The sequence below is a fragment of the Tubulanus polymorphus genome, chromosome 9 (assembly GCF_964204645.1).
Source record: "Tubulanus polymorphus chromosome 9, tnTubPoly1.2, whole genome shotgun sequence".
In the NCBI taxonomy this organism is placed as follows: domain Eukaryota; kingdom Metazoa; phylum Nemertea; class Palaeonemertea; order Tubulaniformes; family Tubulanidae; genus Tubulanus; species Tubulanus polymorphus.
This window is the reverse complement of record NC_134033.1, coordinates 14,812,551-15,332,375: the sequence shown is the minus strand read 5'-3', so window position 1 is coordinate 15,332,375 and position 519,825 is coordinate 14,812,551. Positions and strand designations below refer to the sequence as shown.

Genomic DNA, 519,825 nt, shown 5'->3' with positions numbered 1-519,825 from the left:
AACCTAAACAGGTTAAATTGTTATATCGCCTTAAACATGTTTAACTATGCAATTCTAGCATAAAACCTCGTCGAAAGTGAAGATACACGTATCTTCAAAGATTTAGTGTGATAATTCTGTTTTTGATATTTTTAAAAAAATGTGAAAAAAATCATGTTTTATGGTATGAAGAAATGTGAAAAAGTGGAAAATGGCGACGTGAAAATATGTGAAAATTTCCGAATCTTCCCTGCTCGTTTCGTCCTATCAGAGACCGTCGTCCGGGGGAACCAAAGACAGTATTATTACTCCCCAAGTGTTGACCCTCACAGATTTTAAAGATAACCGCCACAATCAGGTGAAATGAATCAGAAATAATACGCGGATCATTTGTCATAAAAACCAAAAAGGTCATGAGATTAAAGCTTCGCTTCTTCTGGTGCATGCTGATATGAATCCGTTCAATTGCTTTAAAGATACACAAATAAAGGTTTGATTACAACAAAAAAATAGGGGGTTGACACCTAAGCTGACAGATATAATAACATTGGGTATAGTGATATGTGTCGTGATGCGCCGAACGTCGTCTCTGCGCGTTGACAGGTCGGGGTAACGTTAACGCGTCGTTGAAATTAAACGTTCATTGTTGCCGAACGTAAAGACATCAATCCGGCGTCGATGACGTTTTCGTGACAATCAATTTTTGCGCGAACGCGCGCGCGCGCCTGGTCGTAAAATAATTTGTTGCCGTTTTTGGCGTCGATACATAGACGAGTGTCATCACAACTGGTAATATCTCATTCTCAATATCATCCGTAGTGTCCGTGTTGACAGATCGTTCAGTGCGCAATCGCGTTTTATTATTGCCATAATTTCATAATCACCAAAGACGACAATATTGAAGCTATCCCTCCCCTTCTATTCCTCTCTGTACTTATCATCACCGTTGATGAAACACTCTGATGGTTCCATGTTGCAAGGATGACGTGGCCACTACCTGGAAATCGGGGAAATGTCAGAGAATTCTATTTTCTTTAAAAAAGTAAAAATCGGGGAATTTTGTATAAAAAAAGCCAAAAAATCAGGGAAAAGTGTTTAGGTTGCTAGATTACATGATTTTATGTATTTCACTGTGTTAATTGATTGGATTCTTAGCAGGCCGAGTCAGGGAAAACAACTTTTATACATGTTAGAGAATGTTCCGTAATGGATCAGCAATCTGAAGATGACCAAATAGTTGAAACTTCGAATAATATTCGCTCAAAGGCAACATTTCGGATTTATATCACCATTATAATCATTGTTACTCATTTATTTCCATTTTGCTTACTTCCTTTTACACTTTATCTGACAAACTCGCGATAGATTTCACACAAAAAAAAACAATAAACAACGAAATAGACGATTTCAACCACACAAATGAATCCTTAAAATCCCAGTATCCGCGGGGGACATAAGACACATAAAAGATTAAGGTTTCTCTCTTCGTGGGGCGTTAAATCATCTCCTCACTCACGTACACCCGAGCGTATTTTTTCGCCCGATCGCGGCGAATTTATAAATCGCCCGAAAAATTCGGTCATCACATACAGAATATGTATTCATCTCTAACTGTTTTTGTATCAGGAACTTGAAACTGTTTGGCGTGCTACCATGATTCCTCTGTATTTTTTATTGTTCTGTATTTATTTGTATTTCATGATATTTCTTTTCGTATCTTTTGTTGTAATCCGACAATGTTATGTTCATTAGCAGCAACAGAGTTTCATGTATTTATTTGCCGTTCATATAGTAACCAGTCTGGGGCCGGTTGGTCAAAAGTTGCTTAAAGATAACCGATGGATGAATATACCATAGTGACAACGAATTTTTCATCATCACTGTCAACTATCTACTGGTTAACTTTAGATAACGTTTGAGCAACTGGTCCCTTGTCGCTACTCGCTGTGTTGTTATAACTGCATAATAAATCTGCGGCCCATATGGTTAGGGCTAGGTCGAAACGTGTAATTTTCATCTCATTTTTCCCACTTTTTGTGGGCTTTTACTTTTTTATTCATATCATCATTAGACAGTCACCTGCCGATGAAAACCAATAAAATATTCGATTGGCATGAGAACGAATTCTAACATGAATCGGGGTATAATTGACAGAGATAGGTCGTGTGTATTCAAGTCGTATGCATATCGTGTGAGTACTAATAAAGTTATACATGTTTTGATTAGAGGCAAGAAGTTCAGTGTCGTGATGAAAATTAACTAAATAATGTTCGTTATCGGCGACGGGAACAAATACGCCTAACGACCATACCGTGCTTACCGAATTGTCAACGCCAATTTACGTCGCGCGCCCCTACAAAGACCCGTCTGTCACGAATACGCGCGACTTTCAATAACGCGCCGAAAAGACTTACAAAGCGGTGACTGTCAAACCGCGGGTAATTTTCATCTCCGAGATTGTCAAGAAGAGAAGGAGGCGTCGGGGTCGATCTGATAAAATTCCGTGTTTCCTCTTTATGAGAACTCTAATAATTCACGCGGCGGTAATTACGACACGCAATCGTTGATTGGTCCAATCAGCCAACAATGAACACAATTAGAGCGGTTCACCTGCCGACATTGTTGCTCGCTAATTGTTACCAAGACGACGACAGTTTGAAGACAGAAGACCGCTTTGATGAATCGTGTTCTGTGTATTGTCACGCAACCGGCACTTTCCGTTTTTCATTATTTGTTAGCAATGATGACCCTCGGTGACAAGGGGCCTTTAGTAAACAGATTTATTGGGGGTATTGTTAACGAATTCTCATCGGCAGACGATAGCTGTTTGAGTCAACTGCGCTTCTTTATAGCTTGAAGTAATCATTTACTCCAAGGTTACAGGGTTATTTATACCCAGGGCCAAGAATTCTCAAAAAGAATTAACATTCTAAATATATTTAAGATGGATTTAATCATTGTGAAGAAATTGGATAGATTTGAGATCTTTTGTGCCATCCTACAAAAAAGTGTGTTCGATGAATAATTTTTCGATGTTTAATAGCACCATGACGACCTACAGAATAGAGTCAACCATAAGGTGAATGACAAAATGCAGTTTCAATTGGCGTCATCCACTGGTTGACTTTTCCAACTAACTTTGGAGCAACTGAGACGATATTCAAGCGTGCTATCAGAATCCAACGCTGCCACTTTACGTACCAGCTCTAGCACCACGTTCACCGCCAAATGGAAATAAAATCTGACTGCTGGCCGCCGCCGAAGATCTCGGTGCAACTTATAACTGTATACGGAAAAAGTAATCAGGGGTTTGTCCGCAAAGGCGCCGCCGCTTCCGCGCAACAACAAAGCTGTTTTTCAACAGCAACAACAAAACACAGAGAAACTTTTTACTAGTTACTTCCACTAATGATAGAACTGCAGACATGTCAGGGAATTGCGTATCAGTAATCTCTGATTGTGTATACACGTAAATGGACAGATTGTGTTTGCCATTGTGTAGCGGGCACCAGTCTTTTGTAGCCGTCAGAAGCGGGTTGCATTCATCTGAGTTAATTTCCAGATGACTTTTACCACCGACGAATGCTTCCATCATCACCATCTCAAAAACGACACCGTGACGCGCCTTGAATACCAATTTCATCAAACGCCTTTATTCGACAGACCTCATATACTCATTATCGGTTCGGCTTCTGGCTAAATAGTTCCGATTCAGGTGTTAGTCGGTTACAAAAGGCGTATTGATACATTCGCTGATTGGTTTCACACGTCTGCCGGTGACTAATTACTCACTTTTAGAAAGTTGTTTATGCGCGATGTGAATGCGGCAACAATCGCTCCATTTTCTCGCCTCTATTGTTAACGCTTCGGGAAGACGCGTTAGATTGTGATGGATCTATTGAAATTGCGTTCGAATCCATCTGTTTTCTTTAATAGGGTATCGTCGTGCGCATAATAACCGCGACCTCTCGCGCCATTAGGTTAGGAACTGTGCATAGGTGTTTGTGAACATAATGGCGGTCGTTTATAACGGGATGCGGACAAAAGATACATTTCTATCGTCGGCTTCTTGTATTCATCGGGTTTAATTACCTTTCGATAATCGTTTGCCATTAACTGTGACCTGCTGGGTGCGAATCACCCGGTGCTCCTTTTATGACAACTTCGAGGTCTAATGAACTAGAAATATCCCAACCGTAATGATTCATTTTCATCTCGCGTGGTGAACCTTTCGCCGAAATGAATTGAAGAGTTGAAGAGGAACCTGGTGTCAAATCAGAAATCAATTCAGCCTGATGATCGCTAATACAGTCAACCTCCCAATTTACACCCCCACCCCTATCATATACCGCTACCCCACCTACCGACAGATCTTCTCAATGTTCATCTCAATATAATAAAACACCCCGATATACCACCATACTCTCTATACCGCCAAAATCGTTCTGCATCGATGTGGGTGGTATATCTGGGCTGACTGTAGTCATTAGCCGAAACGTTGCTCAATTCAGGAATTCTCATTTTGGCGGAACTGCTGGTCATCCCCCAGATAATTTCGAAAAATGATTCTATTTTGATGTATTCTGAGTATCTTCAGGCACTGCTTATACAAAACGTACTTAAACCACAATTTGTACTCGAAATGTTACAGAAAGGAGATACTCTGAAGGATATTTTCAAAGGGCCTAAAGCATTCCTCCCCTCATGGATCCGCGCCTGCACTGTGCACTGTGGAATTGAGCCCAGAATCATGTTGGTGATAGAGTGACCAATCTGTCTATTACCTTGTGTCCATACACGATATTAACGTCAATATGCAATCACGATTGGTAGAACACTATATCCGTGTTGACGTGATGAGGAGAGAATCCCACAATGATAATAAAAAGTCCGAAAATGAAACTTCGAGATAGTAGTTTATTTCAACGTCTCGACTATATCCTAATAGTCATTATTCCTGAAGATGACTATTAGGATATAGTCGAAACGTTGAAATAAACTACTATCTCGAAGTTTCATTTTCGGACTTTTTATTATCATTGTGGGATTCTCTCCTCGTCAATATGCAATGTATGAATATTCCCGGAAAATTATAGTAAATACATATATTACAGTTTAGCGGGAGAAATATTCGCCATTTTGATTTCGTCGCTTTGTTCGGTTATTCTTCCCGTTATAAGGAAACACGTAATTCAATTTACCTTCTAGAAATATCCGCCAATTGCCCGCATAATAACGTCAGTGCACTTGTGCAAATTAGCTGTTTTCGTAGATCGCGCCAAAGCCTTTGACACGGAAAATACAATAACTACGCGGACTGTCAGAAAGCCTTTGACACGGAAAACACAATAACTAGTTTCATCTCCTGCTCGATAATCAAATGGAAGCTCTTATCAGCACAATGATTGAATGTGATAATCCACTTATGGCTCACGATTCCATTTCACAACGATATTTGTCGTTTCAATAGAACGCCATTTCCAATCCTATTCGTCGTGTGAAATTATCATCATCACCCGCGACTATACTCGCTCGAGCCCGGCGCGCAGGCATCGGCGGGTGAGTATAATTGGTAAAATTGCGTTAGATCGTTTAGAAGAAGACGTGTATATGCACAAGGGGTGAACGGGTGAGGACTTCACGCCAGAAAAATAACCGGTCGCAATTTACTGCGTGTAAATACTTACACTGGTTACGATAACACGCCGGGCAAACATTCTCGACGCAATTTACACAGACTAGCGTTTGTTCATCGAATCAAATCCGATTCGACGCTAATTTGAGGCATGAACGGAGTTTCTTTTCTTGTGAGCAGCAGAAACCTTTTCGCACCCCAGAAAGAAGAAAAAAGTCGAAAGAGTTTTCTTTTTAATTGATCACAGACATTAGTTAGTCCGAAAATGTTTCCTATGATTTAGTCCTCCGATGATTTTTTTCAACAGTTTTCTTTTTACTCGATTCCACACTTGACAAAATGACTAACTGATTTAGAAGGCTACATTACTAATACAGTCAACCCCCGATATACCGCCCTCTACCGCCACCCCGCCTACCGCCAGGTTTTCTCAATGCACATCTCAAATACAAATACAGTGAACCCCCGATATACCACCCTCCCATATACCACGACCCCCGCCTACCGCCAGGTTTTCTCAATGTAAGTCCCTATACAAATACATAGTAAAACACCCCGATATACCGCCATACTCTCAATACCGCCAAAATCGTTCTGCACCGATGTGGGCGCAGTATATCGGGGGGTTGACTGTTTTACTTTTTGAATCACCAACGGACTGGGCATCTGTAGAAATAAACTGATTACCAATTTTATTGCAGTTGGTGGTGGCAAAAGTGGCTCGTTTCTTTTTCTTGTGAGCAGCAGAGAAACCGTTCGTTTATGAAATTCCGAACTCCAGAGAAGAAGAAAAGACTCAGAGTTTTAAATTTACTTGATCCCACAGTTTTATATTCAAACATTTCATAAACGGAATCAATAAATCGTGTTGCTGTTTATATATAGCAGGGACTTTTATTTTCGGCATCATCCGCGCAGTTTCAATACTTTTTCAAGAATCGAATTGTTTACTTTAACGAAATGTGAGCCAGAAGGGATTCCTTGAATAACGTACGAAATAACTTGAACACATTAACAGAAAGAAGAGATAGTTCCGATGATTTGTTTTCAACTTTTGACGATATTGCTTATAGCAAAAATACAAATATACACAAGATATGTGAAAAATGCCAGGGGTGAATACAGAAGGGTTTATAAATACATCTATAGTTTTATCAAAACGTAACGTGATAATGAAATATAGTTGAACCTCGTCACAACGACCTAGCATGTACTATTGGCAATAGGCTATACAGGATGGATCAATACATATCTAAACTATTCCTGATATATGTAATAGGATAAAAACATCTTAACGGCATTTAATTGTGTTTAAGAAATCAAAATAGATTACCCTATATACAATATAACCGAAACAAATATGTTTCGGGCAAGGTTTACATCTAAAAGCTTTTGTTGGTTTCTCCGAGAAATTACGAAATAACTGATACTTGTACTTATTAGCAGGTTTACGGTAACCCAGCGCGGTAGGTGTGTATATATCTTTTCAACTTTATGACGATTTCAGTAAATCGAATACACGATATAGTTATGTTGTTAGTGGCTAATGAATGATATCTCCAAATATATATACGTACATGTTATTTTGCCGCCGGGGTTTTCTAGGATAGAATATCGATATATGTTCGTTATACAGTTCCCTTGTGTGTGTGTGACACAAACAACGGATAGCTTTTCAAACGTGAAAATAAAAGCTAACTTTGTACAGGAAAAAACTAATATCTGGGCGTTGATGGAAAACTTTTATTTGCTGTATAGGTTTCCACAAACAGGTGACTATCTGTGTGTCTATGCTGAAGAAAAACCCAATAATTTTGAAACAGACTCTATGAGAGAAAAGCTTCGTTTTGAAAATTTTGAAACCGCTCAAAGAATTGAGTCAAAAAACTCTCATAGTTTTGACAAGTAAGTCGAAACGCAGGTTTCGATTGTACGATTTTGGTTTAGGAATACAGATTTCGCCGATTGCAAACTCCCCGACCGCTTCTATCAGGTTCATAGATTACGTGATTCCGGATTAGGTAGAGCATTTTCTGGTCGAAACGAAGGCGCCAGAAGAGAATTCCAAAATCGGTAGAGACCAATCAAAATCTACTAAACTCTATATCGGTCGCTTCTATCAGGTTTACCGATTATGATATTCAAAAATCGGTATATATATTCTGATTGAAACGAACGAAGAGAATTCCAAAATCGTGTAGACCAATCGAAAATTTTAGGCTAAAATTTAAAGAATTTCGTTTTTTTTTGCTTCTCTTTCAATAATTACTTAAAACAGCACTGGTTGACCTTGACCCTTCGGTAAAAATGAGATGACATTTTCGGTAACGGAAAGTCGGTGCATTCGCACGCTACGAACGGAAGCAGCGCGGATTTCGCGTGCTTCTAAGCAACACAAAACCAACAATGAAACGTATAAAACCGTATTGTTGCCGTTGCTTTTGACGACGGTTGCTATGAATAGAAACGTCAACAAAGGATGGAAATCTTGACACAAATGGGTTTGAAACCCTAATGAGTAGTGTTTTGTGTTGACACCTTTGAGATATCGTTCAAAAGCGTGATTTTTCGTGTATCCTTGAAAAGCAGATTTACCTTTTAAGTAAATTGCTTTTCAGAGCGGGTTTTACTTCACAAGGATCATCACCTTCGCCGTGAAATTTCCAGATAGAATTTCATCATTTCGTATCCACACTGAGAAGATTATGGATTATAAATCAGTTGACACAAACCCCCGCTTTGAAGAGACGTCAAAGGATCGAAATATTCGTTTTTTTTTCTCAATTTATCGCGTGAACGACTCCTCTGCACCGTGGAAACGTCCAAAATATGGAGCGCCCCTGTAAGCTCACAATTTTTCAATTTCAACGGCGCCTGGGTACCGTCCAAAATATGGAGCGCCCCTGTAAGCTCACAATTTTTTCAATTTCAATATCAATTTATTTTCACAAAAAAACGTAACATTATTACAAGTAAACGATTCAAAAAAGAGAAAAAATATATAAATTTGCAACATTGTATTGTGCTTTTTCATGTGGGCCTTGCAAAGCCTTGTAGGCCGCTAGCGCAGGCACCAGATGAAAGAGAGAGAGAAAAGAGAAATGACAGAGAGGAGAGGAAAGATGTAAAAAGCTGAGCTCGTTACAGAGAAGTTACAAGAAAAGTAGATTGGACTACGTACAATACCTAGTGTTTGTAGGACCCGGGTAAACGGGGACGGCGCTTACAATACCTAGTGTTTGTAGGGCACCCCGAGTAAACGGGGACGGTGCTAACAATACCTAGTGTTTGGATGGCACCTCAGTACAAAATCCTACATACACCAAAACTGGGTTTGGCTTAATTGCTACGATAAATAATACTAATATCAATGATGAAAATAATGATGATAATAAAATGTGCTTCTATTCAGCGCTTTTCTAAGAATTCAAGCATTAGGGAACGTAGACATATTTAGCCTATGTTAACTAATATTTCAATATATACATGCATATATAGAATAGAATTGTTAGACTTATAGAATTTACTTTATAAGAAAAAAGAATGTTTTTAAATCGAATGTGGACAGAATTCATGCATGCCGAATACGAATACGAATATTTATTACACTCCAACCATTTCCATGGTATATGGAGGAAAAAAACAGTATTTACAATTAATTGCATAAACGGTTATGAAAGCAGGACCGCTTCAACTCGCGAACCAACCTAGCGGATCCTCGCTTACCACAGTCGCGATCCGCGAAGCAATACTCTGATGAAATGTTTTTGACGGGTTTCCATCTTACGAGATTCGGGAAGTATTTTTTTTTCAGAGGGGAATTTATCGCCATTTGTTCAGGCATCAATTCGGCTGCTAAGTCCGTCGGACAATTAATCAGAAAACGTAGTACGTCGCATCGTTATTTATGGTTAAAACTCATTATCGACGTTCAATACCGAACGTGATATACGTCAGTTTAATCATCGCTAGGCAACAATCCGACCATTGTTGGCGTAGCTATGGGTGATAATCCGTCGGAAATTTGGTTTACATTGGCGCGGATTAGGAGTCAGAAATCGAGATAAATCCGTCCGTTGGTCTAAATCGAGTTAGTGCGCCGATAATAGTGATCTTACAGATCGTATGCCCAGACATGTTTCAATATCCGATTCTATAAACGGGATTTTGTCGGCTTTGAGAAAAAGTCATTTATTTGTGTGTAATGTTACTGAGAATGGACGCACGTCATCGAACTGTTGTCGTTAATCTAACGCGAGAGTGTGAAAAGTTTCGTAAAGACTGGATTTCTCTGAGTTTGTATCGATTCGTATCTTGCGCCATTAACTGATTCGAAGTCTGACCTAGGATAATTTAGAAATTAGGGATTCGAGCCCGCAACTCGTCATGTATGATGATATATAAAATTTGGGATTCGAATCCACATCGTTTTATCATGCTAAAATACTGACGTCAATCTATCTCTGAGGGTTATCATATAGCCCCGTGTCTGGTTTCTTTCGCACACTTTTGTTGCGTATTTTCATGCTTTCTAATAGTTTGTTGTGAATGAAATATATAAAAAGCTACTTATTAGTTATTATTTTACTATGAAAAAGCAGCACTCGAAATGCGGATGGCACGAGGTCTACGTCACTTCCTATGAATCGAAGCACGGCTTTGATTGGTACCGCAGTTACCCATTTCAGCAGCCAGTTTCACAGTTCTGGATTCAATTCCACAGTTCTGAACCCGGATCAGCAGCCAGTTCCACACTTCTGAACCCAGATCAGCAGCCAGTTCCACACTTCTGAACCCATTTCAGCAGCCAGTTTCACAGTTCTGGATTCAATTCCACAGTTCTGAACCCGGATCAGCAGCCAGTTCCACACTTCTGAACCCAGATCAGCAGCCAGTTCCACACTTCTGAACCCAGTTCAGCAGCCAGTTTCACAGTTCTGGATTCAATTCCACAGTTCTGAACCCGGATCAGCAGCCAGTTCCACACTTCTGAACCCAGATCAGCAGCCAGTTCCACACTTCTGAACCCAGTTCAGCAGCCAGTTTCACAGTTGTGGATCCAGTTCCACAGTTCTGGGCTCAATTCCACAGTTCTGAACCAAGTTCCATATAGTTCTGAACCCAGTTAGACAGTTTTCAGTATAAGCATTTGAAATGAACAAACTTCAACTTTTGAGTCGAACTCTACCGAGTGTGTAACTGATACCAGTCAATTACAGCTTCTAAACTAAGTGAGGATGGAACACAGTTTTTGTTTTGGAATTTGATAGCTAAAACCACTTATTCATATTGACTTCATTTATTACACAGAGTATTCGTTCAAACGGCAAAAAATAGTGCTTTATGTAAACGAATACACACAATCCTCTCCGAACATCCACTAAAACTTGTCTAAATGGAACCTTCTGTTCTTAATGGAACCCTATGTGTCTCAACAAAATCTAAAATAATCGTTAAATTTCTACTTTTTCGAGCAATTTCTGTTTGTTTTGGCAAAAATACCGCTTTATGTAAACGAATACACACATGTATAGTCCTCTCCACTAAAATCTTGCTAAATTGAACCTTCTGTTCTTAATGGAACGCTCTGTGTCTCCATAAAATCTAAAATAATCTATAAATTTTACTATTTTCACTTTCTAATTATATATATATACACTCTTGTCGCGCACGCAAAGATCACAAAGTCATTCAATAAGTCGAATAAACATCAAACTTTAAAATGTCACCATCTAATAAAGTCTTCAAATAGACGTGTAACACGTCTCTTTAAGAATCGTGTTTATATTTACTTCATCAAAGTTTTAGAATTCATTTTAGTAGCGCGTATTAAAATACACGTATCCTATCAACTTGACTTCATAGCTTTCATCCGTTTAGACACGAGAACCTGCGCGCGCGCGCGCGCGTACGTCGCCTGTGATACGCCGGTCAAACTTTTACGTCGAAATCAGCCGCGGGGCTATTTTAATTACCGCCCGAGGTGACGTATAACGCACGTACGAGACGCTGCTGACAATACTCAACAATGGGAAGGGTTACGTTACAATATAAACGCCAACAACGCGAACGACGTTACAATCGACGTCATCCCTTATAGTTTTAACCAATAATGTACCGGTATTAATTTCAAACAAGGCCAATTATAGTCGTAACTAAAATACCGATTCATCCTCAGCGACGGTTTGGGGTTTTGTTCTCTAATTGACGGTGACCTGTTAGAATTTTGAATATTATTTTCAGAAGAAAAAAAGCTAATAAGTAACAGACGCGAGAACGTATTATGTTATTGCGTATATGTTTTGATGGTGAACACATTTTTTCTCTCGTCATACTCACTATCGTTTTTCGCTTTTCGATGTGAACGGATTTTTTTTTGGTATAATTTCGAAAATCGTAATCTGATAATCTACGATGACGATTATCTAGTCCGCGAACGCGATTGAAAAGCGTTTGATTAATTTTTTTTCGAAATCAACGGTTTAGCTGAAATTTTCGAACACAAGTATAACGTACGATTATAGTCGCTTCAAGCGGTAAGGGGAAACTCGGGACTCCTGAAAATTGAATCAAACCAGTTTAATCAAAACTGCAGTAAAAGTGCTTTTTAAAACACCGATGATAAACATGACTTTAACCGTGATATTGATTCTCTGCCAGCATTCAAAGCACAGCTCAAGACATTTCTGTTCGAGTCATCATCTTCGTCTGGAGAGCGCCTTTGATAATAAGTCCTGCTATTTACAAGGCGCTATAAATTTACAATCCTATCCTATCCTTTAAGACGAATTTGGCAGGGTTATAAAGAATTGTTTTTTCATCGGATTTGAGTTAGATTGGACATATTCTCTGCGTTAAGAGAGCAGTGATATTAAACTCTTAATTTTACAGATATTATCACTAATATAACCTATTATTTCCAGTACGGATAGTGGAAAGACGACCTCTTTCGCCTAATCGTGCTAATAATATGTGGGTCTGTAAGGGACACTCAATCAGAAAATCAAACGAAATTTACCAACCAAATAAATAACAGGGACAATCCCTATTTCAAAATCAATAATATCTATATTGGCTTTGTATACTGTTATCCGTCATCTTTGTACTGGATATTGTTATATAATTAATGTACTTGTCATAAAAGTTTTCTTTGACAATAGAGTTTCTATATATTATACATATGTTATAAAGGATTGCGGCGTTATTACGAACTTAGACAGTTCATAAAGAGATTATCCTATTTATGTACGTCGTTTGAGGCAAATTTTCACAGATATCATTTCTGTTTTTAAAAATAGAACAAAACTACCTGAAATATTCTTGCAAATCCAAACACGCAAATGAATCAACAGAAAACAGTATCGTGAACTAGATCGAATCAATAAAATCATAAGAGTTTGATTTATTTGGTCTAAAAACAGCAAAATCTCTATTTTTAACTGAAAAATATCTAACCTAGGCTAGAAAAATTGAAAACTGGTTTTTCATTTCTGCTGAGCTTAAAAAATGACCCGGCCGACCACATATCTACATTATTATCAATATCATTATATCATTATTTGTTTTCCATTTGTAAAACAAACTCCAAAAACTTCCAATTGAAACTGGTAGATGGATGAAAGTACCCAGAGAAAGCAGGACTTGTCCTCTTTGCAACAGTGCTATAGGGGACGAATTTCACTATATATTATGTTGTCCAAACCTTGACGATTTAAGGACCAGGCACATTGACAGAAAATTTTCAATTTATCCAAACCAGTATAAATTCTCCTCCCTTATACAGACAAAAAACATCAGAACACTTTATAATTTATGTATCTTTATAAGTAAAATTGCTAAAATATTTATGTAAACACGGCATTCGCCGCTATGTTATTTTGTATAATGTTCTATTTTTCACTCATATTGTCTAATTTGTAGACCTTGAGTTTGTCAAATAAACTGTAAACTGGTATATCTTCTGTTCCATGTCATTGTTTAGTTACCCTGACTGGTGGTGGTGCATTTTGATTTGTTTTGTTTTTTTCATTTCCAGGGCATTCTCCTTTTTTGGTACAGCCTTAAGGATTGGGGGGATGTCCTTTTAATTATGTAGCAAAATGTATATTAAATCATTATAAAGATCTTACACATATATTGATAAATAAATAAATATATAATTATATTATTATTATTAAAATACTGCACGATATATTTATTCTACAGCCGGTTAATACGGCTCCACTAAACGAATATTGCCGGAGTATTATTAAAAATAGTCGACAAATATTTTTAGAAAATGAAATTCAATTCAGTATTTTTCCCCCATTCGGTCTGCCGAATATCGACGTTTCTATAAGTGAAACTTCGGCGAATCTTTTCTGGAAAATTCTCCGCTTTTTTCCACCGCCTTCTTTCTGGTTCTCTTCACAGCCCCTGCGCATCCAAGAAACTTTTCGACGTGTGTTTTACGATATGAACAGTATTGAATTCATACCCGTTAACATCTCTGCGTTACCTCTGGAATCGATCTAGAAGAGCGCGGCGGCGTGTCTCTATTTTCTTGTTCAAATTATAACTGACAGCAAAGTAAAAGTGTTCTTTGTGCCGTATCCATAGTCGCCATTTTATACCGAAGTCTGTGAATAGAAAATGATAATTCGATGTGAAATCTTTGCTTTCGCGAAATTTAAACGAGAAGATGGTGTGATAGAGTTAGACAAAAATAAACATTTGAAACAAACTGAAATACAGTGGAACCTCGCTATAAAGATCTCGGGCATGAAATTATATTTTTCGGTTATTACAAACAGAATTTCGTCACTAACAATTGGGATTTTCTGGTCTCCTGAAGTTCGTTGTAACGAGGTTCCGCTGTATATAGAACTATCGGTTATAACGAAAAGATTGTCTGGTCTCCTGATGTTCGTTGAAACGAGGTTCCGCTATAATTCAATTACAGCATCTTTATTATCAACAAAAAGATGATAAAATTACAAAAACAAAAAAACGAATGATTTTATTCGAATATTATTTACTTTTTCTCATTCACAAGAACCGCGGTGATGATGATATAGGTTTGTGGTTATAAAAAAACGGTAATACGATTTCTAGTTTCCACGACTGTAATCAACACGAGAACGCGCGCGCACGCGTTCACTTCCTCTTGAGACGACACTTCATTCATCGCCCATTCAATAATATAGCAGGCAGACAGGCAGGCCCTCCAGTTACTGGACTTATACACAAAATAACCCATTAGTTCAAGACACAAAAAAACTGCTTTTACTGACGTATCAAAGGTTGACACATGCCATTCTATATTGAATGCTTTGATATTCAAGATGGTTTAGTGTCGGCTGTCGTTAGGTTACGTTTTATGCTGTGCGGCGAAATTTTTGTTTCGAGAATATAATTCCTTCAGCAGCAGCAGCAGCAGCAGCAGCAGCAGCAGCAGCAGCAGCAGCAGCAGCAGCAGCAGCAGCAGCAGCAGCAGCAGCAGCAGCAGCAGCAGCAGCAGCAGCAGCAGCAGCAGCAGCAGCAGCAGCAGCAGCAGCAGCAGCAGCAGCAGCAGCAGCAGCAGCACTTTTATGGTTCACTTTCATTTTATCCGATTCAACTTGAGCAAAAGATGTCTTTTATATCTGGCAAATGCTTCAGTATGCAAAATAGAAAAATGATAAGGCTAAACTAAAAATGATACCTTGTTTCTCATAATCATTTTTGTAAACTGCAATTAAATTTGTAATCACAATAGCTTTATCATGATTTGGAAAAGTAATGTACAGGATAGATAGACGGCCGGTCGGGTCAACTTTTAAACTCAGCAAAAACGCGAAACAATGTATCGATTTTCTAGCCTAAAAAACGATTTAATTCAGAATTTCACTTATCATTTCAACACCTATGCAATCGAGAAATACCCCCAGAAAAATTGGGTTAGGTATACATTAAAATATAGAATTATGGATAGAAAATGATTTTTTTTTTATACAGAAAGCACAGTAATTTAGGGTAAGGCCTACCGTACACAGAAGATTCAAAAAATCTCTTGTTGATTACTGAAGAAATTTAGAGAAATTACATCTATCCCCCTCAAAAATTGGGTAACATACATTGAAATCATTTTTCGATGCAGAAAGTGTAATATATTAAACCTATGGAAAATTGAAAAGAGCTAAATCACTTTTGATACAGAGTATACAATATATGCTTATGTATGGATGATATACTTTTAGAAAATCAAAAAAAAATTCATCGTCATTTTTAGATACGAAAAATATAATATATAATAAATGAAAGATTTTAGAAAAAAGAATCTCTTTTTGATCATGTCTTTTGTCACGTCATTTCGCCGCGATTAATTTACTCAACTCTGCGTATACATTACAGCGAATTCAAGCAAACAAACCCTTCAGCCCGAAAATCGATAACGACTTTACCCGTATTCTATTATCACCATTATGTTACGCCTTTCGCTAAGAGAATGACGCCTCACAACAAAATGCGGATTTCATTTCATCGGTTCAAACGATTTCCAACAAGTTACTGTTATTTATAATTCGTTGGCGTCGGCATACTCGTATCTAATGACGACCGGTAACAATGTTCAACCGTTACCCGATACGCATTTCGCTTGTTAATCAAATAATGCCCGAATTCGGGCCCCGCAGACAATCGTATTCAAACAAATAATTATCGATTTTTTGTTATCTATGTATCTGATGATGCTACATGCGTGTTAGACATTTATGCAAAATATGCAAAATGATTTCGTTGTATAATTATTGTCTTTCGTGCTGGCAGGTGCGCGCCTGTTCTCTGGAAACATCGGAAATGAGAAACAATGTTGCAATGTTCTAGCCTTTAAATCGGTTCAAATAGATCTGTGATAAATGATAAAGTCCCGAGATAAAATTCTCGTCCGATTTAACTTATTAAAGGAAACCCATAAAAGTAATGTTTATTTCTGGTTACTGCACCTGACGATGACAGCCGAAACGTTGTGGTTTCAATAAATTCTATCATATAGAATTCTATTTGTGGGACTTCTTTTTTTCATGTCTCTTAAAATAGGGATTGACCCCATTTTCTATTTGATCTCGGTGGATTTTGGGATTTTGTTTGATTTTTTGATTTGGTCTCCCTTACAAACCCACAACACCTGCCGGGGGAGCGAAAATAGGGGGTTTGATTTCCTAAACGAAAATCGAAGTGCAGATATAGTTGTGTGATCAGCGGTCGAATATACAGATTTTTTGTTTATATCGAAGTACATGTATTAGTGTGTGGTCGAATTGTTGAATAGCTTAAACTATAGCGCAATAATTAACCGATTGTTTAAATATCTAGAATAAAGAAAACAACAAGACTTTACGAAGAAAGAGAAGAGAAAAACAGAAAAGAATACAAAAGAATATTTGATAAGATTGATGATAGACATCTTCATGCATTACTATATTTAGTTGAAACTCTAGTATTCCTGAAGATGACTATATGCTTTAGGATATACTCGAAATGTCGTCAAACTATAGCTATATTAGCTCAATAATTAACCGATAGATATCTAAAATAAAGATGAATTCAATATGATCTGAATTTCTTCTTGTATATGAATTTTAGGCCTCATGAGAATATCGTTTAATAATTGACAGCCAAAACGTTGTGTTGTACAAAACATTTTGTCGGTTTGAAAAATTCTATCATTGAACTTTTTAATTTATATACAAGGTATGAAAACGTCCTTGACACGAGGGTAAAACGACCACAAATATTCAAAAACCGATTTCGACAATTAGGTTTAAACTTGATATTCAGGTAGGCAAACATTCCGTAACAATATAAGATTAGTCACGTACTAATCGTGGAATAATTGAATAAACGGAACAACTTCTTATTCGTGCCCGGTTCGATAGCGTTTATACCGATTCCATAGAGGTTTGATTATCATTCCGGTGTAAGTGCCATTATTCGTTTCTCAAATAATCGAATCTATTCGCTCGGGCACGCTCGCTGTTCTCTAAACGTGTTATGCGGTAATTAGTACGACTCTCGTCTCTCTGTTGTTGTTATTGGGTTAATTTGAGAATTTTATTTATTATGGTGATTACCGGATTCGTCGCCGTTTCGTCCGTACGAGATCGGAATTATCAACTTAACACTTTAAAGAGAGAGAGATATAACTATATGCAGTATGTACAAGTCTCAACCCGCTGTTCGAGTCTATAATTGATTGGTCTTTAAAGTACCAATTATCAAATGATGGGGTGCCTCTTAGATTTGATAATCGGGGGACATTCGATTGTGAATCAGAGAAGGATTTCAGTCAATTATTCCGGCGCCTCATACTTAGAGAAATCCCACGATAAATTCAGCTTAAGATGAAAAGTTCTCTTAATGAATTGAAGTGTATATTATATTTGCGCGACGTTTCGGCTAAAGACTTCATCAGTCATCATCTGGTGTACTAAATAATAACTATGCATTGAACATCTATATCTTTAATCTGTAATTGATTGGTCTTTAGAGTACCGATTAGTAAAATGATGGGGTGCCTCTTAGATTTGATAATCTGGAGACATTCGACTTCGAATCAGAGAAGAGACTAAGTTTTGCATAACGGTAATTGTGATTGAACGACTTCTCATTTTGCCACTTTCAATATTCACCTACGCGTTGCCGTGAATCGATTATCGCTCAACGATGTCGTCACATTGCAACAACAACATTTCCTGTAGGCATTGCGGAAAACACTGAAGAAAAAACTAGAACTGATCGTGGATTTTGACGTTTCCAGATTCTGCTTCGTAACGTGGGTTATCTTTGGGATTGTGGAAATCGTTTCTAGATATACTCAACAGCCATCATCAATCCACCTGATGATGGCTGTTAGTCAACAGCCGAAACGTTGTGGTTTCAAAATAATAAATTTTATCGTATAATTTTAAATTCGAAGTGTGGGATTTCTTCATTTATTTACTCAAAGTTTTTTTGTTGTAAAAGAATTAGAAAAATGTTGCCCTCGGACTGGATTTGAACCAGCGACCTAAGTAGAAGAAGTAGGCAAATCGAATCTTGACTTTCTGTATTTAGTTCTTCTTTGAACTTACCAACAAATGGTAGATTGAATCCTTTGACTGACATCATCATTTTACTCCGGGTTTTCAAGCCAGAAATAGACAGTTCAAGTGTTTCTGCGGTTCATTTCCAAAATTAGAAAAAAATGTTGCCCTCGGACTGGATTTGAACCAGCGACCTAAGGAGTTCAGCTCTGGAGACAGATGCCTTTCTACAGTCCTCCGCTCTACCAACTGAGCTACCGAGGGCAGATATTAAAATCATATCGTATTGAAACTAAGTATTTTACTGTCTCTGATGCCAGGTGTTGATAATGTTACAGTAGACATTATCAACACCTGTACATATTAAATCTTTAAAAAATATAATCATAAATTTCGTTTGAGTCCTGACAGTGAGTTTCTTTCTTTTGTTCTTCTTGCAACTCTCCCCCCCCCCTCCCTCCAGTTCTGAGCTCTCCACCCCCGACAATTGATACTTTGAATCCTAACAGCAACAGTGTTTCTTTCTGTAGTTGTTCTTCGATTTCTCCAACCCCGTCAATTGATAGTTTGAATCCTAACAGTCACAAAGTTTCTTTCTATTGTTCCTCACTGAGCTCTACGTCCCCGAATCCGAGAGTTTCTTTCTGCTGTTTGCCCAAGCGGTGCAACCAGTTGCTCATAATGTACTTTTACCGTATACCCATATATAGCGCCGGCCGCGAAAGGGTTAAATTCAATTAAAATTAATTATTCAATCCAAACAATAGACGCGTAATCGACACCGATTGTTGTGATAAACGGGAACGGATTATAAAACAATAGCCGGCGTTATCCAACACGACAATCGGAACAAAACCACAATTACCATAAACGAGCAATTCGAATCGAATTATATATGTATTTATTCCAACCGTCGGCTTTAAATCTCATTCGGTGTCTGTTGCGTCCGATTGTTACCGATTGTATCGAATTGTTCTCGTAAGAATTACCACGGATTTTACGTTATTGCAATATCCTCGCGAAAAAAAAACAACTCGCGTGCCAGGGCGTTACGGAGTCGACTGACCGCTCCGTAGTTCTATACACACCTAAGACGCATACTCCGTTTTTTTTAACTCGAATTAATTATTATCGATTACGGTCGTCGTCGATATATCTCATTCGAGATTATATCAATTAGATATATCGTATCGCAGTCTAATAAATGAGATATCGTGCGCGGATTATCGAGAGAAAAGATGATTCGATATTTTATTAGAAAAATCTAATTTCACACTAATTTTACATTCAACGATTCAGAAAACTACAATTAAATATTGAAATCAGGATTTTATGTTTCACATCAATCGGTAGATTCATAACCGCCGCTCAACTCGGATTTATTACCATTTAAAACTGGAATCCAAATCTAGGACTCGAACCTACTTAATTCATTGTCACCGCATTCAACATAATAACGATTTTCGGTTTTTTTCGAATGTCCGCCCCCTAAGTTTGGCCACGAGTCCCCGTTTCAAGCCAATTGGGATCGATTTCTATGACTAAGGATGTCCCAGGGCACTATTGCTCAGTCGTGACTTAAAGTCCAAATGTAGTCATGATTCTAAATGCTAGATTGGTTTTAGAACTGATAGAATCTGATCATGGTTGAATAGTGTTAGAATCAAATTCATAGCCCGCGCACAACAACAACACGCCCCCTAGGCCTGCTAAACACGGGGGCCTCAATTCTCAAACGACTTGAATACACCAGTGCTACCCTCTGTTGACAGTTAGTCGCATTACCTTCTTCAAAAACTGGCAGTAATGATACTTGCGCCCTCTTTTGATGAGATACGATATATCAGTACTGCACCCCCTATCGACAGAAGCCGCACTTTCACATCGTCCTCGAAATCGAAATCTGAAATTTTTTTACACGCATCCCCTCAATTTCAATGATGCAATGCCCTCCATTGAACAATGACGAACCGCTATACTACGCCCTCTATTGACAGAAATTTGCATTTTTTTTCTAAAACCCTGAACAGAAATCGGATTAATCATCACTATTGTCAGTTTTCTATCTTGAATATTAACGTAAGATTTATGTGAAATCCGTAGTTGATTTCGTTTTTTTTTTGTGGAAAGTTGGGACATCATGAAACCATCAAATATCCTTAGTATGTTCCTCTTTTAAAAAGAGGCGTCAAAATCGAAAAATGTCCCAACCATTTTTTCAATGCTTGCTATGGGCCCGAATCCTACCCCTGTACCTAAACAGAAAGACACGTCGGATGTACCCGGACAATATCGCGAAGCTTCTGCGAGGAGCTCGAGGAAATAAATGCACACAGTGTGTGATTGTGTAATGAAATTACCGAACAATCGACTGATGAAATAAACTACGATCATTGGCACTTAGCTCAATTTTCCGGTAAAATATCCCTCATCCATTTATCCCGTTTCGGCTCTAATATCTCATGGGTAACGTTCAAAGTTGCCTAATCGAATTGTGCGTCTCGAGGGCTGATCGGATCTCGGCTTCGCGAATAAACAATTTGTTAGACGATTACGTGGGCTAATTTCAACCAATTTACAATTCGATTGACGTTCCAGCTTTTAGTGTTACCCGATCCGCGTTTTATAATGGCCGCGGGCCGACTGTTTAGAAAAGACGGTGACTTGGGATTAAACGGCTTTTATTGGAGATACAATGAACGGACAAAGAGGCTGAATGGAGAAGTGCCGGACCGGAACTCGCGTGGACTACAGCCCGGACCGGAACTCACGTGGACCACATCCCGGACCGGAACTCACATGGACTGCAGCCCAGACCAGAGACGAGAACTCGCGTGGACTCGAGCCCAGACCGGAACTTACGTGGACCACAGCCCAGACCGGAACTGACGTGGACTACAGCTCAGCCCAGACCAGAGACCAGAACTCACGTGGACTACAGCCCAGACCGGGACACAGGTGGACTGCAGCCCATACTGGAACTCACGTCGTGGACTACAGCCCAAACTGGACCACAGATGGGCTACAACAAAGAACGAAAATAAACAACCATGGACTACAGTCCGGACCGGAACTCGCGTGGACTACAGCCCGGACCAGGACTCACACGGACTACAGTCTGGATCGAAGTCCCAAGATAACATAGGCTTTTGCAAGTTTAAACTTAATCCCTTCAATTCAACTCCGTGATTGTCAGCAGTCTTTAGAATTATTGAACATCGAAGCACAAAAATAACACGCGGTCAAAAGCCTTGAAAAAGTCGTTGAAACAGCACAAATAACCCAATCATTTGAAGAGATTTTTTCACGATGTTTTGAAGTTGGTAAATTTCTGGTCAGTGATGCCAGTGATGACACGCAAATATGTGAGAGACATAATTTCCCTAATTTCCCTTATTTAAGTCGTTGTATTTAGGTTGTGCCCCTGGAGCACCCCTCGTCCTTCATCACAACACAACACGGCGAGTGAGCGCGCGTGTAATGAATAGGAAAATTAGGATAATTAAATCGAATGACAATAAATTAACACCGCAAAGATAATTGAGATGAACAGAGAACAGCATCATCCGCAGCCATCTGGACCACTATTCATCATCGTTTCACTGATCGTCTGCTCTCTGACAGCAGTCTCTCTGTTTGCGGCGGTGCAGATTGATAATAATTACAATGTTTATACAACGGCTTGTTATATCAAGTGTCGTCAACCTTGTCCCCACAGTGGTAGCCTTCTCCCCTGCCTCATACTACCTCACATTCCTCCTACCTCATTACCTCCTCTGACCTCCAACTGCCTCATGCTGCCTCACATTCCTCCAACCTCTAACTGTCTCACTACCTCACATTCCTCTAACCTCCAACTGCCTCATGCTGCCTCGCATTCCTCCAACCTCCAAGTACTCATACTACCTCATATTCAACTTCCAAGTACCGTAACTCATACACCCTCCAACCTCCAAGTACCTCATACTCCCTCCAACCTCCAAGTACCTCATACTCCCTCCAACCTCCAAGTATGTCATTCTACCTCCAAGTACCTCATCACTCAGTGTAAACCTTTAGCTACCTCATACTACTTCCACACCTCCAAGTACCTGATACTACCTCTCAGTGAAAACCTCTATAGACTACCTCCGAATGGAACCTCAAAAACGTTCGGTAAGTACATCCCTAACCCCTATCTTAATCAAGCTCTTAACTATTTCCTCAGATTCATTTGCTTATTCATTTAAATATCTGTGAATCTTCAAGATTCGTTCAGAATCAGGGAGATCGGCCGAGTGTACAGATTTGGGAGATGTTTCCCGGCTAACGACGCGGTGGTACAGCATATTGGTCGATTAATGCGTCAAACTACGGTAATCGACTATCATAGATGGTTTACGGTAATGAGTTATTTGCCCAAGTGATTATCCTCGAGTGGCTAATAGAATGAAACACTATGAAGTTGACACGATCAAGAAATCCTATTATATCAGTCGTGACGGACAGATGGCTAGAATAATTCAATCTTCATCCCATTATACGTTTACCGTACGCTAGCGACACCTACCGCCGTACTTCCGTCCGCAGCGTGTAGCGTGGCGACGACTTCCGCGATCTAGGCCTGTCGCCGGTTCTTTCGCCAATAATCTTAGACTATAACATTCATTTCTGCATGGATTTTATTGTAGGCTTCCTTAATATTCGGTATCATTTTGGAGTGCTGTAAATATTTTAACCGAGTTGAGAATCAGGGAACTCGATAGCGTGTTTGAGTCGATTGGCTCGGACTATCACGTGTCGCGCTAAGTAAGGACAAAAAATAAATCCGAATCGGTCGTGATAAGAGCCAGAAAAGCCACTTTTAGTCCTAATTTTTCTGTGGGCGGGCCACCAGAAGCCTACACCAATTTCCGTGCTTGTAGCCCTCATGTTTCCAAATCTGCCTTTTTTAAAGATTAAGTGCCCATTCCGAATTTCAGGTCCATCCCTTCAAAGAATCCTAGATCCGCCCTCGTTATTTGTCAATCAAGTTATGAGACACTCGACAATCGATTTACGATGTAAGTCCTCCGGTGAGTTGTTGTCGATGATGACGCACGCGCCGTGTCGGCGGCGGTCAATGTTTCGAAGTATATAAATTAGTAATTACACGCTTACACACAACGGATAATAGGCGGCGCTGATTGAATTAGACAATGTTTCTCAGTCGAATCACAATTCACTTATTGCTGCAGTTGCGCACATCTGTCCGAGACGGTTTAATTCAACAATGATTTCTATTCTTACGCTCGGTTGATTTTCATTGAGTTACACCCGAGGTATAATAGGCGTACATTGTAACGATTCGTTCGTCGGGGTAAATTGTTTGTGTAAACGTCGCTTAATCGAATCTAGGAACATCAGCAGCCGCCGATACTACAGCGACGCCTGCGGGCAGTACGCGTGGTACCCGGTAAATATCGGGATTCGAACCTCGTGAGATTTTCAAATGTATGGGCAGCACGTGGCACCGTTAAATACTCCTCTAAAAAGCGGGAATCGCCATCGATAGTTGAACATCTAAGTAAAAACCCTCAGTAAAAATGTCAGTTAGTCGGAACTATGTTCTGTAAATGGTTGAGCACGGTCGTTGTAGTTGTCGTTGTTCGGGCCCAGTTCCAAGATGGCCGACAATGTGGAATGCGTCATGATCGAAATATTGTGCGTTCGGTTATCAGTTCCGACCACTAGTCTAACTATGATGACCAAGTTCGCCTGGGCAGCATATTTACTGCTAAATATCCCCCTAAAAACTATCAGGATTCGACCCGCCCGAGATTTTTTGCAATCCACGCTACGAGTGCGATTACAGTGACACCTATAGGTAGCAAATGTCACCACTAACTGTATACATTTCCCTGATATTCTTTTCAAAGCATATTAATATCAGGCAAAAAAAGTGCTAAACCTCTTAACGCTGTACCGCGCCGACTCGCTGCTGCTGTTAGTGTAAACGTGACTGATTCATCAAAGTAACTGTTTTCACTTTGTATCACCTTTGTCAACGCTGCAAATTGCATGAAACGGTCTTAATGGCGTCTCAGTCGGCGCCAACAATACGACAACAATGCTCGCGCGTGCGGTTACTACAGGTTTCCAGTAGCGTTCTGTCATATTAGTCTGTTTAACCACCGCTGAGTATTCGTATGGACTGTTCTAACGCCGCTGAGTTTCGGTAACGGCTACCATTGTTGCCGATGGTTGCCACGCTGTTTATCATTTAGTTATAACACGATAAGCTTATTGTGGGTTTCGTTTCCTCCGTTCTGTTGCCGATATCCCCAGTATCGGGAACCGTGTTTGTAAGGTCGAATAAAAGTTCGCGTTCTGCTTGGTAGAGATTGTGCACAATGCGCAGGAACCAGCAGGAACTGGGGGTATAATGGTTGAAGCTGATATTTTTCCCAGAAACACGCTAATGCAAAACCGCCAGTGCTGACAGGTTATTCAAGTTAAAACTGAACGTTTGGAAACTTTAAAAGATGGCGCTGTAATGTTATTTGGTGTCTATGGCGGTTGCGGTCGTGCGAACTTCGCTCGTTGGAGTTAGTTGACTGTTTGCCGAATGAAATGAAACTTAATGCCTGGAGTCGGGAAAAAGTCGACCACTGAATTGCTGTAGGCGATCGCTGTAGACCAGACCTAGTTCCAAAATGGCCGACGAAATGCATTAAGACTAAACCTGAAAAAGTGTGCGCTCGAATGATAATAATTATAATCCGAACACTTGTCGACAAGCTACGAAAACCAAAGTTTGGGCTGGGAGTTCGAATCGCATATGTTTGCGCCGTGGTAGAATGGTCGACCGGTAGGCGAAAGGTCGGGGGTTCGAATCCCGGAAAGCACTGTTGACACTACAATGACCTGAGCTCAATTTGGACACCGGCTCAATACACCAGCGTGTTAACGGGTTTTGATGGACACACCGGCTGGTGTTTCCTGGAATGCGCCACCTGCTGCGTGAAGTTTCGGTTGGTAAATCTCCCTCTGGATTCAAACTGATTCCCCTGTTTATTCCGGCTATTTTGCAAACCGATCGAACACCGCCTCTCTCCTCTCCCTCTCTCTTGCTAGTCGTATGTGTATTTTTCATCGAATTTGACTTCATTTCCTCGAGTTATTGTTCGCTTGAAATTGCATTCGTCCACGGTAACTTAGGTGACAATAGACGAGTCAACTGTGGCCATTGTTGGAAGCAAATTGACTCCCGAACGGTGACTATTCTCTGGTGATCAATGTTTTTACCGCTGAAATAATATCGCACTGCGTGTTTATTGTTTCAGTGGTCGTGTATTGTGTCAATCTGTGTTATCACCTGCAATCGCTCCCGATGTCTCTCTGAAAACCGGTGGCATGTTTGATTTGAAATTTGTTTGTATATAAAGAATAAAGAATACGATTATCTATCGTTGTTGAATTTTGAAAAAAAAGGATAATGGATGTGGGCGTATGGTAGGTACTTTGTCAATCGAGAATTCACCGGGGTGCTAGAATACACAGTCCTACTGTGGCAATCGATGATCCACCAGGGGCGCTAGAGTACAAAATCCTACTGTGGCAATTGAGGATCTACCAGGGGTGCTAAAGTACACAGTCTTTCTTATCTTATCTTACTGTGGCAATTGAGGGGTGCTAGAGTACATTCTTACTGTGGCAATTGAGGATATGCCAGGGGTGCTAGAGTACAGTCTTACTGTGGCAATTGAGGATATGCCAGGGGTGCTAGAGTACAGTCTTACTGTGGCAATTGAGGATCCACCAGGGGCGCTCGAGTACAAAGTCTTACCCCTCCTTATACTTTCATAGTCAGGAGAACAAAAGTTTAATCTTATATAATTTAATCTGTGGCGATCGAAGATCAACCGTGTTACTGCTCCTGTACCATTGAAAAGAAACACTGAAATGCTGCTGTGGCAATCGAGGATCCGCTAAGGGCGCTACTGTATACTAACACCATGTGGTTCTGTCATTTTTAAGTAAAGATATCTGCTAGTTCAAAACCTCTGGTATAGAAGGTCCGAGGTTTAATTCAAATGGCCATGAATTCACGTCACGTATTCCTTTTATCAACAAGTCCTCGAATTTTATTCAGGTGAGAAAACGTAAAAACGTACCACCAACAATGGCTCAATTCTTCCAGGAAACCCGACAACAATGGCCGGTCCTCGATAAGAGCTCTTTGCGAATTCGGTGAAGAGTCATTGGAAGTCAGTTTGACCCGAAAATGAACAAGAATAAAAACCGTTCAGTAAAAAAAGTTGTTGGTGCAGCCTTGTAGGTATCAATCTATAGCCTGGACCCTTTCAGACATTTTCAGTTGAAAATGAACTACAAACACCAGATATTAGACATCAGCTCACTTTCAAAATTTGATCGTCCACACTTCACATGTGTCCACGAACTTCACCTGAGAAATTTCTATAGAACCAAAAACCAATGGCCTTAAGTTGTTTGATTGGTTATAGAACCAAAATGAGGTTAGACTGGTCTTAAGTTGTTGGATTGGTTATAGAACCAAAATGAGCTTAGACTAGTCTTAAGTTGTTAGATTGGCTATAGAACCAAAATGAGCATAGACTGGTCTTAAGACCAGTCTAAAATCATCGTAGTTCTATAGCTACAAAGTCTAAGCTAATTTTGGTTCTATAACCAATCCAACAACTTAAGACCAGTCTAAGCTCATTTTGGTTCTATAACTAATCCAACAACTTAACTTAAGACCAGTCTAAGCTGTTGGATTGGTTATAGAACCAAAATGAGCTTAGACTGGTCTTAAGATTATAGAACCAAACTAGTCTAAGCCGCGCGGCTATGAAACCGGTCCCTGGTAAGCGAGTTGAATCCCCTCGAGATAGAGAAATCTAGTGGATTCTATCGTTGAATAAACGTTGTCGGCTTATCCGCTCATTACGACTAACAATAAACTCAAATATACCACGATATTCGAACTGAATACGGGATAATTTTGGCTTCAGTTGCGTCGAGAGTGATTGGAACAAGCGACGCTAATGGCCGAATAATAACCGACAACAACGGACGCGCTTGTAAAACGCGGAAGACCGTACCCGAAACGACGAATGACGTATTGTAAACCGGATAATGAGTACAGACGAACAAATAAGGGCTATTCATTGCGCGCATTCATCGCCGATAATATAATCAACACTGGGTCTATTGAAAATGATTCGTCTATTGTGGAATATAAAATTGAAAATCATTCATCGTTTGTATGCCTTGTTGTGTTGGATAAACACGAATTTGAATGGGTATGAATTGTAAGGCACGGCTCTCTTCTGAAAACGGTCTATTCACGCGATTGAATAGCGATAAATAAGCATTCGTATACATCCAGTTAACCGAGGCTTTTGTGCGTAGCCAATTCAACGTGAAAGGGCTATGATAAAGCGAGCACAAAAAACCTACCAGCATCTATGCGCTGGATATAATAGACCTAGTCAGACAAGTCCACCGCTGAGCAATCGGGCGTATTCCCCTTTACAAACGCGACGAAGCTAGTCCGACGTTGGGTGTAATCGCGCGTATTTCTCTTTTTCGAACCCGATGAGACTAGCCCGCCGATAACTAATCGGGTGTTTTTCCCGATGCGGTGTCTAATAAACCGTAATGGCGGTTTTCCCCAGTTAGTTGATACGTGGAAGTAATTCCCGTTGTTGAGAACCCGCACCATCCTTGATAAATAATCTATGTGGCCCCCATCTATTCAGAGTCGGCCCATCCCCTATTGTCCGGGTAACCCGCTTTTATCAATTCAACAATCAACATTTCAAAGTATTTGAATAGTTACATTGTATTCATAAGGATACATGTATATACATCGCTATGGAACCTATTGTTGGCGATCATTTGTTACTATGGCTTTTAGATTTTTATCCAAATCCGAATCCACAAACCAGGCACTTCAAATAAAACTAGATATAGTATGTGCTAAGTAGTATTTGTGTGAAGATGCAGGAAATTTTAGATAAAGAACCCTGAATGAACAAGATCATGGATACGACGCATCTAGTTTCTACGTACGTGTACGTCCATGATAAGATCCAGTCCCACGTTGACAGATCCACATCCACCGCATTCGCCGATTCCACACAGCAGATACTGCGGGTTCAGTTCCATAGTTTCTAATGCAATGAAGTTACCGCAGGAGGGCTGGATTTAGGGATGGTATCTCCACTGAGGTTTCCCTTTCCGCCAAGAACAAGATTGTTAAATCTGCACATTTGACACTCATCGTTTCGGAGGTTTGGATGGTGGTACCCAATGGTGGCCCTGACATGGCTGCTTTATCTGAAAATACCTTTTCTTCTTGTCCCTGGCCTCCAAAAGATCCTGGATCAACCCATGCGTGGGATAGCTAGAAATAGCTATTTTTATTGAAATAAGGCTTAATGTACATAGATCCCCCAATAGTATATATGTATATATATATATACATATTGTAAATAGCAGGAGTGTAAATTACAAATAACGTTTGTTATGATTTCAAATACTTTTGAGGAGAGAATCCCACAATGATAATAAAAAGTCCGAAAATGAAACTTCGAGATAGTAGTTTATTTCAACGTTTCGACTATATCCTAATAGTCATCTTCAGGAATAATATTAGGATATAGTCGAAACGTTGAAATAAACTACTATCTCGAAGTTTCATTTTCGGACTTTTTATTATCATTGTGGGATTCTCTCCTCATCGCGTCAACACGGATATAGTGTTCTACCAATCGTGTTCAAATACTTTTATTTTCAGTTTTTGTAATAATGTAGATACTCTATTTTTCCCCGTATAGAAATGGTTACGGAGTGTAAACAAATCCTATTCTATTCCAATGAATATGAAATGTGTTAAATGTAAATGAAGTTTTCGAGAGGTTTTAACTCAAACAAACTTTAACTGATTTATTCCATTCATTGAACACATAGGAACATAGGGACTGTTAGAAGTGACATATGTCCCTGAGAGTTCTTGCAGCGGTACAGCTTGTGACTCAGTCCTCGGAGATATGTACCCTAACGTTCCTAGTGGTCGGGATCATGAATAACACCAGATATTAGCCATTTAATCAGCAGAACTTCACCTAAAACATTTTAAATTATAAACGAACTACAAACACCAGACATTAGATAATTTATCAGCACACTTTCAGCAACTGGTCGTCCACACTTCACATGTGTTCAGAACTTCACCTGAGACATTTTTAATTGAAAATGAACTACAAACACCAGATATCAGACATTCTATCAGCACACTTTCGAAAACTGATCGTCCACACTTCACATGTGTTCAGTGCTTCATCTGAGACATTTTCAATTGAAAATGAACTACAAACACCAGATATCAGACATTTTACCAGTACACTTTCAGAAACTGATCGTCCACACTTCACATGTGTTGGTCAAAACTTCATCTCAGTCATATTTAATAGAAAATGAACAACAAACATCAGACATTAGACATCTCATCAGTTAACTTTCAAAAAACTGATCGTCCACACTTCACGTGTGTTCATGATTTCACCTGAGATATTTTTAGTTGAAAATGAATTTGTGTGTCTGACGACTGTGTTTCAGGACTGCAGATTGTCGATTGACAGTTGGGAACCCAATGGGCACCCGTTTCAAATTCACTCCCTATCAAATTATACCACCTTGATAAAAAGCAGTTTCAAAAGTTCAGTTTTCCCATTATAAAACTACCGATCAGAAATTATATTCGTAAACAAAAAAGACACCTACTTAAACGCTAAAAATAGCCATTTACAACATATACGTGCATTGTGCTTATTGTACCGACAGTCATGGGATCATTATTTCAATAATTTCAATAGTTTTATTGTTGACGAGTTTTTTTTTATTATGGATGTTTTTTTTTACATAGTATAAATTTCTATGCGGATAAAAGCGACGAATTGAAGTTTGAATAGAAAGGGCTGTATAAAATCTGTTGTTCGTGGTTTGTGCTCGGCTGGGTGTCTTTTTATGGTTGGGTATATGATTGAGATTCCGATTAAATCGAGGTCCTAATGCCTCACTATTGATCCTAAAGAGATTTCATTATTTTGAATTATAGCATAAATTTTATCGAGGTATTTTGAATTATAGTCTTAATTCTGAATGATATATTAATGGTGTGTACAATTACGCAATGCTCCGATGATTGAGATTCTGGGAGGGCCGTACCGGGGAAGTGTAATGACACTTCCCTGGCCGTACCTAGCAGGACACATGTTCAAGAATACTGTTTCAGTAACACAGTATCGAAACGTTTAAAATGAACTACTAGCTTAAGAAAACATTTTAGAGACACTAGGAGTGTATATCACAGGCGCGTTGGAAGCAATGTTTTATATCTGCGGCCAAATACCGATTTTGGACAGATTCTTGATATTGCCGCGGCGAATTGACTTAATTTCTTAAAAAACGTGGTATTCAAAGAAAAAAGAACGTCGTTCAGTAAATTATTGCCGCGGCTTTTGTCGCTGCAGTCGCTGCACTTCCAACGACGCCACTGTCATCCTTACAACACGGACTCATCAGTGCACTCCAATAGCTAGATAATGAACATTTTACTGATTTTTGTCGTAACTTGAACATTTTCGAAGATAACTATTAGAATACGTGTTGAAAAAAACTACCAGCTCAAAGAAACATTTTCGGCCTTTTTTTATCGTATAAGGATTTCATCTTACAACACGGAGTCCATTGAGTTGTTAAAAATTCACCAAAAATTCTTTCTCGGGAGGATGGGAAAACATAAGTTCAAGTATAGGCCTAAACGAACCGATGTAAGTGCCATTGACCCTTATTTTCGAGACACTTAAAACTAACAAACATTGTGATGTGTACAGGGTCCTTATTGTTAGGATATTGAGGTCTATTTGTTCCCGGTGTGCGAGTAAGAGTCTCCAAACGGATTCTTACAAAGTGTCGTAAATTGTGTCGTAAAGTGGCTGAAATCGAGCAATCGTATAACATACAATAAACACACAGTCGAGGGGAGAGGGAGAGGGAGAGGGAGAGGGAGAGGGAGAGGGAGAGGGAGAGGGAGAGGGAGAGGGGAGGAGAGGGAGAGGGAGAGGGAGAGGGAGAGGGAGAGGGAGAGGGAGAGGGAGAGGGAGAGGGAGAGAGGGAGAGGGAGAGGGAGGGGAGAGGGAGAGGGAGAGGGAGAGGGAGGGAGAAGAGGGAGAGGGGGAGGGAGGGAGAGCAGGGAGAGGGAGAGCAGGAGAGGGAGGGAAGACGGGGAGAGGGAGAGCAGGGAGAGGGAGACGGACAGGGAGAGGGAGAGCAGGGAGAGGGAGACGGACAGGGAGAGGGAGAGGGAGAGGGAGAGGGAGAGGGAGAGGGAGAGGGAGAGGGAGAGGGAGAGGGAGAGGGAGAGGGAGAGGGAGAGGGAGAGGGAGAGGGAGAGGGAGAGGGAGAGGGAGAGGGAGAGGGAGAGGGAGAGGGAGAGGGAGAGGGAGAGGGAGAGGGAGAGGGAGAGGGAGAGGGAGAGGGAGAGGGAGAGGGAGAGGGAGAGGGAGAGGGAGAGGGAGAGGGAGAGGGAGAGGGAGAGGGAGAGGGAGAGGGAGAGGGAGAGGGAGAGGGAGAGGGAGAGGGAGAGGGAGAGGGAGAGGGAGAGGGAGAGGGAGAGGGAGAGGGAGAGGGAGAGGGAGAGGGAGAGGGAGAGGGAGAGGGAGGGGAGAGGGAGAGGGAGAGGGAGAGGGAGAGGGAGAGGGAGAGGGAGAGGGAGGGGAGAGGGAGAGGGAGAGGGAGAGGGAGAGGGAGAGGGAGAGGGAGAGGGAGAGGGAGAGGGAGAGGGAGGGGAGAGGGAGAGGGAGAGGGAGGGGAGAGGGAGAGGGAGAGGGAGAGGGAGGGAGAAGAGGGAGAGGGGGAGGGAGGGAGAGCAGGGAGAGGGAGAGCAGGGAGAGGGAGGGAAGACGGGGGAGAGGGAGAGCAGGGAGAGGGAGACGGACAGGGAGAGGGAGAGGGAGAGGGAGAGGGAGAGGGAGATGGAGAGGGAGAGAGAGGGAGGGAGAGGGAGAGCAGGGAGAGGAAGAGCAGGGAGAGGGAGACGGACATGGAGAGGGCGAAGGACACGGGACTGGACTGGACTGGGTCTGGGACTATTTGGACTGGGACTGGAACTTACTCCAATATACATTAAAAATCATGGATTTCAAAACGAAAAAATCTAAAATCGTTTTAGACTCCATGATTATATATCAAACACAAAACAACATTGAAGTTGAATGTGCATTGTTGTTCTCCAAAACGTATCTATTACTTTCAAGGTTTCTTTCTAAGTGCTCTCGGTAACAATGGCGGCTTTTTTATGTTGTGTCGGTGCACGTACGTGTTTCCATTTAGATATAGAAAAAAGCGAGAAAGAAACATGTTCTAGAATAAAGAGAAGCTACCTTTTGAATTGGCCCAACAATACGGGCGGTTGGAATTCTGTCAAGTACGGCAACAACGAACAATACGCTATAACAATGGCGACAATGGATGGAACAAATTCCTGATAGATAGCCTGTCAAAAATACCCTAAATTCTATTCATGTCGTTGAATGGTCACCGATCCTTTTTCATGCAAACACCCGCTTATGGCATATCACTGCCAAAAATATTTATTCAAGGCGCAATTGTGTCGAATTGTTAAACCCTGAAAAAGCTTCAAAGAATTTCGCCTGTTGTTTATGGAATTGACGTCAAAGCCGGTTTTGTTGAATGAGCATTGTGCGTCGACAATGGCTAAATAACTTCTTCAATGCCGGGCTGTTTGGAAGCTTTGATAACGAACACATAATGCGCGGCCTCTAAACGCGTTTCTCGCTGGGATTCGAAACCGCTTGAATACCGGCGCATTGTCGGTCGCATTGTCGACGCAATAATGGATTATTACCGGGCTTTTGTCGCCGGACAAAATCGAGTAGCGAAATCTATTGTAACGTTTGATCGTCCGTTGATTCAACGTAGACTTGATGAGCTAGTCGCATTGTTAGACTATCATAATTAATATCATTGCTACTTTACAAAACAAACCGAGAAGAATGACGCAGCGCGTATAAAACGTATTGTTGGTATTGTGTCGGTATTGTTTTCGTACAATGCGCACCGCTGAGTAAAGTGTATTGAATTCGGCGTTGCCCGCTCTTGAGAATAGACATTCATGACGCCTAACGCGCCGCGGTATACAATAATGATAATATATATCATTATATATATATTTATATATACATTATTTTATTATTTCGCAAGTTTTAGATCTTTTGGTCGTTTCAATGGAGAAAATTCTTAAAGCGTTTGAGTTAAGACCGATTTCGAAACTCCCCGAAGCCGAGTAAGGTTACTGCATGTATTCCTGACGTATTCGGTTTTTTTTATGAACAAATTTTCTACATACTATTTTGCATTAGGTAATTTGCAAAACAAATTTTTATGAATTACGCGAATAAATCTTACCAGGTTTTATCCAAGTTTCCCAGGACCCTGAGAATCTATGGATCCCTGAATCCACAAGAGGATTATTCAGGGAATCTGCGGATTCTTAAATGTATAAGAGAATGATTCAATGAATCTATGGATGAATATAAAAAACCCACAATATTAAAGATAAGGGTCCAGTTCCACAGTTCTGTGTTAAGATTTGGCTCCGAGTTAACTCATTGAAAAAGAACTAATTTTAACTCGGAGTTAACTCTCACTCACAACTGTGGAACTGGGTCCTGGTTGTTAAATGTCCTGTTTTTTTTTTCTTTATTAAATGTACAATTGTTTATTTTTTCAATTAAGGTTAAAATCGAATAAAAACTAGATTCTTAAAAAATGAGTTAATCAGGAAATAATCGTTTATGCAAAAAGGAGTGTATGCAAATACCTTGAAAATAGTGTGCAAAAGTTTCAATATATATAATTCCATTTTAAAACAAGCTGGTTATGGAGTACTTTTAAGTTTTCAAATAAACTTTTTAAATTCAATCAATTATTTCCCGAAATAATATAATCAACACCGGGAGTCTATTAGAAATAATTACGGTTGTGTCGTTATGCCGGATATAGTCATCCGACAGGTGTGAGATTCGTTCGCCAACCAGTTTGAATACGACTCCACTTAAAACAAGCTGTGTAGTGGTAACATGTACTTTACAATACGTAAATTAACTTATAACCAGAAATATCGTTTTGAATATAAAAGGATTTTTTAGGTAAAGGCTCGTGTTAAATGTGGTCTCCAGTTCAATTTTCACTTCATCGATCCGTATTGTATATACGCTGCTTTGACGAAACTATTCTATGAAAACTGGGCAATTTAAACAATTTGCGTTGAGAAATTTGCGGAATGCTCCTATTTTTCGCAATACGTTCGGGTTAATCATATACAAATGAACGAAATGGCATATTTTATTCAATGCCCTTTTGTCGAAGAGTGAAGTATTAAAGAATAATATTCCTTCATATACGTGAAAACCTGTTATAAAGCTTCTTCCCAATGATAGTATATCTCGACCTTTGTGCGATATACTTTGACCGAGAAAAAGGTAGTAATAATACAGTCTTTTCAGCGATGAATTATCACTTTAGTAATTCACAATGGCGTCGAACTGTTAAGAGGCAAAATGGCAGATTTTGTGTGTCATAAACTATGCGCGCACAGGGGGCAAAATACAATAGATATAAAAGTAGTAGTTCCTTTATTGGGTAGTTGAAAAACACTGGTTTTAAAGATTGTCAAATTTCCTTTTTTTTTGTTTCGGCTGAGAAACGTATTTCTACAAGAACAATCAATGAGAAATCTTGAAAGAGAATGGAGAAAATAAAGCCACAAATCAGCGATAACGGGTTTTCTGCATAAACGATTCTGTTGAAAAAACATCATTTTAGTGAGCAGTTGACAAATGGTTCTGGTTTTATAGTATAGCTGCAAATCATCGATAACGGGCTTTCTGCCCAAATGATTCTGTAAAAATAGCTTTCTAGACAGCAGTAGAAAAATACTTGGTTTTTAATATAGCCGCAAAGCAGCTTTATATGACATAAGAAGTTTATTTTACCTATGGTAAAATTTTCGTTTTTAGGTTTTAGCCAAACAAGTCAGATAGATATAATAATCACTTTCTCTACTACAGTTTATGATTCCACTTATGAGAAAAATTGATTTGAGTTCAACTGAGATGTAGAAGAAATTCAATAACTGAGTAACACTAGCGACACCTGGTGGATCATCAGATAACCCTCGCTTCTCACAGTAGCCCATTGTTTCAGTTGAAAACCTTTTTCACAAATTCATTTGGGCAGAAAACCCATCATCGCTGCTTTGCGGCTATATTTGTTTCCATTTTTCAACACTCTACATTCATTGTACTTGTAAAGCATATTCAATTTTCGGTTATATCTATCTATTCTGTGACTTGTTCTAGATGTCAAAAAATCAAGTTCAAATTTCATTGAAAATGATTTTCATTACGAATTAGTCAGTGTATTGTTGCGCCATCTGGTGAGCACCGCTGGTACCCCATTTCTCTTGTCTAAAACGGTTTTGTACATTTCCTCACTTATACTTACCTGCCGGGTACAACTCCTTGAAATTCTCATGGAGTCCAGTGGCTCGAAACTCCTCACATGCCAGGGTACAACTTAGAACTATCACCGGGTGATCCTCGACAAGGTAGTAGGTAATCGTAGAATGTGATAGATTAACAAGGAATCAGAGCACAGTTTCAGATTTGGTTTGGCTTCTGGGTCTTTTCAGGATAAAATGAGGCAGGGTAAAATCGAGGATGGTGTGGGACTCGAACCTTAATTCTGAGTTGCTGATGAAGTCCACTGTTGGCCAGTCTCGTGTTACACAGAATTAAAAGTCTCTCCGTGTCATAAGTCAACATGGCGACAGCCATCTCGCGGCAGAAAATATGCACAAAAAGAACATTCGAGAAGAGTTAAAAATATGTTTTGAAATTATTCATTATTCTTTTCTTGAAAAACGACAAATTAATTTTTTCAACAATAGCGATATCTGTTACATTTAAAAAAAGAAACAAATCTGTAAATTCGTTCATCAGACAACAGAGGTCGTTGTTCAAGTCGAAGTACATTCTAGATTACTATACATATTAATTATACAAATATCAATTAATCAATGAGTTAAATCGTTAATTACTTCCCGTAGGTAGACTCGTCTGATAGTGCAGAAATTCATTGCAATTTCTGTTGTCAAATTCAGTTACGGAATCGATTATTTTCCGTTACGTTTGAAATTCAAATCCAATAACACTTAACGTATTTGAATTACATAATCGATTAGTTCATAACAACCGTTACATTGTATGAATTCGAAAATATGATATTTGTGTTCAATTGAAAAAAATATGATGATAGCACAGACTATAAGTGTGAAACAATAAACGTTTGGTCTCGCAGCTGTGGAGACCAGTCTAAACTAATTACATTGTTGCAGCTCAAAATGGCGGCACCAGTCAATGATCCAAATTCTAACTATACATATCTATATTATAGGCCCCTATACACTATCGATACATTTTTTTTCTTTTAATTTATTTACGAATAATCGAATTTACTTAATTAATATACTTAAATATATAAACTTTTAATTAATCATTAAAGTATTCTAAAACTAAAAATTGGCACAAAAATTATAATTACTCAAATTCATCAGGTGAATTCGTGTCAACGTTTCTGACTAATTAATAGTCATAATGATAATAATAATTATAAAAATAATCAGAATTGTTATTCTAATCATAACTATTTTATCATTATAATTATGATCAATTTATAGTTATAATTTAAATAATCGTCAACTAATTACATTCATAATTGGAACAAAGCACATTAATTTTTTCGACAATAATAAGTGTAAAAAAATAATTACGTAGTTTTTGAAACAATTTTTTCTTTTTTTCTACTCATAATCAAGAAATGTGAAAAAGTGAAAAGAAAATAAGGTTTCATCGTCATTTGATCTTGGAATCGTAAAATTACAGGTGAGGCGAAAAATTGATTGAAGAATCTAGCGAACACTTACAGATTATCAAAGGCTATCGGAAAATCATTGATTTTATCATTTGGTATCGAAGGCTTTGAGGAAATCATTGTTTTAATCATGGATTCTAAAAGTCTTTGATTTGATACAATTTCGTCGGTCATCGTTAGATATTTCATATATTTCACTGATGAGGAAGTACGCTTGCAGAGGGGAAAGGGTTAATGCCCGGAGCCAACCTAATTCTCAATCCCATTGTAAGATGGTATCTTTAAAATAACCGGCCGATAAGGTGATAACCAAAAGAATGGGGAAATCTATTTAGCAAAATAAAACAACAATAGGTTTATACAGCCGCCTTGTTTAACCCCGTTCAACTGAGTCAAAGGAAGTTAAAATGCGTTTCTTTCAAATCCAACTGCGCAAACAATTGATAACACTATTTGAGAACAGTTTAAAACGAATGTCTGAATGAACGCCCATACTGGCCGATACTTCTTTACAAACATAGTAGTGCCCGCTCCACCATCCCCTAGAACTATCACAATGAACTGTATCTGTATCTAAGGGTAAATAACAAATACTTTATATAGTATTATACTGAATAGGATCCAGGTGTTTGATAGCTAGGGACAAAGAGGTTTTTGTCGACATCATATTTGGCATCATCAAGTTGCCTTTTAGAATAATGATATACACGTACTTGAGAATTTCATTTTGTAAGCGCGTTGAATGAGTAACTTGCTGTATGTGTCTGACCCTTTTAAACCCTAGCCGCGTACTTTATCGTCAGGCAAATATATCATAGTTATTCGATGTTTCTGAATTGTTTCTGAATTCGTAACACTTTTGTTTTTTGTTGGAGAACTTGATTTGAAAATAGAATCAACATGATAGAAATGATATAAAACTGAGAATTTAGTTTTTAGGATCCAGTAACACCAAACAGACAGTTGTACTGGTACTCAATCAAATTTACTCTGCGCTCAAATAAAGCGATTTAATTATTTTTCATGCAGACAGAAATAACTGAACGGTTGGAACTATTTATAGAAATGGATCCAGAGTCAAATCGAACCCCACACAACTGTGGAACTGTGTCCATAGTCAAACTAAACCCACACAACTGTAGAACTGGATCCAGAGTCAAATCGAACCCCAGGCAACTGTGGAACTGTGTCCATAGTCAAACTAAACCCACACAACTGTAGAACTGGATCCAGAGTCAAATCGAACCCCAGGCAACTGTGGAACTGTGTCCCGAGTCAAATTAAACCCACGCAACTGTGGAACTGAGTTCAGAGTCAAATACAGTCCACACAACTGTGGAACTATATTCAGAATGAAATAAAACTCACACAATCATTCTATATTAATCTAGTTAGCAAATAATTGGTTCGCCGAGTCGATATTTCAAGTGCTGATTCTGCTATAAAAAAGCCTCGTACAGAATTTTAAAAATGAACCCGTTAGAATGTAACGTATTATGTATATTAGCTTAGGTTGTTTAAACAATATAGTCAGTTCTTTAATCCCTCAAACAAACCTGCTGTGACGATACGATGAACACAATCAATTTAAACCAATCAGCACGATCATAATTACAACAATTAACCCCCATATCAACCATTACCTTGACGACCTATTGTTGCGATCTACGGGACGCATAACGGACTTCGTTGTTGGCGTTCGTCGTCGTCGAAAACGTTTAAAACCCGAATTGTTTGTCGTAATTAGAATTACAGCGTTTTCGCATTGTTGAAATGTTTCCAGTCGATAAGTTCAAACGTCGATGCATTGTTGACCCGCGTATTCAACAGGCGCGCGCTGCTATTGTTTCCCCGGCATTGTTGACCGATCTGTCGTCATTCGCAGTCATTGTCTCGATTATGATGAGAACAATGAAGCACGTCGATAATTGAGACTTGTCGCATATTTTTAAACGGACGCGTGCGACGCAAACTCGTCCCATCGGCTGCAGATGTCACCGATACTCGATTGTCCGAAGTCAAACATAATGCGCGCACGTCATGTCCATTCGCTCAACCTGAAATAGTTTTGTTTATTTGTTTTTTTAATCTGAATGATTTTTTTCGCTTCACTCGCTCGGAAATCACCACCACACAAAATCACAAAATTGATGATAAACTACGTACACTGAATCTTAATCGCGGTAACAAAAATATTCATACTTTTCTCTTTAAAGAACGGTCTATTTACAGTAAAACAAAGTATGCCTCGAACCCGTGCTCTATAGACTGGAATGATGCCGGTAATGATCCTCCGGTTTCACTAACACGTACGTTAACGGACGATGTAAGTCCTGGGCCGCCGCCGACATGGCCGCCGAGGGCATGTACGCGCCCGGCGGGCAACACGGTACCAAATACTGTCCCGGTAGTCCTGTAGGGTTATGGGCGGACGGTGGTAGGCTGGCGCTGGCCGCCATACTAGCGCTCAGAGCGCTCATTGCCGCCGCTGACGAACTGTACATGTTACTGTATAAACTAGTCGGTATATCCGATGGTCGAAATTGTGATTCGCCAAGTTTGTTGGTAGCATCCGATAAATGAGGGTATAGCGAATGCGTCGACGGAGGCAAAAATGCGGCTCGGGCCTTCTCCGTCATAGATGTGTAACTGTCCAACGCCGAGGCGGCTGATAGCGGCGGGAACGCTCCTAAACCAAGTCCGGGCGCCATTCCGGGCATGCCGCCCATACCGGGAAATACCGGTATCGGAAACGCGTATTTGTCTTTTTTCAGTAGATTTTTCGGTTTACGTCGCGGTCGGTATTTGTAGTCGGGATGTTCCTTCATATGAAGCGCGCGTAGCCGTTTCGCTTCGTCGATGAACGGACGTTTCTCCTCTTCGGACAACAGTTTCCATTCGGCGCCCAGACGTTTGCTGATTTCCGAATTGTGCATTTTCGGATTTTCCTGAGCCATTTTACGTCGTTGCCCGCGCGACCAGACCATGAACGCGTTCATAGGGCGTTTTACGTGGTCGCTACCGGCAGCAGCGGCTGCGGAAACGTTGCCCATAACGCCCGACGGGCTGATACTTTTCGGGCCGCCGACAACGGCGCTCATTCCGGGAGGTGAAGACATCGATATCGGAGGCGTCGGCGTCGACATCTTTCTATAAGCGAATATACACGAAATTCCACACACAAATAGCAGGCGAGAGAAATATCCTGACGATCTGATCTGCGTTACGAAACTGAACTGATTGGAGACTGATTTCTCACGCACGTGTGTTTTATGTATACAATATCGGCGGGGTAGGCGTCTGTGAACGAACGTGTTGACAATATTCACCAATCACCGGTCGTTTGTTGTCACTGTTCGTCTGTGTATGGACGGCTTTATTACGTTTACAATACGGCTGTGTACGAAGCCACGCCCATTTCGATGAACGCAACCAGCGTGCGTGCGTTTGTGTGATTGTCAAACAGAAGCCGACGCCGGCACGTGGGGGTTATTAACGATATCTGTAAATATTGTTAGTAACCGATACTGTTTTCGAGTCAGGTGAGATCGTGTGTTCGGAGAGTTGTTTGGAATTTATTTACATTTTTGTTATTTTCGTTTTTGGTTAGTAATGACAGAGAAACCAGGGAGAGTTTAATAATCACAGATGGATTGTGGAATCGTTCTAATACCAGTCGCCAGATGGTAGCAGCGTACAGCTTACTGGAGGGCTTATCTATTTCGACATTTAGAGAAAAACGGTCCCTTACGATAGTTCTGAGATTTAAAGCCTTATTTGGAAAGTTATCCAAAAATGTGCATATCATTTGCATATGATTAACTCGTAAAAAACGTTACGCATTTTCAAATAGATTCGATATTGAACTACTTCTAAAGTTGGGAGAAAAAACGGTTTCCTTTCGCTAAATCAAAGACTTCTTCGGAGCCTTTTTTGTCCACCTTGCCAAAATATGCATATCATTTGCATACGATTAACTCGCAAAAGAGCGTAACGAATCATTTTCAAATAAACTCGATTGTTCTAACGTTTTCTAACTTGAAAACCAGTCAATTTAGTACCCCCCTCACCCCCTCACCCCTTCCCCCTCCCTCTATACAGGTTCGGATATCAATTACCAACCGGTATATATAAGTTCCCGGTATAATTCACTGTGTTGTCATATTCTCGGGAAGTTCGTACGCTTTTAGACGCGACGCCAGAATAAATTGTCCCGGTACATGATATTACAAGGTGTATAATATACAGTGAACGCCGCGGCGGCGGTACTCGTGTTTATCGAGCAATTGCTCATTTATGAAAAAACCACTAAAAAGCCCCCCATTGTACGTCTATAAAGCACTATTGAACTCGTTGTTCTAGTAGACAATTTAACCCGAGTTTCCGAACGTTTCGTCGGTTTTCAAACCATTAAAATTTCAAACGCTTAAAGAATCGCGAATATTGGACATCTTTCAAGCGTCGCCACTCGAATGCAGGAAGCTACGTTAATAATTGATAAAGACAGTTTTACCGGTGTATTGGCGTAATTGAAAACATTTGTTTTACTAAATATTACCGCTAATTATTCGTAGCTACTCGAAATAAGTTATATTATCGATCGCCAGCGCGCGCGCGGCAACAATGGCCAACCGTCGGAACGACAATGGCGACCGTTTCGTTTGAATATTCGAATTTCTGAACGGCAATGCGGACTCTTTTTTATCGGGAAATTGGTGACACGTTGTTGAGTTTGGTTTTGTCGGAAAGGTCTTAACCACGGCGGACTGCTAAGTGCACATTCATCGCGTAAGTGGAGCTTTTGTAGATATTTAAAATATATCGCCCACTTCAATATACAAGCGGGTTTGTGAACAGTTAAAAGCTCCGTCGCTCTCAAAACACACGTGAAATATCGGGTAAATAAATGCAGTCCTGTGTACTGTATATAGAAAAAAAAAAACCCGATGGGTATCTGATTACACGAAATGAAAGTAAAATCAACATTGTGAGAATCGCTGTGAAGTGAGAGTGAATTCTATGCGGCATTATTTGATATTCTATTATTTCAACTTCTATACAAGTTATTCAGCTGCGCATTTTCTATATACTTTGCTTGTTTATAGCAATACTATTTAAACTGTGTGACGAGGCTTTACTGGTTCCGCGTCAAGTTCTGAACAATGAATTAAAAAAATGAATAAATGATTTCTGTAACTGTAATAGGGGTTATTAAAACAAAAACCACCGTTATATCAATTCAATTATTAATTAGTTTTATAGTCCATGCCGAAACTGTGGACTAAAATGTGGACTAACTGTGGCTACAGTGGTTGTTCGAAGGTTGTTGGAGTAACCAGTGAAAAGTTGACATATACGTATTGTGACGACTAAAAATTCATCTTTACAATCGGTTATCCGTCGGTCATCTTTAACAGGTTTTTGAGTAACAGGCTCCCGGTCTATACTTGCTCTAAGTCAATCTAAATCACTAACAATCTGGTCGAATAGGTACCTGTACCATGTGGTATTGTATGGTATTTTCAACTGCACATGTACCATTGTACATTGGTCAACTGGCTCATGTACCATGGTATTGTACATTGAACACTGACCCATGGTAGATGGGATTGGTCAACTGGCGCATGTACCATGGTATTGTACATTGAACACTGACCCATTGTATAGATGACATTGGTCAACTGGCGCATGTACCATGGTATTGTACATTGAACACTGACCCATGGTATAGATGACATTGGTCAACTGGCGCATGTACCATGGTATTGTACATTGAACACTGACCCATGGTATAGATGACATTGGTCAACTGGCGCATGTACCATGATTGTACATTGACCATGTACTATGCACCATGGTATTGTACACTGGTCACCTGGTTCATGTACCATGTTATTGTACATTGACCCATGTACCATGGTATTGTAAATTGACCCATGTACCATGTACCTTGGTATTGTACATTGACCCATGTACCATGGTATTGTACATTGACCCATGTACCATGGTATTGTACATTGACCCATGTACCATGTACCATGGTATTGTACATTGACCCATGTACCATGTACCATGTTATTGTACATTGACCCATGTACCATGGTATTGTACATTGGCCCATGTACCATGTACCATGTACCATGGTATTGTACAAAGGTACTAATTGTAAAAGTCAAATGATAGTTTTTGAACACGTGCTCTGCTAAAAAGCGTCAAGTTGTGATGATCTCTCAAAGGGTTTCGACACTGTTGTCTAATTAATTAAATAGAAGATAAAACAGCAGCAGCAGCATCAGCAGCATCACTAGTAGCAGCAGCAGCAGCATAAGCAGCATTGCTAGCAGCCGAAAGGAGACTCAAATTACATCATGCGCATCTTTCATGCGACCCTTGTCATCAGTAGAACTATTCGTATTTACTGAATGAATTGTTATCTGGGGACGAACAATGACTACCAGTCATTAGCGCACGTGTGTCTCTTTACACTGCGTTTTACTATCGGCGTTTGTTTCCATATTTATATATCGAACCGTTTTTTTTTGTTTATCGATAGCCCGAAACGCGGAGGGATTCGGCGCGATACGACTATTCGGCGACGAGGGCAGATGAGTAAAAATGCGTTTAAATTCACGCCTGATGATTTTACTAAATACAAGAGTCACTAATAACGGTAGAGCTGACGTTTTATGGTAGACACAATTAACGACGATTAAGATTTATAGAATCAAGAGGCGCCTTATAATATGACGTACCACAGACATCGATATGATTCTTGACTTAATCCGCGATCACACGGAGACGATTTGGCCCGTGCCGAATTGGCACGGATCAGGCTCGGGTGAAATTTGGTCCATTCCCTAATTAGAGGGCGCACTCATACGTAAACCTTTCACTTGATACTAAACAATGCTTAAGCAAAGCGAAGTGAGTCATGATTTCCAGAATCAGTTGCAATTCAAAAGCATTAATTTGACCCGTGCTAAAATTTGGCTCGGCCCTGGTCTGACTCTTCTAGTCGGGTAACGTTTGGCTCGGGCCAGACAGACGCGGGCCCATTTGGCACCCGTGTGAACAGTTGTTTCTGGCCAAGTTTGGCACGGGCCAAAAACGCTCCTGTGATCGCGCACTTGACTCACAACTTCGAAACTGGATCCAGGAACCAGTTCCAACGTTCTCGATTGGTAAGATATGACTCAAGAGTTTAAGAGATCTTAACTCATTTGTAACATGGACAGAACAGTTCCATAATTGTGAGTTAGAGTTAACTCTGAGTTCATTTCCAATGAGTCTGAGTCAAATAACTTCAGTGAACTGGATCCTGAATATCAAAGCAAAAAGGAATAACAATCTAGACATCCAAACTTCAATTCAATTTATCTTGTCTTCTTGCAAAAGTTAAAAAGAGACGAAAATCCCTTGAAACAAGACGCAGTAATACAAGACAATTTTATCCGGGCGGTATTTTCAACGACTGTTGTTAACTTTGGAGAGACGAGTGTTCTGGGAAATTCCCAGCTAACGATCGCCTCGGGACCTGCACAGCCGTCGTCGATACTTATGATTTGCATACAAAACGAGACGTTAAGATAAATACATTTAAATTAACGACATTAATTGTTGGCATCTAGTATTCGTCAGACCGAATACGGGTGCGAATAGATTTCGCGGCTCCAGGCCGTATTTCATGTACTCCGGAAAAAATGGCGATTTCGAACAAATGTATTCCAGGTCGAATAAATGACGTTGAATAAACTGCTCTAGGAAATATTTCCGACAATTTTTATATCTGAGTTCTTGATTTCTTTCATATCGTCTTCAGTACTAAACGGTCTTTTTGCACAAACGATACTTTCAGGATATCTAAGATATTATCACTACCTTTGACGGCTTGATTAGCCCATTGTTACCCGGTTCATCGGTTAAGCGGACAAACCGGTTATTTCTATGAACAGGAGATACGAAATCCATTTCAAATCCCAGCGGGTATAACTTTGTATACATCACTTATTATAGTTACCTATATACCTAAACCCCACGGCATCGATAACCATTTTAAGGCGCACAAAATCGTATTCTATCGGCCATATGGTTTAATTAAATATCGCTGTTGTGCCTTCACGCTGAGTTTGGGGATCGATGCTATTAAAGTTCGGCCATTTTGTATATTTATCGATTTTTCACGCACGCGCGCCCCAACAATGAACACCATAACGACGTAAACGTCCCGATGATATTTCATTCAATTTTTATTAGTTCTAAACACATCAGCAACAAATTCTCAATACTCTTTATGTATCTACATTATGAATCTATAGATATTGTTCATTTCATTTCATAAAATCGTTCGATCGATATTATCGACCCGGTAAACCACCCACTAAGCCGCGTATCTGCACACATACGAAGACAAACGGATAATTCAACGCATTGTTGCGCGTTATCGGTCATGGTGCAATAGATATTATCACGTTTGAATAATGGACAACGCTTTCGATACGTTGCACAATAGGCGCTGTTTGTAAACTAATACCCGGTTTTAGAAACAGTTGGATAATGATTAGTTTTAGATAATGTCCGATATGTGATAAATTATTCAAAAATTCATCATCAGTCTCGAGATAGTTTAATTTCTACCTGAATTCTGTCAAGTTTAAATCCAGTTTGCTGTTGTGTGATCAATTATACATCTTATTATGGGCCCAGTTGTTCTATAGCAATTGTAGAACTGGATTCTGAGGCAAATAAGACCCGAACCACTGTGGAACACTTGGGAGACCCGCTGCACCCTGCGGAACACCAGAGAGATGCTCTGCACCCTGCAGAACACAAGGGAGATCAGTTGCACCCTGTGGAACACCAGGGAGACCCGCTGCACCCTGTGGAACACCAGGGAGACCCGCTGCACTCTGTGGAACACCAGGGAGACCCGCTGCACCCTGTGGAACACCAGGGAGATCAGTTGCACCCTGTGGAACACCAGGGAGACCCGCTGCACCCTGTGGAACACCAGGGAGACCCGCTGCACCCTGTGGAACACTAGGGAGACCCGCTGCACCCTGTGGAACACCAGGGAGATCAGCTGCACCCTGTGGAACACTAGGGAGACCCGCTGCACCCTGTGGAACACTAGGGAGACCCGCTGCACCCTGTGGAACACTAGGGAGACCCGCTGCACCCTGTGGAACACCAGGGAGATCAGCTGCACCCTGTGGAACACCAGGGAGATCAGCTGCACCCTGTGGAACACCAGGAAGACCCGCTGCACCCTGTGGAACACCAGGGAGATCAGCTGCACCCTGTGGAACACTAGGGAGACCCGCTGCACCCTGTGGAACACCAGGGAGATCAGCTGCACCCTGTGGAACACTAGGGAGACCCGCTGCACCCTGTGGAACTCATCACTTTTCTATTTCATAGATGACGCGATTTCACAAAGAAAGTAAATCGCTAAAACTTCTCCTTTTCATCAGATTACTGTGACGTCGATCGCTGAGCGCTTTTATTCACGAGTAGGATTTAAAACAGAGTCATCTCCGACGACAAACTCATAACAAAAAAATCGTCTCAAATACATTTCTGCTTCATTAAGTCGGTATTATAGCGAAAGGAAGCGTGCACAGCCTTGTCAACTTGCTTTCAGAAATCTGACACTGAAATTTCAATATCCCGAGTCCACCAAATTTTCACGCTCGACTGGTTAAAGTAAAAACACGGAATTCGACTTAATATGGGATGAGTATATACCGGATATATGAAGAGTCCGGTGACCCGAAGAAGACCGTTAATTTAAAAAAGAAAATTTAGCTGACATCGTTGCTTATTGATCCGGAATAGATTTCTTATTCATATCGTCGAGGATAACGACATCGGTTTGCCTACTCATCCTCGCTTGCCGGTGTTCGCATGTCACACGGCCTTCCGCCGAAGCTCGCTTTGCCCTGGCAAGCGATGATCAGTAGGACCGAGATTCTAGAGATTATATATGATTATACCGGTACCTTTTCTTTATTATTTTCTTGGTCGCAGTTTCTGACGAAAAAAAATTGAAGCTGTATTTAAATTTTTAACCATAGATGATATTATTCGTACATAAATGCATCGTAATCAAATCTGGTGAAGTTTGAATATCGCTGCCCTCGTTGAAAACGCGCGAAGTTGACTATAACAACAACAAAAAACAATGAAAACGAAAAAATGTGTAACGAGTTTCACTTTTCCTCGAATTTGAGCGCAGAAAACATGAAAATATGCGAAAAAAAAACACACAATGCGAGAAAAGATGCAAAATATATTTGAGTCGAGAAGAAAACACAGAAATCCGTGTACGATGAATAAACACGGTAGATCCAATAATAGATATAGCCATAAACGAGAAACATGAATAGAAGAGTTTATATTTGCGCAAATCTTCTATTAAAGTTTCTCGTTTTGGCTATATTGTCGCGGGATTTCTCTCGTTTATGCAAAATATAATTTCGATCAACGTTTATTAGCCTCATTCGGACGTAGAGGATACGAATGAATTAGCCAATGAAAGAAATCTCACAGTAAAGATGTCAATGTTTTATAGTAAAATAGTATACATGTATTATATATTTTTTAGCAACATTTCTGGTTAAGACTATCGGCCGATCATCAGGCGTTCGGAGTACAAAATACATCTACAAAAGGATATCAAACAAAGAGTGAGTGATTCAAAAGACAAAAACACTTAATATTTGAATACCAGAGATACCAACTCAGTCGACCCCTGTTCGGCAGCAGTCATCGCAGACGATTTCTGTTTTTATTCGGGTTCAAAGGCGATCGATCAAAAAACCGGAAACCATAGCAATAAACTCCATGGTGATTCGGTTAATATTGTTGTTTTTGAAGGGCAACAATAACACCGATAATTACCATGGAGACGACATTATTGAAAGTGTCGTTTGTTATCGTTTGTTTCGTTTCTCTGTCGATTCATCACCGGTTTAAAAACAAACCGCGTGTTCCTGCGTTGTGTAAATAGTCGGGCGGAGATCCTCGGCGCATACAGTGCGATCTTCGTACAGCTATCGATCTCCCAGCCTGGAACCTGCACCTCCGCCAGCCTGGAACCTGCACCTCCACCAGCCTGGAACCAGCACCTCCGCCAGCCTGGAACCTGCACCTCCGCCAGCCTGAAACTTGCAACCCATCAACTCTGCGTACATCTAGCACCATCCCAAGGTGGACCCTTAACTTCCATCAACCTTGAACACGTTCCTCCCTCAACCTTGAACCTGCACCTCTATCAACCTTGAACCTGCACCTTCTTCAACCTTGAATTTGCATTTCCCTCAACCTTGAACCTGTATCACCCTCAACCTTGAACCTGCACCTTCATCATGGCACTAAAATGGCAAAAGGGCTAAGGGTAAGGGTACTCCCAGCATCCTAGCCAAGGTGAATGCCAAAAACTATTTTTGAGCATTTCGAGAGATTCTCCCTCTAAGAGGCTACCGGAGTCAACAACTGAATGACGTTATTTCGAAGGACACTTAGAATTGCTACGTATTGGACAGAACGGTTAATACCGCCTGGACCCACGACTATTATGTGTGCATACATGAGTATTGTTTTAAGTTCTGGCTGTGAACGACGTTATTTCGCGCGTGCTGTATGAGACACACAAACAGAGACAGAGAGCTCAGAGATAAAAACAGGAAATGTGCTGAAATGACTGCCGGAAATACAGACATTGATAATCATTAATTATTTCATAATGCGATCTATTGTCGAGAGAGTTTTACACAGACTATCGTTACTTCCGCCATGACGTGGACCGTGTTTACAGGTTTATTGTGTGCGACAGAACACTTTCTATGGTTTCGATGTAATATTCAAATGTTTTAGTTACATTCGCAATTCGGCAGTCATTTCCTAAAGATTAAACCAAGGCCCATAGTGTTGTGGAAAGTCGTGAATTTGTCCAAAATTGGGCTCAAATCATGAACAAACTTTTGTGAGTTTGAGTTTATTTAGTGAGTTTGATTGCCTGAATTCTAATAGTGAGTTCAATAATTGAAAGGAATAGTCTTGAATCGAAGCCCTGTACAAGTGAACCTAGAGCCCGGTCTGAAAGTCTGCAATCGTAAGTTATTGGATTGGCTATAGAACCAAAATGAGCTTAGACTGGTCTTAAGTTGTTAGACTGGCTATAGAACCAAAATGAGCTTAGACTGGTCTTAAGTTATTGGATTGGCTATAGAACCAAAATGAACTTAGACTGGTTTTAAGTTATTAGATTGGCAATTATCCACCAAAATGACTCGTCTTAAGCGGTTAGATTTGCAGTAAAACTAAGATGAGTTATGGTCTACACAGTTGTTAGATTGGCTATAAAGTTGCGGTCAATATTTTTTTCCAAAAGCCAACAATACATATTTAACATAATGTAATCAACGAAAGAAACAGGGCTTTTTACGGAGTCGTCGGGAACCGAACTCAAGCTGTAGATTCTCCGTGTGGCTGAGGATACCCCGACATTTTCCACACAAAAAAAAACAACGATTTTTACGTTTCAACACTGGCGCGCCCCAGCCAACAAACTACAACAAACCTAAACTAGTCAACGCGTATTCACCAGCAATTATTCCTCACAGTACGACAACAATCACTCGTTTCCGTCGTTGCCTATGGCGACAATTGACTCGTAATCATCTTTTGAATAACGTTAAAACAAAACAATTACGTTCGATTATTTTACCCAGCGGTAACTGTAGCCGCGCGCGACGCAGACGGTTTAGGCGAATAAAAGAAACGTATAATTTGATTCTGCGCTGGAAAAAAAATGGTGAAAACAAAAAACGCTTTTGACGATAACAAAACGGCATTGGATATTTATAACAAGTTATTGTATTCCGCGGCAATAAAACTGATTCTTTTTTCTTTTACACGAGGCCGCTTGTCAATTATCCACGCTTCATATGGATTCGAATCCCGATGGTATAAGTAGGACTTGTCTCGAGTCACGCCAAGAAATATGTCATTGGATTTTGCTTGCGGTTGGAAAGGTGGATGGCTGGTATCGAAACCCGTCCAGTTTGACCGGTCTCCGAGTCCGAATCCCGGTAGTAGTGCTTATACTGATACATGCCAAACTGTGTGGATCATTGGGTTCGAATCCTGGTAGTTTGGACTGATCTCCAAGTCAAATTCACGCATCATTAAGTTCGAGTATTGTTGGTAACGGTTGGACTGGTCGCCAGTCGAACTATGGATAACCGCTTCGAATCCTGTTGGCAGTGGTTGGAATGGTTGCCTGTTTAATTCAAGTTTAACAATTGAAGTCACTAATTTTTGTTGGTTTCTTTCTGATAAAACACTTCTCCCTATCCCCAACAGCTCATTTCAAATGTATTTTTTATCCTTTTATGACTGACTGGAAAATCTATAAATACGATTTGATCAGCTATACACGCGTAATAATAGAGAGGGGATGGGAAACCGTCGACGTCAAACAATCTACAACACAGAACGCAATTAACACCCAACAATGCGCCAACAATACTCCGACATTGTCGACAAAACACTGCCAGCAAATTGTCTTCTATTCTCAACAATGCGAGTAAATTAATATTTCAAAGTTTGCATTGTTAACGGATAATTACTGGATGTTAGTTTCTATTGAACGCAGTCACAGAACTCACGTCGCGCTGTTCAGTAAATACATTTACATCCCGGTCGGTTTTTTCTATATCCAACTGTGTGTGTGTGTTTTTTTTTTACCAGCAGCGATTTGTAAAACGATCGACTCGACTATTCTGAGGAGGAGCTCTGTGAGTCGTCGACCCAATCGACTAGCTACCAGCTGGGATACTGGAGTACTGGGGCCGGTTGCATAGTCATGGCTTAGACTTAAGACCAGTCTAAGACCAACTTAGTTCTATGGCCAATCTAACAACTTAAGACCAGTCTAAGATCAACTTAGTTTTATAGCCAATCTAACAAACTATAGACCAGTCTTAAGATTTAAGAGCACTTTTGGACTTAACTGTGCAACTGGCCCCTGGACTCGATTTAAAGCCCATGGTTACACAGAACTTGTCGGTTGAGTGTTTTACTATTTTTGTCTTAAAAATTGATACCTTGTTTCTCATTCCTGCTGAGCTTAGAAGTTCACCCGGCCGGCCGCCTATCTACCCTGTACATTACTTCTTTTTTGAACCAAGTAGCTATAGAAATGAAATGATTACAAATTTCATTGCAGTTTATAAAAATGACCCACCCGATTATGAGATTTAGGTATCATTTCATTCTAGCCTTGGTCCATTTGCGAATGCTAGAGGCGCTTACGCTAAAAAAAGCACACGATGTTACCGTTTTTAATGACATTCTTTGCTCAATCAATAGTTTGAAATGATGTCATTTCTGCGCATACAACAGTTGTCGTTAATAATAATTGTGTTTGTGTGAAAACATTTCGCAATTTCGTGTCCAACGCACATTGCGTGCAATTCCGATTGAATTACTTTTGACCAGATTGTTTACGTTTTTGTCACATTCGAAAATTAACAAATACAATATTACGCGCACAAAAACGTTTTCGTTCCGTTTTTAATTTCTACGCGGCGATACAAAAAAAAAGATCATAAATCTTTTTCGCGCTCAACGGCTCCGCATTGTTGTACGTCTAATTTCAAAACGTGAATGAAAGACATTCTGGTCATTGTTGCGTCGTGAAAACGCGCCTGTCAAGCTGGTGATTGCAACAATATACAGCAATTACAACTACAACAATGCATATTAAATTAAATCCCTGATAGCGAGACTATAAACAATATTATGTTTCTGTTTTGTTATATAAAAGAGCACTTTCAATCTACCCGATAGTTCGGTTATGTTAATTGGTTGTATCCACGTGCGCGCCTTGTCCGCGTGCTTCTTTCATTATTAACCGCGCGGTGTCGTGTCACCAACTGATTTTCACTTTTTGATGAGTCTTCGAATTCGTTTTTTTTTCTGATGCGGTATAAATCGTGGCCAATGTTAAATCCACTAGAAATTTAGTGTGGCTGTGACGTGGATATTCTTTGGGCTCTCCGCCCTCGACAATAGTTTCAATCCTGACAGTGACAGAGTTTCTTTCTGTAGTTCCTCTCTGAGCTCTCCTACCCCGACGAAAATATTGCTGGTTCGAATCCTGGCAGTGACAAAGTTTTTTTTTCTATGGTTCCTTTCTGAGCTCTCCAACCCCGACGAAATATTTCTGGTTCGAATCCTGACAGTGACCTACCCCGAGCCCTAACTACGTGCATCAGCGCTGTCGCAGGACGTATTAAAAGGTTAGAGAAGCGAGGAATTCTTCACACCATTAAGGAGAGACATTTCTCGTTATGATCTCGATGATAAATCCAACAAAGAGACAGATCTTCCCTTTCAGGTGTATTCCAGTTTGCGCCTCCGGGCGAATCTGTCCAATTACCAGATTGTGTTTTGTTAGTTGATGCGAGTCACGGTTTTATTTTCGCTCGTATGACTCCATGGCGACAAAAGGGTCATTGTTGCAAGATGAAAAGAGTTCGGTGCCCGAGTTTTTATACCGTTTTATACGCGGAATCACTATCTGTTTTCAGAACTGTACGCTGCGCTCGCTCGGATCCTGTCAAGTCGTAAAAGGTTTTCATAAAGTCCACCATAGTGCGCTCAATTACTGACGAACCTTTTCTACGCACATGTAGACGCGGAAACACCTAGACCCAGTTCCACAGTTGTGAGTTAGAGTTAACTCTGAGTTAAAATTAGCTCATTTTCAATGAGTTAACTCAGGGTCAAATCTTAACTCAGAACTGTGGAACTGGACCCTAGTGTTTTTTGAAGTATGTTCTTGCAATAGGGAATTGGGGAGTCCCTCTTGTTTTATTGGTTCATAGGTTAATATTTTGACTTGATTGGAATTCGGTATCCCTTACGAGCTCACCACTGACACCTGCCGGGGACGAAACAGGGGATTTAATTTTGAAATCGGAAATCGAAGTAGAGAGTTGTGTGATCGGCGGTCGACTCAACAGAATTCTTTTGTTGAATATGTTTGTTTCCTTCAACCTGTTTTCAACCGAACTCATTTATATTTCATGACTCATATTGGCCTTCCATATTGGCCGTCGAAACGTGACTTTTTACTTTAATTTGATGGCTTTGTCCATAACTCAGTTGTAGTTGGGTAAAACGGAAAAAACCTTCCAAGATCTTCATCTGCTTTGTGAAACCGACCCTGGTAAGCGGGTGTCGTGTAACCGCAGACCGGTGTGATAACAACAGCTCGTAAATACACTATATGTCATTATCCATACAGCCGGACGGACGATAGCGCCCCCTGGGACACCGAGTATAATCCAGGCTTATAGAAATGGAGTGATAATATACGTAGGTTTTCATAAAGGTTCTTTGTCGAGACGAGTCACACCTAATCATCGCTGAATACAGGCTAATTAATAACTTCTCACCGGGGACCGTATTATACTGAATAGTCTGACAAAACAGCGCTAAGATTGCGGGCGCGCGTGTGAATTTAATAATGATTCCAGACTGGTTCTGATCGGGGAAGCCTTCGCTACGAAAGACGATAATCACAATGACGTCATAGGTGGAGAGTTTTGAATGGTAGGTCTACAAGGAGTCGATCGGCCCCCAACACTGAGCCCGAAGTTGCCTTAAGGGGTGGTACATTTACTTAAGGACCCAAACGTGTGTCAGAGCCAGTTAACCGAACCCAAAGGACCACTAGCTGCCTTAAGGAGAAGAGGTCGTCGGGTTCCTAAAGGTCGGGTCCAAGGGGCTACCGTTGTCCCAAGCAGCACAAGGGACTTGTTTGATACCCTCAATGCACTGAACGCCATACAGGACATTATTAACAGGTTCGATATTTCTTTTTCCTAATTGACGATAGAATAGAATATTTTATTGCTCATGAAAGAACATTTGCTTAGAGCAAAAGACAATACGACACGAATATCGATATAATACAATATCAATACAATATCAGGACAATATCGGAAGCAAAATTATGTTGTATTTTGGATAGGTGATAGGTGATAGCCAAGGCTAATATATATCCAAAATTACACCAGTGACCGGTGGCATGAACCGCACGCTCATGTCACTGCACTCTCTGGGTACCTCATTCCCAATCCCGTGATTGGGGATGTCAGGTCCCGGAAACTGATCAACTCAATACAGAAGTTGCGCAAATTTTGTGGTTCACAATCCGTTGTATGATATAAAAAGCCACAATGCTGATTTAAGCTAAAAATGATACATTGTTTCTCCTAATCGGCCGGGTCACTTTAGTAAATCCCAAATAAAATCTGTAATCAGTTCATTTGTATACCTACCGGGTCTGTGATTGTCGGCTGGATATGATCTCAAAAAGTAAAGTACAAAGTTGATAGGCGACCGGCCTGGTCAAGTTTTAAGCTAAGCAGACATAAGAAACACTGTATCAACTTTTTTAGCTTCATGTTCACGATACAAGTTATCCAACTGGTATTTCTAGATTTCAACAACAAACTTCTGAGGAATTTTCTGAAAAGGCTGGTGCTCTCATTTTTTGCCGCTTTATTGAATAACTACACGAAGAAGTGCAATATTAATAAGATATGGTATATAATCCTACTTTATTCCGGGGGCAAACTGTATGTACCTAACTGTTTAATCCCCTTCCTTATGCTTGCTTTTTTACGATAAAAAAAACCATAAACCACTTCTTTCTAAAAAACCGCTAATAGAATATATGATCCACAAGGGTTTTTTTTTTCAAAGAAAACCAATCACCTTAAGAACCTAGATGCGTGTTTTATACATATATATATACAGCGCACAGGTTTTTTGATAACTGATCGCCTTATAGCAAAAAAAAATTACTTTCGACCAATCCCGTGTGTCCGGTTCTGAAGCCACTGTCGAACTTCTTTATTCGTCGCAAAAGTTTTGCTTTGAACAGCAGATAAAGTCGCAGTCAAAGACACAGACGTCACAGCGAGTTTCGTAGAGAAAGCCACAACAGAAGACGATCTATAGAAAAAAGTATAAATCGGTTTTGTTTTCTATTAATCCGTTCAGTTTCGAATTCTCCGCGCGCGAATTTCTCTTTTCGGTTATTTCCATCTCCATGTGACGGATTGTTGTCAGAGGAAACCGTCCCCATTGTTACCGATGGTGATCATCTTGACTAAAGCACTGTAACCATAGAAGCGAGCATAATACCTACGTCCATGGTTAATCAGCGTCGAAATAAGGAACAATACACGAAATCAGTCGGTATTTTGTTGCAGAGATAATCGCGGATGAATGCCGTATTGTTATCGTCTGCTACTGAAACAGTAAACTCCGTTTCAAACCGCGATTGTCGCCCGAGAAATTATTAATGAGCTCGGAGACTTTTTTGTGAATTATTTAACGGTTGGACATTGTTGTAGTTTTGAAAGGAGTGCCGGAGCGTTCCGTTGCGGATAGGATACGCGAACAATACACCCGCTAAGCTGTCTTTTTTCTCTCCGCTAAAAGATGAAAAATCGGCTGAGAAGTTGTTTGTGGCGATCGCATTCCTGTATGTGTATGATCTATTTTGGTTTATTTGAACTCTGAATGCGTGGGTGATACTTCTAGCTCCGACTTAAGGCCCCCTCCTATTTTTTATTGAAACTATACAAACATCAAACATTGGACATTTTATCAGCACACTTTCAAAAACTGATCGTCCACACTTCACATGTGTTCAGTGCTTCACCTGAGACATTTCTAATTGAAAATGAACTACAAACACCAGATATTAGACATTTTATCAGCACACTTTCAAAAACTGATCGTCCACACTTCACATGTGTCCAGTGCTTCACCTGAGACATTCTCAATTGCAAATGAACTACAAACACAGGGCATTTAACATTTTATCAGCACTTTCAAAAACTGATCGTCCACACTTAACATGTGTTCAGTGCTTTAATCATTTTATCAGGACATAAATACGAAATACATAAAACTTTCACCAAGAATCTTAGCGTCTGGAAGTACCACAGATTTAACACTATGATCGTAGAGCGACGTAGATCACTGTAGCACTACCAGGGCTGGGTGAAATAAAACCTCGAAAATGTATTAATTCAAAGCTTTTTGTGAATCACCTACTCAAACTACAATAGACGTCTTTAGTTCATTATGCCACTATTTGGACCAGTGTAAAATATGCCGTTATATAAAGAATTTTGCAGGGTTACTTACATCTCAGAATAATATTTCCAATTTGTCAAATTAACATTGTCTTATTGACAAATAGTTATTTTAAGTTACCCGACTTTGGGTTAAACAGTAAATCTTCGATGTTAGATCGGTCATAGGTGATCGCCAATGTTTCCACGCACAAGCCCACGTAACGCGGTTTCTCAGAAAACGATATAACGGACTTTCACGGTACGAATTGAGACTGTTTGAATCGATGGCTATCGCGTGTGTACGAACCTAAAATATCACGACATTCTTTTTTCGACGTCATTCTAATAAGAGTCTTGTTCACATAATACTTGTATAAATAGGAACAAAATGTCGATGACATGTCGACAATGAAACCAATAAATTAAACACACTGGTCCCGCAATCGTCCGACAATTAATGTGTAGTTGTCCATTCGCTGTCGATGGTGCTCGGCTTTCAGAAAACATAATCAACCAATGAGACATTAACTACCAGGAAATGACCGCTGAAGAGTAATAAGTCGTGTGCAGTGCACTTCATGTAACTGTTTAATTTCCTAAACTCTCAGCGACCGGTTCGCTACACGGGCCGCGCCGTGCTTTTTAATCAAATGGCTGTTCTATTTCAAGAAAAGGGGGACACTTTTTCGCCGTGAAAAGGGGGACTTTCCTATTGAAATAGGACAGATATTAAATATGTACCTGAATCATTCGAGAATGGATTACTTGATGAACATTGTATCAGAATTTCGAAAAATGTCAAGACTCAATTTTCAGTCAACCCCTCATTAACCTGTAACTGCGCCACTTTACCCTTCGCCCAGTCCCCTCTATGTCTTGCTTTCACCCTAGACTCGGAAACAAAAGGCTCGCTCCTTTGACACTTTTTTGTCAAAAAAAATGTATTGACGCGGCTATGATAAATCTGCAAACTGGTTCCGTAATGACCACACGCGCCGCAGCAGGCTTCGCACGCGCGCCTTTACTAATCTAAATGTTCTACTATTACAAAGACTGTGTCCGACTCAATCATTGTGCGCACCATTTACATTATACGTTTTACATCATTACTACAACACGACCTACAGAAAAAGAGAGAGAGTTTAGATTCGCTCGCTCAGGCTAACGCCGGCATTCCACCTGCTGTTGCCGTCTGCCATTTCCATTAATTTTCCGTCCACTGACAATATATATACCGTTACATACAACAGTGCGCCTTCCATTGTTGCGTGCACCTTATGTCTCCAAGCTTGAAACAATCGGACAACTCGTCGATAGAAACCGTTCTTTTTGTTGGCCCATTGTTGCCTTGTTATCTGTTATTTTTCGACGCTACAATGAATTCAATTGAAACCTTAATTCAATATGGTCTTCGGCGCATTGTTACAATGACACAATCCACTCGGCATCTTGGCAACATCTGTAACTCTGCATTGTGGTTCCTGGCGACATCAAGTGTTCAGGACACTTTTTCCATTGTTCGCGCAACAATGGTTGGGTTATTAAAAATATAAAGTTGATTTTTATCATTGACACGACGTAGTTGAATAGAGCTAGTATAGAAGAGGGCATAGATTATTATAATACACAAGTGCGTCCTGTGACATTTAGGTCCTTACTGAGTTTTTTCCTAATGTTCAGTAATTGAATTTAAATTACTTCGACGCTTTTGTGAGAGACTACACTCACACTCACGCACAATACGGCGTCATTGAACTAAGTATCTCTTGTATTCACCCAGTTCCACGGGGTTCATGTAGACCCACCCAGTTCCACAGTTGTGTGTGGTTAATTCGAATGTGAACCCAGTTTCACAGTTGTGTGGGTTTAATTTGACTCTGGACCCAGTTCCACAGTTGTGTGTGTTCAATTTGACTCTGAACCCAGTTCCACAGTTGTGTGGGTTTAATTTGACTCTGGATCCAGTTCCACATTTATGTGGGTTTAATTGGACTCTGTATCTAGTTCCACAGTTGTGTGGGTTTAATTTGACTCTGAATCCAGTTCCACAGTTGGGTAGGTTTAATTTCTATCCCAGTAAAAGTGTCGGAAGTAAGAATTTCAGAGAATGGTAGGCTGCGGCATGCGAGTGAACGTAGGTTAACACACGACAAACAACACGAAGATTAAATCGGTTTTTCACGAGCGACTTTTTAATTGAATTGACAGCTATGAATAATAGAGGGCAGCACGGTTGATTTATTCCGCGTTAGACCGCGGATCAGCGAGAGAATCTGAACCGTGGGACAGGGACAGCACTCACACGCGCGCACGACGTGGCCGCTTATCTACAAAACGCGTCATTCAAACTACTGAACGGTAGGCTAGATCCAATCTGCGGTTATCGTCGCCATCTTGGTCCCTTGAACCCTCCAATAAAGACCCCGTCCCAGTTTTATGACAGGAAGCCGCCATGCGTGAACATACCGGCTTTCGTAACTATTTAGGCGCGAAAATTTCCGTTGAAAGCGCCGACGAGTGTCTATTGACGTTGTTCAACAAAGTGTAAGATATCCCTACGCGTCGGTTTATCTTCGTAAACAGGCCTTACAACCAATAACACAAGTACAATACAAACGGACAATATCTGTGTGTGTTGTCGCGCTCATTATTAACGGCGAGAGCGGATTGTTTCACTAACACGACGACGCCGAGAGAGAGAACGACGGCGCGATTCAATTCACTCAGATAAATAGGCGAGAATTATGCCTAATACGGCGCCTTATTCACCGCGGGTCAGGTGGAAAATCGCCGCGTGCTCCGGAAAGATTTTATTACCCGAAAACCATAGCGGGTAATTCGTGTAATGAGGAACGATGGCGCGTTGTCAGTGTCGAGGTGTCCGATCCACTTATCGGCGGCATTCGACGCTGATAAACCGACAAATGAACGAATCAGTAGCGGTAAAGTAGCGTTATAAAGTGATTGGACAGTTGTGTATTGGTGTTATTGTTGGCTAATCAATACGCTATTGACTGTTCATCAATCTATCGTCTGCTCGACTGATAGCTCGTTAATACTACATCGACGAGACGTTGATTGAAAATTTCAAATTCAAATTTCCCGTTTCACTTCATATGTAATACTAGAATTAGCATTGAAATTGTCTGCTTATTGTTAGTTATATCCGCCGACCGCGCGTCTGCCCTCGAGCATCGATCACTCGAGTTCAGTTGATATGTAGGTGAACCGCTAGAGGGCGTTCATTGAGCGCCGAAGTGTTCCACACTCCTAACTTAGTATACCAATAGGGGGCACTGTAAGCCCTGAGGCTCTGCTGGGTTCATCTTACCAATAGGGGGCACTGTTAGCCCTGAGGCTCTGCTGGGTTCACCTTACCAATAGGGGGCGCTGTAAGCCCTTGGGCTCTGCTGGGTTCATCTTACGAATGATATGACCACCAGAGTAAGCACTTGAGCTCTAACGGGTTCTTCTCGTGAATAACTGAACCACCAGACGGCGCCATATAAGCCTTGAAGTTCTGCTGGGTCCATCTCGTGCAAAGCTGAACCACCAGAGGGCGCTTTCAACACTGAAACGCTAATGATTTCTTCCCATGAACCACCAGGGGGCGCTCCTGAAGCACTATTTGCTTCCAATTATAGATAGAGCTGCCACCAGAGGGAGTACCACTCGTAAAAAAGAGAATTTAAAGGGTTTCTGAATGAATTTGCCTAAAATGTTTCGTTATTCAAATATACTTCATTTTTGTTCTAATCCGGAGGAGGAAGGCTGAAATCGTGGTATCACATTGTTTTTCCAATGCCAATTGAATCAATGCTATGAGGTGTGGGAGGGGATTGTGTTGTTGTGATAGTGTCCTCGTCTCAGTGTAGGTTATTTACAGATAAGCGGGGCCAGTGACGCGGACTAGGTGCGCGCGCAGCAGCCGCCGCGACGCGTAAAAATTAAGCGACGACATTAGAGGATATGTGTCGAGAGAGGAACAATACGGGAGAGGCCAGGTTTTATAAACCGTGTACAACCAGTGTGTCGCGCGAGAGAAAAGAGATTGACAGTCAACGGACAACCTGACAGTTTGTGTATTGTTATTGATATTAATAAAATGTCACTGGAAATCTATGGAAAGTATTCACGAACGTGAATGGAGCTGAAAATTAATAAAATCCGCACCAAACGTGGACAAATACTCAATAGATTCCCTGTTACAATAGATAAGAGATGTGCTTTTATCTCTACGGATTCTCTTCACAATGTGACACGTTGCGACCCGTTATCGTTTGGAAGAGTATCGATTTTCAGCCCCCTGGTGGGTACCTGAAGTATTTTCAATAGGAGTGCCACCTGGCGAGATCCTGAGATAACTCGGGGACTGTAACTGTGACAATTCTAATTCCTGGGACCCCTAGGGTAAGATACGATAAGATTGCACTCTCGATATATTACATTCTGTATATTCGGTACATAGAGGGTATACAAAATATCAGCATATGAAAAGATATATTGAGTGTCACCTGGTGAGATCCTCAGATAATTCTAGCCCTAGAAATACTGGTTGTTTGTTAGGTTGAGACAATTCCTATACAAGCGCCCCCTGGTGAGATCGTGAGAGATAAACCTGGTCCTAGAACTGAGACAATTCCAATACTAGCTCCACCTGGTGAGGTCCTGTGATAACTCTGGCCCTAGAACTGAGACAATACCAATACTAGCTCCACTTGGTGAGGTCCTGGGATAACTCTAGCGCTAGAACTGAGACGAATACGAATATTTATTACACTCCAACCATTCACATGGTATATGGAGGACAAAAAAGTATTTACAATTATTTACAAAAAAACAGGAAATAAAAGTGTTTCAAAACATAACAAACGTTATTTACAGCATACTATTTACACACTACCGGAGGGATCTATATACATCTAGACCTAACTTGATAATTTTAGCCAGCTTAAAAGTTGGATATACTATAGTGGCACCTGGTGAGAACCTGAGACAATTCCAATACGAGTGGAAATACTGATGGAAAATTCAGGCACCGGTAGAGTCCAGATAAGCTAAGATGAAACACTCGAGCCCGCAACCTCTCGTGTGTCAGTGGTTCCCACTCAGCCAGCGGGGCTCTAGCCTAACATCCCCACACTAGTGCCACCTGGTGAAATCCAACAGCAACTGGGTTAGTCTTTCAAGTTAGAATTAGTTCAAAAGGAGGATAACGTTTGAACATACGATTAGGCTAAAAAAAATTGATACCTTGTTTCTCCGCTCTGCTGAGCTTAAATGTTGACCCGGCCGGCCGCCTATCTACCCTATACATTACTTTTTTTAAAATCGTGATCAATTTTACCATAACAGACCCGGCCGCTATAGAAATGAACTGTTTATAAATTTTATCATATTTTACAAAAATGACCCGGCCGCTGCGGAGAAACAAGGTATCATTTTTGTTTAGCCTTAGTAGAATTATAGCCCGTACTGAATAGATTGTACGCAATCTAAGATTCAAAACGAAACTTCATTAAATCAAATATTACAGATTATTGATCATTAATAAAACGTTATTTCGACTGTAAATAGCAATAGCAGCACAAAGATACTGGGGCGACAGTGCTGATTCATATCAGCTGCATTAAGAGAATAAAGTTCCTCTAAAAACCACCCGCTCAGATTACATCGAGCATCCTGGATGAGAGAGAGAATGCACGAAGCCTTTAGTTGTCCTCACAGACACACACACAGAGAAAGAAAGAAAAAAAATAGATAAATGTAGATTTGCTGAATGAGGTTTGATTCACTGTCAATGTTGAGGTTGATTATAACATATCCCTAGGGGTAAGGTCCTTATAGGGGTCTGTATTGATGGCGTATTGTAGCGAGTTAAGTGGCTTTCGTATCGAGCCTCAGCGCTGCACAATAGCTTTAATAATTACATGTATATCTCTGTTATATCAACCGTAGCCCCGACGGAGTCGAGCTCAATACGTCCAATAACCGAGCCCTTTCAACGCGCAGTCGAACTTACAGATTCCCTCAGTGAAAGGAACACTGGCGATCTCAGCCGAGAGAATTCAATAGATTAGTCTGAGACGGTCTTTATGTACTCCGAGATTAGACATTATATGCGTAGATTACTGATGGGAGTGAGTTTAAGCTTTATAGTTGCGGGACTATTTCCAGTCTTGGTGTCTTTGAAAATATTGTAAAATTCGTTTGTACTAATATCAATCATAAACACATTAGAGAATCCACCCTCATTTCAAATTGAAAAAATACTGTTAATATGATAGAACGATAACCAAACGTGGTGAACGGATAATAAGATAAAATCCCACTATTTACAGATTAAAAGAATTTAAAAACCAGAATTTATTCATTGAATCAAAGACACGACATTTCGATCTCACCCTAGAGATCATCGTCATCGTCACCTGTTGATGATCTCTAGGGTGAGATCGAAACGTCGTGTCTTTTATATATTTTTGATTTAATAAATAAATTCTGGTTTTAAATTCTTTTAATCTGTATATAGTGGGATTTTATCTGGTTAATATTAGTCCTGGGGCCAGTTGCACAGTCATGACTTTAGTCTAAAAGTAGTCTTAATTCTTAAGACTGATCTTAAGTTGTTAGATTGGCTATAGAACCAAGTAGGTCTTAGACTGGTCTTAAGTCTAAGCCGTGACTATACAACCGGCCCCTGGTTTGTTTGCACCTTAGATCACCGAGAACTGAGTGTCTGGGTGGTTGGGGTCGCATAGAGCGACGGATATTTCTGAGGAAAACCACCACTTCCAGGGCTGGGTGAACTTTTTGAAACGTCTGTTTTCTGCCTGTTTTCCTGAAGAGGATAAGCCGAAGCGTTGAAATAATAAACTACTAGTTCTAGGACTTGTTTTCTTTTCTTTCGTGAGATTTTTGAATCACATTTTTTCTTTGCACATACATTTCATAATTTTGTTATATGACACTAGTTTTCCTGAAGATGACTATCAGGATAGAGTCGAAACGTCAAAATAAACTACTAGCTCAGGGATTCTCTGGGACTGTATATCATCTTTACAACACGGGCTCATCAATGATCTCCATTGGATAATGAATATATTTAACGATTTTTTGTTGTTACTTGAGTATTTCTTATGTTGATTCTATTCTATTAATAAATACGACGAAATAAATTGCCAGCTCAAGGAAACATTTTCGGACTTGTTTTTGTATTGTAATGATCACATTATCTTTACAACGGGGATACAGTCTTTCATCAATGGTATAATTCTAAAGGCCTCAATGATTTGAATTTCAAGTGGCTGGCGAACTTTTAGTTTTGAAACTGTTTTTTTTCTAAAACGACGCAGGGTCCCGCGTCTGCGCGTGTCTGTGAATACATCAAGCGCCTCCTATCGAGCGAATACGTGATAATCCTCCGTATTAGGCTATTCATCAGACTAATAGCGGCTAATCCGGCGTTATCCCGAATTTACAAGTTATTTCAATCAAGTGTTTGTGACGGTAAGATCTAACGCTCTCCGTCGCTCGTTCAGCTAGACGCCACGTCGTTCAAATCATCTCCAAGTACCGACCCTTTAAAACCCGTGGGCTTAGATAAATTGTACCCCGGATAACTGCTTATAGCCTCACGAGAACTTTTAAATAATGGTTTCCAATTCTCGCCATGCACGCTACGCATTTATCATCAAAGTTCGGGTGTAGTTTTTGTGTGCGACGCGCGCGCGTGCGCGAGACTTCTTCAATTTGCTCATTATATGCTCTCAAGTAGTAGTTGGAACTGGTGGCGACGAGGCAGAGACGATCGCTTGCGTGAGACTTCCTTTCCCCGGCTCTCTCGAGCTCTAGCGAGCGTGCGCTCGGTTCCCCTGCTACACAATCTTGATGAACCTTTGTAACCGTTTTTCAAGATTAAGCCCCTAAGCCGTGTTTTCGACTGTGATAGCCACGTCAATCCAATTTCACCTGCGTTCCGGGCAAAAAACAAAAAGCTTATTAGACAGTACAGAATGGATCGGAGGCCCGGTAAGTGCGGTGTGCTTATCTGTGCAGTGCTCCGCGCGCTACCAACGGGAGGACATGAAGAGTTGATAAGCCGCGTTTATTCATGCTGGAAGCCTTTGATTGCCATTGATCGGTTCGGCTGATACTGCGGGTCAAATTCTAATAATGAGAGTCTTAAATGAGAAACTCTGCTTGCAGATAAAAAAAAGATCACGTCGTCGTTCAACATCCCTCATTAAATTAAAGGTAAAACCATCTTCATCTTCATCCAGCATCTTCTTCTGATACAGTGAACTGCTGAGATATCTTCGTCGACGCAAATCTTGTTGTAAGGATGATGATTTTTCTGGGCGGTATTAAAACATGGTTATTGCGGGTCAATGAATATTCAATGGTCTGTTTTTTTTTGTTTAATACGTCGAACGCCTGTAGAATTCATTTTAGGCTCGCCTATATTCAACCGGTCCAAAATATAGAAGGCTAAGACCAACAAAGTTCCGTAGCCGATATAATAGGCCTATCCTAAGACTAGTCTTGAGGTTTAAGGCCATCTTTGGACTGACGTATGCAACTATGCTGGTTCCATAGTCATGGCTTAGACTAAAAACCAGTCTAAGACCATCTAAATTCTGAGGCCAATCTGATTCGATGCTGCACTTTAAAAGTCTCGACTATGCAACCGGTCCCCTAGGCCCTGGGATCAGTTTGATCAAATGATCAAATTGCTTATGGCAACGACTTTGATTTAATCACGGCTTTAGTCCTTTATAACGCCACTGATGGGACCAATGGAAAAAAATGGCATCAAAATGGATTTGACAATGTTATAAAGAATAGTATTTTCAGTTGAATTTGAGTGGAATTGGGCATTTTTGCTATTGGAAAAATGTTGACGTTACGTTGTAAATGGCATTAAAAAAGGTGGCAGCGTATTACAAACCTTAACCGTACAATGGGTTTTCTGAAACTGACTCCAGTGAGTTGTTAGTGAAGTCAGGACTCATATTTTCCTCTATTAGAGATGTTTCTTTAACATGACGTTATCAGCCGTTCGCGGTTCGATTGACACAATATAACAGATTCATAAGCTCGGAAACTAAATAGTATCCGCTCGGGCCAACAATAGAAACCGTTGTATACGTCGTCACCTAGTTACAGATGCTGAATCACGGGAAATGTGTTACTTTTTTTTACTCAAAAAAGCCTTGGAAAATAAAGGAGCATTGGATATATGCCAGTGCAGGTTGGTCACCGCGCTGCTTAAGGGTTTCGTTATATGTGTTAGAATCAGCTGAAAGCCAAGAGTTCTTTGATGTTTACTTTTTGTTTGCAGATTATTTTCAGAAAAGAGTCTGAAAAAAACTCGCTGACACCGGGAACAATACGAGTGTATGCACTTGACGCCGGGAACCCCCACTGGCTATCGACTTTCTGAACAAATATCCATCGTTACGAGGCCGCGATATTGAGTCGTTCGTTTCGGGAAAGAGGAACACGGTGCGATCATAGCTTTACCGCTAGGTGGCGTCGTGTTGCATGGCTTGAGCGCCACCTAGCGTATCCATGATTACAACATTAGCATTTGTCCTTGTTTTACCTCAAATTACCGGTTTACAAAAGGAACCTGTGATAAACTTGCTAAACATTATTTTCGACTTGTTTGGCCTGGTGATGATTTTTTTATTGTTTCCTATGAAAAGCGGGCTATTATGTTTTACAAAAAAGTTATTGTTACCTAGGGGGCGTTGTGCGTCAGACAGACCCCCGCGGTCTATTTTTACGATGTGAATAGAATAACAAAATGTCAAATAGCTAACAAAATAGCTTGTTTTCAGGGGATTCGACCCCACCAAAATCTACTGGTTGTGAGACAAACAGCACGTCCACCGCGCTAAGAAGGCCAATGATTGTTCACGTAAAATCCTACTACCCTTTTCATTCTGAATGTATGAGATTTGAAAAACTGAATGAAAGAAAATTTTCTGTCAACTTTCGAGTGCAAACCATGAAAGTCAAAAAATGTAAAATTCCACAATTCTTGAAAGACTTGAAAGGTCTAAAAATGCTAGAAATATTTGATATTGTTAATTTGTATAGCGCAGTAATTCCATCGTAAAACAAAAGTTCAAACGCCAAGGAAAATTGTGCATTGAAGATCTGTATTTTGGCGAATGACTTAAACTCTACAACAGACATTGCCAGTACTTTCTCGGTATATTTCGGGTGGTTCCTGCCACCTTTCTTCCAGTTTGGACTGAACTCCTGTTTGTACCTAAGAAGTGTGTGGTAGGAACCAACCGAAATATTTAAAACGATTCTAGCATTTATGATTAAACTTTTAATTCGTTCAAAAATTTTGGGATTTCACATTTATCGTTTCATCACGAATATCATGATCTTACTGATTCATTCAATATAAAGTCAGAGTTTAAAAGAAATTTTTACATTTTTACTCTTTTCTTCCGAGTGAATTCAAAAATTTATACGGGCAGAGAAGCGGATAATGTGTTTTGTTCTTTGCTTCGAGTAAAAATGATAACAAAAAATAATATGATTCTCCGAATAGAAAACGTAGATATCTCATGTCATACAAACACCTTTTATGCGCCAAAACCGGTTTAGAAATTGAAAAGTGTACTTTAAGTTTGAACGATTCTTCGTGTGGTCAACTTTCGATAGCAAATTGATAAACCTTTCAATTTAGTTAAACTGGGAGATAAAAGACTTAATCGATTACTATTGTATCAATACTGTACCTAGTATTTGAATTTGGGGGTGGGGGGCAGGGGATCCTGAAAAGGGGTAGTTTAGATATAACGATGATATTTGCAAAAAGGGCACTTTTCCAAAATTTCTGGGGGCAACTTACCCCCATCTTCCGCTAGATACGGCTCTAGGAAACTGTTAAGTTAGCTTATGAGAGTTTTACCTTTCGAATATGTTCTTAAATCTTTCGGAATATGAATATGTTTTATTCCTTGTGCATATTGATATTTTTTTTTTTTTAGTATTTTCTTTTTTCTTCTTTTCTATTGTAAGAAATAAAGACATAGTTATCATCATAATTCACATTAATGTTACAGTTTTAAGAAAACCTACTTTTCCTCATCACTGTGAGTTCTGAATAGCGGGAGCGGAACCAGGAATTATAGGAAGAATTTGGGGTTATATATACATATGTAAATAGAACACGACAGCGAGTGCCATGGAGACGAGGCCGTTTAGGTTTTACGTTTCAGAAGGCTTTGAGAAAATCAATCATTTTCTGAGCATCTAGAAATATTCTAATACACAAAACTTCATGTCGGCAAAACGCGGCAAGTGGTTCAAGGGGTTTGAAAAATTTGATAATTTTCTCAGCATCTAGAAATATTCCACTACGGAATTATGTTGTCTTATCTATATCCGCTCCTGAAAGGGAGGACAGCAGTGAGCATGTGCTGAAAACAAAAAAGTAATTCTGTAAACGAGTACGTAAAGGTGTCTCGTGTTTATGCCACTCCGTATAACAAACTGAGAATTGTCAAGACGACGTCGCTTTTTTTAGTGTCATTAAAGTTAAATGACTTCGGGCATTCTATACTAGACAACACCTGGTATAGGAAACTCCATTGTTTGGACTCTTTTGATACACACGTTGCCATTCTTACAATAGGTGATGATGATGATTCGAGTCATGTCGTCGCGTGTGTGTTTCTTCGTTCAACGCCTCCGGCTCTTTTTGTCTTATGTTTCTCTTTTTTTCCGAGTTATAACACCGTAAAAAAAACCAAACCGAACATGAATCTTTTCGTACAACGAAGTTAAGTCAGTACGACAGGTGAATATGTTGTCAGTAGTTAATTTGGGGACGGCCCGGAATTCTTCGTAAAAGTTTGCAATTATTCTGTTTTTCATTTTCGATATTTTTCAATAGTTGACCTTTACGCACGAAACATATCAAGAATATTTCTGAAATAGCCTTAGAAACCGAAGATAACCGGGAACTATAGGGTATTGAATAGATTACCACTAAACTAAATGGTCACCAGAAACGTGTTTAAGAAAACGACCTTACGGAAGCTTTTATGATCAGAGAATAAAGAAAATTGTCGGTCAGTAGAGTCATAACGCCTGACTAGACAGCACAGCTACTCTTCTCAAAATACACTGACCAGACCGTGGAGTCTAGGTCCATAAGCAGGCTAACTTCTCTGTTCAATTACTACGATTCAGTTGTGAAGTGGTTGATAGGGACTTGTCCCCGGTGATATGTCTTCCAAATTGTTATAGTTATTGCTAATCATGCCTCGTAATATGATTGTTATATTAATGTTGTTTTTTTTCTTTTTCTAACATCTTATTTAGGGTGATGTATACCCCATCTACATTTGGACCAGATTTGTAGTGTAGATGATCCTTTAAACCATAAGCTGACCACAGCCCTGTACATGCTCTCGATCACACCCAAAAATATCTAAATATTCTCAAAATCAGAATAATTTCAGTTCATTTTCGATAAAACAAATGTAACAAAATATTTTGTTCTATCAAATTACTCTAATTTTTGGCGAAAAATGTTACAATTCAGAGATATCAAGAAATCTGGTCTGTAATATCTAACACATGTGTAATACGATTAGCATTCATTTCATTTATCGTGTAGTGGTACGATTTTCTACACCAGGGGGGACTTGAAAATCACCTCTAGACCCATTCGCGCATCGTCTCTAACGATAAACGCCTCACCTTTCAGCGGTAAATTGGACCCGGCAAACCTGTCAAACCTGTACCGACGACGGTCTCAGAGACTGCCACTGCGCGAGCAGTCAAACTGTGAAAACAATTCCAAAAGCGCGACTCCATCCATCGCTGCCAATACGAAGAGCGTCGTCGCGAACGCCACATCGCCGCGTGAACAATAGCTAGAAAATTACCGGGGCAATTTCAGCAGCGATACAAATATCTGTAAAGATCGTCACCCCGCTCCGTTCCGAACGTCAAACTGGGCAATTTTCCTTGTTCGCTAATTGTTGGACGAAATAACACCGAAACCGCCGTGATTGTTGCCAAACGCAGTTGCCATTGTTAAGAATGACACGTAAAAACACGGCTGGCATTAGCGAAATTGTTAATTCGGAAGCTCTCTTTTATGAGAAGACTTCGCGAGGTGAGAAGGGGCTTTTGTGGGGAAAACTTCCGTTTCTGCTAAGAATGTTATTAAGGTGCATTATCCGAGACACTATGATAGCTTGCCTCGCTGACAATGGTTTAAAGGTGTTTACGTTGTCAGAGAAGAAACCGGTATTATTTTTTCTCTTGCCGCTCCGTAGTTTTTCCCGCATGAACCACGTCACCGGCGCCACAGGGATCGGAGTTCGCGACTGCGGCGCAGTTTTTTGCGAATGATTTCTCGGTTAAAAACTTTAATTTATGTCCTCATAAATTAAGTTGCCGTGTTAATCAGGTGTCGAATCAGACAAACGCTATGACAGATTTGAAGGTTTTCTCTGGTTAACTTGATTTTATTAAAAGTCCGGGTGAATGTGACTCATTTGGAGAACTTTCCACACTAGCTGTTAAATGGAAGCTCGTTTTTCTGATAAAATCAAGCTAACCGTCACTATTCATCTTTACGTTTACTGTTCCAATAGATATTACACATTATATATAGTGATGTTGATTGAATTAAGGCGTTTAGATTTTTACTCTTATTTCAAAACAAACTGTAAACAATTGTGTAAGAGATGAGTTTAATCCATCCTTTTCTATATCTTCTCTTCAATCTCCTAACCTTTTTGGTATCGCCTCAAATTTCAACCCCTATCTCCCTATCTCTCATCTCCCTCCTCTCTCCTCTCTCCTCTCTTCTCTTCTCTTCTCTCTCTCCTCCTTCTCTCCTCTCTTCTCTCTCTCCCTCCTCTCCTCTCTCTCCCTCTCTCTCCTCTCCTCTCTTCTCTCCTATCTTCTCTCTCTCTCTCCTCTCCTCCCTCTCTCTCTCCTCTCTCTCCTCTCTCCTTACTCCTCTCTCTCCCCTCTCCTCTCTCCTCTCTCCCCTCTCCTCTCTCCTCTCTCCTCACTCCTCTCGTTCCTTCTCTCTCCTCTCCTCTCTCTCCTTTCTTCTCTTCTCTCTCTCTCTCCTCTCCTCCCTCTCTCCCTCTCTCTCTCCTCTCCTCTCTCTCCCTCTATCTCCTCTCTCCTCACTCCTCTCTCTCCCTCTCTCTCCTCTCCTCCCTCTCTCCCTCTCTCTCTCCTCTCCTCTCTCTGTCCCCTCTCGCCCTCACCTCTTTTCTCTCATTTCCCCATTTCCCTAATCTCTTAGTCTACCTCGTAATCTTAAAACTTTTTCTGATTCGCTCCTTTTCTTCTCCCCAACTCTGCCACTTCCAAAACCCTAAAAACCTCGACCCAACCTATCTCTACAGGCCTGTCTTGCTGTAAAACTCTCAAAACTTTTACCTAATCTCCCCTTCTCTCCCTCCTCATTCCTCCTCCTCTCTCATCCTCTCCCTCCTCTCACTCTTTCTCTCAAAACACAACACAGTGAAGAAATAATTACGGTACAAACAAGCGCGCCTTGTCTGAGGCGCGCGTCTGCGTCTAGTATCAATTAAATTCACAGGGTCAGTGAATCTGGCAAGAGTTGAAGAACACTAGACTCGAGAGTAGTAAGGAGTCGAATAATGAGGCAACATTTCAGCGAGTTGAGAGTATCCAACCAGAGCTAAATAAGCTGATTAAACAAATCACATTGACAGAAACGATACTAGACAAGTAGCGTTACATCGACAGTTTTGAGTTGACCATCGTCGTCAAAATATACTGTGAAAGCCGATAACAATTATTATTTTGTTATTATGTGTGTGACTGTACAGACAGTATATTCGCGGGTGTTTGCAACAAACGACACTCAAAGAATGTTGGTATATACTTATTTGTGTGCTTAATAAGCTGTAAAAATGATACTTGAAAAGAAACGCATTGAACGCTACTGCGGCAATTGGGTATTCTATCTACACTAATGGCAAGTGAGGATATTTTAGGCATGAATATATTCTTGTTTGTGCGTTTGAAATCAGTCATGACTTAGATTTAAGACCAGCCTTAACGTATATCAGTTCTAAATTAGCAATAACAACTCGAGACTAGCCTGAACTCATTTTAGTTCTATAACCAATCTAACAACTTTATACCAGTCTAGACTCATTTTGGTTCTATAACCAATCTAACAAACTTAAGACCAGTCTAAGCTCATTTTGGTTCTATAACCAATCTAACTAAGACCAGTCTAAGCTCATTTTGGTTCTATAACCAATCTAACAACTCGAGATCACTCTAGGCTCCATTTTGTTTCTACAACCAATCAAACAACTTGTAGGTCCACTTGAGTATACATTCATTTGTGCGTTATGATAAAGATTTTGTAGAATATTTGAATAAACTGATGGGGCATGCTTAGATTGAAGGCCATCTTAGTTCTATAGCCAATCTAACAACTTCAGACCGGATTTAAGGACCACACTGTTAAACTTAAGTTACGACTGTCCAACTAGACCCAATGGTGGAGCCTCGGCATCCATTGAACGCTACTGGGGCAATAAAGATGATTAATCACAGGGGCGGATCTAAGAAAACTGGGAGTCAGGGGTCCAGATCTAAGAATATATAGTATAAAGCAGCCAGCCGGGTACCATAGGCTAATTAGCGGAGTCCCAACCTCGGTATTAGATATTTGTAGAGGAATACATAAAAAAAATATGCAATTTCCATGTGACCAGTCTACGATCGTCTTGGTGAAAAAGACAATATTGCCCGCGAAGACACGGGTCTGTGGATCCCGAGACCACGGCCTCCACCCATGAATCAGGAAATTTTCTCCCCACGTTGAAATGAAACAAATGAAATAAAACACGTGAGCATTTCATAAATTCAATAACGATTCTCCTCATATTTGTGAAAACCGTATTTTCGGCGCGAAAGACGTGACGCTCACTTCGCTGTGGACTCGTAGCCCGCGAGTTAATTTTCTGTCCTTAGCCAGCTTGTAGTGCCCACCCCTGTGCTAAAATAGAAAGGTTACGTGGAGCCATAAATTCAATGAACGTTTTATTGCGAAAAGAATAAATAAACGGAATCAGAGATCATATCCAAAAAGTTGGATCAATTCCTTTCAATAAGTAATAATCAGCTTAGAGATTCGATAACGAATCTTTTGGTGAGGATGAAAAGTACATTTTCAGTGTATGAAACCCTACGCTCAGTTCGCTGTGGACTCGTAGCCCGCCAAATAACTACCAGCTCATGGCGCCCTCTCTCTTATAAGTAAGGTTATGTACACAGCCGTAGCGCGCGATCATAGAGTACGTGGAGCCACAAAATTAAATGAAACTTTATTCCGATTGAAAAGAAACTGAATGATATTTCGTAATATTTACGTCAAATGTATTGAAATGCAGGTAACATATGAAAATTCGAACCCTTTGTTTCCGTGTTTCTTCTTTTAGGTGAATCAGAGATCGGGGGTCGATCAAACTGGAGAGGCAGGGCCCAGGGAGGGACGTTGCCACGATTATCTGTGAATGTGATTTTGATTTTTGATGGAGGTGGAGTATTACTAGAGAGAGATGAAGATTAGGTTTTCAAAGCCATAAAAAGGGTGAAAAAGTATGTGTTCCTTTAATGCCATAAGAATATTCTGTTACCTTAGCATAGAAGAATTATTTTGTGAAGGGGGGTTCATTCGTGGTGAACTCCCTTTTTTGGCTATGCACGTAGGCCTATTCACTGTCTGTGGGGCTAATTGTCAGTGACCGGTCCGTGCTGTGGTTTTAGTTTAGTTTCACGATCGATCGGTCATTTAATTTCAAGGAAATGTCTATATTACAAATATATCAATTACTGCGGACTCCTCCTAATTCGGTGATGTTTATCTCAGTGAACCATTGACCTCTTCACTACCGCAGATAATGTAACGTACCTCACCAGGATTCGAACCCAATTGCGTCATTCAATTCAAATAAATTCGGTATTAGAGGCTGTTAGAGGTACTAATCCTCCATCTATGAGTAAAAATTGGAATTAAATTGAAGCAGACAAGGCCTCCTTCAGTTTTCTGAGTTAGTCGACTATAGTCGAACTAAACGAAACCGAATGTCCGTAAGTCGGAACTATATTCCGGAAATAGTTCGAAAATCAAGCGCATTCGGTTATTAGTTCCGACCACTAGTCGACTAGATACGAAAACCGAATTTGGCCCAAGCTGCATATAGTATGGCCACACACCAGTGGCGTAATGACTCACTACACCAGCGATTGTAGTAAACACATTTGTGACGTAAAAATACATCACAAATGGTAATGGTTGATTGGGTGGTTTTTGTGCAAACTTTTCTCCTAGGGGTCATTCATTTATTACGTACGCATTAGGGGAGGGGGAGGGGTCAGTGCAATTGCGTACTGTAATGCTTAATGTATATGAAATAATGGCCGATTTTGCGTACAGAGGGGGAGGGGGGTAGAAAAATTCGAATTTTATGCGTACGTAAATAATAATAAATGAATAATCCCCTATACACTATGTAAACTAGGTACCGTAACTAATTACCGGTACCCACTCGTGGACCTGACTATTTACGACTTTTTTCTCTTATTTTTTCTCAGATACGACGTCAGAAATCCAGTCTGAGTTAGTGATGTATTCCGGTCACTCTACGTCTGTGGGAGGTTTGCGGGACGCGGCAGCAGGGGGCAGCACCGGTAATAAAGTACCGGTATTCGTGTTCCCGTCGTCGGTCACTTTCTACACGGATGATCAATCATCTTATAAACAAGTCCTAACTGTTTATAATCCGTACGACTTCGTCTTGAAATTCAAAGGTAAGATTTATCGTCATCGAATTGAAGTCGAGCTTGTCTTAACTTTTGAACCTCAGTCCGAGGTCAATAACTCCATTTTGAAACAAGTTCGTAATATTCAAATTCACTTAACCTGGGACGATTATCATATTGATAACTTTTCCAAATCGGCCTAATGACTTATACTGAATAATCAAGTTGTTATCGTTGTTGTTGTTGTTTGGTTCCATAATCAAGGCTTAGACTTAAGACTTAAGACCTTCTAAGTTCTATAGCCAATCTAACAACTTAAGATCAGTCTAAGCTCATTTTGGTTCTATGGAGAATCTAGCAATTTAAGACCAGTCTTAAGATTTAAGATGACTTTTTGACTTAAGTCTCAACCCTCAACTATGGAACAGGATGCAGGAGTCAGAAAAAAATGTTGCCCTCGGACTGGATTTGAACCAGCGACCTAAGGAGTTCAGCTCTGGAGACAGATGCCTTCTACAGTCCTCCGCTCTACCAACTGAGCTACCGAGGGCAGATATTAAAATTGTAACGTGTTGAAACTAAGTATTATACAGTCTCTGATGCCAGGTGTCGATAATAGGCCCATTTTGATAATCACACCTGTTGGATATTTTCTGAAGCTAGTAGTTTATTCAACGTTTCGACTATATCCTAATAGTCATCTTCAGGAATAATGGAATCAGGAATCATTATTCCTGAAGATGACTATTTGGATATAGTCGAAACGTTGAATAAACTACCAGCTTCAGTTACATTTTCGGACTCTAGTTTTTCCGCTATTATTGTGGGATTCTCTCTACTTAGCTTCAACACGGTGAAATTTGTTCTAACTACGAGGTTCCACTAAAAAAACATTCGACTATATTTCAGTTTTATCTACATCACCGAAGAAATATCTAGTGACCGATTCAGAGGGAGTTGTGAAACCACGATGTTGTGTAGATATGTAAGTAGGGTTCCCAATATCATTTTTCATACCCAGATTATAAATTTTCCATACCACTAAGTTATATATCGCCAATCTAGGGGATTTTTACCTGTTACCCCTAGAAACTGGCAACTTCAACTGGACATCAAGGAAAAAGCTCCTTTTTTTAATCAAAATTCTCAGTGGTGACAATTGGCTTAGGCCTATAGCCTATAATTCAAATTTGAAGGAAATTCTTATTTTGAGGTCATTTTCTCATTTTCCATACCTTTTCCATAGCCATGATGAGAAAAACGAAATTTCCATAGCTTTTCAGGGCGTGGAAAAAAATTCCCATTTTCCAAAACTTTCCAAGACTTTTCAAAACCCGTGGGAACCCTGGCTATCAAAACTGAAAAAGCAACTCAAATAAAAAAGTGGCCGGAAATTTTGTCAGTTATGTTTTCAATGCGTTGTTGAATTGATGTGTATATTTTTTTTCACAGAGTAATACGACACACGGACGTCTGCTCGAAAAACGAAGGAATCCGCGATAAATTCCGTATTCAGATTTCGGAACGAGGTCAAAAGTCGGTTATCGGTGAGTTTCTTTCGAATTCGAATCTACCGTAGGGTCCCCTACCGTAGGGTCCCTACGACTCCTTGATTCCTTCTTAAAAAGCGGAAAATGCTTTTAAAGGTGCTCAAGACTCCTTTATTTTGAGCGAAATGTCTGAAACCCCTTTAACCCTTTCAGTGCGTCTACACCGCAGTGCGGTGTATAAATCAGTGATGGATTTTGCTAGTACACCGCAATGCAGTGTATTGATGTAATTAGGAATTAGTAATTATCTCTCTTGAAAAATGGCAGCACCTGTCAAACATAGTGAAATATTAGTAACTAACGATACACTGCACCACGGTGTAGACACACTATTCCCTTTATTTAACACCTTAGGGAGGAATTTTTAAAGATTTTCAAATTATCTCCAGCACTATAGGGTATTAAATAGTCAGCACTGAAAGGGTTAAAAAGGGTAGTGTGTAGGATAAAAATATGCTTACAAAACCACTGAATTAATGGTTTACTGAGATAAACGATTTAGAAGGAGTCGACAGTAATTGCGATATCAAAAAGACGCTTCCTTGAAATTTTCTCAATTGAAACTCCATGAAAACTTCTTATATCCAGGATACTTTTTTTTCCTTATAATTTTTCGTCGTATGAATTTCTTTTCGCAGGTAAAAAAGATGTAATATCGATATTACTGCCGACCATCGACCAATCACACGCCGGCGATGATAAATTTGAACAGTTGCCACGAGCGACAACGTCGTCTGCTAGCGAATCACAGCAGAGAATGTTGAATCCATCGCAAGGTAAAATCGAAAAAATAGTTCACGGGATTCGTTATCAAAACTTCCGCTTAATTTTGTTTATCGATATTGAATTGACGAAATTGTGATAAAATATTGTCGAGGGATTCCTTGCAAATAGGATTCTTATCGGTGAAAATCAGGGATTCCTGATTTTTCTATCTACCCCCCAAGAATTCTGATTTTTCTTGAAATATAGGGTACCGGGGTAATTGAATTTTGGTGTCTTGTTGTTCTTGCTGGTGACAAGTGGCACAAGGAACCTCTTGATAAGAAACAGCCCTCACTGAGAATATCCTTTGATTTAATCAGGGAATTTGAATTTTTGGTGTCTCATTGTTCTTGCCGGTGACGAGTGGCACAGCGGAACCTCTTGATAGGAGACAACCCCCACTGAGGATATCTCATGATTCAATCAGGGATCTTCGGGTCGAGGATCAGGAAAATATCAGAATATTGGATTACCTGATCTGTAACAACTCTTGTTATAAATCTATGATGTATATTTCCAGGTCGTTCCAGTGGTCCGAGTTTGTTCGTAATATTCGCGGCCATTTCGTGTATTTTTGCGCTGATGTTGCCGAACCAAGGAGACCGAGAATCTCGCTTACCAACGTATATACATCTATCGCAAAACCAGAAACTCATCGCCGCTTATGTGTTAGGTGAGAATAAATCGTACTGTACTCCACTCATAGGAGTATGTACGAATTGAGTAAACTTCCATGTACTCATTTCATTTAAATCAGGATCGTTTGTAAGTATGCATCACATTGGAATTTTTCAATCCCTCATGCGCAAAATCGGCCATTTTATCTTATACTTTAGCCATTTTTATTGACTTGCTTATTGAAGTGCATGTATACACAAAAATGGCTGACAGGGACTTATGAAAAATTCAAATTTTATGCATACCTAATAAATGAATGATCGCTTATGGAACTATGAGGTTAGACTGGTCTTAAGTTGTGAGATAAATTATAGAACCAAAATGAGCTTAGACTGGTCTTTAGTTGTGAGATCGGTTATAGAACCAAAATGAGCTTAGACTGGTCTTAAATTGTTAGATTGGTTATAGAACCAAAATGAGCTTAGACTGGTCTTAAGTTGTTAGATTGGTTATAGAACCAAAATGAGCTTAGACTGGTCTTTAGTTGTGAGATTGGTTATAGAACCAAAATGAGCATAGACTGGTCTTAAGTTGTTAGATTGGTTATAGAACCAAAATGAGCTTAGACTGGTCTTTAGTTGTGAGATTGGTTATAGAACCAAAATGAGCATAGACTGGTCTTAAGTTGTTAGATTGGTTATAGAACCAAAATGATCTTAGACTGGTCTTAAGGTGTTAGATCGGTTATAGAACCAAAATGAGCTTAGACTGGTCTTTAGTTGTGAGATTGGTTATAGAACCAAAATGAGCATAGACTGGTCTTAAGTTGTTAGATTGGTTATAGAACCAAAATGAGCTTAGACTGGTCTTTAGTTGTGAGATTGGTTATAGAACTAAAATGAGCTTAGACTGGTCTCAAGTTGTTAGATTGGTTATAGAACCAAAATGAGCTCAGACTGGCCTCAATTTGTTGTTTCAAATTTTATTTGCATTTACTCATCCCTGAGATGAGTAATATTTTGAGTAAACAGAACTGTTCTCATCTCATTTGACTATGTAACGACCGAATAATGAATTTATGCTCTTTTTATCTCAATTTAACAGGTCTGGTTACGATGGTTCTGTTGCGCACGTAACAATGGCTTAAATTAGGAACTTCAGTTAATAGTTAACGACAACAACAACTCGAGAGCAGACTCTCGACAGCGATCGATGTTTGTGCAGGGATTTCAGCATTTGACAATAACACATTCCTGAAATATTCTCATCATCATCACCAAACCCGTACGTGTGGTTTATTGTGAGAGGGATGGAAAAACGAACTGACAATTCACCCAGCTACGTACTGATTACTGTTATGGATATTTTGTTTAATAAAGCCTACACCCTGCATCCCCTTAGACATTCACCATTCGTCCACACTTCACATGTGTTCAGTGCTTCACTTAAGACATTTTCAATTGAAAATGAACTAAAAACACCAGACATTACACATTTTATCAGCATACCTTCAAAAACTGATCGCCCACACTTCACATGTGTTCAGAACTTTACCCGGGACATCTTAATTGAAAATAAGCTACAATCAACAGTAATCAACGATGAGTGTCTGAAGGAATGTAGGGCCAGACGGCCAGTGGAACAGTCTGTATGTCTCAATGTAAATGTATATAGTAAATGTACTAATAAGTAATAATATATATGTTTTATTTGTTAAATTGAAATGAATGTTTTCATACAAGACTTTTAATCACTGGACTACACGATATTTTGATCTTTAGTTACAGTTATACAGAACCAGCTGCCTGAGATCGAAACAAATGCAAACATTTTAAACTTTCAATTATTCGTGAATTCCGGGAATTACAATCCTAGCCCGCTAGAAATACATTGAATACAAGTATAGCTAAAATAAAACGATACCTTGTTTCTCTTAATCGCGCGGGTCACTTTTGTAAACTGCCCTAAAAATTGTAATCAGTTCATTTCTGTATCTGCCGGGTCTGTTATCTTGATCATTTTTTCTAAAGTAATGTACAGGGTAGATAGGCGGCCGGCCGGGTCTACTTTTAAGCTCGGCAAAATGAGAAACAAGGTATCAATTTTTTGTTAGCCTAATTTAAGTACAAATTCATTACACAATAGCGTTATATACAATACAAAAAGATAATTAGAACTTAAGTACAGTAAACCTCACAAAACTCTCCACAAACTGGGTTTTATCCATGTTAAGAGAAAGTCGAAGTAAAGGATCAGAAAATACATTAGGATCATCAGATCTGTTCAACTGTGATGTCTGATGAATTATTTTTTTGTTGACACTATTTATGAAATAATCCAAATCCAACTCGGATATCACTTAAGTGTGAAACATTTTTACGTTCACAAAAGATCCGAATTGAGCAGAGTCTCCTGCACATGACCTCAATTTTGTCCGAGTTAGTCAAAAGTCTAAGTTGGCCATGTGTGAGCAAGGCGAGGTTTACTGATATTTCTTATCAAAGTACAGCCTCAACCCCTTAATCATTCAATACTTTTTCGAGGGGTGTGGGGTCAAAGCTGCAATTGATACCTGTTTTATAAATGTACAATTATTATTTATTCGAGTATGTATGAAATACATGGCACTGGAAGCTCAACATAAACTCATTGTTTTCTAACTCAACTAACGGGTAAATACAGTTAGTTTACGGTGGGTTACTTTCGTCACTGGTCAAATCTAATCTCAAATTTATACAAAAATGCTAACTCATAACTCAAATGTGAGGGCCTAGTTGACCGTTACAGTAATAGTTCTTTAAAAAGCCACTGTAGGGACTGATGAAAAATATGGCGCTATAACAAATAGATGGCAGTGTTATAACGAACTTAGGCTGTAGTTTTGTTTGTTTAAGTGACCAACTCCAACTCATGAAGGACTAACACTGATAAAACAAAAGTAAATCTCAATTCGTTAAAATAATTTTGTCACAGAAATCGACAAATGTGTAGACCAATAGTTAGTTTAAGTTACCAAGGCCGACTTACGGTTAGAGTATAAACCTTCGTATGTTAAATCAATCATAGAAATCAACATGAGCTTAGCTTGATCTTTTCTTCCATCTCTGGGACCCCGGGGGGCGTCTCTCGAGTATTCGGTGAAATCATCACACGACCGGTCGTCCGGACTGCGAATAGGTCAAGGACGTTCTTATACGCGGTTCCTTTTGTTTGTAATACTCGTTGAAATCCTGACGGAAACTGAGGAATCGCAACGAAACGTCGTTGTGACGGTTTAACATCAACAAAAACTGCTGAACCATGTCCTACAAATAAACAGACATAAATAAAACATTTAAGACACAATCACACAAGCCTAATTTGAGTATTTCAGACAGATGGATGATTTTTTAGACTTTCCCAAATGGAAACAACAAAACAAAAAACATATCCTTTTTTTTATAGGTAATATACAAGGCCCGGTTTTATAGACTGGTATCATGAATTGCATTAGCCCTAGGTTAAAGTTGATAACAGTCTATAAAACCGGTCCCAGGAGGAAAGAGAGGTGTTGGATCAGCTAGTGCAAAATACCATCCTTGATTCATTTGTATCAATATCGATGTTTCTTCCCGCGTACCTGATAAGTTTGTCCTAGAACTCGTAGACGAGCGCGCGTTGAATAAACTACCGCTTGTATGAAATCTAAACGTCGCTGCTGTTCGATCTGTTCTTCATCTTCTGTTACACCCCACTGGCCCTAGCAGACGTAACATAGAAAAAACATTCTCATTCTTAATCACCTCAACAATTCCATGAAATTATGATAATAAGTCCTTCCCATTCTCAATGACTTTATTGATTCAGTAAAATTATGATTATAAGTCCTTCTCATTCTCAATGACTTCGACAATTCAGTAAAATTATGATTACCATACCTCATGCTCAATGACTTCAATGATTCAGTAAAATTATGCTTAGTAACTAAATGTGATCTTCTCATTGTCAATAACTTCCATGATTCAGTAAAATTATGATAATTTTCTAATATGACCTAATTCTTGATGATTTTAACATTCAATGGAAATTAAGATTTGTTACCAATGATGACCTTCTCATTCTCTATGACTTCAGTGATTCAGTAAAATAATGATTATGATCTAATTCTGTTGTTACTAATGATGACCTTCTCATTCTCAAAGAATTCAACCATTCAGTAAAATTATGATTACTCTAGTAACTTATGAGGACCATCTCATTTTTTCGATGATTTTGACTCAGTAAAATTATGATTAGCAACTTAAGGTGATTTTCTCAATCACGACGACTTCAACAAGGTATTTTCTAATGACAACCTTCTCATTTTCAATGACTTCAACCGATTCGGTAAAATTACTTTCGTTTTTGCTTTAAGATGACACCTCACAGTTACCTGTTCAGTATTTATTTTCATCGTATGTTGATAATGTTCCCTGGCGTCGAGTTCATTCTGTCCGGACAAATACATTTCATCTTGAATTTGTTGGAACTGAATTATCAGATCGAATATCGCTCGTAGCTGAGTCAGTATTGTCTGAAACGACACGAAATTAAGATTTTAGAATCAGCAGCATACAGTACACAGTCCTGTAGCAGGGTGGTCAATTTTCACCCATTTACAAATTCCCTGAGTTCTCCCTGTCATCGGAGAACTTTCTAGGATTCAAATTTTACAATTCTTCATTTTTCTTTGAATCACGTATTGATAAAGAAACAAGTGATCAATAGCATTATCCAAATTCCCTGAGTTAACAACGTTTTTGGTAAAATTTGTCCAATTCCCAGAGTTATCCCTGATTTTTTCTAGATTTTTCTGATTCCCTGACTTTTCCAGGTCAGTGGCCATTTTACTTAGATATTTGTTGAAATATCTTTCGAATATCATGCTCAATTTGTCCGACAAAATCCAACTCGAGCGAAGAACTAACGAAATTTTTCAAAATATTGTCGGTTATTTCAATGGTTACTACGATACATTACAACAATACGAACCCGTGATTTCTCGTCGAGTAGCGACCGATTGATGATCGTATCGAGGAAGACTTGATGAGCCGCGATGATATAATCTAAATCTTCAGCTTCATTTACGTTCTTCAATAGTTCATCCCACGAACATTCCAATACCTACAATACATGTTATAATTCCAATACCTACAATACATGTTACAATTTCAATACCTAAGTTACATGTAACATGTTAAAATTCCAATAACTACAATACATGTTACTATTACAATACCTACAATACACGTTACAATTCCAATACGATTCCAACATGAAAGTAAATGTATCTCAAATTAATCAGTTATCAAGGCATCCTCGCCCGGCAGGGATTCGAACCTGATAGCATCAAAACTCGCGACGATACTCGTGCCCAGTTCGAATGATTCATGAGGTGATTCATGGATTTCCTGTACGTACCTCAAAATTGATGTAATATTGAACTTGTTGAATAAAATGAACCATTTCACTAGTGATCATGTGACATTGATGTAAAACAGGTGCCATTTCTGTAAACAGAACGCAAAAAAATAAATTAATACAATGAAGTTTCAAAGCATGGAGAGGGAGAGGAGAGAGAGGGAGAGGGTGAGGGTGAGGGAGAGGGAGAGGGAGAGGGAGGGGGAGAGGGAGAGGGAGAGGGAGAGGGAGAGGGAGAGGGAGAGAGAGAACAGTAAATATATCTCCAACTATGGTCTAAACCCTTAAGAATCAGAGGCCAGTTGCACAGTCGTGACTAGCTGGTAAGTCAAAAGTGGTCTTAAATCTTAGTCAGATCGGCAGCAGAACTGAACTGGTTTTAAACTGGACTTTAATCCTAGTCATGATTGTACATTTAACCCCAGGATAAAGTGCACAAAAATGGTTTAAACTCTTTAAGCAAATTAAGCATAGATTGATCTTTGTTCATCGCAGCTCAATTCTTAATACCAGTTTTATTTCAAGATTTATGATAAGCCTATCTAATAAACAGGGTGAACGTAACTTAGCTTAACTTAAAGTAGTTTAGCTGAAAGTAACTCTGCTGGATGCAGGGACTACAATGGTTTAATATACTGACCTGGCAGTAATCTCAGAAATCGACTATTCGACATTTGACCGGTCCACACACCGGCTAATATATACTCCATACGCTTAGCTCTCCATAGAAAATTGAACACACGCAAATACATGATCATACATTCTGGAGTGAATACCTAGAAAATACAAATACATTCTGGAGTGAATACCTAGAAAATACAAATACATTCCGGAGTGAATACCTAGAAAATACAAATACACTCCAGGTAAATACCTAGAAAATACAAATACATTCCGGAGTGAATACCTAGAAAATACAAATACATTCCGGAGTGAATACCTAGAAAATACAAATACACTCCAGGTAAATACCTAGAAAATACAAATACACTCCAGGTAAATACCTAGAAAATACAAATACATTCCGGAGTGAATACCTAGAAAATACAAATACACTCCAGGGCTGGGTTTCATAGATATGGAAGAAAGATAGTCCCTAGGAACATTTTGAAATTTGTCAGTTATAACCATGGTTTCTCATTGTTACTATGGTGGTTGTCACCCAGATTGAGGATTTACCCCCAGGGATAACTTTGATCAGTCTATGAAACCGGGCCCAGGTAAATACCTAGAAAATACAAATACAATCCAGGTAAATTACCTAGAAAATATAAATACACTCCGGTCTTCGTACTGATTCTATAAGTATTCATATAGTAGACTATTAGGGATAAAAGCCGTGATCACATGAGCGTCACACCAGGCCCGAGCCTAATTCCAAATCTTTGTGTTTGAATTGCAACTGGTCCCGGAAGTGACTCACTTCGCTTTGTTTAAGCGTTGTTTTTTATCGAGTGGGTGGTTTGGGTGTGAACGCGATCTCTTATTAGGCACGGGCCAAATCATCTACGTGTGATCGCGGCTGAAATCGAAACATTGTGAAGTAGATCATCAACTCAAGGAAATCCTTTCGCACTAGTTTTTCTTTCTCAAGCATGGCCTTTTAATTTCATATTTTTCTTATTTCATTTTCATAAATGCACAATAAAAATTGGTGAAACGAAACTGGCACCGAAAAAAAACATTGCATTTGCTCATCAATTTTTGGAGAGGAATTCGAATTTGGAGAAGATATGACTAAGTTTAATACTCACTGTGCTGATAGGACCGTCGACGTGGTAGTCGAGACTGAATACATCCCAGCCGGTATCGCCGGGGGAAACCTCCAACAGACGGACGTCTAGACGTTTCAGGATGTCGCCGTCGTCGAATTGAGCGTTCGTCGCTCGGATCGCCGTCTCTAGGATACCGGTTAAATTGTGCAGATACAAACTGGCGGCCGGCTTCGCTAAATCTTCCCTGCGACGAAAAACAATCCACATCAAACTGAATCCAGTTTTAGGTTACCGGTACGTGTTAATATAGCAAAATACCCTTTTTAATTTCAAAATGCCCTTTTTAATTTCAAAATTCCCTTTTTAATTTCAAAATGCCCTTTTTATATAGAGAGAATCCCACAATTATAACGAAAAAGTCAGAAAATGTAACTTCGAGATAGAAGTTTATTTCAACGTTTCGACTATATCCTAATAGTCATCTTCAGGATATAGTCAAAATGTTGAAATAAACTACTATCTCGAAGTTACATTTTCGGACTTTTTCGTTATAATTGTGGGATTCTCTCTACATCGCGTCAACACGGATATAGTGTTCTATCAATCGTGCCCTTTTTATAAGTTGTGCTACCCTTGACAGTGGTACCCGGATCCGCACCGGAACTTACTCTAATAAATCCATGAGATGCCGTATGAAATCCCCTTGACCGAGCAGTAAATAACGTCTCATCGCTTTCAGATGATCCATGAATTTATATTTCGAGTGCAACACGGTCAACAGATGAGAACTGGTTTCCTTGTAAACCATGTCGACCATGTTCTGGAATGTGTGATTCAGATCCTGATTGAAAATCGCGTCGACGTTCTTAGCCTCGGAACGTTTCACCACGTCGCGGTTTTTCACCTGTTCGCGATCTCGGCAGACGGCTCGCAGGAAGTTGATCGATTTACCGATCAGTAGAATCTGAAAAAATATTCGATATACAGCGGTCGGATAGAAACTCGCAAAAAAATATCATCACGAAGGTTATTATCAGTAAATAAGATCGTAGCTTGACGAGAGAAATCCGACAATGATTCAGTCAAAGATGAAAAATTCTTGAATAGAAGAGGATTTATTTTGAGCAACGTTTCGGCTAAACACTATTAGCCATCATCAGGTGTACTCTTCTAATAGTGTTCATTACCTTTCTCGCTTGTTCCATTTGAATAAAACTTGGAATCATTGATTTACGTAAACCGTATTTATCGTGCCACAATCGATCTTCTCGGACGCTCGGATCGGACGCGACAAAAAACTGAAATATAACAACAATGACAAAACTTTGTCAACATCAACATCTTCAGCAGACCAACAGCCGCAACCAACAGTATCATCCTAGGGCAAAATCGCCTTTTCCCTAACTATTCCCTGACATGCACATTGTTTTCCCCGACTTGATCTGCTAAGAATCCAATATATTAACACAAACAAATATGTAAGACATAGAAGGAAACTGTTAGATTTTACGCATGATCTAGCGATCTCAACAATCAGTTCCCGACTTAACCCTGATTCTAATTTTTTTTTGCTTACAGAATTCCCCAACTTTTCTCTGATTTTCAACTTGTTCTTACAAAGTTCCCTGACTATTTAAAAGAAAAGAAAATTCTGTGACTTTTGCCTGATTTCCGGGCAAGAGGCTATTTCAAACTTTTCACACTCCTCCAATTCATGCGGTGACTCAAACTGCCCTCGAATTCACTTACTATGATCTCAACAAATTTCTGAAACTTTTCTCTGATTTCTAACTTTTTTTTACAAATTCCCCGATTATTCTCTGATTTCAAACTATTTTCTACAAATTCCCGGACTTTCCAACCACAACCCCAAGCCTGACTTCCCCCCAAGCCTGACTTCCCCCCACGAGTCATTTTCAGACATCATTCATTTACCTCTTGAAACTGATCGTCGAGTTCACCATCGTAAATCCATCGGGTCAAGGTCGCGAATATCGGCTGCACGACCAGCGTTAAAGTGTGTTTAATCATATTCCTGATATCGTAATCGCCGTGCTGCGTGTACGAGTAGACCGCCGATGCGAGAGCGCCACCTTTCTTTCCTTTACAGATATCGACGAGTGCGGCGAGCGTTTTCAATCGAACTAACGGCTCCAGTAACCATATCCTCAAACGCCTGATCGTCAAATGGCAGCCATCTTGAACTATTCCGATGTCCTGATCTTGTTGAAGCTTTTTAACGAAAACGATAAAACACATTCGAAATAAAAAGCAAATAATGAAGGACCTTTAATGAAAGGCATGATTCCCAACATAAATTCCCAGATTTTAGTTCAATTTTGCTAAATGGAAATGAACAGATACCATCAAGAAACATCAATATTTGCAGGAGAAAGGTTGCCATTAGTATATAACCTGTGTTAAGTGGTAAAATGAATTTCCTGGATTAAAAGAACCTGTATCAAATTGTCAATTAATCCCAAACCGGGGAATTTAACTTTTTCAAAATTCCTGCAGTTTTCCCCATTTTCAAGATTAAATTCCAGATGGAACCTGGATCATTCTGTTCAGTATATTCTAATATTCCACAATGGCCTTTGAATTGAATTTTCTATTTTACCATTTTAATGGTGACTAATTATTTACAGTGATTTTCAAGAAATATTGCTTAAGTTGCCATTAGTAAATACTGAATAATCAAGTGTAAAATGAATTTCCCAAATTTTTCCCAGAAATTAAATAGATAAAATTGTCAAATATTCACAAACCAGATATAATTACTATTTCAAAATTCCTGCAGTTTTCCCAACTTTCCAGATTAAGGATTTAATTCCAGATGGAACTTGGATCATTCTGTTCAATATTCTTATCAATCCACTATTTCTATTCCGCAATGGAATTGAATATTCTATTCTACCTGAGCGTCGAATACAGCGATCAGATTATAATACTCGGTTAACTCTTGTTGTAACGCGGCGCAGAAACTCTGCCCGACGAGTCCGAATGTTTTCTCAGCGACGCGAGAGTCGGTGTATTTACGCACTTTATCGTGGAGCCAACCGCATTCGACGAGTTTTAACATCGAAACTCGCAGCGATTTCGGGATTCCAACCTGAAATAATAACAATCATTTAAGATTCCCTGATACTTTTGACAAAAAAATTGTTCCCTGATTAAATCATGAGATATATCCTCAGTGGGGGCTGTGTCTCAAGAGAGATTAAGACCTTATATGAAGACATTTCATTTACTTTATCTCCATTATATCAAATTTCTGATCATTCACACTTCACATGTGTTCAGGACTTTGCCTGAGACATTTTCAATTGAAAATGAACAACAAAGACCTGACATTAGACATTTATCAGCTCACTTTCAAAAGATGATCGTCCACACTTCACATGTGTTCAGTGCTTCACCTGAGACATTTTCAATTGAAAATGAACTACAAACACCAGACATTTTTTCAGTACACTTTCAGAAACTGATCCTCCAAACTTCACATGTGTTCGTGACTTCGCCTGAGGCATTTTAAATTGAAAATGAACCACAAATCTACCGCAAAGCCTTGCTATGCTATATCCCGGCAAACTTTCGCATAAAAGTAGAGTAATTATTGCGCTCACTTTAGATTCGATTTTGTAGCCGTCTTTTGCCAGATCGATTTTAATGTATTGTCCTTCGATTCCTTGTAAAATGAAGATGATGTCTCTGAGTAACAAATTCTGCGGTAACTCCATCGACGCTACAAATATACAATCAAAACCAAATTAGAGTTACTGGCGGTACTGAGATACTGGCGGCGCACACCAGATGGCACTACAATATGGTTAATGTAGTGAAAATTAGTTTATTTACAATAACAGGGTCCCTACAGATCAGTCATTGCAGATTTCCAAAGAGAAAATTTTCAATTTAGAGAAGTGCCTGCATCACTTTCATATCCCAATTACTGTTGACTCCTAAATCATTACTGTTTATCTCGGTAAACCATTTATTTCGGTGGATTGAATCTGTGTGTATAATAACTAGCCAAAAACCTAAAAATTTTCTAATTGCCAATTTCTCTAATTTCAAGGAGTTTTCAAGGACTTTTGCTCAAATTCAAGGATATTCAAGAAAAATATTTGAATATTGAAAAATATTTTTTGTTTAGAAAGAGTTTTCAACGAATCAAGGAGTCTAGAGACCCCGAATAATGAAATTCGAACTGGGTTGTAGAATAGCAGATGTGGAGAATTAGTTTAAAACCACTGGAGATGTAATCACTACATGATGGTACTCACTGTTATCCCTGATCTGACGTACACTGCGACTCGACGTTGAACTACTTGAACTGCCGCGACGATCGTTATGTATTGTATCGCCAATAGAGGGCGTGGGTAGATATCTCTGAACGCTGCCGTAGTTAGTAGCTCCGTCGCTATGGTAACCGGCTCCACCGAGATTTGAGCTGCAACAAAAGGTAAATTATATGTTTTTTAGAGTTTGAACACGAAATTGAACACAGGATCCAGTTCTTCAGATATGTTGGTTAAGTTCAAGTTGCCAAATTTGGAACTTGTTCACCAACTGTGGAACTCTGTATCAAGAACAGTGTAACCGGATCTAAAACTGTGGAACTGGATCTACAACTGTGGAACTGGATCCTGATCTGTGGAAGTGAAGAAGTGTGGAACTGGATCTACAACTGTGGAACTGGGTCCTGATCTGTGGAAGTGAAGAAGTGTGGAACTGGATCAAGAACTATCAAACTACAAAACCAGATCTGTGGAACTGGGTCCTGAACTGTGGAACTGTATTGTGGAACTGGATCCAGGTTTTGTCATTTGAAATTTACCTGGGATGAAATGAGGCTGGAGTCGGATCAGTTTGATGTAAACTACTGAATCCGCTGCTTTTAGTCAGAGTCGACGAGGTGACGAAACCGACGCCCGGGGTCTGAGGAGGCATCGCCCCCGGAGTCGCCGATACGGGTAGCCGAGGGGTCGCCGCGATCTGAGCAGGGTTGAACGGGGTCGAGGTCACGGGAAGAAACGGCGTCTGCGGCAGAATAAACGACGGAAGCGTCGACGAGAAACTAGCAGACGACTGAAAAATAATAAAATATCAGAAATTTAAAAAAAACCTCGATTTCTGCGGTTTTCTTAAATTGAAGAATGAAGAATTGAAGAATCGAATTTAAACCTTGTTATCGGCTGATTTGTCATCGCAAAGTGACATTAACAAATACAAAACTCCGGCTCTGTTGCGCAGAATATCCTACAAAATAGGAAACATAACTTTCTCATGATTTAACCCTTTCAGCGCGTCTACACTGCAATGCGGTGTATAGATCGGTGATGGTATTTGCTAGTACACCGCATCACGGTGTATTGATGTTAAAAGTAATTAACCGACAGACATAGGAAACATTTTTTTCAGAAAAGATAATCGTAATGAATTAATGAGATCTTAAAAGAAAACCCGACAATTTTTTGAAAAAAATTCTTGAAGTAAAATTTTCGACTTACGAGAGATTCGAGTTTCCGGTTCAATTCCGAAAAAATAGCCGCATCTTTGCTCCTCCCTTTTCGGACCACTACAAAAAACGAGCTTAATTTTATGGAAAATTTAGAGCAGGAGGGAAAGAATCACATAAAACTGAGGGGGCGGGGGTTAAAATGAAACAACTCTGATTAAGAGAAAGCTACAATATGAATTAAAACAACATTTTCAAATAAACTCTGATGAGTGGAAGGATTCCACCCGAAACGTAAGAAAAGAAATAATTATACTTGTTTAAATTGATATCGTGGTATATATAACATATCAATCTAAACAATTGTTTTTGGTTTTTCTATCACTCAAAACATAGAAAAAAAACAATCATAGTTGACTGTTTCAATTGATATCGTGGGTTTCTCTCAATGATATTCATCAACAAGACTGGAAATAGATTTGACTATTTGCAACTCTAGATCCCTTTAAAAAGAGCGTAGGTAGGGGTTTTCGATTTTGGACGCCCGCACCAAGCGAAAAATTTTTTTAAACCCTTACATTTTCTTTTGATTTTCTCCGATACTTGAAACGCGTCCTGAGCGTCGAGAGACGTGCAGAAATTACTGAAATAATCACAGAGTTTTATTCAAACAGAGTCGACATCGTACTTTCACTCTACTGTCTGTCACACGTGCTCTCCGTGCGACGTTTTGGTCCGTAATTTCGTTAATAATCGGTTGATCTCGAAATATTATCCATCAATTTGTTCAGTGAGGAATTTGCATTCAGAAATAAATAACAATTTTTACTAAAGTTGTTTTTGTTTTCATTTATGAGCGATAGTTTATTCAGCATTGAAATTTAGCTGATGCTCAGAGCGGGACACAGATGATCAATTCATCAATTCTTACCTGCCAAGAATTCTTAACGCAAATTGAAAATGTGGAGTCAGCGCATCTTCTACAACGGAGAAAAAACGATGTCAATTTATAACGGCTGGTAATTCAAGGGGGGCGAACTTCGGGTTTTTCAGAGAAATTAGTCGTGAAGTCAGTGACACGAATATCAGTTTAGGGTCTTCGTTGTCAGACGTGCCATCACATTAGAGTGGAACCAATTGGTGGAAGATAACATCTGGATCTGTCGAGGAGTTTAGTTAAAAACTCCTCCATTCAATTTAACTCGCTCTCTCTCATTCCGTCGCCCTTGACGCCAAATATTGGCCCCGTAACTCAATGGAACTTGAGTTCGGAACTAGTTCTTCAAATGCCAAAATGGCCGATCGACTTGAGGGAAAATGCCTCTAAGTCTTTAAGAGGTAAGTCTAGGATCCATCAAACTATAGTGCGTTTAATTTTTAACAGAACAGCAGAAATGAAGGTGAATAAAATTTGATTTACATTTGATCTAGTTACACAGGGAAATGGAGAAAAGAAGCGAATTTAAGATGGATTCAGTAACTAGTTACCGTTATTTACACCAAGAATCCGCGAACACAATTTGTAGACGAGTAAATTCGGTGTCGTTGAATCGTTCAGGGTCATGTTATTCGATTTTATCGACGATGCGCGGATTTTCGAAAATGTTCAAAAAGTATCCATGGAGGCGGCCATATTGGATTGGGGGCAGCACTTGCCGGTCCCCGTTCTCAGAAATGACTCTTCTCGCGTTACAACTCGCTAAAAACTGCGCTTTCACGGCCAGGTGAGCGTTAAACAACCCGATTAAAACATGAATTTGAATAAAATAGAGCTTTTCGCCGAATTACGCTTGAATTTCTGTTCAATTTCGTTAAAAGATGACTGACGAAACATTTAAATCAATACAAATCCAATTAATTTTATTGTCCATATTGAAATTTTAATAAGAACCTTGTCCTTACTGCCAAGTGTATATTGCTACTCCTGACACAAAAAAATGTGGCCGCCAAGTATTCGGTGATTTAGATCGAACCAGCCACTTTTATAACTGCAACCCGATGAAATTGAAACTCCTTTCTAAAAAGTCTGAATTCCGCTGATTACATAGTTTTTCCGCTTTTCGTAAAATCGCTGAGATTTTGTTAACTTTATTCCTGTTTTTTTTCGACAGATGTGGATTTTATCGCAATTTCCTTCGACCGCCGTCGTCATCGGCCGGCAACAATGTGCTGTCGCCGAGCAACAACACGGTGGTAAGAACGTTAAAACGTCGAAGCATCACTCAGAAATCTCGTCTTGCTCCCGAACAGGAAATAAAACCTAACGGGGAATTAACTTATCGTAATCTACTGAAACCGTTCGGGTTCACAGTCGCGGTAAGTGAACATCTCGCGAAAAAAATACTGTTACCCCTAGAGTCAGTAACCTGTCTGTGGTTTAGTTTCGCGATCGGATATTTTCACTAACCACAAGTTTGTTTAAAGCCCATCCGATTTATAAATGCTTACCGCTTACGAGAATAGCGGTAAATCAATTTTCTTCAGCGATTTTTCTAGAAAATCACCTTTGTCAACCAGCCACCGTTAAAATGTTGACGTCTCATCGTATTGTTGTAGTGTTCCCCTGGTAACTGTACCTAGCGCCCTTTCGAGATCGTAAAGCAATTACGATGTTTTCTTCTTTTTTTTTTGCCCAGGTTGGAGCGTGCAGTTTTGGAGGTTGTATGATCTGGCAATACGAGAATTTACGACAAGATTCGAGACGTTTGATGCACAGAGCGTTTCATCATCCGTTCGGTAAAGCTGGTTCTATCAGACAACAGGTAAATACTTCATAAAACACGGGCATAATCGACGAGTTTGAAAATATGGTCACAGTTCCATATAGTTCTGGGGCACGTTGCTCAAAACTCAGTTCCACATTGTGTGGTTTTAATTTATGTGACTGAACTCAGTTCCAGAGTTGTGCGCGTTTGATTTGACTCTGGGCCCAGTACCACAGTTGCGTGGGGTTCGATTTGACTCTGGACCTAGTACCACAGTTGTGTTGGTTTGATTTGACTCTAGATCTAGTTCCACAGTTGTTTGGGTTCCAGTTCCATAGTTCTGGGGCACCTTGCTCAAAATTTGGTTAGATTTTGCCAGTCGTCGGTGGATAGTTGATATAGTGACAATTGTAATTCTATTGTAACAATCAACCGGTTATCTTTAACTAACTTTTGAGCATCTGGCTACGTGTTGAGGTAGATTCCGGACCCAGTTCAAAAGTTGTGTGGGTTTAATTCCACTCTTGACCCAGTTCAACTAGTAAATCTATGTGGATTTAATTTCACTGTAGATCTAGTTCCACAGTTGTGTGGGCTTAACTTGACTGGATCCATTTCCACAGTTGTGTCAGTTAGAATGGCTCTTGTAGTTGACTATTTGAAGATGATCTGAATAATTAACTGACTAACTCTAACTTGAAGACTTATCTAGATTTTAAGTTTGAATCGATATCCTTGTTTTCTATGTATTGTAGATAAACATGCACTGGAATCAGATGAGTCCCGGTGTTAAAGTAGTATCGACGATCATAGGTTTAAATGCCGGCGTCTTTCTATTGTGGAGACTTCCACGCATTCAACCCATTATGATGAAATTCTTCACTTCAAATCCAGCGAAAGGTAACATCGAAAAATACATATCATCTGAATTTTCCATTCGTAGTTTAGGGATTCTACATGACAAGAGTAAGACTGTATATCCAGTAGTCAAATTATACCTAATTCAATATATTTGACTTAATTTTGGGGAGTCAATTTAGAGCTAATTCAATATATTTGACTTTATTTTGGGGAGTCAATTTAAAGTTAATTCAATATATTTGACTTAATTTCAGGGAGTTAGTTTATACCTAATTCACTATATTTGACTCAAACAATTTATACCTAATTCAATATATTTGACTTAATTTTGGGGAGTCAATTTAAAGCTAATTCAATATATTTGACTTAATTTCAGGGAGTTAGTTTATACCTAATTCACTATATTTGACTCAAACAATTTATACCTAATTCAATATATTTGACTTAATTTTGGGGAGTCAATTTAGAGCTAATTCAATATATTTGACTTTATTTTGGGGAGTCAATTTAAAGTTAATTCAATATATTTGACTTAATTTCAGGGAGTTAGTTTATACCTAATTCACTATATTTGACTCAAACAATTTATACCTAATTCAATATATTTGACTTAATTTTGGGGAGTCAATTTAAAGCTAATTCAATATATTTGACTTAATTTCAGGGAGTTAGTTTATACCTAATTCACTATATTTGACTCAAACAATTTATACCTAATTCAATATATTTGACTTAATTTTGGGGAGTCAATTTAAAGCTAATTCAATATATTTGACTTAATTTCAGGGAGTTAGTTTATACCTAATTCACTATATTTGACTATATTTCAGGGAGTCGTTGTTGGTCGATGTTGTTATCTACGTTCAGTCATTATTCATTTTTCCACCTCGCGGCCAACATGTACGTTCTGTGGTCGTTCTCTAGTGTAGTTACTCATTATCTCGGTAAAGAGCAGTTTCTAGGATTCTATCTCACCGGCGGTAAGTATCACATATTCAGTGGCCGGTCGTAAAGTACCGGGACCCAGTTCCACAGTTGTGAGTTAAGATTTGACTCGAGTTAACGCATTGAAAATGAACTAATTCTAACTCAGAGTTAACTTTTGACTCACAACTGTGGAACTGGATCCAAGTTCTTACAGATCGGCAAAATCGGGAATTCCGGATTTAACCTTAGAATTAAGTATAACTAAAACAATCACTGAAATCTGAGTATATCTAAGATCGAATAAATGAAAGAAAAAATTAACTTTTTTTAAACTGGATGCAGGGAAAATTGTGACTGATTTCTTGAAAATCTGGGAGTTTGAATTTTTGGTGTCTTGTTTTTGCTGGTGACGAGTGACACAAGATACCTCTTGATAAGAAAAAGCCCTCACTGAGGATATCTTATAATCTAATCAGAGAATTTGAATTTTTGGTTTCATGTTGTTGTTGCTGGTGACGAGTGGCACAAGGAACCTCTTGATTAGAAACCGATCCCAGAACAGAAACATGCTGAGGATATCTTACAATTTAGTCAGGGAATTTTAGATGACCTGATCTGTAAGAACCCTGTTATAAATGATGACCATTTCCATTTCATTGGATCATTTCATAATATTGTGTAAGATTTTGTAATAAAAGTGTGAATATTTCTAAAATCTATTTTCAGGTGTTGTATCATCACTAATGAGTTATTTAGCTAAAACAGTCCGTCCTTCTTTAGTTCCTTCACTCGGTGCTGTAAGTTTCAATCAAAACTAAAATCCTTACCAGAAATGTGCATTGATATCAATCTGCAGCCTGATGAAGCTTTGCACCCCCTCAGACAATGACTCTACAATCTGGACATTTTCCATTGAAATATTAAGTCTGAATGATCAGTTCACCTATAAAATGTCTAATGTCCGGTGTTTGTAGTTCATTTTCAATAAGAAATGTCTCAGGTGAAGTGCTGAACACATGTGAAGTGTGGACGATCAGTTTTTGAAAGTATGCCTATAAAAAGTCTAATGCCTGTAGTTCATTTTCGATGTTTGTAGTTCATTTTCAATTAAAGATGTCTCAGGTGAAACATTGAACACATGTAAAGTGTAGAAAAAGAGTCAAATGTCTGAGATGGTCGTACTTGCAGTAGATCGATACCTGTTTGACTGATCTGTTGATATTTTTCTCTTTGTTTGTTTGTAGTCGGGTGCTATAATGGCAGTATTGGGAGCGGTTTGTATGAATTATCCCGATGCTCAGCTCAGTGTCGCGTTTATCGGTGATATTTTACCTCATTCGTTCTCGGCTCACAGCGTAAGTTTAATACGTATTCCTACACAGGGTGGCGCCACTGACCTGGAAAACCTGGTGCACTCTGGGATTCAGAAAAATCTAGAAAATTTAAAACTTGGAATTTGACAAATTTTGAGTGAAATTTAGACCAGACTGCGTGAGTTATCTTCAAAAGATTTCATGTATATCATTTCAGGCAATGATTGGTCTCTTAACGTTCGACGCGCTTGGATTATTTCTGGGCTGGAGGTTACTGGATCATGCCGCTCATTTGGGAGGAATGTTATTTGGAATGTAAGTACGCGGGTAGATTTCTAAATGTGAAAAGTATGAAAATGCGTCGGAAAAAATTATCTCGTTTTTTGTCAAGAGTTAGTATAAACTCTGCCAGGGCGTATTTATTCAAAATTCGAATGTGCCTTCCAAAAAGTCTGAAAGAAACATTTTTGCAAAGACTAAAAGTAAATCCAAATGAGCCCTGATAAGCGCCAGAAAAGCCTGTGTTTGTTGCAAAGTTTCTATGAATCCCTCTATTTTCTATGAATAATATATCGGCCTTATATATATATATACCCCTTGCATTGCCAAATCTGCCCTTTTCGAATTACCCGGTATGTGCCCATTCCAATTTTCAGGTCCACCCCATTCAACGAATCCCACTCTTGGTCCTAGTTGGCCATCTCTGAGTAAGTCGAGGTTTACTGTATATATAAATATGCTTGTTTTTTTTTTACTGCAGCTGGTACGTATCGTATGGTCATGAGTTAATTTGGCACAACAGACAAAAACTAATGAAAGTATGGCATAGTATAAGAGGATAACACAATAGAGGTCGCCACATGTTTATTTGAATTTTAAGCTGTAAATAAATAGAAGTCTTTGTTTTATATGTGTATATTTAGTGTAAAGTCAAATCGATTGAGATGAATAAAAGATTTTATGATAAGCTCCAAATTTTAGTTTTGGTTTCGGTTTGAGTCGTTATCGATAGACAGGACTGGACACCTGCTTTTCCTATTCAGCATCTGCATTGAATCACTATGAATAGACCAGGTTCGAACCCAGGAAACCCCTACTACCTCTCCACCATCTCTACGGTAGCCACAATCACCATTTCGAATAATAAACCAGTCCGCCATTCGTCCAGGCAACCAGTCAGTTGCGCATATACCCTGGAGTGCATCCTCCCTGTGCAGGGACTCGAACCTGATGGCATCGCTACACTCAGCCACGGCACGAACCCCTGCATCAGTAGACCGGGTGCGCAGGTACATGCGCAGCTTTCCGAACGAAAACTGGCGGCACCAATCAGATTGCTCGTTGTATAATCGTTGAGGCAAATTTCAAGGAAGAACTATAAATGGGAAACCCGGGCGAAAATAAAACGGGATTTCTGATTGGCTAAAAATCACATCATCTGAACTGCGCATGTATCTGCGCACACGGTCGATTATGGCAGGGTTTCGTGCCGTGGCAATCTCGATGCCATCAGGTTCGAATCCCTGCCGGGGGAGGATGCCTGGAGTGCTGATGAATACAGATATATGATTCGTCCTTAATCAGGTTCTACGCAGGCTGTTTATATGTTTATTATCGCCTAGAGGCTTTGATCATTGGCTTTTTGCTAATTGGGTCTCTCCGTTTGCTCAGATGGCTCAGTTGACATCTATAAATGCACTTGAATTACCGTGAGACTCTGTATGTTCATCCAAGCCCCTTTTCTCGTTGTTGGTTTTTTCTTCGCAGCTCTTGTCAAATTTCGTCTTGTCACTGATGATTAGAGCGTACCGGTATATTATCGTAAAGCGACAACTCTGAAGTCATGAGCATCTACGAATGTACTTTAATTCCCGTAAAACTCTGTTTGCTCGGTTTCTGGTCCAGCCCCCCCCCCCCCGTCCCATTTCCTGATATGCTGTAGCCCCGAGGATTACTGCAAGCCGGTTTCGTTCCCTATTTACCTTTCAATTGTTGGCTTTGAAACAGTTTCTTGTGTCTCGTCTGATAGAACTCAGATCCACTCAGATCAGTTCGAACCCGGGATACCCCTGGACATCCTATATTTAGCACTTGGATCACTGGGAATCAGAATCAATAATCATTAGGTTCGAACCCGAGACACCGCTATCCTCGACTTAGTATGACACGTCATTTACCGCAGATCATATGCGCATAAATTAGAAATTAATTTGCATGAATTATTACAATAGAACGAGTTTATTATCGCAGTATATATGTAAAAAAAAAATCAAAAAGTATTGTGAACATAGAAGAATTAGTTTCTAGTTAAACGGATTATTCACTTACCATTAGCACTTATTAGTTATTAGTATCCCGTAAATTATATGAATTTATTTATAATTAGCTGCATATCAATATTGAATTTACTTCCTTAATACATTTGTTACATTTCGCAAAATAAATACGATTGATTAGTAAGTTCACATCATACTACTAATGAAACAATGAAGTAGAACGTTTCTGTTGATTCTATGCATCGAGACCTTCGTTTGGAAAACTGGAGAACTCTGTTCATTACTTTGGAAAACATCTTAATATCTAAGATAAGGCTAAAAAAATTGATACCTTGTTTCTCCGCTCTGCTGAGCTTAAATGTTGACCCGGCCGGCCGCCTATCTACCCTATACATTACTTTTTTTAAAATCGTGATCAATTTTACCATAACAGACCCGGCCGCTATAGAAATGAACTGTTTATAAATTTTATCATATTGTACAAAAATGACCCGGCCGCTGCGGAGAAACAAGGTATCATTTTTGTTTAGCCTAATATACTAGTGTTTATACATATCATTACATATTAAGCTTTTCAAGCTTTTCTTGCACATCTATACATTAAAATCTAATTACAATATCGTGTATACACAATCTGAGTTTTTTTTCATACATTTATTTCTGCTGTTTGATAAATCTGTTTCAATTCAGGATTGACTTTGAATAAGGTCGATGCCTCAGTCAGGGGATCATCGTCTAGTCGCTTTTTCATCCATGTATCTGTATCTTTCTGTATAGTTGCTTGTAGTCCTTAACAGGCTCAGTTGCAACGAAGATGTAGGCCTATCTCCATTGATTTCGGGTGGAGATCGGCCGTCGTGAGTGATTTTAAACGAGTCCCTGTCTCTCTGATGGTCGCTGATTTCAAATAAGGGCTTCCCTGGTGATTTTAGACATATCGGGAGTACGTTCGTTTTGACGCCGTTCTGAACAATTGGAGAATTTTGTTTCATTCATTTCAGTATTGTCGTAATTCAGCGGTGCCACAGCGGTTCCTCCTGTAAACAAGATAGTTCCGAGTTATAATGAAATAGAAAGATAAACTTCGATTTCCAAAAACTTCTCTTAAAGAATTCAAACATTCCAATCTTACAGTTAAAATCACTTTACCTTCTGCTCCCAAGGGGGCAATTATCAACGTAACAATTCCAAACTCTGGATCCAGTTCCACAGTTGGATCAAAATTGGACCCAGCCAACTGAAATCTGGAGTTACTTGTATCAACTGATTCAACTTTAACTAGAGTTAAACTCAGTTACATTTTCAAGGTTAAATCACAACTTTGGAACTGTGGATCCAGCTTACTTTAACCCGGGGTTACTTGCCCCTGCAGGGGGTATGTTTTAAGATGTCTCAACTGATGATGCCAAACCTCATTGAATTATAGAAACGTGCATTTCATTCTACTGATTGTTCTATACCTCTTGGAGTTTTAGTATAATATCTATAAGCGAGTTATCTGTACGTCACTGTCTACAGGGTTCTTACCGGTACCTATAATTAAAAACATCAATTAACCATCGAAAATTATTCTATTGGATCGTTGGCCAGCAGGGGCGGATCTATGGGGATCTGTCGGGGGTCTGAACCCAGCTGCCTCCTCATTGAGGTTTGAAAAGACACCAATCGCGAAATACCTGCGAATTTGACACCCATCTTTTCAGAATCTGCATCTTCTAAGACGTCTAACACGACGAGTGCCTTTCTTTTACTTTTCGATCCCTTCTTTGTATTTTCTTAGAGCCGCCCCCGCAACAGCCTACTACAGGGTGGAGAGGGAAGGACAGGGGTTGATAACTGATCTATAGTTTGCTAATTTCGACATATCAATTCAGGCTGAGACCCGTTGCCAAATGAAACGTTTAATCGAGTCCAGTTCATTATCTAGAAAATTGAATTATTCCGCTGAATAGGCATCTTCCAGGCAAAACAAAAGATTTCATTCTCAATAGCAGGTCATCCAAAGAAAACTAGCGTGGCTCCACCAAGATTCGAACACGGGCCGACTGGTATTCACGGCCTGAGTGCTAACCACTAGACCACTGAACTGTAGTGACTGACGCTATTAAGAATTTTGTGTGTTCAGTGACCTGAGGTCGATGCAGCGACCAGACGTAAGACTGGCTTTCAAATGCTGCACATCTACATAGGTTTTGTAGCTGCTATTCTATACATGATTCCGCCGTATTGGTTGTCAAACACAATACGTGATTTACATGACAGACTTCGAAACTTGTAAATTCCCTGATTGTGTTGTTGACGAAATTAAAAAGGGCACGTTGACTTGTACAAGTCTCAGAACTCCCCTGGATTAGCTTTTGTTGTTTTGTATGACAGCAAGTCTCTGCGTCAAGCACCAAGACCTCTTTTAATTGGTCTGGTATTAGTATTGTAAAGTTCGCTACATTTCTAAAGTATTGTAAATTGTATTAGTATTTTGATGGGAACCGATCGAGTGACGCGCTAAATTTAAGCGATTTGGATCCTTTTAAAAAGCCTTCCGGCAATATAAAAGCCCAAGCAATGTCAGAATTGGCACGGTATCTATGAACCCATGAAGCGGTGACGAGTTGTAACAGTTGATATTGGGATATCCCTATTCTATTTCTCGGTCATTTAAGCGATTTGGATCCTTTCCCGAATGATACAGAATTTACATTGTGTCCTCTCTCGAATTTAAGGGTTAAACCAGTCACCAGGCAGGGGACTTGATTGTAGGCTTTGGGGGCAGGTAAATATCACCAGTAGCAGGTATTTCCATCGCCTTGATCCAGCGGAGTTGAAGGGTAAGCAATTTTAGGGGCGACTTGAGGAATCAATCGTCGGTCAAAAGCTACATCACCGAAAAAAGCACCACAACCTCAAAAGCCACGTTTCTACAACTGAATAAACTGTACTTGAGAGATTGAATAGTTAGAGGAAAATTTGGTTAAAATTGTTTTTTTTTCCTTTGAGAACGACGAACAAATTGAGCCGTGGCGACACAACAGTGAAAATACAATTAGCAAAGCTTATTCAGTATAACGAGACAAACACGTGGAATAATTATGTATAACACCAGCGCAGCAGCAGTGAAAAACAGTAGGGCCTGGTTTCATAGGAGGCAGGGGCCGAGTTGCTACAGTTGTGAGTTCAAATCAGTTCATTTTCAATGATTCAACTCTGAATCAATCACAAAAGTGGAACTATGGCCATAATCTAAGACCAGTCTAAGCTAATTTTGGTTCTACAACCAATCTTACACCTTAAGACCAGTCTAAGCACAATTTGGTTCTATAACCAATCTAACACCTTGTGACCAGTCTAAGCTCATTTGGTTCCATAACCAATCTAACAACTTAAGACCAGTCTAAGCTCATTTTGGTTCTATAGCCAATCTAACAACTTTACACCAGTCTAAGCTCATTTTGGTTCCATAACCAATCTAACAACTTAGACCAGTCTAAGCTCATTTTGGTTCCATGACCAATCTAACAACTTAGACCAGTCTAAGCTCATTTTGGTTCCATGACCAATCTAACAACTTAGACCAGTCTAAACTAATTTTGGTTCTATAACCAATCTAACAACTTAAGACCAGTCATTTTGCCCCCTCATTCTATGAAACTCAACCCAGGGAATTAGATTTGAAAAAAAAAACACACGAACACAAACGGAATAAAAATCATTTTGTTGCCGAATCATTTTTTTTCTTTCTTCTTGATTTATAATAGAAACGATATATTTACATTGTATGTGTAAACAATATTTATATGTAAATAATAATAATAATAATAATAATATTAATAATATTAATAATAATATTAATGATAATAATAATATATTCATTTTACAAGAATATAAATGATACACATAAGATAACGATGAAGTTGTATATTTCTATTATCGGATAAATATTTTTTTTTTCTTTCATTTACGGTGGGTTTGCGTTGTTTTGATATTTTTTGGAATTCGATCAGGTGGTTCTGTAGACAATCACCTGGTAAAATCAGACAATCAGAAGAATTCAGTTTCAGTATCAGCAGATTTGTTTTTACACAATTCATCGTTATCCATTAAATAGCGGTAACAAGACGATTCAACTCGGTGGTTACTGTATAGGATTCCAAGTTCCCGGGGACCCGCATGGTCCACCCACGGGCGCGGGAGATTACATATTAATACATTCTAAAATTGCTTCGACCAAATTCATGCTCAATGAATCGAAAAGTTCTTTAAAGTTCTGGGCTTAAAAAACACCACAGGTTTTTTGCCAGTTTTCTAATCTGGATCGATTCTAACATTTGCAAAGGTGGTGATGAATTCGGAAATATTTTCAAATACATGTTTTTCAAATATTACCAACAAATTTGGCAGCATTAGAGCTAAACATGTATGTTAGGCATAACTGTTATACGGTGGTATTTGAAGCATAGCTTAGAATAGATACCCGGGAAACTAATCTGGTCAACGGCAGTGGGTAAAGGGACCATTTCGCCTGCAGGTTTGGAAAATCCCTCAACCGTAGGTAAACACAGTAGACTCAGCTCAAGTCGGACCTTTTGGGACCGTGAAAATTTGTTTGCTTTGAAAATGATAATCGGAGCTACATGATATACAATGTATTGTTCACTTGCATCAAACTAGACATCAAATAAAAGTGAGCTATGACCTTTTATAGTTGAACCTCATTAATACGATTCTGTTTACATCCCCAGGAATTTACATAGGGGTTCGAATAAGCATCAATCCAGTAGAGTAGGCCTATCCACAATGTTGGGTGTTTGGTGGGCCTCCCCAAAAAAATTGGAGGCTTTAGCTAGAGACATTTTTCCAGGCTCTAACTGAATCATTTAGAGTTAAAAGTCTAGTCAAATTGGCAAGAAAAATCTTGAACATTGCTTACATAGTAACTTGAGAAGTTAGCTAGATCTCGAAAAGGGGGTGCATCCGCTACCCCCCGCACCCCCCTTGGGGATGCCTATGGTTTAAGATTCGTAGATTAGCCGTGTTAACAGGGTTTAGAATAAATCAATTAGTTATCTTTTAGTAAATTAATTATTTATCTTTTTTTTGCCCTGCAACATCAGGTGCATAACCTGCCAGTCACAATATCATTTCAACAAACGTTCAATGGTCGATCGGACTTGAGCGGAGTCTTTATTCTGTCTACTGTATATAGATGCATGTTTCTAGAAATAAGTTACTATCAGTTGAGCAGTTCTTAAAATAAAACGATAGATAGCGCTGAATCTAATCATAAAAATAGTATACAGTATATATGTATATGTATATGATATATATCATTTGAATCGTGATTGAAAAACAAAAACTGCAAACAATAAAAGCTATATGTAATTTTGCTGCAAAGTAGACTCTGTCTTACTCAGAAGATAGGTAAAATTCTACCCCGAGTTGGTGTCAAATACCGAGTAAGAGTTTGTGAAATCATGGACGTATAAACTAGATTAGAGTTTAAACTAGTTTATACGTCCATGGTGAAATACAGTAGACTCGGTTTCTTACTGCAGTAAAGTTGAGATTGGTAAAATTCTACCCGGAGTTGGTGTCAAATAATGAGTAAGAGTTTATGAAATACAGTAAAATTCTACCAAGAGCATAACAGTAGACTCTGTCTCAAACTGATAGCACAGATATTTGATTAGGGAGGTTCTTTTGGTAAATACCGCAGCATTGAGCTTATCAAATATCTCAGGGGTAAGAATTTTGGAAATCGATGCAATTTCATCAGACCAGAAACTGAATATTTCTACACCAAGAAGCATGTTGTTAGTTGTTGTACTGAGTAAGAGAAGGGTCGACTTCATTCTTATAGCTTTTACAACATTTATAAGCGTCTTTTGTGATTTATTCATTCACACTGAACTTTGTGAGAAAATTCGATGAATATTTTTACAACAGCGTCACATTAGAAAAGACTGAATCGATTTAATTTATTCATCGATTCCGATTATTTTAAATCGATTCAGAAGCTTTTTACGTTACGCAAAGTTGAGACTTGGAACCACATGACGAAGAAGTAATGACGATAATAGAGAAGTAACAGTGAGATTGTTGTCACAGTAACCCACATGGACGGTACGCTGAATTACGTTGATTACTACCGCAACGTAATAACAAATAGGAGGCCATTTCATTAAAGTTCCAATAGCATCATGTTATCATAACAAATAGAGCTGTTCTATGAAATTAGCCGATGGGGACTGGTTACATCCTTGGACTTAAGTCTCCACTTTGGAACTGGGGCCAGTCTCCAGACCAGTCTTCAGACCAGTCTCAGACTATCTTAGTTCTATAGCTAATCTAACAGCTTAAGACAAATCTTAAGATTTAAGACCACTTTTGAACTTAAGTCTTGACTACGGAACCGGCCCCTGGTCTTTAAACAAGTTGTCAAAACAAATTCTTAAGTGACCGGAGTTGGATTTTGTTTATCGTTGTTGGATTCGAAATATTTCCTATTAGTTACAAATAATGATTAATCATTCGATATCTAAATATCTATAAATGATATTTTTTAAAATTCGCTATTCTGTACAAAAATCTCAAAGAAATCTCAAAGTTTTTAACTAGCCAATAGGATATTATTCTTTGTTATAGTTAATAGTAAAAAATGGATTATTTTCGACAATGTCTATATGCATTTGTACAAAAAGCAGTTCGAGTAATTGGGTAACACCATCCCCTCCCAGAGTTTAGTGTACATCAACCCCCCCCCCCTCTCAGAGTCAAGTCTAAACCTCCCCTCCCAAGAGTACAGTGTACATCAAGCCCCCTCTCAGAGTCAAGTCTAAACCTCCCCTCCCAAGAGTACAGTGTACATAAACCCCCCCTCTCAGAGTCAAGTCTAAACCTCCCCTCCCAAGAGTACAGTGTACATCAAGCCCCTCTCAAGAGTTAAGTCTAAACCTCCCCTCTAAAGAGTCCAGAGTACATCAACCCCCCCTCTCAGAGTCAAGTCTAAACCTCCCCTCCCAAGAGTACAGTGTACATCAAGCCCCTCTCAAGAGTTAAGTTTACCCTTCCCCTCTCAAGAGTCCAGTGTACATCAAGCCCCTCTCAAGAGTTAAGTTTACCCTTCCCCTCTCAAGAGTAAAGTGTACATCAACCCTCCACTCAAGAGTTCAGAGAAAAACTGGCCACAATTAATTCTATTTCAAATCTAATTGTTAGTTTGATTATTTCTTTTTTAAATATATTTTGAGTTAAGTATTTTATGATTATGAATATCTGGAACCTGTTGCACGGTTGTTCAGAGAGTCAGATTCCCTGTGGAGTCGATTCCACGTTTGTTCTTTAGTTCCGTATCAAAGCTCAGACTCGTCAGTGGTTTCTAGGAAAATAACCCAAAATAACTAATATAATTTCAATTCTAGGTAAATAACCCGGTTAAGTTTCTAGGAATTCAAAATAACTTATCATTTCTAAATTGGTTTAATCAATTAACTACTAATTCAGAGGCCTATTTGACACATTTCAAGGACATTTTTAATCATTGAAAAGGCATATTTGGAGGCATCTTTGCAACTAAGGCGTCACCTTTGAAAAATCATGGATGGGTTTGATTTCTAAGGTAGTAAACCTTTTCTTCGCCCTACCAATTATGCAAGAGAGGTTTATAAGATTTCATATACAGCTATACGGCATTAAGGCAGTAAAAAGTTTGAAAAGGCATATACAAGGACAAGATACCAATCAAGGTATTGCCTTCGAAAATTCTTGGATTAGTTTGATGCAATCTACAGCATTTCCAAGTAGAACAGTCACTGTTTAACAGTGTTTGTTCTACTTGTCCACTGTTGGATCAGCGCTTGCTATAACCAAACTAAATTCTAACGATTCTAAACCCTTGAATCTTCCTCTTCCTCTGATATTTTATCCGAGGTATCGCTTAGTAACCTACGGGCACCGGGATCATCGACGCGACCCTCGACTGTATAGGATTTCTGTAAAGGGGGACGTTTACGTTTTCGTTTCCGTGACGAGTCTTTGGTCGTGACGGCGGCAGGATCCGCCTCGTCCTCGCTCGATTCGCTGATCGGATCCAGCGGTATCGGTTGCTCGGCGCCCTGGTGCCGCGGCGACGTCGCCGGCGAGCTCAACGCGCTGCTGCTAGGCGACAGAGCGCGTCTGGTGCTCATTCTGCGCGTTAGTAACTGTTTGTGATGAAGTTGATGTAGTAAATCCGTGTCATCGTCGTATTTCAAACTCTTGTCGCATTTCTTGTGAATTTCCTACAAATTACAACAATTACACGTCTGTTAAGTTACCATGAACACTAGGAAATGGCATAACGCCAAGTATTTAACCCTGGCAGCAGTTCCCTGTTGACAACAAAATATTATTCCCCAGAGTGTTCAACAAAAGTGTCCATCAATCCAGGGTTCATGAGTTTGTATCCTGGAGCCAGTTGCTCAAAAGTTGGTGAAAGATAACCAGCTGATAAATACCATAGTAACAATAAATTTTTAATTGTCTCTATGTCAACTATCCACTGGTTAACTCTTAACCAACTTTTGAGCAACTGGCCCCAGTATTAGTTAACTCTAACCATTTTTTGAGCAACTGGCCCCAGTATTAGTTAACTCTAACCATTTTTTGAGCAACTGGCCCCAGTATTAGTTAACTCTAACCATTTTTTGAGCAACTGGCCCCAGTATTAGTTAACTCTAACCATTTTTTGAGCAACTGGCCCCAGTATTAGTTAACTCTAACCATTTTTTGAGCAACTGGCCCCAGTATTAGTTAACTCTAACCATTTTTTGAGCAACTGGCCCCAGTATTAGTTAACTCTAACCATTTTTTGAGCAACTGGCCCCAGTATTAGTTAACTCTAACCATTTTTTGAGCAACTGGCCCCAGTATTAGTTAACTCTGACCAGTTTTTGAGCAACTGGCCCCAGTATTAGTTAACTCTAACCATTTTTTGAGCAACTGGCCCCAGTATTAGTTAACTCTAACCATTTTTTGAGCAACTGGCCCCAGTATTAGTTAACTCTAACCATTTTTTGAGCAACTGGCCCCAGTATTAGTTAACTCTAACCATTTTTTGAGCAACTGGCCCCAGTATTAGTTAACTCTGACCAGTTTTTGAGCAACTGGCCCCAGTATTAGTTAACTCTAACCATTTTTTGAGCAACTGTCCCCAGTATTAGTTAACTCTGACCATTTTTTGAGCAACTGGCCCCAGTATTAGTTAACTCTAACCATTTTTTGAGCAACTGTCCCCAGTATTAGTTAACTCTGACCAGTTTTTGAGCAACTGGCCCCTGGTTTATTGGTCGTTACATTGGTTTTGCTCGATCCTCTCTTGCACCTGTAGGAAGGAAAGAAGTACTTACTGGTACACGCGCAGTAGTGGATACTTACCAGTTCCGGTCGCCAGGAGAGTATTTTCTTCAGATCTCCGGGCTGTTCGGTCGTCGATTTCGAACGTCGCCCTCGCAAGAATCGAACTTTCGGTTTCTCGTCTTCGCCACTAGGGGGCATCGTCACCGGTCGAGCCGGGCTGCCCGGCTGGTCGGCTCCGGGTTTCGGAGGGCCCATCAGCGACACTGAAGTATTAGGATGAAAAATCATGAACATTTTGTCAGTGAATTGTTTTTCAATATGCGATTTGATGTGCGCCTCATGGAATTGACTTTGTGTCGGTTATGAAATTACATTGTTTTATCAGCGCAGAATAAACATTGAACCGATAAGATAACGGCATATAAAAAAGTATACAAGCATTTCAATCGTTCGACCTATTTGAAAATGGCATTCATATCGCAAAATATTGTTTTTTAATCGCATATTTGAAATGACGAACAAATAACATTGGAATCGTTCACAAATGATTTCACAATAGACACACACACATATACATATACAAGGGTATATATATAAGTCAGCTTATGAGCGCTCGTGATTCAATGAGATCTTTTTTATCTAAAATCAAAACTTTGGGCTCAGTTGCATTGTCAAGACATGAGTCCATAAGTGGTCTTAAATTTATAGACTGGTCTTATAGAATGGTCTGAGATAGGCTATAGAACTAAGATGCTCTGCGGACTGGTCTTAAAGATAAGCCATGACTGTGCAACTGAGCTTAAGACCCTGTTTACATAGTCGAGACTTAGGTCTAAATGTGGTCTTAAATCTGAAGTTTGGTCTTGATTGTTAGATTGGCTATAGAACTAAGTTTCAAATCTAAGCCCTGGCTATGCGACTGAGCACTGGTATGAAGTCCACAGGAATTGGTTACGACTTGACTTTGGTAAACAATACGTTGGAAATCAACTCAAATTTAACTCAAAAGGACTCAACTTTTCTGAGAACACTGTGAAACAAGAGCCTCGACAGAGTTAAAATGGACTCTAAAATTTCATTTGTCTATGGCCAGACGTACTACAAAAGCTCTGACTTATGCATATACAGTAAAGTGTTAGATTCTCTAAAGCGAAAGTTTCTAATCAATACGAATTTCAGTAGTAATTCGACGCTAGGATTACAATTTTTTAAAGTTTTTTTTTATCGTGAAAGAGAAATGTTAAAGAAGAGTATGGACAGATGTGTGAGCAGAAAGTCAAGATCAAAGTGAAAGAGAGTGGCAGCAGATATTATGTAAATCTATCTCCAACTTTATCAAAATGTGAATGTTCCTACTGTCCGTCACACATGCTCTCCGTGATGTCTTGGTCTGTAATTTCGTTAATGAATTGATGCATAATAAAGGTAGATAAACCGATTATAAACGAAATTACGGACAAAAACGTCGCATGGAGAGCAGGTGTGACAGACAGTAGTTTAATACTTGTATTTCATTGTTCGTTAACACAAACCTCTTCACCACAAATTCTGAATTACCTGTGGCACCGACAAAGATGTGAATTTGGTGCAACAAACAATGAAGTGATAAGCGAAAGCTTCTATCGAGTTGAAACTAACAATCAGCAGGGATCATTTCTAAATTCTTCAGACCGAATTTGATTATAGATTTGATTCAAATCTATGAAGTTCAGGGCTGGGTTTCATAGATGTGGAAGAAAGATTGTCCCTGGGAGCATTTTGAAATTATCAGTTATAACCATGGTTTCTCATTGTTACTATGGTGGTTGTCAAATTGAGGATTTACCCCTAGGGATAACTTTGATACTCAGTCTATGAAACCGGGCCCAGGTGTTCAGCTAAATACCATAGCAACAACGAGTAAATATTGTTACTTAGACAGCAACGAAGACACCATAGTTATAACTACAGTCAAACTCAGTTAAGTTTCCATTTGGAGAAGTCGTCACAGTACTGACGCTATTTCGAGTCCTTATTTGTATTTCTAATTCAATTCACTAAGTCAGATTTGTTGTTTGGATTAAATGATTATCGAAACTATGACTTGGCGAGTTAGACTGCAGTTTCGAAACGAAAAGTTTTTTCTGTTTCCAAAATTATGTGGACCCAGCACTGACATTAGTTTCAACTTGTTACTTTGTAAAATGTGTAAAATGTGAAATATCAAAGCTTCTATTGACGTTTATATATCAACTAATAGATATGCGTCTAGATATTGTTGTCCGTCGCCATGTTAACTCACAAGACTGCTGAACGCGTTTATTGTCCAGCAATTCCGGATGAACGGGCATTTCTTCGATGCGTTGACTCAAAGCTTTCGATACTGTGTTTAACAACAACATTGTGGTGCGAAAACAAAACAAAAACGAAAACAAAATAATTTGTTTGATATAAAAATAACTGAAATTTGAAAAAAAAAGTTGTCCATTTTTTACCGTCGTTGTTTTCAAGGTCGGTTTGATTTGATATAATGATTTCTCGTTGTTCGAATGATAGTGATATCTCAAGAGCAATAGCTTTAAAATATCGGAGAAAATCTCGATATATATAAAATAGATGAAAGCATAAAAATAGTGCAACGTTTAGATAATCTATGATGATGATGATAGTGAATTACCAGAGGTTTTTACCTCCAAGATTTCATTTTAAGAGGTAACAATGATTTCGTCCATCGGTCAATGACCTCAATGATAATAGTCGAAATGACTTTCTTAAGGGCTAGTGGTTTATTCAATGTTTCGACTTATCCGATAGTCATCTTCAAGAATTCTTGAGAAAGATCTATTAGACTATAGAAATATTGAATAAACCACTAAACCAGCCGTTAAAAAGTTTTTGGACTTTATTTTTCAGGTGTTCTATATTGTCATTACGGACTCAAAGTATTTCATCAATGTGCAACCTCAATGATTTTGAAAGAGGTCATCATACCTTTAAAATTTGATGGAGGTAATTTCAATACCTCCACAATATTTATCAGGTAATCTTTAATCAGTTTGCCCTGAGATAAGACAGGTGTTTCAGGCAGCTCTGCTATAAGACATTGAGAATGTTATCATTTTTATGTAGTTTCGGAGTATATTTTTGAGGCACAGATGAGTCCAGGAGGACTGCAGAGTTTAACGGGTCTAAACTTATACCACATTCATCTACAACATCAAAACTACGACGATATTCTCGAATTGTAGCAAAAGCTGTAATCACAATCAATTAAAAACATCATCGGAATTTGTCATATCGAATTAAAGATTTTTAGCGTGAACCCTGAGGTGTCAACATCATATGTTTAACAGCTTATTGGTATTATGATACTACAAAAAGTGGCTCTTTTCTATCGATAGATGAAAACCACAGGCACTTGTATCAGAGTTGTGAAGGTACTGTGAAAACGATAATCTGTTGTTAATCCAGTGTCTATGATATATATAAAATAACATGATAGACACTGCCCTAATAGAATATTGTTTATACAGTACCTGCAGTTGTAAAACTCGGATACGAGCTTATGTAATCAATCTTGATTTCCTGATTCATTTTTAAGAATAAAAAGGGATCCCAGGACCCAGTTCCACAGTTCAGGGTTTAACATGACTCTCGGAGTCAAAGCAAATGAAGGTGGGCTAATCTTTACTCAAGCGTTGAGTCTAACTCGCAACTGTGGAACTGGATCCAGAGTTCATCAGAGTTATGGATCTCACAACTGTGGAACTTGATCTAGGAGATCGGAGTTAAGGTCTAACTCACAACCTATGGAATGGATCTCGAGGCATATTAGGATTTTACATCATTTTCATTCAACACCTAGGGATAATTTATTCAGACAGTCAGAGCTCTGGGGCCAGTTGCTCAAAAGTTGGGTAAAGATAACCGGTGGATAAATACCATAGTAACAATGAACTTTTACTTGTCACTTTGACACCTATCCACTGTTTAACTCTTCTTCTTCTTCTTCCGATATCTGTCAACATCAACTGGTTGATGAAACACAGTGTATAGGTGTGCGCAAATAAATATATACAGACATTACTAATCAATTTAGTATTAATAATAATAATAATAATAATAATAATAATAATAATAGTAATAATAATAATAATAATAATAATAATAATAATAATAATAATAATAATAATAAGAGTTTTTAAGCTAAGCTAAACTCTAACCTATTTGAACAACTGGCCCCTGTTGATGAGCCCTCACATGCCAGGGGTTGGAACAGTGATGGTGTGTAGGTATATTATTAGTGATTACTGGTGTTTACTTACAGTGACGTGTTCTGTCTAAGTTTTGTTTACGAACTGTGAGTAAAAAACATAAAAATAGAAAAAAGAGATGAAAATACAAACAAAACAAACAAACAAACAAACAAATGAAAACATTCAACGCCCCCTGGAGGAGAATGATGCATCTCGGCTCAGTTTCATCAGACATTTGTCACAAATTATTTGGTTTAGTTGCTATTGATTGCAGGTACCTGATATTTTCTGAGTATCTATACCTACTAAAATCTGGCCGTTTTAGGCTTAAACTTTCTGATGAAACTGAACCTTGGGCACAGAAGATTCACTTTGTATTTGGAGCAGACTTTTTTCATTCCAAACTCTGACTTAGAAGTAAAGAATGCATCACTCTCCTGGCTAGCTAGTTCCACAGTTCTGTATCAAATTTGAATCTCTATGTTAATGAAAATGAATTGATTCTAGCTCAGAACCGCGGAACTCGGTCCAGGGGAAACGTGTCTAACTCAGGAGCAAAAAATCCCAAGCTTAAGAAGCTTTAAACAATTAAACTAAATTCATGCAGAATTTGAGCAGGGTTTGGACGTCACAAAACAGTTCATTCAGCCTGAAGATTTCACCTTTCTAGGGTTTTAAAACAATTTAACCAGTCACCAGTAAGTTTTTCAAACAACTTGGTGAATACCAAGAATTTATAAATTAGAACTAAACGTTAAAGTATTATTATTTGTTACACTTTTAGATATGTTTAACGAAACGGCGACAAAATAAGAAAAGACAAGCACAGTTAGACTTCACAATATATTGAGGGGGGGGTGGAACATGCAAAAAATAGAGGTAAAAAATACGTAGTTAAGATTAGAAATATAACGATTAAAGATGTAAGATTTATGATTGCGCAATTCTGGAATGATATAAAACGTATCGTTAAGGAAAGTAATATAACTTTATGGGATTATACATGTATAAGAAAGTTAAATTTTTACGATGATGATGCATTTTATACCAGTGATATGCGTTAAAATTGTTATTAACTCCCTCTATGTTGGAATTTTCAAACTATTATTACTATAGGAAACTGTTATTAAAACGTCCTCTATAGTTGACTTACGGCGTAGATTTGAGACAACTTTCGAGGCGACATCCGCCATTTTAAGATCTGCTTCGTTTATTTCTTCACCTCTTACAACTAATGCAACAATTTAAAACAAGAGATTTTATGAATATTAAAAATTCTTTAGGTTTTTGGAATATTTACTTCGGTAAAGACGGCGAACTGAGTGTTTTCATTACACATCAAAGGTAGGGGTTTAATATCAGTGAGAAACCCACGATACCAATTCAAACAACTGTTACTTCCAACCATTTTCAGAGTTTATTTGAAAATGAACTCAATGAAAAAGATGGGTGGAAAGATTCTGCCCCAGACAATAACAGTTGTTTAAGTTGATATTTTTGGTTTATCTTAATGATATTCATCAAGATTGCCAATAGTCTCAACTATGTCCAAGCAGGGGTCTAATCCTGATATTTTTCAAAACAGTTTTTTAATCTTAATGTTAGGTTGAACCCGTGACCGAACCAAAACTGGGTTTTTTCAAATCAAAATGAGTTTCGCCTAGGCTTCATCACAACTAAGTCCGAAACCGAGCCCAGGACCTAACCTGAGACTACACAAGGTATGACACAAACGCTTTAAGCCTGTTTTCCCTTTTCATCAAAACCAACACCTCAAAAACCTGATTCCACCAATATTTTGAATGTTAAACACGTAACAATACCATATTTCATTGAGTCTGTTTATAGCAGCAGATCACAACCAGAACATCAACATAAAAGATTAACAATACGTAAAGAATTTATGACTGATAAAAAGAGAGTTTTCAATTGTAATAAAACAATAAGATAGTTAAGAAAAAATTTAGAAAACAGATAATGAGAATGTACACATCAAGACACTAGATCAGCCAGATCTGACTTGATAGATTAGTCTTGGCTTGTGAAGAATTTTCTGTTTGGAACACATTGAGTGAAAGAATGCATTGAACCATTGCTAGAGTTTGAGGGGCTTGAAAAAGGGCAGGTTCGATCTGAATGTCAGGGTTTCAGCCTTAAGATAGGGCGTCCCTACCAAAAATACATGAACTGTAGCAACCTAATTACCTTCAAGCAAGAAGGTAATAAGTTTACGTAAGCAGAAATGTATTTTTTGTAAGGTTTACCAGAAGACAGGGTCAGTTTTGCCTTCATGGTTCAGTGCATGTAACGAACAAACAATAGTTAGAACACCATAAAACAATATATCATACCATCATTTATAGAACTGTTTGACACTGAATACAAAAAAATACAAGATCATTTCATGCTGTCATTTTATCTCTAATTTCCTCGTAATATTCGTTTTAACTTTTTAAAACATTTTAGAATTATTTTTCGACTTGTTTTAGTAGTAAATAAATCATCATGGTGTCCATCCATGCGAAGCTTTTTAAGGACATTCAAGTCATGCAATTTTTCATAGTTTTTGCAGCAGAAACCCGTCGTCCAGGATTGAAAGATCGAATCGTTCGATTGTAACTTACGTCTTCTGATGGTCGGGTTATCGTTCAGTTCAGGATTACTGAGAGCCACTTCGTCGAGTAGTTTACTTTGGTTCAGGTCATGTGACATGAAACCATTCGCTTCGCCATCTTTACTGAAATAACGGAAAAAATGAATGAATATCAAATCGAAAAGTAATTCTAGATAAATAGAGCGGAACCTCATCAAAACTTCTGATTCCACAGTGGTGAGTTTAGAGTTAACTCTGAGTCATATCTTAACTCATAACTGTGAAACTGGATCCTGGGCAACTAGAAAATCTGTCCGTTATAACCGATAGTTCTATATACAGCGGAACCTTGTTACAACAAACTGTAGGGCAAACAGGAAATCTGTTCGTTATAACTAATAGTTCTATATACAGCAGAACCTCGTTACAACGAACTTCAGTAGACCAGAAAATCTGTTCTTTATAACTGATAGTTCTATATACAGCGGAACCTCGTTACAACGAACTTCAGTAGACCAGAAAATCTGTTCTTTATAACTGATAGTTCTATATACAGCGGAACCTCGTTACAACGAACTTCAGTAGACCAGAAAATCTGTTCTTTATAACCGATTGTTCTATATACAGCGGAACCTCGTTACAACGAACTTCAGGAGACCAGAAAATCTGTTCGCTATAACTGATAGTTCTATATACAGCGGAACCTCGTTACAACGAACTTCAGGAGACCAGAAAATCTGTTCGTTATAACTAATAGTTCTATATACAGCGGAACCTCGTTACAAGAAACTTCAGGAGACCAGAAAATCTGTTCATTATAACTGATAGTTCTATATACAGCGGAACCTCGTTATAACGAACTTCAGGTAACCTGTAAATCTGTTCATACAATGGAACTTCTTTACAATGCAACTTCCAGTCAGCCAGGAAATACATGAGTTTGTTATACCCTTTCTCATTTGGGTAAAAATCATCAGTTCATTGGATCAATTCGGTTCAAATTCAGTTCAGAATTCTCAGTTTGTTTCTATTGAGACGTACGTTATGGAAAGTTGCGATCCAATCTTGTTATTGAATATTTCCTGAGCTTGTGATCCGGGCAGATTGGCAAAATGTTGCCTGAAAAAAAAAGCACGTACATTCTTAGAAAAATTTGAGAGAACTTTGCGAAAAATTTTGTGAAATTTGACTTAATTTGTACCATAAGGCACTTAAGATGCTGCCACATTTTCTACTTACTTCAGCGAAATCTTCTCAAACATTTGCATAATATGTTCAGCTTTAGTGTACGGTTCCCGTTGTAAAAATGGTTTCAAATATTTATCATTGATCCATCGTAAATATGACTGTAACCATGAGAAAAACAGATACAAAAATTTCAAGAGAATTTTGGACGGAGTTTTAACCACAAGAAATGAATTTGCCTTAGATCTGAGCCTATGAGCAAGAGCAGCTCAATCATGGCTAAGGGAACCAGCGAGTCGGTGTTGTAAACTAATACTAGCCGAAGGAAACATTTTGAACTCTTATTTTTCAGCCTTGGGGTGGGATTTTATATTATGACTTCAGGTCTTTGCTTAAACTGTTCTTAGACCCAGTAAATAGAACAGGGTCCAGTAGTCATTTGTTAGAACCAAAATGTGCGCAAGGTAACAACTGCTGTTCGATCCGTTAGATTAACTTACCCGTATAGCGTTGTGGCCCACGTGACCTACGATCTCCTCTACCCCGGCCATCATATGATCTTGTACGTGCGTGTGAATTTCTTGAACCATGCTCAACTTTTTCTTCTGTTGTCGAGTGATATTCAATAGATTCACGAACGGTTTGATTGTCATTCCCTGAAATATATATCTACATATGTTTAAGATGATGCAAGGATCGTGGGAAGGTATCGGACCCCCAATATTGAAGACTTATTACAACAAAATTTGAAATTTATTTTAAATAGATCTCTGACGACGAGTAGAATCCATCTGGTAACATCAAAAAGGATGGATCCAGGCTGCAGATTGATATCTGACATAGATATCTACCTAAAACGTCAGTATAATAATATATAATATATAATATATATATATATATATATATATATATATATATATATATATATATATATATATATATATATATATATATATATATATATATATATATATATATATATATATATATATATATATATATATATATATATATATAGACTACATAGACTGCGACTACTGTAAATTGATTTCAAAATATCAAAATCTATTTTAAGCGGGGCACTTGTGAGTTCAATATCGCTAAATAAAATCATAATATGAAAAGTAAAAGGAATCAGATCTCAGTAACCCGGTCGACAACACAAGAATGCAATTTTTGACTCAAAATTTTCACAATCGTTCCAATAATGTTTATATGCATGTACATTGATAACCACTATGCACTTTTTAAGGATACTGTGTAGGTCAATGTGCACTACGTCATCAATAGTGGCATTTAGAAATAAATGTTATTTTTCAAGGTGTCCAACAAACTTCCATGTTTAGTTTTCTTGTTTCTTCTTACCTGTATAAAAACTGTGCTAAGAACTATAGTTATCGTACATGTACTGAACATCTGTTTGTGAAGAATGCTGCTGTCCAACATGATCGCCAGAGAAAACGAGATAGCCCCCCTCAATCCGCCATAAGCCTGAAAAAAGATAGAGTGTCACGGGTCAGTTGAAGAAAAACTATGAAGAAATACTAAGAGAGTAGGTATAATGATAATAATAATAATAATAATAACATTTATTTCTATACCGCTCTCCACTGCGTCTTAGAGCGGTTTACATAAAATATACACATTATCATATTACATTTCAATAAAATGTTGTTTAAAAAGGTAGGTTTTCACACCAGATTTAAATTCATCAATATCTGTGCAACTGCGTAAATGTAGTAAGTAATAACGTTTTGACTCAATTTTATGAGCAATTTTCAAAACTATCTTCAGCTTTGAAATCACCACTCTTAAGTTTATCTTCATAATAGCGGCCTCAATTGAATTAACGAATGTCATGTGTCTTCAGAAGATATCATGGGTCAGGTCTAAGGTTGAAACTTTTCCCAAGAATTTAAAACTCTTTTTTTATTTCACTAATTTCCATGGTTATTTTGAAAGCCAGGGTCTCTTTGCTGGGCCGAAATATTCCAGAGTTGCCACTTACCAAAATAAATTGTTCCGTCCAATCTATTTTTCTCATTCTTGCGTTTCTGTTTGCCAGAAATGATAAACAAAACACAACTAGAAAAAAAAAAATAGAAATTATCAATAAGTCAAACAAATTCAGTGCATACTTGTAAAACTCAGCTGCAGATGCCAGAAATCTTCTCATAAATGTTAATGTTGCAGAGTCCAGTTACAAGAAAAAGTTTAAGCTAAATATAGTAAAGTTTGAACTATTTTCTTCATTCTTCATTGAAAACATGAAATGACCAATATAACAACTACCCGATAAACCAAAAATTTTAGTTAAACTTTTTCGTTAATCTGGACCCAGGGCTCAGTTTCACAATCAGGTTATTAACTCGATTAAATTGATTTAAGATAAAGGCAATACTAGGTCACTTTCCCCGCTGTGGGGCTTATCAAACTGTACACCGATGCTGTTGTATGGTGACAATTTCTGTCACTTGTAACAGGACATAAACTTGTCAAATCTTAAAAGGGTACTTTTATCTCCAAAAAGGCAATAGTCATTTCCACACTCAGGGACTAATCAAACTCTACACCCCCAGCTGTTCTATGGTGACAATCTTTGTCACTTGTAGCAGGATTTCAACTTGCCACGTCTTGTGTAGTAAGCTCAGTTGGTTGAGTGGAGGACTGGGAACCCAGAGGTCCCTAGTTCGAAACCACTTCTGGCGTTGGCTGTCGAGACACATACATGGACTAAACTCTGCTAACTTAGTGAGGTTGCGAGCCATAACAACCTATAAAAAGGCCCTGGCCATCTCTTAAGACCCACTAGGGTTACACTGTAACTAATTGCAGTTGAGAGGTAAAACACTTCTAAACTGAAAAGGTAATATCAAGTGTACTGCGGCACTAGAATGCATCAATCTTTTGTTTATAGACAAATTTGATGGACTTGGCGGGACTGGATTAACTTACCGATAAATCGTACGACCAAGCATAGAACATTCGCCCACAGTATGAAGCCAGTGTGCCATTCATGACTGGGTGAAACTAACATAATACCTAAGTATAAAAATATCACTGCTTCGCATGTTGTGCTGAAAAATATACACATGCACGTATAGTAGTACGATTCAAATATAGTCAACGATCCGAATTACAAAACACCAGGGCCCGGTTTCATAGACTGAGTATCAAAGTTATCCCTAGGGATCCCTTCGCATGTTGTGCTGAAAAATATACACGTGCACATATAGTAGTACGATTCAAATATAGTCAACGATCCGAATTACAAAACACCAGGGGCCAGTTGCACAGTCGTGACTTAAGTCCAAAATTGATCTTAAATCTTAAGACTGGTCTTAAGTTATTAGATTGGCTATAGAACCAAGTTGGTCTTAGACAGGTCTTAAGTCTAAGCCACGACTATGCAACCGGCCCCAGGGCTTGGTTTCATAGAGGTGGAAGAAAGATAATCCCTGGGAATATTTTGAAATATGTCAGTTATTACCATGGTTTCTCATTGTGACTATGGTGGTTACCACCCAAATTGAGGATTTACCCCTAGGGATAACTTTGATACTCAGTCTATGAAACTGGGCCCAGGGGTCAGATTGCATGATGAATGCTGGAATATTAATATTTTCAAATCCTTACAGATTTTTTTCACATTTTTTCATAATAAAAAACCAGGAATTTTTTTACATTTTTTTTACATAACTTTTCCAGATTTTTCATATTTTTTTCGTCAAGTTACAATGACATAAGCTGTTACTGACGATCACAATCTGGACATATTTGAATGAAATTTCTTAAACAGCTTGTGCATAAATTTTGAGCTCATGGCATGAAAAGGGCATCAAAGTATTTCAACAGACACTTCTTATGAATTTTTTGCACATTTTCATGATTTTTTTCATAGATTTGTCAAATTTTTCACGATTTTTCCACATTTTCACAACAATCTGACCACTACAATATGGACAAACGATATCAATTTTGTCAAATGTACTGACCTGAACATCTTCATGAAGTATTTGATGGTCGTGTGGGATTTATGAGAAATATTGTGGAATGCATATTGGGCCTGAACGAGACCACATCCAATCATACTGAAACAAACATGCAACAAAATATAATTCATGTAAACATAATCCATAAATCAGCCCATGACTTCGAACTGGCTAGAGGGATTTTTAATCCTTATAATACGGCTCAATAGATCCCCCTATCACATCATCATATCAAAGTTTAGTTACTCATTAAAATGAAGAATTTCACCATGAGGCAGTCATCATGTACCCGGTAGGACTAAACATCTTCTGTAAAAAAATTCTAAAAGTTGACTTTCACCAGAAACTTGGAACCTTTCATTCACGATCCAGTTTGACTGTTAGGAGTTAAAATCAGATCATTTTCCGATTAGTTAGATCCGAGTCAAATCACAAAGTTCAACGCACACAGGGCAGAGAAACATGGAAACAGGCGATTGAGCGTTTCTGTGTGTCATGTGCCTTTATGAGAAACATGGTCAGTTTTGGGAAACAATGTTTCCGAGACCAAACATATATCTGTTCCCCGTGTATCATGCGCATCGGACTCTACTCAAAACTGTGGAACTGGGTCCAGATCATTTCAGTAAGCGGCGCAGATGCAATTAAGTCCTCTTTATTTGCTTTACACTGTTTGTAGCATCACAAACCCTATTGGCTCATTCATTTAACCACATAAAGGGACCACCGCATACTGTTAAGCAGCCAGCAGGACTCAAACTCACTTGTCACTCGGCGCTTAGTGAATGCAACAGAGCCAAGCCTTATCCCACCCTTCATTTTTACTACATTGCTAATTCCTTTATGGACTGGTTACAACCACTTCACTCACTGAATAAATCATTCTAGCGCATGGATAGTAACCAGGAAACTGAGAAGTAGCCGGGAAACGCTAACAACAGGTTCTTCAGTTGAATGTCCAATAATTGAAGTGTATATTAGGTATAAGTGACGTGTAGAGATTTGTCAGTCGTAATATGGTTAGGATTTACCACCATATTCGGGGGATATATCCAGGATATAATATCATGGCAGTGATAAATTACTACTTAATCCAAAGTCGATTGTGACAAAAATGTTACTAGCGCAACAAGGTAGCATAGAGACTTGGATCTGGTTCTACAGTTGCAAGTTAAATCCAAAAGTGGTCTTAAATCTAAGACTAGTCTAGCGCAACAAGGTAGCATAGAGACTTGGATCTGGTTCTACACTTGCAAGTTAAATACAAAAGTGGTCTTAAATCTAAGACTAGTCTAGCGCAACAAGGTAGCATAGAGACTTGGATCTGGTTCTACAGTTGCAAGTTAAATCCAAAAGTGGTCTTAAATCTAAGACTAGTCTAGCGCAACAAGGTAGCATAGAGACTTGGATCTGGTTCTACAGTTACGAGTTAAATCCAAAAGTCGTCTTAAATCTAAGACTAGTCTAGCGCAACAAGGTAGCATAGAGACTTAGATCTGGTTCTACAGTTGCAAGTTAAATCCAAAAGTGGTCTTAAATCTAAGACTAGTCTAGCGCAACAAGGTAGCATAGAGACTTGGATCTGGTTCTGCAGTTGCGAGTTGCGAGTTAGGCCTAACTCTTGAGTTTAGATTAGTTCATCAATCTTAACCCCTTCATTGCTGACTATATGGTAATTAATACCCGAAAGTGCTGAAGATAACATGAAATTTGTTTTTAAAGATTCCACCCCAGCACCGCAGTGCGGCGAATCGTTAGCTGTTAATATATAACCATGTTTGACAGGTGCATCACGGATTAATACACAGCACTGCGGTGTAAACATAGAGAAAGGGGTTAACTCACAGCTGTGGAACTGGATCCCGGGATGTGAACTGCCTCTTGCGAGTATTGAAATAATTACGAATCAATCAATAATATGGACTTTTTCTTACCTGATAATTCCAGAAAAATGGAACAATTCGGCCATTAAAAAACTCAAATACGCGGAAACAAACATCAACAGCGGCTCCACAACTAAAATCATAATTCATATACAACATAGTATGGAATATAAGCATGAATAAAAACCTTCAGTAGATTTGTAGAAATGGTTTATTTCCTAACGGTTTCATTATTGTATTTTTTGTTCCTCTGAAGATTAGGTTTAGTTTTAACCTCGAAACCATTAGGAAATAAACTGTTTCTACAAATCTACTGTGGGTTTTTATTTGTTAACTAAACGGAGATTTATATCAGTTCAGTACAGTCTTGAATATGAGCATGTGGGGAGAGGGGAGAGAAAGAGAGGAAAGAGGGGAGGGAAGGGGAGGGAGAGAGGAGAGAGGGAGGGGGAGGGAGAGAGGGAGGGAGAGGGAAAGGGAGGGAAAGGGGAGTGTGAGAGAGAGGTATGCATGATATCTGGAGGCATACAATCTTTTTAGATTTGGAGGTTTAATACTTAAAAATCCTTACTGAACACATTATAGGCTGATTATTACGGCCAGACAGACGGTAAATAGCGATGACTTTTTTTCAAATATCAAACGTAAGATTCACTTAACATTCTAACGTCGGACCAATTTTTCGTTTTCACTAAAATAAGGATATATACCGTATACGTACCTCTGACGTCAGCGGTATATTTGGAGATGAACGAGGCCATAAATCCGATAATCAGTCCGATAGCTAAACCTCCTAAACTCACGGTGAAAAATGATACAAAACCTAAAAACATCTGAAATTCAAACAAATGAAAAGTAAATGAGAATTTATCAATTCATAATTTCCACGTTTCTATAAGAAAATTCGACATATTTTTCAATTGGAAATGAACTAATTTCTAGTCAGTCACAAATGTGGAATCAGGTTCTGCACCATAAATACTGTGTTTTATCATGTATATCGAGTGCCTATGATTGATTATCAAACTTTCTACTGAAATTCTACTCCAGTTCCGCAAAACAAAATCAGTTGATCTTATGATTGATGACAAGCCTTGATTGCCAATCACTTCAAAACAATTAAAACCGATCCTAATCATGTTTGCGAAACTGGGCCCAGGCACCAGTTGCACAGTTTTAGACAACCTTAGTCCTATAGCAAATCTAACAACTAAAGACCAGTCTAAGCCCATCTTACTCTTAAAATCAATCTAACAACTTAAGACCAGTCTGAAGATTTATGACCACTTTTCGACCGAAGTTATGACTGTGCAACTGGCGGCCAGTGTCATCTAAAACTGACTGTGATAAAATCAAAATTTCAAAAAAACTTTTCATAGCTTTTGAAAATCTTTTCAAAACAAATCCTGTCTGACGCAATTTGCATACGACCTTGAGACAGGTTATAAGCCAGCAGTAGTCAAGGGGTATAATTCAAGATGGTAGTTAGTAATTCAGGAACCAGTTCCCCAATTGTGAGTTATGATTTAACCTTTCATACACATTGTAAATCTACCAAATAAAAAGTTCATTCGAACTCACAACAGTGAAACTGGATCCCGGGCGGGCGTCGAGTCAAGTATTTCAGAACTATCATTGGTTAAATATTCATAGCTGATATACATGTGTTGTCAAGGAGACGACTGATTTAGAGTTTTTGCATAGAACAATATCTTCTATCGGACGGACAATTTTGACGGCAGAACGATAATGTGTGGAGAGACGAATTCATTTTGAGCAAGTTTTTTTCCGACAATAAAACAGTGAATTTAGTGAAACTAAGGATAACACAATTGAAATCTTACCGATTTTATGAACTGGCAACACTTTCGAAATGAATAAAAACATTTTTCGATAAATTTTTCATCCTAAGTTTGCGATTATATGACCCTTACTCAGTATTTGACACCAACTAGAGGTTTCATCTTAACCGCAGTAAGAGACAGAGTCTACTGTATTTCACAAACTCGTACACAGTATTTGATACCAACTCGGGATAGAGTTTTACCGGTCTCAACTTTACCACAGTAAGAGACAGACCTACTGTATTCCTCAAACTCTTACTCAGTATTTGACACCTGCTCGAACTCTTACGTACTTGCTCTAACATAAACACTATTTCTTGAGACAGAGTGAATATATAACAAAAATCTTGCCTGATTTTTGTCTTGCGAGAATTAATGGTCATAAATATTTATGAGTTTTCCGTGATGGGACAAAATCGTTTATCCCCATTTCCCGAGCACCATTATAGGCATTAAGAGACAGTAATGGGAAATCCTGCATGGGGAAATAGCGTCACCATAACGGGAATTATGTTACTATTTTACCTCTAATGGGGGAGGGCCCAGGGGTGTCATATCTTACCTATGAAGGGGGAGTGTGAAGGTTTTATGTCTTACCTCTAATGGGGGTATTACATCCATCTGAATGAACGTTTTCATCATATTATATATAACTATAGTTACGGCGTCTGCAAAAGGCAACAATGAAGATGGTTTAACCGACGACAAATATTCGAATTTCGAATGTAGAGTGGAATGTGATATCTACGCGACGTACCGTTCAATAAAGATTCTCCAAAAACGAGGAAATATAACGTGTTGTTTACACCTATCTCTTCGAATATAGCGATCACCTGAAAATAAAAATCTTCCAAAAATAAAGAGAATATCCCTGTATCTGGGTCCAGTTTCACTAAAGCTTTCACGCTAAATCGATACAATATCTTCATTAATTCAGTTTATTTTACCCCAGTAAATCGATTGAGGAGTTTATATTTTTTCGCAAAACTTGTCTATAGCAAATGAATTTCTATACATCCTTGCTCTCTCTCTCTATGCAGGGGGATGCAAGAGACCCCTCCTTAACACTCCCCTCTCTGGTCTTAGGGATCTGCCCTCCCCTTTTCATAGATTCAAACACAAAACTGAACATTTCATAACTTATACAAGCCTTGAAAAAAAAATAATCACTCATTTCTTAAACATTTCAAGGATTTTCAGATAATCACTCATTACTTAAACATTTCAAGATTTCGCACTTTTCTTACAACCCCCCTTGTCCATCTATCCTGTGATATACTTACAGCGACTGGATCTACAGCTACGATGAAAGCACTGAACAATAAACAGCTAACTAATGAGATATCAATGTCTCCCATAGCTCCGATTAAGGACAACCCGTACAACATTGGACCTTCAAATAAATAAATCATCGCAAATACATCAAAAACAGTTCGTCCATTAGCATTGATTTAACACTCTGAAAATCACACATTAAAGTATAGAAATAGTCTGGGAAATATTTCCTTGAGGTATCATCCAATTGGACATTTCAACTATATCCTGATAGTCATTTCTTTGAGCTAGTATTTATTTGGCGTTTTAACTATATCCTTATAGTCATCTTCTGGAACACTGTACAGTACAGCAAAGACAGTAGTTCAAGGAAACATTTGGACTCTTTTTAAACAAATACATCAAAAACAGGTCCTCCATTAGCATTGATTAAACACTCTGAAAATCCCACATCAGAGAATATAAAAAGAATCAGAAATGATTCCTTGAGATAATATTGAATTTGATGTTTCAACTTAAATCATTCCTGAAGATGACTATCAGATAATAGTTGAAACATCAAATCAACAAATTACTAGCTTAAAGGAAACTTTTCGGACTTCATCTTTCTCGTTTTATCAGTGCGAGATTCTTAATTTATCTTGACAGTCCTTAATTTCTTTGAACTAGCAATTTATTCGACGTTTCGACTATATCCTAAATAGTCATCTTCAGGAATACTATAAAGTACAGTGTAGATCAACGTTTCGACTATATCCTAGTCGTCATCTTCCAGAGTACTGTACATTATAGACAGTAGCTCAATTAGTAAGCTCTTAAAAAAAAATATATATATATATATATATAATATATATATATATATATATACTCGTCTCTTAAAACAAATACATCAAATACAGTTCTTTCATTAGCATTGATTAAACACCGAAAACTGCACATCAAAGAATTAAAAGAATCCGAAATATTTCCTCGAACGACTGTTTGCTGCGCAGTATTCAGACTCTTTATAAATCAACTGATCAAACACAGTTCTGCTTTTAGCGTTGATTAAACGTATACCGTTTCAGAGACATTTCTAGTAAATTGAAAATAAAGAATAAACTCACCAATTAACAACCAGTTTATAATGGTACCCTGAAAAACAGAAAAAAATACTTGATAATAAAAAAATTCAAGAAATCCCAATCTAGACAGATTAAAATCAAATTTCTAAAACTTTTATACCGCACAAATTGCGAGCTCCATGGTATGTGGCATAAATAGTGGATCAACATATGCACATTTGACGTGAATTTTTCACCAATTTTTCATGATTTTGCACATATTTCTCACAAATTTTCACATCAATTTGACACCTGTTACTCTCACTATCATACCCCCAAAGATCGAAAAATACTTACAAGAACTGCAAATAGCAAAACAGTCCCAAGATTATCATAAAAAGCTCTGTCATGGAGACTGTAAGAAGCTTCTAGAATTATCCTAAAAATATCGAAAAACAATTCCACGTTAAATCAGATTTTCAGTAGTTTTTTTTTTAAATATCGAAAACAATTCCACATTAAATCAGATTTTCAGTAGTTTTTTTTTCAGTGTATTTTCCACGAAATAGAATCGAATTGTTTTTTTTTTTTAACATACGGTGGTAAAAGAAAGAGGAAGAAATTTCTCGGCACGAAATTTAGATCGGTAGTGACTTTACGCGTGCTGGTTCCTTCTGCAGGTGCGACTAGACTGAAAATTGAAAAAAAAAAAACAACCACAAATTAAAGAGATGACGCTTCTAATGCAGGGCCGTCGGAACAGGGGCGGCAGGGGCTTAACAAAAATTTTTTTCAAAAGCACGCTGTACCGCGTAGCAGCTCGTCGTTCTCTGTACTAGGTGGTTGGCTCACGACTTCTCGTGCTTCTGTGAATGAGACCGTGAAATGGCCCCAAAACGCATCTCCGGCGATTGAATTTTCAAAATTTTTCTAGCGGAGGGCCCCCAGACCACCCTTCAAAGCCTCGCCACTGAAAAATTCCTTCCGACGGCTCTGTAATGGTTCGAAATTTCTTTTATCGGGTTATTGTTCAAATTTGTTGCTGTTCTATACAGAATATTACTTTTATTTTGTAACGCACATTATCGATTGATTAGTCTCTGGTTTCTGAATCGTGTATAGATATATCATAATTTTGTTATCAAACTAATTTTACTGAAGGTGACTATTACGATTAAGTTGAAACGGCAAAATGCGAGTTCAAGGAAACATTTCGGACTCGTTTTCACTCCCTATTACTAGATATCATATTACGCTTTAATTTAAGTTGTTTGACAAGCAAAAAACTAACAGCCATCTTGAATAATAGTTCAAGGAAACACGGGCAGATCTTTCTAAAAAATTGAGACTTCCAAATCTCGATTTATAAGCGATCAACATTATATATAGGAGGTTGAGTGGCCACGTGTTTTAAACCATCAGTCACAGGTCTCTCCCACAGAAATCCCACAATAGAGTGACTTATAGGCTAGTAGAATTTAGCCGAAACGTTGCTCGAAATATATACCGTTTTACTAATAGAACTTTTCATTTTTGGCTGAATCTATTGTGGGATTTCTCTCGTTATTCATCTCACATAGATAGATATTGTGCATCTTCTTGGCTCATCCAGAAGTCATGGCTTCGAATCCTTGTGGCTGACGTAGCAGGATACTATCTGGCCTCTCCTACATTTTATTGGGAATGAGAAACCCCGAACATGCTATCAATATCCTGAGTGCAGCTCTTACAGGTTGAACCTGCTTATAATGTCATGGATTCAGTTCCACAGTTGTCAATTATGTTATAAGATTTGATTTCAAGAGATAAAATCAATGAAAATGAACTGATTTCAACACGGAGGTAACTCAAATTCATACATGTGGAACTGGATCCTGCGTACAGTGGGTGGATATGAACCTGCTAATAATGCTGTTACAATTTTGAGAAATATTGGCTCAACGTAGCTCTAGGAAAGGCAACAGCGAATTTCATATTACAATAATGAGTTATACTGAGTAAATATAGTTCTTGTATAAACTTCTGTTGAAATTATCAGCATTTTAGGTACTCATCACTCTGAATGAGCTGACACACATGAGTACCACAAGCGCGGAGCCTCTCAAACTCGTAACTGACTATACAGTGGAAATTGAGAGATCTCAAGGCCGATGAAATCTCTCTACCGGGTTTTAAAAACGGTCTCGATTATAAAATCTATAATCCGGGCTTTTAAACGAGAAGATAATATAACGCGCGGTGGAAGAGTTTATAGAAGAACAGACAATAGACTCGGTAAAGATTCAAAGCGACTAAATCTGAAAGAAGACATCTCGTATTTCTTTTTACTCTCGGCGTTAAAAAAGAAGAGAAAGATAAAAATGTGCTTCTTTAATGTTTTATTATCAAGAAAAGATAAAGTGAGTCTCTTTGATATTTTATCCAGAAAGATATCGTACTTGAACACATTTCCTGAGTTGTACTGTTGTTAGAGCTTGTGAAGAACTAGTGAACTACGTGGACTCATTCAGTGCTGTAGTTGTCTAAATGATATTTAATGTCAACCAAGGCTGCATTATTTCTAAATATCCACACTTCACATGCGTTCAGTACTTCACCTTAGAGATTTTCAATTGAAAATGAGCTACTAACACCAGACATTTTATCAGCAAACTTTCAAAAACTGATCGTCCACACTTCACATGTGATCAGTGCTTCACCTGGTGATTAAAAATTTCAATTGAAAACCAAATACAAACACCAAACGTACATCATTTCATCACAGCACATTCAAAAGCTGTTCGTCCACACTTCACATGTGTTCAGTGCTTTACCTGAGACATTTCTAATTGAAGAAAATAGAACGATGACCACACTCAAACGTGGTGAACGGATAATAAGATAAAATCCCACTATTTACAGATTAAAAGAATTTAAAAACAAGAATTTATTTATTAAATCTAAAATATTTAAAAGACACGACGTTTCGATCTCACCCTAGAGATCATCGTCATATAAACACAAGACATAGTGAATGTCTGAAAGGGAGGGCGGGGTTCAGGGCTGCAGACAGAAACATGCATTCAATTAAGATACTCATCTCCTGCATATGACAGGAGTAACACTATAGAAAGTATTATAGAAGTAGTCGATTTGGAAAGATTCACAAGTCGCACTGGTTCATTCCTGTTGACAGCGATCGAGAAACGCTAGGAGTAGGGTAACACTAAACGGTGGATATCACTTTCACTCGGCAGTGAATCTCAGTCAAGGTGCATCTCATTTATCGGATGACAAATCAAGTGCAATTATGTCAACATCTCGATGCGGGGGCTGCCAGTTCGAGATAGGCTGATACTGACTGAATTCATGCATAGCAGGATTATAGAATTCAGAGCTGCGTGGATCCGCAAAAATAAGCCTAAGCTCATTTTATTTCTATAGACAATCTAACAACTTAAGACCAGTCCAAGCTCATTTTAGTTCTATAACCTATCTAACAACTTAAGACCAGTCTAAATTCATTTTGATTCTATAACCAATCTAACAACTTAAGACCAGTCTAAGCTCATTTTGGTTCTATAGCCAATCTAACAACTTAAGACCAGTCTAAGCTCATTTTAGTTCTATAGACAATCTAACAACTTAAGGCCAGTCTAAGCTCATTTTGGTTCTATAGACAATCTAATAACTCAAGACCAAACTCTTATAATCAGTCAGAGAATAATAGGATATTGCTTGTGAGTAGAGCAATTGAAAACCAGCTGAATGGTCAACACACACCAGACTGGTCAACACACTTACCAGACAAACTTTCAAATAATTAGTAGCGTTCAGTAGTGTAGTGGTTATGACAGCAGACTCCGAAGTGGTGGGCCCAGGTTCAAATGCCAATGGGGCTAGGGTTGACAGCAAGTTCAGAAAATGGAATTTTTGCCCTATAAAATAATCCACCTGATGCCAGTGCATAGTCAGAGCTTAGATTCAAAACCACTCTCACGATTTCAAATTTTCTTATCAATTTGCACTTTTATCAATTTTAATAACTAATACCAGTCTCAATATACATATTGTAAAGATGTTAATATGTGAATTGAGGTGTACGATGAAAGCATAGATCGACGCCCAAACCACCGTTACAACACTGTAGTAACGTATAGACATTCAGATATTTGCCGAGTAAGGTTAAATGTTACTTCACCTGAGTAAATATTAGTAGGAATCATTATTATTAAGTCTCAGTAAGTCCTTCAATAAATATTCCATGATTTGTTATCATTCTCGAGAAAGCAAGTTAAACCCGTAGCATGTTATTACACTAAATCCGTCATCGACGAGCACATTTTCTACGGTGTCCAATTCTATTTTCTAACATCTATTTTTTCACAACGGAAAATACGTGTATTCTACGAAACATTGGACAATTTCTGTGTTTGACAATAACGAAAGCAACATCAAAATGTGAAACTACAGCGAAAGTCCGTTATAACGCTGCCATCCTTTGAATGCCACTGCCCGCTTAATGCCATCGTTTTTCAGATAAACGAATTTGCTCAATAAAAATGGAAATATCATCCTTAAAAACGTTGCCAAATTTGTTACAGCGCCAAGTTTATCATCGGCCCCAATAGTGGTATTACATAAAGGACTTTTTCTGTAAACGATAACCTAGTTCCATAGTCAAACCAATGACTCCGGAAGTCAAAATTATTCGACTCCAGAGTCAATTTCAACTGTGGAACCGGTTTAAAATGTGCAGAAGGATTTGAAACCGAGAACAGGAGTGGATCCACCAAGGGGTCTTACAAAATTTCCATAAGACCCCCTAAATTATGACTAGGCATCCAATAGTACAGTACTTTCATTCAAAAAGGACAATTTTTCTCAAAATTATGTCAAAGTATCGAAAGGGCTCTGACAAATTGATATTCCGATATTTTGCCCTTAAATCCATAGAAGCAAAAAGATTGCATAGATATATCACTTATAGATTCTTGCAGAGACTTCAATGTCATGTGCACAGCTGACGAGGAGAAGCTTCCTAAAACATTTGAATAGATTAATTTACTTATTCGATGATGACACCGTTAATGTTTTTGCTTCTATGAATTTTCAAATATTCGAACTTAAAAAATCTGCCCTCAAAATATTTTTGTAAAACCGTTAGATCTTGCTACTCGTGGATCCGACCCTGTTAAACATTGAACAGAAATATAGAGAATGTTATTGAGTGCCTACGAGTAAAATTACTCGTAGTTGAGAGGTGAAAGCGCTCTTTTGTCTCACCCTTGATAACTGTCAACTCTTCCTGTAAAACTACAAAATAATCACATTCACAAAGTAAAGAGTAAAGAACAACGAAATGGAAAAGATCTTAACATTCTTACCTTTACATTCGAGGGGAATTGCATTTTCTCTTTTCACCAAAGATGAATTAAAATTCAGTTCAAAATTTCACAGTTAGGAGAGACTGAGGGCTGGACATTTTACCCAAAAAATTATCTAACGAAAATTACATTACTCCTTTTTCACCAATAAAGTGAATAAAAATTTATTTCAATATCTGATTTCGGTTTGGTCGAAATAGGTTTTTCCTGTTAAAAACGAAAAACAATATCGGAACGTTGATTAGTTGCCACAGTAACAGCGGTAAACTGAGACAAGTACTGAATGGCTAGACCGACTTTCGATATCGAAAAAGTCGTTATACCGCGTCACATGAATGATCGTTTATGCAATAGTGGCGGGTATATAGTAAGAGATCGTCCGCTGAGGGAAGGTTAAACATTTAAAAAAAAAACACCTCTCATATCATCATCATCATCATCATCATCTCCGACGCACTCTGTAAATGGATCCTTCTGACACGAGTCTCGATGACATTCAACAAAAAACTCATTTAGAATCGAACAATTCTCTCGCCTGCAGTGACTGTCTGTCTGCTTGTCTGTCAGTGATAACATAATTATCATCAGTTCGAATCCCGTTCAAATGAACATCGGGAAACATGAAAGTTCCCCGCCACCCGCGATCATTTTCTCAATTTCACCTCTGAACGCAATTTCTGGTTACGTACATAGAAATGCCAAAAGCCAGACAAACAGAAATAATATCTTCCCTTTTTCAGAGATAAAGCCCAGGAACCATCATTGTAAATGATTTGACATCATAAACAACTGGATCCAGAGTTTCACAGTTCTGATTTTAACTCTGAGTTAAAATGAATTCATTTTCAATGAGTTAACTCTTGAGTCAATTTCCAATTGCTTCAACTTCAGAATCTAAGTTTGACCATGTACGTATAAACTAGATTAATACTTCTAGTTGACATGTCTATGGTAGATGATTGATTTTATACAAGATTCAAAATTTGCTTCTATTCAAGTTCGACTCCGAAAACTGTGAATAGGGTATGGATATATGGAGTGATTTTGAATTTTAAATATAGCTGCAAAGCAGCGATAATGGGTTTTCTGCCTAGCAGTATACTTCACATTAAAACTGTAGGGAATTGAAAATTGATGAAATTAAAAAGAATTGTTCGTTAATGAGGATTTGAACCTGATATGAAGTAGACTGGTATCAAAATACAATTATACTTACAAGAATATGAGGCCAACTACGGTGCCGAGTACGATCAATAGACTGAAATATAAAAAATCATGAATAGAAATCAACTGTTTGTTTAGCAATAAGAGAAATTCTTATCTGCATCAGAAACCCATCAGTGAAACTAATATCATTACAGCCAGACAAATAAAGCCTCGCGCTTCCTTCCCCGACGTCTGGCGAGACAAATATACGGCTTTTTTTAAATAGATGTAATGGACCTGTATCTCGGGGAAGATTAGCGGTTGATAGATTGCAGCGCGGCCATTTTTCAAGATTAAATACGAATAATTGAATTGTCTCGACGAAAGGTCACCAGGGGGCGCTCATTAATCAACTAGATCTTTATATACAGAAGAGCGGAGAGATTAATCGAGATATCATGATCGGTTATATCGAAACTCGAGCGAGATATTCAGTGATACACCGAGATACAGAAGATACGAGATATCTGAATATCGAATAAGATCAAAAGCGGCTATATGCAAATGTATAAGACTGAAACCAGAATTTATTTATCAAAAATTGAAATCATAATTAAAGCACGGCATTTTCAGGCTCTAGAGATCATCGTATACAGGAGGAACTTAGAAAGTTAATTGAGTAAATTTGAGTATATTCCTTCTGAGGTAGGTACTTGGGATCTTATGATAAGGTTGCCACTTTCCGGCCATTTACAAATACCAGAATTTCCAAAATTGCCCCTGAACGAATCTGAGAAATTTCTTGCTTTAAATTGTTACAATTCATTCATTTTTAATTGAATTACGTATTGATAGGTTTTTGGTAAAATTTGTCAAATTGTCATTGATTTTCTTCTAGATTTTTCAGATTTTCCAGGTCAGTGGTTTCACCCTGTATGAGTAATGAAGTACATGTCTTTTAAATTCTGATTTTAATTCTTGATGAACACCAAGTTTATTTTGAACCAACCGTAAATTTCGTTTTTTATCATTTCAAATTTGCATACAGTGGGTATTATCTGTTCTTGATGTCCGAGCGTATAAAGGCCATTCTTCTATCTATCTCGATATCTGTTATATTATCCATCTCTTCTTTTATCGCAAGCACGGACAGGAAACAAGACGACACATAAACAACAGTTACAGCATCACAAACAGCTCCCTGATTGGGACGTGTCAGAAACTGCTCGCTTCGCGCTCCTGCTGCTGCTGCTCTGACGAGGGTATGGACATATTTATTGAGAGACAATAATGGAACTGACCAATCAAATGTCAAGATATACGAACGATTTATGGACCCAGTACCAGAGTTGAGACTGAAGTCCAAAAAGTGGTCATAAATCTTAAGACAGATCTTAAGTTGTCCGATTGGTTATAGAACCAAGATGGTCTTAGACTAGTCTTCAATCTAAGCCATAGCTGTACCCAGGGGCCAGTCATCATGGCTTAGATTAAAGACCAGTCTAAGATGATCTTAAACCAATTTAACAACTTACGACCAGCCTCAAGATTTAAGACACTTAAGAACTGGACATAAGTCACAACTGTTCAACTGTGGCCCTGGGGATGATTTTTAGCAGAAATGATATCTTTGGGAAGGCCTTCATCAGAATTGAGGATGCTCAGAGGAAGGCGTTCACCCAATCAAATCAAGGATTCCCGAGGATGATCTTCATCAGAATTGAGGATTCCCTGCGGGGAAGGTGTTCACCAGACCGAATAATGCTGAATTGAGGATCTATTCGGAAGGTATGGTTGATTAAGTATCGATATATTCATAAGTTCTGGCGAGACAAATCACTGACTACAGAATCAGAAAAAAAATGAAAAATTCATATAGACATTTGTACGAACAAGTCGGACGCTCCCGGTATATTCATAAGATAAAGCGACGTTGATGAACTCAGTGGAGACATGTGTCAGGTCATGTAGTTAATAACAAGAGACGAAAACACCGGTAGATGGAATATTAATACAATATAAATCAATGTCCGTCCATCTGATATAAAAATCAGTGGATATACATCTATAATGTCCACCAGGGAGTTGAAAACAGGATTGGTCTCTGAAAACCGTCGAGAAAAGTGCGGAATAGATTTTGTAATCTAGTTATCACCGGAGTTAGGCCTAGCTCTGCTTCATAGGCATCTGACAGAAGAATTCAATATACAAGTCTAGACTCATTATCTATGAACTGTTGTTTGCCGTTGCAGCAATCAATGGCATTCAAGTGGATTCGATCAAATATATGTAGAAATATGCATAGATTCTAGTGAAGGATGTTGTAATAGGAAATGAAAGAGAAAGGAAGATTGTGAGGTCGGGTATCAGATAAAGAAGAGGGTGGAAGAGCGGGAGGGCAGGAGAGGGGACGGAGGAAGGAGAGAAGTTGAGGAGAGAGGAAGAAGAGAGGAAAGAAGACCTGGGGAGAGGAGGGGATCTGAGCGGACAAGAGAGGAAGGAGAGAAGAGGACAGGAGGAGAGGAGAGGTGAGCAGAGAGGACAGGACGAGCAAGGGAGGAAGAAAGACTGAGAGGTAACAATAGAGAGAGAATGAGAGAGGCAAGAGGTAATGGGAGAGAGGAAGAGGGAAGAGAGGGCCTGAGAGAGGGGTAATGCGGGAAAGAGGTGAGCGGAATCTGAATATCGTATCAACTTATTGTAAAGTCACTATAGAAACATCATTAACAAAGTATAAATAGCAAATAAACCGAAAAAGAGAAAACACATTAGGAACGTCATTCGTCAATCAGTGAGAAACACAGTCACATCCACCGGGATCAATCATGTGTAATGATAAAATAAGCCATATTTCAGTAAAGTAAACAGTGCAGGAGATTGTCCCGCAGTATTCTAATCAACTACGTTCTATATTTGTTCATTCACCAGAAATGAAAAATTGCAACGTTTATTATTCAGCTATTCAGCGAGAAATGAATTTAAACCATAGTCGTGTTCTGTGCAGTATAGGTGAAAGACTCGCGATTAATTGTAGATTAACGTATATTAACCTAATTAATCTGTAAACATTTAGATTCATATATACCTATCCAAATACCATAATGATGATGAAATTCATAGATCAAAATGACGAAATAAATCGTTAAATGCAATCGTCGACTATTGAATTATGACTATAGTCACAGTCAGAATGAATTTTTGTTACAGTTGATGACGTTTATACGAAAAACTTGCGATATTGAAGGTTGATAACTGAAAAGTAGTAGAGCAGAGCTGACATTTTTCAAATCTCTAAAGATGGTTGGAAGTATTCTACCTGGAACATGTTGGTGTCTAAATATGGGTAGAAGTATTCTACCCAAAACATGTTGGTGTCTAAATATGGGTAGAAGTATTATACCTAAAACATGTTGGTGTCTAAATATGGGTAGAAGTATTCTACCCAAAACATGTTGTTGTCTGAAGATGGGTAGAAGTATTCTACCCAAAACATGTTGGTGTCTGAAGATGGGTAGAAGTATTCTACCCGGAACATGTTGGTGTCTAAAGATTGGTAGAAGTGTTCTACCCGGAACATGTTGGTGTCTGAAGATGGGTAGAAGTATTGTTGGTTGGTGTCACTGATTTCTGGTTGAGGGCAGATCCAAGGGCTGAATTCTATTACAACAGCCACAGAGCCGCCGGATAGTTGTCAGAGTAGAAATGAAATGAAGTCATAGTGGAGGTATTGTCGAGAATGCCTGGGCAATTAGTTAATAGACCGGCTGCCTGTAGAATTCTGAGCCTAGACGGGTGGTCTATCTAATCGCTTAGATACCATGTCGAACGTGCGTCTTCTTGAACTGCGCGGCTCCACTCGACAACTAAACCACGTCGCCGGAATGGAGCCATCCGGTCATCTCCTGATTGGTAATAGTTTCACTGAGGGGCGGAATTTCGGGACCACCATAAACAAATGAAAAGAAGGACTTACTGGTTTAAAAGGGTGTCTCCTCCCTGAGTAGTGGTCTGAAGCCAAAATGGGACAGGTCCCGGAATAATTTGAACATTCAGTGCAATTTCCAGGCACTTAAGTGACAATTAAGCGAATAAGCCAAACTCTTGGACAGATGACAGTTGCTTATATTATTAGTTTCAGAATGGAAAATTGTCCCCGGTTGAGACTATTTCCAGTGTTGATGAATATCATTGAGTGAAACCCACATTATCAATTTAAACAACTGCTATTATTTCTTATCCTCATGTTTCCGATGGTAGAAAAAAACAATAACAGTTATTTTAATTGATATCGTGGGTTTCTCTAAAAATTGCTGTTATTTCTTAAATAGGTACATAAGAAATAGCAGTTACGAATCATCAATATTGTTGGCTTTTTATGTACATATGATTCGGCGAGCCTTGAGCTAAAAACACTCGTGCCTGGATGATAATAGCTATCTGTTACAAGTACACAGTCAGAGGGTGGGCAACCAGGGACCATCCATCTCAGTCGTGGTTAACTAACAGCTTTATCGAAATTAGCGGTCGGTCGGAGGTATGAGGAAATAATTAAGGGTCGAGTCGCCCGATGACAGCTCCCTCGAGCGGTGAGATACTAAACTAATTAATTCTGCCGGCGCTAATTACACGAACGAGAGAGAGACACGAAGTTAATCAATGCGGACGAGGTAGAAACACGAGCTGACAGACCTCACAGCGCGCTGGAGATCATACATCGCGCTTCCCCACCTGAGGCAGACGTCATATTTGTGAATATTCATACAGAATTTATAGACATCAAATTGATTTCGATAATTACAGATGATTACATAAAATTTTTATGAAGTCAAGATCGCATAAATCACGCGCTTGAAATGAAAATTAGAGTTGGAAAAACAGGTGTTAGGCTTATAGGACAAGCTGTACATAACCACTGACCAAGTGGACTAGTTCGGTCTACTGGTTAGCACACTTGCTTTCTACGTTGGAGACCCAGGGTCGTTCCCCGGTTAGTGCGCGTAACGTCTGAGCTCCGTCACTTCTCTTAATCGTTATACAGGGGCAGATCCAGAGGGGATGTATGCCACCCTAAAATTTTACCATAACGTCTATGGTTTGAGAGTAACCATAACGTAGATAATGAATGTAATAATGAGATCAGATGATCTGTAAAGTCGCTAGAACAAGTCTAGTTTCAAAGTTTCTGTGTTCTGGGAGCACGGAGCCTATGGAGTATACATAGTTGCCCTTTTTTCTGCACCCCGTTTGAAGAAATCGTAGATCCGCCCCTGAAAAGTTTTCCCATTTATCGAGTACTTACCACGACTCAGGAATCCAACTGGATAGAAAATTAGCATGGTGATACGCTGAAATGAGATTAATAGAAATCAGTTGTAAGATTCGGTAATTATAGGATACAGGGGGGCAGGAGGTACATACAAATACTGTACAAATTTTCAAGATAAAAGCCACCAAAAAACCCAAATCCCTGAATTGTTTTCTGTAGAGAAAACTTAGAGATAAGCCATGATCTGACTCAATTCTAGCCATTTTCAAAACTGAAAAGTTTCGTAAGTTTAGAATTGAGTCTAAACGTCACTATTCTCTTAGTCTGTCTTCATAAATGTTCATTATTTCTTTAATTAAAGCCATTGAACTTAACACTGTCCCCTTTACAAAAAATAAAAACTTTTCCAAAGCCATTGAAAACATCTAAACTAAAATTGCCCTTATTGGGGTTATTTGGGAAAAGGTGAATTTCCTCTGTTTTGCTTCGTAAAGGGTAAAGACACACGTCTTGAAACAATTCCTGAACTGACACAAAAACAGACCGTTCCCAGAGGGTCTAATATCAACACCGAGCTCGTTGAACTTTTTTGCGAGAATAAATTCCGAGGTTTGATGAAATGAATTTCTCGTAAAAAAGAATTTGTCACACTCGACTGATTTCATTTCCGCGCGTAAGAAAATCGCGTGAGACAATTTCTGTCGTATAGAGAGAGCGTCTTGAGAAAATCTGGTCGAAATTAGAACAAACACAACCTCAATCGATGGGTTCATAACCACGATCAGTTACAACGAAATAATACCAGGGCAAGGTTAAGGATTTATCCGTAAGGATAACTTTCATACCCAGTCAATTGGGTCTGGGGTAAAGACTTATCCATAAGGATAGCTTTGATACCCAGTCTACTAAAACCAGGATAAGGATTCAGACCTAAGGATAGCTTTGCTATCCAGTCTATAAAACCAGGTCAGGATAAGGATTCGGACCCGAGGATAGCTTTGATATCCAGTCTATAAAACCAGACCCAGTTTAAAGATTTATCCACTCAGATAACTGATATCCAGTCTATAAACCTAATACCAGGCCCAAATTAAGGATTTATCCCTAAGGAAAAGATTCATTCCCACAGGACAAGGTTAAATATTACTTTGAAACCCAATCTATAAACAGCTGAGTCCAGGTTTAGTAATGTTGGTTTTATCCCCAGGGATAACATTCAGAATTATGCATATTTTTGAGAATGCGCTTAGGTATAAATGAATAATTCAGTTGAAAAATCTGAATTCATCGAGTTTGAAATTTGAATTCGATTCTTGTCACAACATGCGCAACAATGTCAACAGTTAGTTTCCACGGCGATCTAGTCACCGGCGAGGAGTTAAATCGACACTTTTCGATTACGTAACCATAAAACCCGCGTCGTCCCTCAAGGCGTCTGCTCGAAATGATAACATTACGCGGGCACGGCAAATGGTTGCCATCGACGACAGATAACAACGTAATTATGAACATTTCAACAGACGGGGAAAAAAATCGATAAAGATCTCAAGAATTTCTCTCGAATGCGAGAATTCTCTAAATTCATTTTCAATCTCCAGAACCGGGGCTGAAACTCGATCAGATATATTACCCTCATTTGTCGACGGAGCGGGAAAAAAAATTCCCGCGAAAATCCGACGATTTAACCGAAATATCACGTTTCATCGGTCGACGTCTCGATAAAATGATCGCGGTCTTTTTTTTTAAAGAAAACTCCGCCAGCTACTAAATCAATTAGGTACTTATAAAAGATACCCTCGGGGGGGGGAGGGGGTGAGAACTTGAGAGCATGTCGAGTGAGCGCTGGACAGTAAGTAGAATTTCACAGACGCATTTTCATGAATATTCAATGAGCGTAACGACTGATAGAGTTATAACCAGGGCGTCAAGCCCGAGTGGTCACTTTTATTTGACTTGCATTTTCTCTGACTATTCGCTGACATGAACGTTGTTCTCCCTGACTTAGTCCGCTTAATCAATTTGTCACGCAGTCAAAAACGTAAGACATAGATGAAAACTGTTTGATTGTACCAGTGATCTGATCTGAACAATTTTCCGATTTCCTGACTTTTTTTAAAGAAAAGAAAATTCCCCGACTTTCCCTGATTTTCAGGTTAATTTGTACACCCTGTTTATCTAATTCTAGAATGTACCATATCCTCTCAGGATACAGGACCCTATATTGTTAGTATCGCGCCGTAACAAAGACCAATTTCGTCACGACTGTCAAACTGGACCGAGGACCCACGTAAAAAATCAGCCTCAAATGTTATAGATCTTTTAGCCCTTACATAAACCGGGTGAAATCTAAACCGGGGCCTGGTAATATTCAACAGTCGGTTGAATGACACTCATCATCGCTGTTACCGTAATACGAGATTTGTAACTGAAAGCCACCAGCGGCAGTTGTTTAAATCACAGCGAATGCGAATTAGAATGATTGATCTGACAAGCTGAAATTCATTTAATTATTTCCGCGACTGATGATAACAGAATGAAATAATAGTTATATCTGTCACACAGTGTCTATATTACACCGGCACGAAACCATTATCGTTCATGATTATCAAAGTTATCTATGGTGGAGTTATTTACAATTCAATCCCCGAGTGACAACTAATCAAAATCAGCACGCCGGTCAGAGATCACGTGACCCTCATTCGCAGCCACTGATTGGTCGGATCACGCGATCTTAATCGAATTCATTGATTGGTTATTAAGCGTAGCAGTCCCTTCATCGGTCGAATTAGATCACATGACCTGCATTTACAGCCAATGATTGGTCAGATCACGTGATCTTAATCGAACTCATTGATTGGTTTAAAAGTGTGGCAGTTCCTTCATTGGTCGAATTAGATCACATGACCCATGCAATTTGAATATGTTAATCAGTAACACATGACATGACAGTTAATCAGAAGCCATTTAAAATCTTGAATATTAAGACTGGTTTTAAGTTCATAAGACCAGTCTCAATATTCGAGATTACTTTTGGACTTGAGTCCCCACTATGGAATGGGCCGATGGGTAAGCAGCCAACAAAGTTTGTAAGTCTATGAATACGACTGCAGAGCACCCAGTGGCTGTTTGGTGAACTAATTAAGACAGCTCATTCATGAGAAGGGAAAGAGCTTTAGGATATTGGAACAGATGAAGTAGTTGACTATCATGTGACTTCATCAGGGAGACATATAGAGTTATTGGAAGTCATTAGACGGTCCACTCAGATGCGCGAGACAGAGAGAGAGGGAGAGGGAGAGGGAGAGAGGGAGAGGGAGGGAGAGAGAAAGGGAGAGAGGGAGAGAGGGAGAGAGGGAGAGAGGGAGAGAGGGAGAGAGGGAGAGAGGGAGAGAGGGAGAGAGGGAGAGAGGGAGAGAGGGAGAGAGGGAGAGGGAGAGAGGGAGAGAGGGAGAGAGGGAGAGAGGGAGAGAGGGAGAGAGGGAGAGAGGGAGAGAGGGAGAGAGGGAGAGAGAGAGAGAGAGAGAGAGAGAGAGAGAGAGAGAGAGAGAGAGAGAGAGGGAGAGAGAGAAAGAAATAATTACAACCCGGAATACAACAGAATATATTGAATATCAATACTGATGTATCTGTAAGTCAGTATGGCAGCAGCGTGTTATGACTAGTAAAACTGGTGCGAGTAAAGACAAACTCGATACCAGGTGTTACCAGTGATTTATATACATACATACGCTCCTTTAACGTATTCTTTAAAATGAGCATGAACGTAATAGCTATAAATCTACATCACTTTACAGGTTGTTATTCAATGTGACTTGGATTAAACTACAGAACTACCGGAACTTAATGGGCAAATTTAGTAATGCGGAATAGAACCCGAACATTCCGAAGTAGGCAGGGAAGTCGCTTGCCCATAAACCCTTACCGTTTTTTTCTTAGTTCCCTTCCAGGGGCCAGTTGCTAAAAAGTTGGTTGAATTTTCAATTGTCACTATGGCATCTGCCAGTTAACTTAAAAGTCAAGATCATACACGCCTCCTTTTGGGCCATACTTCACCCTTGACAGATAGCTAGGTTAAGCCCGGGCCAACTGTTTATACAGGGGTCAAATCGTCTCTGTGCGATCACTGTTAGCGATAAATATTTTACATTTTAGGGAATTTCTAAAATTCCAAAATGTTTCTTACCTATTTTACTGAGCGCGACGACGAATATAAACAGAGCCATCATCAGAGGTGTGGCAACGTAATCGAAATTCCACGCCGCCACGTGGATACCGACGTGTGGATGAGCCGTCTCGTTGTTCGTTGCGTTTCCGTGGTGTCCATTGTTGGCGGCGGCGGTGGAAGACGACGCAGTTGCCACGGCAATGAAGACCGCGATCAGTAGAACCCGGTACCGGGACCGAGGCCCGCCACCAGTTCTGAATACACCAATCATCAGCTCAAATGCATCCTAACAATCTGTAACAGAGTATAAACAACGTTAGTTCGATAAGGTCGAATAAAGTTGATAGGGGTCGTTATCTAATAATGGCCGCCTACGTATTCCCCCAATGACATCATTAATCACTATCATAGCGATATCGAATTAACGAGCACTTAGGTTTAATTAGTCAAGTTCTCGTATGCACCAGATGTCTGGAACTCCTAGTACTCTCTTACAAACAATTGATTACCCCTGATTATTCTATATCGTGGCTGTCTTATGGTAACGAAGGTTATGTACAATCATATTAGCTGCCATATTGGGTGGAACCAATCAAAAATCAATTATTCAAACAAACAAAATCAAAGAATGATTTTGTATGAAAATACTTTTTCCTTACGTGAAATGCATTTTCGGTGGTTACAAAGCAAACGTTTGAATAGATATCGGATCGCCCGCAAGAGGAAACAAGGTTTTGACGAAAAACGGCTACAAGCTACAACCATTCGATTCAAATGGCTGTTCCAAATCAAAAAACCGTTTTAAACCTCAAGAAATTGGCGTGTATTTGTGTAAAGCAAATGGTAAAAGGATCTCGAGCCCAAACCTGATGCATGGCGCCACACTTACAACATGAAAGTGGATATAACCCAAGTGAGGTAGGAGAACCCACCCTGCTATATTCCACTAACTCATCAATCCTGTTCTTGGAATTTGCCTGACTTTATCTCATCTCTCTCGTTGTAAGCGATACCAGAGATCTGACAGGGATCAGCCCCACTAGGCTTACAGAACGTCTGCCTATACGTAACCTATCACACTAAAAACCAACAGATGCCAATAATAAATGTTAAAGTTACAACACCAGCTGAACCTGGAAACATTAAACCATCAGTACTTCCTCTATTCTGCATATATTTACACTATTCCCTGTTCTTTCAACTGTAATATATATTTTTGAAAATAGGACAAGGGCACCCCCCGAAAGAAAGCTCATCGCAAAATATCAACTGATTTTCGGAAATACAGAGTTAATACAAGCTTATGAATTTAAACTTTTTTAGGTATCAGTTGAACCCATTAGCACTCAGGAATTGCACTATGTAGTGTCGATTACTCCTCAGAAAATTTGAGGTAAAATCTAAGTTCATCTCGATACTGAATAGCTCATTTGCTGTTTATTTCCATGCATTACAAGTTAGTTTTATTTTGTAGCAAATAGTCGAGTCTTTCATATGATATATGATTTGAAGAGGTGGGCCACCAAAATCGTGTCTTTTTGGCCCCCGAAATTCATCCAAAGTTACTTGGATTTGAAGTGAGCGCTCAGATGTGTCGTGTTCAAACTTGAAATACTCGAGAAATTGAAATAGGAGGATGTTGATTTCTGGTTGGTTTTTCGAGGACTTAGGTGTGTAGTTTATATCACTCACAACTGTGGAACCGGGCCCTGATGTTTACCTGAAAAACCAGTCTTCGGGCGGGGTTATTTATCGAGGGGGGTGTTGACTGTAAAACCTGAGGGGGGTGTTGACTGTAAAACCTATCTTTGATTCTATAAAGTATCGATAAGAGATGATTTACGAGCTTTACGTCTGTAGAGAACTGCGCCCTCTTAATGCGACCCGTTTCCCCTAGCGATCAAAAATTCATGAGATATTAAAAAGACTCAGCGGCAGACGGCTCGTCGCGGGTCACTGTTATTGAGATAGTAGCCGCTAATGGACGATGAAAGTGGAGTCGGTAATTCCTGACCGTTCGTGGCATGAATTATTTCTTAATTCGCGACGTCGTGAACCGCGCGGTAACCAGAATACCGCCGGTACTAACTAAACAATCATCCAATAAAACCCCGCGGCGGAGATAACCTGATAATACGTACAGTCATCGTGCGGGTAATCGTAAAGCGCGGAAAGCACGGAAAATAGAAGTAGACACTTTTCATAAATACATCGCCGCGACGACTATGCGCAACAATAACGACTGATAAAACGTCAAATTTACCGTCGTACGAGTCACGAAGCGTCCATTATTTCTCTCGAGATGCGAAAGAAAGGTTTTTATCATCGAGTTTGTTCTGTAGACGTTATTGCGCAGGATATTGAGACAGAACGTTCACGTTGATTTACACTCGTCAAATAGAAATAAAGCGATGATTGGGGATTGATTAAACCAGGTGGATCGCTCTCCAACTCTCTCTCCTGTCTCTCTTCTGCTTCTTGCCCTGCTCTATCTGTCTCTATCATAACTGAAATTATTCTATTTCTAATGTTTCAGAACTAATGTACAATCAATTTAGCCCTTTCAGTGCTGACTTATTAATACCATATAGTGCTAAAGATAATTTGAAAATTCTGAAAAATTCCACCGTAGTGTGTTGAATAACGGGAATAGCACTATAGTGCGTCTACACCCTGCGCGGTATATCGTTAGGTACTAATATTTTACTATGTTTGACAGGTGTTGCCATTTTTCAAGAGAGATAATTAGTAATTACTGATCAAATCAATACACTGCAGTGAGGTGTACTAGCAAAATCCATCACTGATTCGTACACCGCACTGCGGTGTAGACGCACTGAATGGGTTAACACCTTGTTTCTTATTTTAGTTGACCCGGCCGGTCGCCTATCTAACCTGTACAATGACTAGGTTTGATAATTCATTTATGGGTTAAAGATGGTCTTTTTTTGTCATCAAGCTGGTAAATATAGTTTTCAAATTTTCATTTATGTAATACTTAAAACTAAAAGGCTACAACTTGATACCCTGCTTCTCATTTCTGCCGAGCTTTAAAGTTGACCCAGTCGGCCGCCTATATCTCTACCTTGTACATGACTTCTTTTTTTTTAAATCATGATCAAGCAGCTACAGTAATGAACTTTATTTTTAATAAATTTTATTGCAGTTTATGAAAATGACCCAGCCGATAAGGAGAAACAAGGTATCATTTCATTTTTCAGAGCTAAGGCTGAATAAATCTAATACCTAATCTCTCATTTCCGCTGAGCTTAAAAGTTCACCCAACCGGCCGCCACCCTGTACATAACTTTTTTTAACTCAAGATCAAGCTAACAATTACAGACCCGGCAGTTATAGAAATGACTTATCGCAGTTTTAAAATGTGACCTGGCCGATTAGGAGAAACGAACATTATCATTTTTCAAAAAGGAAGACTTTCTATAATTAATGAGTTGTTTTTAACGACACGAACAGAGATTTCTCTCGCATTCAACTACCGTACGTGGTTTAAATGACGACGTGTCACGGCGCGAGAGACCGGCGACACATTTATCACCCCCGTTTTAGCACCGCGATTATTAATTGACACATTCGGAAAAATCGGTAAAATCGAGTGGCTAATTATTCGTATTCCGTTATATCCGTGGCAACCGGGAAACCGCGAATCAGCGGCAGAAATACCGTAATGGTAGAAAGTCAATAGAGAGAATTGTGCACTTTTTCCGCTTATGAAGTGAGAAGTTTATCAGAGATGATGACATCATCAGGTTGATGGAGGATAAGGAATCGTATAGATACGTACGGAATTGAAGATTTTGATACCTCGAGTTACAGGCAGACGTGTCCGGCATATATTACAGCGATTAATTCACTTGTCAGATTTAGGTCTCTCTCTTTACATCCTCTCAACTTAACTTACTTTCTCCCTTCACGCCCTCCTTTACATCCCTTCATTTTCCTCTCTTCAACTCCCTCTCCTCTCTCTTCCTCTTCTCGCCCTCCTTCACCTTTATACTTTTTCACTCCCATCTCTCCCTCTTCCCTTTCACTCTCTTTAGCCCTCTCCTGTCTCTGCCCTCTCTCCTGTCTCTCCTCTCTACCTCCTGTCTCTGCCCTCTCTGTCACCCCTCTCTACCTCTTGTCTCTCCCATCTCTTTGCTCTGTTTCTCTGCTCTGTCCTCTCTCCCTGTCACCCCTCTCTACCTCTTGTCTCTCCCCTCTCTTGGCTCTATTTCACTCCTCTGACCTGTCTCCCTGTCACCCCTCTCTACCTCTTGTCTCTCCCATCTCGTTTTTTAATCCGGCAACTTATTCATCATTTCAGCCGCTCATCGAATTTTCTAGCAGCGAGCTGCAAATATTTTGAACCCGATCAATTATCCGACGAAAATAATTCTATATTTGAAACTTGCAGTAATAAGTTTGAAATATTAGTCTCTCTCAGAGGACAACGAGCAAAACCTAATTTAAGTTTTCAAATTTACAGTTAGAATTCGAATCCCGGGGGGATCGGTTCCAGTGTAGAGAACTGAAGAGAGTAAATACAACGAGATTCACATAAATGTATTGATATTAAAACTGATTTCCCTTAAGACTTTCATTCATTCAAATCACACAACAGTAAATTATTCCCTCAATACAAACAAATCATTGATGATTATATATCAGAGAATTGAACAACCCAACCACCAGATGGCGCCGCTGAGTGTCTATAGGTTTAACGTATTCAAGTTCATTTTTTCTGAATCAAATATCATCCACAAAAGATAAGATTAATTTTCTACTCTCGGTGTTTGGTATAGTTTTGATTTACTTGATTAAGAAAAAGTTGGTTCTAATCGGAATTGTAGAGCAGAAATCAAGTAACTACTATCGCCCCCTGGTGGGTCCTCGCTTGCCATAAGCGGAATATAGCTTTATTGCCATAGTAGTTGATGTCCTACTGAACACTATCGACACCTGGTGGATCCTCACTTGCCACGAGTGGAATCCTCTATTGTCGCAGTAGTTGGATGTCTGACTGCACACTAGCTACACCTGGTGGATGATCCTCACTTGCCACAAGTAGCACTGTGCGTCAACATTTTAAGCTGAACAGATTTTATTTTCTAAAACTGTGAGGGGGAGGATTGACATTTTTGTGTAACATCCTTCGACGAACAATCATCGCTTGAACAACTTGTATTCAAATCAAATTGACAGATACTTCAGTTCATATTCATCGATCTCGAGTTAAATTGGGAATTTCAACAACTCGGAGAAATAACAAAGTCAACACGTTAAACACGGTTAAATACAATAAAAAACCCAGGTCAACAACTTCTACTTTCTAACTCTATTGCACCAGTATTTCTCTGCACCATAGATATAAACAGATTTTGCTAATGATTGTCAAATACTTCATTCTTTCAATTATTCTCTTAGGCGAACGTGTCCGGCATACATTGATACAGCGATTAATTCACTTGTCAGATTTAGGTCTCTCTCTCCGTCCTATCCTTCCTCCCCACTTTCCTTACTTTCTCCCTTCACGCCCTCCTTTACATTCCCATTTCCTCTCTTCAACTTTCCTCCTCTGTCTCATGTACTTTCAGAATTTCTTTCACCCAATGGTCAAACAATTACGGTCGGGCCATATTTGGGCCCATGTGAGAGAAGCACGGATTTTATTTTGTCGATTCGATTAAGCGTGTCATTTACGAACCCAGCACGCACAGGGCCGGGATCCAGAGGCCAATTCTGAAACATTATCATTATCATTATTACCCACCTGGCGATGATCTCTCGTGTGAGATCAAAATGCCGTGTTTTTTAGAATATTTTTGATTGAATAAATTCTTGATTTTAAAACATTTTATCTGCATATAGTGGGTTTTTATCTTGCTAAGCAAGGATCAATTTGACACCATTCAGGCTGCTTGACCTGGGGCTGAAACGCTTATACAGTGTATATTATGAATGATCCCTATTTGGTATATCTCTCTATTATGATGAAAACCTTGCTTTAATACAGTTCTCTCTAGAATCAATGACGTACTCTATGAATATAACAGTGATACCCTGAGGTTTATTTACACAGCGAAACTTAAAACATTCATTAAACATAATCGAAATAACTGCATTTTCTGCTCAAGGCTTCTGTACTGAGTTCATTGGAAATCATTGTATTTCCGTAAATATACATAGAAGTCTTCGACAAAATCAAAATTCAGCAGAAGCATTAGGCTACACGCGTGTTTGTTAGCGTTTAAATGTTTAAGGCTTTTTAAAACTGAAAACAAATTGAACTCGTATTCGTTTCGTGCAGCGTCAGCGTAAAACAGGAAATTTGCATTAAAATTGTCGATAAACAGAGAAATAAAACGGGTAGTCGGGTTACACACTTGCAGCACACGTTCAGCTCTATTTTATCGAGCTGTTACGAAGGTCTAGTTTCTAATGTCTCATCAGTTTCACTGTCTTATTCATTTCACACGCACTTTTCAGATCTGCCTTTTAATTTTTTTTCTTTTTCATCTTGAAACACGGGATTGTCCTTTTTATTTATTTGATAGGTAGATTTGATAGGTGAATTTCTTGTCTTAACAGGGCGGACCCAGGGCTGACTTCGAACCACAGCGCCAACAGAAAAGGGCACTCTTCCAGCAAAAAGGGTCATGCAGGATATCTGCCATCATTTTCAAGCTGTTGACTTAAGCTATACAGATGAATGGCAGATATAGTTGTTGCTCAAAGCTCACCGGAATTCACTTCCTGCCTCCCGCGAATTCCGATGTAGGCGGTGGAATCAAAATGGCTTACGGGACGTACATAACCTAACGGGACGTACATAACCTCGCGGGACGTACATAACCTCACGGGACGTACATAACCTCACGGGACGTACATAACCTTGCAGGACCAGAAAATCCAATTTAAGGAAGCAATTTTTTATGACAGTAGCAGCAAAACAAACACCGCAAGGAAACAGTTTTATTATTGGATTTTCCCGGACGAGCCAACTGTCGGACTGTTTGTTATTCGCAGTTCCGAGGACGGAGCGAGGTAAATACTTCGAAATGTACTGTTTGACGACAAATAATCAGTTTTATCGGGAATTTCAATAAACCGTACGAATAACTGAAATTGGAATGAATGGCGAAATAAACTCAAACATCGCTTTAATCAAATTCACACTGGTTCTATATGCAGACGTGAAAGTTAAACCTTCAACCGATGAATTCAATCATATTTCTCCGATGCTGGTTTATAGGAATATTGGGCGTAGGACAATCCCGCTAGCCTAACCGTGGTTTAGCGGCTTACTTCAAATAGTATTAGACACTCACTTGCCTACGGAAACAGCCTGTTTATGCAGCTAAAAGGCTAAGGGTAAGCCATGGGTCATATGACTGGTCTTAAGTTGTTACATGGATTACATCATTGATTTAGGATTTTGGCTGGGTAACGGGCCAGTTGACTGTAGGATCATAACGCACGCAAAAAATTGAATTTTTTCAAAAGCCCCTGTACGCAAAATCTACCATTTTTCCAAATACATTAAGCATTACAATACACAATTTCACTTATTCCTCTCCTAATGTTTATGTAATAAATGAATGACCCTGTAGTTTTTGGATTATATATGATGGTCATGGGCTGGTCTTAAATCTAAGCCTTGAAATTGTAAGAACATTATATCTGAAATGCGGTTAATGCTCTGGAGATAGACCGCTGCAAAAGGAGAGTGTACAACAGATGTCACTGTTCAAGGCCTACTGGAAGTTCAAGGCTTAGAAACTCAGCTCGAAATAGAAATATATAATCTAAAACAAGACACAGGCGTGTATTAATTATTTATGCAACACAAAAATAAACAGTAAAATATACATTACTTATTTATGTAGATTTTTGTCTCCCGCAAAAAACAATATCATGAATGATGATAATAAAAGTAATAAATTCTGCCGAGAACCGAGGAATTTCTACTAAAGAACGCGATGATTTATTTGCCTCCTACTCATATAAACATTACACGTGCACTTTATTCATATATAAATAATAAATGAATGTATTTATTTTTTCTAAAAACATTAAAGAATTCTACAACACAAATTCTTCTTCTACGGGGAGGATGTTTATCATCAGAAATGAGGTCAGAGAGCAGAGAGAGAACAAAGTGAGGGGAGGGAGAGTGAAGAGAGGGAGAGTGGGGAGAGAGAGAGTGAGGAGAGGGACAGTGAGGAGAGGGAGAGTGGGGAGAGAGACAGTGAAGAGAGGGAGTGAGGAGAGAGAGGAGAGGTTAGGGAAATAAAGAGGATTGAGAGAGTGAGTGGGAGAGAACAGAGTGAGGGAATGAGAACAATGTGAGGAAAAAGAGGCTGTGATGGATGAGAGATAGGATTTGGGTGAGAGCAAGAGGGAAGAGACAGATATTGAGAGGAGAGAAGAGATGAGAGGGCGAGGTGCAGGGAATGAAGGGCGAGGCAGGGAGGGAGCGAGGGAGCGAGGGAGGGAGGGAGGCAGGCAGGCAGGCAGGCAGGCAGGCAGGCAGGCAGGCAGGCAGGCAGGCAGGCAGGCAGGCAGGCAGGCAGGCAGGCAGGCAGGCAGGCAGGCAGGCAGGCAGGCAGGCAGGTAAACTAGGTATCCATGGGCATAGCAGTCTCATGGGCAGAGTTATAGGGATCAAATAACCCTTAAAATGTTACTATGTGCTAAATCAAAGGCCAATCTGAATTTATGTCTGAAGTTTCTCCCTAGTTTTTCATTAATGTGCCGCTTTTCACTGTATACTGATCTATATCTTATCTATAGTCATAAATTTTACTGTTGTTTCACATCAAATATAGTTACATATATTTCCCCGGAGGCGTCTAATATAAATAATCAGACAAAACAATATCTGAGACGAGTAACTTAAGAACCTTATTACATGTAAAAGTTCCGTAGACACAGCGAAAGCATCTTGTATATGTTATTTCGAATTGTGCGTAAGTTTAAAACCATCAATTTCACTTTGTAGCTAGTTCCAGGGTACTTTGTAAGGTATAGGACGATGTGCATTAAGTACTTTCGCATTCCTCCTAAGAATAAATTGCTCGACTGTAGAAATTGAACTACAAAGTTGTTACAGATCAGGGAATCCAAAATTCCCTGATATTTCCCCGACCATTGACCAAATATTCCCTGATTGAATTATAAGATATTCTCAGTGGGGGCTGTTTCTTACCAAGAGTAACCTTGTGCCACTCGTCACCAGCAAGAACATCAAGACACCAACAATGCAAACTCCCTGATTAAATTTTATAAGATCTCCTCAATGTTTCTTATGAAGAGGTTGCTTGTGCCACTCGTCACCAACAAGAACAAGACACAAAAAATTCAATCAAAAGATATCCTCAGTGGGGGCTGTTTCATATCAGGAGGTTCCTTGTGCCACTCGTCACCAGCAAGAAAGAGACGATTATCAAGAAAAAAGACTGAATTTCCTTATTTTCACTACAGGAAAAATAGATCCGGAATTCCCTGATCATCACTGATCTGTAAGTACCCTGGAACTAAGACACAATACCCCACTTAATACTACATTCTACTGAACTAAACCTGCACCACAGAAGACGATTTTAGTCCGATATCAAAATTGTAAATAAAGTGCATTTTTTCTAAATGCGCAGTTATAGAAATTTCAAACAAAGTACATTTTTATCGGGCGCAGTCTGCGATGAAGATCACATTTCAAAACGTGTAAGTTTTACAGACAGGTTTCACCGATGATTCGAACTTCTAGAATTACGATGAAATTTCATAGACATGCAAATGACTTTCACAACATGGATCAATGTCTGGTATGGAATATTTGCGAAGCGTCTAGGGGTTGATAAAAAGTATGAAATAGATATGGGGGTCAAAATAACGAAAACAAACATTTTTGAATTTGTCGTAGCAATCACATGGGTTTTTTGGTAACAGGTAAAAATCCCTCCGTATTCACTTTTCCATCAAAATAGGTAAAACTTTTTACAAGTATATTCAGGAATACAAGAACATAAATATTTTAGCATCACTTTTAAACTGTATTTTTCTATTACCGGGTAGTGACCACTAGGAGTGTTCTATAAAGACCAGGAGGATTTTTATCTGGGTAGATTTTTTACCTTGGGGATCATTCATTTATTACGTACGCATAAAATTTGAATTTTTCAACCCCCCCTCTGTACGCAAAATTGGCCATTATTTCATATACATTAAGCATTACAGTACGCAATTGCACTGACCCCTCTCCCCTCCCCTAATGCGTACGTAATAAATGAATGACCCCTTGTGGGATTTTACCTGGGTAGATTTTTTACCTTGTGGGATTTTACCGGGGGGGGGGGGATTTTACCTACATTCAGGTATCTTACGTCCCCCCAATCTACGATACACGCAGCAGACATTATGGCATTAGATCCTATAGAAAGTATCTTCAGCCAATGATAATAACCGCGGAATAATGTATGATTTATTGAAATATCTGCTAGTACAACGGTTTATATATGTAACATGTTTTATGGTGTATTATATGCAGAGATATTATGAACAGAGTAAACATCGACAGGTTCAATCATGATGCTAGCTATAGCCCTTTAGATAATTCACTTAAATAGGGTTAAGTGTGGACGATTAGTTTTTTAAAGGTGATCTGATAAAATGTCTAATGTCTGTTGTTTGTAGTTCATTTTCAATTAAAAATGTCTCAGGTGAAGTTCGGAACACATGTGAAGTGTGGACGATCAGTTTTTTAAAGGTGATCTGATAAAATGTCTAATATCTGTTGTTTGTAGTTCATTTTCAATTAAAAATGTCTCACGTGAAGCACTGAACACATGTGAAGTGTGGATGATCGGTTTTTGAATGTGCTGTGATGAAATGACGTACGTTTGGTGTTTGTATTTGGTTTTCAATTGAAATTTTTAATCACCAGAAACATTTTTGAAAAATGTCTCAGGTGAAGAACTGAACACATGTGAAGTGTGGGCGATCAATTGTTTTTTAAAGTAGGCTGATAAATGTCTCGGGTGAAATTCTGAACACGTGTGAAATGCGACCGATCGGTTTTTAAAAGTAAATGTCTTTAATGTCAGGCGTTTTTCCAACGTTTTCAGTTTAAAAAAAACATCTCGACCGAGGTTCTCCGAACACATGTTGCCCGCGACGATAAAAATATGAAAGAACAGCGATAAAGCATCGAATATCATAAGCAGCAGATCGCGTCACCTGCCTTCGAACGAAACGGAAACTCAAACGGTTCGGGTTTGACAGCTGACCGAACCGTAAAAACAAAACCACAAACTCGATTCATCAAAAAAGATATTAATAATTCAACGCGGATAAATCGCAGACGCAGGCATCAAACACGACTAACTGAGTCGTTACGTATTTATGTTCCGCCGCGAATAAAAAATAAAAAATCCGGAAATGTGCAACTATAGAATGAATGAACGAATGTCGTATATGTAGTTATTACAAATACCGGTTATTCGGCCTATATATGGATATATATATATATATATATATCGGGGACAAAAAACCACGACACTCAGTTAATACGCCGACTTATCTGGCGATGACTTTACTGATGCTATACATGGAATATATATATATATATATATATATATATATATATATATATATATATATATATATATATATATATATCCATGTATATCATCGGCAAGTACGTGTTTAATGAAGGTCATTTAATATCGAACGTATTTATCAAAATACGTTCAAACTCGGTTAAGTCGTCGCCGGATAAGTCGGCGTTTTAACTGCGTGTCACGATTTTTATGTCCCCGATTCCCGTATTTGCGATTCAATTTACTAACAGCACAAGTCGTAGCAATTACACCGAGATCGTCGTCAATTATCGAGTGAAGTGAAAACAAAGTTCGAAAACGTCGACCTTGATGTACGGTGAATGTCGTTCGCGCCACCGTTGGGACTGATAGAAAAATACAGCGTTACGATGAAATTGACGGTGTTATAAAGGATGGTAGTTACATCGAAATTGAGTTTAGATCGAACAAAATTTCTCTGAACGATGTCGGTCTTAAGTAAGCTATGGCATTATTTAACTGGCAGACTTTAACTGTATTTCATATAGATGATAGAATAGAATTCTCCGACACAAACTTATCTATATCGAAAAAAATTTACGTTTGAATTTGAAAAAAATCATGTTTTCTCAAGATAAATCATGTGAAAGATTAACTATTTAGGACCCTAATCAAATTCATCTTACAACGCTAAATGGAACAAGGGACTGATAATTGCCAGAAAAAACTTTTGACAGAATAATGACGAATACTTTCATCATAGAAATATATATATTCATATATTTATACATTTATATATACAATCTATACTTCAAAGAGATTTGATAAAACTGAAATTGGAAATCGTTAGGCTAAGAGTGTCGCTTATCGGTGCTTACCTTATAATAAAAACGTCACTGTCATATTTATTTATAATCCTTTGCTATAGATAGTGACACAGTGTTTGTAGTGTGTGTTTGTGTGTGTGTGTGCAGTGGTGTCACGCTGCTCTTAATAGTACTCATACACGGACGTTATTACGTTTATATAGTTTACCGTACCGAATCCAGAGGGCAGTGCTGTATAGCAGCCTATTGCACGGAAATTTGGCGGCAACGTTCAAAAAGACGAAAATATTTTTGATCAAAGGCGTCCCCAGGAATTTTTACAGGGGGTTCGAATAAGCATCAATCCAGCATCCAAGCACAATGTCTGATGTTTGGTGGGCCTCCCCCCAAAAAACTTTTTGAAAATTGGAGGCCAGAGACGTTTTCCAGGCTCTAAATGAATCATTTAGAGTTAAAAGACTAGTCAAATTGGCAAGAAAAATCTTGAACTTTGATTACATAGTAACTTGAGAAGTTAGCTAACCCCCCCCCCCACCCCACAACCCCCTCCCTTGGGGACGCCTATGTTGATGCTGTATAAACCGTTACAGATACCTATTATGCGTTATATGAGGGGTTCTGTATGAGTCGATGCGCAACATGTCATCAATATTGATGTTTCAAAATAACAATTACAGTGAATTTTGGCATTAATTTTGTAAATAAATATATTTCGTAACTCTTATTTTATTTTTGATAAATTTTGATGGACTTTTTTGAGAGGACGTGTAGTCATTGATATATCAGGGCTTGATTGGAGACATTTTTTATTGAGAATAAACTACAAACACCGGACATGAGACCTTTAATCAGCAGACTTTCAGAACCTGATCATTCATACATGAACTCAGGACATGTTTATTGAAAATGAACTACAAACAGCGGACCCCTCACAGCAATAACAGTGAAACACTATGTCCGTTTTGTGACAATATATAGAGAAAGACGAGCCGCGATCACACGGAGACGATTTGGCACGAGCCAAATTTGGGATGCAAGGTTCAATTTACACTTTTCTCATTAAACACAACTTTTTGGACCGTCGATTTTCGCGCGAAACTGATACTTAGATATTAACATTCGATCGAAGCCAATTAAATACTGGTTTAAACGATGAAATATATATATATATATATATATATATATATATATATATATATATATATATATATATATATATATATATATATATATATAACGATATGAAATTCTAGATAAGATTGATGGCAATTATGAGCTTGTTCGTGAAAGAGGTATCACAGAGCGGACAGAATTTACACGCCAGACGAATATCACAACGGAATCCCTACAGCAGACCGATTCCACGCAGCTACAGACGGATTTCTCGAAGCAGACGGATTCAGTCAATTCCACTCTGACGTCGCAGATACCGGTCGACTGTTCGTACAGCACCGATGGACTGTTCATGGCTGTCGTTAAACTCGCCGGCGGAACCTCCATAACTTTAATCGGAATCGTGTTGAACATTTTCAACATAATTATTTTACGAAATCAACCGTTAATTTCCGTGTCTATTCAACTGCTCATATATCTAGCGTACACAGATATCGCATTTTTGATAAGTCGCGGTATACGCGAACCGCTGCGTTACTGGGTCGGCTGGGTCATCGAGGGCGACTTCGTCTTCCGGCAGAAGGTCCGTCTATATCCGCGTTACCGTGACTACCCGGAAGAGATCATCTACTTACGACCGGATATATATTTGTCGATCGATTTTCTACGCTACGCGACGCACGTGTCGCGTAACTGGCTGACCGTTTTAATCAGCGTAGAGAGATTCTTATCGCTCGCGTTCCCGTTTTACGCGCGCACCAAAATCACGAAACTACGAATTTTATACGCGAATATCGTAACGTCGGTGATAACGTCGTGCGTTTATCTGCCGCATGTTTACGGTCTCGCTCATTATACGGACGTCACCGGATACGACGTCTGCACCGGTCGACCCGTTAGAGGTCTACTGCATACGTTTAACGTATGGGACCGATGGAAATCCGTGACTTCCATCTATTTGAGTCCGGCGATTAAAGAAGTTTTACCGTTCACGATTCTCATCGTTTTAAATATCTACATCGTCGGAAAAGTTCGCCAAATTTCGCGAAATCGAAAAAAATTGATGTCGAATTCCGAATTTGTAGATTCGGTGAAAGCCGTTCGTTTGACAGTCGCCGTTTCGGTTATTTTTCTGGTTTTCGAATTTCCGAGTTCGTTTCAAAGTTATCAAAAATTTCTCGGACTTTTCGTCGATTTACCGAAAATACGACACTACGGAGCGACGAAAAACGCGCAGAGGTTTTTCGCCGAGTTGTTCCCGATTTCGGACTCGTCGGCGAATTTTTTCATTTATTGTTTGGTGCACGATCGATTTAGACGAACGGCGATGACTTTGATCGTGAATAAAATAGGTTATTGTTTCAAACGCAGTTGATTTATTAATTCTAACTGTTTAGAAATGTCTAGAAATGATGCTCTCCCGTTTAACTGATTCTCAGTGGATCAAGTAAACGCATTGTTTGCTTCAGGTTTTCACAGTTATTGGTTTAATTAACTCATTCAATGCCTCTACACCGCAGTGCGGTGTATTGTTTAATTATAACTGTTTAGAAATGTCTAGAAATGATGCTCTCACATTTAACTGATTCTCAGTGGATCAAGTAAACATATTGTTTGCTTCAGGTTTTCACAGTTATTGGTTTAATTAACTCATTCAATGCCTCTACACCGCAGTGCGGTGTATTGTTTAATTATAACTGTTTAGAAATGTCTAGAAATGATGCTCTCACATTTAACTGATTCTCAGTGGATCAAGTAAACATATTGTTTGCTTCAGGTTTTCACAGTTATTGGTTTAACTCATTCAGTGCCTCTTCACCGCAGTGCGGTGTATTATTTAATTATAACTGTTTAGAAATGTCTAGAAATGATGCTCTCACGTTTAACTGATTCTCAGTGGATCAAGTAAACATATTGTTTGCTTCAGGTTTTCACAGTTATTGGTTTAACTCTTTCGGTGCCTCTACACCACAGTGCGGTGTATTGTTTAATTATAACTGTTTAGAAATGTCTAGAAATGATGCTCTCACGTTTAACTGATTCTCAGTGGATCAAGTAAACGCATTGTTTGCTTCAGGTTTTCACAGTTATTGGTTTAATTAACTCTTTCAGTGCATCTACACCGCAGTGCGGTGTATTGTTATTAGTATTTAGATTTTATCTCTATTAAAACAGTGCAATATCAGTAACTAATGATACATCGCTTTGCGGTGTACACACACTAAATTCAAAGATTTTCAAATTATCTCCAGCCAATGGGGTATTTAATAGTCAGGGCACTGAAAGGGTTAACAGTTTACCTGAAATATAGTATCCATCACAGATCCAAGGGTGCTTTGGGTGCTGTAACCCCCTAAGGAAAATATCCTTTGTATTATTCATTTTCAATGTTTCAACGCTATATTTCAGAATACAAGATACATTTTGAATATATAAGATGATTTAGCAGTGCCTTAAAACGCTCATGGACAATTAAACTAATTTCAAGATTTTCTTCGGCTGATGACCAGCAGAGCCCCACTAAGAAAATCCTGGATCCGTCCTTGCTATCAATGTAGCCATTTATTATTCATCATTCAACTATTATTATATCCCGTACAGGCAATCTGTAGTCTAGAATCACCACTGTTCATTCACAATTGCTGCGTGAAGTTTGGATAACCAGTTTTTGATAGTTTTCTGATAACATTGCTTATTTTGATCCAGTTTCTAGAAAAAGTCGAATCGAGTTTTTGGTGCATTTTATTGCTATTGATTACTTAATGTTTTCAATGAGGACAACAATTCTTCTTCTTCCGTGTATTGTTAGCATCAACTTGTCGATGAATGCCTTATAAAAATTGGCGTACATAAAAACTCTGAAAAAAAATTCATCAAGTACGCCTGATGATGGCTAAAAGTCATAAGGCGAAATGTTACTCAAATATAATAAACATTTCTAATCAATTCAAGTCACACATTTCAAACTAAACCATGTTGGCGTTTATGGTTTATTTTCCAATGAAAATGTCTCAGGCGAAGTTTGGGATCCTTGTGATTACGAAGTGTTGATGATGATATAAAAGAATTGGAAGAATCAAAAAGAGCGGTCGTTGTAAATTCAATATGAATTACAGATTTATAACTGATGGAAGTTTTAGTCCAACGTTATGGAAATAAACTTAAAAGACCAAACTTAATGAAAGGCGTAAATGGTTAATCTCATTAATCACTGGTTTCGTACAAAAAAGAGGCATCGTGTGTTCTGATAGCACTGTGTCCTAATGGACATCTAGTACAAGCAGATTATTGAGAAGGTCAACTACAGTTTAATGTCCAGACACCTGTGGACAATTCGTGTGACGTCACTGCCTCTAATTAGACTATCCTTTGCGTGACAAGTTTAATGTCATACGCGGCTACGCGTGACGTCGTATAGACGGTAGAAGGCGTTCATACGGGAGGATGATTCTGCCCTATTATTACCTCCAAAATAGAATTTAACGCAAATATCGAAACCAAAACTAATAAACTCAATTCACTGCTTAACTATATTACTACTCTCAATGAACTGACAATGTCGACTTCGATGAAATAAAAGTGATTTTACAAAAAAAGCTTCTGCTTACCGCCCCGTGAAACTCCGTACGGAAACATTCGGTGAGACCATTCAAGGCCTTCACTGTTGTCACATTCATTAAATTATACCTAAGAAAAAATAATGATTTACTTCAGAAATATCATTCTAACTCATATAGAAAATGTGGCACGAGTAAAATTGATTTTCTTTATTTGTATAAAACATTACGAGCAGTTAGCGCAACCAGCGTGATTAACAGATTAGCTATCAGAATACACCCAGTGAACGAAACTGTTTACTGCCGCTATTACAGAAATTCCAATCTGATGCTAAATTTATTTTGAGGAATACAAAAATTATGCACAGAGATAGAGAAAATTCTATATAAGATTTGAATATTTCAGTAAGCAAAAGAACAGAAAAGAAGTTTTCTGCCCTAGACTGGTTGGCGGTCAATATGGGACAGGTTTTGCCCGTCCGCCACCTTCCGCGGAATTTACGGATCCAATCAGATTTCAGTTTTCCATCACGTGAACAATGTAACATGGCCGCCTACACAGTGTCTCGATTTACGTTCCATGGACCTCTTTAAAGTCATTTTTTTATATCAATGAAGAAAGAAATTCCATTAAAACTGCCAGGTAACGCACCTGCAGGCACTTGTTTAGCGTGTGGTACCGAAAATATCGGTATTCAATTCAGGATGGCTGCGTGACCGGGCCGTCAAAACCTACCGGTCATCAATCGGCAATTTGGTCCTTTTGGACTGGATGGATGGATGGAAACTAACAATACTACTATACCACTTACTGACATACTGAACCATGCAGCAGAGGCTACTTGTTTGTTCACTGGAGGTGATTGATTGATTGTTCTTAATGTGACATTGGATATCAGCAGTTGATCCAGTGAAAATAATGACATCAAAAAGGTAACTTCACCTACTTACTTTCTTAAAAATGTGAAAATTGAATATGAGTGCTATTTCACAAACACTATATTGATTATCTATTGTAGATTTTTCTGAGCGTTTTAGTGATGACTTTGTGAGTCGCAACTCGTAGGATGTTTTAAGAAGTTGAAGTAATGAGTAACAAATTAGCTCAACATGAAAAGAATAGATTGCAATGCATCAAGGTAAGTTTGAAAAATGGATTCCGAACCATTAATTGTGAAGTCAATCCAGGTTTAATTGTGTGATATGTATTTTAATTTCAGAATGATAACATCATGCAGTAATCAAAGGGAATAAAGAATCGGCACTAGCTGTAATGAAATGAGATTCCAAATAACAGGCGGTGAAACTCCTTGATTCTGATAAACTCATCATCATCAGTTACATCAGCAAGCGCCGCTGCACCAAGATGTTGTGTACTTTATTTCTCCAGTGCTCACGATCTGATAAACTGATGAGGTTTAAAAAGCTGGATTCTGTGAATAACTGCACTAGCGAACCTTCAATTCGAATTGTGATTGGATTATCTGTCTGGTCGAGACATGGTCTTTATGATTCTTAAGACACTAACATTCAAATCAGGGATATCAGGATCGTCCCAATTTGTCGATGAAAAAATAAATTACTGTTCTATGTCGTGAAATACGTAGTGTCATTGCTTATTCTCTTGTCAGGGGCTGAACAAGATTTTGTACCAGAAGTGAACAATAAATATTGAATTCAGTGAAAAAGAATTGGTTGTGATAAATTTTATAATCGATTTCTAGCAAAGTCAACATTGACATTGTGTGGTCCATGAGGAGAGAGGATATTGCGAATTTCCAGTGTGATCTGAGTAACTTGTCTTGACCAATTCTCTTAATTTGACTGTCCCAACTTGCTGTCTGTATCAGGAAATCAGTAGGCTGAGGTGGATCCAAATATCTGATCTGACAAAGCACTAAGGAGTTCAACAATCGTAAACTTTATTCAGATACTAAATATAGTCATTTTACAACACTGTATTAAAACATCAATTCACTAAATACATCTCTACACATGAACACATTTCTGATGCATATTTCCAGACCAAATCTCCAGAGGATGTTTGAATTTTACCTGGTGTACTGGTCAACTTAGAATAGCACATCTCATTTCATAAATACAATTCTCGAGATCTTCAGGAGGGATAACATCTAATTTGAATGTCAAAGAAATGGGAACTAAGCAGAACTTGTTGAAAATATCCCTAAAATCTTTATATCTGAATTCAAATAAAACTTAAGCTGTGCTAGGGGAGGTATCGAGGAGGTACAGTGAAAATTAAGCCTGGACTGAGACTGGACTTTTTGTGTCTCTGTAGACAAAAGTTAGTTTATCCCAGTCTTCTGTTTAGTCTCAAGTATGGACTGGACCGAAATGAGATTTTCCTAGTCTCATTTGAAGTCTCAACTGGACCAAAATTAAGTTGGCTAGATTTTTGGAAACTGTAAAACATACATCAATCAGACTGTCCGTGCTGCCATAATGATTTGAAATCTCATAAATCGCTGGTCGTCGTGACAATGATTTACGTTTATTACGAGAGAACGGAGTCGGTGATTTCTGCAGCCAGCTCGATTCTAAAACACAAATTCATACATGAAATATTCACAAAATAAAAACCCGTTGACATTCAGTTCAATGGTTGTATTAGTGAGTGAGACAGTCCGACTGTTTGAGGTTGAAATTTGACCTTAGTGTTAAAATAATGAAAGCTGAATTAACTTTAAAATTAGACAAATTAAACAATTTTGTGGAACTGATTCCAGAGATCAGTTTCACACTCGGGTTTCAAACATTCAATTCTAAATTCTCAAGTCGAGCTGTAGAACTGGATTGAGATGTTTGTTTCTTACCGACAGGAATGACTTTATCTCCGACAGCTGCTAGGTTACGTCTGGGATCTTTACTACTGAACGGAGTATTCGCTCCACTAACTGTCTGCTGTTTCCATGTTTCAATCTCTTGTGGCCAGTCGACAAATACAAACTGTTTACGAGTTGCTGCGTTTAAAAACAATTACCAAAATACATGAACAAATACAAGGAAATATCTGTTACTCATCTACCGGTTACAGACAGAAGACTTTCAAAACTAGTCAGTTATAATGAATAATCCCGCACTGATATCTCTGTTTCTGAGTATTGGGAAACCTGGGCCTGGTTTCATAGACTGAGTATCAAAGTTATCCCTAGGGGTAAATCCTCAATCTGGGTGACAAAACCACCATGGTTACAATGAGAAACCATGGTAATAACTGACAAATTTCAAAATGTTGCCAGGGACTATTTTTCTTCCACATCTATGAAACCCAGCCCTGTTACTTATCGCTCCTTTAAGATAGGATTTAGATATATCTCAAAACTCTCTAACTACTTACGTCGATAATCTTTGAATATATCGTTTTCGGAATATCGTTTCTGTAGTAACGGAGAATTCGGTTGAGCACTGTTGAAATCAAACGGGTTGATTTTGCAGAAGTCCGGCGAAGATTGTCATTTTAAACGTAACTTCGACAGAAATGATCGCCGTTCGACGTTTTGTCGGTAAACCGTATCGGGACAAGTCGTCAACTGTTTAGATATGTCTTCATTTTCTCGTAAATCTAAACAAAAATCAAATAACTAACAATCTACTGAAAAGAATAACCCACAATTAGGAAGCAAGACTACACGAGAAGAGTTAGATTGCTGACTTACCGATATCTACGGGGTATCTGAGCGCCAGTCGACTACCCATTAAAACCTGACTCTCAACTGATAAACTCAGACAGCTTCGCGCTTGTTGTCCAGCTCTCGTTTGTTGCATTAATGGTTTCAGTTGGTCGTCTTCTGCAAAAATATAGGATTTTCTTTAAATTTTGTGTTAATGAATCGGAAATTTTACAGCGCGAAAATAAATCGGAAATCTTATAAAACTTGTATCTATCCCATTGTGAGGCATCTTGATACTTTTTGTGATCTGGTTCCTGATAAGTTAGTAGGGTAATCTTATTATTGTTTGTAAGCTTTAATTAAGGTTTGTGGAAACATCCAATCGTAAAACTCAACCACAGACTGGTCTTTCTGACCAGGTCCTGGAGGCAGTTCCACGATTTTTGAGTTTGAATTGAACTGCGCAATAAACCAATTGAAAATGAATTGATTCTTACTCTAAGAATAGGGGAACCGAGTTCTGCTGGTTAGACACTCACCAGTAGGTTTAGATACCCTATCAGGGGAGTCTAATAGCGTAGCTATCAACCATTCTGGTTGAATATTCCCGAGGTTTAAACCACTCCACGATACAATTCCAGCTACAAAATAAACAACACATCTTCACCTACAAAACATTCTTATCTTGAACACAATATTCAAAGATACGGTTTCATAGTTTCGAATCAAGTTTGAAACTAACTCACAACCATGAAACTAGATGATTTGTTCAGTACTAACCTTCTTTATCAAATCCCATATGACGAAGCAGCATGCCTGTAATATTATGAGCTTCTAAATCTAAACTTAATTTCAGCGGAGTTTGCACATCATTGATACCCTGAAAATATATACAACCACTTCACAGTCGGACCTCAAAGAAAGTTAACATTTAAATTTGATAATTTCTAGCTATAAATCAGTGTAGGGTTAATTCCAGTCAAGATCTAGATACAAGATGCTTCTTCGATTGGTCTTAGGGACACTCATAGCATGTTCTTATCTAAAACTGTTCTTAAGATGAAAATGAGCTCAGCCAGATGTGATTTATGGATTTCAGTAGATATAAACTGGAGTGGCTGGCTCTCTCACTGGAGTCACTCGATATATCGATATATACCTGTTGAAGCAGACACTGTACCATAGCCTCGTTCTAATGTCGACAGGCGTAGCAGATCGGAGTACCCTGACCTTCGCCTTGATTACAATCAACCCCTAATTCTATTAAACACTCGACAACCTAAAAACAGAGAAGAACAAGAAACGAAATTCTTAATATGGACTTGACCGTTTAATCTAGAATCAAAATTAAAGAAAAAAATTTTTTTTTTTTTCAAATCATGAGTGGTAGGCATGAAGTTTTTGGCAGAATTTCAGAGGATCCGTATTCTGAGTGATTAAAAAAATCCTAATATTTCTCCCCTGAATTGAATCAGGGAGTTTTTATGAAAATCTTACGGCTGGGCCGTATGCAGCCCCGTCTATGGGTAGGTAAAATTTTTTTCATTTATTTAAGGCACTCTAAGGTGTATTCTGAGGGCTTTCTGGCTATCTTTCTTTTCTGACATTTTCCATGTACGGCAGAATCTAAATAATTTTTCATAATCTGAAAATTTGATTTGTTGATCATCATCTCATAGCAATGTAATCATTAATGCTTCCAAACCACAGAAAACTTATCTATGCAATTAAAAAACCTAAGATCGACTCATGTAGAAAATCCGCGACTAATGTAACGTTTATTTTTTCAAATAATTTATATTTGAGGAATCCCATGATGAAACATTGCATAGAATCATTCTATGCAATGGGTCCATCGTGCCATCATGATCTTTGACCCATGTGCATACTACTGATGAGGCCTATACAGATTGGAATAACATTTAAGATTTAAAATTGTTGACAAAAAAACAGGATACCAACCACATAAATTGTAAGACATAAACAACACATAACGCATGGAAAATATGAAGCGGAACTTGAACTTTTGGGGGTAGGAGCTTTCGCGCCCTCCCCCCCCCCCTGAATACGGCCCTACAGGTACGGGATCTCTGTGATAACAGCATGAAATGATGATTAATCATAAATACATTCCACTTACATCATGTGAACTACCGATCGATCGTACACTGTGTATGAAGTTTGTTAGACAATTTATTCACTTCAACAAAACTTCAACAAAATTTTTTCTCAGCTCTGCTGAGCTTAAAACTGGACCCGGCCGCCTATCTACCTTGGACATTACTGTTTTTTAGAATCGTGATCTATTTTACCATAACAGACCCGGCCGCTATAGAAATGAACTGAAGAAACAAAGTATCATTTTTGTTAAGCCTTGAAGTTGGAATTATTTATGTCACCACTTTGGGGTATCTATGCATTTATGAGAAATAAAGCTAGAGGTTTTCATCAATAAATCTTAATGTTTTTATTCTTCGATTTCAATAAATTATTCTAAAATTTAAGAAAAAAAAACAGGCAGCGGCTAAATTAGGAGGGGAGCTGTTGGGAATCAAAGAAATTTATTTTCATGGCCTTATTAAAGTTCTACAATATTGTTCAGCTGGCTACTGGCGTGTATTCAACCCGGCAGTAGAACCTTTTCATTCAACTTCTATAAGCTCTCAATGTAAATCCATTCAACAATAGAGACACAATTGCTGAGTTGTTGATATCATTCATACGCGCTATTGAATACGTCACCGGCTGACCACGGTGTACACAAGCGTATGCCATTCACCTCTGCACACTCACACTGTGAACATGCTACCGTGGATTCTCCTCCTGGCGATTTTCGCTGCGCTCCCGCTCTTGCTCCTGTTCCTGCTTCCTGAGGAACGACGTCTTTATGTTTTATGTGTTACTGTTCGTCTCCGTGCTGTCCTGTACTGTTCCGTGTTTATTAATCCGTTCTATTTTTCAGCATTTAACTCGTTTTATTTTTCAGGGCCGATTTCTCTGTCGAATTTCAACGTTTGCTGGAACAAAACTAATGTCCGAAAGCGTCAGCTCTCCTTCGCCGGTCACGTGTCGAGGATGTCAGACAAAGCGTCGGTCAGGAAATGGCTGCCCTCTACACGCCCTCATACGGAACACGAAAACCAGGATGACGAGGCCTCACTTCCCCCACCTATCTACAAAGTGTGCTGAGTGATGTCAATGACGGGCATATCTGTGGGATTGCGCGGGATACAAATGGAGCGGTTATACTGGATTGTCACGCTACTAGCATTCATTGTGTCCTTGTGACCGCCCGGATGAGGGATGATTCTACTGTCACGCTCTTTGTTTCTGGTATTCTGAGTAGGCTGAGGGATGATTCTACTGTCACGCTCTTTGATTTCTAGTTTGATTGCTAGTTTTCATTGTGTCCTTGTGACAACCTCGGTCAGTGGATGAAGTCTCTTGTCGGCTTGTGAGTGCTAGTTTCATTGTGTCCTTGTGACAACCTCGGTCAGTGGATGAAGTCTCTTGTCACGCCCGGATGAGGGATGATTCTACTGTCACGCTCTTTGTTTCTGGTATTCTGAGTCGGCTGAGGGATGATTCTACTGTCACGCTCTTTGATTTCTAGTTTGATTGCTAGTTTTCATTGTGTCCTTGTGACAACCTCGGTCAGTGGATGAAGTCTCTTGTCGGCTTGTGAGTGCTAGTTTCATTGTGTCCTTGTGACAACCTCGGTCAGTGGATGAAGTCTCTTGTCACGCTTTTGAGTGCTAGTTGAGATCCTGAATCTCAACCCGGTCAAGCTGGTTGTACTGCGCTATTTGTGTTTCGTGCAATTTTACAGGTGTGTCAGTTACTGACATCACCCAGTACATCCTGCAGTTAGATGGGGAATGTGAGGCGTTGTCATTCTGGTTTTCGCGTTCTGTGTGAGGGCGTGTAGAGGGCAGTATATTCCTGGCTGGCTCATTGTCTGGTGTTCTCGGCATGTGACCGGCGACGGAGAGCTGAAAAGCTTTCGAACATTAGTTTTGTTCCGTACCAGGTTTTCATCGCTCTTCTCTTTTTTTCATTTCAGGACTCCCAAGAAGTTGAAGAAGAAGATGCTAGAAGGCGACTACAGAAGATGCCGAAAAAAATACTGAACTCGGCAATCTTGAAAGTTAAGTTGATACCCACGTAAATTAGGATGATTATTAATGATGAAGAAATGTGTGACTACAAAATGTTTTTCTTTTTCTCAATTTCAGCTTCGACGAAACCCAAGAAGACAAAGAAGTACTTTGATTCCGAAAAAAATGATGTAAAATCGACAGACGATCACACAACTATATCTGTACTCCGATTTCAAAAAAAAAATTAGACAAAATTATCTTCAACCTTGTAAACTTTCGGACTACATGAAAAAAAAGACCAAATATTGTAAAATTATCGAAAAAAAATTATGTAAAATCGACCGACGATCACACAACTATATCTGTACTTCGATTCCCGCCTGTTTCGCTCCTGGCAGGTGTCTCACGATTGTAAGGGACACCAACTCAAAAAGTCGAACGAGAGCTCATCAACTAAGATCTGCCGATTAGAGAACAGTGCACAGAAGGGGCCAATTTGGATGAAACTCAACCAACCAACTTAGGAGATCCTCCGATAATGAACCCAGCCATCATAAAAGGTAATTTGATATTTGATACGAACTTAGAACATTTTAACTGATACTGAACCGAGCAAACTTGAAATGTAAGTTGATTTTTGGCGAACTGTATGTTTGCCTATGCAAATGGTCTGGAGAAGCAGTTTTCATTGAAAATGAATAGAGTACCGGTGTGTCAGCAAGGCGTAAACATTGGCTGTTGAACCAATAGTGTTGATTTTGGTGTCATGGTTTGGCTTAATGAGTTCTCGAGCCCACAAAAATTTCATAGTGATCGAGTTATAGTAGGGGACTTATTCTTGAAAAACACGTAAAAACCTGCTTTTTAGCACTAAGTAATGGCACGTTTTCATATATGAGAATTTGCATACTTGGAATTGAAATATATAAAAGTTCAATCCTTCCTGGAAGTGTTGCTATTTTTTTGCGACTCATCCCGATGTACTTTTCGACCTACAGGTCCTCACTTTATAAACCCCCAAAATTTTCTCGCTTCTATTTATCTGAGTTGACCTCATTACCTGAGCTACATTGAATGTGATTGGCTGTTTGTTGGATAAAGGGGAAACTCCGGGAACATCTGATGTAATTGGGAAAGCCCATTGGGAAAACCCAATGTAGAACCCAAAACAAAATGGCGAGCATTTCATTCGACTAGGTATCGTATGTTCGCTTATAATTTGTTCGGTGTTACGAATATAACTGAGTAGGCTATTCTAGGTATATTATTTATGGAAATTATTATGATAAATTCTAAATGAAATATTTTGTCATTACAGGATATCTTCTTTTAATCATTGCAGCTAAATTTCAACTATGAGAAAAACCAAGTTTGAGATCAACTACTCATCCAAAATCGACCAACTGGAACAGTGCACAGATGAGGCCAACCAGAATCCAACTTATCAACAAACAAACTTAAGATGATCCACGCCGATTACGAACCAAGCAATCATTACAGGTAACTTGATATACATGAAATTATTTCGATAAATTCTAAATGAAATACTTTGTCATTACAGGATATCTTCTTTTAATCATTGCAGCTAAATTTCAACTATGAGAAAAACCCAGTTTGAGATCAACTACTCGTCCAAAATCGACCAGCTTGAACAGTGCACAGATGAGGCCAACTAACTAACCAACTAATAGGATAATCGCCGATAACCAAAATCATAAAAGGTAACTTGATATACATGGAATTATTTCGATAAATTCTAAATGAAATATTTTTTCATTACAGGATATCTTCTTTTAATCATTGCAGCTAAATTTCAACTATGAGAAAAACCCAGTTTGAGATCAACTACTCGTCCAAAATCGACCAACTGGAACAGTGAACAGATGAGGTCAACTAACTAACCAACTAATAGGATAATCGCCGATTACCAAGCAATCATAAAAGGTAACTTGATATACATGGAATTATTTCGATAAATTCTAAATGAAATATTGTTTCATTACAGGATATCTTCTTTTAATCATTGCAGCTAAATTTCAACTATGAGAAAAACCCAGTTTGAGATCAACTACTCTTCCAAAATCGACCAACTGGAACAGTGCACGGATGAGGCCAACTAACTAACCAATTAATAAGATAATCGCCGATTATGAAACCAGCAATCATAAAAGGTAACTTGATATATGTGGAATTATGTCGATAAATTCTAAATGAAATATTTTGTCATTACAGGATATCTTTGTTTGCTCATTTCAGCTAAATCATATCTATATGAAACTGCCCAGCTTTAAATCAACGACTCATCAAATATCTACAGATAAGCTCTGGCCACTGAACAATCCAAGCTTGAATCAAATGCATCAACCAATTGTTCTAACCGATACTGAACCCAGCAAACTTGAAATGTAAGATGAGGCCAACTAGAATCCAACTTATCAACAAACAAACTTAAGATGATCAACACCGATTACGAACCAAGCAATCATTAAAGGTAACTTGATATACATGAAATTATTTTGATAAATTCTAAATGAAATATTTTTTCATTACAGGATATCTTCTTTTAATCGTTGCAGCTGAATTTCAACTATAAGAAAAAGCCCATCTTGAGATCAAACACTCGTCCAAAATCTACAAACTGGAACGGTGCACAGAAAAGGCCAGAACTGAACCCATCAATCTTTAAAGGTAAGTTGATATACATGAAATTACCTGTATAAAGAAATTTCAGTACTCATATGAATATCATTTAATAATTGACTATCATCAAAATCTATTTACCAATCCACATGGCTGAACTTATCTTCACTAGTCTTAAACAATGATGAACTAGTCCTTCTACTGCAATTAATTATTGGGGTTTGAATCAGCAATTGACGTCAATGAATTTTCTTTGTGAAAAACAGGGTGGCTTGTAATTTGAAATGACACATAAATTATGATAAATCTGTCTGAAATGTTTTGCTTTTTTCACTTTGTTTCAGCCAAACTACATCTCGGAAAAATTGGCCTGAAGACGACACTCACAAGTAGATGAATACTGATCGACCCATTTGTTGTTGAAAACTGCAGAAGCCCAAATGAGAAGTTGAGGAGCCAGCAATCTCTGCACTACTTTATTGAAGCTCTGTGGCCGGTAGTAAATTTAAATATAGCTAGGCAATGATTGCTTGAATATTAACAATATTAGACGAAATGATTGAGTGAAGACACTTAAATATTCTTTTGTCTGATAATTAAAATGTAGATTGGTCAGTTATTGATTAAAAGATTTTGTAAGTACGTACAATTAAGGTAAATTCAATATCTTATGTGACATTTGAAATTTTTCGAATGTACTGTAGACATTTCAGGCCTCATATGACTATTTTTTAACTAACAATCAAGATATAGATAGAACAATTTACTAATTAACCAATCGCTTAGATATAAGCAATCATTCAATGTCTTGTAATGTTTGATGAGAAATTCTTCTGGTGTAGATATTTCAAGGCCCCATTTAAATTTAGGTCGGCTTTACTTAAACATATATCAATTAAACTTTATCGTTGGTTAATAGATTTTTCTTTACAAATAATATATTGATAAATTTATAAAGATTGAGGCCATATTTTACAGTATATACTATGTGCTGCCTCACACATAACAGTAATGAATTTCATAAGATAGTGTCTAAGGCATTATCGAGGTCTGGTGTTATATGGGGAAAACTATGGACTACAGGTCTTTATGAAACAGTGATTTGGTCTCAACATTTTGACAAATCCAGAATAAACCAAAGCTTTAATTGATTTAATTCATTCCTGAAACACTGCGTCTTGTTTTGGGCGACGCATGATAATTGTTGTTTGACTGACAATTAGCATAAATACAGCCAGGAAAAATGGCTTAGATATTCACAATTAAGATGAATTCAATATTTGATGTTAGATCAAAACTTTTTATATCATAAATATTTATTGAAATATAGCTGAAATATATAATATATTTGAGCACATCTATAAATGAATCAGTCTCATTGACTGATCAGTTTTGTATCGCCAACTGCCGCGCATATAACGACTAGTCATGCTTTTCAATATTGCCAAAATTTACTCTAACCTAACTGATTCAATTAATATCTACAAGCCATACTGTGTGTCAAGTGACGCATATTAGATATAGTTTAACTGACAATTAGAATCTAAGATGAATTACTCATTAACGTATTACTTAGATCGATTAAGGTTAATTCAATTGTTATGTGAAATTATCTCTAATTCCATGGAAATTTAAAATGTAGCTGATACATGTGTATCTGAGCACATTTGTTTATCTGTATCTTAGTGAACCTATTGTGTCTTCATACAGCTGTATTAGTTTTGATACATATTGCCAAAATCATTTCACGCAGATTTACTTCCGATCGAAGGGAGATAAAACAAATCTGTGCACAAATACATTCCTGGATTTGGAAGGGGGAATATTTCAATTTCACTGTGTATGTCAGATTGAAAGCCTTATTCTGACAGGATATCCTAAACTTAGGTCTTATTCCTCATGCTAATAGCTCTCTTTTACTAACCCCTCTCCTTCGAACTATTTTCTAGCATCATGACTCGCACCGCACCAGGGAGGTCAGGTCATAACAAGGTCTTTCGGTCCTTATACACAGTGTACTATATCAGGGAAAAAAAGATTATATAGCCATTCGGCTAAGGGAGTTTTTAATCTACCACTAAAAATATGCTTTTTTATCTTTAACTTCTGATGAATTCAAATAGTGACGAATTCACCACATCTGAAATTCTACTCATGTAGATTTTCAGGCTCCATATGAATATTGTTCAACTGACAACTAAAATATAGCTAGTATGATTATTAATTAATGGTCCGCTTAGATACCTAGAATTCAATTAAAATCAATTCAATATAATGAATATAAGTGAAACTTATTCAAAATTGCGCAGTGGATGAGACGACTGTATCGTGCAATGTCATCTGCGTCTAACTGGGCCACATGTGTGTGGGATCTGTTGAATCAGTTAGGTTTTGGGGAATTCTGGGTTAGTTAAGCTAGGTATCAAAAGCTCTGATGCAAAATCAGCAGTTCAAATAGTGATTAATTCAAATTTGTACCGGATCTGAAATTCTTCTCGTGTAGGAATTTCAAGCCCCATATAAAATATTGTCCGAGACAATTTCAATTATAGCTAGGACATTATCAATTAACTAATTGATTAGGTATCTAATTCAGCATCTTCATATAAGGTGAAAGTGCTCAAATCTAAACCATAAGGGTTGATAAGACAACTGTATAATTTAATATTGATTGATATATAAATAATACTGGGTATGTTTTAAGTCTGTCTCTTGTGTGTGGGATTTATTGAATCTTTAAGGCTTTGCAGAATTCTGGATTTGTCGAGGTGTGGGAATGATTCAAGGTTTCTTAAATCTGTAGAACCATGTTACTTACAGGATCAGTGTGCTCAATGCTGGCAGCGCACTCACTCTTCAGTTAGTTACATTATCATAATTACAAGATCATTGTATATATTAGGAGCAATATTTAGAATAAATGAAATGGATTAGAATACCATTCACTGGGTACAGATGTCACCATCTGTGGGTAGAAAACATCTCTTAAGTTTATTAACAGACGATGAAGTAAATTTTATAATACGAACATGGTTTAGCTGACAATCGAAATATATATAGGCCAATATTACTAGCAGGTTTGCACTGTATGATGGGCCTGGGTTTCAATAAAAGACACAAAGAATTTCAAGAAGATAGAAAAGAAAACAGTTCAAAAATAATTTGATAAGATTGATTATGCATTACTAAATTTGTTGTAACTCTGGTATTCCTAGAGATGACTATAGATGCTTTAGTTGAGTTGTTGTTAAACTATAATAATCAACCATTGCTTAGATATTTAGAATATAGATGAATTATTATATGAGTTGAATTTCATAAATATCATTTAAGACTCTTATCAAAATCTACATAACGATCCACATTGCTGATCTTATATATGAATTGACATGATAATTATGATCAGTGATATTCGAAAGGATTTTCTGCTCAAAAGGTTCTGCTCTTTTCTTCAGCTTGCCGTTTCAGACTGATTGGAAGATAGTTTGAATGAACCGGAATCAAATTTCCCAATTATGTACTTCGATTTCAGACATACTCGAGAAAAACTACTATAAAATCTAAAAAATTAGACGGTGAAAACGACAAAAAAATTAAAGTTAGACAAAATCCTCCCACCTTGTAAACTTTCGGACTAGTTACATGAAAAAAAGACCAAATATTGTAAAATATAGTTATTTCCAAAATCTCGATGTATCAAATTAGGCAGAAAAAAAATAGATAAAATTATTCAACCTTGTAAACTTTCGGACTAGTTACATGAAAACAAGACCAAATATTGTAAAATATAGTTATTTCCAAAATCTCGATGTATTAAATTAGGCAGAAAAAAAATAGATAAAATTATTCAACCTTGTAAACTTTCGGACTAGTTACATGAAAACAAGACCAGATATTGTAAAATATAGTTATTTCCAAAATCTCGATGTATTAAATTAGGCAGACAAAAAGTTAACCCCAATCAGTCACTCAATATGTGCTTCGACTATTTAAACGGTGAAAACAACCAAAAAAATTGAAGTTAGACAAAATTATTAAACGTTGTAAACTTTCGGACTAGTTACATAAAAAAAAGACCAAATATTGTAAAATTATCTTCAACCTTGTAATATAGTTATTTCCAAAATCAGAATTAGGCAGAATAAAAGATTGTTTGAATGAACCGGAACCGAATTACCAATTATGTTCTCTGTAAAAACGACCGCCGATCACGCAACTATATCTGTACTTCGACTTCCGATTTTGAAAAAAACCACCGTTTCGCTCCCGGAAGGTGTGTAGGTTTGTAAGGGACACCAACTCGAAAAGTCAAACGAGAGCTTGAGGTCAACAACTCATCAAAGATCTGCCGATTAGAGAACAGTGCACAGAAACCAACCGACTTAGGAGATCCTCGTCGATGATGAAACCAGCAATCATAAAAGGTAACTTGATATACATGGAGTTATTACGATGATTTCTAAATGTCGTGATTACAGGATATATATCTTTACTCATTGCAGCTAAGTTTCAACTAAAAGAAAGAGACCAGCTTAAAATCAACTACTCATCTGAAATCTACGGATTTGAACAACCCACAGAAGAATCAAACTCATTAGATGGAAATTACCGGTATAAAGAAATTTCAGGCCTCATATGAATATCATTTGATAAGTGATTATCATCGAAATCTATTTACCTGTCCACATGGCTGATCTTAGAACTTTTATCTTTACTAGTCTTACACCTTGGAGTAAGAAATTTTTCAAATGATTACTCCAAGCTTAAACATTGATGAACTAATCCTACTACTGCAATTATTTATTGGGGTTTAAATCGGCAATTGACGTCAATGAACCTAATTCTGATTTTGGAAATAACTATATTAACTAAGTGAAAAACACGGTGGCTTGTAATTTGAAATGACATGTAAGTTATGATAAATCTGTCTAAAATGTTTTGCTTTCTTCACTTTGTTTCAGTCAAACTACATCCTGGAAATAATGGTCTGAAGAAGACACCCACAACGATTTCTGATTGACCCATTTGCTGATGAAAACTGCAGAAGCCCAGATGAGAAGTTTAGGAGCCAGCGACAGATTAAACACTCAACGATGGATTCTTCTACAATCAATGATTTCTATAAAACATTTTATCAGGAGCAGCAGAGACAATAGTGAATCTTATAAACACTGATTCAAGCGACAAAGCTAATGGATTATCTCATAAACACTGATTCAGGATAAACACTGTTTTAAAAGCAGCAAAGACAATAGTTTATCTTATTAGGAGCAGCATAGATAATAGTGCATGTTATAAACACTGAAATCCAGGAGCGGCGAAGACAATAGTGGACTTCTGTAGTAAAGTATTGATTTTTTTGCTTATCACCTTTTTCAAACCAGTCTGATGGATAATATAGTGTTTTCAAGGAAACTATTTGATAATGTTTATGCAATGTGAGAGTCTAATAAAAGCTAAGTTCCATTAATGCACGATTTTGGTCTTTGAGAACTTGGTCGATAGATAAGTCAAGTTAAGTTAGTCACTAGGGGTAAATGGTCGTGTCGAGTGCCTAGTTTTGACTCGTAGGTCTGTTGAGTTAACTCCTAAACTGAGATATAGTTTCAACATGAATTGTGAGTTTAATCTTCCAACTTACCATAGTTAAACATAGTCAACTGTGGCTTGTCCGTGTAGATATCACATAGTTAGGAAACATAGAACATAACGTTAGACCAGTGTTTAACTATTTGCTGAATTGTAGATGTACAAATTTGACGGCATTGATATTTTCGAAGGTAACCAATTTGAAAATTTTGAAACAAATCGTAGATTTCGATTTAAGCCTCCATCAATCTGTTTGATTATCACAGCTACGTATTTGAAATCGAAAGCTTTATTGGAAAGGAGACCATTATTTACATTTGAGAGGTAAAACTAGGAATAACAAGGCATTAAGTTATAGTTAGGACTAATTTTTAACGTTTTAACATTGTTTATAGCTGTTTGAACTTCTTTTATTGTAATGGGTTAATCCATATCACGAGATGGCTCTCGTGAATAATCACTTAGCTTCAAATCGGGTGTATAATGATTATTAAGGAGTGGCAGTGAATCAGTAGCGCTTTCTTAAAATGGGCCCAGAACTTAACAGTGAAAAAATGCCTGCAGTTGTAAATAGAGGAGTATAAATAATACATAACTACAAACTACAAGTACATAAATTAATTCTAAAAAATAAAAAAAAACCAATAAATAATAAATAGAATAAACAACAATACAAACAAACAACAAATTAATATTCTATTTACATGAAAAGGCATTTTTTCAAATATTTATCAATAAGGTTCTTCATTTATCGAACAACCTTCCCTAAGTATAGCGAAAACCCGAGATCTTTTCTGTTGTTATTCAAAGCATTATATCGGACTCAGTTATTGTAATGAACAAAACAAATAACCATAAACCTTAACTAAATCGAAAACATTTAAAAAAATAACTGATATGATAGAATGCTTTGAATAACTGTGATGAAAGATCGACCCGTCCTTTCAACTAGCCGCGCTCAATCACTGCTGTGACTGTTCATTTTTATACATGTTCTAAAATCTGGTACATACATTTTACTTTTTAGAAAGAATTTACAACAGCTATAAACTTAAGTTAATGATGTTATTGATTAGTTTCCGATTGTATAATTATGTTGAAGCTGCCAGGAAAAACGTCAGAATACTTAGTATGTAATGTCAAGGTGTTTGGAAATCTTTAAGACAAGGCAAAGTTGGCAAAATTCTAGTTTTCTAGTGAAAGTAATGATTAATTGATACTAAGAGTTCCAGAGTGAATCTGAGTTTCTCATCTCTAGTTTTGATGCTTTTATGTTGGAGACTGTTATTGTAACACAGTTCCCGTGTTTGTAAATTAGGAACTTGCAGGATGATTCCTCGATTAAGATATTATTGTTGCGTGAATAAAACAATGTACATTTTCATCATTCATGTTGAAACTTTTCAGTTGTTAAGTTTTATAGCAACAATTTCACTTTGGTGCTTTTCAGTGGTTCATAAAATACTGATTTAATTAAGGGCCTGTCGAAAATAGTAGCAGTTTCTTGATAACTTTAGGATATAATGCTAATTGGTCAATTGTCCTAGCTTTGTTTTGATTATCGGTTTAACCGTGTCTGTGTGGGGCCTGTAATATCTGGACAAGAAGAATTTCTGATCTTTATATAGAGTTGTATTTATATCTACGATCAAGTTGAATAATACAATTAAGAAGTTACCGTAGCTTCCTCAGTCAAACCATATTTGTTTGAAGATACTTACTTGATTTATCTTGAATTATCACGAAGGAAAACCTTTATAATAGTTTGCAGGGTTTGATCTGAGGAATAAATGCCACTTGACCTTGGGGCAAGCATATGTAATATCACTGCCCCCTCAAAAATCAACTTGTCCTCCATGAATATTCTGATTGTGACACAAAAATCCCTTGCATCGAGTGGGATAAAAGCTTTGAGACATAGAATTACTCAAGCCCGGTGGATGAGTGATTATGATAACCTTCATGCCCTAATGAAAATATATTTGTCCCGCGCAATTGGACTAGTGCTTACATCAGACCCTGCTTTGTTTCAAATGTAAAATTTGTGGAAAAAGTAGTTGATAATGTTTGAAGAAATCTCTTAAAGACGAGGAAAATTTGGCATTGTTTTTAGTTTTCTAGTAATAATTAAGATTAATTAGTTAGCCTTGCGCTTTCCAGAGTGAGTGATTTTTTAGGTTAAATGCTTTTATTTTGAACTGTTTTGAAATAACCCTTAAGCCACCAGGGTATAATTGTAGTGCAAGAATAAAACGACAGACATGTTTTTCATTCATGTTAAAACTGTTCAATTGTTTAGTTAAGTGTATTGCAACTTTTTTACTGTGGTGCTCACCTATGGTTCATAAAATACTATTTTCATTAAGGCCCTAATGGAAAATAGAGGAGCAAAATAGAGGAGCAGTCTCTTGATAAATGAGGATATATGAACAGTGTGAATTAGTTGATTGTGCCAGCAATATATGGACTCTTAAAGACAAAGGCAAAGGTGGCAAAACTCTTAGTTATCTTGTAAAATAATATTTATGAAAATTAAATCAAAGACTCTTTAGTTAATCATAAGCTTTCCAGATTGAATTTTTTTTTATCTCTGGTTTTTGTATTTTATGTTGGAGACTTTTTTGAAATACAGGTCATGTTTTTGTAAATGACTGAGGCACTTCCTCAAGTATATGGATACCTGTCATTTAGGTATGATTGTTGTTGTGGGGATCAAATGACACGTTCATGTCAATTGTTCATAAAACACTGATTTATTAAGGTCCTATTGAATAAAGTTGAGCTTTTTCTTGACAACTGAGATGTCCTCAATCTCGATGTCATTTGAAAAGTTGACGATGATAGATTCATATTTCATGAAATATAACAAAGTGTCGGTTATATTGACCTCATGAATTGTCAAATTCATAATCTTACGACTTTCAGACTAGTCAAATTTTCGGTGTTTTATGGATCAAAGTTTACAATTCTTTGTGCACTTTTGTTATTTTCCTATTGATGCAAATTGTAGTTGAAATGTATCGTAGATAAAGACTTATAAATACCTTACATGTAACTTTTGTGGTTTTAAAGTTAGTACAATTTCATACATAGAACATTTTTAATAGAAATAAAATTCCTATTAAAATTTGAGAAAATAAGCTAAAAGTTAATAATTTGATATGTGAAAATAAATGATGTAAAGAATGTAAATCAGATTTATTACTTAATCCTACGCTTTCCAGAGTATTTGGCCAGGTTTATCTCTGGTTTTAGTGCGGGGGCCATGGACAATTGAGTCCATGGTTGTGCCATAGACTTTTTTGTTTTAGAGTCTATGTTTGGACCAAGGGGCGTATAAACACTCATTTATAGTTTATACGCCTATGGTGGTTGGACAAATTGTTTTTGAAAGTCCACGTGTTTGAGGAGCTTACGTTATAATTCCTCAAGCACAAACCTGGCATTTTGTATAATTGTTGTATGAGAATAAATATGATTTTGAAATTCGTCATTCGTTGAGTTATGCAACAAGTGTAACTAAAACAAAGCACTACTAAATAAAAAGACTATATGCACCAGAGAAAACCTACCAATTTATGTTTCAGATGCATTTGTTTATATCTGGTATTGCATACACTCATTGGCAGAGGTGGTTGAATACACAGATAGCATCCCTAGTGATGATTTCTAATGAGTGCAATAGCTCATCGGACTTCGTTTTAGTCGTGCATAGTTAGCTTACACCTCTTAAGTGCATAGTCTTCGTTTTAGTAGCACATAGGCCTAGTAGTAACACCCCCATTTCACTGCCCTTCTATTAAATTCACTGCTTTTCACGGTCGGCCCGTGAATCATTCTGATGAATTCAATAGGGGAGAGGAGATGGAGAGGGGAGGCTGTAATTCAACGGGAAAAGTTTCAAAAGTTTGAAGAACACATGAAGATACCAAAAGCAAGATGAGCTTAGATTATCTCACAGCAAACAAACAATCAGCATCCAGCCAGCTGAACAGTTGTCAGGATGTGATATAATCAATAATGAATGTGACATGTACACAGATATATAACAGGCATATGTACCTTTAGTAAACCGAGTTCGCACGCCGATAGTAGAAGTCTTGGATTGAATCCTGCCACCCATCCTATTATATAAATACACTTACTATAGCATACTCCAATGAATCTGAAAAAAAAACAAAACATCAACAAATTTTTACAAAATCACTGCTGGATTTCATATATACAGGTCATATATCCATAGGCAGTAGGACCTGGTTCAAGTTCTGGGACCTGGTTCAAGTTCTAGGACCTGGTTCAAGTTCTAGGACCTGGTTCAAGTTCTATCTAGGACCTGGTTCAAGTATTAAATTAGGACCTGGTTCAAGTTCTAGGACCTGGTTCAAGTTCTAGAGGACCTGGTTTAACACAGTTCTAGGTAACATTAGAGGTGTTTTTATTTAAGCAACTCTTATAAAATCGCTTTGCTCCGTCGATTACTGTCACGTGGTACAAATCGAATCGCTTTAAATAAATAAATTACCATACTCTCCACAACCGGAACCTGAATTTTCTGCGATTGAAAAAGCCGCCATTTTGTTTTTGATCTATCACCGAACGCTCCACTGTCGGAAAAAGCGCTTCGATGAGCGATTTGGTCGCGTTGGGTTAAATAAATGGCGATTTGGTTAAATATATGGATGTTGTAGGCAAATCGTTGTAGGCGTGTTGCTTAAATAAAAACGCCTTAGGATACAGAAACCATACCAAAGTTTTGCTCGATAGAGAAGATAGAGACCGGTAACCAGTCTATTATCTGCCCGCGAAGTAGCAATCCTCGCTTGCCATCAGTGGAATCCTCGCTTGCCACAGTCGCGGTGAGTCGGATCAAACCGTCACCTGGCGGGCAGTGCGTTAAACGAATGAGTCACATGACCACACGGCCGCCATTTTGCCCGTACACAGCAACGAAACACAGCGTTTTAAAAATCGATTTCATGTTTTGACGCTGACGAGGATAAACGTGCTATTCTGATTCACACGGGATTATCGCTAATCGCTAATCGAAGCGCGAATATTCACGGATTATCGGCTAGCGTCGGTTACGATTTTCGCAGATTTAAACGTCGGTTTTTAAGCGGTGTCAAACCTCGACCAACCGAACCGGTTCACACCTCTCTAGCACATACACAGGATTCAAACATGCCAGTTCGTAAACAAGGTGGTAAGGCTATTCTAAAACATTCTAATTTTAACGCACCTCATATTTCCGCGCCCTGCCTACCTCTCTTTTTATCCGATGTAAAAATCTAATTGGGCAAACTCGCGAAAACCTCGATAATTCAAGTTCAAAACAGTGCAATAAAATCTAGTTTGAATTGTTTCAATGTTCTTGGCAGCGCTGCCAAATTCCTCTAAACTGCCCCTCCCCCCTAACTTTACCTTCTACTGTGTGAGCTAGAGTTAGTTGATACTAAATCAACGTTACTTAAAATAAGGGTACCCTATTCTCTAAAAGTTATTCTCTATGAAGTAACTGGGGTTTCGTTTGTTTTGCAATCTATGCAAGGTGTCAGTCAGAGGGTGTTAACAGATGAGCCACCCCTACGTTATACAGCTTAACGCACAGATCAGTCATAGCTACAGTGAATCAACTATCATTGTGAAATTTCATCGATTATATTCAAGTAGTAATTGAAAGTGAACATCCAACAATGTCCATACTACATGCATAGATCTTTGCTATGTTCATCGAAGATCAACCCATCTGCTCTGAAATAAACCCTAAGCCGAGGAAACCTTTTGAACAAAAGTTCTGTACCTTCGGCCGCGAATCACGCGACTAAATCCGTATTTTAATTTCCGATTTCAAAATCAAAACCCCTGTTAAAGTTTTCTTGCAGATGTGATGGGTTTGTATTGTAAGGGACATCAAATAAACGCAAACCAAATGGAATTTAGGCCTACCTATCAAATAAATAACATGGTCAATCCATAAAATTAGACCCATTCTACTGGTCCAATGTCTATTACAACTTTGAGACTCAGAGAGGATATTGGGCGGCCTAGCGCAGTTAGTTATGTTATTACTGATGACGATGCTTAAATGACCAGCTCAGCTGAACTAAAACATCGACTTTTAATCCGTCTGTCATGATTGAAAGTTTGCGAAAAAGTCCTCCATAAATGGGGTTGAAAAGTGAAAAAGCGACTCCAAAACACTGACTGAGGTATATCACCCGATTTCCTCAAGCAACGCTGAAATATAGGCTTCTAATTAGGCATGGCCAAATTTGACTCGGGTCTGATCCGTGCCAGTCGTCTCCGTGTGATCGCGGCTTTTAACTCTTGAAACACTAATGGACACGAGAATATTGACGGGGAATTCTTGTATCGCGTAAAACAATGTGGTTATTCTAGTTATTGATTTGTTCCGTCTCGAAAAATATCAACTGAGAACAACTTTAACCGATGTTAATACCATGTTTTACATCTAGTTAAATCAATAGTTTCTATCGCAAATGGCTCCTTTAAGTACATCAATGAAAACAACAACAGCAGCGTAGGCCCCAGACATCGGTCTATAGACGAAACGCGGAAATACAATCAGTGTTTTCAATAAGAAATTAACAAGCCAGGTCCCTTTTTGAAAAACAGGAGGGTCCCATAATATGTCACAGTCCCTGAAACGAAAGCTGGTTTGAAAAAACTGGCGGGTCCTTTACAAACAACAGACGGGTCTGGGACCTGGCTCTTATTGAAAACACTGACAATTCGTTTTTCTGAATCATTCATTTTCCATCTATTTTCTTGTAAACCTCTTCGAAAAGTCCCGAATATTGGAATAGCACGAAAAAGGCAAAGTTTTGTAAATATCTATATAAAGCCGTAATATCTGATAATACAAAATCGTGGCTAAAATATGAAAGGCGCCTGCATTAAAAATCATACGGCCATCATTCAAAAATCTTTGTGGTGAATATGAATTTGTAGAAATAAATATAGTGTTGTTAGGCTAAACAAAAATGATACCTTGTTTCTCTGCAGCGGCCGGGTCATTTTTGTAAAATATGATAAAATTTATAAACAGTTCATTTCTATAGCGGCTGGGTCTGTTATGGTAAAATTGATCACGATTTTTAAAAAAAAGTAATGTATAGGGTAGATAGGCGGCCGGCCGGGTCAACATTTAAGCTCAGCAGAGCGGAGAAACAAGGTATCAATTTTTTTTAGCCTTATAGCTCTCTCTCCAATAATGAATATGAGTCGTGCTTCGATAGATTCAAGGGTCGGGAACCAAAAGCTAATAGAACTATTTACATCCTAAAATGGCACTTTATTGTCCTAATAGGCAATATTAATCATACTCCTGCGCTGAGATGCACCAATTATCTTTGTTGACAAAATGAAAACGGTGCTCAATAAAATTTGATTGACTTGTAAAAGTCTCAAGTCCCCTAAAGCGTCAATTTAAGCAAAAAATTCCTATATTTCTATCCCGTTTTTTGTGTGTCATGAAATCAATGGAGGTGCGATATCGATACTGATTATAACGCCGCGTAGTTTGTTCTATCCGACGACCGGATTAAATCGCTGTATTATTCTGTGATGTCGGTTTATCTGTATTTTCAGATGCCCACCGGGCATTGGAATTACTGGAGGATTATCATTCGAAATTGAACAGCCAATCAGATCGTCCGTTGCGTACGGCTATCGAACGAGTTATTCGCATTTTCAAAAGTCGTCTGTTTCAAGCGTTACTCGGTAAGTGATATCCCTTAGCGGCGGGGTCAGTACCCCCTTTCCCTGGAGTCGGTATACCCAAAGCCCCCATTCCCTGGATCAAGCAATTGATGTACCCCTGCTCATCTCGTGGTTGGTATAACCTGGGGGGCATGACCCCTCTCCCTGGGGCTGGTTTAAACTCCAGGCGTGTTCCCAGAATTTCATTCAATGGCTGGCCCAAATCGAGTCAATATGGATAGGCCCATGTTGTGTATGGATGGTAAAAAAGGCAACAAAAACTTTTTATGATTTTATTATCATATTGAAGCCGGTATGGTTGGTACAAGGGATGAGTATTTAACGAATAAAAAACCCACGGTACCTCTGATGATGAGGTTTAGTTTGACAGTTCGCTGCAGTCAGGGATGAGTATTGTTGGTGTGTTGGTAGAATATCTGATAGCAGTTCGGGTATTGGTAGAAAAGGCCTCTCAGAGACCAGGGGTATTGGTAGAATAGGCCTCTCAGAGTTCAGGGGTATTGGCTGAAGAGGGATATCAGAGAACAGTTTGGGTATTGGTAGAATAGGAATATCGGTGAACTGTTCGGGTATTGGCAGAATAGGAATATCAGAGAACAGTTAGGAGGGTATTGGCAGAATAGGAATATCAGAGAACAGTTAGGAGGGTATTGGTAGAATAGGAATATCAGAGAACAGTTAGGAGGGTATTGGTAGAATAGGAGTATCAGAGAACAGTTAGGAGGGTATTGGTAGAATAGGAATATCAGAGAACAGTTAGGAGGGTATTGGTAGAATAGGAATATCAGAGAACAGTTAGGAGGGTATTGGCAGAATAGGAGTATCAGAGAACAGTTAGGAGGGTATTGGTAGAATAGGAATATCAGTGAACTGTTCGGGTATTGGCAGAATAGGAATATCAGAGAACAGTTAGGAGGGTATTGGTAGAATAGGAATATCAGTGAACTGTTTGGGTATTGGCAGAATAGGAATATCAGAGAACAGTTAGGAGGGTATTGGTAGAATAGGAATATCAGTGAACTGTTCGGGTATTGGCAGAATAGGAATATCAGAGAACAGTTAGGAGGGTATTGGCAGAATAGGAATATCAGTGAACTGTTCGGGTATTGGCAGAATAGGAATATCAGAGAACAGTTAGGAGGGTATTGGTAGAATAGGAATATCAGTGAACTGTTCGGGTATTGGCAGAATAGGAATATCAGAGAACAGTTAGGAGGGTATTGGTAGAATAGGAATATCAGAGAACAGTTTGGGTATTGGTAGAATAGACATGTACCGTATTGCGCGTTGGTAGTTTTGAGTAATTAATTAAGCGAGGGATTTAGTCCTCTGTGACTGCTGCGTTTATGTATTCCTGTTGGCAGCAGGCTCTCGCTCCGTTCTCTTGCTCCGTTCTCTTGCTCCGTTCTCTTGCTCCGTTCTCTCGCTCTGCACCGCCGCTTGTTATTATTAATTCTACTGTAGTCAACCGATGATGGCACCGAACTGCTGCGGCGAGTGAGTGACTCTCTTCAGATATCTCACCGATAAAGAGTCCAGTTTCCATCCGGTTCTCTGAAATATCTGGCCGATAATTCTGAGAACTGTTTAGTGGTCCTGAAAAAACCACCGGGTTGCTTAGCAATTTAATAATGAGCTGAATATTTTTCAACTCTCTCGCGACCGACCTTTCTTTCCCCACGTTCACGACGAGATCCCACGTGGATAATCATAAGTAAAGAGTCCTTGAACTGTAGATGATGATTCAACGTTTCAACTTTCTTCATGAATAAGAAAAGTGCGATGGTTTTTCCTTTAGCTAGGTAGTTAATTTAATGTTTCCACTCTTCATCACGATCCTTACGACTCATTGTGATTCCTTAGAAACTCCTTCTTAAATGAAAATGCTTTTAGTTGAGCTAAATGTCCAAAACTCAACACTATATATATGACACTTTTTTTAAGAGTGGGAGTTTTAATCCAATTAAGCTGTTACCAAATTAGAAAACAAGTTTAGGGAATGTATGGGATAAAAATTTGCTTGTTTAAAAACCAAATGAATTGTTTAATGGAGGAGTTTAATGTTAATGGGATGTGAAAGTGATGCAGACGTTTGAAATCTTCTGTACGTTGTACGTACTTTCTCAGCAATCATGACATTGGTTTGCTATTCAGTCTAGACCCTGCCCTCCTTCCAAGCTGGATCAGGGCTCTAAAGCCTAGCGCACATCGACGCTGCGATTGGAGACAACTAGTTGCTACCGAACGATTACCCCGCGCACATCGAAATCTAGTTACAACCAAACAGTTGCAGCAACTGCATGGCGCGTGTCGATCGTCGAGATCCAGAGCGCGCACATCGACGGATATGATTGCGATTGAGTACAACCAGTTGCTCAAGAGTAGAACACGGGCAACTGGCTGGAACTGGAGATAGATCGACGCTTACCAATCGTAAGCTCGCTCACATCGACACATTCGAGCAACTGATCGTATCCAACCAGTTCCTCTCATGCGCGGAAAACTGCCTTGCAACTAGTCGTCTCCAATCGCACTGTCGATGTGCGCTAGGCTTTAAGGGTGGTTATGAGATCTTGAAGAATGTTGCCTGTTGTAATGACGGTACTTAGCGCTGTCGTTCGGCTGACCCGGTACCGAAACACCGAACTTAATTAAAGTCCTGTGTACCGTGTGAACAGGACTTACCAGGGGTGTTATACTTTGCTGCGAGTTGTAAACCTAGTCGATAGTTGCGTATTTTACAAAGTTCACCGGAAAATCGATCGTAATTCTTTCGAGAAAAGTTGGGAATTCTCATTTTTGGTGTGTCGTTCATCTTGCTGGTGACGAGTGGCATAAGCAAGGAACCTCTTGGAGATAAACAGCACTGACAGTATCTCCTAATTCAGAATCGGGGAATTCAGATTTTTGGTGTCTTGTTGATCTTCCTCGCGATGAGTGGCACGAAGAACCTCTCGAAACGGAAACGAATATCTTAGGTGTTCAAGGGGTCAGAAAATAAAAATGAATTTTGGATAACACTAACATAACGTGCAAGCCTATACCCAAAAACTGCTACCAATGTCTACGGATAATATTTCGGTCCCCCTTTCACGGAATATCCGGGTGAAACACTACTAAACAGATATTTTATACGCATTATTGAAATATCAATACTATATCGAATTCTCAATCTGTTACTCACTGCTAATCTAGGTTAATGACTATTTACAGGTATATAGAGTATGTATATATTTATATATAGTGCTTCGTCGTCGTAGTATTTACCTGGGCTGTGTTAGATATATCGCTGTTTTTATTGTCAATATCGCAATCGCTTCGGAAACGCTCTTGTTAAAACTTGCCAAGCGGCCACCGTGTCTCGTCTCGGAAAGTGTTCGCGCCGACCTTTAACAACTATTTCTTTAAGAGTAATAATTGATTGGTATAATGAAAATAAGTCGAGCACCGTCGTCATCATCGCATATTTTAAGAATGGCCTGTTTATATATATATATATATATATATATATATATATATATATATATATATATATATATTTATATATATATATATATATATATTTATATATATACGTGTGTATGTACTTAAGCGTGTGTGAGATATTTTGATATCAATGTATTTCATTCTGAACTTAGCTGTCTCTCCCTCCCCTCCCTCCCTCTCTCTCCCTCTCTCCTTCCTCTACCTCTCAGTCTGTCTCTCTGTCCGTCTCTCCCCGGCCGTCGAGACGTCAATGTTCGCGGCCATGTTTTTCGACGATTGCCGGTTTTTACCATGGAAACCTGTCGCGCGGTTTACAAGATGAAAGTGTGTAAACAATAATGGATAACGTTACTCCCCCTCAACTCCCCGCTCCCCTCTCCCCCCTCGTTCTGTGATGTGTATAGATCCCATTCAGATGAAAGGTTAACTCTAATGTGATATGAAGAGAGAGAGAGTGAACGAGAGCCGATACATCACTGCTCTTAAATATCAAACACTTCGTTACTTATGACCGTATTATGTTTGTCGTCTAAATATTTATCTGCTACGTTTAAAAATGCGCGATGTCTCGTTTGAATTATGATGATGATCATCGAGGGTCTGTGATGTAAATAGTAGTATAACTAGTAATAATTAGCTTACGAACTAGATTGTTTATACAGAGTCAATAGAACCTGTCATCACTGTATCTGTACTGCATATAATGTTGCAAACATTCAATTCATTGTCATCCGGGGCTTTGGAGTCAACTGGGGCTCCTGATCTGGGGTCAGTGATTGTCAACCGGGGCTCCTGGTCTGGGTCAGTGATTGTCAACCGGGGCTCACAATGATGGACCCAGTGATTGTCAACCCGTACTCCTAATGATTGCTCCAGTGATTGTTTCCCGATGAGGGCTCCTGAACTGGGGTTAGTGATTGTCAACTGGGGCTCCTGATCGTTACGGGCTCCAGTAATAGTAACCAGGGCTCCTGGTCTGGGTTAATGATTGTCAACCCGGGCTCACAATGATGGACCCAGTGATTGTCAACCCGGGCTCACAATGATGGACCCAGTGATTGTCAACCCGGGCTCACAATGATGGACCCAGTGATTGTCAACCCGGGCTCACAATGATGGACCCAGTGATTGTCAACCCGGGCTCACAATGATGGACCCAGTGATTGTCAACCCGGGCTCACAATGATGGACCCAGTGATTGTCAACCCGGGCTCACAATGATGGACCCAGTGATTATTAATCCGGACTCCCGATGATGGCTCCAGTGATTGTCTCCCGATGATTGTTCCAGTGATTGTCTCCCGATGATGGCTCCTGTTCCGGGGTCAGTGACTGTTATCTCTCAGTGTTCTCAATCAACATGTTATTTTCTCGTTGTCACGGCAACTCGGACAGCTACGTCGATGGTGATTTTTAGTTCGTTTTATTTTTTTTAGTACGTTTCAGAAAACGTCGCATCATTCATTGCAGCGTTCCGGTGATGGACGTGTTTTTGATAATGAATTAGAAGGGAGGTTATACGGAGGGGAGGGAGGTTAGGGGGGAGGTACAGGGAGGTTGATCGTTAGATTAAATCAGTCAGTGATTAATGAGTGAGAGCTGATGAAAGGTTAAAGGTTATTTACTATTGAATGCTGTGAGTTTGACTTGATGTCGTTTGGGCATCGGTGTCTTCGGTCTGCTGTTCCATTCAACTCGCATAGTACTCTCAAGTTTGGGCAAATGTTGTCCTGGATGATCCGACTTGAGCAGAATCTACTGTACCATCCAACTCAGATATCACTCTCAAGTCAAAAAGATCTTAAGCGGAGTCTACTGTATCATCCAACTCAGATATCACTCTCAAGTCGATAGGTCAGACTTGAGCGGAGTCTACTGTATCATCCAACTCAGATATCACTCTCAAGTCAAAAGATCCGACTTGAGCAGAGTCTACTGTACCATCCAACTCAGATATCACTCTCAAGTCAAAAGATCCGACTTGAGCGGAGTCTACTGTACCATCCAACTCAGATATCACTCTCAAGTCAAAAAGATCTTAAGCGGAGTCTACTGTATCATCCAACTCAGATATCGCTCTCAAGTCAAAAAGATCTTAAGCGGAGTCTACTGTACTATCCAACTTAATACTCTCAATTCAAAAGATCTGATTTGAGCGGAGTCTACTGTACTATCCAACTCAGAAATCGCTCTCAAGTCAAAAAGATCTTAAGCGGAGTCTACTGTATCATCCAACTCAGATATCGCTCTCAAGTCAAAAAGATCTTAAGCGGAGTCTACTGTATCATCCAGCTCAGATATCGCTCTCAAGTCAAAAAGATCTTAAGCGGAGTCTACTGTATCATCCAACTCAGATATCACTCTCAAGTTGATAGGTCAGACTTGAGCGGAGTCTACTGTATCATCCAACTCAGATATCACTCTCAAGTCAAAAGATCAGACTTGAGCGGAGTCTACTGTACCATCCAACTCAGATATCACTCTAGTCAAAAGATCAGACTTGAGCGGAGTCTACTGTACCATCCAACTCAGATATCACTCTCAAGTCGATAGGTCAGACTTGAGCGGAGTCTACTGTACCATCCAACTCAGATATCACTCTCAAGTCGATAGATCAGACTTGAGCGGAGTCTACTGTACCATCCAACTCAGATATCACTCTCAAGTCGATAGGTCAGACTTGAGCGGAGTCTACTGTACCATCCAACTCAGATATCACTCTCAAGTCAATAGATCAGACTTGAGCGGAGTCTACTGTATCATCCAACTCAGATATCACTCTCAATTCAAAAGATCAGACTTGAGCGGAGTCTACTGTATCATCCAACTCAGATATCACTCTCAAGTCAAAAAGATCTTAAGCGGAGTCTACTGTATCATCCAACTCAGATATCACTCTCAAGTCAAAAGATCAGACTTGAGCGGAGTCTACTGTACCATCCAACTCAGATATCACTCTCAAATCAAAAGATCCGACTTGAGCGGAGTCTACTGTATCATCCAACTCAGATATCGCTCTCAAGTCAAAAAGATCTTAAGCGGAGTCTACTGTATCATCCAACTCAATCATTACTGATATGGAGAATAAGGGGTTAAGTTGAAAGAGTTACAACATTTCAAGTAAAATTGAACGTTAAGTGTTCTAATGTCTTAATCGATCATCAAATGTTTCCGCGTCGCGCAAAACCAGACGGAAATCAAATCGTCGACCGTTGTCGTGGCGATACAACAATTTAAGACGAGAGAGAGAGAGCGCGATGTTTAGCGAGCGCGGCGGTGCGGTTTTCGTCGTCAAAAAGTAATATCGATGTTTCGCAGAGCAGCCAAAACGCTGCGATAGAGGAATCTTTGACAACCTCGCGTTACCCTCAATCTCTCCTACCCGCCGCTATCCCGCGCTCTGCTTGTGATAAATATCTGAAGAGATAAATATTTGAATATTTGATTATGTAAATATTATGGCAGTTAATATTCGGCGGGCTGTAAGTTTTAGCAGCGCACGCGCGATGCGAGAGGAGAAATATTTACTATAAATCAACACGAGTTGAAATAGTAGAATATTAATAGCGAAGTTCACTGATGGCGGCACATTTTAATTTTTTTTTCAATGAGGTAATGCTAGGGTACCTGTAATGCTCGGGTACTGCTAATGCTAATTTGGTACCGGCAGTGATGCTACAACAGTAATGTCTCAGTTCAGGGAACAGTACCCAGGTCGTTGGTACAGTATCCAGTTCACTGGGTATAATACCCAGTTTAATGGCACAGTACCCGGTTAGATGGTGCAGTACCCGGTTAGATGGTACAGTACCCGGTTAGATGGTACAGTACCCGGTTAGATGGTGCAGTACCCGGTTAGATGGTACAGTACCCGGTTAGATGGTACAGTACCCGGTTAGATGGTACAGTACCCGGTTAGATGGTACAGTACCCGGTTAGATGGTACAGTACCCGGTTAGATGGTACAGTACCCGGTTAGATGGTGCAGTACCCGGTTAGATGGTACAGTACCCGGTTAGATGGTACAGTACCCGGTTAGATGGTACAGTACCCGGTTAGATGGTACAGTACCCGGTTAGATGGTACAGTACCCGGTAAGATGGTACAGTACGCGGTTAGATGGTACAGTACCCGGTTAGATGGTACAGTACCCGGTTGGTAAGTTACCCATTTCTGTTGCTCAGTCACGATGTAACTGGTAGTGATTATATACGACGACGTTGTGTCTATATTTGACTAGTTCTTCATCTATCTATCTATCTGTGTAAACACAATCTAATACGTGTGACTCTATAAAACTTCTATCGAGCAGCTACAAAACATTCGTAATAATAATGAACAATCCTACTATTCAAACAGACATATATATATATATATGTATGTACTTGATAGGAGAATAGAGGAAAGAGAGGGGGAGAGGGAGAGGGAGAGGGAAGGGGGAGATGTTCAATATCGCTTAACAATTCAATCCATGCGTACAATACATAAACGTATGTAGAAAGTAGTATTTGATGTTTGGCATGAGATATCAATTTGATATATCAGCAGTCAGTATTTGAGATCTCGAATCAATCTCTCTCGCACGACGATGTGTATCGATACTGTGTAGTTGTGATACTGATATTTATTCAATATGTTTGATTCTCTCCGTCCGTTCGTCGCTCCGCATCGGTATCGTCGTTTCTCTTAGCGAACAAACATCGTCGTCGGTTACCGGTGTATTGTTGAGCGTCGCCGATGGCGTTATTATTTTCGCATCGTCGCCGACGGTTATATTGTTGACCCGTGGGCCGCGCGGAATATTTCGGCGCTGATCTTTAATAACCCTGAAATGTTAACCCTTTACCCCCGGTGCCTAATTACCTGGTCTTAACCCTTTCAGTGCGTCTACATAGCAGTACAGTGTTTAAATCAAGTGATGGGCTTCGCAAGTTCATCGCATCGCGATGTATTGATGTTATTGAAGATTCTAGCTTTGATCTCTATTGAAAGATGACAGCACTTGAAATATCAATAACTAACAATACACTGTATCGCAGTGTAGATGTACTACAGCGGTATGCCAGTTATTCAGTTTAAATTGAAATATCAGTAACTAATGATACACCGCACCGCAGTATAGATGCACAATAGCGGTATGTCAGTTATTCAGGGCAAATTGAAATATTAGTAGATTGTAACTATCGATACACTGCACCGTGGTGTAGACGGGGTATTCCTGTTGTATGAAACAAAATTCCTGTTAGGGTGGAATTTTTTAAATTTTCAAAATGTCTCCAGCGCTTACGGGTATTAATGTTAGCACTGAAAGGATTTAAGTGCATTCATCCATATGAAATAAGAAATATTTATTAAAATGTTACGAAGATATTCAGTTCAGTTTGTGATGTATTTTTCTTTCGTTGTTTACAGATATTCAGGAGTTCTATGAAGTTACGTTACTGGACGAAAATAAATCGACTCAACAGAAAACGTTGGAAACAATTCAGATGGCTTCGAAATGGGAACAAGGAAATCAGCCGATCAATAACAAAAATGAGGTATATCATTATTCTATACACCGCTTTATTTAGAACGTTCTAAATTAGAATCGACCAAGCGTTCACGCCTCCTAAGTACGGTCCATTCCACTTTAGAACGTAAGACCAGTCCAGTTTTATTCTAAGTTTCAAAACGGACCATTTCTCCGAGTCAATAGAAACTTCAATTGTCTGTCAATCGCAGTGTCGTGTTTTTAGCTGAACCAGTGGTCTGATTTTAGAACGTGTGCGAACACTCTGCATTGATTCGGTCCATTCTTAGCGGTCCGTTTCTGATGTACAGGCCGAATTACGACGAACTAACTGGCGACTAATGCGACTAATGCGGTTCTAGATACTTGTGTGATAATGATTTGTAATGAATTCACTGATGATCAAGTGATTAGTCATTTAACGCTAATTGAATATCCACGCGCTTGTATGATAACAATGAGACTGGTGCCCTGTGAGACTGATGCCCTGTGAGACTGGTGTCCTGTGAGACTGGTGCCCTGTTGAATACTGCGCAGTCAGTAGACATTCGGATGTGTTTAATCATATGTATGATGTATATACAGTTGTACGTGGTCGGCATGATTCACGCGAATGCTGTTTAGGGGGTCCACGAGGGGATAGAATCAGATACAGAGGGAGGAGCTATCGTGGGGAGGGGGGGTGAAAGGGGAGGCACGCGGGTAGAGATGTAAGACTTTCGTTTTTTTTTTTTTTCATTTTCCTTGTTAAAAAAAAATGCTGGGTGAAATTACATCTGAGAACAATTAAAATTTGAATAAAAGGAAGCCCAGGTAGCTTCTCCAGTGTGGCGTTTGGATATCAACTATTTTCCTTTTATTTCTTTCGCCACCTACATCTCTGTGCGGGATCTGTATGAAATACTTGATGGGGTAATGTTACTGTTGAGGGTAGAGATGGCGAGGGATGTTTTCTCCCTCTCTCTCCTCTCCTTTCCCTCTTTCTCTCTCTCCCCCCCTCTTGTCTCGTTCGCCGCGTATATCATTTGACGGTTGATATTTTTAAGTAGCGAAATACATTTTAAAAGCTTCTGCCGTTATTAGTGAGATAGAGATGGATAGAGGATAAAATGTAACATCACAGTGAGAATACTCTCCTCAATTCCCGATATTCTCTACCAGCAGCAGCAGCAGCAGCAGTTTGGCAACCTCTATTCATCCAGGGAGGTGGGAGTAAACCTCCCTAATTCATCCAATAGTCATAGAATCTCTGATTTACAATGCTCTATATATAATAGACCTCTATTCATTCTTGCCTAATCTCGGGGATGAACTGAATATCGGAGTCACTCTATTTACTTCCCCAGCCCCAGTTGTTCAAGTTTGTTGGATAATTTTTTTCACGAAGGTTTCATGATATAAAGATTACGTATGAATAGCCATTTGTCAATTATTACTTGTCTTGAATCCCCAAATATCAGCAATTCCTTACCGTATTTAGATATCTCTTTCTAGTGGTACCAGGGGTCGTTTCCATAATCATTGCTTTGATTTTAAGACCGGTCTAAGACCGTGTTAGTTCTATACCCTGGGGTCAGTTGCTCATTCCAGGCTAGTCTACGACCATGCTGGTTCTATAGCCAATCTAACACTTTAAGACCAATCTTAAGAGTTAGAAATTATTTGACTATGCAACTGGCCGTTGATAAAGTAGCCGGCGTTATAGGGTGTGAAAATGAAAGGGTTAAATTTTTCTCAAAAATTTCAAAAAATCAATTCTTTCCGTTACATATTTTTCCAGAAAAACCGTTTGAACAACGACGACCTACCGCCTCCGCCCCCGCCGCCGGAGCACTCCAACGACATCACCGCGCAAGTCATGGAACTTATCAACAAATCTTCCATCCCGACGACGACGTCGGCTCCTCCGCCGCAGACGGTGCCGCCACCTATACGAGTAGCTAAAGAAGAATCGGACCCGGAAGATTCGGTCGATAACGACTTACCGGTAAGTTTCGTTTCATTTACTCGACACATTTTCGCGACTTACGGAAACTTCTTTAAACATTCCGAAAGATCTCGAAATTATGGACCCATTTCGGCGGTTCTCGATAAAGATTTAGCTTTTGAGTTTAAACGCTGTACTTAGATATGAATCAAGTCAATGGGTCATGGTAATGGAACAGGGTGGACACTTACAGCGGAAGTTTGTTGAGATGGCGCATAAAATCAAACAGTTTCCGTCTATTTGACTGTGTTGATTGATTAGATTCTTAGCAGATCAAGTCAGGGAGAACTAGGTGCATGTCGGGGAATAGTCTGGGAAATAGCTAGTCAGTGGCCACCCGGTTGAAGTTACTGACTGTGAAGTACAACAGACTGGCAGACGAACGAAGTTGTCAGATCGTTCTGCGTCAGATGAATTTGCTCGAGTGATTGGTATAATTAATACCTGTAGGCAGCAGTGACTGCCTCGTCGCGCGCCTCCTCAACGTTACTACAGCATAGTTAATTAAAGCGGAAAAATATCATTAACGAAATAGACGTTGATACCTTCCTGATACCGCTAGTGATACCTGCCTGATACCACTAGTGATACCTGCCTGATACCGCTAGTGATACCTGCCTGATACCGCTAGTGATACCTGCCTGATACCGCTAGTGATACCTTCCTGATACCGCTAGTGATACCTGCCTGATACCGCTAGTGATACCTGCCTGATACGGCTAGTGATACCTGCCTGATACCACTAGTGATACATAGAGACCCTCGCGGACTGATTATCCCAATCCTGTCGACTCAGACAAGTCGCCCGAGATGTAGCGAGGACTTCCCGAGGTAGTCGTGCAATTGTATTAACCCTTTCAGTGCGTCTACACCACAGTGCGGTGTATAAATCAGTGATGGATTTTGCTAGTACATCGCACTGCGGTGTATTGATGTAATTAGTAATTATCTCTCTTGAAAAATGGCAGCATCAGTCAAACATAGTGAAATATTAGTAACTAACGATACACCGCGCCGCGGTGTAGACGCACTATAGCGGTATTCCCATTATTCAACACACTAGGGTGGAATTTTTTAAAATTTTCAAATTATCTCCAGCACTATACAGGGTATTAATAAGTCAGCACTGAAAGGGTTAACAAAGCGTCGTGAAGTTCATTTCAAAACTGAAACTGCGATCTCATGTATAGCAGATATTGTAGACGACATCTAGGAATATATAAGTCATGATTGTATTTCTATTGTCTCGCGGGTATCTTCGCACTCAGATGTAACATAAGACCCTCTCTACCTACTCCGAATAGATATAGCGATATGACACCCCCTCCTCCGTGCTTACCGTTACAGGGGGGCTAGGTATAAGACACCCCCTCCTACGTGCTTACCGTCACAGGGGACTTGGTATAAGACACCCCCTCTCGCTGTCGTCGGAAGGTAGCTGGATATATGACACCTTCGTATGAACACGCCTCAATCATGAAAAATAAACTGAGAGATTTGTGAGGTAATAACTCTATACAGTATTTTTGAAAATATGTGAGTAATGACGTTTAGACTCAATTCTATGAGACATTTTCAAAACTAAGAGAATAGTGACGTTTAGACTCAATTCTATGAGACTTTTTCAAAACTGGGAGAATAATGACGTTTAGACTCAATCCGAGCCTTTTTGAAAAACTAAGAGTACTGGTTTCGACTCAATCCAGTGAGCCCTTTTGTAAATCTAAGAGAGTAGAGTGGCGTTTAGACTCAATTCTATAAGACATTTTCAAAACTAATGGAGTAGTGACGTTTAGACTCGATTCTATGAGACATTTTCAAAACTAAGAGAGTAGTGACGTTTAGATTCAATTCTATGAGCCATTTTCAAAACTAAGAGAGTAGTGACGTTTAGATTCAATTCTATGAGCCATTTTCAAAACTAAGAGAGTAGTGATGTTTAGAACACCCTCCCCCTCTCCCCCTCTCTGTGTCAGGAGACTAGAGGCACTGCCAGCACTCGACCCGTCTGTCAGACAGGTCTTCATATGCGACACTATTAGAACGTTTCGACGACCTTGACATTTGAAACAATGACAAGTGTAGCTTGTCTCTTCGTGTTGTTCGTTAAAATAACAATCTCATCTCGTGTTTTATTTCGAATCTCTGTGCAGCATCAGTCGACACCTATCTAACGTAGATGAGTCCAGCATCGCCCACCAGAACAGTTACTGTCGTGTGGGCGACGCCAAGCAAATTCATCGAAATCCGCTAGCGAGAATCTGATGAAATTTATTTCAGGATTGATGGAAACTCGGGCTCTAGAGATAGGTGTTGATGAAACTGATACGGAGTTGTTTCCAGGTGAATTCCCGAGACGTTGTAATGATGATGCATAATAATAATATACGTAATTTATTTTAGATATAATTTTTCAGACACGCCCCGAAGATTCTTCTATTTATTTATTAATGGCTAAAAAAAAGTTGATACTTTGTTTCTCCGCTCTGCTGAGCTTACAAGTTGATCCGGGTAGTCACCTATCTACCCTGTACGTTACTTTAAAAAAAAAATCATGATCAATGTAACAATAAACAGACCCGGCAGTTATAGAAATGATTACAAATTTTTTTCTAAATCATGATCAAGGGAAAAATAACAGACCCGGCAGTTACAGAAATGATTAGGCCTACAAATTTTAATGTATTTTTAAAAAAAAGTGACCCGGCCGATTAGGAGAAACAAGGTATCGTTTTTGTTAAGCCTATTCATGTTGAAATGTCTGACTTTTTCTGTTAAATGTTATGTAATTAGTATGAATTGTAAACAATGAATGATACAGGTCATGATACAGGTCCCAGCAGACGAATGGCATATAGGTTCATCGGACAGAGTTCATATAGGTCGTACTGGACACGGGTCACGCTGGAGGTGTGGAACTAGAAGATTAACCGTAAGACGAAAGAAGTTTGGATAAAACATCTAATCGGCAACCTTTGAATTGAGGTAAGTTGGTATTTTACAGTATTTCATCGTTGCAGTCAGTTACAGCAATACAATACAATACAATACCATACCATACCATACCATACCATACCACACCACACCACACCACACCACACGATACAATACATAACAATACAAAACAAAAGTAAAAGAATGTAAAAATTTCAACATGAAAACAAAAAATATATGCCTGTGAACATGAGATAATTACAATTGCATAAAAAGGCCAAAGCGAAACATAAATTTAGCAATTTGGAATAGTACTGAATAGTACTGGTGGGTTGTATTGATAGCTAGCGGCGCACTCTGTTGTATGATATCGATACTAATCCACTACATTGATATTTCCCTGCGGTCCGGAAAGTGCTGTCTTCTACTCGGTGTTCGCTTTAAACATACCATGCGAAAACTTTCCGTGGAAAGTGCTGTCACCTTGCGGATACTCACTCGAACTAATGTCTCGTGGAGCTTAGATAGTGCTGTCATCTGTTGGTAATTACCGTAACTAATGAATTGGTATGGCTGTCTCAATCCAGACAGGGCTGTCATCTGTTGAACAGAACTGTAACTGATCAAATCTGATGCATGACGGCTAGACGGTGCTGTCATCTGTTGGATATCACCGTAACTGATATAAGCTGTTGCTTGTACTGCTGCTATATCGGCCAGATAGTGCTGCCATCTGTTGGACACTGCCGTAAGCAACAAAAGCCAGATAGTGCTACCACCTGTTGAGCGTTTACCGTACTAATAAAAGCCGTGCTCTCTCTCCGATACTGATGTCACAGATGTTGTTGACTGTATTTTATGATACGTAGTATTCAGTATGTTGACTATTGACGCAGTAACAGCTCCCTCCACGGACGCCGAGCGCAGCAGCAGCACCACGACCACCGTCGCCTCAAACACGGATTAATAATAAACTACATCATTGTCTATATGCAGTCGTTATTGATTATTTAACTGAGAAACAGGTAAAATTAATATCACATACATGTGTATCTCTAGCAGACGCCCCTGACATCTATTCACGGTATTAAATGTATTCAAAAATACTGAAAGCTTTATGTATTTTTGCTATTTTGTAATTTTTTGGTCCCGGTTTGATTTGTTTGATGTATGTTGAGGAATCTAATAGTTGTTACTGAGGGTCTTACTGTCGATTTACTAATTAGTTGAATAGAAATATGAAGTCTGGAGGGTCTTGCCTCCTTAATAACTGATTAATTTGAACAGAAATATGAAGGATGTTATTGAGGGTCTTACTGTTGATTACTGATTAATTTGAACGGAAATTTGAAAGTTCTTACTGAGGGTCTTACTGGTGATTACTGATTAATTTGAACAGAAATATGAAAGATGTTACTGAGGGTCTTACTGTTGATTACTGATTAATTTGAACAGAAATATGAAAGATGTTACTGAGGGTCTTACTGTTGATAACTGATTAATTTGAACAGAAATATGAAGGATGTTATTGAGGGTATTTCCCCCCTTAATAACTGGTTAATTTGAACAGAAATGTGAAAGTTATTACTGAGTGTCTTACCCTCTAGATTACTGATGAATGAGAGTCGAGGGGAATTTCTGATTGTCTAATCCGACCCTGCATTCCCTACGTAGTCTCCCTTAATTCTTAGACTGGTCGTATTTCACCAGTTCATCGTATAAACTCTTCATATTGATCGTTGGTTTAAGTTGAAGAGATTGAGCGTATTTAGATATTGTGTACTGAATTTATTGTGCAGTAATATAGCCAGTTAACAGCTGAACAAAGATGAAACATTGATAACGTTGACCGGTTCAATCTGTATTATTAATAGCGAATCGATATCATAAATAGCGGTAACAAAGCGATTTGACTTACTGTCATCCTCGCTTGCCAGGGGTGTGGTATCGCTCCCCGAACTCGCTTCAACCAGCCAGCCCCCTGGTCTCGCGACGCGTGATTTCATTACGGGTACATCTTCGCGCATGACGCCGCATGACAAAGATTTGACTAACTGGCGAAAATACTTCCTTGTTCGGTAAAATGTTCCTGATTGGTCCATTTAACGGGAAATCCAACAGAAGCCTAATGTCGTTTGTTACAAGCGCTGTGATTGGGGGGGACTTCAAGGGGGAATATACCCCCTAAAGCTCCCCCTGCTCGTGGCCCCCTACCAGCGCTTGGCTTGGATAGTGCAAATTATTCAGCTGGCCTTTTCAATACTACCCGATTTTATCCTTCACAAGTCAGATCAAAGCCCAGAAACTGCAAAACTGAATTCGGAAATCGAATAGTTTAGTTTAGTTTAAACGGGTTGTCAAACCTCTCAACATCCTCTTCAGGTCCGTACCTAGGGGTGTGCGTTGGATGCAAAGGTGCCTCCCCGACAGACCCTGAGTTCGGCTGTTACTCGTATTGGACAAGCTGTTTAACCACTGGGCAAATGAGCCGAAATAGGTCGACTGGTTATCAAAGATGAAATTGATTATATTATGTCGATGTTTCACTGACTAAGTATGAAATACTCAATAACTTTGACGGTAAAAATGTACGACTAAATAGCTTCAAATTTTCAAAATTTTCGATGGGTCGCGACTACGTCGTCGAACGAGTTCCGCCTTTTCTACCGATTTGCGCCGACCCAAAATAGAGGCCACGTACGTGCCCGCTCTTCCCTACCTATCTCCGCAATGATGCGGAAGTGACTAGGGTTTAAAGAGAAGATGCAGCGGATGAAAGAAGCTGACTGTTTGCCGCTGACTGTTTGCCGGTGTTTTATAAAGTGAACTCGGTATAGTGTATCAATAGTGTCAATATCGATCTCGTTTATTGATTAATGCGATTGATCTCTCATCGGTCGGGCTAATTACCGATAATTACTGCGGTTTTCTGTTTAATCGAGCGCTCGGTTAATGATACGTAAACCGTCTAAAGTTATACACACGCGACGCCCGATTAGTTCTGTAACTGTCTCTCGGTCGACCGTAAATAATCTAAAGTTTGTAACGTTCGGTTTTTTTGAGACGAGATTTTTTTCCGATCGAGATTGCGAGTCACGGGTTTATAAAACGCAGCCTGTTGACTATGATGTCATAGGGGGATGTAAGCCTATTATAATGGAATATGCATCTGGGCCTGGGCCCAGTTGCGCAGTCGTGACTTACGTCCAAAAGTGGTCTTAAATCTTAAGACTGGTCTCAAATTGTTGGATCGAGTATAGAACTTAGTTGGTCTTAGACTGGTCTTAAATCTAAGCCGTGACTATGCAACTGGCCCCTGGTTTTATAGACTGGCATTAACTTCAACCCGGGGGCGACTCAATTGAAAATGAATTGAGTTAATCCCCGGGTTAAAGTTGATACCAGTCTATAAAACCGGGCCCTCGGGACTCTGTAATTATTACGAAAATGGGATATTGAATAAAGATAATTCGTGATGTCATGAGGGGATTCATAGAAGCTGCCATTCTCGGATGTTATGGGCCTATGTATGTATCAAATAATAAACCAGCGATGATGTCATAGGGGGATTCGTGAAGGCTACCTCTATTGTTGGGGGTAATATATATATCAAATTACTAGGTAGTGATGATGTCATAGGGTGATATACGGAGGCTATTTTCCTTGGAGGTTATATGCATACACCATATAACTAGCTAGTGATGATGTCATAGGGAGATTTATAGAGGCAATTTTTCTTGGAGGTTAACTTGCACAGAGTGTTAAAGGCTGTTACACGTGCAGTGAGACGATCAAAACTGATGAACAAAGAATAATATTCCATCCATCGGTGTAAATTGATCTCAATCTGTGACATGTAAGGAAAAGTCGGCGAATTGCGCTTTTCAGACGCGCTTCATTCGTAAATTGAAAACATGATGAAACGGAGATATCGATCTCACAAATATCTGAGAAATATCAAAATGATATCATTGAAAAGGTGTTCCCATAAGGTTGTACTCTATCAAAAAAGGGTATTAAAAAGGGTATTGTGCGTGGTCAGTCCCTAACCTTAACTGGCCTGAACCCTAAACCTATAGGTCACTGATAATCCTAGACACACTGGGATTTGAACCTGGGCCCTCTGCTTGCCAGTCCTCTGTCCTAACCACTAGACCATTGAGCTGTAGTGATTGACACAGTTTGTAATTTTGTCTGGATAGTGTGGTGACCAGTCAGGTAAATAGTCTGGTGACCGGTCGGCTGTGGCCGCTCGCTATTGACTAAGGATATACTATATCATATTCTCATTAACAAGGGTTTGGCTATACAACCAAATAATGTTAGACTGTTCTTGAGCTGTTAGATTGTCTATAGAACACTAAGATGATCTTAGACTGGTCTTAAGTTGTTAGATTAGCTATAGAACTAAGCTTAGACCAGTTGTAAATGTAAGTCTGACTAGCCGGATCTAAGGGGGATGGGTTCTTCAGATGGCGATTTTCATTTTTCGAAGACAGTCAGTTTAGCTTTGACGTAGTCGTCGTCGACCCCTCGATCGCAACCGTTGAACGTTATTGACTCCACCCATGGCAAGTGAGGGTAATCCGCGTTAAATACGACGTGGTATCGTTTAACAGCATCTGACGTCAATGTTTCAGTTGTGTTTTACAATGAAAAACTGGTGGCATCAATTCACAGTATTAGAAGTCTCATACGTGTTTAGAAGTCTGGTTTTTGCCACAAAGAGGAGTTGCAAATCCTATTGATACTGACTGTTTTGGTAATATTTGATCTGCCTTCTGTTTTCATGTGTCATGCTATCATCTTATTTATTTGCCCAATGTTCAATTAATGTTTTATCGCAAGCATTGCGGGGGCGAGTGGTTGGTGCAATTCGACGTTGGGAAGCGAGGTCGTGGGTACGAGCCTCGTACATTACCGTAGTGTCCCCGGGTAAGGCACTTATCCTCATTGCCTCTATCCACCCAGGAGTAAATGGGTACCTGGCCTGATGACTCCTGAGTGCCTAGCAGCTGCTCGGGTGTTACTTCTACCCAGGGAGAGATGACTGATAAATGGTTAGATTTATAGGCTGGGGGTGATAATACCAGTTTATTGGAAAGCACCGTTGAACATTGTATTTCAATGATAAGGGCGCTATAGAAGTTAAATTACTATTACTCAAGTTTTATATCTGTAATTTGGAAAGTCTTTTGAGATGTTTTATGGAACAGAATGTACCATAAATAAATATTATTATTATTATTATTATTATCATCATCATCATTAAAACCACAAGAAAAAATCATGCAGACCATATTTCGAAAAAAATTCCACCCGATACTAGACACTTCGGATTGGAATACTCGGAATGCCGCTGATTCGGGAGTCTACCGATACTCGGGTTTCTCCACTCTGCCTCGGCGAGGAAAATCATAAAAATGCAATCATTTATGAAATATTCATATGTAATTCTATGTGAGGTTTATATGAACAGTCATAAACCAATCCTGTCATACATAAATACTAGTCGGTTGTCTCTTCGCTCGCTTGAAATATAACCACACATCCCCGTATAATCTACCTCCTTATTGAGAAATTTTTAATGTCTTTTTTTGCGAAGAGTTATGATGAACATATAACTGAGATTTAAAGAAAAATTTTTTTTTTTGATACGTAATGATTTGGCGAAATCCTGGGCGACGGATTGTAATCCAAATGATTGAAAAAAAGGCCTCTAAAGAATTTGATTCTGTCACCTTCCTGTCAAAGTCCACCCCTATATCGGCCCCCGATACGTTAAAAAAGAATTTCGTTCGGTCATGTTTGAAAGCGTGGGGCAAAGTTTATTTCCGATTATCGGTCTATTTTTTCCCGTTATCAATTATTACCTAGAAATTCAGCTCTGTGCGTATTCCGTATGCTGTTAGTGACTGTTATTTTATTATTTAACGACTAAAATTGGAATCCAGTAAAAACTGGGAACTCAGAATTGAGTGGCGTGTTCGGAGCGTGATTGGGTTGTGAAGCGTTTTTGTTGATGAGAGCAGGTGAAATGGTTTGTTCTAGTTCTGAATATCCGGAAATAGTTATGGAAATTAGAAGTAATTATTTAAAAGTTTTGAAATTTCAGGAAATTTAGAAATACGGATAATCTCTTTTTCGTGGTTTTAGTATTAGTGTTCGTGTTCATGAATATTCAATTCTGCCTTAGCGAGTATATTTTAGTAGCTATATATATATATATATATATATATATATATATATATATATATATATATATATATATATATATATATATATGAAAATATATGAAAATGTGGTTATTAGGACCAGGAAAACGTGTTGAAAATGAAAGACTAAAAGATCGAAATCTTGCCAGAATCTTGTCTTTCTTGATAGAGTTCTAGAAGCTTTTTGCTAAGGTACCGAATATGAAGGATTGCAACTCTTGAGTCGGGCTGCGTTGTGGCTCTAGATGGTTGACGGTTAACACTCTTGGATATTTCTTGTTCACTATGAATGAGTAGTTAATATATTGACCGCGAAGTTCCCCCTCCCCCCTCCACTCTCATATATTGTTAACTACCGCTGTCAGGGTCAAGTATTCGTGGTATTTGTATCAAATATGTGGAACATTTATGTTCGTTAGAGTGAGACGCGAGATATATGTGTATATATACGCAATCATAGAATTCCTACAGTTGTCTGATAATCAGCCGCCCGACCGACCGACTATCTGGCTCATCATCCCAGAACCTTACCACTCTGACTACCCCTTCCTGCCTAGAGCTAGCACCCCGACTACCCCGGCCATACTGACCTCACCAACCCCAGAACCACTCTCCCTGACTGTCAAATCTGGATGTTTTGTAGGGGGAATGGTTTTCATTTTTTGTACAGCACAGAATTGCTGTGAGTTTGCTGTAAATTCTGATGTAGATTTGTTGCGATTGTGTTGTAAATCCTGCTGTAGAGTTGTTGCGATTGTGCTGTAAATCCTGCTGTAGAGTTTTGATTTTGCTGTAAATCCTGCTGTAGAGTTGTTGCGATTGTGCTGTAAATCCTGCTGTAGAGTTTTGATTTTGCTGTAAATCCTGCTGTAGAGTTGTTGCGATTGTGCTGTAAATCCTGCTGTAGAGTTGTTGCGATTGTGCTGTAAATCCTGCTGTAGAGTTGTTGCGATTGTGCTGTAAATCCTGCTGTAGAGTTGTTGTGATTGTTGTGTATGTTTTTATGTAACTGTCTGTGAATGGATTATTTATTACATGTAACATCTGTACGCGGTCTCATTTCATCTCATTTCGTCGGTCATTCATTCTTTCTTTTCGCCCGGTTTCATTACTGTTTTATGTTCTCCATCTCTCGCAGTGTTTATTTCGTTACTGTCTAGAATGAACAAGTAGTCTCTGTGACTGTCTGTAGCTGATTGTGGCTGACTGGTGGTAAACCCTGGCAGTCTGTAGCTGATTGTGAGGGATTGTGGCTGACCGGTGGTAAACCCTGGCAGTCTGTAGCTGATTGTGAGGGATTGTGGCTGACCGGTGGTAAACCCCCGCTGATTGTGGCTTACTGGTAATAAACCAGCGACAAGAAATTAATAGTCCCAATGCACACTAGTGCTACCTGTTAGGTCCTCGCTTGCCACAGTGAGATTACCAGGTCTTCAATGTACGCGAGTTCGTATCTTCTCAACTCCTGTGTCATTTAGATGGTGAGATAGATGTTTGGTGGAAGTGGATGTATGGTTGTGGGTTGTCTGTGGTTGAGGGGAAGTTTTGGGGAACTCGTAGAGGGGATGCTGAGGGGGATGTTTGGTGGAAGTGGATGTATGGTTGTGGGTGGTCTGTGGTTGAGAGGGATGTTTGGTGGAAGTGGATGTATGGTTGGGGGTGGTCTGTGGTTGAGAGGGATGTTTGGTGGAAGTGGATGTATGGTTGGGGGTGGTCTGTGGTTGAGAGGGATGTTTGGTGGAAGTGGATGTATGGTTGTGGGTGGTCTGTGGTTGAGGGGAAGTTTTGGGGAACTAGTAGAGGGGAAGCTGAGGGGATCTGCGGTCGAGGGATGTCTGTCTATTTCATAGTTCGTTTTAAAACTAATCTGTTGCAACCGATATAAAACTGTCTAAAAACCATACTCACTGATCACAAACTACACTACAGACAGGCTGGTAGACAGACAGGCTGGTAGACAGACAGGCTGGTAGACAGACAGGCTGGTAGACAGACAGGCTGGTAGACAGACAGGCTAGTAGACAGACAGGCTGGTAGACAGACAGGCTGGTAGACAGCCGGACCGATGGAACTAGTTCTCATATTCATCAGGCGTGTAATGTATGGATAGTAATTAGTATATTAGTAAAACCTATTGAAATCCCTCACAGCGGTTGATAATGTGTCATCATCCAATAGGACACAGTTTTTAACGCCGCAGGGGGCGGGGGGTTTCATGGGGAGGAGGGAGGTGTCGACAATTCACTGTCACACGTATGTTGTACTGCTTATTGGAAAGCATTAATTCTATATAACAGAGTTGTAAGGGCCGTTTGTCTATTAGGTATAACATAAATATTGAATTGCGTGGTATGATAGTTCAGTGGTGCCGCGTATGGAATGAGGTAATGTAGGTAAACCTCAGGTCTCATCACTATCACTCCCTCTGCCTGCCCGAGTTGTACATCCACCTGTACCAGCATAACCCCTTCGCCATGATCTGCACTGTCTTACCCTATAGACTCCTGCCCTAGCTGCTGACTCAGTCTGCCTGTCCACTCATTTGCACAATCATGGCTTCTTATTAAGACCAGCTCAAGACCATCTTCGTTCTATAGATGATTTGACAGAATAAATTAAGTTTTGAGATTTTAGACCACTTTTGAATTAAGGTCAGTCACGTCTGTTTTGTAACTGCCCTAGTCTCTTGTTCCAGTCTCCCCTCCCCTATTGTCCTGCCCTAGTCTCCTCTCCCCTAGTCCTTTGTTCCAGTCTCCCCTTCCCTATTGTCCTGCCCTAGTCTCCTCTCCCTAGTCTCTTGTTCCAGTCTCCGCTCCCCTATTGTCCTGCCCTAGTCTCCTCTCCCTAGTCTCCTCTCCCTAGTCTCCCTTCCCTTGTTCCAGTCTCCCCTCCCCTATTGTCCTGTGCCTGGCTGAGTCTGCTGTTTTATGATGTCTCAATAAATAAACAACTGTATTACCACCACCGCCACCGCTGCTGCTATTACAGGCAGTTTACACGTGACGCGAATAAATTCATGAATCGTGCAGATTAGACCTGTGTTTGTTTGATGGTCAGGTTTCCGTGTGCGGTGTCTCAGCCCACTCCCACACACTCACACGACTCTCATTATGTACCCGTTCCGACGAGAGATATCGTCCGAATCGGAAACGCAAACCGCTCCGACGCGATATCGGCTTTTAAGTGCGGTCATCCAAGTATCTTCGCCGGCTTTGATGCCTACCCATCCCTGATACGTAGCACCTCCCTCTCTCCGATACACGCCATTTCCCCTTCGCCCGATCCGGCTAGAGTTGAAAAAATCAATTCCTTTTAAAAGCTTCAAACCCTACGATACCGTTCGCAACTATTGTTATTTCTATTATTATTATTATTATTATTATTGTTATTATTATTATTATTATTATTATTATTATTATTTTTGGTCGTAGTGAGACCAATTTGAGGTATGTGTTCGAAAGATTAAGAGAAATATCCTAAAAAAAATCTCAGACAAAAATAGATAAGCATTATGGTCCATGCTGAATATAGAGATTGGATTTAGCAGTGTGTTTCAGACTGTTCAATTCTTTATTTCATCAATTGTGGTGTTTTACATATTCAAAATGGCCTGGAATAAAGACTGGCCCGGAAGCTATGGACCCTGGTATTAGACAATGCTCTTGTACGTTTACAATCAATGTGTTGGAATTTCGAGCGCATAATTCCAATAATTCGACCGTCTAATCGGCTGTACGGTTTTTCTCGTATTCACGCTTAATGTACCACGCATTAAACGCCGTTCGCGGATTGCGTTACGTGTTTTCATTTTTCGCGACGTTGTTTTCGCTGAGACGGCGCTAATCCTTACGTTAATGGATTACCGTACGGTTACCACGGTAATGGATTAGCGGGGTTATCTCGGGAGTGGTCGGCAGTTCCGCCTTCTATCTCTCTATTTTCTTTGTCGCGACAGTTTTTTTTCGTTGGACAAATACCGTCCTTTAATAACTTCAGATTATTCTCTGTACATGCTCCTGGAATTTCTGGCTAAACAATTCCAGAACTGCTGCCCAAATTATCCTGGAATTGTTGCCCATATAATCCTGTAACTGCTGCCCGAATAGTCCTGGGACTGTGTCGCAAATAATTCAGGAATCTACTGAGAGGTTCGTGTTATTCTGTAACCCGGTGTGACCCCTTTCCATTCGTTCTGTTAGTAATTACCGGAATGCATGTAATGAATTCCTAATGAGAATTTCTGTTAATATTGTTAAATGTGAAGTCACATGTTCACGGCACAAGCGTCTGGTGTCTGTCGTAATGAGACCAGATGACATTCGATACATAGAAATAATTAATGTGCGTTTTAGGTTGAATATCGGTGACCCTCATCCTGGACATCGCAACTCCCTCAGATGTTACATACTTTATGACCATTCTTGTCCACACTTCACATGTGTTCAGTGCTTCACCTGAGACATTTTTAATTGAAAATGAACTACAATCACCAGATATTAGACATTTTATCAGAACACTTTCAAAAACTGATCGTCCACACTTCACATGTGTTCAGAACTTCACCTGAGACATTTTTAATTGAAAATGAACTACAAACACCAGACATTAGACACAAATCCCATTAGACATTTTATTAGCACACATTGATCTTTCACACTTCACATGTGTCCAGAACTTCACCCTTCAGAGATATTTTCAATCGGAAATGAACTACGAACACCAGATATTAGAAATTTTATCAGCACACTTTCAGAAACTGATCATGCAAACTGATACATGTGTTTAGGATTTCGCTGGTTGACAAATACATTTTGGTAACAATACATAATATTTCAATTGTCACTTTAATATTAGTCCACGAGTTAAAACCTTGATCTACAGTCGCTTACCAGTTCAGACTGAATGGAAGATTGTTTGAATGAACCGGAACCGAATTTCCCAATCATGTACTTCGATTAAAACAAAACACAGTTGTAAACTCGACCGCCGATCACACAGCTATAGCTGTACTTCGATTTCCGATTTCAAAATCAAACCCCCTGTTCTGCTCCTGGCAGGTGTGGGTTTGTAAGGGGCACTCAATCAAAAAATTCAAACGACATTTACCAATCAAATAAAATAACAGGGTCAATCCAGATAAAAAAAAACCTTGATCTACTTTTGATCAACAGACGTCGTCTATATTTGCCATTAATGAAATCAGTGTTGATTATTTTTAAATCGACGAATGTTTGTTCAACTGTCGTTAAAACGCATCTCAATTAGTCGTCGGTGTCGACGCTTCGTTCGCCGGTTGATTTATCCCCGAGAAACAACGTGTTATTCCCGTGAGGAAGATTACCTCCTCCTCCTCATCCTCGCCGCCGTCATCGCGCGCAGACATTACATCAATTCGCTGTAGTCACGGCAACAATTAAAACGACATCATCTCTTGACGTTCGAAAACGATTCGAATTATTTTCGATTTAAAAACCTGCCGCGCCGGAAAATCACATCTCGCGATATATGTCTACAACCTTTCTGAACCTATCCCAGTCAAAAACTATCCTCTACTCTCCCTATCAACCCTCTTAATCTACACTCTAGATCTACCGTCTTAATCTACCATCAACCATCCACTCCACTGATCTTACCCTTCTAAGCAACCCTCTCCCAAGATTCTCTTAATCTACCCAATGAACCCTATAGATCTACTGTCTTAATCTACCATCAACCATCCAGTCCTCTCTCCTGCTCTTACTCTTCAAAGCAACCCTCTCCCAATTAACCCTCTTGACCTACCATCAAGCATCCAGTTTACCCTTTAGAACCTACCCTCTTCTGACTATGATTCCTCCAGATGACCAGTACCTTCCAGAACCAGCCCTCTAAAACTATACCCTTCTTGTCAAATCAATCCTGTAGATATACTTCCGATCTAACTCCTCGATCAACCCCGATGCCCATCAATCTTCCAGTCTACCGTCCGGAACAACCTTCCACATCTACTAAACTACCCTTCTCTCCTAATCAAGACTCGAGTTTCGGCTCGTCGGCCTTCCCGCGTCGAACAACTAAATCATGGCATCTCATGAATTCTGTTAATACTCGGTTAATAGCGTCTGTCCGTCTGTCTACGAACGGTTTGTGAAGAGATTCATTCGAACAGCGCGACGACGACGACGATGCTTTTGGTTTTGCGACGAGGATCATCGGTCGTAGAGTTGATTGTAATTACTCCGCGAGTCTACAACGAGATAGAACAGATTGTGATTATGAATATGTCGTATAAGGATGCGTAGGGTGTATATATAAATCACCGGGAACTGTTGTCAATTAGTAACTGAGATCAGTTCGAGCTGTCACTACCCGACGAGAGAGTTTCACATCTTCTAACGTCGCGCGCGAAGCTTCTCGATGTCAAAACTGTTATTTCTCATAACTATCATCGCCAATTCCACTTAACAGGTTGCTTATCTGTTCTGCTTATCGGATAATGTACAATGGATCTTTACGTATCGATCAGCGATAAGCCTCTATCTGTACGAAGGCGTTTCGGGCCAGTTTTCCCAACGAGGTTGTCAACGCAGACGTCCTCGGAACCGGCACAAATTTGACACTCGACCTCTTAGGAATTGCATCTTTCGCGATGCATTACTGAAATCTCTTAGCCACTTGTTCCTTGCTGTAAAATGTGTAAAAATTACTAATTTCATCGTTTTGAAATATAGAAATACTATACTGTACTGTGTGTACGCAATGATGTACATACTTACATAATATACATAGTACCCTCCAGAACTGCCCCTCCAAAACTATACCCTTGTCTAATCACTCCTGTAGATCCACTTCCAATCTAGATATGGATATATATATATATATATATATATATATATATATATATATATATATATATATATATATATATATATCCCAGACTCGAAGGATATTGAATAACTCGTGGCCCGATATTTCTGTAAGCTGAATCGGCGAAGGATAAAAATACGTTTTTCTAATGAAAGCTCGCGTTGTGTCCGTCAAGTCGTTCAAGGTTTTTAATCGAGAGATCCATCGTTCGATGGGGAATTATCGCGAGCGAGTTATTTATCGGAAGTTATTCGCCGTAAGTGGGAGTGAAGTTTACTTTGATTTCGAACGAATGTTTGTTTAGTAAGACGCTTCGATATTGTGTGTCTTCGTCGTTGTGTTCGGCGGGATGAAGGTTAAAGTCGATGAGATACGTGCGGAATTCCGCTTGTATGAAGGCAACAGTGTTTAAACTAATCCCAAAAACCAGTAAATCTCTTCTCTCTCTCTTTCTCCTTTTCTGCTTTTTCTCTCTTCTCCCTTTTTCTCCCCTCTCTCTTCTTACACCTCTCCTCTCCTCCACACTCTCTCCTCTCTCTACCCTCTCCTCCATCCCCTCCTCTCCTTTCTCCTCTTTCTCCTCTCCATCCTCTCCTCCACACTCTCTCCTCTCTCTACCCTCTCCTCCATCCCCTCCTCTCCTTTCTCTATCCTCTTTCTCCTCTCCATCCTCTCCTCACTCTCTCCTCTCTTCTCCATCCTCTCCTCCATCCCTACCCCTGCTTTCTCTCTCTTTCTCCTCTCTACCCTCTCCTCCACACTCTCTCCTCTCTCTACCCTCTCCTCCATCCCCTCCTCTCCTTTCTCTCTCTTTCTCCTCTCCATCCTCTCCTCCACACTCTCTTTTCTAACCTCTCCTCCATCCCCTCCTCTCCTTTCTCCTCTCTCTCCTCTCTCGTCTATCATTTCAATTGCTGCTTGCTCGTAAACTCTAGGTGCAAATATTTCCAGGTTTCGGCGAGGGATTCATCATTTACGCACGATGTGGAGACATTTTATTCAAATGATGATTAAACTGCTGTGTAACGGTTAACGGTCGTTTGATAAGCAGACGCGGTTAACAGTCGTTTGTCAGACAAGCCGACGTGACAGGGCGTAAAATGTTAACACGAACCGAACTAAACACTTGAAAAAAATAATTCAACATGGTCTTGTTATCGTGTGAATATGAAATTAGCGTATTATGAAATAAGATATTTTCCCAACTTAGAATAATGAAGAGTATGAAGTATTTAGGTAGTAGTTTATTCAACTTTTCCATTAAATCCAATAATCGCCTTCAGAAATATAAGCGTTGAAGCAAAATTCCAAGATTAGTAACTTAGAACTGATTTAGTAATGGGATTTCATACAGACTAGTGCTAATACACAACATAAAAAGAGTTGAAAAGATTAACAAATACGACTGTTTCGTCGATGTTAAAAGGTGTATTATAAATTTGTCTCATTGTTGAAGCGCTGGGTCTCTGGTTATCTCAACTGACAAACATTCAGATTATACTCCCTGATGTTTAAGTTATAGCTGATCCCTATGTGTACAATGAGTCTTTTCTCGACGAATTTTGCTATGAAAAAATGAAAAATTAGCGAAAGTTACTCAATCTGGATGGTTGCACTGGAAATCTTGCGTGCGATGTTCGTTGATGGAATGATTTATAGCTATGTATTACGGGTGGTTAGTTCAGTTTCATATAAATAATCAGAGGTAAATCATCTTGAGACGCAGAGAGAGAGGGGAGGTGGGAGGATTGGGGGGGGGGGGGGATGATAGTATCGAATCTATGAATAAACAATGAGTTGTTATGATTGATGATGATTCCGTTCGATATTCGTGTTAATTAAACCGACCTCAACCCTTCTTCGTTCTTCAGTCCTTGCACTGAACCGACTCATTTCTCTTATAAACTGAAAATTCTGCAATTCGTTTCTTTTTTCCTCTCGTAAAAATGTCAATAGATTCGTCAACGCTAGTGGAGACAGTTCTCTACCTTGCTTGACCCCGCGTTGTTATCTCTAGGAACCAGAGAATGAACTCTTTGCGTCGTAACTATATAAATGCCAGTGGAGACAGTATTCCCCCTTGTTTGACCCTGGTATAAGCTCTAAAGCTTAGCGTTCATCAACGAAGTAACTGGAGACAACTATTCGCGAGGCAGTTTTCAGCGTATGAGTGGAACTGGCTGGATACAATCAGTTCGCTTGTGTACGCTTACAACTGGTAAGAGACGATTTATATCCAGTTGCAGCCAGTTGGTCATTTCCACTTTTAAGCAACTGGTTGTACTCAATGACAGTGACATCCGCCGATTGATTTGAAATATATAGATTAAGATTGACTGTGAAAAATAGAAGATGCTTCAATTTTCTGTAGTTTTTCGGTATGATCGAAAGCTTTGCTACTTCAACAGCCACAATGTCATACACTTAACAATGAATGCAGTCGCTCTAAAATTCCAGCATGTGGAGAACACCGTACAAACAAATGGAGACAACAGTACTCCCCTTGTTTAACCCCGCTATTACCGCCATTCTCGCTACACTTCGATATAAACTGCACCGGAGACGGCGCACCCGTAATCAGATTTAAAGAATTCATTTGATACACACTTTTTCAGCCAGTTCCATTTATTCGCATGAATTACATTATGAAACGACGCGTCAGTCGTTCGTCGTCAGACTCCCGTCAATCTAAACTCCATTCATCATCGGCCATCACGCATTACGTTACATTCCATCAAATTTTCGAAATATCATCTCGTCAAAATCTTTTCTTTCTCCCTCGTTTTTATCGTCGTCCGATATAAAAATCAATTTGTTTGTTTTATTTTGTAGAACGAGGGATTGAAGTCGATCGCGCGCGCTCGTCGTCGGCGTGAGTTATGATCGCCGGACGATCTTCGAGACGACTGCTCTTATCCGACGCGTTCGTATATCCGTTATCATCGGCAACAGTTGGAAAAAGACCGACCGTACGCAGCTCGATCGAAACTATTGTCCCACGGACGAAAATCGCCATGACGATCAGTCGTTGCATGCATTGTTGTCAGCGGGGAATTACGGACGTACTCGCGCTGATGATGCGTTCTCGATGATTAGATACGCAATTCGAAAAAGCTTTCGAGTAGATTCGCGCAATTTTGAGATTATCGCGCAAATTCATCGCAATTATTCGAGATTCGATCAATAGATATCGAAAAAATGATCAGATACTTGAAAAAACGGAGAAAAACGTGTCGAATTCGGAATTTATGATCTCGAAGCATGTGATATAACCATAACTCGCGTGGTTAAATTGAAAAAAAGGATAAAAACGTCTAGAATCTGGGATTTATCATTGTGAAGCACGTGAAATAACCATAACTCGTATGGTTAAAACTGCCATCTAGTGAGATAAAAAGAAACTAACATCCGAAGTGGTAAAAACCGCCGCCTAGTGTGATAATATGGAAGCGCTTGATATTTGAATAATGTTCGCTTGGTGCCGTTTTAAACTACCCCCGACCGTACCTCACAGCCAGAAGAGCCGGGGCTCGGGCAGTAGCGCGAGCAGCAGTGGCGCCCCCGCCGGCAATAAAGCCGTATCTTTTCACAAATACGTGCACACGATCAGATACGACCACGTAAGTATTCACTACCCGACGAGAGACGTAGATATTCCTTATTTCAAACCGCCATGTCCCAATTATCGGAAATAGCATCCCCTTACTTGTGCTAGATGCGTCATTTTCTGAAGGTAAAAATGCCGTAAGTGAAAATGCCGTGAGTGGAAATGCCGGTGAAAAGACATTCCGGACACCAATTTCAAGGTATTTTATACTATAACTGGAGAGCTTTTTAGGGAGTGTTTTAGAACAAACTATATAATCTACAGTTAATCAGGGTGGACACTGACCTGGAAACCTAAGAGAATTAGAAGATATTTCGTCATTAGCCTGCAGCAGATTCACTTAGGGAATTCTGTTTTATTATGAGGAAAAGTCTTTGAAAACTCAGGGAATCAGGGGGCGGGGGACTAAGATATCCCCTGGAAAACTTTGGGAATTTCACAAACTGTAATTGCAGAGAGCTTGGATACTCGGATATTAGACCAAGAAATTTCTTCATTCACCCGTGCCCCGGGATCTTAATTTTATTACAAGGATAAATCCGAGAATTCGTAAATAGTCGGAAGGTGGCCGCCCTGGTTATTAATTGGTTAGATTGTAAACTGATAGACGTATGGTATGATGTATCTGTATGAAACCTCCTCAGAATAGCTCTATATTCTCCGTCACTACCCGACATAATATAAAATCAATATCGCGTACGCGGGTCAAATTTCACCGCGACGCTAAAACAACGTTTTCATTTTGTTCGATGAATAATTTTTATCATCTCTAATAATATTTTATATCGGTTACGTCATCGACGACGACGACGACAACCGAGTCTCGTTTTACCCCGGAGGTACGTAACCGTGGCAACGCGATGCACACTAGGATCTCGCGTAACGACGGCGGCGCCCTCTGTCGGATGGATACGTCGTCGAGGTCCCTCCGAAGCGATCGGTTTGGATCGCTGTTAAACGTCCATTAGTCCGGGCTAAAATTGACGTGCGAAACATCAATTGAAAACATCGGCGATTAATGACGAAAATATCAATTTATTCATGGAAATAGCGTTCAACCGAATTACAGGCAGTAAACTGTCGTCAACTCGTAAAATACAGGACCCAGTTCCACAGTTGTATGTTAGAGTTAACTCTGAGTCAAAGTTAGTTCATTTTCAATGAGTTAACTCAGAGTCAAATCTTAGCTGGGAACTGTGGAACTGGATCCAGCTGATCGCACGAAATTGAATCAAAAATCAATTAAAGCATTATTTTCATTTAGAAAATGTACTTTTCATGAAGAAATTGCATCAGTTTCGGGTAAACCTTTTCATGACACTGAACTCTGTGTGCAGTTTTATAAGAAAAACTTTTTATCTTAACAACGTGTGAATATACCAAATAACAAATTAAGCTTTGTATTTCGGGAAACTGTACGGACCCAATAAACAGTTATGTCAAAAATCCTGGGCGCAATTTCATAGACCGTGTATCAAAGTTACCCCTGGGGGAAAACTCTCAATCGGGGCTTGGTTTCATAGACCATGTATCAAAAAAAGTTACCCCTAAGGGATAAATGCTCAACCAAGGCGCAATATCATAGACCTGCCCTGAGGGATAAATCCCGAACCAGGATGACAACTATCAATGAGAAACCAAGGTAATATCTGACAAATCTCCCAGTGATTATTTTACCCCCTAACAATCTACGGATGATACACATCCCCCCTCCTGGTTATTTGTCATGAAGAAATGTCGTGAGCTGTTTTGAGGACGCGGAAAAATACGTGAAAATTCCTTCGATCCGACACCTGTTCGTTTCGAAAAATAAAACATTTTTCGATTTAGATTCGAATGTTTTTTTTTTTTGTCGGTTATCGTCGTCGACGATGACAATGCGACAGGATTGCGTCTGCTGAGAGGAGATCAATACGCAAACAAACACAAACACACACACAATGTAGTCGCACGCGGCGCGAGTAATTGTTGCTGAAATTGGAAGTAAGTTCCTATGGTTACGAGAGGAACAAAACCAGTCCCCGGGGGCGTATGTGTGTATATATATATATATATATATGTATATATATATTTATATACATAAATATATATATATATATATATTTATATACATATACGATATCGAGTTATTATGAAAAAAATGAAAAAAAAAACCCGTTACAAAACGTCGACACTCGAAAAGTCATTTCCTGCAGAAATTCAGGCGTGTAACGAATAAACAGTTCGCTCAATTGTGATAACAGCATCATTCGCGCAATATATCGACTTTCTTTATTTGCCAATCTCTTTCTTTGTTATTGCCGCCAAGAATCGCGGAACCTTTCAAAGGATTTCATAGTTTCGATAAGATAATATCTATTATGAAAAAAAAATGAATTATTTGAAAAACGATTTTAGAAAACTAAACTGAAACAGAAACTATTCATGAAAAAAGAAATAAAGAACCCGATTGTTGGATTTTACGGATTTTGTTATATGTACAGAGATGGCGGTATCTATAAAAAAAGAATTAGATTATTTGGAAAATGATTTTAAAATCTAGATCGTTCGAAAGATAAAACTATTTTTTCTACATAGATTAAGAACCTGTTCAATATTTGGTTGATTCTATCTTGAAATTGATTCTAGAAATTGAATTGGATTAATTTGTAAAAGTGAAATGCTCGTTGAGACATTATTTTACGCAACGTTTGTAGAAATTTAGGTCTTTATCATAAATTCTATCTAAAGAGATAGTTATGCGATGACGAATGATTGATCCATAACGTGTTTATAGTTCGGATATTTTCTTGAAGAATACGTGAATCGACGAGGTCAATCACCATCAACGGAGACTTCAGTTTCAAGTGTTATATAGAAGTTGTTAAATATCACAGGTCATCAATCCCCCCCTAACCCGCCCCCTCCAGCCCTCCGGCTGTAAGACAGGAAATTACATGTCCGCTATATAGGATGATTCGATTAGAAGTCTTCACACAAACAGGGAGGTCCTCACTGACGACGGGTGACACAGCCGCTAACTGAGGCTAATCAACTCACAGCTTCATAAAAACTGCCATTGCTTAATTAGAATGATCCGTCCTTGAATGGACTCGCAGCGACCGGGTTTCTTCATTACAGCGACCGGAATTTTCGAAAATGAATCGTTTATCTCAAGTCTGAGTGGTTAGAGCGATCGACTCTGGGAAGCGAGGTCGTAGGTTCGAACCCCGTACATTACCGTAGTGTCCTCGGGCAAGACACTAATCTTCATTGCCTCTATCCACCAAGGGGCCGGTTGCATAGTCATGACTTAGACTTAAGACCAGTCTAAGACCAACTAAGTTCTATAGCCAATCTAACAACTTAAGACCAGTTTTGGACTTAAGTCACGACTGTGCAACAGGCCCCAGGAGTAAATGGGTACCTGGCCTGATAGATGACTCCTGAGCGCCTAGCAGCTGCTCGGATGTTACTTCTCAGGGAGAAATGACTGATACATGGAATAGAGTTATAGGCTGGGGGTAATAATACCAGAAAAGGGCGCTATAGAAATTAAATTACTATCACTAAGTATCTCTCTTGGAAAATCCGAATGATGGCCCAAATGGCGCTCAGGGATGATAAACATAAGTTGTATGAATTCATAAGGTCCAAGGCGCTACAGCTGCGCGTTTGCCTGTCCCACACCGGAGGCCTGCCATATACCGGAGCTCCGGTATGTATGTGTGAGTGTATTAGCAGTTTCCCTGTGTCGGAGTTCACACACGCACGATCGCTTTTCCCTATGACGGAGTTTCACACATGGAATAACAATCACAATCGGTAATTCAATAATACACGATATGAAGAATAACTCTAATAATCCGCATTGACATCCCTCACTTGCCAGTGATTGTTTCTGGTTGCCGCGCGTAATTAATGAACAACATCCAACAACAACGATAAAAGCAACAACAAAAAAAACTGCCTGATGTAAATTTCTTAAAAGGCAAAATAAAAATTTTGTTTTTCCAAAATAATCTCCTATTACGGTCCCACCACTTAAGCTCACGCATAACCCTACCCCCACCAGTATTTGAACCTGGGCCCTCTGCTTGCCAGTCCTCTGTCCTAACCACTAGACCATTGAGCTGTAGTGATTGATACAGTTTTGAAGTTTGGTTTGTCTGGTGACTGGTCTGCTGACCAGTCAGCTGTGGCGACTGGTCAGTTGTGAAGTGACCAGTCGGGTGTAGTGACCAGTTGTCATATGCTCCATTCACGATCATTCTGTGATAACAATCAGACCTATTGCTTAGGACAGCTTTTCATAAGAATATACAGGAAACCTATGATATAGTATTAGATTCAAAATAAGATGATAAACTTCGAAATTCCCAAATCCTCATTGATAAGAGATGATAATAAACGCGTGATTTGAACTGCGTTAGGATGATTTCAAGCTCATAATCCTAAATACATCTATAGTATTTGGAGAATCCATCAGTAATAACAGAAAAAAAATAATAGAAAGTCCGAAAAACTTTCCTTGAGCTTGTAGTTTATTCAACGTTTTGACTATATCGACTAATAAACTTCTTGATTCAAATAGCTCTAAATCTGCTCGCAGCATTTTTCTCTGCGTATTGATTTCTCGAGGCAGTAGATTTTGACGTATGTCGACTAATAAACTTCTTGATTCAAATAGCTCAGTCATGAATTACAAAACATTTGGAAACATTTTCGGACTTTGAATTATTTTTTCGTTATTACCGCGCACGATTCTCTGCATATTAGCTCTAGGAAATGAAAATGCTACCGGCGTTGGGGCACACGGCGAACAGACCTCCCTCGACTCGGGGGGCCGAGACTCACTCTCATAAAACAAGCTCTAAATCTGCTCGCAGCATTTTTCTCTGCGTATTGATTTCTCGAGGCGGTGGATTTCTACCGTCAGGAATTCACGACGACCGTACGTACGTTCCGAATTACGCGATTTATCCTCGTATCGCCCCCGACGACGACGATCGCCTGTCAATTACCGTCGATTCTCGACCAATCGAATCGGCTCGGTAATCTCTTACGCCGTCTCGTCCGACGCCCGGTGAGGATTCCTAGCGAGGAGAACGAGTAAAAAAAAAACCGACCGAAACCGTCTCCACGCGCGCACACGCGTTTAATAACGATAATACTACCGATCGCGTTGCCATGGTTACCGTTTAAACGGGTGCGAATAGTGTAAAGTTATTCGGCGTCGATGATCGTCAATTTTAGGCGGAATTGTTTTTTCGTCGGCTGCTCTCAGGTGGCGCCCGCGAGTAATTAACTTAATAACTATGATTATCCGATAACGGGGCAATGGCTGCAATGAGTATACCTGACTAGTGTTGATAGCCGTCAGTAGATGGCAGCACGTGCTGGTATAGTATAAAAAAACCTCGCACTAAGAATGAAAACTGCAGTCTGAAGTGTTTCCTTGAGCTGGTAGTATGCTTGAAGAAACATCGAATTAACTGTAATAGCCCCAATGTAATTTCATGTAGATTTTTAGCCTCCCACATCAGAAATTAGGCAAATCTTTTCCCGAAGATAAAAGTCAGATCGATGCTTTTAGGTTCAAATTTGGTGCACATTTTATCATTCGTCATTCGTAGAATTTGAGAAATGATTGATAGATTTTAATAATTGAACCCGAGCAGAAATCTGGGATAGTATTCCGAATGCTTGTACACTAGTGCCATCGAATGGATCCTTGCTTCCCACGGTACAGGAATTCATTGTCACAATCGAGGTATTTAGTTAACCCTAGGCGCTGGTTTCATAGACTGGTATTAATGTTAACCCGAGGGGTTAAGACTCAATCAAGTTTCTTGATGATCTTAAGCTTTTGTTAAACTCAATTACCATTCATCATTCCTAGAATATGAGAAATAATGGATAAATTTTGAATGTAATCTGAGAAGTAATCTGGTACTGTTATCTGATTATACAGTTTGTGAAGTTTTGTCTGGGATTAAATTTTTTTGGATATTTCACTTGATCTTTTTGAACATATACCTCAAATTGGTCTCAATAGGCGACCAGTGAAAAAGCGCAGTCTGAATAAACCATCGTTTTTATATCCATTTTATGCTGTATAATTGCCCCATAATATAAAAATCCCAGACAAAAATGAACAGACTTCAGTTCTAGGAAACTCTATTTTCTATTCATTATCCGCACAACACAGTGTTGGTTAACGTGCCGCCTGCTGCGATTAATACCGGCCTAGTGTTAATATCAGTCGGTAGATGGCAGCACGTGCTGGTTATAGTAGTCGTCAAGTTGTATATTAATTATTTTGTTTTATCCGACAGGCTAATCGAGGATCAGTAGGAAGCCTAGCTGTGAGTATCCCCCCTCCCCTTTGCACGCCCTGCTGAATCCTTCAATGATTAATCCTTCAATAACCGGCGACATAAATCCACCTCAAATCATCATCAATCTCTCTCTCAAACGATGGTTCTGCAATTTCATTTCTTCGTTTTTCATATTTTTTTTTGTTTCTTTTTTTTTTCAATTGTAACCGGGGGTTCATAGCTAGTCTCCTAAGAGCTTAAAATTGTTACTTTAGGAAAAACTAAGTATGGCCCTTAGAAAGTGCTTATTTATCACAGAAATTCTTAAGAAATCCTTACGAAGTTGTCCCGAATTATTTTCGTGGACAATTATGTGTCGTGCAAATATAATCACTTTTGGCATTGACAATTTATGTTGTCGAATAGGATGAGGGCTGCACCAAGTTATGGAACTATCTATAACCGGCCGCTCAGCTTTTACGGCAAATAAACTTAAGATGTATTTTTTTTAAAAAGAAAGCAACTAAGTTAGAAAACTTTTCTGAATACGACTGCTGTTAACTCTAACCCTGTTTTAAGGAACTGACGTCTGATGCGTGTTTTTTGTTTGACAGTCTTCGTCTCGCGGTTCCGTCGATAGTCGTTCGTCGTTGAACTCGGTTATGAAATTGTTTAAGACGTCGTTAGATCGTTCTATAGATCGCGATTCAATCAGTAGCGGCGCCTCGGTCGGATCTGTAAGTAATAAATAAAAAATAAATCTATTGCCTGTCGATTTCCAACTTGGCTTGAGAGGACGTCTGGTGGCTGCGAGCTCAGTGAGTTTTAGTAGTACATACCTGTATCTGGTATTTACTAACAAAACTGACTGAGCTCGAGTCCACATGACGTCCTCTCAAGCAAAGTTGAATCGGCATTACACGTAATGTCAAGTGTTACATACCCCTAGTCCTGCCAAGCATTCCCCTCCTACCACGGGGTACTACTCGTCCCGACGGCCAGGCACCTCATCCTGCTGGGCGAACCACTCAGAACATACCCTGTGGTTGAGGCCCCTATCCTGGATGGGTCCTGAACTATAGACCCGCCGAATCCAGACCTCTTGTACGGGTCCTGAATTCTCGCTTGTGGAGCCGGACACACTCCTTCGGGCTGATCCAGCTTCCAACAGGTAGAGTGGACCAAACCCTCTCCCCAGATGGATCTATGCCTATTATCCAGTATATCACAATAGTATTCTATCACAATTATTTAGAATTCAAATGGACCACTCCCTTCTTAACTGTGCACTGTGGAAATAACATTGATTTTAGATATTTTTTCGATTTTCGATAAGAAATTATTACCTATTTTCAAGTATTTCTTCCTCTTGTCTTACTATTCTCTACGACAAACTTCCTCAATCTTGCATTTTATGTTTTCGAAAAAACTTTTCGTTGAATTCGTTTTCTCTTATTTTTTTTTTTCTCTTTTTTCGTTTCTATTTCTAGAACCATCGCGATTCCTACTCGTCTTATTCGTACCACCACTTGCCGCAGTCGGCGCGCTACGTTATGAGGGTACGCATCAAATATCGTACCTGTTTTAGTCAGTGTCGCCGTCTATTAACCGCATGTTGAACCGCATTCGAATTTCAGAACTGATTTATTATCAATTAATGATGTGTTAATTTTACCCCCAATTAACTAAGTAATCCGACTAATTATCGAGGTGCTATTTTCGTGCTTGTTAATTGATTTGCTAATTAACTAATTGATCGTGTAAAATTAATGAATCTCACGTCACTGGTTTTTTTTAATGTCGCTTTTTGTACCGGGTTAAATGTCTTCGTACGAATTATTCGTTCTCTGTTTTTACGAGAAAAGCGTTTTTAACCTTGAAACTTATTTCTCGATTTAGAAAAAATCGCGCAGTCATCTGTTGCTGAAGGTAAAGTTAATTCACATATTCGTCATTCTTCACTTTATCGTGAACTGAACAAAAAACTCACGGTTATCGTTTTCACCAATAGATGGCGCCACAGTCACTCGATCACTCGTCATATATGCATTAATCATTTCGTATCTCTATCATTTTCAGGTTTACGTTCTTTCCTCTTAAATATGTATATATATATATATATATATATTTCTCTCTAGGTCATACGGAGCCTCGCTCACCGCAGTTCACTTAAAGCTGTGGCAAGTGAGGTTTACTACTAATTTTCTATATGATATCATTATAATGTCTTGTCTTTGAAATTGAGAAATGTTATGAATTTTTCATGATTTTGTATTTTTTCGTGATATTGAATTCATTAGTTTTATCGATGATTTTCATTGTTGTTTTATGAAGAGACAAGCTACTTTAAACAAACTCATTGTTATATGTTGATGAGACATGTATTTGACTGATCAAATGATGATTTTCGGTAATTTTTTCTTGAAAATCGTATGATTTCATCAATGGACGTGCACATTTTTTATGACAGTGCCACCTAGTGGTAGACCTTCCAGACCAGTGACTAGCTCCACCTATCAACAGACAGGATATTTGTTTTTATCACAGTGCCAACTAGTGGTAGACCCACCGGACCAATGACTAGTGCCACCGACCTAGAGACGGGGCCAAAATAGGTTTTTAATGACAGGTTTTGCTGGAATTATGGTGACTGCATCTATTCTGGAACTTCGCAACAAATATATCTTTGATCGGTTGCGCCATCTAGCGGCCGATCTACGAAACAAATCGATCGAAGTTCATTGATATTAATTTATCACGATTGCGACCGTTATCAGTAGCATCATCCGCCCGCAGCGTCGGTCGGGATCATCTCCCGCCTCAGCAGCAGCAGCGAGAGACACAAGAAATCTTAACAATTATTGATTCATTCCATTCGGATTAATTGAATCTTGTAGCAAGAGAGAATGAGAATGAGAGAGGAGAGAAAGGAGAGGAGCTGTATGTGTGTCTTACTGATATCTCTCAGCAGCAACTTATATGATCTTAAATAAACATTCTTCCCAGATATAGATTGATTACATTTTCCTCTCTCTCTCCTCTCCTCTCTCCGCTTGCTCGAGTCTCTCGTGACAAATATCCGACTCGTGGAAATACTCCCCGTAGGAGACCATTTAACATGAATTAACGATTAACGGCAAAACGTTCTAATGAAGTTATAGCCGTTTATGAAATTAAGAATTCATCTCGCGACGCTCTCGATCTCGATTTAACGACGCGCAGCTCGAATATCGTTCGTCGCATTTCGAAGAATAGAAATCGTACTGCTGCGCGATATTCTCAATACCACCAGCGTTCTTGAGTTTGAAAATGTGGAGGCTAAACGCTAAATTCGTTGATTTCGATGTTTAGACTATATCCTGATAGTAAACTCCCGGGCCCTGGTTTCATAGACCGGTATTACCTTTAACTCGCGGGCTAACTTAATTGAAAATGAATTGAGTTAGCCCCCGGGTTAAAGGTAATACCTGTCTATAGAACCGGGCCCAGGAATACAGAAGTTAGAACAAAAATTATTGAATATATATATATATATATATATATATATATATATATATATATATATATATATATATATATATATATATATATATATATATATACATGATGTGATGCAAAATGTCACCAAAAAAGTTGAGAAACAAGTTCTCGAATGTTCCCTCGGGGGCAAGAGTAGTTTATATCAACGCTTCGACTGATAGTCAACTGAAGGGATACTTAAGTTAGAGCTTTTAAGATTTCGCCATTTCGACTGAAAATGAAGCTTAATTTGGTGCAATCTCGCGTTAAACGAGTCACTTGAACGAGGCTTTTATCGCTATAATAATCATCGATCACACATTGACATAGAATCATTGATATCAACTCAGATCGGGGAAGATGTTGTATTGCTGGAATCTATTATTGGGGAAGAACGTTTATTTAAGATGAGTTGCAGCCGAGAGATATGTGAATATAAGACATACACTTTCCTCTCCCCCTCTTTTAATCCTCCCTCCCCTCTCCTCCCTCTCTCTTTTTCTTCTCCCTCTCTTACTCCTCTCCCTCCCCCACTTTATTCTCTTTCCCTCCCTCTCTTCTCCCTCCCCCTCTTTCCACTCTTTCCTTCCCTCTCCCTCCCTCCCCCTCTCTCCCTACTCTCACTTTCCCTCCCCTCTCTTCCCTCTCTCTCTTTCCCTCCTCCCTCCCTCCCCCTCTCTTCCTCTCTCCTCTCTCTCACTACAAGATTCAAATAATTCGAATGTACCGATCAATGATTAAGATTTATCGTGTGTCTCGCCACCGCTGATGAGGCTGTGGGAATGATTTTAGAACCGCGGTTGCTGATTTTCGCCGGGTTTGATACAGGGTTGATCGCCCTCGTTATAGAGAACACACTGACTGCACTGTTTGTCGGAGAGTGTGTATATGAATGTATGTATTGTATAGCGTTCCCCGGTTGAGGATAGAAACGGCACTTAACGCGACGCAAGCTCTTAATTAATTCTATCGGTTTCCTGAAATCCGTAGAGAACAATCGTTTTTATCATCGCGAGCGTTGTTTCGAAAACTTCGTTTAAACGGATATCGCGTTAGTTAGTCCGTTCTAATAACGCCCGCACCTGGAACGCCGGACCAATTTAGTACGGACCGAATCAACGCGTGGGCGCGCGTTTTTAAATCAGCTGTTTTCGCCGGTCCGGATAGAAGCGACACTGTGATTAGAATTAGATTATTTTAGAAGTTGTGCAGTAAATTAATCAGCACAGTTGGAACCGGGATCTTACTGTTACTCAATCAGGCGGTCGCCGAATTAGAGTTTAGTAATTTCAAGGATGAAAATTCGCTTACAAAAAACACTGAATTAATGGATTACTGAGATAAACAGTAGCGATTAGGAGAAGTCTACAGTGATTGAGATATGAAATTGATGCAGACACTCCTCGAAATTTGAAATTTGTAATTCTCTCCTTAACAGCTTATATTCAGGAATGACCTGATAGATTCGAAACGTTTAAAATAACCTAGAGTGGCTTTTAAATGAAATCACATTTCGTAGTGTCTCTCATCACCTCTTCCTCCTCAGCTGTCTCTCTGTCGAGGTCGTATCTCGCGCGCGCGTATAAATACGTCTGCTGTTGCTACTGTTGTCGTGGCGACCGACCGAATATGTACGTCTGGCGCTGTCGAAGAAGTCATTGTTGGAAGGTTGTCGGCGGCGTTAACCGTACCCAACCGACGGTAGTTCGACTACGCGTTATAAACTCCGTACGAAGTCGACGTAACCCCCTCGTAACAACGACGAGGACTGCCGCGACAAAAAATTAGTTACCACGGTTACAAGACGATCGACGTTTTCTATTATTGAATTACGAACTCACGGAAATGAAAGTGATCGCGTAACGTAGAATCTGGCTAACTAGGGGCGGACTAGTGGCAGGTATCGGGGATTAAATCTGACTTACATGTGTTGGACTAGTAGCAAGCATCCGGACTAGTAACAGATATCCGGGATAGAATCTGACTAACTAGGGATGGACTAGTGGCAGGTATCCGGGATTAAATCTGACTAATTAGGAGTGGACTTAGCAGGTACCAACGATAGAATTTGACCATCTGGGGTTGGACTAGATGAAGGCACACAGGATAGGACCTGACTAGTTGGGGAGTGGACTAGGAGCAGAATCTGTGCTACCTGTACCTTTACTAGATGCAGCACCATCTAGACAATATGGATTAACAAATGTAGAGAATTTTTTGGATTAAAACTCCTTTGACTCGTTTGCCCGCCCACTGTTGCCCGCGTGCTGCCCACCGCGTACTGCCCACCGCGTGCTGCCCACCGCGTACTGCCGCATTCTATGGAATGATGAGTCGTTTATTCTGTTTACAGGTGAATGGTAGCACCCCTGGTGACTGGGAATATGAGGAAATCGCTCTTGAACGGGTAAGTGAAAAAAACGAAACCATCATTCTCCGGGGGGGGGGGATGGAATTTTATAGACCGGCATTACCTTTAACCCTGGGGCTAATTGAATTGAAAATGAATTGAGTTAACCCCGGGTTAAAGGTAAGATGAATCTATAAAACCAGGCACAGGTCTTTTTATTTCTTTAATACGGATTACATGAAGAGATTACTAATATAGTAGACTCCGCTCTCAAGTCGTACCTTTCAGGACGACGAAAATATATCCGAATTAACAGTGACACCTGATTGAGATGATATATATTTCATAAGCGTCATAAAAATATATCAACCAACATCTGAGTCATAAAGATATATCAACCAGGATATATTCTCTGAGTTGATTGGATCTGACTCGACTATTGTATTGCGGTGTTAAAAAAGTAAAACGTACTACCATAGCAAGAAATGTTGTTTCATTGTCGATCTTCAGAGAAGAATTATTCGATCAAACGATTGTTCTTTGAGGATGGACTGACGTGTTAAGCTTGAAACTTCAAAAACAACAAATTAGTTTCTCTAGATCCAGTTTCTTAAACTCTTAGTTTCAATGAGTCCAAATCTTAACTCAAAACCGTGGAACTGTCCTTATCACGGTGGGTTTTACCTCTACGTCCAGTATTCTCTATATGCTGGAGTACTAAAGGGGCTGCATTATGACATTGCGGCTGCTGAAATAGCGAGGCTTTCGATCCCCAAAAAAAAATCCAGAAAATTTTGACTTAATCTTGGTGTAATCTTCTATATTTCACATTTGCTCGATCAGCGTTGATAGAATATTGACATCAACTCTGTTCGGGGCAGCAGATATTTTACAAGTGGTGGTTGTAGAAATTCATGAGGTGAAACCTGTTGTGGAGGACGCTGACTCGGTAAAATGTCGCGTGGAGATTTAGACTCAGAATGAAGCTACTCTCGTATCTCGAGGACAGTCGAGAGGGAAGAGAGCGTTATTACATTATTACCGGTTTTCTGAGCGGCGCACACGAGAATCAATTTCTAACGTTAAATGTTCAACCGCTTTAAGTCTCTCTGCGGCGCTCACCGTGTAGAGTAATGACTCTCCGAAACCCGAGTATGACTCAATCGCTATCTTCGAAATCTAAATCTACCGCGCATCGTTTATCTTTTTTGATAAATGATTTCGGCTTAAATCGGTCCGTCATTTCGTAGGCTGAAAGCCTTTAAAAGGCGACCGTCGATGAACCACTCCGAGATACGATATCCTCGCGCCGCGAAAGAAAAAACAATCCCGTTTCATTTACAACGTTTCGACTATATCCTATTAATCTAGCGGTCAGTTGCTCGTGGATAGATACCGCGGTGAGGATTGGAATTATTGGAATTATCATGGCAACCACGGTATTATTGTCCGGCCAGTTCACTCAAACCAACTTCAGAGCAACTGACTTCGAGTTATTCTGGATTGTTAGAATATATATCATAGTGCTGACATAACACTAGTGAAGATAACCGCATGTATTATGATAAAGTCAGAACGTTGAATAAATATAAACTCGAGGAAATATTACGTAATTGTTGAGCGAAACCCACAGTTGATGATTTAACAGTTTATTCTGAAGTTTTGACTAAACTAAAATGATTCCAAAATATAGATGTTACAAAGGAAGGATAGTGACAGGATCTAAGAAATATTTCGTACTCGTCTTTTTTATACTAGGTGGGATTTTACATTAAAAGGCCTCTCAGATCTTACAGTTTTTCCCCCTACCCCTTATTCTGTCGATAGTTTCGACCCCCGCCGCCCGTACGTGCCCCTCGAACCTCGATCATCAATTTCTTTCGCACGGCGATCATCTTTTGTGTCAATAGTTAAAAATTGTTACCATGGTTACGCGTGTGTGTGTGTGTCGGCATAATTCGCGTGTTGCTTCACAGTTTTCGGTGACCTAGCGATTTCTATATGAATTAGGGTTTTGTACTAACGCCGTTTATTCGAAAGAGAGAGAAAAAAAGTCGACACGTGTAAAATTTCAAATCGATGTCCATCAATCGGTTTGTATCCATGGAAATAGGGTGGAGTTGATAAAATTGTGTACTGTCATCGATTAGATTGATTATTTGAAATATATTTTAGTTCATCGCGTCATTAGCTTCTATTAGTGAAATTTGGTACTGGTAATTTCTATGAGCCTTGTACTGACATCAACGGCGCATCCAGGAATTTATAGGGGGGGGGCCCAAAAAATCTGAGACCTACGTGTGATTGGTACATGAACACGAGCGCTGTAGACGCAAAGTCCTTAAGGGGGTTTTGAGGGCCCCCTGAAAAATTTGAAAAAAAAGATCATTTTCTGAGCATCTAGTATGACTCTAGGGCATAATGGCTGGCAATAATTGGTCGCGTGTGTGTTAGGCTAAAAAAAAATTGATACCTTGTTTCTCCGCTCTGCTGAGCTTAAATGTTGACCCGGCCGGCCGCCTATCTACCCTATACATTACTTTTTTTTAAATCGTGATCAATTTTACCATAACAGACCCGGCCGCTATAGAAATGAACTGTTCATAAATTTTATCATATTTTACAAAAATGACCCGGCCGCTGCGGAGAAACAAGGTATCCTTTTTGTTTAGCCTTAGTTCTTTCTGAAGCCAGGTTGAGAAAATGTCATTTCGGCAAATGATAGGTGGCCCGGGTCGCTTAGGGCCCGTGGACATTCTAACTCGATTCTATGGGCCATTTTTGTCATTCTCTTAGTTTTAGAGATAGATCGTAGCATAGAATCGAGTCTAAACAGCGGTTGTATTCCGGGGTTGCCAAGCAGCAATGGTTACGGTCCAAGTGAAGACCTATTTCGATATACGGGGGGGGGGGGGGGGCACTGTTCGCACAACAACATGTATAAAGTGTGTGTTATTATTAGCTATATAATATATACCCTCTCAGTATGACAAATATACGAGAGATGATTGCGAAATATTGGAAGAATTCATGAATTCCCCTAAGTCGTCGACGAGCGGACGTGGTATCTTTTCGATACTGACTATGCGGAAATCTATATAGGTTTTTATTCTGTGCAACATGTTATTGTCGATAGTCATGGAATACACTTGCACTAGTGCGGTGTCTGTGTATACAGATAGAACGATGATCGGGCTAATTACGGCTCATCGCGTGAAATAGTATATGCATAGTTTGTAACCGCAATCAATTTCGAAATTGTTGCTCGTGACACGCTATATACGATTATGGCGAATTTCGGCGTATGTTCACCAGGGGGCGTTGAATGTCGGAATAACTTAGCATTTTTATACCAGTACCTATTTTATAACGACAATCAATTGCAAAATCGTTGTCATTGCGTGTTCTATGATTGCGGTGAGTTTCGTGGTTATTGGTTTTGTATACGGTCACCAGGGGGCGTTGAATAGCGGAATAACTAAGCGTTTTCATATTATATCGGTACCTAGGCGTATTTGATAACCACGATGAATTGCAAAATTGTAGCTTATGACATTTTCTATGATTTCGTTAAGTTTCAACGTAATTGATATCTGTATTTGTTCACCAGGGGGCGTTGAATATTGAAAATGTCGGATTGTCAAGCACGAATTCGCCGAGTCGAGTCCATAAAACGCCTAGTTATTCCATGTAACATGTAGTCGTTGATACAGTCATAAAATATACGGCCACCACCACCACCACCAACCAGCGTGTCGGGTCTGTCTCCCGATACAGACAGAACGGTCGGGGCTAATGACGCCTGATCATGTGAAATAGTGATGAATGTTTAACTGGCGTGCTTGTTTGCGGATAAATCGATCATGCGTTGTGTTGCGCTTATTATGAATATCGGTTGTCGGCCCGCGCGTGCGTCTTCGGAGAATTCATCGGATTTTAATTGAATTCGAAGCCGTGAACTCTACAATCAGATAAAACCGGTAGACTCCCGCGGGGGGGGGGGGGGTCGGGGGAGAATAATCTATTTGATTAATAGATAAACGTACCTAGTTTTAATTGAATTTTGTTTCCATTTAAATCAATCCACTTCAAGTCCCTCGATTACTAATTCACATTGAGTCGGCCATTTTGGATCTGGGGTGCAATTTTGGCGCGCGACTAGTAGTCGCTAAGCGAGCCGTTTTACCCAAACATGGCGCGATCTGAAATGTCTTTTTAATTCGAAGTTGATCGTCATTGTATTTAATTTATTGGATGAATTTCAGGGAAGTTCCGGATTAGGATTCAGTATCGCTGGAGGAACTGATAATCCGCACGTCGGCGACGATCCGAGTATTTATATCACTAAAATCATACCAGGGGGCGCTGCAGACGCAGACGGACGTCTGAAGTAAGTTCATCGGAAATCTTCTTTTTTTCAAATCCGCTTAACCTCAAACTGTATGATGACTGATGATGACTTCGGTTTAGGGATGGATTTGCATTGATGATGTCATAAGGGGATTCACGGTAGAGGCCATTTTTATTCGTATTTTGTAGAATCAATGATATAATCACAGCGGTGAATGGTGTAAATTGTATTAATGTGTCTCATACCGAATCAGTGGATGCGTTGAAACGTGCTGGAGCTACTGTCAGATTGGTGAGTAGCACTCCCCTCTAGTCCCCCTCCTGGAGCTACTGTCAGATTGGTGAGTAGTACTCCCCCAGTCCCCCTCCTGGAGTTACTGTAAGATTGGTGAGTAGCACTCCCCCAGACCCCCTCCCCCTCCTGAAGTTACTGTCAGATTGGTGAGTAGCACTCCCCCAGTCCCCCTCCTGGAGTTACTGTCAGATTGGTAACACCCCCCCCCCACCCCCGCCAGTCCCCTCCTAGAGCTACTGTCACTTTGGCCAGTAGCACTCCCCCAGACCCCCTCCCCCTCCTGGAGCTACTGTCAGATTGGTGATTAACTCCCCTCTCCCTCCTGGGGCTACTGTCAGATTGGTGAGTAACTCCCCTCTCCCTCCTGGAGCTACTGTCAGATTGGTGAGTAACTCCCCTCTCCCTCCTGGAGCTACTGTCAGATTGGTGAGTAACTCCCCTCCCCTTACTGTCAGATTGGTAACACCCCCTCCCCCAGTCCCCTTCCTGGAGCTACTATCAAATTGATGAGTAACAACCCCCTCCCCAGCTCCGCCCCTCTTGGAGTTACTGTCAGATTGGTGAGTACGCCTTTTCTCTCCATATACCCCTTTCAGTGTTGGAACAACTGAATAATCCCAAACTCTCTTCCCAGTTCTCCATATCCCTCCATAAACTGCTCTGCTCCATCCTCACACTCCCCTCTCTTCCTACTCTTTTATCTGTAGATCAGAGTTAAAATTCAAGTGCTATTGAAATATATAAATATTGCATATAGCCTTACGACTGTAAACTGTGATATGTACTGTAGTGACGTACGGTATATGATTATTGAGGTTGCGTTAATGAATTATCGATGATGTTTAAAACGTCGATGAAACTGATTGCGTTGTTTGTTTGTAGAGCATTAAAAGACCGAGAACTCCCGCTGAAGAAATACAGGAAATCATACTTTATAAAGGAAACAAAGGTTTGTCCGCATCTCGTCTTGAATTCTCACTTGAAAGTCGATTGGTTTCTAATTCAAGAATACGTCAGATGCTTGAAATATGTTTTCGCAACGTTCTCAATATTCGGAATAGCCGCGGTATCAGAACTGTTAGCCTGCGAAAAAGATATCACGAACAGAGCGCCCATATATCTGGAAAACCTGGAAAATTCAGGGAAATCTAGAAAAAATCTGAAAAATGTAGGGAATATGACAAATTTTACCAAAAACCTGGAAAATTCGGAGAATTTGGATAATGTTATTGACTACATGTGTTTCTTTATCAATATGTGATTCATTAAAAATGAATGAATTGTGAAATCTTAAACCTAGAAATTTCTCTGATTCATTCGGGGAATTTTGTGTAATCACTCGGAAAAATCAGGGAAATCTGTCCGAGTTGTTCAAGCGGCCGGTGACACGTCTTCGCTGGTCTCCCCTTAACCCTTTCACTGCGTCTACACCGCAGTGCAGTGTATAAATCAGTGATGAACAGTGCGGTGTATGTTACTAGTAATTAATGAGATAATGGTAACTGTTGGTAATATAGAGAAGTTGATTGCTTTGTAATTGTAGAATATTTTGCTGTTTCTGTTTTAGGATTAGGATTCAGTATCGCTGGAGGAGTAGGAAATCAACATATTCCCAGCGACAACGGTATATTTGTCACTAAAGTCATCGAAGGTGGCGCCGCCGAGCAAGATGGCCGCCTCGCAGTCGGGGATCGACTCATGCAGGTTAGAATGATGTTTGAAAGTCTGAATCGATTCCACGTCGACCCATTCACACGTCCAAAATTCTTCCGATTTACTGATCATCCACATTTCACATGTACTCAGGAGACATTTTTAATTATAAATGAACTACTAACACCAGACATTCTATCAGCGCACTTTCAAAAACTGATCGTCCACACTTCACATGTGTTCAGTACTTCACCTAAGACATTTCTAATTGAAAATGAACTACAAACACCAGACATTAGACATTTTATCACCAAGCTTTCAAAAATGACCGCACTTCACATGTGTTCAGAACTTCATCAGAGATATTTTTATTAAAAATCAACTTCATGTACATTCTAATAGTCTAACACAAACGTAATGAATTTCTGAAGGGGTGCAGGTGCAGATGCAGGGTTGAGACTGCGGATTGATATATACATTAAACGATCCTTGGAAATGAACTTTCACTGATTAGAGCGAATGGAAGCTGCCGCGGTCGATGTGTACCAGATTGTTGATATATGATAATAATTTCAGGTGAATGAGAATTCTCTGATAGACGTCACTCATGAAGACGCCGTTGCCGCGTTGAAAGCCACGCAAGAACGCGTTCGTTTGGTCATCGCGAAACCGACGTACATGTCGGAGGAATACCTCGCACGAGGTGAGGATGATCAGTTCCAACAGGGTAAGGTGTTTCCTCCTCAGTCGCGTATATAACCTCGTGGACGCCGCTCGCTGCTGCTGCTGCTGCTGCTGCCACCTGCACGGAGCTAGAATTGTGTAGAACGCTTCATTGAACCGTCGTCCGTTCCATCAGAGCTCAATCCGATGACAATAATACGCTTCGTCAAAATTCACCGGAGAGCGATGTTTTCTAACGGCCATTTCCACGCGCCACAGCCTGTTCCTGACCCTGATCCCTTATCCCTTTCTGTGGTTGAAAAATCTGCTCATTTGTTTTTGATGCCTGGAAATGACTGTTAGCAAAGGTCGTTCTCCAAATTTGATCAGTTATCGCTGCCATCTAGCGGCTTAGAATGGAACTGTCGACGGTCTAGTATAATCGACTAATTAGCATATAACCGAACGTAACATACGCAGGTAACAATAAAATACGGATGAAATCCTGGAAAATCTTTAATGGGAAAGATGTCGGTACTGTCCTCCACTAATTGAATTATCGCCACCAAATTTTCGACCATCTTTAAGAGGGAATTCTGGAAACAGCAAAGAAGTCACTTGTATCCTGTCAAATATTTTTCAATTTCGCCCGTAACTAATGCCGTGAAATTTTCGACTAACAATCGATTACATTGGAAACGTAACTCGTGGAAACGTAGCGACACCTGGTTGAATCTGAATGAACTAAAATCTAGCCGCGTGTGATGAATGAAGAATGATTATTGTGTATGTTGAATGTATGGATAGCTTGCATGTAACTGTATAACCCCCTCCCCCTCCCTCCCCCTCCCCCTCCCTCCCCCTCCCCTCCCTCCTCGTCTATATGATGTAGTGGATTTCCATACCAAGAATTTACTCGAAAACTGAACTGTCAAAATGTGATTATAACACAGGTCGAAGTCAGGGGCTGCAGTTACTCAATGTTGGCTAGTGTTAACCAGCAGATAGTGACAATTAAAAGTTTATTGTTACTACGGTATTTATCTGCCGATTATCTTTAACCAAATATTGAGCAACTGCAGCCCTCGTTTGATACATCCTCGCTCGGCAGGGGAAAGCACCTGATGGCATCGTGAGACTGCCCCCGACATGAAACTCGGCCCGATTAGCCTAAGTGTGCCGGTACTTGAGCATTAGCTATGACTTCTGAATGGCTAAGGTGTATGTTCACCGGCACAATTAGGCTGGCTAATCAGGCAGGGGTTCTTGCTGTGGTCGAGTCTCAGGATTTCATCAGATTCAAATCTCTACCTATGTGGGATGCCATTAGTATTAAGAACATGGCATTATGAAGAGATTGGTGTCATAATGATAGTGTTTTCATCGAATTTGAATTAGATCTGACAAATTTATTCTCCGAAACGTGTTAACGTTTAGCGACCACTGGCGTTAAAATGGATAGCAGCGTTATAACGGAGTTTGAGAACGTTTAATGATGCACTGTTCATCAGTTTTATGAACGTTCAGCCAGAAAAGTTCAGATTTTAAACTTTTACGAAAAATCTGTCCTCGTGATAGAGTAAATTTCTGGTCTGTTAAATCCATGCTTCATCATTATCATACAATAACGATATATAATAATAAAACGTTGTGCGCTCTTGTGTTTAGTATTGATTATTTGAGTTTAGTAGCTGCGATGAAATCGATATTGTTTTTGCTATTTCCCATCCTAGGGGAGGAGAGAGCTGAGGGAGAGGGGGAGGAGGGATAGGGGGGGAAGGGGTTTGTTTTGAACCTACCTCTGTTTTGTACATGTTTGACTATAAAATATAGAGGCTGCTCATGAAGTACGATAGTTAAATGATCGCCTATTTTCCGAGATCAATTCTAGACCGCCTTCGCGCCACGGATGTGGTTCGTGCGTACTTTAAGGCCAACCTCTTATTCTATTCAGTGCTGCCATCTATCTCTCTAATAGCTAATCGCTTTTTGTTTGCAGCTCCCTTGCCTTCAGAAACCGCATCGCCACCTGGTAAGCAATATTGACACTATTTTCTACCGACAAATTTTTCGGGAAAATAAACAACAATTACTAATTCGATATCGCCCGTAACTGTAGTAACGATTAACCGGCCCGGGATTTGAATACGATGCATGCGCGACATGGCGCCCCCTATATATAACCAGCCAAATGGCCGCCTTGCATGATGCAACATTTTCTATCGACATAAGAATTATTTTTCAAATTTTCGTGCATTTTTCGTGAAATCTTTTTTTCGAAGTTCTGTCTTTGTTTATTTTGCCTCGTCGAAGACTACTATCGACGGTAGCATCCTCGCTTGCCAGGGTTTGATTGCCGCCCGCCGAAGCTCACGCCAACACAAACCCTGCCCGCAACCCCTTCATTGGTATATCGCACTGCCCAAGATTTCGTGGACGGACAGGTCGCCGCTAAGTGGCCACCAGTCTATATATCTAGCCAATCAATTGCGCAACGATTCTGCCAGTGGAGAACAACGCATCTGATTGGCTTAATCAAAAATTCATATTTTAAATATATTTTTTATATAAATTTTTGGCTTAATCCATAGACTGGTGGCGGCTTTATGGCAACCTGTCCGCCTAAGGAATCTTGGAAAATGTAGTAGACCAATGAAGGGTCAGCGGCCAGAGTTTGTATTGGCATGAGCTCCGGCAGGAGGCAATCAAACCCTGGCAAGCGAGGATAGATGGTACAAACCCTCGCATGAACTCGGTATTATATCGTCTATGAAATGAAGAAATTGTTTTTTCGTGTTTGCGAAATTTGTAAAACATTTTAGACGACGGGAGTTGTGTTGTATTTTCAGTACACAACGAGTACGCGGAGGAACCAGGAACCGGACTACCACCTCCGAGTTACGTTCCGGTTAACACTAAACCAGGGTTTGACGAGGATATTCCCTTGTAAGTATATTTCTGGTTTTCTTCTTTTTTTTCAAAACTCAAAAATTAGCGACATCTCAACTCCGACAGTGGCCATTGATCTGGAAACCTGAAAATGCCGTAGTTCCCTGGAAATAGAAAAATCGGTTTTACTAAAAACTCGGAAAACTCAGTGAATTCGGATAATTTTATTGACCACGTGTTTCCTTATCGATACATGATTCACTGAAAAATGCATGAATTGTAACGTTTAGAAATTTCTCTGATTCATTCAGGGAATTTTGTGTAATCACATGGAAAAATTCTGTGAAAATTCAAGGGATTTGTTAATTCGTGAAAAGTGGCCACCCTGTCTATATAAACTGCCGAACTTGGTTTTATATTTAAGATTTCCCTTTCTATCAATCGGTCAGATTGACCCGTTCTGGAGAGCGGAAATTTCTTAGAATTGAATATCTATGAATATCTATAATGTCTGAGGGCCAAACAATCAAGCATTCATAGTGAAAGATACCTGTGTAATTTGAGACATGAAGAGATGATTAGGGCCAGGATTGAAGGACCCTTATTTATCCTATTTACACATGTACAAACTGTATGTTGTGTATCATATTTCCGCGGTCAAATTTGAGCATTTGTTTATTCAACCCATTTAGAGATATGCGACCTGAAGTCATCGGGTTACCATACATAGAGACTTCAAGAGTCATTTGACTGTCAGAAGTTCAGTTTTATACCCGGCCCAGGTTTATGGATCAGGTTGAACTTTATCCCATCAGTTAGTTGAATTCACATCTCTGGACCCAGTTAAGATTTAAAACCACTTTTAGGCTTAAGTCTTGACTATGGAACTGGGCCCAGAGCCCAGTTTAACTTAGAAATTAAGTCTGGTCTTAAGTTGTAAGATTGGCTGTAGAACCAAAATGATCTTAGCCTGGTCATAAGTTGTTACATTGGTTATAGAATCAAAATGAGAGTAGACTGTTTTCAAGTTGTTATATTGGCTAGACTGGTCTAAGCTATGACTGCAAATGGGCGCGCGGAATTTGGCTTGAAAGAATTGAAGTTCCAATGTTTACAGATGTGCGAAAACTCTCTCCATTTTAATAGTTTGACTATTGTTCAAAGTTATTCATTGGAAAATTGTCTAGGGCACATAACCCATTCATGAAAATCACAAAATTCGACAGCTTCCGAAAACAACCGAAATAACTTCCTTCTAGAAATAACTCGTCACAGGCTTTGGCGCTTGTGGTGGAAATTTATGATATTAGATTTTTCATTGATTGATGCCTGCGTACGTGGCGCCGCGCGTGCTCAGTGTAGGTATGTGTATAGAAATAGAGGTCACATGTCTCCGAGGCATTATTCATATTCAAAATACATTTTACTATATCAACTGTCGCGCTGGCATTCCGATGGTATATTCGTCGGATTGTTATTTTCGCTGCGCGGCCCTTTCGATGCTCGAAATTCCCGAATATTTCCAACTACGAATAAAAAACAGAATTTGAAAATAAAAATTTGATATCTTCGAGTATGATTCGTATTTAGAGCGCGAATACGAATTTAATTTGGGCGCGAAAATTTCCGACTTGATGTTTAAGCTCTTCGATTGTAACTTCACATATTTAATATGTGATATCAAACTATATGTACATACACGCGAGGTTTTAAAACCACGAGGAGCGCGAGTGAAACGACAGCGAGGAGTGGGTCACTTTTCCTTTACCGTCGTCATCTGCTCTGTCTCGTCGCCGTGGTGATGTCGCCCTCGGTTACCGCGGATTTCTATTGTTATTATGCATCGTGGATATCGTAGGACGGTGAAACAGGAGGCGCCACCGAAGCCGTATTATTATCTACAGAATGTGTCCAGGTCAGTAGTGCGTGATTTTGGGGGTCGATTTAGGGGTCGAGTACCCCTGCCTTCGCAATTAGGTTGTATCGCCAAAACCTGCGTCAAATTTGACATCTTTACAGATAGGTTTCCTTAGAACATTTAACCCCTATGTTGGAACCCTGCTTACGGCCTTCAACTTGATTACTGTATCCTCTGTGAGCCTTCTCTTTTCGTCATGACAGAGATTGTCAAAACCTTTGCAAATTTGACATCTTTACTGATAGGTTTCTTTAGAATATCTAACCCCAATGTTGGAACCCTGCTTACGGCTTTCAGCTTGACTGTTGTATCCTCTGCGAGCCTTCTCTGTTCGTCATGACAGAGATCGTTAAAACCTTTGCAAATTTGACATCTTTACTGATAGGTTTCTTTAGAATATTTAACCCCTATGTTGGAACCCTGCTTACGGCCTTCAGCTTGACTGTTGTATCGTCAACAAGCTTCTCTGTTCGTCATGACAGAGATTGTCAAAAGCTTCGTCAAATTTGATGCCGATCTTTTCGGAAATTGCTCCTTTTCGGGTGGATTTCATCAAAAGTATCTAACCGCGATGGTGGGATAACGCTTGTGGCTGCTTTATATCCACGGAATATTCTTCATTTTCTTTCATACCCCGCCTTCCAAGTATCCTAGATCCACTCCTGTTCGTTTATAAATTCTGCATTTTTCGATCGCTCAAGACCCTTCACCCTGCGCCGGTTTCCACGCGACACTTGAATCTGGCGCCGATACCTTCTCTGAACATCACTACCAAATCTGAAATGCATGAAATTGAAAGTGGAACCCGCGCAATTCGAATACGCAGTTAACGATATGTCACAGCACGTACAGGTGTCATACTGACCGTTAAACACACGTGACTAACGGTACTAATTAAAAAGTTGACAGGTGGCCATTTAACGAGCCGATACCCGAACGTACATACGGCTGGTAGAATACATGTGGCATCCCTGCTGGTATAATCATGAACAGGTTTATATATATATATATATATATACAGTAATAGCCTGTATAGTGTCTACTGTTCACGCGTGACTTAATCTATTTTCACTTATTGTTTGAAAAGTGTCACAAAACATACCACAAACACACTCGTCTGTCAAACTGTCTCAATAGGGGGGGGGGGAGGTCCATATATAGAGGGGGTCCTTAGTTAGAGGGGCTCACCGGCCATCAGTTTTCAATACATACTTATGGTCGATCGCATAATGTTTGTCCTTTACACATGTTCAATTAGATCCGTTTCCCACCCCCTCTATCATCATGATCCGATATAGTGATATAGTGGCAACCGTTTCGATGGACTTTCACTCATGTTATAAATACATTCAACTCGTGTATCTCGTCACTTTCAGTTTACAACAACAATAAAATGTATTGTTCAACTAATAATAATACTCTATGGCGGCTTCTACAGCTTAATTATACGAGGCTTGTAGGTGACACTAGAACAAGTCATATGACTATAAAAACAGAAATAATGTGTTATTTGTTCTGATGTGGATGAATGCATTATTGTACTGTGTGGCGCTGTTAGGAGAGAGCGCGCGCGGAGAGAGATGTCTTTTATTTTAGAACGGTGTATTAAACCTATAGAATGTACGTGTATGTAAAGCAAGCTGAGCTAGCAGGTCGTTGTGTCTATCTATACAGCAGTGGTTCTCTCCCTTACTGCCGTGCTGTGTATATATATACGTGCGCTCGAGCCCCCGGATTAACTATCTAATGGATTACGATGAGGATTAGCTCCCGGAGTTTACTGTCAATTAGGATTTGCGTGGAATAGTGGTTGTATTAGGAGATGTTTAAGCGTGTAGCGTGGGTTTGAGGTAAACGGGCGGCAGCAGTTCTCTCCTCCCTCAGGATCGCGTAGTTATCTTCTTTTTTTTCCAATTAGAGCAATAAATCGATGTTGAAATTGAATTGATTGTGGGGTATGATACAGTAGCTTGAATGTGGCCTCTGACGTCTGGCCACAAAGATAGTGGCTAATCTGAAAACAGTTCACTTCTGAACGAACTCGCCTAAATATTGTAACACCCCCGCCCCCACACTCACAACTATTTTACCATTTTCCCAAAACTTCTCTTTTCTGTCAGTGAGTTTTTCGAGAATGATTTCGAGTCATTTGGGAATAGGACTCGTTTAGTGTCGGCACTAGTTGTGTAGATATTTTAGGACACGACCTCTCGCCGTAACTTGATAAGTCTCTATCCGATAACCCGATATGCTTGATATTTCGATTATCACTCTATCGACATTCCCAGGACTCCTTCTCTCCATTTGTATAATATTATTGACCCCTGAAGTGAAGTCCACGGTGCCTGGTACTAGCTGCTAGTCACAGATGTTGTTGAATTGATAAAACTCAGTGCGCAGCGCTGTGTTTTCAAATGTTTATCTATTTCCGTGTATTGACGAGATTTTTACATTATTTATCAGGGAGCATTTATTGACACGAAATCAATGAGAATTTTATAGTCGATTGTTCGGAAATGAACTGTTTTCAGATAAGCCACTATCTTACAGCAGTGGCCATGACTTCTGGCAACCGAAAATATAAAATCTTGTTTATTTGCTGACTTATATCTGTATGGGGAAATTCCCCCTGGGGGCGTACCACTTAAGATTAAGGTCTGAGTATAGAATATAGCCGTATTTGAAGTCAGTCCGTGTTTCTTGCGAAATATGGAAATATGTCGGAAATTGTTTATTTGAATTCAATTACTTCCTGTCTATAAACGCCACCTTATATGATTTGTGAACGCACAATAGCGCGTATGACCTCCATTCCGGTTGCCTGACTCACACACAGTCATATTGTCTGTTCCCGAATGTTACGTAACTGTTTTTCTGTGTTTTTCAATCGGATGTTCATAACGACCTTTTCAGAAAACTGAAATAAAAACTCTGTGAAGTTGTCTGTCATTTGACAGTCAATAGTGACTCAATGTTGAATTGCAAGTAATTACCAATAAACTGCTTTCTATGAGCCCCCCATAGATATCCATATATCATATCTCTGGTGACATATTAATTTTACTGTAAGTGGGCGTGGAAGGAACTGGCTGCCTGTCTTGTCTAATAGGCCTATTGGTCACCCCCGACAATGATCCGGAATATAATACGGGTGATATATGGTTATAGGACTGGGTTTGCGTCGATATTCGCGAGATGCTCAAACAACCCTCAATGAGCGGTAATCTTCGCTACACAATACATATCGACCTTCGTTGTAATTAGTTAATCTGATTAACTAATTTAGTGTCTCTGTTGTCAGTTAGCCATTGCCACTGCTGACATATGTGTTTTGTAATAGCGACTAACTACTCAATGGATAGCAGCGCCAGTGACATACAGGACTAGCTAGGACTGGATACCAGCAAGGAATTGGGAAATAACTGGATTCTCTGTTTGTGTTTTGGAAATACTGGATATCATCTGCAGACGCATCGGTTATCCAGTTCTCGTGAATCGCGACTTCGTTCCGGGCAAAATAGATCGTGTAATCGTCATCGTAACCCTGACCCCTCGTCCCGAGAATGTTGTAACAGGTTGCCGTGAAGGAGACAATTCGATTGGTTCATATCGATTGATTTCGTCGTCGAGCAGATTTTCGATCGCGTCTGCACGACGAGTCCCGTCGCTCGGATCTGCGTTGAATATTATTTATCGAATGCGGACCCGAGACACCTGTTTCGTTTTTAGTCAAATCTGGTTCAGTTGTGACGCGTGATATGTCGATGCTATACTACGCTGTCGTGTAGCCCGACACCGCAAAGTGTAACTATTTACGAGACGTAACAATCAGTCGCTCGGTAATTATATTAGAAACGTTTTTCCATTTATGGAAGATTCGGCGTGTTTTCATAAAAACATTCGCTTCATTCTATAATTGGTCGCCTATTTAGGTCATCGCGTCGATAATTGACTGGAGTCATATTAAAGTTATGTATGAATATCGGAGCAGCGTATGTACACTAAAAGCGCTGGTGCTGGCCACATAACAGACAGTACCTGATAATTGTTAGTTATTAGGTTATGTACTGATAATTATATCAGCTAGGGCCTCGCGCTGTCGTATTGTATATATACTGAGGGGACTCGGACCTGTTTTATTATAATCAGGTGAACTGTAATATATCGTTCGGTATACCGCGCTTGTATTACACAATCATATAGCACTTGCATTAGTGAAACATCGGATTTGAATTCGCTGGAACTGGAATATTACCGGAATTCATCGTACTGGAATATTACGGATTTGGACTGGAATATTACGGATTTGGACTCCGATAATACGGAGGTAGACTTGAAAGTTAGGCATTTCGCCAGAAATATTACCGATTTTAAACGAATTATTACCGATTTCGACTGAAGTATTACAGATTTTAACTGGAATATTACGTACTCAATTCGCGTCTCGTGAAGGAGGAAGAAGCTTTTAAACGATTTCTGTGATATACAACTATTGGTGCTACTATTGTTAGTGAATTTATCTTTATCGAATTCTTCGAAAAATGTCGCGTAAGAATAACAACAATAACCCGTCGGCGGCGGCAACCGCTACCGAGCACAAATCGAGTATTTGGAAGTATTTAGTTTGCGGAGGTTCGAACAGTAAATCGGTAATACCGGATAGTGAACGACCGTACGAGAAACAAAGTGGAAGGTAAAGTATTACGAGAGATGTATTACGCTAACCCCCCCTGTTCCATTCCTGGCAGACGTAAGTGCTGGGTTTGTAAGCTGGGTGGCCAGTGACCTGGAAAACTCGCGGAATTTGACAAATTTTACATAAAAACCTAGAAAACTCTGGGAATTTCGATGAAATGCTATTGACTGCATGTTTTTTTATGTGACTCAAAGAAAAATAAATGGTAACAGTTTAAACCGAGGATTCACTCAGGGGGATTTTGTGTTAGAGCATGGAAAAATTGTAAATTGGCATTAAGTGGTCACCCTGGAAAAGGACACGCCAAAAATGAGCATAATATCAGATCCTTCAAATGAATATGAAGGGCTAGTCCCTATATCAAGATCAAAATCTTCAAAATTTTGTTTAAAAAAAGAAGTTCCAGACCCGGTTTCGCAATCAAAGGGTTGAATTCTGATTTCTGGCAGACCTTACATTCGTGTTCTTCACTACAGGTGACCCCTTTCATTTTCATAACCACCAATAATCTGCAGGTCATTCATTTCTTATAAAATATCTGCTGCCCCTAACAGAGTGGATGTCAATATTGAGTGACTGTGAAAAATAGAAGATGCTTCAATTTTCTGTATTTTTCGGTATGATCGAAAGCCTCGCTACTTCAACAGCCACAATGTCATACACTTCACAATGAATTCAGCTCCTTCAAAATTCCAGCATGCGGAGAACACTGAACATGGCTCATTGACCACTTCTTTCCATGTAGATAATGCTCGAAATTGTTGACTCGAGGGGGAGGGTGGTTGGGGGATCGAAAATCAAAATTTTGTATACATACTTAAGGAAGGGCTTCTTAAGCGATAACTAACAGTGGGGATTTTTTAAGCGGTTCGTACGGACGCCTGAGACATGTTTTATCGAAACTCCACCCTGTTTTGTATCCTAAAGTATACCACGCGCCCCGGTTCGCATACATACAGCCTGCTGTTTAAAACAGTAGCCTTTATTGATAATCAATATAGCTTATTGATTTTTATTTATAGACGCATGTCTCTCGATCTGAGAGATATATATATATATGTCAGTCAAACAAATAAAATGTTTTTTATGCAGTTATGTATATAAACACTAGGGAAATAAGGATAAACCTCTCAAAGAGGTCGAATATTTTTCCGTTGACCCGATAGAGGTCAAGGATAACTAGGTCAGACCTCTTGCCCTATTATGGTATTGATAAAGTTCATCGAGAGAGGTCAGTTGTGGCCTGCGAGGGCAACCTCTAGCTCAAACCTTATGCCTTAGTTAGGTAATGATAGAGTTCATACACAGAGGTCAGGGGTGACCTCTGCGAGGTTAACCTTTGGCTTAAACCCTATGCCTTACTAAGGTAACGATATAGTTCATCCAGAGAGGTCAGTGGTGACATCTATGGGATAACTTCTGGCTCAAACCTTATGCATTACTTAAATAATGATATAGTTCGCCCTGAGAGGTCAGCGGTGACCTCCGTGTCAGGTCTGACCTCTGTTAGGTTAACCTCTTTAGGATTGCAGTCTTCTATAAAGTTTAGGATGCTTTCTTCCGTAGATTTTTTCCGCAATGCTCCGTTGATGAGGGGTTTTCCGTCGCTGCTTGAACAAGAATTCGGAATTTCCGTTTACGTGTAATTTTTTTTTCTTAAAAAAAAAAACGTCTCCCGCTGAATGAAGATTCATTCGGTTTTACGCGATTGTGAATTCATTTAGTCATTCACGTATTCAACATCAAAGAGCGGTGATCGAGTATACGTTAATACCGGCGGTATAGCTGTGCGTCTGCGCGCTCCCTGCCTCCTCTCTGTCTGTCTCTCTCCCTCTCTCTCTCTTAAAGGTCAAATAAATTGTAATATACAATGTGTATGGCTGTCTCGTTCGTTCGTTTGGAATAAATCGCGCGCTTACCTTACAGAGGAATTACCCTTATCGGTTACGGTTATGTAAGGTGTAATTGATTGGAGTGATATTATGATCGGTGTAGCGCTCCAGCTGGAGCGGCAGAAGACAAACATACGGAGCAGGAATGTATTGATCCGATCGGTGATTATTGATTTATAGATGGATAATCCGTGTGGTAGCTGCTGTTGCTGCTGCTGCTGCTGCTGCGTCGGTAGTGACTGACTGACTGACTGCTGCTACCTGTATCTCCTCAACACACACCGTACACTCCTCTTACTCACCGCATCAGTCATCATTCTCTTTCTCCTCTTCGTCATTGTCATCGGTGCAGTAACGCCAGTGCTGAAGATCATCATACGCGGTGTGTATTTACGCTCGCGGGAAGTTGTTGTGGAAATTTATATGGAATTTTTTTTGTGCGGTACGTCATTGCGTGGGCGGTAACTCTCATGAGTAGCAGTATACACTGTGAGTAGCGGTAAACTCTGTGAGTAGCGGTATGCTCTGTGAGTAGCGGTAAACTCTGTGAGTAGTGGTAAACTCGACAAGCAGTGGTAAACTCTGTGAACAGTCACTCGGATACAGCGGAGGACGTTGATGAAATCAATGCGTAGCATCGATCTGTAGTTACGGAGAGGATGATTAAAGTGAGCGCAGTTTACTCACACAGAGCAGGCTGTGGCAGCGTAGGTGGATATGAATGAATAGATAGATAGATAGAGAATCGGTCGGTCTTCAGTCAGTCGATTGTCAACTGTCTCCGTCATCTGAAGCAAGTTACAGATGGATTAGTGATTAGCGATCGGATTATCAGTGATGTTGAGTGACTGTCGCTCGTCGAGTATTCGTTAGATTCTCTACGATTCGGTATCTACTTAATTAGATTCACCGGTCAATAAACGAGCTCGATGATACAGCCACTCGCAGTCAGGGAGTCATTGTCGACAGCGTCTGAATTGTGGTGCCATTTTCACCGTCAAACGCTGGAATAATCTCGTCGGAATATATCTACGCTGTTCCATCGATGGAAATCTAAATCGTTGCGTTCGTTTATGTACTACGTAAACCGGTTTCAGCGGCCTCTAAAATAAATAAAACCAAAGCCTTATCGGTTTGTTCTAAACACGTACTTCAATAGAGAAAAAAAAACACTGGAGATCTCCAGTAGCTGTCGTTGTTTCAGCGGAATCGTTACTACGGTTACGGATATTAATCGATCGCGATTGTTGCGTCGACGTTGTCGTCGTCGTAGTGATTTATCGGGGATTCGAAGAAATGGAATGATTATCGATCTGTTTGTAATCACAGTTTGACAGGCTTCATTAAAACTCTCTCTCTCTCTCTCTAACTGTGAGCGCGATGTTCGGTGATCTTATTAAATCCCACATTCGGAAAGATAAAAGGGCCTGAACAGGTTTCCTTTCAAAGATTTATTTTCATCATCTTCGGGAATATTAAGGTTTGCAAAAAAGATTGTGAGGTATATATACAATCCATAACTTATTTTCAACGTTTCGACTTTTTCCGAGACAGTCACCTTCGGGAATACTTATGTTACAAAATAATTATGAGGTATATATACAAGCCAAGAATATGTTTATATGTCTCATAATTTATTTTTCACGCTTTGACTTAGTCCTAGATAGTCATCTTCAGGAGTATCGAAGTTACGAAAGAAATGATTAGGTATATGTACATACAATCTAGAACTGAGAATATGTACATGTGTCTTATAGTTTTGTTATGACATTGATATTCTTGAAGATGACCATGATTAGGATAAAGTGATAACAGCAAACATAATCAATCAGCTCAAGGAAACATTTCGGACTCTATTTTTCGTTCTTAATGTGGGATTTTATGTTATATTTACAAGTTGCGACGCTGCGTGTTTCGACGATGATTGCGGTGATCTGTTGTAAATACATTCGCCATTCTCTGATTGTGTGCAGCAACTGTCGTTTCGTTAATTGAGTGATTCTTTTCAATATCGTGTTCTTCGATTGTTGTTGATAATGTCGTCGTCAACAACTAGGATTAATCATCATAGACCGCGACAGGATCCGGATTTATTGACCAGGTAAAACCTAAAACCTACTTCCCAAACCTACCCCTGCCACACTCCACGCCCAGTTGTATATCTACCTGACTATACTTCCCAAACCTACCCCTGCCACTCTCCTGATCAAGTAGTTTATCTACCTGACTATACTTCCTAAACCTACCCCTACCACTCTCCTGATCAAGTAGTATATCTTATTTACCTGACTATCTGATAGAGTAGATATATATCTGGTTCCTCCACAACCCATCGCTTTGCCCCCACATGGTTAATATCGACCCCCTGTCTTGGTCATTCTCCTCCCTCACTTACTGACCAGGTCAAACCTCAACAAATGATACAGGATATTTGAACAAATAGAAATAAACTGGAGGTTATTTACTTTCATCTCATCAGGACTTCATATGTTTGAGGATTTCATGATTTGATTTTATAAAATTATTCGAGTTAGTTATGGATTGTGTAAACAACATGAAAAGAATAGCTGCTAGTATAGTGTGTGTGTATATAGCGCTGAGCTGTGCTGTTCTCAGAATGTACAGGCTGCTCGGGTATAAATCGTGTTCTATTCTCTGGTACAGGGATAAAACAGCATTGCGATCAATACCAATAATCCGACATACAAATCTGCTGCTCATATACGCGTATACTGGTGATGTCACTTATCTATGGGTATAACACGTATCATGATATCAACGGTTTATGCATAAGCTAAAAATGACCTTTTAGAATGAGTACATGGACATAAGTGATGTCACCACTCTATGTGCGTGTCTTTGGTGACATCATCACTTTGTGGGTATCTTTGGTGTAATCATCACTTTGTAGGTGCCTTTATTGACATCATCACTTTGCGGGTGCCTTCAGTGACAATATCACTCTGTGGGTGTCTTTGGTGTCATCATCCCTTTGTGGGTATCTGGTGATATCATCTCTTAGTGGGTGTCTTTGGTGACATCATCACTTTGTGGGTGTCTTTGGTGATATCACTTTTTGGGTGACTTCAGCATCATCACTTTTTTCGTGTCTTCCGTGACCTCATCACTTTGAGGGCGTCTTAGGTGACATCATCACTTCATGTGTGTACAAGGTTTTGATGAAACAAACATACCTGATTAAGTTTAAGCATGGGATTTTGATATTATATTTTTCAGAGAGCCCAGGAAGATTATTTTGAAGAAAGCATCGACTGGTTTGGGATTCAATATAGTCGGAGGTGAAGATGGAGAAGGGATATTTGTGTCGTTTATTTTAGCCGGCGGTCCGGCTGATTTGAGCGGCGAACTACACAGAGGCGATCAACTATTGAAGGTAAGTTTAACATCGTGGTGAGACTGCAGTTTAGATCCACTTGGTGGCGCTAGTATCACAAAGGATCACGGTTATGATCAGGGACACCTAAACTACATTCACTTCATTGATGATTTGATGATGTCGTAAAGGGATTTGTAAAGATGCTGATACAATAATGTTAATTTTGATTGTACACAGGTCAATGGAGTCGACTTGCAGCAGGCTACACATGAAGATGCAGCGGCTGCCCTGAAGGGGGCGCCAGAAGCTGTGGAAATAATTGCTCAGTATAAGCCAGAAGGTAAGCGACAATTCTTAAGACTGGTTTCCAGCATAATATATGAGACTGGTTCCCAGTATAATATATGAGACTGGTGTCCAGTATAATACATAAGACTGGTTTCCAGCATAATATATGAGACTGGTTCCCAGTATAATATATGAGACTGGTGTCCAGTATAGTACATAAGACTGGTTTCCAGTGTAATATATGAGACTGGTTCCCAGTATAATATATGAGACTGGTTCTCAGTATAATATATGAGACTGGTTTCCAGTGTAGTATATGAGACTGGTTTCCAGTATAGTACATGAGACTGGTCTCCAGTGTTATATGAGACTGGTTCCCAGTAAGACTGGTTTCCAGTGTATATATATCGATATGGGACTGGTTTCCTGCGTATACTTGACTGGTTCCCAGTAAGTCTGGTTGCAGACATCATTAGTAACGTAATAAGAATAAAACGACGGGCCGATCAGTGAGTGATTGATATCTCTTCCCCCTCCCCCTCCCCCTCCTCCCTCCTCCCCTTACACTGATTACCATTTAAACTAGATTTCTATTGATTTTACGATCAGTGTATATGGCGTGTGATGATAGGTGATATACGGTGACCTGTCTGTCTGATAAACGACGTCGTCGTTTTGCCTCCTATCATCAGTATGAAATTAGGATCAGTTTTGGATAAATGTATAGACATGCAGCAGTGCGGTTGAAGCCATCAGTCACTGGCCTCTCATCAATCCAGGGTTCATCGGTTGGAATCCATGCAGTGACAAACAGGATGGCCACTGACCTGGAAAACTCAGGATATCTAGAAATTCTTGAAAAAATCATTGACAAATTCTGATTGTGAAACTCAGGAAATTCGCTTAATGCTATTGACCATGTGTTTCTTTATCAATAAATGATTCAATTAGAATGGAATGAATTGTAACATTTCAAACCTAGAAATTTCTCTGATTCGCTCTGATTTTGTGTAATCGCATGGAAAACTCAAAAGTTTCTTGATTGTCGATGATGGATAACTGAAAACCATCTAAAGCCATTTTCCCATCAGTCAATGAGTGAGTTTGAATCCTTGTCGTGGCAGAGTTTCTTCGTCATTGGTTCTTCAATGAGCTCTATCCCCTGAATCGAGTGAAAACTGGCCCGAGTTCCACTATCCCTAGATTTAATATCCGTATGATTTAATGTGTGTTTTTTCCAATTCAGAGTATAATCTATTTGAGGCGAAAATACACGATCTCAGGGAGCAGATGTTAAACACGAGTACGGGCTCATTACGAACCACACAGAAACGAACGTTATTCGTCAGGTAAAATTGATGCTCCCTCACTACAGCGTGAACCAATTAGAATTATGGATTAACTATCAAATTTCCTTCTTACCCTTGAATGTATAGCTGCCAACTGTTCCTGATTGTCAGTATTTGTTACTATTTTATAATGAGAAATACTGATTTGATTTGTTCAATATGTACAGAAATAAGAAAGATGTTACTGAGGGTCTTACTGTTGATTACTGATAATTAGAACAGAAATATGAAAGATGTTACTAAAGGTCTTACTGTTGATTAATTTGAACAGAAATATGAAAGATGTTACTGAGGGTCTTACTGTTGATTACTGATTAATTTGAACAGAAATATGAAAGATGTTACTGAGGGTCTTACTGTTGATTACTGATTAATTTGAACAGAAATATGAAGGATGTTACTGAGGGTCTTACTGTTGATTACTGATTAATTTGAACAGAAATATGAAAGATGTTACTGAGGTTCTTACTGTTGATTACTGATTAATTTGAACAGAAATATGAAGGATGTTACTGAGGGTCTTACTGTTGATTACTGATTGATTTGAACAGAAATATGAAAGATTTTACTGAGGGTCTTACTGTTGATTACTGATTAATTTGAACATTTTCTTTCATATTTCAAAGAAAAGTTACTGAAAAAAATTCAATTTGCTACTGATAGCACTTTTCAGACCTTCAGAACTTGCCTTGGAATTAAAGATAAGTTATTAACAAATATATTCATGTATATTCTATGAATTTCGTTTTTCAGAGCGTTATTCGACTATGATCCAACTAAAGACAGCGGTTTACCGAGTAAAGGACTAGCATTCCATTATGGCGATATCTTACACGTAACCAACGCTAGCGACGACGACTGGTGGCAGGCGACTAGACTAACGCCAGACGGAGACGAAGAAGGACTCGGTATCATTCCCAGTAAAAAGAGGTACGAGATTACTGAATTCGTTTTTTCATCGGTACCGGTGCCACCAGATGGCGCAACAAAGCGCTGGGTGATTCGTAGTGAAAATCAGTTCATTTTCAATGGAATTTGAACTTGATTTTTAAGCTTCCAAGTACGAAAATTATCAAATAAATCGTCGGATATAAGATTCCCTTTACTCAGTGTATGGTTTTGATTAGTTTACCAGAAAAATAGATTAGAATTTGATTGAAATGTAGAAGAAATTGAAGCGCAGTCGTCCTGCGATCCTGATGGGATTATCGCTGAATCCTCACTTGCCACAGTAGCGTTGCCAGTATCCCATTGTTTCGATTTCATAAAATTAGTGTCAATGCTTTCGGGCCTCTTTAACCTTGTATTCAAATTACGATTTTCAGGGTCGAGAAAAAAGAACGTTCAAGATTAAAGAATGTAAAATTCCAAGGCAAAAGCCAAGAAAAGGTGAGTTTAAACCCGCACGCAAAGGCTGGTTTCGATTGTGCGTATTCTAGTTTAGGAATATCGATTCTGGATTACAAACTCTCTATCGGCCGATTCTATCAGGTTTACAGATTACAAACTCTCTACCGGCCGCTTCTATCAGGTTTACAGATTACAAACTCTACCGGCCGCTTCTATCAGGTTTATAGATTATAAAAATAGATTGTAATTGTTGGTTTTTACTTCAAAAATAGAATTCTGGTCCAAACGCACACGTGCTAGAAGAGTATTCGGCAATCGGTAGAGACCGATCGAAGCCCGCCGTGTTCTACAGGAGTTTGTTTATAGTTTCTGTTGTTCTCGTTGTGTTTAGGTAGCTACGATAGAAAAGAAGAAAAAGAACTTTTCGTTGTCGAAGAAACTAGGATTTAAGAAGAGCAAGGATCAGAGCGGCAGCGAAATAGACGTCAGCGCCGATGAACGTAAGTTCCTCAATAAATACACCAGGGGGAGTTACCGTTACATGATTATTCACCAGGGGGAGCTACTGTTATCGATCTATTCGAGAGTATCATTAAGAGAAGCCCCACGATGTTGATTCAAACAACTGTTATTGTCTTCTTACGTTTTGAATCTTCAAAGTTTATTTGAAAAATCTCTTAATGATATTCATTTAGACTGGAATTAGCCTCAACTATTCACAACTGGTTGAGAATGTCTGTTGGGGGATTTGTAGTCGGCCCGCCGTGGAAAGGCTTGCTCTATACACTCCTTATGAGTATTTGCTGGTTGATGCGTCGGCCGATTTGGTGAAAGCTGTCATTAGTCACTGGTCTCTCGTTAATTCACAGTTCATTCAAATCGTAGTAACTGTAGAGTTTCTCGATCTTCTCTGGCCTCTGTAGTATCCACGGTGGCAGGTTGGGAGATCAGAAATAAATGCGATTATCCTATCATGATTTTCTCTTGATACTGGGCCATGAGTTAAAAATGTAAACCCGTAACAGTAAAACTTGAACCGGGCGTAGGTGGACCTCGCGACTGCCGGTAACACTATTCGCACGCGGACTACATTCTGGACTAGATTCTGGACTACATTCTGGGTTACACAACCGATCGCAGGTCGAACTACGCCCGCGTTTGAAGTGAATATTAAATGCAACGCTCGAGAAGTGTCGTGAATAAGTAGCATGTTAGATCAGACGGTGATGTTTTATTTAATTTCTTTCGTTCGTGCGTTTTCCGTTTTTGAGTGCTGATATTTTTAAGTTGTTGAATTATATTCAGGGTTTAAATCACGGATCCCGGAGGAAGGTCAGTCAGTCAGTCAGTCCCCGCCACGCGATGTTTATGTTACGTATTTCATTAAACTCTGTTGCGTTGTTCGGAGCGCCACCTGTACTAATAGTTGTTGTATTTTACGCGGTGTTGGAGAACGCGCGGGGAAAACCCAGTTCAAATTCCACCCCGCATCAATTTTGGTAGATGTCTAATTTTACGTGTTGCTAATATTCGGAAAAAAGGCATTTTTTTTTTCGTCGTGTTCAACAAACCAGGGGCTGCAGTTACTCAAAAGTTGGATGCAGATAACCAGCGGTTAAATACCGTAGTAGCAATTGAATTTTAATTGTCACTATGTCAACTATACACTGGTTAACTCTAACCGACTTTTGAGTAACTGGCCCCTGACTTATAAATGTAAAATCCCATGATTGTTGAAAGACTGAAAATTTTATTCAAAAACTTAGAAATATCTCGGGCGGTTCCTACCACCCTTCTTCACTCTAAATATAATGAAACATGAAATACACAGTGAATATAGAATAGAATACGAATCACTGCTCATAGTTAGGTTTTCAGGTGTAGACTAGAGTACTGAATTACGAGGACGATCTTTCATGTCTTATTCGATATTCACTGTGTATTTATTATCACTTTAGACTGAAGAAGAGCGGCAGGAGCCACCAGAAATATTTCGAGTATTTTAACTTTTTACTCGTTTGAAAAATGGCGGGATTCTACATTGATCGTTTCATTTCGGATATTGCGATCTTACTGATTCGAACTAGTCTTTCGTTCTAAAGTTTTTTAAAAGCTAATGAGTTTTATGGTCGATTGTTGCGTTGTGGAAGTATTCGTCGTTCAGCGAATGTTTGAGGCATGCGTTTATTGAAGTCGTAGTCAGGTTTAGATGTACGCACGATTGCATGTTTACCGGGCTACGTCTGATCGGCTAGTCATCATCAAAACCGCTTAGCAATAAAAGAACGCGGTTGTGATTGCCTTATTCATTTTCGATGATTTGAAAGCTACCGTTGAGATGTAGCAGGGTGGCGCCACTGATCTGGAAAACTGAGGGAATCTGGGGAAACTGACGTATTTTACCAAAACTGTGGAAAACTCAAGGAATTCGAATAATGCTATTGACCGTGTATTTCTTTATGAATTCGTGATTCAATGAAAAATGGATGAATTGTAACATTTGAAACCTAGAAATTTCTCTGACCTTGATTGACTCTGATTGAATTTTTCGAATTCGCATAGAAAAATCAGGGAAAACTTGGTTTTATAGACTGGTATTACCTTTAACCCGGGGGGGCTAACTCAATTGATAATGAATCGAGTTAGCCCCCGGACTAAAGGTAATACCAGTCTATAAAACCGGCCCCAGGGGATTTGTTAAATGGGCCGAAAGAAGCGCGACCCTCCGTAGTCTGTGCGTAAATCTGACAAAACGTGTGAGATCACGTTTTATACCCCCCCCCCTTGAAAAGTGCGTTGATATAAAATCAGTCGTGTAGTTAAACCATGTTGTATATGTGTGTACGTCAGTGGGATTCGAATCCAATGGAATTCAATGGTTTTTTCGTTAGTCGTTAAGAAAGCTTTTCAGCATGTTTATTTTTGGCTTCTCCGTCGGAAAAATCCGTCGTCGTCGTTCGGTCGATCAGGACGACTAGCGCCACCTGCATCGTGTTTTAGAAAAATCTAACATTTTTTTAGGGTCCATAATTTTGAAAAATGAACATTTTCACGATAAATATTTATATATATATATATATATATATATAATTGATAATGAAGTGTTTATATATATATATGTAATATCCACAGTTGCAGTGAGTGGAAGTCAAAGTGACGTTAGCAATAGTAAGTACTCATCTACTAGCCGACGTAACGTTAGTTCCAGCTGTCACTGACAGATGGCAGCACGGTTTAGACATCGTTCACCGCTTACGTATATCAGAAATTAGTAGTGCAAGAAATATTTCAGTTATTTTTTTAGCGTGAATTGTTGCGTAGGTATTCCGATGGTTATCGCGAGTTTTTTAGTTTTATTTTCTATTTTTTTCTAGTTTTATTCCCTGTTGTTGAATATGTAGAAAAAATGTATTCGTATTGAATTCGTTCGAGTAGATTGTATTGTTTAAACGAGTAGACGATTTGTGAAATTTTATTCCTTTATTTTCATAACTGGCACAGTTTCTTATTATAGTTTTACTAACTCGTCAATTTCTTTTCTGTTTTTTTTCAGGGTGGCCACTTAACTGCCAAGTCGGGAATTTTCTTTTCTTTAAAAAAAACAATCAGGGAATTTTGTGTAAGAGAAAAAAAGCCAAAAATCATGAAAAAATCACAGAAATTTGTTGAGATTGCTAGATTACATGATCTAAAGCCGGGCGTAAGTCGGCCTTGCGACCGCTTGTGACTCACTGCGACGCGACGATCGCGTCGCAACGACCAACCGACCTACGCTACCTTGCGACTGCCAGCGACGGGTTGCGACTGCCAGCGACGCAATGACGCGACGCGACTGTCGCAACCGATCTACGAGCTGTTGCGACTGGGAGCAACTAGTCGCACAGAGTCGCTGACAATCGCGTCGCAACCGACTTGCGTCCCCTACTTGTGACGCAACGCGACGATCGCGTCGCGGCGCAAGGTCGACCTACGCCCGGCTTTACATATTTGAAAACAACGCGCAGGTCAGGAAATAGTCGGGGAAAACACGTGTGAAAGAAAGTGGTCACCCTGGTGTTTTTTTTTAAATAGTTAAACGATGATGATTTCGTTTTGATAGTGTTCTATTTTGTCTCTCACGGCGCCACAATTCGTTTCGATTCAATCCACTTGAATTTCGTATTCTATATATTTTTCGCACAATAATTTACGGCCCCTCGAGATGATGAGATTTTCTCGTGGCTTATTCGTTTGAAACTAGTTTTAAGACAGAATTTGACGAGGATTCGTTCGGCTTTCGTTGTTGTTATTCATGAATGATAAATTGCGACCGATTCTGTATAAGAGGTACTCGTCTATTTGATGAGTAGGAATTGGGTACAGGGAAGGGAAGTTAGGGGGGGTATAATCCATTTATTATGCATCAATTCATATGCCTCGGGAGGGAGTCAAAAATAATTAATTTATTGTGCGTACTTCATGCATACATGAGTAAGGTAGGGAGAGTTGGCAGTAAATAGTAAAAGCATCATGAATAAAGTTTTTTTAAAGTCATTGAGTAGACTGCGCTTGCCCAGAGTCGACGGGTTATCACGCGCCCCAGACCCTGTTTTCCCCAGAACGTTACCAGCTTTCATACTCCCCAAATTCACCAATGATATGCTTTGTATATTATATTAAAGTGAAATAAAGTTAATTTGAATTCGTGACAATGGCCTATCCCTGCTCCAACTACCCCGAAAGAGGGTTTATTGGTCCTGTGAAATCTGAGGCAAACGCAGTCTACTCTATCATGAAACGAATGAATTTGATGATGTCATAGAGGGATTAATGGAGGCAACCATGCTGTTTTTTGGAAAAATCTCTTTGAATAAGCTACAGTTTTATATGAATGTTTACCGAGAACTGATTATTTTGATTGTTCGTATTTTTGCAGGATTTGATGAGTTGATTTTATCGTATGAAGCTGTTAATCAGGAGGAATGTAAGTACTACTTATTTCATCCGACACTTAGGCAGGTTTTGATCGGTCTCTGCCGATTCTGGGATTATCTTCGTTTTGACCAGAATAAGCTCAACCTATTCCGGAAAAGCATAATCTGCCAACCTGACAGAAGCAGCCGCTAGAAATTTTATAATCCGAAATTGCTAGTCTGTTCAATCGAAACCTGTGTTGAGATTTATTCCGTTGTTGAATTCACTTTCAACTCGTTTTCTATTTAACAGTAAAGTACACGCGACCTGTGATCATTCTCGGACCGTTGAAAGACCGAATCAACGACGACTTGATTTCTGAATTCCCCGATAAATTTGGCAGCTGCGTTCCACGTAAGTTTCACACTCGTATCCAACAGGGGTGGCTCCGAGAATATACAAATCACTGCATATGTTCGAAAATCCTGACGTCTGCTGTTCTAAAAATCTTGAGATTCTGTTTTTTCTTTATCTCAGATACAACGAGACCGAGACGCGATTACGAGGTCGACTCTCGCGATTATCACTTCGTCGATTCTCGTGAACAAATGGAACGCGATATCCAGAATCATTTGTTTATCGAAGCCGGGCAGTACAACGATAACTTATACGGCACCAGCGTAGCATCTGTGAGGGAAGTCGCTGAAAAGGTATAAATGAAAATTCCTCTAGTCCTTTCGGTGCTGACTAATTAATACCTGAAAATGCTAGAGATAATAAGAAAATGTTTAAGAATTCCACCCTGTGTTCTATAACGGGCATACCGCTATGATATTGCGACTACACTGCGATGCGGTGTATCATTAGTTACTAGTATTTCACAATGTTCGACGGGTGCTGCCCTCTTTCTTTAGAGATAGAAACTAATTGCCAATAACATCTATACACTGCGATGCGGTGTTCTAGCAAAGGCTATCACCGATTTATACACCGCACTGCGGTGTAGACGCACCGAGAGGGTTAAAACTTCCCCTCATTTCTATTCGCATTAAACTCTGTTCTCTAATTATTGTTTGATCGTTATTTTCAGGGCAAACATTGTATATTAGATGTGAGCGGTAATGCCATCAAACGCCTCCAGGTGGCAGGAATGTATCCTATTGCTATATTCATCAAACCGAAATCAGTTGAATCCATCATGTGAGTACTACTAGACTTTCATTTACTCATTCATCGGTACTCATTCGCTTGTACTCAATTACCGGTACTCGTGTTGAATTACTCACTTATTTATGTTTCTCGAATTTTAGGGAAATCAACAAACGTGCTACCGATGACCAAGCGAAGAAAACTTACGAAAGAGCTCTGAAACTAGAACAAGAGTTTGGGGAGTACTTCACTGGTAAGTGGCTATAGTTCACATGACAACAAACTCGGGTTACCATTCATGGTGACCTCTGTATCGGAAAATTGGCAATGAGAAAAAATCAGGAAAAACTGAGGGTTTTTAACAAATTTTGGCAAAAACCTGGAAAACTCAGGGAATTCAGATCATGCTATTGATCACGCGTTTCTTTATCAATTCATCATGCATGAAGAATGAATAGGTTGTAATGTTTTGAACCAAGGAATTTCTCCACTCACCTGCCCAATAATTTCTCCAGTCTCCGGCTGCACTTGGGGAATTTCGTCTTATAACCTGTTATACTCGGGGAATTAGTTATTAACGATACAGAAAACTCGGGGTATTTGTAAATACTATTTCTTTAACTGAATAACCACTGACTGTAATTGTATTCGTTGTATATTTGTAGCTGTCGTACAGGGTGACACCGCCGATGAGATCTATGCAAAATGTAAAGAGGTTATTCGGGATCAGTCAGGTCCAACTATCTGGGTTCCGGCGAAAGAGAAACTCTAAACTCATCTGCTGATTGACTGATAAATCCCTCTGGTGGCTAGTTTAATCACTACACACACTCGCGTCTACGATGAGAACGCGACTAACCGTATCATAACCGACGACATCTAGTGGCGAAGCTGTGAACTACGTGTATCGCGGAAACGAGAAGAACGAAACGCGAGTTCGACGCGAAGCGCGAAAACAACGGGAAATAAAACTCGAAACGAGTTTAGCGCTTAAAACTCGAAACGTACGACTATCGGATTAAGTTGCGTCGTGTCACACACATTGTTGGATTATTAATCGCTATGGAAACTTTAATTTTTTACGTTTATACGGATTATACGAACGCGCAGTTTATGAAAAAAAAAAAATAGCCACCGCCGATTAGGAACAATGCATCGCGATGCTTGCTCGGTTACTGTTACTATGACAACTATCGCTTTCATCAAATGTATTTATGGTTGTCGTGGCGACGTCAACAATGTTTATATGAATATATATATATACGTTACAGTACTATAATATGAGAACTGATGATTTTAACGTATGGTATTTTAATTTCGAATATTTAACTTGAAAATAAGAGGGTTAGGTATTATATATATATATATATATATATATATACATATAGATATAGATATATGAATCTATTATAAATATTGTGCATACAAATTTTAATTTATGGTAAAAATGAGAATGAAAGCTAGCTTCTGATTGGCTGGATGAAAATGTAAGCCGATCGCTGATTGGTTGATCAAGTGAATTAAGGTTATTTTCGTTAATTCGCGGTATAGATCATGTTCAAGGGCCTTCAATATTGTGCAATAATGTATCAAGAATCACAATTGCGTATTTTGCCCTGTGTCCCCTATTTATTTATCTCTTTCTCTCAGTTCCGTTTATTTACTCGGTGCTATTCGGTGCGTATCGTACTCGACTCTACAGTTCAAACATTGAAAACGAACTAATTTTGACTTGAGAATCGAACTTGACCAACAATTGCGGAAACGAATCCTGACTAGTTCTTCAGTCCATTTCTACAGTAATGAAGGCTGGGTTTATCTTACAACTCCTTTGAGCTGATCACAGAGCTCCAGTGGTCTGATCATACAGCCTCTTTGAGCTAATCATACAGCCCAAGATCGTACCACTCCAGTGGGCTGATCATACAACTACTACTGGCTGATCATTCAGCTCATTTGGGCTCATCATACAGCTCCAGTGGTCTGATCATACAGCCTCTTTGAGCTAATCATACAGCCCAAGATCGTACCACTCCAGTGGGCTGATCATACAACTACTACTGGCTGATCATTCAGCTCATCATACAGCTCCAGTGGTCTGATCATACAGCTCCAATGGTCTGATCATACAGCCCAAGATCGTACCACTCCAGTGGGCTGATCATACAACAACTACGGGCTGATCATTCAGCTCATTTGGGCTCATCATACAGCTCCAATGGTCTGATCATACAGCCCAAGATCATACCACTCCAGTGGGCTGATCATACAGCTCCAATGGGCTGATCATACAGCTCCAGTGGTCTGATCATACAGCTCCATTCTCTCTAAACGCGATTCTGTGATTGCGTTACATGTGTTATAATGAAAATTGCGTCCAGTATTGTTATGTTTTGTTGGTTGCCGTGTTTCGTTTATTTTTTTTTTCCGAAGTTCTATTTTGTTCCTCCTTTTAAAGGAGTAAATCGCGTGCGCGTTAAGAGAGACTGCAGCTGTAGACAATAGAAACATCTAGAAAATATTTAATGGTTCAACCTTTAATTCATCAGATTGATTTTAACCTTATTCGAGAAGTTAGCAGCAGCGTTTAAGAAATATTGCCCACCAATTTTTCCTCATCTTTCAATGGGAAACCCTGGATGCAAATGCGGCAATCGATGAGTCCGCTTATGGCGGGTATTGATCTGCCAGGTGTCGCTAGTAGTCACTCAGTATTCCACATGCAATTTCTTCTACATTTCAATGAAAACTTTTCTCTATTAAGTCAATCGTTAATGAAAACTATACCGATCACTGTGTAGAAAATGAGTTTAATGTATATTTCGTGGTTTCGGATTCGGGGGCCAAAAAATTGTGTTCGAGGTTCTCCGATCGATAACAAATTTATTTGGCTACGCGCGACTGAGTACTAGTCACGCCATCTGGTGGGATTGCCAAAATTGCGGATCCCCATTATAGATATTATGATCGCTGTATGCCGTTGAGTTAAACGGGTATTTTTAGCCGTGATTCTCGTGAAAAACATGGTCAAATCAATTCACTGTCAGTTTGTATCATGATTCATATTTTTATCGGTAACTCTTATTATATCATACGCTCACAAACACACACACATTGTACATATAACTAATTATGATAATCAATTAATTAATGTAACGATCATTTCGTCCGATTTATTATTTTAATTATTCGTATTGTTTTCTGCGATGCATCGTGTTTGACAGTAAATTATTATTATTACTATTATTATTTTTAATGCAGTAAAATCCACTTAATTCAGATCAATTTGTTGGGTGGAATTTTGTGAGAATTCTGGATTTGTAAAATCATTATATACTAAATCGGCAGTAGGCTCTGTCTTACTCGGTGTCGATCAACTCTTTGTGTGGAAAAACCTTCTTAGAACAGGATCTATTTTCTCGATTCTCAACTCTGTATCTGGTCAACTCGGTGAAATATGTTTACTGCAGTCTGCTACCGAATTCCTTTATTTTCAACTCGGTGAAATATGTTTACTGCAGTCTGCTACCGAATTCCTTTATTTTCAACTCGGTGAAATATTTACACCAGTCTAAACACTAGCAAGTTCCCTAATTCTCAACTCGGTGAAATATTTACACCAGTCCCAACGCTACCTAGTTCCCTGATTCTCAACTCGGTGAAATATTTACAGCAGTCCAAACGCTACTGAATAAGGCAGAGCTTATTGTTTATTTATTCATTTAATTACTAAGTTGACCGTAGGAAACTGTAAATATAAAAAATCTATCTGAAACTGATGGTGGATTTCGTGGTTCTAAATGGAATTGAACGATAAGAAATGCATGTGAAATGAATTTTATAAACGCCTCGATTATCGTAACTGATTATATTATATTTTAGTTAAAAAACTACGTACGTTATAAATATTGATTATTGAATGGTAGGACTAGGTCGTTAACTGTTTCGATTGTTGCGTTTAGCTACGGTCGCTTTAGAGATTGTTTTGGTGCCGTTTTAAAACTGAATCGTCTTTTTAGAAAAGACGACGACCGTCGTCGTAGCAACTGCAAACAATCGTAGCGACATCGTAGGTAACTATAGTTTACTGAAGTGGACATATCATTATAATTATTTAAAAGTCGTATTTAGTGTAAATTTTGTAGTTTGAATTCTTCGAAAACTGTTATGAATTCGTTGAAAGATTTCTATTTTTTTTTTTTTCTGTACGTATCATGTACATGTGATGGAGAGTCATCTGTAACTAGATAGAAATATCTCTATGAATGAAAATAACATTTGAAATGTATAATGATGAAAAACATTATATGGTGATGATTATTATTATTAATATTATTATTTATAAATATCATCATGTCATGCATTTCTTAACGGAAATAAAAAATATCGATACTAAACATCCAATTGAAAAAAAGAACTTCATTTTTCGTCTATGTCGGGAGAATGGTTTCAAGGCGCGGACATTCCAAGCAACGGACGTCAGTCATCCCTCAAAGCCGCCGTATTTATTTCATAATGGAAACAAAGCTGAATCTGTAATAAAGACAAAGATGATTTATGCAATTATGCAAATGTGTGTGGGTGAATCTATGTAGACACGACCGCCATCTATTGGAATTTCTCCTGACCCGTCACTCGTTTAGACTGGTTGCCTGTCCCATTCAATTTGGAAGATAGAGACCGGTAACCAGTCTATCACTATTGTCTGGAATAGTTGAATTTCTGAAGGGGTGGGCCCAAGACTGCTGAATAATACTTTTGCATAATTTTGGCAGCGCATGTAGACACTGATTCGTGTCCATTAAATAATCGCAGACACTTTCCAGGCAATCATGCAAATGTTTGGGGATAAAACATTGTAGGCCTAGACACGATCGCCATCTATTAGAATTTCCTTGAATCAAACGATGTTAATATTTTGCTAATTCGTGCACTTCTCAGCCTCCCAAACACAGCAGCACTACCTGATAATAAACATATCGAAAATACTGCGAAATTCATGTCGTACAGTGTATCATACAGCAGTGAATACACGTAGCTCTCCTCAGCTCATTTGGATATTTCGTTTTTTTTTTTTCATTAACAGTTTTCAAAAAACAAATGTTTCTTGCCCTGACTGATCTAATATCTAGGGTTAGAATGGCGTAGAAGTTCAGAGTTGAGTTTGTGGGTAAGAAAAGTCGTACTTAGTCCAGCCAACCGATTCTGCGTCGATTTCTTCTGTTGAGATGCCGAACCCATCTTCACCCGTCAAGGGATTCGAACCCACTACGCTAAAGCTGTTCACCGAACACCGGACCCCTGGCAAGCGAGGATGTGCCGAACCAAATTACTGCTACGTCTAGCCATTCTTTTCTTACCCACAAACTCAACTCTGAACTTCTACGCCATTTTAACCCTAGATATTAAATCAGTCAGAGCACGAAACAATCGTTTATTGAAACAACTGTTATTGATCCAAAAAACGAAATATCCAAATGAGTTGAGGAGAGCTACGTTTATTCACTGATGTTTGGATTCACTGTACGACATGAATTTCGCTTTTTTTCGATATATACTTTTTACCGTTTTTGTTTATCGTCAATAATAGCGGAGATATGCTGTTCCCATCAAATTTGTGTTACCGTACCTAACTTGTTTTGTTCAGTGTATTAATTGTAGTTAAACCGGAGCATCCGCTTGCCCCGAATACCATATAGTAACAATGCAGTTTCAATTTTCACTAAGCTCTAAACCAACTTATGAGCAACTGGCCCTTGGTAGTTAAATTGACCGGTAGTTGAACTAAAACATCTTTTTTAATGGTACGTATTTTGATAGTGGAACACGCGGTCATAATCTGTATATAATTCTATTTCGTTTTAGGATATTCGAATAAGAATCGATGATTAACGATATCTAGAATAATCTGCTCAGTCTAGTCTGGTGATAGATGTCTATTTCATAAAAATGTCGGTTATATGATATATAATCCATACTAATGGTTAATGTCGAAATACATCCTTTAATCCTTTAAGATCCAATAGCTACGTAATGTTATGAAACTGGAACAGATGGAATTTGGAGGGGTTTAGGTTAGGATTCGATTTGCGTGGCAGCAGTTTAGTCTTATTTTGCCATTAGTCAATGCTGGAAAATGGGTCTCAGATGCCCCAAGAACCCCTTGAAATTTCAAAATTTTCGCATCACCAATTGCAAGTTCGGTGCTCGCGACTACTGGCTAAGCCAGCAGCTGGCTTAGCATGTCGGACCATATAATTATTTGGTCGCTACTCCTCTGAGTTATTGGATGATAAATGTCTTCACTAATTTGGGCCCAATTTAGTTATGTTCGTTGAGAATTATTTGGATCTTATTTTGACTAATTGGTTCTATGTGGGCAAACTTTGCATTGATTACGATGTCATCAGCAGAAATGTTTTCTAACTTCGTCGGCTGCTAACTATATAGTTAAAGTAGGTAGGGAACTTAGCAAGAAACTAGGTTTAGTAATTATTTATGAATACGGAGTGATCAAAACTGCAGAAGTTGACATTGAATTCGAGTGTTCTCCGCGCATCACTGCAATATTCTACCGTCGTATTTGTCATTCGAAAATCCTTCATTTCACCTTCAAACACACCATCCGTTACGCGTTTACACAATCTGGTTTTTACAAGTTAAGACCGTTCACCAAAGTACCTAAAAGCAATATGGTTCCATGAAAATCCACTTCAATTTCAATTTGAAGTTTATTGCTCAACGAAAAGGTAATCGCACGTAGCAAGCAGAAGAAAGGGAAATTCACAATCAGAATGTTTTTACTGATGTCACTGGCATCCGTTGAAAATGTAATCTACATAAACTGAACACATGAATACCACATATGCATTCAAGATGATATACAATTACTGTAAGGAAAGTCAGAATTTGATTGACCCTGCGCACGCCTTGACACGGAAATACCGGTACTAGTAATGGAAACGAAATTATTTTCCTGAACATATTTCATTTAATTCCCACGTGCGCGATAATATTCAGCAGGGATTATAAATGGACGCATAAACGAATGTCTGATGTAAATTGGATGATTAATTACGAAAATCTTCAAAGCTGCTTATGTGAAAATCATCGGTTTCCCGCGCTATATACAACGACCGATTCCTGCCTTTAGTCAATTGTTGTAGATTGCATCAACAAGACAAGGTAAGTGACATCAAAGCTTTACGAGTAGCAGAAGTTGATAGTGGCTCGTCATATGGACAGGTTCGTTGCTACAATAACACATACTTACTTAGGTTACCCATAAGTCACCTAGGTTTACCGTGGTTTTGCATGAAGGCAGTGCCATGAGACCATCAGCTTGGAACACCTACCAGAGGCTGGATTGAGAATCCCACGCTGATACAACGAAAAAGTCAGAAAAGTTTCCTTAAGCCAATACTTGTAATTCATTGTTTCGACTATAACAGGAAAGATAAATTAATCAATAAATGAATTACTAGCTCCAAGGGAACGTTTCGGACTTCATCTATCGTCACAACACGGAATTGTGTTTCTTCAATGGTTACTTCCTAACTTGGCACAAGGCACTGTCGCGTTGCTTTCATGTGTTACATTTTAAGACATACTGAAATCCTATCTTTACCAGACAGAGAGTATAGTTAAATGCATGAAACAATCCGGGCAAAAATATTGTATTCTACACACTTTTGGGAAATAAGGGAAATTCTCATTCACTTTCAGAATATGTACAAGACTCTATTCATCGCATTGGCCTTGTTAATGGTCATCGGAGTAATCGCTGCCGAAGGTAATTTTCCGTTCAATGCAATGTAATATGTCTGTAATTCAGTGTACTGCAACGGGGGAAACCTGTAACTGTATAAACTAATTTCGATTTCGACGAGTTAAATTGAATTCAAAACTGTATATGAAGTCCGTAGACTTTGGAAACGCAATTGTATATACGCATGTTATTACAGAAGTTGAGGTCGAAAAGAGAGGATTTCCTTGTAAGTGTCGTGGAAGGCAGTCCACTTATTGGTTGGTCGGTGGGCCGAATAACGGCTGTTGCAAGCAGTTGCTTGGCAAGTGCTGTCCTGACTAACGTCGATTCGATGCTCCATCCATATCTATTGCGCACTGCATTGTATAATTGGGTACAAGCTCGAAATGGAATAAAAATGATCTGATCATAAAATCGATTGAGTTGTCTTTTCATTCTCACAAGTCTCACATTAAGGCAGGAAGACATGTATAAACTCTGGCTAAAAGACGCCAGTCTTACCAATTCAAAATTCACCAGTTGTCTAGAAGAGTCGAATATCAGGAGGGTTGGGCCGCAGACTGCAGGACCCAGTTCAACAGTTCTGAGTTTTGAATTCGGCTTGAGTTCAGTAAAAGATTGAAAGAGACCTAATTTCAACTCTATCTTACTACTGTGGAACCGGGTCCAGATTGACTTTGCATAAATTTGGCAGTGGAGATGACACTGATTCGTGTTCAATACAACAAAAATGAAATTCGCGCACTTATCAAATTTATTAGCTGTTAAATTCATTCGTTATATCATCTTTTGGCTCAATCAATGGCCCAAAACATCCAAATCACAATCACACGATTACATGATACAATCATATTCCCGACGTCTGTTCTATATTTTGATCTCTGATTATATGATTTCGTTAAAGAAATCACATAATTCAGCCGAAATAAATTGCATTTATCAAAACCTTCCACGAAGATGAAGTCATATATACCAGCAAAGCCGAGTTTCATATCAGAAAAATAATTTTACAATCAAAAGCATTTTTTCATTTGATGTTATTTTCAATCTTTCGTTGCTCTGAACCTCTACCACCTTCATAATCCCGACCTGCAGGCGTTTCACCATACATTCAAAAAACTGTTACTGCCTGGCATACAGCTTATCCGAACTTAGAGCTGGAGTTTAGTGCCTGGAAAAAAAGGTGCGTCAAGTTCAGAAATTATAAAAATAACCATTTTTTTCGTGACGATCGTTTTAAAAAAAAGCCTCGCACTCAATAATCATATAGTATTTGTCTAGAGAAACGACGAAGATATAACTGAAAAAAAAAGATTACTGAGAATTTTCGGTCAATCCGTTTTGGCAATGCTAGTGATGTAAAGACGTTTACCGATCGTTCCCTGTACTGACATAATAAACCCGAGTAGCCACTTACAACATGAACAAATGAATTCGTTATTGAAGATAAATACTACCCTCCTATCATTACGGTACAGGATACTTATAACCTGAAAATGATTACAAATTTGGTCGTATTTTGTCGAACAACTGCTACTCTGTCTGGCGTACAGCTTATTCAGAACTTTTAGCTGGAGATTACTGTAAAAAAAAATCACCTGTTTAGTAGCAAGCTCAGATAATAATTTTTTGTATCACTAGTTTTAAAATAAAGTTTCACACTTTATAATGATAAAGTATCTGACAGGAGATACCACGTCGCCTAAGAGGATCATGATCGTCAATATAGCAATGGTGAATGTATTTAAGGGTGCTTTATGCTGTAGATTGATCTCCATCAATCGATGACAAATTTCAATGCGATGAACATTATATTCTAAACCGTGTTTAATAAGGTATGATCGGGTAATACAAGCAAAAATATTTTCTTATTTCCAAATTGTTTTATGTTCTAGTTCCCTTTGGTGGAAATATTGTGCGACCTAGACTGAAAATCGCTGGCAGTATCTTGGAATTCGAGAATGATTGTTGGTGAATAGAGCACTTAGAAACCAGTCACCACATCTGACAGATCGCCTCACCCCACCTTGTATTAACATCTTTTTAAAGATGTGTTCAATCTTTTTAAGACTGTTTGGGGGGAATTTTTGAGGGCCGGGCATCCCTCATTGGCTAAGTTACTTAGATGGACTAAGACTTGTCCTAAATTCAGTAAACAACTGGGCCCATTTTTCCTGAACATATTCTAGTCAAGTCCTACGTACGTGGGAATTCAGCAGTATTATGCAAATGTCTGATGCAACTCGGATGATTTAAATACTAAAAATTTTCAAAGCTCACCCCACCTTGTATTAACATCTTTTAAAAAATGTGTTCAATTATTTTAAGACTGTTTGAAAGGGCGTCCCTGATTGGCTAAGTTACTAAGATGGACTAAGACTTGTCCTAAATATATAATTATTCAGTAAACAACTGGGCCCATTTTTCCTGAACATATTCTAATCGAGTGCTACGTGCGTGAGAATTCAGCAGTATTATGCGAATGTCGCAACCTGGATGATTTGAAAACTACAAATTTTTAAAGCAGCTTATGCGAAAAAGGTCGTTCACTACATTATATGCGTATGACGATTAATTTCTGCCTTTTAGTCAATTGTTGTGAATCTCATCAACAAGACGCTCAAAAATCTGAGGTAAGTGACAAAACTTTACGAGAAACAGAAGTAGTGGTGTCTCGTGAACGAACCTGGTTCGCATGAAGGCAGTGTCACGATACCATCAAGTTAGTATACCTACCAGAGGGCCTACCCTTTTCAAACCAAAGCTTCATGGAAATGATGTAAACGAAAGTATTTTTCCTGAATATATTTTATTTTTTAGTCGTAAGTGCATGAAAATATTCAGCAGTATTATGCGAATGTCTGATGCAACTCGGATGATTTAAATCCTAAAAATTTTCAAAGCTGCTTATGTGAAAAAAAACATTCACTACATAACATATGACGATCAATTCCTGCCTTTAGTCAATTGTTGTGAATCTCATCAACAAGACGCTTAAAAATCTGAGGTAAGTGACAAAAATTTACGAGAAGCAGGAAGTAGTGGTGTCTCGTGAACGAACCTGGTTCGTCGTTACAGTAATAAATACCTATGGGGAATAGGTTAACCGTGACAGTGATTCGCATGGAGGCAGTGTCATGATACCATCAGGTTCGAATACCTACCAGAGGAGTCTACGTAGTTGCTATCTGGGGGTTCGTACCAAAGTACTGTTTCGCGTTGCTTTCAGGTTTCGCTAATAAGGCATACTTCAATCTTTTCTTTATCAGACAAACAGAGTTGTAAAATGCATCAATTACTTTCAGAATATGTACAAGACTTTGTTCGTCGCCTTGGCCTTGTTCATTGCCATAGGAGCCATTGCCGCGGAAGGTAATTTTTCGTTCAATGCAAGGATCCACTTAATTCGGGATTAATGTGGGACCAACACAATTAATCCGGATTAAAATTCGTCTTCTTGTATATTAATGAACAAATGGATTGCAAATATTTTCTAAATTAGACCTAACTGGGTTTATATAATTGTTATTGCAGAAGTTGTGCTTGAAAAGAGAAATCGTCCATGTGATTGTAGTGGGAGGAAGGGACTCCTTTGGATTGTTGGTGGACCACCGAGGAGCAATTGTTGCCGAATTATATCATCGGTTGGCTGGTGCTGTCCTACCTGGCGTTCGTAGTGCTTGATCCATTCTACTATGCGTCGCATTTTTTATCGGGTACAAGCTCGAAATGAAATAAAAATGATCTGATCATGAAAATAATCGTCAGCAATGTGTTTCCTATGAACCTTAACAATAAGAGCAATACCTTTGCCATCTTCACCCGTCAAGGGATTCGAACCCACTACGCTAAAGCTGTTCCCCGAACCCCTTGACCTCACGAGTCGTTGGAGTCGTTACTAGCCGACCAGAATCCGGTCGTACCAATCACAGCGCTTGTAACAAACCGACAGTAGACTTCTGTTGGTTTTCCCGTTAAATGGACCAATCAGCGAACGTTTTACCGAACAAGGAAGTATTTCGCAAATCGATATATGACGTCATGCGCGACAGCGCCAGTAATGAAATCACGCTTCGTGAGGCCAGGGGGCTCGGGAGTGATACTGGACACCTGGCAAGCGAGGATGTACCTTTGCAAAAAACCTGAAAACTATGTTATCGATTGCATGTTTCATTTCTTATCTATGAAACATTGCCAATCAATAAATAGGCTGATGAACAGACCGATGAGACTACTGTATCATCCTCACCAGTCAAGGGATTTGAACTCTCGACACCGAGCACAAGCCGTTTCCCTGGTGGAAGCGAGTTCGGAGCGATACCGGTCCCTGGCAAGCGAGGATGCTACTGTAGTAGTAGAACACCCATTTGATTATACTCAAACAACAATTAATTAATTATTTTGATAATCATTTATTTATATTTATAATAATAGACATGATTAAATACTTAACAAGATAGGTTTAATTAAATGAAGCAGGTGCGGGATGAACTTGTGGCAGTTAATGGTATAGGCCGATAGGATAATTGAGACTTTATTGAATAGCCGTGCTGAATGATGGTGGGAATATAATGTCTTTAGTCACGAGGGCAGGCATGGATCCAGGAGGGGTTGGGGTGGTTTGGATGTTAGAGTTAACCCTCCTTTGGAAAATGTCCTTTATTTTCCAGTTTTTCAATGTTACATTTTAAATATGAGATGATCAAGCGGTGCCTGAAAATTGAAATCCTGGATCCACCCCTGGAGGGTCTAAAGTGATGATGGTCTTGATTGAGGAGATGGTCTATAGGATGATGAGATGGTCTAGTATGATGAGATGGTCAAGGATGATGAGGCTCTATAGTGATACACGTCTAGGAAGAGGTTTATATACAGTAACCTATAAAGGTTTTTAATCACAGGGATACAAGATTTTATAGAATATACAATGGATGGAATACTACAGCATATCGCAGGACATACAACATAGGACATACAACATAAGACGTACAACATAGGATATACATCGAACAACATACAAGAAAATGAATCGTCCAATACACAGTGGTAGAAGATTGGTAAAAAACAGTAAAAAAAGATTTCATCATGAAATAGATGAAGATGATACGAGTTTTAGGCGGATATTAATGTAATAATCCCTGAACTTATATAAACATTTACTACTTTCATAGATAAATACTACATTCATTACTTTGAAATGTGAAAATCAAGCAATGAACACTTGATTATCACTAAGCATCAACACACTACGTAAAACATACACAAACAATCCTCTAAATAAAGTGGGTATCCATTGGACATGACTCGACCCTATCAACAAATGATTTCGATCTCGTAAAACGTGACTCCAATCTTTACAAGAACTGATTCCAATCTTACAATGACTCTTTATCTTTACGACAAATGACACCAATCTATAAAGAGAAGTAATCGTGAACAATTGTCTCTACCAATTCTATCTGAGTTGCGTAACAATCGAGTTATCTGAATATCGGCACCACAGGGTTCAAGGTCAGTGCGGAGTTTTAAACAATGTGCTGACAGGTGTTGCCAGGGTAACGCTACGTTTCAAAGCCGTCGACAGCTGCGGGGTTTTAGTTGAAGTCGAGGGAGACTCGGTATCCTAAAAAATATTTCAAAAAAAGAGAACATTCAGTTTAACGAAGAACTACTGAAGAACTGCATCCCACAGGATGAAGTACTGTGCCCCACGGGATGAAGAACTAAGGACGAAGAACTAAGGATGAAGGACCGCATCCTACAGGATGAAGAACTGAGGATGAAAGACCGCATCCTACAGGATGAAGAACTAAGGATGAAAGACCGCATCCTACAGGATGAAGAACTAAGGATGAAGGACCGCATCCTACAGGATGAAGAACTAAGGATGAAGAACTGCATCCTACAGGATGATGAACTAAGGATGAAGGACCGCATCCTACAGGATGAAGAACTAAGGATGAGGGACCGCATCCTACAGGATGAAGAACTAAGGACGAAGAACTAAGGATGAAGGACCGCATCCTACAGGATGAAGAACTAAGGATGAAGGACCGCATCCTACAGGATGAAGAACTAAGGATGAAGAACTGCATCCTACAGGATGATGAACTAAGGATGAGGGACCGCATCCTACAGGATGAAGAACTAAGGATGAAAGACCGCATCCTACAGGATGAAGAACTAAGGATGAAGGACCGCATCCTACAGGATGAAGAACTAAGGATGAAGAACTGCATCCTACAGGATGAAGAACTAAGGATGAAGGACCGCATCCTACAGGATGATGAACTAAGGATGAGGGACCGCATCCTACAGGATGAAGAACTAAGGATGAAAGACCGCATCCTACAGGATGAAGAACTAAGGATGAAAGACCGCATCCTACAGGATGAAGAACTAAGGATGAAGAACTGCATCCTACAGGATGAAGAACTAAGGATGAAAGACCGCATCCTACAGGATGAAGAACTAAGGATGAAAGACCGCATCCTACAGGATGAAGAACTAAGGATGAAGAACTGCATCCTACAGGATGAAGAACTAAGGATGAAGAACTGCATCCTACAGGATGAAGATCTAAGGATGAAAGACCGCATCCTACAGGATGAAGAACTAAGGATGAAAGACCGCATCCTACAGGATGAAGAACTAAGGATGAAGGACCGCATCCTACAGGATGAAGAACTAAGGATGAAGGACTGCATCCTACAGGATGAAGAACTAAGGATGAAGAACTGCATCCTACAGGATGAAGAACTAAGGATGAAGGACGGCATCCTACAGGATGAAGAACTAAGGATGAAGAACTGCATCCTACAGGATGAAGAACTAAGGATGAAGGACCGCATCCTACAGGATGAAGAACTAAGGATGAAAGACCGCATCCTACAGGATGAAGAACTAAGGATGAAAGACCGCATCCTACAGGATGAAGAACTAAGGATGAAGAACTGCATCCTACAGGATGAAGAACTAAGGATGAAGAACTGCATCCTACAGGATGAAGAACTAAAGATGAAGGACGGCATCCTACAGGATGAAGAACTAAGGATGAAGAACTGCATCCTACAGGATGAAGAACTAAGGATGAAAGACCGGATCCTACAGGATGAAGAACTGCATCCTACAGGATGAAGAACTAAGGATGAAGGACCGCATCCTACAGGATGAAGAACTAAGGATGAAGGACGGCATCCTACAGGATGAAGAACTAAGGATGAAGAACTGCATCCTACAGGATGAAGAACTAAGGATGAAGGACCGCATCCTACAGGATGAAGAACTAAGGATGAAAGACCGCATCCTACAGGATGAAGAACTAAGGATGAAGAACTGCATCCTACAGGATGAAGAACTAAGGATGAAGAACTGCATCCTACAGGATGAAGAACTAAGGATGAAGAACTGCATCCTACAGGATGAAGAACTAAAGATGAAGGACGGCATCCTACAGGATGAAGAACTAAGGATGAAGAACTGCATCCTACAGGATGAAGAACTAAGGATGAAAGACCGCATCCTACAGGATGAAGAACTGCATCCTACAGGATGAAGAACTAAGGATGAAGGACCGCATCCTACAGGATGAAGAACTAAGGATGAAGGACCGCATCCTACAGGATGAAGAACTAAGGATGAAGAACTGCATCCTACAGGATGAAGAACTAAGGATGAAAGACCGCATCCTACAGGATGAAGAACTGCATCCCACAGGATGAAGAACTAAGGATGAAGAACTAAGGATGAAGAACTGCATCCTACAGGATGAAGAACTAAGGATGAAGGACGGCATCCTACAGGATGAAGAACTTAGGATGAAGGACCGCATCCTACAGGATGAAGAACTAAAGATGAAGGACGGCATCCTACAGGATGAAGAACTTCATGTCTGCACGCTTGCCTTGATCTCACACAACTAATAAACCTTCGAATTAGGGGGAATTCTAAGGCAGTCGGAGCAAGAATTCAACGTTAATAAGATGAGAGCAAGAATTGAACATAAATACGATGATTTTGAGTAAGAAGATTTACAATAATCTGGTGTCAAGGTTATCTGAGTCTACTGCGCTGACAAAATATAAAATTTTGCCAAAGGGGTACAGGGTTCAGGTTGCAGGCAATAACAAAACCATCCTGGTACCAACAAAGCCTGTTTTCAGAGTACAGGTTTAGTTATGTTACAACTTACGCTATTGACTTCAGGAATAGGGCTATCAGGTTTGATATTAGGGCTATGTTTATTGATGATCGTCGACCTGCGATGTCGTAGTGTGCCGAATAGTCCCATTATATCCGACCCGGTTATACTCTTCTTCCGATTTATCGAGCGCTTTCGAATCTAAAACACAATCGAAAAACGCAAAAGCGAAACAAAGAATGTATTAGTCAACGTTAGCCGAACATTTGAGGAAGTTAGACCCAGTTCCACTGAAGATTTAACTCTGAGTTCAAATAGTTCATTTTCAAGTTCATGAAAGTCAGAGATTAACTGAAAACTGTGCAACTGGATCCGTGTTTTAATAAAACAGATAAACAAAACAATAAATCATGAGAAACATTAAAAAAAATTTGGATGTAGTCAATTGTTAAAATAGGGAATTTGAAAGAATACGAGATATGATTAGTAAATAGTTAAAAACATCTGGTTTTCCATGCAAATCGGCAAACATTACGGAGAGTCATGCAGAAATGAATAAACTCTGATCGCAATATTCTGATCAAAGTCCAAGTACAGTTTTAGTGTAGTTTCATCTGAAATCCTAGCAATTTCTATGAATTGGAGTATTTAACTCCCGATAAAGGACATTTCCGCCGAACGCATTAAGAACCATTTCTTTGAAATAACTAGGAACATTCATCTGCAACATAAGTGATAAGCTACGATTTCTCAGAAAAAGGACAATTTTCCTCTAAAACGGAAACAGTTCCGATTATGTAGGTCTTAGATGCAAACATGCTTATATATGATGCATGCCGTCTCTACCTTCTGCAGCCAGCGTGAAGTGGCCGATTGATTCCTAACCGAACCAATCATCGACGTCGATCGACTTCTACGCATAACATTACCATCCTAATACGGGCGAACAAACCAGATATTTTAGACGGGGAAGCAAGTCGTTAGTAGTAAGAGAAGGTTCTGTTCGAGGTAACTTACCGATATAGGTGTATTGAACGTAGAGACAGGAGGCATCGGAGATGGGAAGACAGGACTCGATTGATTCGTATCCATTACCTGAGATCATTACAAATACAAATAGTACAGCACAACTTTGTTATAACGAGCTCGGATACGACGATCGATCGGATAGCTTCATCGGGTGAACGAGTAGAGATCTTTACTTCAAATAAACAAGTCAACCCATACAACGATTCATCATATATAACAAATATAGAATTTCATCCCAAGTAAGACAATTTCATACTGGATATAACAAACTATCGGTTATAACGAACAGATTTTCTGGTTCCGCGCTTCAATTTCTTCTGCATTTCGATTAACTTTTCTCATAAGTAAATCAATTTCTAGTGAAATTATACGGTACACTCATTGGGAACGTCAATCTCATATCTGCGATGACTTTTTCGACAACATTTCCATTTTGGAGCCTTAAACTCCGGTTCAAAGTTCATTGAAAATGAACTCATTTTCAGTACGTATAATTGAGCGTAATATAACGCCATCTGGTGAGTGCCGTTACCCCATTGAGGAATGAACTGGTTCATTATAAACCCCCCCCCTTCATGATTAACATATCAATACTCACTTCTAAACTAAGAGTACTGGCTGCTAGTCGACCTCCTGCCACGTGTAACGTCGAGCTCGTCGGCGTTCTCGTATAGTTCTCACTATACGACGTAGTCGGACTCGACGACGACGAATTTTCCGTCAGGTTCGACGTCGCTCGTTTCAGTTTACGCGGAGTTTGAGTGAACGAGAACGCTCGACTGACGCGCTTACGAGTTTTAGACGCGAATCTGAAGAAAAGAGAAATTCATAGGATTGAAAGAAACGGTGGCTACGTCTTACGCTCGGAAAATCTGAAAGGGGAATTTATAAGGATGTGGCTTCATCTGAAAGAGGAATTCACAGGAATGTGGCTACACCAGAAAGTGGAATTCACAGGAACGTGGCTGCATCTGAAAGTGGAATTCATAGGAATGTGGCTTCACCTGAATGGGGAATTCATAAGAATGTGGCTTCACCTGAAAGTGGAATTCATAGGAATGTGGCTACATCTGAAAGGGGAATTCGTAGGAATGTGGCTGCATCTGAAAGAGGAATTCATAAGAATGTGGCTATTCTGATTACTTACCGTTGCATTTTATTTGAGAAACTTGATAAGTTGATGTCGCTAGTATCGATATTGAACGCTGCTTTCTCAGCGCTTATCAACAAATTCTCCTGAAAACGACAACGAACGAAAAAATTTTCATACATTTTACACAAAATCCGTGCATTTTGGTCACATAGAAAATCTACGCTGAAGATACAAGACAAGATGCAAAACTCTTTGGGCCAGTTTTATAGACTGGTTTTACCTTTAACCCGGAGATGACTTAATTCATTTTCAATTGAGTAAGCCCCGGGCTAAAGGTAATACCAGTCTATAAAACTGGCCCTTTGATTTCATTCGATCCAATGTAACTAGCAAAGATGTGTCAGTTGAACGCTTACGTGATCAGTTCTGCAGGTGGAGTTGGCGATCTGTTGGCACAGCGCCAATAAAAACGATGATTTATCCGTATCGTCTGTTACTATGTAACTATAGAGATGCTCTTTTTGGTCGATCGTGTTGCGACAAATAATTCCGAATATCGTTTTCACAACTACAACAACAATTGCGACGGATAATTTAGATTTGAAGACGGTGAAAAAAATCATAAAGTTATCCAGTGGATAACTGACAGACGAATAGTTTCTAGTACAGGGTGGCCACTTTAATTTGATTTGCTTCCCCCCTAACTATTCCCTGAAATGTACGATGTTTTCCCTGACTAGATCTGCTAACAATCCAATCAATTAACACAGTCAAATACGTAAAACATAGATGGAAACTGTTTGATGATACGCATGATATAGCAATCTAACAATCTAAACAAATTTCCCTGATTTTTAGCTTTTTAACAAAATTCCCCGACAATTCCCTGACTCTTTTTAAAGAAAGGGAAATTCCAAGACTTCCCTGATTACCAGTACTGATTAAGTAACCATCCTGTAATTATGATAATAACAATAACAATATTTTCTTTTTTTTGACATAGCGCAATATCTACACAGAAATCTCTGCACTTTACGTAAGACTAGAGAAAATAGATTAGAATAGATTAAAATGTGCGATCATCTCGGCTCAACTCACGGGTTCCGTCTGAATCGGAGTCCTGAATGTCAACGACTCGTTTAATCATCGGTAACGAAACCAACTCCAGGTGGCGGTACGGTTTAATCACTCCGGGACTTTTATACGTCGTCGACGCTTTCAGTTTTCGTTTACAAATCTGCGGAAATAATTTCGCGAAACTAGACGCGAGTCTTAGAGACAACTTTCAACGTTATAATCGCCAGATCGATACATACCTCGAGATAGTCGTTAAACAGAAATAACGTAAGATGGCTGCCTTTACCCGATAGTTCTTCGGATAATTCGATTACGTTGACTTTGGTTATTAATCGACGATGAGCCGATAAGAGGTGCGGCTAAAAAACAAAACCAAACCATGATTCATTTATTTGAAATGTGATGGAAGATTTGAAAAGAGGGAAGGAGAGGGAGGGAGAAAAGAAAGGGAGGCTGATGGAAAGTGGAGAGGGTGGGAGATGGAGAGAGGGAAGGAGAGGGAAGGGGAGGGAGGGAGAGTGGGAGAGGGAGGGAGATTGTGAGAGGGAAGGAGAGGGAGATGGAGAGAGGGAGAGCGTGAGATGGAAGGAGAGGGAGATTGAGGGAAGGAGAAGGAGAGGAAGGAGAGGGGGAGAGAGTGGGAGAGGGAGGCAGATTGTGAGAGGGAAGGAGAGATGGAGAGAGGGAGAGCCTGAGAGGGAAGGAGACGGAGATCAAAAGAGGGAAGGAGAAGGAAGGAGAGGGAGAGGAAGGAGAGGGGGAGAGAGTGGGAGAGGGAGGCAGATTGTGAGAGGGAAGGAGAGGGAGATCAAGAGAGGGAAGGAGAAGGAAGGAGAGGGAGGGGACGGGAAAGAGGAGGAGATCGAGAGAGAAATAATAGTTATATTTACTGGACAATTCTCCACGTCATTCATCACATCAAACATCGCCACTTGTCGTTCTGTTTTACGCTTATCTTCATTTATATGCCTGAAAAAAAAAAACATTATTGAGATACCAAATCTAGTGTAGAGGAGTGTATACAGGAGATATCAATGATATAGTTATAACTGTCACGTAGGAAATTTCGATTAATAGTAGGTTTAACGTACGTCATCACTTCTTTCAAAGCTGCGACCGCTTTCTCTAACTGCGTGTAGTCGTCGTTTGAACTCGCGGTGTGTTTCTTTATATCTACAAATAATCAGAAATACAACACTTAACCCTTTCAATGCTGACTAATCAATACCCTATAGTGCTGGAGATAATTTGAAAAATTCCACCCTAGTGTGTTGAATAACGGGAATACCGCTATAGTGCGTCTACACCGCGGCGCGGTGTATCGTTAGTTACTAGTATTTCACTATGTTTGACAGGTGCTGCTATCTTTCAATAGAGATAAAAACTAATTACTAATTAGACCAATACACTGCAATGCGGTGTACTAGCAAAATTCAGCACCGATTCATACACTGCACTGCGGTGTAGACGCACTGAAAGGGTTAATTACTGTATTCATGATTCTCATAATTATACGAATTCAATAATTCCTCTATTCCGAAGAAAGTTGCCCCTTGTTAATGCCGAGAAACACCAACCCTCAAATCAATCAGGCTACGTACCGTTAAGGAGTAGCATGACGCTCGGTAAACGTTGCACGGGACGAATCAATAATTCAGGCAACGTCTGACGGCCGCATTCCGGACGGGTTTGACATCGCTATAGCAACAAATCATTACATCGTTACGAATACGCGTGAAATATTAGACACAGAGTTTGAGCGTTAAAAGAAATAGTTTTAACCTACCTTTAAAAATGCATGAAACCTTGGATTCGATTTATCACATTTCGCAATCGTTTCTTTCGTTTGCGAGAAAAAGTTAACGAACGGAGGATACGCGACAGTCATCGCAGGAGCCTAAAAAACAACATACAACGATACTTAAAATAACATCCTCCCTCAACAGAGATTCAAAACTGATGACATCATGAGACTCTGTCACAGTACAAACCCCTGCCCAGGTAGACACATCCTCCCTCAGCAGGGATTTGAACCTGTTGACATCATGAGACTCTGTCACAGTACAAACCCTGTCATAGTAGGCACATCCTCCCTCAGCAGGTATTCAAACCTGATGACATCATGAGACTCTGCCACAGTACAAACCCCTGTCCTAGTAGACACACCCTCCCTCAACAGGGATTCAAACCTGATGACATCATGAGACTCCATCAAAGTACAAACCCCTGCCCTGGTAGACACATCCTCCCTCAGCAGGGATTCAAACCTGATGACATCATGAGACTCTGCCACAGTACAAATCCCTGTCCTAGTAGACACACCCCCCTCAGCAGGGTTCAAATCTGGACATCATGAGACTATCACAGTACAAACCCCTGTCTGTTTAGCCAGAGTGCACGCATACCTAAACTCTCAGGCTAATCAGACAGGATTTCTTACATTATGTCATCAGGTTCAAATCCCTGCCGAGAGATGAAGATTTTGGTGATAAAGATTTTTTCTTCTTACATGTTTAAGGAATAGTTTCCCGATGCTGTATTCTTCGGACCAGTTATTGATCAGTTCGGAAAGTTCATCCCTCAATTCGACGTGCAGTTTCATAATCGACGGCAAATCTCCGAAAATCAGCTCGACATCTTTCATCGGTAAAACGGGACCTAACGGCTGCGTCGGGTCGGTTATACCGTCTCGGAATAACTACAACATCGAAAATAATATCCATTCACTGATTATTCCTATAAATGATCAGATATTGTGAATTCTAACAGAGTATTGAAGAAGATAGGGTGACTACTCCCGACCCAAATATAGTAATTCTACATTCCCTATGAATCTGCTGCAGGTGAATGGCAAAATTCCCTGAATCTGCTGCAGGTGAATGGCAAAATTCCCTGAATCTGCTGCAGGTGAATGGCAAAATTCCCTGAATCTGCAGCAGGTGAATGGCAAAATTCCCTGAATCTGCTGCATGCGAATGGAGGGTTGTGAAGAAGATAGGGTCGCCACTCCCGAGCCAAATTTAGAAATTCTGAGAGTGAATATGCTGCAGATGAGTGAAGGATATTCTGAATCTCGTGGAAGTCGAGGGTCCAGTTTCACAAACAAGTTTAAGCTTGAAATGGTTAAGTTTGAATTGTTGTCCTCATCGAAAACATTAAGTAACCAATAGCAATTACACAAAAAAATTTGGTTTAAATTTTTATGTCAAACTAATGATTGGGTTTAATCACAGACCGAGGAGAAAGGGAGAAAGGGAGAAAGGGAGAAAGAGAGAGAGGAAGAGAGGGGGAGGGGAGAGGGGGAGGGGAGAGAGGGAGGGGAGAGAGGGAGGGGGAGAGAGGGAGGGGGAGAGAGGGAGGGGGAGGGAGAAACACGAACCTCTAGAATAGTTTGTAGAATTGCGACGTAGTTTCGTTCGGTTTGTAATAATTCACGTACGACCTGTAAACGAGCAGACGTTAAAACAGCCGTCTGCTGCTGCTGCTGATCGGTTTTACACACGTCTGATGATTTATCATCTTTATCTAAAAGACAAACAAATTCAAATTACAGCAAACTGCAACCAAAATCCAGTTCGACAGGAAACTCAGAATCCAGTTCTACAGTTATGAGTTTGAGTTAATTCTGAACTTAGGATCGAGTTACACAGTTGTGTGAGTTTGATTCAACTCTGAACTCAGGATCCAGTTACACAGTCGTGTGAGTTAGGGTTAACTCTGAACTCAGGATCCAGCTCCACATTAGTGCGAGTTCGAGTTAACTCTGAACTCAGGATCCAGTTACACAGTTGTGAGTTAGATTTAACTCTTCGAGTTACGGTAAGATTAGTTCGTTTTCAATGAGTTAACTTTGAGTCAAATCTTAATTCACATCCGGATCCTGAGTTTGTAGAAGTCTCTATTGAAAAACATACCTAAATCCTCAGATTCATCGAGTAACGAAGCGCTGAGTGAAAGTTGCGATAATTCCGTAGATTGTCGTTTATTACTGTACGGTGAATCGACTTCGCCTTCGAGAGCTAGAACCGCTAAATTCTGCTGCAGACGTTTGCGTTTTTTCATTTTCGATCCACTCGTGCAGCGATCTAACTGTCGCAGTCTACTGGGGGTTAATTCCTGATGACTCTGCTGTAATACCACAAGAGCAGACGCATTGAAATCAAATTGAACTTTAACCCTTTCAGCACGTCTTCATGCTGACGGTAATTGAAATTGCCGAGGGAAGAGATGCTCTTAGGCAAGTGATTGACATCCCAGTTTCCCAAATATTCCCAAGTTTTGACTGATTTCCAGGTACTGTAGGTACCGTGTTCACAAGAAAATCTATTTAAGATATACATTTCAAAATCATTGAAATACATGAATTGAAAATAGACGAACTTCGATTGGATTTGACTTACGGAAATAAACCGATACATCGGTTCCCTGGCGCACGCGTTCATTTGAATGCTTCCCCAAAACCACTGAAAAAATAATATCAAACACAACCAAATAATTATCTAAATTTCAACATTTCTTGATCACTTATAAATATATATCTTTATTAACGTGTCATCTCAATAAACAAGCCAGCCTATAATAAGGCTTACAAGACACATTGACATTTACAAGTACAACAAACATATGACATTGGATTAAGAATAAAGAATTAAGAATTCGAGGTTTCATTGCGGCTGATATGAATCCGCAAACACTACTTACGATACGACTATTACTTAGTAGAATTTTAATTTTTACGGCATTAGACAAATGAATATGAATAGACCGCGGAGGATAAATTGTTTACCTCTCCTTTAATGATCCAAACTTTCTCATTCGTTTCTAAATCATCTGGAAGTTGATTGACGTTAGTTTCGTCGACTATAATGTGTGTAGCTGCCGGGTTCCCTAACGGCACAAACGAACCTCCTAGAAAATACACAAATAATCACCATCAATCAATGTTCAAAAGAACCACAGTTCCACAAAGGGTTTGGTTCAGAAGAACCACATTTCCCCAAAGGGACTGGCTTGACAATCACAGTTGCACAGAGGTATTTCAATCGGGGACTGGGTTCAGAAGAACCAGAGGTATTTCAATCAAGTACTGAGTTCAAAAGAACCACATGTATTTCAATCAGGGACTGGGTTCAAAAGTACCACAGGTATTTCAATCAGGGACTGGATTCAAAAGAACCACAGGTATTTCAATCAGGGACTGGGTTTAGAAGAACCACAGGTATTTCAATCAGGGACTGGGTTTAGAAGAACCATAGGTATTTCAATCAGGGACTGGAATCAGAAAAACAACAGGTGTTTCAATCATCATCCTGCTCAATTCTTACCGTTTTCGATGGTTAAATCCTCCATGTGTCGCTGTTCATCTTGAGCGAATCCCAGAAAACTCAACGTACAATTGAAGAATGGACTCATGTGAAACTGATCCTTAAATAAACAACAAACAAAAATCAATTTTCTATCAACAGATTTTGCAATCTTTGAAAATAGCTAAAGTTTGATGGATGGCCCAATTATTAACTGCTGGTGTGTTAGTCAACACCTCAGTTGAGGGAGGGGGAAGAGTATGGGATAGTCAGGAACTATTTGGGAGGGAGGGTAGAGAAAGAGCTGGGGTTTACTTACAAATTGTTTATCCTGAGCTGTAATCGTGATATCATCTCTTTGAGACCACGAACGCTTGATCCAATTATCGGTCATTATTTTTGTTCCCAATCCAACTGCGGCCTGCATATAAACCAAATCGGATAAGCATAATTTACGAAAAGAAACCATGAATCTGCCAATAATGAATGCCCTGAGTGGCTAGTGAACAGTGGATTTAGGTAAGAAGTTTTTTTTAATTCACATATAATTTGTCGGAAGCGAAATGAATGACTCACCCGGTAACTCTCACCGCCGGCGTGGTTAGCGACGAGATGAGTGACACGCGCGCTCATCTCTCGGCGTATCGTACCGCCCATGTGATGTACCAAATCCACCAGGTGGCGCAGTTCCTCTTTCACTTTATACCCGGTAAAACAAACGACGACGTGCTGCATCAAAATACAATACAGCGGCCGTGGACTGAACGGAAATGGCTGCGAAAAAAAAAATTTCAAATTACCCAGAATAGAAATTCAATCTGGCAGCAAAAAACGCATAAAAATCAATTTTATTTTGATCCTTGCCGATAAAAAGTTCATTCACAGCGTTTTTTGCTCAATACTTACGAGTTTTTCAATAGCACATTTAATAACGACGGGCGGACCGACGATACGACAATCGGATTTGTGTAACTTCGCGAAGATCTCGTCGTCGAAACGATCGTAGACGAAAAACAAAAACGATTCGTCATCGTTCGAGGCGGAGGAAGCAGCGGCGGAAATGTGTTCAACTCCGGTCGGAGAAAATACCGTCGGTAATTGTAATTGCTGAAAATACATAAAATCAGGTAATTGTAATTGCTGATCATTTTCATGCTATTTCCAACTCCAAGCGGACATCAGAGTATTTTTGATATCATCATCATCACGGATGAAAGGGAGGTAACTGGCTCATTTTGCAATTATCAGCAACTAGGGATTTTCAAATAAGGATGCTCTCAAAATTATGTAAAAATATATGATAAAAATATCAGTGATTCACTGAGATATCAGGATAATGTACAGCTATCAATCTGCATCCCTCAAAGCCCGGTTCAATTCATTAAAATAGAGTAGTTTTCTTATTAACCCTTTTCATGCTACCCCAACTCAAGGCGGATATCATTGATTCAACTGACTGGACAGCTGTCAATCTGCAGCCTATATCCCTTACGTCAGGGGCCATCCCACACTTATCAAAATTCATTCAATTTTTGATTGTCCACGTTCAGGCTTGAAATCGAAAACTATGGACCTATAGATTTAATTCATACATTCAATTACTCGAGGTTAAAATCTTCAGTATTCAAATGCAGGAATTATAATCTCCTGATACTACACACCTGTAAAGCGTCCTTCAGGTTTCTCATTGCCGGACACCGTGTTCCTACGATCACTAGTTTTATATCCGGACTTTCGTCTTCATCGCATTCATTTTCTGTAAAACAAACAACACAAAAATACGATGAGATTGGAATGAGAGGTAAAAGTGCAGATCCGCACCTCTCGCGATTGACGCGATCTGCTGAATGACAGAATCCAGGCTAAAATCTATCTACTCTTTCCAGTGAAGATATCTTAAAATTAACCAATGGCAATGTACTGAATTGCTGAATTTTGAATCTGAAACATTGATATCTAATGTAATTGAATGAACCGTTTACGCGGAGAGGTGCGGATCTGCACTTTTACCGAATGAGATTGATCTGGATTTAAGAAGAGACGGAAACAAAAGAAAAATTGAGGTCGCTATTGATCGCCGCATCATCAGTCAGTCGATTCGAAGGAACGGAGCCTGACTCCTCTGAGGAGTGAAGAAAAAAGGCCAACAACTTAAACTGATCTTCCAAAACATGATCTAATGGGAACTTATCTTTAAGAAATTAAAAACATATTAGATAAATAAATGAAGCACTCACCCTCTACAGTTTCTAACATCATCGTGCGTGGAGTTGACATATCAACAAATTCAATTCAGTTTATTGCTAATTTTGGCGAAATCTGATGTCGTTTTTCACATTAAATCCTCACCGCATAAGAACAGTTTCAACAACATTCACTGACAGACATTCTGAATATTCTAGTTATCGCTCGAATCGTCGATTATCACCGTTAAAAAGTAGCAAAAACCTGAAATTTGAGGTGGGATTTTGAGTTGAGATACTTCAAAAATCAGCGGGCTTCCGGTCGTCCTTGACCCCGCGAGAAACAAAAAAATTCAATTTCTCCGAAAAAAAAACGCATTCAAACTTTAGCAAAGAACCTGAAATATCTGAAAAGACCCGGCAGGAACTGATTACAAATTTTATTATATCTAACAAAAATGACCCGGCCGCTGCGAAGAAACAAAGTATCCTTTTTGTTTAGCCTTGAAGTTGGAATTATTTATGTCACCACTTTGGGGTATCTATGCATTTATGAGAAATAAAGCTAGAGGTTTCCATCAATAAATGTTAATGTTTTTATTCTTCGATTTCAATAAATTATTCTAAAATTTAAGAAAAAAAACCGGCGGCGGCTAAATTAGGAGGAGGAGCTGTTGGGAATCGAGTAATTTATTTTTATGGCCTTATTAAAGTTCCACGATTCGATTGTTCAGCTGGCAACTGGCGCGTATTCAACACGGCAGTTGAACCTTCGATAACTCCATTCAACAATAAAGAGACACAATTGCGGTTTTTCAGAGTTTGTTGATATCATTAACACGCGCTATTGATCACAATTGGAATACGTCACCGGCTTACCACAGTGTGTAAGCATATATAGAAAATCATTCACTTCCGCTCTCTCACACTGTGCAGACATGCTTCCGTGGATTCTCCTGGCGATCATGATCCTGGCGATCTTCGCTGCGCTCCTGTTCCTGCTTCCTGAGGAACGACGTCTTTATGTTTTATGTGTTACTGTTCGTCTCTGTGCTGTCCTGTACTGTTCCGTGTTCGTTAATCGGTTCTATTTTTCAGCTTCTAACCCGTTATGTTTTTCAGGGCCGATTTCTCTGTCGAATTTCAACGTTTGCTGGAACAAAACTAATGTCCGAAAGCGTCAGCTCTCCTTCGCCGGTCACGTGTCGAGGATGTCAGACAAAGCGTCGGTCAGGAAATGGCTGCCCTCTACACGCCCTCATACGGAACACGAAAACCAGGATGACGAGGCCTCACTGCCCCCACCTATCTACAAAGTGTGCTGAGTGATGTCAATGACGGGCATATCTGTGGGATTGCGCGGGATACAAATGGAGCGGTTATACTGGATTGTCACGCTACTAGCATTCATTGTGTCCTTGTGACCGCCCGGATGAGGGATGATTCTACTGTCACGCTCTTTGTTTCTGGTATTCTGAGTAGGCTGAGGGATGATTCTACTGTCACGCTCTTTGATTTCTAGTTTGATTGCTAGTTTTCATTGTGTCCTTGTGACAACCTCGGTCAGTGGATGAAGTCTCTTGTCGGCTTGTGAGTGCTAGTTTCATTGTGTCCTTGTGACAACCTCGGTCAGTGGATGAAGTCTCTTGTCACGCTTTTGAGTGCTAGTTGAGATCCTGAATCTCAACTAGTATCAATCGCCCGGATGAGGGATGATTCTACTGTCACGCTCTTTGTTTCTGGTATTCTGAGTCGGCTGAGGGATGATTCTACTGTCACGCTCTTTGATTTCTAGTTTGATTGCTAGTTTTCATTGTGTCCTTGTGACAACCTCGGTCAGTGGATGAAGTCTCTTGTCGGCTTGTGAGTGCTAGTTTCATTGTGTCCTTGTGACAACCTCGGTCAGTGGATGAAGTCTCTTGTCACGCTTTTGAGTGCTAGTTGAGATCCTGAATCTCAACCCGGTCAAGCTGGTTGTACTGCGCTATTTGTGTTTCGTGCAATTTTACAGGTGTGTCAGTTACTGACATCGCCCAGTACATCCTGCAGTTAGATGGGGAATGTGAGGCGTTGTCATTCTGGTTTTCGCGTTCTGTGTGAGGGCGTGTAGAGGGCAGTATATTCCTGGCTGGCTCATTGTCTGGTGTTCTCGGCATGTGACCGGCGACGGAGAGCTGAAAAGCTTTCGAACATTAGTTTTGTTCCGTACCAGGTTTTCATCGCTCTTCTCTTTTTTTCATTTCAGGACTCCCAAGAAGTTGAAGAAGAAGATGCTAGAAGGCGACTACAGAAGATGCCGAAAAAAATACTGAACTCGGCAATCTTGAAAGTTAAGTTGATACCCACGTAAATTAGGATTAATGATGAAGAAATGTGTGACTACAAAATGTTTTTCTTTTTCTCAATTTCAGCTTCGACGAAACCCAAGAAGACAAAGAAGTACTTCGATTCCGAAAAAAATGATGTAAAATCGACTGACGATCACACAACTATATCTGTATTTCGATTTCGAAAAAAAAAATTAGACAAAATTATCTTCAACCTTGTAAACTTTCGGACTACATGAAAAAAAGACCAAATATTGTAAAATTATCGAAAAAAAATTATGTAAAATCGACCGACGATCACACAACTATATCTGTACTTCGATTCCCGCCTGTTTCGCTCCTGGCAGGTGTGTCACGATCGTAAGGGACACCAACTCAAAAAGTCGACAGGAGAGCTCATCAACTAAGATCTGCTGATTAGAGAAAAGTGCACAGAAGGGGCCAATTTGGATGAAACTCAACCAACCAACTTAGGAGATCCTCCGATAATGAACCCAGCCATCATAAAAGGTAATTTGATATTTGATACGAACTTAGAACATTTTAACCGATACTGAACCCAGCAAACTTGAAATGTAAGTTGATTTTTGGCGAACTGTATGTTTGCCTATGTAAATGGTCTGGAGAAGCAGTTTTCATTGAAAATGAATAGAGTACCGGTGTGTCAACAAGGCACAAACATTGGCTGTTGAACCAATAGTGTTGATTTTGGTGTCATGGTTTGGCTTAATGAGTTCTCGAGCCCACAAAAATTTCATAGTGATCTAGTTATAGTAGGGGACGTATTCTTGAAAAACTCGTAAAAACCTGCTTTTTAGCACTAAGTAATGGCACGTTTTCATATATGAGAATTTGCATACTTGGAATTGAAATATATAAAAGTTCCATCCTTCCTGGAAGTGTTGCCATTTTTTCGATAAATTCTAAATGAAATATTTTGTCTTTACAGGATATCTTCATTTAATCATTGCAGCTAAATTTCAACTACCGGTATGAGAAAAACCCAGTTTGAGATCTACTACTCGTCCAAAATCGACCAACTGGAACAGTGCACAGATGAGGCCAACTAACTAACCAACTAATAAGATAATCGCCGATAAGGACCCAAGCATAATAGGTAACTTGATATATGTGGAATTATTTCGATAAATTCTAAATGAAATATTTTGTCATTACAGGATATCTTTGCTCATTTCAGCTAAATCCTATCTGTATGAAACTGCCCAGCGTTAAATCAACGACTCATCAAATATCTACAGATAAGCTCTGCCCACTGAACAATCCAAGCTTGAATCAAATGCATCAACCAATTGCATCAACCAATTGTTTTCTAACCGATACTGAACCCAGCAAACTTGAAATGTAAGTTGATTTTTTATGGAAATTATTAGATAAATTCTAAATGAAATATTTTGTCATTACAGGATATCTTCTTTTAATCATTGCAGCTAAATTTCAACTATGAGAAAAAATTGAACTTCAAATCAACTACTCGTCCAAAATCTACAAACTGGAACAGTGCACAGATGAGGCCAACTAACTATCCAACTGATAGGATAATCGCCGATAACCAAGCAATCATAAAAGGTAACTTGATATACATGGAATTATTTCGATAAATTCTAAATGAAATATTTTTTCATTACAGGATATCTTCTTTTAATCGTTGCAGCTGAATTTCAACTATAAGAAAAAGCCCAGCTTGAGATCAACTACTCGTCCAAAATCTACAAACTGGAACGGTGCACAGAAAAGACCAGAACTGAACCCAGCAATCTTTAAAGGTAAGTTGATATACATGAAATTACCTGTATATAGAAATTTCAGTCCTCATATGAATATCATTTAATAAGTGGCTATCATAAAAATCTATTTACCGGTCGACATGGCTGAACTTATCTTCACTAGTCTTAAACAGTGATGAACTAGTCCTACTACTGCAATTAATTATTTGGGTTTAAATCAGCAATTGACGTCAATGAATTTTACTTTGTGAAAAACAGGGTGGCTTGTAATTTGAAATGACACGTAAATTATGATAAATCTGTCTGAAATGTTTTGCTTTCTTCACTTTGTTTCAGCCAAACTACATCTCGAAAAAAATTGGCCGGAAGAAGACACAAGTAGATGAATACTGATCGACCCATTTGCTGATGAAAACTGCAGAAGCCCAGATGAAAAGTTGAGGAACCAGCAACAAATTATTCACTCAACGATGGATTCTTCTACAATCGGTGGTTAATTTCTTTAAAACATTAAATATCAGGAGCAGCAGAGACAATAGTGAATCTTATAAACACTGATTCAAGCGACAAAGCTAATGGATAAACACTGATTCAGGATAAACACTGTTTTAAAAGCAGCAAAGACAATAGTGTATCTTATTAGGAGCAGCATAGATAATAGTGCATGTTATAAACACTGAAATCCAGGAGCGGCGAAGACAATAGCCGACTTCTGTAGTAAAGTATTGATTTTTTGCTTATCACCTTTTTCAAACCAGTCTGATGGATAATATAGTGTTTTCGAGGAAACTATTTGATAATGTTTATGCAATGTGAGAGTCTAATAAAAGCTAAGTTCCATTAATGCACGATTTTGGTCTTCGATCCTTGGTCGATAGATAGATCAAGTTAAGTTAGTCACTAGGGGTAAATGTCATGTTGAGTGCCTAGTTTTGACATGTAGGTCTGTTGAGTTAACTCCTAAACTGAGATATAGTTTCAACATGAATTGTGAGTTTAATCTTCCAACTTACCATAGTTAAACATAGTCAACTGTGGCTATTTGTCCGTGTAGATATCACATAGTTAGGAAACATAGAACATAACGTTAGACCAGTGTTGATGTACAAATATTAACTATTTGCTGAATTGTAGATGTACAAATTTGACGGCATCGATATTTTCGAAGGTAACCAATTTGAAAAATTTGAAACAAATCGTAGATTTCAATTTAAGCCTCCATCAATCTGTTTGATGATCATATCTACGTATTTGAAAACTAAAGCTTTATCTGAAAGGAGACCATTATTTACATTTGAGAGGTAAAGCTAGGAATAACAAGGCATAAAGTTATAGCTAGGACTAATTTTTAACGTTTTAACATTGTTTTAACAGCTATAAACTTAGTTATTGGTGTTATTGATTAGTTACCGATTGTATAATTACGTTGATCTTTTCAAAGCTGGAAGAAAAAACGTCAGAATACTTAGTTTGTAATGTCAAGGTGTTAGGTAATCTTTAAGTCGGGGCAAAGTTGGCAAAATTCTAGTTTTCTAGTGAAAGTAATGTTAATGAAAACGAAATTAAGACTGATTAATTTATACTAAGATTTCCAGAGTAAATCCGAGTTTCTCATCTCTAGTTTTAATGCTTTTATGTTGGAGACTGTTATTGTAACACAGTTCCCGTGTTTGTAAATTAGGAACTTGCATGATGATTCCTCGGTTAAGATATTATTGTTGCGTGAATAAAACGATGCTGCGCTTTCCAGAGTATTTGGCCAGGTTTATCTCTGGTTTTAGTCAAGAGCCATGGACTATTGAGTCCATGGTTGGGCCATAAACTTTTTTGTTTTAGAGTCTATGGTTGGACCATGGGCGTATAAACTCTCGTTTATAGTTTATACGCCTATGGTGGTTGGACTAGTTTTTGAAAGTCCAGTGTTTGAGGAGCTTACGTTACAATTCCTCGAGCACAAACCTGACATTTTGTATAATTGTTGTATGAGAATAAATATGATTGATTTTGAAATTTGTTAAGTTTAATATAGCAACTCCTGGATAAAGGCCTAAATCGATTTAAGATAAACTGAATGAGTGAAGAAATGGAATCGATTTAAGTGTTAAACCTTTTTATCAAACTGGGCGGTGGGCATTGCTGTTGGCCAATCAGTTTCACCCAGGGATCCCAATGGAGTTGTAGGTAGTGTAAAAAAGATAATCTGTTAATCAAACAGTTTTTATACTACCTACAACTCTGATAGGGGCCCCTGTGTTTTATTCTTGCAATGTACTTCTTTTTTCCAACCCAATAAATAATCCCACCAACTGGCAAACTTTTACACGTTCGGAAGACATGATTGTGTGATTATGTGATTCAATGGCAAAACCAAACGACTTTGCACATAACACTGGGCCGGTTGACATTTGTTGACGGAAAAAGTCGCACGATTCGAATTCGAGAAGAGGACGGAGAAAGCAGTGTGACACGGTGACATTGACCAAAATCTAGTAGGGATCGTGTTGATTACATCTCTAGATAATAATTGATTATGTGGCCGGGGATGGTAGATAAGTTGGATTTTGTGATGGAGTGACTATCACCACAGAGAGTTGACCAGATCCGAAGGAGTAAAGTCGAAGAGCGTGTTGTATTTTGTGAATCTAAACAACATCTAACTTTATTACCACAGTATAAGGTTACAGTATAGTACACATGGCGCGAAACAGCAACTAATCATATAAGAGAGACATCAACGAATCATATAAGAGAACCAACACATGTCGTTCTCGACAGATTTCGAAAGTTTTACAAATAATAATTATATATAGTACCAAAATACATGTATTTTTGATAGTACCTAGGATACTGGGGTCAAAATTTTTTTTGTCAGGTCCCTGTGGTAACTCGTAAAACGTAAGTCGTAATTCGTAAATCGTAACTCGTAAGTCTTATGAGTAATTCGATAGAATATGAAGTCTTGCGATCATCCAACAACGGGATTCGAACCCAATTATTGCAGGCTAAAGATGGTAATTTTTGCGGATTTAACTATTTTTTTCAACTGATAAACTTGGTAATCTTGGTAATCATCTTGTTAAAGAATTGTTTTCAAAGAAGAATCATAAAATTATTATATAGAATTTTTTTTGTTTATTTTCTTAACGATTTTCAAAAGTCGCGAAATTAAATATCTCTTCAATATTTGATATAGGCGCGCGCAGCTCCACGTGGGAAAGTATGGGTGAGTTGTTATAGTTTGTTTACTTCGATTTATGAGCGAAAAAAATCCTAAAAATATCTATAAAGTTTACAAAAACACGTATCCGTATTATATGCAGTAGAATCTGTAAAAATTGAGAGTCGTAATTATCTTTTACGGGTTTAATTCTATTCGAAACGGCGACCCCGGCTCGAGGAGGCTAGTCTGCGTTTTATCCGTTCAGTAGAAAATATCCGCATCGCATCCACGGACTGGCGATAAATCCAAATAAAACCTAAAACCTGAATCTGATACCATCGCACTATTAGTTAAGACTGTTTTTTTCCTATAAATAATGCAACATGTGGCAATTGTGTACTGCTAGTGCTGAGTCACAAGTCCATCATAAAGTCTATATTGATTCGATTGCCTTGCTTGCATTTTGGCTTGTTACTTAAAAGTTGTCTAGTTTCTATATAAACCTATACTGTTCTTTATATTTAGAGTCTCCAAAAAGTGCGAAGAAAGATAAGAAAAAGAGACAGAGCATCGCTTTAGGTGTAAGTATAGGATTTACACAGAAGATTTAAACTCCCTTTCTTTGTGATCGATCACCACAATGTGTGGTGTGCCTGCTACGAGGGTCGATGATTGATGTTGATCGGTTATTTATTTTTTTAGGAAGCTCAACATTCTCAAAGTTTCCATGTCGATCCTGAGGCGAAAGGAGTGAAATTAGAAACGTCACAATGGCCGCTTTTACTGAAGGTTTGTTATTCTTCTATTATGTTTTAATGATTCCTAATCTTTTTGAAATAAATTAAATATAGAGGAATTTGTAACATTTTAGAACACGTCAAAAATCAGCAATTTTCTTCTAACGCACCTCTATTCAATCAATCGTGTTTTCGAGAATTTTGTCGGTCTTTTTGGAATAAACAAACTTTGAAATTTGTAACTTTCATACTTTGATTCGTGTGTGAAAAGTTGTTCGATGATGTTTCAGAACTTTCGTTCTACTGATTAGAATTGAATGAAATATTCTTAACAATCTCTGAGAACAACAAAGGAAATTTATATGAATTTATTAATTCAGGATCCAGTTTAGAGTATAGTTTCACAAAAAAGGATATTATTTATTCATCACTGGATTCAGTAAATCTTAATTCCTTTTAGGAGTTAATCCTGTTTGTAAATTATTATTATTATTATACATGTTTTAGTGCCCTGTCCAGATTAATGAAACTGCTCCAGAGCACTTACAAATAAAGAAATACAACGTACAATAAAATATGATGACAAAAACATTACAATATTGAATTTAAAAAACAGTGAACGTTCAGTAAGACAATTTCAATTGAAGGCAATTCTAAAATAATGTGCTTTTAAATTCTTTTTAAAACACTCAATAGACTTACTGCATTTAAGATGACTAGGCAAGGCATTTAAGATGACTAGGTAAAACAGAATCAGGGATCAGATTTTTCTGCAATGTTTCCAGGTGTTTTTGAACGCTGTTGTATGAATTGAAAATTGTTTCCATTTTGTGACCGGTTCGAAACGCGTATTTTCAGAATTACGATAAATTGAACGTAAGAACAAATACGTATACCCCGATCCCATCAGGCTGTTCACCGTTACAACGACCAATAGCAGAACATGTCAAGTAAGTTCATATTTGATTACGGGTTAGGGCTATTCTGTCATTTTAAATGGAAGCTCTCGATAGGTTAACGGTAACTCTTCTTGCAAATCATGGAATTCAGTTGCTCAAAAGTTGGTTAATAAAGATAACCAGTGGATAAATACCATAGTAACAACAAACTTTTATTTCGGGGCCAGTTGCACAGTCTTGACTTAAGTCCAAGTGGTCTTAAAACTTAAGACTGGTCTTAAGATTAGTTATAGAACTAAGTTGGTAGATAAAAACCCACAATAAAAAGAAAAACTATCTGGTAGCTTAACGTTTCAACTCAATTCTATGAGCCATTTTCAAAAACTGATTACTAAGTTGGTCTTTGACTGGTCTTTGTCTACTGCAACTTGCCCCAGGGGCCAGTTGCACAGTCGTGAATTAAGTCCAAAAGTGGTCTTAAATCTTAAGCTGTTAGATTGGCTATAGAACTAAGTTGGTCTTAGATTGGTCTTAAGTCTAAGCCATGGCTATGCAACCGGCGCCTTGGTTTAAACCAGGAAATTTTATAAGAATTATGGATTATCTGATCTGTATGAACCCTGTAAAAGTCTGGACAAATTTGCTGTGAATGGATTCCCCTTGGACTTATGTTGACTTTATTTCACTGATTTTCAAATTTCTTACGTCTTCGTCATTTCAGGGCCGGATTTATCAATTTGGATAAACCGTCGAATCCGTCGTCGCACGAAGTGGTCGCTTGGATTAAACGTATTCTACGCGTTGAGAAGACCGGCCACAGCGGCACGTTGGATCCGAAAGTGACGGGTTGTTTGATAGTTTGTATCGAACGCGCGACTCGACTGGTGAAATCTCAACAGAGCGCCGGTAAAGAATACGTCTGCGTGTTCAGTCTTCACAGCGTCGTAGATGATAAAAAACAAGTTTTAAAGGTAAATCAATGAGTGCTTATCTTTTTCTGACCTGTTTTATGCCTAATTTTGTTGTTATTAGATATTTTCTTAATCCGGGTCGTCTCAAGACAAAAAATTGTTTGTTGGAAAAAATACGACTACCTATTCTAGTTTCATGGGTTTAAGTGTAGGTAGATTCTTCCCTTATTTACTAAGAATTGTTGGGGAGGTTCGGGGTTCTTATTCATCTGTGAAATTACTGACAATCAGGGAATTCATGATTTATTTTTCCTTGGACAAAAAAATTATGGAATTCAGACTCATTTCTCTAAAAGTCAAGGAATTATTGTTCAAGTTTCACAAAAATACCTGGGAGTTGAGGATTCCCCGATCTGTAGTAAGAATCCACTGGGTTGCAAATCGGCTGAACTTAGCAAATTTGGGCCTTATTTAACAATATATAAAACATGAAAATATTCTAGGGGTCAGTGTCTCTCCAAACAAACAGTTTTTTCAGGACGGTCGTTTTGATATTATTTCCTCGGACAGCCTGGTTGTTAACCACGATCCACACACACGACGTTCCGATCTTGATTTGTGCGATCGTTATTGTTTTACAGGCGATAGAATCGTTGACGGGAGCTTTATTTCAACGTCCGCCGCTGATTTCGGCCGTCAAACGACAGCTGCGAATTCGCACGATTTACGAAAGCAAACTCCTCGAATATAACAAAGACATGAAGATGGGTAGGTAGCTATTTCAGTGCTACTCTAGCCTTCTCTCTCTCTCTCTATCACGGTTATTTTGAAAAATTGGAGGCTTCTCCGGTACAAATCGGGGAAAGTCTTAGAGTCTTTTGGATTTAGGCGCTGTATAAGTTTTATATAATATAATAATATGATAATAAAAAAGTCAAGGAATTCTGACTGAGAAAATCTGGGAAAGGTCCGGTAATTTGAATTGTATGCGTCTTGTTATTCTTGCTGGTGCCAAGTGACGCAAGGAACCTCTTAATAAGAAACAACCTCAACTGAGGATGTCTTATAATTTAGTCAGGGGATTTTCTAGTCAAGGGTCCGTGAATTGTTGAAATATAATTCTATTTTATTTCCTGGTCTCTGGCTTTCTGTAAATAATAGGTTTAAAAATCTTCAATGACAATGAATGTGGAATAATAATTTCTTTGTTTAATGTAGGTATTATTTGGGTGAGTTGTGAAGCCGGTACTTACATCCGTACGCTATGCGTACATCTCGGTTTACTGCTCGGAGTCGGAGGACAGATGCAGGAACTCCGACGAGTTCGATCCGGAATCCAATCAGAAAAGGTAACTAATAAGGCAATCTGTGTCGTCGGCCACTGGCTGGGAATTTTGATTTATATGGATTCTTGTTGTTCGATGATGTTTCGGAACTTTCGTTCTACTGAATGAAATTGAAAGAGAAATAAGGCAATAACTAATAAGGCAATCTGTGTCGTCTGCCAATGGCTGGGTATTTTGATTTATATGGATTCTTGTTGTTCGATGATGTTTCAGAACTTTCGTTCTACTGAATGAAATTGAATGAAAATATTTCTAAATCTCTGAGAACAGTATTGAATGTATAAATCGGGTACTGGCACACACCAGTTTGACAGTGTGAATATATTTAAATTGAATTCACTATTTATAGGAAGGAATGGTTACGATGCACGACGTGTTGGACGCTCAGTGGATGTACGATCATCAGAAAAATGAAAACTACCTGCGCCGAGTGATTAAACCTCTCGAGGCTCTGTTGACGTCTCATAAACGCATCATCATGAAGGATACTGCGGTAAGCGTCTGAAATCCGCAGAAATATCTCGCAGGATTCTTACCGATCAGGGCTGGGTTTCATAGATGTGGAAGAGAAATAATCCCTGGGAATATTTAGTCAGTTATAACCATGGTTTCTCATTGTTACGATGGTGGTTGTCACCCAGATTGAGGATTAACCCCTAGTGATAACTTTGATACTCAGTCTATGAAACTGAGCCCAGGGAATTCCTTTTCAGACCAGAACTGGGCCACAGTTAGTAAGATATATTGATTGCGAGTTTGTATTTTTGCAGGTAAATGCAGTTTGTTACGGAGCTAAGATCATGTTACCCGGTTTATTACGATACGAAGACGGAATCGAACTCAACGACGAAATTGTAGTCGTAACGACCAAAGGAGAAGCAATAGCTTTAGGTAAATAATATCACGTAAAATCACTAAGCTAAGACTAATTATAGAATTTGTGGAAATTTTTGAAACAAAATGTTTTTAAAGCAGCCCGAAACTCCCGAAAAACTCCAATCGATTTTAAGAAATAGGCAATTTGAAAATTGTATAGTTTTTAGAGAACAACGCTTAAATTAGTACAGTTGGAACCAGGATTTTTTAGCCTTTAAAAGGCAGTTTACAAAATTAGAAACTGAGTGTAGAAATTTGCTTTAAAAACGGCTGAATTAATGATTTACTGAGATAAACAGTACTGATCAGATAAAGGAGTCTTCTGTAATTGGGATATAATGACGCTTCATTGAAATTAGAGAAATTTTCTCCTTGAAAATGTCTTATATCCAGGAATGACTGATATATAGGAACCCTGTACCAGGATTCGGTTAGAATTATTTAGAACTAGGTGACAATGAATGTTGTCTGCGTATTTGTAGCTGTAGCTCAGATGACGACGGCTGTCATGGCGACGTGTAGTCATGGAATCGTCGCCAAAATCAAACGAGTGATCATGGAACGCGATACGTACCCGCGCAAATGGGGTCTTGGACCTCACGCGTCGAAGGTGAAAGAAATCAAAAAGGATCTCATCGCAAAGGGTCTCCTCGAAAAGAGCGGAAAACCCAACGAACGAACGCCGGCCAATTGGAAAAATATTTATCCAGAAAAGTAAGTTTTTGGCTGTAGATTATAAGGATCTTGCAGATCATGAAAATGAGGCATGAGGCATTGTGACACTTTTCTTGAAAATCTGGGAAAATTCCTGGCAATTCGAATTTTGGTGTCTTGTTCCTGCTGGTGATGAGTGGCACAAGTAACCTCTTTATAAGAAGCAGTCCCCACAATTATCAGAGGGATTTTTAGATTCACTGATCTGTAAGAAATGCCTGGAAATAGAAAATTAGTTTCTTTTCTCGGTCTCTTTGTCTCATAAAAACTATGAATATTTTGTTTATATAATTTTAGTGGATCGAATCTGATGGATACGTTGAATAGATTCTCAACGGCAGGCGCAACTCCGGCACCGGCGGCGCCATCTTTAGATACCTCATCTGCTGCCACTCCTATAAAGGTATGTCGAAATTTATCTGTTTTAGAAAATACCGCGATTCAACTAGATTGTAGATTATACGCAGTGCTCGAAATTAGATGCTATTCGTAGAATTTCGTTCATTTTCAAACTTGATGCATGAAGTGAGAAGTGACCAATTCAGCCCCCCTTAGCAGGGGATACAATTTTCTTGTTCAATGATGATTTCAAACTTTCGTTCTTCTGACCACGGTTGAATGAAAACTCTTTAAACAATCTGAGAGCAAAAAATATTCGCGAAGCAAGTGAGATTACGAATCTTAAAATTTCACCACGTTCAGCCCTATCCTTTCTCACTGGGATTCGAACCTGATACAATTTCATGGGTTCGCGATGCCATCGGGTTCGAATCCCTTGTGCGGATGGATAGTTTGGCCCCCCTTATTTCAAATTTTTCATGCGAATCTTAAATTGAATTGGTTTTGTGTTCAGAATTCACCGGTCCAAAGACGGCCGCACTCTCGTCGTTAGAGTCATTGCATTTTTCACTGTTCAATGATGATTTCAAACTTTCGTTCTTCTGATCACGATTGAATGAAACTCTTAAAAATCTGAGAACAGAAAAACTTTGCGAAGTGAGATCACGAATCTTAAAATTTCTCCGCGTTCAGCCCTATGCTCCCTCGGCAGGGATTCGAATCTGATCGTCGGACTTGTGCACGGTTAAGTTTGCAGGAACCTGCGTGCTGGGGCTTATTGGGCAGGGTTCACGGACGTCATTCGGTTCAAATTCCTCGCGAGGATCGATAGTTCGGCCCCTAATTTACAATTTTTCATGTCGTTCTTAAATTGAATGAAATGTGGTTGGTTTTGTGTTGAGAATTCACTGGTCCAACAAGGCCTCAACTGTTAGTGTTTAGATTTTTCTCTTGCTGTTCAATGATGATTTCAAACTTTCGTTCTTCTGACCACGATTGAATGAAAACTCTTAAAAATCTGAGAACAGAAAATCTTCTTATAATGAATGTAAATAATGCAGTTCTGGCACCGATTCTGTGGCGAATGAGAGTCTAATAGGTGTCACTAGTGGTTACTTAAGGAACCGGGCTTCAATTTCTTCTTAATTTCGATAAATTTGAGCCAACTTTTCCAATTTGTAAAGTAATGTTCACTGAAATCAATAAGCGAAAAAGAGAATCTGATATCTACTGGATGATGGGTTTGATAACATTTGGATTTGGAAGTTTGGTAAAATTCATTGAAAATGAACTAATTTTCACTATGTATATTATCTGAGGGTAAGGTAGCACCATGTGGTGAGCTAGGACGTCACGTCATTCACAATTCATGTGGTTGGGTCTGTGTTGAAGATTCACTAGTTGGGCCTTAGGTCTGACTTGATTCTTCGAGTGTTTTTGGATTTTCTCTTGCTGTTCAATGATGATTTCAAACTTTCGTTCTTCTGACCACGATTGAATGAAAACTCTTTAAACAATCTGAGAACAGAAAATCTTCACGCGAGAAAATCATCGATTTATGAGACCTGGAAATTCTTAAATGTGAAAAAATGTTCTTGTTTACAGAGAAAACATGAATCCGACAGTAGTAGCAGTTCCGATGAAGAGATGAAATCAGCTCCGGCTACACCGGTGACGACACCTGGTGGCACGGAGAAAAAGAAGAAGAAAAAGAAAAAGAAGAGCGACGAATCGGAAGAGGTAAAACGCGAGTCGCCGGATGAAATAATTGGAAAAAAAACAATCGAAACAAAATCAAAATTTTGTTCTTCTAAACTTTTTCAGCAGACGCCCGAAAAAAAGAAGAAAAAAAAGGATAAGAAGAAAAAGAAGATTAAAGAGGAGCCGGAGAGCGATTAGAATAATTAACTAAATTTTTATTGGATTGTTGATTATTGTTGAACCGAGGGCTTGGTGAAAGCCGTGTGTAAGTGGGATGTCGATTAACCGGGTCACGGTCGGTCAGTGATGGTTATGAGTGTGAAACGAGTTACATTGTTTATTAATTAATCCGTGTAATTAGTTAATCTTAATTAATATTGTCATTAATTAGTATAATTAACTCAGAGACTAAACCGAGGTGGTTTTGTATCAAATAACTATCTCTATTCTTTGTGAGGTAATTGACGAAAGGAGTTTGAAATGAAAAAGGAGTTTGCTGTTTTAGAGAGTATTCTATTTTATAAGTCGCATTTTAAGTAAAAAGATACAACTATTACTATAATTATGTTATGTTCAGTTGGCGTACATGCTCTTGAGGTTTGTAGTGTGTGAATGGTGGGGGTGTCCAGGATTCCGGTTCAAACGAGTCGGTAAGAAATTGCGTAATCCCATGATCGAGTTTCACGGTTCAATTTGACTAAACCGTTTAAGCATTTGAAATGAATTACAGTTAAAGTCCTGTCGTAATGTCGCGGTTGGGACCAATAAAAACACATGGCGTTATAATGAATTTGGCAGCATTATAAGGAATCCAGTTTTTGCGATGATTTTGAGATAGATTGAGCAAATTTGTTCTCTGGAAAATGTTGGCATTTTAGCGAGCAGTAGCATTAAAATGGATGGCGAACTTCGTAATTTTAATTTTGGAGGTTTACCATGAGCCGTGAACTGGGTCCGTCGGCCAGTTCGACAGTTAGGGTCATTTGAAGTGAGCTAATAATTTCAACTCGACTGTGAACTGTAGAACAGGGTTCAGATCATTAAAAAGCTGTATATATTTAGAAAACCCGGATAAACTGATTAGGATTAAAACAAGTTTTCTAAAATGATGGAAATTGTTTTTGCAAAAATATAAATGAAATGGAATGCATTTAATCGTAATTATCTTGTAATTGGATTAGATTATTTTAATTTGATCGTGATTTTTTCCCTGAAATTTTCATGCGGTCAAAAGAATAATGAAGACCTTTAGTAATCATGGGGATTATATACACTTTGCTTTGAAGCATTTAAGGAGAAACTTTTTTTTCTTTTGTTCGTAAAAAAATTACTGATATGCGAAATATTCCTAAAACTTTTGAAAAATCGCCTCTGTATATTTCTAATAAATGCTATGTACACAACTATTTAAGACTTAAGTTTATTTGTGGCTGAAGAGGAGAATGATTTCTATGATGATTCAATCTATTTGTTCCTGAGGAGTACGTTTATGCATTTTCGTGGTTGTGCAGTTGTGAATGATTAGTTAGGTGTTCTACTTAGTAGAGTTAAAATGGGATTCGAACCTGATTGACAATGGATAGAATGAAAATTGCCTCGATTGCCACAGTAACGTTGGAGATGTTGACAATTATTTTATTGTGGGTCCATAGTATATTTCTATGTTAGGATAAATACTTGTTAGAAATACTGTTGTTGATGATATATAAATATCAATCTTCCAGCAAAAGACTAATTAGGATTCGAACCCGATCGATATCGTGACGTCAGAAAATAAAAATGGCGTCTAAAGACACGAAGCAACAATCCGCTTTCAAGGTAAGAAATCATCATTTTCTCTGAAGATATTGCGAATGCGTTGCTGATTGATACCTGAACTTGTAGAGTAAGATGAAATATATTCAAAAAATGTAGTTTGAATGTGTAGTTCTGCGCATAGAGTTAGAAACAGGACATTATGTACCGGCATATGGAATCAATACAGACCCGGCCCCCGCGGTTGTTCCTCCACAATCATAATCAAACTTTTGACTTTTTGTTGAATTTGGACCCGCTACGGTGCCACACACGCATAACAACTGTCACTGAACCGTGGGCGTATATAAACTAGAATTTTAAAATCGTGTATGTCTTTGAACCGATGAAAGAAAGTGAAAACGTCCATCATTATCATGCATTGTAAAAAAGTTGGAGGGACAATAAATAAATGTCTGGAAATAAATGCCTGGAATCGTTACCATGGGTAACCTAGTTATACCATCCATGGTTGCCATGGATTTGATTTCCTGACAAAGCCCACAACTCACAAACCCTGGCTGTATCTTATATGCAGACCCTTAGCTTAGCGGCACCCCGCTGTCCGCCCATGAAATCAATGTAATAGACTAATGAAGGGTTTGTGTTGGCATTAACTTCAGCTGGAGATAATCAAACCCTGGCGAGTGAGGATGGACGGATACTGATACTGCATTGTCCACTTGACTTAAACTGTTCATTGCTTTTATAATGATATAAGGCCTAATTATTAATGGTTATTTCCATAACCATAACTCGTGCGAGTCTAATCCTTAAAATGTATCGTTAGTATGGAGTAGCCATGTTTCATGTTCGGTATTTACTGGACTGGTTTACGACATGGGTAGGTAATTTCACAAGCCTTTAGAAATACAAAATAGGCTTATCTATGACTCCTTATTAAAGCCAGTGCCAGCCACCAGTCAGAACCTGTCTGTGGTTTACTTTCACGATCGAATATTTTCACAAAAATCCCATCCGATTATAAAACCTTACCGCCAATGATTACCTAACCAGCCACCTGCTCAACAAGTCTGGATACCATACCAGATAACGGGTAACAACCGATATCTCTAGTGCTCTTCTCCACAGACCCTCCCTCTCTCTGTAGTTAAATGCTTTTATATTAGTTATAATAATAGTTAAGTAACATTTTTAGACGACTACCAGTGGCAACGGTAAGAAGTCCGTTCCTGAAATACAGGTGATTATTTACACGTGGTGCCCCCGCCCGCCATGATACTCGTTCTAAATACTATTATTACAGCTTTGTTTGCTTGCTTTATTTTTTATGGAGTGTATGTGGTTAATGGCTAAGTGTTGGTTTCTTTCGGTGCTTTTTTAGTTTCGCTGAAATATCGTTAACGTAGATAGGTTTTTGAAAGCCGCCCTCGAACTCCGCTGGTATATGTCGGTGCTGCCCCTTATGCATGTATCTCCGATAAATATGTCAGAAAATCTATTTAAAAAAAAAAGCTATGAATAATTTGTTGATTTATTTTTTCAGTGGTCGGTCGATGGTAAACCGGTTAAGATCGATAAATGGGATGGAGCCGCCCTTAAAAATGCGCTGGATGATGCTGTGAAGAAGGTATTATTCGAAATATGGAATTTGTAACTCTTGAAATATGTACATATATCTTCTATCAAACCTGAGCTATTTTATCTCGAAATATCAAAATCACTGATTATTCAAATGTGATAAATTTCTATGCAGTCCAGACTCTGCGTTTGCCTCAGGGTGGCGCCACTTACCTGGAGGAAAACTCGGGGAATTTTCTTTCCTTTAAAAAAGTAGGGGGATTAAGTAAAAAAGCTAAAAATCAGGGAAAAGTAATGGAAATATGCTGAGATCACTCGTAAAATCATACCATTTCAGTCTATGTTTTACATATTTGACTAATTGATTGGATTCTTAGCTGTCAGAGTCAGGGAAAACAACGTTCACGTCAGGGAATAGTCGGTGAAATGTCAGGAAGCAAGTCAAACGAAAGTGGCCCCCCTGTTTCTGTAGAAATCTACCCTATAAGCAATGAATATTGAAATCCTCTAAATAAAACATCGCGATGAATTTTTGCTGTCTGTATTTTGTAGATAATGACTGAGAGATATCTGTACACAGAATCGACCGGTATTATGGACGGCAAACTGCTGATTTGTACTTTAGGAGTCGCGTTCGCTATGTTCGCCTTGGTTTGGGATTATCTTAATCCGTTCCCGGCTTCGAGACCGATTCTAATCCTCTGCGTACTTAGGTATCCTTTTACACAAAAAATCTAGCTTCCAATCTGTTTGGTATCATTTGACTAGGTATCGAAAACTCACACCAACGCAAACCTACGTAAATGTCCTCAATTGGATATGAGGTGTGATACTGTAGCATTGACTAGTGCTGAGTGACAGGCGGGTTCGAGTCCTGATGGCTCCTACTGTACAGGCAATCACTTTTGTAGTCTTGATGAATATCATTAAGAGAAACCCACAACGTCAATTTAAAACAACTGCTATTATTTTTAACTTGCGTTTGAAAATAAATTCTGAAAATGGCTGGAAGGATTCCATCTGAAATGTTAGAAAAAACACTAACAGTTTAAGTTGTTATTGTGGGTTTCGCTTAATGATACTAAATTCAAATCTCTATTTTTTGGGCATCAACTTAATATTTTTGTTTGGTTTTTCTGTCACTTTTACGTTTGAAAATAAATGGCTGGAAGGATTCCACCCAAAAAATAAGAATAATGAACGTTAGAAAAAACAATAACAGTTGTTTAAATTATTGATATTGTGGGTTTTCTTTTATGATGCAAAATTCAATTTTTTGGTGTCAACTTAAGAAATTTTTGAAGAAGTTTGGTTTTTCTGTCACTTCAACGTATAGATTCTTTAACGAATTGTGAAGTTATTTTGTAATGATGGGCGTATTGACTCTATACACGATGTACACAGAAATGGGAATATTTCTGGTCTGTTGCGAGAAAGATAAAGCCGGTATCGATCCTGATAATGTATGGATGATTTCATCTTATATCAAAAGGTACAGTGTAGAAATTGAACTAAATCTTACAAGCACTTCGGTGCTTTGCTATGCAATTATCAATCTGCCATCTGGAAATCTGGAACCACACCTTTAGATATTTAACTATTTAGTGGATTTACTTATATCCAATTAGGCAGAACCAAATTTAGTTAGTGTAAAAAGGATAGAAATTAACTTAGGCTAAAAAAATTGATACCCTGTTTCTCAGCTAAAGTTCACCTAGCCAGTCGCCTATCTAACCTGTACATTACTGCTATTTTAAATTGTGATCAATTTTACCATAACAGACCCAGCAGCTATAGAAATGAACTGATTGCAAATTTTATTATATTTCACAAATATGACCCGGCCGCTGCGGAGAAACGAGGTATCATTTCCGTTAAGCCTTACAAAACCACCAATTACCGGTTTACCGAGATAAACAGTACCTATTTAGGAGGAGTCGACTGTAATAAGGATATGAAAGTGATGCAGACAATTCTTTTTGAAAGTTTCTCCTTTAACCCTTTCAGTGCCTCTACACTGCAGTGCGGTGAATCAGTGATGGATTTTGCTAGTACACCGCATTGCGGTGTATTGATTTAATTAGTAATTACTAATTATCTCTCTTGAAAGATGGCAGCACCTGTCAAACATAGTGAAATATTAGTAACTAACGATACACCGTGCCGCGATGTAGACGCGCTATAGTGCTATTCCCGTTATTCAACACACTGGGGTGGAATTTTTCAGAATTCTCAAATTATCTTCAGCACTATAGGATATTAATTAGCCAGCTCTGAAAGGGTTAACTCCTTGAAAACTCCTAACATATTCCCAGGAATCACCAACTTCGTTGTTTATTTCAGATACGACGATATTTATAATCTAACGTTCTCGTATTTCGACGGAACGACGAATCAAAAACGCGAAACGACGATCAAGAAATCGGTCGCGAATTTCTTCGACGAGAACGGCGTTTTGTGTCACGACCTTTTCGAACCGGAAATCAAAAAACTACGCGACGGTTTGTCGTCGGGGAAGAAAGAAAAGTAAAAAAAACTCGATTTATAAGCGGAGAAAAACGACGCGAAAAATCAAAGCGAAGTGTTGACGGTATAAAGACTGCGCTTAGCTCCGATCTCGTGCGTGGAGCGATTAATATTTCTCCGAGGAAACAAGTGAATACGTACCGGCACTGCTACTGTGGCGAAAAAAACATCCACCAGGTGTCGCTACAGTGGGTATTCAGCAAGTGCGTTTCAATTTCGTCTACATTCCGATTTCAAATCAACTTATCCAATCGATTAACAGTGTAATCATTGATGACTCATTTGTCAAGATTCAGAAACCTAAAAATCCCATTCAAATATTTTCATCGAAAATGAACTAATTACATAGGACCCAGTTCCACAGCTGTAAGTTAAAATTTGACTTAAGAGTTGAAATGAATTGATTGTAACTCAAGAGTTAACTCTAACTCAGCACTGTGGAACTGAATCCTGGTGTATTGTTGCGCCATCTGGTGTGTGCCGGTACCCCATTCTGTGGCAGTTTGCGCGGTCATCATGTTATGGAGTAGGAAAATTTGTAATATTTTGTCTCGTGTTAATCACGAAGCCAAGCGCAGTCTTCTACTTTATTTATGATATTGTGCATTTGTTTACTGATGATTATGAAGAAAGGTCGTCAGTCAGTTTTTGTATGTTTTCGGTGTTGGTGAAAGAGATGTTTTGTGTCAAAGACATTCTATCTAAATTATATTTCTAACTCTTTAAGGACATCGTTTGATGAACTAAAATCAGTCTCTCCATTTTGTATGTGTAATTTTAGAGGGTGTTGCATGATATCATTAAAAAATAAAATGTTTTATATAATCAAGTATTTAGTGTTGTTTTTTCATTCTGATGCATTGGAAGTTTTTTAGTACGGATTCAAAGCTGTTTGGTTGTCTTTACGTGATTGACCACCTTCGACATCATGCCCTATCACAAATTGAGTAATTTTGGGGGTTCGAACACGTTCCAAATATTTTTTCAACCTGTGGCAAGTGCCTCATATTTACTTAGACTGGTTACCTGTCCAGTTGGGACCGGTCACCAGTCTACTGATTGAATTTGACAGTCAACCAGTCTAAATAAGAGTAGAGAAACCGGCAACCAGTCTAAGTTCAGTCGTCATAGCGACGTTGTTAAAATGGCGTCTCTCGTTCAACCAGTTTTTCATCAGGTTTGAGAATTATATTTAACTACAATCGATATTGATATTCTTTAACGTTAGATATAAGAACTAGAAATTTCAGGGAGAACTGCAGTTTATTGCCTAAGTAGGCCAACTTTCCTGTCATGTGGTGTTAAGGGCCACCTGTACTGTTATGGCAAGACTACTATAGGCCTATTGTCTATTTAGTAAGTCAAGTCAAGAAGAGTGAAATTTTGATTGAAGAAAAAAAATTGATTGAAAATCGACCAACTATTGTTATTATCTCTATTTCTCTCCTTAAATATCTAAGCCTTAGTTAGTTACCCAATCGTTGGTGGTAAGCGTGTGGGCTTGCCTTGTGGAAATATCAGATCATGAAGGGTGAAGCTAAACCACAGACATTGAGACAGTGTAATACTGACAATCTCAAGCCAGGTCAATGTCATGATAAGACAATGGACTTTAGCAGGACGTTGGAAGCAACTTTTGAATGCCGCGGCCAATTGCCGATTTTTGACAGGTTGCCGCGGCAAATTTACTTCAATTTCGTCAAAAACATACTCAAGTATAGAAAGAAAAAAATGTTATTCAGTAAATTATTGCCGTAGCTTTCACTGCTGCAGTCGCTACAGTTCCAACGCCACTGTTTAGTGGACGTGGTCATTTGTGGTAGGCATAGGCCTCTAAAAAAAATCTACTTTGAAATCATTATTAAGTTTGATTTATTTCTTTCTTTTATTACTGTCTGTGAACCAGGCTGATGTGGTACTCCCTGGATTAAAATCGAAGAAAACACAGAATTCTACGAAACTATTGCGTAAACCGCGACCCCCTCCGCCCCCGGTGCGAAAAAAACCCGCCGAGCAGGATCCCGAAGATGACGACCCGGACAGATTCGACAAACAGGAATCGTCTTTATTCGATCCTGACGAGTATAATCTGCGCTGGACTCCGCTACCTACGACTCCGAGCGTCGTCCCGAGTTTAGCTTCGCCCGTTCCGGCGGAATTAGCTAAATCGCGTAAATCTCCGCTGAAACGACGCGGTAAATCCGGCAGCTCGCCGCAGCGCGTGAACAGCTACCTCCGAAACCAACAGAAATACATCCTCGAGGCGTTATACAGACACAATACGAGCGAATATCGGATTGTACCGTCATCCAGTTCGACCGCGCCCGGTAGTCTCGTTAAATCCTACAAACCTCGCGGTCCGGATGCATTCCCGATGAGAATGCCGAAAATTCTACCACATTTAATGAATCAGTATTTGTTCCTGGAAGAACAGGACGATTTGCGTTATTACGAACCGTGTTTGTTTACGTTGAATGATTTTCTGATCAGAGTTTCGCAGATTCAGCGTCTGCCGTTGCGTAAAGTGAAAAAGGCCGTGTTTTCTAAGCATAATTATAAGAAATTGACGAAATTGTTGGCGCAAGAGTATTTAGAGCGCGACACTGGACCGATGACGGTCGTATCCATGGATGAACAATGTAAGATCGTTTAGGTCTAGGTACGGGAGACCTGGGCGCATGGAGCCACCCATTCACATGGAGCCGCCCTTAGGGAAATTTTTTGGAAGCAGTGAAAAATCAACAACATTTTTGATAAATATCGGTAGCTAGGAGGTGAAAGGGAAGTGTTGTTGTTATAGCTGTAGCAAGGGATTCTATTTAGGGTGGCTCAATGTACTCTGGTCTCCTCTATCAATCTGCAGCCTGCAACCTGTACCCCTTCACACATTCACCTCTATGGGAGGCCTTTGAAGTGTGGACGATCAGTTTGTGAAAGCTAGCTGATAAAATGTCCAATGTCTGGAGTTTTTAGTTCATTTTCAATTAGAAATGTCTCAGGTGAAGTTCTGAACACATGTGAAGTGTGGACGATCAGTTTGTGAAAGTTTGCTGATAAAATGTCCAATGTCTGGAGTTTTTAGTTCATTTTCAATTAGAAATGTCTCAGGTGAAGTTCTGAACACATGTGAAGTGCAGGCGATCAGTTTTTGAAAGAGTGCTGATAAAATGTCTAAATGTCAGGTGTTTGTAGTTCATTTTCAATAAAAATGTCTAAAAGGGTGCAGGATCCAGGCTGCAGATTGAATTGTTTGTAATTGATGAATTTGAATTTTGAATTATAACGGTTTTAACAGTTATCGATACGTTGTTTACAGTGGATATGATCGATCCTGTTCAGCCTCGTATCCCGGGGCGACAGGTTCTGATCGAGATGGCCGCGTTAGTGAAATCTCAGATGGAAGAGGTTTTACAGTACGAGGTGAAATCGTCGATACGTGCGCTGCCGAAATATCAGAGTCCGTTCAAACCGGGCGAAACGCCGCACACCGAGATCGTTATTTACGACGGTTCGAAATCGGGCGGCTCGCCGCAGAAATTAGTGTCCTTTGTTGGCGGGTAAGAATTTCGAAATCCGGTTTCACAGAAATTATCAACTCATAAATCGATTTAATTTCTTCATTAATTCAGTTTAAACCGTAAATCGATTAAGGAATTATTCTTTTAAGGAATTGAACTTAGGAATTAGTAAAACTGCACCCTGAGCTGATTCTGAAACTGAATTAAGTCTCCCATCAAAAACTATTGATTGTTAAGAAATTAAGTTGAATATTTTTTCTCCAGTTCAGGCCATTTACAAATTCTCTGATTTTTCCATGAAAAAATTCAAAATCCGAGGAAGCATTATCCGAATTCCCTGAGTTTTCTAGGTTTTTGGTAAAATTCATCAAATTCTCTGATCTTTTTCTAGGTTTTTTTTTTTTTTGATTACCCAAGATTTCCAGTTTTCCATTTCAGTGGCCACCCTGAATTCTGAAACTAATTCTAATCTTTTGCATCAAAAACTGATTGTTAAAATATGCAAAAGAATAGAGTTGAATATTCTGTCTTCAGGCTCCAGTTTCACACTTGTTTTACTAAAATGAATGAATGCGTGTATTTCGTAGAGAGTCTGTGCCATCGTTCTCGCAATCTCCGCGTCCGGTTACGATGTCCGAATTCCCCGAGATGGAATCCGTTTTCCAATCGTCGACTCCTCATTTCTTCCAGGAATCTCGACGCAGTAATTCACCTTTCGGTAAGTAGAGGGCGCTCTACTTAATCTTCCTTCGAGGCCATTTATTTTTCACAAGGTTAAAATCTAAGACAATGAGGTTTGAACAATTCTATGATTCACTTCAGTTCAAATGACAACAGAAAACCTTATTGCTGACTGGTAGAGACTGGTATTAATCTCAATACTTCAGAAATAATCAGCAAAACCCACAGTTGATGATTTAAGAATTTATTCCGAGAGTTTCAAATTTTCTACTAAACTTCATCATCAGAAAAACTAAAATAAAACATTCATTTTCATATTTCTGATGAAGTTTAGCCAGAAGATTTCGAAACTGTCAGAATAAATTCTTAAATCATCAACTGTGATTTAGCTCACCTTATTGCTGCTTTGTTGCTATATTAAGCGAATGTTTTTCTGTTTGAATAGCCGCGACTGGAGATCGCGAAGTTTCGCCATCGGAATTGGCGGTTTTAGATTCAATAGTCAGCGGTGGAACGGCGCTCAGCTTGAAGGCTAACTTCATCAATCAACTTCCAGATATAGTCACGCTGTCGAAAACTATCACTTATCTCAACTTATCCTTCAACGATTTTAGGGTAAGATACAAAAATTTCTATTTGCCTAAGTCTAAAAATTGAAGGAGTTTCAGGCAAATTAGTTCCAAGCACCTTTAAAAGCATTTTCTGTTTAGGAGTTTTTAAGGAATCAATGAGTCGTTGGGACTCTGGTAAACCTGATAGAAGCAGCCAGTAGAGGGTTTAATCTGGAATTGCTATCTATCCCTACACTGAAATATGCTCATTGAAAACGTATCTAAAAGTTAAATTTACCTATATGAGTGTCGCCATCTATTCTCAGACTGAAATATCAGCGTCCTCTATTTCTCTAGTTCGTTCCGCCGGAGGTGCTCTCTATAAAACAACTGCAAGTTTTGAAACTTCGCGACAATCCGATTAAAGATATTCCATCGAAGATTCACTGTTTGAAAAAACTGAAAACGTTAGTGATGTCGTTCTGTCTGATTTCCTCTCTACCTCCTGGGTGAGTGTTTAATGTAACCTCTTAACTTTCACCCATACATCTCTCACTCTCTCTCAACCTCCCCTAAACCTTTCTCCCTTTTCCCTACACCCCCATATATTTGGCACTGTATTTGTAAAACTCTTATCCATAAATTTTATGCACGCAATGTTAATTTTAGCCACTTCTATTTGACTTGTTTATTCCCTGACATGCAGATTGTGTTCCCTCTCATTTGATCTGCTAACAATCCTATCAATTAACACAATCAATCACATGAAGCATAGAAACTCTTTGATTTTTTGAGCGAACTAGCCACCTCAACAAATTTCCCTGATTTTTGCTTCTTTACAAAATTCTCTAACTACTCGCTGATCCTGATTCCCAGGTATCCGTAAGTGGCCACCCTGTTTAAGTATAACGTACTTGTACAGAAAAGTGGCCAATTGTTAATCCTGCAACCCTCATTGGTTCATACTTAACGAATGGCCTTCTAAAATAATTAGGAAAAAACTCTACGGAACTAATTGTATGAATATTTTTGTACAATATTCAGGTTGTTTCTGATGAAAAGATTGCGTCATTTAGATTTATCTTACAACAGAATATCATTCATTCCAAACGACATCAAACAACTGAAGTAAGTTTCTCAAAAACCGACTCAAGAATTAATAGTTAATGAAGTTCAGTTTAAGGTAATTGAGTTGTTTGTTTTTTTGTGTTTAAGGACTCTACGTGAATTGAATGTAGATGGTAATCAGTTGCCGGCGTTACCGTGCGGCGCTTTGAAACTTAACCTCAAATACATCCGAGTCGCCAATAACTACATGCATCCGTTATTCTGGGAGGAGAATACAAGAAATCAACCCGTCGTAAGTTTACTTCATTGATCGAGTATCCAGGACCCAGTTCCACAGCTGTGAGATAGGCCCTATGATTTGAAGAGTTAACTTATTGAAAATGAATTTATTTCAACTCAGAGGCTAACCACAACTGTGGAGCTGGATCCTGAGTTAACTCGAGCTCTGAACTGTGGAACTAGATCCTGCGGTTCAGAGATAACTCACAGCTGTGGAGCTTGAGTTCAGAGTTCCCTAACTCACAACTGTGTAACTGGATCTAGAGTTCTCTTAACTCACAACTATGGCACTGGTCCTGACAAGTAAAATCCTGATATTAATCATTGTTGTATTGTTTATTTCAGAGATTAGTCGATATCGCTGCTAATATTTTCATCGGTTATCAGCTACAAAAACGTTATTCCTCGATTCATGAATCGGCTTTACAGGTTCTGAAAAAGTAAGTGATACCCAGGACTCCTCTTCAACAGGGATTCAAACCTGATGGCACTCTCAGGCAATCGTGTTTCCCTAGCAGACCAGGGCCCGAGACCAAGTGGAAACTTAACTTGTCTTTAATCTTAAGTTAGATTGGCTATAGAACTAAGTTGGTCTTAGACTAGTCTTAAGTTGAAGCCATGACTATGGAACTTGCCCCGGGGGCCAGTTGCAGTCGTGACTTAGTCCAAAAGTGGTCTTAAATCTTAAGACTGGTCTTTAGTTCTTAGATTGGCTATAGAACTAAGTTGTTCTTAGACTGGTCTTAAGTCTAAGCCATGACTATGCAACCGGCCACAAGAGTTTTGAAGTATGAACTTTATGACTCCAGTATCGAGTCAACTCCTGGCTAGCATTCCCCTTATTATTTCACGTTTGTATCCTAGAATAGGGGCTTGCCCGGCGGTAGAATCCAGTATCAGTAGCAACCCCTGAGACGTGTTTTTGAATATATATTTTCAGTCCTCGTCGCTGCGATTGTTGTAAAGGTGCGATGTACGGCCCGGGAATTCGTCTGATTCGACCGTGTACGAAAATCTTCGGAGTTAAAAACGTTCCGTTCCTGTTCAACTCGTGTTCTCCTCAATGCGCCGACATGTTCAGATGGAACACCGATATGGATCAGTTATACGCGTCTAGTGACAGCGAAACTGAAGCCGATCAAATTGATTTCTAACTCCATAACTAACACAGGGTGGCGCCACTTAACGCCCGAATACCCTGGACCCGGTTTTATAGAATGGTATTACCTTTCTCGGGGCTTACTAAATTGAAAATGAATAAAGTTAGCCCCCAGGTTTAAGCTAATACCAGTCCGTAAAAGTTTCCATGTCAAATTTCTTTGTTTAAATTGTTACAATTCATTCATTTTTCATTGAATCGCGTTTCGATACGCTGTCAATAGCATTATCCAAATTGCCTGAGTTTTCCAAGGGCTGCAGTTGCTCATAAGAGTTAACCAGTGGATAGTTGACAAAGAGACAATTAAAAGTTCATTGTTACTACGGTATTTATCCGCCAGTCATCTGTAACCAACTTTTGAGCAACTGACCCCATGTTTTTTGTCAAATTTCCAGTTTTCCCAGATTTTTTCTAGGTCAGTGACCACTCTGTAACACATGACAGTCAGTCTGTAAAACAACTTGTGATAATGAGAGTTTGATGATCTTCATGACTTTATGTAATGTCTTTTAATTGTTAATGTGTAAATTTTATGAAAACTTGTTAACAAATGTTTATATGCAAACGAATTAGTTTATTACACATCTATTAGATAGAGGTTTAATAAAATTGTTATATACTGATGTTAATTCATGAAATTTACTTTCTTTGCGTGAGTTTTGTCCAGTGCAGTAAGGGAAGTGAAGGTACAGTAAGCCTCGGGTAGGAGTCGGAGACCAGAAAATGTATACATTATTAACGAAAATACTTATGTGAATTCATGTGCTAAACCTCTGATATAGACATCAAAAGAGTATGGCAGTATTTCGGCGCTTAGTTCGACTTGTCCCAAAGAAGATGTTCCATTCCATTAATCTAGCATTAAACAATGGACGCCATTTAACTTAGGTTGACCAGGGAGGCTTACCTCCCCCCGACTTTTCTCTGACTAGATCTGCTAAGAATCCAATCAATTAACACAGTCATAGTCGAAAGACAGACGGAAACTGATTGATTTTACGCACAGCAAATTTACGACTTTTTTAAAACAAAATCCCCTGATTTCCATGTATGTAAGTGGCCACCTTGTCGACTGCGTAAACCATCTCTCAAATCTTGTCCTAAACGATCCAACTTAGCAGAAACAACAGGGGCCAGTTGCTCAAAGGTTGGTTAGAGCTAACCAGTGGATAGTTGATATGGTGACGATTGAAATTTCATTGTTACTATGGTATTTAACGGCCGGTTATCTTTAACCAACCTTTGAGCAACTGGCCCCCTGTTGTTTAGAGAACAAACACATTCAATTCAGACTTAATGAAATTTTTATTTGAATACAACCACATTTTTCAAAGTAATTAGTACTTGAACATATAAATTACCAATCAAATTCAAATTTTTTTTTCCATTATTTTGATTTTTGCGAGTGAAAAAGTCGCCAGACACAAAGATTATTTATTTATTTATTTATTACATCTAACAAACTCTCGACAACCAGAGAAATAGTTTAAATGCCGTCTGTTTAACTTAGTTATCCAACCGACCAATAGGTGTCGTCACCGTGCATTTTAAGTGTCTCAAAAACGAGATTAAACATTTTTTACTACGGTAAACCTCACCGAACGCCGGACTTGGCGACTTTGAGGACCCAGTTTTGACTAACTAGGATAAAAATTCAACCACTTTCCATTTTTCCTATCATAATTTTTCCGATCCGTTACTCGGTCCCAGCTGGTCCAGAATTAGGCGAGGTTTACCGCGTACATTAATTGACCGATCTAAGCCTAGTGGAAGTTCCCTTTTGGTATATTTCTCAAAATACGGATTCTTCAAACCAGATTTTATTCTGGCGTTGCGAAATGTTTGTTGGGTTTATTACTTGTCTGTCATCGGCAGAAAGCGGAATCTCAAAAATCATCGACCTTTTTATAAACACCGGATTTTTCTTTTCTTAGTAAAACGGGTCCCAAAAATGCGGTACAGAAATTCCAATATTTACCATCTAAGTTGCTAGTCTTACTGACGAGTGTCGACTCGGAAGTGCGAAGTTAAGTATAGTCTTAGGGAGCGGTCATTGAGTACGTACGCAGGCTGTAGTGAGGACGAAAATAGACAAATTGATCAGAGTTAAGATTTAACTCATTGAAAATGAACTAACTATAACTCAGAATTAACTCTAACTCACAAAATGTGGAACCGGGTCCAGAGTAAAGATTTTGACTCTGAGTTAACTCATTGAAAATGAACTAACTTTAACTCAGAGTTAACTCTAACTCACAACTGTGGAACCAGGTCCAGCTATGTATTTACATTAAGTGTATGACATACTTTATATCATTGACTTTGACATAACGTTGCCATCAATGAGTCGTGTTTATTCCAGAGCAGATTAAGGCAGGTTTCAATATTGAACGTATTCCGGTTTAAGAATGGCATCAACTCCAGACTGCAAACTCACTACTGGGGTTTTCTATAAGGTTTTACAGATTTCGCTATTCTCAAACAGTCTGGCATCGAGCGACACCAAAAAGGTTTCTGTCATTCGACCTGAATTGGATCGTTATTACACAATTTCTAAGATCCGTCTGCTATTTTTCACGTACGTACTCAATGAGTAAAGACCGACAGAACTGTTTCTACTAATTTTCTCCTATTGTTTGTTTTTTTTTAAAAGTTACGCTACTGAAATTCTCGTTATTTCGTCGATCGATAATAAACGATATGAGATCATTTCGAATATGTTACGTTAATAGCATTGAAAATAGCACCATTTTAATAATATTCCTCTCATTTAGAAATATACGGACATCGAATCGAATATTAATCAGCTCGAAATTATCGACCGTTTGATACCTCGTCGTTTGAACATCATTATCGTCGTAGTCTCGTTAATTTATGCGAGAATTCGACCAATCGGCTCGTACGTCGGTGCACCTCGATTTACGTACGCGATATATATTTATATAAAACAATGCCATTTTTCAATGCTTAGTCTAAAAAAAAAAACAAAATATATATAACCAAACAAACTACTACAGCACGCATCAGATCGTTTAATCCACGCGAATCATTAACCCTTTCACTACGGAGCGCTAGCAAATTTGAAAGCGTTTTCAGAAGGAGTTTTTAACACGTTTAACACTGCCAGTTTTTAAATATGGTGACCTAAGTTTTCTTATGGTTGGCACCGGAGCTGTTACTTACATAGTCAGCTTTAGCTCGAAATTGACCAATGAGCTTTGAGAGCGAAGCCGAGTTTGTTCCCATTACTAGCCAATCACAAGTGCAGCAGTATTAGAAGGTTGCCACTGGAAATATTAAATAGTCAACCTTTGCAAAAAATTGCCGGCCAATCAGTAACTGTGTCATTCTCATCCCCACAAGTGAGTGAAAATATCTCTAACTGTAAATAATTAGAATCAGCAGCTACAAGTATATTCGTAGCAAGCACTGAGGTACGAGTATCTAGATAAGTGGCAGCAAACGTGTTAAAAAATCTCCAGGAGTCGTAGGGTCCCAGATTATACAGCGCATAACGCCGGCTACGGGTAACGAAAGGGTTTCACTAAACGGTGGATTAGTCGTTACGGATGCATAGAATTCACGATCGCGCGCGCCGTTGAGTAACGACGACGACGACGACGACGACGACGGCGGCGGCAGGCATTCCTAACTCATCAATAAAGCAGTCTCTCGCTCTCGTCCTAGTTCGCGATTTATCACGGTTTTTTTTTCTTCTAAATTTCCATTTGGAAAAATTCGAACTATGATACGGATTTTTTTCGAACAACGCCCGAGATTTCTAGAAAAAAAAAAAATATGCCGCTACTTATGATAATAATATTAATATCAACAACCATAGAAAATACAAACAAGTTTCAAAGAAGCGTTTTCTTTTTTCAGACGCGGAAATTAAAAGTTACGAAGGTTCTTCTTCTTATGTTTTAAGTAGCAACAACTTATTTTTTCTTATTCTCGATATCACAATGTCTCGTGACAGCTGCGGCGGCGCCATCTATGAATATAAAATAGCACAGTTTGAAAGACTTGCGGTATGAACGCGTAATGTATTTATTTTCAGTCGATGATGATGATGAAGTCGGATGCTAACGATTTAATATCATATTCACGCAGAAGTTGCATTTCACATTCATTTGACCTCGATGAATAAATATTATTGATTTCTGATAACAATAAGAGATTTAGTCGATTTTTCCGAAGTAAATCTACTTTTCAAGCGAGGAGACTGGACCCGGTACTGCATGTCACGCGTAGGGTTTTACAAAAATACAAATTTTACTAGAAGCATTTTACCAACCCCCTCCATCCCTCGAAAGAGGAAAGGGGATGATATATCTACCTACCCCCCCCCCCCTAGCTGTCGGGGAGCTGAGGTAATCGTATACAGTTTTGTGGTCCCCGAAATCTACAGAATCAACGATCAAATAATAAAATACATATAAATGCAGGAATTATCACTTACAAGAAAAAAAACATTACCGACACTATTATTGTTCGAAATTTTTTTTTCAAGTTAGTCTAAGCAATAACGCGAGCAAAATGCAACTCGTACGTTCGAATGTGATCGAATTATTATCAATAAATTTCATTAAAGCTCAATCTTTGCTGCTACTTTTTGTTTGTATGTTCGGCTGAACTTCTCTCATGGCGTTGGCTCAATATTTACAAACTACTAGAGTCAAGTCAGGAATGCCCACTATTACTTTTTTGAAGACAGAAAAAATATCATCGACAGATCGATCCTCTCGTAGCGCGAGAGGTCAGAGTTATACCCTAACTAGCGGTGAAATGTTTTTAAAAAAATTAAATTCTCGTTTCGTTTATTCGGCGCTCGACAGGGAATCGCAATATTTCTCACCGCGATAGAAAGAGACACGTAGAAGAAAACTATTACTAACAAACTCTGAAATCAAAAATTCGCTTAAAAAAAAAAAAATACGCAACGTAACAGTTTTGGAAGTGTTTTCGGTTTGTTTTTTTCTTTTCATCAACAACGCACAGAAAATGATTGAGCAATTGAACACGTCATGTACGACGGCGGCGCGCGCGGCCATCGAGTAAGAAATAATATCAAATACCCTGCTTCGCGCGGATAATTCATACGAGCAATCGGAACCGAGGTTTTCACTAAAACGCGTACCGAGGCCTCGGTCCCGATTTTCGTTTACTGCGAACTATTACACGTATGAACGATGAAGTGATTTCCTATGGAATGTATATCTTATACACACTTTCTCAGAATAAAGTTTTTTTTTTTTAAATTTCCTCGAGCTGCCACCAATCTTTTTATTCATCTAGCGGCTCAAAAGACTGTAATTCGTTTCTATAAGGAGATTGATTGCACATTCACACTGTTTTTTTTTTGTTTAAAACTAACATCGTTTTTCGCTTTCGTAAAAAGCGCACGCAGGCGCCCCTCAATCATATTTTTTTTTTAACTGAGAATTCCGCATCTGACGGACAGACAACCAAACAGACGACATCTCTTGATATATCATCAAACGCTATCTCGATATCTCACCTAACACTATCTCGATATATGCCTTATGCTATCTCGATATACCTTAAAATGGACGATAATATCTAGACATTTCAATGTAACAGTATTTCAATACATCATATTTTCGGACATCTGACGATATCTCGAAAAAAACTTAGCAGTATCTCGATATATCACCTGATACTATCTCGGCGTATCATATAGTATGATATATCGTTTCATCTTTCTCAAGAATATCATTGAAAAGGTGCCCAATATCTCGATATATCAACTATCAGTATCTCGATATATCATATAAAACGACAGCTCCGACATATCACCCGATACTATCTCGACATATCCTAGAGTATGATATATCGTTTCATCTTTCGCGGGAATATCATCAAATAGGTGACCGATATCTCGATATATCATTAAACAGCAGATGATATCTAGATTATATAGGTAAATCGGTATTACAGACGATGAACGTAAAAAGCTATTATTATTCGCGCGCAATTCGAGGAGACGTTCCACTGCACACAGAAAATCAGTTATACACCGAACAAAAGAATGATTGATTGTCTCTACACGTCTCTAAAATTGTCTCTTTCATCTCTCAAACATGATCAACCAATCAAACGAGTTAGGAGAATTTATTAAATACGTGTACAGGGTTCTTACGGATTTCGCTATTTCGTTTTACATAAGTATCCCATAGCCCTGAAGTGACACATCGCCAAACTTGAACAGGCAATGTCGGCCCGTAAAGCTTAGTTTAGTGAAAATAAGTGCCAATTATCAATACTGTCGACACAAGTGTTTTCATGAAGTTAGTTATCGGCATACAGCCTAAATATTCAAAATAGAAAGAATTTCCGCGCACCTTTCCCATAGCGAGAGAAAAAAAAAACAACAAAATTCAATAGCTTTTACACAGGACCCGCAATGAAAAATTCCCATTTTCCAAGACTTTTCAAAAGCCGTAAGAACCCTGTTTATTCATAATATCTAGTATTTCGACGATCAATTTGAGAATATCCCGTTTCGAGAATCGCATTTGTTTTCTAAAAAAAAAAAGCTGTTACACCAGACGTAGCGGAAATCTCTCCAAAAAAAACGGCAGCATTCAAACTATCGACCAATCAGAACTCGGAAACCGACGACGATGAGATTTCTGGTTTCCGTACAGCAACAGCAGTTCGATATAACATTTAATGCACATCAAGCAAATCTAAACCATTAAACCTTTTAAGAAAGTGTCCGACTGCAATAAGCGAGGCAGTCAGGCAGTCAGTCAGTCAGTCAGTCGACACTGTAAGCTTTTATAATCAGCAGGGTCGGACTTCGGGGGTCGCGCGCTCCCTTTTATGACCAAGTGTGCCTAATTTTTTGTCCAAATTGGAAGAAATTAACCATTAAATTTTGTTTTTATCGTCTAAATGTTGTTTTTAACTATATACACTTCATAGTTTATTATGACTCTTACGAGACATTCGACTACGTCTCTGCACTGCAGTTAGAGAGCGATTTCTCGATAAACGCGCGACCCGCTTCATTATAAAATTCCTGCGTCCCGCCGCTGACCACGGCTAGAAATTGAATCACACGAAGTCCAACGATTCATCTTGAATATTAAGACCGGCGTTTCACTTCCAATCGGTCGGACCAAAACGGCCTGAAACCAGTCCTATATATCGAAGCGATGACCGATAGACTGCCCAAAGCAGTAGCAGTATGAAGTTAGTAAGCTCAGTATCGTTTTGACTGCCGTAGAATACAGTATCGTTTCGACCGCCGTAGAATACAGTATCGTTTCGACTGCCGTAAATACAGTATCGTTTCGACCGCCGTAGAATACAGTATCGTTTCGACCGCCGTAGAATACAGTATCGTTTCGACCGCCGTAGAATACAGTATCGTTTCGACCGCCGTAGAATACAGTATCGTTTCGACCGCCGTTCAATACAGTATCGTTTCGACCGCCGTAGAATACAGTATCGTTTCGACCGTCGTAGAATACAGTATCGTTTCGACCGCCGTAGAATACAGTATCGTTTCGACTGCCGTAGAATACAGTATCGTTTCGACCGCCGTTCAATACAGTATCGTTTCGACCGCCGTAGAATACAGTATCGTTTCGACCGTCGTAGAATACAGCATCGTTTCGACTGCCGTAGAATACAGTATTGTTTCGACTGCCGACTTATTGTTCAGACACGTTAAATCCCAAACATTAATTGACACACACACTACGGATAATTAATAATAATTACTACTTCGACGAACTGAACGAGAGTCCGAACGTCCGGTCGTACACGGCACCGATAGGGGGAGCCACCGGTACCACGCGCGATACAACAGGCCGTACTCGCTCTCCGTCAGCTCGAAAGAGATGACACACCACAGCAACCGGTGTGGTTTCAAAATGTCAGGGGAAACAGCCATAGTCTCCTCTAGTAGCCGAGGCCCACCGAAAATCAATCCCCAAAATCTACGTACGTTCGTAGTAGTATCGCGTAAACACGACAATAGGGGGAGCTACCACCAAATCATATACCACCCCCTCAGATGTACGTAGTACATAATATATATATATATATATAACTCCACATAGGAAGTTTTTCGTAAGATGAATTTGAATTTTGATTCCGAAATGAAATCAACACGACGCACTAGGTTCCAATATATATATATATATAAATTAATTTGGCAGTTGAAAAATGAAGATGAGAAAGTTTTCGAGAATGACTTGAATTCTTTTAAACACTGTACAGAAATATTCGCTACAATTGTTAAACATGAAATGAAATGTTTTTTTTTTCGTACAAAAGTTTTCCCTTCCGAAGGAGGAATTTTCAAATATCACTATTTCGCTCACATTCGCCCCCGACTAAAACAACTACATTCTCTCGCTCAATGTTATAGAAAAATTTGTTCAGCTTAGCTTCATGAGTTATTCACGAGGCAGAGGCATCGTCAGTCAGCCCCTGAGGTCATCAGAGGTCACAGTTCAGCCCCTGCGGTCACAGTTCAGCCCCTGAGGTCATCAGAGGTCACAATTCAGCCCCTGCCGTCATCAGAGGTCACAGTTCAGCCTCTAAGGTCATCAGAGGTTACAATTCAGCCCCTGAGGTCATCAGAGGTCACAATTCAGCCCCTGAGGTCATCAGAGGTCACAATTCAGCCCATGAGGTCATCAGAGGTTAGGGTTCAGCCCCTATGGTCATCAGAGGTCATGATTCAGCCTCTGAACTTAGCAAGAGATCATCGGACACAATGTGAGGCCCGAGATAAGCGACTCAGCCCTTGAAATCATCAAAGGATCAGTTTCTTAGTGGAGGAATGTTCCATAGTTTTTAAAACATTCTGCAAGTTTTATTATTATAAAATCTAAAACATTTCATATTTCAATCGTTATTTCTGGCACAATTGTTATTTCCGGCACAGTTTGTTCCTAGCACGCGGCCGTAGTGCCACGCACTGCCGACAACGACAAAAACAAAACTGAACTGACAATGAAATTTATTTTGGGGAAATGATCATTTTTTCTCGTTTTAAACCTGTGTCGCGCTATTGGCTGTTTACCCCTGTTACATCACGAACTAAAAGATAAAAGTAGTTTACAATAGAATATTCGTTTTTCGCTTATGAATAGATAGAGATACAAAGTTAAATACGTACAACATCGAAAAAATTTAGACTGGTTCACTGAAAAATAGAGTGACCTTTAGACTGGTGCGAGGACCTCGCACGCACGCAGGCGGCGGAGGCCCCCGGGGATACCCCGATCCATACACAAACGCAATTACTCATTTATTTTTCGATATATATATCTATACAGATCAAGAATTTTCTTTAAAGAAATCGATTGTTTCCGAAATTAAGAAAGTAACGCGCGCGACGTACGCGCCGGATGATTTGAAAATTAAAATTCTTCTCTCAGCGGAGCCCAAGGCGGTAATTCTGTAGAGAGTACTAAAGTCAACATATATATATATACCCAACAAACCTGTATCTCTCTCTCTATTTAATAAACTCAGGGCAAACTTCATCCATCAGGGTCCCTACAGATTTCCAAAATTACGAATTGTCGCCTTCTCAAGATTGAAGGAGTTCTAAACCAGATTTCGAGGCATTTCGTTCCATATTAAAGTAGATTTAAAAGCTCCTTTAAAAGCATATTCAGTGTAGAAGGAGTTTTTAAGAAATCGCGGAGCCGTAGGAACCCCGTTCATTAGTCCAGAGAATCGTTGCCAAACTCGTAAGGAAAAAAAAAATCAACAAAAAAAAACAACTTTTTACTTGTAATACTTTTTTACACGCACAATTCCAACTATTCGTAATCTTCTCCATATTAACGAATAAACGTCATTGATTCGATAATTAATTTATCAATAGTTTTAACTTATATTCTACTTCACGAGATTGACTCGGATATAACGAACCCGGGTCACGGTCGCCTCAGATGTTAACTTAGCATTTTTCCACAGAACTTTTTAGTTTTTCTTCGAGAGCCTTTTTTTGTCTCTCGTAAATCTTTTTTTTGGTTAAGTCGCTTGTTTAAACACAAATACGTTTATATTCTCGTGTGTTAACTGTGATATGAATTTAAGATAATTCGATAACGAAGGCAGTTCGTGAGATAATAATAATTTAACTCGCGGGGATCAGATCGATGACACGTTCAAAATCAGCACTTACGAAATACCGAGAGTTTTCACATAATTTTTCCACAGATTCTTCACATCCAGGTAGGATTAAAAAATAAAAATTCCATTTCAAACTTAACACAAGCTTGTGCATTCATTCAGAACTCCACGGTATACGCCGTTCAAAAAAAAAAAAAAAGGGGTAAAAATACTTCGAAAAAACACTTTTCTCGAATTTTCACTCATTTTTTCACAGATTTTTCAAATATATTTCACATTTGTTTCACAATTTTTTACCAAGAAGACATCATCCATTTTTCGGCACAGATCTGACCCCCGCTGTTAGGATACGAAAAAAAAAAACCGAACTTCTTTTTCTCTTAGTCATCAAAACATGAACTGAAAATTCTACTGCCATTGTTCATGTTTCTAACCAGTCCAATATATTGTAACTTGCCTTTGTTCAGGAAACCAGTCTGCTGTCTCGACTTATGTGGTTGTATCGACTATATACATACACCACACGCCATCTATACCGCGGCGCGCGAACTAATTCTGACTCCACCAATCGGACGACGACGCCGGCTGCTGGTAGGTGCCGCCGTACGAGCCGCCGTAGCCGAAGTGCGGTTGATACCCGAACGCCATCTGTTGAGGGAAATGCGCGTTAGGTTGTTGCGGATGTTGAGGCTTGGCGCGGTTCGTCTGGCGGTAATCGCGACCTCCGAATCCGGAACCGAATCTACAAATCGAAACAAAACGAGATTAAAGAGACGTTTATCGAAATCGCAAGTGAAGTAGAAAAATCAGGGCCCCAAACTATAAATTCTCTAAATCTTTCTCCCAGACCCAGACGTTTCCAAAATTTAAGGATTTTTGACGAATTAGGACTAAATTGGCCAAAAGCATTAACCAAATTCCAGTTCAAGTTTTCCAGGGTTTTTTTTAAAAAGGATAAAATCTATCTAATTTCTATTTTCACTTCTATTTTCCCCCATTTTTCTGATTCCCTGAATTTCCAGGTCAGTGGCGCCACCTCATTGAAGAGTAGCGACGCGATGAACTAACCTTTTAGCGGCTCCTTTCCTCTGAGTTCCCGGTCGGTTGCTGGCCTCGTACGCCAACGACTCCAACCACGACGGAACTTCCTGTTTCGCGTCGACCAACGACTGCAGCAAATCCTTCGTGATGTTGCGGTTCTTCTCGTTCATGAACGACGTCGCTAAACCTGTCGTAAAAATGAACCCGGATTTAGATTGATTGTAAACACAACAGCAGTTCAGTTCTGGGCTCATTGCCTTAGATTTAAGACCATCTTAGTTTTTTTTAGCCAATTTAACTAATTGGGACCGTCCTCTAAAATCTAAGACTACTTTTGGACTTAAGCCCAGTATCAGTACAATCTTAGTTACATCGCCATTCTAAATTGAGAATTAGTCTTTCGTTTAACTCATTCGCCATCCCAATATTGACAGAAATTTTGCCTATCGTACAACACTGCGGTCAGCTACACTCTATAAGATTTAAGACCGGTTTTGTACTTCTCTTGGTTTGGTTAAATCTAACTTTAAGACTAGTCACTTTCAAGTTTAAGTCATGCCTGCAACCAGGCCCTGGGTCCATACTATCGTGTAACTCCTGAATATCTATCTAAAACAACTTATCCATAGAAATCAAAGTTCTATGACCTATTCAAAGACATATACCGAATGATTGTAACAGTAAGCATATTGTTGTTAGCGTTACCTGGGTTACCGACACGGCCGGTACGTCCGATTCTGTGAACGTACTCCTCGATATCCGACGGCAAATCGAAATTGATGACGTGTTTCACGTTAGGAATATCTAAACCACGCGCTGCCACCTATATTCAATAAACGAAAACGATATCGCCGGTTATTATCGAAATCTTCCCTCTTTATCTCGTTCGGGAAGAATATCAAACTGCAGGTCAGATACTATCAAGCGAATAAATCGTTTCATAGATTGAAAATCTCTATTCTTCTCGACTTTACATCATTCCTGATTCGAGAATATATAAATACCAGGGATCGGATTGTGGATGAACTCGGCAATTTTTCAAATCCGTCAAATTCTCAATTTGTTTTGCACAAGAAAATACCGGAATATTTTTGAATAATTTCTCAAAAATTTCAGATTGTTAACTCAGTGATTTCTCAAAATTTTTTTAAAATCGTTAAAATTTCTCAAGATTTTTTTTTCGCACAAGAAAACACTGAAATATTTTCGCACAATTTCTCAAAAACTTTTTCGCCCCGATCCGGACAAATTAGGAAATTAAATTTTTTTTTTTTTAGCTCCGCTGTATAATTATACAAAATATTCCGAGATGCTTCGAAAAAATCCCACAAACTTTCAAGTTTTTTTTTTCCCACGTCGATCGTTCACATCACAGTCTCCGACCCCCGAGAAATATGAAACGATCGTTTAAAACTCACGGCGGTTGCTACGAGTATCGGCGTACGTCCGGTGCGGAAACTCTCCAACGCTTCCTCGCGTTCGCGCTGCGATCGATCACCGTGGATACTCGTCGCCCTGTGGCCCTCCGTGTAGAGGAACTGGTCCAATGCGTCGGCGCCTTTCTTCGTTTCGACGAAAACCAACGTCAAACTTTCGTCTTTCCCTGCTGCAAAACATAATCGAAATTTATTTAGACGATCGATCAGAGATAGGGTACTCGATTGATGGTTAGGCCTAGGGGACCGTCAGTTTTGGAGGTCCCACTTGTGCATGGGCAACAGGCTATACTCGTTAAGGAAAGTATATTTGAATTTGAATGGCGAAGAAATCTCTATGTAGGTTTAGAGATATTTCCAACAGTTTGCGGATAGCCCTCCTCAACTATCCACTGGATAACTTAAGCTTAAGCTTACTTTTGACCAACCGGCTGCTGGTATATTAAGACTCTTAACATATATATATGTATATATATATATATATATATATATATATATATATATATATATATATATATATATATATATATATATATATATATATATATATATATATATATACACATATATACATACATATATACATACATACATACATACATACATATATATATATATATATATATATATATATATATATATATATATATATATATATATATATATATATACTTTTAAAGAGGTAATCTCCCGGTAGGTTTGGAGAGGTAATCTGCTGGTAGGTTTGGAGAGGTAATCTTAAAGTAGGTTTGGAGAGGTAATCTGCTGGTAGGTTTAGAGAGGTAATCTGCTGGTAGGTTTAGAGAGATAATCTTGAAGTAGGTTTGGAGAGGTAATCTTAAAGTAGGTTTAGAGAGGTAATCTGCTGGTAGGTTTAATTACAAGTTACTTACTGGCTGCAACATCTCCGGCGGCCATTAATAAATCTAACAGGAATGAGCGTTTCTCATATTCCTCGACCCACACAACTTTCTGCGTGATACTCTCACTGGTGCTACCGACTCGGCCGACCGCCAAGAATATATAATTATCCAAGAAATCACGAGCTAGAATCTGTAATATACGCATAAAACACAATCATAATTCAGCGGCCAGATAAGTTAAGAGAATCTGTCAATCAGCGATAAAAAGGCGGAGCTAGTCAGAGTATGTGTAGCTGGAGCTATCTGTCAATCACTGAATCAGCGTTTACCGGACGGCCACCATTTTTCATTTTTGCATCCATCCCTCAATCAGCTTCCCATACCAGAGTGGGCGCTATTGCACTTTCATACCCCACCTTCCAAAAATCAAGAGTAACTTTTGACCCAAAAAACTGGTCAAAAGTAATTTATTTTGACTCTACAGACCCCCCTGATTAATAATATACAGAAATTAAAATTTTTGGGAGGGGGGTACAAAAGTGCAATAGCGCCCCAGAGTGGATATCGATATTTTATCAATTCTGATAATTGCTTCGAAATATATTGAGTTATTGTCAAAAACAAATGATTACACCAAAATGACCCTCAAATTCCCGAGGTAGGTAAATGAATAATGACATTACCTGAATTTCCTTGGGGAAAGTGGCGCTGAACATAAGAGTTTGACGTTCTCCGGTGACCGGCATCGTTTTCTCTTCCTCGACGATACGACGAATCTGCGGCTCGAAACCCATGTCCAACATTCGATCGGCCTCGTCGAGAACCAACCATCGTACGTGATCCAAACCGATACGACCGCGTTCGAGCATGTCGACCAGACGACCGGGCGTCGCCACCAACAACTGACAGCCTTTATCCAAATCGCGCATCTGAGCGCCGACGTCTGCTCCGCCGTAGACGACGCACGGGCGAACGCGCGACCGATACGAAAACTACAATACACCAATACATCATTCAATACGCAATACTTCATACAACATCGATACAGGGGGGCCATGTGTTAAATACAGCGGGGTCCAGTCCCGGTTCTACACCCCCTCAGACATTCTATCACCTTTCTTCGATTGTTCACACTTCAGGTGAGTTCTGGACCAAGTTCGACAGTTATGAGATGGGATTTGACTCTCTGTTGAGTTAACTGGTTGAAACTGAACTCGTGTCCCTAGAGGCCAGTCATTCCTGAAGTCGAGGAGTTTTCAAGGTCAAGGGGAAAATTTCAAATTTCGAGGAAGCGTCTGCATCACTTTCACATCTCAATTACTGTCGACTCATCCAAAATTGGCCCTCCTAATTCGAGTTTTCAACGACTTTCGGGCATTTTGCTCGAATTCAAGCATTTTCAAGGACCTCGAAAAATATTCTTGGTTAAGTTTTCGAGAAATCAAGGAATCGTGGGGACGCTGTTTTAACTGATCTGTCGAATTGGATCCAGAACTTTGGCCAGAGACATTTTCAACGATTGAAAATGAACTACAAACACATTATGAAGGGGTACAGGTTACGATACTCACCTTCCTGCCCTCGTCGTAGATTTGAGAAGCCAATTCACGAGTAGGAGCTAAAATCAAACCCATCGGGTACTGCTTGCGTCTGCTGCCGCGTCCACCCTACAACGTATAAACAACCACTCTCTTAATACACTCAATCATCAGCTCAATTCGAACAAGGCTCAACTAAATTATACAAAACTTACGTTATTCATAGCTCCCTGACCGTTATCAGCAGGTCCGCGTTCGAATATCTGATTTAAAATCGGAATCAAAAACGCTGCCGTTTTTCCAGAACCTGTAAAATCATTCATAGGAAGCATGGATTACAGCGACACGTGGTGGGATATTTCAGAGTCTAGTAACAGGTACTATTGCGACACCTGGTGGGATATTTCAGAGTCTAGTAACAGGTACTACTGCGACACCTGGTGGTATATTTCAGAGTCTAGTAACAGGTACTATTGCGACACCTGGTGGGATATTTCAGAGAGTTAAATGTCAGATACTATTCTAGCGATTGAATGTAATCATTTGAATCAGTTATAATGGATCGTCATTCATTAACTCTACAGCAAAGTTTACAGGGGAGGGGCAAAGAATATAGCATTAGTTCCCCATTCAACATTAGGGGGAGGGACCATTAATTACCACACTTGAAAATAGAGGGATTTTGAGTTTACGTCAGATACTATTCTAGCGATTGAATGTAATCATAGGAATCAGTTCTAATTGATCATCACTCATAAACTCGACTATGTAATTCCCAGACCTAACACCAGAGGGCCCACACTATTTAGTTCCCACAACCGACACTAAGAAGGGTCTTCAAGATTTCTTCGAGAGTTTACGTCAGATACTATTCTAGCGATTGAATGTAATCATTTGAATCAGTTCTAATTGATCATCACTCATAAACTCGACTGATGTTAGAGCTATAACAGGGAGTTTTTAAGGAGAAAATCTAAATTCTCGAGAAAGCATGGATCAGCATTACTTTCATATGCCTATTACTCTTCCTAAATCATTAAACTGTTTATCTCACTCAGTAAACCGTAATTCAGTGGTTTTCTAAACAAATTTTTATCCTTAACATTAACTAATCTCTTATACGGTTTCTTATACGGTAACCACCTAAATGGGAAAAAAACAAATCCCTGGTGTAGCGATTTAAGCTTAGTTTTCCGTACAACTACAAACTGAACAAATATTCCCTATTGCCCATTTAACAAAACTGAAAGAGTTTCTGAAATTATACTCAAAGCAGCTTCGAGAATTTTGCTCAAATCAAAGGGTTTCAAACACATTTAAAAGCATTTTCAGTTAAGGATTTTTTGCAGAATCAAGGAGTCGTAGGGACTTAGTGACTTACCGGTTTGAGCGCAAGCCATCAGATCACGTTTACCCAGTATAATCGGCAACGCATATTTCTGAACGGGTGTCGGTTTTCTGTAGGCGATCAGCTCGATGTTATTCATTATGATTTCACCCATTTTCACTTCGTGGAACTGAAAAAAGAGAGCGAGAAATGAACGAAAGGTTGTTCCTGAAGGCACCGGTTTCATAAACCTTCCTTACTACTTATAGTTTAAACTACATAGTTAGCAACCAACCCAACTAAGTGACTACCGGGCTGTTTTGCTTCGAACTAGTCTTCAAGCACAATCAACATTAATTTGACATTGAAATAGTAAGTAGTGCGTTTACACTGCAGTGCGATGTATAAATCGGTGATTGACTTCGCTTATACACCACAATTAGGTTTTATCTCTTTATGAAAGATGGTAGCAACTGTCATAGTTAATCTTAAGTAACCGACAATACACCGCACCGCGGTGTAGACCCAACTCCAGCACTGTTAGAGTATTAATTGGTCAGCACTACTCTTTCACTCTCAGGTCTGGTAGTCAGTCAAGTCTCCTGATGCAGTGTGCTCGAGTCTCCCGATGCAGCGTGCTCGAGTCTCCCGATGCAGCGTGCTCGAGTCTCCTGATGCAGTGTGCTCGAGCCTCCTGATGCAGTGTGCTCGAGTCTCCTGATGCAGTGTACTCGAGTCTCCCGATGCAGCGTGCTCGAGTCTCCTGATGCAGTGTGCTCGAGCCTCCTGATGCAGTGTGCTCGAGTCTCCCGATGCAGTGTGCTCGAGTCTCCCGATGCAGCGTGCTAGAGTCTCCCGATGCAGCGTGCTCGAGTCTCCTGATGCAGTGTGCTCGAGTCTCCTGATGCAGTGTGCTCGAGTCTCCCGATGCAGCGTGCTCGAGTCTCCTGATGCAGCGTGCTCGAGTCTCCCGATGCAGTGTGCTCGAGTCTCCTGATGCACTGTGCTCGAGTCTCCTGATGCAGTGTGCTCGAGTCTCCTGATGCAGTGTGCTCGAGTCTCCTGATGCAGTGTGCTCGAGTCTCCTGATGCAGTGTGCTCGAGTCTCCTGATGCAGTGTGCTCGAGTCTCAGCAATACTTACATGATTAATATGTTCAGGACAAGATTCACCGGTAGCTTCTACGGGGATGTCGTCGTACTTGTCGAAATTAATACCAGTGTGACCACCATCGAATAATTCACTGCAAAAATCAAATAATACGAATATCAATTGAGAGTTTTCGACCCTGGACCCCTTCGGTCAATATTCACCATCATAAAATGAATTGAGCTGATAGCCGCTTACAGTTTGAATAAAGTTTTTTTAAAGAGTATACTCGTATCGATCATATTCCTAACATCTGGCGTCTAAAGTTTATTTCATTATCGATTAAAAATTTCAACAGCGAAGTTCTGAACCCAAGAGAACATTTCTAATTGCATTCCTCAAAGTAGTTTTTAGGCAATTTGCTCAAATTAAAGGAGGACCTTTAAGAGCATTTTCCATTTAGAAGGAGCTTTTAAGGAATCAAGGCATCATAGGGACCCTGTACCAACCCAATTATCAAAATTCAATCGTTCATATTTGGCGAATAACGAAAGTTTGCAGGGTTTGTAGCATAGTCATGGCTTAGACTTAAGACCAGTCTAAGGCCAACTTAGTTCTATAGCCATTCTAACAACTTAAGACCAGTCTTAAGATTTAAGACCACTTTTTGACTTAAGTCACGACTGTGCAACCGGGCCCTGAAGAGTCAAAAGTGAGGCCTTTTTCCCGAATCCGAAGCGATGGATGGTGTTAATGAACTCACCGTTCTAGACGTTCGTTTCTAGGCTGCAGACTCGTCCAGTTGTCGGGATCGTCGTCGAGCTTCCAGCGCGTGTTCTTCTCGTTGCCGGCGCCATCCCATCTGAAACGAACACGGACAAACACAATACGAGGGTCGGATACTCGGACCGGATAGTCCGTACTGGATACTACATAGATACACTTACTACACTATATCACAAACACGAACACAGTGCATACACTCACTAGGGTGGACACTTACCGCAGACACTCAACAGGGTGATGACACTTACCGCAGACACTCAACAGGGTGACGACACTTACCGCAGACACTCACCAGGGTGACGACACTTTACACCTGTTTATAAATCCCCAAAATTTTCCAAGTTTCTCAATGTTAAAATACATTCATTTTTTCATTGAATCATGTAGTCAATAGCAATATCCAATTTCCCCAAATTGTCCACGTTAATTCTTTTTTTCGTGCAAAATTTGTCAAATTTCCCCGAGCTTTTCCCGGATTTTTTTCCAGATTTGTCCGATTCCCTGTCGAGTTTTCCAGGTCAGCGGCGCCACCCTGCTCACTACATACTTACCAGGGCCAGGATTTTAGCAATATCCCAGTATTATTGAAATGAAACTATCTGGACAGGATATAAGAAATTTCTGATTTCACCGAATAAGACATTTTTTCGACCTTTCCTGCATTTTCTTGATCAGAAACTTAAACCCGAGGTAAACCTTCAAATGGCGGGATATTAACACAAGGAAGAGGAACTCGTACCACTTAAGAAAGTACATATGACTTTCTACATATTAAAGGCATTGTGTGCAAAACTATAATAGTTATTGTGAAGATTAACTTAAAACAAACAAAACTGAACAAAGACAGAGAAAGGAGAGTGATTTAGGGAACTAAGAGTAATCGATCCCGACCACTGTAGGATGACCCAGCAGTGCTCACACACATACATACACACGTATAAGAGAGTTACTCTCACTGACTCAGTCAGTAGTAAGTGTATCTCTGAAACGAGGTCTCGGTTGCACGCGCCCGCCCGCCCGCCCGCCTACGCCACTACCGAACTTCAAATATAGCATTTTCATCAATATAGTATTGAAATTAGTTTCGCATCGTACCCATTTTTAGACAACTTTAAGGTCGATCATAAAGAATGTACATAGAACTACGAAATTAGGAGAAACAGACAGAGAGGAAGAGACGTGAATGATATTAGACGGTATTCTATAGTGTACAACAAAAAGGGGTCAGTTGCTCAAAAGTTGGTGCAAGTTACTAAACAAACAGGGGCTGCAGTTTCTGAAAATATGGTTAAAGATAATCAGCGGACGACTAGCATAGTAACAAAGAACGTTTAATTGTCACTTCGTCAACCATCCACTAGCCAACTTTTCAGTGACTGGCCTTGTTCAACAGTTTTTGAGTTAAAACATTTAATAACTGATGAACAGGGCTTCTATATATGAATTTGGTTAAAATGCCGTTTAAGCAATCACGATGTTAACTGTCAGTGTTCTCCGTGCTGGCACTTTAAAGGGGCTGCATTCAAGTGTACGACATCGAGGCAAGGCTTTCGATCCACCCCCCAAAAATACAGACATACCAAGCTTAATTTTGGTGTTATCTTTTATTTTTCAGTCACTCAATATGTGTCAAATCAATTATCAGCATTGATAGAATATTGACATCCACTATAGTAGAGGCAGTAGACTTTTTATAAGGGGTGGCTGATTTTCAGGGGGTGGATGTTTGAAAATGAAAGGGGCAACTGCCCCTCTGAAACCTGATGCGGAGAACACTGTGTTATCTATTTGTTGAACAAACTGTTGAGCAACTGGCCACGAGAAATTAATTTCACTCGAGGCAGGTGTAATCAAAACAAACTCTCTTCTAGAGGAAGGTGCAAAAAACGATGGCGTTTAATTCGGCATAGTCTGTCGTGTACAAACTTTACAAACTATCGCGAAATCAAAACGCGCGTTAAGAGATTACGAATCGTGAAACCGAGCCCTCGACGTTTCGACGAGTCGGAGATGATAGCGTACCTGGTATTCTCGATACGGTCGTCCCAGCGACTGCTCACCGGGGTCGTGTCGTGACCGCGGCGATCGTCCTGTTGCCAGCGTCCGTTGTCGCGCGGCGGTTCGTGCTGCCATCGCTGGTTGTAGCCGCCGCCCTGGTTGTAACCTCCCTGATAGCCGCCTCGACCGCCTCCCCAGCCGCCGACGTTAGCCGGACGTCCGAAATCGCGGCCGCCGCCGTATCCTCCTTGGTTGTCCCAGCGGTTAAACGACCCTGAAACGAGATAACATCAGAACTTGAAACACCGATCTGCTCTACAAGGGCGGCTGGTGACTTAACACCCTTATAACAAATCCCCAAGCCAGTTGCAGAGCCGCGGCTAAGACTTAAGACCAGTCGTAAGACTTAGTTCTATAACCATTCTAACAACTTAAGACCAGTCTTTAGATTTTAGACAACTTTGTGACTTAAGTCACAACTATGCTCTGAGTTTCCAATGGTTTTACGCAACATTCCTGAGTGAATCTGCGAATTTTCTAGGTTTAAAACGCAACAATTCATTCACTTTTCATTGATTCACGCATAGATAGAGAAACACACGGTCGATAACATCATCAAATTCCCTGAGATTTCCATTTTTTTGGAAGGGGTAAAATTTATCAAATTCCTCGAGGTTTCGGAAAAATTTGTCTAATTCCCCGAGTCCAAACTTTTCTAGGTTAGTGGCGCCACCATGTGGGTGTATGAAAGGTTATATCTCGAATATTTACCGTCTCTGGGAGCTGAATTGCGATCGTTCCAGCGTTGATTCTGTTGCGGAGGTCGTCTGTCGTCGTTGCGAGTATCCCACGGTTTACCGCCTCCGTCGCTACGACCCCAGTTACTCGTTCCCGAGCGATCGTCGCGGTTACCGCCGTCGAAACCACCGCTTAAACCAAACAATCACTACAGTTAACGTTCAACACAATTCATATGAAGATTCTAAATTAATCAATTTTCAGTGCAGCAGATAATCTCGTAAACAGTTTTTTTCTCCGTAGAAAATCGGTCGCATAACTTACCGGCCTCGGCCACCTCTGAAATCACCGCGCCCGCGGCCACCCATACCACCGCCACCTCGATTGAAACCACCGGGCTGCGGGTATCCCTGCGGGCGGGGAGGCTGCCCGGCTCCGGTCATGTCACCCGGGTATGCGGCGCGACGCGCTTCTTCGAATGCCGGATCTACAAAATAACATCGAAAAAATATCAATCGAAGCTACAGACCGATATTTGCGGATCAGCTACTTCTATTAGGACCTAGCTACCAGTATTACAGTAACGGACCTAGCTACCGGTATTACAGTAACGGGCCTAGCTACCAGTATTACAGTAACGGGCCTAGCTACCAGTATTACAGTAACGGGCCTAGCTACCAGTATTACAGTAACGGGCCTAGCTACCAGCATTACGATAACGGGCCTAGCTACCAGTATTACAATAACGGGCCTAGCTACCAGTATTACAATAACGGGCCTAGCTACCAGTATTACAGTAACGGGCCTAGCTACCGGTATTACAGTAACGGGCCTAGCTACCGGTATTACAGTAACAGGCCTAGCTACCAGTATTACAGTAACAGGCCTAGCTAACAGTATTACAGTAACTGGCCTAGCTACAGTATTACAGTAACGGGCCTAGCTACCCGTATTACAGTAACGGGCCTAGCTACCAGTATTACAATAACGGACCTAGCTACCAGTATTACAGTAACGGGCCTAGCTACCAGTATTACAGTAACCGGCCTAGCTACAGTATTACAGTAACGGGCCTAGCTACCAGCATTACGATAACGGGCCTAGCTACCAGTATTACAATAACGGGCCTAGCTACCAGTATTACAATAACGGGCCTAGCTACCAGTATTACAGTAACGGGCCTAGCTACCAGTATTACAGTAACGGGCCTAGCTACCAGTATTACAGTAACAGGCCTAGCTACCAGTATTACAGAAACGGACCTAGCTACCAGTATTACAGTAACGGACCTAGCTACCAGTATTACAGTAACGGACTTAGCTACCAGTATTACAGTAACGGGCCTAGCTACCAGTATTACAGTAACGGACCTAGCTACCAGTATTACAGTAACGGACCTAGCTACCAGTATTACAGTAACGGACCTAGCTACCAGTATTACAGCAATAGGCCTAGCTACCAGTATTACAGCAATAGGCCTAGCTACCAGTATTACAGTAACGGGCCTAGCTACCAGTATTACAGTAACGGACCTAGCTACCAGTATTACAGTAACAGGCCTAGCTACCAGTATTACAGTAACAGGCCTAGCTAACAGTATTACAGTAACGGACCTAGCTACCCACAAACAACACAAAAGCATGATTCCATCCACTCGACACATGCACCTCAGCAACAGATGGGACACGAGCTCAAATCATGCGAACATCTCAAGAGCAAATAAGATTTTCCATACAAGTAAAGAGTGAAAGTCAATTCAATTGAATGCAAGATATTAGACACAGAAATTAACGAATTAATTTGATAATTTTGAAGTTAACATTAATCACTTTGCTTTTTAGTCAAATCTACTAAACCGAAACAATGACCGGTGTGAGTGGCAGTGCGACGATGAAAATGAAAGTGTCGGGAGTTTCCCTCGGTTTCTAAAGAAGGAGGGAAATTCCTCGATAGTGAATAAAGAATTATAATAAACTACAAAAAACGAAAAAATTAAAACAAAAGGAAGCTCGAAAAAAAAAAAAAACACGAGAAGATATTAGAACGAGACCGCTCGAACGCGCTAAGAGATAAACAAACGAAATATATATTCAAAGCAAAAATCACCACCTAAAATTTACACCATAAAACCCTGGAAAACGCTGCCTTCCAAAGTTCCTTTTTTTTTGGTTCGTAACGATCGAGACTTTAAAGCCAATTAAATAGTGGAGGCTACAAGAATTTTCATACGTTTGGCTTATAATAAAACACAGCAGTAGCTCACAGACAGACGAGCTGAAGTTTGAAGATCCTGCTTATTTTTGTCATGCATTTCGGCCAGATTTTTTTTTCTTTCTAATTTCAAGAAGGAACTGATATTTCCGAATTGGCTTCCAGAGTTTAATGCCAACAACAACTAAATGAATATGAATGTAATAACGTATTAATTTAGCTCATCGATTCCTAATATAAACATAGTTGTAGTAGTAGTAAGCCGGGCACTAACTTGTAATAGACACAGGCTGTCCGAACTGGTTGACAAATACTACTGTGCCAAGGTCTGGCCGAGTTCCCATGGCGCCAAAGTTATTGTTGTAGCCCCCACGCTTGGCATAACCATCTATAAATACACGATTGAATTTCATTGTTAGAAACCACGACGACGACTACTGTATTTCCTTGTGCAAAAGTGGTAGAAAATAGCCAGTGTTCTTTGCAAGGGGCCTTAAGGGGCGGCCGGGCCGGATCACTTACAACCAGCCCTCTCAACAAATCAGCTCCTACGCATCACAGAACCGAGATAATTTTCATCCGCAAATGCGACGATTAAAAGATTTCGAAGGCGAAAATTCCGCTAATAAATCGTTCCGACACCCAATCGAAATCTACCCATCTTACGGACATGAATGAGAACGGACCCGGTCGCCGAAGACCACCGTATCTAGACAATCCGGGACTCGACTAGATTCTAAGGGTAAAATTTGACGCCATGGAAACAAACTGAATTTCGAGTTCAAAACAAGGAAATATAGTAGCGTCGTTCAATTATATCCCAACCCTAAAACTACAATCAGTCAGAAACTAGTTCTTTCGGAAAAGGGATCAGTTGATAGTAGCAATAACCACTCAATGATTAAAAATGCCCAACTCGCGTTATCAACTTCGGGCTGTATATATATATATATATATATGTATATACTACTATTATAATTAATTAGTCCGAAAATAAATTCTATACTCGTAAGATCATTTACCTGGTCTTCGGTCGGGGGCGCCACCTCTGTTACGCAAATGAGGAGGGATGTACGCGTTCTGTGCTCCTACAAGAGAATCACGATCACTAGGATTAGACGATCAACATTCCGAATTTACGCGATACGAGGTCCCGCCGCTTTTGAGGTCAATACCCGCGGTCGATAGTTTGGAAGATTCAAAAAATGACGAGTCATCTCCGACAACGACAGGCAAACAAATTATTGACCATTTTCGAGAAAATATCGAAATTTCAGGTTTTTACAAAGTTTGCATTTAATGTTGCCGTACTCGGTTTGCAAAAATCGGGGCATCAGAAATTTCCCGAAATCAAGTGATCTTACGAGATATTGTGGAAATAAAAAAATAATCGACAATATTTTCATCTAATCAAGGTACAGACCATAGAGATGTGCGCTGTTGTCATGACACACGACGTATTTTCGAACACTGACTTTTTAACATAAATCGGAAGTTTCCACAAATTTGAGAAGTTTAAAAAAATTAACTTCTCAAAATTCGGCACTTAACCATTATTTCACAAGAAAATCGGATTTATCCGGTTAAATTTGAATTATTACCTGGTATATCACCTCCCGGTGGCATGCCACCTCTCATGTAGTGAGGAGCATTCAGGTCCAGACCAGCTAACTGTAACACAAACAAAAACAACATACTACATCAATCTAACTTAGCATCCTAACGACATCATTCCTCGAAATTATATCAGCATCTCTCTGGAACATGATGGGGAAAGGGTCAGTTGTAACTATTAGATTTAGATTGTGTGGCGTAACAATTTTTGTCCTAATAACGTGGCTCCGGAACTCATTTCCAAGGACTTCTTACATTAAATTGATCCACATCTTCTTCCACAGCCCCCCCTCAAAAATGCGATGTAGGATTTGATTTAATGGCATCTTCCTGGACCTCGTAGAAAGCTCGATGAGAAGGCAATTGAAACAGTATTTCAGCATTTGAAACAGTATTTCAGCTTTTCCCAGCGATTTTCATTTGCAACTGAACTAGTATTATCAAGACTTATTGTTTGCAATGGAATCATCTTATTCAAGTCCTTTGGAATTTTGTAACCTCATGGGACTGGGTGGGAGCGACGGGATATTCCATTCACTCACTCAGGTTTGTTCTTTAATTAATTACATTAGGCTATTAGTGAATTCTCATTGGGTGGAATCGACAGCAAATATTTCATGGATCACCAAACGCTGTTAAAAATCATGACAATTTTCCCTCCTGTAAATTACTCGGACAAATTTCTCGTCCAATCAAATTTTTTTTCATCAGTCTCGCCGTGTGTAGAACCGGAAGTGAGGTATGGCGACCATTATTAGAAATTTTGACGCTGATCGCAGCGAAATTTTCCGGCGCAATTAAATCGATCGAACCGACAAAAACAGGCGGCGGAATCGTTTAAATCGATATCGCGAAGACGCCGTAACTGATTACTGACCTGTTGTTCTAAACCGTTTCCATTCTGATTCGATTCTGTATGCATAATTACAATATATTGAAGAGGACTTATTTATTCTGTAGTTCGTGGAAAAATGCGACCGATTTACAAAGACTCGCCGCCCGGTATATATACCCTCGCACTAACCACGTGACCGCCTACCAGCCGCGGGAGCGTTCCGTGTTTCATCAACCCGTAACACGTGACCGGCGCACCGAGGGGAGCGGTTCGTTCGCTCACCGTTATCAAAATTCAAATTTATTTATTGTTTATTCTGATGACAATATTTTAGTATCGGGGTACATAACGTTCAAGATTGGGCCCAAAACGGGCGAGAAAATACGCGAGAAGTAGAAGAGTGAAATGTATTGAGAATTAAGACGCTTGAACCGTATCGACCTAGAGCTAGGGAGCGGTCTGTCATATACTAACCCTCTCGCACCGATCTCTCAAAATTCGAGAACATTTACCAAAGGTTTTGAATCGAAGGTTTACATTTCTTCAGGACCGAGCAATTTCAAAAATCATAGGTGTACACATTAAATGTAGTTCGGTTTTTTGGTTTGAGGTTTTGGTAGTGCCCACGTGTTCCACGGGTTTTAAAATACTTACCGGTCCCTAGCGATTGAGGAGGCTAGAAAATAATTTTAAAAAACATTTTTGTATATTTTGCAAAAAAATTAACGAAATAAATCTTTAGATATTCATAAGATATCGTCAGTTTGTGTTCATTCGAAAATTAAATGCGCTTCGCGAGTTTTGATAATTCTGATCAGTTTTACGACATCTCAGTTACTTCCTTTACCAAACGTCGGCTACTATCACAGGTATGGCTTCAGAACGATACATCGATAAAATCCGCTAAATTAGAGTAATTAGAACTAACATCGTTTATTAATCGCCGATTATTATTATAGTTAACAAATTTATTAATGGTTTTATGTGAATATTTCGTGGCTAATTATACTTTTTACGGTTAGAAATTGACCTCGAACGTTGACCGTCAAAAAGGTTCCGGGTTTACACATCGTGTATGATACAAGGATGACATGTGCTTTTATGAATTATATTTTACAGCCAGACAATGGGACGTGTTATTAGAAGTCAGCGTAAAGGTGCTGGCAGCGTTTTCCGCTCGCATACGAAAAACCGCAAAGGCGCCGCTAAACTGAGACCGGTCGACTACGCCGAGAGGAATGGTTACATCAAGGGCGTCGTGAAAGAGATCCTTCACGATCCCGGACGTGGCGCTCCGTTGTGTAGGGTTCGATTCCGTGATCCGTACAAGTATAGAATGAGAACCGAGACTTTTTTGGCGGCCGAGGGCATGTACACCGGGCAGTTTGTTTACTGTGGAAAGAAAGGTCAGTTCACGTTCACCATTCTTGATTTATTTTTCAGAGTCATTGACAATGTTTTGAAATGTTTATTGATTTTAGATGGTTAGGGATTGTTTAAAATGCCTAACCCCCAACCCTTAATAACACAAGCGTGACATTGACACGAAGTCTAAACTCTTGGGTCTCGGATCCAGAAATTCCAGTTTTAGTTTTTCCGGTGGAAAGAAAAATCACAAATTCCGGCTTCATTTAAATCAGGGAATTTTAATGTTTTGTCTGATGTTCATTGGTGTGTTGAGCGGCACACGGAACTTCTTGATTTAACAAATAGCACCCACTGAGGATATCTTATAAATTAGGTCAGGGGTTAGGGAGATACCAGGGACAATAGGATTCCTTCAAATTGATTGAATAATTGAGGATCCGACAAATATGGTGGTCAGTTGTACGTCTAACCTTAGTAACCCTGGTATTAAAAGGTAGAAATGATTGAAGTGCCTCCGACCAAACTGAAATGACTGTTGTCTCGCTGGAAATTAACGCGTTTAGATTGATTGTATTTCAGCTGTATTACAGATCGGTAATATCCTCCCCGTCGGAGCGATGCCCGAGGGTACGATCGTCTGCTGTTTAGAAGAGAAGACCGGTGACCGAGGTCGTCTGGCGAGAGCGTCGGGAAACTACGCCACCGTCATCTCTCACAATCCCGATACGAAGCGATCGCGAGTGAAACTTCCGTCGGGAAGTAAACGTGTAATTCCGTCTGCTAACAGAGCCATGGTCGGTTAGTATTACATCACAGCTTAACTGATCTGTATTCTTAGTAATGAACATTGTTACAGGGTTCCTACGACTTCTTGATTCTGTAATGACTCCTAATTGGAAAGTGCTTTGAAGGTGGTTAAAACTCTTCCGATTAGGGGATAATGCTCCTTGGAAACGCCTTCAATTTCAATTTTGAGGAATTGGAAATCAGAAATTTTTGTCTAGTTTGAAGCTGTACAGTAAACTATGCCTAAATCGGTACAGTTTTTGCCCTAATAGGAGGTTACTCAAATAGAAACTGATTTTAGGTAGGGGGTAGTCAAGTTTAAATATTTGCTTATAAAACCATCTTTTACTGAGATTGTCAGTATCGATATTGGAGGTGTCTACAGTAATTGGGATAATTTGATAATTCTTGAACTTTTGTATCCAGGAATCACGGATCTGTAGGTACCGTGTTCAAATAATGTGGAGATGACTGTTTCGAAAAAGTTTTTAATCGTATTTTTGTTTTGACAGGAATTGTTGCCGGAGGAGGACGTATCGATAAACCTATGTTGAAAGCCGGTCGTGCTTATCACAAATACAAGGCCAAGAGAAACTGTTGGCCTAAAGTTCGTGGTGTTGCTATGAACGTAAGTAACCCTGCCGCTAAACCAACCCGTCTTGTCACGCTCCTTTTATCAACAGTCCTATGATGAAAAAACTTAATGTATGATCATTTATGATTATGAAAATATTCACTCTAATTTTTTCCTGAGGACTAATTTTGATATAAATTATTAGAAGTTCGACGATATTTTGTAGTTTGTTATAAACATTTTTTTTTGTGTCCTATGATGAAATATCAATCACTGATATCTCGTGATTAGTAAATTCTCACTCTAATTTTTTCCTGAGGACAAATTTATTTTCTAGATAATTTTAAGATTAGATTTTCAAGTTGCGCTGATGTTTTCTATTCACTTTTCTCTGAAATATTCGTGTAGAACATTTAGAGGCTGTTTCTGAGCAACATTCAATTATTATTCTCATGTTTTTTAAAAGCTGCGAAGTTTTATTCTTTCATTTTAAAACTGATTTGAGAACGCGATGAGGAAATACAAGTTCTTCACTTTGAACTGAATTTTAACCATGTTGTCAAGCACTGGGCACTGAGCGTTTCAAAATATCAAAACCCTTTAAAAAAAATTTTGAACTATACTTCTTAAGACCTACTTACATTTAACAAACGCGATGAGGAAATAAAAGTTCTTCACTTTGAACTGAACTCAACCATGTTGTCAAGCACTGGGCACTGAGCGTTTCGAAATATCAAAATTCATAAAGAAAATTATCATGAAGCTTAAGTTAACCTTAAAATTTCAACGCGATGAGGAAATAAAAGTTCTTCACTTTGAACTGAATTTTAACCATGTTGTCAAGCACTGGGCACTGAGCGTTTCAAAATATCAAAACCCTTTAAAAAGAATTTTGAACTATACTTCTTAAGACCTACTTACATTTAACAAACGCGATGAGGAAATAAAAGTTCTTCACTTTGAACTGAACTCAACCATGTTGTCAAGCACTGGGCACTGAGCGTTTATGATTAAGAAATATATAGATAATTTAAATTTTAAATGTTAGAATTTCAACGCGATGAGGATATTAAAGTTCTTCACTTTGAACTAAATTTCAACCATGTTGTCAACAACTGTGCGCTGAAATATCTATTAACTTAAATCAGGATTTTCAGAAACATGTTTAGTTTTCTAACTGCAATTTATTTCGTTGTAATCCACGTTGTGTTTGTTGTTATTTTTCAGCCCGTTGAGCATCCTCACGGTGGTGGTAACCATCAACATATTGGTCACGCTTCGACCGTCCGAAGAGATACATCACACGGACGAAAGGTAAGCGTATTGTTTTGAATTCTTCGAACGTTGATATCTTGTTGCCGTGATGATTTCTTATCATTATCTCTGAAAAAAACTCCCGTGTGGAACATTTAGAGGCTGTTTCTGAGCAACAAATATTAATTTTCAATTCGAGAAATCAGTTAATGATAGCAGCTGGCTTTATTTGCAAAGACATCTTATTCTTATGGGAATTTCGGATCCCAGATTTGAGAACGCGATGAGGAAATAAAAGTTCTTCACTTTGAACTGAATTTTAACCATGTTGTCAAGCACTGGGCACTGAGCGTTTCGAAATATCAAAAACCGTCAAGAAAAATTTATAATTGCTCTAACACAGACCTACGTACTACTTACTAAACGCGATGAGGAAATAAAAGTTCTTCACTTTGAACTGAACTCAACCATGTTGTCAAGCACTGGGCACTGAGCGTTTCGAAATATCAACATTTATAAAGAAAATTTTCCTGAAGCTTAAAGTAAACCTTAAAATTCCAACGCGATGAGGAAATAAAAGTTCTTCACTTTGAACTGAATTTTAACCATGTTGTCAAGCACTGGGCACTGAGCGTTGAGATAAAAATAAAAGTTCTTCACTTTGAACTGAATTTTAACCATGTTGTCAAGCACTGGGCATTGACCAACTCCCCATCGACCCTCTGTGTCTGATATTGTAGAGTGTATACTGAATGTTACTCGGTTTATTTTCAGGTCGGTCTGATCGCTGCCAGACGTACTGGTAGATTAAGAGGAAGCAAGAAAGAAGTTGAAAAGAAATCCGATAAAGAATAATTTATGACAAACAAAGCGGAAATAAATAAATTGTCATTGTACAGAAGGAATTAATAGCGAGTTGATGAATTAATTTCTCTCCTTATTCCACTTGACTTGAGAGGACATAGGTCAGTTTCGTTCAATGGCTCTTTCTGTCCTTAGAGGCGGATCGCATTTAAAGGAATCGTTCTGGATTTGTTCCCTTCTCCCCGGTTTGCGGTTCATTTTCAACTGAATTCTTTATACAGTCAAACATTGTTTAACTCCAGCCACAGGACCGTATCAGTGAAGGCGGTATTAGAAATGACGACCAATGAGTTGACATAGTATATACACTAAATTGGTTGTAATACAGGGTCCCTACATCTTGATTCCTTGAAAACTCCTTCTAAACCAAAAATGTTTTTCAAGGTCCTTGAATATCCTTGAATTTGAGCAAAATGCCCAAAAGTGCTTGGAAACTCCTTGAATTTTGAGAAATTGGCAATTTTTTGGCTCAAGGCCTAGTTATTATATACACAGATTCCACCTGATTAAATGGTTTACTGAGTAAAACAGTACCGATTTAGGAGGTGTCAACAGTAGTCGAGATATGAAAGTGATGCATACACTCCTCGAAATTTTCTTCTTGAAAAGTCCTTGAATTCTCGACTGATTTGTAGGAACCCTGTAATATCAAATGTGGATTTTCTTGAGCCTGACAAGTGCACGTAAATAAACACGTAAGTCTACACTTGGTTTTTAGACCCAGGGTTTAGCAATTCTACACGACACTAGAAACACTTATCATGTATAAAACTTTAGAAAACCTCGAACAAGAAGAGTGTACCCTGTGTTTGCGCGAAACAGCTTTTTTGCTTGTATTCATTCTACCGAAGCCGCAGCAAGTGTTGACGCTGTGAATGCAGGTTTAAGTCGAACCCACATCCATTGTCTGTAAGACGGATGCAATGAGCTAATGTAGACGTAGCTTATGGTTATGACCCCTTAATAAATATAAAAGATTTTTTTAAAGAATTCAAGATTTTCTTCCATAATACAGCGAGATGGTTTGGTGCACTATGTAGGATGTGTCCGCATATATAGTAAAACAGTAGACTTGTTGCAAAACTTGCCAAGATTCCAATGACGCAAAGCAAGATAAACAATAAACAGAAGTAAAACACCGTTTTAAAAAGAAGCATTCATCTTTATTTTATTTATATATTTTCCATAACAGAATAATTGTGCGGGAGTCATCGTTGACTAACCCCCCCGAATTCATACACGCATACGTACATACATCTGACAACATAGAAAATGGACCGAATTTATTTCTTCAATCAATCCTAGCCGCGATAATTATAATACAGAAATAATCTGGCTCCGCGTGCGTGCTGCTGCTGCTGCTGCTACAAACATCGAAATTATCAACTTAAAATTAATTCTCAACATCGAAAAACCGCGTTCAGTTTCGCGAAAAAGTTTCCGCTTAAAAACGGTCGTTTTTGAATTTGTCGACCTCGTTGAGAAAACGTGAAGCAACTAAATGAAAAAAAACTTTTTCGTGAAATTGAACCCAGCACAATTGGAACTAATATTCGTTACTACACCAACTGAGGAACAATGAATGCAGGCGGTCCGCATCCGCTATGCATGAATTACGGTTTTATAACACATTCCCGTAGACATTTAATTACCACACGTGGAAAATCAAGATCAAAGGAAACCTCCCATAGGGTTCATCAGGGGCGGATCTAGGGCCCGATTGGTGGAGGATGCACCCCCAAAATAGGGAATAGGGATCATTCATTTTGTAAATGTACCAGAAATACTAGATTTTTTCAACCTCCCCCCTGTACGCACATTTGGCTATCTTTTCATATACATTAAACATTACAATACGCAATTGCACCCCTTATGCATACATAGCAAGGAATGACCCCATATCATATATTTGAAAGGGCACCCCAAAAGAAGGATCACAAAATATCGACTAATTTTTGGAGATAGCGGAACAAGCTTATGAATGTTAACTCTTTTAGGCATCAGTTTAATATTTTTCCCATGAAATTTCAGGGCAACTTTTCAATTCAATTTTTGGGTGGGTGCACACACCCCCTGCACCCTTACCTTGGATCCGCCCCCGGGTTCATTGAGTACGTAGGCAAGCCGTAGCTAGGACCAAACAGTCCTGTGTTCATAGCTACGGCTGAACCTCGTTACAACGAACACATTTCCATCGTTTAACTGTTATTCTTGAGAACTCATTACAAGTTGTAAAACTGATGGCAGCTACTGCAGGCGTGACGAGAGGCCCCCCGATACGACGAAAACTAAACAAATCATTTTATTAACGGCGTTTTTAAATATAAATATTTACAAAAACGAAAAAAATTACTGCTCTGAATTAAAATTAGCCGCGCTCAGTTAACGGGCGCGTGGGCGGGTACATCCCTCCACATATTTTTAATACAGTAATACATTTACCGTAAATATATATATATATATATATATATATCGAAGAGAAGCCGTTGATTCGTGTAGTTCGAGCAATAGACAATAGAGGGCAGGGTGTGCATGACTAGCCAGATCAGTCGATATCGCAGACGCGGCGGCTAAAAAAAAAAAACCCGCTCGATTCCGACCGATTCGTCGCGGAGATATTATTTACAGTCCATCTATACATAAATGTACGTAAAATATGTTCAGTCCGGAATTCGCGCGAACCCGGAGTAATTCCCGCCATTCCTCGAAACAGATCCGATTCGAGCGGAGGAGTCTACCGTATATCTAAGGGTATATAGATAGCTGTACAGTTTCTTATTTACACGTAGTAATAATAATAATAATAATAATAATAATAATTATAATAATAATTTTAAACGTTCTCACTGAATGAAAGAATCCCCCGCGTGAACGTACGTAGATCCGAGACCGCGTCCTCGTTTTCTCTCTACCCCCTCCCACCCGATCGCGGTTTTTACAGTTTTTTTTTTTTTTAAATAACGAACGCAGTAGGATTCTCTGTATAGTTACACGGATACACACTAGACGGCGTGATTGAGCATGTATCTTGTCACACCTGGTCACGCACACTCGATCGGACACTCGCGCGCGCTCGTGCACACTTTCTAAAGATGTATCTATGCCACGTATGTATAGACTTTCCTGAAATATACAAAATACCGAGATTAGAAACTCGGTTCCAAAATTCAATCATATACTAATAGTGTGAATTCAAATCATAACTCGGGGCCCAGTTGCACAATCACGGCTTATCATCAGTTGCACGGACATGACTCAGATGTAAGACAAGTCTAAGATCATTTTGGTTCTATAACTAACTTAACAACTTGAGACCAGTCTAAGCTCATTTTGGTTCTATAACCAATCTAACAACTTGAGACCAGTCTAAGCTCATTTTGGTTCTATAACTAACTTAACAACTTGAGACCAGTCTAAGCTCATTTTGGTTCTATAACCAATCTAACAACTTGAGACCAGTCTAAGCTCATTTTGGTTCTATAACTAACTTAACAACTTGAGACCAGTCTAAGCTCATTTTGGTTCTATAACCAATCTAACAACTTGTGACCAGTCTAAGCTCATTTTAGTTCTATAACCAATCTTAACAACTTAAGACCTGTCTAAGCTCATTTTGGTTCTATAACCAAGCTAACAACTTAAGACCAGTCTAAGTTCATTTTGGTTCTATAACCAATCTAACAACCTGTGACCAGTCTAAGCTCATTTTAGTTCTATAACCAATCTAACAACTTAAGACCAGTCTAAGCTCGTATGGACCTGTTATATCGTTCTCGCACAGAGTTATACGAGAGCTACGTCATTAGGTATTATTGAATACTGACCTATCCTCGGGAGTTCTCGCTAGATAATCACGTTCTATTAAACCTTCTATACGTTTCTTGATAACTACAGGGCTAGGAAGGAATCGGGCTTTTAACTGCTCTGTAACCTGAAAAATAGAACAACCGCTCGGTCAGAGGGGGTTTACGGTAGTACACCGATCTCACCACCAGGGGGAGTAGCCGTGCCAGTACGTACCTCAGCGACTAGAACATTGTGTTGCATCTTTTTACGTGCTTTCATTATGCGGACGATTGCAGCTTCTATTGTGAACACCGAGGTCAAGGTCAAAATCATACGAAAAATTAATTCAATTATCAAATACAAATATGTTACTCTGGCAAGTGTGGAACCACCAGGTGTCACTGGTAGCTAGTATGCGTTTAATTTCTTCCAAGTTAAAAACGAATTAACTTTTCTCGTAAAAGAAATAAATTTGACATATTCCGACATTGAACTGACTTTAAGTCATGACACCTGGTGGTAAAACTTTCATCAGTCACGCCACCTGGTGGCACGATTGATAATACGTAAAAGGATATTCATGTTTTCGATCTTCGTCGACTTTATTTCGCGTTTCCTTGCGTTCCGGCTCTGATTCTCCTTTAGCAGCAACTATAGAAATATTCAAAATACAGATTGAGAAATAAGAAACCCTTTCAGTGCATATTCACCGCAGTGCGGTGTATTAAACGGTGATGGACTTTGCTTATACACCGCATTGTGCCATACAGATCTCTTCTATTGAAAGATGGCGGCAGCTTTTAAACAAAGCGCAACACCACTCAAACATAGTGAAATATGAATAACTAATGATACACCGCACCGCAGTGTAGACACATTCTAGAGGTATGCTTGTATACAACAGACTGGGGTGGAATTTTCTAAAATTTTCAAATTATCTCCAGCAGGGCCCGGTTTAATAGACAGGTATTAACTCTAACTTCAATTCATTTTCAATTGAGTTAACCCCCAGATTAAAGATGATTCCAGTCTATAAAACCGGGCCCAGGGAATTAATTAGTCAGTACTGAAAGGTTTAAGAGGATGGTTAAGAGTGGAGGGGGTTCTACAGGGTGGGGTTTGTTTCGTACGTACCAGTTTGTATTTTAACTCTGAATAACCGTGAAGTGAACTGGTCGTTAACGCCGAACACGTCGGTCGCCGCGATCTCTTTACCCTTCGGTTCTTTGCAGAGAATTCTCTGCGTCATTTTACCGAGCGCCAACGATTGAATCGCTCTCATTAGATCGCGTTCGGGAATATCGGTTTCATTCTTCAATTCCTGCAATCGAAGCGTCGTCCGTCAAATATCATCAACATCATCACTTATCATTTACGTCTTAATCAATTTCATGGTACTTCATGAAGGCAGACGATGCGGTTGAGTTGGGGATCATTCATTTATTACCTACGCATAAAATTCGAATTTTTCTACCCCCTCCCCCTCTGTACGCAAAATCGGCCATTTTTTCATATACATTAAGCATTACCTTACGCAATTGCACTGACCCCTCCCCCTCCCCCAATGTGTACGTAATAAATGAATGACCCCTTGTTCAAAACGATTTGTCAGTTTTCTCATCAATTCCAGGGTTCATGGGTTCGAATCCTGCTGATGGAAGTATTCCTTGATTGATGGTGGCCTCTCCCCCTTAACGTACCTGAATTGTTACAGGGTGGTGCCAATTTCTGCCCATTTACAAATCCCCCGAGTTTTCCCTGATTGTTTCATGCTATTACATGAAATTTCCTGAGTAAATCAGAGAAATTTCTTGCTTTAAAATGCTTCAATAGGTCAATAGCATTATACGAATTCCCTTAGTTTTCCAGGTGATTTGTAAAATTTGTCAAGAGTTTTCCCAGATTTTTTCTAGATTTTTCTGATTTCCTGAGTTTTCCAGGTTATCAAAAGGTTATACAGGTCAGTGGCCACACCCTGTATTAACAACACTCTGAGAGTGGCGCAGCGAGTTGAGGGGAAAAGAATTTCTTGAATCTGCTTCTAATAATGCCCCGAGTGGAATGAAAGTCGTGAGTGACAGTGAGGTACTCACCTCGTATGTGTATTTATCTCGACTATTAAACAGCATCAGTATACACATCTGATACGTCGATACTTGTATTATGTGTTTCCTCGGTCCTGATTTGCCGGTCGATGCACCGGCGCCACCTGCGCCGTTATCCGCGACCACCGTCGTCGACGACGACGACGAATCGTCTTTACGAGGTCCGAAGAACGTTGCGTTCAGATCGGCCGAACCGAGCTGCGGTTGTAACGTTAGCTGTCGACCGTTGTGTTTTACTAAATAAAACCTACAAATTATAAACAATATTCATATCTATATTATAATTACTATATTTATAATTATAATTAATATATAGATGAAATAATCATCGAAAATGAGAATCATTTGACATCAGATATAAGAGTTTAATCGAAAATGAACTAAAATCATTCTAACTTGGAGAGTATTTCGATATTCTCGGGAGATCTGAAACTTGTCATTCTTACAGATCAGGGAATCCAAAATTCCCTGATAGTTCTTTGATCCTTGACCGAAATTCTGATTAGATCGTAAAATATCCTCCGTGAGGCTGTGATCAAGAGGTTCCTAGTGCCACTCGTCAACAGCAAGAACATGAAGACACCAAAAACTCTAATTCCCTGAATTCCCTCTCTCATATTTGACGAAAAATATACCGGTAGGGAAAAAATTAATCCTGAATTCCCTGTTTTTCATAATCTGTAAGACCTCAGCATTCAGAATTGCTACTTTACCTTCTGAAATCGTCGAATGCCGTCCTAGGAGCTAAAGGTATCGTACATTTCGGCGTGGCCGATTGAGTCGGCCAAAAACCAGTCGTTAATACCCTGACAAAGAGATCAACGCCACACAAATTCTTCTGCAATCAATAGATAATCATTCTTCATATTTGAGCCTATAACAATACAGCGCGATCGGGAGAGGGTGGCTGCGATGTAGTTAACTTACGGCGTTAGTTTTGACGTGTTCTTTAAATTCTTCCATCGTTGAATTTGAAACCGTCATATCTTTAAACATTCCTTCTAGTTTCGACGTGAACTGACAGCCGCATTCCGTCTACAAAAACAACAATTTCATGTTCTAGTACAATAAGGATATCAATCTGCAGCCTGTAACCTCAGTGCCCTCTCTCAGATATTCAATACATTATCAAAATTCTTTCAATTTGTGATCGTCCACACTTCGCATGTGGTTGATTGAAAACTTTTAATCGAAAATGAACTACCAATATCAGACATACGACATTTTATCAGCACACTTTCATTAACTGTTTGTCCACACTTCACATGTGTTCAGAACTTCATCTGAGACATTTCTAATTGAAAATGATTTACAAACACCAGATATTAGATATTTTACCAGCTCACTTTCAAAAACTGATCGTCTACATTTCACACTACAATAGTGAAAGAGTGAAAAGATTTTCTTCCAGGCAGCGGATTGATAACATTGAACCCCTATATAGACACAAGGCACTTTAAAATATTCTACCTTTAATTTGGAAATCATATTTTTTTCCGAATCGTCAGAGACACTTTTATTCAGCAGTAGCCGTTTCGCTAAATGTTGTTTATAATATCTCTCGAATACGTCTTTCTCTTGTAGGAATCTGAACAGCACCATACTCTTATCCAGTACACTCTCGATTTCCTGTTCCGTCATCTGTCAATCAGGAAATAAATACATTCAGTTTCCATGCTGGAGCTGATCTATCAGGGATTGGGGTTAACCACCAGGGCCACAGCCTGTGGATCAAGGACAAAGGAAGGTATGGCAGCCCAGGCCCCAGTTCTTCTTTAAAGGATAGGCTTAGGTCTCATGAGTTGAAACATTGAGAATAAACTATCTTTAACTCATAAGTCAAAGCTGTTAAAGCGTTTGGTCAATGGTTTCCTATCATTCCCAGGTTCTCTTTGGTTCGAATCCTGATGGGAGAAGAATTGTTCGGTCAAAGTTTTTTTCCTCTCCAATATATTGGGAAAAAGAACTTAAAACCTGCCAACAATGCACAGGGTGGGTCTAGGGGCTCAGAGTATTGAGTGGCCCGAGTTGGTTGAAGGGATGAGAAACTTGAGTGGCACTTCATGAGATTTTTGAAAAATTTAGAAGATTTTAGAAATTTCCCAATTTTCATGTTATTGGTATAGGGCAATGAGCTTTGCCTGTTCGACCTCATATCAGGTTGAGACAATAAACCCGGTTGGAAAATAACCGTACTCACCCCTTTGACGCCTTTTTTCAGTTTGTCGTCGATGAATAGCGATAGATATTCCGGCGATTTTGTGTTTAAATTCACGAAATGTTCGAAATCACTGGAAATCATTTGTTTAAACTGCATATCGTCGTTGAACGACAGGTGTAGAAAATGATCGAATCTGTCTTTCAAATCTAGAAGACTCTAAAGTGAGAAATAACAGAGAAAACAAATCATTACAAAAACACCCAGCAACAGTTCAGGTAAAAATATTTGAAGATTTTGGAATTGAGGATCTACTTTCAGAGACTTCCCAACAATCAGGGGACAGTAAACCATTTTCAGAGACTGTTCCCAAATATCACTAAAATATCACAGTAAACCATCCATTTTCAGAGACTGTTCCTGACAATCAGGGGACAGTTAACCATTTTCAGAGACTGTTCCCGACAATCAGGGGACAGTAAACCATTTTCAAAGACTGTTCCCGACAATCAGGGGACAGTAAACCATTTTCAGAGACTGTTACCGACAATCAGGGGACAGTAAACCATTTTCAAAGACTGTTCCCGACAATCAGGGGACAGTAAACCATTTTCAAAGACTGTTCCTGACAATCAGGGGACAGTAAACCATTTTCAGAAACTGTTCCCAAATATCAGAGGACAGTAAACCATCAATTTTCAGGGACTGTTATCGACAATCAGGGGACAGTAAACCATTTTCAAAGACTGCTCCTGTCAATCAGGGGACAGTAACCCTTTATCAGACTCTGATAAAGGGTTACTGTCCCCTGATTGTCGGGAACAGTCTCTGAGAGACTGTTCCCGACAACAGGGGATGGTTAACTATATATCTGACCGAGACAGTAGTAAGACTGTAACGAGACTGACCTGTATATAAGTAATAGCGTTTTTGCCCTCCTCCTCAGCGACTAGTGCTTTACCCTGTTCTCTAAGATACGCACTGATACAAGCACACATCGTACGCAATCCATCAGGTACACGAATAAATAATTTATACATACATCCTAAATCTGTAAAATACAACCGATACAATATTCATGACGACGATAATTTCAGTGGCAACAAATTTCTCTATTGAATGTTATCATAAATCAATGACCTACCGTCAGTTTTGTTGTTTTTGAGCATGTGAACAACACCTGAATTTTCCATCTTGAAAAGAAAGAAAAAACTTCGAATTCAAATCAGTTCAGGATTTCTAGCAATTTTGAATTACTCGAGTAAAGAGGGATCAATCTTATCGCGTCGATCTTCAATACCATTATTGGGTTTGGTAAACATTAAAAAACACAAATTTTCGCCTAAGAAAGGGGACCTGTTCAACTTCATGAAGCCCAAATACCGGTTAACACAACATTTCAACCGGTAAGCTAGTTTTTGTTCCTAATTCGATTGTGCATTATGCACAGACGAAGAATTTGTCAATTTATGACCCACCCTTAAAACCTTTACCCTTTGTATGAATCAGGATCCAGTTCCGCAGTTGTGAATTAGAGTTCGTTCTCAACTCGCAACTGTGGAACCGGGCACAGGATCATTAAAGTTTGAAAAGTCCGATGTTTTTTAACTCAAAGAGTCAGACGTAGAACCGGATCATTAGTTTAAAGTGTCCGATGTTTTTCTACTCAAAGAGTCAGACGTAGAACCGGATCATTAGTTTAAAGTGTCCGATGTTTTTCTACTCAAAGAGTCAGACGTAGAACCGGATCATTAGTTTAAAGTGTCCGATGTTTTTTACTCAAAGAGTCAGACGTAGAACCGGATCATTAGTGTAAAGTGTCCGATGTTTTTTTAATCAAAGAGTCAGACGTAGAACCGGATCATTAGTTTAAAGTGTCCGATGTTTTTTTACTCAGAGTCAGACGTAGAACGGGATCCAGTGAAGTATGAATCGATGAATCACTTACTTCTACTATAGTTTTCATATGTTTACTGATAAGTTCCTCCTCTAACACCTGAACGATCGGTTCCTCCGTTGTTTTATCGAGATAATGAGTCGCTCGTTCGGCCTCTTCGTTAATACGACACTCCACCTTGTTTATATAAACCGACGCGCTGTTTTCGGCGAGAAACTTCTGACTTTCGAGCTGTGAAATGGGAAAATTTCAAAAATTCAAACGTTGTCAGTCGAGACCACGGACTACCTGAAAGCTCTAATTGCGGTAGCTTTTATGAATGAGATTTATTTGAAATCAAAAATAGTAGTTTAACCCTTTCAGTGCCGACTAATCAATACCCCATAGTGCTGGAGAAAATTTTGAAAATTTCCCCTTGTGTGTTGAATAACGGGAATACTACTATAGTGCGTCTACACCGCGGCGCGGTGTATCGTTATTTACTAGTATTTCACTATGTTTGACACGTGCTGCCATTTTTTAAGAGAGGTAATTACTAATTACTAATTACATCAATACACCGCAGTGCGGTGTTTTAGCAAAATCTATCACCGATTTATACACCGCACTGCGGTGTAGATGCACTGAAAGGGTTAATGGACGATGAACTGGAAATTATTAAAGATTTTGATATTTCTGGGAGAATCTGAGTAGAAACTACTCTCAAAATAGTGGTCACACGAATCTGGTCTGATTTTATCTGATACCCTATAGAAATCGGCCGATTGTTTAAGGAATGGTCGTTCAAAATCTTCTTCGTAAACGGAACGTGAGTCGATACCAAGCACCATCAACATCTGACACGCATTTTTCACCGCTCCTCTACAAACAAAACATATTACAAATAGTTTTTGGACGAAAAATTTTTTCTGACAAAATAAATTTTTCCCCTAATATTGACTAAAAAAATTTGAAATAAGAATTTTTTTCCATAATTTAACAGGTAAATTTCTTCAAAGTTTTGCCTACCTGTCGACGACTTCGCCTCTTCGTTCCTTGGCGACCATTTCTAACAACGTCGTCTGCAGATGGTCACGGATGACGGGATAACGCACGACTTGATCGCGGAATATGATCAGTCCGAGATTATACACGTTGTCTACGTTGTTTTGTAAAACGTAAACTCGATCCTGAAATGGCGATAACGGGGTTAATCGTAGCGATCAGACTCGAGGGGCAAAATTTTATACTCCTATTTCCGGAATCCTAAGAAGAGTTCCAAACATAACCATTGATTAAACACTACTTCCGAGTTGTGACGATACGTAGAGAATCACTGGATGACTACAATTAGGTTATAGGCCTAGTCGAACATCAAATAAATAAATCATTAGCTTTAAGGAAACTTTCTGGACTTCATCTTTCTTGTTATATCATTAATAAGAAAATGCATTTGCAATCAAATCTAAAATCCGGAAATATAATTTAACTTGGAAAAACACAATAGATAGCAATATAATTCCTCGGTTCCAAAAAGTAGGCTTACAAGTCACTTTCAAGGGTCAGGTGCTCAAAAGTTTGTTAAAGATAACCAGTGGATAAATACCACAATTCACTTTCAATAGTCACTATGCCAACTATCCACTGGTTATCTTTAACAAACTTTTGAACAACTGCAGCAACTGGATTTTACCTAAAAAGTAAGTACTAATCAGGGTCTAACCTTAATGTTTCCAAAGTAAGCGCTTAACAGAATTTATCAGACTCGCTATAGGCCTATTACAAACATCACTACTTGTGCTACTCGTATATCTTACCATATACATGAGAATATCTCTAATCATCACCATCGATGTTTGATGATCGTTCCACGACGAGTTCAACGTTTGTAGGAAATTATTGTGTAACGCAGTTAGAACATCTTCACGAACCTGAAAAATACCTTTAAATTTCACACACAGTTCTGACTAAATAGAGGAGAGCTCTGGGCCCAGTTTCACAAAAAGGATTAAGGCCTAAATCGATTTAAGATAAACTGAATTAATGAAGAAATTAAATCGATTTAAGAGTTAAACCTTTTTGTGAAACTGGGCCCTTGGGTTTATCATGGAAATATCCACATCACTGATTTAGTGATCAGTAACTCCTGACTCAGTGAGGAGGGTGGGGTGGTTGCCCTTAGTCCAGTGAGGGGAGGCTGGTTGTAGTAGATATTTACCTTACTGATTAAATGATCAGTAAAAACCTCCCTGAGTCCGGTGAGGGGGAGGGGGCTGGTTGTAGTAGATATTTACCTTACTGATTAAATGATCAGTAACGACCTCCCTTAGTCCAGTGAGGGGGAGGGGGCTGGTTGTAGTAGATATTTACCTTACTGATTAAATGATCAGTAACGACCTCCCTGAGTCCGGTGCGGGGGGAGGCTAGTTGTAGTAGATATTTACCTTATTGATTAAATGATCAGTAACGACCTCCCTGAGTCCAGTGAGGGGGGGGAGGCTGGTTGCAGTAGATATTTACCTTACTGATTAAATGATCAGTAACGACCTCCCTGAGTCCAGTGAGGGGGGGAGGCTGGTTGCAGTAGATATTTACCTTACTGATTAAATGATCAGTAACGACCTCCCTGAGTCCGGTGAGGGGGGAGGCTGGTTGTAGTAGATATTTACCTTACTGATTAAATGATCAGTAACGACCTCCCTGAGTCCGGTGAGGGGGGGAGGCTGGTTGTAGTAGATATTTACCTTACTGATTAAATGATCAGTAACGACCTCCCTGAGTCCGGTGAGGGGGGAGGCTGGTTGTAGTAGATATTTACCTTACTGATTAAATGATCAGTAACGACCTCCCTGAGTCCGGTGAGGGGGGAGGCTGGTTGTAGTAGATATTTACCTTACTGATTAAATGATCAGTAACGACCTCCCTGAGTCCGTTGAGGGGGGAGGCTGGTTGTAGTAGATATTTACCTTACTGATTAAATGATCAGTAACGACCTCCCTGAGTCCGGTAAGGGGGGGAGGCTGGTTGTAGTAGATATTTACCTTACTGATTAAATGATCAGTAACGACCTCCATGAGTCCGGTAAGGGGGGGGGGCTGGTTGCAGTAGATATTTACCTTACTGATTAAATGATCAGTAACGACCTCCCTGAGTCCGGTGAGGGGGGGAGGGGCTGGTTGTAGTAGATATTTACCTTACTGATTAAATGATCAGTAACGACCTCCCTGAGTCCGGTAAGGGGGGAGGCTGGTTGTAGTAGATATTTACCTTACTGATTAAATGATCAGTAACGACCTCCCTGAGTCCGGTGAGGGGGGGGGAGGCTGGTTGTAGTAGATATTTACCTTACTGATTAAATGATCAGTAACGACCTCCCTGAGTCCGGTGAGGGGGGAGGCTGGTTATAGTAGATATTTACCTTACTGATTAAATGATCAGTAACGACCTCCCTGAGTCCGGTGCGGGGGGGGGGGGAGGCTGGTTGCAGTAGATATTTACCTTACTGATTAAATGATCAGTAACGACCTCCCTGAGTCCGGTAAGGGGGGGGGAGCTGGTTGCAGTAGATATTTACCTTACTGATTAAATGATCAGTAACGACCTCCCTGAGTCCGGTGAGGGGGGGGAGGCTGGTTGTAGTAGATATTTACCTTACTGATTAAATGATCAGTAACGACCTCCCTGAGTCCGGTAAGGGGGGGGGAGGCTGGTTGCAGTAGATATTTACCTTACTGATTAAATGATCAGTAACGACCTCCCTGAGTCCGGTGAGGGGGGAGGCTGGTTGTAGTAGATATTTACCTTACTGATTAAATGATCAGTAACGACCTCCCTGAGTCCGGTGAGGGGGGGGGAGGCCGGTTGTAGTAGATATTTACCTTACTGATTAAATGATCAGTAACGACCTCCCTGAGTCCGGTGTACAGTTTTTCACCGTGTTTATGAAGAACCATCGTGTAAGCGTTTCTGTATAACTCCTCGAAACTCAGACCGCTGTTATTCTTCTTCTGTATCTCCTGAATCGCGTTCTTTAACGAGTTCCATATGTTATTCACGTATCTCTCGTCCATCGTCATCTGAAATTATGAGCATCGTTCCAAATTTCAAATTAAATCTAACAACTGTGTATCGTTAAACAGCGTTAAGATCGTCGAAGTGGTCCATCACTTAATTTTACGGTTACTGTTACTGAAATAAGATTTAAGGTCCTCCAACATGGAGCAGTCCATCGGACCTAAAGAGGGAACCATCTCCAATGCACAGCAGAAAAAAGTAGCAACCATTCTCACACAAACAGGAGGGCCCTTCTACAACAGCAGTCCATCAGATCAAACAGTGCAAGGGGAATATGGCATATGGCGGGGACGTATTATTACCACCGCGGTTTGGGTTTTTCCTCTCTTCAATCAGTCCTCACTTCTCTTGTCCTCACACCTTGTTCGCGATATCACCATACACCATATAGCTCAAGTCATTTGAGTCATTCATCCAGCAGATTCCATCCAGTCTCGGAAAGGCGCGCGACCGACCTACTTATCTCTGCTGTAATCTTTCAAATTTAACTTTGCTGTATAATACTTACGGGGAACGCACGAATGCGCATTTTCGTCTCCTTTTTCCCCGCTTTATTGAGACCACTCATCTTTACCAGCTGATAATTTTCGCCCGTCGATCAATTAAAAACTCGGATGTCGGGAGTCCAGTCCAGTCGATCGGAGATCAGAAATGTCAACTTTCAGCGACACGGAAACTGTTGAATTGTGTATTCTAAAGTCTAAATAAATCTCATATAGCGTGTGATTAAATATTCAACCATTCCATGTTTGTTTTTAGATGTTTTCAGGTGTTTTCTCGATGTATTTTGAAGGTTTTTTTTCATTTCCGAAAACTTCATTTATTTTTGCCACATTACATCCCCGAAGAGCTGGCAATGTGTACATACGCGTGGAGATATAAACCCGAAAATGCTATGAATCACGACGAAAACGAAGTTTCCTCGACAAAATTCGGTTTTAACTTAATTTCTGAAATATTTAGTATGAATTCAGGTTATTTTGAATAGATATCTCGCTTGTTTTCGTGATAAGTGAAGTGATGGAGCGGATGAATCTCGTGACGGAACGGTTGACCGCACATTCGGCTGCTAAAAAACGGCGGAAACAAGAAATAATTAAGTTAATAAATATAATTTTGCTCAATTAATAAATTATCAAGAAAATAAAATTTTCCTTAACCTATCCCTCCTAGAAAGTTTTAAGATAATGAATATTTGATGAAAAAATTTATTCACTTACGCCGATTTTACCATTCTGCAAATACCCGATGAGTGCGAATGCCAAGGTTGTTAGAAAGACTGACACTGGAAAGTGAGGTTTTCGGTGACGGCCGAATCGATTCTGCGTTCGTCAAGATGGAGGACTTGATCGTCGAAGTTTGCGATCTAAATGGGGTTTATTACAAGGTAATTCCAGGCACTTGCGACGGTTCGATTTCCGATAAATTTTCACGAATTAAAATCTAAATTCCGTTCTTTCGGGAAATGTATGAATTTTGTACGAAAACCTTTTAAAAGTGGTTAAAATCGGGGTTTAAAATGACCAGTTCGAACGTACGTGATAATGAAAGTGCGTGGCGATCGCACACTCATTACACAACCCACACGGCCGCATTCTTCTGATTCTTAGAATGTTCTCAACTCGAATGAGTAATATTTATTTCCAGCATCAGCAACAAATCGAATTTTCTTGAATATTCATCGATTTTTTACTCTTTTCGTAATAATAGACTTAACCCTTTCTCAGTCTGTTTAATTCTTCTTGCCCTACTTTTACACTTACTAATTCTTGAATTGAATTATTGGCAAGTAAATTAAACTGCTATTGATATTGTGGAAATTCCACTTCGAGTGTCGCAGGGGCGGATCTAGGGGGGGGGGGGGTTCTCCGGGGTCCGGACCCGGCCTTCCCTTTGGGGTTGCCCCCGTCCTTATCGCTGAAAAATTTCCTTACCTACTTTCTTTAAATAATGAATGATAATATGCCTTCTCCTCTACGTAGCTTGTCTCAAAAACTACGTAGAGGAGACTTAGAGTCCGGTCTCGACTAGAAGCATTTCCCTTAAACGCTGTAAAAAATCACGGGTTCTGTTTATTCGACAATTGTTTGCTCGATACATAATTAATCTTGAGATAATCTTCATAATAAAGTCGTGTAAAATTCAATGTTTGCTTTTCACTAGTTTTTAAGTTGGTTCAAGACCCAACAGCAGGACAACCGTTTTATTTCACTTTTACTCTTAATATTTACAGGCATCTCTGAAAAATATTCACGCTAACGAAGTCACCGTCACCTATGAAAATGAGTAGGTTTCAAATTGAATATCTGAAGAAATTATTAAATTTTTCGTCCCATAGAATTTAGTTTTTACGTATGAATTGTTTTTTATTTTTGTAGTTGGAAACCGGAACAGCAAGTTCCTTTTGCCAATGTGCGTCTTCCTCCCCTTCCATCGGAGGATATCGGCTCTCAAAAAACCTACAATATCGGTGATAACGTAGAGGTTAGTATCTCACGCTGGCTGAAATCCTAAATATATCGAGATACAAATCTCAGACATATCGAGATACAAATCTCAGACATATCGAGATAAAACCTACAATATCGAGATATAAATTTCAGACGTATCGAGATACAAATCTCAGACATATTGAGATACAAATCTCAGACATATCGAGATACAAATCCCAGACATATCGAGATACAAATCTCAGACATATCGAGATACAAATCTCAGACATGTCGAGATACAAATCTCAGACATATCGAGATACAAATCTCAGACATATTGAGATACAAATCCCAGACATATCGAGATACAAATCTTAGACATATCGAGATACAAATCTTAGACATATCAAGATGCAAATCCCAGACATATCGAGATACAAATCTCAGACTTATCAAGAAAAAAATCTTAGACATATCGAGATACAAATGCGAGGTATATAAAAAAAGTCTCAGATATATCAGGAAACCAATCCCAGTTATGTCGCGATACAAATCTCAGATATACTCAAATTATAGATGTATAAAAATTGAATAATTTGGTTACTAATCTTGGATACATTGAGACCTAAATCTAGATATTTCACGTTCATTGAGATATGATATATCGTGTTATTGTTTTATAGGTTTATCGAACGTTAAAAGAAAGTGAACCGGAAGGTTGGTGGTTAGCTCAAGTTCGAATGATCAAAGGAGAATTCATCGTCGTAGATTTTATGACGACCGAACCGCGACAGGGTGATATTATTAGTATTGATAAATTAAGACCTGCTAATAAAAAGTAAGTGTTTCATAAACCTGGGGCCAGTTGCTCAAAAAATTGTCAAAAAACGATTAGTTGACGTAGTGATGCGCTGGTTATCTTTAACCAAATCTCGAGCAACTGAACCCAGTTCCACAGTTGTGAGTTAGAGTTAACTCTGAGTTAAAATAAGTTCATTTTGAATGAGTTAACTCTGAGTTAAATCTTAACTCAGATCTTAACTCAGAACTGTGGAACTGGACCCTGGCCCCTGCTAGTTAACTCCACCGTCTAAAGGCCTATTAGACAGGGTGGCTTCTTTTAAGAAAAGTCGGGGAATTTTGTAAGAAAAAGCTAGAAGTCATGGAAATTTGTTGAGATTGAGATTAAAATCATCAAACAGTTTTCGTCTATATCTTACATATTTGACTGTGTTAATGGATCGGATCAAGTCAGGGAAAACATTGTGCATGACAGGGAATAGTTAGGGAAAAAGCAAGTCAAATATAAGTGGCCGCCGTGCTAGATGACATCGAGTCTCTTCCATCTCATGCTGATCCTTAATAAATAAGCTGTGTTTATTTTTTTCAGTCCACCTATATCTATTAGTTCATTTTATAAATGCACGATCGATGTTCCACAAGATATGAGAGATGTGTAAGTACGGCTCCGTGTCGTCGGTTCGTCTTCTAACTCTCGTATCATCGCCGTTATAAATCCCGTCTGTTTAATGTGATATTTCAGCTGTAAAGACGACGTGAATCATCGTGATTTTCGTAAAGCTTGCGGAGCTGCTGTCGTTATTTACGATGATAATAATTCTACACTTACAGTATTGGTGAGTTAACGCTTAACGCGCCCTCGATGCGGCTGGTTTCCCTCTCTCTTCGATCTCACTCAGCTGCGGGTTCTCTTGCAAGTTTTGGAGAATTATTGGCTTTTTTCCACGCCTAGAAAAGCTATGGCTATGGAAAAGTTGTGGAAAATCAGAAAAAGATCTCAAAATAAAGTTTTCCTTCTATTTTGAATTTTAGGCTATATGCCTAAATGTTTTACCACGCATTTGATAATAAACTTTCTGAAAACAATTTGTCGATGGTATCGATAATTGGCACTTATTTACTTCGAATGGGCCTACATAGCCTGTTTTAGTTGAGTTACTTAGAGGTATGGAAAATTGATAACCTGGGTCTGGAAAATGAGTTCGGGAAACCATAAGAACCCGTTCGCGTGTTAGATGAATAAACTCATGTTTCTGGTTTTCGTTTCAGTCTTCAAATGAACAAGTTACTAAATTGGCTTCCTTACTAGGTGATATGCATTTTAGAAATCTACGTCAGAAAATGTTATTAAAACAGAGAACTGACGAGGCGATGAAGAAACTGGAGGTAACTATTGAGGTATCGTGTAGTTTATTTTTATTTCTCTCTTTCGTCTTTTCTTTAAGTGTTCCTTGTTTTAGATGTATTTCATAAGTGTATTACCTGCCGGGTACTATGTAATTTCTCGAGAAAGTAAATTCTGAAATGACATGAAGAGTGCTCCGATGTCGATTGCAATCTCTTTTCTGTTCATTCGTTTTACAAAAATGCCTTTAAAACATAATCTTCCGAGAAAATGAAATAATCGATAATATCGAAATAAGTTAAGAATAAAAGATGTTAAGAAGTTAAGTGTCCAAATAATAGTAAAAGTTAATCCTGAACTTCTTTGTGGATCGTTTGTGAAATTGACGGATATGCTGAATTAATCGTGTTCTTGTAGAGTACTAAGTTACACAGTCGAGCGAATTTCATGGAAGAGTTCAGCGTACGCGAAGATCTGATGGGTTTAGCTATCGGTACTCACGGCGCTAATATACAGCAGGCTCGTAAAGTGGAGGGCGTCACTTCTATCGAGCTGGACGAGAATACGTGTACGTTCAAAGTATGCGGTGAGGTACGTCTGCAGCTATCCAATTACGGTCCAGCTATCTGCATAGGCCTATGGTGCTTAGTCTTTATATTATTCCTTTACCTACAAACAAACTTAAACTACACAAGTCTTAAATTTGGTAATTTGCATTAGTGTTTATTTTCTCGCCGTCATCATACGTACACATTTCATAAACCATCTTTTCTTTTTGTAAAAAAAAAAATTTTTTTCCTTTTATCCACAAGCGCGCGCAAGATTTCACGATGAATAAATATTGAATTGAATCGTCCTGAGCTTGAATTCCTTTTAAACGCCCTAAAATTTAGATGATCTAAATTTTAGGGGTAAATAGCTGATCGAGACCCTCGTCCTCCTTTATGATAGATGATCTCAAATGGAGAGTGTAATGTGAAATGTTATTGTTTATTTCATAGACTGAACACGCTGTAAAAACTGCTAGAAATATGTTAGAATTTGCTGAAGAAACGATACACGTTCCGCGTGAATTAATCGGTTAGTATTTCACCGTTTCAACGTTGCTTATTTGGTTTTCAAGTTGGCGATGAATACCACGATTACAACGAGGCTGAGATAGTCGGTTATCCATTAGTCTAGCTCAGGTCGACTTTTGACCCAACTAGATTGTCGTAAGTACAGCGGTAGTGCACATGTGACCGCTGATTGCTGATTTGTTTGTCTAACGATCTTAACAGGTTTACTACAACTTGATCATCGCTGAGTCTCATGGTTTGTTGACTCGCCATTTTCGGCGCTAAAAGTCATCTGATGCATAACTCGTCGCTGATTGGCTACAACCTTAAGATCAGTTAGAGGAAATAGAACTTGTTCTATCCTCGTGATTCGGCTTACGATCGGTCTGCGATCAATCTGTTGCGACCATAAGTAAACTCGTGTTGAAAATGTTCCCGATTAAAAAATCGCTGATCAGACCCGAGTTAGACTTTCCACCTTTTAAGCAATTAGCAAACAGTTTTGATGCCAAGATTCCGTACGAGTACGTTTTGTATTTTCTGCAGCTAAAGTCATCGGAAAAAACGGTCGCAATATTCAGGACATCGTCGATAAATCGGGCGTCGTTCGTGTGAAAATAGAGGGCGATAACGACCAGGACGGAGATGATCTGAAAGTGGAGGTCAGTGTTTACTTGAATTCTTCATTTTTCCGATCAGTTTCGAGATTTTCGAATGCAATATTGAAAAAATTGTTTTTTGTCTCTTTTTAGAATTATGCCGATCCTTATGGAACGGTAAGTTTGGATATGTCAGGGATGAAAATCTTCCGACCATGGACGGATTTCCGACCTTTTCTAACATTTTCTTTATTCCTGAGAACAGTGTAAATCACCTCAATTGCTTTAATCACCTAAATCGCGGGCGTCACATCGGAGCGCTCCGTAGTTAGGAGTGCTCGTTAAGATGGTTTTCGGCAGTTGTTAGCACAACTGTGGAGTCGGAGAAACCAATACGGCGTCTCATTCAAAAAGCGGCTCTAATTCAGGCCCAAACTATTAACATTTTGACCAAAAGGAAGTTTTTTGGCTAAAAGTTACTGATTTTTGTTCCCCGAGAAAATTCTTTTTTTTTGAAAATATTTTCCGACTTTTTCAATATGGGCTGTTTTCATCCCTTCATCTTTTCATCCCTGGTTTTCTCTTGTATTTTCTCGACCATACGTTCAATCTTTCGTAAGGCTTGTGGTAGTTGTTGCAAATTGTTGTGTGATTAAAAGTCTTTTCGGATTCTGTAGTGTTGAGTTCCCCCACAAAACCATTTTCAGCTTTTAGACTAATCATCGGGTTCAAATTTGGTATTTTCGGAAATTTACAATTATTAGTTTATTTCGATTGTTAGATTTTTTGAGCCAAGATTTTATGTCAACAAAAAGGGAAGATCGAGTTTCGAAGGAAAAAAGAAGAAAAACATTTCATATTTAGTCTGATCCGGAGTCCGCCTTTTCGTAGCTACTGTTGCTTTCATCCGTAAAATCTTCGGAGCGGTTCGGTGCATTTTCAAATCATCGCTTTCATTACTGACGGGTATTCGAATATATTTTAGGGTGTTGGTCCTAGATTGGTAAGGTTCTTTTCATTCGAGTGATTTTCAATGATTTCAATCGGTTCTCGAAGATTTATTTCATTGAGATTTCGTTTTTCAATTGATATTCTTTCAATTCATTTAAGCTTAATTCATATTATTCCTGTATTTCTGTATCATACATATACATTTATTGTAAATGCTTGGTTTATAGACTGGGATGAATGATTTATAAACATTTGTTTTACTGATTTTGTCATGAAACCTCAGTTTATCAGACCAGACCCTTCAGTTGAACCCTTCTTCTATTATTTCATAAATTCAATGCTTATAGTTTATTATATAAAAGCATGATACGATATTCTGGTTTTGCTTCAGCGTTATTTCATAAACACTGATTTTACTATTGCATACAAGGACAATGTCTAACAATGATCTCTGTATTCTAATGACATACAGGGATCATGTCTATCAATGATCATTGTATTCTTATCGCATACAGAGATCATCACTATTGATGATCACTGTATTCTTATCACATATAGAGATCATGTCTGTCAATGATCAACGTATTCTTATCACATATAGAGAGATCATGTCTTAATGATCACTGTATGTTTATCGCATACAGAGACCTTGTTAATTAATGATCAGTGTATTTTCATCGCATACAGCCGCCATGTAAATCAATGATAACTGTATTCTTATCGTATACAGGGGCAAGTACCGTTTATATTCGTCGGAACAGTTGAAAGTATCAGCAACGCTCGAGTTTTGTTAGAATATCATTTAGCTCATTTAAAGGTAAGTCTTGGTCTCTTGTCAGTCTTATCGTATAACAATGTTTCGAGAGTTGTTTTTGAAAACCTGTTTTGGAATCGTTGTTCGCAGGAAGTCGAAGCTTTGAGGCAAGAAAAAATAGAAATCGATCAACAGTTGAAGAGTATCGGGGGTCAACCTCAACCGGGTCCGTACTTCCCTCCTCCTAGAGAACGAAGGTAACTAAAAACTATAGATGCAGTAGACTTTGCCGCGCCTCGGTTCAGGCGCGGATCCAGGGCAGGTGATTTGGATGCAAGAGCCCTGGGGATGAGCAGCAGAGCACACCCTTACCCCCACCTTTAAAAATCCTGCAACTGCCCATGCGGGTAATAAATCTTTTCTGTAGCAAGCAAATTCTCGGGCAGTCAGGAGCAGGGATGTGTCATTAGTGCAAAGGATTTGGGAAGAAAATTAATGTTTGTGCGGAGAAATGATAAACAGTCAGGCAGGGTGAACTGCAGTTATTATTGTTAGCCAAATACAATATCACATACATGTAATTTCAATAGTGTCGGCCATCTTGGAATTAGGTGTGAATAACAGTGGCCGGTTTACTGATTCGGACTACGGACTAACTGACTAATCGAAGTTGATCGTTTGAATTATCGTGTTGTTGTTGTTTTTGTCAGGGCGGGAAGCAACGATCCGTATTTAGACGAGAGAGGTCGAGGTCGCGGAGGACGGGGTCGAGGTCGCGGGCGTGGTCGATGGAATCAGGAGAGGCACGAGAGAGCCAGCGGTAAGTGTTATCTCTACTCCAGAACCTGGTGAAGTGTGTCGCGGCGAATTAGGGGGTTTATAGCAAGTCTGACGAATTCTGAAAAGTGCTTGCTTTTCGAGAAATTAAGGATAGGGTTTATTTAGAATAGTGCTTGCATTTTCTGGTAAAATCCTCAGAGCTGAATTTTGCCTTAGTCTCGACTGCTACAACCCCAGTAATCATTAGCTAGGGAAAACGGTCTCTCTCTCTCTCCCACTCTATTGGTCCTCTTTAACTCTCTACCTAAAACCGAATTGTCAACTGAACAATTGTTGTCCCTGGTGATGCAGGGTGGCCATTGACCTAAACTCAGGGAATCGGAAAAATCTAATCAGGGAAAAAAACTCAGGAAATTTGATGAAAACCTCGGAAAACACGTTGAATTTGGATATCACTTCCGATGTGTTTCCAATACATGATTCATAAAAAATGAATGAATCGTAACATTTTAAACCTTGAATTTCCTTAGATTCACTCAGGGAATTTGGAAAAATCAGGGACATTGTAAATGGACAGAAAGTGATCACCCTGTTATAGGACACTTCAGGGTATTGAAAATTAGTCGGTGTCCCTGAAACGTTAGTCGTCGCTCCTCGTTAACCTTGACTATAGAACTTTGTATTTATATATGGCTTAGCTGATAGTAACGCAACGCCCCCTGCTGGTAACCAGCAACAACAGCAGCGAATATCCGATTGGTCGGCGGAGGTGACCGCGCAGGAAGAACGACATCACTCCGGTTACCTGACCGATAGTATTCTCAGCAGACGAGGTCGAGGTCGCGGTGGTGCCCGCCGTTACGGAAGATTTCCGGGCAGAGATCCAGGTCTGTGTCCGTCTGCTAATAAACACGAGTTTCCATGACTACCGAACAGTTGTTTATCTACAGGGTCCCTATGAATCCTTGATTCTATAAAAACTCCTTCTAAACGGGAAATACTTAAAGGCTGCTTGAAAATTACTTCAGCAAATGCCTGAAACTCTTTCAAAAATTCTTCAATTTTTAGAAATAGTAAATTAGAAATTTTTCTCTAGTAGTTGTACTGTAAACTGCCCCTAAACAGCTGTTTTAATCGGTACAGTTGGAGCCAGGAATTTTTTTACCAAATTAGGCAGTTACAAAATGAGAAACTTTCAAACTAATTGTATAAAAGATGGAAATTTGTTTACAAAACCACTGAATTAATCGTTTACTGAGATGAACAGTAAGGATTTAGGAGAAGTCTACTGTAATTGGGATATGAAGGTGATGTCGACACTTCCCCGAAATCGAAATTTTCTCCTTTAAAACTCTTTGAAAACTGATTATATCCAGGAATGACTGATCTGTCTGTAGGGATCCTGTTAAAACTGCTTATATCCCGGAATGACCGATCTGTAGGGACCCTGAGTATTTTCTTGTAGACCGCGTGTAGAATGATTGATATTGCATGTTATTTTCTTAATTATTTGGTCAGATGAAAATAATTTCAAAATTGTCCGGTTACCGGAACTATCTTAACAAAACTCTCTCCCTCGTCCTGCATCTGAATTCTTAGAACATTTTCTGCATTTCACTTGAAAACGGCCGCATGCATTAGATTACAGATTTTATACTTTCACGCGCTGTAGTGAGGGCTTCTAAAATGAAAAAAAAAACCGCTGAAATTCCGAGGCTAGATCTTAGCGTATGAACCACGTAATTGATGAAGTGAAAAAAAGTTATTTCAAATAGGACACTTTGGCTCAAAAGAGGGAACATTCGCGCGCCAATCACCCTCGGCATGTATTCGAATCTGATAGCGTTGGGATTCACTTTCGTACGAAACCCTGCGCGACATGATAACTGCTGTCATTATCGGGCAATCGGAAATCCGGTTTAATTTTATCGCGGGGTTTTCCGATTATAGATTACATGTGAAAACAGCTATTATTATACAACGGACAATCTTATTGGTGCCGTGGTTATCTTGCGGTAAACCTGTGCATGTAGCTGAGCGCATGGTCTCTGTGGCAGGGTTTTGTGCGGTAGCTAAGTGTAGCGATGCCATCAGATTCTGATCCTTGCCGAGAGTGTGTGCGTTTGGGGATGGCCGTGTATTTCTTGATTTTCTGCACGATAACTAGTGAAATAGACCTAACTCGCACCGTTTGGATTTGAGAAGTTTAACCCGTGCATGAATCGATTATATCTATTCTACTAACAGATCATCACTACGGCGACCGGAGGAGTGGTGGTTACTACGACAACAACCATCGCGGCGGTTACCACGATCACCGCGGCGGTTACCATGACAGCCATCGAGGCGGTTACCACGACAACCACAGAGGAGACTATACCGATCGAGGAGGAGGTGGGTACTTACTGAATCGTATGATGGGTATTACACCAGCACCAGCAGCCGCCGCAGCAGCAGCAGTCAGCGACAGAGACAGAACCAATATCGGTAACTGTCAGCTATCTGTGTAGTGGTGTAGTTACTCCCCCTGGTGGTGAATAACTGAATCTCCCCAGACATGACCTGCTTGTGTATACGCTTCCTTTTGTGGTGAATTACTGTGAGGACCTCTGAACTCCCTCCCCCAGACACGACCTCTGAGCTCCCTCCCCCAAACAGCACCTCTGAGCTCCCTTCCCCAAACAGCACCTCTAAGCTCCCTTCCCTAACAGCACCTCTGAGCTCCCTTCCCCTAACAGGACCTCTGAACTCCCTCCCCCAGACACGACCTCTGAGCTCCCTCCCCCAGACACGACCTCTGAGCTCCCTTCCCCAGACACGACCTCTGAACTCCCTCCCCCAGACACGACCTCTGAGCTCCCTTCCCCAGACACGACCTCTGAACTCCCTCCCCCAGACACGACCTCTGAGCTCCCTTCCCCAGACACGACCTCTGAGCTCCCTTCCCCAGACACGACCTCTGAGCTCCCTTCCCCAGACACGACCTCTGAACTCCCTTCCCCAGACACGACCTCTGAGCTCCCTTCCCCTAACAGGACCTCTGAACTCCCTCTCCCAGACACGACCTCTGAGCTCCCTCCCCCAGACACGACCTCTGAGCTCCCTTCCCCAGACACGACCTCTGAGCTCCCTCCCCCAGACACGACCTCTGAGCTCCCTCCCCCAGACACGACCTCTGAGCTCCCTCCCCCAGACACGACCTCTGAGCTCCCTTCCCCAGACACGACCTCTGAACTCCCTCCCCCAGACACGACCTCTGAGCTCCCTTCCCCAGACACGACCTCTGAGCTCCCTCCCCCAGACACGACCTCTGAGCTCCCTCCCCCAGACACGACCTCTGAGCTCCCTTCCCCAGACACGACCTCTGAGCTCCCTCCCCCAGACACGACCTCTGAGCTCCCTCCCCCAGACACGACCTCTGAGCTCCCTCCCCCAGACACGACCTCTGAGCTCCCTTCCCCAGACACGACCTCTGAACTCCCTCCCCCAGACACGACCTCTGAGCTCCCTCCCCCAGACACGACCTCTGAGCTCCCTTCCCCAGACACGACCTCTGAGCTCCCTTCCCCAGACACGACCTCTGAGCTCCCTTCCCCAGACACGACCTCTGAGCTCCCTTCCCCTAACAGGACCTCTGAGCTCCCTTCCCCAGACACGACCTCTGAACTCCCTCCCCCAGACAGGACCTCTGAGCTCCCTTCCCCAGACACGACCTCTGAGCTCCCTTCCCCAGACAGCACCTCTGAGCTCCCTTCCCCAAACAGCACCTCTGAGCTCCCTTCCCCAAACAGCACCTCTGAGCTCCCTTCCCCAGACACGACCTCTGAGCTCCCTTCCCCAGACACGACCTCTGAGCTCCCTTCCCCAAACAGCACCTCTGAGCTCCCTTCCCCAAACCGCATCTCTGAGCTCCCTTCCCCAGACAGCACCTCTGAGCTCTCTCTCCCCTGAACTGGACCTCTGAGCTCCCTTCCCCAGACAGGAACTCTGAGCTCTCTTTCCCAAACAGGACCTCTGAGCTCTCTTCCCTGAACTGGACCTCTGAGCTCTCTTCCCCAGACAGGAAATGCGTATGTGTTGTTGTTTCTCCTCCTACCCGGACTGTAGCAATTCTGATAACTGGGTTCTAGTATATGCGTGATGTGTAACAGTGTAACTCCCCCTGGTGGTATTCAATTTAACTGTTCAGTCTAACACTAACTAAGTAGTATGTATGTAGTGCTGTTTGATGCATGGGTACTTACTCATTTACCCCCTCCCCCCCCCCGAACTGACTATTGATTATTGATTGATTGTTTGTATTTGTAGTATCACATAATGACGGAACTCGTAGGCGTGTAACTGATGATGATGATACTGTATTAGATAATCAACAAGAAATCTCTAGTGTTACCAGTCAGGATCAAGGTCTGTTGTTGTTAACTTTATCTCCGGATATAAAGTTGAAACAAGCCTCGTTATTTTATCTTCAAAAACGCATATATTTGTATTTGTATTAGTATGAACAGACCAACCTCGCGAGGTCCTGAATGAGATTATTTATTAACGAGAAATTATTGCGTTTACAGAAAGTGTTTCATCGATGGATGGCAACAATGAGAGTCGTCGTAGACGTCGCCGTAGAAACAAAAACCGGGGCGGCAGCAGTAACCGCGGCAACAACGGCCCGACGTCGGGAACGGAAACGGATAATAGCGTATCGAACTATCGCGGCGTGCGCGGAAATTCCGCACCTCCGCCGCGCTCCGACAAAACGCAGATTAACGGTAAATCGTCGGTGCCACCTAGCGGTAAGAATAGTAAAGAACCGTCTGCTGCGGCCGGCGGCGGCGACGACCATACCCCGAAAGAACAAAGAGCGCCACCTGTCCGCAAACAACAACAGCAGACGGCGCCAAGGAACGGACGTAAAGAGAACGGCACGTCGGAGAAAAAAGAATCACAGATGGTCAACGGAGAGAAATAAAGATAGAGAGAAAGAAAGAGAGAGAGGAGGGTGAGAGATATCAGGCAGGGTTTATACCCCTCCCCCGAGTCAGAATTAGTTTGTTAGACCCTTCAACGCTAACTACTGAAAATATTCATACTACTTACTAATAGCGAAATGCGAAGATTTTTAGTTCTTTTTCAAAATGTCTACTGCTTGTTTTTTGTGTGAACTGGATTTCGCGTTGTTTGATATTTAGAGTTTTTGAGTGTTACGTAGATTCTGTGTAAATTTCGGCGTTCGAATATTTATAAATGCTTTATAAAAACTTGAGTAAATGAACGCGGTGAACTGAGTAAATGAACGCGGTGAACTGAGTAAATGAACGCGGTGAACTGAGTAAATGAACTCGGTGAACTGAGTAAATGAACACAGTGAACTGAGTAAATGAACGCAGTGAACTGAGTAATTGAACACAGAGAACATGTGAATAAATGAACGCAGTGAACTGAGTAAATGAACGCAGAAAACTACCTTATTGAACGCAGAGAACATGTGAGTAAATAAACGTGGTTGTAAGCTGAGAAAAGCAGTCGGTAAAAACTGTACAAACAAAATCTCATTGTGAATATTTTTATACATACATAAAAATCTAAAACGCATTTTTGTGATACCGAAAATTGTAAATAGATAAGAATTCTTTTCTCTCTTACTAAGAAAACCAGTTCTTCGTGTAATATCGCTGATTTTTTAGAAAAAAAATTGTGTCTCTCGTGAAAAAAAAAAACGTAATAATTAGCCGCAATGGCATTTAAAAAAACTGTAGGTTAGAAAATTGTAGGTTAAAGAAAAGTTCAACGGCTTTAAGGTGAATTTATGATGAATTTAAGGTGAATTTATGATGAATTTTTAAGCGTGTGGTTTAGTTTTTGAGTAGTATTTTGAACCCTGTCTGATTCTGTCACCGATTGAATCGATCATCGACGCGACGAAATTTACGTGCGGTCTTTCTTCGACTCCAAAACAACCGACGGCGACCCGACCAATGGCGACGACACATGATGACCTTGACCTCGGACTACGATTAACCGATTAACGATATTTTTAAAACTGATACGCAACGCCATCTAGTGTTTCCAGGTGTCGGAGACGGATTGGGAGCCAGTTCTCCAGCTCGTGGATGCCTAATCCCGATAGGATTTCTGGAGAGCTCCGGACGAAGAGGAGATGATCCGGAGTGCCTGGTCTCTACGATGGTGTTGTGTGGTTTTTAGTTTGACGGCTCGCGAACGCCTCAAACTATCCTCGATTCATTGATATAAACGGCTTTAACGTTATATATTTATTGATATGGCAACGATAATGTGGCAACAATGTAACCGAAAACGTGGGCGAATTATCATTTCAAACGTTTCGAAAACGAAAAAAAAATTCGATTCTCATTATTATCTTCACCGCTTGCTACGATATATGACAATGATAATTTTTTCATCGCTATGGTTACGGTATCTTAACTCGACATAATGTAACATGTAAAGAATTTTATGTGTTTTTTTGATGTGAAGAAAGTATCAATTTTTTTTTTTTTTCGTTCTTTTTTTTAAAGCTTTTCGTTTCGTAGATTTTTAAATTCACGCAAATACACGTGTAGTGTTAGACTCTGGATAGAGAGGGGGGAAAGTCGGAGAGGCTGAGGTGCTCCAGTTGGAGTGACTGATCAGGTCGATATCACCGCTTCCATGGTTTGTAGTGAGTCCACTCGGCGCGACTTTTTGGACAACTAACTGCTTGCTTTTCACAAAAATGTGCTGCTTTTTGACTTGTTAGCCATTTTGTTACAGCATTTGTAATAAAAGCCAAACACACATCACTTCTGGACAATGTCCTTGTGCATGAATGACATTGTGATTTAACGGTAGATTATTGTTACGGTTTGACAGATCATTATTGGCCGTCACAATGTCTGTCATGGGCGCAATTCGCTAAAAAGTGCTACCTTTCTCCACCAAAATTGCTGGGGCCAGTTGCTCTAAAGTGTGGTCAGAACTAACCAGTGTATAGTTAAAATAGTGACATTTAAAAGTCCGTTGTTGCTATGGTATTTATCCACCGGTTATCTTAAACCAATGTTATCTTTAACCAACCTTTGAGCAACTGCGGCCCCTGATATCGCTCACTTCAGCTAAAGACTAATGTACGTTCTGTTGCAAACCATGGCTTTAGTCGGAGGGCTGATCAGTTAAACGGCAACTGCTCCAGCCTCATCCGGAACTGTTCCAGCCTCATTCAGACGGTTTTCTGTTGAGAGTATCGCATAAATTTTCTGTCCATCATTTGTAAATAATTGTTACGCACTAAATGAACTCTTTGCTTTTGTACGAGTAAAAACGTTAAAAAGTACGTTCTCTTTCTCGGTCAAAGAGTAATTCTCCCTGTAAAATAAGAACCTCAATTCTAGAAAGACTCTACATGATAGGGGAGAGGGAGAGAGGGAGAGGAGTAATTTTCGTTTCTTGTGAGACTAGCTTTTCTTGTCAGTAAAGACTAAAGTTTTATGAGTTTTATGCAAAATATCCAGAAATCAAAGTTGAATGACTCTGACTCATGATCATGATCATTGAATTAAGATCAGGTTCTTACAGATCGGGGAATCCTAGATACCCTGATAATTCCCTGACCCCTGACCAAAAATTTTCTGATTAAATTATAAGATATCCTCAGTGAGGGCTGTTTCTTATCGAGATGTTCCTTGTGCCACTCGTCACCAGCTAGAACATCAAGGGACCTAAAATTCAAATATACCCTGTTAAGATTATAAGACATCCTCATTGAGGGCTGTTTCTTGTCGAGAGGTTCCTCATGCCACTCGTCACCAGTAAGAACAATAAGACACTGAAAACTCAAATACAATCATATTCCCCCATCTTTTTACTGATTATCACGAACTCCCGGCAGGGAAAAAGATAAAATCCGGATTTTCACTGATCTGTAAGAATTCTGTTGACAAGAAATGCATACTGTACTACCGATAGATATTAAGTGCTGTTAATTGTGAAAAAAAAACCAATTTTATGTGTATTAATTTTTTTCTTCATTAAATACAATGTATTATTACGGTTTTCGTACATATTTATTGCGTCTTGAGAGCAGACGACCCGATTCAACACGCGGCGAGTTCGATAAAAACCGAATTCGGATTCTGTCGCGCGTAGAACCGTGGTCGGAAACTGCTATGAGTTTGCTTTGAAAATGTTTAAAAACAACTACTGATTATAGAACTACTACTAAATGGGACAACTTGTTAAAAGCCTTATAGATTATACAGTTAGAACAGTGTGGTTGGTGTCTAGTCGGTTGAGAGGGGTGCACTGTACGGGGGGCCATACCAAAGGTCAATCCGGAGTGCAGAGCTGCCATCTGTTCCTGATTTTCAGTATCTATTAGTATTTTCAGTATTTGTTAGTATTTTATAACAAGAAATATGTTGCAAGCGTACAGAAATATGAAAGATGTTACTGAGGGTCTTACTGTTGATTACTGATTAATTTGAACAGAAATATGAAAGATGTTACTGAGGGTCTTACTGTTGATTACTAATTGATAGGATCATTTAGTTACTGATAATTAAATTCAGTTTGTTACTGATGGTCCTTTTCAGAGGTTGGCAGCCTGTAAATGTTACTTCCATCAAGTGCTAGGCACGAAAATGGAGAGAGTTGGTGATTTCCTCCAGAAAATTCAGAATTTTAAAGGCATTTCATGCAATTCTGAGAGTATTAATGTTGTTTGCTTGCCAGTTGGAAATGCGCGAGTGTAGCTGAAGTGTCTCCAGCACGTCTAAAGCCACCCCTCTCGCGCAGCCTGTAAGCTACCAGATGTAAACTAACTGTATAATCGAACGGGTTATTATTTACCTGAGATAGAAACACTGTAAGCTTATAACTGACCCAGGGTACACCACGAGGGGCACATCGAATCAATTCCGCGAGGTACACCATTTTACATGGGCACACCAAATATCTCGCGATTGTTGTTAAGAGGTGCACCTACAGCGGAAACTCGTTACAACGTACTTCAGGAGACCAGAAAATCTGTTCATTATAATCGAGAGTTTGTTATATCCAGTATGAAAATAATTAAATTCTCTAATTCGGGACACGATTTCATATGGGGTCATTCATTTATTACGTACGCATTAGGGGAGGGGGAGGGGTCAGTGCAATTGCGTACTGTAATGCTTAATGTATACAAAAAAATGGCCGATTTTGCGTACAGAGAGGGAGGGGGGGTTGAAAAATTCAAATTTTATGCGTACGTAATTAATGAATGATCCCTATTTGTTTAATCTGATGAATCGTCGTATCAGAGTTCGTTATAACGTGGTTCCACTGTAATATCTTTGCCGAGTAGAGGTACACAAATTTCCTCTGATCTGGTGCGAGGCAAGAGGGGCACCAAATATCTTTGAACCGCATCAATCTTCGAGGAGAGTACCGATTATCATCAGTGCTCCATCATGAGAGTAACGTGTACCCGGCATTAGACACGGAATATCCTATTATTACATATCATCATCGTCTCGAGCCAGTAAAACTGCATAATAATCAATCAACAACTAGCGTTACGTGTGAATTATTCTGGGTCAGTTTATTTAAAAGCGTCGCGAATTTACAACAACATATATATATATATATATATATATATAATCGAGAAATAATGACCACTCACAGCGGTTCCGTACCGGGCAACAGTCGTTACAACAATACTACCGGTTTAAAAACGGCGAGCGATAATTCGAAATAGCTCGAAATGAAATAAGGTTTAATTTCACGCTTTAACTCGGGATAATTATTGGAGAAAATTTCTTGAGCGAAACCGTTTTCGGCTTCTGTAGATCGAAACGTGTATTCATCACCGCTTCGACTCTACCGGAAACTAATCGATCAATAATATTGATTTTTAGACTAAAGACGATGGATAAATATATAATTCACCACAAATTAATGACCTGTTTTTATAATGGATTGTTTCTATCAAAAGGTAGCTAAATATATTATTATTAATCTCCTTCACAAACTTAAGGATCGATTGTTACTTTTCTCATTTCGGGATTCGTCGACTTCTTTCATCGTTTAATCGATGGATCTGCATTAGAACCAGGGGCCAGTTGCACAGTCGTGACTTAAGTCCAAAAGTGGTCTTAAATCTTAAGACTGGTCTTAAGTTGTTTGATAAGCTATAGAACTAAGTTGGTCTTAGACTGGTCTTAAGTCTAAGCCATGACTATGCAACTGGCCCCAGAGGTTATTTCCGCATCATTTCTTGGAACCGGACGAAATTTTTATCGGGTTCGACAGAAATCTGGACTGAATCATCACGCAGAGGAAAACAATGTTACAATGTTTGTTCTTTTCGGGTTTTCAAGGTTCCATTTTACGGGTTTCAGGGCCTAAGTTTCACAAAGCCACCCTAGAACAGGCAATGTAATCAATACCTTCTTTGACAAAGTGTCTTCATGAAGTTTGTTATCAAATATGTAGTCAGACATAAGAGCATACAGCAAAAATTCAAAATAGAAGGAAAACTTTACTTTGAGACCATTTTCTGACATTTTTAATATATGAGTCAAATGTTAACTCAGAAATGTGGAACTGAATCGCGGGTTAAATTTGATTAAATCCAACTAAATAAATAATACGTTAATTAACTTTAATGATCGGGAACATTCTATGAGTCGTGAAATCGAATTCCGCGGCTGCGGTCGAGTCTTTCTTGTGACCGCCGGCGCAAAGTTTCATCACGACGAAATTCGTCTTGGCGACCTTCACCAACAATTCGACTTCCTCGCTCTGAATCGTCAAACACTCGAGCAGCATGCGCGCGTGAAGGAACGATTTACTCGCCGAGATGTACACATCGCTGGCCGTAGAGGGCGCCGCTTCCTCGCGTACGGCCATCTCTTTGTAGACGCCATACTGGATGACGGGCGGCGTCAACACGTGGCGGAACGGCGCGAAACGATGGTTGAAGCGCACCTCTTCGAATTTGGCGCCGTCGAACTCGAACTTCGCCTCCTGCATCTTGCGATCCATGTTCAACGCGACGACCGCCTTGTAAAAACCGGTGCACAAACTCTGATACGCCTGGTTGATCGCGATCTCCTGCCCCATCGGACGCGTCTTCTTCTTTTTCTTGCTTGCCTTCTTGCTTTGGCGGCCGCCTTTCTGCGACGCGGCGTCGCCGGCGGTCGCCTCGAGCTGCTCGACGACGAACGTCTCGGCGCGCGAGATCGTCGATATCAACCAGTTGTACAAACACTCGTGCAGATACCAGTAGATGTACTGATACTCATGAGGTGAATACAGCTCCAACTCGAATCCCGATAACGTGTAGTTTATCATCGTCTGTAGCGTGTGATACAGAACCCACGTTCCGAAACAAACTAAATGCTGCCGATTCGGTTCGGATTTCACTAAAACGCCGTGTAAGTACGCGTCGACTTTATCCGCCTCGTCCTGTAAACCGGATAACTCCTCGAGAATGATGACCCATTTATCGCGTTGACGCGCGCGGTTGTGACCGCATAGTTGCAGCATGCTGCAGATCGGTCGGCTGGCGTGTTGTAGGAACGCGTCGATGTACTCCTTCGCTTGAGTGCCGTTCAACGCGTTGTTCTTCGGCGACAGCGCGGGCGGCGCGATGAACGCGCGTATCGTGTCGCGAAGCACGTCGGCGACCAGGTGCTGGCCGAGGATCCGACGCGACGGACTCAGATAGACGAGTTGTAAAATCGAACGCGACAGAACGCACGGCGCCGTTTTACTGTAGTCGATGAAGAACTCGAGGGCCGCGTGTAAATTCGGGATGTCTTTGACCTGCCAGACGAGTTTAAGGCGACCGGTGACGTCTAATAAATACTCCATCGTTTCTGCACGCGATTTTATCTTCGTGTAACGCGGGAACGTCGGCGGTAGCAGACGCTGATTGATCAACGGTTCGAATCCCATCAGCGTCGAGTAGTCGTCGTCGCCGTCGGCCGAGCGTTCGGTCGGCACGATACCGAGCGCGAGCGTGTTCACCATCGCCGGTAACAGATCCTCGATCTGATTCAGACACTTCACCGCGTCGTCTAAACCGACGCATTTATCGCGCGAGAACGCGACCATCGCCGAGAAGAACAGACGCACGAATCGAAGCCTCGCGTAGACGGCCGTCGAGAGTTCGTGCTGCGTCTGCGTGCGCTCGTCCCGCGTATCGGAGCCACCCGCTTTACAACGCGTGTTCTTCATCGCGCGGCTCCACTCGTCCTCGACCTCTTTGATCATGCCGCACGCGCGCGCGTCCGAAACGTCGCTCGACATCTTGAACCCGTAGCTCATCGGCTGGAAATCTTCCTCCTCGTAAACGAGCGCGCGGTTTATCCGTTCGCGGATTATGTCGACGAGTTTCAACGCGCAGACGCTGAACGCTTTCAAACTGCGGTCCTCGATTAGACTCGGGTTGTGCAGGTAGAGATTAGTGAAAACCGTCTGCGCCAACGAATGACCTTCTAACCACGTTACCAAACAACACAAGGTCGCGTCCATTATTCCGATCAGTTGTTCGGGCGTCAGGTTGTCCACGGCGATCGTTTTATCGTCTATAGCCTGTTCTAAACTGCGTACTTTACGTTTCGTCTGGTTGCACAACATTCCCGCGTCCATTTTCGGGTCCATCATTTCGATGGCCGACATCGCCTCGAATAATCCGAAGTTCGCATCGTGCAGCAACTCGCCGAGTTCTAGATCGCGACTCGCGCGTTCGAATTCAGACGTTATCTCTGACCATTGGAAGTTGATATCGGCGTCGATTGTTGTCGTCGTCGCCGTCGGTAACAGTTCGTCGTCCTCGTAGAAGTCATCGTCGTCCGACTCCGGTTTTTTATTCTTGTCCATTTTGTCGCCGATCTGAAATTTACGAGAAAAGATTGAAATCGAACCAATCAATGAGAGGATTTTGGAGAAGGGAAGAAAGAGAAGAAGGGGAGGAGAGAAGACCCTGGGCCTGGGCCAGGAAGGAGACATCTTATCTTCACAAATTTCTCTAATCTTATTTATCTAATTATAGAATCAAAACACATTAATGACAGATATCTTATTATTAAACTAAACCAGATAAGATCAGGGGTTGACTAAAAATCTTGGCTTTTCTACCTTGACTATTTGGCCTGTATCTGTAGTTAGTTTACAGGACCGGTAAACTAAGAAGGACCTTTTTCGGAAGATTTATCAGTGTAGAGGGCGCCAGGAGACGGTCAATTATTGACAGATCAACTACAAATTCAATGAAAGTTTGTTATCAAATATTAAATATTTTTATGAAAATCACATTAAGAAAATTGGTAATTTAAAACCAAATTCACAATATTTGATCGGATCGGAAATGTTAGTGTTATTTTTTGTCCCCGGTTAGTGTCATCAATTGTCGACAGGTGGCTCTGATTACCAGGAAGTGAGTACGACAGTGAGAAGGTAAGAATTGTTTTTCGCATTTTTAATTGCGTAAATTGATAATTTACCGACTTATCAGTTTCATAGTTGATTCAGAAATGGAATTTGCCTTCGCGTTTTTAACGTTAGATTGTTTTCTTTTTCGCTAATTCCGGCCTTTTTGGAGTTTTAAGTACTTTAGAATCAAAATTTGAGGTCCCCCTTCTTGAAAAAAATCTCCTGATGATGGGCTGGGGTCTGATATTGGATTCTACTAATTGTCATTCATTAATCAATTGTGGAACTATCGATTTCATGCCGTGAGCTTACTGCCAGTTCTGTGAACAATTGCCGATTTTAGTCTTCTAATCAGAAAAAAGCGTCCATTTCCTTTTTGTTGTTGGTGAAATTCCTTGCCCGAATCGAAATACTGGGACTGGGCTAGGGCTATAGATAAATTCATTGGTTCAGCCCACGTGCACGGTTTTTGTGTTCACAGGTCACACGTCCTAAAAGCAAAATATCGCAGAAAATTAAGTCTCTCTCATTCATTTCTGAATATAGCCGAGCAACCGATACTTCTACGAAGACGAGATGGCCGGGAAAGCAGCAATAGGATGTTTGAAAACGTTAATGATGGTTTTCAACTTCATATTCTGGGTAAGTTTTAGAATTACCTAATTAAAACACGACCTAATTAATCGTAAATGGGCTAATTACGATTACTGAACTGTCCACGAATAGAGAGGGCAGTAATTCATGTTTTAAACCCCAAACCAACGAAGTAAGGCATTTTTTATTTTGATTATTTGAAATGGATGACGCTTTATTTGATTGTCACTTTGAAAATTTGGGGTCCGATCTGATCCACAAAACGCTGTCTTAATTTGAAGGCGAATTAGGAAAAGGCGAAATGGGAATAACAGCTATAGTTCCACCCTGAGAGCGGTTATATTTCACAGGCTATCGGTGAATTATCGTAGTGAACTTGTGTCTGTTTCGCGTTGTGTGCGCAATTTCGGAATCACGTTACCATGGTAACCGGCTGATACTCCACGCGGCGATGATGATATCGTGTGAAGTATTAATATCTACGATATATTTGTCATTTGTCGTGACTTACAGCAGTTTTCATATATCTATGTGGACTTTGATCGCGTGAAATATTTGATGAAAGTGTTGCCCATTGTTTGACTTCAAGTCGAATATCATTTCATACTCGATGCATACATTGACTTTGATATGGTCCCTCGGGTTAACCAGATATGGTTCTTCGATAATATGGTCCCTCGAGTTCAACGGATAATAAGAGTAAAATCCCCCACAATAAATGAATTGGTAGCTAAAAGTTGACTAAAGATATTAGAAATATTTTGGGTGTTTGCTACCTAGTACTTTTGAATAAACTTTTAGCTATCTATTCAAGTGGGATTTTTCTCATATCATTTTATCAAAGATATTGCGATCAACGACTGATTAAACAGATAATACACGCGGTACTTCGATACGGTCCCTCGGGATATTCGGATTGTATGTACATTGTGATTCTTGCGCAACAATTTCAAACTGAACCGTTTTTCATGAAACTGTAATTGAAACATGAAACGAGGAATTGTAATCAGTACCTGTTAACATTGTTGAAACCCTCGCTAAATCGAAAATACTTTCAAATGTACTTGAAACTGCTTTTATAATGCCTGAAACGTCTTCAATTTTGAGAAAAAGGTAATTAACAATTTTTGTCTAGTTTTTAGTTGTACAGTAGACTACTAAACCCCTAAATCGCTATAGTTGGGACCTGGATTGTTTTTACCCAATTAGGCAGTTATGAATTATAAACCAAATTCAGTTGTGTTAAGGATAGAAATCTGGTCAGGCTACAAAACCACTGAATTAATGGTTTATCGAGATAAACAATACTGATTTAGGAGGAGTCTATAGTAATTGGGATATGAACGCAACGCAGACACTTCCTCAAGGCTTGTTCCTTTGATTCAAACTCCCTATATCCAAGTATGACTGATCTATAAGAACCCTGATAGGGTACAGAGTAATATTTGAGACTATGTATTATTTCTAGGTGACTGGTATAGCGTTATTAGCTCTGGGAATATGGATGAAGTTAGATTTGTATCGGTACATGGAACTGACGACGACCTACTACCCGCAGGCCCCGTACATCCTGATCGGAATCGGGGCGGCCATTATTATCATCGGCACACTGGGCTGTTGCTGCACGGTTAAAGGTTATTCCATTCTGCTCTACGTGGTAAGTGCGACTTCTTATCTGAAAACCCATCTTTTTCAGCGGAAGTAATTTGCGGAGTTTTTGATCGCTTGATCCGAACTGCTGTCAACTCAACTGTCGTTCCTGATGTAATGATTAAGAGAAGTGACTGTGAAATAATGTGCACTCACTGGGAATTGAACCCGGGTGTCTTACGTAGAAAGCAAGGGTGCTAACCAGTAGACTAATAGAACTAGTTCACTTGGTCAGTGGTTATACAGCTAACCAGGATCCAGTTCCACAGTTGTGAGTTAGAGTTAACTCTGAGTTGAAATTAGTTCATTTTCAATGAGTTAACTCGGGTCAAATCTTAACTCTGAACTGTGGAACTGGACCCAGTAGACCAATAGAACTATAGTCCACTTGCCTAGTTGTTATACAGCTTGCCAGTAGACCAATAGAACTAGTTCACTTGGTCAGTGGTTATACAGCTAACCAGTAGACCAATAGAACTAGTTCACTTGCCTAGTGGTTATACAGCTCGTCAATAACACTGATTTCGCGGTGAGAAATACTGGATTCAGTTCCACAGTTGTGAAGTAGTTCGAGTTAAAAATCAGTTCGTTTTCAACGTGTCAACTCTGAATCAAATCCTAACTAATGACGTTACCGAGGGTCTCAACAATGATTACTGATTAATTTGAGATAAATTTTCTTTCATATTTCAACGAAATCTTCCTGAAAAAACTTCAGCTCGTTACTGACAGCACTTTTCATCGACTTCTAAAAATGCTGTTAGTTTTATGTTACTAATGTTTTTGGAGCTGTTTTTCTTTTTTCAAATGTCTTATTGTGATTTCGAAACGAGCAGCGATTATCCCGAGAGCTGCGCTGTTGAAATGCAATCTCGAGTGTCGTTTTATTTCCACGATTTCATTTCAACTACCGCCCGAGTCTCGGCGTCTCTTACTGTTGCCATAGTGACGCGCTAAGTATTTATATGTTTTATTGTTTATCGCGCGACGTGTGTTCGCGGTTTTGTTAACTCGGCGCTTATAAATGAGGGCGACTCGCGATTTATGTCCGGTTGCGAAACCACCATGAAAAAAATTCTAGAATCCGACGATTCTGACCGATTGAGTGGGAGTAGCAGCTATGTGGCAGTTAGTATGTGACTCACTGTTCTGCGTCTACGTGACTGGAATTCACATTTCTCCAGAGAATCATCTCTCTCTCTCTCTTTCTCTCTCTCTCTCTCTCCCTCTCAATATCACTGCGTCACTGACTGCATCAATTTACACGAAATCTCCTGATGCTAATTTCGCACTCATCTAGAGTGAATAATACCCCCCTGGTGAACTAATTGAACTATCGTGTCAAATTTGACTGATTAATACCCGAAAGTGCTGTGGAGGTAATTAAAAATTTAAAAAAAATCCACTCTATTGTGTTAAATAACAGGTTTACCACTTAAGTGCGTCTACACAGCAGTGTGGTGTATCGTTACTTACTAGTATTTTATTATGTTTGACAGGTGCTGCCATCTTTTAATTGAGATAAAAACTACTACTAATATTAGTATTATTATTATTATTATTATTATTATTATTATTATCATTATTTTATTAGTAATAAGAATACACTGCAACAAACAATACACTGCTAAATCAAAAACTGATGCATTAAAAGGGTTTTGATACACATTTCTGGTTGAATTTTGTTCGATAGGATACTTTGATTCAGAAGAACACTGTAAACTGTACATTAAAACTGCTGCATTGGGGCTGTCCAAGTTCAGAACGAGGGAAATAATGTATTTCCAACTAGATTTTAGTAAATTCACCCAACTGTGAGCAGTTTTACCAGTAGAGCTCAGACCACTACAAAATCTTCTATATCCTATAGTAAAAACAAGAAATTCGAGAGTTTAGTTCATATATAAGCGCGTAAATTCAGGGGAATTCCTGCTTATGGCTCATAGGCCAGCATCTTAGCTACGCATTGAAGTGGTTCTCGCGCCACATAACCAACCTAACTTTTGAAATAATCAAAGCTTTAGAAAGGAGGGGTATCTCAGGACTAATGGATTTCATACATATAACCGAAATTCGTTACCTATCCCATTTGCAGAAATAATGGCAACATTTATAGAGGACCTCTACTTCACTCTAGGTACTATTTTTGGGCTCCGGCCCTACGCATCTTTGAGCCACTAACCTAATTGTGGTCTGATGCCAGTACAGACTAATGAGGAGTGCATTGTTTCATTGATTCTAACTTTAGTTATTTTGATTTTCTAGTTTTCAGTATTCCTGGTTTTAATGTTCATCGCTGAATTAGCTGCCGGAATAACGGGATTTGTTTTCAAAGGACAGGTACGTCACACTGAAGAAATGTAGGGATGTACTGAGGTAATTAAAGGGACTTACTGGGATAATTAAGGGGACTTACTGGGATAATTAAGCGGACTCTCTGAGGTAATTAAGGGGACTTACTGAGATAATTAAGGGGACTCTCTGAGGTAATTAAGGGGGACTTACTGAGATAATTAAGAGGACTTACTGAGATAATTAAGGGGACTTACTGAGGTAATTAAGGGGGACTTACTGAGATAATTAAGAGGACTTACTGAGATAATTAAGGGGACTTACTGAGGTAATTAAGGGGGACTTACTGAGATAATTAAGAGGACTTACTGAGATAATTAAGGGGACTTACTGAGGTAATTAAGGGGGACTTACTGAGATAATTAAGAGGACTTACTGAGATAATTAAGGGGACTTACTGAGGTACGTAGGGGTGTAACTGGGACTCAGAGGGTGACAAACTAACTTTAATTAGGAAATGAAGAGGACTTAGGTAATTAAGGGGACGAAGTGAAGTAAATAATTGGACAATTGGACAAACTTACTCAAGATAATTTAGGGATCATTTATGAAACCAAATTTAAGTAGGTCCATGAAGTATTCATACTAACATGTGTATATAATATGTTTATGTTTTTATGTTTACAGTTGGAATCCGGATTTGAAGAGGGTTTGAATAAAGCATACAGCAAGTACGGAACTGATAAACAATTAACAAAGGATGTCGATGATTTACAAAAGGGGGTACGTTACGATGCTGTTGGCCTAGTGACGATTGAAATGTGTTGTCAACATGGTGTTCGTCCACAGGCTAAATCTAAGACTAAAAATGATACCTTGTTTCTCCTAAACGACCGGGTCACTTTAGTAAACTGCGATAGCATTCGTAATCAGTTAATTTCTATAACTGCCGGGTCTGTTATTATAAGCTTGATCATGATTTTAAAAGAAGTTATGTACAGGATAGATAGGCGGCCAGAAATGAGAAACAGGGTATCAATTTCTTTTAGCCTAAACCACTTTTGAGCAACTTACCCCAGAATATCAATTAACTTCTTTTTATCTTTCAATTCTGTTGATTTTGTTACGGTGATGTTTTTATTGCAGTTACATTGTTGTGGAATGAATAGTACCGCCGACTGGGATAAACTAGGTCATCGGATTCCGGATAGCTGCTGCAAGACACCGAAATGCAACACGAAAGATCCCAACGCCATTTACACCAAGGTACGTTTATACGTTCAACAGTCGTGTCTCGATTTGTCATCGATTTTGAAGGATTTCAATATTATAGGGGCAAAACTGTGAAACGAGATATACACGAATACGAATATTTATTACACTCCAACCATTTCCATGGAATATGGAGGAAAAAACAGTATTTACAATTATTTACAAAAAAAAGGAAATAAGATTATTTTAAGCCGTAATAAATGTTATTTACAACATACTATTTACATACTACCGGAGGGATCTATATACATCTAGACCTAACTTGATGAATTTAGCATGTTTAACCCTTTCAGTGCTGACTAATCAATACCCAATAGTGCTGGAGATAATTTGAAAATTTTGAAAAAATCCACCCTAGTGTGTTGAATAATGGGAATACCACTATAGTGCATCTACACCGCAGCGCGGTGTCTCGTTAGTTACTAGTATTTCACTATGTTTGACAGGTGCTGCCATCTTTCAATAGAGATAAAAACTGATTATGGTACTAATTACATCAATACACCGCAGTGCGATGTACTACCAAAATCCATCACCGCAACGATTCATACACCGCACTGCGGTGTAAATGCACTGAAAGGGTTAAAATATGGATTTTTTAAAGTCTTTCTGTATTACGCTGCCGTCTGTAGGAATTTTTAAATGTCGTATCGATGATTTGATTTTCAGGGCTGTTTTAAACTCGTGACGGAATTCATGAAGAATAATTTCAGTATAATCGGAGGATCGGTGATCGGCGTTTCGTTCCTCATGGTAAATATCAATCACAATACAATAAAACCTGATTTACTTTTCATCCTCCCTCGGTAGGGATCCGAATCTGAAGGCATCGCTCGAGACTCAGCCACGGCACGAACCTGCCACAGTAGACCGAAAACTTGCGGCACCAATCAGATTTTCTGTTGTATAATTGCTGTGACAAATTTCACGGAAGAACTATACACAGAAAAACCCCGGGCAAAAATAAAACGGGATTTCTGATTGGCTAATATTTTAATGACATCATCTAAGTTGCGCATGTAGCGGTCTAGTGTGGCAGGGTTTTGTACCGTGACGAGTCTCGATGCCATCAGGTTCGAATCCTTACTGGAGGAGGAGGCAATCGTTTCGGGATAGAAATAGAAGTTCAATAATTCTATTTTCTTCATCCTCAGCTGATCGGAGCGCTGCTCGCCTGTTGTCTGGCCAGATCCGTGAAAATGGATAAATATGAACAAGTAGCTTAGATCGCCCACTGGATACTCCACCACCGCTTGAATAGTTTAGATATTCCTAGAAATTCTGGGAATATTTCATACAATTCTTTACAGATACTCCTCTAGTTTGTTAATATCAATCAATACTCTACCAAACGATTAATGTCTCTTGAGATTAACAGCAATATATAGTAATAGAGATTAGACTGGTTTAATACAGGTATCAATCTGCCGCTTGGACAGAGCCTTCACGTAATCAATATTGTAGTGTGAAGTCTGGATGATCAGCAGTTTTCAAAAATGTGCTGATAAATGTCTAATGTCAGGTCTCAGGTGAAGTACTTAACACAAGTGAAGTGTGGACAATCAGTTTTTGAAAATGTGCTGATTAAATGTCTAATATCTTGTGTTTGTAGTTCATTTTCAATTGAAAATGTCTCAGGTGAAGTGAAGTGTGGACGATCAGTTTCTGAAAGTACACTGATAAAATGGATAATATTTGGTATTAGTAGTTTGATTGCCACTTAAGAATGCCTCGGGTGAAGTACTGTACTGAAGAGAGTGGGGTCCGTCTGTGCAGCAGATTGATACCGGTATAAACCACGATTAAGAAAGTTTCGAGTTCATCAATCTTTTAGATTCAGCTTACAATAGCAGTAATAATAATAATAATAATAATAATAATAATAATATATATATTTGTAGTTCTAGTCAGAGATAACAATGACTATAGTTTTAGTAGTATATCCCGATAGTTTAGTTTAGTTGGTTCTACCTTAAATCTTATATTGCTATATTTCTACTTGTTGTAATTTCTACATCTAAACTCCATACTTTATATATCTATGTATCGTCCTATCACAGTAGTGTATATACGTAGGGTGTTTTCCCTTCGATCGGATTTTCAGTTATCTGATTGCATTTAATTTAGTAGTAATCGCAATGATTTGAATGAATGAAGGTCACAAAATAGTTTTATTTTCTTAAAGCCACACAAATTATTTTCATATATGAGAGAAGGGACGAAATGTAATTTTCTGTTATAATAGTCTAGGGTTATTGAGGGCGAGTCATTCCAGGAGTGAAGACTGAGATATGTTTACTTAAGTTGCTCTGGGGTTGAAAGTATATTTCAGGGCTGAGATTCATAGATGTGGTCGGGGGGGAGCACAATAATCCCTGGAACATTTTGAAATTTGCCAGTTATTTCCATAGTTTCTCATTGTTACTGTGTTAGTTATCACCCAGGTTGAGGATTTATCCCTCAGGGGTAACTTCGATACCCGGTCTATAACACCAGGCCCAGGTTGATAATTTATGGGTGACTTTGTTACCCGGGTCCGGTTCTACAGTTGTGAGTTGGGAATTGAAATTAGTTAATTTTCGATGTTGTTAACTCAGAACTGCGGAACTGGATCCCGGTGTAAAACTGCAAACCACTTACTCCAGGCGATTACGTGAATACCTGGTCTATGAAACCCGACAGTTTCCGAGTAAGGTTCATTTGAGAAAAAGGCAAAGTATTTTCACGATATATTTTGTTTATGCTCTGTATATACTTACACATTACCGGTAGGTGCTTAAACTCGACTTTGTGATTTGTATCTACGGTTACGTCGGAAGTGTTACATCGTTATCTGCTATAGCAACGCGCAGTTGCTATGGATATATAACAGTAACACAGAATGACGAGCGTAGATACAGCGATATTGCTGATACTTACTATTGGTGCATTCTCTTCTTGCTACTGGTAGATTTATTGTTCTATATATCTATATTTTGTATAAATGTTCCTATTGGGGGGTGTCTTCTCTTGCAGGCATTAATCTACAGCATGGAACCTGCAGCCCTTCAGACATTCAACATTTAAGCGTGCTGATAAAATGTCTAATGTCTGGCATTTGTTGTTCATTTTCAATTTAAAATGTCTCAGGTGAAGTTCTGAACTGATGTGAAGTGTGGATGATCAGTTTTTGAAAGTGCGCTGATAAAATGTCTAATGTCCGGTGTTTGTACAGCGGAACCTTGTTACAGTGAACTATCAGAAAATCTGTTCGTTAAAACCTATAGTTCACTAAATCCAGTATGAAATTAATTAAATTTTCTTACTTGAGACGCTATTCTATATTTGTTATATCCGATGAATCGTTGTAGCCGAGTTCGTTTTAACGAGGTTCCACTGTAGTTCACTCTCAATTGACACTGTCTCTCGTGAGAAGTGCTGAATACACGTTAAGCGTGGACGATCAGAAATTGGATTTCGTAAAATGCTGAATGTCAAAGGGGTTCCAGCGTCCAGGCTGAGTTATTATATCGCCACCTATGCCAACTCCCCACAAGGGACGGTCTTTACGAAATTCTACCTATAAAAGATCTTGTGAATACAGTCGTTAATTCTAAAAAGAACAAACAATAAATCGTGTTTTAGGTGACAATCATCTTGTGATTATCTCTCATTTCGCAGTGGTTTCTCCAATTAGGTTCAATAATGATGATTTTTCCGACTATGTATTTAAAACTGTTGTGATGATTATATTTACCAGTAATAAACTATGAATGTATATTAAACTTGTTTTATTCCGGTTTTCATCGGCAGAGATGAAACTAGGAACTGGATTCAGCGCACAGTTCACTACTCCAGTTAAAAACCAGCGATGAACAACTCTGTAATGCTTTGATGATGATTCTTCCTTGTGAGCAAGATTTTCTAGTTTATTTTCATGTAAGAGAATATCATTCTCGACTTATATTATTTGACTGTAGCAGATCAATTCAGGGAAAAAAGCGTGCGTGCTGGGGAATAATCGCCGAGAAGAAGCAAGTCGAATACAAGCGGCCACCCTGACAGAACCGAACTTAGCATGAGTAAAGAAACTTGTTGAAAAATATGTACAATATATTTATTGAGTGTAGAAAAATTGCAGATACATTTAATAATTACGAAGGCATAAAGCATGTATGTACACATCTAGGGGGTGTGGGGGGCAGCGGTCAGTGAATAGTCATTTCTGCTAATTTCTGTTTTCTCATTTCCATTAATCTTATTTTCCAGCGTTCGAATTTCACTTCATCGCTCTCGTAATACTGAAATATAATAATAGTAAACAAATATAGCTGCAAAGCAGCGATAACAGGTTTTCTGCCTTTCATACGTGACCCGAAGGGTTTGAAATTGATAAATTCATTGCCGAGGATTTCGAACCAGAGATGGAGAAAATTGAACGGGAGCAACTTCAATGATTTGAATATTTTCAGAGAATCAGTTTAAAAGGGCAGAGGTTAAGGGAAAACCTGGACGAAATACTTACAATTGGATGAAACGGGGTGTCCGATTCCTGATACATGATTTTAGGTTTAGTCGGCGCGAATTGCGGAATTTCAGCACCGAATATAACATCGTTGTGACTGGGTAGATTAACGATACCATCCTCCTACAATGGTCGAATTATAAGAACATCTACTTTACTACCGGTAAATCTTCAAACTGTTTTCAAGTGGCAACAATCTTAAGTCTTCAAAGTTAAGGTTCCTACAGATCATGGAATTTCGCTTTTTTTCCCTGCAGGGAAAAGCGGACTGACCCTGTTTCTTGAAAAGTCAGGGATTTAGAATTTTTGTTTGGTGTCTTATTCTTGCTTGTGACGAGTGGCACAAGGAACTCCATGATGAGAAACAGCCCTCACTGAGGATATCTTATAATTCAATCAGGGAATTTGAATTTTTGGTGTCTTGTTGACGATTGACACAAGGATTTATTCTATCATTCAAACAAGGGAATTTTGGTCAAGGGAATTTCGGATTCCACGATCTGTAAGAATCCCGGGAAATATTCCGAACCTTTTGTGATTTCGTTGATCTGAAAGCGGTCTGATCGAATCCGTCTCTCTCGATGTTGTCGATTAGTTTCGCTCGTTCCAGTTGATCGTTGATCTCTTCTTCGGTTTGTATCAACGACGGCGATGAACTCAGAACTCCTTGTTTCTTTAGTTTCTGGTCGGCGAGAGCTAGAAAACATACACCAACACACGGTAAGATAAAATACGGAGTAAATCAGTGAGTGAAATGAGGTCTTTTCAGGTTCTTACAGAACATCGGGGAATTCTGGCTCTTCATGAAGTCAGGAAAATTTGAATTTCTGGACCCGGTTTAATAGAGTGGTATTAACATGAACCTGCGGGTTAACTCGAAATTCATTTTCAATCGAGTTAAAGATAATACCAGTCTATATTAAAACTCGCCCTGGTGCCTTGTTGTTCTTGCTGGTGACAAGTGGCACAAAAGGAACCTCTTGATAAGAAACAGCCCTCATTGTGGATATCTTATAATTCAATCAGGATATTCGAATTTTTGGTGTCTTGTTCTTGCCAATGATGAGCGAGTGGCACAAGGAATCTCTTGATTAGAAACAGCCCTCACTGAGGATATCTTATAATTTTATCAGGGTATTTGAATATTTGGTGTCTTGTTCTTGCTGGTGACGAGTGGCACGAGGAACCTCTTCATAAGAAACAGCTCCCAGTAAAGATATCTTATAATTTAATCAGAGAATTTCTAGTCAGAAAAATATCGGGGATTTTTGGATTCCCAGATCCGTGAGAATGTTGTATTCGGGGTAGAATAGGTTTTTTACCTGCTGCCTTTAGAGCCATCTGCATTCTCATTTCAGCCTGTGCAACTGGATTCTGTAATCGATTAACAGATCGAAGGTTACTACTACGGTAGCCACTAGATTTGTGTTTTAATGAATTAAATACTGAGAGAATTAAACTTACCATTTTATCCAATCCTGGTAAAGATGAAATACTGCAAAATAAAACGTTTCATAAGACTCAATTTCGGCAGCGGCGGCCAGTGAATCAAACAAGAATATTTACACTTGTTTCAAATTTACCTGTCGTCCTCTTTTGGTTGTTGTTTAATTTTCACCGGGCTCCGACTTTTCGACGTTCGATCTTTAGAATACCTCCGATACGACCTTGAACTAGGACTTCTAGACCTTGAACGTTCTCTGGATGCGAAAATTTGAAACATTTGTAAAATTGATCATAGATAAGCTATTTTGTGAAATCGAGACACCAGGACCCAGTTCTGCAGTTCCGAGTTAAGATTTGACTCGGAGTTAACTAGGCCTAATTGAAAATGAACTTATTAACCTCAGTCCTAACCCCTCCCTAGGGGCCTGGAGTTCGCTAAGTCCAACCCCTCTGCACCTGGAGTTCACCCAGTGCACCCCCTACAGGCCCGGAGTTCACCCAATCCACCTCCAGGCCAGGCCTGAGTTCACCCAGTCGACCCCCTCCCAGACTAAGTTCACCCTTTCGGCCCAGGAGATCAATGATTCACCTTTTAATTGTTCTTGAACCTCGCGGAGACGGGCTCGGAGACCGTTGCCGCGGCGATCTACTTCGTCTCCGTGGCGATCGACTGCGAGATCTACTGCGTCTCCGCGGAGACTGACTACGAGACCGTCTCCGTGGCGACCGACTGCGTTTGCGAGGAGGAGACCTGCGTCTGGATCGGCTTCGCGACCTTTGCCGTTCCCGCGCTGGGGATCGATATTTCTTTTTTGTTTTCTTTTTCTTTTTTGAATACTTTCTATCATAAGATGAGGCAGAAGAATGACTGCTGACACTACGAGATCTGCAACAAACAAACGTATGCCCAATTTTTAATTTTTTTAGGCAGCAGAGAAGGAAGGCGAAAGCCTGCCTGCCGTCAATAATGAATGGGCCTAAATTCGCTCAAATACAGACAGCGGCATTTATTTTACGGTACTGACCGTTCCCGCTTCTTTTTCTTCTTAGATTTGGAATAATAATCACTGTTTTCGCTATCCGAATAGCGACCCATCTCCGTGTGTAGGGAATAAAATGTTGAATTGATTTGATTACCGGGCAATATCGGAATATTCAACGTCGCTATTTCAAGACGTTAATTGAATATCTTGGTATCTTATATTAATCTTGGTCTTATCATAACGATTTGATAAACTAGAACAAAAGAAAAAATAATTTTTTACTATGTTAGATGGCAGCACCGTATGGTACCCTAGCGGCATTTCTGTAAACTAACATATCATCACTCATTGGCGACGACCTTCGAATAGCTCAGATTTTTATATTAACCTCATAATGGCACCACCGTACGGTTGGTTTAGAGAAATTTCTGCAATAGCCTTTGCATTACTACTATCTTACTGCCATTGAGATTAGTTATAAAATCTAATTATGGTTACAGAGCAATTGTTCTTCAACAGGTTGTTTATATTTGAAATTCATGGCATAGTATTACATTAGTTAGCAGAAATTCCACTAGGTGACCGTCTGGTGCTGCCACCTTGATAATAAAAATTGGGTAGACTGGTTACCGGTCTCTTTTGAATTAGACTGGTCGCCTGTCCAATTCTGCGCCACATGCATTTGCAGTCAGAAAAGGTAGAGACCGGCAACCAGTCTACACACCGCGTAATATTCAAAATGTCATACTACAGTCGAACCTCGTTAGTACGATTTGGCTTACAACGTTTATTTTACAACAACATTAACAAATCGATACATGTTTTGAATACACCGAAGTTTCAAAGAGATACAAAACAGATTGAAGATGAAATTAGGTAATTTCTAGATCTGGCAACGAATTGTAAACCTAAAATACAATGCTACTGTAGCACATCTATTTAAGTTTATTGGTCGTTAATCACTCAGTTACTGCTGATACTGAAGTCATTTGGGTTTGTGACACATACGACCGCGAGCTATCGCGTCTGATGCCGAATCTCTTTAACAACTGTGTTCTGAACGCTCGACTGCTCAAACAATAGATATACGCGTTTACGGCGTGGCTGAAATTCCTCGTGACGTAACCGACGACCAACATAATGGCGTACGACTCCTCTTGCGCGCAGACGTACAAATTCAAACTATTTCTAGCCGCACTAACGATGGCGAACGGCAACGACAGAACCAGAAAAACTACCGAAGCCGTTACTAACATTATCGTTATTTGTCGTTCTTGACGATTTGGGCTTTTCTTGCCCGCAGCGCCCTCTGTCGTCATCATCGTCGCCTGTTCCCGGCTGTGTTGTTGTATTTTGAAAATTATGACGAAGTTCATCGCGAATAAGAGAACGATCGGTAGAAACGTCGTCAGAGCCATCTGCAGGTAGAAATACGCATCAACGCCTGTCCAACTGAAGTAGAAGTCGGTCGCCTCGCATATGGGGATTCCCAAATGGTCGTTACCCCGGTAACTGAATACCGATACCAACGGTAAACTAAATATCAAAATACAAACGGTTATTGCGGACGTGATGATCATCGATTTTTTCATGCTGAGAGTCGAAGCTGCCTTCAGTGGCGCCACCACAACGTACATGCGTTCAGCCGTCATTCCCAATAAGATATAAACGCTATTCATTTCTAGAAACTGCAGGAATATTTGACTGAATTTACACGCGGAATCCGTTTCCCTCAGAGCTGAATACATCGGTTCGAACTCGGTTAGAAGTTTATAAAACAACCAACACGTTTCCGTAAGGGCTAAACTCAGTATGAACCAATTAGCCGATGATCTTTTTAAATCGGGAATCAACGTGATCGAGATTAATACAGTCCCGATTATTCCCGCTATAACAGCCGCTATACCGTTATATTTAGTGATCAGATCCACTGTTTTGTACAATTCTAAATTACACGTGTCTTCGCATAAAACAGTTAAATTAACCGCCGGATTCGACTGTAGCGCCATCTCTTGTCGAGTAAACTCATTATACACTGTACGGTTGAACGGATACGACGTTTCGGTTGAATTATTTCCTTTTGCGCGAATCACCCAGATTAGATCACGTGACTCCTCGGCGATATCGCAGTTCGCTTTTGTGGCACTAGGTGTCACCATAGTTCTCTTCCGGCTAATTAATAAAGTTTATATTTCGAATAACTACGGTACATCCGCAAGATACGTAGCAAGATGAAACACGCCTTGTGGGCCGCAGAGGAAATCCGATATTCTGGACCCAGTTCTACAGTTCCCCGAGTTGATTTACAAACCACACATTAAAATGTGATATGGTTTAATGAATATCACAGAACCTATCAGTTCCATAGTTGAGTTCATTTTCAAACCTAAAACGAGTCTTTCAATAGTAGACCATCTAATGTATATCTAGAATCTTAACTCAAATCTGTAGCACTAGAAATTTATCGAATTGTTCACAACCTGTGGGTCTAGGTGTTCGCGCGCGGTGTAGCCTGTTCCTAGAGTCACTGGGGTCCAGGTGTTCGCAAACAATTACTCTCACAAATGATGTAGCCTGTTCCTAGTGTCACCGGATCCTCGGTCACCCCCGATGATGTTATCTGCAGCGAATGAAAGATCCACACGCGCGAAGCCTTTAAATAAAATTACCACTGAACAAATAGAAACCAATTAAAACTAACCGACATAATTAAATTGATTACACACTTTCTGCATAGTCTCAGTTGAAACAGGCGTTCGTTCTCAAGTGCATAAACTAGTTCCGTTTACCGGGTGATTCAATTTCGGTTCGGGCAATTTTTGCTACTTGATTCACTGTTTATTACTAATTATATTGAAGTTGTCAATTATATTGAACAGTTACTACTCAAAATAATATATAGTATTAGCATCTCTCTGTGAACAGTTTCCGGGTGTTAAGCGCCCCGTCAGGCAGTACGACTGGTTTTGATTGATTGATTGGTTATTACTTGACAAAATGAGTCGTTAATTGAAATCAAATATACTATAGTTAGTTACCGCTGGGAGGCCGCGCGTTTATCACACTGATAAAACCCAACTTTTTCAATCTCGTAATCACGGTTGCCGTGGTTACCTGCCGTAAACATATACCTGTGAAAGCGAAATTATAGGTTGAGCGTCATTGAAGGCGGGCAGAAAATTTGAGAAGAACGTGTATCTGTCTTGAACATTGTCGTTACGAAGACCTCTCGTGATTGACATTGCTTACGTCACTAAAAACCTAATAATATATTTTGAATAATTGGGAGGCGGTTGTATTAGGAGAACATTATACGTATAATGCATCGTGAAAATAACGATCGGTCAAGCGGACTTGTGCTATTGGTCGTGTGCGACCCGAGTTCGATCCCTGGCGTGGTGTTAAGTTCGTTTGTGCCAATATCTGATAATAGTCCGGAGAGCGGAAATTCAATCATAAGGCCCGCTCGCAATGAGAGAGAAAATACTGCGTACATCATCATCTCATAAATTACATTTCGGAACGGCATATACTCTTTCCGACACTGACAGACTCTCTCGAATATAGATCGCTATTAATAATATATTCATATGAGCACAGTTTCTATTTTGAGAAGTTATCAATGAAAAACATGCGTCTCTACAGCAGAAGTAATTGTATTTTATATAACGAACGAGAGGGAGCATGGAGAGGAATAAAGGATGGTGTTTAATTATTGAAATCGATTTGAATATTGGCTTTATATCGAAAAACCACATTGCCCGCATCATCAGAGGAGGCAGTGAATCCAACAGGGAGTTTATAGCTCACTTCCTCCGAGTGCGCAGTACACACGAGGCAGAGGATGTGACACGATACTGAGGGGGATAGACGATGTCATAGTATTTATTTAACAACCGGAAAACCACTATGTAGGCCTACTATATTTACTAATTAAGCGATAGTTCGTAGAAACTGCACGCCGGAGTAGAGTTGCAGGGACAGGATAAATTGTGGATACGCAGGGAGGAACTGTTCTGACACACCAGGAGGAACCGTATACGAATCGACACGCAGCATTGAGTTAGAGGGCCAGGAGAAACTGTTCGGACACACACTATTGAGTTACAGTGCCAGCAGGGGGAACTGTACGGACACGCGGTGTTGAGTTACAGGGCCATGAGGAAATGTTCGGACACGCTGTGTTGAGACAGGAGGGGTGTGTCTCCTCCAACTGATGGTAGATTTGCTGGTGACTCACGGATAAGCGCGCGATCTAGGATTCTGCAGGTGACTGACTCACACGACAACAATGGATGAACCGGCATTGCGTTTCAATACAATTACTGCACCAGTACGACGCTACCGTTCAGAAAAATCGAAGAATTATAGAAACTATCGTAACTAGTATTATACAGTCATTTACTGATGAATGAAACAGAGGATACGCATAAGAGAACAGTCGAATGAAAACTCGTGGAACTCTGCTCTTCGGGACATGTGTGATGACGTTATAGAATTTTGAAGGGATGTTAGAGAAATTGATTGATCTAACGACAACACGTGTTTTAGTAAATACTGATAAAAATATTTACAATACATACAGAACAGGTTTTTAGATGTAGGACCTGTCAGCTGTCATCAGAGATAGTGGTGGTATAATAGTACTGCGCGCGGAGTCGTACGAGCTGGTGTCGTGCAATTATCGCTTTTTCGTTAGATTTTTAATCCGATAATTTCAATATCGCCGAAGCCTCGCAGTGTACTGGTTTATAATTACCATGCAACGCATATATATACACGAGGATTTTAAAGTCGCAGCAGTAACGTGTGAACTGATATTATTAATTCATTAGAGAGAAAAAAGGAACAGAAACTAGTCGTATTTGTCTACAAACTGTTAGTTCTTGCCGGGTTGTGGTATATATATAGTGACGATGAAGAAACGGCAAACCGCAGCGATCAGAAGAGAAATCCCACACTTCATACAGAGGTCGTATATTCCTCTAAATCCGGATGGTGAAAACCCACGGAAATCTGCCTTCCCTCCCTGGGATTACAGGTAATGTATATATTTATCTTCGGTATGTAGTTACTGTCTATATGTGAGAATTGGAGATCAGGGGCCAGTTGCACAGTCGTGACTTATTAAGTCCAAAAGTGGTCTTAAATCTTAAGACTGGTGTTAAGTTGTTAGATTGGCTATAGAACTAAGTTGGTCTTAGACTGGTCTTTAGTCTAAGCCATGACTATGCAACTGGCCCCAGGGGTCGACCAAACTGGAGGGGCAGGGGCTAGTATCCATTCTGCGTGTGGTCGTGTGGTTCATTTTTACTCCATTTTTTTTTTCAAAAATGAACTTCACGGCCACACACATTTCCGGACAAGATAGGATTTCCAAGCATCAAAACGGCGGTGAAAAGGCCTGCAATCTTCGAGCTGGGGAGGGTGCGAACTCGGTCGCGAGTCGCTTCCCCCATTTCCCTTACCCGCGACGATATCGAACCGGTGTCCTCAGACCTGATACCGCGCGTGACCTCTTTTATCAAAACTTACGGACAGCAAGCCCCGAGCCCACGGGTTCAGGCTGTGACCAGTCATCCCAGCCTTCATTGAGTGATTGTAAGAATATTTTGAGGCGTCCAGCCACGATGTTCTGTCGGGGTTCATCGAGAAAATATAGAGCACAGGGAATTTTTCGAAAATTTAAAGAGTAAAAGTATATATCTTTTAATGTATATGAGGCCTCAGTATTGAGAAACTCGTAGATTGTTACATTAATATCTCGTTTTCAACAAACACCTTGCATGATTACGAAGTTCTTTATGTTTCATATTTGTAAAATGATTTTTATCAATAATTTTACATAAAACGCGGCGTAATCTATTCGTCTACAAACCATAAGTGAATACACTTCCTATTCTATTCCGTTAAACAAATATCATTTAGAGCTCTCAATATAAGGGTCATGGATACCTCTTCTGTAATCCTCCAATTCTTCAAGGATCAAAGCGAAATATTAGTTTTTTTTTTCGACGAAAAATGTATTACGAAATATATGCATAAGAACATGAGTTTTACGGAGACACAGATTTCCAATCCTGAATACAGTAACTGGGTTAGTTGCAGGTGACTATTCGCAAAGAAACTCGCTGTAATTGGCCCTATTATTTTGTATGTAAACGACCCGATATTAGGAACCCGTTTGAGACTTGTTACTTCAACAAAACAAAAGTTCGAACACAAACCGCGCTCGCCGTAAATTCTATTGAAATCCGGAGAAATTGTTACAAAACATTATATTTCAAATAAAGAATCGCGAAATTATACACTTGAACAAGTTTCAATTCTGATTTCAATTACTGGTATTTTGTACGTATGAGGTTGAAATATCGTGGGAACTAAAATGAAACAGCGGGAACATGATAGTGTCCGTGAGGAAGAACCCGCGGAAAAGAACCCTACGGGATCCTTAATTTCGGTAATAACTATTCCACGATTAATTCCCAGAGAGTAAATATTTCGACTGTGAGTCATTTGTGGTTTATTCGTGGATGACACTTGAAGTGGTCGATATTTGAGATAACAAACAAAATCTTAATCAAACATTGTCACCAGAGTCCTTACGCTCGGTGACAGTGTGGTCGGGGCATATGTCAGTATAGAGCAGTACTGTATAGAGAGACCTATAACAGGGAGGTATGAGACTTCTTTGAAAGTGAAACTATGAAGAAATGGACAGTTATCAGGTTTGTCGTGTCTCCCTCCCCCATTCTCTCTATTTGTGAGAAGCTTGGTGTGCTAGAGATTTTTGTCTCTGAAACAGCACTACAGATTTGAGCTTAAATTGGATATTCATTGAGTGATCTATTATTAACAGACTCTTTTGAGGTTTGAGAATGAACTCAACTACGGAACAGGGGTTCAGCGGTATTCATTAAACCATGTCTCATTTTAATGTAAGGTTTATGTATGTATTGTAGGAGTCACAGAGACTCAGATGGCAACAGAAGTCTTTCTTCCAACAACTCTTCGTTCTCCAGTGAAGGTATGTTTAGTGTCGCAGCTTGCGCCGTCATTAACTAAAGTATTTCGTCTAATTACGTTGATAACGATCGTCGATTCATCGTTTTATTTTTCCAGGGACCGGAACTCCATTTTATTCGTCGCTAGACTCCAGTAGTATCAGTGATACGGATCATCGCGCGGAGAGGGTCAGATATCGACCGGTAGGGGGCGCCTGTGTACGGTTATCGGTTCATCCGCGCGAACGCGCGAAAATCACTGATTACTATCGACAAATCTTAAATTGGGTGAAACCGGAACTTCCGTTAGTCCACGTGGATTCCACTTACACGCATAAACTCTACTTCGGCCGCGCGCCGACGACTGCTGTGACGTCACAATATCCGAGTTTAGCGATCGTCGTATTCATAAAAGAACCCGGATTATTCGCGTCGAAGAGACTGAATTCTATAAACAAGCATTTCAATTGCGCCCCCTGGTGTCTACATCACAGCGACTCGTTAAATCAGTCGGGTCTACGAACTTCCGATGAAAATAAACTCGACTATTTCTGTCTGAGTTCGGACTTGCCCCTGTGCGCGTTTCGCGTCGTGCATTGCGGAAAGGAACGGGTGAGATTCACTCGTTTTGTCTCCAAAGAGAATTGGGATGATATGTTGGAATTATATAAACTGATCATAGGACATCAGCCAGTTTTACAACGCCCGCATTTCTATCTATTCGCCGTTTCGTCCTTCCCGCACTACGATCTACAGTTCGCTCTGAAACTACACGATTCACAAGCGCCACCTTTAAAGCGATCGGACTCGGTGACTATAGAGTTCAATATAACCGGCGGTATAGGCAGTCTGGTACCGCTGCTACCGCACGTATGCACCCAACAATCGGATAATAATCGATGGCAGACGATCGATCACGATGGCAACCGTCTGCAATTCAACGTTATCAATAGGTCAAGGTCGCGATCAATCGGAAGTCTCACATCGCCGTCGTCACTACAATCTGTGCTTACGTCATCACCTAGTGGTGGATTTTTTGTATAAACTTATTTCAACAATTTCTTAAGGATCATGTAAAATATAATAAATCTTAAATTAATTTCATTTTGTTACATTAATGACGACGAAGACGACAGTCCTAGCAGCGGCACGATTTCGGAGGGTACGTACACGCGGTCTACTGGGGTCCTCCCTACAATGTTTTGAAGATCTATCTAGGGGTGCGCGCGGTGCTTCCAGCGCAACCCTGGATCCATCGCTTTGATGAGAAAGGATCCTATGACAACTGAATTTGGGTGCACGAAGAAGGCATTTACCTAGTACAAGCTCGAAACCAACAGAAATCAACTGAATGAATCTAGAAATAATAAATTTCGTCCTTAAATATAAAGATTTATAGCCAGTGGATTTTGCAAGTTACTTGTTCCTTGTTCCTTATTGGGAGATGAATTCTCAATAAGTAACGGAATAAGGAATAAGGAACAAGTAATGAACTTCACTGGGGTCCCCCTGCATCCGCGCCTGTCATATTTCAACAACACAATATTATCGCGCGCGGTATCGTTTTTACAACCAACAACATATTACGCTAGATGGCGACCGAGTCGCAGGTTCGCCGTAAACCAGTTTTATAATCTTATGATAATAATATTATCCCTACATCCGTTTCGTGCATTTAAATCTACACATTACCAAAATCTATAATTCAGAAATGAATTTTTTTTTCATGTGTCACCACAAAAAAATTCTTTATCATTTAAATCAGCGATTATCTATTACCCGATTAGATTTGAGGTCATTTCAGGGGAAACGCGGGGTCATTGTGTACTTATTTCCAAGGTGAAATATTATTATTGTTGACGAAGATCATATAAAATCCTTTATGCGCTATGGGCAAAAACCAGGTCGCCCGGAATTCTTTAGTGCTTTTTTACTTTTTATCTCTGTATCAAAATTTGCCATTGTTACCACCCGAGATACACAATAGATATTTTTCCTTAATATAAAACCTATGTTTCTTGACTAAATGCCTCTCAGAGATGTTCAGAAAGCTCTAAAATGATAGTAAAATTTCAAAAAATTGCTGATACGCCTTTTCGCCCTAAATTAAGAATATATGCCCTTTTTATTGGTAGGCATGGTCACATGACCCTGGATCCACCCCTGAAAACCAGTCCAAAAAACGCAGAGCTAGAATCAGAGTCATCCAGATTTAGAACGGATCGTAAACCATAACAATTAGGGTTAGTCTTAGGAAACATGACGCAAACGACGTAAAGAAAGATAAACAATATTGCGAATTAAGAATAATTCTAGGCCTGATTGTTTTTTCTTAAAGCATCGTTGCCCAATAGCTCTATGGCTAATACAAATTTCATCTTTAAGACAACTTTCAAAATCGTTGCTCTAAGATTTCAAAATATTGCCTAACATCGAAAATCAATATATCTGAACTGTTTTTGACCAAATCTAAAATACATACATGATAAATCTGATAAATTCTCTTGTTTTCGCAAAAGAACAATTCGAATTGATATCAGATATCTCATCAATCTCAAGTGATAATCTCAAGTGTTTTGCCGAGTGTTTGTGTCTGGTTAGCGAGTGCATCGGGTAAATCGTGTTTGAATACACGAAATGTCCTTGTTTTCTCCAGTCAGTCGAACTCTGTATGACCCACCGCCTGTAGACGATAAATTGATGAGTTGTTTTTCAGATCCACACCCAGCAGCGGTCGAGGCACCAGCTGAAAAGTACAATGTTGTTTTTTATTGCCGCGATTCAATCGTCGGCTCCTATTGCAAAATGGAGATATATTTTTTTCGAGATTTTTTCCATCATTTTAATCAATTTCATCATTATTTTGATTTCTTTTTATTTTTTTCTGCAGTCTTTCCGATGTTTATGTGGAAAATGCTCAAATGATAAAAAAAATTCATTTTTTTCTGTTTCCTCAAAACGCCCATATAAATAATTATTAAGAAAAGTATTCTTCCTTTCGCCCACCAATTTTTTATCTTGAATAACCGTACCCCAAGTAATGAAAAAGTTCTACAGCGATGTAAAAGGTGTTTAGCGTTTTAACTATTTACTGTTTGTTTAGATAACCCGGGAGAACCGTGGAAAAGAACTAGTTAACGCACAGGAACCGCACCTGGCCTTGGTGAACCCGGAGAACAAAATTGTAGGCTAATTGTTTCAGCTCTGTTGATTACGTTTATTTCGTGAACGCGTTGCCGCTAACTGTGATTATTCTGGCCTCTTTTTGGCTGGTAAAAAGTCGTTCGTTGAATACTAACGGAGATCACGCCACGTTTCTAACACCACTGCTGGTTTTTAGTTCGCGTGCACTAGAACTGTGCGCGGCTCCCAGAGTTGAATAACCGGTTAAACGCGCTGCTGAAAACTTAAACATTTAATATACACCGAGTAAAATTGATTTGAAATTTTCTGAGTTTTAAATTCATAAAGTTCAATACATTTTCTACATTGTAATCATTAATGATTGATTTTAACCAAATGTAACAGAAAGTATATAGATATACATGTATATCAATAAAAAACATTTCGAAGAAGGTAATAAAATCAGCATTGATTCTGAGTAAAACCCTGTAATCTGACAATATATCATTACTAAGCGGGTGAGTCAAATTGTTTCGCAATTTCTGGCTTTTTAGAACTCTCGCAACTATTTAAGTTTTAAAGCGAAGTGAAAAGAAATTTTCGTTTGTACGTGGGGCGATCAAGCAAGTACTCATGCTTGGCTATTAACACGTTTTGAATAGTGGTCAATGCATGTTTGGATAAAACAGGTTTTACACGAAGGCCATGTGTCTCGTACCTGATAATATCTATCGACCAATCAGCGCGCTAGAAATATAGCGTGATTAGATTCGGTCGACTTCGTAAGCGTTTCCGAACAATCCCGACAGATACCGTACGGACTAGTCCATTGCACCAATAGATATGGAAGGTTCACTAAAAAATCTGTTATTACCATAGAAATGTGAACGTTTCTAGATGTTTTTGACGTGATTTAAGCTTCAATCGTCTTGATTTTACTACTTAAGAGAATTTGGATTTATTGCACCGATTTCGTCGTTGAAAAATGGCCAATCACAATACGGAAATAAGGACAAATACAATCTGTCACCCCCATTAGCAAATTGTTCGATATTCTCGAGACCCAGACCAAAACAAAGCCAATGTGTATGCTGCAATAGCAGCGAGGAAGCATGGAGTGTATTAGTAGTTGATCATTGACAGTTACAGAACAGTTTAATCGGCGACTGATTCCCGATGCCTGGACTTTTCGAACCACCTCTACACCACGCACGTTCGCTAATCATGGATGATACAACAGCTCCTCAAACCAGCACCGATCGTCGTTTCAACACTGTGCTGGAAGATAGCAGCAAACAGTCGTTATTGAACGCTATGAATAAATTCGTCACGGCCGTCAATGCGATGGACGATACGGTGATGATTCCTTCCAGATTGTTGGATTTACCTGTTTGCGACGAGACTACACCGGCAGCCGCACCTCCAGCCGTGGCTGGATCTGCCAACGCGAAATCATCACCGCCGACGAACGGTAAAAAACAAATGATTTCTATGAACAAATTGTCGAAATGCGATCTGTACAGTTTCTACGTGATGTTGAATACGATAAAGACTGATTTGGTCGACGGACCGGCTTCCGACGACGAGGACGAGTCCGAAGGAAGCGAGGACGGCGCATCGATTCAATCCGACAGTCGTTTCGCCGAAGTTGACGAACAATCGCGTCAATTAGCCGGAGCATTCCGTCACCATTTACAGGGATTATTCCACGTGCTTCATCAGTTAACTGATACAGCCGACCACGTGTCGACTAGATACCAGACCGAGATCAACAAATTCTAATCAGAAACGGCTACAGGGGACGACGGAAATCAGCTCCCTGTCTTTGGGCATGGCTTCAGTATCGGAGCAGGACTATTAGTGCATGCGACTTTTCGAGTATTATTTAAGTGTGGTTCAGGATTAAGCATTGTGATTCCGGAGACTAGACTCTGTTTGTCAAACACCTGTGTGTCTAATATCAGATAATTTCTAAGAAAAATCTATGAATCAATCGATATGTCGGCTTGCCGTTAAAGGCTGCGTGTTGTGAACACCTTCGATAAGTTACTATGGTAACTACCTACTTCTGGTTTGGAACGTGGGATAATGACTATATACCGGTAGAAAACAAGATTTATTTTTGATATCTTAAAAAAAAAACAGATGAATATATTTCAATAGTGATATTTCAGAAAATTGTATGAATCCGCATAATGTTTTCGTGTGACGCCGTTTTGAAAAAAACGTGATCATGTTTATGGATGTACATTTATTTATATATATTTATTTAATTTACCGGTGATTTGTGGCGTCCACCAATGAGGAATCTAAGTGTTCCAATGGGAAGTGGACATAAAAAATGTTAAGACTTCGATACGATAAGGGATTAAATATTGGTGAAGAAAAAAAATTGGCTTACTTTTTTAAAATTGTCCTATTAAGACTTGTACAGATTATGATTGATTGATTGATTTGATTAAAAGGCTGAGATAACGATAAAGTGTTCCAAATAAGTGCAGTAGGATATGAAAAAAAAACAATCGAGTTACGTTGAATATTACACGTGTGGCTGATGTAATTCCGAAGAAATGTTTTTCTAGCCTGGGGCGTTTCCGAGAATAGTAAATATCACGCTTCACTTCGTTAGAATTCGAGATTCTCCAAAAATGAGTTTCATTCGTGATAAAGTAAACCCTGTAAAAGTATAGGGACTCCGAAGGTGCAGATTCTGCGACTAGAGATGAATTACTAGATTAAAGGCCAGTAGGAGTGTTACGAATAAGTGTAAGCCAAAAACAATTAAGTTTGAATTGTTGTCCTCATGGAAAACGTGAAGTAGCTAGAAGCAAATAGACCCAAAATTTGAGATATTAAGACTTTTTTGTGAAACTGGGCCCTGAGCTAGTAGTGGGTTGCCAGCGTCTGCGCCAACCAAGAAAACCTCAGGATCAGTATTTCCAGAATGCTGGTATACGACATCGCTGAAAATGACACCACGATATGACGTGGCATACTCGATCCGCTCATAAGTGTGATCAGCTATTAAACTCTCTTCGTTGACAACTGTTTAAATTCCCTGCTCATCAATGTGATATTCAATACTAGGCTCTAAAAAAACCCTGTGTTAATCTGTGTAAATACACGGCAATATAGATTGAAATATATATATATTATAAAATATAAAACAGTTTTCGATGCGTTTGATATAAAGAAGAAATTTTGACGCGACTCGAAGTGACTATATATGTACTCATGTTAACTTTATATACCGATGGTGAAAAAATACAAATTTTCTAGAATTCATTTCCAGTGGTTTGGAGTTTGTTTTTTAATCGATATGTCTGCAGGATCTTGTTTGATTGCGTTGATCATGGAATGTCGAATGTCGATCCTGTCTGCAGGAGAAAGCAGAGATGGCTGGATGACTGCGTGGAGAGGTGATGGCTGAACCCTTCACATCGCGGCCTAGTAGGCCTACCATGGATTGAAGGATCCCCTTGTCTGGTAAAACTACTTGTTATCTCAGTAAAGCTAAAGCTACTTATAGAAACTCATAATATACACTAATCTAACAACTTGAAACCCAACGACAAAATATAGTCCAGCCTTCGTTTACCTTTCATAAAGGTTTGATTGAATCGGTGTACATTTCTCAATTGGATTTTAGGCTCCCGAATCCAAATATTATCTGATAATTACTAGCGCCGCCTTGTGGTGGACCTTCGCCTGCCATGGGTGGAATCCTTCATTGCCACAGCTAGGGATAGCTGTGCCAGTTGGATGGAGCTGTACCAGTGAGGCGAACATCTTGGCTTGTCTGGAAACATTAAACGGTTGTTGTTGACCGCACTCGACTCATCAATAGATATTAAATTATACATGTATCATTCATTCATTGTTAATTTTTAATGCACGTGCTAGAATTTGATTAAATGATATTTTGATATCAAAGAGATAAACGGCTTCGAGACACAATAACCACTTGAATCATCAGTACAATGATAACATTGCCAAAGAGTGCTAAACTCTTGACTCACAAAGTCTCAAGTAGGCCCACCTGAAATACGGGCCGTATGGCTAACAGAACTCAGCGAGGTACAGGGTTTCTCAAGACAGGGCCATGATGTCTCTTTAGCCCAAGGTAGCGGATCAGACTCCTATTTTCATAGCCGTTAGTTCATCATAACCACTGGAATTCTCCAATCCTCAAGGGTTTTGCTCTATCCTCTCCTCCACCCACCTGGGTTCGGTGGTATTCTCCAGAGCCACTGGAACGGTGGGATTCTCAAATCCTCAAGGGTTTGCTCTCTATCCGTCCTCTCCTCACCTACCGGGGAACTGTAGGACTCCAAACCTCAAGGGTATCGCCAAAAATACATTTTGGTATCGCTCTATCCTCTCCTCCACCCACCTGGGAATCCGGGTTTTAAGCCTGAGCACGATGGCTACTTTTATCTGACTAGCTATTTCCGAGACTATTCCCCGACATGCACCTTGTTGTTTTCCCTGACTTGATCTGCTAAGAATACGATCAATTAACACAGTCAAATACGTAACACATACACAGAAACTGTTAGATTTTACACACGATCTAGCAATATCACCAAATTTCAATGACTTTCAGCTTTTTTTTTTTTTTTACAAAATTCCATGAAGAAAAGAAAACTCCCCGACTTTTCCCTAGATTTCCTGGCAATAACCGAGGTGATTATCGAGAACAAGTACAAACAGTTTTCATGTAATGCGCAATTATTATATTTTGAATATCAATGATTTTGATAATCTGTGTATAATATATATATATATAATGATTGAATTCATGCAGTAAGTTTTTATACAAGTATTAAGCAGTAGTAGACAGTATTCATTATAACAATACAATATCAGCATTATAACTATAACTCTTAAAGCATTGCACAATATATAAGTAATGTAATTGACCTACATATCGAACAGAATGAGAGCTGTTGTTAAATTCTTTCCTCTCGATGTTAGTCCTTAGCGATACAAGCGAGAGTTTACCGTGTTGGGTTTAAACACAGGTTACCAGACAATCCGATCAGTTCATTTGATAGAGCTGCGTTCATTTGCGAAATATAATTGATTCCGAGCTTAAAATCAGTTCATTTTCAATTATACCCAAACTTTCGAGTCAGATCTAAATTCACAAACGTGGAACTGGGTCCCGGTCACCAGTGCGGAGGATCTAGGAAAATTGGAAGCCGGGGTCCGGAAGGCATTTCTCAGATAAAGCAGCAAAGTCAAAGGCCTCTATTGGGTTTATGATATCTTTTGAAGAAATACATCTGAAAGGTTGCAATTTTCGAGAGGAAGAGTATCAATTATACCGGTTTTAACGATCTGTGTCCGGGCAATCTCAACCGAAAGGTAGGGTTCGGACCCCTGAGACCACCCCCTAAATCTGCCATCGATAACTACAGCAATAAATTCATCAAATTTCTCTATGACTAGGGTTATAATTGTCACAGCCTGTTGTTTTTTTTGTCACATGAATTAATAAGCAAGGTTCCATTTTTACGGACCGACATAGATCCTACCAGGGAGGTGATCTCCCTGATCCTATGAAGCCCTTCTAAAAAATGCAGTATATCGGTGTAACCTATACTGTATGAATGTGAATGCGACCTCTACACAATAAATCAATGACCCCTATTTACAAACTGCGTGTATAGCGTCTGACTTTATCATACACTCTCATAAAAAACTATTCAGAATTAGCTGGTATTATTCACGCTTATTCGTGTTTTAGGATTTATTGCGTTCAGTTCATAGGTGAAACTATGGTCAGTGATAGAGCAATGAACTCCCAGGCCTCTCTATCAACTTCACAATAGGTTTTAAACTTTTCCCCCCTTTTCTCTTCCGATATCTGCCCCCCCTTCTCCCTCCCTGTATCCTCCCTCTCTCGCTAAGTCCTTCATATTCTCTCATTCGATAAGTATATACACGCGTATAGCTATCTCGCAGTTCCTCGCGTCGTGCGAAACTTTAGGAGAGATTTCTAGATAAATTAGAACTAGAAGCAGCACACCGATATTCCGTATCCAGTATTACGATGAATAGTCCAGAATTACACGCCGGCGTCGATCTCGAGAGTTCATCTCACTTTTTAGGTTGACTGTCGTACTCTTTTTTCAGACGCTTTTTCAATTCCGACGGGAATTTCTCGTAACAGTTTTTACACGCCGGCCGCAGATCGTATTCGTAAAAGCGCGTTCTGCAAACGGATATCAGAAAAAAAAAATTTTATAAGAAGTTGACTATAGAAACACCGAATACGTAACAAGTAAGGCTAAACAAAAATGATACCTTGTTTCTCCGCAGCGGCCGGGTCATTTTTGTAAAATATGATAAAATTTATAAACAGTTCATTTCTATAGCGGCCGGGTCTGTTATGGTAAAATTGATCACGATTTAAAAAAAAGTAATGTATAGGGTAGATAGGCGGCCGGCCGGGTCAACATTTAAGCTCAGCAGAGCGCAGAAACAAGGTATCAATTTTTTTAGCCTAACGGTTCCTTGTTCCAGAATTAGTTGAATCTTTCAAACGCTAATTTACACTACAGTCAACCCCTGATATACTGCGCCCGCATCGGTGCGGAGCGATTTTAGCGGTATAGAGAGTATGGTGGTATATCGGGGTGTTTTACTACGTATTTGTATAGAGATTGAGAAACTTTGGCGGTAGGCTGGAGGGTGGAGGTATATGGGAGGGTGGTATATGGGGGGTTGACTGTACAATTAATTTGAATTGCCGAGTTCATTGAAAATGAGATGGTTGCCAATTTGCAACGGACTGCTGTTTGGCTCGGTTGAAACTGCACCCTCCCCTCCGACCCCTGCTATGATCTGAACTCCGAGTTAAACATAGCATGAATTTGAACAGATTGCGCTTTCATTGATTTAAATCATCGAGGCGAATTGTAAACCTCTCTTCTGGAAAATACGCATAAAACAATGAACTCTGTAAATCCACACGAACCTGGTCAAACATGATAGACACTGAAATAATACAACCAGGGGCCAGTTGCTCGATGATTTAATTGTCACGCAGGCTCACGTTAGGTCAATAGATATGACCAAAAAAATGTTTGATATGATAGATAGATGGCAGCACTTACTTATGGCTCATTTTCTTGTCACAGAATGCGCACGCAAAATGATTTCCGCACCAGGCTTTATTCAAAGCTGAGAATACTATAGAAAATGAATATAAACAACAACTATTAAAACATCTACTGATCCGAAAATGCTTTTTAGATTATTTATCATTATTTAATTTTGGTGACCATTCATGCACAGAGAGGGTTCAAATTGGCCATCGGGCATTAAATGGTTTTTAAAATCAGCCAGTTCAGTCAGGGTTCATAGCGTCGCTGACCGATCATGACTTTTTAGATTCTATGACATATTAGATTAAAATCAGATTGCATGACCTGATGTCAGCTAGTGGTTCGTATTGGTCACACCGACCTCACAAGGTAGTCTAAATTCCTGACAATGTGCATGGTATGGTAAACAGCTAGATACAAGACTTTCCTCAAATCATCCTTAAGCTAAGTACAAGGGCTGCATAGGTTTGGGTGCTGTATTTCATGAAGGGTCCATTTCTAAACCCATCAGAGACTGCAACTTCATACATGTCCTTTTCTGACAAATTTCCAGGTGATTTAGTTCATAGATTTTCACATAGATGGCAGAATAGTGTGGCTGACCGAAAAACAAGTAGACAGTTCACTAATCTGGTTGAACCTCATTAATAATTGTTTACGACAAAAACTTGTTGTTTATTACAATGATTTCCAGCATGTCCCAGCTAAGATAGCTATTTATATCAAAACGAAACCCGATAATTTCACCTTAACCCACGAGATTCCTATCAACAAGGTTTTACTGTAATTAGATGATTCAGTAAATGATTCAGCCATTGAATCAGCACAAATAGGACTCTAATAATGATATCTATCTGAATGAGAATCAAAACTCACCGTCTCCAGATATAACTGTATTGCACACGAAGCATATATTTCCGAATAACTGATGATAATGAGTTTCGCAATAAGCCATTCCTTTCTTCTCGTAATGACGCGAACCTAAAAACGGTTTTTCACACTTCGCGCAAACAAAATGCTGAAAATTTCGAAAACGAGCGTAAGATTGATAAGTCGAGTGGATACACAATATCAGTGTAAGGTGAATATACAAGTGAAATCAAACAATAATTCATGATGAAAAGATGTAAAGTTCCAAAGATGTAAAGTTCTTTGAGTAGAAAGGTTTATACATACAGTCAAGCCCCGATATACTGCGCCCACATCGGCGCAGAACGATTTTGGCGGTGTAGAGAGTATGGCGATATATCGGGGCTGTTTAACTATGTATTTGTATAGAGATGTACATTGAGAAAACCTGGCGGTAGGCGGGGTGGCGGTAAATGGGAGGGCGGTTTATCGGGGTGGACTGTATATTAGACCAATGTTTCAGCTTAAGACTATATAAGCCATCATCAGGTGTACATGATACAGAATGAATTGCACATAATGAATTGTACATCATCTGTATCAAGTAAAATCTGATAATTGCTAAATAGTCATTAGCTGAAATGTTGCTCAAATACGTATATAAACCTTCTACCCTCTGGCTCAACTATCCTTGTGAGGGATTTCTCTCGCAAAATGGATATAGCTGGGTAACCAGCTGTGGAATAAAACGTACCTCTACATGCCAGGCTTTCCCTAAAGCATGGACAACGCGTTCCTCGATCGGTCGCCGACACGCCCCGCAAATAGGGATACCCATTTTGTCATGGCAACGTAAACAATATAATTCGCCATTTTTTTCGCGCGCGTCCGAATTTAGTTCAATACTGAAATAGATGAATAAGAGCATGAACAAATTGTGGGAGGTGGGGGTCGAAGGGGAGTGAAAGGGGATTAGTTTTACCTGCATGATGTACAATTAAAATGATAGGGATGGAAGACATCTCCTTTATATTTTATATGTCCTTCTTCTATTATCGAACTATAAAATAAATAAAGACACATTTCGTCAGACACAGCGGAGGGGGGGGGGGGAATTGTTTAAACAAGTTGTTTTAACAGCATCTGGAAACCTGCACCGCTCAGACATTCAACACTCTTTCACACCATTCTTCACATTTTTTCATTGTCCACACTTCACATGTGTTCAGTGCTTCACCTGAGACATTATTAATTGAAAATTAACTACAAACACCAGACACTAATTAGACATTTTACCAGCACTGATCCGCCAGTAGTGAATGTATGATGGGAGTGTCTCCAGTCTGCACGATTGATACCCGTACTAACACTGTTCACTTACTGGCATTTATGACACACATATTTTCCTGTTCCCGATGCCTTCTCTTTCGCGTTACATTCCCTACAGAGGGCTCTGCCAGCGTTCTTAACGAATCCGGCGTCGGCGAGAATCGAATGGCATATTTCACATCGAAAACAGTCGGGATGCCAGTTATTATTCATCGCTTTAATCACGCGTCCGACTATAAACTCACCTGAAAATAGACAATTTAATAATACCATGAGCTGGTCCCTCGCAGGCGGAATCAATGAGCTGGTCCTCTGCAGAAGGAACAAGGAGCTCATCTCTTAAACTGGTCTGCCAACCTCTGAAATTGCTATCACTAACAAGTTGAATTTTTTTTTCAGTAACATCAGGAGAAATAGAGGAGCCATACCTAGCATTTGAATTTTTTTTTGGGGGGGAGCAGAAAACCCGAAAAAGGACAGTTCTATAAGATATAACAACAATATTTGCAGAGCGCAATTTTCCAAAGTTTCTAAGGGGCAACTGGCCCCCATTAAATATGGCTCTGAACATTTCATTGAAATATGAAAGAAAATGTGCAAATTAATCAGTAATCAACAGTAAGACCCTCAGTAACATCTTTCATATTTCTGTTCAAATTAATCAGTAATCAACAGTAAGACCCTCAGTAACAACTTTCATATTTCTGTTCAAATTAATCAGTAATCAACAGTAAGACCCCCTGTAACATCTTTCATATTTCTGTTCAAATTAATCAGTAATCAACAGTAAGACCCTCAGTAACATCTTTCATATTTCTGTTCAAATTAATCAGTAATCAACAGTAAGACCCTCAGTAACATCTTTCATATTTCTGTATGCATCAAATCAGTATTTCTTGTAATACTGAAAATCAGGACTATTTGACAACAGCTCTGCATGGAACCATGACAATGAGTGGTGCCATCTGTAGGATATAGAGATAACTAGAGTACTTACTGCATTTCCCACAGCACGGAGTGAACAGCACGTGGAAATCGTGTTCGCAGTATTTCCGACTTTCAAACTCGTAAAAAATACCTTCAGGAAACGGTCGAAAACACTGAGCGCAACTGAAGAGAAAAAAAAAACCGATAAATCAGATATAAATAGTTCACAACACAACCACTGAGAGACTTTACACATCTTTTCGGGGTCAGAAAGTGACTATTTTACACGTGTATTTTGAGGAAATGCGGGGGTGGATTCAGGAAGTTTGCCAGAGGAAAAAGTATTTTTCAGATAAAGCAGCCATGCCAAAGGCCGCTAGCAGGGTCCTACCCTCGGTATTCGAAATTTCCCCAAGAAATATATCCGAAAATATGCAGTTTTCGATGAGGATGAGTGTCAAATTTGGAGGTCTTAAAAAGCTATCCCTGTCTTGACGAAAAGGGTAACTTCAGTGGGGAGGTGTTCGGTCCGGACCCCCGAAACCAACCCCTATTTTCACCCCTGCAATGTTAGATTAGAAGTTGGCAATTTTTCCAATACACGGCGACACTTAAAAATTTAAAATCTAAAATAATGAAAATTTCAGTACACACACATGAATGACTGACGTATAAATATCAAACTTACACGAAGCACTCGGTGTGCCAAATTTCACCGTTTGAATTGACGATTTTCTCGTGCGCGCTGAATCCATCTCCGCACCGCGTACAAACTGCGTTTCCTAAACTCATATTCGTGCTGAAAATACACACACAGGGAATAGACACAAATTAGACGCTAAAATAGAGAGAATAGACACAGGTTGGACACTGAATAGAGAATAAAACATTGAAAAATGCTTCAGATCCATGCACATGATATGAGATTCTCAGATGGATGATATACGTTTTTCAGATATATGATATGAGATTTTCAAATATTTGATATGCGATTCTCGGATATATATGAAATGCCCAGATGATAAGAGATTCCCAGATACATGATATCAGATTCCCAGGGATATAACACACGATATGAGATATCAGATATATGATTCTCAGACATATGATATGAGATTATCAGGCATACGATGAGATTCTCAGATATATGTTGCGCAGTTATATGATTATCAGATATATCAAATGAGATTCTCAGATACATGATATGAAATTCTCAGGTATGTGGTACATGATATGAGATTCTCAGGTATATGATATGACATTCTCAGGTATATGAGATTCTCAGGTATTTGATGAGATTCTCAGGTATTTGATTCTCAGATATATGAATCTCAGATATGTGATACATGATAACGTACTCATTGTTCCTATTTTCGTCGTCCGGGAAATAAACGGAATCTTTCGGCCGCGGAGGAAGCTGCGGCGGTATATCGTTAACGGTGTATTGAAGGTGTAAATCGGTCGGACGGTTAGGCGGCGGCGGCGGCGGCGTAGGAATACGCTGTTGCGACGCTTTTTGACTCCTACGCCGAAACAACGGACTTTCATTGTTTTTGTTCAACGATTGAAGATGAATTTTAGTCGAGGCCATTTTTAAAACTATAATCGCGCATCCAAATTGGAACGTAATCGGAAATGGAAGGTTGATTTAGAAATCTGAAAACGGTTTCTATAGCAACCTTTCACAACAGATAGAACTCTAACAAACTCCTTCACAACTGATGGAACACTTTACAAACTCGTTTAAACTCTTTCACAACAGGTAGAGCCCTATTAACTCCTTCACAACAGATAGAACTCTAACAAACTCCTTCACAACTGATGGAACACTTCACAAACTCGTTTAAACTCTTTCACAACAGGTAGAGCCCTATAAACTCCTTCACAACAGATAGAACTCTAACAAACTCCTTCACAACTGATAGAACTCTTCACAAACTTGTTTAAACTCTTTCACAACAGGTAGAGCCCTATAAACTCCTTCACCTCAGATGGAATACTTTAATAAACTCCTTCACAACAGGTAGAGTTCTTTACAAACTCGTTTAAACTCCTTCACCTCAGATAGAATACTTTATAAACTCGTTTAAACTCTTTCACGACAGATAGAATACTTTATAAACTCGTTTAAACTCTTTCACGACGGATAGAATACTTTATAAACTCGTTTAAACTCCTTCACGACGGATAGAGCTCTTCGTAAACTCTTTCATAACAGATAGAACACTTTATAAACTCCTTCAGGATGAGATAGAATTCGACTGCGGTAAATAAGTTAAATCCTGAGAACGATGAAGTGCGGTAGTTACAAGTATTTAGTCATCGGCGGCACGTTGATGTTAACTAGTGTAGAGCCGGGTAAAGTGAATATTCAGCTTCCGATCGAAAACTGCGAGAGAAACCACATCATCATCATCATCCTAACATCTCTAAAAACATCGTTCCCACATCAGCAGCAACAACAGCATCCAGTAAACAATAGAATACTCATCTCACCATCTGTTCATTTTACCATTAAAAACTGATTCACTAAAAAGTTTTTTGCGGGATACATCCTGGTTTTACTGCAGTGGAATAGAGGAGACTGATTCCGGGGCTGCGATGTCTCTCTATTATCTATCGGCTCCACTAGTAATTGACCTAATAGTCAATTGAAATAGACTGACAATAAATATTAGAAACATTCCTCGGTATCCGGTGACTGTAACAGAGCCCCGCCACACACGAGAATGAGTGACTGTGTGTGAGTAGAACAATTAACACCAACCACCTTCATCAATTATAAATATGATACCTTCATATACACCTAGTAACCTGTCATCTCAATCAACTAACCAGAGCTGACTGAGGGAGGGTAGGGTCGAGAGGCAGGAGGAATAAGAGAGAGGGAGATATAGGAGGAGAGGGCGGTTGAGCCCAAAGAAGGGAGTGAGACCAGAGACCTCCTTCAGACTGATCCAGTTCCCCCCTCCTACAAACTGACATCACCAATCCCTCCAGTAATAACTGATCCTGTCCCCGCACTATTAACTGATATATAATTATAGAATGGTATTTCAATATAATTAACAGCGATGACAACGCGACCCAGCTCGACCCAGTTTCATATGAATAACAAGAGAGCAGAGAAAGTGGATCATATACTAACGAACCATTAATTGATTTGTCGTAATGAAATAGTTTCACCAAATATTTACAAAAACCTAAAAAAAATGATAAAAAAGTGCCGACGTAGTAGAGCAGGGCCGTGCCGAGGGAAAGGGTAACGAACCCCCAATTTCTCAAGTAACCTTCAAAAAGTAAGGGTCAAAAAATTTCAGGTCAAGATATTTTGAAATTTGGATACGATTTTTATATTCTTCATTTTGGAAAATGAAAATTGGTCCATTCTCAAATGATTCATTAAAGATCTGTCTTTTTTCAATAGGAAAGTGGCAATTTTCACACCGAAAAAGTGCCCTTTCTTCTCGAAATAGAACTACCCCTCAAATAAAAAAGCTTGGGCGGCACAGGCGGCACGGGCGGCACGGGTCTGTTCAGAGAAAGACTGAAAACGATGAGAGATACAGCTACAACTAAACACCGATATAATCCTCTTCTGAAAGCGCGAACTAAATCCGATAGAGTGAAGAGAAGGTCTCTCTGGAACTTCCTAGTTATTATACCTGTGACCCGCGCAGACCCTCCTAACACTGTGATAAACACTGACTGATATAAAGCTTCTACGTTGTTGTACGGGCGGTTCATTGTGTCAATTATATTTCATTATTAATCAATGTTTAATCAGGTCAATTCTAATTCAACATCGCGTGTCGATCGTAAATATCTCTCAGTCATCTGTTTAAAGTTGACAGATTGAGTTTAAAGTCACGTAGTCCGGTCCTCATAAAATAAATAATATCATTATTAGATCTTGTTTGTTGTTCGTCAGTCTGACCTAATTACGCTTTATTACATCGAGCGTTCCTTCGTTTTATGACGTTCTTTGTGCTCTGTGGGGTTTTTCGATCGGCCGCGGCAGGGATGGCATCGAGATTGTCACAGTATCAAACCCTGCCACACTAGACCGGTCGCGCAGTTATATGCGCAGCTTAGATGATGCCATTATTAGCCAATCAGATATCTTGTTTAATTTTAGCCCCGGGTTTTTCCATTTATAGTTTATTCATGAAATTTGCCTCAACGATTATACAACAAGCAATCTGATTGGTGCCGCAAGTTTTCTTGAGGCTGCGCACACGGTCTACTGTGGCAGGGGTTCGTGCCGTGGCTGAGTGTAGCGATGCCATCAGGTTCAAACCCCTACTAAGGGAGGATGTCAATCGGCAGCTCTGTCCATCCCTCATGGAACAAGCATTCCCCTTTCTGGTGCGATACATCCCGAACTATTTTGTTCATCATCAGTGGTCAAACTAGGATAGTTGGAAGTAGATCATTCGTTGGATAAAGCAAACATGCCGATTCATTGGCCGATCCAGAGCGACGTGTGAGACTTGTACAAGTACATCTTTGACCTCTTTGTCAACAAACATACCAGTGGTGGATTACACCTAATATTGCCTGTTTGGATATCAAGGTGCCCTTTTGGCATGTCACAATTTGAATTAAGTCCTTCAAAATTGGCCTCTGGATCCACCCTGGCCGATTACGACATTGGGTGGTATTAGATAATATTCAAGAAATACATCCAAAGACGCACTTTCTAAGTGGATGATTGTAAAACTTCGGGGGGGGGGGGGGGGGGGTGGTTTTATGATCCGTGTTTTGACAAAAAGGGCAAACTCCTCGGGACGGCAGGGGTATGGACCCACAAAATCACCTCGATCCACTCCTATCTCGATTAGGCCTACAAGCGCTATCGAATAATATCAAAAACTTACAAGGGTTAGTCTTAATGATGTAATATGTAAAGTTGTCTGGAGTAGTTTTAGAACTGGATTTATTAGAGGTGTATAAAAAGCTGATTCCGAGCTGAAACCACTATGCGTAAAACTTACCCGGAAAAGTTAGTGATATCCATCACGAAGAGAGTGAGGTAGAAGCACAGGTGTACGAGGAACTCGGTGTATATACGGTGTATACCGACCGGTGTATGAGTTACTGCACCAGTGAGGTGTATACCCGCGTTTACCTGTACAGAAATCCTTCTCAAATCACAGATTAAACCTTACACTCTACTCTCTCTCTCCACCCTCCCTCTCTCCCTTACATAAACATAATCCACGCTCATTGAGATATTATATGTTTCACGTACATTCCGTCAGACGCTGTGATTTCATTTCTATAATAGCTAATACCATAACATTCATCAGCACCATCGGCGTAGAAACTATAGCTAACACCAAAACTACGAACAGTCAAACCCGCTTAATCCGGGTCGGCTTAATCTGGATTTCGGTCCAACCCCGACTATATTTGCAGTCCATTTGTTCAATAATATTACAGGAAAATGACTTATAATCTGGATTTGCCGTAGACCAGATGAATTTTGTTGGTCCCAAATGACCTGAATTAAGCGGATTCAACTGTTTATACTTTTATCAATAATACATAAACTTGTCATCTTTCTTTTGATACTATGTAAATACTTTTTGTATTTTTGCATAAATACAAATAGTGTCAGGCCTCTCCTCCAAACATATAATTTCAAGACTAGAGGGATACTAACAGTATCGACAAAAATACATTGAGTATTTTCATGTATTTCTGGTATTAGCTCATAGCTTTTACGTCCATGGTATATTACCTAATCAAGTGTAATTACGGGCCTCTAGACTTCTTTGTAGCTATGCAATGTAAATCGGGTCCTCATTTACATTGCATAGCTCGTGAGGAAAAAAACTGGAGGGAATTGTAACTGAACTCCTACCGATACGAGCTAACTTTCTACAGATGCTATTTCTTACACTAATCTCTTTAAAGCTTTGATTAAACAGAACAGCAGTCTTGAAATACATTTCCATAAGATAAAAAGAAAAAGATAAACTTTGTTCAAACATCTAACATAAATTAGGGATTCTTCTTATTCTCTCTACAATCTGCCAACCTAGTATAGTAACTTCTAAAACAAGCTTTCTTCATATAGGCAAACATGCGTTCATGATCTGCGCTCAAATAGTGAAGTACCTACCATGGTTTCGATTTGATGAGAATTTTCTCGAAGATATTTTCGAACATCGGCACAGCTGTAGGACTGGTCTGATTCGGTACGGTCAGATACGACGACATTTCAGAGCTCGACTCGAGATCGCGCGCGTATGTGTTAAACACAGATACAGACACCGAACCAGTATCAACGATTGAATCGTGACCGTTTCATTTCCTATCAATTAACAGCCAGGGTTTGGTTTTACAGAACTCATCAATGGTTAATTCAATTATAAGTCAATTGAGTGAAATCTCTGGGGACTAATTGCACAGTCACGGCTTAGACTTACGACTAGTCTAAACTCATTTTGGTCACTAGTCTAAGTACTTAAGACCAGCCTTTGCCCTTAGCACATTTTGGTTCTTTAACCAATCTAACACCTTAAGACCAGTCTAAGCTCATTGTGGTTCTACAGCAAATCTAACAACTTAAGATCAGTCTAAGCTCATTTTGGTTCTTTAACCAATCTGACACCTTAAGACCAGTTTAGACTCATTTTGGTTCTTTAACCAATCTGACACCTTAAGACCAGTCTAAGCTCATTGTGGTTCTATAACCAACTTAATACCAGTCATATGATTTAAGACCACTTTTGGACTTAAGTCATGATTGTGCAACCGGACCAGGTCCATAACCCTGTGGTTCACTCAAATGACTATGAACTGAGGTGTTTATAAAAGCAGTCCCACAATTCTTAATTTGACTCAAGAGTTGAATCTGGAGTAAAATCTTCACCGATAACTGTTGAGCTGGATCCTGGACCGAGTTCTTCTTGGTAAAATTTGATACAAGATTCAAAACAGTCCATTTTCAATTTTTCAACTCTCAACATCAAATGTTTTCAAGTCTGGAACTGGGTCCAGAAGTTCCTCAAATCCCGAACCGGTCCTCCCAGGGTATTAGGCCTATCCCCCAACTCTGGAACCAGATCCAGATTCATAAAGCCAAAACCCTGAATTAATAATCATTTCATCATAGATTCGAAACACATTTTCGCGTCAAACGTATCGATACCTATTGATTTTACCTCCTGAAACCTGAGTTTCTGTTTAAAATCCTATTCAATCGTGATTATAACTATTTATTTTATATTCCTCTCTCAGTCAGTAATCAATGTGTACAATGCAGTAATACCGGTTGATGTATAATGAATGAATGAATTTAAAATCTATTTACAGCCGGAGGTAGGAGGAATGTTACAGCAGTGGTCCAGATGTTCTCTCTATTTTTACATTTCGAATCAGGGAAGAGAGCCTCTCTTACTACTACACACAACAAGCTTAGATTCATTCAGCTAGAAATATTTTGACGATGAAACCAGGTGTAAACACTCAATACCTCTCATCAGTCGAATCCAATACCAGTCAGTCAGAAAAGAGAAGAGAGAGCAGAGAGTGGAGAGGAAGAACTTGTCTTCATGATTGTGATTATTATTGGAACTCAACTCAATTTTATTGCTTCAGAATGCGTAAGTCCGATAAGAAGCAGGTTTACAAGCTGAAAGACAATATACAAATACCTGAATACAGACAACTACGGTTAAAATACGAAAAATTGGTTCAATTCAAAGGATGAACCACGGGGGAAAATTGACCTGCCCAAATAAATTGGTCTGGTCAACGATGTTTTTTGACACCACTTGTTTCAGAATTCAGCGGTGTCTGTCGTCACTCCAGGTCCCGATAAGGCCAACGAACTATTTTCTAAGGTTTATTTCGTGAATGGAAAATAATCTATAATTTCTATTTATTTCTTACCTTCCTGTCATGTAGTTTTTTTATTTCACGCCTATTTTTATGATGATTTTTTCCAGATTTCAGAGATTTTTCATTCTAACTGGCGACTAGAAGCGATCCACTATCGGTCGTAAATCAAACTGCGCACGCGTAGCTCGGATTCGAGTTTGCGCAGATTGTCGGTTTGACCTGTGCGGATGCGAACTAACTGCTTCGTTCTGAAACTACCGCCCGGGTTCGAATCCCACTACCTTGTCTAGCGGTCCGTATTATTTTAGACATTAAAAAAATTCTTTAGAGATTTAAAAAGATATGACCACGGTTTAGAACCAATTTCCATAAACTGTAAATTCAACTAGGATTATTAGACTTTGCGCAGATCACCAAATCGAGCGTATGCCAAACATCCACACACGTTCCAAAATCGAAACCGGATTCGAATCCCACTATTATTACGTTACGCTTAATAAACAAAGAAATAAATAACTTTTAATTTTTTACAGAAGCAATTTTAAGTGGTTCTTGTTGTTTATTTATCACTGATAATTGATACATTCATTAATAATACAGCAATTGAACTCAATAAAAACATTGCACGCTGCTCGGGAGAGAAAAATTACACGGCGATTTTTCAATCGTAAATTTCTACATTCAGAATAAGATCCACGCAATTGTCTACATTTCTTCAACATTTATTCTCTTTTAATCATTATATATATATACATTGTGTATAATAAATAACACTGGGGAAAAAAGAAAAACTGTAAACAAATCGAACAATATGAATCGGTAACAAAATGGTTTTACACTCAAAGCACTTTATATATACATTTTTGCATTCAGTCCAAAAGCAGTTTTAAATAATGTTATTAGATATATGTGTGAATGTCATGTTTTTGATTGTAGTAAAAACATTTAGGAATCGGCTGATAATTCATCACGCGTTAAGCACCTCAAACAAAAATCAATTCTGGGATCATTCATTTATTACGTACGCATAAAATTTGACTCTTTCAACCCCCCTCCCCCTTTGTACGCAAAATCGGCCATTTTTTCATATACATTCAGCAATACAGTACGCAATTGCACTGACCCCTCCCCTTCCCCTAATGCGTACGTAATAAATGAATGACCCTCTTGATTTTCAGAATGTTCGTTAGAATGACTAGTTAGTAGTAGGCCTACCGCCAGGGCCCAGTTCAACAGTTACCGGTTTTATTCGACTTCGCGTTTGGAATTTTGCTTTCTAACTCTACATTCAAATCTTAACCGACAATTGAAGCGCTGGATCCAGGGGCCAGTTTTGTAGACTTATGAGCTAACTTACGAGCCCCGGTTTAAAGTAAATAACCAGTCTATAAAACTGAGCCCAAGATAACAGATTACCACATAAAACATGATAAAACATCGAAAACATTTTTCATATATCTTTCTTTCTCTCTGTGTATCATAACATAAATCCGAGATAAATAAATTTTCTTACGTAACAAACTTAAATACTAAAATTTTGTCATTATTTCATTCCATATACATTGAATACACTCATACAACTTAATATACAACTTTTACATGTATAAGGAACTTTTCGTCATAATATACATTTCTCTATGTACAACATTAAGGCTGATCAGACCATACATAGCCTCAACAGTGGTTCCATATATCACCACACAACGTCGCCACTGTCTTGTTTATAATTATGCCACGGATAATAAAAAGATCTTTAACCGAGCCTGCATCACATTGAAAGCAGCTTCGATTTCGTCGACGGCACGAAATAAAATCATTGATTGTTATTTACTCACAACATTTAAACGCTAGAAGCTGTTTGATATAAACTCTCGATGATGATATATATCCCCTCACGCGCTGTTATACGCATCGTAGTCCGATTCGATACCACTAGGTGTCGCTGCAGTCTATACGGCGTCGCCGTTGATGCCGGCGATGCGGATTCTGGTCGGGCGTATCGCTGCAGACGTTAGGTTGGTATCGCTTCCTTGACTGAGGTCTCCTTCCTCTATAGGGGACTAGAAATACAACACAGATATATATACGTGTCAGACAAATGTACCTACAATACAGTAAACATCGCCTTTCTCAGACACGGTCGACTCGTGACTAATTATCTAACTTTCTAATTTATCTTTCGATTCTTGACTTGGACCAATTTTACCGGTCCCAGTTTGTCGGAGTGAGGCAAGGTTTTCTGTACTATATTATTCAATCTTATGATGTCATCAATCTGCAGCCTGGATCGCACATTCACCATTTTAAGTATTTATGGATGATCAGTTTTTCAGTGCGACATTTTAATGGCTAATTTCTGGTTTACTGAAGTTCATTTGAGGGTGGGTTCCAGCAGCAGATCGATACCACCAGAGATGTGCCGAGGCGCTTGTTCATGGGTAGCGAACGAACCCCCTAAAATTTTCAGAGCCCTTCAAAAAGTCAGTGTGAAAAAATTTGGGTCCATGGGTCAAAACTTTTCGAAAAATTTGGATACAATTGTCATGTTTTTTTTTTCTTTAAATGAAAAGTAATCTCAAATTATTCATTCAGGTACATATTTAAGATGTGCCCTTTTTCAAAAGGAAAGTGCCCCTTCTCACGGTGAAAAAGTGCACTTTTTCTTGAAATAGAACTGCCCCTCAAAAAAGCTTGGCACGGCCCTGAATACCTATGCATGCATTAGGCTGACCAAATTGTGGTCATAAAATATGTTTACAGTTTAGATGAGGATTAATTAGTTCTAAGGCGAAAGTTAAACCAAAACAGAATTTTACCCGACACCAAACCTTAGAGACCAAACACGACAAGTGACAGAGAAAGATCAAAATTTTGTTTTTCATTTTTGTAAAATGATTGTCAGTGATTGTGATGTATGTATGAAGCGATGCAAGAGAGGGTTATAAAATCCGTGTACCATAATCGGTGTACGTTCCCTGGCAAGTGAGGGATGATTCGTCGAGAAAAAGGAGGAAGCGATGAAAATGTAAAATAGAAAGAAAGCTCAGAAGTGATCGTTAAAAACACGCATGTTTCGTGTGTGTACCTTGAATTATTCTGCGGGTCAAACAGTGACACCTATAATTCAAACACGGAAATAAGAAAAATAAAAATCAATATACGTAATTAGTTTAATGAAACGAAGACAAGAAAACTTTCTCAAAAAAAAAAAAAAACCCAACGAAACAAATGAACGAAACAAACACTGAATACGTAATACAATATCGTGCTCAGTAAACCGCCCTGTCACCCCCTGATATATACGATATGAGTTCACCCAAACACCCCCGAACTTATATGAGATCAACCTTATAGTCGTGTGAAGTCGGTAGATGGCGCCGGTAGCAAGGCCTGCATTTCCTCGTCGTCCTACATGAAAATATCCCGTTTTTAGTTTTACAAAAACATTAGTCGGTTATAAGAGAGTAGACTGCGGCAAGCGAGGATATATAGGTAAGGCGCGTGCGGTTGGATGATTGAGTTGACCAGTTGACCGGGGAACTGAGACGACCAGTCAGCTCAGTCGGCCCGAACCAACACGCCTAACCAGTAAACGATAGAGTTGATTAGAATGATGAAGTACATGAAGTTATGGTAATTACTGGATAGGAAATTACGCAGACAGTGCTCGGGTTAGAGACATTTAGGTTGACATTAATGCGGGCCTTACTTGAGCCCGTAGAGGGCAGCACCGCCTGTCTGGTGCGCTACGCTACGAGGAGAGGAGAATCATCATCGAATACGGTATCTTCGTTCTCCTCCTCCTCAGTCTGTAACGATAAAAGCAGAGAACAAAAATTCCCAGTCAAGAAAGTAATCGCTAAATGAGAAATGGAATGGCCACGTTTGCAGCTAGTCAGTATTAACTGGACTGTGGTTGTGACAGTAACTGGACTGTGACATAGTCAGTAACTGGACTGCAGTTTAGTCAGTAACTGGACTGTGGTTTAGTCAGTAACTGGACTGTGGTTTAGTCAGTAACTGGACTGTGGTTTAGTCAGTAACTGGACTGCGGTTTAGTCAATAACTGGACTGCGGTTTAGTCAGTAACTGGACTGTGGTTTAGTCAGTAACTGGACTGTGGTTTAGTCAGTAACTGGACTGCAGTTTAGTCAGTAACTGGACTGCAGTTTAGTCAGTAACTGGACTGTGGTTTAGTCAGTAACTGGACTGTGGTTTAGTCAGTAACTGGACTGTGGTTTAGTCAGTAACTGGACTGCGGTTTAGTCAATAACTGGACTGCGGTTTAGTCAGTAACTGGACTGTGGTTTAGTCAGTAACTGGACTGTGGTTTAGTCAGTAACTGGACTGCAGTTTAGTCAGTAACTGGACTGTGATTTTATAGTCAGTACCTGCACTGACTATGAATCAGTCAGTTGCCTGTGGTTTTGACAATATCCAGACTATGGCATAGTCAGTAACCAGACTACCATTTACTCAGAAACTGGACTGCGGTTTCGAGTCAGTAACCGGACTGCGGTTTCGAGTCAGTAACTGGACAGCGGTTTAGATAGATATATGCGGACATGAAAGGGGTGCTTTGAGTAAAACAGAGGTCGCAGGAGTAGATTGCAAGGTACAACAGTCAGAGACAACAACATGCATATAAAGCACACACCTTAAATCCATAGCGGGGTACCCTCCACCTGCGGTTTCCTATCACTAGGGGGCACCACCTCCTGACCTCGTACGCCGGAGGACTTTATGAGATTGAAAGCAAAATATAGAAATCAAAAACCATTCGGAAAAAATAACGACAACGAATTATAGTGAATCATGCAACTAGACGTACAACAGTTAACACAGAAAAACGCCTGACATTGCATAGGGAAAGGTTTATATAGCAGAACTCTCAATCCACCACATGGAGCAAACCTCCCAATACTACACATGGAGTAGACCTCCCTTCGCTCCACATGGAGCGGACCTCCCAATACTCCACATGGGCGGAACTCCCAAAACTGCACATGGAGCAGACCTCCCAATACTGCACATGGAGCGGACCTCCCAATACTCCACACGGTGCAGACCTCCCAATACTGCACATGGAGCAGACCTCCCAATACTGCATATGGAGCAGACCTCCCAATACTCCACACGGAGCAGACCTCCCAATACTGCACATGGAGCAGACCTCCCAATACTGCACATGGAGCAGACCTCCCAATACTCCACACGGAGCAGACCATCCTTCTTCCCAGTTTAACACCCGGGTTTGTTCTAAGAGCTAGTCCGATAGCCTGTGGCGAGTAAATTCCAATCAGGCTCGGAGTTCAGGTCCGGAGTTTCTCAATAGTTCATTATTGATTGTGATATATAATCAGGTTGATGTTAGACAGTATTTATAAGATATTACTGCGTATTTTTGCGATGTATTCGGTATTTAAGTCGTATTTTGCTTCGTCGTATTTCAACGTCGTCGATCCTTACCTCGGTATTATTTGGGTGTGTTTCTGTATCAGCAGCAGTGTTTACGTGTTCTATAGAAATAGTTAATTCACTATCGTCGATGATTAAATCCGTGTCGCTGTCTTCGCGTACTTTATCATCCTGTAAATAAATCCACACAGTCGGAGAAAATCAGATCAACAATTTCCAGTTGCCGGATCCAGCCTATCGCAAGATTTCCCCACAACATTTTCAATCTTGTCAATATTTGCCTGCATGTGACTTTACACAAATTTCAAATTTCTGGACCTTCGGCCAGGTACTCAGAAGGCACAATACGCTCACAAGACGACGTACAACTAAATGCGAGATGCGAGCAGCGTACCTGAGACAGCTGTTGTTCGGTGGTTAGTAACCGTGCCAACGGATGACAGCAACGAGGCAACGACTCTTCTAATAGCGGCCGACTGTGAGTTAATAAAGGCTTCAAAAATCTGTAAACAAACGGTCGAAATAGAAATCAAATATTAACGGTAAGAGGTGGGACCCATTGGAGTGATACGTTGGGGAGGGGTCTCATTGGAGTGAGAGGTGGAGGGCTAGGCTCTAATCAAAGCGACAGCTAGAGGGCGGGACTCACTCCTTTGGATTGATAGGTTGAGGGAGGGGATCTCATTGGAGTGAGAGGTAGAGGGCAGAACTTCCTCCTTGGAGTGACTGAAGGGAGGGACTCTCATCAGAGTTACATGTGTAGGGTGAGACTCTCATTGGAGCGACATGTGGAGGGAGGGGCTCTCATCCATGTGACAGGTGGAGGGGGACCTTTCCTGTTAGAGTGACATGTGGAGGGAAGGGGTTCTAATTTGAGTGACTGGAGAAGCTCTCGTCAGAACGACAGCTGGAGGACGGGGTTCGCATTGGAATGACAGGAATGGGGTGGGGTTTAGATAGACACTTACTTGTGATCGAAAGCGTACCAATATTTCACTAACCAGGCTTTCTCATACGCGGGTTGCATTTCCACTCGCGGTTCGCTAGGACTATGCTGTAATTATAAACATGTTCATTGTTCATTACTCTTCGCAGAACGATAATCGCTCTTCAATGTGACGATAATCTCGATGATTTATTATTGACGAACACCTAACACCTAGAAATGTACACATGCCAAGCATAAACCAAACCAAACCGAAAAATAATACAATGTATTAGGATCTAACAACAGATCAGACATCTCTAAAGAACTATGTAAAATCACTACTGTTAATAAATACACTGTAGTAAAATGTTATACAATGTAAACAATTACAATAATGTAACTAGTTACGAGACACTAGATATAATCAATCCACCTATCAACAAACAACTGAACTACAGTTTTATGAAACTCATGACGACTCCACAGCTTACTGTGGCAAGTGAGGATCCACCAGGTGTTACTAGTGTGCAGTTTTGACATCAACTACTGTGGCAATCAACAATTTCACTTGAGGCAAGTGAGGATCCACCAGGTGTCGCCAGTGTACAGTGTACAGTAGGACGTCGACAACTGCATCGATCGAGATTCCACTTGAGGCAAGTGAGGATCCACCAGGTGTGATAGTGTGCAGTAGGACATCTTGGAATAAATTCATAATTTTCAGTGAATGAATGACCACTTATAATCATGTCATAAACAGCATGACTGAAAAGGTAAATCCCGATTTATTTGGATAAAATGATTGGCTTATTTTTCAAGATGCTGGGGCCAAAAATGCTCATGATGCACTGAGTGATCGACAACTGTGAACTGTAGAACAGATGTTTGTTTGTAAAATCCTCTGTTTTTTTATTTAATACCTGAGGAAATTCAGTAAGTTGCATACTATCGTTAGCAAAGCCGGTGTCTTGATTAATCAGCTGTGAAAAACAGAGACAGTTTTAATAATAGATTTATAGACGCAAAATAAATAAACAAACGCAATAACACCAGAGCACAATCCTTAATAATCATATATATATACTACACCGCAATCATTACAGGCTACCATACTGCCCAATGACTGGTCATTACAGGCTACCATACTGACCACTGTCTGGTCATTACAGGCTACCATACTGACCACTGTCTGGTCATTATAGGCTACCATACTGACCACCAATTGGTCATTACAGGCTACCATACTGACCACCAACTGGTCATTACAGGCTACCATACTGACCACTGTCTGGTCATTATAGGCTACCATACTGACCACCAACTGGTCATTACAGGCTACCATACTGACCAATGACTGGTCATTACAGGCTACCATACTGACCACCAACCGGTCATTACAGGCTACCATACTGACCACCACCTGGTCTTTACAAGTCGCTCTATATTGATTAATTATATAGGTCACTATACTGACCAGTTGACACGATACTGTGATCTGGACTTAACTGACCATATCTAGTGTGAAAAGCTTAAACCATTGAAAGAAAAAGTAGAGATCGACACATCTTTAGATTTAGATTAAGAAGATGAAACATTCAACAATAATTCCACTAGCCCCCAAATGTGTTTAATAAATATATATAGATAAGACCAGCGAGAAGAATAACCATTCTATCTCTCCGTCCGTCTGTCAGTCTTACCGGCGTCGAGCCAGTAGTGGGCAATATAACCGATACTGACGAATATTCACGTTTAAATAAACAGCATAACGACGACGTCGATCGTTGTGAGGCAGACGTAGTATTCACTTCAAACTATACAAGAATATCATCATCATCATCATCATCATTATTATCATCATTACAGTTTATACTTATTATAATAGGGTTCCTACAGATGAGTCATTCCAAAATTCAAGGAGTTTTCAAGCAGAAAATTTCAAATTTTAAGAAGTGTATGCATCACTTTCATATCTCAATTACTGGTGACTCCTCCTAAATCGGTACTTATTTTGGTAGAATCTGTGTGTGCAACTAGGCCTAAAACCTAAAAATATTCTGATTGCCAATTTCTCAAAATTCAAGGAGTTTCCACAGACTTTCGGATACTTTGCTCAAATTCAAGGACCTTGAAAAGTACTTTTTGTTTAGAAGGAGTTTTCAAGGAATCAAGGAGTTATAGGGAAAATAACTGGTGCAAACCTGTACTCCCTCTACAGTGTAAGATCCCCCTCCCTCACAGGTACCAGTGACTCCTCCCTGACAGGAACTGTACAAAACCCCCCTCCTAGACAGCTAATGTATGAATACCCTAAGGCACCGGTGCGTGACTGTGACGTGCGCGGGATACCTAACCCAACAGGAACGTACCGACACGGGATCAAACCTGGATAGGTTCCGATACAAGGATCAAGAGACATTTATACATCAACATTTTAGGATAATAGTTCACAGTCTGTGCACTAGAGGGCGGGTAATAGAGGTATTTAGTGGAGGGGAACATAGCTGGTGGTGCGTATAACAGCTAACTACGGAACGCCATTGCTGCTGATACTGAATTATAGCAAATTTTTCGATTATTTCGATCATGATTTCTGCAGTGATGGTGTTCCATTCTAAACAGCACTGCTGCGTGTGGTGTCTATAACTAACTATAAAGAGGAGACATGCTTCAAACCGAGACGGGGTTCCCGGGAATCGCAAAGAGTTGCATCCAATCGAATATCGCAGACGTAACAATTAAAAACAAGCAGCAGTTGCGAATAAAACCGGGATTAATAAGTAACGTGTTCGTTATCGTTGGCAAGCTTATATGAGCAAATAAACAATGTCAACAATGCGATATGTATATAGATAGATGAATAGACCTGAATCGATCGTGGATTATCGCATGATTCATCCATCGAATTGTAGCGTCTTTGTTGAACCATTGCCTGTCAGCGACACCAATGTATACAATCATTAGTTTACAGGATCTCATAAACCCCATTCACCCCCCGTATCATCCCCAGCAGACCTCTTTAGATCCCCGCATTCATCATCCCCAGCAGATATCTCTAGATCCCCGTATTTATCATCCCCAGCACATATCTCTAGATCCCCGTATTTATCATCCCCAGCAGATATCTCTAGATCCCCGTATTCATCATCCCCAGCAGATATCTCTAGATCCCCGTATTTATCATCCCCAGCAGATATCTCTAGATCCCCGAATTCATCATCCCCAGCAGATATCTCTAGATCCCCGTATTTATCATCCCCAGCAGATATCTCTAGATCCCCGTATTTATCATCCCCAGCAGATATCTCTAGATCCCCGCATTCATCATCCCCAGCAGATATCTCTAGATCCCCGTATTTATCATCCCCAGCAGATATCTCTAGATCCCCACATTCATCATCCCCAGCAGATATCTCTAGATCCCCGTATTTATCATCCCCAGCAGATATCTCTAGATCCCCACACTTATGCTCCCCTCTCTTGATCGACTCCCAGCTTCTCTACATCCCCACACTGATCCTCAGCCTTCAAAGATTCCTCAGTTATGCTCGCTTGGCCTCTATTTAACTGCCCTGCCGTCCCAAATCCCTTAAAACTCTACCCTTACTGGACTATAGACTATAAGGTACAAGGTATAAAGGTTTGCCTGACCCCTAAAAGAGAAGTCCAAATTGCTAGTAAAATCCTAAGCCAATTGAATAATGAATAATAACACAATGTGTTTCTATACGGAATATTCTAGCATACATTTTCCGGACTCAGTTCCACAATTGTAAGATTTCACGAGGAGCTAATACCAGCTATTTCTAATTACCGATAGTTACCGGCAATTCTGAAGTAAAACTCTAATTGAGAACTGTGGAGCTGTGTCCTCGAGTTTAGTACAGTGTTTGTGAACTAGGTGGGGCTGCGAATGGTGCGGGTTTGAATACTTACAGTTCGCACGGCTTCGAAATTCTGTGCATCGACTTCTTCTTCAACCCCGACTCTAAAATATCGATATATCAATATAAATATACTGAAATTCTGAAATCAACCCTTTCAGTACATGTACCCTAAATTATCCAACCCCGCGGTGCGGTGTATCCATCTTATTATTAATCAGTTGTAATCTATTGAAAGATGGCAGCACACGTCAAACATTGTGAAATATTACTAATTGATGATACAACGCACTTCAGGTTTATAGACCAAAAATATGCCTGTTAATACACTACTTCACTGGGGTGGTGATTCAAATAATCTCCAGCACTGTGCATCTCCCTGCAGGGATTCGAACCTGATGGCATCGCTACACTCACAGTAAGACTGGGTGTGCAGAACTTGCAGAAACAATCAGGTTGCTCGTTATATGATTGCTTCAATGGCAAAATTCTGGAAATATCAGATTGCCTGCTGTATAATCGCTGAGGTAGATTTCAGGGATAAACTATCGATAGAAAAACCTGGGATAAAATAAAGCGGGATTTCTGATTGGCTAATAATGACATCATCAAAGCTGCACATGTAACTGCACACCTGGTCTAGTGTGGCAGGGTTTCGTACCGTGGCGAGTCTCGATGCCATCACGTTTAAATCCGTGCCACGGGTAGAATGCCAGTGCTATAGTATAAAACTATCAGCTCTAAAACGTTTAATTTACTTGTAGAATAATAGATGGAGCTGGTGTTTAGTGCTTACCTTATTTTTAACCATTGTAACATCGACGTTACAACGCCGCCGCACATGACAACCGTCGCTATGACGATGACTAGCGTCGTAGAGAACATCAGTCTGCGCTGATCGGAGGCGGTGTTTCTGATCGCTAACGCGAACGCGATAGCTCCGCGTAATCCTACGAATTTAAATCAGCAAAATGAACTGAGTACGGTTTCACAAAAAATTGTTGGTTAAATTGATTAAAGTATTTATATAGCGCCAATTTAACTGATTCAATGTTCAAAGACGCTTTATAGTAATCCAGTGGAATAAGGCTAAACAAAAATGATACCTTGTTTCTCCGCAGCGGCCGGGTCATTTTTGTAAAATATGATAAAATTTGTAAACAGTTCATTTCTATAGCGGCCGGGTCTGTTATGGTAAAATTGATCACGATTTAAAAAAAAGTAATGTAGATAGGCAGATAGGCGGCCGGCCGGGTCAACATTTAAGCTCAGCAGAGCGGAGAAACAAGGTATCAATTTTTTTAGCCTAAACAGGTATGTTTTTAGGAGCTTTTCATTGAATTTTCCGATATCGGGTTCATGACAAATGTTTTTGGGTAGAGCATTCCAAATGAAGGGAGCAAGAAATGTGAAAGATTGTTTCTCAAAAGTACTAAGTCTATGGTTCGGCATAATAAGCAAATTATCTTTAACAAGGTATCTTTAGAAACTAATCTGAGAAATATTAACTTCGCAACCAGCTCCTAGGAGGTTCTAGGGTTGCAGAGGCAGGAGGCTTTTACTTACCGGCGAACACCATCATATGTTGAAAGTTCATTTTGATTTTATTCGTTCTGCCGAGATTGAGAAAGAATGAAAGAGGGTAAATCATCATAGCACGCGCTATAATAATAGCAAGCTGAAACGATATGTTAAGGTTTGTAACGGAAAGAGTGAGAGAGGAGAGAAAATGAATGGGAATAGAAATAATCAATAATAATAATAATAATAATAATAACTTATGCAGCCTAAAATCCATATAAATATGCTCATTGGCTTTATATCATATATAAAAGGAGAACAGAGATAACTAAAATGAGTTTAATTAAAAGCTTTGATGAACAAATGGATTGAAGGACTAGATTTAAATCGGACTAGGTAAAGCACTACAGGCACTGGGCTTTTCAAGAAAATTAATCGTTAATGATAACTGAAAGGATACGAAAGCCGTGAATATGAATCCAGCGTCCCACACATGTTTTTGGAATGTAAACGTTGAAACTCCGATGTACAAAAACACAAAATTCTCCGCACAAAAATTCAACAATTCGAACAGTTGTTTCGTGCGACCTTTCGATTCGACCGACAGGTTGTTGTACGTGTAATGAGCTTGAGTTATACCACAAAATAAGACGGCTACGATACCTGCAAATATACACACACAAGAATTAGAGAAACGCGACATGAGAATGAATGTATGGTGTTCATACATGTTACTCCAGTTCATTTTCAATTAAAAATGCCTCGGATGAAGTGTGGATGATCAGTTTTTGAAAGTGCACTGATAAAAAATGTCTTATGTCTGGTAGTTCGATAAAAAATTTCTCAGGTGAAGTGCTAAACACATGTGAAGTGTGGATGATCAGTTTATGAAAGTGTGCTGATAAAATGTCTGATATCAAAGTTCAAAGTTCTGTGTTTGAAGAAGTTTTGACCATTAAGCGACATACTCTTGATATAATGCTCTTCTATTTCAAGTTTCTCGTTTTGGCTGAATTAATTGTGGGATTTTTTCGCGTTTATTAGGTGAAGACGATCACAAATAGGAAGAATGAATGTCTGATTGGGTCCAGGGGCCGCACAACGATGGACCATGGTATAAATAGATGCATCGAGAATCTGAACAGATGAATTGAGACGTGAGGAGAGAGATTGAATACTCACCAGTCATATCAGCAGCCTCCGCACATTGAAACGTACTATACGACATGAGGAAGAATAAAGCAGTCTCCAGTAACGGGTAGTCTCTGACGTGCGTATATTTCGTCATCAACGACGTCACGCAGCCCATCACTGTTCCGATCGCGTACGAACCGAAGAATATACCGCAAAAACTGCCGATCGATTTGAAGAACGCTTCGACGTCGAAACCGCCGGTGTTCATACCGGCGTATTTCTCTATAGACCTAGAAATAGAATACATGAACTATCATTGTTTCGGTCGGGTCAACTGTGAAACAATGCAGGGGCTGCAGATATTCAAAAGCACGCCCAAGTTCGCTAGTAAATAAATAAATGCCATAGCGCTTACTGAAATTGCATTATGAGCATGGAATTTTTCTACAAATTAATTATAACCATATTTTCAGCAACAGACTCCAGGGGTCAGTTGCTCTAAGAGTTGGTTCGAGTGGATAGCTGGACACAGTGACCATTCAAAGTTCATTGTTACCATTGCATTTATCTACCAGTTATCTTTAACCAACTTTTGAGCAACTGGGGCCAGTTGCACAGTCGTGACTTAAGTCAAAAAGTGGTCTTAAATCTTAAGACCAGTCTTAAGTTGTTAGATTGGCTATAAAACTAAGTTGGTCTTAGACCTGTCTTAAGTCTAAGCTATGACTATGCAACAGGCCCCTGGCTCCTGATATTCTACTAGGCTACTCAGATAGAGGGCAATTGGGCAAAAAGGGGAGAGTGCAGTAAGGACGTTGATCGGTCCAGTAAGGGGATGGAGGGATCCAGTTATGAGGTTGAAGAGGTCATGCAGGTCATGATGGGTGCAGGATGGGAGGGTCGTTGGTTACTTACTGCGATAATACAATAGCTACAGCATCATTGAGAACGCTTTCACCGAATATAAGAGCGTATAATGTGACATCGACACCGAGATCATGGAATATAGCCAGTACAGTTACTGTTCGTTAGAAAATAATAATAATAATAATAATCAAACTGTAAAACATGTAGAAGACAGATAGAAACAGAGGCTGAAATGTCAACCAGGGAACTACGTAACTCACCGGGGTCAGTGGCCGAAATGAGAGCCCCGAAAAACAGACAGTCGGTGAACTTCAGACCCAATCCGGGCATCAATCGCGTTATACCGAAACATATCGCGCTGAAATATCGAATAAATCATAACAATTATAGAACAGTGATTGAGAATAGACTAGTGATATTTCACTGTGTGTTCAGGTAGTATCGATATTCCGCAGATTGTATCGATATCTCACACGTAGGTAGATTATCAATATTTCACACGTAGGCCTACACAGTTTTTAGAGTATCTCAATATTTACCCGACAATGAAACACGACATCGCTGTACCGAGAAAGGCAAACGTTATAATCGCTCCGAAATTACGGAAGAAATGTCTCTAAAAAACAGAATAAATCGAGATGAGTAAATAATTTCGGGCAGTACAAGGGGTGGGCTGGGGGCAGGCTGAGCGTAGGCTGTTATTAGACAGTAGAAGAGTGGACTAGCGATCTGGGGCAGTTTGATAGATGTGGGTTGCAAAATAACACCTGGAAACATCTTAAAATTAGTTATCACAATAGTTTCTCATTATAACTATGGTGGTTGTCGCCAAGGTTGAGGATTTACCACTACAGGATCCAGTTCCACAGTTGCGAGTTAAGATTTGACTCAGAGTTAACTCATTAAAATTGAGCTGATTTTAACTCAGAGTTAACTCTTTAACACACGACCGTGGAACCGGACCCAGGTAACTTTGATACCCGGTCCCACCACGCCGGAATAAGAATTTACCCCTAGGGTTACCTCAGATACCCGGTCCATGAACCCAGCGATTGATTAAGGATTCACTCTCTAGGGTTAACTTTACCCGTTAATGAAATCAGGCCCTGGAAAATTAGGGCCCGACGTGAATGGAGGCAGATTGAGAAGAGAGGCTGTTAAAGAATAGAAATAGTAATTTGAACATGTGTTCATATGAAGAGTTGTGACTAGTGACATATGGTGGACATTTTACTACTGTCTCTCCTCAGGCGACATAGATTGCAGGCACGAGGTTTATCTATCTGTAATCTCTAGTTCTACTGAAGCTTGGTTTTAAACCGACTGCTTCAGGAAATTAAACAGATTGATTTATTACGCGGGTGATGGCGTTGTATTCTGATCGAACTGTGTGTGTGTGTGGCCTGGAGTATGAGTCTGTGACTAGAATGATGAGATAAGGGCAGCAGTATCCGAGTGATCAATCACTATTTACAGCTACAGGGACCTCCGTAGATTCAACCAGTACGACAGCTGCTGCACGAGCTTCTGGCAAGCGAGGCTGAATGAGACTTGAGCCTGGTCGCACAGTCGTGAAAAATGTCATCTTAAATATAAGTCTCAGACCAACTTAGTTCTGCCAAACTAACAGCTGAAGACCAGTCTAAGCTCAATTTGGTTCTATAGCCAATCTAACAACTTAAGACTAGTCTAAGCTCAATTTGGTTCTATAGCCAATCTAACAACTTAAGACCAGTCTAAGCTCAATTTGGTTCTATAGCCAATCTTACAACTTAAGACCAGTATAAGCTCATTTTGGTTCTATAGCCAATCGAACAACTGAAGACCAGTATAAGCTCATTTTGGTTCTATAGCCAATCGAACAACTTGAGACCAGTCTAAGCTCATTTTGGCTCTATAACCAATCTAACAACTTAAGACCAGTCTAAGCTCAATTTGGCTCTAAAACCAATCTAACAACTTAAGACCAGTCTAAGCTCAATTTGGCTCTAAAACCAATCTAACAACTGAAGACCAGTATAAGCTCATTTTGGTTCTATAGCCAATCGAACAACTTGAGACCAGTCTAAGCTCATTTTGGCTCTATAACCAATCTAACAACTTAAGACCAGTCTAAGCTCAATTTGGCTCTAAAACCAATCTAACAACTTAAGACCAGTCTAAGCTCAATTTGGCTCTAAAACCAATCTAACAACTTAAGACCAGTCTAAGCTCATCTTCTAGTACTATAGCCAATCTAATAAGACCAGTCTTCAGATTCAAGATCACTTTAGGACTTAAGTCTCTACCATTCAACTGGTCTTAATCTCAGCATCGACTAATGTACCTGCGCCTGTTCAATAGTTACCATTTCGAGTTAACTTTGAGTTGAAATTAACTCATTTTCACTGAGTTGACTCAGCAACCTGGACCTCATTAAACTCTTGTTTAATTCAAGATTATTCAATGGATGGTACTTCTATTATTAGATCATTCTGAAGACAGTGAACTGCGATGAAATCCTAAGACCGACCGAAAATATCAACTTACTCGTTTCATGCTGTATCCGGCGTAGAATATTATCGGGGGCAGTAAAACATTGAAAAACAATTCCGGATCGAACGTCGCCTAAAATTAAGAAATTCATAAAAATTTTGGGTTGAGTTTTAGAAATACAATGAAACTCGAGGATAAGTTTTCATTGTCGTGATCATAATATTGATGACTTATTCGGTAGGGTGGCACCACTTTCCACATATTTACAAATTCCCAGAGTTTTCCCCGATTTTTCTAGGCTAGGCCGAACAGAACATTCACAGTGAATCTGAGTAATTTCTATGTTTAAGATGTTACAATCTATTCATTTTTCATTGAATTGATAAAGAAACGCGTGGTCAATATCATTATCAAAATTCCTAGCATTTTCTAGAGTTTTTTTTTGTGCAAAATTTGTCAAATTCACTTTTGCCTGATTTTTCTGATTCTCTCGAGTTTTCAAAGTCAGGTTTCAATTTCACAAAAAGGTTTAATTAAGATTTTTGGTTGTTGTTAAGTCCTTTAAGTATTCAATAAGATACAAGTCAAACTAAACCGTTTTAAGCATACACTTTTTTACGAAGCTGGATCGAGTAGCCAAGCCGTCCGAATTGAAAATAGTGATCCAAACTAGGACTTTCCCCGAGTTTGACTGCATCGAAAGTTGGGATAAATTTCCAGGATGTTAAAATTACCTTTTCGTCGAGTTCGACGTTTTTAATCGACGTGATATCTTTAATTTTGCCCTTATAATCGTATGCGTAATAAGTCGGTCGGGTCGTATTGGTCGTCTCGTCGATGATAACGACTCTCAGTCGCAGGTTATCGGGAGGTAACGCTCCGAGGAACGAACTATTCGGAGGTAACTCGACCGTCTCGTGCGTCGTCGCCGATCCGATACCGCCGTATCTTATAATGGCGCCTACCACTAAACCTGCAAATCAAACGATGAGATTTTTTAAATGAAACTTAGGCTAAAAAAAATTGATACCTTGTTTCTCCGCTCTGCTGAGCTTAAATGTTGACCCGGCCGGCCGCCTATCTACCCTATACATTACTCTTTTTAAAATCGTGATCAATTTTACCATAACAGACCCGGCCGCTATAGGAATGAACTGTTTATAAATTTTATCATATTTTACAAAAATGACCCGGCCGCTGCGGAGAAACAAGGTATCATTTTTGTTTAGCCTTATAACTGAAATGTTGTAATGGCACTGTGGTGTTTTATATTATAATCTTGACACTAGAATGACACTACATAAAAATTTAAACATTATTTTTTTTATTATTTCATCTCAGGCTAAAGTATGGGGGTAGGCCATCCTCCTTCGACAGGGATTTGAACCCGATGACCTATTGATTTGAAGCGAGCAAGCTCATGAAATGCTTTCAAATACTTATTGAAGACTCATCTTTTTAGACGAAATTTTACCTAATTGGTCAGGGCCCAGTTTCACAAAAAAGTTAAACTCAAATTTTTGGTGTAATTGCTAATGGTTACTTCATGTTTTCAATGAAGACAACAATTCAAACTAAACTGTTTTAGGCTTAAACTTTTTTGTGAAACCGGGCCCTGGACTACTGATGCTGAACTACTTTAAATTTTATTTTGCACTGCATTTTGTGCTATATATTGTATCTCAATTGTACTTCTTTTATATTCTGTTAAGTGTCATAAGAGCCTTTTGGAGGTGGGGTGGTACAATCCGGGTATACAGGGACTGGATCACAGGGACTTGACACAAAACGATTTTGACCCCAGTGTCCTAGGTAATATATATAAAAAGACCTTTTAGCCTTTTTATATATAGTACCTAGGATACTGGGGTCAAAATCCTTCTGTGTCAAGTCCCTATGGATTGGATACAGGGTGTACTGAAGGTTGGACTAGAGTACCCTGGGCATACAAGGACTAGATTTCAGGGGGGAGGGACCAAAGATTAGGGCCCAGTTTCACAAAAAAGTTTAACTAAAATTTTTGGAGTAATTGCTATTTTTTACTTCATATCTTCAATGAGGACAACAATCCAAACCTAACTGGGCCCAGGAGACTTATACAGGGACTAATTAGCCTAACACGGACTGGTTCAAGTTTTTTGGATTAAGAAGATGCTGCAGAGTAGTGAATCTATTTTCAGACGTGACTCCTGTCTCTCTTCCTCACCGTGTGACACACACACGTGTAATAAATAAATATGACTCATTCATGCTCGTGCTGCTGTATATACTCACAGATTCATTCACTGAAATCACTATCATAAACAATTCATATTTTTAAAACTCCATTCATTTTTCTCATTCTGATCATTTTACGAAATGAATGAACAATCAATTAATTTAATACGTTAATTAAGAAGGCGATCATTTCTAATTTTGGACAGGTGCCCATTTGTTTAAACCCACCACCCTGCCCTTGAGCCAAAATTGTAAACTGGCATAACATAGTACCCTAGCCTATCTCGTATAAACAAACAATTGTTGTGTAGGCCTATCATCCCTAAGGATCTACCCCTGACGACGTCTAGCCTAGGCACGTCCACTATCGCGTCTATCCAGAGTATCTAAGTACACTCTGTTTAACATCGCTGTTTTTAAAAACTGATGATGCATTTGCATGAAGAGACAACGTACCGTAAATAATAGATAATCCAGTTTCGTGCACGAATCTGAACCGAACATGTTTAAACAACCAAATCGTCAAAACAGTTAAAATTAATAAACCGATAAACATTAACAGATTCAACGCATCTAACTGATGTTCAGTTTTAACCCTCTCATCTTGAGCCGCTATAACATCGGTCTGCATCTGATCTCCTGCAGCGGCCGCCGCGGCTTTAGATAAACCCGGCCCGGCGAATATCATCAGTAAAATCAGCCCCGTCAACGCAGTCGCCATTTCAGTCAGTGGAGGGTGTATATACTGCTGGATACGACGCAACGAACCCGTCGCGCCCGATATATCCAACTGCTAGACGCGACGCTTAGGTCGACATGGATTGTGAATGTTTCAGAATTGAGGGAGCCACCGTACAGTGTAATTCAATTCAAATCGACATTATTCCCAACAATGATCACCGGCTCAACGCACTCAAAGCAAATCTGCAAAAGTTCGAATGCCTGTTTTGGTAGATGGCTGGTAACATCATCTAGATCGCTGATTTCGTAACACCTCGACCTGAACATATTTTAATTATGCCATATATAACATTTATACTTCAGGATTAGACATGGATGGAGAAAACATGACGGTTCCGGTTGACGCCCGAAGACCTTCTCCGGGCATAAGCTGTGAAAACGGTGGAGAGAGGGCGAAAATGTCTATTGCAACACGGAATTCCGCTGCTTTATACTTAGATGCTGCTTTATCATAATTTGGACAAAAGATCGACTCATTTGAGAAATGATATTCAAATTAGCTTAGTGTTCAAACACACGACTGCGGCCATTCGTGCCTTTAGGCGAAGCCATGAACTTTTGTTTTAAATAACTATCAAGCAAACACCACAGTGAACTAAAAAAGCTTGAAATAATTAACACAAGAATTATATATATTACATGGTTTTTTAATTTCATAGTTTATAACAATTTAATATCTTTAACAAGTAAATACAACAGTAGCACCTATAGATTAGAACATGGCAATATATATAATTCTGGCCGCAGGGAATTCTCAATATAAACCACTGGTCATCATTTCATCACGCTGGTGAATTCTGGGTCATATTACCCACAAATCCCCATTCTTCCTCTTCCTGAATCAATTCGATCAACTGATCGCTGATAAACTGATGGAGTTTGTCAATCTGGTTTACGGATGGTATGAAACTTTTTTCCGTACATTTCGAGGATATTTCCAGTTGAATTCTTTGTAAAATCGATTCAACGCGTTCCAGTATGACTACTGTAATGTATCGTTGTCCGTGCTGTTTCAGCAGACGACGCGATGGACGAATGAACACTTCGTGTTTCTGGAAAAAATCCCCCATGAATAATCTGAATTTACAGGAAATAAAATTCTTGTTTCTAAGGATGATAAGGGGGGCCTCGTTATGACGAACTTGAGGAGACAGGTTGATATGTTCATCACAGGTTACGATAACACGAACATTTTTGGCGCTTTCACGGGTAGCACATGGGCTTGTGCCTGTTTGGCCGACCAAAAACGTCCGACCAGGCCCATGCCAATTTTGGCTTACGTGTGAACGCGAAAATATTTGTGTAAACAAGGCATTCGCCGCTATGTTATTTTGTATATTGTTTTATCTTTCACTCATCTTGTCTAAATTGTAGACCTTGAGTCTGTCAAATAAACTGTAAACTGTAATTAGGCACGGCCTAAATTATCATTTAAAGGACGCAATTGTAGGTTTGTAATGACCGATAACTCGTTATTTATATCAGAGCAGGTTCCATTAAATATCTCTGATGAAAAAGTTATACACAAGGTAACCATATACATGTACATGTATAAAATCGTATTTTTACCTGTAATCGACTTTTAATGAAAGCATCAATCAATTCTTCGTGCTCTTCCCATTTGATTTCACCGTCGTTCTTCACAGCTTGTCGAAGCTCTCTCACCATTACCTACGGGACGAACATACTGTGTAGAATGTAAATAGTTGAGACTATTTTCCAGTCTTGATGAATATCATTAAGAGAAACCCACGAAATCAATTTAAACAGTGTTTTTCTTAGTTTCGAATGGAATCCTTCCTTATTTTCAATTAAACTCTGAAGATGGCTGAAAGATTCCAACCGAAACGTAAGAAAAAAAAACAATAGCAGTTGTTTTCATTGATATTATTCTTAATGATAGAGAAATTATTCTTATAATGAATTTGGTGTTATAAAGAATAGCATTTTCGTTTAGCTTGATTGTCACACATGTTTTGAGGGAGATTTTTGTAATCCATAGAACTATGTGTAATCACAAACTTCAAAAAGGATGTCGCTACAACATACTTATGGCTGTATCCACAAATAATCCGTTACCTGTTCCACTTGTATCATCTCCTCGGGAATGTTCATTGGAAACGAGTGTTTTGATTGTAAATGAATCGTTTCGAAAACTAATTGTTTAATGGTTAAATACACGCTGTTTATCGTCTGCAAATATAATGATGTCAAGTTCAGAATTACGGAGATAAGCGGTAAATCTCGTGACGAGACGAGGTGTTAGAGAAGCCGTGTTAATCTGGTTGTACTTTCTTTCTATTAGAAATCTGCACGCAAAATGGGCATGACAAAGCTACTATTTGTAGCAAAACCACTCGCATTTCTCATAGAAAATCTAGTTAACCTACGAAGTACTACCTATTTTTACATTTAGTTTAGCCTATACGTACATTTTTCTCAACGATCTGTTGTATTCGGTTTAATACTTCTAACGGAGTAACATCTTCCAGCTGTTTCTTTAAATCCCGGTAATTGTACATATTCTCGTGATAATACGTCAAATACGCCTGCGAATAAATGTATATCACGATTTGATCGTCGAATAAACCATTGATGACAATGTTTATTTGAAAGTTATATCTTACAGTCGTCATGTTTCGTAGAATCGTCGTTTGTCCTTTCGAGTTCGGTATCAATTTCTTCATTCCGCTGATAACGATCACGATTTGCGTGAAATTATCTGCCAGATCCTCCTGGAAATATAGAGCAAGAGAGACATCCATACGCGAGTCGTGTGATCAGCGTGTCAGCGAGACTGCAGTATGGTGAAGTATGAATATGCAATCGCTTAAGTCGGGAATTTTCTTTTTGCAAATAGAAGTTTGAAACGACAAAATAAATCCAAATGGGTCGTGATGAAGGCCAGGAAAACCAATTTTTGCCACCGGAAACCCACTCAAATATGCCCTTATCAAATAAAGCGCCCATACCAATTTTCAGGTCGATCCCATCAAAGAATCAAAGATCCGCCCCCGTTTAGATAAAAATTTGTTTTGTCCAGGGGCCGGTTGCATAGTCATGACTTAGACTTAAGACCAGTCTAAGACCAACTTAGTTCTATAGCTTATCAAACAACTTAAGACCAGTCTTAAGATTTAAGACCACTTTTGGACTTAAGTCACGACTGTGCAACTGGCCCCTGATATCTTAGGAAATTGCGCGACCATTGACATTAATATACGCACCTGTGATTTAGCTAATACTTGTATATTACTGCGGTTATGGTTTGATATTGGTGTATGATGGGTCTCAGCTAACGACACTATCATCTCCTGGTACTGAAATAATGAAATCGATTCAATTCAATCCCCACCCGATAAACAGAAACTAATAATAGCCAAGTTAGAAATAATTGAAAATAAACTAGAGTAACTCGGATGAACACAAGATCAGCAAAATTGGAGTTGAGGATCGGAAAATACATAGGAAAATGATTCCATTTTAGTACAGATTTAGTAAGCGGTGTTTACTGTAATCTAGAGTCGAACTCAGATACTCTAAACTTTAACTTGGAACCGCGACCTGACTTATAACTTATCCCACCTGCGGTAAGTAAATATCAATTTTCTGTTGAATTTTAGACGCCGTTTTCTGCACGTCAGTGATCGTTCTCCAAGACTCGTCCATTTCTGCTTCGATTTTTTGTTCGTGAAACTGCGCGACTTGTTTCTTCTGAATCTGCATCCTACATATATAGCACACCTTCAGGTACATACATAAATCGGGTTCTCTATTCGGACACTGAAAAAAAGGCAAGAGATATATATTCATTATTCCTGAAGATGACTATTAGGATATAGTCGAAACGCTGAAATAAACTACTATCTCGAGGTTTCACTTTTTATTATCATTGTGGGTTTCTCTCTACTCATAAGTCAAGATCGTACGCGTCATCCAATGGATGTACGTCATGGCTTCCATTTGAAAAGAGAGTAAAATTTAGATTTGATGGATATATTCGCAGTGAATCCCAAAATAATGATATTTCAAAGTTTATTCATCTATGGTAGTTTCGAGATATATCTAAATGTTCATATAAAGTAAATGACCTACTGTTTCCCGAAGACGGGGCTCTCAAAACTGTCAACTTCTAAATTATCATCATTATGGGAATATTCATTAAATCAAGATATCATTTATTTCATATTCACCCCGACGATTTTAATGATAGCGAGTTTAGCGCCAGAACACTGATTGTCATCCTCTTGCATGTAAACTATAAGATCATCGGTGACGCACTGATTACAGGAATTAGCTCCACAAACACTACAAACAGAACGACTGTTTAATAATCCGAATTCTTTCTCGCAATTATAGCATTTTCGACAAAATCTCTGCTCCTACAATATATGAACAGAAAACATTGAATAATTGTCATAATGTTCATAATGGTGTTTGTTTAACATGACTAATCGAAGAGGAGATATAGAAGCTGTGGTTGGTCACGTGCTAGCTGTATATACCTGATATCTACTGGATCTCCGCCAGTCTGGCAATTTTACGAAACAGCGAATTTCATGCATTGTTTTGATAACCGTTGATTTTCCGACGTTTTCCATAAATCCGCGTTTTAATCTTATACACTCGGCTTCGAAATCTAAACTGTAAATGAATAAAGATTCATTTGATATTGGCACATTTTATACTTATTTATATTTATGTATGGATGTCATGTTATAAATTGTTTCAATTTCTTTGAAAAATAAAGATTATTATTATTATAAGAAATTTACTAGCATTTTAAAATATTATGAAATACGTTTACACATTAGCTTCTTCACTCTCCCCTCCCAACGTAACTATCTAATCCGTGCTCTACAACTTCTCCCCCCTCGTGATGTCCAAAACTCCTTCCAACTTCGATGCTCCTATCGCTACTACCTCCTACACCTAATTATCACTCTTACTTAATTTTTAAACGCATTGCATAGAGAATCTAAAAGATTAAAAACGGCGAAGATCTCTAGTGAAAGTTCGAAACGTCGTGTATTTTGATTTTAATTGTTGATGAAAAGAATTCTCTTAATCTCTTAAATTCTGTATTATTTAAGTGAGTTCTAAAACTTATTATCAGTTCTCCACGTCAGAGTGTACAGGGGTTATTCTACCATCACTCTTACTTGTTCACGTGTCGGGCCGTTCCTTTGATTATTCTGCTTTGAATATCTTTATGTCGATTTCTGAAGAAATAGAAATCGTCGGTTTGTTGTCGAGTAGCTCCCAACGTTTGCGGTCCTTTATCGTAACACAATTCACAAACCTGTGCCAAACATAAGATAGATTTGATATAGATTTTAAATGTAGATTTTACACCGCGGAAGAACTTTCATTTTATTTTTCTGTAACAGCGATGGCTGTATTTTCGGATCGTATTTTCTGGTAAAGAAATAAACTTATAACAATAATATCAATGATTAACAATTCTATTATACATATGTAGAAAAGAGTCGGTGCAACTCAATTTAACATAGAAGCGATAGAAGTATAAACATCATTTTCTAATGAGTATAAACACACAGTTTAATGACATGAACGTTTTTGGGATCAAATCCCCTCATCAGATGACAGACATGTGAATCAAATAAATCTGTTGTCTTATTCATTTGATTCACATCTATTTTGATTCACGTCTATCATCTGACGAGGGGATGAAAATGGTTCGTGTCAATAAACTGTTTTTTTATCATCATTAGAAAATGAGATTTATGTTGTTATCGCTTCGGTTTTTGCGGTTACCTAAAATCTGTACACCCAATTTTACGTACCTTGTATAGTTTTCCCTGTGGGTCTGGATGAGCTAGATTATTCAGTGCTCTTTTAAACTGTAGACAATCAGTACAATATAACTTGCCACACCTACATATCAGAGAAACACCGCGTAATTATTACAGTAATATTGTTGTATCAGTGTAATACATACATATGAAGTACAGTACTGTAATACTTACCTGGTACAGTTCTGTGGCCAGACTGTATAACTAAACTGTTTTTTACATCGTCTGTTTTGACAGTAAGCGCTGGATGAAGTCGGTACCCAATGAGACTTCGTTATACCTTTCATAAGATAGAATCAGAAATTTATGTCACGGCTTCCAACGTGGAGAGTATTTCATCACACTTATGTTTGCCGTCATTGTCCTCAATACTAACCTTTCCATTTATGAGACTGCTGATCAGTTTGATGTTGTTCAACTAACTCGTTGATTTCAGTAACAGTTCTCTTCCATTGAGCATCAGCTGTCTGACGACCGGTATACATCCCGGCTTCAGTATCTAATTCATTCCAATCGGTTTCCCTATAAAAATCCCACAGTGACACTCAGTCGTAGTCACAATCTTAACAGTGTCGCCTTTATATGACTGTATATATACAGTCCTGTGAGTATATATAGAGCACAGTATGCCCTCGGATCGGTAAAATCATATCTGGTTTTCGACGTCATGACATTCAGTTCCGGGTTTTTTTCATGTCAAGAGATCTGCGCAAGAGCTCGCACGATTCCAATTATATATTTAAATACGAATTTGTTCTGGAGATAATTTGCTGCGAAAAAAATGACGGAGGGACGCATGATTAGGACCCGGGGTCGGGGAGGTCTTTAGGCTACTTACATTTTGAAATAATTTGCTTAATGATGCAGAGAAATGATTTACTGTGAGGTAATATGACGCAGAGGCCCATGACTATAATAGAAACCGGGTCGTGGTGGTCTTGAGGCTACTGACATTTTGAAATAATTCGCTTTATGACGTAGAGGCCGATAGTTAGGAACCCGGGGGTTGGGGTGGTCTTTAGGCTACTTACATTTTGATTTCAGGTAACTATATCAGTCAACACCAGCAGTAGTTTGCAGTATCTCCTGTCGCGCGCGTCTATGTAACAGTTTGATATTCAGGTGGAATTTTATTCTAAACGAATAAATTACTCTTCACTCTAAACGACATCTGTTACAGTTAATCAAAAATCATTTTTAGCGAATTCAAATTTTCCGCGCGAGGAATTAATTTCAGTTGGGTGTCAGGTCCTCGGCGAGTGTGGTTTGATAGTTAGTTATTGCTCAGTGTAGTTGGCGTGCGCCTCTGGCCGGTTCATGTCAATAAAAGCGCCATTAATCATAATCCGTAGATAAACCGGTTGTTGTTCCGGGATGGACACCTGCGCGATAAGAAAGTGATAAGCTAAATGGTCATATATAAATAACGTGGATATTGGTAAGACTGTAGCTGCCAGGGCCGAAATACCGGTAAAATGCAGTACTGGATTATCAATTTAGTTTTAACTGTTTCGTGTGGGGCGCTAGTAGTCTCGTGCGAACAACGATTCGATGGGTGAGTATCTTATCATTTAAGTAATTTCTATCTAGTAAATGTTGCAAACGAATTGAGACACAATTTTTGATGCGTAATTCAAAAACGTAACCAATGGTACATAACAATTAGACCGGAAGTGAATCATTTTTAGCACATTATTTTCATGTGTATCAGTGTGACATTTTTTTCGACGTATTAGTTTTCTGAACGTTGTCGGTTTTGTGCGCATCGGTCATTTTTCTTTGATGTTACACTTACTAAACTATAGCCAACGTACAAAAATAACGACGCCACAAAATGCAAAAAAACAACACACATTGATAGTACCTGATATATATATATATATATATATATATATATATATATATATATATATATATATATATATATATATATATATATATATATATATATATATATATATATATATATATATATATATATATATATATATATATATATATATATATATATATATATATGTACATCACACACAAATGCATGTCGCAAAATCGTTCGACTCCAGGAGCCAGTTGCATAGTCATGACTTAAGACCAGTCTAAGACCAACTCAGTTCTATAGCCAATCTAACAACTTAAGACCAATCTTAAGATTTAAGACCACTTTTGGACTGAAGTCACGACTGTGCAACTGGCACCCTGTTCCCTAGGTACCACGATACTTAGGATACTGAGGTCAACAGATTTTTGCACCAGGCCTTTGTGTGAGGTATATATCGGATACTTTTGTATGTGTGTTATTTTGTGAGCATCAGACACATTTTGTGGAGTTAGTTTTGAACCTAGGTTAGTTTTGTAAGTATCTTATATTGTTTTGTGTAATCTAGGTATAAACTATTGGCGGTTGAAGCTGCCTCAGAATTCGACGAAAGAGTTATCGATCAACTGATAGCTAATGAACAGGTCTCGTATATAACAACTAATTTCAGCTATAAATTTCATCAATTCGAAACATATATTTTGTTGTTTGTTATAGGTAGACGCTTGGAGTAAACCTAAGGTAGGACATCCAGGGTTGATTAGCGTCAATCCAGTAGTATTTGATAATGTAACGGCCGAGCTGATTCAATACGGAATTAATTTCAATGTAACACTCGACAATCTTCAAAGGTAATTATTTAGCAGTCAAAACCCACACCCAATATAACCCACATTCGCACAGATTCAACTCAATTAAACCGGATTAACCCTGATGAGCACTGATCCGAATAATGTAGGGCGAACAAAATGTAGGGCGAACAATTAGCGAACGAAGATTACGAAAAAATATTACTCGTCAGGTGCTGCCACTATGCTCGACGTTAGCGGATATTTCATACACTAATATAAATCGTCTCTGGCAATCGACGCATGGTCCACAGTACATCGATTGCCAGAGTTTACTCAAATAAGTGTATGAAAAATCCGCTATCTATAAGCATAGCGGCAGCACCTCACGGCGCAGTGAGGCAGCAAAGCAAAACCAACCAACGGACTCGGATAAACCTGTCATCTCCACGATTATAAGTAAATACGGCAGCTATTTTGTAGAAATTTCGACGAACAGAAAGCTTCGACTGGGGGATTCCGGACAGCGCATTCAAAATATCTCCGATACAGCGAGGTATGATTTAAAACACCGCCGATATTCCAGAATCAAACTTAATTATCAGGAAACATTTTTTGATAGCATTTTGATTGTTGTAGATTGTGAGGTTTATAGAAGATAAAGTAAGACAGAATGAATACTATATGCCGATAGCAAAATTCAGCGTCGGAAAAACAGTTGAAGGTCGCGATATTTTCGGAATAAAGGTAAGTTCAGATGTTTCGTCAGTCGTTAGTGGCCAGTACTCTAGAAACCAGTTGATAGTCGGTTAAGATTAGAGTTAAATCATTGAAATGTACTAATCTTAAAAGTCAAACAAACTTATCCGTCAATAAGTTTAAAATCCAATATATTCAGAATTTAAAAGATTAAAAACGAATTTCATTCATCAAAAATTAAAATCAAAATACACGACGTTTCGAACTCTCTCTGTTTAGTTCTCGAGAGTTCGAAACGTCGTGTATTTTGATTTTAATTCTTGATAAATAAAATCATTTCCAATCTTTTAAATTCTGTATATACTGGGTTTTGAACTTGTTATCTGTTCTCCACGTCAGACAGTGGCTATTCTACCATTAACCAACAACTTAAGAACGAGAGCCAGAATTTTGCTCTCGTCAACTACCAATGATAAGTCGTTCAGTATAGAATATGTCGTTTGGTCGTATTTTATAGATAGGTATGGATAATGCCGCTAAAGCTATATGGATTGACGGAGGCATCCACGCCAGAGAATGGATTTCTCCAGCTACTATGGTTTATACTATCGATAAGGTAGATGTCTCTTCTGCCCCTCTATTCATCGATTAAACAATTTCGACAAAAAAGTACATTCCTTAATTGTCCGAGTAATTTCTTTTTCAGATAATTTCGTTATTTTCGAATCGAGACCCGTTGATAACGGCAATGATTTTCAACACGCAGATTATAATAGTTCCGGTGCTGAATCCAGATGGTTATGAATATACCTGGTCTACGGTAAGATAACCTAAACACCAATTTATTTTATTGGTCTCTTCTGATTCTGGAATACTTTATGGTGCATTCCGACCAAAATAATTTACATCAAGCAGGCCATCTAGGATCACGTGTGACTTCTTTTGGCGCGGGACAATATGAGATATAGGCGAAATGGTTATGGCAGTTGTCGTTAGGCAAACCAACCGTTTTGCCCAAATTCGGTGTGATCCAAAATAGCTGTTTAAGGCAGGTTTCGACTAGCACGTTCGTTTTGACCAGAATACGCTCTACCCATTCCTAATAGAAGCGGCCTGTAGAGAGTTTGTAATCAGCGGAATTTGTATTCCTAAACCGGGATTCGTACAATCCTGCCTAAGATTATCATTCAGGTCAATTGGTTTACAAAAGATTTTGTTTTGTAGTATCGTTTATGGCGCAAGAACAGACGGGTAGGAAGATCTTGCGATGGTGTAGATTTAAACCGTAACTGGGGTTATCATTGGATGGGTAAGTTCGCGATTCTTCAACTGATAATACATACCGTACCCGTTTAGGAAATCAGATTGAGTCACGCTCATTCAGCCATGACGGAATGAACCGGTGTCACAGAATCAGATGCCGTCCGATGTCAGATGCATGAATAAATAGAAGATAGTTCACTGATCAGACATATTTCACTATGCGGAAATAGTTTTACCACTAGGGATTGTCTCATCATAAAATACCGTTTCACAATTGTGAGATTATCCCTAGAGTCTTATTGAAAATGAACCAATTCGAACACTGATCATAGGATAACTGTAACCCGGAAGTAGTACGATAACCAAACTCAAACTTGGTGAACAGATAATAAGATAAAAACCCATGTACATATTAAAAGAATTCTAAAATCGAGAATTTATTTATTCAAAACAATCTAAAATATAAGAACACGCCGACGTTACGATCTCACCCTAGAGATCATCGTCAGGTGTGAGATATTGACTAACAACAGGGGGGTATATATACAGCGGAGGACAGGTTAATTGAGAAAATGTTGAACTGGTTTCTGGCCACCAAATGCGAAGCTATGTGGGAATAACTGATGTTTATATCGTTTTCAGAGCAAGGAGCCAGTTCGTCAGAATGTTCACAGATTTATGCCGGACCCAGCGCCATGTCTGAACCGGAAACTAAAGCCGTCGCGAAATTCATTCTGTCGCGTAAAAATCAAATCAAAATGTATTTATCATTCCACGCGTACGGGCAATATTTCCTGACCCCCTGGGGATATGGTAGAGTTTACCCTGATGATTTTTCTGACCTGGTGAGTATTAAACCCCACGCACTATAGTGTACGGTCCGATACATGTAGAGTGTGGTTAATTCTGGGTTATCTATTTGTAGAGACGAGTAGCCCAAAACGCCGTGAACGCTATCCGAGACGCTAACGGACCTGTCTATAGTATGGGTACTTCAGCTATTCTGTTATGTAAGTAGAATGCCCCCTATGTGGATAATGGGGTACTAGCACACCTAACGATATATGGCGTTACTATAGGCCGGGAAACGTAATGATGTCGTAGTAGAGTGGATCCTCGCTTGCCACAGTAGCGATGTCGGTATCCCATTTCGGTATCAATTTTGATATATATGTTGTATATATCAATATATGTATTTTATCTTTTAGACCCGGCGGCAGGGGGCTCTGATGATTGGGCGAAAGGTGTCGCTGGTATCAAGTATTCATATACGATAGAGTTACCGGATAATGGACGGTACGGGTTCGCGTTACCGCCCAGGTATATCGAACCTGTAGGACGTGAAACTTGGCCCGCTTTCGTTTCCTTATTCAAACACGTGTTAAACGACGACGAATAAATTAACATTAATTAATAACCAGCGCTTTGTTGTTTGCAATGGAGAAACATTTATTTAAGGCGGAATCGTTTGTTTTGTTTGTTCCATCATGATTTCGTTCGAATTGAACGTTCAGGAATTCATCAGATATAGCAGACGTACTTTGATAATATCTAGATTATGAAATCATTAATAGAAATATTGACTACGTTAACAATCAATCAACAACAATATATAATGAATTTGAAAAATGCACGAACTTACAATTTCATAACGGCAACGGATTTAGGTTACGTACAGCACTATTGACTTATAATTTCATAAGGCTTAATGGTTTAGATTGCAGCGCGAATACAAAAAGTAGAATAAATATAACAAGGTTTTACGGATTAATAGATTAACGGATTTATAGATTTAACGAATAAGATTGTCAGTGGATTATCGTCGTTTTACAACGAAATCGGACGTTTCTCTATCGGCATGTGTCCAATTCTCTCTCTCTCGTTCGCATCTGAAATGAAGAAAATATTAGACGATAGAAATGAATGAACAAAAACCATAATTGTTTATCGAAGATATAGAAAATTTCTACTTTCGACCTCACTTACCCCTGCATGCTTCTGTTGTAAGGGCGCCTAAAACGTTGATCAATTTATCGAAATCCGAAACCTCGAAAACGCGCTCCTTTTTGCCCGCTATCTTTTCTAGGACATCCTTACGCGCACTTTTCACACCCACGGCGTACAATAGTATTCCTGCGTCGCGGCACTTTTTCGCTTCGTCCAATGATTTTTGTTGGTTAGAGGGCGCTCCGTCGGTTAACATGATTCCGATGTGTTGAAGCTACGAGAAACAAGAATATCGACATCACGTTCATGTGATCGATGGTTTAATGATGATGAATGTAAAATCTACATAAATGAATTAAATGAAATGAAATCCACCAAGAAAACAACGAGTCAGAAAAGGTTTCATTGGGCTAATTATTGATTCACGGTTTCAAGTTTATCCTAGTACAGTGGAACCCCGTTGATGCGAAACTTGTAGGCAAAAGTGAAATTGTCTCGTATTTAACGGGTTTCGTAGAATTCAAATCTGGATTGATATGAGTATTTATTTAGTGAAATTGTCGTACCCGTATTTAACGGGTTTCGTATTATTCAAATCTGGATTGATATAAATATCTATCTTACCTGGAACATGATGGAAATCATTTTAATAAACAGGTTTCAGCTCAAACACAATCGTGTTAATGAGGTTCAACTGTTTCCAGGTCAGAAGATAAGATCAAAGATGAATATTACACAATGTACGATATCATTCGATATAGTCGAAACGTCGAATATTAGCTCAAGAAAACATTTTCGTTTTTCATTCTTATTGCGGCATTTCATATCATCGTTGCAAAACGGACAGTGTTTCACATCAATGATTTCAATGAAATAATTGTTACCTTTTTGCCGTTTGTATCTGCGCCTTCACATCGTGCCCCGAATTTAGGGTTGAATACTTTAGTTCTCATCAATTCGAACGCTTTATCCATGTAAGTTCCGCCTCCGACGAACGGGATTTTATCAACGAGTCCGTTGAACTTTTCAGAATCGTCCGTCGAATCCAACCAAATAGAAACCTCCGCTTTAGTGCTGAATCTGTTGATAGAGAAAAATATTCAGACTGCATGCTCCTTTTTTATGTGGCGACGCCATATTGGAAGTCAAACGCAAAGTAATTTGCATAATGCAGCTCGGGGCCCAGCTGCACAGTCGTGACATATACAAAACTTGCTTTTTAGGCTAGAAGAATTGATACCTTGTTTCAGCTTAGCTTATTCAGGCCAGCCGTCTATCTACCCTGTACATTACTTTTTTAAAAATCGTGATCAATTTTACCACAACAAACCCGGTAGCACCGATATTATGTAGTGCCACCTATATGTGAAAGATTGCATCATCACCTGATAACGGCGGCCTGAACTTCCTCTTTATCCAGACGGAATTGACTGATGAAATTCTTGATGAAACCTTTCAGTTGTTGATATTGCGTTTTACTCAAACTGGTCGAAGAATCCAAAAGGAACGCGATATCCAACGGGAGATGACACTGTTTTACTGAAATAATGAATTGTATTGATGAAGACAATGAAAATAAATGATTCTGTTTTGTTAATACGATTCTGTTTAAGATGAAACCCGTTTATTACGATGATTTCCAATATGTACCAGCTAATATATTTGTAACAGACAAGCTTTGGATGATACCAAAAATTCATAAAGACTAGTCGAATTTTTGATTATACGAAACCCCACTTATGACAATTTCACTTTTGTTCACAAGATTCGTTTTAACGAGGTCCAACTGTGGTTTGAAGAAAGATAAGGAGCCATTCAAAAACTACGTATGGAAATCAGCAACATTTTCTGCGTCTAGGCCTGAACGGACCTAACTTACTAACCTTGTGGTTGACATACATTATTAACTTCTCTTTCCCCGGGTTTACAAGCAGAATCTACAAACCAACGAATCATCATGTAAAGATTATTCCCATGAAAATATTGTTCTATAGGTCCTTCGAAGAACCCTCAAAGAACCATTTGTTCTAAGAGTGTAACACGTATATAGCACAATTGGAGAACTGACCTTTACAGATTCTTACAGCAACGTGTAGTAACTGTCTCCGGAGTGTGACGGCATCCCAGGCTCTGAATCTGTGATGATTCAACGGATCAGTTACCAAATTTTCTAAACCTTTCATACTAACTGTATTACCGATACCGATAGCAAATATCACCACTCCAGCATCGCGAAGTTTCTCAGCGGCCGCTCTGTACGACAAAAAAACAACATTCGGAATATCTCAAGTTTTGTTGGTTGGGTGAGCAATTTGAGGAATATATATTGTAGAATTGATGCGTACTTAGCGTGCGCGTAATTGTCGGTGATCGCATCAGTAAACATGATTAATATTCTGGGCACGTTTTTTCGAGGTTCGTTAGTTTTCAGTTCATTCCTGATTTGATCTAAAGTTATCGCCGTTTCGACTTTTCCTGGTTTATAGACGACCTTCTATAAATACAGCAATTCAAACACATTCGTTACATTAGCCGAATTCCATCTAAAAATTTTCTTTTAAAAATCTTGCAATTATTTGCTACCTTTAGGGCGTTTTCGACAGCTGCTCTCGATTGCTGGTTGGTTAGTTTATGATGGAATTGAAAGTTATTGGAGAACGAAGCTATAGCCACGTTGACATCTTTCCCGATAGCGAACAACTTCAATAATTCTTGACTAAACTGAATCGCCAGATCTACATTTTCTTTCCCGACTGTTTCTGATGTATCGTACAGGAACACCAAATCTGACATTCTTTCGCATTCTGGAGATAAACATTTTAAAGATATTAATCGCTTATTTTATCATATTTTCGTAAGAAAAATACAAAGAATTTGATGCCAGAAATTGCAGACGCTTCAACAGTTCGGTTAAGAGATAATGATAGACAGTTTCAAGTGGACAAAACTATAACTGCAAAATATTTCTCTTCAAATATTGATTCTAGAATTTGTTCAAATGTTGACAATTCAGACATATATGTCAATATCGATCGAGAAGTTTAGAGAAAAGTAAATGGCCGAGTGAAGAGGTGTAGATTGTCTGGAATCATGTAAGGGGGTCATGCAAGTAGTGTTTAGAGGTCGGGCTTTAGCTTACCGTGACCTGGAGAAATACTGCCACCTGGCGTACCACCTCCAGTGTTGCCACCTGGCTTACCACCTCCAGTATTGCCACCTGACGTACCACCTCCAGTATTGCCACCTGACGTACCACCTCCAGTGTTGCCACCTGGCTTACCACCGCCAGTGCTGCCACCTGTTGAATTTATTTCGCAGAATGAATAAACAATTTAGCCTTCATGAAACATGCATGATGCAGTTGTCAACTCACCATGAGCAGCTAAAAACACTTCCACTTCACACAATGCTAGATATGTTGTTTTAGACGGCTTAGTAATTATCAAATACCGACCAGCTACAGGTGTTTTACAGTTCAACTCTTTCCTCGTCCCGTCCCGCCAACTATTAGCTTCATAGGCACAGACTTTACCCTGCAGACCTCCGCTTTTTGCCGGCTTGTCGGATACGATGACCTTCACCTCACGCAGACGATGTCCTGGAATCAATGATCGCTCATGAATAATCATATCAAGCGAATTATTAAGATTAAAAAACTACTACTCACCTACTAGCTTTCGATTTGTTATCGCTATTTTGCCGACCAGAAATGTATTTTGTAAATCAACCTGCCACCAGGGGTCGCTCTTCGGCTCATTTCGCGTGATACTGCAATCACGATGGTTGCGAGTTAAACCGTCGACCGCTTTTGACGCCGGGTACCATCTTGTATAGGTGCTACTTTGCGTAGCTGGTTTACCGCGGGCGATATTCACTGTGTCGATCGTAGCAACTAAAAGTATTGCAAAAAATATATCAATATTCTTAGATAAAGAGAATAATGATGTTAGTGTACTACTGCATAGTGGTAGGGACTGGAAGGTAGGGGGTTAAACCGAAGGATGTTTGTAGATTACTTGTGTTACCACCGCCGCCTGAAACGTGTACACCGACTCCTACGATGTGAATATGACCTTTATGTTTATGTTTGTGAATAAAGTCAAGGATGGCTTCTGAGGTATGGCTGGAACCACCGTGATGGTGGTGGTCGTGATGCTTCTTTGGTTTCTTCGGTTTCTTTGGTTTCTTACTTTGTGCGACTGTTAGAACAGTGCTCACAACCAACAGCAACAGCAAACAACTCGTGAAATTCATCTGAAAATGTACCACATATCTATCTTAGAAATGCTGAAAGGATTTTGCACAGTCATCTACAGCATTTAACCTACCCATACCGGTAACAGAACACTCATAAAGCCCAACAAATATGTCAAAGCAGAAAACTTGGTTTGCAAAAAGTTAGTTTAAAATAAAGCTTTGCCAAATGGGATGACCAAAGCACGCGGCAAAGAAAAACCATTTCTTTGACGTGTGCTTAACTTTTCTTAACCATTTAATCAGTAATGTGTAGTTGAGCATTGACTATTAAAACTTAAAAAATCATAAATTCAATGATTTCTTGAGGTCGTTACCAACTGAATTTTCAGTTTGAAAAAATATGATGAATACAGATATGAAAACTATGAATTTACCTTTGATGCTGAATCCCGGCGAGAGCAAGTGAGAAAGTTTTTGGAGTAGACGCTCTCTTGTTGTAAAACAAGCAACGCCCCACAAAACAGTGACACCGCGTACAGCGGGGTACTTTAATTTTATATCTGCGAGACAGGTTGAAGTGTCAAATAAAACCATATCAAAAAGAGATAAACACTTATAAAGAAAAACTAGCGCGAATAAATATATAATGCTGATATGAATTCGGCGCGAGAAGTGTTTCTTAAATTTACATTATGGATAATTCAAAAAGAGCTGTCATTCTGTATAAACGCGTAGGAGGTGAAGGACTTGCGGGTGCTCTATTAAAAATTAAGGTATTTCGATTACTACGATTCCAGATTTTATCCGCTAGAAGATTACTTGACGGGTAGAGTACGATATCTTTATCAGATCGCTCCATTTACTGAAGAACGATTTCTTGATAATCAAATTCGCATTTATTATCTCGTAAATACATGATTTTATTGATAAACAATTCAGCGTTAATAGACTCTCCTGTTACTTTCCTGTTAATCAGAGCTGAAACGAGAATACGATTTTAATTCAACGACGAGTATAGTTCGGACAGTAAATCATGAACAATTCGGAAACCTACCTGCTGCTTCTCACAGATATAACCATATACTGCGCCCTCTGGTGAATCGTGCCAGTACCAGTATTTATATGTTGTACCTTTGAGAACGATTCGAGTTTCCGAACCGCGCCAATTATCTGGTTGGCCCAAAGCCCAGGCTTTAAACTGATGTGGGTTACCTGTTTTAAGAATAACCAATGTTGATGACGCCTAAATTCAATTTAAGCTGAATATCAGCGATTTTAGAATTCCTCATTACCTAAGAATTGAAGGTAATCTTTATGCCAAACCCATATACCGGAAGTGTATATTCCTCCGATCCAAATATCCGATTCAATATGGCGGCTATCGAGGTACGTCGATAATGACGTCATCTCCTGTTGATTGTCGATGGCTAACAAGTGAGCAGCATCGTCCGAACAGAATCTCAACGCTTCCCAAATCGCCCAGGTTTTAGTTATTTGACGATAACACGAAGAACCAACTAAATCATAGCTGTAGGGACAGACTACAGATATAACAAAAGATGTGAGAAATAGGAAAGTCGTTTCAGAATGGAACCCACATCTCCCCCGGTAGGGATTCGAACCTGATGGCATTAGTGGCGGATCCAGAGGCATAATATGACTACCGCATTTCGGCAACCGAGTGCAATACGACGTGCCTTCCGGGGTCTGGGGTCCTCCCCCAGAAAATTTTGAAAAATTTCAAGGGCTACGATGACATGGAGAAAGCGTGCGACATCTATCAGATATCCGGTTGTGTAAAATTACTTAAGTAGCGGATACCTTTAGAATAATGTATCTGCGCACTAGAGCCAAGGTTTCGTGCCGTGGCCGAGTCTCGCGATCATGCTATCCATCGGGTTCGACTCCCGGTTGAGGCAGGATGATGGAAACCGGGTTGATTTTGAGACGGTTAACTTACCTCGTCCTCCTCGACGATTCGGAATTACTTCGCAAATAAATGTGTTGACATTTTCTCTATTGCCCACTTTCATCCACCACGAATCCTCCGAACGTCCTGATAGTTTAGTCAGCGTTAGATAATCACCCTCTTGAGCCACCGTACTTCCCGGAGATATCTTCAAGTATGGTGCCGCTGAATGGAATCAGTTCAAGTTTTAATACATTTGGGGACTAAGATATACTTATGTGCGGATTTATGTTAAGAACTTACGCCGTATAGCAGTCGAATTGAGCGAGACCGTCTGGTGGCTCCACCTCCAGCCTAGATTGATCCTATATCCGCCTGTCCAGTAGTTTCGATTTAGACCATTTCCTTTTGATTTAAGAACACCTGTGATAAATCTCCACTCGGATCTATCGTTTATATTTACGACGTATGCGCCCAATTTGCGACATTTTGATTCAGCTTCTTTGTACGCGATTTTCGTATCATTGAAAAGGTAACAATTTGAGCTGTGACTTTCCCAACCAGACGAACATCCATCTAACAGAAAATTAGAATAAAACTATTGGTGTTTTGTGCAGTAGAAATATCATCTTATGCTGATATAAATCTGTAGTCGTGAACCATTCAGATGGTGATATCTGGTGTTTGTTGTTCCATTTTCTCAATCAAAAATGTCCCATTCGAAGATGAAGTTTTGTGAACACATGTGAAGTGTGGACGATAAGTTTTTGAAAGTGTACTGATAAAATGTCTTATGTCTGATGTTTGTAGCTCATTTCCCTATCAAAATGTCTCAGATGAAGTTCTGGACGATCTGTCTCTGAAAGTGCGCTGATAAAATGTCTAATTACTGGTTTCATTTTCACATATTCGGGGTTGGGGTCTCGAATTGGAAGAATTGTAATAAAATGTCGGATAATACAGAAGCGTACCCGAGTCTTACGCATTATAAATTACTTTTGCCAATCTAACAGTTTTGATTTTTAAATATGTTGATTAATCTAAGAAGCCTCCCGGGTAAAGTTTACCTGCATTTGTCGAGTATCCGCCAGTAATCAGAATCACGAGCAGAAACTGTCGCATAAAACCTAGCAGCTCCATTGTACACCGCGTCGCTATGTTTATATAATCTGTTTATTGACATTCAGTTTATCGTTTTTCTAATTATTGACACAATTCTGAAACAATTACCAATTTGTGTCCTAGTTGTTTCAATAAATAAGTGTCGTTAGCTTCGAGTGTATGTCCCGGGTTCGAACCCTATCAAAGTAAGTTACATGTGAATTGACTGCACTTGATACATTGATAAACAAAACGATTTTTAGATGTTGAATACATGGATTTATTTTTGTATATTAAAGCGAATTAACAATGAAAAACGTAAATACACGGCACTGAAACCTATACATTATACATGTACCTTACAATGAGTAAAACAGGCTGATCAATTTTGAGTTTTGTTATTAACCTAAATACGTCTTACAATCCAAAAGAATTCGAAAGTCTACATAAGAAATTGACCTCTAACCTAATGCCTTAGCTTTCTAATCATCTGACGAAATATTTCCATACACTAAAAGATCGCCAGCGACCGTAATAAAAATTCTACGCTGAATAAAATTTTCTAAACAAGTCACTCTTTGAGCACACAGTTATCATATACCCATATAGGCGATAGGAGGCGTAATGAAATCACTTTGATTCCTATATTCTACGTCATATCGGGGTGTATGACGTCATCATCGTCTGGTCTATTGGCCTGTTTAATTCTATATTCAGCAATTGCGTAAAACATCATGCTACAAACCAGTAAACAAATCAATATATACATCTTAGTAGCCATACATAATACAGTTCCTAAACCGAACGCTAGGGCGGCGCCAAAAGCTTGCAATAACCGGAAGTTAGTGAATGCAATGTCGTGGTCTTCCGGGCAACTTAATGTGATCAATACTGAAAATATAGAAACAAAACGTAAGATTAGATAAGATATGATAAGATATCATCTTTATTCTCCATTACTAGGGAGGTTGTCGCAATGATATGATGTCGTCTACGTCACTGTTAGATTTACGATTTACGATTTACGATTTTATTTTGCAACAACTATATGCACTTACCATTACACTGAGTCTGCCATACGGCGTCGCAGACTCCCCACAGAGCGGCTGAAATGAATATAATCGGCATGAAGCTCTGTTTGGGTATGAGAATCAGTAGAAATACTGAAAGGCCAATCTGTATAATTCCCGCTATGCCTATAATCACTTCTCTGGGCATGCGCTTCGCCACTATTCCAACAGTCATCGAGCTGAGTACGTTAGACGCGCCGAGGGTTATCATCGTGTAGCCGATATATTCTATACCCAGCGGACAGGTGACAAACGACTGCAATATACGAAAAAAGATGGCGCGCTGATTAACCATGTGGCACACGGACATTGATTTATTTTTAGGCTAGAAAATTGATACCTTGTTTCTCTTAATCGGCCGGGTCACTTTTGTAAACCGCAATAAAATTTGTAATCAGTTTATTTCTACATGTCGGGCCTGTTAGGGGTTCTTGAGTCACGATTTAGAAATTGTATTGTAAAGGGTCCAGGCGGCTGGAGGTCAGTTGTTAAGCTCAGCAAAAAGAAGAAACAGGGTTATCAATTTTTTAGCCTTACCGAGAGATCCAGAGGGAAGGGTATTATCTATTATTGACCGCTGGTGGAATAAAACCGAGCAACCGTCGGTGGAGATACCCGAGAACGGCTGCACAGTCAGCGCAGTGTAAACATTGGACCAATAGTTGTAGCGTGTGTGCGTGAATCAAAGAGAGACAATATAAACACTGATAGTCGGTTTGTGACAACGCATTTAATCTATCGACATTGTCTTATTTCTCTTTCAAACAGCGAAAAAAAAACATCATCAGCAGCAGTGAGCTAGATGCATCCCGGCCGTATCTCTTTTCACTGGAGACTGGATGCATTGTCCCCTATTCACTAATGGATATTGATCTCGGCAAATAGTATCCAATTCACACATAGGGAGGAAACATTTCTCTAATCCCGAACGGATCTAACAAAAAATAATGACGTTTTAAAGTGGTCGATTCCCGAGAGATATTAAGCGGAATGCGCGCAGACTACCACCCTCTTAAATAAGTTCGGCCGCATATAATCCAATCTACATATTGCATATATGTTAACAGGATTTTACGTGATTTCTGTTACCAGTGCGAGTTCTACCCAGTAATCAATCAATATAATCAAATATCCACCGTTACACGCGGCTGCGGTGTCCACATCATAGAACGCTCCATCTCCCGTTCTTACTGAGCTGTGCACAACGACGATCTGTCGTGTTATAATTGATTGGTCAATTGATATCTGGTCAAATTGCAACTGTCACCTTACAGTGACATACCGCACCGCAGACGGACGGACAGACACTGCAGCCCCGACAGCGATATTCACGTAACTGACCACACAGCGGTACCACTCGCCATGACCATTACGCACTATACTGCAGGTCACATACTATCAACCACAATACAGACACCACGATACAGAGACCACAGTACAGACACCACAATACAGACACCACAATACAGACACCACAATACAGACACCATGATACATACACCACAATTCAGACACCACAATACAGACACCACGATACATACTCCACAATTCAGACACCACAATACAGACACCACAATACAGACACCACGATACAGACACCACGATACAGACACCACAATACAGACACCACAATACAGACACCACAGTGCAGAAACCACAATACAGACACCAGGATACATACACCACAATTCAGACACCACAATACAGATAGGCAGGGAGGCCGGAGAGTTTTGCCCAAACGACTAAGGTACACCCATGGGCTCCACAATGACAAGTTATACTGAATGAGTTTCTTGTAGAACAGTCGCTGCGTTGTGGACCCAGAGGCCTACCGAGCAATGTCTCCCAAACGTCGATTAAAACTAATCACACTATTTACATCTTAAGGCTACTGACCACAAACTACCAACCATTATACAGAAATCATACAGATCACAATACAGACACCATGACCACACACTACTGACCACAATACGGACCGCACATTACTGACCTTGTTGAAGTCGGAATAGAGAAAGCCTTGTTCAAATCCGTTAAACACCAATAGCGGTATCAATAACCGGAATGTCCTATCTTTAATCATTTGCGCCAGATTCTGACAAACCATCTGCAAAATAAACAATTCAATGAAAATATCTCCGGGTTAATTGCTTATTTCGTTTCACCGACATTTTTTTTCACGTGTTCGTGATATGATTAGGGAGCGATAGGTGCAATAGCAGCTAATAGCGGCAGTAGACAGCGGTTAGACAGCAGAAGACAGCGATAAAAGACGACACTCATTAATCCTATTCTCATTCGTGACGAAGTTTATTCAATTTATTTGACAGTCGAGGAATATCTTCTTTTTTTCTGGATATACAACTCGTGGGGATCGATATACTGCGGCTACGTTTCAGTACAGAGAATAGGTACTTAATTGAATATATCGACGGATGAGCTTTGAAACGAGGAAACTACTGATATTGAATCAACCTCATTCACTAGAGGTCGCTTCAGGTTATAAACACATCGGTTCCGCCTGTCTATTGCTTATGACGAATTCGCGCCATTCTTTACTTGACTGTCTGCAAGGCGTCTCTAATGACGTATCGAAATATTATCCCCGATTCAAATCTCTTAAGCAGTAACCGCCATAAAACCTTCTACATGACTCAACTGTACTTAATAACGCTAGCAGATAATATCAGTAATGAAAGAAGATCGAAAGGGAGAATAAAAGATCAGACGAAAGCGATTTTGGGAATACAGGTATTAAACGAATATCAGGGATACATGCGCCGCGATCACGCCTGGTCGTTTTTAACCCGCGCCAGATTAGGTACGGGCCAACCGTTCACGGCAGGCCCGGCCTAAAACATCGGACCAGGCCCCTGCTAAATTTGATAGTATTGGTCAGATTATGTCGTGTGAATGCTTCGTTCTGGAAGTGATTCGCCTCGCTTGCCACAGCATCGTTCTATCGTAATATAGCGAGTGATAAATGCGTGAAGTTAGACACGCTGACTCGGGCCTGGTCTGGATCGAGTCTGATCCGGAACAAATCGTCCCCGTCTGATCGCGACTATTAGTTCAGGGGGATACGCAGATGGTGTATCGGAGACAAGAGACCGATGAATCCTGAATGAGAATTCACAGCACGTCCTGCGTATGTTTGAGTGTTACTGTCGTCTGGTCGGCGCAGAATATCAGCAGACGATTTGTGACGTCACGCGGTTCATCTTTGACAGAAGTTCATATCTTATCTTAATTCGATTATTCGACGAGGACGGGACGGCGGAATATTGAGCTTGTCGCTCGCCCTATGTTTAGTCATGAAGCAAGAATAAAACTGCATGATCCCCATTTCTAATGTTACTGGCGTAGAATCGGTATATCGGATAATTGGTGCAATCAAACCCGCTTAATCCGGATTGGCTTAATCCGGATTTCGGTCTAATCCGGACAATATTTGCGGTCCATTTGTTCATTAATATACAAGAAAATGACTTTTAATCCGTAAACCAGATGAATTTTGTTTGTTCCAAGCTGATTCTACTTTATATCCGATATATTCTTCGACATTCACCCTACATTTTTTTGATACAGATGACATCAAAAGGAATACAACACGTTCCCACTTTACTTTTATCCAGTCTTTGTGTCACACATTTTTGTTTTTTGTCTGTTTGTTGTTATTGTTGTTTTCTTCATTCACAATCTTATACTCTGGATTTATGATGAATAAATTGAAATTGAAATTGAAATTGTAGTGTGGCCGTCTCCACGGTGATCTACGATCCTGGTCCACCCACCTCTGTGCTACATCAGACACTAAGGTTCTTGGTGAAACTTTACTAGGCTTCGGAAAGTTTGGGAGCAGTAGTTTAACTGTACGTCGGTAATACGATGAAACCTCGTTATAACGAGCTCGGGTACAACAAATATGAATTTGTGGCCCAAGTAAGGAACTTTCATTATTTTCGTATTGGATATTACGAACTATCGGTTATAGCGAATACATTATCTGGTCCCGTTGAGTTGGTTGTAACGAGGCTCCACTGTATGGCTGAATCCAGTTCTGATGGTTCAGCGATCCAAGCTCTCTGTTTATTTACCTGTTTGATGGGCATTTCGACGTCGCCTTTAGCGCCGATTCTATCGAGGAACAGCAACAATAATAGGAATCCAGCGAACGCTAACACGAGATGTGCCGCCATTAGTTTTATCACGGAATTCGGCGCTAAAGTTAAAGCTGAAAGAAAAACAAAGTTCGATAAAACTTTGGTCAATTTCATTCAAAAAAATCGAACTTCTTTAACCGGATGCATGGAGATAATGTATGCATCCATGTTGGGGATATTATTCAAGCGTAAGGCGTAACAAACTGCAGCTTGGGACCCCTTCAGACATGCGACTTATTAGTGTAAAGTGCGGAGGATCAGTTATTGAAAGTGTGCTGATAAAATGTCTAATGTCTGGAGTTAGTTGTTCATTTACAATAAAAAAATGTCCCAGGTGAAGCACTGAACACATGTGAAGTTTAGACGATCAGTTTTTGAAAGTGTGCCGATAAAATGTCTAATGCCTGGTGTTTGTAGTTCATTTTCAATAAAAGAAATGTCTCAGGTGAAGTTCTGAACACAATTAGTGACGAGTGGACGATGATAGATTGGAAGAACCCGTGATGGAATGAATGAGGCGTGCTGAGTTGAATATTATAGGTATCTAAAGTCGTGAGACGCAGAATGGATTGCGCGGCATAATTTATCTTATTTTGAAGGCCTTGGTGTCAAAACTGGTCGAGCAAACGATGTTTTCTGGTAAAACAGATTGTTCCACATAATTAACGGTGACATATCCGGGAACCTTAGGGATGTCGCTAGATTGCTATATTACGTGATTGGCATGCTCAAAATACAGAAACCCCGCCCCCTATCATTACCGCAGTTACCGAATATTACAGTAATCACTCTAAAAGATTATGCACCCAAACCTGTCGCAATCCTTCAAACTTTTGCCAAGTTTTTACTATCGAATAAGTTCTGTGTTACAATTATCTTTCAAATAATCTCAATTCCTTTTGCGTTTCAATTTCGCTTTTATTGCGCGAGCCCACAACTCCCCCAATCACCCCCGTTAGACACGATGTAGCGGTCGTAAATTATTAGAAGGGTTACGGTAGCGGGAACCGCGAGATTAAACGATATAAATTGTGATCTAAGAACGACAGAAAGTCACCGAGAAAAGATTGATAAAATGGCTATAAAACAGGAGGGTAATGGTTGTATCTGTAACTAGTGGCTATCTTTGAATAGATATTGGCTGAATCGCGTGTCTGGAATAACGATATACAAAATACATACTCGGGGAGTAACCACGGCAAACAGTTGAGGAGGTCAGTTACCCTGCCTCATACAGCTGAGGAGGTCACTCGCCTATCTCATACAGTCGAGGAGGTCATTCAACCTACCTCTACACAGCTGAGGAGGTCGCTCGTTTACCTTATGCAGCTGATGAGGTCAGTCAACCCAACCTAGTACCTCTATTCAGCTGTGGGGGTCATTCACCCGACCTCCAAAGAGTTCTAGCCACCCTCGTGTACCCCTGTACAACTGTGGAGGTCCCTCCCTTATACAGCTGAGGAGGTCACCCAGCATTATACAGCTGAGGAGGTCCTATACAACTGAGGAGGTCAGTCATCCTACCTCATACAGCTGGGGAGGTCATTCACCTCTACCTCTATACAGTTGAGGAGTTCAGTCCAGATGAGGCCACAATCACTCTACTTCAGAATCATTGAGGCCGACGAGGCAACCATTACCTCCAGGCTACCGGTGGCATCATATCATTTTGATATTTTCTTTTCATTTGATATCTGCATAGTTAGATCTACTTGGTGTGGATCCCTACGAAACCCACGACAAATTCCAGGCTACCTCATACGACCGGTTGCATCTTATATCATCCGAATATTTTCTTTTCATTCGATTTCTGTATAGTCTGGCCTACTTGGTGTCCCTACAAAGCCCCACACCTGCCAGGGACGGGGCGGGGGCGGGGTGGTTATCCACTCGAGATATTTTACCTTTTGAAACCGCGTCTAGAATATGAGGCGCATCTTCTAAACAATCGTCGTAAACTCCACAATACTCGTGCGGCTTAAAATAATCAGCTTGATAATCATCGTTTTGAAACGGGTCTATCGTAGGTGGCACCACCGTCTGATTAGCTAAACCGGAATAGTTGCCGTAAGCGCCATTAAACACCGCTCCACTCGCGGTGGTCTGATTCTGCGCGACAACGTGTAACATCAACGAAGAGACGAGATTTCCCCAGATGTGAGTTGTCTGGAAGCAAGCGAGAAAAATTCCGTTGAACTTATAGATATCGTATTCGTCGACCTCCTTCATGGAGTACGTGTAATCAGTAGCTAGTTTAGTGAGGTATGAGACTTGTCCGGTCCAGGCTAAACTCTGCCCTAATCCCACCGCCACGGACGTCGGTATCAACGTACAGAAGTGCGGGTAGAAATTGGCGGCGATCCAGAAATGATAGAATAATATGCCGAGTAAAATTGACCATTTCGAACCGAGTCTGCTGATGACGAAAGGCACCAGTAAACACGTCAGGAACATCGTCGTATACACGCAACTCATCGATATTATTCCTAATTTATCTTCTTTATTCAAACTCGATTGTAAATTTTGAATCGATCTGAACACGGTGAAAACTAGTATAAAACTGACACACATGACGAACATGTTCTTACGATAAATCCATTTCGAGGGTTTGATGACGGCGTCCCCTGTCGTTCCGGTTATGATAATAGATGGCGTTGAATGTCGACCGTTCTCCCCCTCGAACACGCTGCTCTCTTCCCCGTACGACAGACGGGTATTTATTGACTCGATCGGTTTATCGTTTAAAGCTATCGTTATTTGACTATTCGATGTCCCGTTATTGCCGCTAGGGGGCGACTGCATGTCCCTCAGATCGGCCGGAGGGGGTTTAAGATGCATACCGTCGCTCGTGAATCTAGTATCGTTGAATAATGAACTACTTTCACGTTTGATTTGTTCTAAAGACGTGTCCTCGTGATCGTCGTGTTTATTCGCTCGTTTGTAGCTTTCTTTACGGCGTTTTTGGACGATTCCGTCGATGAAGTCCGATTCCGCGTCCGCATCTGGGTCCGCTTCGGCATCCGTTTGATTCTGCGAGTCTTGGTCAACGTCCGAATCTTCCCTGGTAGCGTTCCTGTAACTTGACGTACGTCTACGAGAACTCCTGGTCGCGTATAGATAACTTGGCCTCCGTGGTCGATAGAAACCGAAATCGAATGAAACAGGGCTCAGGTCCCAAGGAGATAACTGAGGAGATATCGTCGTCATCGTGACGTCAGAATTCAGCGATTAGACCGATGTAGATTAGATATCTTTACTGACAACTAGATGTGACATGGCCGTGTTGTAACCGGTCCAGTGGTGACGTCACTGTTATTGCGGTGATGTCACTGGTTTTGCGGTGACGTCACAGTTATTGCGGTGATGTCACTGGTTTTGCGGTGATGTCACAGTTATTGCGGTGATGTCAATGGTCCTGCGGTGACGTCACCATTATTGCGGCGATGTTTATGGTCCTGCGGTGACGTCACCGTTATGCGCTGATGTCGACGCTCTTGCGTTGACGTCACTGTTATTGTGGTGATGTTGCTGGTGTTCTAGCAATGTCACCGGTGTTGCGGTGACGTCACCGTTATTGTGGTGATGTTGACAGTCCTGCGGCGATGTCACCAGTTCTGCGTTGATGTTGCTAGTGTTGTGATGAACGTTTCAGATACGGCAGTGATGTTGGTTTTACCGATATTGCGGCGATGTTGAAGCAATCAGTCAATGATTTAAGCCGGATATTCTAGATGGACATTCTGATTGGATTATAAACACCTCTCACTGCGGCGAAATCAATTTAGCTCAATTATTTCACTCTAATTATCGTTAGTTTAGAAGAGAGCTCATCGAACCGCGGGAGTGAGAGAAATCCTAGGAATTCGAGGAAGAGTCACTTCATGTAGTCTGCAATCTCCGCAGCTCGGGGACTGAATCAGCCACTCATCAACAACCGTTCAACTTAGCCGTCATCTTCTAATCTACAAAAAAGGAAGCGATTACGTTTATGATTATTCTCTTTTAAAGAAAAAATTCTAAGGAGCTACCGCTGACTGGTTTCCGGCACTGTGTGACTGGTTCCCGGTAATCTGTTGACTGACTGGTTCCGGGCAGTGTATTCACAAATGTTGTTACTTATGTTGCTAGTAGTTACATTATTTGATCCGGTTCATTTGTTATCGATCGATCGATCGATCGATTATTTGCTGTTTTGGAACTATCCCCCCTTCCCCCTCTCTTCCCTTCCTCCTCACTTCTATTATTCAATATTTCATGCTATCATCAATACATATGTATTTGCTGTACAACTTCTGCGCAGCGTCGTGGACTGAACGAGCCACGTCAGAATGCATTTGAAACAACACCGACGAAGCTCAAGACTATTTATGCCAGGAACTGATAAACCGCAGCACTCTATCAGGGCTCAATTACATAATAGTGACTTAGTCCGAAAGCGTCGTGGCTTAAAATACTCGTTCATAAGAACATCTTATTTCTATAGCGAATCTAACAACTTAAGATCTAAAAAGACCACTTTTGGACTTAACTCCATTGGCTCAGTTGCACAGTCGCGGCGTAAGTTCAAAAACTGTCTTTCATTTCAAGATTTGCTATGTAAAACCAACATGAGCTTAGACTGGTGTCAAGTTATTAGGTTGTCTGGAACCGAGTTGGTCTCGGACTGGTCTCAAATGTCACGCGCAAATGTATAACTACCCCGGGAATCGATGCATCCTTGGACTGCGCCATGAACCATTTAGCCGTTAGCTCTGATTGAGTAGGAAGCTGAATGCCGAATTTATAACCGGCTGAATGTGTTAATTACTCGCGGGAAATCGTCAAATTCACCGCAAATAAAAACGTACTATCGGGAATTACTTCGTCACTTCCTTACCGTAGAAAAAACAATTAAATTTCGACATTTTACATGAACTGCAATTTAATCGATCAACAGACAGAGCAAAAAGTGCTAAAATATGCGGCGACGCGTTTTACAGCATCAGTTCAATGATTTATGATGACGACGAGGATTAATCAATTCCAGTTCTACTGCTTTCAATCATAAATCCTGCAACTAGTTTATCAAATTACTTGATTAAATCGATCAAAGATGTGGTGATTAAGTGAGCTGAAGTCAGCGGGATGGAGTAGGAGGGAGCTGTGAGTTGTATGGTGCAGAAAGGAGCTGTAAGTTTTATGGAGCAGGAGGGAGTTGTAAATGAGTTGTCTGGAGCAGAAAGGAGTTGTGAGTTGTTTGAAGCAGGAAGGAGATGTGAGTGAGTTGTATGGTGCATGAAGGAGTTGTAAGTGAGTTGACTGGAGCAGAAAGGAGTTGTGAATTTTATGAAGCAGGAAGGAGATGTGAGTGAGTTGTATAGAGCAGGAGGGAGTTGTAAGTGAGTTGTATGGTGCAGAAAGGAGCTGTGAGTTTTATGGGGCATCAAGGAGCTGTCACTGAGTTGTATGGAGCAGGAAGGAGATGTGAGTTGTAGCGAGTTGTAGCTGAAGGGAGATGGACGGAATTGGATGTAGCTAGAAGAAACTCTATAGCGAGCTTACAGGGAATCAGAGCTGGAGGCGCAGCAAGGAGAGGGATTAAGTGGAATCGAATGAAGTGAGTGAACTTGGAGGGAATTAACATGGAGCTGTAGGAGCTGAATAAGGTGGGAGGGGAGAGGGGAGTTGGATGTAGCTATTCAGTTAGCTTAGCGGGAACAGGATCATGAGACGAGGCTATAGACAAAGCCGGAGTAACAGCACTTGGAGAGGGTCTGGAATCTGCCTCGAACACACCATATATAGTCCTATGGTAATTCTTGATCTACACGTATCTGCACAAGTACAAATCGATATTTAATTTTGTTGTTTTTGTAATTTTCTGATCGAGATTTCTATAAGACGCGATAGTTATTACATGAAAGATGAGTAACTGTCAGTATCAATCTCTGATTAAATCTGATGAAATCGATTAAGCGTCCATCATTTATTTGTAACCCGCAAATAATTGTGTAATACACATGCATAGGATCGAATCGCGCACACAGGCGCCTACATACGGACTTCATTAAAATGTGATCATTTACTTATCTAAAGTTTGGTAAATGAATAAGAAATTTCAAAAATGGAAACAACATTCGAATCTTCTATTCTAATCTCCCTGCCTTTATTGTCCTTATCACCGTGGAAAGTTCGACGCAATATCTTCACCCTAGTCTTAGCGTGAATAGTGCATTTTTCGACCACCAGTCGCTACACGTGACTGGTCGCCGCGCACCTATAGTCCTTTCAGTGACCAGAAAAGCTTACTGACAAGGAAACTGCAGTTCTGTAGTCTAGCGGTTATTACCCACGTTTAGAATGCAGAAGGTGCCGAGTTCCAATCCCGGTAGGACCACTTTCATTTTCTGGTTATGCTTAGTGTGCGATGATCTTTAAAAAGAAATTTTTCAACGCTGCTATTGTTCCCCCAGAAGATGCTTTTTTATTGGACGAATTTGCATTTTGTCTGTTTAAAGGAAATGGCCTCGGATAACCCTGGCTGCTGGCCTGGATACACAGACATCCCCAAACACTACATACATACACTGCATAACATGCATACATGATTATTCAGCCCCATAAAATCCCACATAAAATCCCAATACATATATCTCAATGGAAGTTTAGCTAACCAAGCCTGTTTTTTCTAATCATCTGCCCCGTTTTTGGGGGTTATTCCGCTTGATTTTTGGAGAAGGCTACACGCCTCGAATAGGCGTTAAGCTGACCAGGAAAACTGTGCGGTCTGTAAAAAGCATGGTCGTTCTTATACCGTATCTTATTGAAGGATTACCAAAAGTCCTCTTTTACTCGAGCCGATTAGAGAAAAAAGATTTTTTCTCAAATAAATCAATACCTATTACGATACCGTTCCCACGCCTTTAAACGATTGTTTGAATATTTAGAAAATAAATATAATCTTAAATTGGCAGAAAAAAAAACGTGACAGTTCACGCGACGATATGAAAAAAATTATGTTACCTCGTTTCATCTATATATGAATGTGGAATACGTTAAGTCCGCACCTGATACGCGCGCAGTGAGACAGTCGTAGCTGGAGCTATATATCTGCGACTAACCGTCAACCGACGCAAGACACGTTTGTAGGAATTACCGAGTTTTTCCTGCGATTCCCGGATTTGGACGCAGTTGTCATGGAAACCTAATGTTGAATTTTCTGAGATGGTAAACGACGCGTGAGTGCGCGCGCACACGTTCGCGCGTAGTGCCGTCTGCGCGAACACCTGGCCGAAGTAAGTCACGTGCTTCGCTGGATTACGGACAGTTAGTTCATGAATTTGCGTCTGAAAAAATCGACTTTCATTCGAGCAGGTTTCGATCGGTTTCGATATTGCAGAATTCTCATCTCGCGCGTTCGTTTCGTCCATACTCTGTATAAAGCATTATCTGTAAACCTGATTAGTTTTAATTCGAGTTTTTAATACGCAAAAATTATATTCCTAAACCGGAATATACGTTCAATCGAAACCTACCCACTGTCCTACTGTTTCAGATTTATCGTCTTACTTCAAACATACGATATGTGAGCACAGATGTGGCAACGGTCATTGTACAGTTTCTCCTCGTTCCTGTCATCAACATTGTCACCAGGCGTTGTAATAATTCGTTTCTCAACAAAAATGAATATACACGATTTATGGACATTGCGTTCCGTTTGATATACTGAGAATCATTAATACTAGATATGTATATTGATATGGTGTTTCAAGTTTTTTTTGGTGACATTATATATAGCTTTTAGTTATTGAAATACAATCTGTATTTTTTATAAGATGATGTTTGTGATTTTTTAGATTTTATGATGTAAAGTGCTTTTGAGCGATAAATCATTATCATACCATTATCGAGGAGGATTATCTAACTTCTATTCGATCAGAAATGAAGTAAAGTAAAGTGCACAACTATAAATTTCTGAAATCGTTTGTTAACCGAATTCCTTTACCGTAGGTCTCGGTGACAAAATACGTACGTATCCAGCCAGGCATCGTTTTACCTTACTTGCATGAAATTTTATCAAATCTTCTTTTTGTCATTAAGTAGAATAACGAATGACATATTTTTCGATAAAAGCCCACGGGAATATCTGATTACTTAGCAAAGTGCTCGTGCTTCAAGATATTAGAAAGAAACGACTGTACGACTGTTTCCTGATATAGAAAATCCCACGTTTTCTTCATATCGAATTATTGACGTTTCTACTATATCATAGTCAACAAAACAGGCTTGGAAAACAGTGACAACAAAATACATGAAACACATCAAGATGCTATTCATAGACTGCTATTTTTCGAAATTGTTTAAAGTTCGGCGCAATTCAAACAATGATCTGTTTTGAATCGCTGATAATCGAATTTTCGCTTGATTCGTTTTTGACTATTCGAATACGATAGAGCCCGGGTTACCAGGCGCGCTTAGCAGTGGAGCAGGAATGCCATTCGTTCACAAAATTAGGGCCCGTTACAGAGAATGATTTAACGTTGTATGAAGCGTTCTCGTGCCTAATGAAACAATCGGTCGTTCTTTGAAACGGCCCCCTCAGAAAATGACATTCTGAAATCATTCGGTTATTCAGTCACTAATCTGAAAACATGGTTAGTAAAATCTAAAATCCCGATTTTTAGAAAATCTGGATTATTTCATTACGAATAATAGTATGTATGTTTTAATTTTTCAGTACGCCTGTTTCCCAGCTGCCATTCGAAATTTCGTTATTCAACAACATGGACAAAAAGTTTGGAAAAACATCCTGTAAGTTTACGTCTCGAAAACAAAACTGTTTAAAAAGGATCAGATAATTCCTTACAATTTATGTGGTATAATCATACTATGTTCGTTTATTCTAGAACTAAAAGCAAAATACCGGAATCGGTTTTTAGAACCGGTGAATACAATGAGAACACCTTACAGAAATTACTAGATGCAATTGTTCTAGAATCAGGTAAGAGTCAGTCAAGGGTTCGTTGGTTCGAATCCCGGTGGGGTCAAAGTTTCTGGGTTCTTTCCTACGCTCTCCTCGTCATGAACCCGCGAACCGCAATGCCCCTGAGAGGTTGTTTAGTGGGATTCAGGGATAAGGAAGGGTTTTCTTTTTGTTTTCAGCGTTTCTCGATAAAGAAAAAGTACTGGAACAATTCGGAAGTTTTTTCCTACATTTTCTGCGTAAAAGTGGACACGACGAAGTGCTGAGAACTTTAGGAAATAATCTACTGAAATTTATCGAGAATCTAGATTATTTGCACGGCAGTTATTTCAGTAATGAATTTCCTAACGGCGACCCTCCATCATACAGACCTGATCCGAATTCGAGTCCGGAAAATATCATCCTACATTTCTACTCACACCTGCATGGTTTCCAGTCATTCGTTAAAGGTAAGTCTATTGATTTTTGCTGACCTCTCATTCCACAGTTGAGGGTTATCCCTGTACTCAGGACCCAGTTCCACAGTTGTGAGTTAGAATTTGCTCTGAACTCAGGATCCAGCTTCACAGTGAGTTGAGCTATCTCTGTACTCAGGATCCAGTTCCACAGTTGTGACTTAGAATTTGATCTGAACTCAGGATCCAGCTTCACAGTGAGTTGAGCTATCTCTGAACTCAGGATCCAGTTCCATAGTTTTGAGCTAGAGTCAACTCAGACCTCAACATCCAGTCCCACAGTTGTGAATTAGATTGAATTCGTGAGTTAAGAATACGTTTTCTATATATATAGATATTTCTTTTTGAATATTGTAGGATTTTTGTGCGAAATCGCGTATATTTACTTCGATAAACGAATCGATACGAAAGTCGTGTCGATCGATGTGGAAACAGTCGGACGTCAGAATAAAAAACAGCACACCGTATTTACACTAGATACTAACTATAAAATCGATGAATCAGAAGATATTCCAACATTTGTCGCGCAGACGAAAAAACACGCAGAACATCAGATCAATAAAAGGGTAAACATACTAACTATCGTAATGCATCTACATTTTATTTCGACTAAATAAACTTACTAAATTTCACGTAAATCTTTATCGATTATTACTGTTTTGATATAAAATAATTCATATTTTTACGAATTATTACTACGTTCTTCGATCTACTATCATTTGATTTGAAGTTTTATCAATCATAACTATTTTGATTAACTTTCACTAATTTACGTTTTTAACAATATTGTTGCTATCTTAGATTTTTCATTTTTAGAAGCAATCGATTCTTTCGTTTTTATTTCATCGAACTCAAAATTTCTAATTTTCAAAACTTAAAACATACACCAGCTGCGATATGTTCGAATTAGACCAGCTGTTTTACTTGATTTCGAGTTTTCATTTTCAATTTTTCGATCTCATGTTTGTCTGGTAGGATTTAGAGCTAGTGCGACGGAGAATCGAAGAGATTAGGCGCAGTTTGGGTGAAGAATATCTCCCGCTCTCGAAAGCGAAATCTACGAAATCCAAATGGAAAATGTTGTTCAGAATTCATAAGTTGTTTCGCGGATTTTCGCCGACTTTTCCAGAACGGATTCAAATTGATCCGAAAACGTTCGTAAACGCTTTTCCTTATCACGTGGTATTCGACGTCGATTTGTCGTTGAAACAAGTCGGATTTCAGATACAAAAACTGATGCCTAAAACGACTAAACCTCTTTCAAAGGTATTCGACTATTCTTGAAATCGTAATCAATCTAATGGTATACCGACACGCACCAGATGGCGCGACAAAACACTGGGTTATTCGTAGTGAAAATCAGTTCATTTTCGATGAAATCTGAACACGATTTTTAGGCTTCCAAATCCGAAAATTATCAAACTAGTCATCGGATAAAAGATTCATTTTCTCACTCTCAGTTTATGGTATCGATTTTTCTGAAAATTGACTCTCTTTCTTATGAGAAAAGTTGATTCGAATTTGATTAAAATGTAGATGGAAATCATAGCTCGGTAACCCAGTGCCACTAGCGATCCTGGTGGATGATCGATGAATCCTCGCTTGCCACTGTAGCGATGCCGGTATCCCAATTACGTTAAATTACTTGACTCTGGATATCTATTATTAAAGGTGTCCGATGCGTTTGAGATAACGTATCCGAGGTGTTTGGAATTTACGATAGAAACCATACGGAAATTCATATGTTCCCCGTTCACGCTGACCGCTAGGAGGAATCACGTGCACGAAAGATACGCGACAGAAATAACTCATTTAGAAACGATGAGTGGTAAGCAACCGCCGAGTCTGACACTGGCAGCCGCATGACTACCTAAATCTATAAATTCTTGACATTTTTTTCCAAGCCTGTTTTCGAACATCGCCTTCCACAGCATAAGCCGCATAAGCTTAACAACCCTAAACACTCTACATCTTTCCAAGGGGTCATTATCTATCTATAATGCATGTAATTGTCTTTTTTTAGCCGAATCAGATTTCAAATCAAAATTACACAATAGATTCAAGCGAGCCGTTACAACACGCCCTCTATTGGTGATACACGGTAAGAGATAAATTCTTAAGCTAAATTCTTTCTGTACACACGTAGGGGAGACTGGGATACATGGAGCCGACCGTTCACATGGAGCCACCCTGAGTAATATTTTTCTTTTGCACCTGCGGTGACAATTTTTTCTCCAGTTTTTTGTTGCCGATTTTTACCAACAACGTCGTTGATAAAACATTGATAGCTAGGAGGTGAAGTAGAAGTGTCGTTGCTGTATTAGTGGATTTTTTAGGGAGGCTCAATGCGCCTCCTCTACCATTAGACTAGGTCTGATATATTCATTCAAATTTCAGGAGAAATGATTTGGATGGAAGACAACAGTTGCATGTTGTTCCTCGGTTCCCCGAAAATAGACAGTTTAAATGACCTTGAAAATCGAGGAATGCGCATGTCCGATATTTCCATGCATGACGTCACTAGGCGTATGTTACTGACAAACGGGTACAATTTGAATCTATGATCAATAAATCTATTCAAACGTTTTTACATTGCATCATATACTAATACCATGTCAATGACTTTTCTAAGCGTTTCGGCGAATGGCGATGATGACGTCACACGATCTGCTGCTCTAGAAATCTTTGACAAAAATAAAAACGCTGAAAAAGGAGAAACGGATTTCGGAACAGATTATGATTTCAAAGATATAGATATCAATGACGTAAGAACTTATAAATTCCAAAATTTCGCACTTAACCGTTAAGATTTGTATATATGGGTTTAGTTTCACAAACACCCTACTATTTCATCTAACTGGCCCATTTTACTTGGTAAATCCATCTTATTTCCTCGATAATCTTGTCCCAATTTCAGATTGATTTTGATACCGAAAACGATTTGGACAAATTGCGATTCATCGTCAAACACCAACAACGAGCGCTGCGAGAGCAACGACGTAAAACTGAGGACGTCATGTACTCATTGTTACCCGATAGTGCTGCCTTGCGGCTAAAAGATGGCGCGTCGCACGAAGCGGGTTAAGATCAAAAGAGAATTAAGAAAAACGATATTGCGTAATTTCGATTGGAAAAAAGCATGATTCTTTTTTTATTCATTGTAGGTTTATATAAGAATGTGACATTGTTATTCTGTGATTTCGTGATGTTTACTCAAATGTGCGAACGCGTCGATCCTTCACTTATTATTGATTTGATTAACATTTTAAACAGTCAGTTTGATAGCTTATGTAATATTCATGGCGTGTTCAGGGTAAGTCGAACAACCGGATTTACGCGGCTCGTGATGTAACTGCTGTGAGTTGTAAGATTATCTGTCTAACCACGGACTTGTACACTTTAGCTTACGTATATGTCGACTCTTTGTTCTTACGGAACTGAAATCCATTCCAGGCATACAGCCAGCGATGTCTGGAAAGGGGGATTGGTTCGTGATATTCCAAGGGGACCAATTTCATGTCTTCTGGCACTTTGGGGTGCTCAATTGTGTTCAAAACTGCTTTTAGAGCGATATCAGTGTCGACCTTCAGGAGGAGGGGTGTCGTTGGTCAGTGTTACTTATTAACAAGCAGTTTTATCACGTACCGCTAGGTGGCGCTTTCTTACGCTACTATTAATAGTTATCAACTGTTATCGCTAGGTGACGCTGTGTATTGTATGAATCTGTAATATTGCAATGATTTTTGAACCCGAATATCTATCGGTGACTTAAAATTTAAACGATTTCAGGTTGAGTCGATAGGGGACGCTTATTTGGTAGCTAGCGGAATTCCCGACCCAGTTAAAAGTCACGCAGAAAGAGTTTGTAACGTCGCTCTGGGAATGATGAAATTAGCGAATGAAGTCACATCACCCGTTACCAGTGAAGGTTTACCGGTTAGTCACACAGATCTGTGCACTGTTCAATCAAAGAAATTTTCACAAATGAATAATTTTCGTTTTTGCGTAGATTCGTATCGGTATACATTCGGGAGATGTTATAGGTGGCGTTGTCGGCTGTAAAATACCACGTTATAACGTGTTTGGTAAAACGGTAACTGTGACGTCACAAATGGAAAGCCACGGGCAGAAAAACCGTATTCATATAAGTCACAATACTTACAAGTAAGTCGACGTGAATGACTTACAACATCAGCCACTAGATGGCGTGATTATCAACCAGACCCGAGGGCCTAATGGTTAAAGCATTTGGCTCATGGCCTCGCTTGCAGGGTTTGATTGCCTCCCGCCTTAGAGCATGACAACACAAACCCTGGCCGCAAACCCTTCATTGGTCTATATCATTGACCAAGATGACCAAGACAGGTTGCCGTTAAGCGGCCACCAGTCTGCCACAGAAACAACGCAACCCATCTGATTGGCTTGTTAAAAGACTGGTGGCCGCTTAGCGGAAACCCATCCGCCCAAGAAATCAAACCCTTGATGATTGACTTGTTCTACTGTTCGGTATGGCTTTCGTCGATTGACGCGGGGACATCCGAGTGACTATCAGCGCACCTAGAGGATCCTCGCTTGCCACAAGTGGAATACTCCCAGCTACTCGTTGTACTATGCTTTGCATATTTACAGAGAGGTGCATAAACGAGGTTTTACTGTAGAATCGCGAGGTAAAACCAACCTGCGATCGATTGGACCTGTAGAAACTTATTTCCTCGTTCGCAACGAAAATCTAACCGCAGATGAAATAATTGGAAGAAACGACACTAATCGTTCCAGTCAATTACACCAGACGGCAGCACGCTACAACAAAATACATCCGCAATGTAAGTTAATGATATTTGCATGAATGAATAACATGTGTGTGTTTTTCAATTCAGCGCTTCGTAATGCGTTTTTATTTTGTAGTCACTGTTGAAACGACGAATGCAATGGCAGAATTTAAGTACAGAGATTGAAATATCAAAATGATTTCAAGTAAGAAATGTTCTTACATATTGAAACAATTATGATTTCACATCGATTCCATAAGTAAATGTCCTGTATAACAGACATACTGAACAGGCTATTAGAATTTCATAAAATGTTATTCTTGAATAAAGATACATATATCAACAAACTTAATGCTTTTCATGTGCTGAATGGAGAATTCTGTTGCACCGACGACTGAGGACATCGCTGTTGTCGGAGGGAGGACTGCGGCAGCTGCTGTCCAGAACGGGTTCCCTTAGAGAGGAGCCCTCCTGAAGAAAAGGACTAACGTTGCAGGGACTGGTTGGCTGGGAGGACGACTTTAGGGGATGTCAGTTGCACAGGAGATTGAACTAGAGTGTATTGACTGACATTGAAAGGAAGTTTCGAGGGCGGGGGTGTTGGGGTGTTGGTTAATGCAACGGGCTGGAGTTCGAGTGAAGAAATGCAGTTTTCTGAGGCACACGCTCACACACAGAGACGCGAGCTAGCGAGACGTTTGGTAGCTGGGGATGTTTTGTGTTGACACGACAGTTTCGATGTCGATATAAACGGATTATCATGTACGGTTTATCAGCTGTGGTAATCACTCGTCTGTTCGGCTCCATCTCTCTCTATCTTCTCCCCTGTTATATGTGACGTCACCAGCAACTACAAATAATCGATATTTAACGTTCACATCCCTACATGGTCCTTTATCTCTCATTCTCTCCCCTTCTCCAACTCATTTTGCGCCCTCTTCACACCTCCTATGTACCTTCAATAAGATCCTCCATCTTCCATTCTTACTATTCTCCATCTTTCTCATTTAAACACCACACAAATTCATCCTTTTTTAGTAGGCCTATTCCACACCTCTATTTAACCTCCCTTCCCCATGCCCCTAACTTTTTAAACCCTCTCTCATTAAACCACGAAGATATCTATTCACCTCCCTCCCAAATACATATACTCCATCTGTAAATGATGAGTGAATAGGACACACACGTGTTTGAGGATGTCAGATCGACGCATATCTTATTTTATTCCTACAAAAATATCGAGTATAAATTGACAAATTGCGATTGACCTTGTTTAATCATCCAGTCGAAATACAATTTTTTCGATGTTTTTTTTTATAAGTTCTGACACACAGTTTACCAACCCGAACCTCTGAATTTAGGTTTAGCCCGTTTCGCCAGTAACTCCCTCTGGTGGCGAATATGACCTTTAAGCGCCATGAATCCGGTTGCTAGGCTACGTTTTCTCCTCCAACCGGAAGCTGTGAAATTCGGTTCTCCTCTCCTCTCTACATTAAACTTCTTCCTCAGATTTTCTATTAATCGCCGTAAATCGTATAGACTAGCGGATCTACTCAACCCGGCGCTATAGTCTCCTAGCGACCTCTTGCGGCGCCATCCAGACGGGTTAAATTTCGGTTCCCGTTTCTCGGCGGTTTCCGAACCGATGACCTTGAGATCGGGAAGGTCAGTTTTATCGTTGCTAATCGAGTCGACAGGCGTCGCTTCTCGATGACGCGCTAACTCGTTATTAGCCATAAGTTCGCGAAGTTTGTCGATGATTTTCCTGGATTTGATTTCGGATATTCCGTTGAAATACGACGATTGTTTCTTTCTGAGTTGATGACCGCCGATGCCCGACACACTGATTACAATCACTAGAAATACTCCGAGTAAACGCTTGCACGACGACATGATCGTTGAAACCTGAAAAATACAATCATAATTGAGAGCAACGAAAGGTCTCATTCGATCTAACCGACATATTTTGGTGGAATGGGATGGACACGAGAAGAGGCTGTCGATGGTACTCGAAAGATACTCGATACTGACAGGCTGTAGCGACTCACACTAATTCGCATGCACATCAGATTTTAACACTTGCTTGCGATTAAATTCTACAACCCCGTATTACGCCCTATACACTACCAGGCTGCGGCGTGTCAGCCCCGTCATGATAAGACTATCCCGTTGATAAATGTCGCTATCCCGGCGATCGTTATCGCGAGGATGGATCCCAATGTTGGATTCCAAGGGGAGAGTGCAAGGGTAGGCCTACGCATCTCCTCCTAGAAATATCGATCTACCGCGAAATGTCACGGGAAAATAACAAATATCAAGCTGATACCTAAAAAAGTTCAAATTCATAACCTTGTTCTCTGTATTTCGAGCTCTTTTCCGATTAGCTTTTCTCGGGGTGCCCTTTTAAATATACGATGCGCCCTACTTTTGGGGTGCACCTCTTTCTGGGTTGGGGGTGTTCTCCTAAATCCTAGTTTTGCAAAGCATTTTGTACCAAAAACATCTTAGATTGAACAACTGGCCAGCGATACAACATTTCATTACCGGACACGACTTGTATAACCGCTTCGCGGAGCACACGCTTCGCTACGAAATACCGAAGCCTGATTCTGAATTCTGAAATTTCTATTTTCGAAGCTTCATTTCTAGAAATATTTTCGACATAAATATTCAGCTTTTCTATTTACCCTAAAATCATTTATAGACAGTAATTTCCCCGGAGATATCGAGCGAGTAAATACAAATTAATACGCAGTGAAAGTAGTGTAGGTGGTTAGCTGTGATGAGACTGCCGACGAGTCGTTATCGATGACAGGTTCCTAGGTATTTACCCCTATCCCCCGAAGCCGACGAAATCCCACAAGGACATTAACGCTTATATATAAAACTGAAATCTGAATACGAAATCAGAGGTGAAGTTATCAGCGAATTGGGCAATCAGTGTCGCCGCAGTCGGCGCCGGATTCGCGTATGATTACGTCGCGCGGGGAACAGTTAACAGTCCGAATGGAAATGTTTTTAGTTGATCACATCTCGGCGGGATGAATAATAACGACTAGTGATGAATGTGAAGTGATCGGTTAATTGACTGAGATTATCTCGCTGGAGAATTTACCGTTCGTTTATTCCGCGTCCTCCCCTCTCTCTCAGTTCCAGCGGCATCTACGATCAAACCGGCGAGCTCTATTGTCTGGGTTACCGGCGCCGTTGACGCCCATGTCGTCGTCAGATTCGGGGCGTAAAGAAAGCGACACCGGCGAACGATTATTCCATAGAAAATTAAAAAAAAAGAATGAAATTATGTCGGATGACGAAATCTCTCGGTGAAATCTCGTTATATTCTCGTGACTGGAATTCTCTCCCGCGAGATTTACGCACTATATTTGTTACTATCGACGGCACTTTTATTAAACATCCAATCAGATTTCTGTAATTGTTTGTCATAAATTCTGCCCGGTTGATATCCGCTTGCCAGGGCTGGCGTTCGCCTGCTATACTGGTTGACCCGATTTTCTCAAAATACGAATACGTTTAAAATGCGTTTACTACACGTTCATGAATATTCTTAAATTCAAAATAGAATGTATATTTGAACGATTGGAATCAGTGGAATTGAACTCTGAATTTGAAATTGATCAGTTGAAATCTCCGAGTTAGCATATTACCAATATCACAACAATATGGTAGCACCATCCAAGTAGGGCAGCCAACTGAATTAACCCCGATCGGTCGCTTGCTGGTTCAGGCTGGTTAAAATATTGTTTGAATGAACCGATTTTCCCAATTGTGTACTTCGATTTAAACAGAAAAAAATTCTGTAAATTCGACTGCCGATCACGCAACTTCGTATATTGTCTGTGCTTCGATTTCCGATTTCGAAATGAAAACCCCTGTTTCGATCCTGGCAGGTGGAGGGTTATTAAGGTATTAAGAGTCAACTCTAACTCACAAGGTTATTAAGGTAGACCAAATGAAAAGAAAAAAAATAAAACGAAATCTACCAATCAAATAAATGAACGGCGACAATCCCTATTTTAAGATCAAAGAAAATGTCTATCTATGTGTGACGTCATGCTGATCCAGTAAATTTGCTCGAGCGCGTTGTTCGGGTGTATGTAAATTGCCACCGTGAAAAACCCTATCGTGTGCTGGCATAGTTTAAATTGAAAATACTTAAACTCACATATCCTTCCTCACCTCCGCCTTTCGATAACATCCATCGTTTAACCTTAATTGTTATAATTGCAACTTCTTCGGTACTGCTTAACATAAACGATTTCTTAGGGTTGTACATACCCCTACAGGATCCAGTTCCACAGGTTGTGAGTTAGAGTTGACTCTGAGTTAAGATTAGTGCATTTTCAAATCTTAACTCGGAGTCAAATCTTAACACAGAACTGTGGAACTGGGTCCTGTATTTTGTATTATTATGCTGTTGTACACTGTAAATTATATTCGAATATAAAGCATTTATTCAACTTTCAAGCTTATACAAACTCTCCTTAAACTTACGAAATTTATCAATTCTCATTTCTTTTCCCTTCGTTGCTTCATTTTTCCATCCAATTATTACTAGCGCTCGCGACAGCAGCCTCATAAAGGCTCTGCTTGACCCACACACAACAAGCTCCTTTTATCCTCTCTTTTTTATCATAATGCTTAGAAATTGAACTTTTCATTGTTTGTTTTTTCTTGCCTATAGAGCCTGTCATATGCAGATTTGAACTCAAACTTGAGCTAGGTTGCTCTAACAGAATGATATAGACTACCCATAGTGGTCTTTAATCATCGGGTGAGAGAACAATCCTCGAGACGATGTTCGCAATTTAACGATCGGTAGGTGTTGGACGTCTACGGCTGATTTATGATCAATTTTGACGAACGGATGCCATTTCAGTGGCCCCCATGTTACTCTGAAGGCTGGCTCGACGAGCGACGCCTACCGACTCCTACCGACGCTACTGAGAGCTACCGTGATCGCAGCCCAGCTTATGTCGACTGCGCTCCGATTCGCAGCAACTGAGACAGACTAGCGAGATACGAGATCCTCCTAGTTGCTCCCCTGCTTATGTCGGTTACAAAATTCTACACGAAGAAAACACATACAAGATGAAGTAGCTGTGTCGTCTGCGTATACGTAAGCGTGTGGTCACGTGACATGTCTCTTTAAGTTCTCTAATTATCTTTATGTTACAATGTTCAATCAGAACGAAATGAACATCAAAGAATCGGAGACAAAACCTTAAAGAAAATAGATCTGAAAAATGTGGCCTGTCCCAACTCCTACAATGATATAATATCTGTCTCAGTGAGACCATTTTCAATGTAGCCTCTCTCATTGTGACCTCCCCACGTGACCTCTGTCAGTGTGACCTCTCAATGGTCTCTCAGTGAGAACACTAGTGTGACCTTTTTCAATGTGAACTCCCTATGTGAACTCTCTCAGTTTGACCTGTCTCAGTGAGGCTACTTTCAGAAAAACCAGTGTGACCTCTTTGAGTGTGACCTCTCAGTGAGACCACTTTCAGTGAGACCACGTCTTTCAGTGAGACCACTGTGACCTCCACCAATATGAGTCGTCGGCGCTATAAAAACCAGCCGCAGTAAAGTCTGTTGTTACTTATTCCTCTACAAATCTCAACTACGTTCTGCCGATACTAAAGTGGCCTCAGGCGAATGGGACCCTTTAGTGATAGATGGAACCGAAATCCCACAGAGGGTAATAATGATACTGACTAGAACGTCAGGCAGCGTAACGCTTGCGTTACAGCGTTAACGTGACAGATTGACGTTTGATAGAACGTGATTCGACTGTATCTGTAAGAAGCTGACCGCCGACTCAAGTACTAAAAAGATTCCCGATATAGAAGAGAGCGCTGACTGATTTAGATTGGATCAGGCATTTTTTTCTCTGATAGAGGAACGATTTTTCAGTTTCCCCTCGGAGGAACTGGTTTCCCTGGAGGACCGGGTTCGGCAATCGCCATTTCCGATTCAGCTCCAACCTTCCCGACGGTAGTGTAGTAGTACCCAGAACAAGGATCGAAAACCAAGCCCCTCCACGGATCAGCTAGAATGAATCTTTACTATGAACACGACGAAGGCGGCTTTCATTGAAGACTACATCAAACTTTTAATTAAAACCACTCGTATTTTCATTCCACTACGATCCACCTCTACTTCTCCTACGTTTATAATCTCCTCAACTCGTCGAAACGATCGATCGTGTTTAGCGGAGAAAGCCTTGGAAAGTTCTTCGTTTTTTTCCACGCGCGCGCGATATAAACACTAACTATACCGACAGACACAGACGGAGACGGGAATAACAATAACTGATTGATGTATTACAAGAAAATTCCTCCGCGAGCGAAGTTTGTCACAAATTGTGTGAATTCATGAGATATAAAATTGAGTCATTTTGATGAAATGATGACGCTATTTTCTGACAGGATATAACTGATTGTCGCACAGACGATTTTACACGATACAGCCCCCCTCGCCTCCCTACGTCGCGTGTTGTATATGAATCTTGTTACATATTAGATAACGTTTAATCTCTATACGTCATGTCATTAATTCTGCCTTTTTATCTACAGTAAGTAGCAATAATCAGGTAGCGAAACGGAGATAGCTGCGAGCTATAACCTCGCTCGCCGCGGCTACACTCTACGCTAACTACCCGAGCTCGATTTCAAACTGTTTAAAGCGTTTCAGCGAGAATTAATTGATCCGCGTTAACGCGAGCGACCCGTTTATCAATTTACATGTTGAAATCAATCGAGTGTAAATTGATATACTGAATGAAGCGCGGCTGTAACCGCCCAGCATCATCTCCTGACTGCTGCTGTCTGATGTTTAAACGGTCGAGCGGATGATAAGCTGGATTATCCATCTCGTCGCCGCATCTCTTCTCGCTAATAGTTACATGGTCCGACTCTACCTGTGTACATGTCTCATACGGATGTATACAGTAATTACTACAACGAACAGTATTGTCCGCTAATAATCGCCATCAATACCGTGTAAACAGTCACACACACAGACCCGTTATAACGCCGTCTTTTTTGATGAAATGGCTCCAACTTTTCTCCGAAAACAATCAGCGATGTAAAATGAAAATGATAATAAGAACCTAATCTAACACCAATCCTAAACCTGACTCTAACCTTATGACCCACTGGCCCTCTTTTCACCCTCTATACCCTTATTTCCCTGGATTGAAAAAGCCGCCATTTTGTTTTACGGGCACTCCTAGAATAGAATTGAACGGGATACCGCTACGGGCATTGTAGACACTATGTAATAACCTAAACGCGTTTGCATTTTTAAATAACAGCCACGGCCCCTTATATCGCCATCTTCTTTAGTGCAAGCGCTCCAACCTTTCTCCGAGTACAAATGATAATAATTATGGTAATGCTATGAACTTTCAAAATACTACTTCGCAGACTCTTCACAGTGCCATCTTTTTTCAAGTGCTGCAACTTTTTTCTCTGCGGACAAAAATAATGATATATACTTAAAAACGCTTTTAATCTTTTACTCTCGGGTAGAGAAAGATTTCGAGGATAGATTTTTCATTTTCTGCCTCATACGTACACGGTCCAATTAGGATTAATCGAAATAAAAAGACAATTTTGTAAAAATCTTTTCACGATAATAGCATTCGTTCCGCCGGATTCGTTCAAGCGACATCTCTTTGCTCTCATCGGTACTGTCCAAACGGATGTTGACTGTATATGAATAGATTGAACTCGATTAAATTCAATTTTCAATTCAGTTGTTTATTCGGTGGAAAAATCATACAATGATCGTGACTGAAGCATCTGAAGTTAATTATAGTACTCGTTAGAGCGAAACTTCACATTTGGTTATGAAACCCAGTGAATGGAAATAGGAAAAGAATACTAACAAAATAGTATATGTTTATAGACATGAAAACAAGTGCATCAAGCTCATACGCTGTTGTATGTAAACAATAAGATGTCCACGCCCGATGTCTACTTGCGTGGAGACTTCGTACATTATAACAGGCTTTCCGGTAAATAGATGATATATGAAGATAAAATCCCACTATTTACAGATTAAAAGAATTGGTGTCACACCTGACGATGATCTCTAGGGTGAGATCGAAACGTCGTGTCTTTTAAATATTTTAGATTTAATAAATAAATTCTGGTTTTTAAATTCTTTTAATCTGTAAATAGTGGGATTTTATCTTATTATCCGTTCACCACGTTTGAGTGTGGTCATCGTTCTATGATATATGAATTGAATTTTACTGTAATCAAACTATAATCACATTCAGCGAACGACAGGATGAACAATTTTGGCAGAAAAGCCATCACAATCAAACGTGGAGAACAGATAATAAGATAAAACCCAATATGTATAGATTTGATAAGTTTTGAAATCAAGAGTTTATTCAATCAAAAATCGAAAAAAGTGTTGATCTCTAGTAAGATTCCGAAACGTATTGTCATTTTCAATTTTCAATTGAATAGATTCTTGATTTTAAAACTTGCTAACTTATAAAAATTCTATCTGTCCGTTGAAGAAATGGCATGATATATATTTGTATGTAAATAGCCACTGCTCCGCGAATCGAAACGGAGCCATCCGCCGTGACGACTTGCCGTGCGACTGAGATTGCCATCTCATTTATTTGAAATAAAATTTAAATTCTCCGCTGGTTGTTCCGGGGGAATGTTAACCCTAGCCCTCCAATGATGAATAACTCCTTAGTTCATACAATGATTAATGTTAATGTTCTGATCTCGGTGAGACGCGTTAGCGCCTGAAAGTAATTAATTTGAATCATTCAAATCAGCAAAATGTGCGGTTTGAATGGTGTTGATTGGGAACGGTAGTCGACCAGGTAGGTGGGTGTCATTCCTGATATGAACACAATAAAGGGAGGGCTTTGTACATGTCACTTACACGTTTTCAGCGATCACAAACCGTAATAACGTACTTTTAAATACCGGTGTACGTGGCTGCACCCTACTGCCGAATCACCGAGGACTCCGAAGTCGACTGCGGTGATCGAGGTTCCAGTTTGCGGCGAGCTGGGGATCCACCAGGTGGCGGCAGTGCGCGTTCGGACAACGAATTTTGGGCTTACCCTAATACCAAACCGTATGAATAAATATAATTGAATGATGAAACCTTAAGGGACGATGATGGTAGCTTCCTGTTATGCCGAAAGTTATATTCAAAATGTTGCTTTGTACATATCCTTTTTTAGTAAATAATTGCTATTTTGTAGCTATATCCTGTACGATTTATTATTGTTAGGATGAATAAACGTGTAATCTACTCTAATCTAACGATGCCTCAGAATCCATAACAATCTTTCGATAATTCACTAGGGCCAATGGACAAAATGTATGGAACCTAAAAGATCGATCTCAATTCAGGCTAGAAATCTATAGATGAAATTGAATTCAAAAATGTCCTGAATTTTAACCGAGTTGACATTATTGTTTTGCACGCCACCTGGCGGGATCGCTGGTTGTACGGGGGCCATCTTTGGTCAGGAAATAATTAACATTTCCCGTTAGGTATATTTCGACTCAGCGCACATGACGTATTCTACCGATGGGTAATTCTGTAGATATCACTCGGCCAGGAACTAAGTGATAAGAGCGATGGTAAGAGGTAAAAAAGACAGACTAATCTATAGCTGCGCGCGTTAACAGCAGTTATCATCGTCTGTTATATTATACCTTACGGGTTTTAACCCTATACGGTGCCAATTCTCGCTAAACCCACCCCTCTCCCTCTCCCTCTCCTCTCCCTCTCCTCTCCCTCCCTCTCCCTCTCCCTCTCCCTCTCCTCTCCCTCTCCCTCTCCTCTCCCTCTCCCTCTCCCTCCCTCTCCCTCTCCTCTCCCCTCCCTCTCCCTCTCCCTCCCCTCCCCCTCCCCCTCCCTCCCTCCCTCTCCTCTCCCTCTCCCTCTCCCTCTCCCTCTCCCTCTCCCTCTCCCTCTCCCTCTCCCCTCTCCCTCTCCCTCTCCCTCTCCCTCTCCCTCTCCCTCTCCCTCTCCCTCTCCCTCTCCCTCTCCCTCTCCCTCTCCCTCTCCCTCTCCCTCCTCCCTCTCCCTCTCCCTCTCCCTCTCCCTCTCCCTCTCCCTCTCCCTCTCCCTCTCCCTCTCCCTCTCCCTCTCCCTCTCCCTCTCCCTCTCCCTCTCCCTCTCCCTCTCCCTCTCCCTCTCTCCCTCCTCTCTCCTCCTCTCTCTCTCTCTCTCTCTCTCTCTCTCTCTCTCTCTCTCTCTCTCTCTCTCTCTCTCCCTCCCACTCTCTCTCTCTCTCTCGCTGCTAAAACCCTGACCCAAAAAACCTGCCGCTAATCAAACAATTAAACAATTAATGTAAACGCGACTGGGTGAGAACTAACGGTATAGATGAAAACCGATCATCTATCTCTGTTGTCGTTCAGAGTTTTGAGATTTACCTTCCGTTTAAATGTCAATAACGAGGCTTTCAAGTTAATTGACATTTATTACTAAGTAAACGTTCATTTTATAGATCTGTACACATGTAAACAGTTTCCGGTATACAGTTTCCGGTGAACTGTCACTCTTCACATCCTTACCCTTCCCCGTTCCACTGGACTCAACGCCGACTTTTTGTACGCGCAGTTCTAATTACATAGTTATTATTGTGACTTTATTTTCTGTCAATCCGCGAAACATTAATTATTCAATTTTCCATCGGCAGCTGGTTTGAATTCAATCAAACTAAGGATTAGTTCACATGCCCGCTCATCCGGTGACGTCACTAGTCCGCGTGTGTCCAAATATAATTTGATTGCGCGCTGTTTTACAGGAAACCTCGTGTTGTCTATGAATATCAATAATCGAATTAGTACCGTGTTTTAGAGTGGACATCGTGCGCTATTGCGAGCTTAGGCTTTGTAAGGTACATTTATCATAGCTTTACTATTACAAATAGTTAGGCACAAAAACGACCGGTTCTGTTTAGCATCGCGCTGAAGTCTCCAGTCCCACCGAGGAGTGACAGATAAGATCAGATAAGATAGATAAGATTCCTTTCATCCTAGCCACGCCTAGACGATTACGGGATTTACAAAAAATCAATAGAATTAGAATACATTAACATAATCAAATTACTTGATATAAACCCATATATACATTGGTCGTCGTACATCGTTGCGGAAAATCATATCTACTTGCAGTTTGAAGTAAGAAAAAATAATACGATGAAACTAATTGAAATAGATACGAAGGAAAACTGCAAACATATCGCCACAACTTGGTTTTGAATGAAGCCTTGACAAATTTAGAAATTTTGGTCGGGAGATGATTATCAGCTCTCATAATGTTATATTAAATTTCTGTACTGAACTGCATGAATTAGGGTCGGATATCAAATGTTTGATACTGTTGAATCTTGGACGAATGACCAATTGGAGGGATGACCCCCTCTCTTCCGATAGCCCCTAACAGTGCCAAGTACTATAACCATTGGTAAACTATTTGCCCGTGTTGTTGACAACATAAGGCTAAAAAAATACATAATTGCTTCTAATCAATTAGTTGACCCGGCCGGCCGCCTATCCACCCTGGTATTCAATACTTAGAAAAATAATCACGATCAAGCCAAACATAACTGACCCGGCAGCTATAGAAATGAACTGATAACAAATTCTAAATTGCGGTTTACTAAAGTGACCCGGCCGATTGGGAGAAACAAGCTATCATTTTATTTGTAACCTAAATTACCCGCGATATACGTACGAATAAAAAGTGTCCGAAAAGTTTCCTTCTGCTAATGATTTATTACGGCTTAACAGTATCCCCGAACGTCGAATAAACTATCGGCTCTAGGAAACATTTTTCGGACTGTTTTTTTGACAGTGTGGGATTCGATACGGTATAGTACTATTCGTGTTAACTGTAGGCGATGGAGAGCCCCAGACGTCGTGCGACCCACGATCCTATACTACGTAACCGTCCGGAAATTACGAGGGCGCTACCACGTGATCAGTGTGGAAAGATCTTCCACTTCAGTCCGCGCGAGCCATTTCATTATTGATACGCGCTCAGCCGAAATACGTGACAGAAAAGCGGCGAAAATTTAGCGAACAAAATATCTATAAATAAATGATATATATATATATATATATATATATATATATATATATATATATATATATATATATATATATATATATATATATATATATATATATATATAATATATATCACGACGGCGGCGGATCGGAGATGGGTAGAACTACACGCTGTGTATATTTTTATCCCGTAAGCTGTTAGTTACGACCCCGCAGTGACTGACAGTTTTTATTGAAGATTTCAGTAAGTTCGAGAAGAGACGAATTAACGAAGTAATCAAACACTCAGTTTAAAATACACGCCCCGGGCTACGATCCAATTATACCGTTATGTTGTATCCGCCGTCGTTCAAATCGTATCTTTCATCAACCGAAATTACCCCTCACTTAGTCGTTCGATTAATTCGCGCGACGCTTCGTACGTAAAAAAAAACATGCTCGAAATAATTGATTTAATCCGCGGATTAACGGGCGATTAAATTCGCGGCGTCAAAGCGCGCGCGTCCCCTCAAAAGTTTCCGCTCGAAACCCGCTGCCCCCGTCGGCGTTTCAAATACGTTACGCATGACGTCATACGTTACGAAGGAAAGGCGACGTTTGGTTAATTCTTTCAGGTATAAATTATCGGCATTTTCACTCAAGGGAAATTGTAGTAATAACACTGTGAATATTGCTTCCGGTTATTTGATCACGTGAATTATACACACTACACTTAATCTTAACTCTCGCCTATTATCCTAACTAACTATCTACCAATACCTAAGTACCTACCCGCGCCTTATACTACCTACAAACCAACTTATTACCCTGCCCTATCTTACCCAAATGAATCTAACCTAAATTTGACTTTAACTTGACGATTCTCGGAAAAAAATAAAAGCTGGCAAATGAATCTGAGAATTATTCAGACGCAAGATTATAGACCATTTTGTCACAAGTGTGCGAGGGGCTAGTTTCTAAGCCACGGCTTAGAGACCGTCTCGGTTATCCGTTCTCAAAACTTGAGACTACTGAAGATCTTAAAAGCACTTTTGACTTAAGTCGCGCCTGTGAAATTGCGCATGATCTACATTTATGTTTAACTAAGATGAGTTCAGAATTGATCGAGAAAAATATTCCGATATTTTCAACTCATTTTGAATTCGCTGATCCATTCGTTTTCATGCACGCGCGAACGGTTCGAAATCCTAAAATCGAGTCTAAGCAAAAATTTGAGGAATTAATCGCGCTTGATTAGGCGAATCTATTCTCAGTAATTACGAAATTCGATGAAAATCATCATTTTTGAATTAAACGTTTTCGTTCAGAAAAATATTTATTTGATAAACTAAAAAAATAAAATAAACACAAAACAATTTTGACAATAATGAGAATGATTTATTGAAATGAACGCTTACCTGTTTGGCGCGTGTAGAATTAATTTCCGTTTGACGATTTACTTTGATAGTTTTTCTCTGCGGGCGGCTAGTGATGGAAACTTTATCTCTGTCTCCTCAGCAGCAGTTGCAGCAGCTAATGATGCTGTAAGATAAGGGTATCATTCAGCGATCGTGTCGCTACCTGCATCAATCTAGTTATCAGCACCGTTCCAATCCCGATTAACCAGAAAAAAAATAAAATAAACTGATTCCATTCATCTTTATTGAGTTTTTATTTTCCGCGGTAACAACGAAAGATACATTTTGTGAAGTTGAATTAAACCCTGAATGTCAGTTTCAAGGTCGTGGTTTTCATTTAAAACCAGTCTAAGGCCAACTTAATTCAATAGCCAATAACAACTTGAGACCAGTCTAAGCTCATTTTGGTTTTATAGCCAATCTAACAACTTAAGACCAGTCTAAGCTCATTTTGGTTCTGTAGTCAATCTTACAAATTAAGACCGGTCTAAGCAGGGAGTTGAGAGTGATCTAAAATCAGTGGATTTTTATTATTTTAACTCAAAAGTCAAATTATGTAGAGCTATGGAACTGGTTGCTGTATTTTCTGTATCGAAATTTAGGGTTTCACGTATCTACCAATGAAGAGATTTAACGCGTTGAAGTTGTCGCGGATTATGAAAATAAATGGTTGATTTGCGGTGAACGGTTGCGGAGGCATCGATCTCCAATTAGCTACAACCCCGCTTGCCGCAGACGCCTCGGTCCCATCTTTATCGATACCGATGAAACCCTGGTGATAAACCCCGGATATGTACAGCCCTCTAGCGCCGTCTATCGCCGATAAATCTGATTTACTTTCATCGAATACGTCCGTCAGTCCCATTTCTTTTAATTTATCGTTTAATTTAGAATTGAATGATATTTCGAATTTCGGGATGGCTACCTGAAATGGTTGCGTCGGTTTTTGCGTGTTATCTAGGATATATCTCAACGTGCTCGCGTTTAAATCTCGTTCGAATTTCGAGAATTCTTTTGCGTTCTTAGGCATTAAGATGTACATACTCAGGTTATTCGTGTAAGGTAACTCTAAAACACGCACATTGTACGCGGGATTAAAACCGGCCTTAAAGGCGGATTTTACCAGTAGAAACTCAACTTGTTTCTTCTCCCCGTTCAGCGAATGGAATTCCATTCTTTCTGTTGAGTTGAATCTAATTTTCCAAAGTCCCTTAAAATAAACGGCGTTCGTCAGAACCAGTCTCGTAGCAGCCGAAATGGAATTCGACGGCAACAATTCCGGAATTTTGTTATCCGTTTTTTCAGACACCCATTTATTGATTATTTCACGTGCTTTTTCGGCCTTTTTAAACTGTAATCTGTTACTTTGTGACGAATACGATTTCGCGATATTCTTCTCAAACGAACCGAGCACTTCGCTCGAATCGTCGATCCAAACCGCGTTCGCCATTTTAAAAACCAGATCTTTTTCACCGTACAAACTGTCGATTGTTCGGTTATATTGATCGTGTACCGAGTCGGTTAGATTCAACAGTTTCTCGAATTGCTTCAACGATTCGCCTTTAGCTCCTAGTGACGTCATCGAAAGCGCAGTAGCGACACTCAGCGGCGAGATTATGACATTATTCTGCCGTTTGGTCGCCAATTTCTGATAGAGTTTTAAACCGAATTCGTTGTTCGATGCTGAAAAGTAGTTGTCGGAAGAAGGTGAAATCCTCTTACAACAATCAGTAAAATACATGGATGTCATCAACACTGAAATATATAAATACAATCATTTGACTCATGCAACAACGGTAACATAACCGAGGTCGGTGTGTATTTGGTTTTCTGAAGAAACTGTCTATCTTGTCTATCTTGTATCGTATTCAATTTGATTATTTTACAAATCGCAAATACCCAAACTGGTACGAAGGAAGTTTTACACCGGATGGCGATCTGCCGAAGTCGGCGGAAAACAGTACGAAAATTCATAAAAATGGATAAATACCGAGACGAGTACTTTATTTGACGCACGAGCTTTCGCCACTAATGTATTGTTGCTTCATCATCAGCTATACATTATCAGCTATATATGAAGCAACTATACATTAGTAGCGAAAGCTCGTGCGTCAAATAAACTAGTTACACCTATACAGTGCTATACTCGTCTCGGTATTCATTCTAAACCCGCTTAATAATTAATATAATATCAACTAAAAAATGTTATGTAATGAAAATTCTATTCCAGAAGTTATTTACAAAAAGTGATATAGAGATGTCGGACCCTGACGTACGAAATACGTATATCGATGGACTCTAGAAAGTCTATGGTAATCTCACTTACGTAGAAGGCGCCACCCCATCGTGACCGGTGCAGCAGTGTAGCAGATTTCGACCGTCAAACCATACGACGTACAATGTCAAATTGCGGCTTGTGTTTACCACAATATTATTTGGGAAATAAAACACCTGTCTTCTAGGCAGGTACATCGTTATTATCAGTTACGACTTCACGAAAATAGTGCATTGTGTTCGTACGCGCAGCTGTACAGAATACATTAAAATTCAAAACTAAACAATGTGAAATTTAAATATATATATATATATATATATATATATATATATATATATATATATATATATATATATATATATATATATATATATATATATATATATATATATATATATATATATATATATATATATATATATATATATATATATATATATATATATATATATATATATATATATATATACATCCATCTTATGACTTATTCATTTTCCATAAATTACCCCGCGCAATTTTTACTTTGAAAATGAATTAATTATTTTTCTCCGCCTCGCGATTATTCTTTTTTTTTGTCGAAACGAGAATCTCGCAATCGGAAACGATAAAACAATGGAAATTATTGTTCGAACTGTTTCTTCATTCATCAACAATTTACGTTAAAAACTCTTAATAATAGAAACAATAAAACACCGCGGACCAGATGTTACTCGGCGACTTTTGTCGTCTGTCCAGGCGTCACTAAAACGCGGAGATTAAGATCGAATCAGCGCTGGCGCCATCTGTACTGTTAAATGATCCGCGATCGAAATAGGTGGCACCACTGTAGATAAGTTTATTTTACGACGGACTTTGCTTCGAAGATTCGAGGAAATAAGACACGAAATAAAGTAAGTTTCGCAGTTCGTTTATTATAAAATACTCAGACTTTTTCTCAGAAATCGTCGAAACCTACAGAAATTATTATAAAATAATATTAACATAATCATAACCATAAGGGATAAAAGACTTGAAATGCTGCTTGGTAAAGTAAAATAAGCAGCATAAAGTAATATTAACATAATCATAATAGGGAATTAAGACTTATTATACATATTTGAAATGCTAGTTGGTAAAGTTTAAAAAAAAGTAAATATCAACATATAAATTCTGATTATAACAGAGATGAAAAGACTAGTGATAACAACACTGCTGATTGTTGAAGTAGTATCTAGTGGAAGGATCGATGAGAATATAGCCGGGCAAACTGAAATCGGTTCGTTTGAAAACATCTTATTCACAATTGAAATAAATGATTATTAGGAAATGGATAGAATTAACATCGTCATCATTTTTTTCATTGTTTTCAGCCTCTTGTGTATTCCCGTTTACATACGGGGGTAAACAATACACAGAATGTACAGTGACCGACGCCACTGAACCGTGGTGTTCTACAACTTCTAATTATAATGTCGATAAACGATGGAGATTTTGCGCAGGTAGATAGCTGTAAACGTCACATCCTCCTCCAGCGGGATTCGAACCTGATGGCATCGAGATTGTTACGGTACGAAACCCTGCCACACTAGACCGGGCGCGCAGATGATGTCATTATTAGCCAATCAGATATCCCGTTTTATTTTAGCTCGGGTTTTCCCATTTATAGTTGTTCCGTGAAATTTGCCTCAGTGATTATATAACGATCAATCTGATTGGTGCCGCAAGTTTTCGCTTTGGTGCCGCAAACTGCGCACCCGGTCTAGTGTGGCAGGTGTCGTGCCGTGGCTGAGTGTAGCGCGATGCCATCGGGTTCGAATCCCAGCTGGGGGGAGGATATAAACGTAAGCATATCTCTCTGGAAATTTGCTTCAATCGCTGATTGTACGAATAAAATTGAAAAATTGTAAAATTGTACGAATTATGTAGATTGGATGAGGGTTGAATATGGAGGCAATACGGGAGGTGAACCTTGTCAATTCCCGTTTCTATTCGCTGGCGTAAATATTTCTACTTGTATAACGTCTTATTCGGATATACCGTGGTGTTCTACTACGGCCAACTATGACCAAGAAAAAACTTGGAGCTTTTGTAGATGTGAGTATCGCAATCATAACGTATTTATTCGATTCTTTTCAAAACGTATTTTCAGATTCATGTTCGTATCGTTTATTTTACCTTTTCAGCGATAAAGAAATCAGATTTAGCCGATTGTAAGTTATAATAACCGCATCGTCGGCGCCCGGCACCACCAGCTACCTATCTCAACAGTGGACTAACTTTCGGTTATGCTCTGGCAAATTTAAAATTTAATTCATCCATTTTCAAACGACTTAGAACTGGGATTTTTAGGCTGCTGAATCCAAATGACGATCGTCTCTAAAATATCAAGATCAATTTTCTAGTCGCTTTCAAGTCCGCAGCAATATATGATTTGATAATGAGAAATGTTGATTCGATTTTAAACGAATGTAGAAGATCAGGGAGCAACTACTAGTCAACCTGACGGATGCCACAGTAGCCGCGGTGCCGGAACCCGTCATTGACGTTGAAAACTGACCCCTTGAATAACCATAAATTTGAAACCATTACTTAACTTTATAGATGAAGAGTGGAAATCGAAACAGCCTAAACCGGCGTGTTCGCCATCTTTTCTGTATCGAGGTCAAAATATAACCGGCTGCGATTTCGCTTTCTCCACGCGACCTTGGTGCTCATTGACACCGGATTATAACGCGGACTATCTGTGGCGTTATTGCACAAGTAAGAAATTCTACAAGATAAGATAAAATATGATAAGATTAGTTTGGATAAGATAAGATTATTTTGCCCCGACTATTTTCACAGGCCATTACAAAATGTAAAATGTACTAACAAATGAAAGCCCTTATCTTTGAGTAAAACTAGTTTACCTACAAAGTACTATCTACCTCTATGTTTACTGATTCGACACCATGTTTAACCCTATCAGTGCGTCAAACCCACATTTAAATCGGCGATGGACTTTGCTAGTACACCACATTGCATCGTATTGATATAATTAGTAATTAGTTTAAACCAACAATGAAAAATGGCAGCATCTGTCAGACACAGTTTAAAAATTGATAACTAAAGATACACCCTACTGCGGTGTAGCGGTGTAGACGCGCTACAGTCCAGGCTACCCATTATATAACATAGTAAGGTGAAATTTTGAAAAAAATATCTCTGGCGCTATTAGTCTATTACATGTAGATAGTCAGCATTGAAAGGTTTAAGAAAACACTTCTAAAAAAAGAAAGACACGATTTGGAAAACGCGTAAAAATCTATTGCGCCATCTATCAACAACGTTGGACATTAATCGTATCGTCGCGTTTCATTCATTTACAGATATTACTTTGGAAACGGCAGGCGGGAACGATCCACTTTCTGACTGTAAGTTCCCGTATAAATTCGGAGGTAGTATTTGGGACACGTGTGTTCCGTATCACTCCAATCAGACCTGGTGTTCAACTACTTCCGATTATGACGCAGATAGAAAATGGACCTATTGCTTGGGTACGTAAGTAACCATCAGAACTGTGGAACTGAATATCCAGGGGCCAGTTTTACAGACTGGCATTACCTTCAACCCGAGGGCTAACTCAATTGAAAATGAGTTGAGGTAGCCCCAGGGTTAAAGGTAATATCAGTCTATAAAACAAGACCGAGATGATCAAAGCGATTTTAATTGTCCAACCTTATGGTTACATATTAACTAATTTTATTTTATTCCACAGCTAGCGCTCAATCACCAAAACCTACCGGTAAATATCATACATCTTTTTTCTTCTTTCTTTTTTGGGCATTCCGCATTTTACGGTTGTTCTTTTAATAAATGTATGTTGCGTTTGTAGAGGGTAATTGCAGTGCTGGTACCTCGTTGGCGTGGGAGGGTCCGATGCAAGTCGGTCGGAGAAATGACTATACGTCCTACACAGGCGTTGAGAGTAAGACTACTCAGAATGGACTGCGTAAGTTTCAATTTCCAGTGTAATCCGAGGGCTGGTGGTACAGGCAGCAGGCTGATACAGTCCAAGGCCTGGTGGTACAAGCAGCAGATTGATACAGTCCGAGGCCTGGGTACTGGCAGAAGATTGATACAGTCCGAGGGCTGGGCACAAGCAGCAGACTGATACTGTCCGAGGGCTGGTGGTACAGGCAGCAGGCTGATACAGTCCAAGGCCTGGTGGTACAAGCAGCAGATTGATACAGTCCGAGGCCTGGGTACTGGCAGCAGATTGATACAGTCCGAGGGCTGGGCACAAGCAGCAGACTGATACTGTCCGAGGGCTGGGTACTGGCAGCAGATTGATACAGTCCGAGGGCTGGGCACAAGCAGCAGACTGATACAGTCCGAGGGCTGGGTACTGGAAGCAGATTGATACATGTACGAATAACATTGTTTAGTTGATATTTTTCAGTGGAGTGCACGGACCGATGTTTGAAAGTGCCGCAATGCGTTTCGTTCGACGCGTATCCGTTCGTGAACATCTCAAACCCAAGTTTAACCACCCACACGTGTTATTACTATACCGCTTTAAGAACGGCTGCAGAGTTAGCGGCACCGACCAGTCCGCAGGACGAGGTCACTTACTACCAGTGGCGCTGTGTTTAATCAACCTGCATGACCCTCTACATCTCATCCTCTCTACACGTCTCCTCTCCCCTCACGCACTCTGCCTACACCTCCGTTGCCTGAATTTGTCTGGGGGTACACGTGAACTATTTAAACACCTACACAGATTTAGGAGTTCCGCTATATTTGGGCTTACAAAATATTCTTGACTAGAACTAAATGATACAGGCTTTTATAACCTTTTGCAAATGCATAATATTGTCTTTATTCTTCGAGATTGTCCTTCCCCAGGTCTCTCCTTACTGGCATTGTCCCTTCAACACTCGCGTCTATTAATGACAGATGGAAAGGAATGCATTCCTACACTAAACTCTATATACTCTGATCTCTAAACTTCTAATACGCACTCTTGACACCTCAACTTCCACGCAACCTCCTACGATTCTTCATACCCGTTGCTTTACTCCCTTGGTGGTTCTAACCCACGCAGCTAACCAGGACTGATCATTTCCTCAAATGCTAATTTATTCAAATAATGCGAAAAGCAATTTATACAAATATATATATATATATATATATATATATATATATATATATATATATATATATATATATATATATATATATATATATATATATATATATAAAGCACATATACGTAATAAAGGAATCAGATCAATGAGCAAATGTAAAGTAATTGTTCGTAGCTGTGAAGCTGGGTAATGGACTGTCAGTTACCCATAGTTTAACATATTTCAAACAGCGGTTAACCTAACCTGAGCACTTTACAAAAATAAACACTTATTATGAAATAGACTACGTGTATATAAATCATCTGAGATACAGATATAAATGAAGTGGATATGAATAGATTTATAAACAACAAGCATAATTTTCAGATACACGTAATCTTGATGATTTGACTCCATGTTGGAAAAGAAACATCTAAAAGACAAAGTCTACTCGATTTACATACGTAGGAAAATTAGCAATAGTAAAGTCAATACTGCAGATATACACGTGGTGGGTTTACGAGTTGATGCCGCGCATGTCACACGTTTCCGTTTGTCTTCTTCAGTTATAAATACGATTCGTCCCTCCAATCCTTGTATTATCGGACTTCTTTTCTTTATGTACTCGGCCAGAACGTCGCTATCAAGGTCACCTATAAAAATATCTATGAATTACTGTATTTGAGCACTTGTGCCATTCAAATTTTATGAGCAGTAAGTTTTATATTTTGTTAACCCATTTCTTCAATCTTAACCTTACAATTAGTCTTTTCGCTCATTAGATCATTAGTTCTATGGCCGATCTAGTACGTAAGTAACTTAAGACCAGTCGAAGCTCTTTTCTTTACTTTAAGTTGAGACCCGTCTAAATATTGGCTCTAGATTATTTCCACAATTTTCACACGTAGGAAACTCGAAGTCATCTTCGGCGGGAAAAAGACGTTACCGTTTATATGATGTCTGTGCATGATCTTTTCAATCATCGTATAGCCGTCACCGCCCTTGATGATAAAACCGGGTATCAGTACTCCGTAAACCCTGGAAACCTGCAACGGCTCGAACTCTGGTACTCGACAAGCGGAGCATCGCACGTCGACTTTCACAACTCGTTGACCGACCGGTTTGCTCAGATCATAATGAACGATGAGCCCTGTGAAAATAAAGAAAAACATGCGAACGACTTGCGAAAATCGGGACTCGAACCCACGCGAATCCTGATCGGTACATGTTTACCTGACATTTGCATGAAGCCTCCGTTTGGTGCCACGGTGTTGTAGTTACTGACCGAATGCTCCAATACCGACAATAGATGGCGCCCTTCCAATTCAACGATGTCAATTCCGTTTCTAAACGGTTGCGTGGCTACGACGTCTTCCAATGTTATATATCCTGAAGCAGCACCACAAATATTGTGATACAAGTTGAAAAAAAGAAAAAACATCTTTTATAGTATCGACGCAGAGCCGGTACGCAGGTTATGAATACCCTTTCTTATACCAGGCGATGTTCGCATGGTGTGAAGCACGGACGTACCAGAGAACTATCAGAAATTGGAATGACCTGCCGGAGTTAGTAACTGCAGCTGAGAATCTTGATGGCTTCAAGGCTCTCATCCATACCGTTTAAGCGCGCACGGTCTTTTAAGAAAAAGTTTTTAAAAAGCCAAAAAGGTCGAAGCATGACAGTTCCATCAACGAGCAGGTGTTGGGCCATAAGCCGGTTGAGGCTGAAGTTGAGGCATCACCTATTGTTCGCGTAGGTCATATTGGGGCGGATTTAGGTTATCGGAGTTAGCCGAGGAACGCAAGAGCGTATCAAAAAGACAATGGACATTTTAGAAGAAACAAGACTATGAGCAATGGATGATACAATATCTGTCTATTACCTTCGGTTAGCGAGTTTCTGATCGATCCACTATTTACAAGCGCTATAGAGACATTAGTCCATTGACTTCCGTCCGGATGGCGTAGATTCTGCATTACTAAACCATCACTTATCAGATTACCTGCAAGTGAAACACACACAAATATCGATGTGGTTCATTCAGCCGGGCATTTCGTCTCGAGAATACATGCGACATGCAGTACATGCAGAATAAGTGTGTAAGCTTTGGTACTATAATCAATATGATCATATTTCATCTACCCATGTTGCATTCAGCGAGCCTGCAACTGTGCTTCGCCCCGTCGAGAAAAACATGCGTGCGCCCGACAGTTGTATTGCGATGTTTCATCAAGTTTTCTTTCCAAATGTTCGTCCTATTCAGAACTATCGGATCTGAACAATTAAAAAATCATAAGGTCAATAGATAAAGTGACCGTTAAAAATTTCTTTTTTTCGTTTCGTATTTTGCCTATCGGAAAAGTCCTGATTACCGTGGCATTCTCTATCTACGCTGTTGAAAATAGTGACGTATCTTTACATGGCAGCAAAGTTGACAATGTGCGGGTCGAATATCAATGAAAATTTGTAACAATTTACTTTAAAAACTGCATTTATTTTCAACAGTAAACCCAGTAATGTTCGAATGGTCCTGTACTTACCTTCCGGAATGGTGCTGTCCAGAAGTACAGGATTCCCCGACCAGCTGGTGACGGTTCCAGTAGCATCGAAAGTGAGGTGCAGAAGTCCTAGATATTTACCAAACGCGTAATCTTGGACGACGAGAACTTTGTTTCCATTGCTTTGGACGACAATTTGTGGATAGGTGCCAACGGGTATATCGTTTGAAGGTTGTTTGCCTGAAACATAATTTTACAGCTTAATCGGCTTGATAGCGAATTCTACAGTGTTCTCGGTAACAAATGACCATTTTTGAATGATACAAACCGACTCCAAATAGTGAGTGAAGGCAGGCCTACAACCTAGCACTATGTCATCAAAACGGCGTTTTTTGAATAAACATGATCAGTGGACGAATAATTTTTTTTCTCATAAGGAAACCTTAAAGAGCACTTGGCACAATTGTTTTTTTAATGAATGGAAATAAACATTATATCCTCAAAATATTAAGTGAGCAAGTTGTCTTCCCTTAGGCAAAAGGCTTACCGTTATAGAGGAACGTATTGGTGTGACCTCCGACCACGATATCGAGTCCTACAACCGATTTGGCAATGTTCAAGTCAACATCGAAACCGGAATGTCCGAGAGCGATGATCTTGTTGATGCCTTGCCGAATTAATGCATCGACCTCGAGTTGTATAGCCTGAACCTCATCGGTAAATTTCAGGTCTCCTGAAGTTAGAAAAAAATCATTTACGATTCAAAGAAGTATTTTCTTCGTAATAAGGTGCAGTGAAAATAAAAAACCGTTTGCAGCAAAGAAATAGTTGGTCTAGTCATTTTCTTTTTCGTCAATATACTTATAAAAAAGTTGATAAAATTGGCTAAAATTGCTCACTACCTGGATTTGATATATCTGGCGTATCTCTGGTCGTATATCCGATGATGCCGATCCTTTCTCCGCCAACTGTGAATACTTTCGACTTGTGGAGCTTAGCGGCCATTTTCGGCACATTAGTGGCGTCGATGTTGCAACTAAGCAGCGCGAATGTGGCATTATCGAGGAGAGGCGACAATCCGTCGACGCCGTTGTCAAATTCGTGGTTACCGAACGCCTGAAATTTTTTGAAACAAAAATAATACCACAGTTATGGCCGGATTGATCGATATTTTTTCAATGAACTTCAAACTGTACATTTAGGCTGCCGAATGGAATACGCTTTACTGAAGCAGATACAAATTAATAAATTCGTTTTTGTCTTCTTTCGTGTCGGTGCGGTGAATACGAAACCAGTTGTGATTGATATCCGTTGACCTCTTTAATACATGAATTCCTGTTTAATTCACGATTCCAAAACATTACAGCAGTCAATACAGAATATTTCAAAGAAATATTTGATAAGTTAGCCTACGACATCAAAGAAAGCTTTAGGGAATCAGAACCACCAGTTTATACGTATATGTACAGCACAGCTAGAGATTTTTGTTGTATCCTTAGTATATCAATATATACAATATATACTGTACGTACATACAATGAATGGAATCCCTCCAATAATTTTTTTCGACCATATTTTTCCACTTACTAGGACACTCTACATCTGGATAAGCGCATAATGCTACCAAATTAAACACCAAACATCACTATCATCATTTCGTTTTCACCCGCATTAGACTTACCATAGCATCGTAACCTAAAAGATTCATGAACAAAGCAGCCGCCTGGCCTTTGTAGATGTAAAACCATAAAGTTCCCTGGTACTGATCACCGGCATCTAGTAGCAACGTGTTCGTGTAGTTATTTCGTATTTCTCGAATTTTCGTCATCCGTCTGGCGACGCCCCCGAAGCAGTCGCCATCCCGCCCGCACGCTCCGCCGTACTTGTTCGAAGTCTCGAAGCGGGCGTGAACATCATTCGTGTGCAAAATCGTCAGGTCATAAGAGAAAATATAGCCGACGGATACAAGAAGAAATACGGAATGGCAACCGAACGCGCGTAGCACCGCCATTTTACGAAAAGCATTGCTCAGTCAATAAGTCACAAGGTTAAAACGTCACGCAGTAATGTGCCGATACAATCTGCTTAAAGAATTAGTCGCGTATAAACTTGTCAAAAGAATTCAAGGATCATTCGATCAAAGTAGTGCGATAGATGTTAATATTAATAATAATGATTAAGACACGCATTCTCTATATTGCTAAGCACGTTACGTGTAAGCTCACATAATGGACTTCAAGCGAGACTTACGTGGATGATTGACAGCGATAGAATTGGTCAAACAGATATATGTGATACCATACCCATTGGCCAGTAATAGACCAACTCCATGACTGATGAAGTCAAAAACGTCACTTCTCTCTTAGTTTTGAAAATCTTTCCCTAGAATATAGTTGAAATGTCACTGCTTTCTTAGTTTTGAAAATCCTCGGTAGAATATAGCTGAAACGTCACTACTCTCTTTATCATTTCTTCGTAATTGTGGGTATTCCACTTCAACGCGTCTTCATTCATTCGGTTTTGATTTCGATTTTTTCTTACAAAAATTACCCGTGAAAATTTTGGTGAATTGTCTCCTGAAAACGCCCAGTGTCCCCAAATATATAAAGAAATTGATGCAATATACGGATTCGCGAAGTATTTTAAAAAATCGACCTAAATCGTACGCGAAATTTCTGAGAACGTAATAGCTGGTGCGAGATAGGACCGAGAAAAGTGGTATACCCCGATTGAGCCAGAGAGTATCCATAATGAATTCGTTGAAGTTGGCCATTAAGGTACACATCGAATTTGGTAAAACCAGTAACATATACGTAATTACTACAACAAGAAGAGTTTTACTGGCTGAAGGTTTATGACGATCTGTTCTCGTTTCGATCAGGCCTCTCGACTTCCCAGCACGTGATACAGCAGTTAAAACTGATGCTACGACGATCAAGAATGATGGCAGTATGTTCTGAAAGAATAATTGAACAGTTTTAATCATTCCTTCCTGGGAACGGGTAATCCGCATCCATTGGGTGGTGCTGCACATAATGAAACCTAATGTTTCGTTATATCCTCGTCTATTGACGACAATAACGACATTGTATCTAATAGTGTCATACCAATTAATTATATATGAAACCAGTAACACAACACATACAGCTATTCTACGTTTGGTGACAGTGAAATGTCTCATGTGAAAGAAAGGGAAACGAATAGAAACGAATCTTTCAATAGCAATTACAACAACTATGTAGTTAGATATAGATATTGACTGGTTGTAGAATAGTGATTTTAGTAAACAGATAGGGATCCATCTTCGTGGAAGATAGGAAAAATAGTACCAAAAATTGTAAAGTAGTGGACATTTGTTTCGTTGATGAAGATGAATCATGAAACCATTGCATTCCCTCGGAATGAGTCCAATATCGACGAGTAGGTCTCTCATCCAACCTGGAAACCAGGACAAACCAAACAATACGACGAGTTGATCTGAAACAGCGAGAGTCATAAGATAAGGAAATGTGTTACGAACCGATTGAAATCTACGACACTTAAGCAACAAAATGATAGTTAACCAGTTAAACGCGCAGCCCAGCGGATAGACTAACAAGTGAATGATCCGCGTTATATAGTAATCCATACGAAACGCAAAGCTGGCGAATGGAGTGAAGATATTTCGAGGTCTAACAGTATACACCCGCAAAGTTGGAGTAGCGAAGTTCGTCAAGTTATCCATGATTACAGGCATTGGTGACTGCGCGAACTATTCTTGCCTCCGCTCCCTGTTCAGACTGCTCTGAAATTTAAAAAACGCTTACACAGCATCAGCGCCGTGGCATAGCTTGGTGTGTTCATTTTTAAGGGAGTGGGAACAAGAGACATGTACGCGTATATACATAGGATTCCACTGTGTACGTGTGCCCCTAGACATTGTTGAAAGGAAAGCAAGGGGACCTCTGACATAATCAGGCAAAACTCGATGAACGAATTCCACTTTTGGAATACAGAAGTCACATCAAAAGCTATTTTTACATCGTAGTTTACACGTTATATTGAATATCTTGGAGCAAAATTCCATTTCAGTTCAGTTTTATTTCATTTTCTCTAGTGATCATTCTTTTCACTATTGATATTCAAACGCTTAAGAATCCTCGAAAGTAAATTTAATCGGAAAAGCATAGAGAAGATCAAACCTATAGGATGATAGACCCATCTGGATGATACGCTAAAAATCGAGTCATTCTTGATACGCCGGATGCAAGCTCAATCATAACAACATACGTATAAGATCCACAAAAAGGACATTTTGTTTTTATGAATTCTTTATTATACGTAGAACTAATTCATACGTTTATGCTTAGAATATCGATAATTCATCGAATTCAGCGAATACACGATATCGATAGCATTTCACAGACAAGGAGGAACCTGAATGCAACTAGACGGGTCATTGCAACACTCCTCGAATTGAACCGAACATTGTTTCTCGCAGTTGACGCAAAAGCCGGTCAATCTCCGTATGGCACATTGCTGCCCGGCCGTCACTGGCGTCGGAACAAGAATGGTCACGCTAACCAGTAACGCGACTACAAGGAAGGCACTGGCGAATTTCGGCGTCATCTACAAAGATGAACAAGCGAACAAATGAATGAAAATATCGATGCATAAAACGACTCGTATTATATTAATAATATTTCCAAGTTACAGATCGACGCAACGCATTGGTGGCCTAGGATTTCTATGTCTGGACTGAATCGAGAAACAAGGCTGCCATCATATCGGAAAATGATGACATCGTTGTTAGCAAATATGCAAACTTCTTTTTCAACTGAAATATCATTTTCGAATTTTACTTCGAGCAAACTCGGAATAAACCTCGAAGCAGCTTTACTAGTAATGAAAAAAAGGGTTTTTCCATGTTGAATATTACTGGGTGCATTTTAATGTTTACACACACATGCCCAGGAGATGCTTTGATTAAAAAATAAATAAATAGAAAACTTACCTCTATTTAACTGGTTGCTTTGCTGGACTAAATGTCAATCTGTAGAGTGGAGCTTGTGGAACTTCTTTTCCACTGATCCCTGGTGTACGTTCGTATTTATGATAATCATATCACCCTCTTGAAACAAGCACTTCGTTTTCTTCGTCCTGTTGATGACACTTGTTCCTACGCGCTCTTATCCTCAACGATCAGGTTTTCGAGAGCTACACAATCCGTCTTCGAGTATGCAGTTATCGGTGCACGGTATTCAAAAGAAAATATTGTAACGGATAAATTGTATCTGAAGAGTCTTCGGTTGTGTATATATATATATATATATATATATATATATATATATATATATATATATATATATATATATATATATATATATATATATATATATATATATATATATATATATATATATATATATATATATATATATGTTATGAGAACTTTGAATTAAAACCAATAATCAGTTAACAGAACATGTGGCCGATTAGGGCATATTTTTGCGTTGTTCAACAATATTCTCAAATTGATCGTCTGATCGAATTATTCAAACTGGCAATCTAATGGTCGGTCTAGGGAATATATTCTCAAATACCAGACTTTATCTTTGCACATTTTGCCTTGTTTACTAACAGTTATTTTGCCTTCACAGAAACTTCATTTTGTTTATTCTTAATAACATCATATTGATAATCTACTTCTTCATCTACATTTTGATAACCCACACGAAAACGTTGAGCTTCCTACACCCCACTATTCTAAAAACGATAATCTTCGTATGTCTAACAAGTTGAGATAGTCAAGAACCAACATTCAAAAGATAGTTTAATTGACTTGTTTGGTCAATTTCCATATCATTCGATCAAAGTAGTCCGATAGATGTTAATATTAATATAAGACACACATTCTCTATATTGCTAAGCACGTTACGTGTAAGCTCACATACGTCATAATGGACGTCAAATGTCAGGCAAAGCCAGACTTGCGTGGATGATTGACAGCCATAGAATTGGTCAAACATAATATACATGATACCATACCCATTGGCCAGTAATAGACCAACTCCATGACGGATTAAGTCAAAAACGTCACTTCTCTCTTAGTTTTTAAAATATTTTTCTTAGAATGTAATTGAAACTTCACTGCTTTTATAGTTTTGAAAATCTTCCGTAGAATATAGCTGAAACGTCACTACTCTCTTTATCATTTTTTCGTAATTGTGGGTGTTCCACTTCAACGCGTCTTCATTCATTCAGTTGGGTTTCGATTTTTTTTCTACAAAAAATACCGGTGAAAAATGTGGTGAATTGTCTCCTGAAAACGTCCAGTGTCCCCAAATATATAAAAAAATTGATGCAATATACGGATTCACGAAGTATTTTAAAGAATCGACCTAAATCCACCGCGAAATTTCTGAGAACGTAATAGCTGGTGTTAGATAGAACCGAGAAAAGTGGTATACCCCGATTGAGCCAGAGAGTATCTATAAGGAATTCGTTAAAGTTGGCCATTAAAGCGCACATCGAATTTGGTAAAACCAGTAACATATACATAATTACTACAACAAGAAGAGTTTTACTGGCTGAAGATTTATGACGATCTGTTCTCGTTTCGATCAGGCCTCTCGACTTCCTAGCACGTGATACAGCAGTTAGAACTGATACTACGGCGATCAAGAATGACGGCAGTATGTTTTGAAAGAACACTTTAACAGTTTCAATCATTCCCCTCTGAGCGCGGGTAATCCGCATCCATTGGGGTCCACTGCACGTAATGAAACCTAATGTTTCGTTAAATCTGCGATAGTTGCTGACAGTGACGACATTGTATCTAATAGTGTTATACCAATTAATTATATATGAAACCAGTAACACAACACATACAGCTATTCTACGTTTGGTGACAGTGAAATGTCTCATGTGAAAGAAAGGGAAACGAATAGAAACGAATCTTTCAATAGCAATTACAACAACTATGTAGTTAGATATAGATATTGACTGGTTGTAGAATAGTGATTTTAGTAAACAGATAGGGATCCATCTTCGTGGAAGATAGGAAAAATAGTACCAAAAATTGTAAAGTAGTGGACATTGGTTTCGTTGTTGAAGATGAATCATGAAACCACTGCATTCCCTCGGAATGAGTCCAATATCGACGAGTAGGCCTCTCATCCAACCTGGAAACCAAGACATACCAAACAATACGACGAGTTGATCGGAAACAGCGAGAGTCATAAGATAAGGAAATGTGTAACGAACCGATTGAAATCTACGACACTTAAGCAACAAAATGATAGTTAACCAGTTAAACGCGCAGCCCAGCGGATAGACTAACAAGTGAATGATCCGCGCTACATAGTATTCCATACGAAACGCAAAGCTGGCGAATGGATAGAAGATATTTCGAGGTCTTTCTGCAACGGTATAAACTCGAGTAGTTGTAGTAGCGAAGTTCGTCAAATTATCCATGATTACAGGCATTGGTGACTGCGCGAACTATTCTTGCCTCCGCTCCCTGTTACTGCTCTGTAATTTAAAAAACGCTTACACAACATCAGCGCCATGGCATAGCTTGGTGTGATCATTTTTTAGGGAGTGGGAACAAGAGACATGTATGCGTATATTCATAGGATTCCACTGTGTACGTGTGCCCCTAGACATTGTTGAAAGGAAAGCAAGGGGACCTCTGACATAATCAGGCACAACTAGATGAACGAATTCCACTTTTGGAATACAGAAGTCACATCAAAAGCTATTTTTACATCGTAGTTTACACGTTATATTGAATATCCCAGAGCAAAATTCCATTTCAATTCTGTTTTATTTCATTTTCGCGAGTAATCATTTTATTTCACTATTGATATTCAAACGTCCAGAGAATCCTCGAAAGTAAATTTAATCAGAAAAGCATAAAGACTATCAAACCTATAGGATAATAGACCCATCTGGACGATATACGCAGAAATCGAGTCATTCTTGATACGCCGGATGCAAGCTCAATCATAACAACATACGTATAAGATCCACAAAAAGGACATTTTGTTTTTATAAATTCTTTATTATACGTAGAACTGATTCATACATTTATGCTTAGAATATCGATAATTCATCGAATTCAGCGAATACACGATATCGATAGCATTTCACAGACAAGGAGGAACCTGAATGCAACTAGACGGGTCATTGCAACACTCCTCGAATTGAACCGAACATTGTTTCTCGCAGTTGACGCAATAGCCGGTCAATCTTCGATTGGCACATTGCTGCCCGGCCGTCACTGGCGTCGGAACAAGAATGGTCACGCTAACCAGTAACGCGACTACAAGGAAGGCACTGGCGAATTTCGGCGTCATCTACAAAGATGGACAAGCGAACAAAGGAATAAATATATCGATGCATAAAACGACTTGTATTATATCAATAATATTTCCAAGTTACAGATCGACGCAACGCATTGACGGCCTAGAATTTCTATGTCTCGACTGAATCGAGAAACAAGGCTGCCATCATATCGGAAAATGATGACATCGTTGTTAGCAAATATGCAAACTTCTTTTTCAACTGAAATATCAATTTTCGAATTTTACTTCGGGCAAACTCGGAATAAACCTCGAAAGCAGCTTTACTAGTAATGAAAAAAAGAATTTTTCTATGTTGGATATTACTGGGTGCATTTTAATGTTTACACACACATGCCAAGGAGATGCGTTAATAAAAAAAATAATAAATAGAAAACTTACTTCTATTTAACTGGTTGTTTTGCTGGACTAATTGTCTATCTGTAGAGTGGAGCTTGTGGAACTTCTTTTCCACTGATCCCTGAATCGTTCGTATTTATAATAATCATATCCCGCTTACTCTCTTGAAACAAGCACTTCGTTTCCTTCGTCAACGATGTTTTCTATTGATGACGCTATTGTTCCTACGCGCTCTTATCCTCAACGATCAGGTTTTCGAGAGCTACACAATCTGTCTTTGAGTACGCAGTTATCGGTGCACGGTATTCAAAAGAAAATATTGTAAGGGATAAATTGTATCTGAAGAGTCTTCGGTTGTGTATATACATGTAATGAGAACTTTGAATTAAAACCAATAATCAATTAACAGAACATGTGCCCGATTAGGGCATATTTTGGCGTTGTTCAACATTATTCCCAAATTGATCGTTTGATCGAATTATTCAAACTCTGGCAATCTAATGGTCGGTCTAGGGAATATATTCTCAAATACCAGACTTTATCTATGCGCATTTTGCCTTGTTTGCTAACAGTAATTTGCCTTCACAGAAACTTCATTTTGTTTAAACTTAATAACATCATATTGATAATCTACTTCTTCATCTACATTTTGATAACCCACACGAAAACGTTGAGCTTCCTACACCCCATTGTTCTAAAAATGATAATCTTGGTCTTTTCAACGTTAACCTTAAGTTCCCACCAGGTACAATTTTGAAGTTGAGATGGTCAAGAACCAACATTCAAAAGCTAGTTTAGTTGACTTCTTTGGTAAATATCAATATCCTTGAATTATATTTTGAAATTGGTTAGCTCGTTAGGGAGTAGATCTTATTTCAGTTGTGGTTCACGACACGTACAAAAAGACGAAGTGTGTTTTCTATGAAGGGCGTCATATTTCGAAACCGTCACTACGTGCGCGCTGTGCTCATTTTAGGGTTTCTTCTTTTTCTCAGGTTCCTGACGCGGCGAGGCGAATGTACCAAAAACTGACTTTCTGAACCTTGCATTCGTTACGCAATACACGAAAAAGTTTACAGAAGAATCGACGATAGAAAGTCCTAAGGCTATCAGCCTTATGCCTGAATTTCTAAGAGCAGGAATTGCGACAAAGTATTTCAGACAATCGACGAAACCGATACTTTCGAAGTTGATGACGCGCGCAGAACCGCCATTTTAGAAAACGCCGTGCCTACAGTGCTGGTAAAGTACTCCGATCATCATTTATACAGTGCCGGCAACGCTGTACTTAGAAAATCTAAGTAACAAAAGCACGAAATTTGGGACTCGAACACGCAAGCATATGTTATACTAGCGCAGAGTTCTATCCTCTTGAGCCATCGGGGCACCTGACGAATCCCAGCATTTTCAAATAGTTTTAGCCTTATCCTAGTATAATGCAAAGACTAACTCTAATCCTTAACCTAAACCTTATCCCAATCCTAGCCCTAACCCCTGGACCCTTTTCTCACCCTCTAGACACTAAACCCTAATTTTCTACCGTTGAAAAAGCCGCCATTTTGTTTTATCGGCACTCTGAATATGATTGACCGGGATATCGGTACCGGCACTGTAAAAAACTTTGTTTTAACCAAAAGCATTGCTCAGTCAATAAGACACAAGGTTAAAACGTCACGCAGTAATGTGCCGATACAATCTGCTTAAAGAATTAGTCGCGTATAAACTTGTCAAAAGAATTCAAGGATCATTCGATCAAAGTAGTGCGATAGATTCTAATACAAGGCACGCATTCTCTATATTGCTATGCACGTTACGTGTAAGCTCTACGACACACATACGTCATAATGGACGTCAAATGTCAAGCAAAGCCAGACTTACGTGGGTGATTGACAGCCATAGAATTGGTCAAACAGATATATGTGATACCATACCCATTGGCAAGAAATAGACCAACTCCATGACTGATGAAGTCAAAAACGTCACTTCTCTCTTAGTTTTGAAAATCTTTCCCTAGAATTCAATTGAAACGTAACTTCTCTCTTTGTTTTGAAAATCTTTCCCTAGAATTTATTTGAAACGTCACTACTCTCTTTATCATTTCTTCGTAATTGTGGGTATTCCACTTCAACGCGTCTTCATTCATTCGGTTTTGATTTCGATTTTTTTAAACAAAAATTACCGGTGAAAAATGTGGTGAATTGTCTCCTGAAAACGCCCAGTGTCCCCAAATATATAAAGAAATTAATGCAATATACGGATTCACGAAGTATTTTAAATAATCGACCTAAATCGTACGCGAAATTTCTGAGAACGTAATAGCTGGTGCGAGATAGAACCGAGTAAAGCGGTATGCCCCGATTGATCCAGAGAGTATCCATAATGAATTCGTTGAAGTTGCCCATTAAGGTACACATCGAATTTGGTAACACCAGTAACATATACATAATTACTACAACAACAAGAGTTTTACTGGCTGAAGATTTATTACGATCTGTTCTCGTTTCGATCAGGACTCTCGACTTCCTAGCACGTGATACAGCAGTTAGAACTGATACTATGGCGATCAAGAATGATGGCAGTATGTTCTGAAAGAATGATTGAACAGTTTTAATCATTCCTTCCTGAGAACGGGTAATCCGCATCCATTGGGTGGTGCTGCACATAATGAAACCTAATGTTTCGTTATATCCTCCTCTATTGACGACAATAACGACATTGTATCTAATAGTGTCATGCCAATTAATTATATATGAAACCATTAACACAACACATACAGCTATTCTACGTTTGGTGACTGTGAAATGTCTCATGTGAAAGAAAGGGAAACGAATAGAAACGAATCTTTCAATAGCAATTACAACAACTATGTAGTTAGATATAGATATTGACTGGTTGTAGAATAGTGATTTTAGTAAACAGATAGGGATCCATCTTTGTGGAAGATAGGAAAAATAGTACCAAAAATTGTAAAGTATAGGACATTTGTTTCGTTGATGAAGATAAATCATTTGACCACCGCAGTCCCTCGGAACGAGTCCAATCGTTTTCAGTAGGTGTCGCATCCAATCTGAAAACCTGGACAAACCAAACAATACGACGAGTTGATCTGAAACAGCGAGAGTCATTAGATAAGGAAATGTGTAACGAACCGATTGAAATCTACGACACTTAAGCAACAAAATGATAGTAAACCAGTTAAACGCGCAGCCCAGCGGATAGACTAACAAGTGAATGATTGGCGTTATATAGTAGTAATCCATACGGATCACAAATCTGGCGAATGGATAGAAGATATTTCGAGGTCTTTCTGCAACAGTATAAACCCGAAAAGTTGTAGTAGTGAAGTTCGTCAAGTTATCCATGATTACAGGTACCGGTAACTGTGCGAACTATTCTTGCATCTGTTCCACTGCTCTGTGATTTCAAGAACGCTTACACAGCATCAAGCGCCATGGCGTAGCTCGGTAATTTCAAGGAAGTGGGAACAAGAGACATATAGGCCAACTCGTATATTTCCATAGGATTCCTCCGTGTACGTATGCCTAGCCATTGTTGGAAAAGCAAAGAAAGGCCTCCGAGATAGTCAGGCAATACTAGTTGAATGAATTCCACTTTCGGAATACAGAAGTCACATCAAAAGCTATTTCCACAATGTAGTTTACACGTTATATTGAATATCCCTGAGCAAAATTCCATTTCAATTCTGTTTTATTTCATTTTCGCGAGTAATCATTTTATTTCACTATTGATATTCAATCGTACTGACAATCCTCGAACCCCAAGGATGAACGACGCTCCTGGATGATGGACCATAGAATTCCAGTAATGCTTGATACGAAAAATACATAATATATATGTATGTTGATACGGATGAAAGGTCAATCATAACAGAGAGGTGGGAGTGAACCCACCTCCCTGATCATAACAACATACGTAAGATCGACGAAGGACATTTTATTTTTGTGAATTCTTTATTATACGTAGAACTAATTCATACGTTTATGCTTAGAATATCGATAATTCATCGAATTCAGCGAATACACGATATCGATAGCATTTCACAGACAAGGAGGAACCTGAATGCAACTAGACGGGTCATTGCAACACTCCTCGAATTGAACCGAACATTGTTTCTCGCAGTTGACGCAATAGCCGGTCAATCAGAAGTCACTGGCGTCGGAACAAGAATGGTCACGCTAACGAGTAACGCGACTACAAGGAAGGCACTGGCGAATTTCGGCGTCATCTACAAAGATGGACAAGCGAACAAATGAATGAAAATATCGATGCATAAAACGACTCGTATTATATTAATAATATTTCCAAGTTACAGATCGATGCAACGCATCGGTAGCCTAGGATTTCTATGTCTGGACTGAATCGAGAAACAAGGCTGCCATCATATCGGAAAATGATGACATCGTTGTTAGCAAATATGCAAACTTCTTTTTCAACTGAAATATCATTTTCGAATTTTACTTCGAGCAAACTCGGAATAAACCTCGAAAGCAGCTTTACTAGTAATGAAAAAAAAGAATTATTTTTCTATGTTGAATATTACTGGGTGCATTTTAATGTTTACACACACATGCCCAGGAGATGCTTTAATAAAAAAAATAATAAATAGAAAACTTACTTCTATTTAACTGGTTGTTTTGCTGGACTAATTGTCTATCTGCAGAGTGGAGCTTGTGGAACTTTCCACTGATCCCTGGTGAATCGTTCGTATCTATAATAATCATATCCCGCTTACCCTCTTGAAACAAGTACTACGCTTTCTTCGTCAACGATGTTTTCTATTGATGACGCTATTGTTCCTACGCGCTCTTATCCTCAACGATCAGGTTTTCGAGAGCTACACAATCTGTCTTTGAGTACGCAGTTATCGGTACACGGTATTCAAAAGAAAATATTGTAAGGGATAAATTGTATCTGAAGAGTCTTCGGTTGTGTATATACATGTTATGAGAACTCTGAATTAAAACCAATAATCAATTAACAGAACATGTGGCCGATTAGAGCATATTTTTGCGTTGTTCAACATTATTCCCAAATTGATCGTCTGATCGAATTATTCAAACTGGTAATCTAATGGTGGGTCTAGGGAATATATTCTCAAATACCAGACTTTATCTATGCGCATTTTGCCTTGTTTACTAACAGTTATTTTGCCTTCAAAGAAACTTCATTTTGTTTAAACTTAATAACATCATATTGATAATCAACTTCTTCATCTACATTTTGATAACCCACACGAAAACGTTGAGCTTCCTACACCCCATTGTTCTAAAAATGATAATCTTGGTCTTTTCAACGTTAACCTTAAGTTCCCACCAGGTACAATTTTGAAGTTGAGATGGTCAAGAACCAACACTCAAAAGCTAGTTTAATTGACTTCTTTGGTAAATATCAATATCCTTGAATTATATTTTGATATTGGTTTGATTTAGGGAGTAGATCTTATTTCAGTTGTGGTTCATGACACGTACAAAGAGACGAAGTGTGTTTTCTATGAAGGGCGTCATATTTCGAAGTCGTCACTACGTGCGCGCTGTGCTCATTTTAGGGTTTCCTCTTTTGCTCAGGTTCCTGACGCGGCGAGGCGAATGTACCAAAAACCGACTTTCTGAACCTTGCATTCGTTACGCAATACACGAAAAAGTTTACAGAAGAATCGACGATAGAAAGTCCTAAGGCTATCAGCCTTATGCCTGAATTTCTAAGAGCAGGAATTGCGACAAAGTATTTCAGACGATCGACGAAACCGATACTTTCGCAGATGATGAACAACAGAACTACGGATAAAACCATCCTCAAAACTTTCATTTCTTTTCTCGCCGATTTGTCGTTTACTACGCCGAGCTCCGAATGTCGAAAGACGTGTCGGAAAAATGTCAGCGAAATAAGAATGGAATTGACGAAAACTAAAAAGCAAATCGGAAACATGACGGTAAGATAGAGAAACAAATCACGTTCGGAAATCTCGTAACGCCATTTATATTGTATAATCCCATATTTGAATCGGTACTTCTTGCGTATAGTTACATATGGCCAATAGTCGGGGCAGTTCAGAAAGCCAAGCGGATATTCGGGCAGAAACAAAACGAAATGTCCGCAAAAGCTGAGTAGCGATATGAAAAGCATCGCGTATAGCGATATGGACTTCAGGGGAAATATTCGAGATTTTATCGGAAACAATACGACGATTAACCGCTCGAGACTTAGCAGTACAGTGCACCAGTTACGTGTCATCTGAAACATGTAGAAAAACGGCAAGGCGACCGAGATGAAAATCCAGCCTAAATTCCAATTATTTGTACGAAACAGAATATCTCCCAATACGGCGTACACGTACACAGTTCTCAGCGGATAAAGAACGAATGTAGCGATCATAAACAACAGATCGTTTAAAGCGAGAATTTTGATGAGAAAATAACTATCGGATTTGAATTGTTTTAGAACCAACAGCGTGAATGCGTTGAATATTATACCCAATAGAGACGCTGGTAGATACCAAACCAAGTACATTAAAACGCTGTATTTGTTTTTTCGTGTTGCAGGACGGGCTTGTATCCTTTGACACAACGATACCAATGCGTCGTCTTTATAAGTGATATTATGAAAGATGTCGGAGGCTGCTGCGAACGCATTCTTTAAGTTGGTTTTGTTATGCCGGTTTGCTGAATTTGTGTAATCATCCATCTGATGTCGATAGTCTAGATTTCTAGATTACGTGACTGCTGGGTTTTATATTCATGAAGATTCGGATATATACGGTGTCCTTTTTTCTTCGAATCAATAAACTACGTAGATTACATAATCATTTAAATATCTTTGAACAGTATTTCAACTAAAGATTGGAAAAATACTACTCGATTATTGAATTAAATTGACGATATTTATGTACGATATGTATCACATGACTGGGATGATTTCATCTTTTTAAAGCCCGGCAGTTCAGAATGATTTCCATTTGCGCGCAGTGGCGACTGGTAGTAGGTTGCCTCTTGACATCGGCCTCTTTAAAAACTACCAAAAACCCAATTGTGATAATTGTCTCGTTAAGACTGCAAACGGAACTCTATACATGAATCGTTTCAGTTTCAGGGCGGAATTTCATCGACATATAGGAAATAAAACGTCATAGGCGATTATTCCCGGTCTGGTTGCAGGCTTTTCATGTAATGAAAGACTAAAACAAACCTCGAATAAAAGCAAATTTAGTGTTGATATCCTCGCCACTTTACATCAGCGAATTTCAGAAGGGGGTTATTTCAGCTGCTGGTCATCTTAAGGGTGGTTCCATCAGGCCGCGGATTGATACTTTCAGGATGGTACATCGATTGGGCGAGTTACGATTTGTGAATGCATTTCCGTTTTAGCGATAAACATTAGAGAACGTGATTCCAAACGTTCTCATGCGAGTCGTTCTTTCTCGCAAAACCATAAGGCCAAAAAAAATTGATACCTTGTTTCTCCGCTCTGTTGAGCTTAAATTTTGACCCGGCCGGCCGCCTATCTACCCTATACATTACTTTTTTAAAAATCGTGATCAATTTCACCATAACAGACCCGGCCGCTATAGAAATGAACTGTTTATAAATTTTTATCATATTTTACAAAAATGACCCGGCCGCTGCGGAGAAACAAGGTATCATTTTTGTTTAGCCTAAACGTTCGAATCGATTTCTTCGTATAAACTTTATTCGTCGATCTGAAACACATGGTTTTCCATTTCTTTAGCAATCAATTCAGTAGCAGGATTATTACAATGGATACTTTCATATCGACTCTCACGTAGCACTTGAGAGAAAATGTTCGCACTGATATCGGTTTTCCTTTGCGAATATCAATCTATATCGAGTAGATCAAAGCATGAACTCGATGAAGTACAAACTCATTTAAGCGTTCGACTTAGAATATCGAAGAATATGAAAGAAAACAAATAATAAATTCGTCAATAAAATATGTTTAATCTCCTAGACCTAAGAAATGAAGTGTTTTACAAGTATCAGGGTAAAAGGAACGAACAGTATAAAGAATGGTGAGATTTTAGGTGGATTTAATAGTTCTTTGTGTTTCAACATTTACTGTATTCAATCAAGTAAAGGTAAGGTGATGAAATTCAATTTTCCTGGGCCCGGTTTCATAGACTGGTATCAAAGTAATCCCTAGGGGTAAATCCTCAATTTGGGTGACAACCACCATAGTAATAATGAGAAACCATGGTTATAACTGACAAATTTCAAAATGTTCCCAGGGACTATTTTCTTCCACATCTATGAAACCCAGCCCTGGGGTCAGTTGCATAGTCGTGACTTAAGTCCAAAAGTGGTCTTAAATCTTAAGACCAGTCTTAAGTTGTTAGATTGGCTATATAGAACTAAGTTGGTCTTAGACTGGTCTTAAGTCTAAGCCATGACTATGCAACCGGCCCCAGGTTACAAATATGAACGATGAAATGGTCTCGCATGAGATTTCTTGTTCTAATCTACCATCGTTTCTTCGAGCGAATCTGATGCGCGCCGAGCCAGGATCCAAATCCACAGTGTTGTGAGTTGAGGCCCCCGCATACGAGCCGAAAATTGCGTACGAAAATGGCGCAGCGCAGTTTTCGGCTCGTGTGCGGGGGCCTTTACGTAAGATTTGACTCAGAATAAACTCATTGAAAATGAACAGATTCTAACTCAGAGTTAACTGTGGAACCGGCCCCATGAAAAAATAAAATCAAGACTTTTCTTTATTCATAATAGATTCAATTAGAAAATACTAAAACTGCGTCCAAATCCGCAAAAGTTCATGGTTGTCGAGATGAAAATCATGTTTTGTATAAAAAAATATAACCACCATGGATATTGCTTCTATAAATGATTCCACAATCATTTTTTCAGTAGGGTTCATGGGTTCGAATTCAGGTGGTGGCAGAGTTCTTTGGCTAGGGGAAACGAAAAACTACGAACCACGAGTCGGGCTCAGTCAATTGATGATTTGTAAAACGCTGTCACTCATTTCATGAATGGTTATCATATATTTTTGTAGATGACGCCGAAATTCATGAGTGGTTTTCTTGTAGTTGCGACATTGCTGAGCATAGCGATCTTCGCTCCGACGCCGTCGGCTGGTGATGAATGCGCGAACACCAATTTAACTCCGTTTTGTGTCGCCTGCGAGAAACAATGTTCCGTTCAATTTCAAGAATGTTGCAATGACCCGAAAAGTTGTGACCAGAATCCCCCATGTATGTGAAATGTATTGTAGCCTACTATCCCATACATCTGGACCAGATTCCGCGGTTGTGAGTGAGATTTGGGCTAGGAGTTTGAAATTAGTTTGCTTCAAAAACTGAGTAACATTTTTGTTCAATTTTTTACCTCAACACAGCTGCGGAATGGATCCTTCATATTTTAACTGTGAAAATACGATAATTATAACTACGTAGAACTATAATATCACATAATAAAATTACAAACAGCTGGGCACTTGCTAAATAAATAGTTTTACCATTGTCCTCATTTTCCTTGGACAGTTTAAGTAGGTAGGTCTCAATCTGCAGCTTAGAATCATCCCCTCAGACAACGATTCGCCCGATATTTGATCTTTACCTTAGACATAAATGGATAAATCAGCGCAGTTGAAAATAAAACTGATCGTCCGCACTTCATGTGTGCTCAATACTTCAACTAAGGAGTTTTTAATTGACAATTACCAGACATTAGGCATGTCTGGAGGGATGGTGCTGTTCCAGGCTGCAGATCGCTAGAGATAAAATGTACACTCAGTTTACTGATAGATAAACCATCAGCAATAATGCATTCGCCGTGTAACACGCATTCAGAAGCTTTGCGGAATTCCTGTGGATGTTTACGACATCAAATTTCAAATCGGTTATGCCTAGCGTTTTACAATCGGTCGAATGGTGGCAGCACTGTACGCAGATATGGGCACCGTCGGCGTCCATTTTGCAGTGAGATTGCTGGCAAAGGTTCGTCGAATAGCAGCCTCGTTTCATCTGCCGTACGTCTCCGCAAGGGGAAACCACTGCCTCGATCTAAAAATAAAACCACGTATGTTTCATCAAAGGACTCCGTGACGTCAAAGTTACAAATTAATACTTCGTATATCTATATATAATACGTACACCACACATTTCATGGTCTTCACATTGAATTTCATCCATATCCTTGGTTTGCGTTACTAGACAATATTTATCCGACCTTGAATCGCAGAATCGACATTTGGGACGCGCATCGGTAGTAGCGGGCGTTGTGACTGTTTCACTATTCAAATCCTTACACGAAACTGTGAAATAAAAATCATTATTTTAATCAGAAAAGACAAATATACCTAGACGTCTAGCTCGATCGTTATTTGATGTACTCAGAACTGAGGATTTAGATTTCCCATTTCAAAAACGATATCTACTGCCTCAAGAAAGCTTCAACAGATTAACCAAAAACATTCTTTTAAGCCCAACGCACACGACATGGTAACAAGAGATAAACAGACACACACAGGATCAAACATGTTTGAAGAATTGTTTCGTCTCGTTTTTCCTAAATGCACCGACGCAGTAAGATACATATGTCTGCCTCCTGCTTCCGTGTTTGCCAATGTATCGCGTGCGTCGGGCTTTAGGAAGGACAACTTCCTTGAAACTGAAAAAACTACAAATATGACTAAAAAAAATTGATACCTTGTTTCTCCGCTCTACTGAGCTTACATGTTGACCCGGCCGGCCGCCTATCTACCCTATACATTACTTTTTTTTAAATCGTGATCAATTTTACCATAACAGACCCGGCCGCTATAGAAATGAACTGTTTATAAATTTTATCATATTTTACAAAAATTACCCGGCCGCTGCGGAGAAACAAGGTATCATTTTTGTTTAGCCTATACATTGTCAATTTCTGTGTTTGCTGTTTTGCTGTTATGTATACAGTGCCGCTCGAAAACATGTATAACCACTCACCCCACGGGGATTCCTCTTCGGAATCAATTGTTTCAAACATCGACGTCTTGTTGTTGTTGTGTGATGTGTTAGTTCGACAGGCCTCGGTGTATTCCAACTTAAAACCGCGCCCGCTGGAGTTTTTCGTCGCGTAGTTCACTTCCATGTAAGACCCGTCAGAAAGGAACCAAACGCCCAGTAATTCTTCGATCAAATTGTCGTCACAAGTAATACTGAAGTTTAGAAACAAAATGATTGTAGTTCCTCGTCCGTACTTCAATGGCGAGTTCTGATCTTTCTCAGATCTTAAAGACTTTCTCATCCGTCTAGATGATTTTATTTGTGACTTCGTTTTGCCAAAAACATTAGCCTTCGAATCATTATATTGTTCTTTATCAATTATCTCCATCCCTACGGCATTTGCAGATGACACTTTCAAAATGGCATTTTGTATTTGAGCAGTTGTTCACCTGACTAGATCTGTTAAGAATCCAATCAATTATCACAGTCAAATACGTTAAACATAGATGGAAACTGTTCAATTGGATACAGATCTTACATCTATCTTTTTCCGAATAACTTGAGTATTCCATAATTTCGAGCTTAATGACAACCCCAAGTCTGTTTATGCCAGCGGAATCCTATACTTATAGACTTACTTGCGAAGACTGACATCGGTCCCGAAAATGAGCAGGTACAACTCCGCTTGGGTGCACTGTAAGTCTACGACACGGAACAACACCCGCCTACCAGCTGGTGCCTAGAAAACGAGTACAAGAAAAATTACCATCCAACCCTTGGCCTTAGCTGAAGTCAAATAAATGCTTTACAATAAATTGATGCAATAGGACAA

At 39.5% G+C, this 519,825-nt stretch overlaps 37 protein-coding genes and 5 long non-coding RNA genes across 77 annotated transcripts; 21 read left to right on the top strand and 21 right to left on the bottom strand.

The window, feature by feature from the left end:
• Window positions 1-36,715: 36,715 nt before the first annotated feature.
• On the bottom strand, window positions 36,716-40,885 carry LOC141911046 (transcription factor Sox-14-like). Its single transcript, XM_074801995.1, has one exon. It carries the CDS (start codon window positions 40,803-40,805, stop codon window positions 39,921-39,923), a length of 885 nt encoding a protein of 294 aa, XP_074658096.1. The 5' UTR covers window positions 40,806-40,885; the 3' UTR covers window positions 36,716-39,920.
• Window positions 40,886-73,179: 32,294 nt separating this feature from the next.
• Window positions 73,180-79,229, top strand: LOC141910985 (motile sperm domain-containing protein 1-like). 2 transcript variants are annotated; one of them, XM_074801907.1, is made up of 7 exons: window positions 73,180-73,270; window positions 74,475-74,690; window positions 75,552-75,627; window positions 76,095-76,189; window positions 76,831-76,968; window positions 77,478-77,630; window positions 78,680-79,229. In XM_074801907.1, exons 2-7 carry the CDS (start codon window positions 74,507-74,509, stop codon window positions 78,709-78,711), a joined length of 678 nt encoding a protein of 225 aa, XP_074658008.1. In that variant the 5' UTR covers window positions 73,180-73,270; window positions 74,475-74,506; the 3' UTR covers window positions 78,712-79,229. The 2 variants fall into 2 exon arrangements, with proteins under 2 accessions (XP_074658008.1, XP_074658009.1); XM_074801908.1 differs by having other exon boundaries at window positions 73,209-73,478.
• An 81-nt stretch (window positions 79,230-79,310) lies between these two features.
• On the bottom strand, window positions 79,311-91,821 carry LOC141911116 (gamma-tubulin complex component 3 homolog). Its single transcript, XM_074802078.1, has 19 exons — window positions 91,679-91,821; window positions 91,122-91,170; window positions 90,769-90,833; window positions 90,243-90,310; window positions 89,917-89,991; window positions 89,570-89,820; window positions 89,016-89,182; window positions 88,356-88,474; window positions 87,647-87,841; window positions 86,665-86,961; window positions 85,917-86,027; window positions 85,398-85,693; window positions 84,769-84,973; window positions 83,655-83,790; window positions 83,015-83,103; window positions 82,586-82,717; window positions 81,987-82,127; window positions 81,195-81,314; window positions 79,311-80,880 (listed from the first exon to the last, which is right to left on the bottom strand). The coding sequence occupies exons 1-19, from the start codon at window positions 91,752-91,754 to the stop codon at window positions 80,722-80,724; spliced, it is 2,751 nt and encodes a 916-aa protein (XP_074658179.1). The 5' UTR covers window positions 91,755-91,821; the 3' UTR covers window positions 79,311-80,721.
• A 29-nt stretch (window positions 91,822-91,850) lies between these two features.
• On the top strand, window positions 91,851-96,920 carry LOC141911034 (presenilin-associated rhomboid-like protein, mitochondrial). Its single transcript, XM_074801982.1, has 9 exons — window positions 91,851-91,914; window positions 92,302-92,506; window positions 92,827-92,952; window positions 93,651-93,795; window positions 94,587-94,736; window positions 95,410-95,480; window positions 95,928-96,038; window positions 96,214-96,311; window positions 96,757-96,920. The coding sequence occupies exons 1-9, from the start codon at window positions 91,865-91,867 to the stop codon at window positions 96,836-96,838; spliced, it is 1,038 nt and encodes a 345-aa protein (XP_074658083.1). The 5' UTR covers window positions 91,851-91,864; the 3' UTR covers window positions 96,839-96,920.
• Window positions 96,921-98,256: 1,336 nt separating this feature from the next.
• Window positions 98,257-158,743, bottom strand: LOC141911423 (Na(+)/H(+) exchanger beta-like). Of its 8 annotated transcripts, XM_074802444.1 has the most exons (28): window positions 154,050-154,153; window positions 141,614-141,889; window positions 137,464-137,509; window positions 132,235-132,276; window positions 130,918-130,947; window positions 126,251-126,343; window positions 126,010-126,091; window positions 125,716-125,743; window positions 124,618-124,727; window positions 124,092-124,167; window positions 123,932-124,002; window positions 122,212-122,323; window positions 121,542-121,623; window positions 119,611-119,706; window positions 118,571-118,692; window positions 117,624-117,700; window positions 116,981-117,106; window positions 116,116-116,271; window positions 115,670-115,776; window positions 115,472-115,549; window positions 114,462-114,574; window positions 112,991-113,068; window positions 111,907-111,939; window positions 109,884-109,964; window positions 107,681-107,865; window positions 106,278-106,545; window positions 99,733-99,805; window positions 99,178-99,309 (listed from the first exon to the last, which is right to left on the bottom strand). In XM_074802444.1, the coding sequence occupies exons 2-27, from the start codon at window positions 141,864-141,866 to the stop codon at window positions 99,756-99,758; spliced, it is 2,595 nt and encodes an 864-aa protein (XP_074658545.1). In that variant the 5' UTR covers window positions 141,867-141,889; window positions 154,050-154,153; the 3' UTR covers window positions 99,178-99,309; window positions 99,733-99,755. The 8 variants fall into 8 exon arrangements, with proteins under 8 accessions (XP_074658539.1, XP_074658538.1, XP_074658542.1 ...); XM_074802438.1 differs by lacking the exons at window positions 99,733-99,805; window positions 154,050-154,153 and adding an exon at window positions 158,720-158,743 and having other exon boundaries at window positions 98,257-99,309; XM_074802437.1 differs by lacking the exon at window positions 99,733-99,805 and having other exon boundaries at window positions 98,257-99,309.
• On the top strand, window positions 155,464-156,486 carry LOC141910605 (uncharacterized). Its single transcript, XM_074801296.1, has one exon. It carries the CDS (start codon window positions 155,464-155,466, stop codon window positions 156,484-156,486), a length of 1,023 nt encoding a protein of 340 aa, XP_074657397.1.
• A 481-nt stretch (window positions 158,744-159,224) lies between the features above and the next one.
• LOC141911357 (uncharacterized) lies at window positions 159,225-160,294 on the top strand. Its single transcript, XR_012620023.1, has 3 exons — window positions 159,225-159,601; window positions 159,688-159,807; window positions 159,889-160,294. It is a non-coding gene; the product is annotated as an uncharacterized LOC141911357 (long non-coding RNA).
• A 1,795-nt stretch (window positions 160,295-162,089) lies between these two features.
• LOC141910604 (uncharacterized) lies at window positions 162,090-163,114 on the bottom strand. Its single transcript, XM_074801295.1, has 4 exons — window positions 163,081-163,114; window positions 162,840-162,941; window positions 162,346-162,477; window positions 162,090-162,251 (listed from the first exon to the last, which is right to left on the bottom strand). Exons 1-4 carry the CDS (start codon window positions 163,112-163,114, stop codon window positions 162,142-162,144), a joined length of 378 nt encoding a protein of 125 aa, XP_074657396.1. The 3' UTR covers window positions 162,090-162,141.
• A 13-nt stretch (window positions 163,115-163,127) lies between these two features.
• On the bottom strand, window positions 163,128-179,407 carry LOC141911381 (uncharacterized). Its single transcript, XR_012620029.1, has 4 exons — window positions 179,376-179,407; window positions 178,692-178,794; window positions 163,460-163,579; window positions 163,128-163,180 (listed from the first exon to the last, which is right to left on the bottom strand). It is a non-coding gene; the product is annotated as an uncharacterized LOC141911381 (long non-coding RNA).
• A 169-nt stretch (window positions 179,408-179,576) lies between these two features.
• Window positions 179,577-257,190, top strand: LOC141911007 (disks large homolog 1-like). Of its 2 annotated transcripts, none has more exons than XM_074801944.1 (24): window positions 179,577-179,829; window positions 182,241-182,372; window positions 191,271-191,398; window positions 193,151-193,357; window positions 225,131-225,184; window positions 229,393-229,517; window positions 229,667-229,769; window positions 230,655-230,721; window positions 231,340-231,476; window positions 232,002-232,152; window positions 234,088-234,120; window positions 234,938-235,034; window positions 246,721-246,877; window positions 247,058-247,160; window positions 248,355-248,457; window positions 249,211-249,387; window positions 249,783-249,846; window positions 250,199-250,307; window positions 254,723-254,770; window positions 255,013-255,114; window positions 255,238-255,410; window positions 255,791-255,900; window positions 256,011-256,102; window positions 256,515-257,190. In XM_074801944.1, exons 1-24 carry the CDS (start codon window positions 179,811-179,813, stop codon window positions 256,619-256,621), a joined length of 2,598 nt encoding a protein of 865 aa, XP_074658045.1. In that variant the 5' UTR covers window positions 179,577-179,810; the 3' UTR covers window positions 256,622-257,190. The 2 variants fall into 2 exon arrangements, with proteins under 2 accessions (XP_074658045.1, XP_074658044.1); XM_074801943.1 differs by having other exon boundaries at window positions 179,577-179,832.
• Window positions 257,191-263,015: 5,825 nt separating this feature from the next.
• On the top strand, window positions 263,016-264,020 carry LOC141911271 (pi/alpha-stichotoxin-Hmg5b-like). Its single transcript, XM_074802262.1, has 3 exons — window positions 263,016-263,094; window positions 263,575-263,641; window positions 263,814-264,020. Exons 2-3 carry the CDS (start codon window positions 263,578-263,580, stop codon window positions 263,936-263,938), a joined length of 189 nt encoding a protein of 62 aa, XP_074658363.1. The 5' UTR covers window positions 263,016-263,094; window positions 263,575-263,577; the 3' UTR covers window positions 263,939-264,020.
• Window positions 264,021-264,475: 455 nt separating this feature from the next.
• Window positions 264,476-267,648, bottom strand: LOC141911207 (uncharacterized). The gene is made up of 3 exons (XR_012619991.1): window positions 267,425-267,648; window positions 267,282-267,340; window positions 264,476-264,788 (listed from the first exon to the last, which is right to left on the bottom strand). It is a non-coding gene; the product is annotated as an uncharacterized LOC141911207 (long non-coding RNA).
• Window positions 266,104-267,369, top strand: LOC141911205 (uncharacterized). 2 transcript variants are annotated; one of them, XR_012619989.1, is made up of 4 exons: window positions 266,104-266,250; window positions 266,438-266,624; window positions 266,923-266,989; window positions 267,152-267,369. It is a non-coding gene; the product is annotated as an uncharacterized LOC141911205 (long non-coding RNA). The 2 variants fall into 2 exon arrangements; XR_012619990.1 differs by having other exon boundaries at window positions 266,117-266,339.
• A 4,127-nt stretch (window positions 267,649-271,775) lies between the features above and the next one.
• On the bottom strand, window positions 271,776-282,536 carry LOC141910603 (protein ECT2-like). The gene is made up of 22 exons (XM_074801294.1): window positions 282,497-282,536; window positions 281,921-282,015; window positions 281,166-281,366; window positions 280,836-281,033; window positions 280,579-280,680; window positions 280,281-280,380; window positions 279,743-279,864; window positions 279,357-279,419; window positions 278,871-279,072; window positions 278,336-278,460; window positions 277,466-277,654; window positions 276,743-276,853; window positions 276,558-276,654; window positions 276,048-276,129; window positions 275,847-275,925; window positions 275,196-275,315; window positions 274,978-275,116; window positions 274,296-274,447; window positions 273,934-274,022; window positions 273,385-273,595; window positions 272,775-272,852; window positions 271,776-271,958 (listed from the first exon to the last, which is right to left on the bottom strand). The coding sequence occupies exons 1-22, from the start codon at window positions 282,534-282,536 to the stop codon at window positions 271,776-271,778; spliced, it is 2,778 nt and encodes a 925-aa protein (XP_074657395.1).
• Window positions 282,537-283,733: 1,197 nt separating this feature from the next.
• Window positions 283,734-288,460, top strand: LOC141910818 (uncharacterized). Of its 2 annotated transcripts, none has more exons than XR_012619927.1 (6): window positions 283,734-285,279; window positions 285,743-285,886; window positions 285,968-286,131; window positions 286,218-286,356; window positions 286,442-286,553; window positions 286,851-288,460. It is a non-coding gene; the product is annotated as an uncharacterized LOC141910818 (long non-coding RNA). The 2 variants fall into 2 exon arrangements; XR_012619928.1 differs by having other exon boundaries at window positions 285,719-285,886.
• A 1,258-nt stretch (window positions 288,461-289,718) lies between these two features.
• Window positions 289,719-298,591, top strand: LOC141910748 (H/ACA ribonucleoprotein complex subunit DKC1-like). Of its 2 annotated transcripts, none has more exons than XM_074801523.1 (13): window positions 289,719-289,737; window positions 290,200-290,255; window positions 290,377-290,463; window positions 291,270-291,361; window positions 292,032-292,281; window positions 292,863-292,989; window positions 293,440-293,570; window positions 293,917-294,060; window positions 294,338-294,458; window positions 294,926-295,157; window positions 295,455-295,560; window positions 297,102-297,236; window positions 297,324-298,591. In XM_074801523.1, exons 1-13 carry the CDS (start codon window positions 289,734-289,736, stop codon window positions 297,393-297,395), a joined length of 1,557 nt encoding a protein of 518 aa, XP_074657624.1. In that variant the 5' UTR covers window positions 289,719-289,733; the 3' UTR covers window positions 297,396-298,591. The 2 variants fall into 2 exon arrangements, with proteins under 2 accessions (XP_074657624.1, XP_074657623.1); XM_074801522.1 differs by having other exon boundaries at window positions 297,321-298,591.
• Window positions 298,592-298,977: 386 nt separating this feature from the next.
• LOC141910749 (signal peptidase complex subunit 2-like) lies at window positions 298,978-303,874 on the top strand. Of its 2 annotated transcripts, none has more exons than XM_074801524.1 (5): window positions 298,978-299,015; window positions 300,499-300,582; window positions 301,086-301,246; window positions 301,891-302,025; window positions 302,877-303,874. In XM_074801524.1, exons 3-5 carry the CDS (start codon window positions 301,089-301,091, stop codon window positions 303,061-303,063), a joined length of 480 nt encoding a protein of 159 aa, XP_074657625.1. In that variant the 5' UTR covers window positions 298,978-299,015; window positions 300,499-300,582; window positions 301,086-301,088; the 3' UTR covers window positions 303,064-303,874. The 2 variants fall into 2 exon arrangements, with proteins under 2 accessions (XP_074657625.1, XP_074657626.1); XM_074801525.1 differs by lacking the exon at window positions 298,978-299,015 and adding an exon at window positions 300,155-300,195.
• A 321-nt stretch (window positions 303,875-304,195) lies between these two features.
• On the top strand, window positions 304,196-310,880 carry LOC141910963 (uncharacterized). The gene is made up of 10 exons (XM_074801861.1): window positions 304,196-304,236; window positions 304,966-305,698; window positions 306,376-306,616; window positions 307,165-307,295; window positions 307,704-307,873; window positions 308,167-308,318; window positions 308,854-308,937; window positions 309,025-309,169; window positions 309,502-309,596; window positions 310,097-310,880. Exons 1-10 carry the CDS (start codon window positions 304,204-304,206, stop codon window positions 310,308-310,310), a joined length of 1,998 nt encoding a protein of 665 aa, XP_074657962.1. The 5' UTR covers window positions 304,196-304,203; the 3' UTR covers window positions 310,311-310,880.
• A 1,892-nt stretch (window positions 310,881-312,772) lies between these two features.
• Window positions 312,773-336,056, bottom strand: LOC141910809 (ATP-dependent RNA helicase DDX3X-like). 5 transcript variants are annotated; one of them, XR_012619926.1, is made up of 19 exons: window positions 335,965-336,056; window positions 335,075-335,144; window positions 334,496-334,561; window positions 333,748-333,861; window positions 331,587-331,749; window positions 331,296-331,453; window positions 330,549-330,798; window positions 328,504-328,602; window positions 327,795-327,894; window positions 326,706-326,841; window positions 325,540-325,631; window positions 325,358-325,453; window positions 324,470-324,778; window positions 323,817-323,976; window positions 322,906-323,093; window positions 322,193-322,310; window positions 321,515-321,674; window positions 320,904-321,188; window positions 312,773-319,399 (listed from the first exon to the last, which is right to left on the bottom strand). XR_012619926.1 is itself a non-coding variant. In XM_074801636.1 (18 exons), exons 1-18 carry the CDS (start codon window positions 336,007-336,009, stop codon window positions 320,996-320,998), a joined length of 2,517 nt encoding a protein of 838 aa, XP_074657737.1. In that variant the 5' UTR covers window positions 336,010-336,056; the 3' UTR covers window positions 312,773-320,995. The 5 variants fall into 5 exon arrangements, 4 of the variants coding, with proteins under 4 accessions (XP_074657737.1, XP_074657739.1, XP_074657738.1 ...); XM_074801636.1 differs by having other exon boundaries at window positions 312,773-321,188; XM_074801638.1 differs by lacking the exon at window positions 333,748-333,861 and having other exon boundaries at window positions 312,773-321,188.
• A 623-nt stretch (window positions 336,057-336,679) lies between these two features.
• LOC141910728 (large ribosomal subunit protein uL2-like) lies at window positions 336,680-340,809 on the top strand. 2 transcript variants are annotated; one of them, XM_074801467.1, is made up of 6 exons: window positions 336,680-336,791; window positions 337,042-337,328; window positions 337,870-338,088; window positions 338,589-338,704; window positions 339,878-339,964; window positions 340,679-340,809. In XM_074801467.1, exons 2-6 carry the CDS (start codon window positions 337,049-337,051, stop codon window positions 340,757-340,759), a joined length of 783 nt encoding a protein of 260 aa, XP_074657568.1. In that variant the 5' UTR covers window positions 336,680-336,791; window positions 337,042-337,048; the 3' UTR covers window positions 340,760-340,809. The 2 variants fall into 2 exon arrangements, with proteins under 2 accessions (XP_074657568.1, XP_074657567.1); XM_074801466.1 differs by having other exon boundaries at window positions 336,693-336,835.
• Window positions 340,810-343,589: 2,780 nt separating this feature from the next.
• Window positions 343,590-355,600, bottom strand: LOC141910771 (cullin-3-A-like). Its single transcript, XM_074801561.1, has 18 exons — window positions 355,276-355,600; window positions 354,572-354,769; window positions 352,511-352,624; window positions 351,723-351,883; window positions 351,461-351,575; window positions 350,766-350,945; window positions 349,962-350,010; window positions 349,726-349,868; window positions 348,860-349,036; window positions 348,130-348,300; window positions 347,587-347,694; window positions 347,373-347,497; window positions 346,648-346,906; window positions 345,689-345,875; window positions 345,133-345,205; window positions 344,789-344,858; window positions 344,593-344,699; window positions 343,590-343,891 (listed from the first exon to the last, which is right to left on the bottom strand). Exons 1-18 carry the CDS (start codon window positions 355,333-355,335, stop codon window positions 343,867-343,869), a joined length of 2,322 nt encoding a protein of 773 aa, XP_074657662.1. The 5' UTR covers window positions 355,336-355,600; the 3' UTR covers window positions 343,590-343,866.
• Window positions 355,601-356,099: 499 nt separating this feature from the next.
• Window positions 356,100-373,334, top strand: LOC141910852 (fragile X messenger ribonucleoprotein 1 homolog A-like). Of its 4 annotated transcripts, none has more exons than XM_074801701.1 (19): window positions 356,100-356,154; window positions 357,001-357,053; window positions 357,146-357,251; window positions 357,883-358,037; window positions 358,590-358,655; window positions 358,743-358,836; window positions 359,270-359,386; window positions 359,763-359,936; window positions 360,347-360,425; window positions 360,950-361,065; window positions 361,156-361,179; window positions 361,988-362,005; window positions 362,684-362,770; window positions 362,858-362,964; window positions 363,418-363,527; window positions 364,186-364,374; window positions 365,735-365,974; window positions 367,796-367,894; window positions 368,056-373,334. In XM_074801701.1, the coding sequence occupies exons 1-19, from the start codon at window positions 356,104-356,106 to the stop codon at window positions 368,451-368,453; spliced, it is 2,283 nt and encodes a 760-aa protein (XP_074657802.1). In that variant the 5' UTR covers window positions 356,100-356,103; the 3' UTR covers window positions 368,454-373,334. The 4 variants fall into 4 exon arrangements, with proteins under 4 accessions (XP_074657802.1, XP_074657804.1, XP_074657801.1 ...); XM_074801703.1 differs by having other exon boundaries at window positions 359,270-359,398; window positions 365,735-365,881; XM_074801700.1 differs by having other exon boundaries at window positions 359,270-359,398.
• LOC141911162 (uncharacterized) lies at window positions 366,045-367,643 on the top strand. The gene is made up of 4 exons (XM_074802133.1): window positions 366,045-366,076; window positions 366,173-366,263; window positions 367,032-367,125; window positions 367,639-367,643. Exons 1-4 carry the CDS (start codon window positions 366,045-366,047, stop codon window positions 367,641-367,643), a joined length of 222 nt encoding a protein of 73 aa, XP_074658234.1.
• Window positions 373,335-373,396: 62 nt separating the features above from the next.
• LOC141910853 (N-alpha-acetyltransferase 35, NatC auxiliary subunit-like) lies at window positions 373,397-376,693 on the bottom strand. Its single transcript, XM_074801705.1, has 2 exons — window positions 376,607-376,693; window positions 373,397-376,360 (listed from the first exon to the last, which is right to left on the bottom strand). Exon 2 carries the CDS (start codon window positions 376,346-376,348, stop codon window positions 374,114-374,116), a length of 2,235 nt encoding a protein of 744 aa, XP_074657806.1. The 5' UTR covers window positions 376,349-376,360; window positions 376,607-376,693; the 3' UTR covers window positions 373,397-374,113.
• A 188-nt stretch (window positions 376,694-376,881) lies between these two features.
• On the top strand, window positions 376,882-386,456 carry LOC141910854 (tetraspanin-7-like). Of its 2 annotated transcripts, none has more exons than XM_074801706.1 (8): window positions 376,882-376,924; window positions 377,447-377,542; window positions 378,963-379,151; window positions 381,410-381,484; window positions 382,124-382,219; window positions 382,583-382,702; window positions 383,378-383,461; window positions 383,863-386,456. In XM_074801706.1, the coding sequence occupies exons 2-8, from the start codon at window positions 377,477-377,479 to the stop codon at window positions 383,932-383,934; spliced, it is 702 nt and encodes a 233-aa protein (XP_074657807.1). In that variant the 5' UTR covers window positions 376,882-376,924; window positions 377,447-377,476; the 3' UTR covers window positions 383,935-386,456. The 2 variants fall into 2 exon arrangements, with proteins under 2 accessions (XP_074657807.1, XP_074657808.1); XM_074801707.1 differs by lacking the exon at window positions 376,882-376,924 and adding an exon at window positions 377,003-377,027.
• A 342-nt stretch (window positions 386,457-386,798) lies between these two features.
• LOC141911089 (uncharacterized) lies at window positions 386,799-389,819 on the bottom strand. Its single transcript, XM_074802051.1, has 8 exons — window positions 389,684-389,819; window positions 389,248-389,544; window positions 388,796-388,912; window positions 388,677-388,707; window positions 388,535-388,586; window positions 387,742-387,908; window positions 387,213-387,335; window positions 386,799-386,988 (listed from the first exon to the last, which is right to left on the bottom strand). Exons 1-8 carry the CDS (start codon window positions 389,752-389,754, stop codon window positions 386,896-386,898), a joined length of 951 nt encoding a protein of 316 aa, XP_074658152.1. The 5' UTR covers window positions 389,755-389,819; the 3' UTR covers window positions 386,799-386,895.
• A 781-nt stretch (window positions 389,820-390,600) lies between these two features.
• LOC141910601 (uncharacterized) lies at window positions 390,601-391,800 on the bottom strand. Its single transcript, XM_074801293.1, has one exon. It carries the CDS (start codon window positions 391,798-391,800, stop codon window positions 390,601-390,603), a length of 1,200 nt encoding a protein of 399 aa, XP_074657394.1.
• A 2,505-nt stretch (window positions 391,801-394,305) lies between these two features.
• Window positions 394,306-397,709, top strand: LOC141911021 (protein FAM124A-like). 2 transcript variants are annotated; one of them, XM_074801966.1, is made up of 3 exons: window positions 394,306-394,682; window positions 396,604-396,668; window positions 396,764-397,709. In XM_074801966.1, exons 1-3 carry the CDS (start codon window positions 394,558-394,560, stop codon window positions 397,687-397,689), a joined length of 1,116 nt encoding a protein of 371 aa, XP_074658067.1. In that variant the 5' UTR covers window positions 394,306-394,557; the 3' UTR covers window positions 397,690-397,709. The 2 variants fall into 2 exon arrangements, with proteins under 2 accessions (XP_074658067.1, XP_074658068.1); XM_074801967.1 differs by lacking the exon at window positions 394,306-394,682 and adding an exon at window positions 396,236-396,369.
• A 3,116-nt stretch (window positions 397,710-400,825) lies between these two features.
• Window positions 400,826-403,024, top strand: LOC141911178 (mid1-interacting protein 1-like). The gene has a single exon (XM_074802156.1). It carries the CDS (start codon window positions 400,945-400,947, stop codon window positions 401,548-401,550), a length of 606 nt encoding a protein of 201 aa, XP_074658257.1. The 5' UTR covers window positions 400,826-400,944; the 3' UTR covers window positions 401,551-403,024.
• Window positions 403,025-404,518: 1,494 nt separating this feature from the next.
• Window positions 404,519-417,991, bottom strand: LOC141910802 (LIM and senescent cell antigen-like-containing domain protein 1). Of its 7 annotated transcripts, none has more exons than XM_074801625.1 (10): window positions 417,582-417,598; window positions 414,986-415,119; window positions 410,677-410,787; window positions 410,059-410,171; window positions 409,114-409,306; window positions 408,715-408,792; window positions 408,487-408,637; window positions 407,760-407,901; window positions 406,893-406,968; window positions 404,519-405,988 (listed from the first exon to the last, which is right to left on the bottom strand). In XM_074801625.1, the coding sequence occupies exons 2-10, from the start codon at window positions 415,006-415,008 to the stop codon at window positions 405,874-405,876; spliced, it is 1,002 nt and encodes a 333-aa protein (XP_074657726.1). In that variant the 5' UTR covers window positions 415,009-415,119; window positions 417,582-417,598; the 3' UTR covers window positions 404,519-405,873. The 7 variants fall into 7 exon arrangements, with proteins under 7 accessions (XP_074657726.1, XP_074657725.1, XP_074657724.1 ...); XM_074801624.1 differs by lacking the exons at window positions 414,986-415,119; window positions 417,582-417,598 and adding exons at window positions 416,119-416,310; window positions 417,475-417,485; XM_074801623.1 differs by lacking the exons at window positions 414,986-415,119; window positions 417,582-417,598 and adding exons at window positions 416,119-416,310; window positions 417,164-417,274.
• A 379-nt stretch (window positions 417,992-418,370) lies between these two features.
• LOC141910722 (sodium/hydrogen exchanger 6-like) lies at window positions 418,371-437,059 on the bottom strand. 6 transcript variants are annotated; one of them, XR_012619921.1, is made up of 18 exons: window positions 436,743-437,059; window positions 434,804-435,042; window positions 434,124-434,201; window positions 432,134-432,210; window positions 431,855-431,952; window positions 431,643-431,748; window positions 430,776-431,017; window positions 430,054-430,256; window positions 429,639-429,750; window positions 428,869-429,022; window positions 428,125-428,176; window positions 427,055-427,120; window positions 424,229-424,314; window positions 423,655-423,763; window positions 423,312-423,431; window positions 421,552-421,651; window positions 420,928-420,959; window positions 419,813-419,902 (listed from the first exon to the last, which is right to left on the bottom strand). XR_012619921.1 is itself a non-coding variant. In XM_074801454.1 (17 exons), the coding sequence occupies exons 1-16, from the start codon at window positions 437,005-437,007 to the stop codon at window positions 421,589-421,591; spliced, it is 2,070 nt and encodes a 689-aa protein (XP_074657555.1). In that variant the 5' UTR covers window positions 437,008-437,059; the 3' UTR covers window positions 418,371-419,902; window positions 421,552-421,588. The 6 variants fall into 6 exon arrangements, 5 of the variants coding, with proteins under 5 accessions (XP_074657555.1, XP_074657558.1, XP_074657553.1 ...); XM_074801454.1 differs by lacking the exon at window positions 420,928-420,959 and having other exon boundaries at window positions 418,371-419,902; XM_074801457.1 differs by lacking the exon at window positions 421,552-421,651 and having other exon boundaries at window positions 418,372-419,902.
• Window positions 437,060-437,605: 546 nt separating this feature from the next.
• LOC141910950 (uncharacterized) lies at window positions 437,606-443,921 on the bottom strand. The gene is made up of 14 exons (XM_074801845.1): window positions 443,875-443,921; window positions 443,220-443,365; window positions 443,018-443,123; window positions 442,835-442,925; window positions 442,190-442,329; window positions 441,533-441,671; window positions 441,221-441,409; window positions 440,613-440,810; window positions 440,255-440,347; window positions 439,655-439,762; window positions 439,460-439,576; window positions 439,107-439,220; window positions 438,597-438,698; window positions 437,606-438,079 (listed from the first exon to the last, which is right to left on the bottom strand). Coding segments are annotated over exons 1-14 (1,815 nt in total). The 5' UTR covers window positions 443,877-443,921; the 3' UTR covers window positions 437,606-437,809.
• A 262-nt stretch (window positions 443,922-444,183) lies between these two features.
• On the top strand, window positions 444,184-448,808 carry LOC141910600 (carboxypeptidase B-like). Its single transcript, XM_074801292.1, has 11 exons — window positions 444,184-444,398; window positions 445,228-445,303; window positions 445,377-445,510; window positions 445,931-446,003; window positions 446,087-446,194; window positions 446,664-446,762; window positions 446,853-446,966; window positions 447,371-447,455; window positions 448,052-448,254; window positions 448,335-448,419; window positions 448,618-448,808. The coding sequence occupies exons 1-11, from the start codon at window positions 444,319-444,321 to the stop codon at window positions 448,806-448,808; spliced, it is 1,248 nt and encodes a 415-aa protein (XP_074657393.1). The 5' UTR covers window positions 444,184-444,318.
• A 37-nt stretch (window positions 448,809-448,845) lies between these two features.
• LOC141911200 (matrilin-1-like) lies at window positions 448,846-454,132 on the bottom strand. 2 transcript variants are annotated; one of them, XM_074802181.1, is made up of 13 exons: window positions 453,988-454,132; window positions 453,373-453,610; window positions 453,024-453,248; window positions 452,730-452,954; window positions 452,496-452,654; window positions 451,940-452,160; window positions 451,702-451,850; window positions 451,425-451,609; window positions 451,240-451,293; window positions 450,742-450,895; window positions 450,241-450,436; window positions 449,396-449,630; window positions 448,846-449,298 (listed from the first exon to the last, which is right to left on the bottom strand). In XM_074802181.1, the coding sequence occupies exons 2-13, from the start codon at window positions 453,608-453,610 to the stop codon at window positions 449,237-449,239; spliced, it is 2,103 nt and encodes a 700-aa protein (XP_074658282.1). In that variant the 5' UTR covers window positions 453,988-454,132; the 3' UTR covers window positions 448,846-449,236. The 2 variants fall into 2 exon arrangements, with proteins under 2 accessions (XP_074658282.1, XP_074658283.1); XM_074802182.1 differs by having other exon boundaries at window positions 453,547-453,610; window positions 453,988-454,131.
• Window positions 454,133-454,197: 65 nt separating this feature from the next.
• Window positions 454,198-456,620, bottom strand: LOC141911128 (C-type lectin domain family 4 member E-like). The gene is made up of 6 exons (XM_074802091.1): window positions 456,530-456,620; window positions 455,766-456,038; window positions 455,514-455,687; window positions 454,846-455,094; window positions 454,608-454,765; window positions 454,198-454,531 (listed from the first exon to the last, which is right to left on the bottom strand). The coding sequence occupies exons 1-6, from the start codon at window positions 456,600-456,602 to the stop codon at window positions 454,526-454,528; spliced, it is 933 nt and encodes a 310-aa protein (XP_074658192.1). The 5' UTR covers window positions 456,603-456,620; the 3' UTR covers window positions 454,198-454,525.
• Window positions 456,621-457,212: 592 nt separating this feature from the next.
• Window positions 457,213-465,003, bottom strand: LOC141910599 (protein unc-93 homolog A-like). Its single transcript, XM_074801291.1, has 5 exons — window positions 463,701-465,003; window positions 461,731-461,867; window positions 459,627-459,740; window positions 457,622-457,889; window positions 457,213-457,454 (listed from the first exon to the last, which is right to left on the bottom strand). The coding sequence occupies exons 1-5, from the start codon at window positions 465,001-465,003 to the stop codon at window positions 457,213-457,215; spliced, it is 2,064 nt and encodes a 687-aa protein (XP_074657392.1).
• Window positions 465,004-466,996: 1,993 nt separating this feature from the next.
• On the top strand, window positions 466,997-476,168 carry LOC141910598 (guanylate cyclase soluble subunit beta-2-like). Its single transcript, XM_074801290.1, has 16 exons — window positions 466,997-467,050; window positions 470,513-470,586; window positions 470,682-470,776; window positions 470,938-471,207; window positions 471,571-471,779; window positions 472,189-472,479; window positions 472,885-473,041; window positions 473,237-473,314; window positions 473,611-473,758; window positions 473,846-473,978; window positions 474,131-474,293; window positions 474,378-474,526; window positions 475,003-475,149; window positions 475,223-475,377; window positions 475,843-476,036; window positions 476,119-476,168. The coding sequence occupies exons 1-16, from the start codon at window positions 466,997-466,999 to the stop codon at window positions 476,166-476,168; spliced, it is 2,367 nt and encodes a 788-aa protein (XP_074657391.1).
• Window positions 476,169-477,316: 1,148 nt separating this feature from the next.
• Window positions 477,317-489,555, bottom strand: LOC141910969 (uncharacterized). The gene is made up of 2 exons (XM_074801877.1): window positions 489,475-489,555; window positions 477,317-477,887 (listed from the first exon to the last, which is right to left on the bottom strand). The coding sequence occupies exon 2, from the start codon at window positions 477,873-477,875 to the stop codon at window positions 477,318-477,320; it is 558 nt and encodes a 185-aa protein (XP_074657978.1). The 5' UTR covers window positions 477,876-477,887; window positions 489,475-489,555; the 3' UTR covers window position 477,317.
• Window positions 489,556-489,716: 161 nt separating this feature from the next.
• Window positions 489,717-491,897, bottom strand: LOC141910968 (leukocyte elastase inhibitor-like). Its single transcript, XM_074801876.1, has 2 exons — window positions 491,801-491,897; window positions 489,717-491,229 (listed from the first exon to the last, which is right to left on the bottom strand). Exons 1-2 carry the CDS (start codon window positions 491,817-491,819, stop codon window positions 490,073-490,075), a joined length of 1,176 nt encoding a protein of 391 aa, XP_074657977.1. The 5' UTR covers window positions 491,820-491,897; the 3' UTR covers window positions 489,717-490,072.
• Window positions 491,898-492,913: 1,016 nt separating this feature from the next.
• Window positions 492,914-493,949, top strand: LOC141910597 (matrix metalloproteinase-9-like). Its single transcript, XM_074801289.1, has 4 exons — window positions 492,914-493,004; window positions 493,099-493,227; window positions 493,655-493,822; window positions 493,912-493,949. The coding sequence occupies exons 1-4, from the start codon at window positions 492,914-492,916 to the stop codon at window positions 493,947-493,949; spliced, it is 426 nt and encodes a 141-aa protein (XP_074657390.1).
• A 1,634-nt stretch (window positions 493,950-495,583) lies between these two features.
• LOC141910596 (uncharacterized) lies at window positions 495,584-496,509 on the top strand. Its single transcript, XM_074801288.1, has 2 exons — window positions 495,584-495,719; window positions 496,170-496,509. The coding sequence occupies exons 1-2, from the start codon at window positions 495,584-495,586 to the stop codon at window positions 496,361-496,363; spliced, it is 330 nt and encodes a 109-aa protein (XP_074657389.1). The 3' UTR covers window positions 496,364-496,509.
• A 467-nt stretch (window positions 496,510-496,976) lies between these two features.
• On the bottom strand, window positions 496,977-501,279 carry LOC141910967 (5'-nucleotidase-like). The gene is made up of 9 exons (XM_074801875.1): window positions 501,019-501,279; window positions 500,237-500,453; window positions 499,885-500,067; window positions 499,380-499,577; window positions 498,982-499,113; window positions 498,722-498,841; window positions 498,070-498,225; window positions 497,783-497,986; window positions 496,977-497,489 (listed from the first exon to the last, which is right to left on the bottom strand). Exons 1-9 carry the CDS (start codon window positions 501,163-501,165, stop codon window positions 497,293-497,295), a joined length of 1,554 nt encoding a protein of 517 aa, XP_074657976.1. The 5' UTR covers window positions 501,166-501,279; the 3' UTR covers window positions 496,977-497,292.
• Between the last annotated feature and the right edge of the window lie 18,546 nt (window positions 501,280-519,825).

Excerpts from the sequence above, each read along its gene's own strand:
- LOC141911128 (XM_074802091.1), bottom strand. The coding sequence starts at position 456,602 with ATGGAGCTGCTAGGTTTTATGCGACAGTTTCTGCTCGTGATTCTGATT. Across the intron at positions 455,688-455,765 it reads CAATTCGACTGCTATACGGC|CGGCACCATACTTGAAGATA; the intron begins GTAAGTTCTTAA and ends GATTCCATTCAG. Across the intron at positions 455,095-455,513 it reads GAATCGTCGAGGAGGACGAG|TCTGTCCCTACAGCTATGAT; the intron begins GTAAGTTAACCG and ends TTATATCTGTAG.
- LOC141910599 (XM_074801291.1), bottom strand. The coding sequence starts at position 465,003 with ATGACGACGATATCTCCTCAGTTATCTCCTTGGGACCTGAGCCCTGTT. Across the intron at positions 461,868-463,700 it reads TCTAGACGCGGTTTCAAAAG|CTTTAACTTTAGCGCCGAAT; the intron begins GTAAAATATCTC and ends TTTTTCTTTCAG. Across the intron at positions 457,455-457,621 it reads ATGGCAGACTCAGTGTAATG|TATTGATCACATTAAGTTGC; the intron begins GTAAGTGCATAT and ends CTATATTTTCAG.
- LOC141910950 (XM_074801845.1), bottom strand. Across the intron at positions 440,811-441,220 it reads CTATCATTAAAATCGTCGGG|TGTCCGAATAGAGAACCCGA; the intron begins GTGAATATGAAA and ends CCTTTTTTTCAG. Across the intron at positions 439,221-439,459 it reads AACAGATCGTTGAGAAAAAT|ACGATAAACAGCGTGTATTT; the intron begins GTACGTATAGGC and ends TTATATTTGCAG.
- LOC141910600 (XM_074801292.1), top strand. The coding sequence starts at position 444,319 with ATGCAGTACTGGATTATCAATTTAGTTTTAACTGTTTCGTGTGGGGCG. Across the intron at positions 446,195-446,663 it reads GCGATATTTTCGGAATAAAG|ATAGGTATGGATAATGCCGC; the intron begins GTAAGTTCAGAT and ends CGTATTTTATAG. Across the intron at positions 446,763-446,852 it reads TGGTTTATACTATCGATAAG|ATAATTTCGTTATTTTCGAA; the intron begins GTAGATGTCTCT and ends TTTCTTTTTCAG.
- LOC141911162 (XM_074802133.1), top strand. The coding sequence starts at position 366,045 with ATGACCTGCTTGTGTATACGCTTCCTTTTGTG. Across the intron at positions 366,077-366,172 it reads TGTATACGCTTCCTTTTGTG|CACCTCTAAGCTCCCTTCCC; the intron begins GTGAATTACTGT and ends TTCCCCAAACAG. Across the intron at positions 366,264-367,031 it reads CCCAGACACGACCTCTGAGC|ACACGACCTCTGAGCTCCCT; the intron begins TCCCTCCCCCAG and ends TCCCTTCCCCAG.
- LOC141911007 (XM_074801943.1), top strand. The coding sequence starts at position 179,811 with ATGCCAGTTCGTAAACAAGGTG. Across the intron at positions 191,399-193,150 it reads CGATCAATAACAAAAATGAG|AAAAACCGTTTGAACAACGA; the intron begins GTATATCATTAT and ends ATATTTTTCCAG. Across the intron at positions 255,115-255,237 it reads ATTTGGCAGCTGCGTTCCAC|ATACAACGAGACCGAGACGC; the intron begins GTAAGTTTCACA and ends TCTTTATCTCAG.
- LOC141911423 (XM_074802438.1), bottom strand. The coding sequence starts at position 141,866 with ATGATTGGTGTATTCAGAACTGGTGGCGGGCCTCGGTCCCGGTACCGG. Across the intron at positions 122,324-123,931 it reads ATGTAATACCCCCATTAGAG|ATGTTTTTAGGTTTTGTATC; the intron begins GTAAGACATAAA and ends TTTGAATTTCAG. Across the intron at positions 111,940-112,990 it reads AGTTGTCTCAAATCTACGCC|TTCGTAAACAAAACTTAGAC; the intron begins GTAAGTCAACTA and ends TTTTACTCACAG.
- LOC141910605 (XM_074801296.1), top strand. The coding sequence starts at position 155,464 with ATGGCTGTCGTTAAACTCGCCGGCGGAACCTCCATAACTTTAATCGGA.
- LOC141911034 (XM_074801982.1), top strand. The coding sequence starts at position 91,865 with ATGACTCTTCTCGCGTTACAACTCGCTAAAAACTGCGCTTTCACGGCC. Across the intron at positions 92,953-93,650 it reads CTGGTTCTATCAGACAACAG|ATAAACATGCACTGGAATCA; the intron begins GTAAATACTTCA and ends TATGTATTGTAG. Across the intron at positions 93,796-94,586 it reads CACTTCAAATCCAGCGAAAG|GGAGTCGTTGTTGGTCGATG; the intron begins GTAACATCGAAA and ends ACTATATTTCAG.
- LOC141910854 (XM_074801706.1), top strand. The coding sequence starts at position 377,477 with ATGGCCGGGAAAGCAGCAATAGGATGTTTGAAAACGTTAATGATGGTT. Across the intron at positions 381,485-382,123 it reads GATTTGTTTTCAAAGGACAG|TTGGAATCCGGATTTGAAGA; the intron begins GTACGTCACACT and ends TTATGTTTACAG. Across the intron at positions 383,462-383,862 it reads TCGGCGTTTCGTTCCTCATG|CTGATCGGAGCGCTGCTCGC; the intron begins GTAAATATCAAT and ends CTTCATCCTCAG.
- LOC141911271 (XM_074802262.1), top strand. The coding sequence starts at position 263,578 with ATGTACAAGACTCTATTCATCGCATTGGCCTTGTTAATGGTCATCGGA. Across the intron at positions 263,642-263,813 it reads CGGAGTAATCGCTGCCGAAG|AAGTTGAGGTCGAAAAGAGA; the intron begins GTAATTTTCCGT and ends ATGTTATTACAG.
- LOC141910596 (XM_074801288.1), top strand. The coding sequence starts at position 495,584 with ATGTATGTTGCGTTTGTAGAGGGTAATTGCAGTGCTGGTACCTCGTTG. Across the intron at positions 495,720-496,169 it reads GACTACTCAGAATGGACTGC|TGGAGTGCACGGACCGATGT; the intron begins GTAAGTTTCAAT and ends GATATTTTTCAG.
- LOC141911116 (XM_074802078.1), bottom strand. The coding sequence starts at position 91,754 with ATGACCCTGAACGATTCAACGACACCGAATTTACTCGTCTACAAATTG. Across the intron at positions 84,974-85,397 it reads CATCTCATGGATTTATTAGA|GGAAGATTTAGCGAAGCCGG; the intron begins GTAAGTTCCGGT and ends TTTTCGTCGCAG. Across the intron at positions 80,881-81,194 it reads TTCTAGGACAAACTTATCAG|GACATGGTTCAGCAGTTTTT; the intron begins GTACGCGGGAAG and ends GTTTATTTGTAG.
- LOC141910597 (XM_074801289.1), top strand. The coding sequence starts at position 492,914 with ATGAAAAGACTAGTGATAACAACACTGCTGATTGTTGAAGTAGTATCT. Across the intron at positions 493,228-493,654 it reads ACGATGGAGATTTTGCGCAG|ATTGGATGAGGGTTGAATAT; the intron begins GTAGATAGCTGT and ends CGAATTATGTAG. Across the intron at positions 493,823-493,911 it reads AACTTGGAGCTTTTGTAGAT|CGATAAAGAAATCAGATTTA; the intron begins GTGAGTATCGCA and ends TTACCTTTTCAG.
- LOC141910852 (XM_074801700.1), top strand. The coding sequence starts at position 356,104 with ATGGAGGACTTGATCGTCGAAGTTTGCGATCTAAATGGGGTTTATTAC. Across the intron at positions 365,975-367,795 it reads CAGAGACAGAACCAATATCG|TATCACATAATGACGGAACT; the intron begins GTAACTGTCAGC and ends TTGTATTTGTAG. Across the intron at positions 367,895-368,055 it reads TGTTACCAGTCAGGATCAAG|AAAGTGTTTCATCGATGGAT; the intron begins GTCTGTTGTTGT and ends TTGCGTTTACAG.
- LOC141911021 (XM_074801966.1), top strand. The coding sequence starts at position 394,558 with ATGAAGAAACGGCAAACCGCAGCGATCAGAAGAGAAATCCCACACTTC. Across the intron at positions 394,683-396,603 it reads TTCCCTCCCTGGGATTACAG|GAGTCACAGAGACTCAGATG; the intron begins GTAATGTATATA and ends TATGTATTGTAG. Across the intron at positions 396,669-396,763 it reads CTCTTCGTTCTCCAGTGAAG|GGACCGGAACTCCATTTTAT; the intron begins GTATGTTTAGTG and ends TTATTTTTCCAG.
- LOC141911200 (XM_074802181.1), bottom strand. The coding sequence starts at position 453,610 with ATGAATTTCACGAGTTGTTTGCTGTTGCTGTTGGTTGTGAGCACTGTT. Across the intron at positions 451,294-451,424 it reads TGCTGTAAGAATCTGTAAAG|ATTCTGCTTGTAAACCCGGG; the intron begins GTCAGTTCTCCA and ends GTTGGTTTGTAG. Across the intron at positions 449,299-449,395 it reads TACAACAGAAGCATGCAGGG|ATGCGAACGAGAGAGAGAGA; the intron begins GTAAGTGAGGTC and ends TCTTCATTTCAG.
- LOC141911089 (XM_074802051.1), bottom strand. The coding sequence starts at position 389,754 with ATGGGTCGCTATTCGGATAGCGAAAACAGTGATTATTATTCCAAATCT. Across the intron at positions 388,708-388,795 it reads CAACCAAAAGAGGACGACAG|TATTTCATCTTTACCAGGAT; the intron begins GTAAATTTGAAA and ends TTTATTTTGCAG. Across the intron at positions 387,336-387,741 it reads GATCAACGAAATCACAAAAG|GAGGATGGTATCGTTAATCT; the intron begins GTTCGGAATATT and ends CGACCATTGTAG.
- LOC141910603 (XM_074801294.1), bottom strand. The coding sequence starts at position 282,536 with ATGTCAACTCCACGCACGATGATGTTAGAAACTGTAGAGG. Across the intron at positions 279,073-279,356 it reads CGATGTATCGGTTTATTTCC|GAATTAACCCCCAGTAGACT; the intron begins GTAAGTCAAATC and ends CAGAGTCATCAG. Across the intron at positions 276,854-277,465 it reads GGAAACTATTCCTTAAACAT|GCTCCTGCGATGACTGTCGC; the intron begins GTAAGAAGAAAA and ends GTTGTTTTTTAG.
- LOC141910963 (XM_074801861.1), top strand. The coding sequence starts at position 304,204 with ATGGCGTCTCTCGTTCAACCAGTTTTTCATCAG. Across the intron at positions 305,699-306,375 it reads CGTATCCATGGATGAACAAT|TGGATATGATCGATCCTGTT; the intron begins GTAAGATCGTTT and ends CGTTGTTTACAG. Across the intron at positions 308,938-309,024 it reads AACGACATCAAACAACTGAA|GACTCTACGTGAATTGAATG; the intron begins GTAAGTTTCTCA and ends TTTGTGTTTAAG.
- LOC141910728 (XM_074801466.1), top strand. The coding sequence starts at position 336,708 with ATGCGCTTCGCGAGTTTTGATAATTCTGATCAGTTTTACGACATCTCA. Across the intron at positions 336,836-337,041 it reads ATAAAATCCGCTAAATTAGA|CCAGACAATGGGACGTGTTA; the intron begins GTAATTAGAACT and ends TATATTTTACAG. Across the intron at positions 339,965-340,678 it reads ATACATCACACGGACGAAAG|GTCGGTCTGATCGCTGCCAG; the intron begins GTAAGCGTATTG and ends GTTTATTTTCAG.
- LOC141910771 (XM_074801561.1), bottom strand. The coding sequence starts at position 355,335 with ATGAGTGGTCTCAATAAAGCGGGGAAAAAGGAGACGAAAATGCGCATT. Across the intron at positions 347,695-348,129 it reads ATATGATTTCCAAATTAAAG|ACGGAATGCGGCTGTCAGTT; the intron begins GTAGAATATTTT and ends TTGTTTTTGTAG. Across the intron at positions 347,498-347,586 it reads AACACGTCAAAACTAACGCC|AAGAATTTGTGTGGCGTTGA; the intron begins GTAAGTTAACTA and ends TATTGATTGCAG.
- LOC141911178 (XM_074802156.1), top strand. The coding sequence starts at position 400,945 with ATGCCTGGACTTTTCGAACCACCTCTACACCACGCACGTTCGCTAATC.
- LOC141910967 (XM_074801875.1), bottom strand. The coding sequence starts at position 501,165 with ATGACGAAAATTCGAGAAATACGAAATAACTACACGAACACGTTGCTA. Across the intron at positions 500,454-501,018 it reads TTTTAGGTTACGATGCTATG|GCGTTCGGTAACCACGAATT; the intron begins GTAAGTCTAATG and ends AAAAAATTTCAG. Across the intron at positions 499,578-499,884 it reads CAATACGTTCCTCTATAACG|GCAAACAACCTTCAAACGAT; the intron begins GTAAGCCTTTTG and ends ATTATGTTTCAG.
- LOC141910802 (XM_074801620.1), bottom strand. The coding sequence starts at position 411,579 with ATGGCCTCGACTAAAATTCATCTTCAATCGTTGAACAAAAACAATGAA. Across the intron at positions 408,793-409,113 it reads TATGTGTGTCATAAATGCCA|TTCGATAATAGAAGAAGGAC; the intron begins GTAAGTGAACAG and ends TTTATTTTATAG. Across the intron at positions 405,989-406,892 it reads GACAAGAAAATGAGCCATAA|AACGCGCTTTTACGAATACG; the intron begins GTAAGTGCTGCC and ends ATCCGTTTGCAG.
- LOC141910985 (XM_074801907.1), top strand. The coding sequence starts at position 74,507 with ATGTATTCCGGTCACTCTACGTCTGTGGGAGGTTTGCGGGACGCGGCA. Across the intron at positions 76,969-77,477 it reads AATGTTGAATCCATCGCAAG|GTCGTTCCAGTGGTCCGAGT; the intron begins GTAAAATCGAAA and ends GTATATTTCCAG. Across the intron at positions 77,631-78,679 it reads CATCGCCGCTTATGTGTTAG|GTCTGGTTACGATGGTTCTG; the intron begins GTGAGAATAAAT and ends TCAATTTAACAG.
- LOC141911046 (XM_074801995.1), bottom strand. The coding sequence starts at position 40,805 with ATGTCGACGCCGACGCCTCCGATATCGATGTCTTCACCTCCCGGAATG.
- LOC141910748 (XM_074801522.1), top strand. Across the intron at positions 294,459-294,925 it reads AGGAGAAGCAATAGCTTTAG|CTGTAGCTCAGATGACGACG; the intron begins GTAAATAATATC and ends GCGTATTTGTAG. Across the intron at positions 295,158-295,454 it reads AAAAATATTTATCCAGAAAA|TGGATCGAATCTGATGGATA; the intron begins GTAAGTTTTTGG and ends ATATAATTTTAG.
- LOC141910969 (XM_074801877.1), bottom strand. The coding sequence starts at position 477,875 with ATGTCGTCGTGCAAGCGTTTACTCGGAGTATTTCTAGTGATTGTAATC.
- LOC141910749 (XM_074801524.1), top strand. The coding sequence starts at position 301,089 with ATGACTGAGAGATATCTGTACACAGAATCGACCGGTATTATGGACGGC. Across the intron at positions 301,247-301,890 it reads CTAATCCTCTGCGTACTTAG|TTATTTTGTAATGATGGGCG; the intron begins GTATCCTTTTAC and ends CGAATTGTGAAG. Across the intron at positions 302,026-302,876 it reads ATTTCATCTTATATCAAAAG|ATACGACGATATTTATAATC; the intron begins GTACAGTGTAGA and ends TGTTTATTTCAG.
- LOC141910722 (XM_074801452.1), bottom strand. The coding sequence starts at position 437,007 with ATGGCGACTGCGTTGACGGGGCTGATTTTACTGATGATATTCGCCGGG. Across the intron at positions 435,043-436,742 it reads TGGATTATCTATTATTTACG|GTTTAGTGGTAGGCGCCATT; the intron begins GTACGTTGTCTC and ends TTTGATTTGCAG. Across the intron at positions 427,121-428,124 it reads ATTTCGAAGCCGTGCGAACT|GCAATGGTTCAACAAAGACG; the intron begins GTAAGTATTCAA and ends TGTCGCTGACAG.
- LOC141910853 (XM_074801705.1), bottom strand. The coding sequence starts at position 376,348 with ATGGACAAGAATAAAAAACCGGAGTCGGACGACGATGACTTCTACGAG.
- LOC141910809 (XM_074801636.1), bottom strand. The coding sequence starts at position 336,009 with ATGCATACAGAATCGAATCAGAATGGAAACGGTTTAGAACAACAG. Across the intron at positions 331,750-333,747 it reads ACAGCCTGTGTCTATTACAA|ATCCGGCATTCGAAGAAGCG; the intron begins GTTAGTGCCCGG and ends GTTATTTTGTAG. Across the intron at positions 323,977-324,469 it reads CTTTCCCCAAGGAAATTCAG|ATTCTAGCTCGTGATTTCTT; the intron begins GTAATGTCATTA and ends CGTATATTACAG.
- LOC141910601 (XM_074801293.1), bottom strand. The coding sequence starts at position 391,800 with ATGGTGACACCTAGTGCCACAAAAGCGAACTGCGATATCGCCGAGGAG.
- LOC141910604 (XM_074801295.1), bottom strand. The coding sequence starts at position 163,114 with ATGCTGCTTCGTCATATGGGATTTGATAAAGAAG. Across the intron at positions 162,942-163,080 it reads TATGGGATTTGATAAAGAAG|CTGGAATTGTATCGTGGAGT; the intron begins GTTAGTACTGAA and ends TTTATTTTGTAG. Across the intron at positions 162,252-162,345 it reads CAGATACCCCGTAGATATCG|ATTTACGAGAAAATGAAGAC; the intron begins GTAAGTCAGCAA and ends ATTTTTGTTTAG.
- LOC141910598 (XM_074801290.1), top strand. The coding sequence starts at position 466,997 with ATGAGTTGTCTGGAGCAGAAAGGAGTTGTGAGTTGTTTGAAGCAGGAA. Across the intron at positions 473,315-473,610 it reads CCCTCTATTGGTGATACACG|GAGAAATGATTTGGATGGAA; the intron begins GTAAGAGATAAA and ends TTCAAATTTCAG. Across the intron at positions 473,759-473,845 it reads CGTATGTTACTGACAAACGG|CGTTTCGGCGAATGGCGATG; the intron begins GTACAATTTGAA and ends GACTTTTCTAAG.